The sequence below is a fragment of the Bufo gargarizans genome, chromosome 8 (genome assembly GCF_014858855.1).
Source record: "Bufo gargarizans isolate SCDJY-AF-19 chromosome 8, ASM1485885v1, whole genome shotgun sequence".
In the NCBI taxonomy this organism is placed as follows: domain Eukaryota; kingdom Metazoa; phylum Chordata; class Amphibia; order Anura; family Bufonidae; genus Bufo; species Bufo gargarizans.
The window spans coordinates 20,102,624-20,607,249 of record NC_058087.1 but is presented as its reverse complement, the minus strand read 5'-3'; the positions used below and the strand labels follow the sequence as shown (position 1 = coordinate 20,607,249).

Here is a 504,626-nt window from a genome sequence, read left to right as displayed (position 1 = left end):
GGAGTCTACAACGGCCAATCAAATTTCAGCCATTTGTTTAAATGGGAAAAATTCAAACTGCCGCTGCTCTTAGACTGTTAATGGCAGGTTCCCCAAACTTGGTACAGTTGGACAATTTAGGATTAGGATTAAAATTTTGAAAAGATGGGCGGGGCCAAAAACAACCAATCAGATTTCTTTCATTGATTTCAATGTGGAAAAAAAAAAATGCAGAAAATTGAAAAAATGCTTCCATGATTGATGTCAGGGGCTTCAAATCTCTGAAATCAGGTGATATATTAATTTGGATTCAAAAATTTAAAAAGTGGGGCGGAGCCAACAACAACAAATCAGATTTTCCCTATTGACTTCAATGAGAAACCTTTAAATTGCTGTCATTCTCACAATATTTAGTCAGAATACCCAAACTTGGCACCGTAGGTCATTGGGTGACTGGGGTCAAAAAAAATTAAAAAGTGGGCGGGGTCTACAACGGCCAATCAAATTTCAGCCATTTGTTTAAATGGGAAAAATTCAAACTGCCGCTGCTCTTAGACTGTTAATGGCAGGGTTCCGAAACTTGGCACAGTTGGTCACTGGAGGACTGTGCCAATGTATATCTCATTTTGGGGATGCTAAAAAGTGGGCGGAGCCACAAACAACCAATCAGATTTTCCCTATTGACTTCAATAAGAAACCTTTAAACAGCTGTCATTCTCACAGCACCCAAACTCGGCAGGGTGGGTCAGTGTGAGACAAAGGTCAAAATTTATAAAAGTGGGCGGAGTCTACACTCCACCCAGTTACTCCGCCCACTCCAGTTGTAAGCTACTGGTGGAGGCAAGAACACATCACACAATTTCCCCAGAAATTGTACCTTTTCTAGTTATTATTATGTGTTCTTGCATAGCAAGACCACATATTGTTATCTCACATATATATTATTATGTGTTCTTGCATAGCAAGACCACATATTTCTCACATATATTATTCTTATTATTCTTATTATAGCCAAATTTGCCACCCTAACTCCTCCCACAGTTTTTACACTACATAGACAAAAATTTACCAAAACGTGCAGATTGTACCCGATCGGATTGCTATTACTTTGTGGAGCGATCCCACCCCCGGGGCCCCCGTGGCGGGCCCCGGAAGCCCCCTTTTTTCCCATAGACTTTGACAGGGTAAATTTTCAAATCGCTCCCACTCGCCAGGCTTTGACGCTAAAGTCACCAAACTTGGGTCACTTAGTCATGGAGTCAACCCGAAAACTTTTGGGCACATTTCGGGGACCCCAAAAAGTGGGCGGGGCCACACAGAACCAATCAAAATCTCCCCATTGACTTTAATGAGACCTTCAAATTGCTACTTCTCCCACATTTTTAGGAGTACAAATTCCAAACTTTGCAGACTTGGTCGGCACCCACCCAAGTACCTTGCTTTTGCTTTGTTACCCGATCCCACCCTCCGGGCCCCTGGGACAGGGCCCCCAAAATCCACGTTTTTCCCATTGACTTTGACAGGGACAATTTTCAAATCTCTCCCAGTCGCACAGATTTTAAACTAAAGTCACCAAACTTGGGTCACTTAGTCATGGGGTCAACCTGAAAATTTCTGTCACATTTTGGGGGACATTAAAAAGTGGGCGGAGCTACAAACCACCAATCAGATTTTCCCTATTGACTTCAATGAGAAACTTTTAAATTGCTGTCATTCTCACAGTATTTAAGCCAGAATACCCAAACTAGGCACCGTAGGTCATTGGGTGACTGGGGTCAAAAAAAATTAAAAAGTGGGCGGGGTCTACAACGGCCAATCAAATTTCAGCCATTTGTTTAAATGGGAAAAATTCAAACTGCCGCTGCTCTTAGACTGTTAATGGCAGGGTTCCCGAAACTTGGCACAGTTGGTCACTGGAGGACTGTGCCAATGTATATCTCATTTTGGGGATGCTAAAAAGTGGGCGGAGCCACAAACAACCAATCAGATTTTCCCTATTGACTTCAATAAGAAACCTTTAAACAGCTGTCATTCTCACAGCACCCAAACTCGGCAGGGTGGGTCAGTGTGAGACAAAGGTCAAAATTTATAAAAGTGGGCGGAGTCTACACTCCACCCAGTTACTCCGCCCACTCCAGTTGTAAGCTACTGGTGGAGGCAAGAACACATCACACAATTTCCCCAGAAATTGTACCTTTTCTAGTTATTATTATTATTATTATAGCCAAATTTGCCACCCTAACTCCTCCCACAGTTTTTACACTACATAGACAAAAATTTACCAAAACGTGCAGATTGTACCCGATCGGATTGCTATTACTTTGTGGAGCGATCCCACCCCCGGGGCCCCCGTGGCGGGCCCCGGAAGCCCCCTTTTTTCCCATAGACTTTGACAGGGTAAATTTTCAAATCGCTCCCACTCGCCAGGCTTTGACGCTAAAGTCACCAAACTTGGGTCACTTAGTCATGGAGTCAACCCGAAAACTTTGGGCACATTTCGGGGACCCCAAAAAGTGGGCGGGGCCACACAGAACCAATCAAAATCTCCCCATTGACTTTAATGAGACCTTCAAATTGCTACTTCTCCCACATTTTTAGGAGTACAAATTCCAAACTTTGCAGACTTGGTCGGCACCCACCCGAAGTACCTTGCTTTTGCTTTGTTACCCGATCCCACCCTCCGGGCCCCTGGGACAGGGCCCCCAAAATCCACGTTTTTCCCATTGACTTTGACAGGGACAATTTTCAAATCTCTCCCAGTCGCACAGATTTTAAACTAAAGTCACCAAACTTGGGTCACTTAGTCATGGGGTCAACCTGAAAATTTCTGTCACATTTTGGGGGACATTAAAAAGTGGGCGGAGCTACAAACCACCAATCAGATTTTCCCTATTGACTTCAATGAGAAACTTTTAAATTGCTGTCATTCTCACAGTATTTAAGCCAGAATACCCAAACTAGGCACCGTAGGTCATTGGGTGACTGGGGTCAAAAAAAATTAAAAAGTGGGCGGGGTCTACAACGGCCAATCAAATTTCAGCCATTTGTTTAAATGGGAAAAATTCAAACTGCCGCTGCTCTTAGACTGTTAATGGCAGGGTTCCCGAAACTTGGCACAGTTGGTCACTGGAGGACTGTGCCAATGTATATCTCATTTTGGGGATGCTAAAAAGTGGGCGGAGCCACAAACAACCAATCAGATTTTCCCTATTGACTTCAATAAGAAACCTTTAAACAGCTGTCATTCTCACAGCACCCAAACTCGGCAGGGTGGGTCAGTGTGAGACAAAGGTCAAAATTTATAAAAGTGGGCGGAGTCTACACTCCACCCAGTTACTCCGCCCACTCCAGTTGTAAGCTACTGGTGGAGGCAAGAACACATCACACAATTTCCCCAGAAATTGTACCTTTTCTAGTTATTATTATTATTATTATAGCCAAATTTGCCACCCTAACTCCTCCCACAGTTTTTACACTACATAGACAAAAATTTACCAAAACGTGCAGATTGTACCCGATCGGATTGCTATTACTTTGTGGAGCGATCCCACCCCCGGGGCCCCCGTGGCGGGCCCCGGAAGCCCCCTTTTTTCCCATAGACTTTGACAGGGTAAATTTTCAAATCGCTCCCACTCGCCAGGCTTTGACGCTAAAGTCACCAAACTTGGGTCACTTAGTCATGGAGTCAACCCGAAAATTTTGGGCACATTTCGGGGACCCCAAAAAGTGGGCGGGGCCATACAGAACCAATCAAAATCTCCCCATTGACTTTAATGAGAACTTCAAATTGCTACTCCTCCCACATTTTTAGGAGTACAAATTCCAGACTTTGCAGACTTGGTCGGCACCCACCCGAGTACCTTGCTTTTGCTTTGTTACCCGATCCCACCCTCCGGGCCCCTGGGACAGGGCCCCCAAAATCCATGTTTTTCCCATTGACTTTGACAGGGACAATTTTCAAATCGCTCCCAGTCGCACAGATTTTAAACTAAAGTCACCAAACTTGGGTCACTTAGTCATGGGGTCAACGCGCAATTTGTTAGCACATTTCGGAGACCCGAAAATGTGGGCGGGGCCACACAGAACCAATCAAATTCTCCCCATTGACTACAATGAGACGTTCAAATTGCTACTCCTCCCACAGATTTAGGAGTATAAATACCGAACTTTGCACTCTTGGTCGGCACATACCCGAGTATCTTGCTTGTGCTTTGTTAACCGATCCCACCCTCCGGGCCCCTGGGGCGGGCCCCCGAAAACCTCTTTTTTTCTCCCATAGAGTTTTATTGGAAAAATGCAAATGTTTGTCACTCATACAGCTTCGGAGTGAAACTCACCAAACTTGGGTCACTCAGTCATGGGGTCAACCTGAAAATTTCTGTCACATTTTGGGGACATTAAAAAGTGGGCGGAGCTACAAACAACCAGATTTTCCCTATTGACTTCAATAAGAAACCTTTAAATTGCTGTCATTCTCACAGTATTTAAGCCAGAATACCCAAACTTGGCACCGTAGGTCATTGGGTGACTGGATTCAAAAAATAATGAAAAAGTGGGCGGAGTCTACAACGGCCAATCAAATTTCAGCCATTTGTTTAAATGGGAAAAATTCAAACTGCCGCTGCTCTTAGACTGTTAATGGCAGGTTTCCCAAACTTGGTACAGTTGGACAATTTAGGATTAGGATTAAAATTTTGAAAAGTGGGCGGGCCCAAAAACAACCAATCAGATTTCTTTCATTGATTTCAATATGGAAAAAAAAAATTCAGAAAATTGAAAAATGCTGCCATGATTGATGTCAGGGGCTTCAAATCGCTGAAATCAGGTCATAGATTACTTTGGATTCAAAAAATTTAAAAGTGGGCGGAGCCAACAACAACAAATCAGATTTTCCCTATTACTTAATGAGAAACCTTTAAATTGCTGTCATTCTCACAGTATTTAAGCCAGAATACCCAAACTTGGCACCGTAGGTCATTGGGTGACTGGATTCAAAAATTATTAAAAAGTGGGCGGAGTCTACAACGGCCAATCAAATTTCAGCCATTTATTTAAATGGGAAAAATTCAAACTGCCGTGCTCTTAGACTTTTAATGGCAGGGTTCCCGAAACTTGGCACAGTTGGTCACTGGAGGACTGTGCCATATGTATATCTCATTTTGGGGATGCTAAAAAGTGGGCGGAGCCACAACAACCAATCAGATTTTCCCTATTGACTTCAATAAGAAACCTTTAAAACAGCTGTCATTCTCACAGCACCCAAACTCGGCAGGGGGGGTCAGTGTGAGACAAAGGTCAAAATTTATAAAGTGGGCGGAGTCTACACTCCACCCAGTTACTCCGCCCACTCCAGTTGTAAGCTACTGGTGGAGGCAAGAACACATCACACAATTTCCCCAGAAATTGTACCTTTCTAGTCCTATTTATATTATGTGTTCTTGCATAGCAAGACCACATACTATTATCTCACAAGTATATTATTATTATTCTTCTTATTCTTATTATAGCCAAATTTGCCACCCTAACTCCTCCCACAGTTTTTACACTACATAGACAAAAATTTACCAAAACGTGCAGATTGTACCCGATCGGATTGCTATTACTTTGTGGAGCGATCCCACCCCCGGGGCCCCCGTGGCGGGCCCCGGAAGCCCCCTTTTTTCCCATAGACTTTGACAGGGTAAATTTTCAAATCGCTCCCACTCGCCAGGCTTTGACGCTAAAGTCACCAAACTTGGGTCACTTAGTCATGGAGTCAACCCGAAAACTTTGGGCACATTTCGGGGACCCCAAAAAGTGGGCGGGGCCACACAGAACCAATCAAAATCTCCCCATTGACTTTAATGAGACCTTCAAATTGCTACTTCTCCCACATTTTTAGGAGTACAAATTCCAAACTTTGCAGACTTGGTCGGCACCCACCCAAGTACCTTGCTTTTGCTTTGTTACCCGATCCCACCCTCCGGGCCCCTGGGACAGGGCCCCCAAAATCCACGTTTTTCCCATTGACTTTGACAGGGACAATTTTCAAATCTCTCCCAGTCGCACAGATTTTAAACTAAAGTCACCAAACTTGGGTCACTTAGTCATGGGGTCAACCTGAAAATTTCTGTCACATTTTGGGGGACATTAAAAAGTGGGCGGAGCTACAAACCACCAATCAGATTTTCCCTATTGACTTCAATGAGAAACTTTTAAATTGCTGTCATTCTCACAGTATTTAAGCCAGAATACCCAAACTAGGCACCGTAGGTCATTGGGTGACTGGGGTCAAAAAAAATTAAAAAGTGGGCGGGGTCTACAACGGCCAATCAAATTTCAGCCATTTGTTTAAATGGGAAAAATTCAAACTGCCGCTGCTCTTAGACTGTTAATGGCAGGGTTCCCGAAACTTGGCACAGTTGGTCACTGGAGGACTGTGCCAATGTATATCTCATTTTGGGGATGCTAAAAAGTGGGCGGAGCCACAAACAACCAATCAGATTTTCCCTATTGACTTCAATAAGAAACCTTTAAACAGCTGTCATTCTCACAGCACCCAAACTCGGCAGGGTGGGTCAGTGTGAGACAAAGGTCAAAATTTATAAAAGTGGGCGGAGTCTACACTCCACCCAGTTACTCCGCCCACTCCAGTTGTAAGCTACTGGTGGAGGCAAGAACACATCACACAATTTCCCCAGAAATTGTACCTTTTCTAGTTATTATTATTATTATTATAGCCAAATTTGCCACCCTAACTCCTCCCACAGTTTTTACACTACATAGACAAAAATTTACCAAAACGTGCAGATTGTACCCGATCGGATTGCTATTACTTTGTGGAGCGATCCCACCCCCGGGGCCCCCGTGGCGGGCCCCGGAAGCCCCCTTTTTTCCCATAGACTTTGACAGGGTAAATTTTCAAATCGCTCCCACTCGCCAGGCTTTGACGCTAAAGTCACCAAACTTGGGTCACTTAGTCATGGAGTCAACCCGAAAATTTTGGGCACATTTCGGGGACCCCAAAAAGTGGGCGGGGCCACACAGAACCAATCAAAATCTCCCCATTGACTTTAATGAGACCTTCAAATTGCTACTTCTCCCACATTTTTAGGAGTACAAATTCCAAACTTTGCAGACTTGGTCGGCACCCACCCGAGTACCTTGCTTTTGCTTTGTTACCCGATCCCACCCTCCGGGCCCCTGGGACAGGGCCCCCAAAATCCACGTTTTTCCCATTGACTTTGACAGGGACAATTTTCAAATCTCTCCCAGTCGCACAGATTTTAAACTAAAGTCACCAAACTTGGGTCACTTAGTCATGGGGTCAACCTGAAAATTTCTGTCACATTTTGGGGGACATTAAAAAGTGGGCGGAGCTACAAACCACCAATCAGATTTTCCCTATTGACTTCAATGAGAAACTTTTAAATTGCTGTCATTCTCACAGTATTTAAGCCAGAATACCCAAACTAGGCACCGTAGGTCATTGGGTGACTGGGGTCAAAAAAAATTAAAAAGTGGGCGGGGTCTACAACGGCCAATCAAATTTCAGCCATTTGTTTAAATGGGAAAAATTCAAACTGCCGCTGCTCTTAGACTGTTAATGGCAGGGTTCCCGAAACTTGGCACAGTTGGTCACTGGAGGACTGTGCCAATGTATATCTCATTTTGGGGATGCTAAAAAGTGGGCGGAGCCACAAACAACCAATCAGATTTTCCCTATTGACTTCAATAAGAAACCTTTAAACAGCTGTCATTCTCACAGCACCCAAACTCGGCAGGGTGGGTCAGTGTGAGACAAAGGTCAAAATTTATAAAAGTGGGCGGAGTCTACACTCCACCCAGTTACTCCGCCCACTCCAGTTGTAAGCTACTGGTGGAGGCAAGAACACATCACACAATTTCCCCAGAAATTGTACCTTTTCTAGTTATTATTATTATTATTATAGCCAAATTTGCCACCCTAACTCCTCCCACAGTTTTTACACTACATAGACAAAAATTTACCAAAACGTGCAGATTGTACCCGATCGGATTGCTATTACTTTGTGGAGCGATCCCACCCCCGGGGCCCCCGTGGCGGGCCCCGGAAGCCCCCTTTTTTCCCATAGACTTTGACAGGGTAAATTTTCAAATCGCTCCCACTCGCCAGGCTTTGACGCTAAAGTCACCAAACTTGGGTCACTTAGTCATGGAGTCAACCCGAAAACTTTGGGCACATTTCGGGGACCCCAAAAAGTGGGCGGGGCCACACAGAACCAATCAAAATCTCCCCATTGACTTTAATGAGACCTTCAAATTGCTACTTCTCCCACATTTTTAGGAGTACAAATTCCAAACTTTGCAGACTTGGTCGGCACCCACCCAAGTACCTTGCTTTTGCTTTGTTACCCGATCCCACCCTCCGGGCCCCTGGGACAGGGCCCCCAAAATCCACGTTTTTCCCATTGACTTTGACAGGGACAATTTTCAAATCTCTCCCAGTCGCACAGATTTTAAACTAAAGTCACCAAACTTGGGTCACTTAGTCATGGGGTCAACCTGAAAATTTCTGTCACATTTTGGGGGACATTAAAAAGTGGGCGGAGCTACAAACCACCAATCAGATTTTCCCTATTGACTTCAATGAGAAACTTTTAAATTGCTGTCATTCTCACAGTATTTAAGCCAGAATACCCAAACTAGGCACCGTAGGTCATTGGGTGACTGGGGTCAAAAAAAATTAAAAAGTGGGCGGGGTCTACAACGGCCAATCAAATTTCAGCCATTTGTTTAAATGGGAAAAATTCAAACTGCCGCTGCTCTTAGACTGTTAATGGCAGGGTTCCCGAAACTTGGCACAGTTGGTCACTGGAGGACTGTGCCAATGTATATCTCATTTTGGGGATGCTAAAAAGTGGGCGGAGCCACAAACAACCAATCAGATTTTCCCTATTGACTTCAATAAGAAACCTTTAAACAGCTGTCATTCTCACAGCACCCAAACTCGGCAGGGTGGGTCAGTGTGAGACAAAGGTCAAAATTTATAAAAGTGGGCGGAGTCTACACTCCACCCAGTTACTCCGCCCACTCCAGTTGTAAGCTACTGGTGGAGGCAAGAACACATCACACAATTTCCCCAGAAATTGTACCTTTTCTAGTTATTATTATTATTATTATAGCCAAATTTGCCACCCTAACTCCTCCCACAGTTTTTACACTACATAGACAAAAATTTACCAAAACGTGCAGATTGTACCCGATCGGATTGCTATTACTTTGTGGAGCGATCCCACCCCCGGGGCCCCCGTGGCGGGCCCCGGAAGCCCCCTTTTTTCCCATAGACTTTGACAGGGTAAATTTTCAAATCGCTCCCACTCGCCAGGCTTTGACGCTAAAGTCACCAAACTTGGGTCACTTAGTCATGGAGTCAACCCGAAAATTTGGGCACATTTCGGGGACCCCAAAAAGTGGGCGGGGCCACACAGAACCAATCAAAATCTCCCCATTGACTTTAATGAGACCTTCAAATTGCTACTTCTCCCACATTTTTAGGAGTACAAATTCCAAACTTTGCAGACTTGGTCGGCACCCACCCAAGTACCTTGCTTTTGCTTTGTTACCCGATCCCACCCTCCGGGCCCCTGGGACAGGGCCCCCAAAATCCACGTTTTTCCCATTGACTTTGACAGGGACAATTTTCAAATCTCTCCCAGTCGCACAGATTTTAAACTAAAGTCACCAAACTTGGGTCACTTAGTCATGGGGTCAACCTGAAAATTTCTGTCACATTTTGGGGGACATTAAAAAGTGGGCGGAGCTACAAACCACCAATCAGATTTTCCCTATTGACTTCAATGAGAAACTTTTAAATTGCTGTCATTCTCACAGTATTTAAGCCAGAATACCCAAACTAGGCACCGTAGGTCATTGGGTGACTGGGGTCAAAAAAAATTAAAAAGTGGGCGGGGTCTACAACGGCCAATCAAATTTCAGCCATTTGTTTAAATGGGAAAAATTCAAACTGCCGCTGCTCTTAGACTGTTAATGGCAGGGTTCCCGAAACTTGGCACAGTTGGTCACTGGAGGACTGTGCCAATGTATATCTCATTTTGGGGATGCTAAAAAGTGGGCGGAGCCACAAACAACCAATCAGATTTTCCCTATTGACTTCAATAAGAAACCTTTAAACAGCTGTCATTCTCACAGCACCCAAACTCGGCAGGGTGGGTCAGTGTGAGACAAAGGTCAAAATTTATAAAAGTGGGCGGAGTCTACACTCCACCCAGTTACTCCGCCCACTCCAGTTGTAAGCTACTGGTGGAGGCAAGAACACATCACACAATTTCCCCAGAAATTGTACCTTTTCTAGTTATGTGTTCTTGCATAGCAAGACCACATACTATTATCTCACATATATATTATTATTATTATTATTATAGCCAAATTTGCCACCCTAACTCCTCCCACAGTTTTTACACTACATAGACAAAAATTTACCAAAACGTGCAGATTGTACCCGATCGGATTGCTATTACTTTGTGGAGCGATCCCACCCCCGGGGCCCCCGTGGCGGGCCCCGGAAGCCCCCTTTTTTCCCATAGACTTTGACAGGGTAAATTTTCAAATCGCTCCCACTCGCCAGGCTTTGACGCTAAAGTCACCAAACTTGGGTCACTTAGTCATGGAGTCAACCCGAAAATTTTGGGCACATTTCGGGGACCCCAAAAAGTGGGCGGGGCCATACAGAACCAATCAAAATCTCCCCATTGACTTTAATGAGAACTTCAAATTGCTACTCCTCCCACATTTTTAGGAGTACAAATTCCAGACTTTGCAGACTTGGTCGGCACCCACCCGAGTACCTTGCTTTTGCTTTGTTACCCGATCCCACCCTCCGGGCCCCTGGGACAGGGCCCCCAAAATCCATGTTTTTCCCATTGACTTTGACAGGGACAATTTTCAAATCGCTCCCAGTCGCACAGATTTTAAACTAAAGTCACCAAACTTGGGTCACTTAGTCATGGGGTCAACGCGCAATTTGTTAGCACATTTCGGAGACCCGAAAATGTGGGCGGGGCCACACAGAACCAATCAAATTCTCCCCATTGACTACAATGAGACGTTCAAATTGCTACTCCTCCCACAGATTTAGGAGTATAAATACCGAACTTTGCACTCTTGGTCGGCACATACCCGAGTATCTTGCTTGTGCTTTGTTAACCGATCCCACCCTCCGGGCCCCTGGGGCGGGCCCCCGAAAACCTCTTTTTTTCTCCCATAGAGTTTTATTGGAAAAATGCAAATGTTTGTCACTCATACAGCTTCGGAGTGAAACTCACCAAACTTGGGTCACTCAGTCATGGGGTCAACCTGAAAATTTCTGTCACATTTTGGGGACATTAAAAAGTGGGCGGAGCTACAAACAACCAATCAGATTTTCCCTATTGACTTCAATAAGAAACCTTTAAATTGCTGTCATTCTCACAGTATTTAAGCCAGAATACCCAAACTTGGCACCGTAGGTCATTGGGTGACTGGATTCAAAAAATAATGAAAAAGTGGGCGGAGTCTACAACGGCCAATCAAATTTCAGCCATTTGTTTAAATGGGAAAAATTCAAACTGCCGCTGCTCTTAGACTGTTAATGGCAGGTTTCCCAAACTTGGTACAGTTGGACAATTTAGGATTAGGATTAAAATTTTGAAAAGTGGGCGGGGCCAAAAACAACCAATCAGATTTCTTTCATTGATTTCAATATGGAAAAAAAAAAATTCAGAAAATTGAAAAATGCTGCCATGATTGATGTCAGGGGCTTCAAATCGCTGAAATCAGGTGATAGATTACTTTGGATTCAAAAATTTAAAAGTGGGCGGAGCCAACAACAACAAATCAGATTTTCCCTATTGACTTCAATGAGAAACCTTTAAATTGCTGTCATTCTCACAGTATTTAAGCCAGAATACCCAAACTTGGCACCGTAGGTCATTGGGTGACTGGGGTCAAAAAAAATTAAAAAGTGGGCGGGGTCTACAACGGCCAATCAAATTTCAGCCATTTGTTTATATGGGAAAAATTCAAACTGCCGCTGCTCTTAGACTGTTAATGGCAGGGTTCCGAAACTTGGCACAGTTGGTCACTGGAGGACTGTGCCAATGTATATCTCATTTTGGGGATGCTAAAAAGTGGGCGGAGCCACAAACAACCAATCAGATTTTCCCTATTGACTTCAATAAGAAACCTTTAAACAGCTGTCATTCTCACAGCACCCAAACTCGGCAGGGTGGGTCAGTGTGAGACAAAGGTCAAAATTTATAAAAGTGGGCGGAGTCTACACTCCACCCAGTTACTCCGCCCACTCCAGTTGTAAGCTACTGGTGGAGGCAAGAACACATCACACAATTTCCCCAGAAATTGTACCTTTTCTAGTTATTCTTATTCTTATTCTTATTATAGCCAAATTTGCCACCCTAACTCCTCCCACAGTTTTTACACTACATAGACAAAAATTTACCAAAACGTGCAGATTGTACCCGATCGGATTGCTATTACTTTGTGGAGCGATCCCACCCCCGGGGCCCCCGTGGCGGGCCCCGGAAGCCCCCTTTTTTCCCATAGACTTTGACAGGGTAAATTTTCAAATCGCTCCCACTCGCCAGGCTTTGACGCTAAAGTCACCAAACTTGGGTCACTTAGTCATGGAGTCAACCCGAAAACTTTGGGCACATTTCGGGGACCCCAAAAAGTGGGCGGGGCCACACAGAACCAATCAAAATCTCCCCATTGACTTTAATGAGACCTTCAAATTGCTACTTCTCCCACATTTTTAGGAGTACAAATTCCAAACTTTGCAGACTTGGTCGGCACCCACCCAAGTACCTTGCTTTTGCTTTGTTACCCGATCCCACCCTCCGGGCCCCTGGGACAGGGCCCCCAAAATCCACGTTTTTCCCATTGACTTTGACAGGGACAATTTTCAAATCTCTCCCAGTCGCACAGATTTTAAACTAAAGTCACCAAACTTGGGTCACTTAGTCATGGGGTCAACCTGAAAATTTCTGTCACATTTTGGGGGACATTAAAAAGTGGGCGGAGCTACAAACCACCAATCAGATTTTCCCTATTGACTTCAATGAGAAACTTTTAAATTGCTGTCATTCTCACAGTATTTAAGCCAGAATACCCAAACTAGGCACCGTAGGTCATTGGGTGACTGGGGTCAAAAAAAATTAAAAAGTGGGCGGGGTCTACAACGGCCAATCAAATTTCAGCCATTTGTTTAAATGGGAAAAATTCAAACTGCCGCTGCTCTTAGACTGTTAATGGCAGGGTTCCCGAAACTTGGCACAGTTGGTCACTGGAGGACTGTGCCAATGTATATCTCATTTTGGGGATGCTAAAAAGTGGGCGGAGCCACAAACAACCAATCAGATTTTCCCTATTGACTTCAATAAGAAACCTTTAAACAGCTGTCATTCTCACAGCACCCAAACTCGGCAGGGTGGGTCAGTGTGAGACAAAGGTCAAAATTTATAAAAGTGGGCGGAGTCTACACTCCACCCAGTTACTCCGCCCACTCCAGTTGTAAGCTACTGGTGGAGGCAAGAACACATCACACAATTTCCCCAGAAATTGTACCTTTTCTAGTTATTATTATTATTATTATAGCCAAATTTGCCACCCTAACTCCTCCCACAGTTTTTACACTACATAGACAAAAATTTACCAAAACGTGCAGATTGTGCCCGATCGGATTGCTATTACTTTGTGGAGCGATCCCACCCCCGGGGCCCCCGTGGCGGGCCCCGGAAGCCCCCTTTTTTCCCATAGACTTTGACAGGGTAAATTTTCAAATCGCTCCCACTCGCCAGGCTTTGAGGCTAAAGTCACCAAACTTGGGTCACTTAGTCATGGGCTCAACCCGAAAATTTTTGGCACATTTCGGGGACCCCAAAATGTAGGCGGGGCCACACAGAACCAATCAAAATCTCCCCATTGACTATAATGAGACCTTCAAATCGCTACTCCTCCCACATTTTTAGGAGTACAAATTCCAAACTTTGCAGACTTGGTCGGCACCCACCCGAGTACCTTGCTTGTGCTTTGTTACCCGATCCCACCCTCCGGGCCCCTGGGACAGGGCCCCCAAAATCCAAGTTTTTCCCATTGACTTTGACAGGGAAAATTTTCAAATCGCTCCCAGTCGCACAGATTTTAAACTAAAGTCACCAAACTTGGGTCACTTAGTCATGGGGTCAACGCGCAATTTGTTAGCACATTTCGGAGACCGGAAAATTTGGGCGGGGCCACACAGAACCAATCAAATTCTCCCCATTGACTACAATGAGACGTTCAAATTGCTACTCCTCCCACAGATTTAGGAGTATAAATACCGAACTTTGCACTCTTGGTCGGCACATACCCGACTATCTTGATTGTGCTTTGTTAACCCATCCCACCCTCCGGGCCCCTGGGGCGGGCCCCCGAAAACCTCTTTTTTTCTCCCATAGAGTTTTATTGGAAAAATGCAAATGTTTGTCACTCATACAGCTTCGGAGTGAAACTCACCAAACTTGGGTCACTCAGTCATGGGGTCAACCTGGAAATTTCTGTCACATTTTGGGGACATTAAAAAGTGGGCGGAGCTACAAACAACCAATCAGATTTTCCCTATTGACTTCAATAAGAAACCTTTAAATTGCTGTCATTCTCACAGTATTTAAGCCAGAATACCCAAACTTGGCACCGTAGGTCATTGGGTGACTGGATTCAAAAATTTATAAAAAAGTGGGCGGAGTCTACAACGGCCAATCAAATTTCAGCCATTTGTTTAAATGGGAAAAATTCAAACTGCCGCTGCTCTTAGACTGTTAATGGCAGGTTCCCCAAACTTGGTACAGTTGGACAATTTAGGATTAGGATTAAAATTTTGAAAAGTGGGCGGGGCCAAAAACAACCAATCAGATTTCTTTCATTGATTTCAATGTGGAAAAAAAAAAATGCAGAAAATTGAAAAATGCTTCCATGATTGATGTCAGGGGCTTCAAATCTCTGAAATCAGGTGATAGATTAATTTGGATTCAAAAATTTAAAAAGTGGGCGGAGCCAACAACAACAAATCAGATTTTCCCTATTGTCTTCAATGAGAAAATTTTAAATTGCTGCCATTTCAACATTGTTAATGGCAGGGTTGTTAAACTTAGTATATTCGGTTAATAGGTGACTAGAATTCAAATGTTTTAAAGTGGGCGGGGTCTACAACGGCCAATCAAATTTCAGCTATATGTTTTAATGGGAAAATTTAAAACTGCCGCTGCTCTTAGACTGTTAATGGCAGGATCCCCAAACTTGGTACAGTTGGACAATTTAGGATTAGGATTAAAATTCAGAAAAGTGGGCGGGGCCAAAAACAACCAATCAGATTTTCCCTATTGACTTCAATAAGAAACCTTTAAACAGCTGTCATTCTCACAGCACCCAAACTCGGCAAGGTGGGTCAGTGTGAGACAAAGGTCAAAATTTATAAAAGTGGGCGGAGTCTACACTCCACCCAGTTACTCCGCCCACTCCAGTTGTAAGCTACTGGTGGAGGCAAGAACACATCACACAATTTCCCCAGAAATTGTACCTTTTCTAGTTATTATTCTTCTTATTCTTATTATAGCCAAATTTGCCACCCTAACTCCTCCCACAGTTTTTACACTACATAGACAAAAATTTACCAAAACATGCAGATTGTACCCGATCGGATTGCTATTACTTTGTGGAGCGATCCCACCCCCGGGGCCCCCGTGGCGGGCCCCGGAAGCCCCCTTTTTTCCCATAGACTTTGACAGGGTAAATTTTCAAATCGCTCCCACTCGCACAGATTTTAAACTAAAGTCACCAAACTTGGGTCACTTAGTCATGGAGTCAACCCGAAAACTTTGGGCACATTTCGGGGACCCCAAAAAGTGGGCGGGGCCACACAGAACCAATCAAAATCTCCCCATTGACTTTAATGAGACCTTCAAATTGCTACTTCTCCCACATTTTTAGGAGTACAAATTCCAAACTTTGCAGACTTGGTCGGCACCCACCCAAGTACCTTGCTTTTGCTTTGTTACCCGATCCCACCCTCCGGGCCCCTGGGACAGGGCCCCCAAAATCCACGTTTTTCCCATTGACTTTGACAGGGACAATTTTCAAATCTCTCCCAGTCGCACAGATTTTAAACTAAAGTCACCAAACTTGGGTCACTTAGTCATGGGGTCAACCTGAAAATTTCTGTCACATTTTGGGGGACATTAAAAAGTGGGCGGAGCTACAAACCACCAATCAGATTTTCCCTATTGACTTCAATGAGAAACTTTTAAATTGCTGTCATTCTCACAGTATTTAAGCCAGAATACCCAAACTAGGCACCGTAGGTCATTGGGTGACTGGGGTAAAAAAATTTAAAAAGTGGGCGGGGTCTACAACGGCCAATCAAATTTCAGCCATTTGTTTAAATGGGAAAAATTCAAACTGCCGCTGCTCTTAGACTGTTAATGGCAGGGTTCCCGAAACTTGGAACAGTTGGTCACTGGAGGACTGTGCCAATGTATATCTCATTTTGGGGATGCTAAAAAGTGGGCGGAGCCACAAACAACCAATCAGATTTTCCCTATTGACTTCAATAAGAAACCTTTAAACAGCTGTCATTCTCACAGCACCCAAACTCGGCAGGGTGGGTCAGTGTGAGACAAAGGTCAAAATTTATAAAAGTGGGCGGAGTCTACACTGCACCCAGTTACTCCACCCACTCCAGTTGTAAGCTACTGGTGGAGGCAAGAACACATCACACAATTTCCCCAGAAATTGTACCTTTTCTAGTTATAAATGTATCCCTGCAGACCGCAATTCTCTCGTTTTTTGTAATCTTATTTATATATACTTATTTTGTCCCCCCCCCCCATTTTTGACTGTGGTATCTTTGTGCCCCCCCTATATATTGTTCCTAGAGTCGCCACTGCATATGGCCTATTGTACACGGCCGTTTTTTTCCCCGTTTACTGGCCGTTTTTTGCGTTCCGTATACGGTCCGTAAACGGAACCATTCATTTCAATGGGTCCGCAAAAAAAGGAATGTACTCCGTATGCATTCCGTTTCCGTATTTCCGTTTTTCCGTTCCGTTTTAACATAGAACATGTCCTATTATTGCCCGCAAATCACAGTCCGTGGCTCCATTCAAGTCAATGGATCCGCAAAAAAAACTGAACACATACGGAAATGCATCCGTATGTCTTCCGTTTCCGTCCTGTTTTTTCCTGAACCATCTATTGAAAATGTTATGGCCAACCCAATTTTATCTATGCCCTCCTGATTCCTGCATTCAACTGTATTGCCATCCTGAGACAACTGGAGAAGGAGGACAGCTGACCCTGTCTACCACAAGGGGGCAGCTTCTGAGGAGGTAGTTTCTGCTGCACAGAGGTTTTGGGGCAGTTTACCGTGTTGCACTGAGATATTTGGCTCTGCTAGGGCAGTATTTTGTGCCGCAATATGGTATTGTTAGCCCCGCCTTCTGTAAATGTGGACCCGTCTACAACACGGGGCCCTCTTTTATTTATAATTTTTTTCCAGGGCCACTTTAATTTCCCAGTCCACCCCTGATCACATTACTGGTAATTTCACAGTAAAACCATCATGTAACAGCCCAGCGGTTTAACACAGGAGGTACTCAGGGGTGCACCGCCGATGAGGCGAGGTGAGGTGATTTCCTCAGGCAGCACCAGGTAGAGCCAAGAGGGGGCAGCGGAAAGGCCATGGACAATAAGCGCTTTCATTGTGGAAGCGTTCATCTCTGCACATTCAACTGTATTGCTGTATTAGGCTACATGCACACGACCGTATGTGTTTTGCGGTCCGCAAATAAAAACGGATTACATCCGTACGCCATAAGTTGTTTTTTTTTGGGCGGATCCATTGTAAGAATGCCTAAAACGGACAAGAATAGGACATGTTCTATTTTTTTTTGCAGGGCTACGGAACGGACATACCGATGCGGACAGCACACGGTGTGCTGTCCGCATTTTTTGCGGACCCATTGAAATTAATGGGTCCGCATCCTATCCGCAAAAAAAACGGAATGGACACGGAAACAAACAACGTTCGTGTGCATGAGGCCTATATGTAATGTTTTACAAGTATATCTTTAAAGGGGTATTACCATCTTAGACAATGGGGACATATCGCTAGGATATGCTTCCATTGTTGGATAGGTGCGTGGGACCCGCACCTATATCGAGAACGGAGCGGGGAGCGCTGTGGCTGGAGGACCCCAGATTTCCACCCCCAAGCGCTAATCCCCGCCTCTCCCATAGAAGTGAATGGGAGCGTACTGCGCCTGCGCCACCCATGCTCCCATTCATTTCTATGGGGCAGACGGCAATAGCCGAGCCATTTTCAGCGGCCCCATAGAAATGAATGGAAGGCGGCTGCGCATGCGCAGTGCGCTCTCCTTCACTTTCGGGGCTCCGTTCTCGATATAGGTGTGAGACCCGCACCTGTAAGACAATGGGGGCATATCCTAGCGATATGCCCCCATTGTCTGAGATGAGAAAACCCCTTTAATAGTAGGGCTGGAGGGAAGGGGTTAGGTTGAGAATTTGGCAGTGGGGGTGTCATTTCAGTTTTCGGCTACAGAAAGACTAGATGCACCCCTTGCGGTACTGTCACCGTAACAGGGTCAGCGGTAACCCATAGCAACGGGAGGGTAACCATAACCATGAATGGCCATATTTTGTTGGTGGGTGGGGTGTTAGGACAACCTAGGAGACAGCAGACTCCACCGCAGCCATTACAGGTGCTGTCTGGACCAGTCTGTAATAGTCAGGACTATGATGTCATGGGAGCCGGACTATCAGACTCAACTCTTTGCATTGAGGAATTATTACTGAAGCAATTTTAATTGACTGAACAACGCACTGATTGAACGCATGTTTTAATAAAGGACAAGTCCGAATACCCGGAGTCTAAACAATGGGAATAGCGGCCATTGCTCCTCTCACCGGCATCTCCTGGGGGGAGTGCACTTTCCTTCCCGTGTCCTTGCTCCCCGGCTGACGTAAGTGCGCGCCATCTGGCGGCCGCCGGGCGCACTGCAGGGAGGCGGTACTGAGGAAGCCCCTGCTCACACACTGCGGCTTGGTGGGACACGGCAGCCGGAGGGAGAGCGCGGGGTCCCGGGGATCTGTGCGGGCGGGAGAGCGGCACACTGCTTATTCCTGGAAGGACACGGGGCCGGGAGCCGATGGGAAGAGGTATCATCTCCATTAGGAGCTCACTGAGGGGCTGTGAGTGCAGGAAGACCGCAGAAGTGTCCGGGAAGTTTGCTGAGGAGCAGTGAAGTTCCAGGGAGGCGGTTGGAGTGGGATGCATTGCAGCAGAAGAGGGGCTCGTTTGACATAGGGTAGTATTTGGGTGGTTGCATAACAATTGTGGTGAGTGACACCCTCATTGGCATCACCCCCATAAATCTGCCACTCATCATCATCTTCACTGCTTGTGAGCAGCAGAGCTGGAGTCAGTGGGAGAGGAGCTCTGCTGTCAGGTATTGGGCTGTGATTAGTGCCCCCCCCCCCCCCCCCCCAATCCATTCCCAGGGTGCCTGCAGGTGAGTTGTAGAAATTATTGGGGTGACCTTCCTGATTAGAGTCCCCCATTCATTCTCTGGGGGCAGCACTTAGTGCACGCAGACGCCTTGTGGTAGAGGTTTTTGGGGTGCCCCTTCCTTCTGTGTGGACCTACAGCCAGCATCCTCCTGTGGGAGCTAGAGGTTGCATTAGGCTCTCCCTAAGGGTGCGACATGCCCTGGCTGACCTCCGTCTGCACCTCGCTCACCTCCTCCCTGTGACCCTCCCTTCTTCAATCAACCGCATCCGGCTTCCTAGTCTCCGGCCGCAGGTAAGACGTCCAATGCAGGTGCCTTGTCCGGGCAGATTCCTCTGAGCTCCTCCTCAGGTGGGAATAATATGTTCCTGCATGGGGCGGAAGAGGGTAGGCCTTCACCGTAAGGGGGTGGGGGTCACGCTGGGTAATTTGTGTTATAATATTTGCAGATTGTTTTTATTTTAAAAAGTATGACATGCTGGGAGTTGTAGTTTCACCACAGCTACAGGGCCTTAGAGCGCGTGCACACACGTAAGGCATAGGGATGAGCTCGGACATGGCGGCGGGTTCTTCCCACCGCCGTGCAGATGTCGCACTTTGCATTCTTTCCTCCCAGAAACAGCGCCACCTTTTGTCCACGGGCATGGTCTGGAATTGCATCTCATCCTCATTCCAGTTAAAGGGCTATTCTAGCCTGTAATGTGGATCAGTGATGATTGCTGTATCGTGGGGGACCCCCACCAGTAGCCAGGATGGGGGGGGGGGGGGGACCTTGCAGCTATGAGGAGTTCAATACAGCTGCTTGACTCAACGCTATAGGCTTTAAAGGGGTGGGGGCAGGGTGCATGCTCAACTACTAGCCATGGGTTCCCCTGTTCCTGCAGTGTGTAGGGGTCCCCCCCATCTAGCATTACTATTAGCTTCCCTACAGGCTGGGATTCTTCTTTAATCAGGATGAGTTGCAGTACCAGACACAGCCCACGGTGGCGCTCATTCTAGGGGTGGGGGTCGTCAATATCTGTAACGGATGTGACCATTAGAAATGCTTCGTATAAAAGCTTGAAACGTATCAATATTCCGAATATTGTAACAATCAGTATTCGATCCCATACGGGGTACGCCGTCCTTACGTCCCGCCAGGGGATTTTTGTTTTTTTGGGGTTAATTATCCCTAATGACGTTTTTGTCTTGTCGAACCTCAGTATCTTAACCCTTTCGCCACTAATCCCGGCCGACACTGTATTCCTGACCTGCGGCTAGAAGGGGTTAATTAGCAGTCGCAGGTTAATTGTTGCAAGCCGTGAGTAATTCTGCCTGTAGGTGAAGGATCTCGGCAGAAGTGTGACATTTCTCCGGGCCCTGGAGAAAAGCTGAGATTCCTGGCATTCCTCCCCGCTGAGGATGAGGATGATTAGTGGGCAGTTAATAATTTTGAAGATTTAATTGCCCTGTTCAAGCGCTTAGAAGTCACCTCGTGGTGGTGGCGTCAAATGGAAGCGGATTATTGGCTGCAGCGGGCAATTGCTGAATTAGAACCTGGAGGTTTCGGATCACGTCGTGGTGACCTGATGACTTGTGGCTGCGTCACTGAACGGAAAGGAAACTGAAATTCGGCTAAGGGTAGGTTCACATGTGCGGCACAAACTCCAAAAATCTGTACCGGCAGTGAAAAAACTACTGGAGCTGGACACCGCTGCGCACCGCTGGATGCCCTTTGACTATAATGGGACCCAATGGCGATCAGACGAGTTTCTGGCATTTGTCTGTCTGCCCTAAAGCTGGCATTTCTGCTATAAACCCGTTGGATCCCATTATAGTCAATAGGGATCTCGCAGAGCTGGGTATGAGTCTGTTCCTCTGTTGGGACAGACTCAACGAGTTTGTATCGCATATGTGAACCTACCCTAAAAACCTTTGTTCTCCTAAATATGAGTTGCTTATAGTATTGTACAAATGCCAAATAATACCGCCACATGGTGCCTATGTAATACCTCCACAGGGAAACCAAATAAACACTGCTAGAGTAATGGTGCCAGTGATGCTCAGAAAGGTTTACAGACCCGCACGTCTCAATTTTACAAGAGCATTTTTTTGCAGCGTTCTAGAGAAGAAGTTGGTGCCTCTCAGATTCACCATAGGGCAGCACAAGGAGTCTCCATGGGTCCGTGCCCTTGGCATTGACGTTTACATGAGCCGTGGAACTACAAATGACGACACATGTAACTATTTGCTCTCGCAGATGCCGTTACGAGTGGTGCATTTCCTTCGCCGCGTGTTGTGCTACCAGAATTGGCGTCAAACAGCTGGTAGCAGACAATGGCAGCTTGACATCTCCGTCGTGGCAGATGCGAAACATTAGCTCATCTGTCGTGTTGTGCCGCCATCTACATGTGCTCTGTAGGCAAATATTTACCAGTATCGCCGGGTATTTCCTCTCTTTCTCTGTCAGTATGTGCTCAGTGAGAACGCCACATGTAGATTGCTGGCAGGATACACTGAAGATTTTTCATGTGTATTTGGCGGCCAGAGGTCACCAGGCATCTGCTCTCGAGGGAAGTGATGTTACTGGCGGATTCTGCGTCTGGCAGCCATTCACCAGTCCCTCTCCATGGGAGGCAATAAACATGCGCGGCCGTGCCAAGCTTTTCCCCTAAAAAAATAAATTAAAAAATCCCTAAGTTGTCAGGAAGAGAAGAAATAATATTGTGTAATCTTTTTATCATAAAAATGTCTTCTGTCCTTTCATCGCCCATGTACACACTGGGCAACATGTCACATGGCTGCCACGTCACTCAGTCCCTGTAGGCCACCATGACATCCGGTCCATAGTCATGGATCATCCCACAGTCTATAGCAGGGATGCCCAACCTGCGGCCCTCCAGCTGTTGCAAAACTACAACTCACAGCATGCCTGGACAACCTACAGCTATAAGGCATGCTGGGAGTTGTAGTTTTGCAACAGCTGGAGGGCCACAGGTTGAGCATCCCTGGTCTATACCATGGAAAACGCGGTGTACTGGTCACCGATGGCCTAGTGCTAATTTGCTGCCGATTCCTCCATAAATTTGCCCAGAATGCATGTTTATTTAAATGTTGGGGTGGGGGGGACTAAGCTTGCGATAGACCCCCTGGCAGTGACTTATCTCCCACAGGAACAAAGGGTTGGGCATCAAGAAATTAATGATGGGCGATGACGACTGGCTGATCGGTTTAGGTAAGCCCTGGCCGGTCCCGAGGGTTTGGTTTATGTGATCCGAATTTATCGACTACATTGTTGATAGGTATATAATATGTTTGGGGATATCCCGAAATTTCCTTGACTGCAGATGTCAAGCAATAGAAGGATTGGGCTGATAAAGTAAAGCATGAATGATCTTTTTGCTCTCACACGAGAGGTAAGGCTACATTAATAGATCCGGCAGCCTGTTTTGGCGGAGGCCAGCCTCCCGAAGTTCACCGTATCCTGCCAGACACTGCCGTATCCTCATTGACTATAATGGGATGGCCTATTTCTGGCATAAGTGCCGTCTTTCTGCTGGACAGATACCGCTGCAGTGGGTTTTGTTCGTCCGACAGCGGGCACTTATGGTGAAACAGGCATAACGCCAATGTGACCCTAGCGTAAGCTGCCACCAGGGGGGTCTTACAATGGCCTACTCCGCTCTTTCCATTCAGAAAATGCATTGGGGTCGGGAAGAGTAGAAGTAGAGGCGCTCATGCCGCTCTACAGAGCACTAGTGAGACCTCATTTGGAGTATTGTGCTCAGTACTGGAGACCATATCTGCAGAAGGATATTGATACTTTGGAGAGAGTTCAGAGAAGAGCTACTAAACTGGTACATGGATTGCAGGATAAAACTTACCAGGAAAGATTAAAGGACCTTAACATGTATAGCTTGGAAGAAAGAAGAGACAGAGGGGATATGATAGAAACTGCTAAATACATAAAGGCCATCCTTCATATAAGATAGGGCCAGGGGCTATCCATAGGATTCAGTATATTGGGCAGACTAGATGGGCCAAATGGTTCTTATCTGCCGACACATTCTATGTTTCTCTATCTATCTAGCTCATCATGCCTGGTCTTTCGTTCCCTTGCCATCAGAGGAGAATAGGGAGACTCCCTGTACACATTCTACCGAATGAGTGGATTTGGGCGGCTTTAGCTTCCTCTGATAAGGAAGACTTGTAATGTAGGATGCTCTATGTAAAGCTTGATCATCAGTCTCCATAACGAAGTGCCTTCTTGGGGTCCTCAGCTTCCACTTGGTCTATTTACCATCAAAGGCTCGCTTCAGTATCTGACGACACATTGTGTGGTCACCACAGAAGTATGTTCTGTGTCCCTACTCGTTATCCGCTTGGTCTTTTAGACGTGTCCCTGAAGGCCCGAGGTGGTGGTGACATGCAGAATTGTCTGATATCTCACTGTGATGTTGAGTCATCGAGCAATATTTCATTTTGACTAAACTTTTCCATGGGAACTCTGCCAGATTTGGGAGTGGGTCTGCCTTATCATTGTGTCAACATGCATTAAAACGTCCTGACGGGCAGAGAAAGCACGGGAAGTCAATGCAAGTATGAAGGTGTCATTACCTGCGGCTTCTGTTTACTGAAAACCAAAAATTTCTTTGAAGTCTTCTCCTAACAAGACATGGAGGTTGACAATAAAAACAAGGCAATGTTACCTGTGTTACCATAGGTCAGCAGTGTGGCCCCTACTGAGCATTAAAAGATGCCGTGTGGCCCTTGCTACAGAGCTGTTGGCAATCTTTTTAGGAGCCAGAAGACATGCACCTTCTCCATCACCACATTTGGAGGCCCAGTTACCGTTTTTGTTCCTTATAGACTACTGGATTGAGAGTTTTTCCCACTTGCTTTTGTTTTTCATTATATTAGTCACCGACAGACTTGGTATTAGTCATAGTTGTCTGTTTCGTCACATTTTTGGCTTGTGCCATTGGCTGAACTGTAGACATGGCTCTGTAACCTTCTGCATTAACTGTTTCTTGTTCTCACATTTTGCATTTGATTTGGATGGAGTGTCTGGGAAATGCAATGTATTCCTGTAGGCCAGGACCTGGAGGTTGACCTCGAGCCTTGTTCCTCTCCAGTGAAAGGCCTTGAAGAACTTACTAAAGAGCTGTAACATAAATGTGACTCTCGACCCAGGGATTTTTTTGAAACATTTTAGATTTTATCATTTTTGTTAAATGTATTTTTTTTTTCTTCTCATAGATGATATTCATTGCCTTCTTGCTCTAGACGTCCTTGGTGCATTCTTTAATATTCTGGAGGTACTGTTGCCTCCTGTTGCCATAATATCAACCTATGACCATCTGTGATCACCAAGGGATTTAACAAGCTGTGGTATTTTCTTTCTCCGTGTACAAGGCAAGTGTTTACAAGCGTCGTGAGTGAATGATGCAGCAATTTCAGTTGATTTTGACATCATGGGTGCTGGGAAACATATTTTTTAAGGGCTTCTCCTCTTTGGACAATCTCTACTTACAGTTGAAGGGTCCCTAGAAAGTGAGATGGTAACTGGGAATCCTGCTGCTGTAATCCCCAGCAATCAGCTGTTACCTCTTGGCAATGCCATAAATGTTCACTTTCTCTCCAGCGCCACCACAGGGCAAATTAGGCATTACACAGTGTCAATTCTAATGAATTTGCTTTCTATGTAATGCCACACTGGACAGGTCCTCCAGAGCGAGAGCTTTTTTTTTTTTTTTAATTGCTCTTTACTGTAGCCAAGAAATGGGGTTCCTAAGTAGAGGACCCCTTTATTGATATGCTCTACCCTGTGAGGATCATCCTCTATTTTCGTTAATAGCATAGGCTTCAGTTTACAACCACAGGGGCTCTGTGTGCTGCCCTACTATACCATATGTATAGGGTTGTTCCACCCTAAAAGCAATGCTCGAGGCATCTGACGAAACCATGCAATGATTTTGCTTTTCTTCTGCTTTATGTGGAATCTGAAAAAAATCTCTGTAAATTAGAGCGGAGGCGCTTGTATGGCAGCCCTCTTACAACGGTGTACAAAACAATACGGCTGCGTGCATGACGCTTTAGACGGGGGTAGGTGACCTAAATGGTTGCTTCTAGTCAGCAAGAGCTAGAGTAGTTTTTTGGTGAGGTTTCAGCTCTTGCTCACTGATGGGGGTTGTAAATAGGAGACCCACCTCCTTGATGCCCATGTGTATGGGGGTTGTAAATAGGGGACCCACCTCCTTGATGCCCATGTGTATAGGGGTTGTAAATAGGGGACCCACCTCCTTGATGCCCATGTGTATAGGGGTTGTAAATAGGGGACCCACCTCCTTGATGCCCATGTGTATAGGGGTTGTAAATGGGGGACCCACCTCCTTGATGCCCATGTGTATAGGGGTTTTAAATGGGGGACCCACCTCCTTGATGCTTGTGTGTATAGGGGACCCACCTACTTGATGCCCATGTGTCTAGGGGTTGTAAATAGGAGACCCACCTACTTGATGCCCATGTGTATAGGGATAAATAGAAAGGGCCTTCCATCTGAAAATATTTTATGCTGGCTATGAATCCAGCACCATGGCGCAGTGCACTGCAGAGATCATGGTCTTCACATTGGGATTGCTATCTTTATGAAGGAACTTCTGAAGAATGTTCATCTTAATCTTCAAGACAGGAAGCTGATCTAACAGTAGGTTGCTGTAGATAAATCGACTTCTGTGAAGACTGTCACATGAGAGACAGACGGTCTGAGGCAGAGGACAAGTCATTCAGTCTCAATGATCAGATCCATCAATGAGATCATCCAGGTTTCGGCCACAAATGACGGCCCCATGGTCTGCTTCCTATGATCACTAATTTTACAGTCTTATGACATTGCCTGTCTACTACTTTTTGAGTCACTGGAGACTTTCGGTGTCGGGTACGGCAGCACTGCGGTAGACCTCTGTAGACCTCTGTGATGTATGGCTCTGCAGCAACATGTACCGACAAGAATCCAGATCGGCTACAGTTGGTATTCAACGAGCCTGTAACAATAAGGTCTATTGCTGTAAAAAGCCCTCCAGCAGTAGTTGTAGGAATTATGTTTATTTTATAACAACTAAAATATTCATGAACTCTCACTTTAGCTGTATAACATATCTCCTCATCTTCTGGATGGCAGCACAAGATGAGATTTTAAGTCCTGCTCTGTCTAAGATGAGAAACCTACATATACCTAGACCAGGTCATCAGCCGATTGTACATTTTTGTCTCTAATAGGCCATAAAATGTTCTTGGGGAGATTGTAGCTTCTTATTTTCTTCAGGGAAGTGAGAGAATCTTTTTTTGGGTTCAAGATCTTTGCTTGGACTTCTTAGAGGGTGGTTACCTACCTAACCTGGAAATGAAGAGCACCACGTGGAAGGCCCTTCTCCCGTAACCACTATACCACGTCACTTAATCCTGAAGGTTGCAATATGGGGAAGGCGTTTATTTGATAACATCATTGACCTCAATTCTCCTATGCACCAATAGAAGAAATGTTGTGAATGTTGGGAAATTTGCAGTATCCCGATGAACACAGAGTGTTTGGTATAGTGCAGTCCTATGGTCCACCATGGACTATTTAGGCATGGGCATTGAGATACGTCCTTGAGCACATTGGGCAAGCATAGAGGAGAGCTACAAAGAGAAGGTGCTCCATACCTGTTTCCCACATTAGACCTCTCGCATGTCTGTGGTCTCCATGGGCAGCACACGTATCCATTGACTTTAACGTGTGGAACCTTGGTGACACCACAGAAGCATGCCCTATTTTTGTCAGTGATCACAGATCCCTCACGCACGTTAGTCTGGGTCTGCGAAAACCACGAATGCCAACCGTGTTTGGTCTATGGTTTTCACAGATCGTTGGTAGGAGATGTTTTAAAAATTTATTTTCAGCTCAGGTGTGTCTGTGGAATACGGATAACGCGTGTCGGGCCAAATCAGACCAAAGACAGATTCTTCATGGATGAACCACGGACCATCTTGTCACTGATGCCATCATGGACATGTGAAGGAGGCCTTAAGGAGCCCAGTTTTCACCACCCAGGACAGAGGCACCTAGTGTTTGTTTCACACGCCACTGTTTCCTGGACCCTGTGGCTGGTTTTCCGCCTCTGTATTTGCAAACAACGCATTTTCTCTGGTGAGCAAAAGGGGATGGAATCAGTTAGGTCCCCTCCAAGGGCCACACAGCGGCCACATGGCTTGCCTGTCTGATATGTTCCCTCTCGACCACACGTGATGAGTAGTGCTCCAGGGCTCTGCATGAGAACTCCTTGTAGCCATGAAGCTGAAGAAAAGTTAGTTTGAAATGTAACACACCCCATTGGTGGCTGGGATGGGAGCTGCTGCGCATGCGTGCTCCCAACCACCATAAAGACAGGCACTTTTTACTATATTGCGCAAGCACGACCACTGCTGCTGGATTGCAGTGTGGTCATAACCCCAGCGGTGAATAATTTGATGGAAAAATTCATCCAGCCAGCAAATGATGCAATATGGACAATCGCAATACATTAGTGAGTGCTTTTTTATTAACTTTCTCTACTTGATAAATTCCATTTGCTGAAGTGAGACAACTCCTTTAACTTTTGGATTAATGTGCTAAAACATAATAATAACCGCAGTGTAATAAAACCTCTCAATATTAATATCCTCTTCATTTTGAAAAAAACATGGTTACTTTTAAATAAAGTATTCTGTAAGCCAGAAAAGTGTTTCCTTAAATAAGTTCCTCTGGATAGAAAATATCTGAAGGATATGACACCCGGGTATGTGACCCGCAGTCGATCAGAATGTGAGGCATAAATGCATCGCAGCCCATTTTAGTACTAAGTGGATTAAATGGAGCCGCCTCCTGACCTCTGGGAACAGACTGTTTTCTCCTTCTAAATCCAATTTGCCCACCCAAGTGACACGGAGAAGCTTATGTTAAATATTCTGAGATCGTTTTGTGTTCTGGATGTGTTTGTTTTAAGCCGACGATGTCTGATTTATAAATAGGAAGAAGATGTTACCAGCCGTTCCAGGAGCCTTCTCTAGATATTGGAGGCGCAGCATTTTTAGTGTCGTCTCTCCTGTCATGTGTATTTTAGTATATACCTATATGAATGCATGACAACAAAAATAATTCTGGAGCACATTTTCTTATAATTCTGCTCCTCTGTTACTCCTCCTGGTAATGTAGGAGTACATTGGCAACTTGGTGTCACCATGCCCCTCGGGGTGCGTCCTACACTCTGAATAGAGGGTGTCGGCCTGTGTAGGATGCGCACCTTTTGACAAGGGCAACGGTAACACACGGTTGTCATTTTGTTTATGAATTTGCAGGAGGAATAATAGAGGAAAATCGCCATGCAGAATCAAAAAGAAATCTAATATTTGAAATGATAGAGGATACTTTTGAATAGGAATTTAACTGTTATTAGGATGGGCTACTGGGTATTCCACATTTATTTTCCAGATTGCAGGGACCAGCAGTGGATGCTGGGAGTTGTGCGGCAGCTGGAGCCCTGTGGGTTACCGCCTCTTGTAAATATTGTAGAGGTAGTAGTCATTTTAAAATGAGTGCTTGAATAATTAAATAGATGTTTGGCACCTAATCGGTGAAAGTGTTTCATTTGAGACTTTCCAAAGTAATTGGAAAAACGAGCAATGGTGGATATCGAGAACCGGAGGCAGGAAAAAGGGGCTTCATATCCAGACTTCCTTGGGAGAAATTGCCCTCCTTTCCCTAGTGGACAGCTTGACGGTTTCCTTATCTCTCATCTTCTAAAGAGGATGTCTGCTTTGTTTATTTTGGATTACGCAAAATTATCGTTTTCCAATATTGTTTCTTTATCAGTTCCCCATAGTTTTCAAGATCTCTTCTTGTTTGCATTCTGTAATCCCAGGGGATAAAGGCCTGTCCTGGTCACTTGGGTTTATCTCGCTGATCTCAGCTATGTTCACAAGCGGTTCAATGGCGCCATCCAAAGGTCGTGTGCATGAACCCTATAGATGGCAATTCCATAATGGTGAGCTGCACGTGTCCGTGCACAGGTTCTTGTACACCTATTTTTATGCAAGATGATGAGGGTAGCTCTCCTTCTGGCCAGTAACCACGTCTGATTTCTATGTGAATGCATTGTATATGGGGACAGTTTTGTGACATTGTAAACCCCAATCTGTTCCTTCTTTACAATAGCTTTAATTGCATACATTTAGGAACAGCCCTGCACCTTCTCCAAACAGGTCTATGTAATGGACCCAGTGGGTGAGCCTGGGCGAACCAAGAACGAACAATATACAAAAGTGAGTTTTGTGCAAACATCCTTGTTGGTGTGCCAGGGTTGGTGAAAAGCTCCAAAAACATCAGGCTCTGGGGGATAATTCGATCTCTCTTCACAGTTTACCTGCATTTCTCACACACTCCTGAGATCAGCTGGAACGAGCTGCACATGGGCATACTTGCTCAGTGTCCGTGCTGCGGTCTACATTTCACGGGCACCGTCCCTGTGCACTCCACTTGCAGATGTGGACCCATTGACTTGAATAGATCCGCAATCTGCAACATACGGCCAAAGATAGAACATGTTCTATCTGTTTGCGGTGTGGATGCACGGAACAGAAGCCTGTGTAAGCGATTCGTAGTGCCTCCACACCGCAAAAAGATAGGACTTCACTTCACCTATCTTTGGTCGTATCTGGCGGATGCTGACCCATTCAAGTCAGTGGGTCTGCATCTGTAATACGGCCAGTGACCTATATTGTGAACCTGCCGTTTACGGTCCACAGCGTGGGCATGAGCCCTTAGACAGTGTGAATTTGTTACATTTTGCATGCCCTGCTCTTCAGCTGCTCAGGGGAGTGGCTACACAAGATTAGGGTTACTCGGGGGAGGATCATGAATCATGGTACTTCCCAGAGGAGTGTCTTCCAGTTCTAAAATCAAGATAACCTATATTTTCTTACACATTAGTGATAGATGGAGGTCTCTCTCTGAGCAACCACCTGACCCCATTTCTCTTGTCCCCCATAGCATGGTGGGGCCTACATTTATGACATATACCCCAATAATTTCAATTGTTCTCATGACCACTGTACCAGTTTGATGGAAAGACAATAATATGTCCAAACATAGCAATGTGACTCCTGAATTGTGCAAGGAAGCAGCACTCTCGTCAAAGGACTTTCCTTAAGGCTATATGCACACGACCTTCGTGTGTTTTGCGGGCCATAAATTGCGGATCCGCAAAACACGCATAGCGTTGTGTGCTTTCCGCAATTTTGCAGAACAGCACAGACAGCCTTTAATATAACTGCCTATTCTTGTCCGCAAAGCGCGGACAAGAATAGAACATGTGTTATATATATATATATATATATATATATATATATATATATATATATATATATATATATTTTTTTTTTTTTTTTGGTCCACGGAACGGAGCCACGGATGCGGACAGCACACAAAGTGAATGGGTCCGCATCCAAGCCGCTTGGGCATCTTGGTCTTCCAACACATTTGCGGCACAGCTCTCCAGCAGACTCTTCCAGCATAGAACATTGCGTGCAGTGGTTTTTGTCCTGACAAATCCCGGCATATTTGCCGGGTAGCGATTGAATCTCTGCTGGACCCTTATATAGTCAAAGGGCCTGGCGGGCATTCCGGTAACATCCCGCAATGCCGAATCTCGAACTCCAGCAAGTCATTCTATGCCAGAGAGCAAATGTGAAACTAGCCTTACGGTATGTCAACATGGGGGAGAATTTCCTGCTGCAGATCTTGCCGTGATTCCAAGTCTGTCGCCTAATCTCTGTCTCTGATTTTGCTGGGAATTCGTCGCCGGTTAAAAACTACACCACAGGTCCGTTTCACAGCAGATTTTTTTCAGTGGCACGTGGGGGAGAGTTTGAAAACTTTTCAGGTAGTATACTGTACTGGATTCCGCCCGCAATTCTGCCTCCTACCCACTATGTGTGAACAGTCCCTAATGGGTTGTTGACGGTGCTTTTCGACACCTGAATTTGGTGAGGATTCCTTTCTTTGTACTGTTGCGGTAATAAACCTGTTGAAACAAGTGTAGACTGTTTCCGCACAGCCACCTGGCTGTTTTTGGCACAGGATCTGCGCCAGAGTCGGCAGATAGGCCCCGTGTGAATGGCCCCTGAATGCAATTGTCTTGCCTCTGTTTTGTACTTGATTGGCAAGGCAATTAAAGCCAGAAAATGGTCAAAGAACGATATTTTACGGATAATAGACTATTGGCGTGTGGGCCTAGAAATGTACCTCGTGTCCCTTTCTTGTCTGGGTGACTTTCCTTCCATAAGGAAGATTTACAGCGTGTTATGAGGCAGGCGCAGAAAGAGCCCAGCAACACATGAGGCGGTAAATCTAAACCATATGGGAACAAGAAAAATAGGAAATATTAACTGGTTTCGGTAAAACCCTCGTAGACATTTCACGATGATTACTTTTCATTACCCGCACGCCGAAGTAATTTTTTTTTAGGATTCAAGGGAGTACTTAACCCAAAGGAAGAAAAAATTCCATCGAACCTGGAGACTATTATGAAAAATTTTGAAAATAAAACAAGGAAAAATGCAGCTAGGCTACTTTCACACTAGCGTTTTTTGCTGGATCCTGCAGGGTTCAGCAAAAAACGCTTCCATTACTGATAATACAATCATCTGCATCCGTTGTGAACAGATCCGGTTGAATTATCTTTAACATAGCCAAGACGGATCCGTCATGAACGCCATTGAAAGTCAATGGGGGACGGATCAGTTTTCTATTGTGTCAGATTGTGACTTGCATTGTGGGTCATGACCGATCAGTCTTGCTCCGCAAACCACAGCATGCGGTCCCTAATCTACGGACAACATCCATGCGGTTTCCGCCGATGGATGCGGACCCATTCAACTTGAATGGGTCTGTGATCCGTCCGCGGGCTGAAATATGGGCTCGGCCAGGGAATGGCCGTGTGCGTGAGCCCTTACAGTATGTAAATGTGTTGGGGTGCATTCACACAACTGACACCAAAATAAAATAATTGCATTTATTTTCCATTGATGCCTTTTTTGAAAAACCGCCACTAAAAGCGGTCCTCTTCTATTGTATGGAGGTCGTTGGGTTGTTAAAACTGACAAAATAGGACATGTTCTATTGTTTTGATGCCCGTTATTCATGGCCTGTTAAAAAAACAAACGCAAAAAACGGGGTGAATTGAAAAATTACCATCACTTGGTACAGAATGTACCCTTACTCGTGTGTCTGAGAAGGTTTCCTCCAGGAATAGATATATGGTATTTAAATAACGGAGCACCAGACCTCCCGTCATATTAGAATATATTCACTGGTAAAATTCCACCCCCTCTGCTTACACAGTCTCGTCAGCAGTCATGATATACTGTATGACCGTATGTAGTTCCCTTTGGTCGTTTTCCACCTCGGTGTGGTTGAACATATACGGTAGAGGAGACTGCTCTTACACCTTCCCAAAATGCAGGCCTGGAAGAAAAACTACTGTTGTTGCACATAACAACCAATCACAGAGCAGGTTTTATTTTTCCAGAGCACTATTCTACCTGAAAGCAGCGCTGTGACTGGTTGCTATGAGCAGCATTTAGTACTATGCGCCAAAACGGCTTCTTCGATGGTTCTTCCTCTTTAGTTCCACCAGAACCGAAGCCGTCATGGTTTTACTGTAGATTACGCTCAGGCCAGTTGGCCAATGTGTCTAGAAGTTTGATACTGAAGCTTACCTTTTTTGAAGTTATTTTATGTTGTCTATGTCTATTGCCTGGCCGCTAAAATAAAGTCAGCGACTCTTTTAAAGGGGTCTTCAAGGAAATAAATCTTGATGATCTATCCTTGGGAGAAGTCAACAATATCATTTCGGAGGTTGTCCAATTCCTGACACCTGTACGAATAACAAATGTACTAACTTTGCAGTTTAAAAATAAGCCCCGCCCCTAGGAACTCCCCCCGAACAGTGCAGAACCGGCCATTTATGAGTGGGTGGGGCTTACATAAGCCATGCCTTTTTTTATTTATTTTTTTTAACAGATTTTGCAGGGACTCTCTAAATATTAGGTGCCTGATTGATAGCAGGCGTGGACCACGACCAGAGAGTGGATGAGTTATATACTTTTTGTTGTCTGTTAGAATGTCTATCCATTCTCCGGTTGTGGTTCGCGCCTGCCAGCTATCGATCAAAAGTGAGACAAAAACTGTCTAGTCGCTTCCCACCTTGCATCTCGCCCGCTCCACTAGCTGCCCGGCTCCTGCCTCTGGGGTGCCAGGTGGCATCAGCTGCACTGACCTTCTCTGCCTTGCTACACACAGTCACTGGAGCTGTGCCCAACGGACACTGGTCAGCAGAATATACACCCTGCGGAGGGTATCTGCACTTGTACCTACTCACCCTGTGAACGCCTTTTCTCTTTGGCCACTGATTTGCTCTGAAAATTAGGGACAGTCCTTGCAAATTCGGGGCTGTGGGCAACTATGCAATCTATTTTTTTTTTTTTACATAGGTTAGCGTTAATGAAAAATATTGCACCAAATCTCAGGCGGCAATCTATTTTACTTCTGTCATGTTCAGACTCCTGATATTTTGTTTGCAGCCTGCTCTTTTCTCATGTGTCCTCCTAGACTGGTCTATGGCATTCTCTTCTTCTGATGACCGGCGAGGGACTGATACTCTGAACACTGCTACTGTCAGAGGACCGGCGATGGCTGCCCGTGATTGAGCGCCGCCTGGATGTCTGACATTTTATCACATCATTAAAATTCTTCCCCTGTTTTTCCGCCTGTCTTTATTTTCTGTAGTTTATCTTTAGAGTGGCGGCCGTCTGCGAGTCACCTTGATGTTGCTTATAATGCGGAGGAGATGAAAAGCAGCGTGCCACAAATGTAAATCAGAAAAGCGGGGCAGCAGACGTGCAGTTGCTTTTGGCATCGTTGACATTTGTCATTGGTTCCATTAGGGGCTTCCGTAGCAGATTCCATCTGATGGACCCCATTATAGTCAGTGGGGTCCATTAGGGTCTGTTGGCTTCTGTCAGGTTCCAGCACTGTGAATGTAGACATTACAATTCAGTACGAGGTGTAGAGGCGGTCTACTAGGCTGATGTGCAGTAATTTAGCCATGTCTATAATTAAAGGGGTTTCCTATATTGATGAATATCAATCAGTAGGTCTCTGACTCCCGGCACCTCCACTGATCAGCTGTTTGAGGAGGCCGTGGTGCTCCAGTGAGTGCTGCAGCCACCTCTCATCATACCGAGTACAGCTCTGTACATTGTATACTGGCGTGAATGGGACTGAGCTGCACACAGGCCATGTGAGCGATGAACGGGACCTCGCTGGTCTAGAAAGAGGCTGCAGAGCTCAACGGAGTGCAGCGGCCTCTTCTAACAGATTGGCGAGGGTGCCATGGAGTTGGGCCTCTACTGATCAGGTATTGATGACCTATCCTGAGGATAGATCATCAATCTATGGATCCTAGAAGACACCCGATAACAGTAGCTCTGCTTATAATATCCCTTGTGCTCAGCATTAAAGGGGTTTTTCAGGACTTTAATATTGCCAGCCTGCTCTCAGGACACCCCGCACTCCCCGACTGTCGGCTGTACTGCAGTAGCACTGGCACCTGGGTGGCACAACTCTGTCCATTGTGTAGTGCAGGGATGGCCAACCTGAGGCTCTCCAGCTGTTGCAAAACTACTTCTCCCAGCATGCCCATGCTACCTACAGCTATCAGCCTACAGCAGTGCATGGTGGGAGTTGTAGTTTTGCAACAGCTGGAGAGCCTCAGGTTGGCCATGTGCCTGGTGTAGTGAATGGATCTGGTTACTGCAGGGCTGCTTCCATTCACTGCAGTAAGCAGCTCTGTCCACTACAGAAATGGATGGAGCTGTGTAGTTCTGGGCCAGAACTACTGCAGAACATCTTGTGTGCGGGGGGTGTCAGACCCCCCCCCAAATCAGGTATTGATAACCTATCTTGAGGATAGACTATCTAAAGTACTGGACCACTCCTGTGGTCTGAGAGAACCTGCACAAGAGGCTATCCCGAACTCTGCTTCGTCTGCTTATTATCATCTGTCTCCATGCTGACAGTGTCCATGACCTTGGGATCGGAGCAAATAATCCGTTCTGACTTTGTTTTATATAGAATTGGTTCCACTGAATTCACATGTCTGGATCTGTGTTTGGGGCGTGATCCATGGTCTGACCAGATTTAATGACCCGAACTCACAACATTATAGATCCTGATGATCCTGTGAGTTCAGGCCATTAAACCCATGGTCAAACTGGAAGACATAGGAGGAATATGGAGTCCAGAGTCCAGACATGAATCCGACGTAAGGGTCCAACCCACTCGGGTGTACCACCAATGAGGCCAGGTGAGGCAATCTCCTCAAGCAGCACCAGGTACGGGCAAGAGGGGGGCAGAAGAAGGGCCATGGGCTGAAGGGAAGGGGTTAGGTTAAGAAATTAGCATTGGGAATGGGGGAGGGGTTCAGTTTTCGCCTCAGGTAGCAGAAAGGCTAGGTGCACCCCTTATGCCACTGACAGATCCCGATTGGTCCTTTTTTTTAAATTTTTTTTATTGTACCCTATCCTAGTTGGTATGAAGGTGAGAAAGGTCATCTCAGGAGCTGACTGGGAAGAGGCAATTAGAGGAAATGTTTGCAGCATGTGTTTGGGGTCAGCAGTGTGAAATCCTCCGGCTCGTGCAGTCTTAAGCATGGGGTAAAGGTCAATAATAGGGATGAACGAATCGATTTCGGATAAAACATCTTTGTTTCAATACTGTACAGAGCATACAGTATAAGGGCTAATTGCGGATCCGCAAAAAAACGGATGCCGCCCGTGTGCCTTCCGTTGCAGAACGGAACAGGAGGCCTATTATAGAAATGCCTATTCTTGTCCACAAAACGGACAAGAATAGGACAGGTACTGAGCAACGGATGCGGACAGCACAGAGTGCTGGCCGCATCTTTTGCGGACCCATTGAAATGAATGGTTCCGTATACGGACTGTATGCGGAACGCAAAATACGTTCGTGTGTACGAGCCCTTAGAATGTATTGGCTCCGATGAGCCAAAGTTATTACTTCACCAAGTCTCGCGAGACTTCGCATGATAACTTCAGAAATTGATTTAGACAAAAAATAAACATTTCTCAAACTCTGGTTCGGTTCCAAGTGTTTTTTTTTTTTTGTCCAAATCAATTCCAGAAGTTATTATGCGAAGTCTCGCAAGACTTCGTGAAGTAATAACTTCAGCTCATCTGAGCCATTACATTCTAATACTCCGTACAGTATTGAAACAAAGTTTTATGTGAATCGACTTCGAGTGTGCTCATCCCTACTCATTAAGATAGGCTACTATGGCTCACGTTCTGCCGCTCAGAAGCTGAGTGCGCTGTGTATATATATATATATATATATATATATATATATATATATATATATATATATATATATATATATAATAAATGGGCTAAGTTGATACCATTGTCAGACATTTACGTCAGATGCTGTGGACGGAAGCCCAAACAAACGCATAAATCAGGCAAATGGCGGCCCTACAATCTCTAGTTGAATGTAATACAGTTAGTTCGTAGGAGAGCGTTCCTCCCAGCAATATGCAGAATGATTACCGGCTTCCTCTCGTCACTAATCAGATTAACGAGCTCACTGAATTATGACAATAATGATTCTTTTATACCCCGTGAAGATAAATTATTAAGGATGCAGTCTTGGAGGAGGGATGCAAAAGAGACAGCTGTGGTCCACACAGTCGACAGTCTATTGAGACTGCTGACATCTCTGTTCAAACAAGTACTTGCATCCCCATGTAATAACCGTTTTGGGGCATCTATTCTTATGACTCTGATGTGCCATTGCTTTATTATTCCTGGTAGAAGTTTTGAATGGATTGCTAGCAGTTTGCAGTGAAGGTCCAGATGGGTGTTACCAGTTGGGGGGGTGTCCCTGCACAGTCTGACACTATGCAATCAGTGTTGACTGTGTCAGACTGTGCAGAGACACACTTCCAACTGGTTACACCCATCTTGATCTACATTGGAAACTGCTAGAAATTAATGCATGACTTGAATGGCACAACATAGTCATAGGAGTAGGTGCTCCAGAATTGTTATTTCATGGGAAATGCAAGTAGTTGCTAAAACAGACATATCAGGAGAGGGGACAGGACCTCTATAGCATTTGTGCCAAGTTGCTAGTGTAAAGCTCAAATACATATGTTTTCTATGAACACCCTTAGTTATAATGAGCCATAATAAAGCACGTATAGCCTATGGGACCCTACCGTGCCTTTGATTTCTCACTTGTCCTGTTCAATTAAAAGCCTGGAGAGTCACGTGCGGCGGATTTGCTTCAGAAATTTCTGTGACTATCCAATTCATGTCAAAGGGCCTTGCAAAAATCCATGGAATTTTTTTGCACCTAATCACATGTTAAATTACCCTTACACTAGGAGTGGGCGATATGGACGATATAAATTTGGCCGACGATGGAGATTTCGTCTATATCGCCCTACTGCGATGGAGCATGTTCTCGGCGCCACCATGTTAGGGTCCATAGAATGGGTCCACATCCGTTCCGCAATTCTGCGGAACGGGTGCAGACCCATTCATTCTCAATGGGGACGGAAAAAAATAGAACATTTTCTATAGGGGTGCCGGCCCAGCATGACACTAGTGACGTGTAAATGGACCGTTAGGGCTCATGCACATGACCGTATGTATCTTGCGGTCTGCAAAAAACGGATCCGCAAAAAATACAGATGACATCCGTGTGCATTCCGTATTTTATGGAACAGCTGGCCCCTAAAAGAACAGTGCTATCCTTGTCCGTAATGTGGACAATAATAGGACATGTTCTATTTTTTTTGCGGAACGGACATACTGAAACAGAATGCACATGGAGTAACTTCCGTTTTTTTTTTTTTTGCAGACCCATTGCATACAGTCTGCAAAAGAAACTGAACGGATACAGAAAGAAAATACATTCGTGTGCATGAGCCCTTATCCTGAGCCGGCACAGTGGAGAAGGAGAGTCCCTCCCTCCCCACTGTGTGCGCCTGCCGCTGACCCCCAATGAGAGAAGGAGGAGGGGAGGGGCTATGGCGACTGCACCACCAATGAGAGGAGGAGGAGGGGAGGGACTGTGGCCACTGCGCCACCAATGAATATAGTTAATGCTTGAATACAAACGTAGCCTGCATGTGCCGGCCATATCCCATACCTGGCCTCTATGACTGCACGCTGCGATCCGCCACAATTAACCTTTCAGGTCCTGAGGGATTAATTGCGGCGGATCGCAGCGTGCAGTCATAGAGGCTGGGTATGCGATATGGCCGGCACACGCAGCCTACGTTTGTATTCAAGCATTAACTATAATCATTGGTGGCGCAGTGGCCACAGTCCCTCCCTTCTACTCCCCCTCTTCTCAGTATTAATTGCGGTCCCCCCCCCAAAAAATATATAAAATAATATATCGCGATATATTGTTATATCACACATGCTTCAAATTATGTTGCGAAAAAGAAATTCTTACAAGGCATGTTCAAATTTCCAACAATGGTAGATTTTGGTCACCAAATGGACCTCCAGCCATTTTAAATCAGGGATACCCTGCCTGCGGCCCTCCAGCTGTTGCAAAACTACAACTCCCAGTATGCCTGGACGGCCTACAGCTATTAGGGCTTGCTTGGAGTTGTAGTTTTGCACCAGCTGGAGGGCGGCAGGTTGAGCATCCCTGATTGATTTAAATGATTGATTTATCAGAATTTTTGCACGTGATGTCGATGGCCGACTTACTATGGCCAAAATGTTACCGTAAGCATGTCTTCATTATTCAAGAAATTTGATATTTCAGTGGAGAAAATGTAATGTTGTTTTTGAGTAAAAAATATAAAAAAATATGCATTTTTGTGGAGACAGAGGTTTTTGTAAGAGGTCCAGCCTTTCATGGTGAATGGCAACAATAGGAATGCAAAGGCAGGTCCAGCTGTTAAATAATAGAAAGGACGTTAATGCGGAAAACACACAGACCGCATTTTAGTTAGAATTTCGTGACAGCGCTGGCTTCTGATCAAAACCTCTGCTTTTCTGCTACCGAAACAGTGGAGGAGGAAAAGTGTCCAAAAATAAAAGGTTTTTGAATATTTCCCTTTCTCTACTGTGCTGGGATCTGTTCCTGTTTTGTGTTGAAGAACTATGGTTAGGAGGAGAATGGACGCCAGTGTGAACAGGGCCTAAAGGCTTGTGCACATCACCAAGCCATGTGCACAGAGGTGGCATTAATTACAGTGACATTAACGATTTATTTTATTATAAATTTTAGTTTTCTCTTGCTGGAAGATAACGCAGGTATGCAATGCAAAAAGCTTTTTTTTTTTTTTTTTTTTTTTTTTAATACAGCACGGTAACAGCATGTGGCAGCAATCCTCAGTCCTCGCTTATACAAGGTGTTGTCCTATTACCTATTTATACCCTGTTCTCATTTTATTTATCCTTTTTAATGTATTTTAACTTGAATGTAATGTATTTTTTTTATGTATTGTAGTTGTTAGTCCTTGTCTTTTTTTTTTTTTGCCTACCTGCTGTTACATTTTTACGATTTTCACTATTTTAGTGATTAAGGCCTCTTTCACACAACCATTTTTTTTTTTCCCGTTTACGGGCAGTTTTTTGCATTCCGTATAGGGAACCTAATTCATTTCAATGGTTTCGCCAAAAAAAGGAATGTACTCCATATGCATTCAGTTTCCGTATTTCCATTTTTCCGTTCCGTTGAAAGATAGAACATGTCCTATTATTGCCCGCAAATCACGTTCCGTGGCTCTATTCAAGTCAATGGGTCCGCAAAAAAAAGGAACATATACGGAAATGCATCCGTATGTCTTCCGTATCTGTTCCGTTTTTGCGGAACCATCTATTGAAAATGTTATGCCCAGCCCAATTTTTTTTCTATGTAATTACTGTATATGCCATACGGAAAAAACGGAACGGAAACACAACAGAAGCAAAAAACAGAAGAACGGATCCGTGAAAAATGGACTGCAAAACACTGAAAAAGCCATACAGTCGTGTGAAAGAGGTATAAGGCTACTTTCACACTTGTGGTACCAGGGTCCGGCATGCTGTAGTGTTTGCCGTGCTGCGGCCGGACCTCCAGCGCACCCCTTATTATAGTGAATGGGGCCGGAGTGGACTTCTGGCGGCATGGTGGGCTAGCGTTAGCACAAATTCGGCAGACCCTGCTGCCGCAAGTGTGAGTGTAACTTTATAAAGTTGTCGCTTTTCTTTTAGGCCTCATTCAGACAGCAGCGCTTTGGTGCATTGTAGCGTCTGTATTGCAGCTGCTTGTCCCAGCCCGAGCACTGGTCTAATATCTCAAGCTAACAGCATCAGGCGGATCTATGATGATGTAAGGTCTAGATTAGATTAGACCTGTGATCAGGCTGGAATTTGCGACTGTAATATTCATGCTAAAATGCACCCAAAGTACTGCTGTCTGAAATCTTCAGAAAGGATAGGCGAACTGTGGAGCTCATCCTTGGGATTAAAAGGGGTTGTCTGGGATTTTGATATTGATGGCCTATCCCAGTGATGGCGAACCTTTTATAGACCGAGTGCCCAAACTGTAACTCAAAACCCACTTATTAATTGCAAAGTGGCAACACGGCAATTTAACCTGAATACTAATATAGTATATCTCCATGTACTTTATCATTTGGCTATAATATCCTGCCTACATTCAGTGCGCTGCCTGTGGTACACCATAGACTTTTTTCAGGGTGCGGGTGCCCACAGATAAGGCTCTGAGTGCCACCACTGCCACCCGGGCCATAGGTTCGCCACCACGGGTCTATTCTCAGGATAGGTCATCAGTATCTGATCGGGAAGGGTCTGCCATCCGGAGCAGTCAGCTGTTTGAAGGGGCCATGGTGATCCAGTGAGCGCTGTGGCCTTGTCCTAAAAGCCAGTGACGTCACATTCACCATTCACATGGTTTGGGCACAGCTCTGTCCCATTCAAGTAAAAGGACCTGAGCTGCAATACCAAGCACTGCCACTATACAGTGTACGGCGCTGTGCTTGGTGAGCTGTGAGGAGGGCGCAACTGATTGGCAAGGAGTCACCCCCCCACAGATCAGATATCGATGACCTATCCTGAGGATAGGCCGTAAATATCAAAATCCTGGACAGCCCCTTTAAAGGGGTTGTCTCACTTCAGCAAATGGCATTTATTGTGTAGATTAAGTGATTACAAGGCACTTACTAATGTATTGTGATTGTCCATATTGCCTCCCTAGCTGGCTGGATTCATTTTTCCATCACATTATATGCGGCTCGTATCCAGGGGTTCAGCCGCTGTTGCGCAGATACAAGGTGACCAGGATGGAAGCTGCTGCTCATGTGTGCCTATGTGCGCCCCCACGGTCCAGGCCACTAGAGGGGCTGACATTTTTTCCTACAGTGTGCAAGCACCACCACCACTGATGGATTGTGGGGTGGTCGTAACTAGTGTTGAGCGAACTTCTGTTTTAAGTTCGGCCTTTAAAGTTCGGGTTATCGAAGAATTGCGTTATGGATTCTAAATTCATTATGGTCCGTGGTAGCGGAATCCATAACGCGATTCTTCGATAACCCGAACTTTGGACGCAGGACTTAAAACACAAATTCGCTCAGCACTACTCGTAACCCCTGGAAACGAGCAGTGTACAATGCGATGGAAAAATGAATCCAGCCAGTAAAGGAAGCAATATGGATAATCGCAATACATTAGTAAGTGCCTCCTATTCACTTTCTCTACATGATAAATGGCACTTACTGAAGTCAGACAACCCCTTTAATGAGACAACACCCAAAAAAAAAATACTCCACCCCTGTTGTGACTACTTTTTGTCATTGTATTATGTAGTAATATGTGGAGCTCTTTTTATGTCTTGTTCTTTAGATTTAGTAATAATTTGGGGATATTTTCTCCAATATGTTGCAACCCCAAGTCATTCCTATGGATGGACTTTGGTGTATGCCGCAGACATATGTTAGAAATCGGGGCAGATAAGGAGGTTTTACCTGTGCAGATGATACATCAGAGAAAAGATTTTTATGTTCGTTATCGGGATCTGAAGAAGAACAAAGGCTCCTCTGCGTTTAATGTCAGAAATGCCTTAACCCCCGGAGAGGCTGCGCTTTGCCTTCTGGTATGAGAAGTCTTTCCTGGGTGACTTGAGGAGGTTAGCAATGGATGAAGTCTGCAGGAAACTTCAAAGGTGTCCAGAGGATTTTTATTGCCATCTAGTCTGAAATATCTGAAATGCCAGGTCCCGTTTATGGCCACGAAGCAGCGTAATTTGCTGCTCTTAGATTGGAGTTACAGATGCAGCTTTAGGGCTCATGCACACAGACTTATTTTCTTTCTGTAGAAAAAGGTAGGAGGCCACAGCAGCATATCCACGAAATCCTCTTTATTCAAACGAGCGCCTCACGACAAGGCATAAAATTAACAGCGACGTTTCGGCTATGACTAGCCTTTATCAAGCATGTATAACAATTAAAATCACTGCATATAAATACCCATATTAGATACGCCCAAAATACTGCTCAACCAGTAAAATCTAGAGACTGCAGGTAACACCCACCCATCGCTAGATGTCATCCAAATTAATCACATAGATCAGCCGACTAAAATCCCATATTCACCTGTGGGGAATTGTGTCATCCATTTCTCCTTACAGGTGATGGCGTTACGTCGTCCATAATGCGCATGTTGTTTATCTCCATCGCATCATCAAACCGCGTCAACTGCAGAGCGCCGTCAAGCAATCACGTGATGTGTACGTCAGAGGGCAGCTCTCCGCTCCGCCTATCCGCATTGATGAGCGTCATCAAACAGCGGCCCGCTCGCGTCATCGGAAGCGGCCAGCTATGCATCATCAATACGGGCGGCTGGAAAGACGTCATCAAGCGGCGCCATGCTTATGAACTAAAGTCGCGTCGCATAGCGATGTGAAAAACAGACATGCGCATAAATGATCAGCGAAACAACAGCTGGGCAAAAATCATATGTCAAAACAAATACTGTATGGAGTGACAAAATGTAGTGACACATAACCCCATACATTCTGACAAGTAATACAGTAAATAAGGTCCATATTGTGAATGTAAAGGTCAGGGGTGAGTGGCATGCGGGCCCAATGGTTATGGGGCCCACATGCCAACCAAGCCGTCCCTTAAAGAAAACAAATAGGTGGGTGTATTGGGCAATCAATAATATGGTGATGCAAAAAAATATACAACATTAAAATACAAGACAATACAACACAAGAGAGATCAACGTATGCCTGCCACATTGAATTCTAAATTCAACCCAAAGGGTTGTAAAGACTTCAATGTGTAGATCCACTTGAGCTCCTTTTTCCTTAATATTGCGTCCTTATCTCCTCCTCTCCGCAAAGGTCCCACACTATCTATAACTCGAAAACGAAGTTGGTTGACCGAATGCCCTGCATCTACAAAGTGCTTTGCGACAGGTTTATCCATGTTTTTGTTACGTATGGTACTCTTATGCTTATTAATACGTTCCCTAACCTCCATGGTAGTCTCACCCACGTAGGTGAGGCTGCAGGGACACTGGATGGCATATATCACATCACGTGACCTACACGTATAATAACCATTGATTTTATATTTCTTGCCACTATAGGGATGGAAAAAATGGTCCCCCTTGAGAACATTCCCACAATTGCAGCATGATAGACATGGATACGTCCCATTTTTGCGGGGAGCAAGTAATTTTTGTTTCACTGTCACATCGCATATATCTGTTTTGACCAACCTATCACGTAGGCTAGGATTCCGCCTGTATGCCATCATCGGTTGGGAATTGAATTCTTTTATCTCTGGCAACCCCCGCTGGAGTATATGCCATTCCTTTCTAAGGACGTGGGCAATATCACCACTATCCCGACCGAAGATGGACACAAACGGAATCCTAGCCTCGGATGGAGTTCTCACTGTTTTCTGTAGTGCAGTGCATCTGTCAACCAACTTCGCCTTCTTTTTAGTCCTATCAAGTAAAGATTTTGGATAACCCCGTTCCATAAAACGTGTGCACATAGCATCCACTTTTTGTGTGCACACCTCCTCATCAGAAACAATTCTTCTCACACGTAGAAGCTGGCTCCATGGAATGGAGTCAAGCATTTTCCGTGGATGATAGCTATCGTGCATCAAAAGGGTGTTCCTGTCAGTGGGCTTCTGATAAAGATCAGTAGCCAACCGACCACCGGTCACGTACACCCTAACATCAAGGAACTGCAACTCACTAGTCGAAGAGGTGACTGTGAATTGTAGTCCAGGGACTCCCGCATTCAAGTGGACATGAAAAGAATCCAATTCATCCACTGTACCTGTCCAAATCATAAAGATGTCGTCGATGTAGCGCCACCAACATAGGACCCTCCCAAAGAACGGGGAACGGTAAACCAGTCTGTCCTCCACCTCGGCCATAAAGATGTTAGCATAAGTTGGGGCCACATTCGACCCCATGGCCACACCCCGCTGTTGTTGGTAGAAGGTGTCCCCGAAGAGGAAGTAACTCCTCCTCAGGACCAACTCCAAGAGGTGGAGGACAAACCGGCACACCCCAGGGGAGAGCCCCATGTCGGCCAGGGCCACATCGACTGACACCCAATCCATAAGCATGGTCAATCGAGGTGTAAAGTGATACAACATCGAAGCTGACCAATAGATACTGGGCGGGTAATTCCAAATCCTGTAATTTCGATAAAAAGTGGCCAGTATCCTTGATATAGGATGGGGCGGAGGTCGCCCGGACCCGCAGCAGTCTGTCGAGAAAGACAGACAATGGATTGAAAACCGAGCCCCTACCGGAGACTATTGGTCGACCCGGTGGGTCATTCAACCTTTTGTGAATTTTGGGTAGTATGTATAACATCGGGGTGACAGGGTGAGGCACCACAAGATATTGATACAGACCATCATCGATGACTGAATCCCGTAGCGCCTCACCCAAAATCACCCCGATGTCACGCATGATATCCCATTTAGGGTCCCCAGGTAATCGCTTATATACTTCAACTTCACTTAATTGTCTGTCAATCTCGCAAACATACTTAGCAGTGTCCATGACTACCACCGCCCCACCCTTATCAGCAGGTTTGATTGTAATGCGGGTGTCACGTTCCAATGAAGAGATAGCTTGTCGCTCAGCCTTGGAAATATTACTACGTCCAAGGCTGGTAGATTTAAGGGATTCGATCTGCTTGTGGACTATATGGATATAAGATTCAACCACATGATTGGAATGCGGTGGTGAAAAGACGCTGGGTTTCTTAAGTGCTAACTCATTACATGTTAACAATGCATCAGGTGTTTTATTAAGTATAGATACTTTATTTTCCAATTTTTTGGAGGCAAAGAAGCCCTTTAAACGCAAAGTTCTAAAAAAGCGCTGTAAATCAAGCTCCAAAGAAAACCAGTCCCTCTCGATGGTGGGAGAAAAACTGAGTCCACGGCTAAGTACTTGAACTTGTTCAGGAGTGAGTACTATGGAGGAAATATTCACAACCAGTTGTATTATCTCCTTGGGTTGCGTCTGGTCGATCTCACAGACTGAGCTTGGTGCGACGGTGGTTTCTCTTTTGTATGCCCGTTGGTGTTTCCTTCCACCTCGGCGACATCCCTGTCGCCTTGCCGACCTAAAAAAGGTGCTGACGTGGAGGGCTCATCGGTGGAATCAGAAAGTGTAGAAAAGCCAAAATGGCTACGGTCAAACCTTCTGTTGTATCTCCTCCTAGGTCTGCCTTGCGGCTGTTGATTACGCCAATTGTAGACTTTGCCGGCCTGATAATCTTCCAAGTCTCTGTGCCATTTTTCTCTTTTGACACGTTCTGTTTCGCTTTTATGGCGTTGGACCTGTTGTGTGGTCTTATCACTATATGCCGTAAATTCATCAACATTAGACAGAGCCTGGATTTGTGTGTTCAAATCAACAATCATTTTTTTGATGTTGTCCACCTCTTTACATAGATAATCTATGTTAAGCAAAATCAATTCAAAAGAGTATTTATTACTCACCGCTTCGAATTTGCTACAAAAATCCGTGTCATTCGGAAAGAGGTTTGGTCGTAGATGGGACCGCAACCCTCTTGGAATGCGTCGATTCCTGTAGTATTCACGTAAAGTGCTCAAATGTAGCTCCATGGTAATCAGTCTTTTCGACTCCTGTTCGCACTTACGCTTCAATAAATCAATGGAGGGAGTGCTAAGGAAGGAGACATCAGTGGGATCTGTGCCGATCAATCTGTTAATCTCATCCTCTGTGTACAAATATGCCAAGTCGTTCGGCGTCTCAGTGCTCCTATCAGAGCCTGGGAGTAGATCCATGATCACAAACAATATATTAAACGTAGGTATACTCCCTGGTGCACGCTCCCCGGATCAAGTAGTGAAGAAAATTGGGTCAGGAGCAGCACAACAGACGGCTTGTAAAGGGCGGTCTAGTGGTCTTGCAATAGCTGGGCAAGGGGTCACAGATCCAACGTGACCTGTGTCCTTCTCGTTTTTTGTTTTTTTTTTGCGGACCATATGCAGAACCATTCATTTTAATGGGTCCGCTTGACAGTCTACAACGGGCATCCTCAAACTGCGGCCCTCCAGCTGCTGTAAAGCTACAACTCCCCCAATGCCCTGCTGTAGGCTGATACCTGTATGCCGTTCAGACATGCTGGGAGTTGTAGTTTTGCAACAGCTGGAGGGCTGCAGTTTGAGCATGCCTGGTCTAGAACTTACCTCCTCATTGAAACTGATTAAATTAATTTGACATGACCGATCCCTCATGAAGCCATGCTGACATGGTGTTATTTGCTTATTTCCATTGAGGTCCTCCAAGATAGCTTCTCTTAGAAAACCTTAGAACCGTTTACCCACAACAGATGTTAAACTTACCGGCCTATAGTTTCCAGGCTCTGTTTTTGGACCCTTTTTGAATATTGGCACCACATTTGCCATGCGCCAATCCCGTGGAACACTCAGTGTCAGTATAAAAAAGGTGTAAGGAGCCGCTGATTATTTTTCGTCAATAGAATCGTTGGTGCGTTCACCTAAATCGTCATTTGCCGGCAGCAGATTGTGCCGTCTGAACGTCCTCTGCTGCCGGCAAATAATGATTCTGTATAGAGACGAGCGATGACATTAGTGATCACCTCTCCCCATTCTGTGGAGGAGATCGCTGCATGTAAATACAGAGGTCCCCTCCACTGACGAGCAGACAATTGTCAGGAAGGAAAGCTTACTTCCTGCCAATCGTCAGCCTCGGCTATCGGTGAAAAGGGGTATTCCGGTTGTTTGAAGTTATCCTCTATCCATAGGATAGGTGATAACTATTAGATCTGTAGGGGTCTTACTGCTGAGACTCCCACCGATCACAAGAATGGGGGCCCCATACCCCCTGTAGCCCCCCTGAAATGAACGGAGCGGCTGGTTGGGCATGCGTGTAGCCACCCCATTCATTTCTATGGGAATTCCGGAGATAGTGGAGTGCTATCTCCGGAATTCCCATAGAAATGAATGGAGTGGCCGCGTGCATGTGCGAATGGCTCTTCAATTCGTTTTAGGGGGGCTGCAGGGAGTACAGGGCCCCCCGTTCTTATGATCAGTGGAGGTCCCAGCAGTAGTACCCCCCACCGATCTAATAGTTATCCCCTATAACGGGAATACCCTGTTAACTCAAAATAACAGATTTATTCTCGTATTAACCCATACACACCCATTCTGACATAACCAACTGATCATCTAATGTGTCTAGCGGTCTCCTGAGTACAATTAAACCAGATTTGCCAACCCTCTCAAAACGTTAAGGAGGCTCCCAAAAAAAAAAGAGAATCCTTTCAGACTCCTGGAAGAGCTGCCAAGTCTCCTGGGCACAGCTCGGAGGGCGGCTCTTTCCCAGGAACCAGCCCTTCATGTACTTAGACGCAGCCCCGGCTCTGTACCTTGAGGCAGCAGGGCACTGCTCGTATAGGGGTGGACTGATACTTAAAAAGGGTGGGGAACCGCTCAAAAGGGAGTGATGCCTCTAATAAGAGGCGCAGCCATGAAAGACAAAATGAGAGAAGGTAGACCAGTATAAATTAAACACGCCTTACGATAGATCTGTGGAAATGAGGCCATAAAGTGGTCATTGTATTAATTTGTGTCAAAAATAGAAACGTATTTCTTCAGCGATACGGAAGATAAACTGGGTGACAACACGAATCATATCGGGGGCGAGTGCTCGTGTAGGGTTACCTCCTCTAGTAACCGTTCTGCTGTAGAAATCTGCTTTTGAAGGAAGGTGTATTGTGCCTCGTACCAGGTCGACGAGATTTATAGAATTATTCCAAGGCTTGTTCGTAGTGAGTACCACAGCACAGCCGGCGTCACCATAACCAGTTACCATAATGAAATGGTTTTACTGGAGTCCATTTTCATATATCTGGACTGTGCCTATTGTGGGGATTTGTTCTGGTAGTTCGGATTAAGCACAGAGGCAAAGTACAAGTTCACACGTGAAAACAAAACAAAACCGCAAGTTGCTTGATCGTTCACACCCATGAAGGTCATACACAAAACAGTCACCTTTTCTCCTGGGTGTTACTACACACCCTGTTGGAAGTTCTGCTTTGTCAAGTCCACAGGCAGGCGTTAGGGGGCCTGTTCGGCCTCACAGGGGTCTGAGCCCTCCAGCCCAGCTCAAGCCGTGGATTAGAACACAGGCCTCCTGAGCTCCACTATCAGACTGAGGTAATCCTCCTCACCTGGCAGTGCTGGCTGGTTTTTATGCCTGACAAAACCCGGCCTGGAACATGGGGAGTAGTCACCCACCCAGCACTTTGACTACTCCCAGTAAGAGCCGTCCCGGATCAGCTATTTCAGCCATACTAGGTATCAAGGTGTCAAACAGCAACTGCTGCTGACACATAAAAAACGGCTCTTACTCCACCGAGGCCAGGAACCTCTGTGACATGTACCTATCATCCACGATTATTCCTTTTACCTTCTTACACTATGTTTCTTTATAGCTAATGTAGTGCGTTATACTGATTGGAGTCCCTGTGGGTCAGAGATGTTCCTGTAGGCGCTCTGCGAGCCCGAGCTCTGTATATTCCATAATATGCAAGGCCACAAGGGAAAAAAGCCTGTGTATAAATTTGGAGGTACAGTGAGGACCATGGCAAGCAGCGCGCCCTTGTAATACTGCATTCTTGTGAGCGAGGAGTGCCCGCAGTGATTGCCTTGTTTTCACCTCTTACATGATGCTGAGAGGCTGCAGACCGCTATTTGACTCTTCTCTGGTTCTTCTGAGAGAAAAAAAACGTGGCTTCCAAATTGTAATTTGATCAGAGAAAACAATCTGTCTGCATTTTCCTAGCGGACTCGGCAATGTTCTTCCCAAGATATTCTGTAGATGTGTCAGAGGCTGGTCTGGAAATAGCTGCAGGCCGACAATTAATGGCTTTGTTTTTGTGTATATTAAAGGGGAAATCCAGCTCCAAAAATGTCCTGGCCCTCACACAGATTGTACTTACCTCGCTCCCTGGCACCCACGACGTCGCTTCTGATGCCGACGCTGCATCGCCCCGTCGCGCGGATCAAAACATCTTTTTTGGGGGGGGGGGGGGGGGGGGAGACAATAGCAGGCCGTGACGGGAACGAGCCTCCCTAGCATCGAGGGTGACACTAGGGGAGGCTTGTTCCCGTCGTGGCCTGCTATTGGCTTTCCCCCGTCCCTGGATGTTTTGTTCCGCGCGATGGGGAGACGCAGAGGCGGCCGTGCCGACATCAGAAGTGACGTGGGTGCCAGGGAGCGAGGTAAGTACAATCTGTGTGAGGGGCCCAGGTATTTGGAGCATGTAAGTTTCACCACAAGGTAAAGCTGTACTCACGGGACCATGTACAGGGGGACTGTTCAAATTTTTTAGGCAATCCTTAGAATACAGGCGGGGTGGCACTGCCTAAAGTCCCTCTCTCAGGACGGTGAGGTCTCCCTCACCACTAAAGGTGGTGCTCTGCCTTTTAAGCCTTTTAAAATGTCCATCAAAAGAAAAGAAAAACAAATAGGTGGCACTCGCCAAAAAGTGGACTTCTTTATTCCAATCTGTCATAAAACACCATCGATGCAGGCATAGGGCAGACAAACATAGCGCAGGCAAGTATCTCGTGGCGACGACCGTTTCGCACCTCAATGCTTCATCAGGCCACTGGCGTGAATACGTCACCTTTATGCGCCAGCTCCTCCGCACGGGACACAAATTCTGTCTCGCAGGAGTCTGCAAGGTACCGAGAGGCACATACAAAATATGCAAAATAAAACTAAACAAAACATATATATATTATTTTCAGAAAAACTCCAAAGATCATATGAGTGCAGGACAATAGCCCCGCAGGCGGCCCGACGTGCACAGCATCATTGTAATCTATGATGCCGTGTACTCCCATGCGCGCGATCGATACCGCTCTGGGGCATATGGCCCGCTCACGGACTGTATGTCTCGGAGGGCATATGCTCCTGTGCAAGGGCCCTAAGTTCTAGAGGGCCCATAACTCCGGACCGCATAATCCATCTTGCTTCCTTCCTTAAGAGCGCACAATGTCTATCTCTCCCTTGTGGTAGACTATGCACTGACGTATTCACGTCAGTGGCCTGATGAAGCGTTGAGGCGCGAAACTGTCGTTGCCACGAGCTACTTGCCTGCGCTATGTTTGTCCGCCCTATGCCTGCATCGATGATGTTTTATGACAGCTTGGAATAAAGAAATCCACTTTTTGGTGAGTGCCGCCTATTTGTTTTTCTTTTGTTGGACACTGTTGACATTTCTGCTTGGAGCCTCCATCTGTGTGACGGGAAGAATTAGGGCGCCTTCACACATGGCAGAAAATTCCGCGACTGAAAATCTGTTCCATTCACCTTAATGGGGCTTGCAGAAATCCTTGTGCTTCCCGCCCCATTTAAATGAATAGAACTGATTTTCAGTCGCAGAATAATCTGCCACATGTGAAGGCGTCCTTATGCAGAATGCAGCGCTATTCTTCCCATCAAAAACAATGGATGCTGCAGCAGAACCCCCAATTACAAGTCATTGTGGTCCGTCTGTTATGTGATGGATCAGTCACTCCGTGTCCCCCTTCCCCCGGAATAATTGATAGAAATGTGAACAGAGCCTTAAAGGGGTTGTCTCATGACAGACAATGGGGGCATATCGCTAGGATTGTCTTATAGGTGCGGGTCCCACCGCTGGGAACCGCCCCTCTATCGAGAATGGAGCCCTGAAATTGAAGGAGGGCGCGCTGTGCATGCGCAGCCGCCCTTCATTCATTTTCTATAGGGTCGGCGAAAATAGCCCTGCCATTCACTTTTATGGAGATCCGGCTGGTCCTCCAGCCACCACCCTGCGGGGCTCCGTTCTCGATATAGGTGCAGGACAATGGGAGGATATCCTAGCGATATGCCCCTGTTGTCTATGATGAAACAACACAGGCCAGTGATCATGGCAGTTTTCCTAGAAATTCTCCTTTCTGATAATTATCCTGTGTGAAGGTGCCGCCGATTACCCAAGGAACATGCAAACGCTTATTCATGGCGTGGTCGCGCTCTATAAACGGCAATCTGCTGCCCAGAAACATTGGTCCATATTTACTAATGTTTCTGTGCCAAAAAGCGGTCTAAAAAGTGTTGCAAATTGGTGCATTTAGGGTTTCTATACTTCTTTTTTTTTTTTTTTTAAAGACCATGCGTGACAAGGGGCAGGTCTTACTGGAAAGAGGCGGAGCTTCACAAGAAAGACTGGGGCTAAGATGTGCCAAAATTATGCCACGATTTTGGTGTAAAAATCTGTCTCGCAGTAAGCCATACAACAGTTGGCAGAGTCGGAGAAAAGTGTCTGTCCTGCACCAGCCTGAGCCCCTGTGATAAGCCTGGTGCGGGTCTAGACGGCCGCTCTAAGCGTACACCATCTATAGGATGAGTAAATCTGGGTCAATGATCGCTGTTCACATACAGTGGAGGGGATTGAAGTGAATGTGTCAGAGCTGCGCCCAGCCCACGTGACATCACTGGGCCCGCGGGAAGCGACAAGAAGGCCGCAGTGCTACTGCCTTCTCAAACTGCTGATGACCTACCCAAAGGATAGATCATCAGTAAGAAAAAGGTAAAGAACCTCTTTAATTCTATTATACATGCTTCTGTAAAATCCCACAGGTACCGGCACGAGGCGTAAATCATAGATTGCTGCGGACCGAGAAAAGCCTGTGCATCAGGATTGAGCAACACAACATATGCCGAGTCCTGTTCAAACTGCCTCCGCACCTGTCTATGATGGTGTATATAGCAAGTGACAGGCTTTCAGCGCTCGTGGAATATATCTGTAGATTACATAGTGCGGCTTGTTGAGAGGTCACATTTTTTAGAGACAGTTTTTGGCCTCCATGCAGAGTTTTCTTGCACTATGAGGTATGGTTGGATCTGAGATTAGACCTCTCAGCGTAGCCTCTCGGGAAGCCGTCAGTCATGGTGATGACAGATATCCTGCTTCTTGTGGTAGACAAGTGACCTCATAAGGAAACTGGTTTTTCCCCCACACCAGTAAGGCATCTAGATAGCTTATATATAATTTTTTTTTTTCTTAGATCATGACTATAAGGCTACACTCACATGACTGCTTCCGATATTGCAGATCCATAGTCTATGGGACTGCTGGAAAAGTCCCTAGCCAGCGCTCCACAATTTTTGGAAGCCCCATAGCAGTGAAAGGAGGGTGGCCTTCGCTTGCACGGTGCGCTCTCCATGACTTTGGGCGGCCTGTTCTGGAGACAAGTGGGAGTCTTAACATCTGGGACCTGCACTTATCTGACATTGATGGCATAGCCTAACGATATGCCATCAGTGTCTGGGATGGGATTACCCCCTTTAAGTTTTTACAATTTTCTTTGGACTAAAACTAAACCGCGATATATAAAGTAACTTTGAAACCTTGAAGGGAACCTGTCACCATGAAAACGCAGTGCAATCTGCAGGCAGCATGTTGTAGAGCAGGAGGAGCTGAGCAGATTAATTATATAGTTTTGTTAGAAAAGATTCAGTAAAACTTGTATTTATACATTTGAATGTCTGCGCTTAGGAGTCCAGTGGGCGGAGTGTGAAGGTAAAAAAAAAAGCTGTCACTGATAAGACCGCCCACTGGACTCCTAAGCTGAGGCTCAGCAGAGATAAATGACACGTTTTAGTGGATCTATTCCCACAAAACTAGATATCAATATGTTTAGCTCCTTCTGCTCTAGAAGGCTACTTTCAAACGTGAGTTTACATTTTCCGGTATGGAGATCAGTCATAGGGTCTCAATACCGGGGAAAAAACACTTCGGTATTGTCCCCATTTTGTCCCACATGCTGCGGTTTGCTTTCAGTCATAGGATGCAGAGCAAAACGGATCCGTCATGACCCACAATGCAAGTCAATAGGAATGGATCCGTTTTCTCTGACACAATCGAAAACAGATCCGTCCCCCATGAACTTTCTTGGCTATGTTAAAGATACTACAACCGGATCCGTTCATAACGGATGCATGCGGTTGTATTATAAGTTAGGCTACTATCACACTTGTAGCAGAGGATTCCGGCAGGCAAACGGATGCATTTGTGAGACTGATCCGGATGCGGATCAGTCTCACAAATGCATTGCAATACCGGATCCCTCTTTCCGGTTGTCATCCGGAAAAACTGATCCGGTATTCATATATTTTTTTCTCTTTTTTTTAAAGGTCTGCGCATGTGCAGACCGCAAAACCTGATTCGTTTTTCCAGAACACTTGGGGCCGGATCCGCCATTAATCCATTTCAATGGAAATTAATGGTGGATCCGGCATTCCGGCAAGTGTTCAGGATTTTGGGCCGTAGAGAAAACTGCAGCATGCTGCGGTATTTTCTCCGGCCAAAAAACATAAGAGGGACTGAACTGATGCATCCTGAACGGATTGCTCTCCATTCAGAATGCATTAGGATAAAACTGATCCGTTTTTTCCCGGTATTAAGCTCCTGTGATGGAACTCAATACCAGAAAACAAAAACGCTAGTGTGAAAGCAGCCTACCATGCAGCCTGCAGATTGCCCTTAATTTTCATAGTGATGGGAATATGGGTGTAAGAGGATTATTTGGTGGCAACTGAGGGCTATTAATTGGGGGTCAGGATGTCTTTTGATCGACAGATAAATATACTGGGGTTCATTTACAAAAAGCGTCATTTTAAGACAATCTCCCCAACTATCTCAACCCCCGGCAGTGGCTGACAAAGCGTCTGCCGGCAGTCTGTGCCCCTGACTGGAGTAGTTTTCACTCCGCTTTTACACCTGTTTCTAGGCGAGAAAAAAATAGTAAATGTAGTCAGATAAAGGATAGTAAAATGTGGCAGACCCCCCCGACACACACCTGTCACTCCCTTACCACCTGGGCACGGTGCAAAAGCAGGGTCAGGAACTTTTTAATCTCAATAACTGGCACGGTGCCCTTCGTAAATGACCCCCACTGACTTCTATTTTCGAGATACCTTATGGGTTCTGTCAGTAGACAGGGTTCTGTCTAGAAAAGTAGCTGCGCGGAGCCTACTAATATGACTCAGTTGCGTTAGGAATCTCGTAAATTGTGCAGAACGCAAAGAGAAGTCTTGGGCTCTTGATACAATCTACACCCGCTCCACATTTCTTCTCACTGCATCTAGATACCGTTACCTTGTGAAAACGCTCTCCGAGTGTCGTTATAGCAGAGCTGGGTTTGCTTTGTCCAGCATAATTCCTGATGCCAAGTGAAATAAATGTATCACTCGTCACAAGGCAGTACATTGTGGCAACGTCTACCAAGTGACTAACTCTGCTCTGCTGCGTATGTGGACTTTCACCCCATTGTCACTGCCTAGATCCATCTATGGTGCTTACAAAGAATCGGCCTTTTGCTATATATATATATAGTGCTTTTGAATCCATCAGATGGGGCGCTAGGGGACCATTTGCCTAAATGTCTTTCCTCTTCTTAATTGGAATTTCCTTGCAGAATCTGTAACTTGATAGCCCCCCTGGAAAGCGTGTTTGATGTGCGGGCTTCGTAGTTCAAAGGTCAAAGCTTTGATTGGTCTTTGTTTTTTTTTTGCGGTTAAATAAAAACAGGTTGTGTTTAAGTTGAGGGTAGAGATGAGCGAACTTCTGTTTTAAGTTCGGCGTCTAAAGTTCGGGGGCGGGTTAGCGGAGAATCCCGATCTGGAACCGGATATGGATTCCGACTTCCGTTGTGGTCCGTGGTAGCGGAATCAATAATGGCCGATTATTGATTCCGCTACCACGGACCACAACGGAAGTCGGAATCCATATCCGGTTCCAGATCGGGATTCTCCGCTAACCCGCCCCCGAACTTTAGACGCCGAACTTAAAACAGAAGTTCGCTCATCTCTAGTTGAGGATGTCTTGCTTCATTAAAAAATGTTTAAAGTTAGATGAAAATCTTCAGCACTGGCTTAGATTGTCAGCTCTTGGGGTCCTTTTTACACGGCTGTGGGTTACGGAGGCGCCCGCCGATGGACAGTAGAGCGTGTCTATCAACGCTCGTTAAGTGCCGTTTAAAAGTGGCAATCGTTGTTAGTATGGGGTGAAATAATTGGTAATTGTTAAATTGTCGGCAGCAAATAGTCATTTTGTCAATTTATACCAGAAACTGCCGTAAATGATGGATTTGGTTTTCTGGCACATGGACCGTCAGAAGAAGCACTGAATACATTAACAGGCCTGCACCTCTAGGAAAATACTTAGGAAGTACTAGTTTAAAAGGCATCTGTCAGCAGTTTTGTACCTATGACATCGGCTGACCTGTTACATGTGCGCTTGGCAGCTGAAGGCATCTGTGTTGGTCCCATGTTCATATGTGCCCGCATTGCTGAGGAAAATTATGTTTTATTATATGCAAATGAGCCTCTGGGAGCAACGGGGGCGTTACCATTACACCTCTCTCCACTTTAATTGACAGGGCCAGGTGTGATCACATTTACGCTGCCTGGTCCTGTCAATCAAAATAGAGAGGGTGCGGTAGTTGCAGAAAGAAATGAGCCTCTAAGTGCAACGACAACACCCCCGTTGCTCCTAGAGGCTCATTTGCATATATGAAAACATCATTTTTCTCAGTAATGCGGACACATATGAACACGGGACCAACACAGATGCCTTCAGCTGCCAAGCGCACATGTAACAGGTCAGCCAGTGTCATAGGTACAAATCTGCTGAGCAGCAAGGGGCCTGCAGGGGGTATGGGGACCCCGTTCTCATGATGGTGGGGGTCCCAGCGGTAGTAGGACACCCACCAATCTGATAGAGGATAACTTGAACCTACCGGAATACCCCTTTTAAGTAAATTTCCCCCCCCAAAGTATATTGGTAAGGATGTGTTATAGACAATGTGTTTTTTCTAACACAATTATTTTTGCATGTGAAAGCCATTTTTACTAAATTAGATTTGACCAATAAACATGGTCATGTGTCCAAGGAGGTAAAATAGGGTAATTAACATTTCTCTACTGTGTTCTGACTCAATAGGCTCCATCTGTGGCTCCAATCAAGTCAATGGTTCCAGAAAAAAAAGGAAAGCATACGGAATGCATCCATATGTCTTCTGAATCCGTTCCGTTTTTGCGGAACCATCTATTAAAAATTTATGCCTAGCCCCATTTTCTTTATGTACTTACTGGTTAAACATTATTGTATGCTTCCGTCTGCGATCCGCAAAAAACGGATCACAAACGGAAACTCTACTGAAACAAAAAACGGATCTGTTTAGAACGGACTGCAAAACCATAAGGTCGTGTGCATGAGGCCTAATGAGGTTGGCAAAGTGAATCTGAAAAATTTGTGTTCAAGGGATTTTCTGGGAGTACAATATTGATGCTCAGGATAGGTCTGATCAGTGGGAAGTCCTGGCACCCTCAAAATCGGCTGTGCTGTGACCCCTTCTTAGAGGGACCCTCGCCTATCAGAACAGGCGGTGGTGGGGCATCTATGGGGTGTTTATTGCACATGCCATACATTTTTAAGATGGGAATATCTCTTTATGAGCCACCTCTTTACATATGTCCTATGGATGTCATAGGGCAGGGAACCCCTACTCCATTGGACCGAGTGGAGGTCGTAGCATATTTAGGCTACTTTCATCTTAGCGTTTTTTGGCGGTTCCGTCATGAATCTGCAAAAAACGCTTCCGTTACAATAATACAACCTCATGCATCCGTCCGGTTGTATTATGTCTTCTATAGCCATGACGGATCCGTCATGAACACTATTGAAAGTCAATGGGGGACGGATCCGTTTTCTATTGCATCAGAGAAAACTGATCCACCCTTATTGACTTACATTGTGTGTCAGGACGGATCCGTCTCACTCAGCACCACATGGCGGACAGAAAAAACTCTGCAAGCAGCCTCCAGAGCGGAATGGTGACTGATCGGAGGCAAACTGATGCATTCTGAGCTGATCTGTTTTGGACCGCTTGTGAGAGCCCTGAGCGTATCTCACAAACGGAAAGCCAAAACGCCAGTGTGAAAGTAGCCTTCATCTGGTACCAGGGGTTTTGGAAGCCAGACCTGTAGCTTTGCAGGATTGATCTGAAGAAGGGGTCCCTATGATGATGAGGCCACCCTTTATCTTGGGGTCTGTTCTGGCCTCTAGTGCGATACTGTTCGCCCTAGCACCATACAATAAAGACATTCTCCTGGACATATGGTTCTTCCGATAGCTTATGTTCAATCTGATTTTCCGATTCCTGTGCAGAATTAAATTTCCACTTCCTTCAGTCTCAGTGTTAGATACCAGCCATGCACGGATACAGCAGCAGCACACATCTCAATTTTCCAGAACATCTGGTATCTCTGTTCTATATTAATCAGTTCATAGTCACCAGTACATATGGTACAATGAACATCTGCTCGTTTGGAGCGGCTTCGTGGTTCACAAAGTCCTACACAAGTCCCACATCTAAAACGTTAAACAAGATGTTCCACAATCTGATCATGGTAATGGCTTGACTATAAAGTGCAGCCCCACTGCGAAAGATCTCATCAGTTTAATCCTACATCTTAGGCCTATTGCACATGACCGTATAGTTTTGCAGTCCGTTTTAAACTGATCCATTTTTGCATTTTTTTGCCTGTGCATTGCGGATCTGCATATGCAGTCAGCAGTACGGCAACAGGACACCTGCGTTCGTGTGCAGGAGGCCTTCTGCTGAGTAACCTCACCTCAGGTCTTAGAGCCCATGCACAGTCAGGTCTGCAATCAGAATTTTTCTTTGTTGCTCGAAATCTGTCAACGTTCTGCTGAGAAACCCATTTGCCGAAGTAGCCATACTGGTGCATTGTATGTTTAGGTGTAGACCCCAATTATGGAAGACCTGATGCAACTCAATGTCAGTAAGGTATCTGCTACATTACGCAAAGTTTAAATTGTAATGGTGCTACAGTGTGGGAGCCTTTGCACAGATTTTTTTGCTTCCTAAATGCAAACAAAATTAAGCAACGTTCTAATCTTCATTAAATATTTCATACCATCTTGCTTCTGCAGAGTGTCTGCAAATCCGTCACCTAGCTGCTGGTGCTACACAATCTGACATAAATCTGACTGCTTTGTCTGCTTTCCCCCTCCCTTCTCTGTGTTAGGGCTCATTCGGACGGCCGTATGAATGAGTCTGCATCCGTTCCGCGGACCCATTCATTTCAGTGGGGCTGCAAAAGAGCCGTCCACATCTGGTTTTACAGCCCCGCAAAAAAAAAAGTTAAAGCATGTTCTATTCTTGTCTGCAATCGCGGACAGGTATAGGCATATTCTATTATAGTTGTGGCCATGTGCAGTCCGCAAATTGCGGAACGCACACTGCCGGTATCCATGTTTTGAGAATCCGCAAAACACTATGGTTGTATGAATGTGCCCTTAGAGATGGCAGCAGGGAAGGGGACGAGGTTGTACACGGCAGATGTGTGTGGAGAGGGGGGAAAGCGTACAAGGAGGGCAGCTCACCCAGGCTGCAGTTTGCAGGGGAAAGACAGTAGAATCCTAGACAAAAAATAAATAAAAATAAATAAATTCAAAGTTTTCTTTATCCAGGAGCCTTATACAGTTCAAGCATCAAAGTCAAACGTTTGCTAAATGTCTGAGTAGCAAAAATGTTGTACTAGTTACAGTAGTAATAATATTGCAAGCTAGAATATTCAGGTGGATAAACCCCTAGGGTGGACTACACTGATTTTAGAAGGTTCTACAGAAGAAACATGTTTTCTCCTTGTATTCAGTTCAACATGAAGATTTTCTTCTTCATTTCTACTTATGATGGTTACAGTCAGACTACGCTGAGGGTAGCTTTTCTGTTTTCACACCTGCTGTGCACCACATCGGAGGATCATATAAATCTCACTGGTGGTATATAAGTATTGAACTTCACCATGTTTGTTTTTCCAGCATGTTAGGCACTGGGTGGAAGAAGTCCAGACCACCTGGAGGAAACCTGGTTAAAACTTATGAAATTCTTGTCAGTTTTGTCGAACTTTGTTGTGTAAACGTGGTTGTATTCCCAGCTAGACCTCAGAATGAGAGCAAGGGAACCATTAAGAAAATCTTCTCCATTGGTTTTTATTACGGACTGGACAAATCGGGAACACTTTTTGGGTAGCTTCCCATCCCATTCCCCAGGCCCCTCATTTACATTATACTTACCTTGTACCTGCGCCGCACGGCCGCTGCTGTATTTCCCCGTCATGCGGATCAAAACATGGCAGGCCATGGCGGTGACGAGCTTCCCTAGTAGGGAAGTGCAGTGGTGGCCGTGCAGGGATCCGGAGTGACGCAAGTGTCGGGGAGCAGGTAAGTATAATGCATACGAGGGGCCCAGGCATGGGGGTTTGGGGATCTTTTACATTTTGGATAACCCATCCCCTTTAACATTATGGAAGATCTTCTTGCCTGGTAGGCTCCTGTAGACATCTTATTTGCTCCGAAGACCTACAGTCCAGAAATGTGTTCGTGTGACATCTCTTGAAATAAGTAATTTTAGGGTCTTGATTATGGTGAATTAAATAGGCCATGTATTGCTGCAATCTTATCTACGGATGCAGCTAAGTTTTTTTTTTTGTTCTTATGCATATTATGTGCTCAGAACACAGAGGGGCCCTTGGAGCACAGCTTCACCTCCTCCCTGTTGCCAGTCTCCCTCATGACCTAAGTGACAGGGCTAGGCATTCTCACTGTTTGAAGGCCTCGTCCTGAAATCTTGGGCTTACATTGGTGAGAGTCCATCAGCGCATGTACAGTTGAAAACAGAAGGCGCTCCTCGCTCTGTACTGAGATCTGTACAGCGCAAGTGCCGATGGCAGTCTGAGGAGACTGAGGTGATTGGCGCTTGCACAGTGCAGAGCCACCTGAGATCAAGAGAAGGCTCTTCCCTCTGAGATCTGCACTGCGCAAGCATCAATGACGTCAGTCTTTTCCCAGAAGAGAAGACTCCTCTTTTGGGAGGGGAGCGTCTCCTCGTTTGCGAGGAGCCGACTTCATGGGCGCTTGCACAGTGCAGATCTCAGTGGGGAAAACCTCCTGAGATCAACTGTGCATGCGCTAAAGAAGTCTTTCCAGTGCAAGGGTGAGATATTGGTGCCAGGCATCTGAACAGTGAGGATGCCTGACTTTGTCAGTCAAACCACGAGAAGATGTGGTGACAAAGGAGAGGTGCTTAGCCCCCTGGTGCTCCAAGCACATCAAGTAAAGATTTTGCTGCAACCGTATATCAAGTTGCAGCACCAGAGTCTTCATGTACTTCTCCATAGTCAACCCTTCTAGGCAGTATGCCTGGTTTAGTGGGGTCGATCATGGTAACAGATGATCTTTAAATCCTCTTCATGCTGATGGCTTGGTCCCATGACCGTTATCATGGATCTGTTTTGCAGACCAAGATATCTGCTTGGTGGTAGGCCAATAAATTCAAAAACACTATTCTATTCCCAAAATATGTGACCAGACATTACCCTGGAATTTTTGTATGGCCAAATTCACGCCATTTATATGAAACCGTCGGCTTCACGTGTCGGAGCTGCGACTGTGTACACGTTTCAGACAAGAAGAGTGCAAACACTGGGGCATGATTATGCAGAATGAAAAATGAGTCTGTATGTGCAGATTGTCTTCGCTGCTCCCCATGACCTCTCCTCTAACATGATTAATTATGGAGCCTCGTGAAAAGCCACAGCGAGAAAATTATTATTAGACAAGTAAACACATGATGAGCCCCCTCCCCGGCCGGCATTGTTCATACAGGTTCTAGCAGAAGGCCTCAAGCCTGAGATACCAAGAAAACAATAGTGTACGTGATTGCACAACTGATGAGCTGGAAGCACCGCACGCGCCGATCATAAAAATGTACGTGGCCGGGAGAATATAAATCCTCGTGATGAAAGCCATTTGTTTTTTTCAATGTGCCTGGCCTTATTCCGTGGCAGCTACTCAGAGGTGAGTAACTTGTTAGTGGCTATCTGCTCTGGACATCCCCAGACTGGGACCCTTCTCTTTGACGTCCATATGCCCTAGGGGTGTATGGTCCGTAGTGGTTGTGATGGGGAGTGCAGACCTACATGATTGAATTGGAACTTTCCAAACAGCGCCACTCTCGTCTATTGTCCATTTCTGGTATTGCAGCATGTGACGAAACCAATCTCGCCACTGGGTGGTGGAGAAGCCTGACTACCAGCCTCTTGCCCCAGGATTATGGGCCCTCTCATCAGCCAGGCTTCCTTTGTTCACAAAGGACTTTTTACTAACTTTTGAACCCCTAGTCTAATTTGTGCCATTTTGGGATATGTTAAATGTCTGTGTACTGTAAAGGGTGGGACATTGTATATTTGAGTAGTTATGTCTGTCCGATTGTCCCCACGTGTGTATTGGCGATTTTCCCTTTGTCCTGAGAGATAATTGAATTACTCCTCGGTTGTCTCCAGGACAGAAGACATTGTGTATTCTCCTGCCTGTGATACAATTGCATCAACCCATTGTGTAAGGTAATTGTATCACAGGCAGAGGGGAGGTTTTTGTGTGGGATTGTCTGAGTGTATTGTACGTGTTTATTGTTTTTTTTTTAAAAAACCCTGTGGATGGTAACTTTGTTGGAAAATGTGTATAAGTCAATGCTGTGTGTTCAATAAAGAGTTCCTGTTTTTACCCTTCATCATGTTGAGGCTGGTGTTTGGGTAACTGATCAACACTGGGGGATTGCTATACTCCCCTGGCTATAACTACTAGCTCTTGTAAGAGCTGTTCCTGCTCTCTGGATTTAGGAGAGGTTCACCCACTGGAGCCTGGAGCCTTGTCGTAGACCTCCAGTCTCTTCAGCGGTTTGTGGGGAGGTACCCGGTCGGGGTGCCAGGAGATCCGTTGCACAGCACAACCCCATTCAAGCTTCTCAGCCAGAGTAAATCAAATCTTTTTTTAATCTCATATGGAGCATTCTGGTTGCTACAATTGAAGAAATACATACCGTAATTAATCTGCACAAAAACTATGAAGAGTGAAATGGGCCCAAAGTTGACCATTGATATATTAGATCCCCGCTGTAGGTTTTAGGAGGGCCCCACACAGTCCTCTAACATCAGCAGCTAAAGGAAGCTCTGGTCAAATGTTACATTATAATAATTTTTTTTCCGAAATGTACTTACTTTTTATTTATTTTTTGGTCCTGGAGATAAGCAGCACCAAAGGCCGCTCATCTGCCATCAGTTTTGTTAAAATAGCAAGCCTAGCCAAATGCTTCTGGCGGGGTCGCGGTTGATGGCTGTTGGCTCAGCGATCTAATTGCTCCGGCCTTCTTAAAATAAAAAGAAAACAGTCAAGGTGATTGTTTCATGAACCATGAAACCGCAGCCATACCTGACACCGTCCTTCCCACCGTGAAAAGAATTCTGTGCAGCTGCTTCTTATTATATACAGGAAAAAACCTCTGTTCTTATTAACATCTGTGCTCGTACAGAAAAAATTGAGCCCCCCTTTCCTCACAGTAGCAGTATCTCCCTCCATTTCTAAGGTTGGGGGGGGGGGGGGGAATAAATAAGTTTACTGTCTGCTGCGAGCGCAGCAGCTGCGGCAGGACTATAATGGTCAGGCGGCAGCTGGCTGCAGCTTTATTGGCTCCATTCTGAGGAACCGACACACCCAAAATCTCTGGTTGCTGACTTGAAAAAACTTTGGGATGTCAACTGGCGTCAGGATAAATTGTAGAGCAAGAATCTCCTCCTATCCCAGTCTAAAATAACTCTCCCAAGGGCTCCATACTGGCTCTTACGGAAGATCCAAACATTTTCAGCTCAAAAATAAACCTTTACCCATGGTGGATCCGAAAAAAAAAAAAAAAAAATTCTATTTCGAGATGAATATTCCGCGGGTGAGTCATTGGCCATAAGAAGATAAAAACCAAAACAGAAAAAAACCCTCATCAAACAGGAAGTATTTGCAGAGTGATACAATGTTTCACTGTGTTTTTCGTCTTATTACTTCTACAGAATAAAAAAAAGGGAGCATTCACATGACCGTGTGAAGCCCGTGCCCGTATTGCGGACCGCAAAGCACCGGCACCTGCCGTGTGGCAGCCGTGTAGGGATCGCGGCCCCATTCACTTGAATAGGTCTGCGATCCCTCCGTTCCGCAAAAAGATAGAGCAAGCTCTATCTTTTTGCGGTGTGGAAGCACGGAACGGAACCTCAGAAAGCACTCCGTAGTGCTTCTGTAAGGTTCTGTTCCATGCTTCCGTTCCGCATCTCTGGATTTGCGGACCCATTGAAATGAATAGGTCCGCATCCGTGATGCGGAATGCACATGGAACGGTGCCCGTGTATTGCGGATCCGCAAATGCAGTCCGCAATACGGGCATGGGCTTCACACGGTCGTTTGAATGCGCCCTAACCTCCTGCACCAGGCCAAAGTCTCAGTTGTTGGATTTTTATTTTATTTTATTTTTTTACTTTTTGGGGATCGCAAAGATCTACAAGATGTAGGGAGCCCTGGTTTGAACAGTACAATACTAAATATGACCACTATACAATGTGCGACACTGTATGCGGTGTACTGTGAGGAGGCTGCAGTACTCCTACAAGGGCCACGGACCTCTTTAGACAGGCCCCTTTCACATGTGTTTCTCTTTTCCGTCATAGGATCTCATTGCCGGAGAAAAACGCTTCCGTTTTGTCCCCATTCGTTGTCAATGGGGACAAAACTGAACTGAACATAACGGATCGCACCAGAATGCATTCCATTCTGTTTGGTTGCGTTCCCATACCGGACAGAAAACCGCTAAAAAAACTGTGGTTTTCTGTCCGGCATGGGATGCAGAGAAAAACTGATCCGGCATAACACACAATGCAAGTCAATGGTGTTTTCTCGGACCCAATAGAAAATGGATCCGGAACCCATTGACTTACAATGGTTTTAATGCCAGATTCGTCATTGCTATTTTAAAGGGGTTGTCTCATCATGGACAATGGGGGCATATCGCTAGGATATGCCCCCATTGTCTTAAAGGTGCGGGTCCGCACCTATATCGAGAACGGAGCCCCGCAAGTGAAGGAGGGGCACTGCGCATGCGCAACCGCCCTCCATTCATTTTCTATGGGGCCACCGAAAATAGTAGAGCGCTGGCTCGGCTATTTCCGTTGGCCCTATAAAATTGAATGGGAGGGGGGCCGTACATGCGCAGTACGCTCCCATTCGCTTCTATGGGGAGCCGGCTTGGTGGAGGCCGGAGTCCTCCAGCCACCAGCTTGCGGGGCTCCGTTCTCGATATAGGTGCGGGTCCCAGCGGTGTAAAAGTAGCCTATGTAGGAGAAGAAAAAGTCAGACCCCCCCCCACCAATCTGATATCCTGAGGATAGGTCATTGATATCGAACTCCTGAAGATCCCTTATTCAGATCTGCTCTGATATTGGGATAAGGCCTCATTCACACGACCGTTCCTTTTTTTGCGGATCCGCAAAACACGGAACCCGCCCGTGTGCCTTCTGCAATTTGTCGAACGGAACAGGCGGCCCATTGTAGAAATTCCTATTGGACAAGAATCGGACATGTTATATTTTTTTTGCGGGGCCACGGAACGGAGCGACTGATGCAGACAGCACACAGAGTTGAAGTGAATGGGTCCGCACCTGAGCCGCAAAAACTGCGGCTCGGATGTGGACCAGAATGGTCGTGTGCATGAGGCCTTAGTGAGAGAGTATTGGAGAGCGGATCTCCGAGGACTCTGGCGGCGTGGTGTCTCTTTATATACATCTTACCCACTGATTTGTGGCATTTGGTTTGTAGGAGATGAGCTGTAGTCTAAATAATACAAAGTTCTGCCCTATTTTAGACTCCAACAAACTGTGGGATTTGGCCCTATATGCCTTCCAACAAAACCGAAGGGCTCTCCGAGGGCCTGATGACCGGTTCTCCTGACCTACGACAATCTTCAGTCCTTGTAGGACTCCTCAGTACACACCAAGCCTCCCCCTACCATGTGGCAGGTGGGCCTTCAGGCCCCCTCAAACACCGGAGCATCGGGTATTAACACAAGGTCTAAAGTAATGGTTGCCCCAATAATGGCTCCAGTTATGAGCTACCTCCAGGAACATTTACAGTATATGAGCAGCTCTCTTTATGAACAGCGCTATAAACTAACGGCAAATATATGAATTTTATTAGTATTTTAGATTTCTACATGACGCCGTGTGCTCCTGCAATGCCAGTCCGGTATATTACGGGCCGCGTTCCACGGACGTCTGCATGAGGCTTTAAATGCAGGTTCAGCCGTCTGGCGTCTTTCCTGCTCATGAAAACATGCAGCTTATGGGAAAGCAGAGAAATCTACTCGCTTTCCTTTAACTTTCTTTACTTTTGGAAAATATGATGGTTTTTAAAGGGATTTAATGTGTTACCTTTAGGTCATCAGTATCGGATTGGTGGGGGTCCGACACCCAGGACCCCCGGTGATCAGCTGTTTTGATAAGGCATCAGCACTCCTTTTTGAGCAACGCAGCCTTCTCTCAGCTCGCCCAGCACAGCGCCGTCCATTGCCTAGTGGCTGTGCTTGGTATCACAGCTCGGCCCCATTCACTTCAATATGCCTAGGCCAGGGCAGCCCAACCTGCGGCCCTCCAGCTGTTGCAAAACTACAACTCCCATCATGCCCTGCTGTAGGCTGTCCAGGCATGCTGGGAGTTGTAGTTTGGTAACAGCTGGAGGGCCGCAGGTTGAGCATCACTGGCCTAGGCCATGTGACCGATAAATGTGACGTCACAGGCCTAGAAAAAGCTGAGAGAAGGTCGTGGATAGGTTATTATTGTAATCAGATTTGTGCACGGAAAATCCGCACCGTAGGTCATGTACATTGTATTCTATGAGAATTTTAATTTCTAATGCACACGATGCAGATTTTTTTTTCCACGTGGATTTTGACCTATGCAGATTTTAAAATCCGCAGCATGTCAATATTTTATATATATATATAAATCATTATTATTTTTTTTTCCCTGTCCAGGTTTTTTCCATTCACTTCAATGGGGACAGTAAATCCGCACTGAATCTGCATTAATTGATGCGGATTGACTAAACTGATTTCCCTGCGAACACCTGTCCGCACATAAATCCTGAATGTGTGCATTTACCCTAAAACTCCTGTGAACCCCTTTAATAACTGGGTGTCACCAATCATTAACAAGTGGAATTGAATCATTTAAGTTGTAAGTTTATTCCTACATTTTCAAGAGGAATAACAGAGGAACGGCAGAGTCAAAATATATGCTACAAACTTATTTGGTGGGGCTGGCATGCATTTGCTAATAACAGACCTCAGGACAGCTTGACAGGCGCTCTTTAGATTTCTTCCTGCAGCATGAGTGCACCGTGCTACGGCTTAGGTCGCCGCCATATTTGCCTGGTTATTCTATCTTGCTTTCTCTGTTGCTCTTTGTGGATGATCCGTCTAAAATAACCGCTGCCTCGAATGCCTTCGGAGGTTCAGATCCTCGGATAAGCCAAGTTAATATTTACTACAGAATATCACAGTTTTCATCTCTGCCATCCCGCATGGTACGCTGCCCGGCCTATTAGACGTGGCACGGGATGAATACAGTATTACAATTCTACGGTTTCACAGCAGGTGGCCAGACGACATAGTTGGCATCGCGCCCTTGACTTTCTGATGTGAGGCGATGTGATGGGTGTATTACGCGGGGCCTCGATTTAATTATTTCAGTCTTCTTTTTTTTTAATTTCTGTTTTTGAAGTTACGGTCTGGTGGGGGAGGGGAGCCGCCTCCGCCGCCGAGAAGCTGGTCAGGAATGCGGCTCTTCCGGGTCCTTTTGCTTTTTGCAGGTTGGTGTTAACTTTTGAGGTATTGCGAGGTTCATGAGACATCATCTGCGTGAAAGTCATTAGCTACAGGCCGCCAGATGTCAGACCGTGACTCCAGAGGCAGCCGCTTCATTCCTGACACAACCAATAAATATGGGCTATTTTCTAGTATTCGCGTTATGTACGTAAATTTAAGATGAATTGCCTATAGACTTTGCATTGCCTTTTAAATCTGCACTGGGTGATGCTGAATTTAAAGGGAATTTGTCAGCAGTTTTGACCTGTTACATGTGCGCTTGGCAGCTGAAGGCACCTGTGTTGGTCCCATGTTCGTATGTGCCCGCATTGCTGAGAAATATGTGGTTTTATTGTATGCAAATGAGCCTCTAGGAGCAACGGGGGCGTTGTCATTACACCTAGAGGCTCTAGCGGCCCCGAACGCATCCGTACTGCCCTAATGCATTCTGAGTGGATGCGGATCCGCTCAGAATGCATCAGTCTGGCAGCGTTTGTCCTCCGCTCCGCTCAGCAGGCGGACACCTGAACGCAGCTTGCAGCGTTCGGGTGTCCGCCTGGCCGTGCGGAGGCAAACGGATCCGTCCAGACTTACAATGTAAGTAAATGGGGACGGATCTGTTTGAAGTTGACACAATTTGGCTCAATTTCAAACGGATCCGTCCCCCATTGCCTTTCAATGTAAAGTCAGGACGGATCCGTCTAACAATTAGACTTAGAATTTTTTCTGAAATATAATGCAGACGGATCCGTTCTGAACGGATCCCATCGTCTGCATTATAGGAGCGGATCCGTCTGTGCAGACACCAGACTGATTCGCTCTGAACGCAAGTGTGAAAGTAGCCTAAATTTCATACTTGTTTTTATGACAGATTTGAAATGTAGACAATTCATAAATGGGAGTCCTGTATTTAGCAGCTCTGGTTGTGTGTGCTGAGCTCCGGGGCAGGGCCGGCCTCGCCTCCTTTGTACCTTTTTATAATGGTGTGAATTTCACGGGAATGTGTCGATCTTTGTCGCCTTTTACTGTGCAGATGATATTGGGGCCTGTTGTTACTGGTGATGCCTTCACGCTGGCAGCGGGCCAGTCATTTCTATTCATTCTTTTTTCCCCTTTTATATAGATAGAAATTCCAACACCTGAAAGTGAATAGTGTGCAATACGCCCCGAATAAATCAGATATAATTAACCTGGGACACGACTGTGTATTCTAGGGCGGGGATCGGCAACCTTCAGCACTCCAGCTGCTGGGAAACTACAACTCCCAGCATTCAGACATGCTCATCTGTTCTCACAACTCGCATAGAAGTGAATGGAACATTCTGGGAGTTGTCGTTTCAGGAGTGCCGGAGGTTGCTGATCCCTGTTCTGAGGTATTGCTTTCACCAGCTTAAAGAGCACCTGTCAGCAGGATCAATCCTATTAAGGCCCCTTTCACACGGGCGAGTTTTCCGCACGGGTGTAATGAGTGAGGTGAACGCATTGCACCTGCACTGAATCCTGACCCATTCATTTCTATGGGGCTGTGCACACGAGCGGTGATTTTCACACATCACTTGTGCGTTGCGTGAAAATCGCAGCATGCTCTATATTCTGCGTTTTTCACGCAAAGCAGGCCCCATAGAAGTGAATGCGGCTGAGTGAAAATCGCAAGCATCCACAAGCAAGTGCGGATGCGGTGCGATTTTCACGCACTGTTGCTAGGAGATGATCGGGATGGGGACCTGGTCATTATTTTCCCTTATAACTTGGTTATAAGGGAAAATAATAGCATTCTGAATACAGAATTCATAGTACAATAGGGCTGGAGGGGTTAAAAAATAATAATATAACTCACCTTAATCCACTTGTTCACACAGCCGGCATCTCTTCTGTCGTCGTCTTTGCTGTGCACAGGAATAGAACCTTTGATGATGTCACTGCGGTCATCACATGGTCCGTCACATGATCCATCACCATGGTAAAAGATCATGTGATGGACCATGTGATGAGCGCAGTGACGTCATCAAAGGTCCTGTTCCTCAAAGAAGAAGAAATGCCGGCTGCGCGAACAAGTGGATTAAGGTGAGTTAAATTATTATTTTTTTTAACCCCTCCAGCGCTATTATACTATGTATTCTGTATTCAGAATGCTATTATTTTCCTTTATAACCATGTTATAAGTGGAAATAATACAATCTATACAACACCTAACCCAAACCTGAACTTCTGTGAAGAAGTTCGGGTCTGGGTACTACATTCAGTTTTTTATTACGTGCGTGCAAAACGCATTGCACCCGCGCGATAAAAACTGAACAACGGAACGCAATCGCAGTCAAAACTGACTGCAATTGGGTAGCTACTCGAGCCGGTTTGTGAAAATCAGTTACTGCATTCCCAAGATGAGAGACTCTTATTCCTTATGCAAATGAAGGCTTCAGTGCACCTAAGGGTGTGGCAAGCTGAGGTGCACCGAGGGTCTAGGCCCCTCTCCTTGGTGCACTGAAGAGCACATTTTCATGAAGAATAAAGGTCTTCTTTCTCAGAACACCGCAGCCACAAGACGGGTGTCATTTTAGGCAACAGGATAAATCCTAGCAGGCAGTATGTCTAGTTTAATAGGATTGATCCTGTGGACAGGTACTCTTAAAGGGGTTATATTTATGACCTGTCATCAGTATCCGATCGGAGGGGGGCGACACCTGGCACCCTCGCCGATTAGCTGTTTTAAGAGGAGGCGGCACTCCATGCAAGCGCTGCTGCTTCTTCATTGCACTGCGTATTATCTCCCTTTCAGCGGTGTAGTGTAATTACAAGTACTCGCTCCATTCAAGTGAATGGAGTGTGTTCTCATCATTACACTGCACCGCCAAGACTTTCAAGATGGCGCGCAGTGTAATGAACAGGAAGCAGCGCTCATATGGCGCGCAGCCTCCTCTTCAAACAGCTGATCCGCGGGGTCCTGGGTGTTAACCCTCCGACGAGCAGATGTTGATGACTTATCCTGACAATAGTCATCAATATAAATGGCAGGACAACCCCTTTAAAGGCTACTGTGCTAGATCTGTTGTAGGATGGATCCATTCAGCATTACGTGGACCCCATTGATTTAGGAGGTGGGGGGTCAGTTGTAGTTCCTATGTGATTATCTGTCATTTTGATGGAATAGTACCGCATGCTATGCTGTTCTTGCAATGAAAAAGTGACCAATTCCCCCATGGATGCTCACAAGTAGTGTCAACAGAGCTTCACTACTTCCATGTCCTATCAGTCCCTCGTCCATCATAGTCGCTCTTTTTTTTTAAAATTTTTTTTTTTACTGCTCCAGAATGTATATATTCTTTGGCCTGTTTCTTGTGAGACACTTGACGTTAATATGTCTATGCAGTAGAGCAGGGATCAGCAAACGTAGTTACTCCAGATGCTGTGGAACTACAACTCCCAGCATGCACACTTAGCTCTTCTTGTAACTCCCATATAAGTGAAAGGAGGATTCTGGGAGTTGTAGTTTAAGAACAGCTGGAGTGCTGGAGGTTGCTGATCCCTGCAGTAGAGGATGACATTAGAACACCTATCAGAAACATGGTCATGGGAGAACATAGAAACTCCATGTAGGTGTTGCCTTGGTTGGATTTGAACCTGATGCTACAAACCAGAAGTACCTGGAAAGTGATGTCCCTGGATGGTTGTCTTGCGTGACTTGGTTATACCAGTTCTGAATTAGTAAATTAGGTGTTGTCACGCTGCTTTCCACACAACCTTCAAGAGGTTTTCTAGGATTAGGGAAAAAAAAATATATTAAAATATTACTTCTGAGCAGACTTTGGGTTCAGGTCTTGGAGAAAGCAAGGAGACACTGAATGTGCGAGCTGTAATGGCTGCCATATTGGCATAGTTAAGGAAGGCTGAAGAGAAGTTGTAACTGCTTGACAGAAGAAGACACCTTGAGGACTGGTATGTTCCCAGAAAGAGACTGGTCTGAAATGCAGGTTTGTAAGATGCTAGAAGTAGGTTTACTAAATGGATTATCTTGGGATTGGACAACCCAGGGAGGTAGAGGTCTCCATGTGTTTGTGTTTGTTCAGTGCGTGGACCTCGAAATTGCTTCCAGGCTTTCAGCTCTTACCAAATCCTGCAGATATTTCACAGTTTGTTTTAGAGACTTCCTGGGAGAATTCCGGATGGTGTCTTGACAGGTCATACAGTGTCAGTGCCCTGAGAGGCACCTTTTAGCTATATAGGACACCGATTTGTATAAAGCCTGGAGAAACCAATGTTCCTTCCAAAACATCAGTAAAAAATATAGTATGGACAGACTTTACAGTAGTTTTGTTTTCTTGGAGACCTACAGTAACTGTGCTCTAGGAATAGGACTGATGGTTCAGCAATTTATATCTGAGAATGATGCCATTTTTGTCTCCAAGTTTAGTATTTTTTGTGTGGTGCGAGCCTATTACCACGTTTTCTGGATGTTTTTCCATATGTATTCTGGTATAAGTAAGCCATTAAATCAATATGGTATCTTCTATAGACTGTGGCCCATTAATATAAGTAATGCTCAACTAACACCATACGTTACCCAGTTGGTGTTTTTGGTTAGCACCTTTTTAAAAGCCAACAAAAAGGTGGAGATGAAGCCAACCCAATGTTAGACTGTTCCTACTAGGGATGGGAGTGGGACGCCTAAAGAAATAGACACTCCAGTCCTTGGATAGTGGGTTGTGGTGGCAGGAACTAGAACCACAATATGAGTTGGGTTTCGCTATGGTTTTTTCTCGCCTTTATGTTCACCCTGAATGAGAAAACCCCAGGCATTGAAGTTCAATGTTCTAGTCTCCAACTTTTTGTTTAAGGAACACAGTAAATATGAGACTTCTTCTGGTAATTTAATAGAGGCTTGACTAAATTATTCTGCTAATTGAGGCACTCTGAAATGTCCTACAAAAATATAACCACAGCATAGATTAATAATTCCTTATATCGCTGTCTAAACCCACATCCACTCAACAGTACTTGTTTTGCTCAGAGCAGGAATCGGATTCCTTCAGCCATGAAGTGACTGGGAACCACAATTAACTGGCCCAGAAGTAAAGGCCCCTTACTTGAGCTGATGATTGGGGAAACTATCAAGAAGTAGTGTTCCTAGGAATGCTCGTTCCCAATAATTGTCCTGTCTAAAGGTGCTGCCAATCGCCTGATCACCAAAATCTTAGGTTCTGGGCGTCAGATCTTCCTGTATAAAAAAAAAAAGGTATCTGCTGGCCAGAAACAGTGAATCCATTAGGGACAACGGATACAGTAGTGGCCACTCCCCCCCCCCCCCCCTTCCCATATAGCAGAGGTGATTGCTTCAAATAAATGCTGCTCTCACTTCTGCTCACGATCAAGCAATTATTGGGAATTAACTGTTCTTTCACGATTTAAAGGGGCCTTCAAGGGGTTTTCCATGACACTAATATCCTCAGGATAGGTCATTAATATGCGATCTGTGAGGCCTAAGACACACTGCACCCCACCCATCTGCTGCTCTTTGCAGCCTGGCTCTTTGAATGGTGCAGCTCTGTTCAAAGTATAGTGGCCGTGCTGAGTTACTGCAGCTTGGCTACCATTGAAGTGAATGTGAGCTGAGCTGCAGTAACCCGGCATGGCCGCTATACTTTGAACGGAGCTGTGCTTCCTGTTCTGCTCAGAATCTTAATTCTGGGGCTGGAGGTTGTTGGGTACAGCTAATCAAAGGAGGGAATAGGTCATCTGTGTCAGAAGCCTGGAAAACCCCTTTAAGATAGGGAGACTTCTAAATGAGGAGCCTTGTAAAAAACCATTGGGTGTTTTTCCTACATCTATGCTAAAATTGCAGTCTGACATAATTAGATTGACATGGCAACTACAATATGAACTTAAAAACAGGTAAAGAATAGAACATGAAGGATCAATAACATTTTTTTCCTCTTGGAATAGTCTGTGTACGAGGATTAAAACTGGAACGTTGCATGATCTCCGTTCTAAGACATTTCGGAGATAGCTGGCTCTTGGCAAGTAATTTGATAATTCCATCGGGGATCTCCTAACAGAGAACTTATTGTCAAGGAAATATGATATGCATTGGAAAATACTCATTAAATAGGTTTTCCAATTATTGCCGTGTTAACAGAGGAGTGAAATAGGCCCATTGTCCACCAGACCTGTGCGTCTTCCAGTGTGCCAGGATCCAAGTTTAATATTTTTTTTCTTACCTTTAAAAGTGTCAAATTAATGATCTATAGAATATTGCAAATAGTAGAAGACGTCTGACGTTCTATAAACACACGGGCCTCCTGCTTTTCTTTACGGGGCCTCCGGCCTGCCAACCTTTTTTTCATTTTTTTAATTTTTTTTTTACGTTCTGTTCGTAAGAACAACATTTCACATCCTAAGTAAACAAATTATCGGCTGAAAGAGGTGGCTTGAACTTTTACACTTGCCAAAAGCTTTATGTTTTGAGGAAAAGATGGCAAATATTTACACTAAGGATTTAGGGGGCATTGAATGGTGGTCCTCGGGGACAGGTTTATTAAATGGAGAGCCGTGAAGTGTGAAGATGGGGCCTCTTCGAGGGATCTTATGCAGCGTCTTTCCATGGGTTCCTCTCTGAAAGACCAGCAGTGACTTGACTGCTCAGAACCTTAGATTCATGTGCAAAGATTATGAAATAAATGAAATTCTTTCGAATATATCAATGGTCGCGAGCCAATTAACATTAGACCATACAGTGAGCAGTGACTGAGAATTAACTGTGTTTGCCTGCCTGTTTAAGGCTACTTTCACACTTACGTTGTTGTTTTCCGGTATTGAGATCTGGCAGAGGATCCCAATACTGGAAAAAAACGTTTTAGTTTAGTTCTCATGCGTTCTGAAGGAAGAGATCTGTTCAGGATGTCTCCTGTTCTGTCAGCATTCCGTTTTGTGACCAGGCACAAAACAGCTGTGGCACTGAAAACAATGTCCGTCAGTGGTGACGGATCGTTTTTATTTTTTTTTTTTTTTTTTTTTAGGAGCCTAAAAAAAAATATACCCGTCACCCATTGACTTTCAATGTATTTAGTGACAGTGCTGTTTTATTTTATTTTATTTTTTTCGTTGATTTCACACAACCGAATCATAACGGAGCGGATGCATCCTGATGTGCAAAATCAAAACGGACTCGTTTAATCCCGGTATTGAGATCCTCTGCTGGATCTCAATACCGGAATTACAAACGCAAGCGTGAAAGTAGCCTAAGTTGCATTTTAGAGAATTGATTCTTCTCATCAAGGGTTCACCTACGAGGGTCTGTGCCCGCTGCTGAAGAGGTGCCCTCCCTGCTGCTTGATTGATAGGATCAGACGTCTCGCCCATCCTGCCAATCTTGCTCTTTTGCCGCCGCTCTGAGTAGCAGTGCAAGTGCAGAGGCTCTACTACAGGAGCAGTGACTACGCATTGTTGCGGAAGTAGAGCCTCTGTGCTCATGTCACTACTGGGAGCAGCGGCGCAGGTTCAAGGTGTCATGGCTGGAGGAGATGTCTGGCCCTGTCAGTCAAGGAGTGAGGCAGGGGTTGGGGAGGGCATGCATCTTCAGAAGTGGGGACAGCGCCTCGCAGGTGAAGAACTCTGTAGTCTATTCCATTTGCTCATCTCTACAGGATTTAAATGTATGTAGAGATGTTCCATGTTCACGTACGGTGATGTGCAACCAGCAACTAATGACTTGAAGTGCTGCGTACAGCCTATTAATGAAAATTTCAAGGCTTCGTAAGTTATTTGCTAAACTGATCTGAATGTTAGGCCCCTTTCACACGAGCGTGTTTTACGTACAGGGTGCAATGCATGAAGAGAACGCATAGCAATCTTGACCCAATTATTTCTATGGTCACATGAACATTGTTTTTCATGCATCATCTCTGTGTTACGTGAAAATCGCAGCATGTTCTATATTCTGTGTTTTTCGCAAAGCCCTGGTACCATAGAAGTGAATGGGGCTTCTGTGAAACACGCATTGCACCAGGAACTGATAGTTGCTAGGAGATGTTGTTTGTAATTCTTCAGTTACGTGAAAAACGCATCAAAACTGATTGCACCCTGCGCAAAAAAAAAAACTGAACGCAATCGCAGACAAAACTGACTGCACTGTTTGTATGGCTTTTTTTATTTATATTTTTATAATCGAGCTGTGTAATATTTACTGCTATATGAATAAGTTGTTACTATTACGTTTTGTCATTACTGTGAGGCTTATGTCATGGATACAGCGGAGCTCTGTGACGCGTCATGCAGAATTACAATCCGCTTACATTAGTATTATGGCATTCTGCAGGGTCGCCTGCATTCCATGTGACTGTGAATGTGCAATTATCCAGGTCCCCTTTTATCAGAGCGTCGGGGCGGTGTGCGGTCTGGACGTATTTTTAGTGATGATAAGAATGGAATGAGAGATTATCAGGGGAGATAATGGACTTGCTGAGCATGTTAGAAAAAAGAGGAAACGGCACAGTCGGGGATGGTGACCCTCGGCTATTGAAACAAGAAGTCCCTGGAAATCTGTAAAAATAATGATATATATTTACGTTTAAATTATGTAAAGGCTTTGTAAATGATCCGATTATTATATTCACATGTGATTAGCGCGCATAATGATGGTAATAAATGGAACTTGTTCCTTTATACAGTCGCCTTATTGATATAAACATTGAAATAATTAGTATATACTAGTAATAGTGTAATTTATTCAGGCTGTTCCGGTGGGGGAACAGGCTGCCGGATCCGTTCCAACGCTTACACATGTGTGCTGCCAGAGGTCCGGGCTGGCTGCGTTAACCATAATGGGAACGGGACAGAGGTCCGGCCACAGCATGGCAAACATGCCGAGAGGCGGCCGGAACATCCTGCCGGACATACCTAACTCTAGTGTGAAAGTAGCCTAATCCCTGCTGTGCAGTTTTTGTAGCCTTCATAGGCTTTAATGGGAAGAGTCACCACTTTTTCATTCTTTTTGCTGAACTTGTCCATGACCCCCGAAATGTCAGGTATCATTAGTGCTGATTTCCTCAGAAGTTTACTTTACTATTGCAGAAACTCCAGTGTGATTTTTATATATTTTTTTCCCAGTACAATGCATGGGATTTTTAGCAATACCTGCATCTTGAGCTACTTTCACACTTGCATCGTTAATTCCAGTATTGAAATCCGGCAGAGGATCTCAATACCGGAATTAAACATATCCGTTTTGATTTTGCACATCAGGATGCATCCTTTCCGTTAGGATGCGGTTGTGTGAAATCAAAACGGAAAAAACGGATCCGTCACTAAATACATTGAAAGTCAATGGGTGATGGATCTGTTTTTTTAGGCTCCTAAAAAAAACAGATCCGTCAACATTGTTTTCAGTGATGGATCAGTTTTTTTGACCGGACAGAAAACCGCAGCTTGCAGCGGTTTTGTTTCTGGTCACAAAACAGAATGCTGATGGAACAGGATGCATCCTGAACAGGATCCTTTACATTCATAATGCATGAGGACTAAACACAATATATTTTTTTCCAGTATTGAGATCCTCTGCCGGATCTCAATACCGGAAAACAACGCAAGTGTGAAACAGGCCTTATAGGCATATGATAAATCCTACCATGTGGGCTTATCGAAGTGCCCACAGTTTGTCAGTTGCCCGTAATCGCAGTTACGCTCTTTACATGCCAAGTTTGACTACTTCAGAAGAACACATTTGGATAGCAAAAAGTATCCAAATATAAGACATTAAACAGAAGATCTGCCAATGTTATCTCTGTGGTGCAGGCTGGATGATAAATTTGGTGCATGGCTAGATACTTTTATCTAACTTTGTACCACCTATTGGCTGGCTCTCTTTGCAACAGAATTTTTTTAAAACACTTTTTTGCTCAAAAGGTTTCATTTTAAGCCGCACCCCTCGGTGGGCGAGGTGCAGTGTATAATTCTCTTTGACTGGCTTGCTTTATACATGTCTAAAATGATTTATGCCAAATTGCAACAAAAATGCGCAAGTTGCCCCAGAATTCAGGTGCAGCCACAATAGCAAATGTGATTGTTCTAATTATCTAAGCAAATTTTTGCTTGTAGGGTTCCTGTATACGTGGTGCGGCTCTGCAGGGGTGGGGTCTTCATGTCAGCCCACACTTTGCTTTCTTCTGGTAGAACAGGTTTTAGCACGAATGGCAAGCATCTTCTTTTCTCTATAGGAACCTTCTTATTTGATTTGTGTTCTGTACATCCATCTTTGAAAGCTCTTACTCAGTTGAAGCCTCTTACCCGTTTTCTTCCTTGACTCTTGAGATTGAAGATATAAAATATGAACAAATACCTTCTTATAATAGCATCATGTTCAATGCCCCAATGTATAAGAAGAGAAGTAAATAATTATTTTAATAGAACAGTCCGCCCTAATGAAAGGCTTGTTTACATTCAGTCCCTCATGCAGCTTCCGCCTCTCTAAAGATCCAGAATCCACGACTACTTGGTATTTCCATTATTGCTTCCTAAACCACTTGCTGACAACTTAAATGACATCGCTCTATATCCTGCATGTCAGTAGTTTAATTATTGTAAAGACCAATATGTCTACAAAATAGCTCTCGTCCAGGAGGAAGGAAACTGTCTCTGATGCCAGCTATAGGTGGCATTGAGAGACTGTCTTCTTCCTTCTGGAGGAGAGCTTTGCTTGTAAAACTCAGAATCGGTACCTCCCCAAAATGAATTCATAGTTAGGCCCTTAAATACGGTAGTTGTTTCTCCTATATATCAGTGATGTCGACACTCGAGGACCCGTACTTTGGTCTCATCAATGCCAGTAGGGCTGCCAGACCCGTGCAACATATGGCCCGTACATGGCGTGAATCTTGACTATAGCGGCCAAAGATGAATCATGGAATGGACAACATGGCCACTACGAGAGAGGCCCGCTGTACTTTGGAAATAAGACATGATGCTCATTGTAATTGGATGTGCTTAGATTTTACAAATGTTATAAACTTTTTCATGCTCCTGATTAAGGATTCTGTTTCTGCTGTTTGTTCTTTTTGTTCCCTATATCCTTTCCTTAAAAAAAAAAAAAAAAAAAAAAAAAAAACATTTATGGGTTAAAAAAAAGTCCACTTAAGTCTCCACATTTGTTCTTTTATGTAAGTTTATAAAGACTTGCAGATAGGAAACAGGATATTGGCTTTACATGTTCATTGCCGCAGGCCATCTCTGCCGGTTTCAGAAACTGGGATGGGGGGGGGGGGGCAGGGGCTTGGAGGATTAGAATTTTTTTAATAGAACTTTTTTTTTCTTCTTTTAATCCTTGTCCCATGATTCATTTTCTAATCAACAAGTTATTTTTAATGATGGGAGATACCTGAGCAAATCTGTCACCAGGCTCCTATTTATAGACGGGTCCATTATGATTAGAAACCCTCACAAATCATAAGTCTTCACATTCACAATGTCATAAAATTTTAACAAGCTGTTTTTTTGTTTTATTGTGTGTAAACAGATCCTGGTTTTGGGGATTCTGTTAAGTTTTATCCTTTTGTACTTTAAAAGATTAAAGGGGTTCACCCATGATTAATGAAAATCCGATATTGTCTAGTTAGTACATGAGGGTTTCTTTCTAACAAAGCTAGAACCAGCCCTGTACCTCACATGGATCCAAAGATTTCCACATTCATTGCTCCGCTAGATTTATTTCAAGATGACCGCTCAGGGACATGCACTCTCAGTGGGCGTTTCCTGTCTGCTGCAGTTGGTGGCAAGTGAAAGATGGAACTGAGCATGTGCTTCCATCTCAGTTAGCAGGACAGAAACATTTTAAAAAGTGCAAACAGCAGGTGGCGCTATGCAGATAGATTTCAGTGAATTTGCAAATACAAATGTATTCAGATCCAGGTGCTTGTTTAAAAATATAGAATAAGTAGAAATGTAGAATTTCTTTATAAAGAATTTCACAAGACTTTATTGCAACATTTTACATCGCTCACAAGGTCTACACATCTTTACATGAAAGTATAAAATATTACTATTTACAGTAATCCAGACAACATAAGGTATGTTGTGTACCCATTGGCAATGGCTTGGTGACCACTGATGAAAACAGAACCCGTTGACTGGCTACCTTCCTTTGCCAGAATTAAAGGCTATAGACAATTTTGACTTTTTTTTTTAACGGATGTTAGTAGTTACCTTGAGTACCCTGTGTATGCTTTCGTTCCTATCTACAGCCTGTGTGAGCTGCCCTCATTGGATTCTATTCCCCCTCTATGCACACATCTACTGTGTACAATCTCTTCCCCATCCCTGCTGCTATTTCTAAGGCCTAGTTCACACGAACGTTTTTTTTGCGAGTGTACGGGCCGTTTTTTTTTTGTGTTCCGTATACGGAACCATTCATTTCAATGGTTCCGCAAAAAAAAACGGAATGTACTCCGTATGCATTCCGTTTCCGTTTTTCCGTTCCGTTGAAAGATAGAACATGTCCTATTATTGCCCGCAAATCGCGTTCCGTGGCTCCATTCAAGTCAATGGGTCCGCAAAAAAAAACTGAACACATACGGAAATGCATCCGTATGTCTTCTGTATCCGTTCTGTTTTTTCTGAACCATCTATTGAAAATGTTATGCCCAGCCCAATTTTTTCTATGTAATTACTGTATATACCATACGGAAAAATGGAACAACGGATTCGTGAAAAACGGACCGCAAAAAACGATAAAAGCCATAAGTTCATGTGAACTAGGCCTTCTGCACACGACCGTTGTGTGCACCCGTGGCCTGTTGTCCCGTTTAACGTGATTTTTCTGCGGTCCCATTGACTTTCAATATGGGTCAAAGGTCAGAGGTGTGTATATCCCTGACCGCATATAACTACACAAAATATGTAGTCCTTCCTGCTTACAATACAGCCACCAATTATTTATCTGGACTTGAAGAGTATAATTATATATAATACCCATCATACTGGGCCATGAGTCATGTGGAAGTCATATAATGCCCCCAAAATACTACACTTATATTATAGTCATTTCTTTGTGTGGATCCTCTAAAACCAGAGCAGGCCTGGCTTAGGAAGTCTATATTAATGTTAGTGTGTGTTCTCCCCTTGAATTACAGTTTTCCTTGTACCAAATGGCTGTTGCCAAGCACAAAAACAGCATAAAATCATAATAATACAATGTGACTCAGAGCACAGGAAGCGGCCTTGCTGATCCAGCCCTACTGTCACTTATGCAAGTTCATTTTCTCCAGGCCGGACTTCTGGAATTGTTGTAATTATAGTTTCCTTGTCCTGCCATCCTTAATTACAGTGCATGAAAGAGCTCTGCCAAGTCTCCCACTATTGAGTTAAAGGAGCAATTCTTCTGAAGGATCAAACGTACTGGCTAGCATTGGTTCCCAAATATATCCAAGTATAGAGCGGGTATAAACATCGGTATAGTACGTGCAACTTTTTTTATGCATTGAAATTGTACATGGAGTCGCACAATGGATTCTTCTCAACGATCTCGATCATCAAGATCAAATAGTAATGAAAGTTGGTGCTGATTACTCCATTGGTGCGTCACAACTCACTAGTGCAGTCTTCCATCAACAATTATTGCAGTGTTGGACATATATGATAGAGTGGCCCAGAACTTGATTTAGAGAGTGGGGACCAGGTGCACACACAGAGGAAAGGGGTCCCCATAGCAAAGGTAAAATTGTGATACTTCTACCCATTGGCATGCTTTCCTCTTCCCTTATATACAGAAGTGGCCATCAGTCAAAGACTGTATCTTGTACAGGTATGGTACACACTGGTTTGGACCTCTTTCCTTCATAGACCTCATAACACGTGCTGTGTTTGCCTATATGGCATTTATGTCCTTCGGTGAGCTTAAAGTTAAACTTTGACACCAAGGGCTCTTGTGAAGAGCTGTGTACAAAATAAGCATGAAGGAGAACGTACATCCTCAACATTGTGGTTCTCCTCTGAAATGGAACTATAGGACCTGACAATCCCTCAGTGACCAGTGTTTTGACCTTGGGCAGGGTGAACAGCGGGAAGCAACAGATGCTGCTTGACGCTGTGGTCACCTGGAGCTCTCTAGATCATAATTTCAGGTGGACCTCTTGGCCAGAGGCAGAGCTCTTGTTAACTGCACCACGCAAGCCCAATTGGTGCATCCATTTTGAAAAGCCATAGTTGATACTCCTCCTTATTTCGAGTCAAGAATAGAGGTTTACTTTAATGCATAAAGTATCTCTGTTATTGGGCATGTTATGTATACGCCCAAATACATTCCGTCTTTTGTTAGACTGTTAGTGGAATTGTAGATGACGTCTAAGGTAAGTAGATGTAAGCCACCAGTTATTCTAGGCAGATTTATTGTGTTGTATACATCACATTGCATATTCTTTATAGATATAAGAGGAAAAGTAATGTCCATAACTGGCTGGGGAGCAGCGAGCTGACATCGGTGTAGGCTCTCTGTGAGTCTGTTGCATGGAGGTTGTGTCCAGATGTTCTTGCTTCAGGGTGTAGGGTAATCACAGATGATCCTGAACAGCTAAACCTGACCTGGTCATAGCTATCCAAGCAGGCATTGTCAAAGCAAGATGTGTATTATAGGTAATGTTCATGCCAGATGGTAACTGCATTGTGTGGTCTTCCAGCATGGGAAGAGATCTCTGCTCTTTCCCAGCTAATGGCCACAGTTATAAATCCCATTGGCTAATTTTGCTTCGTTATCAACATTAAAGATTTAGAACTCATGGCCCTCCAGGATGGCATATGTAACCATTAATCCCGATTTGCTTTAATGGAATTATAATGTCTTTCCTATGCCCAGTATGGCTAAGACTGTTACCTCATCATGTACCTACAAGCCAATATGGCACTGCTCAGTCTGACCTAGTCTTGAGGCTGCTGAACATGTCCTAATTGAGTTTTTTTCCACCCCAGCCCTACAGAACAGTTTATGCTTCATGTGGCTTAACCCTCACAAATCCAGACCATGGAGCAATTTTGAGGACTGATGCCTGCTGTATAATAAGATTCGGCTTAAGCTGGTGTGCTGTAATTTTGCTGCCAGCAGCACCCGGGTCACTGTGCCATGCCAAGTATGGATGAATTCTTGTTAATTTAGAGCAGGTGTTCCCTGATAACACACACACAGGCCGTCTTTGTAATTCAAGTGTAGCACCTGCCCTCCCAAGTAACCTGATATATATACTTGTAATAAACAGTTATACTGCATACATGAACTGATGAAGAATATAGAAATCCAGCAATTACAGGGGGCTGGTTCCATTGTGTTTAGTCAGTATAGCGTCTTGGGGAATGCAATCAAGCTATGGTAACTGTGCATGGGACTAACCAAGAATCTAGGAAAATCCCTGCAAGCCAACGTAGCTATAAATCAGTAGGTGAACCAGACATCACATTGTGGCGGCATGGTGAGTTCAGCCATGGTGTAATTTTTGTGGATTACACACTGAGAATCTAGCACGGTTGATAGTCCAGTACATATGGATGAGGTTTTCAAACCCTATTTCACATAGTCTTGGAGTCCAGAGCATGCTGGACCCTTTGCATTGCAGTGCACCATTGGCTTGTTGTGCATGTGCAGAATCCAGAGCAAAGAAATGCCACCACATAGGCTATCAATATCTGATCAGCAGGGCACCTGACAATATGCATCCGCACTAATCGGCTGTTTGAGAGCAGCTAGGACCATAGCGCTCTGTCCATTGTGTGGACGGAGCTGGTTACTGTAGTACTGCTCTTATGGAAGTGAATGGGAGCAGTGCTGCAGCAAAGGATAGAGCTGTTCAGTTCCGTCACCTACTGCTGGTGCTATTTCCAAGGTGTCAGACCCCCCCCCCCCCCCCACTAATCAGATACTGATGGCCTATCCTGAGGATTTCATTTCAGTCCATAGTGGATTTCACCTCCGTTTTCTTGTCAAATCAAATCTATGGCCAGATCTGCAGATTTCTTCAGCACTTTGCCACTGATTTCCCGCTATGCACTGCTGTGCAAGTCGTCGGAAACAATTGACCTGCTGCGGACTTCCACACTGCATGTTACTTAAAGTACAGATATTTTTTCAACAGCATACGGTTGAGATTTCATAAAATTTCACCTTCTTTGATGCTAATTTAATACACAGCGGATTTGGCATCCAAAAAATCCTAGAGGATAATCTACAGCCTCTCCACTAAAGTGTGGACATAACCATGAAGCACAAGGTTCTAAAGTTAGGAGTTGCTTTTTCTTCTGCCAAGATCCTAATTTACCATTATTCCTGTAAACTATTTCCCCAGATTGTCCCCTCCATATCCTCCCTATACCTCTAGCAATGAATTAATATTAACCAGATATGTTAACTTCCCCATAAGGTTTTGATAATTATTCTTTGTGTTCCTTATAGCTTTGGTGTTTCGCCCAAAAATATTTTTTTATGTCTTTGATTCAGGAGAAGACTTCAAAGTCTTTGTGTTTAGCCTTCAAACTCTGATATCATGTGGTATGCAGATTATTATTTTTTGTAAGCTGCACCCTTTTCTGCCAAAAATAAAGTTGTAGAATAGAAAATGTTTGGTTTCTCTAAGAAAGTTGTAGAAAAGGGAAGGAGGCACGTGGAGGGGTTCTGAGGATAGACAGTATGTCATCTACCAGTGTCTGGACAGATTTACTTCATTGGGAAACTTGTAGACACAAGGAAACAAAAAGATCTACTCACTTTGTCCTGCTGAATTCCACCGAAATAGGGTGGTTGATAAGAAACACCTCGTCAGGCCCCACTGACCTTCTAGTTTGTATGAGTAGCTCCAGATTGAGATGATGGGGGAGAGAAGGAACAGGGACGTTAAATGTCAGTGCTCAACACTTCTGTTCTCCGGGGAGATAACTAGCCCCCAGAAGTGTCTGACCGTACATACATCTACACACTTGGCTAAACTGAATGTGTATAGAGCACTTGGCAGAGATAACTTTAGAAAGAGAGTTGATGCTGCAATTTCTTTTTCTGTCCCAGCTTCCTCTGATGTCCTACTATGAATCCATACAACATAGATCTGTAAGAATGTGCCATGTGCATGAGGTCTTAATAATGTCTCGAGGATGTAACATCTACCGTTAGCCAACCGGTCTCTTTGTTTGACTGCCAAACCACCACTGATAATGTTGGTTGTGTCCTTATCGTTTAGCTGATGCTTACACGTACCGTCCATTGGAAGTCAACCAGATACTCCATTACTTCCATTTGTAAATGATTGGTGCATGTTCAAAGTAAATAAGTATTGGTTCTGTTGGATACCAATGAATATCTGTATGCATTAAGGTTTGTTTTTTCTTCTTTATTACAGGACTCATAGAAAATGTTAAAAGCCGTTTTAAAGAAGAGCCGAGAGGGTGTGAAGAACAACAAGAATCAAGGTTTGTTTTGGATAATACGTTAGACTGGCTTGGTTATCGCCGCTATAACTATCTTTCCCTGGTCTTAGATTAATTCTGAGTTGGTGGGGAGTTGACAAACCTGGGGACTAGACGCTTTATCCCTGACAACCAGTCTGCAACAGAATACCGTCACTGCCAGTGGTGTCATGATCAGCCCAGGTACGAGGAGAACAACTGTGGCCGACTAGTTTGGCTGTCACTGTGGTGGACATCCTTTGGGGCCCACTGTGGATAGTTAGAACTAGTTTGGGCACTAGGTTATTAGGTTGGAGACATGACCTGTATTTATTTTTTAAGTTTAACATTTTTTGTCCACAACCGCATGCAGTGTGGTCTCAGTGAAGTTTGTATTTTCCCCTATGTTTTCCATGGTAATTTTAAGAATTTGATGGTCGGCTTTCTGATCTTGTTTTCCGGCTGCACAGTCATGACTCCCACTTGCACATAACTTACATATCTGGGATGTTGTGTTGTAAATTTCTTTTTTTGGCGGAGGAGCCTTTTTTATTGCTTTTCTGTGTAATGATGAGGCACTAAATCATTATCAATGAGTTCACTTTCTTCCTTTGACCCCCTGCCCTCACTAAAAACTCATAAATGGACTCCTCTGCCTGTCCTGGCCCAGTTTGTATTTACTGTAGTAGGTCTTTGTGTAAAAAGGACATTGAGATAAACTGCTGGTCACGGGGACGTGTAGTGTTCTTATTTTCAAAATGTTTAGGTTGAATTCCCTACAGACTTTCTTTCCATATTTAATGGAGTCTCCAGTACATAACCATCCTTTTTATTGTAACAAATCTGGACCGCTAAGGCTACTTTCACACTGGTGTTTTGTTTTTCCGTTTGTGCGATCCGTTCAGGGCTCTCACGAGCGGTCCAAAACAGATCAGCCCAAATGCATTCTGAATGGATGAGGATCCGCTCAGAATGCATCAGTTTGCCTAAGTTCTGTCTCCATTCCGCTTTGGAGGTGGACACCAAAACACTGCTTGCGGCGTTTTGGTGTCCGTCTGACGAAACAGAGCCAAACGGATCCGTCCTGACACACAATGTAAGTCAATGGGGACGGATCAGTTTTCTATGACACAATCTGGCACAATAGAAAATGGATCCGTCCTCTATTGACTTTCAATAGGTGTTCATGACGGATCCCTCTTGGCTATGTTACAGATAATACAAACGGATCTGTTCTGAACGGCTGCAGACGGTTGTATTATCTGAACTGATCCGTCCGTGCAGATGCATGATGGATCCGCACCAAACGTGAGTGTGAAAGTAGCCTAAGCCAGTGAAATGGTTTCTATTTTTATTCAAATAAGGCTCTTGGTGCAGTTTTGGCAGGACTGCTCCGATTGGTGCACCATGGCACTGCAAGCAACACCGCCTAGGCTTCCCCCTGGTAGCGATGATGTAGGAGAAGCCTAGGGCATACAGTCGTGTGCATGAGCCCTTAGAGGACAGGATTTTCACAAAAAGTAGTTACCATATCTGGACCATAAGACGCACCTAGGATTTAGCAGTGAAAAATAAGAAATATATTTTTCATCAGACCTCAAATCAGAACCCCCCCCCCCATTTCATCAGACCTCAGATCAGACTCAGTCCTGATCAGATTCACATTAAGACCCCCAAACCTCATCAGACAGATCAGACCCCCAAATCAAATCCTCATTAGACATAAAAACACAAACAAAAAACCTTACCCCTTCTTCTCCACTCGTGCTTTTCCTGCACTCGCCGTCCCCTGGCTCCCTGCTGGCACCATGCTGCACTAGGACCTGACATCCCACAGCGTCAGGTCATGGTACGCTGCATCCTGACATTGTACGCAGTCTGGACAGTGCAGCGCAGTGCTCAGAGAAGACCAGGGAGCGGTGAGTACAGCCAGCATCTGGAGAGCTATATTCCCTGGTCCTATTGTGTACTAATGAACATTTCCATAATTGAAGCACTCATTTGTATTCACTTCATAAAATGCACTGCAGTTTTTGCCCCACTTTTGGGGAATAAAGTGTGTTTTATGGAGCAAAAATACAGCATACTTCATGCACTTACTGTACATAAGGTTATGCTTAGACTTTTCAATAAGGGTTCATGCACATTATGTACATGTACCTTGTACCATAAACAGTTCATCTGCAGCAGTATGGCTAATTGGAGCCACTTGGCAGTATAGTAGGGGCGTACAGAGTATTGTCAAGTGTATATAAGGCCTAGATTCAAGTGCCTTTAACATAGGTTGAAGGAGGCGGTCCATAGTCTGATATTGCTGGTTGATCATTAACTTCAGTAAAGTTTTTGAAGTATTCAACCTGTGGATAATGACACATTAGAAGATAACTGTAAGTGCCCTTAATAAGTAATGTCAGTCTTCAGCAAACCCTTTCATTTTAGGACAGCTTCAAAATACTAAATAAAAGGAACCCATGAGGACATTCCTGAGTCAACTAGTCCTTTCAGCAGAAAAGAGGAGCAACGTGAATCAGGAATGATTATTAAAATTTAACGTGTACCAGCTTTTAAACTAATTAGAGGACAGTGGATCGTTTAGTGACAGCAACTTGTGGACACTACACATATCTGTAATTTTTAAAGTGTAGCCCCTAAGCAGCTGTCGATATCTTTGCTAGCACGTGACATGGTCCACAAGTATACATTGACAATCCTCAAAACTATGTCATAGAAATTGTAACCGCAATTTTCAAGTGGTGCTTGCAGGCTACAATTATATAGTCATTGCAAGTCACGTATGATAATGATTATAGGGGGTTACCAAAAAAAAAAGAAAAAGCATTGAACATGAGACACCAGACTTGATAAGTATACCTCCAATTTTTAAGAACTTTCTATAAATCAGCAGTACAAGTGAAGATAAGAAAATGTGTTATATATTTTATTATGGACCATGCCTCTTTCCCCACTTATCAGTCTTCTTTTCTGTTCCCCCACCTTCTAAACTAAACTCCCAGTGAAGATGCAAAGACATCTTCTCTGGGGAGACTGATTTTGTCAGTTGATTCAGCATAAGTGATTTACTTTAGGAGGCAAGGGTGTGGAAAGCGGCCTGATAAGTGGAAAAAGAGGCATTTTTGTCTAATAGGATAAATTACAAGGTTTCTTGTCATTTATTGTACTAATGATTTAAAAATCACAGCTAAGATGATATCCCGTCAGAGGGAGAATAAACACTGATGGTATGTAGATATTATTTAATCACTGGGTACCTCCTGTTGTAAAACGTAGCCTTTAATGTTTAGTACGTATAAAATGGGAGTTTGTTCCCTGTGATTGATTTAATGATTTATAGAAAGTTGTTTGATAACTGGAAATACTTTCAATATAAACTCTGGTGTTTTATCTTCAATATGTTTTTTTTACACTACTTTCATATCAGCATTTTTGCTGGATCTGGCAGGGATCATCAAAAACGCTTCCGGCTGTAACCGCTCTGAACGGATCCGGTTGTATTATCTCTAAAATGACCAAGACGGATACGGCACTAAAACCATTGTAAGTCAATGGGCGTCTAATCCATTTCCTTTTGTGTCCAAAAAAACTGATCCGGCACCATTGACTTATAATGTGTTCATGCTGGATCAGTCTTCATCCCTATCCCATGACGCACACAAAAACGCTGCTTGCTGCAGTTTTGTGTCCGGCATGGGAACGCAACCAAATGGAAAGGAATGCATTCGGGTGCATTCCATTCCGTTCAGTTCAGTTTTGTCCCCACTGACCATGAATGGAGACAAAACTGAAGCGTTTTCCTCTGGTTTTGAGATCCTACGACGGATCTCAATACCGGAAAGGAAAATGCAGATGTGAAAGTAGCCTTAGTTACTGCTTATGATTTATTACATAACTCCCAATGATTGCATAATTATAGGAGTAAAAACAAACACAATGCAACAACAGTCTGCAAACATAGAATATGTAAACTAATGCTATGTTCACTATATAAAAAAAGATATATGAAATCTAGCAAAATCATCTGTGCCCATTCACCACTGCAAGGTGACCTCTTTTGGATGGGAAACTACTCTATATGATGCCTCTCCTTTTGCCTGCTGACCTCAAATGAATTCAGGGAGAGATGCAACCACATGATTGCTGCTTCCGTTGTGATGACAGATTTTGAGTTGTCATTATATATTTGTAGACCATGTTCTTGACTTTAAAATCATTAGAAGTCTCCATGCAACCACACAAACCAAGGATTCTCATGCGTCTTCATATACTCAGGTGCTGACTCAGATATTAACAGTTGCCTATGGCCACCCGAGCAGCTGGCTAATTGCTCCATTTTGGTACCACTTAGATGAAATTTTAACCCTCCTTTGAAGACACTTTGCATGTGTTGAATCTTGTTTGTCCATTTACTCCAGAACTTGATTGTGGCATTTGGCCCACCAAGCAAGATGAAGGCTGTACATAGCTCGAGGCCACAGGTTGTAATACATCGAGTAATTATACCATGTGATGGCCTGGTGTCAATCTGTGAGACAGCAACGCTGTGGACATGCACTAACTTTTCTCGTTATCTTAGGAAATTGCATGATCAGCAACTGTTCAATATATTCTTAGTATAGTCTTATGATCTTATTATTTTATTAAATATCATTTTATTCTCCACAGACTGCTGGCACAGAGGCTGTCTTATGGCAGTAGCATGCAAATCAACTAACACCAATAAATAGATTTCCTATAAAATATAAAGGCTGCCTTGGAAAACTTATTCTGTGAATATTTTCAGAAGGCAATAGTGAGGAGTTCTGTAATCCTGTGCTGCTGCCATGCTCACTTATTGCAGCTGTATTATAGTACTGTATATTATACTTTATTAGAAAATTGCAGTTCTATCTTTATTTCAGCAACTGCTATCTGCTCATTTTCTTGTTTCTCTGTCCACCTCACTGAGGTGGACGCACACGCTCAGTTCAATCCTTCAACTACCACCAGCTGCAACAGAAGTCAAGTCTATGGGAGTTACCAAAACAGCAGAGCCATACAAGTCTATGGTGGGAATAACCCTTTGGCATCCCACTTTGGCTTTTCTTCCAGAATTCTTTCTAGACTTTCTATCACTGTTTGATAATCCACAGTATTCGATTAAATTTACTATATTTACTATAATTAAAGTAAGTACTAGGAAAGCAGAGTAAGGACATGTTCACACCAGCACTAGTCATTTCCACTGTTCTGCTCAGTTACAGAAGCAGAACAATGAAAATAATGGAGGCGCTAGTTTCGGCACATACAGTAACTACACCGAATAGGGCCATTAACTATAATTCGGGAATCCACTTTTTTAGCGGGCAGAAGTCCTGCAAACGGGATTTTGTTTGTTCTATCTTTCTCCGACAGAGGCCCCAAATGGATCTTCTGATGAACCTGAGTACATTTCCCTAAAACAGGGATGATCAACCTGCAGCCCTCCAGCTGTTGTAAAACGAGTTGTAGTTTTGCAACAACTGGAGGTCCGCAGGTTAGGCATACTTTCCCTAAAGTATAGACGGTTGGGCATAGGGGCCCTGAGGGTGAGAATGAGTTTTGCAGCCCCCTTTCTCAGTCAGATATTTGTCCTTCCATGTTCACGGGACAAAAATAATGTTACTAAGATTATGCCTAGTACAGGGCCTTGATGGCGCATGACTACTTTTGTGCACTGTCCCCTCCAGCCCTGCACTAGGCATGATGACATGGTTTCAGGTTTTTTGGTGTGCTCCTTTAAATCCACCCTGCAGAGTATGAATGTGCTCCTGGGTCTGACAGACGGAGTGGAGACCTTTTCCTCCTGCCCCTGCAATCTTGAATAAGACTTTGTCCTTCACGGGAAACAAAAAAAGATGGCAACAAAACAGAAATTTCCTTTGTTTAACAAGAAGAACGTCTCGACTGTTCCCGGGTGGCTGTGTGATGTTCTGCCCAGATCCGCGGCTGCTGTCAAGTACGACACGACCATTATAGTTCAGGCTTCTACAGATGCTGAGCGATTACTCTACAAGGGATGTTAATATAACTGGCATCAAAGCTCTCCCCTGGGGATATGTGTGTGGCTCCTGTTTGATTGCTTGTGTGCTGCATTTTACGTTGTGTATGTTACGCCACCTTTGTCTTTCCAGCTGTTTTTGCATTGCATGTCCCAGCATGCACTGCAGCTGGGGTATATAATAACATGCTGGAGCAGATATTGCATTAACCAGAAATATAATGTCATATTGTGGAAAGATATGTTCTTGTAATATATCGTGGGTGAAGAAAATCTCATCGGCATGATGGCACAGCGGGTCTATTTAGTACTGCTCGTGACTTGCCCACAGCCCCGAGTGATCTGGACTAAAGAATAAACTGATTAATTTAGGGTAAGTTTGCAGAACAGTCTACTTTAGAAGGAAAACACCATAATTGAACACGGAATGGTCATCACGCACTAAATAATTTACCTATGGAGCGCGAATGTGACCCCCGGCCCCTCGTAACCATCGCCAAACTTGTAAAATGTTAGAACAGAAATCTAAGCCACTTCAGCGTTTGGTATATAGCTCAGCTGAGTATGTATGGAGGAAAAGCTTTTATTACACACCGGACTCCCTCTGTGTCTAGTATTTGCCCCCGAAAACCATATGTTAATCTGGTTAAAGGGGTTATCCACCCCCATACGCCCGGCCCCTCACAGAGGTTCTACTTACCTCGCTCCCCAGCACCCACTTTGCTTCACATACTGGCATGGCCGCCGCGCGGATAAAAATATCAGGCGTGGGAGCAGCCAATAGCAGACAGTGACGGGGACGAGCCTCCATAGCATCGCGGGTGACACTAGGGAGGCGCGTTCCCGTCACTGCCTGCTATTGGCTGCCCCACCCCAATGCCGGATGGTTTCATCCGCGCGACGGGGAGATTCAGCGGCGACTGTGCTGGTATGAGAAGCGACGTGGGTGCCCGGGAGCGAGGTAAGTATAACTTCTGTGAGGGTCTCTGGTGTATGGGGGTGGATTCTAGAACTTGTATAACCCCTTTTAGGAGCTGATTAATTTGTTATTGCTATACTGGCTGTTTTTTTTTTGGTCGCCTCACCCCTTCCCCCCTCCCCAAAAAAACCCAATTAACCATACCCCAAAATGGTACCAATAAAAACTACCGCTCTCCCCACCCCAAAAAAAACCTTGCGCAGCTCCATCAAAAGAAAAAATGAAAAAAGTTGTTAGTGTCGGGAAGAAAAGCATTTTTTAAGTTAAAATTTGTTTAAAGTGGTAAAACATCAAAAATGAAAAAGATAGCACTGTAACCGTACTGACCATAGAATCATAGAGTAGGATCATTATGTCGTTTTTACTTGATAGTGAATGCTGTAAAAACAAAGTCCCAAAAAACTATGTGGAGGAGTTTTTTATTTTATTTTTTCTCTCCATTCTATCACGGGAACAATTTTTTTTCACACCTTTTTAAAGGGGTTGTCCCATGACTAATGTAGAAAAGTAAAATCGGACATCATATAGTACATGACAATCTTTAACAAAGCTAAAACCTCCCATGGATCCAGAGATCTCACCATTCATTGCTCTGCTAGATTTATATTAATTTGACAGCTCAGGGGGAGTGCCCTTACTGCTGCAGTTAAGTGAGCGTGTCCTTTCTGCTGCAGCTCTCTATCATAGATCAGGAGGCAGTTGAAGGATGAAACTGAGCATGTGCGGCCATCTCAGTGAGCAGGACAAAGAAAAAACAGTTGGCGCTATACAGAGACATTTTATTGAATTACTCAGTGGTTATACTAAATTTATATTCATTGCAATTACAAAATTATTCATGGCCAGAAGCTGGTTTAAAAACTGTAGAATATTTTTTTGTGGGACAAACGCTTTAATACATTATATAGAGAAGTAAAGTCCAGCTTTTTACAGCCAGTGCACATAAAAAAAAAGTTTGTGAATCTTGATTAAATATATCCTACTGTTTTGTATCTCCATGGTTACAGACTACCGTACATTGAACATGCTGTAGTCTGCCGCTGCGGCCATACTCCCCATCCTCTACTTCCTGCTATTATACATTTGGTAGAGTGTATGAATGCAGGATCAGACTACGCAGTTTGTAGTCTGTAACCATGGAAACACAGGCCTGAATAAGAGCTGTATGTATGAAATGTTTATAGGATATTTTTAATCAAGGTTATTGATGAGGTGGAATTTTTTTAAAATAATTTTGGGCACAAGTGCACATGCCCTTTAAGCCAGCCGTACACATTCCATCCCGATCAGAAAATATTTTAATATGTATGGATGAAAGGTGTTTCTCTGTTTTGCCTCCACATAAGTTCATTAAGGTTTTCCATGTCAAATGGAAGACCATGAAGCGTGAATGAAATGTAAAAAGACTTTCAGCACATCTGCATTACAGACCCCCTTGGAATGAGCTGGTATCGATCATAGAGAATAGATGGTTTTCTTTGCTTTTAAAGTCTAATCCGGCTCTTCTGTGTTCTAGCAGCCGGCTTAAATTACACATCTTCTGGCTTTTTGGTTTTTTTTTATGTCGCCTTTTTATTGGGACTGGCAGGAGGTCAGATGGTTCCTTACGGCACTCTTAGCTTTTTATGTCTTCATGCTTGTCCGGGCCTCATGCATCTGTCACTTACTGGAGATTTCCTCTAGGATTTATGAAAAAGCACTTATTATGCAGATCCGCTGGTCTTTTCAGGGAGAAGATCCTTTACTTTAGTGGGTCTTTCCTGTGCATCGTCTGCTGGCACAGAATTCAGCCTGTTTTCACATGATGGATCTGCGCAAAAGACAACTGTAAAAATAGTCAATTTCTCTCAAAAGGACCCATTCTATACAGTTATGTGGTTTCTCAGATTTTCATATTGTGGAACATGGCGATGCTATACATAGTAAACCCTTCTGTAATTTATTTTTACTTTTTTAAACTGTTGTTCTTTTTATTTTAATAGACGTTTAAAGTAGACTTTTCCCAACTAACCAGACTCAGAAAGTACCAGTTTGGCACTGGAAAATAATATACCGTATGTGATATTAAAGGGATATTCCCATCTCATTGCTTGGGTCCCATCTGTAGCTCAGTTGATTATAAGTCCTTTTAGTGAAAGTGCCTCCTTTCCTGTACCTGCAACGCGCAGCCTCACAGGGGCCGATCATGTTCCTTTTGGCTGTTGACCCCCTTGTGATACTCTGTCTCTTAATCTGTAAGGAGTCAGGGTACTCCTCATCTCCTTCCAACTCCCAATTTCACTCTCAACTGTAGACTGATCTATCTCTCTGCTGCAACCCCTCCCTTAGTAGGATGCAAGACTAACCCACTTCTGCCCAAAAACAGGAGAATGGAATGGAACATACCATTCCAATCTAAAGATCTCTATCTGCCAGATACACTGCCACCTGCTGGTGAATCAGACACAGTACATGAACATAACAGTTTCATAGCAATATTCTGAATGCACAGTGTAGGAGGACCTGGAATAAATACACAGATGACATTATTGTTAGCCTCTTAGTAGCAGGGTGAAAGATTGGTAGTGCCTGCTCTAGGGTACTACATACCTCCTTGTAGAAATGCTGGTTAGGGGGATATGGCCACCACTGGAATCTTGCAGCAGTGGCAGCGCTTGCGCAGTGCAGTGAACACCTCCCACCTGTATGTTGGCCAGGATTGTGGGAGTGAGCATGTGAGCATAGTCAAGCATGCGCCCTAGCTTCCATCTGAGCCAACTCGCTTCTCGGGTTTCTGTAAAAAAGGAATGTAGTAACCGTGTTTACTATAGGTGGTCCTCATGATCGGTAAAAGGTCCCTCCACGCTTATACTGCTGATGTAAATACTTCATTAGCAGCATTGGGAACGTGCATGCACAGTTGAGCGGTGCAGTGACACCGTCATACAGTCGCGATTGTGTCTTCAATCTAAAGAAAGTTGAAGTGCCGATCTGCGGACTGGTGGCAGCACTGAAAAGTTGAAATGGGACTCCTCAAAATATTCAGCAGAGCTACTATAGGTCACAAGCTTTGTTATTAGGCCTCCTGTACACTATCGTATCCGCATTGGGGTCCGCAAACCACGGATCTTCAAAATACGGATACCTTCTGTGTACAATCCGTATTTTTCACAGCCCCATTAGTAGAAATGGCTATTCTTGTGCGCCGTATGGACCAGAATAGGACATGTTGTATAATTTGCGGAATGGACACCAGGATGCGGACAGCACACGGATGATGTCCGTTTTTTTTCAGGCCCATAGAAATTAATGTGTCCGTGTGCAATCTGCAACGAAATGCGGATTGGACGCAGATCCAAAATACGGTGGTGTGCATGAGGCTTTACAGCGCCACTGTGACTGTGTTATGCTAATTTTACTGGGGGGAAAAAAAAAACGTTTCTATTTGGTCCTCATGTATTCTGAATGGAAAGAGATCCGTTCAGGATGCATCAAGATGTCTTCCTTTCCATCAGCATTCTTTTTCGTGACTGGACACAAAACCGCTGCAAGCTGTGTTTTTTTTTTTTGTTTTTTTTTTTTTTTTTTTTCGTCCGGTCATAAGAACGGAAAAAAAACAGATCCATCACTGAAAATAATGTAAATCAGTGGTGACTGATCTGCTTTTATAGGAGCCTAAAAAGAAGTATCCGTCACCTATTGACTTTCAATGTATTTAGTGACAGATCCGTTTTTTTTTTTTCGTTTTGATTTCACACAACCGCATCGTAATGGAACGGATGCATCCTGATGTTCAAAATTTAAAACTGATCTGTTTAATTACGGTATTGAGAGCCTCTGCTGGGTGTCCATAACGGAATTAACAACGCAAGTGTGAAAGTAGCCTAAACCAAAAGGTTATTCAGCTTTTAGTTAAAGTTATACAATTTCTGTTACATTTTCTCTGGCTTTTCAATATCTCTGCTTGCAGTAAGCTACAAGCACAGTGTAATGCGAGGTAGGGATGACCTAAACTCCACCCACACCTCTATCCCTACCTACTTGCACGGTCCGTCCTAACAGACTGCGTACAACTGGACGGCAGTCCCTAGCTTACGTATGTGCAGGGGCCTGATGAAAGGAACAACACGGAGCGTACACAATAGACAGACAGATGTAAGGCTTCCCAGGCCGGCACAGAATAACAATGGGCCAAGGTCAAGGATGGAGGGTACACAAGCACACAATAAACTATAATGCCAAGTGAGTACAAGACAAGGTCAAAAGCCAGGAGGTCGCGTCAGTTCCAGGGGTAACACCAGGTCAGGAGCCAAGAGATCGCGTCAATACAGGGGGTAGAACCAGGTCAGAGTCAAATACAAGCAGAGGTCAAAATGTAGACGTCACGCACACAGGAATCGCCAGATATGAAGCAAGACCAATCACAGGCAACCTGTGGCCAGCGGGTTACCTGTTTAAATAGGTTCTCTAGATGGGTCATGTGACTTGGCCAGCATCACGTGACCCATGTCCCGCATCTCAGTACAGCTGAGCGCCGATTCATTAACATCTGCGCTCAGTTCCCCAGCTGCTCGTTGTCTAAGGGATGGAGGACGCCGGCCACGCTGAGGAATCGTGCGCGGCCGGGTCCTCCTTGTCACCATGGAGACTAGGACGCCAACCTCGTCCTCGCTCCTCCTCACTAGCAGGATGCCGGCGGCGCTGCAGGGAAGGAGCGCGTCGCCGGCTCCCCGTTACACACGGCTCTTGCAGCAGACATCGGAGCTGTCTTGTACCAAGCCCTGCAACTGTGTGTCCATAACCATGAACGATTTCAATCTATTGGAGTTAAACCGAGAAAGTTCTTATTGAATGGCAGAAAAAGGAGATATTAAAAGGAACATAAATATTGTCAAAATAGAAAACTTTTCAATACACAAAGAAATAATATCTTCAGTGAAACTGTTATACCCCTACAAGAACCACGTACCTAGTATTCATTCTTGCATAGCTCTCGTCGTGTCTGCCTCTTGGGTGTTCTTCAGTTCTTTTTCCATCTGAAATTTTATCTGTGTGTTTCTAAAATAAAAATGTCAAATATTCCTGGGTTGCCCTGCGGTGATTAATCACTTGGCATAGCAGCGTAGCTGAAAGCTTTGTGTCCGAGTAACTATGCATTTATCTTATGATAAGAATTATTTGGGGGCCTTTTTTATCACTTTATTAATCACTGAATTCTTAATTCAGACCCATGAACTGTTCAATGTACACGTTCTTGGCAGAGTTAATAAATGTGCTTATCAATCTTAAATAAATCGACACAAATGGCGTCACTCAAATGGTCTTAATAGTAGAGGTTTATAGTGGATTATTTTGTTTAAAGGAGTTTTCCAGGATTTTTATATTGATGTCCTGTCATCAGGATGGGTCATCAATATGCTATCAATGGCATCAATCTGACTACCTGCAACTCTTACGATCAGCTGTTTGAAGAGGCCACAGCGCTCCAGCCTGCTCACAGCTCACCAAGCACAGCGCCATACATTGTATAGTGGCAGTGCTTGGTATTGCAGCCAGTGCCCATTCACTTAGCTGGGACATATGCCATGTGATCAATGAATGTGATGTCACTGGTCTAAGAGGAGGCCGTGGCGCTCACTGGAGTGCTGCAGCTTCTTCATACAGCTGTTTGGTTGGATTGCCTGCAGTCTGACCCCAACTCCCCCAATTAGATATTGATAACCTATCCTGAGGACATCCCTGTTCTACTTCTGAAAAAAAACTCTAACAAATGTTTCAAGGAACCTAGTAATTATCGCCAAATCCAACATGATCAGCCAGTTTGCTTGCATTTTTCTTTCACTAAGGAAAAGCAGTACAAACTTACCTTTTGTATACATTTTCATCATCAGGAGTAGTTTGAACATGAACTTTTATTCTGCCAGGTTCTGCTCCTGGAAGTGCCCTTGGGGCCGGGCATCACTGTGAAGTGCTCTCTGCCTTGAGCTGTTTCACGGCCCCTCCCCTCCGCTCTGAGTAACAGCTGTATTGCTTTTCTGGTTGGATGCTACAGCTGTTACTCAGAGCAGAGGGGTGGGACTGTAAAGCAGCTGAATGCAGGGATCACCAAATCTCTGCCTCCAGTGCAATTGCAGGAGCAGAATCTGTCAGAATAAAACAATTTATTCACACAACTCCTGATGGTGAAAGCCCCACAAAGGGTATTTTTCTATTGCTTACCCTATGTGGAAAAAATAATGCAAGCAATCTGGCCGACCATGTTGGATTTTTACGATTGTTACGATTTTCCATAGAACATTTTTTAAAAGGGTTGTCCTGTTTTAAGGTGGTTACCAGACAACACATGTGAACCCAAGAGACCCTGCTCCAGTTCTCCCTGCAGAGCTCTGTTTACCTGGCTGAAGCAGTGACATCACATTGACAACATATCACCACTGCAGCAAATCACTGGCCTCTTCAGGGCACTGCTCGGGCCAGTGATTGGGTGCAGGGGTCACATGATGTCGCCCCTGCAGCCAATTAACTGCATTGCTGAGCCCAGTGATTGGCTGCAGCAGTCATAAGTCAACGTGTTGTCATTGCTGCAGCCGTGTAAACATAGCCCTGCCGGCAGAACTGTAGCAGCAGCAAAGGAGCTGTCAAGTAATTTTTTTTATCTATTCTTTGTTGCTGGTGGATCATGTGGTGTTCGGTTTCCTCTAGCTTGTAAGTGGTTTGAGTGATGCCATTTGTGCTGCTTTAAAGGGTCTGTCCAGTATTAGAAAAAACATGGCTGCTTTTTTCCTAAAACAGCACCACCTCTGTCCACAGGTTATATGTGGTATTGCAGCTCAGCCCCTTCCACTTCACTTCAATGAAGCTTGGGAAGCATTACCTGGCACAACCCTCGGTCAGGTGTGTCTGATAGGAAGCGGTCATGTTTTTTTTAATACTGGGCAACCCCTTTAATGATTTGGGAAATTGCTACCACATACTGCAGATGTCTCAGGACAGCTCTGCCATTTGTATAGGGCTTCCTCAAGTCGGAGTGAAAAGGGCAATGACATGCCGGCTCACGGTTGTTGCTATTGAGGTTGTCGAGCAAACCTCGGGCCTCATTCTACGTAAAGGTTAACCACGAGGCAAGCGTTGAAAATTCACGTTCTGTTTCCATTTGCAAACCTTGTCAGTAGCCATTAAAAAATAATGTGTCCCTGCCTTTGAGAAGGAAGCTGACAGCCATAGTGGTTACGAGTTCATCAGTCTCCTGAGCACACACTGAAGGCCCCTCCATTCAGGGGACGCGGACACCATTGTAGTTGTACGGGGTCTGAACATATTGACTCTGTGGGCCGAGATGTTTGAGAGCGGTGCGTTGCTCGGGAGATCTTTTCCTGTTGTAGCAGAGGAATGGGGCACGGATATAGAGCGCCCTAACATAGCAGAGCGGATGTAGTGAGCAGGTCTGAAACATCCCAGAGATTGGAATGGAACGCCAGTGGAATTTGTGAGGTAGCTGCAAAAAGCAATCAGTATGTCAACATGGAAAACCCATGGAAAGGCGCCTAGCAGAGCACAAAAGACACGTAAATTGCTTTATCAACATGTATTGGCCTTCATGGGTGGGGGGGTCATTCATAGCAACCTGATTGCACTGGTCTTATCCTGCTTGCATCGGTGACGGGGCATGTGCTTCATGTGTCGAGTGCGAGTGTCACAGGGTGGGGCACCAATAATCCACTCTTGGCCATTGTATTAGAAGGCCTGTAAGCTATTGTTGATATGAAATGCATCACAGCTTACCCCTGGTCCCCATTTGTGGCCTGTGTAAACATCTACAATCCTCTAGCACTGCATCCCTAGGGTGCAACATGGCAGCGGTGATGTGATTCATTGGCATCACTGCTTTCTGGTCTCATTCTGGACACATCCTTTCCTGCGCTTGCGCCGAACATGCTCATTTAGTATTGCATGAATGCGCAGAATCCTACAGGGACCTCACAAAAGCAGTAACGTGGGGGAATCCCATCACCTCCGCCATCTTGCACCCTATTCTTGCAGCATGGGGGGTGGGCCTTCTGCTGCACGGCAGGGTTAAGTTGGGATGTGACATGTAGATGTGTCAAATCAACAATGGGTTTTGAACCATTTCAAAAGATTTTTGCAAATTGGTCAACCCCTCTAAGATAGAGTGCTAGGCCAGTGGACTGTGCCCTTCTCCCAGGAGGAGGTTAGTCTATCTACACCTCTGGGGCTTGATTTTAGTTTGCTTGGAAATTGCACTTTCTAATGTTTCTCTAGACGTCATGAAGATGATGGTGCTTGGAGAGCTCCCATGGTGCCGTGCCATTTTGCCTGTAAGATTTGTAACATGGAGCAGCAGATCAGAAGCACTTGCTTGAATTACCTTGTCCTCCTGGAGGCGCTGCTGAGGCACAACTTCTGGAAACCATCAGTAGAACATTTTGAGATCTTGTCACGGGGCATTTATGCCCCTTGACCCAGCCGCCCACGAGATGGAATCGTTATGTTACAGTAAAAGTCAGCTCTAACGATGGGGGAAGAGAAGATCAACTGGATAAAATCACAGCCTTATAAATTTTCTTTCCTGGCGCTTTACCAGGCGGACGTAGATGTAATGGAACATTTGCTGTGGGCTAAGACAGAACAAAAGAACCAAGAGCCCTTTACACAGTCATTAAAACTGTGCAGCGAGAGCCATAAGAAGACGAGAAAAACACTGTCAAAAGCTGTTAAGGGGGTTCAGAGACGATGAAACGCAGTAGAATATAAAACATAAGCCGATAACCCCATAAGTATATGGCCGACCGCACCAGGGATTTACACAACCTCTTGCGGATCAACGTATGGGTCCATGAAGGCGGTTGTTTCGGATAATATTTCCAACAGGTTTGAATACTGCTTGATAATTGACAAATCTGTATCTGCTTTGCTGTGATTTGGGCGGACTCTAATATAAGCCTGCCCCGTGGTCCATGTGGCGAGAGGAGTGGGAAATGGCCATGAAAGTCAACGCAAATAACAAAGATGACTCCTCTCCCTACCACTTCCATATTGCCCATACCTTACTCCATTTTTCCCCAGTATTTATTTCTCTATACAGAATATTTTCATAGCTTTTCACTTTATTCACCCGGTTTAACATGGAATAATTCCTGAAAACCAAACTCAATATTCTTTTAACTCTGGACAAGACCAGAGCATATGTAGTCAGCCCTCGGAGAATTACATCGTAGACACTTAGAAGTCTCCCTTAAACCACACTGATTCAACCAAAGAGGAGTGATCTATAAACTGTGAACAATATTAGACTGTAACAATATGTGATTAAAATTAAGTGATACATATCTCAAACTCGCATGTATACTTTTCCAATCATTTTGATCAATCATCGGGAAGTCGGCTCCCCATGCCCTTTGGCCAGGAGAGCGATCAGCTTGAGTGCCGCAGCCTAGGCCAGTGACATTACTGTACATCGGTCACGTGGCCTAGTTGCAGCTCCGCCACATTTTAAGTCAATAGTGCTGAGCTGCAATACCAAGCACTGCCACTATACGATATGCGGCGCTCTACTTGCAAAACGGCTGGGAGCCTTAATCGCTCACCAGAGCTTCCGCTTCCTAAAAAAAAACAGCTGATCGGGGGAAGTGCCAGGACTTAAAATATAATGGTCATCAGTATCAGATCCATGGGGATCCAGCTCTGAGCCTCTGCTGATCAGCTGTCCATAGAGGCTGCAGAGCTGTAGAGAGCCCCGCGGCCTCTTCCTTTTGTTACATTGCTCCGTACAGTTGTACATTTAGTAGCTGCTGTGCTGGGTATTTCAATTTTGTCCCACTGAAATGAGATCAAAGGGATTACCACGGTAAGGATTGTTGGGAAGGAATAAAGATGGATATTAAAACTAAGATGCCATTATTCCCTTGACACCCCGCCCCCCCCCTCCCCCGTCCTGGTCCATTCACCACAACCAATTCCCTGCCCCTGTTGTTCCTCTTATGATGATCTCGCTGATCTCTGCTTCCTAGTCCTCTCTCTGCACACATAAAATGGCCTGGAGAAGCTTCCTGAGCCAATCCCTGGCTGAGGTAGGTCCCCCCTGCAGTCAGTAATGGCTGAGAAGGCATCTCCTGGTATGCATTTTAGGATCGGACCAGGAAGCAGAAACCAGTAGGGACCTGGTAGGTGTAGGAATAAGAGTGGCAGGGGTCTGGGGAGGGGGGGGGGGGGGGTGTTGACCCTTTGAGGCCGTAACAATATTTTTTGCTCCTAGACAACCCCTTTAATCAACCAAATGAACCCACTGTACCCGAAAGCACTTTGCAGGTGAATTGTCGATGGTGCAGTTGGGTTTTACTGAGAATACTACATCTTAGATTCCCCTTTATAGATGCAGTTGATTTTTGCCATCTGGTATTTCCTCTCTCTCTCCTTAAAGGGTTTTCCAGGATTCCTTTAATAAGCTCATGTAGTTGCTTACCTCATTTACATCTTCCCAGTGCGGCTCTCCGTTTTAGTTTTTTTTCTTTGCTGTTCTGAGCTTTCTTCTCCTTCCTGTATGTAGCACTTCCTGTTCCTGCATCCAACCAAACCCATAATGCACTTCTCCTTCCTCTTCCACAGCTTCAGCCCCGCCCCGAACAACGTCCAGCTAGTTTCATAGACACTCCCCTATCACTGCCCCTAACACCACCCAGCTAGTTTATAGCTCCTCCCTCTCAGCTAGTTACATAGACACTCGCCTTTGGACATATCATCACAGGAAATAAGAAAGAGCTGCATGGACATGGTCATGTGACCACAGCCTAGAACGGGAGATAGGGGCTAATAACGGGAAATGAAATACATTACAAAATGAAGGCTGTGATGCAAACTGGAAAATCTGTTTAAACACAATTGTTTTCATTGGGCAAAGAGATGAAGGAGTTCTAAGCTTTGTAGATATTAATGATGGTTTCTTTTGGGCTCAGGATTGTTCATTGACTCCAGGATTTCCGCCTGCCCCAAAGTATAAAATGGGACCATCTTTGACCGTAGACGTTCTGTTGTTTTACCCTCCACCACGTTATAAATCCTGCTGCACAAAGATAGAGCATATATTACATGGGTGAAGACAGGCCAGAGGACTGCAGCGGGAATGTCTCTGTGGACCAAGTGAAACGCACGTACAATGCGGAGAAGGCCGTTACATTAAGTGTTTCTACTCGAGTCCTATAAATCTTTCCCCGCTGCTTCCCAAGTTCAGAGGAAAGGCTTCTCTTTCAGTGCATTCCCATGAATCCCGGGCTGAATTAGTTCCTCTATACAAATGGATTTCCAATTTCCCGCCTGTCCCCTTTTATTTTCTTCTTCTTAGTCGCAGGTCTTGTATTCTCATCCTTGCTTGTTTTACTGTCCTTTTGGGATGTTAACCACGATTTCAGGATGAAGTTTGCGGAGCCAGATGTTACTCCTCGTAACATTAAGAGGTTATTATAACATTGTTGTCCCATGATTAATGTAAAAATTAAAATCAGACATCATATAGGACATGACAATCTATTTCTAACAAAGCTAGAACCAGTCCTGTAACTTACATGGATCCAGAGATCTCCCCATTCATTGCTCTGCTAGAGTTATCTTGAGCTGGCAGCATAGCGGGGCATGTCCTTTCTCAGGGGGTGCGTCCTTTCCGCTGCAGCTGGTGGAAGTTGAAGGATGGAACTGAGCACTTGCTTCTGTCTCGGTGAGCAGGACAAAGAAATTTGAAAAAAGCAAACAGCAGGTGGCGCTATGCAGATAGATTTCATTGAAAGACTCAGTAGCTATAATACATTTTTAGTTACACGCCATTACAAAAGTATTCAGATGCTGGTTTGAAAACTGTAGAATGTTTTCCGTGGGACAACCCCTTTTAATTAGTTTTTTTTATGAGTTTATAAAGCACGTTGTTATTTAGACTATTCTTATGTAGTATATTGTAGAAATTTGGAAAAATGGCCTATTTTTCCAGAAACGGCACCACTTTTATGCGGGGGCTGTGTTTGGTATTGCAGGTTAAGCTACCTTCACACTCGCGTTTGGTGAGGATCCGTCCCGGATCTGCAGAGACGGATCCGCACCGATAAGACAACCGCATGCATCTGTTCAGATGGGGGGGGGGGGGGGCGGTGGATCCGTTTTCTATTGTGTCAGTGAAAACGGATCCGTCCCCATTGACTTACATTGTCAGCGTTTTACAGATCCGTATCTATTCAGAATGCATTAGGACAAACTTATCCGTTTTGGACCGCTTGTGAGAGCCCTGAATGGATCTCCCAAACGAAAGCCTAAGGGTACTTTCACACTAGCGTTTTTATTTTCCGGTATTGAGTTCCTAATGCATTTAGAATGGAGAGCAATCCGTTCTGTATGCATCAGGATGTCTTCAGTTCAGTCACTGTACGGTTTTTCACTGAGGTGGTGGAAATTTGCATTTGGCACTAGTATATTATAAATGTAATTATAAATTAATAAAGCCATTATTTGGTAGTTCATTTTTTATAATTTACATTTCCACACCATCCCCCCCTCCTCACTGACTTTATTAACCCCTATCAGACCTCAGATCAGCCCTTTATTAACCCCTGTCAGACCTCAGATGAATAAAATAAAAAACTCCTCACCCATCCTGCGCCATGGCTCCTCTTTATCTCCGGGTCCGGTGTCTCGCTCCCCTGTCTTCTCCGGCCCGCGCTGCACTGTCACCTGACAGCGTGCAGCCTCAGGTCATAGCGCACTACGTCATAGCGCGGGCCCCATCAAAGAAGACCAGGAAGGGTGAGTATCGGAAGCGCTTGCTGTGCTTCTTCCCCGCTCCCGGCACCCGATGCATACTAGTGCGCTCTTCCATAATGGAAGCACTCACTAGTATTCGCTTTATACGCATTATCTGTATATCGGCAAGGTTAGATGCCGATAATGTACAAAATCCTGAATATCGGCCGATTATATCGGTACTTCCGATAATCGATCGACCCCTACTGCGCATGCGCAGACTTCTAAAAAATGTGCAAAAGATAAATACCAGATCCGTTTAGTCCGGATGACAACCGGAGAGACGGATCCAGTATTGCAATACATTTGTGAGACGGATCCATCTACAAATGGAATCTGTTTGCATACACATTGCCGGATCCGGCAGGCAGTTCCGGCGACCGATGCACAAGACTACCACTGTTTCTGGGAAAGAAGCAGACCCCTTTTCCTCTTATGCAATCCTTTTAATATATACTAAAAATATCCCACTGACCCAGCGTCCATGGGACCCGTGTAATGCCCGACTGATAGAAGATGTGTTTGTCATGGGGCAGAATTCCACAATCCTCAGGTCTGACTAAAAGCCATATTTTGCTGCTCGCTATGATGACTCCTTTACAAGCTCACATGTAGGGTACGTTTTGCACTTACTCCAGGAGGATGTCAGACGCTGATCTATAGACCTGCTATAGACAGGCTGGAAAATGGCCGTAGGCTTTCTGTGACTTCTCTGCTTTCATTAGATGGGTTACTTGATTGGTTATTCAACTCCAAACCACTTACCAGCAATGACTCTTTAAACGGATACCGATGACCCCTGTAGTGATAGGAGCACCGACCGGGTGAGCTGTCAGTGTCCCCCCATTGTACCTCCAGCGGAAATTGATGCACTGGGTTAAACCTAGCTCAGGGTTGTAGAGACGCGGTACATGACTCGGGGATCCAAGAGACACAGAAGCGGGAATCATTGAGTCATGCTCCACCCCCTCAGGGCCTCAGTGTTTCCCGGAGTGTTCCTTTTAAAGGCTTTTTGCTGCTGCTTGATTGCAGTAACGGCGCCACTCCTCTCCGTGGGTCGTGTGTGGTATTACCGCTCAGCCGCGTTCACTTCGGTGGAAATGAGCAACCCAGATATGGTGATGTTTTGGGAAGAAGGCAGCCATGTTTTTTTTAAGCCTGGAAATGGATTTGTCCATGATTCTGAAGTCTATGGGCGTTTACACAGCCTCATGCCAGGCTTATACAAACACCGGCTGACGAGGTGTGTGATCCAGACGTACGTTATTAAGTCCTCGCCATGCTCGCGTCCTAAATCCACTTATTGCTAAACGACCAGCACTCGCTTCATGCAGTCAAATGTTTTATGATCACATCAATATGAATACGTGATGCGTTTCAGCTCAGACACAAGACTTCCTCAAGAGCCGAAACGCATCACACATTCATATTGATACAAAGACATAACGGGTTGATCTTCTCGATGCAAACTTTGTAGGGGCGAACAAGATAGTCTGGTCTCCATATACTGTAGTTGCATACTTTTGGCAGCACATCCCCAGGTTTCCGCAAGAAAATGTGCTGCCGACAGCGATAATTCTTAGGCACGCACAAGGGGCCTAATTTACAGTGTCTGATCTGGCTAATTACACAACTAGGTTAGATCCGAAAACACTGGCCAAGTGCGTCTTATAGGACGAAAAATTAGCTATCTTGCTGTTAATTCAACCACGCTGGTGACTTGTCATTAGTGACTGATGCAAGCGGCTGGTATCGCCTAGCCTTAGGGAGGACCTGTTGAAGGCAGCATTAAGGAGAGCCGTCCATCCAAGTAGCGCTGCATCCACTGTCCGTTCATCTATGCTTCTGACAACTGAACGTTTCATTTTCGTAACCTTTTAATTACCAGGTCATCGTGTCAGGCCCGAGGCCTGTTATAATTGTGATTGTCCTGACCAACCTGTATTTATGTCCAGAACAAGGAAACTCTTTATGGTAGTATTTTATTATAGAGATATTTACAATTCTATTAATTTTATGCATATTTTTTTTTCGTTCTCCAGCTGAAGAGAACACACAGCATGTTTTATTCACCGGTAATGTGGATTATCCAGTCGGCAGTTCGGGCATCCAGGATGATTTCTACAAAATGGGCTTTTCCAAGGGAGTTTCTGTGTCATTGCCGTCATCTCCTCTGCTGCCCCGCCAGTCATACGCCATGCAGCAAAGAGCCCCCAAGAAGTCACCAGGTATCCTAACATGGCTGTTCACATACGATATTCGGAGCACATGTACGCTTAGACGTGGGGGTTCGAAGGCAGCGCTTAAAATGACATCTCTGCAGCGGTCCTGCGCCTTATGGGCAACTTCAGGGTTTCCCTCTAGAAAGGAAAGTTGCAAGTGATCTTGCAAAAATTAGTAAAAATGCCAGCATTTTTTTTTCCAATAGGGAAACCCTGAATTTGTCCCCAAAAGCCGCTGTAGTTTTACAGACTGTGGCGGGCGACTCCATTTTACCTTTGACACCTAGACTAAATGCAGTTGACTTGACATTGAGTGCCATTACATCAACGAGGTTATCCAGCAAATGATGACTTATCCTTAGATCAATGGGGTCCAAGTCCCAGCACCCCTGATGATCAACTATGATCAAGCCGCCATGATCCCCCGAGCTCTAGGAAGCACAGCCAGCTCCTGGCAGCTCTTCAAGCACAGCGCCGTACATAGTATAGTGGCAGCTCCTGGTATTGCACTCAACCCCGTTCACTTCTATGGGGCTGATCTGCAACTCGGCCTTGTGACCGATGTACAGTGACATCACATGGCCTAGGGAGATCCAAATGTCTAAAAATGCCCTCCTAAAAGGAATTTGGGCACCTTTGCCCACCTTGGCTGCAAAAAAGTGTCACACATCTGGTATCGCCGTACTCAGGAGAAGTTGGGGAATGTGTTTTGGGGTGTCATTTTACATATACCCATGCTGGGTGAGAAAAATATCTTGGTCAAATGCCAACTTTGTATAAAAAAAAATTGGAAAAGTTGTCTTTTGCCAAGATATTTCTCTCACCCAGCATGGGTATATGTAAAATGACACCCCAAAACACATTCCCCAACTTCTCCTGAGTACGGCGATACCAGATGTGTGACACTTTTTTGCTGCCAAGGTGGGCAAAGGGGCACATATTCCAAAGTGCACCTTTCGGATTTCGCAGGCCATTTTTTACACATTTTGATTGCAAAGTTCTTCTCACACATTTGGGCCCCTAAATTGCCAGGGCAGTATAACTACGCCACAAGTGACCCCATTTTGGAAAGAAGACACCCCAAGGTATTCCGTGAGGGGCATGGCGAGTTCCTAGAATTTTTTATTTTTTGTCGCAAGTTAGTGGAATATGAGACTTTGTAAGAAAAAAAAAAATTTAAATTAAAATCATCATTTTTCGCTAACTTGTGACAAAAAATAAAAAGTTCTATGAACTCACTATGCCCATCAGCGAATACCTTAGGGTGTCTACTTTCCGAAATGGGGTCATTTGTGGGGTTTTTCTACTGTCTGGGCATTGTAGAACCTCAGGAAACATGACAGGTGCTCAGAAAGTCAGAGCTGCTTCAAAAAGCGGAAATTCACATTTTTGTACCATAGTTTGTAAACGCTATAACTTTTACCCAAACCTTTTTTTTTTTTTGCCCAAACATTTTTTTTATTATCTTATCAAAGACATGTAGAACAATAAATTTAGCGAAAAATTTATATATGGATGTCGTTTTTTTTGCAAAATTTTACAGCTGAAAGTGAAAAATTTCATTTTTTTGCAAAAAAATCGGTAAATTTCGATTAATACCAAAAAAGTAAAAATGTCAGCAGCAATGAAATACCACCAAATGAAAGCTCTATTAGTGAGAAGAAAAGGAGGTAAAATTCATTTGGGTGGTAAGTTGCATGACCGAGCGATAAACGGTGAAAGAAGTGTAGTGCCGAAGTGTAAAAAGTGCTCTGGTCATGAAGGGGGTTTTAGCTAGCGGGGTTGAAGTGGTTAAAAGTGCCCCTGTGTGTTTCCTGCTTCCCAATGTAACATAGAAGAGATATATCAGCCAAAATATTACGTCATTTGTGGTGAATGGAGATTCTGTCACACAGATCTGAATGCAGCTTCTTAGTCTTTATCTTGATTTTTTTGTGGGATCTGTTCAAAGTGGAGGGGGAAAAACTTGGATTTGTTTCATTTTTAGTGAAATTATAAAAAAAAAAGTTTCCATATGAAACAGTGTGACATTCTTAGGCTCTTGATCAGGGCTGGAGGTTTATGTAACTTCTGAGAGTCCCTTGTTGAGTTTATAAAATGCGTTAATGTTCCTGAAGGTCTCGGGCGAGAGGGGATTTTTTTTATAGATTCAAATTACGTGTCAATTTGCCCTTTGGGGATTGGAATCCTCAGCTGTTAATTGTCTGTATTGTTATGACTGCAGAAGCATTGTCGGACTTTCAGTGCATTGCATGGGCTCCCCAGGTCTCTGAAGTAGCAACTGTCTTGAAGATTGATGCTGTAATGGAACAACTTATGATGTTTTTAAACTAAAAATGCAAAAATGTCTACAGCCTCCAGCAGTACTTTTCCGCTCGAAGGGTAATGTCCACATGTGGCTACACCGTGGATTTAAAGTTATAGCAAAGAGGTTGAGACTTTACTGAATGAAGTTCACACGCAGCGGAAAAAATCTACAACGGAAATAGAACTGCAATGAGGTTTTTCCACATGTCAATTCATGTTGCAGGTTTTCACCGTGGATTTCACCCCTTGCAAAGCATAGGGTTAAATCTGCAGCAAACATTACAACATATTTGCAGGTAAAGTATAAAAACTTTGCTGCGGATTCATAAATGTGAGGCCGAAATTCCACTGCTAAAACCCCCTTGTGTGGCTGCACCCTTAATGTTCCGTAGTTTTGTCACTTTTTCGATTTGACTCTTTTATAGATAGTTATTTGTTGATGCTTTGGTGAAAGGTTTAAATGGTGTTTTCTAGGCTCCGGAGACTTATGACCTATCCAATAGGTGAAGGTCACCTGTCTCCCGCACCGATCATCTGTTCCTTGCAGCCTCGGGCATTGGAGCTAGTACTTTGAAAGGAACTGGAAGCACAACTCTAATGAAAGAGTAGTGGCTGTGCTGGATTACTGCAGCTGAGCTCTTATTGAAGTGAATGGGAGCTGAGCTGCAGTAACCCGGCACGGCCACTACACCTGGAATGGAGCTGTGCTTCCTGTGCCATTCAAAGTGCCAATTCCGGTGCTAGAGGCTGCAGGGAACAGATGATCAGTGGGGATGTTGGGCGTTGGACCCTCACCGATTGGATTTTAATGACCGATCCTGAGGATATGTCATCAGCCCCAGGAGCCTGGAAAACCCCTTTGATGATTCATCTTTCTGTGTCTTCTCTAAAGTCTAGTGATTCTGTATGAAAGTCTTGTTGCTGTATACATAGACATAGGCACGCACTTGTGTGGAACACATCGTTGGGCTACCAGCCTTAGCTGTAAAAGTGTGAGCTACTGAAATTATATGTCCCATTTGTCCAATTATACTATTGGTCCATTTGCTCCACGTTCGCAAATTGACATGCCTTCAGTCATATGCTTCAACCAGTTTTGCAAATTTTAGCATAAAACTTTTTTTTTGGGGGGGGGGGGGAGGGGGGAGGGGGGTGCGCGTTGCAACACTTTTTGATCACAATCAATTAAATTTAATTTTCCTGGTAAGACCAGAGCTCTGCATATCAAATGTGATATTCTAAGAGAGCTTCCGTTACAGACTATGCCATATGCTAGTAGTAGTAGCAGGAGCAGCAGTAGTAATGCTAGCAGCAGCATATTAAAGAGGACATGTCACCACTCCTGACATTCCTGTTTTAATAGCGACATGCATTCCCCATGTGATAACAATTCTGGAGCATCTATTCTTATTGCTCTATGTTGTGCCATTCCTTTATTATTTCAACTAGAGATTATGAATGAATTGCTAGCAGTCTGCAGTAAGGGTACAGAGGGGCGGTAACCAGTTGGGGGTGTGTCCCTGCACAAAATGGCATCATTGATTGGATAGTGTGAGTCTGTGCAGGGACACCCCCCCAACTGGTTACCGCCCCTCTGTACCCTTACTGCAGACTGCTAGCAATTCATTCATATTTTCTAGTTGAAATAATAAAGGAATGGCACAACATAGAGCAATAAAAATAGATGCTCCAGAATTGTTATCACATGGGGAATGCATAAATCTATTAAAACAGGAATGTCAGGAGCGGTGAAAGGACCTCTTTAAATTGGTTTGATGTAAATTTATAATTTTTCAGGGTCCAGAGTCCTTTGTAATAATATTATTGTGGGCGCTGCATCATTTTGCAGGTTACAGCTGTGCCGTATGTGTATTTGGCACTGTATTGCTTTATTGCCCGATGTGCTAATGGGATTATTACCCTTAATGGCTGTTGTAGTTAAGAGTCTGGCTTTCATGTAAAGCGCATGGTCCCTGATAAGACTTGTATAAAGGCTGCTGTGAGATAATCGCACCGTTCACTATCTCGGTTTCTTTCTGTTTGGACTTTGCTCCTGTATAACAGTGGAGGAAGGGCTGGCAGGGGAGAACATGACGTACCCGTGTTTGCTTTGGATGCACCCGGCTATTTTCCTTAATAAATCTCTGAATGGATATGACGGACAGATTTACTTAATTTGTGTTTGTTTGTTTTTTCTTGCCTGTTTCTCATCTGCGGAGGAATTCTGTTATTCATATGATACTAAACTTATATGAAATTGTTTGTGTTTGATACAGTCTGCCCCCGGGCTGGACTCTCTACAGTCTGAGTTAATGATTTCCAGAGCTGAAAAAAAACACATTACTGTTGTCTGCAAAATGGAAATGTTCCTACATTGCTCAAAAAGTGTGAATTATTTTTGAAGTTTTCTTTTGGAGGCCAGGCGGCTTAAAGTGAATATCCACCTTTTTATTATCATGTCTGTTTGTTTGTTTACATTTTGTTATCATGGTCAGGGCATTGTTTGTTTGTTTTTGTTTATTTGTTTTATACAGAGCTCCAGATCACCTGAGTTTGGTTTAACCGATAACATGCCCACGACCTGCAGCCACCACTAGAGGGAGCTCACTGCATACTGTCTTACTGTTGAGTTCAGTGTACAATCCGTATTCTGTAATCTCTAATTCCCCCTCTAGTGGCAGCTGCCGGTAGGTTATATCTCTTTATCGAGAGTGCCGAATCGCCATGAGGAGTCTTCTAGGCCAGGCAATGCTCCTCTTCATGTCTCGAGGCCTTTTTAAAAGGTAGAACATTGACTTTAAGGATTGATCACCTACCTGCAGTGGCAGTTGCAGGTACAGTAGTTTCTGTTCAAAATGCGTGTCTTTACAGGGAGAATTACCTCCGACTGCTAGAAAGATATAATAAGAAATAGAATAGAATTGAAGGAGAATTCAGTATCTATTGAGATAAAATAAAAAAACACAACAAAACTGCACATTGCCTTACTTATCTTGCACTGTGCAGTTACAGCTTTCATTATAGTCAGGAGATGCATTAACAATACTCTAAGCTTTAGGGAGAAATTCTGCTCATTGTTCTGATAATCTGCATTTTGGAAAGTTTTTGTGTGTCGTGAGTCATTATGTAAGGCAGCTATCCTATAAGTCAATGTTCAACCTTTTAAACAGGCCTTGAGACATAACTTGGATAATAACTAAGCCAGCACCTCATCTGCAGACATCTATTTCGGATGGGTGGTGTGGGGAAAGGATTGCCCTTCATCAGAGCGGAGTACTGGCTTAGCTGAGTGAGAGGCCTAAGTCAGGATTTGGAGGATATTATATTTCCTTATGCAGAGCGCCTAATCGGCGTGGGGAGTCTTATGGGCCAGGCAGTGCTCTTCTGCATGTCTTAAGGCCTGTTTTCAAAAGGTTGAACATTGACTTATAGGATAGCTACCTTACATCTGGTGGTATTAGAGGCAGAGCTTGCTATAAGGTGATTTTCATACCCTCTTCCCAGATTTTTAGAGGAGCATTGCCTGGCCTATAAGACTTCTCATGCTCTACATTAGGACATTATAGTATCCCCTGAATCTTGAGTCTTTAGGAACAGAAGGGTCTTTGGAATATGTTCCTGACAGGGTACATTGACCTATATACAATGAACGCATTACTTGGACTGTGCTTCAGAATATGTTGGCCCTGTATGATTTTTGCACATGTACACGCGCACACCCCCATCACACATTACCCTTCGATGGGAATCTACTTTACCTGCCAATGTGTTTTTGGAGAGAACTCTGAATACTTATATTCCATCTAAAGATTCAGTCCACTATATTGATACAGCATATTTTCCACGTGTCTTATATTTGGCAGAAGTCACTTCATTTGCAAAAGAGATGTGATTCAGTCTAAAAGAGGATTTCTGGTTATGGAGAAAAAAGCCTTGACATTGTAGAGAGATGAGATCTGTGTCTCTAATAAGTATCACCGCTCAGGACCTTCCCTACTTAATGCAGTGAACGGTGCCTGCTCTAGAGGACTCGGTGCGACCATTTACGGTATTACTACCAGAGATGAGCGAATTTCATATTTTGAAATTCACGCTTCGTTTACTGGTAAAAGGTAAATTGCGTTATGGATTCCGTTACCACGGACCATAACGCAATTCTATGATGGAATGCATAACGGAATGCCTTATGCAGGAAAGAACTCCCCTGCATAACAAATGGGACGGATCCGTTATGCCGCCCATAGACTTCTATTATGACGGAATGCCTCTTAAGACATTCCGTTATGCATTCCATCATAGAATTGCGTTATGGTCCATAACGCAATTCACCTTTTACCAGTAATTGAATAGCAAACTAATTTCCTAACCGGAAATTCGCTCAACTCTAATTACTGCCTTACTGTACCTATAATATTACATTTACCCAGATGCGCGATCACCAGCTGCTTCCCCTGGGAATACCGGGGTCGCTGGGCTTACCGATGTCATAGACTGCAGGGATTGGTAAGGGAGGTGTCCTGATATATATATATATATATATATATATATATATATATATATATATATATATATATTGATGACTTTTCCTCAACATAGGTCTGCAATATCTGATCGGCACGGGGTCCGACCCCCGGCATTGGAGACAGTGCCCCATGCGAGCGCTGCTTCCAGTTCATTACACTCCATTGTCTTGGAAGTCTCGCCGGTGCAGTGCAGGGTCAGACTGGGGTTCCTTGGGCCCACCAGAGGAAATTATTCTCGAGGGCCCAAACCCTTAATTAATCAATAGTCTAAAAGATTTTGAATCAGAGAAATAGACCCTAGTGACATGTTATTGGTGCCAAAGGCAGGTCCAAATGTTTTTTTTCTTCATTTTTTTCATTTGGACCTTTAGGGCCCACTGTGGTATTGGAGCCTTGGCCTACTAGAGGATCCTCTGGTTCTCTGGAGGGCCAGTCCAACACTGGTGCAGTGTAAGTGTGAATGGTAATGTCCTACATGGACAAAAAACAAAAACACTTTTTTGACACTGGCCTTTTACAGGTGAAAACATTTTTAACACACTTTACCTGTAAAATCTGTCCGTTCGTACCAATGAGGGGCAAACACCCTGAATGGATGGATATTTAATTTTTTTTTTCCCCCATTGTCATGTTCCAGAAGTCGAGAAAGGACTCGCAGGGAACCCCTTCCAAAAGGTGGCACTAGCGAGACAGCTCTCGTTTCCTGGCAGATATCTATTTGCTTATTATTGTTTCCATGGTACATTGCCATTAAGTCTCTATACACAGCTGGTCTCCTTAAAGGGGCTGTCCCACAAAAAAACATTCTACAGTTTTCAAACCAGCACCTGGATCTGAATATTTTTGTAATTACATGTAATTAAATTTTGCATAGCCCCTTAAGTTATTCAGTAAAATGTATCTGTATAGTGCCACCTGCTGTTTTTTTTTTTCTTCTCATTTCTTTGTCCTGCTCACTGCGATGGTCACACATGCTCAGTTTCATCTTTCATCTGCCTCCTGAGCTGTGATGGGGAGAGCATGGACACACCCCCTGAGCTGTGATAGGGAGAGCATGGACACACACCCTGAGCTGTGATAGGGAGAGCATGGACACACACCCTGAGCTGTGATAGGGAGAGCATGGACACACACCCTGAGCTGTGATAGGGAGAGCATGGACACACACCCTGAGCTGCACCAGAATAGACACTCCCCTGAGCTGTCAGCATGATATAAAGCTAGCAGAGCAATGAATGATGAGATCTCTGGACCCATGTGAGGTACAGGGCTGGTTCTAGCTTTGTTAGAAAGAGATTGTCATGTACTGTATGATGTCCGATTACAATTTTTTACATTAGTCGTGGGATAACCCCTTTAAGGAGAGCCAGTTACCCCACCCCCACCCCTGTAAAACATTAGGACAAAAGCCTGAGAATGAAGATAAATTGTCTCTCAAAAATTTCAGCTGGTTCTCCTGTGACCCCCTCTATGTTCTCACAGTGACTTGAGGTCATCCCACCATCACTTTGCTATTATGCGGATGACTGCACTTGTGTAGGTAACCTTCCCAGCCTACTGATTGTTATAGGTTTGACCCATAATTCACTGGGTTGCAGAAAATCAAGAGGAATATAACTGTGTATTATACAGTGTCATCAGCTAGACATCCATGCCTGCCCCAACCTTGACCGCCCACAGAAAATTCACCGCTTTTATTCCTTGTCTCAGTACATTGTTTTTAAGCATTGTGGCCCATATTTTTATGTGTATTTAATTTTTTGAACATTTCTTCTGATTATCCTTTACTCGGCCAATTATCAGGAACGAACGTTAGTACGAACGCCTGTGTAAAGGTGCTGCAGATCATCTGATAAATGAGGGAAATCATTGTTTCTGCTCCTCAAACAGTGAATCTGTACGACGATTAGCGATTTGTGGTGGCCATAACTCATCTCCATACAGTGAGGGCGATTGCTGCATGTCAATGCAGCTCTCAACTCCACTGATGATCAGGCAATTATCGGGGTCTTGGAAATGCACCTTTTAGACATCTTCAGGGTCCTGTAAAACCAGGGACAGCACCTTTAGATGAAGCAGTGGACCGGAGAGTGCTGTTGCCTCCATGGTCACGCCTTGGTCCACATACTAGTCCCTGATGTGCTACCTCTGCACTAAGTACGGTTCATGTTTGCTGCCCCGTTCGTACCAGGAGAGCTGCGGTCAGCATTGTTTACCCCGCTCGGCCCTGCCGTCCCACTGTGTTTGGTCAGCTGGCTTGGAGAATGACTTGTCCTGCTGCGTCAGCCACAAACAGGCAGCCGGCCCAGCACAATCTGTGGTAAGATGCCCTGCACTAATGTCCTATAGATGTCCTGAGCTGTAAAGTGACCCGAGGTAAGATTACACACACTTGTCCTTTGAAGAGGGAGTCAGTCTAATAAAAAGCCATATCGGGTTTTCTGTGACCAGTATACGGTGGTGTCTGCTGGGGTTCAGCTGTCGATGGCCCCCGCATTTATTGTTACACTAATGGCTCCGTCTATCACTGCGCGGATTAGAACAAATCTATATTCGGTTCTTTATAGAACCGCTGAGGGGATTACATGCAGAATAGACGTGTGGTATGGCCGCAGGTACGAGGCCTTAATCTAAAATGTTTGCCGGGGTCTAGAATTTTTCATAGTGACAGGTCATGCGTTTCTGATCGGTGGGGAGCTGGTTTTAGCGTGCATAGGGTCCTGTTGGGGTATGTTCACACAACGGATTTTAAAAATCCCCATACAAAATTCAGCACGGATTCTTTGTGATTTTTTTCAGAGTGTTTTTTCATGTGTGTGTCTTGAAAGGTCACACACAGCGTGGATTCTGACATGCTGCTGCTTTTTTCCAAGGGGAAACAAAATCAGGAGCTGTTTCCCATTGAAATGAATAGGAGGCTGTTTTGGGCAATTTTTTTGGTAGCTCATTTTGAGGCAGACAACGTGTGAATGGGCCCTTAGGGCAAGAAATTCTGCCATCTTGTATGTACAGTGATATTACTGTATGTCAGAATCTCCAGAACTTTGTGTAAAATAAATTTTGCGCCTTTTATAAAGTATAGCAGGTCATTTTATTAAGGCCTCTTTCACACGGGCGCCATGTTTTTGGCCCAGATAAGATGCGGGTGCGTTGCGGGAAAATGCACAATTTTTCCGCGCAAGTGCAAAACATTGTAATGCGTTTTGCACGCGCGTGAGAAAAATTGGCATGTTTGGTACCCAGACCTGAACCCGGACTTCTTCACAGAAGTTCGGGATTGGGATTGGTGTTGTGTAGATTTTATTATTTTCCCTTATAACATGGTTATAAGGGAAAATAATAGCATTCTGAATACAGAAAAAATAAATAATAATTTAACCCACCTTAATCCACTTGCTCGCGCAGCTCGGCTTCTCTTCTGTCTCCTTCTTTGAGGAATAGGACCTTTGATGATGTCACTGCGCTCATCACATGATGGTGATGGATCATGTGACGGACCATGTGATGACCGCAGTGACGTCACCACAGGTCCTTTTCCTGTGCACAGCAAAGAAGAAGACAGAAGAGAAGCCGGGCTGCGCGAGCAAGTGGATTATGGTGGGTTAAATTATTTATTTTTTCTGTATTAAGAATGCTATTATTTTTTCTTTATAACCATGTTATAAGGGAAAATAATAATGATCGGATCCCCATCCCGATCGTCTCCAAGCAACCGTGCTTGAAAATCGCACCGCATCCGCACTTGCTTGTGGATGCTTGCGATTTTCACGCAGCCCCATTCACTTCTATAGGGCCTGCGTTGCCTGGAAAACGCACAAAGAGGAGCATGCTGCGATTTTCACGCAACGCACAAGTGATGTGTGAAAATCACCGCTCATGTGCACAGCCCCATAGAAAAGAATAGGTCCGGTTTCAGTGCAGGTGCAATGCGTTCAACTCACGCAATGCAATGCGGTGGATCCACCAAAGTTATGTAGAGGCGCTGGCTTCTCCATAACTTTGGCCCATCCAGCGCCAGGCTAAAGCTTCCATGTTGGCTTGCATTTAGACCATTTTCTATGCCTAAAACAGGCGTAGAAAATGATGACCGAGATGGGCCCACGCCTCCCTTTTTTTAAGACCTGGCGTAAACGGGGAAAAGTTGCAGATAGGCCTAATATAGTCGTATTTCTGATTGTAAATGATGCCCATAATTTCTTATTCATACTATTCTCACTGTTATAATGTAGAGGCCCCTCTTCCAGAACCCCATTCACATGCAGCAGGAAAAAGTAAATAGTAGACAAAATGCAGTTTCTAAATCGTCTGATAAATGGCCATTTTAAATGTCATTCAGCTCGTTTCTGGGGAAAGCTAAATGGCATGTAAAATGTCATCCCAACTCTCCAGCACCTTTGAACTGCCTCATAGGCCTGGTGGCTTATAGCCTATGGGGCTAAACATTGGGGCACAGGAGCCAATAGTTCCTGTCCCTGCCATTCAACACCGGCCCTACCCATGGACCATTACCAGATGATCCACCGCCTGGTACTTTGTCCCGCAGCTCGGTGGTTGGGGACCACTGGTCTAGCAGGAGTGCGGGGTGTCGGACCTCACCCGGTCTGGTATTGATGGCCGCACCTGAGGATGGGTCATCAGTATTAAAATCCTGGACAACCCATTTAAAGTGGCTCAGTAGGGCAGCCTTTTGAACTTCTTTCATCTCTTACATTTACTGTGCTTCTCCATAGAGGTTTTAGGTGCTCAAATTTTTTGCTGCTGTGTGTTTTTTTTTTTTTTTTGTTTTTTTTTAACGCGGCTGCATGCTATCCACCTCTGACCGAAAAATGAGAGCAAAGCGGAGGAGACGACAACTTTACAGTGTTAGGCCTCATAATGTGACTGGATTCCATCTTGGTGCCAGTTCTAAATGGTACAGAGTCATAATACGGTGGAAATGTATTCTATAATGGTTTCCATGCCCCTGTGAGATGCTGTATGTTGGCACAGAGCGGTTTTTGTACATAATGTGCAAACGCATGAATATAAAACAGGTGCCATTTTCCCTACGACTTCCACCCTTTAATTCATAGGGTGAGTCCATGGCAAAGCTTGCATATAACAGATTTGCAGCTGAATTAGCAGCGTGGAAAGACTGCCACATGTGGACTCCACCTTACATGGATTTTACCTTTTGTATTGCAGTTCTGCATAGCGCCCTGAACTTTCCACAGATTTATTTTGCCATTTGAAACCCAATCCAGATATATTGACTGATTGTCCAGAATCTGACCTGAAAATCTACAACAAATCCAAATCTGAATTGACCCATGCAGTATTTTACAGAACACCATATGGAAACATAGTCAGAAACGTGGTATCATACAGAATGTGTTTTGTGGATCCATACTTTGTGCTGTTTGGTACTGATCGTTCAGTCTGTTGCATGCCTGAGGATTAAAAGATGCTGTCCCACTAATAGCATTCTACAGTTTTCAAACCAGCACCTGGATTTGAATACTTTTATAATTGCATTTCATTAAAAACGTATTATAGATACTGAGTTATTCAGTTAAATCTATCTGTATAGCGCCACCTACTGTCTGCTCTTTTTCAATTTCTCTGTCCAGCTCACTGAGATGGCCACACATGCTCAGTTCCATCCTTCAACTGCCAATAGCTGCAGCAGACAGGACACACCCTCTTAGAAAGGACACTCCCCCTAAACTGACAACTTGAAATAAATCTAGCAGAACAATTGGAGCAATGAATGGGGAGATGTTTGGATCCATGTGAGGTGCAGGGCTTTTTTTTAGAAAAAGGTTGTCATGTCCTGTGTGATGTCTGATTTTCATTTTTTCCTTATTAATCATGGGATAACCCCACCTGGATTTTTTGGATTGGCACACAGGGACCTTTTATTACTAAAACTCAGAGGTCACCGTAGAGCGGTCCATTATGACATTTGTGTTGACTCCTATGGGGTGCGTTTCAATCAGTTTTCGTATTTTTAACATAAGAATTTATAAATTCATGTTTTGCTTTGGACGATGTGTGTAAAGTGGAATTCCTCCCTCTCAAGGCTGAGCGATTGGCGAGTGTAAAGAAGTCATCTATTTAGGTTACACAAAGCACCATCTTGTGGGCCTCTCCGCCACCTCGTCTGTGGTCTCGGCTGTGTGTAATAGGCAGGACCAGGTGCTGGTTACTCGAGCCCCAGCAACTGCAAATATTAACAAGTGAGGCAATTACATGGCCGTAAACATTCAGGAAAGAGCCATATGAGCAAGGCAATAAAATGAATCCCAAATTCTACTGCCACGTTGGCATTTTAGAATTTAAAGGATTCTGTCGGGGTTCTTCATGGATTCGGCTGTAGATTTTCGTGTGACTGTCACAGCATTACTTGAGGGGGCTTCAGAAGGGATAAAACTCTGATAGTTGTAGCGAAGGGCCCAGCAGCTATAGCACTAAAATTTGGGGTGTATTATTTCTACTTTAGGAAGCCTCTAAAAGTTGGTTGTAAATCCTCTAACTGTATTTGATATTTGGTAAAACTTTTTGGTGTTGTATATCATATTTTATATAATAGTAATGTGGAATCGTATCAGCCGACGAGCCCAGTCAGGGTTGGACCGGCACACCAGAGTACCAGAGGATCCTCCGGTGCTCCCAGTCTCTGAAACCATGGTGGGCCTCAAAGGTCCAGGAGAAAAAATCCTACTTGGAGCTGCCTTTGGAGCCAATCACTGGCCACCAGCGTTAGACTGAAGTCCTTTGGGCCCAACAGAGGAAATTATTCTGAGGGCCCACCCTCTGTGCATACAGGACCTAAAGGGCCGTGGTTTATTAGGGGTCTATTATTGTCAGCACTTGGGCTCACCGGAGGATCCTCTGGTACTCTGGTGGCCCAGTCCAACTCTGCTTGTCACTAGGGTCTATTTCTTTGATTCACAACCTGTTAGACTGATGATATAGGGGTTGGCCCCGAAAGTGATGGCCTATCCCGTGGTTACAACACTTGCATCTCATCATCATAGTAATAGCCCTACTGTGTATAGAATGGGCATGTTTCCTGAATAGTATGTGCTCCTTTTATAAAGTTGTCACGTTCTGTCCTTGACCAGTAGGTGGCAGCATTTCTCGCTTTACCACCGCCACACATCTAGGAAGACCTCCTTTTGTGTTCCATTTAATTGCTTCCAGTGATTGTTCCACATTCCTGTCCTTCCGTCACATAAAGCTGCGTATAGTAAACGCTCTTAACCATTTCATTTGCTGGCTGGTGCAACTTCATCTACGTAAGACGTTACTTCCTAGTTTTTATTAACTATTTACTTTTTAAATTGAAAAAATGTTTTGTGTTTGGTTTTTCTATGTAAGGTTTACGAAATTCATAAATGTGTTTCTGTTTTTCTACTTAAAACCTTTGCCTGTTCGGAAATGTTAGAAGATAATGAGGCAAATGTTGGAGTTGATCTTAGGAGCTCAGTACATTTTTACACACAGTGTCTAAAAGGCCTAATAATAATAATAATAATGTACAAGGAAAGAACACCTTTTTTTGCACGAATTGAGACAAAATTCGGATGCCTTCAGCTTAGTAAATCTCGCAAGATACAATTTGACGCTCAAGTCTCCACCATAATCCACACAAATTGTAATCAGCATAGACTAAGGCTCCATTCACACGTCCGCAGAATGTGTCCGCATCCGTTCGCAATTTTGTGGAACGGGTGCGGACCCATTCATTCTTTATGGGGACGGAATGGATGCAGTGTGCTGTCTGCATCCGCAATTGCGGAGCGTGTCCCCGATCTTCGGGTCCGCAGCTCCGCGAAAGATGGAACATGCCCTATTCTTGTCCGCAGCTTGCGGACAAGAATAGGCATTTCTATAGGGGTGCCGGGCTGGTGTGTTGCGGACCCGCAATACATCACGGACGTGTGAATGGAGCCTAAGGCCTCATTTGTTTTTCTCAGCCTCCTTTTCCGTTTGTTTTTTTTTTTTGTGGATAGAATGGGGACCCATTTATTTCAATGGGTCAGCAAAAAAATGCTGATAGTTCATCTGTTTGTGTTCCGCGTCCGTTGTCCGGGTTTCCCTTCAGCAAAAAAAAGTAGTGCATGTCCTACTTTTTTCACATTTGTGGACAAGGAAAAAAAACTGATCCTCCCAAAAAAACGGATGCAGCATCCGTTATTTTTTTTTTTGGGCGGATGCACAATTTGTGGACGCAAAAAAACAACTGTCGTGTGCATGAGGCCTAAAGGATAAAAAAAAACATACTCGGGGACATTTATCAAATCTGCTGCGCCAATTCTGTAGCCTCAAAATGTCACAATATTGCGACTTTTGGTGAAATTTTCCGACATTTGGTGAGCTTTGCCACTTTGAAAAGTGAAGTGAAAGGTTGTTCAGGATTACAGATTAGAACACTATTTTATGATGTGCAACTTTTTAAAATAAATTCAAAAAAATCACATCTTCACACCAGGAAACCCTCTGATGGTGGTGAAAACACATTCCTCTTCGCCAAATTACTGATTACTGTGCAGCGTTTTAGAAATAAGGCAAATACGGATTTAAAACGGACACAAAAAACACTGCAAGTGCTAATACTCCCCCCCATGTGTACAAAATCTCAATTCATGTAAGTATGCTAAAAGTACATACATTTTTTTAAAAAGGTTGCACTAAAGTATCAGTCAAGTAAATCTCACGGTGTTCAGACCCAGCGTCATATTTATTATACGTATCTATTTCACAAAACGATTACCGGTATGTTTTATATAGAACTTTTTGTTACTTTTTATAGCCGTTGAATTATTACGTTGCAGATCTACTGATTCCCCCGTAGCCGGGTTCTGTGTCATTGTAGATCTCGCAGGACCCCTCCGAGCCGGTTGCTGGGTTACCGGACGCTTATACCATTGTGCGGTGCCTGTGAATGATCCGTTACTCCAGACCGCCTGTAGCAGCTGGTTAAACTACAACTCCTGTCCCGAGCCTGGTGGGAGTTGTGGCTTAGGTGGCTGTGTCCCTGATGCAGAAAGTCCCTCTGATCGTAGTGCCCTGCCAGGCGGGGAGTTTGGACATTTGCACTTTTCTGGAATGTGTCCAGGCTCCGTAACCGCCTGTCATTCACCACGTCCACATACCAGGAATGACTCTGGATGCAGCCTGTAGACAGCGCCGAGCTGTCAGCGGACGGTCAGGGTGCTTCCTTCTCTGCAGAGCTTTTTTTTTGTGCTGAGCTTAATCTGCCTGTGAGAACTGAGGCGACGCGTCACGAAGCTCTCACACGTCCCATCTGGGAAGAATAAGACATGCCCAAACCTTATTCATTGCAGGGCCAATGAGGAAGCCCAAGTATGTGGAGAGTCCGCGGGTGCCAGGAGATGCAGCTGTGATGCCATTGAGAAAAGTCTCCGAGCTGCCGGACTCCGAGCACAATGGTGAGTGTCCTCCCGTCTTCTTATTTTTAGAGTTAAGAAACTTCTCCTGGGGAAGAACTTTCCTATGAATGGGAAAAACGCTCGCAGGCGGCTGCTGTCAGACCTGACAGCCGTCTTCTGAGCTTCGTGTCAGAGCGCTGCAGCAATGAAAGGGTGTGAGCAGGTAAGACATGGCTCCTTTGTTTTATTCGCTGTGCATTATCCGTGTTTTACTTGGCTCCATCACCACCTCAACCCGCAAACCCCATGCATTGTAAACTGTGAGAAAAACTGGATTTTCCTGTCAGCGCAGCGATGCCGTGAGGGGATTAAGTTACCCCTGTCGCTCACTTTGCCACGGTTGTATTAACCAATTTTAGCCAGGTTTTCATGTCCTTCCCAGCCATCGCTGCAAGTGTTTCCAGCGTCTCGGGGGTTAACTGGGAAGGGTTATCATCACGCGGCTGATTGGCACAGCAGATGTGGCCGGGAAAGTGTTACGCTAAAACGGATCAGACTCCAAGCAAAGTTTGGCACAAGCTGGGCGGCATTGCCCGGGGAACTGCCTAACAACCTAAGCCTGGCAGCAGAAGTAGTAAGGAGATTCCCGGCTTTCCTCTGAGCTGTTAGCATTGGGGGCAGGGAGGGGTTAATCAGGCTTCCTGTCCTCTGGAGGCAACTGCTATCAGCTCTGCTGTGCGGACCCACGGGAAACCTCTGGCGTGACAGCCTGCGGTGCGTCAGGGGTTAACGCGAGCAGTCATGGCCGAGATCACGAAAAAGGAGAAGTTAACGCGGCATAAATGATATCCCTTTTTCATTTCCCACAGGTAAAAAATATAATCTCGTCAGAAAATCTCACAATGGTCGGAGAAGAATAGAAAGGAAGAGGGAAGGGGGGGGGGGAGGGGGGGGTCATAACTTCATTGAGTCCTGTTTAGATTTACTGCTTTTTGTTAGAAGTTCAGTAGTTCAAGGGGTTTAATGTTTTCTTGCAAATAGAGCGCCACACCTGTCTGCAGGTTGTATGCGGTATTGCAGTGAAGCTAAGCTGCAGTACCCGACACAACCCATGGACAAGTGTGGCACTGTTTTTTTCATGGAAAGCAGCTTTTATTAATCCTGCAAAACCACTAATTAGCTAAACTGGTGTGATGATTGCTTCAAAGAATCCAGTTATTTTATTTTAGCGCAGTCCTATACGATTATGATGCAAAGTATTTTTTGTGCAGGGTTAAGCTCGTGGTCTAGGAAACTCTGCTTTTTTTTTATTCATCGTTTTTGCAAAAGTGCCAACAGGATGTGCGGCCATATTGGTAGTCACCTTTAAATTAACTTTGCAGAATTTGATGGTAACGCCGTCAATAGCGCTATATCCAACAGCCGTGTCCACTTCATTCTAGTAAAACCTAGTGTGGGAAACCAGACTTGCTGATGATCTCCCTGTATATATAACATCTATTTTTGTATATTGCTACTTGTCTGGACATGAATTATGTGGTTTACATCATCCCGTCTTTCATCTTCTGTTGCTTCCCAGCTACTTGTGCTAGGAATCTGCTCTTAAAGGGGTTATCCGATGACTAATGTAAAAAATGAAAATCAGACATCATACAGTACATGACAACCTCTTTCTAACAAAGCTAGAACCAACCCTGTACCTCACATGGATCCAGAGATCTCCCCATTCATTGCTCTGCTAGATTTATATCAAGCTGACCGCTCAAGGGGAGTGTCTATTCTGCTGCAACTCAGGGGGCGTGTCCATGCTCTACCGATCACAGCTCAGGGGCGTGTCTTTTCTGATGCAGCTAAGAGGGCGTGTCTCTGCTCTCCCTATCACTGCTCAGGAGGCAGTTGAAGGATGAAACTGAGCATGTGCGGCCTTCTCAGTGAGCAGGAAAAAGAAAAAAAAAGAGCAGGTGGCGCTAAACATAGTAACATAGTACATAAGGCCGAAAAAAGACATTTGTCCATCCAGTTTGGCCTGTCATCCTGCAAGTTGATCCAGAGGAAGGCAAAAAAAAACTGTGAGGTAGAAGCCAATTTTCCTCACTTTAGGGGAATAAAAATTCCTTCCCGACTCCAATCAGGCAATCAGAATAAATCCCTGGATCAACGACCCATCTCTAGTAGCTATAGCCTGTAATATTATTACGCTCCAGAAACACATCCAGGCCCCTCTTGAACTCTTTTATTGTACTCACCATCACCACCTCCTCTGCGTCTGGAGGAAAGAAGGTTTGTACACAAACATAGAAGAGGATTCTTTACGGTAAGAGCAGTGAGACTATGGAGCTCTCTGCTCTTACCGTAAAGAATCCTCTTCTATGTTTGTGTACAAACCTTCTTTCCTCCAGACGCAGAGGATGTCCCCTTGTCACAGTCCTAGGGATGAATAGATGATGGGATAGATGTTATTGAATAACTCAGTGGCTATGCTAAATTTTTAATTACATGCAGTTACGAAAGTATTCAGATCTAGGTGCTGGTTTGAAAACTGTAGAATATTTTTCATGGGACAACCCCTCTAAAGGGACATTTTCTGGTTCGTTCCCCGTTAGCAGCTGTTTTTGGCTGACCGTTGTAACCCTCAATTACAGGACTGAAGTCCAGGAAAATGTCTAATTAATCTAAAAAATCTTCAGTTCTGAGAACCCCCTGAAACATTTCCCTATAAATATTTGAAATTCAGGTGCTGGGTATTAAATTTGTATTTATCTCCTTGATTTCATATTCTTTGAAAGTTTTCTGCCCAGAGAATATTTCTGGCACCTGGTCCTGTCTCCTTCTACTTATTAGAGGAAACTTCCACTGACTTGTCAGTCCGCCTTAATCCATGCACAGTAAATATGAAATGACGTCTGGTGACAAGCCTGGGATGTCCTTCTTTCTCTGTGGACTGCTTTGAAGTCCTGGTTTCGAGGGTTAATTAATTTGCTTTGCAAGCCAGGGTTCATGCCAGCATCCCCAGATCTGACAGGAGGATGGACGTAATTGGAATATAACTATATGGGGAGCAGGCCGGGACGAGGTTGACGAAGAGTCTGCCCTAGTTCCTGAAGGAGCATCGGACCCCACGCTAAGAAGTCTCCTGCAGTATACCTACCATAGATAAAAATCATGCAGTTTCTTGAAGGACTCGAGCTTGCTTTGTGTGCAACGTAGAGTTCAGATGTAGAAATTGACACTCTGATCCTTCTCAGAGATTGTCTTCAGAGAAATAGAAATTTGACAGCTGAGGAACATTAACCGAATCTCATATCTGTATAACTAAGCCCTTAGGTCATCTTGAGAAGATCTCAGTCACCTTCTGTTTTTTTTTTTTCTGTCTTCCATCTAGAAGCAGCTCTGGATAAGAACTCAGGTTGTTCTCCTGCTGCTCAGGAGCTCATGACGAGACTGGGATTCTTGTTGGGCGAAGGGATTCCAAGCTCTGCTCGAGTATCCATGGACGAGAAGAATGACGCTATGGTAAGCCGGGCCCTTGGCTTTTATTAGGTCTAGTGACCCAGTGATAATAACTTGCACTTCTTCCAGGTGTCAGAAGAGTCTGACACCTGGCACCTTGCCGATCAGCTGTATGAGGAGACTTCTTTCTGTTCACCGCTGCTGTCTATGGCAAAGACTATAGACCCCTCCTGAGCTCCGTTAGCTGACCGACTCATGTGCAGCCTTATCTCTGATCTCCCGACCTCATAAACATTCATTATAGCTAACCTCTAATCAAACTAATGAGAATATGGCTTAAATGAGTCAGGAGATCAGAGGTAAGGCTTCACATGAGCCGGTCAGCTGATGGAACTCAGGAGGGACAGTCTGCAAATAGCCTGATTTTTAACAACATATATCACAAAAACTGCAGAATTTTTTAAATAAAGACCAATTGACAAAATATATTTTTAGCCCAAAATGAGTAAAATGCAATCATAAATTTTTTTTTTGTGTCCACAGCTTTTAAAGGGGTTTTCCCATCTCATACATTGGGGGCTTATCGCTAGAATAAGGTGCAGGTTCTATCTGTGGGACTTGCACTTATCTCTAAAACATGGCCCGCAAAGTGAAGAAGAGCGGACTACGCATGCGCGGGCCCTCCAATCATTTCTATGGGAGTGCCTAAAATAGCCGAGCAGCGTGCTTAGCCATTTTCAGAAGTCCCATAGAAATGAATTGGAAGAGCGCAGCACAATCGCTGCCACCGCTCCATTCACTTCTATGGGGCTGACGGACAGCAGTCCCATAGAAATGAATGGAGGGTGGCTGCGCATGCGTAGTCTGCTCTCCTTCACTTTGTTGGCTCCGTTCTAGAGATAGGTCCCTTCTCTATCAGACATTGGTGACATATCCTAACAATATGCCCCCAGTGTATTAGATGGTCCAACCTCTTTAAGGATACAGATTATTCAATATTATGGCTGATATTGGACAGATGACCTGATATGACTGTCAAATTTTTTGAAGCTTTCAATTTTAGAAGCTGGTCAATTTTGTACGTATGTTGGAAGGTGTTCATGGCCTTATTAGTGATAATGCCCATATTGACCTTTGACATCTTGTAGCTAGGTAATATATATATATTTCCCAGTCCGGTTGGCCATGACTGAACATTTATTTTGTTGTCCAGAGCTTAAGGTGGTCCACGTGTGATCTTCTAGAGGAACCTACATTCAGAGCTTAGGCTACTTTCACACTTGTGTTCGGGGTTCCGCTTGTGAGTTCCGTTTGAAGGCTCTCACAAGCGGAGCCCCGAACGCATCCGTACTGCCCCAATGCATTCTGAGTGGATGCGGATCCGCTCAGAATGCATCAGTATGGCTCCGTTTCGCCTCCGTTCCGCTCAGCAGGCGGACACCCGAACGCAGCTTGCAGCGTTTTAGTGTCCGCCTGGGCGAGCGGAGCTAAACGGATCCGTCCAGACTTACAATGCAAGTCAATGGGGACGGATCCGTTTGACGTTGACACAATATGGTGCAATTGCAAACGGATCCGTCCCCATTTTGACTTTCAATGTAAAGTCAGGAGTCCCTATTAATATACCATCGGATCGGAGTTTTCTCCAATCCGATGGTATATTTTAACTTGAAGCGTCCCAATCACCATGCGAACGCCTCTGTTAGAATATACTATCGGATTTGAGTTAGATCGTGAAAACTCAGATCCGACAGTATATTCTAACAAAGAGGCGTTCCCATGGTGATGGCCTGTGCTATAAGCAATGCGCCGCACGGACCTTTCACTTACCAGTAAGAGGAGCGCCGGCCGGCCACAGACAGCGCAGGTAAGTATAATGCTTCTAAAATTGCTAAGTAACCATGGCAGCCAGGACTGCAGTAGCGTCCTGGTTGCCATGGTAATCGATCGGAGCCCCAGTGATTAAACTGGGACTCCGATCGGAACGCTCCGCTGCCACCAATGATGGGGGTGATTTTAATTAGGGGGGGGGAGAGAGAGAGGGGAGGCCGCACTGGCCACCAATGAATTTAATACAGGGGAGGTAGGGGGGGGGGGGGCAGCACTGGTCACCTGAGGGGTTAATTGTGCTGATCACAGCCCCCTGTAAGAGATCGGGTGCTGCCAGGCAGCAGGGGGCAGTCATGTACACAGTTCTTAGTATATTCTAACTTGAAGCGTCCCCATCACCATGGGAACGCCTCTGTGTTAGAATATACTGTCGGATCTGAGTTGTCACGATGTGAAAACTCAGATCTGAAAAAGCTGTTATGCAGACGGATCCGTTCTGAACGGATGCAAGCGTTTGCATTATAGGTGCCGATCCGTCTGTGCAGATACCAGACGGATCCGCACCGAACGCAAGTGTGAAAGTAGCCCTAGCCGTCTATTTCTAGGCTTCAGTGTAATGAATCGCCAAATGTCTAAGGAATGAAATGTGATACTTATGTACTTCACTGAAACAAATGCCGAGACTGCAGAGACATTGTGATTGCACACACCACCGCTGAAGGTCTTGTCGTTGTCCGCAATTAATCAGTCTTATGAGTCTGAGATTTATTTAATCCAATAGGAAGATTTGGAAAAGTAAACCGGAATCCACGCGGCATTGTCCGGGGGATAAGTCATGCAATAACTAGATATAGGTAATAGGGCTTATGTGATCAAGGCTTTTGGATGAATGAGATCTTCCTCCAATGACCTTCAAATTATGGTACTTTGTATTTTACCCCGTCGATGACACCAGTATTTTTGTAGTTTGTGTTTAAATGATTATTATTATTGCACACTTCTCTTACTTCTGTCTGTTTGAATTGTTTTGCATTTATACCTGTAGACTGTTTTAAAGGGGGTTTCTAGTGTAAAAAAAAGTCACATTAGAGATTTATTAGTTCATCTGGTTCAGAATCTTCCTCCTCCACACCATGAATCAGATCAGAAAGGCTCTACAAAGAATGTCTCTCATTCTGGAGGACCCAGCTTGTCCTGTATGGCATTGATAGCCCATTGATTTAAATAGGAATACTTTATTTCCCCTGTGGTGGCGCCATAGGAAGATTGGACACTTACTGGATTACAGATAATTGCTTTTGAAGTTTTCCCTTATAACCAGCTCAAAAGTATATGGAGACTTATTTCATGCAATGCTCATATCAGCCAAACCAGCCATCTATCTGTAGACAGCACTGTTTCAGGGTTCTTTGTCCTCATCAGTACTGATCAGGGTTCTGGATGGCTGAATGAAATTCCTTAGGTTGGTACACTTTTCCATTGAAGAGACACAGCTGTGTAAGAAACGTATTCTTCAAGCAGTGTTCCGTGGGAAAAGGTATGCAAATTAGCTCATACCAGCCAAACCAGAGACACCCATATGTAGATGGCACTGTTTCGGGCTTGTTGGCCCTCATCAGTACACAGTAGGGCACTGGTTAGCAGGAGGAGTTGCTTTCGATGCAGCTCAGATGTATGGAGACTTATTTTTTAGGCAATGTTCCATGGGAAAAAGCTAAGTCATACCAGCCACCAGTGCCCTGTTCTGTACTGATGAGGGGCAAGAAGCCTGGAACAGTGCTGTATACAGATCTTTTTCCTGGTTTAGCTTGAATGAGTTTAGTTATCCACCATTATACAACAGCCCTGCATGTGCTGGGCCCCTCAGAGGGAATATACTTACCCTGCTCTCTGCGCCGCTCCTGGTCTCCGCACCGCCGCTGCTGTTTCACCCTGTACACGGATGAAAACATCCGGTGTTGGGAGGGAGGGGGGGGGGGGGAGAAGCAGCCAATGGTGTGGGGATAAGCTTCCCTAGCGTCACCCGCGATGCTAGGAAGGCTCCCCCCGACACCTGGTGTTTTCATTCGTGTACAGGGAGAAACAGCAGTGGTGGTGTGGGGAGCGGTGTAAGTATACAGTTGTGTTCAAAATAATAGCAGTGTGTTTAAAAAAGTGAATAAAGCTCAAAATTCTAAGAGATTTTATTTCCATACACACAAATGCATTGGGAACACTACACATTCTATTCTAAATCAAAACATGAAGAAAAATATATCAAATTTGTGGTGTTCCTCTAAAAAAAATTGAAGGAAAAGTGAATATTAGACTGTTTTTTCTTTACAAACTCAAACATTAACTATATAAACTGAAAAATGTTAAAGATTTTGCTTTCCTTTGAATCACTGAACTAATATTTAGTTGTATAACCGCTGTTTCTGAGAACTGCTGGACATCTGTGTTGCATGGAGTCAACCACCTTCTGCCCCTGTGAACAGGTTCTCCAGCCCAGGATGATTGGACTACATTCCACAGTTCTTCTGTTTCTTGGTTTTGCCTCAGAAACTGCATTTTTGATGTCACCCCACAAGTTTTCTATTGGATTAAGATCGGGGGATTGGGCTGACCGCTCCATAAGGTCAATCTTGTTGGTCTGGAACCAAGATGGTGCACGCTTACTGGTGTGTTTGGGGTCGTTTTCTTGTTGGAAGACCCATTTCAAGGGCATTTCCTCTTCAGCATAAGGCAGCATGACCTCTTCCAGTATTCTGATGTATTCAAACTGATCCATGATCCCTGGTCTGCGATAAATAGGCCCAACACCGTAGTATGAGAAACCTCCCCATATCATGATGCTTGTGCCATCAAGCTTCACTGTCTTCACACTGTACTGTGGCTTGAATTCAGTGTTTGGGGGTCATCTGACAAACTGTCTCCGGCCACTAGACCCCAAAAGCATAATCTTACTTTCATCAGTCCACAAAATGTCTCTTTGGCAAATTTGTAACCTCTTCAGCACGTGTCTTTTTTTCAACAGTGGGACTTTGCGGGGGCTTCTTGCAGATAGCTTGGCTTCACATAGGCGTCTTCTAATTGTAACAGTGCTCACAGGTAATTTTAGACATTCTTTGATCTTCCTGGAGCTGATTGTTGGCGGAGTCCTTGCCATTTTGGCTATTCATCTATCCATTTGAATGGTAGTTTTTCGCTTTCTTCCACGTCTTTCAGGTTTTGGTTGCCATTTTAAAGCATTTGCGATCATTTTAGCTGAGCAGCCTATCATTTTCTGCACTTTTTTATATGTTTTCCCCTCTCCAATCAACTTTTTAATCAAGGTACGCTGTTCTTCTGAACAATTTCTGGAACGACCCATATTCCTCAGAATTTCAGAGAAAAATGCACTGTAACCAGCATGTACAACATTTTCTGCCTTCCTTCCTTAAATAAGGGCAATAATTGCCACCTGTTTTTCAAGGAATGCATGACCTCACTCATTGAACTCCACACTGCAATTTTTTTGAACATGCCCCTTTCAATCAGTGATTCAATTACACAGAATCAGCAGCATGCATGTCATGACTTTTGGGTCTGTTGGGTTTCTATTACTCTACTACACCTAGTAAATTATTTGCCACGTAGATATATTATTTCTACCAAAAACTGTGATTAATCAGGATAGTGATGTCTGACTGCTATTATTTTGAACACAACTGTATTCCCTCTGAGGGGCCGACACATGGGGAGCTGTTGTATGATGTTGGATAACCCCTTTAATTTGCATACTTTGTGCCATGGAGCATTGCCTAATAAATTTGTCTCCCTACCTCCTAGCTGCATTGAAGGCATCTCATCCTGCCAACCAGTGGTGACCTACTGTGCACTGATGAGGGGCAAGAAGCCTAAAACAGTGTTGTCTGCAGATGAGTGTCTCGGTTTTGGGTAGTATAATTTGCATACTTTTTGCCATGGATCATTGCTTGAAAAATGTGTCCCCCTATCTTCGAGCTGCATTGAAGGCATTTCATCCTGTCAACCAGTGGTTTCCTACTGTGTACTGATGAGGGGCAAGAAGCCCAAAACAATGCTGTCTGCAGATGGGTGTCTATGCTCTGTCTCAAAAGTCACCTATAAATATGTGGTGAGTTGTAATCCAGTTCTGAATGACAGATTTGCATAGTGATGCAGTGCTGTCAATCAGGAATTATAATGACAGCCAAATTTGTAACCGATAGAACAACGAGCCAGTTGAATATGCTTTTTTTTTTTCACCGTCTCTTGCGGTTGGATGTAGGGGTCGGAACAGACGTGCGTTGTCGGATATGAAGAAATTAACATTCAAAAATAGCATAGGTGATAAATGTGCTAATAACGCGAAGACCCAAGCGTAGAAATAGATCTTTGTTACTAGGTCTTGTATATACAGCATGGTAATTAGTTGTTGGTTTCCTGCAGTGTACAGTGACAAGTCACGGGATAAGTCCCTGCTCGACGCTGACAAACAGCACGGCCTCCCCGAGCACTGCCAGTCCCTGCTCCACGCTGAACAGCTGCCTCAGTAAAACTGCCCCGAACAGGACTAGTCCCAGTGGAACCATCAGCAGCCCCAGCTCCACCCTGGAGAGCAAAGACAGCGGCATTATAGGTAAGAAAACCGACTGTACACCATTATGTGTTGTTTTTTTTTCTGGTTTGGATATGTTTTTTTTAGTCGTGTGAAGTTCTATTACTACAGGCGATATGGACTCAAAGCTCTTCAGAAAAAGTGCTTGACACGTATGAAATGATTGATATGATGATTGAACTGGATCGGACCCCTCGATAATGGCGGTATGGGTTGGTTCCATGGTTAGGCAGGTGTCGGTGACGAGATCAGTCCATTTGTGGCATTCTGTTTTTCATGCTTGGCTGTTTTATTTTTTAATTTTTTTTACAGTTTTAGTAACTTGCCTCCTTTTGACATTTCATTGCCTTGCTGTCTGCTTTACCCCACTGGAACTTAGGACACCTCTATACGTACTGCTACAATGTATTTTCGGGTGAATGGACTTAAAGCAATAGGTCTGTTACCTATATGTGTTGAATGCTTGCAAGTTCCTCATTGGGCACAGCTCTCTGGTAGATTTGCTGGGGTCTCATGGGATGTAGGTCTACTTTACTATGGTAACTTACCTTCCGCTGTTTCCTTTAATCTTGTTCACCTAGATCTTGATAGACTTGCATTTATTGCAGTAGATCATTGCTCCTCGGCCTACAAATGACTTCTTACTGTGTAGACCTGAAGCTTAATGTACATCTTTATATTATATCCGCTTTTGCCCAACCTCACTTGGAAAGCATGGTTTAGACATAGGTTAAGGGCTCATGCACACTGCCGTAGTTTTAGTCCGCATCCGATCAGCTTTTTTTGCTGATTGGATGCAGAGCCATTCATCTCAATGGGGCTGTAAAAGATGTGGACAGCACGCCCGTGTGCTATCCGCATCCAGAAGTCCGTTTTGCGGACAAGGATAGGACATTTCTGCAGAAAATAAAATAGCAGCATGCACTTGGCCGTATCCGTGTTTTGCGGATCGCAAAAGACGGATACGGTTGTGTGCAGAGGCCTAAAGGGGTTATAGAAAATTACAGGGTCGAGTGCAGGAGGCCTAAATGGGTTATAGAAGGTTACAGGTTGTGTGTGGAATTGCAGCTCAGCCCATTTACTTAAAAGGGAGCTGGGCTGCAATGCCAGCCACAACCCATAGACGGGCGTGGCACTGTTCTTGAAAGGAAGGAGCCATGCTTTTCTAATCCTGCACAACCCCTTTAAGGTTACAGCTTGCAAAATGTCTCTGTCATGGGATGCATAAAATCATCAAAGCCATAAAGACTAGTCTAATGTGAACCCGTTAAACTTTTGAGTAAAGGTTCGGCGTTGATCATGAGCTTCTTTGTATCTCGTGCCTCAGTAATTATTCGGGGGAAATAGGCAGCAGTAGTATTATTGCTCACAATCTTTGGGGCTGCAAGTCCAAAGGTCTCAGTCACACTACGGCTTCCGCGCACAGTGATTTTTTTTATTTGTGGGGGTCAGCATGAAGTTAACATTTATGGATAAAACAGGTTTATTTGTCTTGCTGTTATGATTTACGTCATGATCATTGTCCTGGAGTTATGAAACAGGCTTCTATGGAGACATCTTTACACTATACATGGTTAATCCTGTTAGACTGTAGATCCTTCATAAGGAATAGAATCTCCCTTTGTTCTTTACATTTTTCGGTTGCTTTTCTGTGTCGTCTCAGGAAAATGCCAATTTAAGCAGAATATAGATGGCGTTCTTTATGGTATTCTTTATATTTTGCCATCAGGTTAAGGGTGTTATATATAATTTACAAAAGTCTGTTTATCTTTGAAATCTACACCCATGTGCTCATGATTTTGTCCTATAACTGCATACGTTAATAGTTGTTGTTCAGGGACCTGGGGCAGGCCGGTGGCTTTCTTTACTTGGGATATCGATGTATCTATGTACTGTGCCAACTCTACCATGAATCCTTCAGGAATTGATGTAAAGGTCCCTAGTGGAATCTCTCCAATGTACAGTATTTTTTTTATTTTTTGTGGCTTGTCAACCGACCTACTCCTAATGTGGATGTAAGGGCTGTTGCCTGGGACAGAATTTTTATTGGGCCCTTGCCAGTGGCCTGGTGCCTGTTGGGTTTAACTTGATCAGTCTGGTGTCTATTGGGTTTCTTGTTCGTGGTCTAGTGCCTTTTTGGGTTTCTTGATGAGTCTGATGTCTATTGGGTTCCTTGCCAGTGGTCTGATGTCTATTGGGTTCCTTGCCAGTGGTCTGATGTCTTTGGGTCTATTGCCAGTGGTTTGGTGCCTGTTAGTTTCCATACCAGGGACCTGTTGGGTTCCTTGCCAGTGGTCTGGTGCATGTTGGGTTCTAACCAGTGTTCTGATCTCTGTTGGGTTGTAGCCAGTGGTTTGGTATTTGTTCGGTTCTTCACCAGCAGTCTTGTGTCTGTTGGGTTCTACGTCAGGAGTTTGGTGCCTCCTGGGTTCCTTGCCAGCTGTCTGGTTCCTCCTGGGTTCTGTGCCAGTGGTCTGGTTCCTTTTGGGTTCCACACCAGCAGTCTGGTGCCTTTTGGGTTCTATGTCAGTGGTCTGATGCCTTTTGGGCTTGTCGCCTGTGGTCTGGTGCCTCCTGGCTTCTTTGCCATTGGTCGGCTTCAGGGCGTATTCCTCGTCCCAGATCCAGTTCTTGCTGCATTTATTGTCTGTGGTCTGGCCTCTGCCGGTTTTGTTGCTAGTGATCTGGTTCTTTCGGGGAGGTCACCAGTAGAGTGATGGGTCTTTGTTGAAATAATGTATACAAAGAGATACCCCAAAATCCAAAAAGCTGTAATGTGTATTTGGCTACTGTCACGTGTCCTCTTTCCCATTCTACATTTATAATGCCTTTAGTGTAAATTGGACTGGGAGTCTCTGCGGTAACCGTCTAGTTTATTTGAGATAACTAATCTGAGATGAGCAAGTTTTCATTTGATTTTAAAAGCCAATTATCACCTCTATATTTCTTTTACCTTATCAGTAATTATTGCTGGAAGTGAACATATTAAAATGTGTAGAAGCAAATAACCGCCGCTTGGACCCCTGAGAGCATAGCCGCGAAACATTCCTACAGCTACGTTTATGGCTCCTGAAACAAGACCCCTCTTTTTCTTTTTCTTTTTTTTTTTTCTTGAACAGGTCACTGAAATATGTCTGACCCTTTATAAATGCAGGTTCCTTACCCCTTTGTAATATTGTAGACCCATGCTCTGTCTGCCCCTAAAGCCCATGAAACAAGGGAGCAGAACATTTGCACATAAAAATCTGTTTGCTGGTTTTGACAAAGCGAGGATATAGAGCGCCGGGGATTATCTGGCCAGACTGACTAAATTGAAGATTATGTTGGGGGATTTGGCACATGTAAGCTGTATATTAGAAGCATAAAAAAAAAAAACGAGGAATGTACAGGAAAGGGCGAACATACAGTGATACATTGTCGAGATGCATTCTATAGTACGTGGTTATTTTGCAATTTCCATTGCTGCTCGACATTGATATACTAAGCAAGCAGAGATACGAAACCATAAAAATGATGTTCTAACTCAGGCATCCTCCAGCTGTTGTAAAACTACAACTCCCACAATGCCCTGCTGTAAGCTGATACCTGTACGCTGTTCGGGCATGCTGGGAGTTGTAGTTTTGCAACAGCTGGAGGGCTGCAGTTTGAGGATGCCTGTTCTAACTCATAAAGTTTTGCAGTGACTCTGGAATTCCCCATATTTTCAGTCCAGTCATTGAAATACTTTCCTTAGGCGGCATTCACACGTCTGTATGAACAGTCCATGTCAGGACCCACGTATCCTGTGGCGAAATCCCAGCCCAGATCATCAGGAGAGAGAAAGAGCTGATTGCCCAAGGGCCTTCACTACCCAGCAGCAAGATATGGATAGGATTAAAAGTGTATGTCCCATAATAGATTTCGGTATGTTCAGTATGTGGCAGAAGAGGCAATTCTGCAGTTTTTACTAATTTTATTTTGGACTGGCGCTCTATTCTCTTGCCAGGTGGTCAGGGCATATGGGGATGGGGGATAAGCGGCTGCCAGATACTTATAGCAACACTTATCCTGGGTTCTGGCATGGTAAGATGAGCATGCTGAAACATGTTTCTGCCGACATTCTACACCAGGGGACATTTGGTCAGATTAGAGGTTAGTTAGGCCCCATTCACCCTCTGTAGATGCCTTTTAATATGGCTTCATAACTGTAAAATATTGACAGATCTCTTGTATTTTGTACACAGAGTTAAAAGGGTGGTCCACTCCTCTAAAGGTGACAGGCCGTTACTTTCTGATCAGTGAGGGTCCGACAACCTGCACCCCGTGTCGATCAGCTGTTCTGTAGTAGCTCATGTGCCAGAATTACCCAGCTAGGCAGTGAACGGAGGTGGTTACTGCCTTCAGACCCTTTCACTTTTTTTGTTACATTTTGCAATGTTGTGACCTGGTGCTAAAATAAAAAAAACTAAACTAAGCAAGTTTTTCCTCTATCATTCTGCACTCGATTCTCCATAATGATGAAGTGCTAATTTATTGAAAAGGAAAAACTAAAATCTTGCATTGATATAACATAAGTATTCAGACCCTTTACTCAGGACTTGAGTTGAAGCCCCTTTGGCAGTGATTACAACCTCCAGTCTTTTGGGGGATGATGACAGAAGGTTTGCACACCTGGATTTGGGGATTCTTCTCTGCAGGTCCTCTCTAGCACTGTCAGGTTGGATAGGGACCATCGGTGGACAGCCATTTTCAGGTCTCTTCAGAGATATTCGATTTGGTTCAAGTCAGGGCTCTGGCTGGGCCACTCAAGGACATTCACATGTAGTTGTTCCTAAGCCACTAATGTGTTGTCCTGGCTGTGTGCTTATGGTCATTGTTTTGTTGGAAGGTGAACCTTCAACCCAGTCTGAGGTCCAGCATACTCTGAATCATGTATTCATTAATCATATCTCTGTACTTTTATCCATTCAACTTTCCCTCAACCCCGACCAGTCTCCCTGTCCCAGCTGCTGAAAAACACCCCACCACCATGCTGCACTGTAGCAATGGTACTGGACAGGTGATGAGCAGTGCCAGGTTTTCTCCAGACATGGCGCTTAGAATTGAGGCCAAAAGGTTCAATCTTGGTCTCTTCAGACCAGAGAATCTTGTTTCTCACAGTCTGAGAGTCCTTTAGGTGCTTTCTTGCAAACTCCAGACAGGCATTCGTGTATCTTTTACCGAGGAAGGGCTTCTGTCTGGCCATAAAACCCAGATTGGTGGAGTGCTGCAGTGGTGGCTGACCTTCTGAAAGTTTCTCCCATCTGCACACAGGTCCTTCTCCCCTGATTACTTAGTTTGGCGGGTGGACAGCTATGGGAAGAGTCCTGGTTGTTCCAAACTTCCTCCATTTAAGAATTATGGATGCTACTATGGTCTTGGGAACTTTCAGTGCAGCAGATTTGTTTTTGTCCCCTTCTCCAGATCTGTGCCTTCACGCAATCCTGTCTCTGAGCTCTACATGACTTGTTTTTTGCTCTGATATGCATTATCAGCTTTGAGACACAGGGCTGTGTCTTTCCAAATCATGTCCAATCAATTGAATTGACCACAGGTGGACTCCAATCAAGTTATAGAAACATCCTTAAGATGATCAAGAGTAATGGGAGGCCTCCAGAGCTAAATTTCAAGCGTCATAGCAAAGGATCTGAATACTGTTTTCTAAAATTCTTAAAATTCTGTTTTCACTTTCTCATTATGGGTCAGTGGAGATTGATGGGGATTTTTTTTTATTTAGTTCGAGGTCACAGCATAACAAAATGTGAAAAAAGTGATGTATTTCATCCTGTGTGCACAGAAGACAAAGGGATCCTTGTTTTCAGGAGAAGGCTGCTCTTCGGTGTCTTGGTCCTAAATTTGTTGTCTGTTGTCCAAATGGCTTTAACCCTAGTCCTGTCTGTTCATCCATGCCAAGCTTGAGCCATGTTCCTAGCCATAGTTTGTACACGGAGATAGATTTAATGGATGAAGCATTCAATCTTATTAAAGGGGTTGTCGTACAATTTTTTGAGAGGCTAAGAACGTTGTCAAAATAATAAGTCCTGCTCACCGTACTTATTCCCACGGCCCTCATACCAATGATTTCTGGGCCCTTTTTGGTCTCTACTTCCTGGTTGCTATTGACACATGGAGAAATGACCACTCACTGGAGGAGGTGGATGACCACTCTGGCCAATGTTTGCCTGAGCGGATCTAGTTGACGCAGCTGCATCATGTATGTTCTGTCCAGTTTTTATAGCGCAAATAGAAATTCTGTATCATGTGTGAGAATATTTTACACGGGTCTTGCCCCATAAGGAACACCATGGCAAGTGCAGAAAATGAAGCACGGTGCAGATCAGAGAGGAGTTTAACGATGAGCGAGTCATCTGGGTGTAAACAGGCGCTTATACTCTATACTTATGGCATTAGCCTGAAGGCTGCACTGACAGTCCTGCTTGTATCATGCGTGTGCGTGTAAGCAGCCACAGCCTTCATCTTATTTATTTACATTCCTGTGATGTGAGGCCGGTGGTATCGCTCCGGAGGAGTCAGATCTCAATGAGTTTCTGGAGAGTGTTTCAGTTTAGTAGTAGTTTTATCTCTAGAACGATTTCATCAGCCTTGGATGATGGGTAACACAGGCACGGCAACCCTGAGCAAAACACTTTGGCATCCGGCAGCCGCCAACCCTGCACTGTCAATTTTGAATTTTTTTGCAAAAGATTGGATATTGTCTTGGTCATTCTGTTGAGCAACCAGTTTCCTGACCGTTTTCTGCTTGTCCTTTTATTTCAGCGACAATCACAAGCTCATCGGAGAATGACGACCGCAGTGGATCCAGCCTGGAATGGAGCAAAGATGGCAGCTTGAGGACAGGAGGCCACCCGGGATTAATTCATGAGCGGAGAACGGACAATTGCTCGCCGGTAGTAGAGGAGGAAACCTGTGGTGTTGGAGAAAATTTGCCAAAAACTGACCCTTTGACTGGGGAAGGCCCAGTCTCCTACATGCAGAATTCCAGCTCTTTAGTAATGCAGCGACCAAACTCTGTGGCAGGTAAGAGACTGGAAAGTGTTTGATGTTTGAGTGCAAGTCCTGATGGCCATAGGAATTGTGTCTCTTAAGCATCACAATAGATTTGAAGGGATTGTTCAGGTTTAGAAACAAGGGATCTGTTGTTTTTTTCTTCTCTGTAATAGCGCCTCCTTTGGCTATAGCCTGGTGTTGCAGCTCAACCTTAATTTGAGCACACAGCCCATGGGCATGGCTGGAACTATTTCTCAAATGAACAAAAAATTTCAGATGCCCAAAAAGCTATGGAGGTCTATATTCAATGGAGATATGGCCGCTCAGGCTACCTGAATTCACATTTCATGGGCCCTATTTATTTTTGCAATCCTAAAAGTTAGAATATTGGAGATGGGATCTTTAAAAATGTAACCTAAAAAACTTGCATTGTGGGGAATATGTTTTCTACAACACGGGAAGTAAGGCAAGACGGGAAGAATGTACAAGACAAAATGTACTAAGGACCCGTGTACGACATGCCAGTAATGAATCACAACAGGGATATCGTTGCCTGACCACGTAAACCCTTCCTCGTTCACCCCACCGGTATTGCAGGGAGATCTTACTTCATCGTTTTGTGTGCTGTTATTGCGCTCTTTTTGTTGGGCTCATAGGTCTTATTTGTATGTAGATAGGAATTAAATGTTTTTTTTAGTTTTTGTTTTTCCTCAGATACAGCGTCACTCTTGAGCACAGGCTGTGTCTGGTAGTGCAGCTGAGCCCCCATCACAGTAGAGTGGAGCTGCAATTGTTAGACACCCACCAACAAGAGCAAGGTTTTTGTTTCTGAGGGGGGGGAGGGGGGGGGGCTTGAAGATTCTTTGACACTTACAGTAATATGTTTATTCAGATCAGCACTTACAAGAAAGATTTTCTGGCAAAGCAGTTTAGCAGCATACATCCTCAAGGCCGTAGTGAGTCATCTTTCGAGCACCTGCACCGTATTAGGTGCCTTCACATAATGTTGAGGAGATCTGCTCTCCTGTACATTTTTTTTAAATATTTTTTCTTAAAAGGAGAATTGGATCTTGACTTGAGGGGAAGTGAAACATTTCCTTTAAAAAATGTTGGGCAATATCTTTCATCATCTTCTACTGAGATCCCGTACTCCTTTTGATCAAATAATACGTATGGGAGAGCAACATCTTGTGGAATACATTACTGTATTGGTCTCTTCTACTCTTTTGCTTGACCATGTTCATTAAAATTGGGAGCTTGTGCCCAGAGAAAGGTTTCACTTTGTCTGGCTTCTTGAAGTGCCCAGAAGGAGGGTTCCCTGTGCCTGGTGGCCACAAGGAGGGTTCCCTGTGCCTGGTGGCCACAAGGAGGGTTCCCTGTGCCTGGTGGCCACAAGGAGGGTTCCCTGTGCCTGGTGGCCACAAGGAGGGTTCCCTGTGCCTGGTGGCCACAAGGAGGGTTCCCTGTGCCTGGTGGCCAGAAGTAAGGATTCATTTTGCCCTTTAGGATCTTATGGCAAATCTTCTTTGAAAACTTTAATTTAAAAAGTAATTGAACGTACCACATCTTATGAATGCAGCCTGAATGAATCTTCATTTAGCAGCTTGATTTTTATCTCCGTTTTTCCCGCAGCAATAATTGAAGCTTCTTCAGGTTGATATGAGAGAATGCATTCTACAAGGAATTGGCATTTCACGCCGTCTTCGTTCTGAAATGTAATGACAGGAGGGGTTGAGGGAGGCTATTGAGACGCGGAAATTGTCTTATTGCCCAGTTTTTTAATTTTAACACTGCTGTGCGGCTGCAAGACGTGCACATTCTGAATGTACTAATTGTCCCACATTCCTCCAGGATGAGCCAACATTACTGGGATTCAGTGTCTCTCCGGGGAGGGGATGATGAGAACTGAGTAGGTGTGTGTCAGCCGCTGTTTGTTTTCTCTGCCTTACTTGCTGACAGATTAAACAGCAAATCTTGTCACCCCGGTGCTGAGCGGCTGGGCGGCCTGTAGAAAGAGATGATTGAGGGGTTCCGGTTCTGAGGTGGTGGAGATAGGATGAGGCGGCTTCCTCTCTAGTGTTGAGTCATGTGTCAACAGATTAAGTTGATGGACCTGATAAGCGCTACCTGCCTTAGGTTGTATTCGCATTTGCTGGAACCATTCGGATCATTCAAAATTCAATTCCTATGTTGTGGTGAGTTTTTTTTTTTTTTTTTTTTTTGTATGTACCCCACTTGACATTAGTTGGGACAAACGTAATTGTAAGCAAGAGTTTGCCTGCTGGTTTCATGTCACACCATAGAATCCCTGTATAGATACTATAGAATGACATGACTTTGTGCACCCTGTCTTCATCATGACTGTCCCAGCCGCCATCTCAAAGCTACAGTACCACTTTTTTTTTTTTTTTTTTTTTTTTAGTGCTCCTGTACTGTGCCATATACTGTATTCTATAACCTATACTGTTTTATATTTTGCAAAATTGATAAATCGTATACAGCAAGCTCCCTCTAGTGGCAGCTATAGACAGACACTTTTATTTTATTTTTTTTGTAAACGGGACCTATCTCAATCCTGACTTGTGGGCTTTAGTTAATACTTATGAAAAATACTTAAAAAATGAAGCTCTGACCATTAATCAGGACATTCACATTAGGCTCTTTAGCATTACATTTTTTTTAGTTTTTTATGTGTAAGACTACATGATATTTGTCCCAGCTATCGAAATATTCCAGAATCTCAGCTAGTGCATCAGCAGTCTGGTCCCTTGGGGGGGGGGGGGGGTTCTGTATTTTGTTAGTAGCTACGGTATATGTAGGGTTTTTCCAGAGTTTTTTTTTTTTTTGTTTTTTTTGCTATATGATTAGTATTTCTGGTATACACCTGTGCATTTCAAAGCACCTCAGGAATGTATAAGAATGTCTTGCACACAACGCTAATTTCCATAGACAGATGAGATAACGATAGCTTAAACTGACATCAATTTCATTTCAGTTCTGCCCTGAAGATATGCAAGCCCTGGGAAAGTTTAATGTGAAATAGCACATGCTTACAGCAGTTGTCTCACTTCACTGGGAAGATTTTAGCACATGTAGTGAAGTTTTATGTACCGAAACTGAACTTTTTCTACGAGTCTTCCCATGTCTGGCAGCGCATGGATGTTCTGCAATTGCCCATAATTTGGTCATTGTTGGTTTTAGTCCACCTAACATAGGCCATGACTAACCTCATTGCCTTCCCGGTTTCCTAGGAGGTATGGATCATTGTCCCACTGATAGTGGTGGACGCATCTAAAAACAGTTCTGCTGGAGTCAAGTAGTTTTATCGAGAGCCACATTTTCTTACTCTGAAACAACCTTGCAGTCAACCAAAGTTGGGTTGACAGACTTCAGTTGTTTTGGTCAGTTGTTGACAAGAAAGCCTGGATTACATTTGACAGGTGATATTCTAGACTGACCGTATCTGTAGGGCACAACGATGCTGTCTTTGCCTGAGCATATGGTTCACGGGTCAATATTTAGTCATCTGGTTGACTGATCATTTAATGCTGTCAGTGTTTGGTAATCTTTATTCCACTAAGAGTTTTAAAGCATTTGTATTCCTCCCACTCCTGAGCGGAATTTCACGTATCCTTCCACTATGGATCTATTCAGAAGGTTAATGGTGACTGGTTGACATCTTACCATGATGCAACATCTAAGTAACCTGGGTCAACAACCAGGAGAAAGTCAAGTAGCCGACAGCTGTTCTGTCTCAAAGCTCTCAGCATTCTGTAAAAGGCTGGCTTCATACTTTATTTGTGATGTATGTTTAGCGTGCATGCCCAGTATACACGCTAAACATGCCATAGGGTTAGATTGGCCTGATAGAGGCCAAAAAACTGTGTCTATTTGGCCTCCATCTGGCCAGAATATACCAACATACCACAAAAAAGTTATGGAATAGCATAGTAGACTGAGGTACACTATCCCATGCAATGGTACACAGTCACACTGTACACAAAATATAATAATTTTTTTTTTACATTGGGACCCGATGGGTGATGATGGCCAAAGTATGGCATCTGTTTAGTGTATACATATGTATAAACTAGGCTACTTTCACACTAGTGTTTTTTGCAGATCAGTCATGGATCTGTACAATAAACGGATCCGGTTGTATTATGTCTTCTATAGCCATGACTGATCCGTCTTGAACACCATTGAAAGTCAATGGGGACGGATCAGTTTTCTCTGACACAATAGAAAACGGATCCGTCCCCCATTGACTTTCAATGGTGTTCAAGACGCTTTGTCAGGTGGACAGAAAAACGTTGCAGGCAGCATTTTGGTGTCTGCCTCCAGTGCAGAATGGTGACTGATCGGAGGCAAACTGATGCATTCTGAGCAGATCCTTTTCCATTCAGAATGCATTAGGGCAAAACTGATCAGTTTTGGACCGTTTGTGAGAGCCCTGAACGGATCTCAGAAACGGAATGCCAAAACGCCAGTGTGAAAGTAGCCTTAGATGGAGGCCACGCAAGTCATGTGTACAGAGCCTAATTAAGTTGTGTACAGGGTGGGCCATTTATATGGATACACCTTAATAAAATGGCAATGGTTGGTGATATTAACTTCCTGTTTGTGGCACATTAGTATATGTGAGCGGGGAAACTTTTCAAGATGGATGGTGACCATAGCGGCCATTTTGAAGTCGGACATTTTGAATCCAACTTTTGTTTTTTCAAGAGGAAGAGGGTCATGTGACACATCAAACTTATTGAGAATTTCACAAGAAAAACAATGGTGTGCTTGGTATTAACGTAACTTTATTTTTTCATGAGTTATTTACAAGTTTCTGACCACTTATAAAATGTGTTCAATGTGTTGCCCATTGTGTTGGATTGTCAATGCAACCCTCTTCTCCCACTCTTCACACACTGATAGCAACACCGCAGGAGAAATACTAGCACAGGCTTCCAGTATCCGTAGTTTCAGGTGCTGCACATCTCGTATCTTCACAGCATATGCTACGTTAAAACCAATTTTTCTTGTAAAATTCCCAATAAGTTTGATGTGTCACATGACCCTCTTCCTATTGAAAAAACAAAAGTTGGATTCAAAATGGCCAAATTCAAAATGGCCGCCATGGTCACCACCCATCTTGAAAAGTTTCCCCCCTCACATATACTAATGTGCTACAAACAGGAAGTTAATATCACCAACCATTCCCATTTTATTAAGGTGTAGCCATATAAATGGCCCACCCTGTACAAAGGGAACTTCGATGACTTCATCCGAAGTCCAAGATAAGGATTCATGGTCTTCTGGGCTGCAAGGAGTTTACAAAATGTAATTGTGGATTGAGCTGAAGGAGTTGTTCCAGTTGTGTCTATCTTGTTGGGGCATTGAGAGGGCATTATGCAGAATAATCTGACTGTAATATCATTGGAATCCTGGCAGGGGCACACGTTCCTCATTACTGGGGGACTTCGAAACATTCATCCCTCGAAATAAACAGAACACATAAAGCATACTTTTATGAACATGTGTTTGCCTTTGTGAACTGCGACCAAGATCACAGGGTAGATGAGGTCGATGTCAACTTGATAAATATCTGTGGATTGTGCATGGTTCAAACAGACGTAATGCAGTAATAAACAGTATATTCTGTAGACGGAGGATAGAAATAACACCGCTTATGATATGCCGTCCGTGAGAACAGTGGATAAGTGATGGAAGATAATGGGTTTATCTAGCCCGTGGAGACCACCCACCCTCACACTACAGAGAGGAATAGAATTGCAGGACATGCTGGGCTCTGGATGTAGACGGCATAAAGTGGCTTTAAATAGTTTTCCCTTCTCTCCACCCAAAACCAAAATCATGGTTTTGGTTCAAATTGGTTGACTATTATAAAATAGCGAAATATTACTCACTTTCTCCACATCCTCCTGTTTTTCTTCTTTGTCTTGGCCCATGGTGAATTTCTTTCAATTATTTTTTTTTGCATAGATTCTAGTAAAATTAGTAATCTGGTCAGGACAACCTCACTTTTTTTTTTTTTTTTCTCAAATCTATAAAAATGTATCATTGTCAGTAGAGATGAGAAAAGTTTAGAAAAATAAAATTTGTCCGATTTGCAGAAGTTCATCAAGAAATTCGATTAGTTACCAATTCATTTGTCACGAATTTCTATAAATCTGATATACCCAGGCCACTCTGCCTAATCATATTCTTCCCAATTGGTGGCCCAATCTGTGTGAAGGCTTCAAAGTTAACCCTTTGCTGACCACCGACAGTAAATTTATGTCGAAGGCTGGTCACTTAAAAATGGCACCCGCAGGCATGTGCAGTAGGTGCCATGGCCACCTGGTTTCTGCTAGTTTAAAGAGCAGACACACGGCACTAATGCCAGTCGTGGACTTTTGACCCTTCAGATGCCGTGGTCATCCGGGTGTGCTTCGGCTCCCCCCTTGCAGTGATCGGGGGAGCCAGAGCATGTATGCAACAGCCCCTGTCCTCCTATGTGATGGGTAATGGTACCAGAGATGGTACTCTTCCTGCTATGCTGTTCTTTGACCTGGTGTCGCACGGCGTAAGGTCACAGAGCGCTGATCTCCCGCAGGAGAAGACCAGGAAGCGGTGAGTACAGAGCCTGGGGAGCGCTGCATTCACTGCTCCCCAGTCCTCCTGTACTGAAGCTCTCATTAGTATTCACCCCATAAGACGCCCTGACATTCTCCCTCCACTTTAGGGGGGAAAAGTGTGTCTTATAGGGTGAATTTTTTTAATTTAATTTATATGCTGTTTTTGTGGTAGCCTATGGGTTACGGATTCCACTGTATTGCATCTGTCACCAGCATCCATTGAACCTGTATGTCATGAGCTTTTCTCAGTGCACTATATCATTTAATAGATGCCATTATGGCCTATAAGTAATGGATTCCGCTGCTAGGCATCCATGACAGCCTCCGTTTACCGCGTATGTTGGGAAGTGTACCTGGTGTATATGTTAAATGAAGACAAATATAAAGGTGATGTGAACAGGGCCTTAGCCTGTGCTTGTTTTCTTCTTTTCTATTAGCCTTGTTCCCGCCAATGTGCTCGGTTTACTTGCATAATACGTGAATGATACCTTCTATATAAATATTTAGTACTTTAGGTTTAGTTATTCATTGAATTATAATTTATGGGCTGTGTTCACCTTGCGCTTTTGCTACAATTTTTTTTCCTCCATTTTGTCATGACTTTCCGCAGTTCTGAATATCAGAAAAACAAAAAAAAACTTTTTGCTAATTTTCTTTGTCCAGCTACGAGTTGCACAAAACTGGAAGACTTGGGTTATTTAGACGCCCAGAGAAATGCACCACTGCGGACGTCAATTCGGATGCCCTGGCATAACGCAGCAGGGACCCGCGTACAGCAGGAAATCAAAGGTCGGTTTTATATATATGCACCCTTATGTACAGTATGTGTTAGGTTCAGCCATGACTTCTCATATCTATCGATCTATCTATCCACACACAACAAAGCACCTAAGACCACTCTCATTCATGCAAGGGTCCACCAGTGGCTGGTGGCATGTTATTAGCACAGTAACTATATTTTGACTTCAGTTTTATGGTACAAATCTTTAACTGAATCCTTCTGCTCTGAGGTGTTCCTCTAAGGAAACCTTGTTAGGAAAGCAACTCAACTTGGCAATTGAAACTAGGTTAGTTTTCGCACATCATGCCTTTCTCGCACTTGACTGCTCTTGGCAGTCTCGGCATAAATTGGCACTTTGCATCGGTTCCCCCTGTATTCTGCTTTCTAAACGTTGTGTCATTTGCTGGAGTTTGATCGTATTGCCTCATTTTAATTTAACCCTTAACTGCTCCACACTACATTTACCCGTTGCTCTTTCTGGGGTTATGTGTGGTCAGTGAAGGGTTACCATTTCCTTCCCTGAATTTCCTTTTTATCCTCTCTTTCAGCTCGCTTTGTCCCCTACAAGCCACAGGACATTCTGCTGAAGCCGCTGTTGTTCGAGGTGCCAAGTATAACAACAGACTCAGTGTTTATTGGAAGGGGCTGGCTCTTTCAGGAGATAGAGGAAAAGTTGAGTTGCTCAGAGCTGCCCGAGAACCGGGGAGTCGTGATTGCTGGCAGTGTCGGATTTGGAAAGACGGCAATAATTTCTAAGTTGGTGGCGCTCAGCTGTCATGGAACTCGTATGAGGCAGATTGCATCAAATAGCCCTTGTTCATCTCCCAAAGGTTCGTTAGCTGAAACATAGACTAGTTTTGTAATGATCTAACTTGACACATTTACCATTCTTCAAAAAGGGGTCTTTCCTTAAAGGGGCTGTACACTTTTGTCCATTTACAGAATGCATCTCAGTTAGATCAAACTGATTGCCCAGTTTTGCCCTTGTGGCAGAAGCAATCAATTTGATGAGCAGGACAATTATCAGGGATAAATGTTCATATGAACACTCGTTCCCGATAATTGCCTTGTGTAAAGGTACTGCCGATCAGCTGCCAGACAAGCTTATTCGTTGGGTGATCACAACTTCCATGCAGCTAAAATCCTTGTTCATCGATGGCACATCACCCTGTGGAAAAAGGGATATATAGCTGACAAACAATGGAACTGTATCATAGTAATGGTCATTCAGTCCCTATAATTGCTGCCTGTAAATGCAGCTAATGAGCAGGTGGAAATGAACATTCATTCCCAATGATTGCCCGCTCTCTCTTGGCTGGTGTAAAAGGGGCCCTTAAGCTAAGCTTAGATGCGTCACTGCAAATCACGTGCCAAAAATCTGTGCAATTTATGTGCAACTGTTTTATGGTACAATTTGCAGTTTAGAATTTTTAGTGCACGTTGGGTAGTAAAAAAAAAAGATGTTACAAATGATTTGCAGTTGCACAAAGTCTGTGCTGGCAAGGTCGCTTGCAACCTCTGACCTTTTCTAGCAGGTTTGTATTTTTGTTGACCGTCACACCACAGTTGAGTTATGTTGCGTGGCTACTTGCAATGTCACCATGCAACATGTCGATTTTGATATCACTGTGTAGCCCTTGCCTTTTATACATGTTTGCTTTTTGGAATGTGCTCTTGCCACACAGTGGAACCATCTATTTCTTGGCTGAAGTTGGAGGAGGTTATTAAAGGGAACCTGTCATGAACGTTATGCTACCCATACTAACGGTAGAATAAAGTAGAGACACGGGAGTTTATTTCAGAGGTCTGTCATTTATAAGTTAAAAGTAAGTGGTTGCCGAGAACCAACATCACAATCATTGCAGACTAGTCCTGGAAAAAGTCCCGGCCACCTGAGAAGAGTCATGTTATTCATAAATTCCTTCTCTCCCTGCCCACCTGCTGGTGATTGACAGTCTTCTACCTAGTTTTCTCCCTTTCTATTTAGGAGAGAACTGCCAATCATCAGCAGATGGGTGAGAGAGTGGGAGGTTAGGAATAACCATGACTCTTTTCAAGGCCTGTGCTGTAATGATCATGATGCTGGTTCTCAGCAACCACTTACTTTTAGCTCAAAAATGATACCCCGCTGAAATCAGCATTTCTGTCACTATTTTATGCTCCCCTCAGTGAGGTCAGCATAAAGATGATGACCGCTTCCATTTAAATATATTGACTGGGCTGATTCTACTCAAAAAATTTCCCCAATCTCTAAGTTGATAGTTGACCTGGTCTATGTTGATGTTACCCAGTTCTAGACATGTCCTTGACCCATATACAAGTCGTTTTGCATACTTTCTTCTTGTCTGGAGCTGCTGTCCGTGGTTAATCTTGAGGTACCAGGCTCTGCTGCTGAGGCACCAGCTTCTGCCAGGAAAATCTCTGCAAATAAATAAAAATCCCTCCATGGAAACGACATCCAGATGACAAAAGCCCAGTTAGACCTTCTCCCATTTTGGGATGGTTTCTTTGGCACAACTGCTTGCTCAACCTCCAGGCCATTTATTTTAGATTATTTAATAGCCTGATTTCTTCCTGCCAGATGCCTAAGATGTATGTTTTCCTTTATAAAGCGTGCTGATATATGAGCTGCCCGCCCTCCATATCATACAACCTTCTAGTTTTGCCAATTAATGATTTCACTTGGTATTAGAGAAGGGTCATCCAAGATGTGATCTTTACGTAATGGTTGAACATAGCACTTTGCCCATTTTTTGTCTTGGCTGAGAACATCTGTTTCTTTTTTTTCATCCTTGTTGGATAGGCAGTGACCATGCCCCGGAGATTCCCCTGTCTCAGACGTCTCCGCTTAGCCTCAGTATGTGCGTTGCAAACACCATGAAAACCCTGGGCTCTCCTGGAAGTCCGGAGCACCAAAAGATGATGGATGATTCACTCAAACATCTGGCTTCGAAGGTATCTCCATGTCTTTTTTTTTTTTTTTTCATGCGGTTCTTCATTTGTTGCCAAGAAGTAGTAGCCAAATACGTACATATTGTCAGCAGATGTTGGATTTGTCCATAGGCACTATTATGGAGAAGACTTTTTTAGAATGGGGTTATATTAGTAATATACAGCACTGTTGTAGGACCCCTTTAGCATTGACTATTTGCGCTGTTGCATTGCGCAATTGTAATACTTTTTCCACATTGTATCCTCTCCGGTACTCCCGTTTTTGTTTTCTTTCTTATGTCTTGAAAAATCCTCTATAAAAACTATTGAAACGAACATTGACTGTATTTTTGAAGTTCATGATAACATCCTGTTTCTCCACCTCTGTCGTGTTCTGCGTCCACAGGTCGTCGCTTATCATTACTGCCAGGCGGATAACACATACACTTGCCTGGTGCCGGAGTTCGTGCACAGTGTGGCCACTCTATTGTGCCGCTCACATCAGTTGACTGCCTTTAGAGACCTTCTTATCAGGGAACCTCACTTACAGAGCATGCTCAGCCTGCGGTCTTGCGTACAGGACCCTTTGACCGCCTTTAGAAGAGGGGTCCTGGAGCCAATGACAAACCTTCGTCGAGGTAGGTGGCAGAGTAAACTGAAAACGAATCCGTAATGTTCACAGATCTTCAGAAGACTGTATGTCAGTTGGCAAGGAATTTACAGGAATTTCTCGATACCCGAATTGAAAGAGGAAGGATAATTTTCATAGCTCATTCACCACCTGTAAGATAAGTCAACTGGAGGTCCATAGGCAACGGCTTAGCTATAGTGGATGCAGAATTAGCAATTGCCCCAGACCCTGGAGGAAGCCCAGGGGCCAATCGGCCACATAAGAAGACACCAGCATTACAAATGATACTTGGTAGGTTTGGAGCCTTTCCTGTGTTGTTTTTTTTTTTTTTATATATATATGAGGGACGAGGACCTTCAAGTTAGACCGCTCTCCATAGACTGGCAAAATGTCTGTCTTGACATCAGATGCCCAGTGACATCCAGTATCAGAGTGATTGTCCCCATTCCTCTTCAGTCGTGCTGGTATCCTGTCTTCTCTTGTGACCCCTTGTTTTAAAAATTCATTGGGATCTGGTTAATCCTTGTATTCCATTTACTATACAGAGCGGAAGATTCCAGAGGAAGAGTTCATTATCTTGGTGGATGGTTTAAATGAAGCGGAGTTCCACAAACCGGATTATGGCGACACCATCGCTTCTTTTGTAGGCAAAATAATCCCGTCATTTCCATCCTGGATAAAGGTTATTATGACGGTGCGCTCTAATTTCCAGGTAAATCAGTGCTCGGTTCCGTTTATTTTATGTTTATTGACTTGTACCTAAGGTTGAAGGACTATCTTCCGTATATCTACTCTTCCCACATTTTTTAAGCTATCGAACCTCAATAATCAGCTATTATCAACCGGGGAATTTCTAGCTTGGACAGGCTGGGTCTACCAGAGCAAGAGTAGTCCTTGCCCTGGCTGATAGAGGTCTCAAGTGTTGGACCAGTCTTGATGATGTTCATGGACAGGAGTTGTAATGAGAAAAAAATAACAAAAAAGAAGCCTTGCTTATCCACTGAATCTCCTGCACTTCCAGCACCACCCCTCCATTCCCCCCCCCCCCTGGTCTGGGCTTTGTTGATGACATCACTTGACCACCGCAGCCAGTCACTTTTATTTTATGCTTTTGCTTGCCTTTGACCCTTAACAATACAGACAATATTTTGTGGCATCAACAATACACCAAAAGACAAACTCTGCTCTACTACATCCATATATCTGTCAGCTGTTATTGGGCTTTGCCCAGTCTTGCATCTGTTGCTTCCCTTGCCCATTGTCCTACTAATACCCGTTTTCCTTGTGAACGAGGTCATTAACAGGTTATTTGTTTATAGGGCAACACCCACAAACGGTAACTTGTCCAAGCTCGCCGATGTCTATGTACGTTTATCCTGCCAAACCGGAAAAGTGAAATTAGTTCAGCTCAAAGTTTTATCGGAGTGCCAATGAAAGACAGGTTCTGACGATACCTACCTGTTAGATTATTCACGCTGCGGAATCAGCCTAAAATAACACATTTTATAGATTTATAATAATTTTTTTTTTTTAATAGGACTAGTTCACATGGCAGATTCTGCTGCAATGCTGTTTCTGATGTGTGTTTCAGTTTGAATGCCACAGACCTGCTCGTGGTTTAGCCCAGTTGAATGGAGCTAAACCGCCAGCCGTCATCCATCGTGGTTTCCAATGGCATCTGTCCAGTCCTCATTCCAAGAAACTGCACCCCCCCCCCCCCCAATTGAATATAACGGGGGCAGATTAGGTACTGCTGCGTCGGCTTTTTGGCATGTAATTCACCAACATAAACTACCTTTTGAACGCGGACTAAATGCACTGCCCCTTTGATCAGTCTTGGGTAGGAAGAAAACTTAGTCTGTGTTCACTTTTGTGGGCATTTTACTCATTTTGGGCAAAAAAATTATTTTTTTCAGTTGGTTTATTATTTAAAATTGTCAGCCATTTCTGAGGTTGAAAGGTTTTCTTTGAAACCCGTCTCCTAATGTTCATGTAGAGGTCTTATCTCTGATTTCCTGACCTCATAAACACTTATTTAAAGGCTGTATTACCCAGCCCAATGTGGCAGACGATTGTCAGGAGGGAAGCGTTCCTTCCTGGCAATCACCTGTTCGCTAGCGGAGGAGACCGCTGCTATTACATGCAGCGATGTCCTCTGCAGCATGGGGAGGAGCGATGACTATGCCTTCGCTCATCCCCATGCTGTCTAGGGGTGTTCCAATCACGATCTGCTGCCTGCAAAGATTATTTTTTAATATGTCAAAAGACTTGAATTCATTCATCGGGCAATCGGCAACAGTATTACACTAAAACAGGCATCCTCAAACTGCGGCCCTCCAACTACAACTCCCACAATGCCCTGCTGTAGGCTGTTCGGGCATGCTGGGAGTTGTACTTTTGCAACAGCTGGAGGGCCGCAGTTTGAGGATGCCTGCACTAAAAGATGATTGCTAACCAGCGTTCATACGAATGTTCGTTAGCGATCATCTGCCGAAAAATCAGCAGGTGTTATACAGGCTTTAGTTATGTTCGTATGAGTTTGATAAGAATTGAGTTATAGTGAGTGTTTGAGGTCAGGAGATCAGAGATAAGAGCTGTACACGAGCTGTTAGCTGACGGGATTCAAAATCGCAGCTTGCAAACAGACTGATTTAATATTTTTTTTTTTTACCATTGTAACTCAGAAACGTCTGAAATTTTTTAATAAAGACCAATTTAAAAATACGATTTTTAGCCCAAAATGAGTATAATGCAATTTTAAAAAATGGCTCGACGGTGTCCATAGCCTTAAGTGTTGGTATTTACCAGTCATTCAGACAGGAGTCTTTTCTGAGTTGACTCGTCGTGATTCATCCTTCGCTTCTGACTGGTAGATGGGGCTCCATGGGGTTTTGCATGAATATAGCACATTTTCTAGCTAACTGCCACCTCAGGGCCTGTTTCGTGGGTGCAGAGTGTTATAGATAATTCCATGGGGACTGCACTAGTGTCAGACTTTCTTTACTTTAGGTCTCGTGCAAATGGCTGTGTTATGGCTTTGTTTTGTACCAAGCATGGAGTCTTCCCTGTATCTTCCTACTCTGTCGATATCTGATGTGCAATTAGGATTGTTCTATTGCTTCCAGAGAATATCTCCGTACATATGATATCTGACATAAAGAGGCGGTACAGCTTCTGCGCACGGGGCCTAATCCCAAGTCAATTCCCGTCTACGAGTTAGAGTAAAATCACGGTATTACCGCAGCTTGATCAGAATTTTTGCATGGGTCGCAAATTTTTTTTTTAAAGTAATGATCTCCCATACGGACACAGACATCACCTCTTGGTAATTCCTGCAAAATCATTTGCAGAAAAATCTCTGTAATATTGTGTCAGTTCCTCCCTGAGCCGCAGATATTATAGCGTTGCTGGTAATCCCACTTCAGTTGCCAGAATACCTCGAAGTCATTGTTGATCCTGTCGATTACATTACTTCTCGTGTTTGGCTGCCAGGCAATTTACTAAATGCGCTTTGAGGGGAATGGAAAACGGTTAGTGTAGTCTTGGAGCAGACAGCAGGCACGGTGAGGCGGGTTTGTCACATGTCTGATGTCCAACAGATTAATTTTTCATGCGGTGAAAGCAGCCAGCCATCTGTCATTCCTATAAGCCAACATTTATGCAACCTGCAGCTGTGGATGCACCATTCATTCGAGGCTAGCTGTGCATGCAGGGAATGGTAGTGCAGCACCAGTGGATGGGTGCGATCTGTCTGCCGTTGTAATAAGTCTTTTAACAAATGTGTGCTATTTTTTATTTTTTTATTCTAGGAAATAACAAGTTCACTGCCCTTGTCCAAGATTTCCTTAGATGATTTCCCCGAGAACAAAGACATTTACAATGACCTGACAGCCTATATACAATACAGACACAGCACTAGCCAGGAAATCGCAAACAATATCTCTTTAAATGGGAAAACAGATGCCTCCAGCTTCGGCAAACTGTGCGATCACTTGGTGATGAGGAGCCAGGGGTCTTATCTCTACCTGAAGCTAACCTTGGATCTATTCGAAAGGGGCCACCTGGTGATCAAGAGTTCAAGCTATAAAGTGGTGCCAGTTTCCGTCTCGGAACTTTATTTGCTCCACTGCAACATGAAGTTCATGACAAATTCGGCCTTTGAGAAAGCACTTCCAATCTTGAACCTGGCCCTGGCCTCACTGCACCCCATGACGGATGAACAGATATTCCAGGCCATCAACTCCAGGAGCGTCTATGCCGAACAAAACTGGAAGGACTTTCAGCAGCGCATGGAACTCCTCTCCTGCTTTCTAATCAAGAGAAGGGACAAGACGCGCATGTTTTGTCACCCGTCCTTTAGGGAATGGCTGGTATGGCGGGCTGATGGAGAGAGCGCACAGTTCTTATGTGAACCACGGTAAGGCCACTTTGGTAATTTTGAAGAAACGCTTTTTCTAAGAAGGGTCCACCCTACAACAAGCTGCTTGAGAACCTCGGCTGTAATCTGTAGAGCAATCTTGCAACAAAAGTTTGTCTGCAGCACCTCCTTAGGTGAAACGGAGTATAACACGGTTTTGGTCCTCCAGATCAAGAAGTGCTCTTCAGGGCCACTCTCTGTGCTGGTTGATAGAGGAGGGCCCTGAGTGAGGGACACACTTTCCTTAATAAATTAAAGCTTTTTGAAGTAGATATAGGAGCAATGAAAAATACAAGAGAATAGTAGAATGGTGGAAGCAACCTCAATTTGGCTTTGTGTTTATATGTGAGCCTTACATCTACGTTACAAAGGCTTTGTGTTTCCTGTTTGTCATAACTACCTTATAAGCAGCTTTGTCCTCTGAGACGTGTAGCTTTTGAATAGATCTCCTGCCTTCTCTTCATTCTTAGGCTACATGCACACAACAGTGAAAAAATGGTCATGTGACAGTCGTTTGTAACGGCTATTATTAGCACCAATGAAAGTCTGTAGCGCTATTCACATGGCCATTTTTTAATGGCCAGTGAATAGTGGCTGTCAAAAAATAGGACATAACCCAATTTTGGTCAGACAGACCCCATTGAAATCAATGGGATAATTTTTAACCACCGCTTAAACAGGAGTGCACCCATAAATGGCCGTTAAAAACGGGTACACTAGGACAATGTGGCCTTTTAGGGGTTAAAAAATAAAATTAAAAAAGAAGCACTCGCCTTATCCGCTTGCACGTGCAGATGCAGTCTGTACTCTCTTCGTGGGAACAGACTTGCTGAAGGACCTGCACTCAGCTTGATGACGTCACCAGGTGCTCACGCAGGTCCTACGGCAGGTCCTTTTCAAGGAAGAGAGGTGCGGCTGCCTCTGCGTGTTAAAGTGGATGAGGTTATTTTTTATTTTGTCTGTTTTTACCTGACCTTTTTTTATTTATTTTTCCTACTGTCGTGTGTATGTAGCCTTATGCCTAAAGAACCACTCATCTGAAAAAAATCTATTTCTGTGTTAGGCCTCATGCACACGCAAATTGCAGATCCGCAAAACACGTGAGCCGCCCTGGTGCCTTCTGCAATTTGCAGAACAGAACAGGCGGCCCATTGTAGAAATGCCTATGTCCGCAAAATGGACAAGAATAGGACATATTATATTTTTTTTGCGGGGCTACGTAACAGAGCAACGGATGCGGACGCATCTTTTGCGGCCCCATTAAAGTGAATAGGTCCGCACCCGGGCCGCAAAAACTGTGGCTTGGATGCGGACCAGAACAACGCTCGTGTGCATGAGGCCTTAGTGTGCCAACTTTCCATTAAATAAGTTTCCCGGGGAGATTTAAAAAAAGGCAGAATAAGTTACAATAAAAAAAATAATGATACTTTTGTTACCTCCACAATCCCCTGAGACTGCCGCTCCTGCCCCTGCTGCTCTGCACTTCCTGTCTTGGCTTGATATGCAGAAAACGCTGAGAAAGACCCACTAAACCAATAACTGTCCTTAGCAGTAACCTGCCTCAATAAGTGATTGGCTGACAAGGTATTTGCCAGTGTTTTCAGAATGTCGAAGCAGGACAGGAAGTGCAGAGAAGCAGAGACCAGGGCACCACTGGAACAGCAGTGGCGGGGAATTAGTGGAGGGTCAGTAAAGCTTTTTTTTATTTTTACTCTCCCCAGAAAACCTTCTAGTGTATTTTCACACATCAGATTTTTGGCACGGGTTTAAGCGTGGATTCCACACCGAAACCGCCTCTCATTGTCTTTAATGGGAGGGTGCACTGCAGTTTATGCGGACGAGGATTTTTCATGTGCAGTTGTCCGGACCATGCCAAGAACGGACATGTCCATTCTTGGGGCAGAAACCTCGTGAGCTTGCTCCCTCCCGCTTTAGCTCCATTGAGTGGAGCCGAACCGACAGTGGGAGAGTGCAGCATTCAAAATGCTAAACTATAGCAGAAACATCTGCCATGGAATACGTAGATTCATAGAACAGACAGATCAGAAGAGATTCTTTGGCCGGGAGCTTAGGCTTATGGTCCCTTGTAATAGCATTTGATGGCTGGTCCTCTACCGTAGTTCACAAGACGTTTCCTATTGCAGCTTTGTTGAGCTAATTTAGGAAACCATTATGAACTGGGGCTTCAGCCGAGCTCTGACGGCCATCAAGAAGTCAAAGTGTCATCACTAGAGCAAAGTTTTCATTTCATTTCCTTTGCTGGAAATACTCTAGTGAAGATTATCCCAGAAAGCGAGTCCTGGGGTGGCTCATCCCAGTGACATATGTAGAATGTGATTTTGACAGCCGCTATAAGATATATAATATTAACTGCTGCATTTCCGAAAATGAGTTTTTGTTTCTTTATTAATTACTAATTCTGTTTAGCCATTCTTTGGTCAACGTCTTTATTGTATTGTATATGCTAAACAGAAAAAATGTGATGTGAACCCACCTTAGTGTGCATTTACACGTCCGTAAGTGTTTTTTGCGGACCACACATGGCCGGCACTTTGATAAAAAATGTACTATTCTTGTCTGCAATTGCGGATCTTTTTTGCGGGGCCGCGGAACAGAACTACGGATGTGGACAGCACACATTCCATTGAAAGGAATGAGTCTGCACCCATTCCGCAAAATTGCGGAACAGATGCGGACTCATTCATACGGCCGTCTGAGTGAGCCCTTAGTCTGATTGGCTTTCCTGGACTCTGAGTCTGGAAATGCAGAATGTCTACCCCGGGAGAGTTGTAATGGCAGCCCTCTTGGTTGTCACCCAGCTCTTTCAGAAACAGACCCAACAAATAAGCATCTGAATAGAGTTTGACTTCCGCAGATGACTTTAGACTTTAATTCTAAGGGGTTTTGTTATGTGCTTTAAAGCTTTAGAGATCTGTCTACCGTTTAAGGTTATTGTATACTTACATTCAGTTCCTAGAACACTTACTGCACCTTGGTTACAATCTCTATGCACTCGGTGCATTTCATGGTTGAATTGATGTATGTATTTCTGTTCTTTACTTAGAAGCGGACATGCCCTCTTAGCGTTCATGTTTTCTCGTCAAGAAGGGAAATTAAATCGCCAACAGACCATGGAACTGGGCCATCATATCTTAAAAGCTCACATATTTAAGGTATTTGAAAAACATATTTCTGACACTTGCAGGAACGTTAAAGAGGTTGGCCCACCTGGGACATTAAATGCATATCGTTAGGATATGCCATCAGTATCAGATAGGAGAGCGTCCTGCCTCTGGGACCCACTGCTATCTGTGGGAATTCTGAAAGTAGCCGCACTTAGCAATGAATGCAGAGTGTACTGCGCAAGCGGCTCTCTTCATAGGTCCCATTCTGGAGATTGATCAGCTCCCAGGTGCAGGGCTGCAGCTATCTGACATTGATGGCATATTGCGTTAATACCCTTTTAAAGTGTTATTCTCATCTCATAAAATGATGAAATTTTGACCTGTGGGAGCCCCGCTGATCCTGAGGGCTACCGTACTCTGTTTTTCCCTGGAGTGCCACAGTGCAGGGAGTGCCTAGAAGGGTGCACAGCGCTACTCCAGCACTGCAACCATTTTATTCTCATGATTGGTGGTGGTCCCCGAGGTCCAACCACCACTATTCGTAAAATGTTGGCATTCCCTAGCTATGTGTCATCCCTTTATGACAGGGATGTCAAACTCGTGGCCCTCCAGCTGTTGCAAAAGTAAAACTCCCAGCATACCCTGACCCTGGCATGATGGAAGTTGTAGTTTTGCAACAGCTGGAGGGCCATGAGTTTAAGATCCCTGCTTTATGGGATGGAAAAACTTGTTTAATAGATGACCGCTCTCATGCATTAGCCCCATTTGGAATATATGGACATCGTATATGGTGGATCGCAGCTTGGGACCTCCTCTATTAGCCACACCAGAGATCTACTGCAAAGAGTGGTTCCTGGTCTGGAGAGGACTTGGTGTGACCCAGAATATTTTCCGAGCGGCGTTCAGCTGCCGTTCTTACTGTTAATCAGCAATTCCTAATTAAGAGAAGGTGGCGTCCAGGTGGCGTTACCCCTCTAGTGTGAGTCATTCATTTTGTGTGAGTTTTGTATGCTGTTGCTGCCTTTACTACAATGCACTGTGTTGCATGTCTCTTGTTTATACAGTTTGTGAGCTGAAGTTACATGTCTGTGTCCCGTCTTCTTCTGCAAACGTTTTCAAGATTGGTTCCAAAACCTCATTTATTTTCCACGTGCCCCGAGATCCGCTGAAGGCCTTGCACACTAAGAGCATTTGTCTTTCTGTAATGACTTGGCATGCCGTTTCAGTTCTGGAACTGCCGGGAAAACCATTGAATGCCACCTTTTGCCCCATGACCTACTTTACTGTGCCTTCCACATCAAACCTACAGTCAAGGTGTCGCTAGCTGGCTCCTGCACGTAATTTAGTAGGTGCCATCCTAGTAAATTAGTATAAGGTATCATTAAGAAGGAAATTCAGTTGTTTTAACCTATGTAGGAATGCTGCCATCGAGTCAGGGCGGGATGCTGGTGCCTCTGGTGAGAGCGGCACGCCCTCCTGGCAGACAGCGATCCTTTTGTCTAGAAATCTGGATTGCTCTCGGGCACTTCATGTATTAATTCCCAATAAAGGAAGCCTATTGGCCATTTTTGCCTCTCTTTTCAAGAAAGCACAATGACAGGGATAAATGAACAAAGCTTCAACATGTTCCTCAATTAATAGTCTATTATATTAGAGTGCTTATTGTGTGTGCTTTTCAATTCATTGTATGAGAACCGGAAACAAGAGTTGTTTTTATTTTGACATTGTGACTTACATTATTATTCCCATAAAAAAATTACCTGAAATCTAAGGGTCCAGGCACGCAGCGCAGATCTGTAAGAGTCTTGCCATGGCCCATACTGTACCTCCGGGGGTGGAGGCTTTTCTCGGGGGCATAACAGTGGGTTACAGAGCTATATGGACTCCCTATTGGAGCATAATATGACATAGTTGTGCATGCTGTGCCTCGGACAGTTGCCCTAAAAGGAGCCATGCACCTTAGATATCTGTTGGCCAATTTGTTTAGCAGATGACTATTTCTGCCAACTTCCCCATAAAGATGGACTGATCGCAGACATGTTCTCATCAGTTTATCTGTCTTGAGAACAAAGGATCGGGCATGCTGAAATATAACATGGATGTTCCTATCTGTTTGGAGAAAGTCAGGACACCACCAAAAACATATGATGCTCAGGCAGTCCAACCAAAATCATCAGGTTGGGCTGCCATTCTTCTAATTGTGAACAGCACCTTAAAGGAGATGTCCTGGATTATATAAGTGATGGCCTATCATCATCAATGTCTGGTTGACAGGGGGGCCAACACCCCACACCCCGCTCCAATTAGCTGTTTCAGAGTAGGTCCAGTGCCAGAAGTTGGCACTAGAGCTACACTGCTCGGATCTCTGATGGCTTGGGCTGTCGGACACCTTCCAATGTGATACTGATTGCACTTGGCAGCTGAAGACATCTGTGTTGGTCCCATGCTCATACGTGTCCGCATTGCTGAGAAAAATGATGTTTTATTATATGCAAATGAGCCTCTAGGAGCAACGGGGGCGTTGCCATTACACCTAGAGGTTCAGCTCTCTCTGCAACTTCCGCTCCCTCTGCACTTTGATTGACAGGACCAGACAGTGTAAATGACATCACACCTGGACCTCTCAATCAAAGTGGAGAAGGCGCGGCATTTGCTGAGCGAGCAGAGCCTCTAGGTGTAACGGTAACACCCCCGTTGCTCCTCGAGGCTCATTTGCATATATTAAAACTTCATATTTCTCAGTAGTGCGGGCACATATGAACATGGGACCAACACAGATGCCTTCAGCTGCCAAGTGCACATGTAACAGGTCAGCCAGTGTCATAGGTACAAAGCTGCTGACAGATGCCCTTTAATACCCAGCTTTCCTAGACTCCTGATCTCTAAATATGCTTAGTTATGGGCTTGTACATTGCACCTGTGGTGCCACATAAATAGATTTCCCTTCCAGTATTCTAGGTACGCTGGGTGATAGAATGATTGTCACCAAGCTTTCTCCGAAACTTTAGCTTTCTACTAAACAAGTCCAGGCTACAATGTCCAGTCTTAAATCTGAGAGTGGAAGACGTGGCGGTAGATCAGAGGGCACTGTTGATGAGGGAGCCATACAGTACCTATAGGGGCATTACAGGGGTGGTTTTCGGCATTGTACGCTAACTTCGGCTGCGTCTCCCGTCATCAGATTTAAGTGTTTTGTGTCGTGCGCGATCTCCAGCGACATTGGTTAATGCAGATAATCTTTTGAATTTTTTATTAACTTATCTGATTTCTAATAAATTCCATGTCAATATTTTAGGGACTCAGTAAGAAAAGCGGAATATCTTCCAGCACTCTGCAGGCCCTGTGGATCGGATACAGCACGGATGGTTTGTCAGCGGCTCTCGCCTCTCTGAGGAACTTGTACACCCCGAACGTTAAGGTAATAAATGTTATAGTAAATCTGCCATGAATGAGCTTTGCTGCTCAGTGGGAGGTCAGTGCAGCCAAGCCCCAAATCCGGATTTGAGGGCCTGTGCTCTTTGGATGGCAGTGAAGTGAAGAAACGTAACAATGCCTTAGTGCATGGTCAAGACATGACATCAGAGGAACATGAAGTGTGTGAGATCATTACCGAGCCGTTCATGCCTCACACTGTACAAAAGTCGTCTGTGCTCGCCGTCCAGGCAGCCGGAGCTCAAGAGCAACGTGATGTATGGCCATTAATTGAAGAGACTCAAAATAATTGTGTTCTATAGAAGATAGCAAAAAGAGGAAGGAATGGGGCAGAACAAAAGGGTTGTTTGCGATTAGAAAAATTATTTATTTTTTTCCCCTAGAAACTGGGCCTCCTTGGGCTGTATTTGGTTTTGCAGCTCTGTCATATTCACTTGGAGATGCAGTTTTTTGGGGCGAAAAAAATAGCAGACCTTTTTTCTTATCCCAGATAAGACTGAGCAATGTAAATGCTCTCATTAATTTGTCCAGTATCTGCCATATACTGCTTTGAAAAAATAAGCATCGCCATCATCAGGTAAGCATCAAATTGCGGTATGAAAACTATTCCAATGTGGTGGGAGTGTCTGCAGTATGATGACAGCTTTAGTTCTTTTGGAGGACATCTAAGGTCATAACTAGTGTTGGGCATGCAAGGTTCGAGTTATCTAAGAATTCCGCTACCACGAGCCATAAAACCTATGGTCCGTGGAAGCACAATCCATAAGGAAATTCTGAAATAAAAACTAACCCGAACTTTGTGCGCCGAACTTGAAAACAGAAGTTTGTGGGTCCCTTGTCATAACTGCAGTTTTGCCACAATTCACCCGACTGTGTAGCCTAACTCGAAATGTCTTATACTAACTAAAGTTCTACAAGAGTTCTCCAGAATAGAGTGCACAATGATATATACATTTTTAGGCTGTACAAAAGGAGAAGATTATGGCGCACTATATATTTGCGCTGTAATTTGTGACTTTAATCTCCTGTAGCTTCTCTTGAAAAGTTAGAGGGGCCATGTCCACTCGTGGCCTGTCCCTTTTACTATAGTACCAGTTATAGCTCCAATCTTAGCTGGTGTAGAGTTGCTGTTAGATGCGCCTGTGCCTAAATTTGGTGCACTTTGCAGCAGCAGACTTTACACCAAGACAGGCATATGTAACGCTAGTGTTAGTACATCTGCCCCAATGTGTGCATGTTTATTCACAAGCAGGAGTATGGACATAAGCCATGGGCAGGGACCTGACTCCCGTGAGAGTATTTGGCATGTCGGGTTTCTTATACACATTTGATTGTCACCTGATACCACCAAATCGACAGGTTTGACCAAGTGGGGAAAAAATAAAAAATAAACGAACCAGCACCTCCATAATAAGTGAATATGAGAACGCAGGTGCACGCTACCTTGTCTGAAACACAATTGGATTAGTAGAACTACAGGTAACAGCACTCTGCTGGTCAATTGCACAAAGATATAAGCAAACACTGAAAGAATAAATACTTGGTGGTAGGTTTGACCAAGTGTGATCTAATATGTATGGCCAATGTAAACTTTAAAAGGGTTTTTAAAACTTTTCTACTAATGACCTTTCCTCTTGACAGGTTATCAGTATCTGATCGGTGGGGATAGGTCATCAGTAGAAAAGTCTTGGAAAACCTCCTTAAGGTGTCCGTACATATTAGGTGAATGTCTCAACTCTGTCAACGGGAGGTGTTGGGGGAAAGAAGGGGTGGGCATTTTGGATTTTAACATGCTCGGTTCTTTGTTCTCAAGGGACATAAGCCATCACCGCTCCCCATTGATAGCACATACATAACTGGCATTTATGTGTGGGGTTCAGAAGAAATGGCTGATGGCCAAATGCGCATGGCCAGCTTTATCGGAAAGTATTATATGTGCCCTATATTTATTTGGTAAACTGGCCTCTATAAAGTTCCATTAATAGCCTATAAAAGGTTGGGTACTGTATATTGCTCTGCATGTCTCCTGTATACATTTAACCCACGTCTTCATTACTTCAGTAAGGCTTTGCAGCTATAGAATAGAGAACGCCCTTTAGGCCCCTTTCCGTCCTGTAGACTGCTGACTTATTGTTTTCCTCCCCTGACCTCAACGTCTCTCGTCTCCTTCATTCATCACTTCGTCCCTTTTTTTCCTGTGATTTCTGTACATGTCAGTGTATAGGACATATAACAGCCTGGTGTTATGCTTATGGGGAGCCTCTCCAACTGTGCGGTAATTGCTATATTTTGTCGTCTTCTGTTCATCGGATGGGGATTAACAGCATCTGAAACTTTATGCCGGATTAGCTAAACCAAACAAGTAAGGCTTTCACACAGCAAAGGAGGTGTCTTCCACTCCGCTGGGTATATATGGAGTTTTGCTTTGTGTTCTTCACATATCCTTAATAGGGGATAGGTAGCAGGAATCCTATAGCTGTCATTACAGCACAGAAAAAAAGCCTCTCCGTTCTGGGAGACTCCAAGACTGAATGCAGAATCCTCTGCTTTGGTGAACCTTAGACTGTAGATTGCATTAATGGTGGTTATATAGATCTATTCCCACCCCTGTCCTTTCTAACCTAGTAGATGATGCAAATGGACAGGTCACTGCCTCCTGCAAGGTCAACACACTCCTCTACCGCTGCTGTCATCATCAGCATCCGACTGGAGAGCGATTACAAAGAGCATCACTTTATCTATCTCTCTGGAGGACCTGTCCTGTCCTCCAATACACAGACAACCCATTGATTTGAATGGACACTGAGTAATACTTAATTTCACCTGTGGTGGCGCTGCAGAGAAATTGTGCCAGGTTTCTCCGCACATTACACCTGATCGCTTTGTGATGAGCTGATTGTTGAGGGATTGTCCAGTGCAGAGAACGTCTTAAAGAAGAAATTTATTTTGTATGGAAAATGAAATAGTTTTTGAGAATATTCTAACTTCATACTTTTATCGGTAACATCTGCCAAGCTCTGCAGACGTGAAATGGAGAATGTGGTGGAAACGCCATCAAACTTTTCCATGGCCCGTCTTCTTCCATTGACGGCTATCTGCCAAACTGAATGTGCTAAATAGGAATAATTTAATCATATCAACAGAAAAATCCTTCAGACTCCCTGATGAATGTGCTCGGGAGAATTTGCTTGGCAGCCTTTAAATAAATTTGTGCACAACTAAAGCTGACCTTAAACATACGTTATAGGAATGCCAGCAGAACCTGTCAATTTCAGCATGTCCAGCTAAAACCATCTAATGTTCATGGAGGACTCCTGTTGGGTTTCTGCATACCAGATCCTTTGTCCAGACTTGGTGGCAGCGCCCTATTCCCCTAGTGAGAACACCTGCCGAACCGAGCATGCATGTGTACGGGGGATTGGAAAGGATAATAGCTGTCAGCTAAACGAGTGTTGGGTCGGCCGATTTGTGTATGGCCACCTTTACTGACCAGGGAAAGTGACCACATTGGATCTGCAGGTGCTTGTGGCAAAGGGGCTGGTAGCTCTCTGCCAGGGGCCTCCTTTTTTTCTAATGTATGGAATCGTTTTTAAAGGTTTAAAGCACTGGAGGTGCATATGTGCGATTTTACTAGTAGCCACAGTGGCTGGAAAATATATATATATATATATATATATATATATATATATATATATATATATATATATATATTTTATTTATTTTATTTATTTTTTGCCTGCCATCCTATTGAAAATCACCACTGTCAACATCTTTCAAAAGAAAAGGCAGAAAATAGTGAACTGTAGATTACACCCGCCTGTACGGATGCCTAAGGTGCTTTTACATGTCCCGAGGATTAGAGATGAGGAGCGTTGATGCTCGTTCCAGATAATTGCCCCATGTAAATGTGCTGCCATTCACCTGATGAACAAGCAGATGCCCCTAGATAAGGTAATCACATCCTTCAGGCTACCTGCACACAGTGCAGATTATGTGCAGTTTTTCTGCTTGGATTTTAGTGCAGAAAAAGCACAGCGTAATTCCTCATTCACACGTCAGTGTTTTGGTCGGCGATTTCCATCAGTGATTGAGAGTAGTGTTGAGCGAACTTCTGTTTTAAGTTCGGCGTCTAAAGTTCAGCTTCCGGTTAGCGGAGAATCCCGATATGGATTCCGAATACCGTTGTGGTCCGTGGTAGCGGAATCAATAATGGCCGATTATTGATTCCGCTACCACGGACCACAACGGAATTCGGAATCCATATCGGGATTCTCCGCTAACCGGAAGCCGAACTTTAGACGCCGAACTTAAAACAGAAGTTCGCTCAACACTAATTGTGAGCCAAATCCAGGTGCGGCTCTATACACAGAACAGGTGCAGATCTTTCTGTTCTACCTTAGGTCTGTGTAGACCCACAATCACTGATAGAAATCACTGACGTGTGAATGAGGCTTAACGCAGTACCAGCAAATTGAATGGGATTTGACAAATCTCATGTACACTTTGCTTTTTTTCCATGTGGAAATTGACCTGCTGTGCAGATTGACAGCATGGCCGTTGTTTGTGCAGATTTCACCCTTTGCAATGAAAAGGGTGAGATTGCGGCAAAACTGCATCAAAATCTGCAAGTAACACATGCACATTTAGGGGGTCATTTATTAAGACCGGCATTTTATACGCCTGTCTTAACAACCCCGTGCGCTGGCTGTGGATCTGCTTCCTTGCTGATGATAATGGCCCGTCCCCTTTCCCACCTACGCCATGCCCCCTTTTTTAGATCTGGCATGAGCGGGAAAAAGTCAGACTGTGGTGCAGTTAACCTTGGCGCAGCAATCTGCGCAAGAAATACAGCAAAAATAGGCAAATTTCTGTTAGTAACTGACCCCCTTAGTGCAGAAACCCAGAGAAATACACAGGAAAAACCATGCAGAATTTCAGTTTTGAAACCCGCACATGTGTGCAGGTAGCGTTATGCAGCACATAAAATCCTTGTTTGCCGGCAAGCAGTGCATTAATATGGGGCGGTTTGCTGCACGGGAACTCTGCTCTGCACAACGTCATGATGCGTTCCCAATGATTACCTGTCAATCAGCCTGTATTAAAGGACCTTTAACTCTGCTGAACTTCCTGTCTCTGAAAACTGTGCCCCTAGGTCGCATCAAACTGCACTATGGGATCCTGGACAGAATTTTGACAGAAGATCCATTAGCAGGCCATAGCAGTCCACTTGTTATATAGCCGCTGATGTGTTCTCCAGAAGCTCTGGCGTTACTCCTCAGCCGTCAGGGGAGGATTAGGTTACTCTGCAGAGTCTTGCAACATTCTACACATTTATTGGCTTTCTTTCATTATACTCAACTCATTTGTCAGTTATCCCTAATAGACTGAAATATATTCGCAATCCAAGGAAAGAAGTGAAATCCACGGTATCTGGTTGCACTGACTCTCCCGTATATATGTGTCTTTAGTGAGTTTAGCAGAATTTGGCCAGAGATAACTTGCAAGAGCTCCATACATCGTCTACGTATCCAGCTCGCTTAATGTCTGCCTTGATGTGTTTGCAGGTGAGCCGACTTTTGATCTTAGCCGGCGCCAATGTCAACTACAGAACCGAGGTTTTAAACAACGCCCCTATAGTGTGTGCCCAGGCTCACCTTGGCCACGAGGAGATGGTCAGCCTTTTGCTGGAATATGGAGCCTTTGTGGACGGGGCATCAGAAGGCGGGATGACGCCTTTGTGCTATGCAGCGGCTTCTGGACACTTCAGCATTGCTTCTCTTCTTTGCAAAAAAGGAGCCAAGGTAACGCTTACTGGTTTGTTTCTTTGCTATGTTTATAGTTTACGTTTTACATTGGATGCTTCCTTTCCTTTGACTTCTACCAGGGATGTCCTTCTTCTATCTGATCTACAGATTTAGGCCAGATGCACACGACCATATCTGTTTCGCATTGTGCAAACCACAGATCTGCAAAATACAGATGCTGACCGTGTGCATTTGTGTAGTGTTGTTCAACTAGAACTGGCTATTCTTGTCTGCAAAACAGACAATAAAAAAAATCATGTTCTGAATTTTGTGGAACGGCCTCATCCATGTAGAATGCAGGCGGATCACATTTGTGCACGGTCACTATTTTTTGCAGATCCGTAGAAATAAAGGGGGCCGTGTGCGATCCGCAAAAAATGCTGAACAAACGCATACCCATAATACAGTTGTGTACATGTAGTCTTAAGGGGGTTGTCTCATCTCAGATAATGGGGGCATATCGCTAGGATATGCCCCCATTGTCTGATAGGTAGATGTCCCAGCAGTGGACGGAGCCCCGAAAGTGGTGGAGGGCACACTATGCATGTGCAGCCGCCTTCCGTTCATTTTCTATGGGGCCGCCGAAAATAGCCGAGCGCTGGCTCGGCTATTTCCGTCATTCCCATAGAAGTGAATGGGAGAGGTGGCCAGTCATGCATGGTGCGCTCCCATTGACTTCTATGGGGCGAGCACTTGGCGGGGCTCTGTTCCCGATATAGGTGCAGGTCCCAGCGTTGGGACCCGCACCTGTAAGTCAATGGGGGCATATCCTAGCAATATTCAAGATCTGTTAGATAATAGTTCCATTTTTGTTTACCCTAGTAATTTGCCACTATGTATCAGTGCAAGTAAATCCTCATGGCATCCAGACTACACAGGGTTGGTTTGTAGTCTGTAACCATAAATAGTTACAAGAATAGGTGCACTACTGTGGTGGATGCAAACAGTAACATCTGACTAAAGCCTCACACTGATGTTAAATATGAGACTTTAGCCAGTATATCCTTTATATTAAGGACATACCTGAGCCCGTGCACCACGTCAAGGTTTCTCAAGTGGCACGGGACCTAACGCTAAACCTACCTGTACCGTATGGGTAGTACCAGGAGCCAGTGGGCAAATTACAGCAGAGTAAGGTCCGACTAACAGCAAACAGTTCCCAGTTCCCTCCAGTGTGACTAACCACACATACAATGGGAGGAGGCTTAGAGTCCCACCCATGGTTGGCTGATATGTTGCAGGCCTCACAGGTGAACCTAAATGCTGCCTATGGATGGTAATCAAGGTGCATTTAGATTGGAGTTTATACACCTCCACATATAGATATACGATTTAAATGACAAAAATTCGTGGTCTCAAAAGGCAGGAAATGCTCAACCCCAAATGCAGTTGTTCAGGGTTTAGTCAGGATGTTACGGTTTGCATCCACCACAGTAGTGCACCTATTCTTGTAACTATTTATTCTATATATCATTCCACATCCACACATTTTACCATCTGGTGTAGGATGTCTCTGTGGCACTTGTGGTCTGCTGCGGGCATCCTCCACCGTATGCATTTTTTGCTGGGGATCGCCCTTAGCAACAGACCACAAGCGGAGTATCTGCTCCCCAGAGCATAAATGCACAACCGCATTTGGGGTTGAGCATTTCCTGCCTTTTAGAGACCACGTATTTTTGTCATTTAAATTGTCTGTAACCATGGAGACACATTGGTGTTTATATGAGCTATTGGCCCCTAATGGCGGGATTTCATTAACCAAGCTGCTGCTTTTTTCATTATAAATGTATTGAAGTGATAATATCAATTGCCATTTTTATTGTCTTTATATCCGGTCTGATTATTTTGTGCAACCAGATTCACATATTTGAGAGGTGTTGATTATGTCCCTTTAAAGGGAACCTGTCACCGGTATTTTGTGTATAGAGCTGAGGACATGGGTTGCTAGATCGCTGCTAGCACATCCGCAATACCCAGTCCCCATAGCTCTGTGTGCTTTTATTGTGTAAAAAAACACGATATGATAGATATGCAAATTAACTTGAGATGAGTCCTGTATGTGAGAAGAGTCACGTACAGGTCTTATCTCAGGTTAATTTGCATATGTATCCAATCGTTTTTTTTGGTTTTTTTTTACACAATAAAAAGCACACCGAGCTATGGGGACTGGGTATTGCAGATGTGCTCAGTCATCTAGCAACCCATGTCCTCAGCTCTATACACAAAATCCTGGTGACAGGTTCCCTTTAATTATAATCTAAAATGTTCCCATAATAGAACAGTTATATAAAGGAGAACATCTGCAGATGCATTTAGCCAGTCAACCAATCGCCGGTGAACGTTTGCACTTATTCTGTGGTTTATGTAATACATGAAATGTGGAAAGTGACACCGACATGAATTCCAGCCAAGTGCTGTGACTGTAATACTGGTATTGCTGCGGTGCTGATTATATTCTGGGCTCCTCCGCACAAGGTAGTGATGTTTACAGCACCAGACATTTTGTAATTGAGGCATGCAGAGCCTACTTCCCATGTCTGCGGAGCCGGCTCTGTGCATGACCCATGAGGCATTGTGGTTGGCTGTGCTGTTGGGTTATAATGATCCCCTTCCTCCCTAATAATCAGCAGATGTGGCGGCTTCCTCCTTTAATGACATTCATTGAGTCCTGACTTCCTGTCCTGGTGTTGCTGGATCACATATGTTATTGCAGCTCTTGGTAATACTGACTCTCCCGCCAGCATTAACCTTCTGTCTTCCCGTCGGAGGTATGGTTTGGGAAGATTTCCTGACGCATACCTCTGATGGAAGGCGTACGTCGCCCATAGGGTCTTGTGTGTGTGTGGGATGCATTTGTTGAATGCACTGAGAGATTCCCTGGTGCATATGTCAGACGTTGCAGAATGGAGGCCCGTAAGGCCCATACTATTGGGTTTGCCCTATGTAAGGCCTGTTTCACACTTCCGTTGTTAATTCCGGTTTTGGGATCCGGCAGAGGATCTCAAAACCGGAATTAAACAGATCCGTTTTGATTTTACACATTGGGATGCATCCGTTCCGTAAGGAAGCGGTTGTGTCACTAAATACATGGAAAGTCAATGGGTGACGGATCAGTTTATTTAGGATCCTAAAAAATCGGGTCCGTCGCCGTAGACTTACATTGTTTTTAGTGATGGATCCAGTTTGTTCCATTTCTATGACCGGACACAAAACTGCAGCTTGCCAGTCACAAAAACGGAATGCTGATGGAACGTAGGGCATCCTAAACGGATTTCTTTCTATTCAGAATGCATGAGGACTAAATGGAACAGTTATTTTTTTTTCCGGTTTTGAGATCCTCTGCCAGATCTCAATACCGGAAAACAAGAACGCAAGTGTGAAGCAGGCCTAAATGTGCCGCCGATCACTTTACAAACTAGCAAAACACTCTGTGCTAATGAGCGGGTAGGTAATGCTTCATTTAGACTGCCCAACTGATGGGCAGATGATCGGGAACGAACGTTCCTACCTGATAATGCGCCTGTGTAAAGGTGCCGCAGATCACCCGATGAACAAGCAAAACGCTCGTTTATTAGGTGAAATGATCTTTGGTGCAGACGTTTAAGTCCCCATTTTTGGGCAGCAGGTCGTGCTGTGTGAACATGGATCTGCTGCCCAGAATAATGACTTGGCAGAAGCCATGGCTCGTCCCCGTACAGTGGTGGCAGGTTCCACCCTATGGGGCGTACAAGTGCTTCTTGGTAAATATCTAAACAGCCTCCATAGTGGGGGATGACTGAGTAGTCGTGGATTTGCTCAAGTTTTGTGGTTCGTAGTTTCAAGAAATCTTAGTTTTTTTTTGTTTCTTCCAGGTGGATCACATAGACAAGAAGGGGCAGAGCCCTCTGGTGCACAGCGCCCTGAGAGGCCATTGCGACATCCTCAAGTATTTACTGAATTGTGAGTGGACGTCCTCTAGCCAGCAGCCAAATTATGTGAGAAGAAGTCACGCCCTTCAACAGGCACTGACCGCAGCGGCCAGCATGGGACACACAGAGGTAACCGCCAGGCTGTCTCATGAGATCAGTATTGTCCAGGCAAGCGCAGGGACCCCAGCTTTGCTGCATTGTCTGATGAAAGGCTGCTGCTCTGTGCTTTCCCCATACTTTACACTGCATTTATGAACGTGTTTCGCATAGTCAAGCATACGATCGCCAGGAAATCCGTGCAAACGTTTTTGCTACATCCCCCTGTAGATGGGGATAAACTTGTTGAGGATGTTGCCATGCAAAATTGGCTTACCGTATTTTTCCCCTTTTCTTTGAGCACGGGTGTGGATGCAGAAGCGTAGCATATACCCAATGTTTTTGTGCTCTTTGGGAGTCCTACATAAAATCATCTGAGCAAATTAGTCAATAGATATAGCGTTACACAGACGACGCTCTGTATATGACTTTTTTTTTTTTTTTTTATTTCCAATGCCCTGGACGACCATTAACGGGAGGCTCATATTCCACACAGTAGGACGGTGATGGATGCTGGCGGCGCGCTCTCAAAATGGACTGTTGTATCGTTTGATATGCTGCCTCATGCACTTAAAACGAACACAATGGCCCCAAAGCTCCAATTTAATCACGGTTTTACCGGCTAAACAAGCTTAACGATTTTTATTAGAGCATGACGGTAAAAAAATGTCCCGTCCAGCACATGTTCTACACATTCTCCAGATCCTCAGGCTTGGATTAAACAATGGACACTCTGTTTCCTTTACTTGCACTTTATTTACAGGCAATTTGGGGTGTCGACGGATCCACTGTGTGTCACTGCTTTGATGAGACTTATTCAGCTAAAGGGGTTGTCGTGGTTGATGTCAAGGATGACATCTAGTACATGACAATACCTTTCTAACAAAGCTGGGACTGGCTTTGTACCTCACATGGATCCAGAGATCTCCCCATTCATTGCTTCAATTTCTCTGCTAGATTTATTTCTAGTTGGCAGCTCAGAGGGCGTGTCCCTTCTCAAGGGGTGTGTCCTTCTGTTGCCATTCTCTCCCTGTTAATCATAGATGGGTCTAGTGGCAGTTGAAGGATGGAACTGAGCATGTGTGACCTTTTCAGTAGGTGGACAAGCACATTACTAGACTGAATAAACACCAAGTGGTGCCAATATAATGAAGTAAAGAGAATATCTCACACATGGAGTATTTTTTTTTTTTTTTTTTTTTACCAAATTACAAAAGTAACTTGATATTTTATGCTGAATTATATTAAAATAACATTTAATGGTGGCACAGCTTCTATGGGCACCGACTGACATCTGCAAACACAGTGCCAGCGTGTTGGGGACATTCCCCTTCAACAAGAGGAATGGCACCCAATTGTTTGTTTATACATTTCCAAGAGAAATAACAGAGGAACATCACAGACTTCAAAGAAAATATCCGCTAGAATTATTTCATGAGGAATATAAGACGTATTAGTTAAAGCCTTTCTTGGATGATGACGGGTCCTCTTTTTAAAGGGGTTTATGAGATTAGGAAGAAGGGATTCTACCTTTCCCAGAGACTGCGCCACTCTTGTCCGTAAGCTTTGTTTGGTTTTGCAGCTCAGCCCCATTCTAGTAAACGAGGATGGGCTGCAATACCAGACACTGCCTATGGACAAGATTGGTGCAGGGCTATGCAGCTGGGATCACGATGGCACTTCCCGCTGACAGAGGGAGGAGAGAGCTGTCTCATTCACTGTCCGGGCAGAGAATGTTTGCAGACATCATATGCTGTAACACCGTGGCTAAAAAGATTAGTTCCCATGTATTAGCCTTTTCTTTATTGTATGGTAGGATGACCGTTTCTGCATCTCCTGCCCCTTTTAATATAAAAATTGACAGAATTCTGAATTGAAAAGTTTTTCATAGTGTGGAAAGCAATTAAAATAAAAGTACTTTGCGGGGCAGTAGATGACCTGTAGCCGACAATCTACCCCAGAAAGCATAAGCTCCTGTGATTTCAGTAGGTCCAGACCCCAGCATGCTGGATGATCGTTACAGCTGCAGTTTTATTTTACATTGTACCTTCTGACCTTGATATGGCGCCAGTTAAATATAACAATGTAATGGCGGCGGCGGCTGTATATTATAGGCTTCAGAAAGACACGCCTGGATTCGGTTTTGAAGATCTTTTGGGATTGTGTGAGCCTCGACAGATTAAAGAGACCCTTTCATAGCTAATTACCAGTGCCAAGCTTAAGACTTATTGAGATGAGGAAGATAAAAAAAAAAAATGAACTTTCATTAGAACTAGAAGGAAATTAATGAAAATGTATCAGAATCATTGTAAGGAGGGTCTGGATTTTTCTATAGGCACAGTAAATTGATTCCTATAGCTGGTCCGGAGGAGAAGGTGATGTGAATGCACTGGTATAGTGAGGGAGATTAAGGGTGCATTCACATGACCGTATGTATTTTGCGGTCTGCAAACCACAGATGCGGTTCATGTGGCATTGCATTTTGATGCTGACCCATTGACTTCAATGGGTCCGCAGTTTGCAGCAAAGCATAGGACACCTTCTATTGCGGAACGGACGTATGGATACAGAGAGGAGACCGCATCCATGTGCTGTCCGCATCCGTGTGTCCATTCTGCAAAAGATAGAACATGTCCTATGCTTTGCTGCAAAATGCAGACCCAATGAAGTCAATGAGTTAGAATCAAAATACGGATGCCGCGCGGACCGGCCACATGAATGCACCCTACTAAATATACAGTCATATATTGCTTTAAGATCACCCAAACTGCATCTGTCTAAACCTGCACGAAAACCAGCTGTCCAGCAGCAATGTGGCCATGGAAGCAATTTACAAAACTATGCGACTGTGTTGTTTTTGTGCTAAGCACATCTAAATAGAGAACTTCTAAAACTATTCTAGTTACGGTCTAGTATTAATGGCTAAAAGATGTTGTGAGATCCTGGAATATTTTCCATATGAACGTAGAAGGGTCTCAGCTGTTCTAGTTGACCAATGCCTCAAAGAAATTGAGGCTGCTCTGCAATACCGCACGCAACCTGTAGACGGGTGTGGCACAGTTACTAAACCTGAGCTACCCCTTTGATTGGTGGCCTGTTGCTATACTTACATGCATTAAATGTCAGTGGCCGCTTTAAAGGCTATGAACAACTTCGGGCATTTTGTATATTTTTTTTTTAGATTGTTGCATTCTTCTTATTTTGAGCTAAAAATCATTTTTGCAATTAGTCTTTATTAAACATGTTCAGCAGTTTCTGAGATACAGGGGTTAAATAACTCTACGGATCATGTAGAGCTCTTATCTCTGATCTCCTAACCTCATAGACATTCATTATAGCTAAATAAACTTTGAGTAGAATGCAATAATAATTTTTAAAAAATATACCCCCCCAAAGATGTTCATAGCCTTTAAGCCACCAGGATTGTATCAATTTAAAGGGGTTGTCCAGCTTCGGGTTATGTAGAGCTCTTATCTCTGATCTTCTAACCTTCTAAACATTCATTATGGCTAAATACATTTTTGCCAAAAATGAGTAGAATGCCATAATAATTTAAAAAAATATGCCCCCAAAGGTGTTCATAGCCTTTAAGCATATAGGATTGTATCTATTTATTTAAAGGGGTTGTCCAGGCCTAAGAGCCATTGACCCCTATGGTCCATAAAATAAAATAAAAACACTTACCAGTCTTGCGCTACTGCTCAGTTCCTGGCTTTCTAGTTCCAGCAGGACCAGGAAGTGGCTTGGTCCTGTGACCACTGCAGCCAGTAACAGGTCTCAGCGGTCACATCTGCTTGAGCGATACAGCACTTCTTATGATGGACTAGTTTAGATAAATAAATAAAATATCTGATCACTGGGGCCTCCATGAATCACTAAACAGGGGTCCATAGCCCTGTGGGTAGGTATAAATGTGACAACCCCTTTAAAGCAAAGATTCACCTTGCTGTAAATATGAGGGAACTTGCATTTACTGCAGTGTCATTGATGTATGCTTTATAATTTAGAGCAGTTCGGCTTTGTAGCTGGAGCTCGTGCAGGGAAAACAGCCCCTCTTCTTGCACTGTAGTTGGTGCCGAAAAGAGCAATCACAAAGATTTTGTTTGCCCTGTACCCTCGCTGAATTGCTCTCGCTTAAAGGGGCATTCAGACAAATAATTATATATTAGGGAATTGCTACAAATGCATTTCCCTGATATGTAAGTGGATTCCCTTTTAAATTAACTTTTCCTTTATTTCTATAGCCACATAGCTTTATGGTAAAATGCTAAGCAGCGGGTCACCTGGATTAAGCTCTCCTTGTACAAACACTTTCTCGTTTTATGCTCTAGGTGGTGAATTGCCTTTTGAACCACGATGAAGATTACCCGATAGACATCAATGAGAACGATACGCTGTGGGGAGAGACAGGTAATAGCATTATATTGCTCAGGTTACATACTCAAGCGTGTTGCTGTGTTACTGTTTAACAACTGGAATGAATGTGAATTTTTCTATGTTTTTTGGAAACCATGTTAATAAGAATGGTGGCCTGGTGACCACTCGGGTTTAAGCATTAAGATTGTGTTGGTCCCATGTTCATATGTGCCCGCATTGCTGTGAAAAATGATGTTTTTATTCTATGCAAATGAGCCTGTAGGAGCAACGTTACACCTAGAGGCTCTGCTCTCTGCATCTGCCGTGCCCTCTGAACTTTGATTGACAGCCAGGTAGGCCTGATGAAGTTTATACTACCTGGCCCTGTCAATCAAAGTGGAGAGGGTTCAGCAGTTGCAGATAGAGCAGAGCCTCTAGGTGTAACGGTAACACCTCCATTGCTCCTAGAGGCTAATTTTTTATATATTAAAACATCATATTTCTCAGCAATGTGGACACACATGAACATGGGACCAACACAGACGCCTTCAGCTGCCAAGCGCACATGTAACAGGTCAGCCAGTGTCATAGGTACAAAATCTGCTGACAGATGCCCATTAAAGATTGGTATTCATGGGGCCAGACCAGTGTTCTTCCTCTAGATCCTTTTCTGTAATTTTAACCTCCTTTGGTCTATTAGATGATGGGAAAGGTAAAGCAGAAGGTGAGGAGTGTGTTGATCCTGTGGGAGGCAGTGACCTGTTTGCTCTAGTAATTTATTCAAATGAACAGAAACTGGTGTTGCTTTATTGTTTTTTTTGGGGGGGGGGGGGGGCAACTCATCTCTTCTCCAGCAGAATGATCTGGCATGTTGGATTTCAGCAGGCTCGGTGCTTTGTTCCTTGTGGCAGCAGCTTGTATCCATTTCCCTGCCAATAAAGTGTCGTCTAAAGAGTCAGCTATCCAATGTGGATTATGTTTACATTTTTCCCTTGCTTAGACATCACTAGTTTCAAAATTCTGCTGTTTGCCCTTGGAAACCGAAAGCAGTTTATGTGCACTTCATTGTCAGACGTGACCCCACAGCTGAGCTCCCACAATGCACTGCTCTCAATATAGCCATCCACAGAGGAGAAAATACAGAACCGAAATAAAGCAAAGTACCGTATTTAGCTATGTATGGATAGATATAAACCGCAAATGTTACAAATGTCTGTAGTCGAGTTTTCCTTTAAATTCAGGAAATAGGGGACAAAAAAATGTCTGCATTACCCTTTGATGTCACTAAATGATTAGGTAATATGATGGTACCGGTCCTGTCTGCAGAATGGCTTCCTATGCCTATGTGCACGCGGAGCAGGGGCGCTTTAAGCCACCCTTTTGTTCTCTACGTCCACACATGTTTCTCCCATCAGACAGGCTGAAACAAAGGAAATGTTCTGTGATCCAGGCCATCCTTTAACTTTGTCTCTTAATATACGGTGCTGGCAAGACATTGCTTTTCCCATGCCACACCTCAATCAGGAGCGCTGAATGAATGGCGATAACCTCAGCTGATACCTCTGTTGAAACATGACAGGACGGAGCGATTAAACTGCTGTCTACACCCTGTAATGTGCATTTATTGTGCCGCTCTGCCTTTATACTATTATGAGAGGGATACAACGAGGTGACGCCACTTAATATAATAATGCTGGGAGAAGATCATACTATTCATCTCACCCTCATAGTATACATATAAAAGGAGGGCAGTGCAGATAGCGGTCGAGCCTATTGCGTGTTACGCCAGTGCACCCATTTATCTGCTTCATCAATGGGACTTCTCCTAACATAGCGAGAAGAGATTTAGTGTGCAATGTATATAGCTGTCCTGAACCTGTTAATCACCAGGAGGGGGGTGTCCATGGACAGGTTAGTGCGCAACTGCAGTGTTGGAGGGTGTGCAGTATAGGGGCCCATTCACACGGCAGTATGAACGGGTCCGCACCCATTCCGTAATTTTTATAAGTAACACAGTGTGAGAGAGGTCGTCGTATCTGACAGCCTATCTGATTACTCAGTGGTCTCAACAATTTATGTACGGTACTTTTATGAGAACGAATAATACGTAACTTTTATTATTCCCGTTAAAATAAATGAGACAAAGTTAGTAAAATTTCTTCTGAACGCACTGCTGTGCGTATTGCTTATGGAAGTAGATGGGAATTTAAATGGTCTATTGCCCCACTAGGATGTTGATGGTTTCCAGTGGGGGTAGCTTCTCCAGGTAAGTATTGCGTAGAGTGCTCCCTACTTACTTCTCAGCTAAGCCTAATTGTTTCTGACCCTAACTGACTGTAGTCGGAGCACTCGCCCTGAAAAGAGCGACCCCCAGCCGCAGGAACCTCGGGCCTGACCGAGTCGTCCCTCTCCTTCAGCTGCCTACAAGCATCATCCCATGGATTATTTTAACGGGAATAATAAAAGTTGCGTATTATTAGTTCTCATAAAGGTATACTCAGTTCATTATATTAAAAAAATAATTCTGTAATTTTCAATTCAACGAGGCCGCAAAAGATGCAGACAGCACACAGTGTGCTGTCCGCATCCGTAGTTCCGTTCCGCTGCCATCAAAAAAAGATGCAATTGCAGACAAGAATAGGACAAGTATAGGCCTTTTTCTATGATATTAACGACCATGAGCGGTCCACAAATTGCGTAACGCACACCGGCCGGCTTCTGTGTTTTGCAGATCCGCTAAACACTGCGGTCGTCTGAATGAGCCCTAACGATCAATTGACAGATTACAGTGCCACTGCAGCATTGGCAGGTGTGCAGTATAACTCTCCATGGACAGGTCAGAGCGCCACTGCAGCGTTGGCAGGTGTGCAGTATAAATCGCCATGGACAGATTACAGTGCCACTGCAGCGTTGGCGGGTGTGCAGTATAAATCTCCATGGACAGGTCAGAGCGCCACTGCAGCGTTGGCAGGTGTGCAGTATAAATCTCCATGGACAGGTCAGAGCGCCACTGCAGCGTTGGCAGGTGTGCAGGATAAATCTCCATGGACAGGTCAGAGCGCCACTGCAGCGTTGGTGGGTGTGCAGGATAAATCTCCATGGACAGGTCAGAGCGCCACTGCAGCGTTGGTGGGTGTGCAGTATAAATCTCCATGGACAGGTCAGAGCGCCACTGCAGCGTTGGCAGGTGTGCAGTATAAATCTCCATGGACAGGTCAGAGCGCCACTGCAGCGTTGGTGGGTGTGCAGGATAAATCTCCATGGACAGGTCAGAGCGCCACTGCAGCGTTGGTGGGTGTGCAGGATAAATCTCCATGGACAGGTCAGAGCGCCACTGCAGCGTTGGTGGGTGTGCAGTATAAATCTCCATGGACTCCATGGGTTATTTTTAAGAAATGTTAACAGCGTTTAACCTTTATTATATTGTGCAGTAATTGATTTTATGACGCACAAATGTTGTGCTTCTACAAAATCAGCCCTGTTTGCCTGCCGTAAACGTTTCACGTATGGCGCTGAGACAAGTTTGTCTGATGTCAAAGCCTTCCGTTGGTCATGTGACCATACAGTAACTCTACTGCCCTTTTCCTTTTTTTGGTACGTCGTATTAGTGCAAATGCAAAGGAAAAACTGAGCGGTTGTCTGTCAGGCCTCATGCACGCGGCCGTGTCCGTATTTCAGTGTGCCTTCCGAATTTTTACTCGCTCCTATCAATAGAAAGGACCACCCTCTTCCACAGTACAGACCAGTGTAGGACATTTATAAATTAGTCAGACATATCCACAAAAAATCCGGATGTGTGCATGGGCCCATAGAAATCTGGATGAAAAATACGGTCGCGTGCACAGTCTAATTCACACCACTGGGTTTTTTAGGGCTTATTTCTTTAACTCCCCACCTGCTTACATGATCTAAGATCCAGATCTTTTATTGTAGACTTTTCCTTCCTGTTTCTTTCTTCCTCTGTCGTCCTTTCTCTTGACGTATATTTCCTCTGCAGCTGAAAAAACTTTACAGGTAATGACATTGTTGTGGGTATTGCCGGCCTAATATCGTGAAAATACAGAGAAAAGCTTGGTGACAACCCTATTTAGGACCTATAACAGTAGTTGTCTTGGTTGTCACTCAGCTTTCCCAGGACTGAATCTAACAAAGAATAAAATGTTGGGACAGATTTAGGGGAAAAAATCAAAACCGCCTTTGTGACCCATAGCAACCAATCAGATTCCACCTTTCATTTGTCAGATCTCCTTTGGAAAATGAAAGGTGGAATCTGATTGGTTGCTATGGGAAACTAAGCCAGTTTTCCTTTATACCAGTTTTGATAAATCTCCCCCAATATTTATTTTTATTAGATTCATAAATTTCCTAAGTTCACTAAAGAAGACGCCTAGAAATGTGTTTTTTGTTTTTAAAGAAGCGATTTATTAAACTTTTATATCAATGACATAAACCAGAGCAACATCCGTTTATATGTGTGTGTTTAGTGCTTCACTTTTATATACTGGAGGCAGCCATTTTGTGGGGCCAGTGTCGTCATTAATTCCTAGTGAACAAAAAATTATAAGGGCATACTTGCCAACTAGGACGTTGAAAAATTCAGGACAACTAGCCCCTGCCCTGACAAGGCCTCACACAGTCCAGCGCTACCCCTTTATGGAGGGGTTTATATAGGCTCCACCTATTTCTGCTCCAAATTTGCAGCTAGCATCTATGAAAAATTAGGGGCAGTCCCTGCAAATTAGGGGACTGTTGGCAACTATATGTACGAGCACAGTAAGATTTCTTCTGTCTGGTTCTCTGGGACTAGATTGTCATATTACTGGATTTTAGGACAGCCATAAAAATTTGAGACTCCTGTGTCGATGCCAGTAAACAAGTTCCAGACGATCAGACTTTTCTGATTAAAACTTGATTATGCTCCACAGTTTACGCGCTGTCTCCATTTTATGGCAGCATTCAGTGACGCACAGAGTTTTTAGGGGCCGACGTATTAACTTGTTACCATTAAATTATTATGAATGACCATAACCCCGATGACTGAAAACATATGTGTGTGAAACACGTGCTGGAACGTCCGACCGCTGGGGATGGGGTTTGGTGCATGTCTCTGTTTTAGGAGAAAACCCTTTCTATGAGAGCTGACAACCTTGCCTTACAACAAAACAAATGACTTCCAAATCCATCTGACCTTTATTTGTGCAGCCATGGACTTGTACGGCCTTTGATCATGTGTCTTCGGTTTGGTAGATTGGTTGCACATGTTCAATGTTTGACAAATCGGATGTTACAGTCGGATTTTTTATATTTTTTTTTTTTTTGTATTTTAGTTTATTTTGCTTCATCAGTCTGTAAACCGAGAGAGAATTTATTGGATTATCTAATGGGAAGTAAGGCCGCGCATGTAACGTCTCCGGTTTCTAACGCTTTAATAAGAGTTTTTGCTCTTCAGCTTGTTATTGTGTGAAATAAATGAAACCCTATGAAGCAGACATTGACACTAGATCTGTTGAAGCTAATGGCCCTGACTGAAGACTCAAAATACCTCTTGATGTTGCTGCTTTGGCTTCCTTCACACATGGAAAACATTTTTTTTTTTAAACACGGTAAAAATGCCAAAAACAAACAAACCCTAGGGGATCACTTACTAACCAGAAATACGTCTATATTAGGTGTATTTCTGGTGCTGATTCTTGCGCAATCTTCAACTTTTCACGCCAGGTCTAAAAAAAAAAAAAAAGGGAGCTGGCATAGATTTAGAAGCGGCGGTGGATCCAGTAAGTTATGTAGAGGCCGCGGTTCTACATAAACTCCAGCGGACCACTGCCAGCGTAAGATCTACAACGCCTTAATTAAGTTCGTTTTTTCTTTTACAGCCTTTTTTTACCATTTCTTTTTTGTTTACATTTAAAGGGGTTGTCTGCTTTTTTTTTTATATTGATGACACCCTGACAGCTGTTTGTAGAGGAGGCGCCACTCGTACGAGCACTGCCCTCTCTTCTCTGTTTACCTGCTCCCTGTTGTCGACACAGCATTGAGCAGTTGTAATTACAGTGCAGCCGCCCCCATTCACTTCTATGGGACAGCTATGTAGTATTCACTTGAACAGGCAGGAGTTGGAATTACACTGTTCACCGCTGCAGTTGTGATGGCGAGCAGGTAAACCATGAAGAGAAGGCAGCTCTAATACGATTGCTGCCTTCACTTCAAAGAGCTGATCGCCATGAGTGCCCAGAGTTGTCTCACTGCCAATCTGATATTCATAACCTATGTAGAGGATAGGTCATGAATATAAAAAAAAAAGTGGACAACCCCTTTAAAGGGCATCTGTCAGCAGATTTGTACCTATGACACCGGCTGACCTGTTACATGTGCGCTTGGCAGCTGAAGGCATCTGTGTTGGTCCCATGTTCATATGTGCCTGTATTGCTGAGAAAAATTATGTTTTAATATATGCAAATGAGCCTCCAGGAGCAACGGGGGCGTTGCCGTTACACCTAGAGGTGCAACTGCCATGACTTCTGCACTTTGTGTAAAAGGGTCAGGCAGTGAAAACATCATCACAACTGGCCCTGTCAGAGTGCAGAGGGTGCGGCAGTGGCAGAGAGAGCAGAGCCTCTAGGTGTAATGGTAACGCCCCCGTTGCTACTAGAGGCTCATTTGCATATATTAAAACCTCATTTTTGTCAGCACATATGAACATGGGAAATGCGGATCGGATGCGGACCCATTTATTTCAAGGGGGCTACAAAAGATGCTGTCTTCATCTGTAAGTCCATTCTGCAGCTCCGCAAAAAATAGATCAAGAATAGGTATTTCTTGGGTGGGACGCGCTGATCCGCAAAATGCAGAACACACACGGCCGGTGTCGCTCTTTGTGGATCCACAACTTGCATACCGCAAAACAGATACAGTCGTGTGAACGCACCCTAGGACAGTATTTTTATACTTCATGTCACCTTACACTGTCCCCTTGTTTCTAGTCTATTCCTTTGTCTATCCTCCCAGGACTTGGCGATTCCTTTAATGCATTTAATCCCTTAATGTACATATTAATCCGGAGAACTAAACAGGCTTTAGACGTGTATTTATTCATGTTTAGTTTACACTTTGACAAATGTTTTATCTGGACTCGGAGGGGGGAGAAAAACCGTATGTGTTGGCAAACACTGTGAGAGTCTTTATATTATTGTAATGAGAGGACGGATTGGATGGCGCTAATCGCCAGTGTTTACATTAGACGCCTTCCAGGGCCGCTAGCACCTCGCTCTTGATCCTTCTTAGGCTTCGGGCCTACTCAGGATACCAGTCTCGGGCTTCTTATTACCCTCCCTTAATCCCGCTGTCAAATTCTTTGCCTTTCTTTCTGGCAGACAAACACATCCTCCGTTTTTTTTTTTTTTTCTGTCAGGTTTGTTGGAGTGAGATCAAAGATCTGTCAGATTAATGGCCTCCCCTTGAAGGCCTGTTTGTAGTCACTGGACAGATACTAGATTTTTTTTGTGTGTGTTCAGATGATTTTTCTGAAAATATCTATTATTTTTAATTTTTTTTGAGGCTTTTAAAATAATGGCATAACCCCATATTGCTAAAAAAAAATAGGTTTTTCCTGGCAGAAGAAGGGTTAGTGGAAATACGCCTGCCAAGAGAGTATCAGATAAGGGTTAGTCCTTAGCACTAAAATAGCCGGAATTCCTGAGCATAACTTTGCCATGATACTGTTTATTTAAGAACACTGTGGGTAAGCCAGTTTCCGAATATGGTAACTTAGATTCAGGGTGGAACTCGCAAGCGGCCGCCATCATCCACGGTAAACAACAGGCCATAATTATCGGGAACATTCCTCTGCTTTATTGCTGCCCCCACACACCTCCCTCCTTGTCCTGCCGCTTCCTGCAATCTCTACAGCTTGCATTCTGTTTGATTGACTCTCTGTTGCTAGCAAACCTCCCATGCACATGTCCTTGGGATGTAGAATAACTTTTTATACTCATCAGAATGAATTGGATAATTGCTTAAATGGCAGTTCCATAATTCAATACTGTCTTGCACTTGGGCCCCCTGCGCACGAATGTGTGCTTCCCGTTGCTGTATTGCGGACCGCATTTACGGATCCGCAATACACAGGTGCCGTTCCGTGGGCATTCCACATCACGGATGCGGACCCATTCACTTGAATGGGTCCGCAAATCTGGAGATGCAGAACGGAGCCCTACGGAAGCACTACGGAGTGCTTTCGTGGGGTTTCGTCCCGTACTTCCATTCCGCAAAAAGATAGAACATGTCCTATCTTTTTGCGAAGCGGCTGGATCGCGGACCCATTTAAGTGAATGGGTCCGCTATCCACTGCGGCTGCCCCACAGACTGTGTTCATGCATTGCGGGCCACAGCACGACCACGGGGTGCACACGTTCGTGTGCAGGGGGCCTTATGGAGAGGAAGCCTTCCTTGGAAGCTCAGTCCCGATAATTGCCCAGTTGCCATTGATCACCCGTTGAATGCAAAAAAATTATCATTTCTGGGCAGCAGATTGTCTTGTGTAAATACTGATCTGCTACCCAGAAACAATGAATCTGCATGGGGACGAGCGGTCGCAACGGATTGTAAATGCATCTCTCGTCTCCTCTCACGCAATTGTCTGCATATTCTGCCCATGTAAAGGGGGCCTTAAAGGGGAACTACATCTCTGGTGAAACCATGATTGTGCAGCATTGCTTCTCAGATCGCTCTGCACTGTCGGGTTCCATCTGCTCCGCTCGGCATTTCCCTTATGCATCCATATTCTGCAGGCTGGAGAAGCCAAGTAGAGCCAATGAAACTCAAAGGTGCAGAGCTCCTGAACGGGGTTAAACCAAAGCTTGAAGTCCCCTTTAGCCAGGGCCAGATAAATTCCGCCCACTAAAGCTCAGTGGTTAGCACTGGTTTCTTGCAGAGCTGAGGTTCCAAGTTTGAATCGAACCAAGGACAACATCTGCACACTTGTATGTTCTCCCCGTGTTTGCGTGCGTTTCCTCCGGGTTCTCCGGTTTCCTCCCACACTTCAGAGACATAGTGATAGGGAACTTAGATTGTGAGCCCCACTGGGGACAGCAAGTGATGATGATGTGTGTAAAGTGCTGCAGAATATGTCAGCGCTATATAAGTGAGTAAATAAGTGAGGTAAAAGTCCTATAGTCACGCTGTTCCACTTATTATGTTGTGTGTGTATATAGTAGTAATGCGGCCCTGATGCAACATCCTCCTAGTGACTCCCAGCCATTTATGGTGTCAGCGTTCTTCTGTATGGCCTGGTGCCAGGGTACCGGGGGTCTAGGTATGACTGCAACCTCTGCATAAATGCAGTCTAATAAATGAAAAGCGTATGCCGGATGTAACCGGGGAGATTATGTATGTTGGTGAAGTATGCTTTCAAGTTTGATCCTGTATAGGAAAGAAGAACCTTCTAGAATGGGGAAGGAGACATGTTGCTGTGTAAAGGTCTTTACATTTGTGTGATTGGTTTTGAGGACTAGTCTATCTACCTACCTATCTATCTACAGGTGAAACTCCAAAAATTTGAATATCGTGCAAAGTTCATTTATTTCAGTAATGCAACTTAAAAGGTGAAACTAACATATGAGACTCATTACATGCAAAGCTGAGATATTTCAAGCCTTTAGTTGTTATAATTTGGATGATTAGAGCTTACAACAGTCTCAATCTCAGGTCCCCTTTGCTCAGGGGTATGGATTAATTAGCTGACTAGAGTGTGACACTTTGAGCCTAGAATATTGCACCATTTCACAATATTCTAATTTTAGGTTGCATTAATGCAATTCCTTTTAAAGGGTTTCTGTCACCAGAAAAATCATTATGTATCTGGCTCATATTAGCGATCTGCTAATGTCAGCAGAACATAACTGCTATGATTTTTAACTCCCTGCCTGCCGCCGTTTCCTCAAAATAAAGACTTTTATAATATGCTAATGAGCCTCTAGGTGCTACTGGGGCGTTGCTGCAGCACCTAGAGGCTCCGTTTTCTCACCCTTTGGCACGCCCATGGTGGCCAAGCCCTTTAAGTCCGTGGAAGGTGAAGATGACAGACTGGCAGACACTGCTTGTGCCACCGATCTATGGTTAAAAAAAATAGTGGGTGCCAGGTCATATCCAGCCTGCCCCATTTGATTTCCACCAGACAGGAGACATGGTTAGAGTGTGTACCAGCACAATAAGCCTAAGGCCTTATTCAGACGTCTGCAGTTTGGGTCTGGATCCGTTCCGCAGTTATGCGGAACGGGTGCGGACCCATTCATTTTCAATGGGGACTGAAAAGATGCGGACAGCACACACACTTTCTATAGTCATATAGATGCAGTACCGTGACAACTAGCCGGGCAGCAGGATCATCTGGGGCTGTCTAGAAAATTAGTATCAGATGCACTAGTTGGACTTCTTCTCCTGAAGTTAGGACGTGAGTTTGTGTTCCAAGAAAGAGAGGCTCTGATTTCTAAAAAGCATCATTTATCAATGGACAGAACAGTTTCCCTGTGTCCCTCCATCTCATAGGTCATTCAGTGCTGGTTGGAAAATGAAAGACTGAGGTTTGCTAAACTGAAAATGAATAAATAATCTGCAGTCAGACACATTAACGATTGTCTTTGGCCAAGACTTTGTGCCATTTATCTGCTTGCACAATGACACCATAAAATTCTGCACTCGTACTTGGCACCACTAAACGCCTTTGTAACACGGCCAAATGTTAGCTAAATGGCTTCTTATTGCATTGTAATAATTTGTATCAGAAGGGCGCAAGTCAAATGTTTGGCCTCGGTGAAGGAGGTTATTGAAAAAAAAAAAAAAAAGTCTTTCAGCTGTAAATGCTTCCAAGATCTGTATTGAAAGGGAAATAAGATACCAACTTAGAGCACAGTATTCTGGGAAGGTTAAATCTGATGGTTTTTCTCCACCTTTTTGCACAAAAGTCAAAAAGAATGTATTGTACCCTAAATACACAAGCAGTAATGCCTTGCGAATTAACTCTTACTTCTCTGCTGCTATCATTATCTGCTGAGCTATTGGGTCTTCTGTGCACCTCCATTATTCCGATCAAAAGTAGTCCTGTTGCAAAGATAATCATATGATCACATGAATGGACAGGTCACTGCCTCCTACAAGATCAGCACACTCTGCTCCTGTAGCTCTCACCATACTCTGATTGGCTATATCATCTTCTGTGGACCGCCATTGCTCCTATCACATATAACCCTGTTGTCAATATGATCACATGAATGGACAGGTCACTGCCTCCTACAAAATCAGCACACTCTGCTCCTGTAGCTCTCACCATACTCTGATTGGCTATATCATCTTCTGTGGACCGCCATTGTCCCTGTCACATATAACCCTGTTGTCAATATGATCACATGAATGGACAGGTCACTGCCTCCTACAAAATCAGCACACTCCGCTCCTGTAGCTCTCACCATACTCTGATTGGCTATATCATCTTCTGTGGACCGCCATTGCTCCCATCACATATAACCCTGTTGTCAATATGATCACATGAATGGACAGGTCACTGCCTCCTACAAAATCGGCACACTCTGCTCCTGCAGCTCTCACCATACTCTGATTGGCTATAGGATCTTCTTTGGACCTCCATTGCTCCTGTCACATGTCCTGTTGTGAAAACAATCACATGAATGGACAGGTCACTGCCTCTTACAAAATCAGTACACTCCGCTCCTGCTGCTGTCTACTTTTTCATGATTTGTTTGGGTGCAGAGTGTCTACTTCCTTTCACTTTATGGTGCTGCTCCTGTCACTTGCCCTGTTCACACTAATATAGTCATGTAATAGTGGGCAGGTCACTGCCTCATACAAAATCAGCACACCCTTCTGCAGTTGTCACCAGTCTTGAATCCAATTGACTATACTGTGTTAGCTTGTGGCCATTTTAACTCCTTCCTGGAGAACCCCTTTAAGTCTGGTCACGTATACCTCTGTTTTGCGAGTAAATTAAAGACTTGTTTCATTTATCCCCACTGGTAATCTGTTTAATTAGAACAAATTATGCCTTTTATGTATCATCATGGCACTGCTGTATTAAATATTTCATGGAGCCAGACACGTTCTCAGTTCTAGAATTTACCGAGACTGGCTTCCCATGAGGACCATATATAAACTACACAAAGCAAAAGCCGTAAAATTGTAGCCTGAGGGCTCTGAGAATCACACAACGTCTAAAATATCCAGAGGAATATATATAGTGTGTAGATTTTCATATAGGCTTGTAATAGAAGATGTGGTTTTATGAGTGCTTATATATCCTCTTTGTGTGGTTCAGCTCTTACAGCAGCTGCAGGACGGGGGAAGCTGGAGGTCTGCGAGCTGCTTCTTGACCATGGAGCCATCTTGTCCCGTGTAAACAGACGTGGCATCTCTCCTCTGTTTTGTGCCGTACGTCAAGGACATTGGCAGGTAAAGTAATGAAAACTGCTTTGTATCTGCGTTTTCCTCTTCTGAACACCCTGGGTAGACGGAATATTATAGGGATCCGATCAGGGTTGACAACCTGTAGTGTATATAGAAGAGGGCGTCTTGTAGCATCATTGCTATGGGACGCCCTCTTTTATATGCTGTTCCAACCTCAGAGAAACGGCATAGTTTGCAAACAAAGATGATGGAACTGGTCCAAAGATCATGGACAAACACTAGGTCCCTCTGTTGTGGGGGCAAAACCTGACACCATAATGGGCCACCATGGGGCTGCGGGTTAAAAAATAATTAACTCGCCTCATCCACTTGTTCGTGCAGCCGGCATCGTCTTCTTTCTTTCTTCTTTCAGGACCTGCAAAAAGGACCTTTGATGACGTAATCGCGCTCACCACGTGGTGAGTGCGGTGACGTCAGCGCAGGTTCTGGTGAATGAAGATAGAAGGATCATGTTATAAGGGAAAATAATAAAATCTACAGAACACCTAACCCAAACCCGAACTTCAGTGGAGAAGTCCGGGTTCGGGTCTGGGTACCACATTCATTTTTTTTATCACGCGCGTGCCAAATGCATTGCACCCGCGCGATAAAAACTAAACGCCGCAATCAAAACTGACTGAAATTGCGTGCGCACTCGTGTGGGTTTCGCGCAATGCACACGCGACGCTTCCAGAGCAAATCCAGGAGGCCCGTGTGAAAGAGGCCTAAAAGTATAAATTCACCTGGCAAAACAATAGCCAATTTATGCTGCAAACCAGAGGAGCGGAGGATGGGGATGGTAGTGACTCTGGCTGTAATAAGTATTCCCGCTGGCAGTGTTCACACTTATGCTGCCTAGGGCCAGGGCAATGTTAGGAAGGTGTTGAGGTTCCTGCCTGATGGTACTAGGGGTGCCCTTAGTATTATGAATGTTGTACAAGTGCAATGTTCTGTGGCCGGCAAATGGTGCTGGAGTCAGTAACCAGGCCAGTTGTAGAAAATAAACACGTCTATCTTTACAAAAAATGCAGAATGGGAGTGGTAGTACATCCAACAGTATCAAAACACAGTTCCAAAGAATTGACAGTTCAAATCTTCCCAGATAGCAATGTATGGATGTAGGCCAGGCTGGGGATTGTAGTACTCCTTCCGTCTATTTTTAAGTCGCTGTATTGTGAAGTAAAGATGATTTTCTTTCAGTGGATCTGTCAGAAATGTTGATTCTCTGGAGTTCAGGCCTAGTCCTCCAAGGATTGAGCACATGTAACTTCTCTCACTCTCCTAGCTCTTAACTTCTTCCATGGGCAGAGGCAGGATTTTTAACCCCAACTGATCCATACAGAAATATACTGGTTTATTACTAGGCATTAACATATAAATAACATCTCCTAGCGAGAAAAGCTTGCAAGTACTCTATTCGGGGGGTACTGTATATGGAGTCTAAAAATTATGATCTGTAGAAAAGATAAAATTCCATTCAGCACTCTTGGGAGTCAAGGAATTTTATCTTTTCTGTAGAGGGTTTTTCAAGATCTCCGAATATCTACTCCAATCTCAAATTCTGCATTATCCTTTACCAATTTCACTGCTGGACTTTTGCATTGCCCCATTGCCCTTGTTGCGCCCTCTTACACTTGGTTGTTCCATCAGTGCCGCAGCCGACTCTTGTTGTGTGTGGTCACAATGGATGTCACATTAAAATGTGATAACAGTGGCGGGAGGAGGGCAGGGGACAATAACAGTGCCGGGGGTTCAGAGCAAAATCGGGAAAGTAATTTTTATTTGAGGTTTAGCATTATCCCTTTTAAACCCTTTGCCCTGTATTTTTAATTCTGACCTTTTGTCCAGTTAATAGAGGGTTATTCCTATTACAGATGTTAATAGCATAAATGCTAGAAAACGTCTATACTTAATGTTTTAGTTCTTACAAAAAAAATAATAGGAATAATGTATTTCAGGTCCCTGAAAGCTCCACTAAAAAGTGGTCAAATAATATTTAGCATAAGAGGTCTCTGAAAAGTTTTGGTCCATGGAAGACCCTGCCATAGAAATTCTAATGAGATAGTCTGGTTCTTTGTGTCTGCACAGAATCCCCTTTGCCTTTTCTATTTAGCCTCTTCTAGTGGAGACAGCTATTCACAGCACTTCATACAGTCCGGGGACAATGCACAATGCCGCCATACAACGCCTACCGCCATTATAGTATGAGAGTCTGATCGGGCGCTCGGGCAGGCCGCCATAACCATGACCAGCATGTCAGGTTTCCAGCATTTTGCTCCCTTGTTTATGTAAACTTTCATTTCCTGTTGTTTCTTCTAAGATTTTTATTTATTTTTTACTTAGGAAGATAAATAAAATATGTGCAGATTATATTAAGAAGAATGTCCATATTTGGATGATTTAGAGTTCTTCTTTTACTGGAGGTTTTCCGTTAAATACAGTTTAAGCACTGCCTGATGAAACGTTCTGCCCTATACTTTTTATGTACTTGTGTAACCTTTTCAAACACACTGCTTGCTGTCAGTAACTTGAAACATTATTGTTTATATACAGATGCTGCAAATCTGTACAGACAAAGCACTGACTGTTTACTATAGTTATATCCAGTTTACATTGCTTGGACTCCATATTTACACATTTTTCCTACACTGGTACATTGAAGCAAAGAATCAGAGCAGGAGGGAGATTTGGGTGGTGATGTGTTTAGTTTACAGATGAATGCCTAGCAGATCTATAAATGTTCAGCCTCAGTTTACTGTCAGCAAGCAGTGGTGTGAATCAAAAACACAGTTTTCATAAAAGTGCCCTATCTAAAGCCATGTACACACAATGTTTTTTTTTTGTTTTTTTTTGTGGGGGGGGGGGAGATTTTAGCATGTTTTCTGCAATGAAATCCACTTACATTTAGGCTGAGTTCACACGAGCGTGACAGATTTGGTCCGGATGCGTTCAGGGTGCGTTCAGTTAAACTCGCACCATTTTGCAAGCAAGTTCAGTCAGTTTTGGCTGCAATTGCGTTTAGTTGTTCAGTTTTTTCCGCGCGGGTGCAATGCGTTTTGATGCGTTTTTCATGCGCGTGATAAAAAACTGAAGGTTTACAAACAACATCTCCTAGCAACCATCAGTGAAAAACGCATTGCATCCGCACTTGCTTGCAGATGCAATGCGTTATTAACGCAGCCCCATTCACTTCTATGGAGCCAGGGCTGCGTGAAAAACGCAGAATATAGAGCATGCTGCGATTTTAAAGCATTGCAGAACTGATGCATGGAAAAAAAACGCTCATGTGCACAGCCCCATTGAAATGAATGGGTCAGGATTCAGTGCAGGTGCAATGCGTTCACCTACTGCATTGCACCCGCGCGGAAATCTCGCCCGTGTGAACTCAGCCTAAGCCTCTCGTTGTTTTTAATGGGATTAAACAAACTTGAATTCCGCATAGTGGAAAACACGGAATGGACCTGTCAGTTCTTGGCGTAGTTTCCGCGAGGGGTAACCACATGTGGATTTCGATGGGGTTGATCCGCTGGCAGATTCCATGCCAGTGCAAGCTGCAAACCAGGGCAGCAATCTCGGGGTCAGCCAGATTAGCTCCTCAGAAAAAATACATGCACATACTTTTTCTACATGTATTTTCGCCATGTGAACGTGCTTTAAGAGAAATCCTCTGTTGTTTGTCACAGCCTCTAGTGAAACACGCAGCTTTTCATTTTTCGGCTCTTGGATGGAAGCTGCACTGTGATTGGCTGTTAAGGACAACAGACAGTTTTCATTAATCTGCCTCGGAGTGACAAATGTATCAAAACTAGAACAAAGATAAAGTGGAGTAGTTGCCCCTAGCAACCAATCAGATTGTAGCTCTTATTTTTCAAAGAGAGATGGATAGTGAAATATGGATGGATGGGGAGATATACATAGAGAGCGGGATTAATAGGGAGAGGTGGATGGAGAGCGGGGTGGATAGGGAAAGAGAGAGGGATGGAGAGCGGGGTGGATAGGGAAAGAGAGAGGGATGGAGAGCGGGGTGGATAGGGAAAGAGAGAGGGATGGAGAGCGGGGTGGATAGGGAAAGAGAGGGATGGAGAGCGGGGTGGATAGGGAAAGAGAGGGATGGAGAGCGGGGTGGATAGGGAAAGAGCGAGGGATGGAGAGCGGGGTGGATAGGGAAAGAGAGAGGGATGGAGAGCGGGGTGGATAGGGAAAGAGAGAGGGATGGAGAGCGGGGTGGATAGGGAAAGAGAGAGGGATGGAGAGCGGGGTGGATAGGGAAAGAGAGAGGGATGGAGAGCGGGGTGGATAGGGAAAGAGAGGGATGGAGAGCGGGGTGGATAGGGAAAGAGAGAGGGATGGAGAGCGGGTTGGATAGGGAAAGAGAGGGATGGAGAGCGGGGTGGATAGGGAAAGAGAGGGATGGATAGAGAGCAAGATGGATGGATAAGGGAGTGAGATGAACTGGGAGAGAGAGGGATGGATGGGGGGGGGCAGATGGCTGGGGAGATGAATAGAGAGAGATGGAGGCGAACAGGGAGAGATGGATAGAGAGCGGGATTGATGGGGAAAAAGTGAGATGGCTGGATAGGGAGAGAATAAGTGATGGATAGAGAGCAGGATGGATAGGGAGAGATGGATGGATAAGGGAGCAAGATGGACAGGGAGAGGGATGGATGGGGAGATGAATAGAGAGAGATGGAGGCGAACAGGGAGAGATGGATAGAGAGCGGGATTGATGGGAAAATGTGAGATGGCTGTATAGGGAGAGAGATGGATAGGGATAGAGAGCAGGATGGATAAGGGAGCAAGATGGACAGGGAGAGAGAGAGAGGGATGGATAAGGGAGTGAGACAGATGGACCGGGATGGAGACGGACAGGGAAAGATGGATGGATAGGAAGATGGATATCAGATTGATCTAATAGTCTGGTGTATCTCCTATACAGGTAAGGGGGGGAACTAACTCTCCTTGGGGTGAGAGCACCTTAATCACTGTGAGGAGACTTATAGGCCATACATGCTCCTCTGGAATTCTGGGAGGGAAGGGATGCAAATTAGCTCTTAACAAGCTCATTTCATGCCTATTTTAAGAGCTGAACATTGACTTATAGCATGGCTGCCTTACATCTGGTGGCATTAGAGGCAGAGCTTGTTCAGAGCTCGTTTGCATCCCTTCTCTCCTATACAGTACATGTGAAGTCGCTGGCTGTTAGGTGACCATTTTGGATTGGGCTTCACGCTGCTCGTCTCTCTGGAGGACAATAAGGGGAGGGGGGCTGTTATTCGATATAACCTGTGCTTGTGTGTGTGAATGCTGCTCCATATAATCCTCCTGGGGTCTCTAGATCTGTTGTTTGCACCGTTTCTAAGGTTGCTGAATCCTATTGGGGCAAGTTGTATAATAGGCATATTTACACCCGCAGTCAGTGGACGGTATAATACTGTATCCGCGCTTTTCCCTGCAGTTGGCGGTCATCTTCTCATGTGTCGTTTCTTCCTTGCTCTCCGCAGGTTGCCAGGCTGCTCATGCAGCACGGCTGTGATGTGAATCTGTGTGACAAGCAAGGCAGGACTCCTCTCATGGTCGCTGCGTGTGAGGGCCATTGTGGTACCGTGGAGTTCCTTCTGTCCGAGGGTGAGAAACTTTCTTCTCTGTAAAGAAATGTAAAGCAAAAGGACAATACCATAAAATTCTAAGTCAATGGCAGTGGTGGAATCTGGGGCAGGGGAAGGGTCACTGCGGGAAAATATGTATATTGTAATATGCTGCATGGGGGCAAATAGATCTTGACTTTACAACGCGCTTTAGGATGTTGGGAAGTAATTGCTATTCACTTCAGAGGCTAATTTACTCATTCATCATCAGCAGGCAAGGTCAACAATAGAGATGAGCGAATTTCATATTTTGACATTCGTTCACGCTTCGTTTACTGGTAAAAGGTGACTTGCGTATGGTCCATATCACAATTCTATGACGGCATGCATAACGGAATGACTTTAGTGGCATTCCGTTATTCATTCCGTCATAATAGAAGTCTTTGGGCTGCGAAACGGATCTGTCCCTTTTCCGTTATGGAGGGGAGTCCTCTCCTGCATAACTGAAACGGGATGGATCCGTTTTGCAGCCCATAGACTTCTATTATGACGGAATGCCACTAAAGGCATTCCGTTATGCATGCCGTCATAGATTTGCGTTATGGTCCGTGGTAACGGAATCCATAATGCAAGTCACCTTTTACCAGTAAACGAAGCGTAAACTAATTTCATGACCAAAAATTCGCTAATTTCTAGTCAACACCACCACCTGCTGGCTGAGGGTGGGTATTGCAGACTGGCACATTAAATGTTTGCTTGTGTGCGCATAGATTGTGAAGGATGCTGTAAGGAATGAGGATTATTTCTGTATATAATTGCACATATTAGAGGCTGGAATTTGGGGAGTGTGGACCATTCATTTACAGTTACCACCATGTGGGATAATTGGGATGCTGACTCCAAGGCTGGGTGCTGAATCAGAGCTAATTTGAATGTTGGCCGGTTTCAGACACATCTCAGTCTTACTAATTAAATGGGGTTTTAGTGGTTAAAAGGTTTGTCTCCTGTCTTTAAATGACAGGTTGTTATGGGTAGTACAACCATGTTTCTTATGTGCAAATGTTTCTAATTCTTTGAAACTTTTTTTTGCTTTAAAGGGAACCTGTCACCTGGATTTTGTGTATAGAGCTGAGGACATGGGCTGCTAGTTGGCCGCTAGCACATCCGCAATATCCAGTCCCCATAGCTCTGTGTGCTTTCATTGTGTAAAAAACCCGATTTGATACATATGCAAATTAACATAAGAGTCATATCTTACTTGTGTGACCAGAGAAGAGTCATATTTTCAAGCTCTGACTCCTCTCAGGTTAATTTGCATATGGATCAAATCGTTTTTTTTTTTACACAATAAAAGCACACAGAGCTATGGGGACTGGGTATTGCAGATGTGCTAGTGGCCGTCTAGCAACCCATGTCCTCAGCTCTATACCCAAAATCCAGGTGACAGGTTCCCTTTAAAGGGGTTGTCTCACTTCAGCAAATAGCATTTATCATGTAGAGAAAGTTAATACAAGGCACTTACTAATGTATTGTGATTGTCCATATTGCCTCCTTTGCTGGCTGGATTTATTTTTCCATTGCATTATACACGGTTTGTTTCCAGGGGTTATCTGCTCTGCAGCAGTGACCGGGACAGGAGCTGCTGTGCATGCGTGCCGATCTGTGCTCCCACACAGAGAGGCGTTTTCTTATAGTGTGCAAGCGCAACCGCCGCTGCTGGATTGCAAGGTGGTTGTAAACCCTGGAAACGAGCAGTGCATAATGTGATGGAAAAAATGAATCCAGCCAGCAAAGGAAGTAATATGGACAATCACAATACATTAGTAAGTGCCTTGTAGTAACTTTCTCTACATAATAAATGCCATTTGCTGAAGTGAGGCAACCCCTTTAACCACCTCCCGACCGCCTAACGCGCCGATGCGTCCGGGAGGTGGTTGATTTATTCCTCCTGGACGCATCGGCGCGTCATCTCGCGAGACGCGAGATTTCCTGTGAACGCGCGCACACAGGCGCGCGCGCTCACAGGAACAGAAGGTAAGCGAGTGGATCTCCAGCCTGCCCGCGGCGATCGCTCGCTGGCAGGCTGGAGATCTGAATTTTTTAACCCCTAACAGGTATATTAGACGCTGTTTTCATAACAGCGTCTAATATACCTCCTACCTGGTCCTCTGGTGGTCCCTTTTGTTAGGATCGACCACCAGAGGACTCAGGTAGGTCAGTACAGTCCCACCAAACACCACACTACACCCCCCCCCCCCCCCCCGTCACTTATTAACCCCTTATAAACTCCCTGATCACCCCATATAAACTCCCTGATCACCCCCCTGTCATTGATCACCGCCCTGTCATTGATCACCCCCCTGTCAGGCTCCGTTCAGACGTCCGCATGATTTTTACGGATCCGATCCATGTATCCATGGATCCGTAAAAATCATGCGGACGTCTGAATGGAGCCTTACAGGGGGGTGATCAATGACAGGCGGGTGATCACCCATATACACTCCCTGATCACCCCCTGTCATTGATCACCGCCCTGTCAGGCTCCATTCAGACGTCCGCATGATTTTTACGGATCCGATCCATGTATCCATGGATCCGTAAAAATCATGCGGACGTCTGAATGGAGCCTTACAGGGGGGTGATCACCCATATACACTCCCTGATCACCCCCCTGTCATTGATCACCGCCCTGTCAGGCTCCATTCAGACGTCCGCATGATTTTTACGGATCCGATCCATGTATCCATGGATCCGTAAAAATCATGCGGACGTCTGAATGGAGCCTTACAGGGGGGGTGATCAGTGACAGGGGGGTGATCACCCTGATTACCCTGATCACCCCCTGTCATTGATAACCCCCCTGTAAGGCTCCATTCAGACGTCCGCATGCGTTCTGTGGATCCGATCCATGTATCCATAGATCCGTAAAAAATCATGCGGACGTCTGAATGGAGCCTTACAGGGGGGGTGATCAGTGACAGGGGGGTGATCACCCTGATTACCCTGATCACCCCCTGTCATTGATAACCCCCCTGTAAGGCTCCATTCAGACGTCCGCATGCGTTCTGTGGATCCGATCCATGTATCCATGGATCCGTAAAAAATCATGCGGATGTCTGAATGGAGCCTTACAGGGGGGGTGATCAGTGACAGGGGGGTGATCACCCTGATTACCCTGATCACCCCCTGTCATTGATAACCCCCCTGTAAGGCTCCATTCAGACGTCCGCATGCGTTTTGTGGATCCGATCCATGTATCCATGGATCCATAAAAAATCATGCGGATGTCTGAATGGAGCCTTACAGGGGGGGTGATCAGTGACAGGGGGGTGATCACCCTGATTACCCTGATCACCCCCTGTCATTGATAACCCCCCTGTAAGGCTCCATTCAGACGTCCGCATGCGTTCTGTGGATCCGATCCATGTATCCATGGATCCGTAAAAAATCATGCGGATGTCTGAATGGAGCCTTACAGGGGGGGTGATCAGTGACGGGGGGGTGATCAGGGAGTCTATATGGGTGATCACCCCCCTGTCATTGATCACTCCCCCCCTGGTAAGGCTCCATTCAGCCATTTTTTTTGGCACAAGTTAGCGGAAATTTTTTGTTTGTTTTTGTTTTCGTTTTTTCTTACAAAGTCTCATATTCCACTAACTTGTGTCAAAAAATAAAATCTCACATGGACGCACCATACCCCTCACGGAATCCAAATGCGTAAACATTTTTAGACATTTATATTCCAGACTTCTCACGCTTTAGGGCCCCTAAAAAGCCAGGGCAGTATAAATACCCCACATGTGACCCCATTTCGGAAAGAAGACACCCCAAGGTATTCCGTGAGGGGCATATTGAGTCCATGAAAGATTGAAATTTTTGTCCTAAGTTAGCGGAAAGTGAGACTTTGTGAGAAAAAAAACAAAAAAAATCAATATCCGCTAACTTATGCAAAAAAAAAAATAATTCTAGGAACTCGCCAGGCCCCTCATTGAATACCTCGGGGTGTCTTCTTTCCAAAGTGGGGTCACATGTGGGGTATTTATACTGCCCTGGCTTTTTAGGGGCCCGAAAGTGTGAGAAGAAGTCTGGGATCCAAATGTCTAAAAATGCCCTCCTAAAAGGAATTTGGGCCCCTTTGCGCATCTAGGCTGCAAAAAAGTGTCACACATCTGGTATCGCCGTACTCAGGAGAAGTTGGGCAATGTGTTTTGGGGTGTCATTTTACATATACCCATGCTGGGTGAGAGAAATATCTTGGTCAAATGCCAACTTTGTATAAAAAAAATGGGAAAAGTTGTCTTTTGCCAAGATATTTCTCTCACCCAGCATGGGTATATGTAAAATGACCCCCCAAAACACATTCCCCAACTTCTCCTGAGTACGGCGATACCAGATGTGTGACACTTTTTTGCAGCCTAGGTGGGCAAAGGGGCACATATTCCAAAGTGCACCTTTCGGATTTCGCAGGCCATTTTTTACACATTTTGATTTCAAGGTACTTCTTACACATTTGGGCCCCTAAATTGCCAGGGCAGTATAACTACGCCACAAGTGACCCCATTTTGGAAAGAAGACACCCCAAGGTATTCCGTGGGGGGCACGGCGAGTTCCTAGAATTTTTTATTTTTTGTCACAATTTAGCGGAAAATGATGATTTTTCTTTTTTCCTTACAAAGTCTCATATTCCACTAACTTGCGACAAAAAATAAAAAATTCTAGGAACTCGCCATGCCCCTCACGGAATACCTTGGGGTGTCTTCTTTCCAAAATGGGGTCACTTGTGGCGTAGTTATACTGCCCTGGCAATTTAGGGGCCCAAATGTGTGAGAAGAACTTTGCAATCAAAATGTGTAAAAAATGCCCTGCAAAATCCGAAAGGTGCACTTTGGAATATGTGCCCCTTTGCCCACCTTGGCAGCAAAAAAGTGTGACACATCTGGTATCGCCGTACTCAGGAGAAGTTGGGCAATGTGTTTTGGGGTGTCATTTTACATATACCCATGCTGGGTGAGAAAAATATCTTGGTCAAATGCCAACTTTGTATAAAAAAATTGGAAAAGTTGTCTTTTGCCAAGATATTTCTCTCACCCAGCATGGGTATATGTAAAATGACAGCCCAAAACACATTCCCCAACTTCTCCTGAGTACGGCGATACCAGATGTGTGACACTTTTTTGATGCCAAGGTGGGCAAAGGGGCGCATATTCCAAAGTGCACCTTTCGGATTTCACCGGTCATTTCTTACACATTTTGATTGCAAAGTTCTTCTCACACATTTGGGCCCCTAAATTGCCAGGGCAGTATAACTACGCCACAAGTGACCCCATTTTGGAAAGAAGACACCCCAAGGTATTCTGTGAGGGGCATGGTGAGTTCCTAGAATTTTTTATTTTTTGTCGCAAGTTAGTGGAATATGAGACTTTGTAAGAAAAAAAAAAAAAATCATCATCATTTTCCGCTAACTTGTGACAAAAAATAAAAAGTTCTATGAACTCACTATGCCCATCAGCGAATACCTTAGGGTGTCTACTTTCCGAAATGGGGTCATTTGTGGGGTTTTTCTACTGTCTGGGCATTGTAGAACCTCAGGAAACATGACAGGTGCTCAGAAAATCAGAGCCGTTTCAAAAAGCGGAAATTCACATTTTTGTACCATAGTTTGTAAATGCTATAACTTTTACCCAAACCATTTTTTTTTTGCCCAAACATTTTTTTTTTATCAAAGACATGTAGAACTATAAATTTAGCGAAAAATTTATATATGGATGTCGTTTTTTTTGCAAAATTTCACAGCTGAAAGTGAAAAATGTCATTTTTTTGCAAAAAAATCGTTACATTTTGATTAATAACAAAAAAAGTAAAAATGTCAGCAGCAATAAAATACCACCAAATGAAAGCTCTATTAGTGAGAAGAAAAGGAGGTAAAATTCATTTGGGTGGTAAGTTGCATGACCGAGCGATAAACGGTGAAAGTAGTGTAGTGCCGAAGTGTAAAAAGTGGCCTGGTCATGAAGGGGGTTTCACCTAGCGGGGCTGAAGTGGTTAAAGGGCTTCTGTCACCCCACTAAACCGTTTTTTTGTTTTTTTTTGTTTACTTATAATCCCTACACTGCGATTTATGGCTACATAATCTAATTAATCATTTTGGTCCAGTAGATTGTGTTAAAAACGTGCTTTTAAAATATGCAAATTACCTTGCTACCAGCAAGTAGGGCAGCTACTTGCTGGTAGCAGCCGCATCCTTCGATCCTAAAGACGCCCCCTCCTCATGTTGGATGACAGGGCCAGGGAACGGGATCGTTCTCTGCTGGCCCTGTTTGCATTCAAAATCTTGTGCCTGCGCCGTACCTGTCTTCAATCGGCGCAGGCGCACTGAGAGGCGGACGCTCGCTCGGCTGCTCCATCCTCAATGCGCCTGCTCCATCCTCAATGCGCCTGCGCCGGGTGTAGATGTGACGTCATCGGCGCAGGCGCATTGAGGATGGAGCGGCGGAGCGAGCGGCCGCATCTCATTGCGCCTGCGCCGACTGAATACTGTTACGGCGCAGGCGCGAGATCTTGATAGCAGACAGGGCCAGCAGAGGACGATTCCGTTCCCTGGCCCTGTCAATCAACATGCGGAGGGGGCGTCTTTAGGATCGGAGGATGCGGCTGCTACCAGCAAGGTAATTTGCATATTTTAAAAGCACGTTTTTAACACAATCTACTGGACCAAAATGATTAATTAGATTATGTAGGCATAAATCGCAGTATAGGGATTATAAGTAAACAAAAAAAAATAGAAAAAAAAATAGAAAGATCTGCGTGTAAGAAACGTGTTTGTTTGTACTACCCATAGCAACCTGTTGGCCAATTGTAAAAGGATTTGGATACTTTTGCAACCATATTATATAGTTTTACTACAATAAAATAAAATTGAGCAAAACTATCCTGCTGTTTTGCGTATACAGCTCCTACACGGATCTGTGTTTCTCCATAGTTACAAGCCTAAAAGAAAAGGGTTAACCCCTTCACTTTTGCCAACCTACAGATAGCAGGACAGAGGGACACATAGTTCTGCATTTTAGCTGTGTGCATAGTATATGATGGGGTTTTTTACTTTCTCTAAATGGCAAATCTATCTAATTCTTCATTTATATGGGAGCAGAAGATGCATCACTGGATTTGGTATTTTGGAAAAGCTATATGGCAGCCATATTGGTTGTTGCCCTGCTTTCCGAGATTCAGAATTACAGGGAAAAAAATGGCAGAATAGACTTTGAATAGATATTGTCAAAAGAAAACCACCCAAGGCCTGTTTGATGGGACTATAGACTGAGACGGTGTGATGTTCTTCTCTCCAGGGGCAGACATTGCAGCTTTGGACAAAGAAGGGTTGACCGCCCTCAGCTGGGCTTGCCTCAAGGGCCACAAGGCAGCCGTCCAGTGCTTGGTAGAAAGAGGCTCTGCCATTGACCAGATGGACAGAAATGGCCGCACTCCGCTGGATCTGGCTGCTTTCTATGGAGACGCTGAGATTGTAAGTGAATACAAGCTAAATATTTAAATGCCACTCGCATGTTAAAAGGTTCCCGTGATCGATTCGCCTTTCACCGCTGTTTAAGCGGCGCTCCGGCGCTATAAACACACGGATCCTGCTACTGGAATAAATAAGTAATCCTGTATTTACATACCGCGGGGATGCCATCCCTCCGCATTCCTGCTCTAATAGCTCCAGTGGTATCGGGAATACATGCCATGCATTTTGAAGAGGAATGCCCGTTGCGCTCTACGGGGGGAGGACGACATCTTTTGTTACTCATGATAAAAGTGCATCTCTCTCTTTTTCTGGGGGAGCTGCAGATATTATGCAGAAGGCTGCATTCCCCGGACTGACATCACACGCACGTCCACAGGTTTTGACATGACGCCCTCCCTCGCTCTCTTTTGCGCGGAGAGAAGTGATAAGAGGTGGAATTTTATGCAGCTTTTAATAAATCTGGTTTATATTTACAAGGTTTATCCATTGCATATTATGATGGATGGATGGTTTTTGACGCTTTTATTTTATGCCAGCATATGAGAAACATGGACAAATCCCAGGAAGGGAAGGCTCACCCTATCCATCACCTCTACCCTGTCTGCTTTGAATCACAGCACAAAAAAGACAGCTGTAATATGATTGGCTACAACGCCTTTACTTAAAGGGGAGACTCCAGCTGAAATCCTATTTTGAAATATCAGACTTGCATAGGGGCAGGCATTCGTGATGGTCCATGTGCTCTCCGTAACGAATAAGCTGTGGTGCCCTGTAGCTGGATGAGAGTCAACACGCTTAAAACATAACTTCTAACCACAGTGATATTCATGTAAAGCCTTTGTTTTTGTAGTAAAAACAATGAAGCAACTATAGAAGAATCTATTGTTTTGTGTCTACAGCTCCTGTTTAGACATATATCTCCATGGTAACAGACTACAAATAAACCTGTGTAGTCGGATCATGCCATACATCTGTTTACTACTTTACTAGTGAATGTATGTATAAAGTAGGGGATGTACGGATGGGATTTGTGGTGTGTTCCCATAGAGAGGACACAGTTCTGCAACGAAGCTTTAGAAACAGGCACGATTTTCCTGACATCCGCCATACATGTACTACGGATGTTGGGTCTTTAAAGGCGGCACCTACTCCGGAGCTAAGTGGGCGCCATAGCTGCCGAGTGCCTGCTGTTTTACTTAGTGAATGTGTTCAGGATTTCTCTTCATCTTCTGGTCTGTTTAGGTGCAGTATTTGGTTGATAATGGAGCCATGATTGAACATGTGGACTACAGTGGGATGAGACCTTTGGATCGAGCGATCGGCTGTCGAAATACTGCAGTTGTCGTGACCTTGCTCCGAAAAGGAGCCAAATTAGGTAAAGATTTTATGCAGCTGTGAAATCTAAAGTATGCTTATACCAACCAAGAATGAATGCAAATGAAACGTGTATGTGTGTCCGCCAAATAACCATCACAATCGGTGTATGCACCAGCCTAACCCAACTTCAATGTAGAGCTGGGAACACTCGGGACCGCCATTAATGAACCGGAGCAGAGAGGGGCTACACAGAGCACCTGTCTCTGGAGAATCTGACATTTCCACGTATTGCATGGAACGCCCGTTACTTTTAATTATAAAAGTATTTGTGCAATGCTTTATTTTCTTTGTGGCGGCACTGTGCAGGGGACTTTAACACTTGCTGCCAGGTTCCCCCATAGATTATCCAGGAACCCAGCAATAAATCGAGCTTTGATCATAGCATTTTCAGAAAAGCCATCTAATATAAATTAGAATTCTAAGAAGCAGACAACCCTGTAAGTAGAGAAATCCATGTGTGTAAGAGAGGTCTGCACGAGGGGTAAGTGGAGAGCCAGGGTGTAGATGAATATAAATAGGAACATTAGGAATTGATGAAGATGAGGGAAGATGGGGCATTTAAATAAATGATTGTTCTGAAGCCTTTCGGGGGTCAATGGTGGTGGTGGGCCAATTTTGAATCCCTGTCTTGGTCACTATAGAGATTGTCCCAATTGAAGTGAATGGGTCCGCATCAAAGCCGCAAAAACTGCGGCTCGGATGCGGACCAAACCAACGGTCATGTGCATGAGGCCTAAAGTCGTTGTTCCAGTGATGGATTATTGGATTTTTTTCCACTGTTTATTTAATCTGGCCTGAGGCCTAGGGTTACTAAGGGACCATTTTTACTCCAGGTTTATTTTTTTTAGCAAGTGGTTTTTAAAGGGTCTTTCCTACATAAGTCATTCAGTACAGGTTTTCTTAATGTTCATATACACAATAAGTCCTCCCTGAGTTTAGTACTAGAAATTAACACAAAGGATAAGCAGGAATGACCATTACTGATATAAATGACGCCTCCAACCTGGTAATTTTTTCTTACTAATGTTTGTGTTAATGGCCCAGCTTCCTGACACGGTCTATAGCCTGTGTAGAAAGACATGTTTTTATCAGTCTGAGACATACGATGGTCCCATTATACTCCCTATATTATTTAGGTCTGTAGATGCAAACCTCACAGTGCTGGAATTAGACTGGCTGACATGAAGCCTCATTCGGAGGAAGTTGATGTCATTTCCTTCTCGGGCTTTCTTATTGTATTAGGCACATCTGTCGTATCCTCACATAAATGCCCTCTTCACCCAAGGAAACATTATGTATTCAGGTCAGATGATAGATCTTGATGTATGTAATGTGCAACTGTCAAAGGCACTATTTCTTGATTGAACCAACCGTGATTTATTTTTTAAATAGCTCCCGTATGCTCCACAGGGCATCACCATTGGTGCCGGATGTTGACTTAGACCTTGGTGGATGGAACCTATTTTTCTGGCTAGCTTCTTCTTGTCTGTAAGAGGACACTAGCAGATTGCACATTGTAGAAGGGGTAGCTTGCCACTCCAGCGAGGACGACTGGGTGCAGTTGGATAGTATGATAGATAAAAGGGGTATTCCCATCTTATAACTTGACGTCATGTCGCAGGTATAAGGCATCACTTTATGCCTGGCTTCTGTGACCCACATCAATCCTGAGAATTAAGGGGCCCCAGTCCCTGCAGCCACTTTGTTCTTGAGATCGTTCCATACCCTTTTAAAGCAGGCATGCTTAGTTTTGGATAAGGCGAACCCAACTAGACAAGGTCAGTTGTCACAATCCCCACTGTAGCTCCTCAAGGTTATTTATGTGGAAGTAAAAAATATATATATTTTTGAGATTTTACCACTTGCCATGTGAAAAAGTTGATCTGGATACCAACCAAGTCTTATTACATACACACTTCATGTATAAATGTATGCAAGCTGCAAGGATATTACTGACTTATCTCATGATTGCTAACTCGCCAGTTCGTACATGCAACTTGATTCCGTGTTCTTCCTTTATTAAATCCTTGTTTTTTCTCCTCCTTTTATAGGGAATGCAGCATGGGCAATGGCAACTTCCAAGCCAGATATCTTAATTATCCTCCTTCAGAAATTAATGGATGAAGGCAATATATTGTACAGAGTAAGTAAAATAAAATAAAAAGGTTTGATATTTTTGGTCCTTGGGCCAGTATTGCATCTCCATCACATTCATGGGGCTGAGCTACAATGCTAGGCACAGTCCTTGGGGGGAAAACATCTTTATTTTTGGGCTGGCCATTTTTACGAATACTGAAAAACCTTTTAAGAAACTGCACATGATGACCTGGAACCTTTTTATACTGTCATAGAGATGTGCAGGGGGTCACCCTGTGGCTAGCTTATTTTTTCAGGATCCTTATAACAACTATTTCTTTTTTAGAAGGACAACCCGTAGAAGTGTGAGGTCTCAAAATATAGGAAATACATTTTCGGCGCAGGCTGTAAAAACTGCATTGCATTTATTTGGGTCTCCTTCCTGACACTGACTTTGTTTCCTGCAGAAGGGAAAGATGAAAGAAGCGGCGCAGAGGTATCAGTACGCACTTAGAAAGTTTCCTCGAGAAGGATTAGGAGAAGAGATGAAAGCTTTTAATGAGCTGCGCGTCTCCCTCTATTTGAACATGTCCAGATGTCGCCGAAAAATGAATGTAAGTAAAGTACTTTTCTGCTGTTTGCTACTTTTGGCAGGTCTTAAATGAAGTGGCCCTTCAGGCAGCATTTTATGTAGATTTATGCTAAGGCTATGCTGCGGTAGGAGAACCCATAGGAATCCACTAAGCTGTACATTTTGTGCTATATTATATGTGCGCACTTCGATATGTTGAAGTGAAAAGATCTGAGAGGAAAGGCATGGCTCACTGTGTGCCTATTAAAGGGGATTAGTACATGATTACATAAATTGGGCTGCTTTCTTAAAGAAACAGCAACTTACCTGTTTAATTTTCATGAGAGGTCATCAATATCATATTGGCGGGGGTCCGACACCTGGCACCCTGCCGATCAGCTGTATGAGTAGACTGCGCGACAGTACGCACGTGCCGTCTCCCTCTCTCTTACTGTCTGCTGCTGTCTATGGTCTTTACCATCGACAGCAGCGGTGAACAGGAAGAGAGTTGTTCGGCGGGGGTGTCGGTTGTCGGACCCCCGCTGATATGATATTGATAACCTATCGTGAGGGTAGGTTATCAATAGTAAAAGCACGGACAACCCCTTTAAAGTCTGGTACTGCCAGTGGGTTTAGCCCCACTGAAGTGAATGAAGAGGAGTGGTGATACCACACACAAACTAGGGACAGGTTTGGTGCTGTTTTTTTGAAAGAAAAGCGGCCATGTTTTTGTAATACTGTACAACCCCTTTTAAAGAGCCTTTTTCAGGTCAAATGTTCTCTTTGTGGAAGGGGCAGGTGAAGGTCATGCTGGTTGTTTTACAGGAAGAAGCAAGTACAGCACTCTCCCAAATACAGGATCACTCACTTATCTATTGTGATGGGAAGGGGCCTCAGGTATGAGATCCTTGTGCCCCAGTCTTGGAGCCTTGCCTTGTTGGAGTTGGATCATACATTAATACACCTCCTGCCTCACTAATATGTGTGCTGTAATACTCTGTGCCTGGTATTAACATTGTACCTTGCTGTGGTTGAGCTTCTACAAAGTACGCTTAACCAAAGTTATAATTGTGTCATCTTCTGTTCTATGTAGGACTTTGGCATGGCGGAGGAGTTTGCAACCAAGGCACTAGAGCTGAAACCAAAGTGCTATGAAGCTTACTATGCAAGGGCGAGAGCAAAACGAAACAGCAGGTAAGTCATGTTTCTATAAGTAGCCATATATCAAATTGTTTCTTTACCGTATCATGTGGTATTCCCATCTCATCAAGTGATGGCATGTTGCTAGATTATGCCATCACCATATAAATGGGATAGAGAAGGGTTCAGGATTCGGTAGATGATCGGGATTCAATCATGCCCAGGGACAGTTCTATCCCTGTTATGTTCCTGATTGATCCTCAGCCCAGAGGCATCACCTGATGGTGGTGACCCTCCGTCCCCGTACCTATCCTGGATTACCCTAATTAGCCCTGAAAGAAGTACCCTGTCACCCCGATGCGCTTCCTCCATTCATCTACGGACTGTAGATATCCTGGACCTCGATGGGGCTGGACGCCTGTCAGCGGGACATATATATGTATTATCCTTTGAGTGAACTAATCCCACTACAGGCATATATGTATCCACCAGCCCCACTTCTATTCACTAGCCCACTTTTTTGATGTGTGTGAGCACCCGTCTTATGTGCCCCCTGATGAACCTAATGAATAGGGGGAAACGAGTCGGGGTGACAGGGTACTTCTTTCAGGGCTAATTAGGGTAATCCAGGATAGGTACGGGGACGGAGGGTCACCACCATCAGTTGATGCCTCTGGGCTGAGGATCAATCAGGAAAATAACAGGGATAGAACTGTCCCTGGGCACGATTGAATCCCGATCATCTACCGAATCCTGAACCCTTCTCTATTCCCATTTAGGGTTATATGTGTATTGTTTGACTGGTACAGGTAATTTTAAATTATTAAAATCTATATCTGTAAAGAATAAATCAAGGCAACTGGCACTTACTGTAGATTTCTTGAAAACGTTTCACTCGTTCTTCCAATGAGCTTTCTCAATTCTGAGTCCAGTTGCCTTGATTTATTCTTTACAGATATACCATGACCTGGATAAATGAGAACCTTCACAGCCAATAAAATCTATAGTTTTAAGGGTTCTTTATTTTTTCTAATATTTCTGTCCTTTTTAAAGAGTTGTTTTTTGGAGTATTCTCACAATGGTACCTTTCTAATGTGTCAATCAAATGTCCCAAACAAAAAAGTTCCTCCTATTCAGGTCATTGGTGATGGTCCCATGTTCCTGGACCCCTCTGGTTCCACCTTCTGTGCCCATCGAATGATTATTTTTTTAAATATCCCTTCAACCTTAAAAAGATCCTGCCTTCTTGATGATATTCTCAATCCTTCTACCATGATACCAGTGTCATGATGATTTACATGTCTTCCTCTGTGCTCCTTTTCAGGCAATTTATTGCTGCTCTTGCCGATCTCCACGAGGCTTTGAAATTGTGTCCCAACAACCAGGAAATTATACGACTCTTATCCCGTGTAGAAGAAGAGTTCAAACAGCATCAGAGGTCCCAACAGCAGAAGCAATTCCAGCCGCCACCACCACCAAGCCATGACTCTGATCAAGAGGATGAGGCTATTGAAGAAACAATGGACAGCCATTTGAATTTAGAGGAAATTCAAGAGGAAGAATGTCCAACTTCTGATAAATTCCCAGGGAACTCAAAACCACAAGATTTGGCTAACAATAATAGGTTGCAGGAGCACAGTAATCAAAAATACACTTCTGAGGCTTCTGAAGAACTTCAAGGGAAAAATATATGCCTACAGCAAGTGTTAGTACAAAGACCAACAAAACAGGCACAGATAGTGAAAACCAATCAGCACATGAATTCCTTGCAATCCATGTCGAGGTCTGGGAACAGTTTTTCTACTCCAAAGAATTCAGTTCCTTCTAACTTGGTACCTTCAAGTCCACTTCCATTGAGACAGTTTTCCAACCAAGAGAGTTTGAGAGGTCCTAGTGCAGATGCATCTCATTCTGTATCAGGATCTCATGGTCCTGTGTACAGTGAGAAGCTTCCATCTGGACACGTCGCCCACAAGCAGCCGGGAGAAGTTTCGCAGCCATACAAGTCCTCTGGTTCCTTTGTTTCTAAAATGGCAGAAAGATATGTGGGCCTCTCTCCACCTCGGGAGACCCAATCAACTGATAAACAGATTGTGACGGAAAGCAAAAGGATAACCTCACATAGCTTGACTTCCAGCAGTAGTTTTTCTGAAGGTGTTAAAGGACCTGATGTGCGAAGCAAAGAAAATAAGACCAGCCAAACCCTTAGTGCGACTGAGCATAGACCACGCAACATACCATTTATGGGAATCATGGACAAAACCGCCAGAACCTTCCAGCAGAACACGCAGTCTGGTCGAAGTTGGCAAAACCAGACAATGGATGTAAACACCAACCCTCCTGGAAGTATTCAGACTGGCAATTTTGAGAAGTTCTCTACCAGGCAGGCAAATACTTACGGAAATCAAAACAAAACCATGCCAAATGTATATGGAGGCCTCACCCAAAATGGGGTTTACTCTAAGGACACTGAGGAAGGAAAGAGCCAAACATCCAGCCTCACCCAGGATCTTAGAGTGTCCAAGGCGGTCAACCAGTCATACCAAGAAGCCATGTTGAGGTCCCAGTCTCTTCTGGTTAAAGACTCGAATTTAAGCTCATTGTCCTCTACTAAACCAAAGCGATCTTTCATAGAATCGAATGTGTGATCCGCAGATTTAAGAAAAACTGACAGTGACAAGTCATTATATATCGTGTAGCTTCATGGGGGCAACTTCAATCTGCGGGGGCTCAAATGAGCATCAACTTCTTTGCTGTACAAATGGTCGCACTCATTTAACCAACATGATTTATTGTTGACTGCTTGGAGAAGCAACTGTAAAGTGAAATTCTCGTTACTGGTGGAAATCATTCCCACATTCTGGTTACCGCGGTCATCCTATTCATGGAAAGACGAACATATCCTGGAAATAAAACATTAACTCAGTTTCATCTTTTATATGAACATGGCTGAAACAGGAGCGAAGATGTAGCCAAATAGTTGTAGAAGAGGCTGCTGGTCAGTGTCAATGGACATCACTTTGGGTTTGGAATCGGATTCATAGGAAATAAACTGATCTATGTTCCATATGTTTCACTGCCGGGTGCAGTCCCAACAACTCTGGAGGAACTTTCCGCCACTTTGGTTTTCAGAACATTACCAAATTATAATGTACAATGTGTACTAAACTAAAACGATAACTTTGCCTTGACGGAAAAAAAATATCACCCTTTATGCCTTCAACAATACTATGTAAGCAAATGTACTGTAACTAACGGCAACCAGATACAAACCTCCTTTATAATGTTTGTCCTTATAATGGATCAGAAGGTGTATCTTCATAATTGCATTAAAAGATGCTATAACATAGGACTTTCTATTATACCAGCAACCCGTATGATTGCCATGTTGCAGAACTGCGCTATTTCCTTTTACCTGGTGCATGAGTAAAAGGTGCTGTAATCCACAATGGCTAGATTTGCCACGACTGAAACGTTAATGGCTTATCCTTAGGATAGGTCTTTTGTGTTTGAGCAGTGGGAGCCCGACCCAAGAATAATTAATTAGAATGAAGGTGGCAGTTGATGGCGCCCTTTTATTCTAATGTTCGACAGGGGGTTGGATCCTAAGGATAGGCCATCAGTGTTTTAGTCCTGGAAAACCCCTTTAAAGGGCTTGCGCAAGAACGGGAGAGGTGGGGGTTAGCAGACCTTCCTACTTAGGCTACTTTCACACTAGCGTTCAGGGCTCCGCTTGTGAGTTCCGTTTGAAGGCTCTCACAAGCGGCCCTGAACGCATCCGTACGGCCCTAATGCATTCTGAGTGGATGCGGATCCGCTCAGAATGCATCAGTCTGGCAGCGTTTGGGCTCCGCTCAGCAGGCGGACACCTGAACGCTGCTTGCAGTGTTCGGGTGTCCGCCTGGCCGTGCGGAGGCAAACGGATCCGTCCAGAGTTACAGTTGAAGTCAATCGGGGCGGATCCGTTTGAAGGTGACACAATATGGTGCAATTTTCAAATGGATCCATCCCCCATTGACTTTCAATGTAAAGTCTGGACGGATCAGTCTGCGGCTACTTTCACACTTTGCATTATATTGTAAAATAAATTCTGAGGGATCCGTTCTGAACGGATCCATCGTCTGCATTATATGAGCGGATCCGTCTCAGACGGATCCGCTCTGAACGCAAGTGTGAAAGTAGCCTTAGCCGGACCTGTAAAGGGAAGCTTACTTGGCTCCTTCCCTGCACTGGCTCTCTGCTCCTTCTCCTCGTGGCCTGTGATGCTCCACCGTGCTCCCTCGCTGTAAACATCCTGTTTGACATCACCGCAGCCAATTGCTGGCTGCGTCGGTAACCGGTTCCCCTTATGTCATGTCACCAAGTTGACCACTGCCGTGCCCAGTGATTGGTTACAGCGATGTCAAACCGGATGTTTACAGTGAGGGAGCCCAGCGAAGCATCGCAGGCTGGGAGGAGAAGGAGTAGGGAACTGGTACCGGGAAGTGGGTAAGTAATCTTCCCTGTACAGGTCCGGCCAAGTTATAAGGTTTCCCAGAAACCCCTCATTCTTGCACAACCCCTTTAAAGGGACTCTGTCACCAGTTTCTAACCCCCCCTTTTAAAACTATTGTTCTGTCCATGGCGCCCTTGTGATTACAAAGGTGTTGTTATAAGATAAATCCGCCGTCTCGTTTTGATAAAAAAAACTTTTATCTAACCTGTCAATCTTGTGGATAAGGTGCCCAGGGCGTTTCTGAAGGTCTGAAGCTGCCGCCCGCCGCTGCCGCCGTTGGTGCCCAGCTCCTCCCCTGATCCTTTCAGCGCCGCCTGAATGTAAAGAAATACGCCTCCGGCTCTCCCTCAGTGCGGCTCCATACAGCGCTTGGCAGGCTCTGAGTGGCTGGCGGCAGTGCTCGTCTTATGAGGAGGTTGAGCGAAGTGCGCGCGCATGCGCACTTCGCTCAATGAGGCTGAATCTAAAAGTCCGCACGGGCGCATCAGGCACAGGCCTGTGCGCACGCGCGGGATCTTTGAAAAGAAGGAGGGGGCACTGAGGGAGAGCCGGAGGCGTATTTCTTTACATTCAGGCGGCGCTGAAAGGATCAGGGGAGGAGCTGGGCACCAACGGCGGCGGGCAGCAGCTTCAGACCTTCAGAAACGCCCTGGGCACCTTATCCACAAGATTGACAGGTTAGATAAAAGGTTTTTTTTTATCTAAAGGAGACGAAATAACAAAACCTTTGTAATCACAAGGGCGCCATGGACAGAACAATAGTTTTAAAAGGGGGGGTTAGAAACTGGTGACAGAGTCCCTTTAAGACACGAGCTAATCGCTGGTTGTAAGGGTTACATCGGTTTTCATCCAAGTACCTCTCAGGATTGCAGAATTTGACCTGTAAATATAGATTTCTGGGGTTGCGTAAGACGCAGTTTCCTAGAGCAGATCATCATAACTGGAATATCAGTGTTATAAAACATTGTCGTGGTGCCTTTCTTTAAAAAAAAAAACTAAACTATTTTTTTCTGTGTAAGTAGCAGGGCATATTTATTGTGTTCAATTGGTGCCTTATATTGCCACTTAAAGGGGACAAGATTATCCCTAATTCTAGTTTGTTCCCATCCAAAGTTTAGAAATATGGGACAGCCTTTAGGTAGATGATGGCAGTTGTAGTTTGCTTGTGGGCAATAGGTAGCCAAAAGTGGTTGTCGCCTGTGGATTTCTAAGCCAGTGGTAAATTTTTGGAAACCTATTTGCCCAAAAGTGAGTCGGCCCCACATGGGTATGTATATGAATGTTTATTGATACAACAGTCTCTGATATATTTTATAGAAGAGTCATATTAGTTTGTAATATAGTCTATGGCCATATATATATATATATAATAACCGGAATGTGTGTTTCACATGTATATAATGTATAACTTTTTAAGCTATACTATGGCCATATATAGCGTGCATTTTAAGGCTTCAACCATACTGGGTTTTGCACTGAGTTTAATATATAAATATGGCCTAATATCAGTCCTAACAGTTATCGCACTTTATTCTTGTGTTATATAAACACCTTTAAGGTGCTATCTTAGAGGATAATTGTACTTTCAAAGAAAATAAAAGGTACAGGGAGTATTAAAAATGTACAGGGGAATTGGTGATATTTTTTGGAGGGCAATAAGGTTATACAGTAAGATGTTACCATTGGCTGAAGATGAGCGGCTGCAGACATTTTATGGGTGTAACCATTATTATCAATGCTGTTAGTTCATTAGGAACCAGTGGTCTCTAAAGCCTTAAGGTGAATGTTCATAGTTTAGATCCAGAACTACTTCTGTGCGATTTGAAATATCTTTATAGTTGTGTATTTTTCTGCTACAAAACTCCAAATACTCTGAATAGACAAAAATTCAACTATACAATTTCTCACTGCTTGCAACCACCACTAGGGGGACCTTTGGCTCTTCTTGTATACTGTGTTATGATTGGGTTCAATGTATAAACTGTATACTGTAAGCTCTTAAAGCTCCCCTAGTGGTGGCTACATTCAGATAGGTAAGTAATGAATTTCTTTCTATGCAGAGGATTTGAAGTTTAGAAAGCGGAACTCCAACTGCATTAATGATGTGAAGTCCTGTTTAAAAAAAATTATAATAATAATCGTATCTTCTCAATCTAATCTGGTGGACATTCACTTTAAACTACCCATAGTCGTATATTTTTACAGCTGATCCTGTCTATGATCTTTGGTTGGTGGGGGGAAAAAAAAAAGATCATGCCAGTGAGTTTCGGTCTGTGGTTGGCTTTACTGAGCTACTGCTAAACTGCAGATGTTTTGTTCTTGTTTTCAGGTAAGTTCTCATTAAGAATATTTTCAGTTTCTTATGGAGCATTTCTTGATTTCTTCATGAATGTTTCATATGTTCACTCTCTGTATGTATATAGACGAATTAAGGTTCTCGCTGCGTTAAGACAGTACGTACCTGTAGTATGTCTGTTCAGTGTAAAATGTTAGGTTGACATTCACAGTACAATATGTTACCATGTCCTTATATAGCTTATTTATTTTTTACATTGTTTCTTCCTCTTCATTCAGTCTGTAACTGTCCTTTGCACATCTACTGTATTTCCTTAAGGAATTAAAAATGTATCATTTTATATGATAAACCTGTGTGGCTGCATCACTTCTGTGTGCTGACTGATATCACGAGCGGAAATATGTAGGTAGGTCATATGTGTAGGAACCAGGGCATGAACATTGCTGTTACATTTTGTGGAGCTGTTCTTTTATATATCTCATTATGAGAACAAAGCTGAGAAAAGTTTTAATATATGCAAATGAGCCTATAGGGGCGTTGCCATTACACCTAGAGGCTCAGCTCTCTCCGCAACGGCCGCGTCCTCTGCACTTTGATTGACAGGACCAGGCAGGTGTGATCACATTTTAACTGCCTGGCCCCGTCAATCAAATTGGAGAGGGCATGCCAGTTGCAGAGAAAGAGGAGCATGTAGAAATAACAGCAACACCCCCGTTAATTTGGATATAATAAAACTTAATTTTTCTCAGCAATGTGGACACATGAACACGGGACTAACACAGATGCCGTCAGCTTCCAAGTGCACATGTAACAGGTCAGCCGGTGTCATAGGTACAAATCTGCTGACAGATGCCCTTAATTCGTATTCTCTCATTTGTCCCAGTTGAAAAAGGAAATAAGGCTCCAAACTAGAACTTTATTTTATAGTTTAGAAACGATTAAACCTAACGATATTATGTACAGATCTCCAGTCATTTTAGAAGTTGTTACTAGTGTTGAGTGAAATTGTGTTTTAAGTTCGGGTTATCGAAAAATCCAGTTATGGACCACGGACCATAATGGAATTCTATGACTGCATGCACCACAGTTATTGAATTCTGTCATAATAGACCCGTGGTAGCCGAAATCCATAACAGGATTCTTCGATAGCCCGAACGTTGGACGCCGAACTTAAAACACAAGTTCGCTAATTGTTACATATATTACTGATCAATATTACATACATACAAGATAACACCGGGATAATTCACAGGGATGGTCAGTGGTGACCTGCACAACATCTCCACATTGCAGCAGAGAGATTATCACATCAGTCCCTGTCCCCAATAACTAGCTCAATCATGCACTTACTCTTGCCCAGTAAAATATGTACTTGCAGCTTCCGTGTGTCTCATAATACCACGTACAGACATGACTTATTTGTTGTGGATTTTCAGTAAGCTAATTTCAGGATGTAATATTATAGTTTTTGTCTTCTGGCCTGGTGTCTAACCAGCGGTTCAGTGCCATTTTTAATGTCCTGTTGGGTGTGAGGAGAAGGTTCTCTAAAGGAAGATTGGTCATGGGACTTGTCCTCTTCGTACCGATCCAGCTCTCAATGGCTTTTCTCTCATAGGAATATCCATCTGCATTTATAAGAATAAAAGCACAATGAATATACTAAATGCATAGTGGACCATCCACCTAACACCAAGGAAGCCATTTGTATGAGCGCTATTCATGTAAATGGGTTTTTCAGGATTTGTAATTGATCGCCTATCCTTATCAGTGACAGGCTACCCCTAGGATCTCACATCATTAGTTGACGTAACAAAAATGGAATGTCAGTCATATCTACAGGGTCCTACAGCTACTTGATCTGTGTGGATTCTGGGGTCAGACCTCAACTAAGGCTTCATGCACATGACCGTATGGATTTTGAGGTCTGCAGATTGTTATGGACCCATTGATGTCAGTGGGTCCATGGTCCGCATGTTGCAGTCAAGTATAGGACATGTTCTACCTTGTGCTTGCTGCATCCATATGTCCACAAAATGCGGACCATGACCCATTGAAGTCAATGGGTCCATGAAAAAAGAAAAATAGACTGCATACATACTGCATCTATATTTTGCAGATCCACGATTAGCAGACTGCAAAACGGATATGTGCGTGTGTGGAGCCCAATTGTATAGGTTTTAATGGGGACCTGTGACCAGTAGAGGTCCCTTTACATTCATTACACTGTAGTAATACTGAGTAAGGCCGCATTCACATAACCGTGTGATGGCCATGTCCGTTTTGCAAACTGCAAATCTGCAAAACATGAGCGCCCTCTGTATTAGGGATCGACCGATTATCGGATTTACCGATATTATCGGCCGATATTCAGGATTTTGAACGCTATCAGCATTTATTTTGCCGATATTCTGATAGCGTATGGGGAACACAGATCGCGCTGCTGACAGCGCTCTCCGTGTTCCCCTTAGCAGCACAGGGGAGAAGGAGCAGTGTCTCCTCCCCCTGTGCTGCTGCCGCCAATGAAAGGACAGGGGACAAGAGGAGGGGAGGAGCTATGGCCACTGCGCCACCAATGAAGCTTAAACTCTCATTTATTCATATACAGGAGGCAGGAGCTGCAGAATCACATAGCCGGCTCCCGACCTCTATGAGCTGTAGCTGCGATCCGCGGCAGTTAACTCCTCAGGTGCCGCGGATCGCAGCTACTGCTCATAGAGGTCGGGAGCCGGCTATGTGATTCTGCAGCTCCCGCCTCCTGTATATGAATAAATTAGAGATTAAGTGCAGTGCGCCCCCCCCAGTATTAAGCAGTGGTGGCGCATAGGGCCCCCCCCCCAACAGGATCCCCTCTCCCCTGCTCCTCCGATCGGAGCCCCAGCAGTGTAATGCTGTGGCTCCGATCGGTTACCATGGCAGCCAGGACAAGCTCCATGCTGCTGTGTGCACAGAGCAGCAGGGACAGTGTGAAGTCCTATTCACCCTGATAGATCTCTATCAGGGTGAATAGGACAAGGGTTCTAGTCCCTAAGGGGGTTAAAAGTTAGTTTAAAAATAAAAACACCAAAATATTAAATATAAATGAAAAAGAAAGATTTACAAAAAAAATAGACATTAACAATAAACATTAATTTGCGGCAGATTTGTGGGAATTTTTATTTTTTTTTAAAAATGAAAATTCCCAGAATATCGGTATAAATTATCGGCCTGAAAGTTCACAAATTATCGGTATCGGCCCTAAAAAAAAAAATCAATATCGGTCGATCCCTACTCTGTATGCATCCTGGATTGCAATGTGGATCTACTGACTTCAATGGGTTTATGATCTGCAAGATGCAGCCAAAGATAGGACGTCCTATCTTTTGCGGTTCGGAGGCAAAGACCTGGAAACAAACGGAAGCCCTTTCATGTGCTTCCGGGTCTGTCATGTCCTAGTGCATGTGTTTTGAGATCTGCAAAATGGGCACGGCCATGTGAATGCAGCCTAAGTCAGTGTTACTGTGCTCTCTCAATGGAACCTCCCAAATTGTCATATATGGGCCCAGTACTATATTTATACCTCTGTATGCTCTCTCTGCCATGCTGGAGCACTAAGCTTATGTGACATCTCTGCAGTCCTGTTTCGTAGGCTGACCATACACAGGTTAAAGGCAGCGGACCCATGTGCATCGCCTGTACTGACTGCGCAGCATGAAAACTGCATGCAGTTCTTGGCCACATAGCATGAACTGCTATGGGTACAGGCACCAGCCATAGACTGGCTGCACATATTACTGATAGGACAGGGGCCCTCATCTAATTGCAGCCTGCCCTTATCAACAGCTTGTCATTAGTTTTCAATAAGGTAGTTGTAACATGGTGACCTCCAGTGAATACAGATGATGGATTTGTCTTCAGAATCTGTCATACTTCCTTATAAAGCTGCACTTTCTATCCCAGCTTAATTCCTACCCCAAGTGTTTGATGAGAGAGAAACGTAGTTTGGGCGAATCGCTCATCAACGTGAGTTTGAAATTATGTTTTTGAGTTTTCATCACAGATCTGTCACAAGAAAAAGATGCTTTCAGAAGTCCCTGGTCGGCCAAATTCTTTCATGTGTAAATAGGAAGAACAGAAACGGGGACGTGACTTGCTAATTAATTGAAGCTGACAATCTTTTTCCTTTTACGTTTTCCTGCTTAACTGAAAAAATAAATTAACTCCTTATGCAACCACATCGAAGTCTAGGAGTTCATGAATATAACCCCCGAACATTCAGAAGTATCTGCCAACTAGACAAAAGCTGGGTGATAACGCCTGAGAGCACAATGACTGATGACATTATGTATGAACACAGAAATCCTCTTCAGTCAGCCACTAAACTTGATCAGGGCTTCTGTAAGGGCCCATTCACACAACCGTATGGTCACCGTGCCCATGTGAACTCCATGCTGCGGTGCAGGCCCATTGACTTAAATGGGTCCGCGATCCACAAAAGCTAGGACATGTCCTATCTTTTGCAGTGTGGAAGCAAAAACCTAAAAGCCCACGGAAGGGCATCGGAGTGTTTTCATGGGCTTCCGATCCGTGCCTCAGCAGCGCAAAAGATAGGACATGTCCTATCTTTTGCCGTAGTTGTGGACCCTCAAGTCAATGGGTCTGCACGGGTAAGGAGTTCACACGGCCGATACCTGTGTACTACAGTCCACAACATCGGCACAATGGCCAATGGTCTTGTTTAAAGGGGTCTGGAGTGTGAGGTGTACCATAGTCCTAAATGAGGTTACGCACACCTCCCACATGTACCCCCTTTGCTGTAGGACAGACTATCTCTGCTGGGTCTGTACAAAAACCAGATGTAACCTCCTTCTTAGCCTACTTTCACACTTGCAGCAGAGTGATCCGGCAAGCAGTTCCGGCAAAACGTATGCCAACTGATGGCATTTGTAAGACTGATCAGTCAGAAAAATGCATTGAAATGCCGGATCAGTCTTTCCGGTGTCATCTGGCAAAATGGATCTGGCATTTATTTTCTTCACTTTTTTTTTTTGGTCTGCACATGTGCAAACCGGAAGGACGGATCTGGCATTCCGGTATTTTGAATGCCTGATCTGACACTAATATATTCCTATGGACTTGCATTCAGGCAAGTCTTCCGTTTTTGTTTTTTTTTTGGCCGGAGATAAAACCGTAGCATGCTGCGGTTTTATCTTTTGCCTAATCAGCCAAAAAGACTGAACTGAAGACATTCTGATGCATCCTCTACATTCAGAAGGCATGGGGATAAAACTGATCAGTTCTTTTCCGGTATAGAGCTCCTAGGACGTAACTCTATACCGGAAAAGAAAAACGCAAGTGTGAAAGTACCCTTAAAGGGTTTTTTTTCCATTTAAACATTTGTGACATATTCCTACAACATGCCCCAAATATCAGATAGAAGTGGGTTACAGATTTGGACCCGCACCTATATCCAGAACGGGGCCCCAAAAATAAAGGGAGATTGGCTGTGCAAGAGTGGCCACCTCTCCTTTCTCTGCTATGAGACTGCTGGAAATAGCCTAGCCAGTGCTATTTTAGAAACATCCATAAATGTCACGGTAGGTAAGATAAGGAAGGAAGGAAACTGAACACGACAAGGCAAACAAAACAACTGACTAGGCCACAAATGCTAGGAAACAAAGGGGTCACCACCTAGCAATCCCTAAAACACTTCCCCTAAGCTGCTATGCCTATGTGCATATCTCGATGGTAGATATGCCCACGTACCTAAGACTATAACACTGAACCAAACCCTCAGCTGTAGGGAAAGACACCCAGCTCCTTCAACAACCGAAGGAGCTAGCGTCACACTAGAGGCCTAGTAAAAACAGACACAGAAGGAAAAAAGGGAAAAGGACTTATCTAGAGATGTGTTGGAGCAGACGATCCACCAAACTTCCAGAGCTCACACAAGGCAGAAGTATAACCTGCAAAGGCTATACAGAGAGGGAGGAATAAATAGCCTCACCAATTATCTAAAGAACACCACCTGGGAGGAGGTGGGGTTCAGTGCAAACCCACAACAAAACAAACTGTCAGATTGAGTCACGTACAGCAACTCTGACAGATCTCCTCAGAACACCCACAGGGCAGGGCGTGACAATACCATGTGCGGCTGCTCCCTCTTTACTTCGGGGCCCCCATTCTGGAGATAGGTGCAGGTCCCAGAGGTGTGACCTGCACTTATCTGACATTTGTGCTATATCCTAACTATATGCCACAAATGTTGAGTTGGGGAAACCCCCTTTTAGGCTAGTTTCACACTAGCGTTTAGAGATCTGACAGGGAACAGCTTGCTGGAGCTCTCTGGATCCGGCGTTGCCGGATGGTACCTGAATGTCCGCCAGCTCTGAGGCACTATGACACTCAGTGGGTCATCTTGATTAGCATAGTGATTGGCACTGTTACGCGGGTTACATTATCCAATCTACGTGTCTATCTGACATGATGGCTGTTGACTACAGGTGAGTCTCAAGCTCTGAAGACATTGGCCTGGTTAAAATTAGCATATTACCTGATGCAATGACCGGATCCTTCATAATTTCACATGTGATGGGGCAGAGAAATTCCTCTGGGATGTTAGAAGGTGCTTCTTTCATTTTGCTTTTCAAGTCTTCAATTTTCCTCAAAATCTTATTTCTCAGCCCCAAGGATTCTGCCAAAGCAAACACAATAATCAGGGCCTGTCACGAGTCTAACACACAGTAGCCTCTAGAAAAAGTCTTCATCCAGGTAAAGTCATACCGATCTTGAGATCCTGGAGCAGGATGTCCTTGGTGAGGCCGAGTAATTCTTTACCATCAATGTTGTTTGTACTGAAATGCTGTTCTACCTCCGCCAGGCTCTCATTGGCAAGCCACGTCTTGACATCGTCCTCTGTCCAGGATTCTACATAAAACTCTGTTTTCCTCTTCATTCTGGCAGCTGCAATACGGAACAAATCCAACGATGATCTAATGTGGAGACTGTAGATTCTACATAAATCTTATGGGAGTGGAGGAGAACTTCTGCCACTAGTGGTCTGCACCAACTAACTGTTGGCAACTTTACATTTTTGCAAGAATTTATTTGGACTCATGGATTTAGATACAATCCCGTAGATGAGCTGGTCACTATGTTGTACCCACATGAAATACATATCCCTAAAGGTTATCCTTTTATGTGTTTAAAGGGCTATTCTAGTAGGATATGCTATTACTTTATAATCCTGAAAATGAAGGGGCTGCAGCAGTGAATTCATGCTGCGTCCCCATCTATATCTTCTGCACAAGTTGTCTTCTAACTCCCACCCACCATCTTCTAACTATTGTGTTATATTCACACAGACTGAAGTGCAGGAGACCAAGGGCAGATCCTTGCATCCAGCTGTCTCCTGCCTAGGACATGCTGCTGACTGCTCCGATTTGCCTTAGCACATGCGATTTTTACGGTATATTGTTTTGAGATGTTCCTGTCTCATTTCACAGGAACACCACAATGGGTTAAGCTGGCCTGGAAAAAAACTTGCCTGGTGAATCACTTGTTTGTCCCAGTTTCCAGATAGTTACGGTCTTATCCATAGAACCTGTGGCTAGAAGAGGTTGGTTTGGAGCTAGTGCGCAGGCAGTTACATATCTGTTGAGGAAAGAGGAGTTCTATCATAAACATGATATTAAAGGGAACATGTCTCATTAATGAGGCTCTGTCACCAGGATCAACCCTATTAACCCAGACACCGCAGGCAGCATATCATAGAGCAGATTGATGCATACTTCTGTGGACAAAGATTCAGTATACCCTATTTTTTTTTTTAAAGAAGCACTCCGACCAAATATTTTATTCTCTGGCCCGTTTGAAATGTGTAAACAGTAGTGAGTTTCATAGGAATGAAAAGAGAAAGTGACTTCCTGTCCACACAAGACGCGGTGTCTGCGGATTACTCACAAGGGGTTGTCTCATCGGTCGCTTAGGTGCAGGTCCCACCTCTGGGTCCAGAACGGAACTCCCAAACTGAGCAGAGAGCAGCCACGCTCCATTTATTTTTATGAGAGTGTTGAAAATAGCCAAGCTTTGGCTCAGCTATCTCCTGCGTTCCCATAGAAGTAAATGGTGCCCGTGCTTGCGCGATACGCTCTCCATTTTTTGAACAGTCACAGAAATGAATGCAGAGTCTCGGACGTGGGACCCGCACCTATCTGACTTTGATAGCCTATCCTATCAATACGCCAAAGTCCCAGATGACACAACCCCTTTAAGAAAAAAAATAAAATCACCACCATTTACATCATGTACCTTTCTAATGGGCCAAAGAATAACACATTTTGTGAAAGTGCTTCTTTAATACAAATCTCTGCCCCCTTCTATGTTTAGGAGTCCAGTGGGCTTCCCTGCTCAGTGACTCTCAGCTATCTCTGCATACAGATAGCCACCAGTCAATAAATAAGACCACCCACCGAGATTTATATTAATAAGTTATACAGACTCCTTTCCCACAAACCTGTCTGTCCATCTGCTCAGCTCCTCCTGCACTATATCTAAGGTGCTGGCTGCAGGTCATACTTCATGTTCCCTTTAACCATGCTAGACCCTGGCACCGAGGTCCTATGAGGACCCATTTATAGGGCATGTTTACCTGGTTCTCCAGAGCCGCTGTTTCCCAATACAGGAAGACATGACACATACTGAACACTATGTCTCTTTGTTCTTCCTTTGGCAGCTGAGCCCGAGAGCTTATAATGTGCACCTAGTGCACATTCCTGACAGGACGGTATCTCGTGCCAAGGTCAGGGCTGCCCTGTGTAACCTCGGGTAAAGCTGTTTACACTGCTCAGCTGATTTTGAAGCAATGGATTGTAAGCTCTTATGAGCCGAGCCCTGTACTGTACTTGTACATTGTTTCACCTCTGCTATATACCGCACTGTACAATGCCACAAAACCATATATAGGATTGGCAGAGCAACACAGGGGAGCTTCCTGAATTCTACGCACCGTTTGTGATGACTTAGGATATGCAGAATGCAGCCAGTTTTCTAAAAAAATAAATAAAAATACACCATTTTTAAAATGTTGAGCATAAATCTTCAGAAATTCTGACCGATTACATTAACATATTTTTAGCAGTCCCAAAGGAGGCATTCATGATCAAGATCAGACTGAGGCACCTAGGGTGCAAGAAGAATTGATCATGGAGCCCCATATACCACCCATACACAGAAAGTGCACACAAGCCCTTAACGTCAATGTCCACCTGTACATGGCTTTATACAACAGACAATAATCTTGGGGGGGTAGTATAAATTCATAAATAGATTGAGCTCGCCTTAGTGCTGGATGCAAACAGAAAGGTAAAAATCTTGATGCCCATCAAAAAAAATACACTATCAAACACTATGTGCACTTGGCAAGAGAAAGCATCTGTGTTGGAGAAGTTTTAATATAGGCACATGAGTCTCTAGGAGCAACGGGGGCGTTGCCGTTACACCTAGTGGCTCTGCTCTCTCTGTAACTGCTGCACCCTCTCCACTTTGATGGACAGGGCCAGGCAGTGTAAACGTGATGACACCTGGCCCTGTCCATCAAAGTGGAGAGGACGCGGCAGTTGCAGAGAGAGCAGAGCCTCTAGGTGTAACGGTAACGCCCCCGTTGCTCCTAGAGGCTGATTTGCGTATAATAAAACATGATTTTTCTCAGCAGTGCGGACACATATGAACATGGGACCAACACAGATGCCTTCAGCTGCCAAGCGCACATGTAACAGGTCAGCAGGTGTCATAGGTGCAGATCTGCTGACAGATGCCCTTTAAATCTGTGGTTGTGTAGAGAGAAGCAACTGTTCAGCAAATAATTTGGAATCAATTGGCACTTTCTCTGTGTACTTTAGGCCAGTTTCACACAAGCATATTCAGTCTGGGAAACACACTCCATATGTGAGCAATATTTCCTGGACTGAACACTGCTCCCCTAAAGTGAAGTCACAGCATCACAATGCCATCTCACCAGGGGTCTACAGCATTATGTGACTACAGTTCAGTAGAGCTGCGGTGATGCTGCAAGTTCACTTCAGAGGAGCAATGTTCAGTCCGGGAAATACTGCTCCCACATGAAGTGTGTTTCCCAGACTGAATATGCTTGTGTGAATCTGGCCAAGCTGATTTGAAAGTAGACGGGGAAATACAGTGAAAACGGCTTTTAAACCACCAGCAGTCTCCGCACACAGACCTCCTATCAATGCTCTCTCTTAACAGGTGTCATTTACATATCAGAAGATAAATATGGCCATGCACACCCCTTCTGAGCTTTATTACATTATTTAATAACAATAAAATACTTACTGCTCCTTGAATAATAACAGATTTGTCCACAGACCTGTGAAAAATAAAACTAAAGTTAAAAAAAAATGAGTGTATGCAGATGTTACAGATGTGATCAGAGTCTATGTGTAGTGATAATCTAGTCTGATCTTATATCTCATTTATAACCTACACTATTACGTGATATTACACTAATATCTATTCTGCTACTCAAGCCATAAGAGTGACAAAAATGTAGAGTGTAAGGCAAATATGCCAAACAGGTTATGTAAGGCTCAGGATAGCTGTGCGCCTAACCCTGTGGGAGCTTTAAAGGGATCGTCTCACATCAGCACATGGCATTTATCATGTAGAGAAAGCGAATATAGTAGAAGACACTTACTAATGTATTGTGATTGCCCATATTGCCTCCTTTGCTGGCTGGATTCATTTTTCCCATCACATTATACACTGCTCGTTTCCAGGGGTTACAACCACCTCGTAATCCAGCAGCGGTGGCCGTGCTTGCACACTATAGGAAAAAGCTCTGGCCTCTCTGGTGGCCGGGAACATGGAAGTATGTATAGGCATGCATGCGCAGCAGCTCCTGTCCCGACCACCTTGTATCTGCGCTGCAGCAGTGGTCGTAACCCCTGGAAACAAGCAGTGTATAATGTTATGGAAAAATGATTCCAGCCAGCAAAGGAGGCAATATGGACAATCACAATACATTAGTAAGTGCCTGGTATTAACTTTATCTACATGACACATACCCTTGAATGGCTGCCATATTGGTTTCCATCTATCTTGCCTAGCTTCAGTACAAGGAAGACCAAAATATCAGGTAGAAAAATGTAACTCTTGGATTTGTTTCCTTACATTTTTGCTGCCCTCTTGTGTCCTTATGCAAAATTACATTAAAAAGTTCTAGTACATTCAGCTTCATTTCTCTAGGGCAGCTGACGACACATCCAGTATCTCGGGGAGACATTCATGAATAGAGAAGGATTAATCCCATGTCTCCTCACTTGCTGCTGCCTTTGTGTTGCTTCTATAGCACCATCATATTCCACAGCGCCGTGCAGAGATCGCCATCGGTCCTTGTGTTGCAATCAGACTTTCCTATCTCAGAAACATGTACTAGGATCAATTGCAAATGTTTCTGCCGTATGATGGAAACCAAAGGATCCACTGGAGAGTGATGCAACGTTGGGGAGGACATGGAGACGGCCCCCTCAATACATCTCCCTCAATGCTTACCCGGAGACAACGGTTTCCCCATCACTGGAGAGCGCGCAGGACAGGACGGGGGCCGAATGTCCACTAAGTGTTAATTTGCATCTCATGTCAAAACCTTCATAAAGACAAAAGAAAAAAACATACCTGATGTAATATTAAGAACACACTTAATTACAACTACATGGACTCCAATTACCTTTCTCACCCCCATAAGATATCAGCCAGATTCTGATTATGTTATCTTGACCACAAGACGCCATCTGAAAGCACTCAATGCCACGTAATGTATCTGATGGAGAAGAACAAATAAACCGATAGAGGATATACAAAACCTATACTGTACTTATAGACACAGCCTGAATGTAATCCGTCTATGCTCTGGCCACACAGCCGGAATGTAATCCGTCTATGCTCTGGCCACACAGCCTGAATGTAATCCGTCTATGCTCTGGCCACACAGCCTGAATGTAATCTGTCTCTGCTCTGGCCACACAGCCGGAATGTAATCCGTCTATGCTCTGGCCACACAGCCTGAATGTAATCCGTCTATGCTCTGGCCACACAGCCTGAATGTAATCCGTCTATGCTCTGGCCACACAGCCGGAATGTAATCCGTCTATGCTCTGGCCACACAGCCGGAATGTAATCCGTCTATGCTCTGGCCACACAGCCTGAATGTAATCCGTCTATACTCTGGCCACACAGCCTGAATGTAATCCGTCTATGCTCTGGCCACACAGCCGGAATGTAATCCGTCTATGCTCTGGCCACACAGCCTGAATGTAATCCGTCTATGCTCTGGCCACACAGCCTGAATGTAATCCGTCTATGCTCTGGCCACACAGCCTGAATGTAATCCGTCTATGCTCTGGCCACACAGCCGGAATGTAATCCGTCTATGCTCTGGCCACACAGCCTGAATGTAATCCGTCTATGCTCTGGCCACACAGCCTGAATGTAATCCGTCTCTGCTCTGGCCACACAGCCTGAATGTAATCCGTCTCTGCTCTGGCCACACAGCCTGAATGTAATCCGTCTATGCTCTGGCCACACAGCCTGAATGTAATCCGTCTCTGCTCTGGCCACACAGCCTGAATGTAATCCGTCTATGCTCTGGCCACACAGCCTGAATGTAATCCGTCTATGCTCTGGCCACACAGCCTGAATGTAATCCGTCTATGCTCTGGCCACACAGCCTGAATGTAATCCGTCTATGCTCTGGCCACACAGCCGGAATGTAATCAGTCTATGCTCTGGCCACACAGCCTGAATGTAATCCGTCTATGCTCTGGCCACACAGCCGGAATGTAATCCGTCTATGCTCTGGCCACACAGCCGGAATGTAATCCGTCTATGCTCTGGCCACACAGCCGGAATGTAATCTGTCTATGCTCTGGACACTACTTCCACTTGTGTGAAACATTAACAGTAGAGATGAGTGAATTTCATGCTATGAAATTCGTTCACGCTTCGTTTGGTGGTAAAAGCAGAATTGCGTTATGGATTCCGTTACCTTGGAACTCCCCTGCATAACGGAAACGGGACGGATCCGTTTTGAAGCCCATAGACTTCTATTATGACGGAATGAATAACGGAATACGTCTAAAGGCATTCCGTTATTTATTCCGTCATAGAACTGCATTATGGTCCGTGGTAACGGAATCCATAACGCAAGTCTGCTTTTACCACCAAACGAAGCTTGAACGAATTTCAAAATATGAAATTTGCTCATTTTTTAATTAACAGCAATAATCTGATTACAGGGGCTCTATGGTAGTGGAAACGTTTCCAGTGACAGCTCTACCCTTGTCCACGCGCTGTGTCTGGTATTGCAGATCAGTCCTATTTAAGTGAATGGTTGCTTAAAGGGGTTTTCTGTCTCTGGACAGGTCATCAACATCTGATTGGTGGAGGTCCGACAGCGCAAATACATATGATGTCCGAGTTGTGTGCTTTTTTTTTTTTTGCGGACCAATTGACTTTGATGGGTCCACGGTCTGCATTTTCCGACCAAGAATAGGACATGTTCTATCTATTCGCAATACAGACACACTGATGCGGACAGCACACAGATGACATTCACGTGCGGTCCATTTTTATTTTTTTTTGTGGACCCAAAATTAACGGATCCGTATGCAATCCATAAAAAATGCGGATCAGACACAAATGAGGTTGTGTGCATGAGGCCTAAGGGAATACAACTATCAGAAAAGATGGATGATTCCAGACCTGCACTTTCTTTCCATAATGACAGCTTCTAATGTGTTTAGGATTATCTAGACTGGATACAACTGTAACAAACCCTCAGCGGTGTATTCCAGACCCAAGTACTAGGTCTGCACAGGTTTCTGCCTCTGGATGTAGACACTACTGTTTCTATTCATGGACAGCAAACAGATTTTGAAAGGTTGTTCTGTTCATTATACAATTATTTACCTCCGGCACTCCAGCTGTTGTGAAACTACTACTCCCAGCATGCATGCTTGCTCTACTCTTCTAAGAGCTCTCATAGAAATGAATGGAGCATGCTGGGAATTGTAGTTTCACAACAACTGGCGTGCCGGAGGTTGCCGATTCCTAGATTAGAGTCATTAATGCACAGAGATTTCCTTATCTCTTAAAGAGGTCATCTGACTTCATCAAATGGCATTCATCATGCAGAGAACGTTAATACCAGGCACTTACTAATCTATTGCGATTGTCCATATTGCTTCCTTTGCCGACTTGATTCATTTCATCACGTTATACACTGCTCATTTCCAGGGCTTCCTAGCACCATGCAATCCAGCCGGGGGTGCCAGGAGATGGACCTCCGCCGATCTAATATTGATGACCTATCCCGAGGGCAGGTCATCAATATAAATAAAGCGGACATCCCCTTTAACTTTGGCTACATGATAAATGCCATTTGCTGAAGTGTGACATCCCCTTTAAGACCTGCGGTGTGATACATGCAGCTTCCTTGACTCACCGGTTACTGGTCGTGCAGAGAAGTCGCAGCATGTTACTCCCAGATCGTGAGCCTTGTCACTGTACAGACAGCGCATGTTCTCATCCCAAGCTGTCAAGTCCCCACACTGAGGAGCCCGTGATAAAAAAATTCCACCAGGGGAGAAGGCACAAGCCACGAGAGAGCCGTCCTTCACCAAGCCTGACCTGCAAGGAGGGAGACACTGAGGAGTCACAATGAAGATCTCACCACATACTCATAGGTTACGGCAAGACAAGTGCATGAATGAGCCGCGTCCTGACACAAGCTGGACATTGCTATGCTTTCAGTATTCTTTATTGCAGAAGTTGCCAGAATCCAGAAAACTAAGGCACAAACTTACAACTAGGGTTGCACCGGTTATCGAACTTTCGATACTTTTGCACCTGTATCGATCCAATACTGGGTTTTGCCATTTCCCAATACTAGGCTGTGCTAACGCAGTATCTCTTAGAGAGCATGGTGCGTGCTGCCCACCATGTTCTGAGTCGGCACAGTGGAGAAGTATGGAGACGTGGCCGACACCAATGAAAGGATTAAGGGGAGGGACTGTGAAGCTGCCGCTGGCCACCAATGAAGAGAACACTGAAAGGGGGGGCTGCGGCCACTGCACCCCCAATGAATATAATTACCCCCTAAATACAAATGTAGGCGGTGGGTGTCAGCTGTATCACATAGCCAGCACCTGACCTCAATGACAAGGATCCTGCCGAACCCCGTCAATTAACGCCTCAGGTGCCGCACCTGAGGGGTTAATTGACGGGGTTCGGTTGGATCACTGTTCCACATCATTGAGGTCGGGTGCCGGCTGTGTGATACAGCTGACACCTGCCGCCTACATTTGTATTTAGGGGTTAATTATATTCATTGGTGGCGCAGTGTTAACAGTCCTCGTCATCATCTCACGTGATTGTGTTCTGTACAGGCGCAGTAAAGGGACAGAGATTGCCGATCTGCACGGCGGTCTCCATCCCTTTACTGAGCAAGTACGGAACACGATCAAATGAGACTTCAGGGACTGCCTGTCCATCACAGCGTGGGGGAGAGACACAGTAGACAGGGAGGGGAGCCTCTGAGTGCAATGGCACCAACCTCGCTGCACCTGGTGTGCAACTTGCATATTAATCAAGTGGCCCTTGTTCACTTGATTGACAGGGCCAGGCCAGCGTTGGTCTCCTCCTGCCAGCCGGCGAAATCTTGCGCCTGCGCCGTCCCGTATTCGGCGCAGGCGCGGTGAGTGAAGGACGCTCGCCGGGTGCTGGCTTCCTCACTGCGCCTGCGCTGAATACAGCCAGCATCGCAGAGAAGAGGAAGGAGAGAGCCGTGATCCTCCTATGTCAGGCATGTCAAAACTGCGGCCCTCCAGCTGCTGCAAAACTACAACTCCCAGCATGCATGGATAGCTTACAGCTATTAGGGAATGCTGGGAGTTGTAGTTTTGCAACAGCTGGAGGGCTGCAGTTTGGACATGCCTGTCCTATGTGGTAAGTATTTGCCTAATTGGCCAGCGCTTTACCAGCACTGATCAAGGGGGCATTAGAAGAATAAATATTTTATACAAAAAACGTTCTACCAATAATAATTATATTTATGAACACTGGTCCTGGCAATCAAGTGAACAAGGGCGTTGAAAGAGGTGGGCGAACGGAGCCTCTAGGACCAGGTGCAACACCCCCCCCCGCTCATAGAGGCTAACGAGCATGTTATAAAAGTTTAAATTGTGCAGTAAGGGGCGCATCCATAAGCATAAGAATAGGCTAGTTAGGGTCGGCTGACATTAGCACATCACTAATGTCAGCTACCGTAGTTTAATAGGGTTAATCCTGGTGACAGGTTCCCTTTAGGCCGAATGCACACGGCCGTGAGCGGTCCGTGGAACCGCGGCCTGCATTCCTGCTGAGAGCAGGAGCGCACGGCGTCATTGGTTGCTATGACGCCGTGCGCTCCCTGCTGCCGCCACAGTACAGTAATACACTGGTATAGATCATACCAGTGTATTACTGTATTGCGGAGGCAGCAGGGAGCGCACAGCGTCATAGCAACTAATGACGCCGTGCGCTCCTGCTCTCAGCAGGAATCCAGGCCGCGGTTCCACGGACCGCTCATGGCCGTGAAAAACGGCCGTGTGCATTCGGCCTTAAAGCGATTTTTCACAAACACAGTGTAATTACTGCAATCTTTCAAAAATCACTGGAAAATGTAATCAAACTGCAACATGTGAACACATCCTTAGTTTTTGCCTCATCGCCATCTCCAACCAGAGACATTTATGAAATAATCATATGATACCCTATAAATGTCTTAGGGTCCATTCACACGGCCAAATTTGCTGCAGGAAGTTTGGCATGGGCACCGCACCAAAATTCTGCCAGCATCCGCATGGTGCCTGCCTTCCATTGCAGTGCTGCAGTTCGCAGACCAGTGGTTCAAAGCCGCCACGTGCCAAGAAGGGACAGGTCCATATGGGGCAGCGGCGGGTGTCGGCTCACGATTTAGCTCTATTTAATGGAGCTTAGCTGCAAGCAGGTCCATGGCATGCAAACTGAGCAACCACAGCAGAAACCGCTGCGCTTTCTGTCGTGGTACACGTGGCGTATTTTGACTGCATTTGTAAATGGGCCCTAAGAGGTAAGGGCCCCAGGTATTCTCATGACAGCCACACACATGGATAGCTGACTTTCCACAGTATCTCCTCCGCTTTGGCTATTTTCTCTCTCCAGAACACATACTGTACCTGTGAAATCTCAACAGCGGGACGTTCCATAAGACCACAGAGCCGTCCGCAGCCCCTGAAGCCAAATACATGGAGCTTGGTGAAAACCTGCAGACCCTGACAGGGCTGCCGCTCGGCTGCTCCAAAGATGCCAAAATCTGCCCGTCGCACATATTCCAGAGAATGGTTTTACCGTCTGTCGAACACGAAGCCAGGACAGTTTGATTCGGGGAAAAGCAGCAGCAATGCACGGCATAGGTGTGTCCTCGCAGCGGCGAAAACGACGCCTCTGTAAAGTCCTTTAGGGAATAAACCCGGATGGTTTTATCCAAGGAACACGTGGCAAGGAGAGAGTCCGAGAACGAACAGCTGTTTACATCGTCTTTATGATCCACCAGCGTCCTGATTAACTCCACCATTTTACAGAGTCTGGAAAGGGAGTACATAAAATCCAGTTAACGCCTGGCACGCACCCATTTTTTATACATGTCAAGATTGCAAAGAGGCTCCAAGTGCAAAGTAACCTCTGTACAGGTCTACTGGCTACGGTCACTGCTTTTACTACATGGATTCTGACCCTCGTTTGGCGCCAGGTCCTGACAATTTCTTTGTGACTACTCCTATGTAAGTCAATAATGTCCATATGAAACAATGCTGATAGTAACACAAGCCGAAAAAAGACATCTGTCCATCCAGTTCAGCCTGTTATCCTGCAAGTTAAAAAACCCCTAGGGGGCATCACCGGGTGTGAGCAGTGAGCACCCATGTCCCACAAGGCAGGCTGAAAGGGAATGTCACCCTTGAACAACATTTTGTTTGCTAATCTAAGGCTACTTTCACACTAGCGGCAGGACGGATCCGACAGGCTGTTCACCCTGTTGGATCCGTCCCGGACTAAACTGCATGTCCGACTTTTTAGTCCGGTGGCCTCTCACCATGAACTGCTGTGCTGCGCCGGAGCTCCGCCCCGTCCCCATTATAGTCAATGGGGACGGAGCGGCGGTCCAGCGAAAATAGCGGCAGGACGGATCCGACAGGGTGAACAGCCTGTCGGATCCGTCCTGCCGCTTGTGTGAAAGTACTCTAAGCACTGTAGATTCAATATTCTGTGTTGACCGATTTCTTGATAAATCTTTAAATTGGTCTAAGTTACGTTTTTCTTATAAAGAGCTCCAAATCCTCTGTATAGTCATGGAACTAAATGACAGACACCCGACTGCCTGCAGTCACCACTAGGGGGAGCTGCTATTTACTGTATATATCACACACAATAATGGTACAGTATACATTAGGCTCCCTCTAGTGGCGTCTGAAGGCAGACAAAATTGTATTATTTAACTGTAAGGTGATTGAAAGCTCTTCATCAAAATAATGTATTAGCACAGCTCGTTGGAATAACAGAAACCTATTTCATACAGATCACCCTAGCACAGACTGTGGGCAGTAGAAAGTAACATTGTGGGCTCCTCATTTAAAAACTATTAAGATTTTCCACTCTTTAGGATCCAAAGTCGCTCTCTATGCACTGTAAGGCCCCTTGCAGACGAGCGATATACGGATTAGGTCCGGATGCGTTCAGTTAAAAATGCGCAATTTCGCAAGCAAGTTCATTCAGTTTTGCCTGCGATTGCGGTCAGTTATTCACTATTTATCGCGCAGGTGAAATGTGCATTGATGTGTTTTTCACGCACGTGATAAAAAAACTGAAGGTTTAGGGCTCGTTCACACAAACATGTGCTGCCCGTTGACGTATTGCGGGCCGCATTTGCGGATCCTCAATACACGGGCACCGTTCCGTGGCCATTCCACATCACGGATGCAGACCCATGCATTTCAATATGTCTGCAAATCCGGAGAAGCGGAACGGAACACTACGGAAGCACTACAGGGTGCTTTCTGGGGTTCCGTTCCGTGCTTCCTCTATCTTTTTGCGGAACGGAAGGATAGCGGACCCATTCAAGTGAATGGGTCTGTGATCCCCATGCGCCTGCCCCACGGACGGTGCCCGTGCATTGCGGCACCTATGTTCAAAGTGCCTGATCCTTCGGGCTTCACACGTTCATGTGAACGAGCCCTTACAAACATCTCTTAGCAACCATCCGTGAAAAACGCATCGCATCCACACTTGCTTGCCGATGCGATTTTCACGCAGACCCATTCACTTCTATGGGGCCAGCGTTGCTTGAAAAACGCAGAACATAGAACAAGTGATGCGAGAAAAACAACGCTCATGTACACAGACCGATTGAAATGAATGGGTCCGGATTCAGTGCAGGTGCTATGCATTCGCATCACGGAAAAATAGCTCGTGTGAAAGGGGCCTAAGGGCATGTCCAAACGTAGCGGATCCGCATCGTATCTGGCTAAAATCTGCAGCAGCAAAACCTGCAGCAAACTGTGCAGATTTTGCTGTGGATTTCAGTGGAGATTTGTCAAAGATTTCATCCTTTCTTTGCAAAGGGGGAAATTCACGGCACACATCGGCAACAAAAATTTACGTTTCAGGTTTAAAATCCGCAAGTTATGTACAGATACTACTGTTGAGGAATATTTCTGCAGCGTGTGGATGAAATATTGTTTTTATTACTCATCCATTTCACTGCTACTGTGAGAATGCAGTGGAATATCCATACATTTACACTACATGTGGCCGCAACTTTAAGGCCCTGTACTTATTAGGCTATTGCCACCCAAACCCAGTGACAGTCTAAGGCTCCATTCACACGTCCGCAAAACACGGACACTGGCAATGTGCGTTCCGCATTTTGCAGACAGCACATTGCCGGCACTAATAGAATATGCCTATTCTTGTCCGCAATTGTGGACAAGAATAGGACATGTTCTATTCTTTTGGGGAACGTAAATGGGGGTCCGCATTTCCGAAGCCGAGCCGCACATCATGCGGCCCCATAGAAATGAATGGATCGGCAATTCCGTTCCGCAAAATGCAAATGGGGCCCAATTCTGCATGGGGGCCTCTCATCTCTCCCCTGGTAGATGAGAAGGATCAGGCACTTTGAACATAGGAGGTGTCCCTCTCCACTAAAAACACGTCCACGCTCGACCATACAGGGCCGGTTCTAGGTGAAATGGGGCCCTGGGGCGAAAAACAATAAGGGGGCCCCCCACACAACACTTGCTGACTTTAACGCCCCCATCACTACAGAAATACAGCGCCCCATACCTCTTACATCCAGTGACGTCTCCTTTGATGCAGATGTTCTGTCCTCGTCTTCTCCTTTCAGACCTTCAGACCAGACCACCATTTTGTCGCCATTTTCCGTCTCTGCAGTTTGACAACAAAAACAAAATCTTAGTTTACTATTTTTCCATAATCCTCCCATCTTCTGGACAAATCATCCTACTACCCCCAATACTGTGCTCCCCAATACTATACTGCAGAAACAGATAATGCTAGTACCACACAGAGCCCCCCATATAAAGTACCCCTTCTTTGTGGCCTCAGTAGAAGCCCCCAAAATAATGTGCCAGTATCAAGTGCCTCTCTTCCCCACCCCCATGTGCCAGTATCAAGTGCCTCTCTTCCCCACCCCCATGTGCCAGTAACAAGTGCCTCTCTTCCCCCCCATGTGCCCGTAACAAGTGACTCTCCCCCATGTGCCCGTAACAAGTGCCTCTCCCCCCCCCATGTGCCAGTATCAAGTGCCTCTCTCCCCCCCCATGTGCCAGTATCAAGTGCCAAACCCCCCCCCCCCCAATGTGCCAGGATCAAGTGCCAAACCCCCCCCCCCCCCCAATGTGCCAGGATCAAGTGCCAACCCCCCCCCCCCCAATGTGCCAGGATCAAGTGCCAACCCCCCCCCCAATGTGCCAGGATCAAGTGCCAACCCCCCCCCCCCCCCCAATGTGCCAGGATCAAGTGCCAAACCCACCCCCATGTGCCAGTAAAAGTCCAGGAATAGAAAAAACAAAAAAACAACACTTATACTTGTCCCACGCTGTACGGCTCAGGTGGCGCGATGACGTCATCGCGTCGCCTGCATCGGCCTCTGCTAGGCAGCCTATCAGAAGAACAGGAAAGGGACACGCCTCTCCCTCCCCTGCCCCACAGCACAGGCATCTGTATCACTGTCCTGAGGACGGTGATACAGATGACTATGGAGATGAGCGCTTCCACAATGGAAGCGTTCATCTCCCTGTGACCTGCCACGGGCCCCCTTCCCAGAGCCAGAGCGAGGCCCCCACCAGCACGAGGCCTCGCAAAAGAAAAAAGGCTCGGGACCGGCCGGTGTCGGGTGGTGGGCTTGGGGGCCCCTTAAGACCCGGGGGCAATTGCCTGTATGGAAGCGCCGGCCCTGCGACCATACAGTATATATGTATGGGGGAGATGGGAGATACAGCTGTCGGCCAAACGAGCATTCAGCTAACAGCTAGTGAAGGTGTATGAGCATCTTAGGGTACTTTCACACCAGCGTTATTCTTTTCCGGCATTGAGTTCCGTCCTAGGGGCTCTATACCGTAAAAAAACTGATCAGTTTCATCCCCATGCATTCTGAATGGAGAGCAATCTGTTCAGGATGCATCAGGATGTCTTCAGTTCAGTTACTGAACGGCGTTTTGGACGGAGGAAATACCGAAGCATGCTGCAGTATTATCTCCGTACAAAATTCCGGATCAGTTGCCGGAATGCCGGATCCAGCATTAATTTACATAAAAAAATACTGTAATGCCGGATCCGTCCTTCCGGTCTGAGCATGCGCAGACCGGTAATTATGTGGAAAAAAATATAGAAACGGATCAGTTTGTCCGTATGACAAAAAGAGAGACGGATCCGTTCTTGCAATGCATTTGTGAGACGGATCCGGATCCATCCACAAACGCCGTCTGTTTGCATGCAGTACCGCCTGCTTGCCGGATCACTCTGCCGCATGTGTGAAAGTAGCCTTAAAGGGGTTGTTCGGGGTACAGATAATGATGACCTATCCTCAGGATAGGTCATCAGTATCAGATCAGTGGGGGTCTGACACCAGCCCCCTACATATCATCTGCTGCAATGCCAGAAACTAACAGTGTAGAGAGCGGAAGCAGACAGCGCCATACACTGACCCCCACTGATCTGATATTGATAATCTATCCTGAGGATAAGTCATACCGGAGGACTGCTATAGGTTATACACCAGGCACCTGATATATGCACTTTGTCCACTCCGTGACAATAACCCATATATCGCTCCATCCTGATAAATAACGAGCAAAGGGTAAAGATACCCAACATCTGCTGCGGAGAAACCACTCATTTCTGCCCCATTACTGGGAAGCCTTAAAGGGAACCTGTCACCTAAAAAACGCCTCCCAAGTCGCCATCATTACCTTGAAGTAGCCGGCAGTATGTTCCTAAAGATCCTTTTCTTCCTCCGGCCAGATGCACCGAAATCTTGAAAATCTTGGTTTGGGAGGCGTTTTTTAGGTGACAGGTTCCCTTTAAAGGGGTTCTCCAGGATTAGAAAAACACGACTGCTTCCTTCCTCTCCACGGCTCGTTGGGTTATTGCAGCTCTGCCCCATTGACTTCAATGGAGCTGCAATAAAAGCCACAACCCATGAACAGTAGTAGTGATGCCCCCCCGCATTTTTTGCGTATTTCAGCCTCATTGATTTCCATCACGTGCTGTCTGCATCCGTACAGCAAAAAAAAAAAAAGTCCATAGATCATGTCCGTTTGGGGTCAAGAATAGGCATTTTGACAATGGAGCCCATGGAAACTGCGGGATGCACACGGCCGCTGTCTGTATTTTGCAGATTTGCAGTCATGCGCATGAGAGGCCTTACTAACAATACCACGGAGGCGACCGTCCACGTGGGACGTCAAGTACAGTGGAGTGGATTTTACCGCAGCATAAACGGTGACAGAACTACATGAATTACATGGCTGTTGCTGTCCCTTCTGCACTGCAAAGGGTGAAGTCCGTGGAGCAGATACGCGGCATAGGTTGACAACTGCAGGTCAATATATATTGCAGGTTTTTTTTTACGCGGCGCAATAAGATTTTTTTAAAAAGCGCTGAGGATTTGATGCATGAAAATCTGCAGCGTATCTGCCACGTGTGAACATACCCCTACTATAGCAGATGCAATAGGTGGCCTGCGCTGAGCGTCTCTGCCCGCCCTGTGGACTGGCGTCTTCCAGTGAACGTATTCTGGGCACAGACCAGTTACACATGTCAGTCCACCAGTTTTGGCAGAAGAAAGGGCCAGGCTTTCACTTCTCACTCAGCACAACATGTGTGCGGCCATTTTCCACACAACCAGTCCTTGCACCGTCTGCTCACTATCTATTCACTAGACTCCATGTAACTGCGGCTCAGCTGGACCATGCACTGCCTCTGCTGCCAGTATGTGGTGGGCTAGTGGGGTGGCCCACTGCTAAGGATGGGGGGGGCGCACACTAAAACAAACCGCAGCTCAGTACCAAAACACAGCATGACAATTATCATAGCCGGCTCGGTAATAAAAAATCCTAGCCCGGAAATATTCAGAAGAAAGCAATGAAAGGGTTAATCTCCTCTGTGCGCGCAACCCCCCCAGCTTCGTGGTCAAGTGGCACAGTCCAGACCCCTCCATTCCACTCACCTGACACAAAGCAAATCCAAGCTGTTGGCAGGGGGCGGGGCGTGCGGAGGTGACCTCACTCCCAGTGCGGTCACGTGACTGTGCGCACAAGGGCAGAGTTTCATTATAGAGCTGTTGCAGGTTTGGGGCTTTGTCAGAGTTTTCTTTTTCTTTCGTTTTACCCATTTATCTAGTTGAAGACTAGAGCAGCCATAGAGCCCCTTTACTTAGTACATGAAGGTTTGTCTCATTCAGTGGTATATAACCAGTGTCGGACTGGGGTACCTAGGGCCCACCAGTGTAACTGATTCTGGGGGCCCACCTTAGGGCTCCTGCACACAAACTAATATTTTTCCGTGTCCGTACCGTTTTTTTTGTGAGTCCTGTATGTGGAACCATTTACTTCAATGGGCCTGCAAAAAAAAACCGGAAGTGACTCCATGTGCATTCCGTGCCTGTATGTCCGCATGGCCGTTACCTAAAATTATAGAACATGTCCTATTATAGTCGGCATTACAGACAAGGATAGGACTTGTCCTGCCCCTATTATAGTGAATGGGGCCGTAGCGGACCTCCGGTGGCACGGTGGGCTAGCGCAAGCACGGATCTGGCAGGCTGTTCCCCCACTGGAATGGCCTGCCGGACCCTGCTACCGCAAGTGTGAGAGTCGCCTAAGGCTACTTTCACACCTGCGTTCAGGTGTCCGCTCGTGAGCTCCGTTTGAAGGGGCTCACAAGCGGCCCTGAACGCAGCCGTCTGGCCCTAATGCATTCTCAGTGGAGGCGGATCCGCTGAGAATGCATCCGCCTGCCAGCGCTCAGCCTCCGCTCAGTGAGCGGACACCTGAACGCTGCTTGCAGTGTTCGGGTGTCCGCCTGGCCGTGCGGAGGCGAGCGGATCCGTCCAGACTTATAATGGAAGTCAATGGGGACGGATCCGCTTGAAGATGACACCATATGGCTCAATCTTCAAGCGGATCCGTCCCCCATTGACTTTCAATGTAAAGTCTGAACAGATCCGCTCAGGCTACTTTCACACTTAGAAATTTTTCTAAGTTATAATGCAGACGGATCCATTCTGAACGGATGCAAACGTCTGCATTATAGGAGCGGATCCGTCTGATGAAACATCAGACGGACCCTCTCCTAACGCTAGTGTGAAAGTAGCCTTACACATATATGGATATCCTGCTCTTTAGTCAGTCAGAAACAAGGCACATGCAGTTCCTATCACACATAGGATACACGCAATGCATGCACCAAGACTTTTTTTGCCTAACCCTATTAACCCTTCGCTACCAGCACCATACACGTGCAGCGGGCGCCATGGCCGGCAGGTCTCTGCTGTTTCATACACTAATTAAAGGCTTTAGATGCCGTGATCAAGCGACATCTAAGAAGCGCTACCGATGCCCCGTGCGGCCAGTGTAGTTGCACTGAACACTCAGCCTTGCTGACAAGGCTGATAGTATTCATGCTGCAATTCTTATTTTGGCCACCAGATGGCAGGCCAGGATAAGAAATGAGCAACTTCTAGTTAAAATGTCATTTAAAAAATCCCTGCTAGAACAAACTCAAAAATTCAAAAACTTTGTAACCTCATATATGAGCTTCAAAATCATCACAAAAAATATATATTTTTTCCGTATAATTAAAAAAATAAATACCTAAATAACAATAAATATAAACATCAGGGGTATCATCGCAACTGAAAACGCCCATACTATTAAAATATAAAAAAAAAATTACAATACGGCAAATGACCTGACGGAAAAAAGGGTGAAAATGGCTAATTTTCAGTTTTTTCATTGCTTCTCTTACCTCAAAAAATTTAATAAAATGTGATCAAAAAGTCACGCACACTCCAAAATAGTATCAATAAAAACTACAGATTGTTCCCAAACAGCTCAGTAGACATAAGTATAAAAAAGTTATGGGGTCAGAATATGCTGATCTAAAAAATAAATTATCAAAGTTTACATTTATTTTTACATTATTTAGACATAAATAATGGCGGAGTACAGCGCTCGCTAATTCCAGTTGTCCCAAAGAGAATAAATGGAGCAGCAGGGCGTATGTGTGGCCTGCGACACCATCAAAAAGGGGGAACAGGACCCGTCCCTGGGATCAGTGGTGGTCGCAGAATCGGACCCCACTAATCATATAGTTATGCCCTATGGTGTGGAGAGGATAACTTGAAAACCTGCACAACCCCTTTAAATCCTCCACCACTCCACCAGTATCTCTTTACATGGCAGCAGTGATGCCTGTAAATACGGAATATCATCACTGCCGCCATGTACACCACACGTGTCAATACTGGAGAATGTCATGCACTGTGCAGAATTTTTCGGGCATAAGTCCAACCCCCTTTGCAGGTCACAACCTTTAAAAAAAACGCCCAAGCAAAGGCGCTAGAGGAGCAACGTGAGCAAAGGGCACAAACGGGGGGTCATAACTGAAACAGAGGCATTAGGGTCACCTGAGGCAGGGTAATAGTGGGGATCCTGGAGCAGAGGTAACTGGAGAAGAGGCAATATTAGCGGTGCATTTAGAGTGGGGGCATCTGGAGCTGGGGCATTTATGGGGGTGCACCTAAAGCAGAGGCATTAGGGTTACCTGAGGCAGGGTAATAGTGGGGATCCTGGAGAAGCTGAAGGGGTATTAGGGGGGCAACTGGAGAAGATTCAATATTAGGGGTGTTTTTAGAGTGGGGGCATTGGGGAGGCATCTGGAGCTGGGGCACATGCGGGTGCACCTAAAGCAGAGGCATTGGGGGGGACCTAGAGCAGAGTACCCCCAATGCCACTCTGAACTCTGCAGAGAAACAAGTCCCCTATTTCCCCCTTACAGTCTCCTACAGCTCACTACTGTCACACACCTGAGAAATCAGCCCAGCACCGCAGAGGAGTCCTTCTCTCCAGAAGCCAGTTTCCTGACAGCAGGGAGGGCAGGAGGAGGCAGACACCTTCTCTCCTCCTTCACAGCCAGCAGCCCCAGAAGTCTAGAAGGTTCTGTGGGGCCTCCGTGACAATGTACACCAGTAGGAGGCTGCATCACTGTGCGATAATGCCACCTAGTGGTTACAATAATTATCTCTCCTGAGAAAGAAGAAATAATTACTCAATCTTATCTCGGGGACAGGAGACTGGGGGCCCACCAAAGAATTCCCCCGCCTCCCCGGTGGGCCAGTCCGAACCTGTATATAACAGCTTTTGCTTTTCTGTTGTGAAGGGCTTTATTTTTGTGACCATGCGACTGCTATGGGGCCCAGGGCAAGAGGGGGCCCAGTCTTAGTTGGGATCATCTCTTCTACTAAAGGTGAAAACTTGGTCAGGACTCTACCCTCTAAAGCAGGCGTCCTCAAACTGCGGCCTTCCAGCTGTTGCAAAACTACAACTCCCAGCATGCCTGAACAGCCTACAGGTAATCAGCCTACAGCAGGGCATTGTGGGAGTTGTAGTTTTACAACAGCCGGAGGACCGCAGTTTGAGGATGCCTGCTCTAAAGGAACAACTTTTAGCAAAGGAGGCAGTGGAAAAAATGTCCCAAGGGTCATTGAAAAGGGTTTAGGTGGAAACCCCTTCTGTCCTGTGTGGGGGGCTGGTTTAGTCCTTGCTATGGGACCCTTATTTCTTTATGTACGCCACAGATTTTTATATTTGTACTTTCACCCTTTGAAAATATAAAAAAAAAACATTTTCAACTTTAATAATACTACATACACTGAACGGGCATCTGTCAGCAGATCTGTCCCTATGACACTGGCTGACCTGTAACATGTGCACTTGGCAGCTGAAGGCATCTGTGTTGGTCCCATGGTCATATGTGCCCGTACTGCTGAGAAATATGTTTTATTATATGCAAATGAGCCTCTAGGAGCAACAGGGGCGTTGTCATTACACCTAGAGGCTCTGCTCTCTCTGGAACTGCCGCGCCCTCTGCACTTTGATTGACAGGACCAGACAGAGTAATGTGATTACATCTAGTCCTGTCAATCAAAGTGGAGAGGGCGCGGGCATGGGAGCGACGTCAGCTTTCCTGATATGTCTATTGTAGAAGATACTTGTATTCACCATTTTTGCTTCAAACTCTTTGTGCTGTTCCTCCTTTATGCCTCCTACAAATTTATGAATGGATAACTGGGCGTTACCATTTGTCTTATGAAAGGGGTGGGTCCCATCCTCACTCTGTCAGCACTGATTAGATCGTGTCAATCTGTTTAGCGACACCCCCCTCCACCCCACACACACTAGTAATACCCAGTTGTCAATTTTTTTAAATAAATAATTTCAAGGAGGAATAACAGAGGAAGAACACAAAAGAGTTCTAAGAAACGATTCTCCATGGTTACTGGATTTTTTTTTTTTTACAGGGGGAATTAAAGTATTTACTAAAACAAGACATGTCAGTAAAGGGGACAGGTCCCTCTTTCAACATCACCCAGGTCCCAATTTGTGAATGAGGTCCTTATTTAGATCTTTCTAGAAGGCTCATTCAGTTTTAGCTAGCTGCAAATCCAAGCCAAGCTATTGACCCAAACTGACCAGTATCAGACATCTCTAAGCTGCTGTGACCGTGGGACATGAAATTTGTGGCTGTAATCCTGAGGCTAAAGTGTGGCTCCATTACAGCAGTCAGAATGAGCCTCAGGCCTGATTCACACGACCGTATCCGTTTTTAAAGTCCGCAGATCACGGCTCCGCAGACTACAGATGCAGTCCGTGCGCTATCCACATTTTTTTGCTGACCCATTAACTTTATTGGCTCCGTAGTCCGCATTTTGCAGACATATTAATATTTTTTGCAGAATGGACATACGGATGCGGAAGGCACACGGATCATTTATGTGCTGTTCGCCCTTCGTATGTCCATTCTGCAAAAAGGTAGAACATCCTATACTTGGCTGGACCATGGACCCATTGAAGTCAATGGATCATAAAAAAGTGCGAATGCAACATGGACAGTATTTGTATTTTGCGAATCCGCAATTTGCAGACCGCAACATACATCCAGCCTTAGGCTGTATAGTCACAGAGTTTATTTCTGTTTTTTCATTTTTTATTTTTTTTTATAAAAACAGCAAAAAAAATCTGTCAGAAGACGCCTTGTGTGAACACCGCCATATTCAGTCACAGTGATTTGATACAAATGCCACTATTGACACCACACGTATTGCAAAACAGTCGTTTATTGTATCCGTGCCACACAAACTAGTGAAAAAAACTACCCTTTTCACAACATTTTTGCTTTAAATAAAACAACTTCAAGTACAATTGGTACAAAAAATGTCTGATCTCCTTGCCTCTGACAGGCCACCATACCACACAGTAGATAAAACACAGTGGTTACAAATGTCTTTGTGGTGGTTTTTTGTCTTTGTTTTATTTTTTTTGTTTGTTTTTTTTTTTTCCTTTTATTATCATCATTTCAGTGGCGAGGCGAATGACGGGAAATGCATCTATGAAAAAATACTGCGTGTAGGAAATTTGTCACACGTTTTAATTTCACATGGATACAAATGATTATACTTTTTTTTTTTTTTCAGGCCTACTTGGCTTCAAATGATATGACAATAAATGAAAATAAAATAAATCAAATATAATAATAATCATAGAAAAAAACATAAAACAAAATAATATATATATAAAATAAAAAAAAACACAAACAAAAAAAACAAACAAACCACAATATCATATCCCCTACACCCTGTTTTGAAGGCAGGCACTACCAATGTCAGGGAGACGCCACAGTGTTTGTAGAGGATACTGTACAGGTTATAGGTTAATATTCACCTAACTAAAATAAAATGCTACAATCCTTCTAAAACAGACATCATATCTGATGCCAGCAAACAATATGTACACATCATACAGATTTAAACAAGACTTAATATAAACAATAGTGAACACTATATACATAGTTTTCCTTTCGTCTTCACCATCTTGAAATACAATTTACCTATATGAGTGATGCAGCAATGAATATATATAAATGTTCTTGTAACTTTACAGTAAAGTTCCGTTCCAGTGCCGTTTCAGCACTTCTGTGTAAACAGTTTTACTTGGCTTGTTTTATTTTTATTCCATTTTTTAAAATTTTTATTTTTTTTATTTAATTTCTTAACATTCTTGTATTTTCAAGAGTTAAAGCAATTTTTTTATTTTATTTTATTTTCTAGTCTTCCTTTTCACAGAAAACGAAGATTCGGTCTGTTGTTTAATCATAAATAATTCATAAAATTAAATACATTCACTAACAGGAAGCTACAAAGTAATAAAAATATAACAAAATAATAATATTAAACAATAAAAAATAGATATTTATTGAAAAGGAATGGGTAACCATGTCCTCAGTACAGCTCTGGTGGATGAAGAATCAGTGCGTTTCGATATATTTTATTACCTATTGCACTATGACACCCTTTTTTTTTTTAGTTTTCGGTTTTGATTTGAGTGTACGCCCCCTGCGCGACAGGACAGGAGTGGTCGATGAAACGTACACGCAAACAAAATAAAACGAAACAAAAATGGAAAAAGGGTTATCGTCATCGTAGGATTGAGGTTGGAACCTGTGACTTGTATTGATGACGCCTCGGTCTCGGATGTGTAGCTATCATGCACATTGCTGGTCTTGCTGTTATCAGGATAAAGTATCGTCAAATGGTTTCAAGTCATGTGGAAAATTTCCATCCATCTTCTCTCAAAATGTATCCGCATTTTGTGTCCAGCTCTGCCGATTTCAGAATCGTCTTCGTTAAATGTTTCACAGTTGTTAAAGACAAGTCTGACGTCCAGTGCAAAAGCCTCAAAATTTGGGTATCTGCAGAAGTATAAAATATATCAATATCACAAGTCAGGTGCCCTCGAGAGCAGGCTCCTCTCTCCTTCTGTACCGGTTTGTAACGTATCTTGTTCATGCTTGTTGTACTTTTTTGCTTTATGTATGTGCACTCCTTGTCATATGTACAGCGACACGGAATAAATGGCGCTATAATAATAATAACTAATAATAATAATGGACCTATAATGGCTGAGGGTTCGGTATACTGCATGTTGTAATTCTTTTATTTGCTGTCCGTTTTCTACAAGTGCCGTCCGGTCTAGACAATTCCCTCTGAACTAAACATTTGCACTCTTTGCCACTATGCAGTAATGCTGTGGGTCTCTGCACCATGTAAATACAACCTTACAGTTTGTCTTCAGTTTAAGGCCTATTGCACACGAACGTGTGCGCTCCATGGCCGTATTGCGGACCGCATTTGCAGATCCGCAATACACGGGCACCGTTCCGTGTGCATTCACTTCAATGGGTCCGCAAATCCGGAGATGCGGAACGGAACCCTACGTACGGGTTTCGTCCCGTACTTCCGTTCCACAAAAAGATAGAACATGTCCTATCTTTCTGCGGAAACGGCCGGATCGCGGACCCATTAAACTGAACGGGTCCGCGATCCGCTGCGGCTGCCCCACGGTGGGTTTTCTTGCATTGCGGCCCACAATTTGTGGGCCGCAGCACGGCCATGGGGCGCACACGTTCGTGTGCAAGAGGCCTAAGCATCCTCTCCTAACTGATCTGATATCGGGTATGGAGAGATGTAACTGCAGAAGATATGAGGCCCAGCAAGCACCGTGCAGAGGTCTTTTTCCAATTACTCATTGGGCATCGTACCCAGCATGCAGTTACATTTCTCTACACCCGACATCAGATTGGCCATGGGATTAGGGGGCACTTCTCCAACTGTGTATGAAATGTGGACTCCATACAGGGGAGCACCTAGCCTTTCTGCTGCCCGAGGCGAATACTGAAACGTCGTCCCTCCCTCCCCAATGCCAATTTCTTAACCTACTCCCTTCCCTTCAGCCCATGGCCCGTCGGCTGCCCCTACCTGGTGCTTCCTGAGGCGATCGCCTCACCTGGCCTCATTGGTGGTGCACCCCTGACTCCATACATACAGTAAGGTCCATACTTACTGCCCATTGCTCAGCTTTTCTCTGATGGTTGCAAAGTCCATAGGTTTCTTGATGACTTTTTTGTAACCAGGAACCAGTTTCAAGTTAACAGGAAGCAAAAAAGGCCAAGCGTCCTCATGAGACTCCATTTCAGACAAGATTATACTAAAAAAAAAAACTGAATGACATTAGCATGTGATATACATGCCAAGAGGAAAACAATATTAAACAACATTTTTTTTCCAACTTTTCGGAGTTTGAATGGATCTAAGCCACTTTGGGCCGCTGGTAAGAGGTAGCTTATGTTTATGAAGTGCTATAGTTAATTGTTAATCAAACACTGCTAATCTTCAATTCTTTATGGAAAAAATGGTCACAGCTCCTAGTGAAGGACAATATTCCCCAAAAAATCCTACGTGGTAGATATTGTCGGTGCATTATTTATGAAGAGGCACAGAAATGCTGACTGCTGGCAGGTACAATTACAAATTGTAGATTTTGACTGATAATTTTAAAATATCTATAAGGGCTCATGCACACGACTGTATGTATTTTAAAGTCCGCAAAACAACGATCTGCAAAAAGAACAGTCCTACCCTTGTCCGTAATGCAGACAATAATAGGACATGTTCTATTCCTTTCCGGAACCGTCATACGGAAACGGAATGCACACGGAGTAACTTCCGATTTATTTGCAGGACCCATTGAAATGAGAGGTTCCACATACGGTCCGCAAAATAATGGAATGGACATGGAAAGAAAATACGTTTGTGTGCATGAGCCCTAAGGCTGAGTTCACATCACTGTTTATAGCTTTCCGTTCTTCTGATCCGTCAGAAGAAGAGAAAAAAAAATGGATCCTGTAAAAAAAAACGGATCCTGTTGCATCCGTTTGAGCCATTTCCGTCTGAGATACGTTTTTTAGACGGAAAAAAAGTATTGCATGCAGTACTCAGGCGGAAATGGCTCAAATGGATGACAACTGATGCAACAGGAGCCGTTTTGTTTTACAGGATATTTTTTTGTTTGTTTTTTTGTTCCTCTTCTTCTGACGTATCATAAGAATGGAAAGCTAAACGATGATGTGAACTCAGGAGTTTCAGGGGTAATAAACATTTATGGGGCGTCCAAACAAAGCTAGTTACAGTATTTATATGAGTCACCTTTAAAATGTATTTTGCCTTTAAGGGTCCATTCACACGTCCGTTGTTTCTTTCCTGATCTGTTCTGTTTTTTTGCGGAACAGATCTGTACCAGTTCTGTACCCATTCATTTTCAATGGGTCCTGAAAAAAATCGGACAGCTCAATGTCTGATTTTTTTTCAGGACCCATTGAAAATGAATGGGTACAGAACTGGTACAGATCTGTTCCGCAAAAAACGGAACAGATCAGGAAAGAAACAACGGACGTGTGAATGGACCCTTAAGGGGTTTTCCAGGATGGGGTCTTTTTTTAAAGTCAGCCCCTTTGCATGTGGTACCTAAGGAAGGAATTATACTCAACTGCCCCCTGCCGCTCGGGCCCTGAGCCCTGGCTCTATTCATTGATCTTCTGGTCCCTGGCTTGTTTACTTCCGACACGTGCAGGGCTGCAGTCGATGACTCACCTCAAATAGCACTAGATCCAGCAGAGATGTCCAGCTTGGGGACACGTCACCACTGAGGCCAGTCACTGGCTGCAACAGCGCACATGGCCCCATCCGTATCAAGGCTGGAAGTAAACAAGCCAGGGCACAGGACCAGAGCGTTGGGGAGCAAGTGAGTATCAATCTTTCCATATGTACTACAGGCTAGGAGCCTGACCTTCAGGGTCCATTCACACGTCCGTAGTGTATTGCTGATCCACAATACACCCGGCCGGCACCCCCCATAGAACTGCCTATTCTTGTCCGCAATTGCGGACAAGAATAGGACATGTTCTATTTTTTTAGGACCGGAAGTTCGGGGCCGCGCTCCGGAAATGCGGATGCGAACAGCACACTGTGTGCTCTCCGCATCCATTCCTGCCCCATAGAGAATGAATGGGTCCGCACCTGTTCCGGATAATTGCAGAACGGGTGCGGACACATTCTACGGATGTCTGAATGGAGCCTAAAACAATCCTGGAATACCCCTTCAATGATTCCTTTATACATTTTACCTCTGCTCACCGCTTGAAAAGGAATTACAACCAAAAATGTGTCCTGGAAAAGACAGATAACATTTCTTACCTACAGAGACCCAGATCCTTAGAGTCGTCTTTGACTGGGGTTTTAGATTTCTTGGTGGCTGGGGAACTTTCCTGTTTTGCAGGACTAACGTTATTTTCATCCGCTTTCCTTTTTTTGGAGTCCTTGCTGCCTTTTTTGCTAGAACCTGTAGTTGCATCTTCATCTTCGGCGTCCCCTGATGCTTTCTTTCCTTTTTTCGGTTCAGAGCCTTTCTTCCCTTTGAGACTGGCCTTCTTCATTTTTAAAGTATGCCCACTTGCCTACGATACAAATACATATTACATATAGGCCACTGAAACCATAAATGAATGTACCTTGTGGTGGCTTCTAGGCCTAAACCCTGTATTGAACTCTGCAACCCCTCCACCATCATGGTTGACACAAAATAAGCTGCTTTTAAAATCACGTTGTGTCCTTGTTACTGCCTATATCTCTGAATCACTGTCACTAAGGGCTCATTCACATGGCCGTATGAATGGGTTCTCATCCGTTACGCAAAATTGCGGGACAGGTGCGAACCTATTCATTTCAATGGGGCCGCAAAAGATACGGACAACACACAGTGTGCTATCTGCATCCGTAGTTCCGTTCTGCAGGATTTCCTATTCTTGTCAAGAATAGGCATTTTCTATATAGCGCCAGCCCTGTGCGTTCCACAAAATGCAGAACGCACACAGCCGGCGTCCGTGTTTTGCAGATCTGCAATTTGCAGATGGCAAAACACTGCACTGTCGTGTGCACGTACCCTCAGTGATGTGTAGGAGAATATGTCTTACCTTAGCAATACAGGCAGGGCAGAACCAGTCGCCTTCTGGAATAGCTGTGATTTTGGGCCGATGGCAGTAGGTGTGACAACCTTTATCACAACCGTCACATAAAAGCAGCAATTCCTCGTTGTCACCTTTGCGGCATATTTGGCAGTACTGCAACAGATATAAGACACATGGGAATAAAGCGGCAGCGCCATGGACACATTTATATCTATGAAAGGTCGAGTTTTATCAAGTGGATGTACAGTATGTATGATAATCACACATCCTAAATATTCAGTATCTCATATACAGGGAGATAAAGCAACATTTATAACAGTGACAGAATCCTGCTATTCTAATTCTGACAGCGACATCATTTTTTATATTGCAAAAGTGAAAACCCCCCGAACAACAGCTAAAAGAGCATATTAAAAAGAGACAAGCTTTGGAATGATTGCCTGACTGGCCGGATTCACAGGTCCAGAGGCCGTACATGTGTCCCAGCCTGACCATGCCTTATTTACACACAGTCTTATTAGACTAGATTTCACCCTTTTTTTCACTCACTAGTTGAGTATAAAACTTAACTTTTATTTCAACATTTTTTTTTAATATCTAACATTAAATATTGAAGTGATATTTAAAATACTGCAGTAGGATTCCCAGTATTATCAGCATGTCTACTGCCCGTGGTCTCAGCGGTGACACTCTAAATCTCTCTCCATTAGTTGCACTGGAATATTGCGCGTATACACCAGCACTACCCACTCCTATGTGGTCTATATACTAATGTTTCCCTGCCTAACTGTGCTCCTGCTGCGTTCACTAAAAACAGCTGAGCGCTGCCCCCCGACATGTTTCACCGGAAAACCGGCGTCTTCAGGGGAACCCGGGCAGTGTTTGATGCGGGGCCGGCGAAGACAGCCATTTTTAAATACTCTCTTGATGACGTCCTCTCTTCATGTTGCCAATAGTGTTTCTCGTACATTGTGAACTAAGTATACAGACATGGAGAGCAGCTCCCGGGGATCTCACTGCACTTACTATTATCCCCGGGCGCCGCCCCGTTCTCCCGCTATGCCCTCCGGTATTTTCGGTCACTAAGTTATAGTAGGCGGAGATTTCGGTCACTTAGTTATAGTAGGCGGAGTCTGCCCTTGTTCTTCTGTAGCGCTGGCCAATCGCAGCGCAGAGCTCACAGCCTGGGAGGTTATTTTCTCCCAGGCTGTGAGCTTTGCGACGCGATTGGCCAGCGCTACAGCAGAACAAGGGCAGTCTCCTCCTACTATAACTTAATGACCGAAGATACCGGAGGGCATAGCGGGAGAACGGAGCGGCGCCCGGGGATAATAGTAAGTGCAGTGAGATCCCCGGGCGCCGCTCTCCATGTCTGTATACTTAGTTCACAATGTCAGGATAGGTGAAAGGTCCGGTGTAAACCGTCTGGAGGTTGACACTCTATCATTGATAAGGTAGCGTACGGCTGCCCTCCTTACCTCTCCTCCCCCTCTATCAGCCCCTCTGCTCTCTCCCCTCCGGCAATCATTGCGCTATTGGACTCCTGTACTGCGCTTGAGTTTTCGCGCTACTAGCTCCTTTCTGCGCATGTCCGCCTGATCGGATCTTATACCGGCGCCTGCGCTAGAACTTTATCTTATTCCTCGCTACTATCCATTTACTGCGCATCTCTTTTTGCCCTTTATACAAGGATTAGAGGTACGGTATATTTGTTAGATTTAGTTGCCACTTATTATACTTCATTGTAACCATATATCCTTCTTTTATTACTGATATCACTGGCTATATTTTTGCGCTTATGTTTTAATATACGGATACAGTTAGCCAGTTGGATACTTAGTTGACATTAGGAGGCCATAGAGTGTAGGTTACAACTGGGTATCGCTTGATTCGTCATTTCTCTAAATCTTTTTACAGGAGAGTTAGGGGTAGGAAATACATGGGGGGGGGGGTAGTATATTCTCCCACACTTATATCTTTTAATTAATTTATCAAGCTGAAACCACAGCTTCCTTTTGTTTTTCCTTCTTCATTAGGTATAAATCATTGGGATGTCAATTTATAATAGAGGGCAATATCATCTTCACTCTAGTATCTTAGTCCAACACAGCATTTTAGAATATCGATTCTTATTTCCAATAGTCACCTTTTATTTTATTTTGTGCGTTTTTTGTCACCTGCATTCTCAGTTTCTTCAGCTAATTAATATTTTAGTACAGGATACATAATCCTCAGATCTCTCTGCTAATGGTACTGCCATATACACAGGGACATAATAGCACAAAACTGTAAAACATTACCATAGTAAAAATATTGTCAATAACAGGACTGCCTCTTTTTTTGTTTCAGAGTTTTCTTCCTTTTATTGTCAATATACATATCTTCAGGGCTCGAGTCCTGCAGGAACGCGTGGGAACGGCGTTCCTGCACTTTTTTCATAGCAGGAACGCCGTTCCCTTTCAGGGCCGCCTGTCTTTAACGCCGGGCAAAAGGACCAGGAAGCGGTGTACTCACCGCTTCCTGGTCCTCAGCTGTGGGCTGTGCAGGGCTGCGCACAGGCATGAGGGCCGAGGCGCTCTGTAACGTCACACTGTGCGCAGCCTTCACAGCACAGCCGACAGCAGGATCATCGCGTAGGAGGAGAGGAGCGGCGGCGTCCAGGAGCAGGAGAGGGTAAGTGTTTATTTTATTTTATGAGGCTGATGGAGAGGCACTGACTGGGGGCTGATGGAGAGGCACTGACTGGGGGGCCTGGGGGCTGATGGAGAGGCACTGACTGGGGGGGCCTGGGGGCTGATGGAGAGGCTCTGACTGAGGGGCCTGGGGGCTGATGGAGAGGCACTGAGGGGCCGCTGGTGAGAGGCACTGGGGGCTGATGGAGAGGCACTGGGGGCTGGTTGAGAGGCACTGGGGGCTGATGGAGAGGCACTGGGGGCTGATGGAGAGGCACTGGGGGCTGATGGAGAGGCACTGGGGGCTGATGGAGAGGCACTGGGGGCTGATGGAGAGGCACTGAGGGATGATGGAGAGGCACTGGGGGCTGATGGAGAGGCACTGGGGGCTGATGGAAGGGCACTGGGGGCTGGTGAGAGGCACTGAGGGCTGATGGAGAGGCACTGGGGGCTGGTGAGAGGCACTGGGGTTCTGAGCTGAGGTGTGATCCGAGGTCTTATTGGGGTCTTATTACCATTGGGGATCTTATTGGGGCTGTCAGCTGAGGTCTGATTAACATTGGGGGTCTGATTGGTGGTCTGACCTGAGATGTAATGAAAAATATTTTTTTTCTGGAGCAGCTTAGAGAAAAAAGGCCTCACAGTCTTCCACACTCCTTCTGCCCGGCCAAGCCAGCCAGCACCCCTGAGGCCAAGCCTGTCAGCACCCCTGAGGCCAAGCCAGCCAACACCTCTGAGGCCAAGCCAGCCAGCGCCCCTGAGGCCAAGCCTGTCAGCGCCCCTGTGGCCAAGCCTGTCAGCGCCCCTGAGGCCAAGCCTGTCAGCGCCCCTGAGGCCAAGCCTGTCATCGCCCCTGAGGCCAAGCCTGTCAGCGCCCCTGAGGCCAAGCCTGCCAGCACCCCTGAGGCCAAGCCTGCCAGCACCCCTGAGGCCAAGCCTGCCAGCACCCCTGAGGCCAAGCCTGCCAGCACCCCTGAGGCCAAGCCTGTCAGCACCCCTCAGGCTAAGCCTGTCAGCAGCTGATGGAGAGGCACTGGGGGCTGGTGAGAGGCACTGGGGTTCTGAGCTGAGGTGTGATCCGAGGTCTTATTGGGGTCTTATTACCATTGGGGATCTTATTGGGGCTGTCAGCTGAGGTCTGATTAACATTGGGGGTCTGATTGGTGGTCTGACCTGAGATGTAATGAAAAATATTTTTTTTCTGGAGCAGCTTAGAGAAAAAAGGCCTCACAGTCTTCCACACTCCTTCTGCCCGGCCAAGCCAGCCAGCACCCCTGAGGCCAAGCCTGTCAGCACCCCTGAGGCCAAGCCAGCCAACACCTCTGAGGCCAAGCCAGCCAGCGCCCCTGAGGCCAAGCCTGTCAGCGCCCCTGAGGCCAAGCCTGTCAGCGCCCCTGAGGCCAAGCCTGTCAGCGCCCCTGAGGCCAAGCCTGTCAGCGCCCCTGAGGCCAAGCCTGTCAGCGCCCCTGAGGCCAAGCCTGTCAGCGCTCCTGAGGCCAAGCCTGTCAGCGCCCCTGAGGCCAAGCCTGCCAGCACCCCTGAGGCCAAGCCTGCCAGCACCCCTGAGGCCAAGCCTGCCAGCACCCCTGAGGCCAAGCCTGCCAGCACCCCTGAGGCCAAGCCTGCCAGCACCCCTGAGGCCAAGCCTGTCAGCACCCCTCAGGCTAAGCCTGTCAGCAGCCCTGAGGCCAAGCCAGCCAGCACCCCTGAGGCCAAGCCAGCCAGGACCCCTGAGTCTGAACTGTAAGTAAATTATATATAAGGGGAGCTTATAATATAAAAAAGACGAATTACGCCTGAACAGACATATAGCGCAAATTCCAGTTTTTGTTTACATTTTATGTTGCACTGAATTTTCTGCGAAATATATATATATTATTTTTTTTTTGGGTGGGGGGGGGGGGTCGGGGTGGCAGGTGGATCTTTGGTGAGTTCCCACACTTTTTTTTCCCAGGACTTGACCCCTGCATATCCTAAATTATTAGTTTTAGAGCGGTGTCCCAGGAAAGATGAGTATGTGAACCCCTCATTAAGTCCAAATGGTGACAGACTGTTGAGACGATAAATCCATTTCGTCTCCTCTTGTTGCAGTCTTTTGTCTACATTACCTTGTCTGGGGCCTGGTTTTATTTTACTAATTCCCCCAAATCTCAGACTTGAGGCCTTTCCTTGATGTCGTGATCTTACATGTATAGCTAGAGTCGTGTCCTCTACGTTGTTAATGCTGCTGAGATGTCTAGATATCGTCTTCTAAGTTGCTGTATGGTCTTCCCTACATACAGTTTTGGCCGGTCACATTTAATTATATAGACAACTCCTGTTGACTTACTGTATGTAGTCTCTTATTTGATACTTTTTCCCATCTACGGGATTATTGAATGTTTTGGTTGGTGTTATTTGGTTACAGAAGGTACAGTCACCACAGAGGAATGATCCTTTATTTTCAAGCCATGTCTCTATTTTCTTCTTCTTCCGTACCTGAAAATGGCTCTGTACAAGGGTTTCTTCGAGGTTTTTCCCTCTCCGGAATGTTATACTTGGTCTTGTTGGTAGTACTTCATTTAGATCGTTATCTGCTTGTAAAATATGCCAGTGGAGCTGTAGTATCCTTCGTACTTTCTCACATTGTATGTCATATGTGCCAATGTACCGTATGATCTTGTTATCTAAGCCAGTTTTTTTGTTTGTCAAAAGTTGATTTCTATCCATACTTTTAGCTTTGTTATAGGCACAATTGAGACACCTCTTAGGGTATCCTCTGTCTATAAATCTTTTATACAGAAGGTCACTCTCCTGCTCGAAAGCTTCCATAGTAGAGCAATTGAGTCGAGGTCGTAGGTACTGTCCTACCGGTAATCCCTTTTTGAGGGGGGGGGGGGGGGGTGGATGAAAGCTTTTCCAATAAAATAAATTATTAGTAGAGGTAGGATTTCTATATACAGAGGTTTATACACTGCCGTCAGGCTCCATGGTTATCTTTAGATCCAGGAAGCATATGCTTTTTGACTGAATCTCAGCTGTAAATGATAAACCTACTGTGTTGTCATTAAGATTTTCGACAGTGAATCAGTGCGTCCCAAAAAATTTGAATTACATCTATATAAAGTCCCCAAAACAAAATGTGATTTGTGTATTTTTGATATTGCTCAGTGAACACAATTTGATCTTCCCACCACCCTAAAAACAAATTCGCAAAACTCGGTGCACAAATCGTCCCCATGGCTGTCCCCTTGGTCTGTAAATAATATTTTCCATTAAATAAAAAATAGTTATGTGTTAATAAAAAAACTTAAAAGTGATAATACAAAAGAATTGTGCTCTTGATATTTGGATGCCCTTTGTTTTGAGAGAGACTCTACAGCAGTGATACCAAGTTCGTGTTGTATACTTGTATAGACTGCCTCTACATCGAGACTTGCTATTAGTGTATTTTTATTACCCTGGATCTCCTGGAGCCTGACGACAGGGTCTTTAGTGTCTCCTAAATAAGACGGAAGGGACTTCACAAATGGGGAAATAATCTGATCCACATATTCACTTATTCACTCACATAGGTTTTGATTTTCCTGAGACTATTGGTCTTCCTGGAATTGATTTCTCTTTTTGTGGACTTTTGGTATAGCATAGAAGGAGCTATAGTAGGTCGGGGATTAAAAAGAACTTTAAATTCCTCTTTGGTAATTCAATTACTATCCACTGGATGTTTGAGAATAGTTTTCAATTCCAGAGTGTATTTATCAGTTCTCGCTTAGGAGTTTATACGTGCTGTCATCATTAAGACGTGTCATTACCATTGTTATATAGTCATCTTTGTCCATGAGCAGAACATTTCCTCCTTTATGTGAGGGTTTGATTATTAATTGCTCATTCTCTGTTAGGTCTCTCATAGCCTTCCTCTCCCCTTCTGTTAAATTATTATTTACATTATTACTTCTTGTTTTTATTTTTTGTAAGTCTTTTGTAACAATGTCTACAAACATCTGTATATTTGCCTATTTACTGAAGGGTGGGGTAAATTTGGACTTTGGAGTAATAGTACTGAATGGATGGGTAGGGGATACTCTTTCCCCCAATCCTCCCCTTAATAATTGCTCGAGAATTTCACGTTTCTGTATTTCTCCACAATCTCTTTTATTTTTATGTTCTTTATGTAAAGCTAATTTGCGAGCGAACAGATTTATATCCTTTACCCACATAAAGCAATGAAATCTATGGGCTGGTGTTAAAGACAGTCCCTTTCTTATTGATGTTTCATGTGCCGATTGTAATGTTAATTTAGATTATTTGCATTTTTTTTTTATCTGTTTCATCAGCAGTTACGTTTTGTGACGGTATCCCCACTTGTCGCTGTCTCTCAGTTGTACTCCTGGTACTAAAAAAGAGGGGGTTGGTATCATATTCGGATATGATATATTTGTGTAATACGCCCATCACTCACTAAGGGGGTCTGTTTTGGTATATTCTCCAGCCTGACCATAGGTTTACTGAACCAAACTCACAGCATCATTGGGGTTTTTGATGCTGTGAGTTGGGTCATTAAACCCATGGCTGAGCTGGGAAAAATTCGGACTCTGCACGCGTGAATCTGGCCTAAGGTTAATCGAAGGCGGAGTACACTAAAGTGAACCTGAAGTTTAAAATATATCAATAGAACCTAAGATCTTGCGGCAATCTCACTGTTAGGTAAGTTGAAGGACATCTGTCCGCAGTTTTGTACCTATGACACTGGCTGACCTGTTACATGTGCACTTGGCAGCTGAAGGCATCTGTGTTGGTCCCATGTTTATATGTGCCGGCATTGCTGAGAAATATGATGTTTTAATATATGCAAATGAGCCTCTAGGAGCAACGGGGGCGTTAACATTACACCTAGAGGCTCTGCTCTCTCTGCAACTGCCACTGGTCCACTTTGATGGACAGGACCAGGCAGGTGTGATCACGTTTACACTACCTGGCCATGTCAATTAGAGGGAGAGGGGGCGGCAGTTACAGAGAGAGCAGAGTCTCCAGGTGTAATGGTAACGCCCCCGTTGCTCTTAGAGGCTCATATGCATATAATAAAACATAATTTTTCTCAGTAATGCGGACACATGAACACGGGACCAACACAGATGCCTTCAGCTGCCAAGCGCACATGTAACAGGTCAGCCAGTGTCATAGGTACAAATCTGCTGACAGATGCCCTTTAAAGACAAGGAAAGATATATTTTAAAAAAAAATTGATAAATCTACATTAGGGTTGTTCACTTTAGAAAAAAGACGACTGAGGGGAGATCTAATTACTATGTATAAATATATCAGGGGTCAGTACAGAGATCTCTCCCATCATCTATTTATCCCCAGGACTGTGACTGTGACGAGGGGACATCCTCTGCGCCTGGAGGAAAGAAGGTTTGTACACAAACATAGAAGAGGATTCTTTACGGTAAGAGCAGTGAGACTATGGAACTCTCTGCCTGAGGAGGTGGTGATGGTGAGTACAATAAAGGAATTCAAGAGGGGCCTGGATGTATTTCTGGAGTGTAATAGTATTACAGGCTATAGCTACTAGAGAGATATCGTTGATCCAGGGAGTTATTCTGATTGGAGTCGGGAAGGAATTTTTTATTCCCCTAAAGTGGGGAAAATTGGCTTCTACCTCACAGTTTTTTTTTGCCTTCCTCTGGATCAACTTGCAGGATAACAGGCCGAACTGGATGGACAGATGTATTTTTTCGGCTTTATATACTATGTTACTATGTTATATTAACATAGGCAATCTCAATAAAATTCGCAAATTGATAGATTTCATTCGAGATACTGGTATTCAGAAGGAAAAGTACAAGCAAGTTTATATTGATTTGGATTCTCGGTGTAAGGTATATATGACTGACAATAAATTGGAGACATTGTCGAGGGGGAAAAAGAGGGGAGAATTAGAATTTTTTTTTTGTAGGGGGTGCAGTACATTAAGATATCTGAAGTGTTTGTTGAATTTTTTGTAACTTTACTATGTGACGATTTATTATTTAATATTCATAAACAAATATTAAGGGGGAAAAAATGTAATATAGAGTATGGCCCTGGCTCGATACGGTCACAAGCAAGTCACTGTAAAATTGTAGGATCAAACAATGAAATCACATTGGAGCAATCCCACGATTTCACTATGACTCACACATAATTACATCATGAATTCCAGGTTATAGAGAACCTCTTAGATGGCTACATTCTACCCAAACCTGTACTTCAAAAGGGCCTGTCATCTCTCTCTGGTTTCGAAAATACTTACGTTCTCCTGAAAATAACAATTCAGTGGCAGACTCTGTAGAGACACAGCCTATTGACAGGGGAAATAGTATCACCCAGCTGTCAATGTATTTATACATTTCCAAGTGGTATAACAGAGGAACAACAGAGCTCAGAGCTCTAAGAAAAGACAATCCAAAATACTTATATTATAGGGAATGCAACTATGTAGTACTCCAGACCCTATTTAAGTCAACCCTTCTAAGGACCAAAGGGGAAGGAGGTAACAGGAGAGTCTGCCTGATAACTTACAACTTTCATGATGGATTTCTCCCAGGCAATAGATTTCTGCAGCTGCTGAATGCAGAGTGATACTTGTGCGGCACTTCGGGCCTCAGACAGCGCTTTCCTCCAGATCTTCAGACCTGGAGCAATGTCATCTTCAGTCCTGCAGAAAAGATAATTGATAAAAAGAAAAACATGAGACGAGCTGAATTTTCCCCAGAAACGCACATACAGTCAATGACGATCATATTAAAAGCCAAGCAGCGACGAAACGTAGATAAAAGCCAATATGTGCAACGTTAAAGCGAAAGAATCGAATGCAGAGCACAGGTTGACTGTACGCTGAGAAACGTAGAGATAATCATATACAGGTTAGGTACAGGCTAAGCACTGACTGCAGCATTACTGACATACAGAACAAAAGTTATAGTACAAAGCACCATGCAGGATTACATGATTGTAAAAAGACACAGGAAAAGCTACAGAGAAAAAACAGGCAGGAAATAACACACTCCGCCGAGCACAGAAACACAGCGATTGGTTATATATAATAATATATATTAATTTCAATGACCTACCCGTCACCATCACCACTAATAGATGGTGCAGGAGCAGGGACAGTAACTGTGCCCACATTATCCAGTTTGATCTGAATGGTGGTACTTAAGGGGCTCTTCAGATACCTTCTCTCAATGTTCCTCTCCAAGTCAGTCAGCCTGGTTACAGCTATATCTAGTGGGTTGTCACTCTTCCGTTCTATAGAACATGCATTGCGGCCTTCATCTCCTGTGTGGTCTCCATCATGTTCCTTATGCCATTTGGCAACAGGTTTATGTTCGTGATAAACCAAGTCTTCCCTCTCAGAATCGAGCTCCGGGCACATCCAGCCCTAAGCAGCAAGAGAAACATTAGAACAAATTCTACCATTCATTTTCTGCTACATGTTTAATGCGGAGGTGGTGGGGGGTTTATAAATCAATGTATAAAGCAAAAAAAAAAATGGCGGAGCCACCAAAGTAGGAGGTGTGGGCCAAATGTGGTAGCTCTCACCATCCCTCATGTGGTTGAGGTCATCTCACGGTAAGTGATAATAGCAAGGGACCATGAGAAGGTAAGAAATATGGGCCTTCAAGGCGATAAAAGAAATATTGATTAAAGGAGTACTCTCTTGGTATGGTAGGCTACCACTTTATGATGATGGGGGTCAAACCTCTCAGAATGAAGGGGCTGCACTGCTGATTTGTTTTTGTTTTTTCTGCATAGCGCTGCTTCTGGCCACCAACGAAGAGGACATCGCGCTACATAAGCGCCGTGTCCAATTTATTCTTAGAATTAGCGGGGATCCCAGAGGTCAGACCCCACCAATAACCTTTTAATGTGGGAATAGCCCCTTTAAGGGATATGGTCACTTACGCAACACTTTTTTCTCACTGTTCCAATGCATGTTCAACACAACCACATTTCATATGGTCTTCGTTAAGAACTATTTGCAAAGTAGATTTAAATCAAAATAAAAAAAATTGAGTTGGAACAATCTAAAGACATTTGTTTTGCAAATAGAAATATAAGCCAAAGAACATTTTGGGAACCCAAGGATGGGGGCTGCTATGTAAGGGTGGCCTCTGGTGGACCTGGCCATGTATCTGAATGTATGGTTAAATGCTGACCTCCAAAGCCAGCTTCCAATGGGGATGTTTGCGTCTGCTAAACCTCATGTATTGGATCCTCTGGTACTCTGGAGGATCCATCTGACCTGAGCAGATATTCTACTCAGGCCTCCCGGTATCAGATATATTAGATTATAGATATTATTTATGGGTGCTTTTTTTTATTTTAGTGGGAAATGCTCTTTCAGACAGACACAAATATTAAAGCTCACTAGTTCCTGTGAAGAAGTAATTGAACCCTTGAAGATTACTTTAAGACAAAACATTCAACTCTTAGTGACAAGCAGAAACTCTTGCCTTCACTTGCAGACTAGCAGAAGCCACTCGTCTCTCCAGATCTTCCACCTGCTGGAGAATGGCGATATCCACCTCCATTTCGTGATCCTCCATGCACCAGTTCTCCACCACGTCTCTCGTCAGTTCTCCATGATCGTGTCCTTTTGTGTCTATGATCGCTATATGAACGATAGAAACATAGCATAACTGAGGGTCATCAAGAGCATTCGTAAGAGTTCCATCCTTTCAGATTTACGTAGACCGCTATGGATGAATTAACACATGATGTAAATGGTCAACCTCCTGTTACATTTCATGTTGTCCAGTAAGAACTTGACTGCTGGAACCTCCACTAGAAACTCTTTTTCTATCTGAAATTTGGTCTATTTGAAACTTGAATGGGCTGAAGATATTTGCACATTTTAGTTCTAAAAGGTGTAAACTGCTAAAGAAATGATCATTCTTATTCCTTTAACCATCTCTGTGCCTCAGGTCTTGGCAATGTTATGGTAAATTGAAAGGACAAACTATATGAGAGATCACAACCTAAAGGGATGTCCCATTACAACATATCCCCTATCCACAGGATAGGGGGTAAGTGTCTGAATCGGTGGGGGGCTTGTGTTCTCCTGTTATAATGGAGCGACGGACGTTCATGCATGCTGCTGCATCATTCAACTCTGTGGATAGGGGATAAATTATTATAATGGAAAAACTCCTTTAATTCACAGATTCCCTTTAATCCACAGGTTATGCCATCAATGTCTGATAGGGAGTTCTGAAAATAGCCTCATTCGGCTGTTGTCAGAACTCCCACATAAGTGAATGGAGAGACATACAGGTGTGGTCACCTCTCCTTTCCCCGTGGCAAACCAACTCTCGGATCTGAATCTATGGGACATTTAAGGCAAATTCTGTGGATATGATGTAATTGTTGAGTAATCTGTGGAGGAATTCAGCCGCACGTATTCCTTTCCCCTACAGCGCCATCACAGGTGAAAACAGTAATTATACACCTTCCCTTGAAATCTGGGGTCCTAAGCAGGGGATCCCCCTTTACGGAATTCAACCAGAGAGTATTTTAAATTGACTTTTTTAGACTTGACAAGTACTTTAAAGGGAACCTGTCAATACGAAAATGCTAATTAATCTTCAGGTAGCATATCATAGAGCATGAGGAGCTCAGCAGATTGCACAGCTCTAGAGGGCAGGCTGCCAGTCACTGATAGGACCTCCTCCTGGACTTCAAAGCCCGAATGAGCAGGAATGTATATATATATAAGGAAGGACGCAACCATCGATTTCAACAAAACTTGGTATACACATCTCTTGCTACCTGGAAAGAAATCTTGTGGGGTTCACAGCTCTTTGGGACGTACCGCTACTGAGATATTCCCCAAAAATTACCTGCATTAGGTAATACAAGCCTGCAAGTCTGTCTCTTCAAATCCCAACTGCCATACACACGGTCACATGTCCCTTATCAGCCAATAGAAGCTCGCAGGCCCTTAGTCTCCACATACACACAGTTTTACTCCAGGTTTTCATAACAACCCAGCCATTTTTCTTCACTGCTGTAGGTCAGCTTTAGGCTAGGGCTACACGACGACATAAGTCGCACGACACATAGGGCACAACTACACTGCTACATGTGTCACGCGACAATTTTTATAATGATAGTCTATAGTGTTGCACTGCAACTGCGACAGTCGCAGAAAAATCCATCGCAGCATGTCACATGTCGCAGTGCAACACCATAGCCTATCATTATAAAAATTGTTGAGACAAAATGTCGCGTGACACATGTCGTTGTGTAGCCCTAGCATTAGAGGGGCAGGGCGCTATAGAGGTCACTGTTAAAGGGGCGGGCAATGTGGAGGTCACTGTTAAAGGGGCAGGCAATGTGGAGGTCACTGTTAAAGAGGCGTTCACTGTGGATGTTACTGTTAAGGGGGTAGGCCACTGTAGAGGTCACTGTTAAAGGGGCGGACACTGTGGATGTCACTGTTAAGGGGGCAGGGGCCACTTTTAAAGGGGCAACTGCTGTGGAGGTCCCTATTAAGGCAGCGGGGTACTGTGGAGGTCACTGTTAAGGGGGTGGGCCCCTGAGGAGGTCACTGTCAAGGGAGTGGGGTGCTGTGAAACTCACTGTTAAAGGGACGGGCTGCCGTGAAGGTCAAAGTTAAGGGGATGGGCTGCTGTGGACGTCCCATTTTAAAGTGGCGGGGCACTGTGAGGGAGTCAGTGTTAAGGGGTGGGGGACTGTGGAGTTCACTGTTAAAGGGGCGGTGTGCTGTAGAGGTCACTGTTATGGGAGATACTGTCAATATCTTTTAACGACACACACAAACATTAAACAAAATAGATCAAATATACCCGTGTCCTTCTGCTAGTTTAAATCAATAAATTACAAGTTTTACTGAATGTTTTCCCATAAAATTATATATAAAGCTGCTCAGCTCCTCCTGCTCTATAACATGCTGCCTTCAGCTCAGATACCAACATGACAGGTTCCCTTTAAGTAATAATATTGCATGTTGTCTGAGAACCTGGCACTTACAATCTCTATTTTTTAGACAGGCTTGGGTGATGTAGTCTAAGTGCTTCTGAATTTGCTTCTGTAAAGACTTCTCTCGTATACCTCGAAGATTCAATACTTTCAAGAGAGATTTCAGATCGTCTGGATCTGTGATTCTCCACCAGCCAAACTGCATTTCTAGAAACCAAAAATAGCAGAAACGATTATTATTATTAAAGCGCCATTCATTCCATAGCGCTGTACATATGATAAGGGGCACACATACATAATACGGACAATTGCACTAATCATAAACCAGACGAGTAACAAACTGTTACAGAAGGAGAGAGGACCCTGCCCGTGAGGGCTTACAATCTACATGGTATGGGAGAAGGACACAGTAGGTGCGGGTGAAGCGGGTCATGGTGGTATAGAGGCAGCAGGGTCACTGGTTGTAGGCTTGTCTGAAGAGGTGGGTTTTCAGGTTTCTTTTGAAGGATTCCACTGTAGGTGAGAGTCTGATATGTTGGGGTATCGAGTTCCAGAGTGTGGGGGATGCACGGGAGAAATCCTGGAGGCGATTGTGGGAAGAGGTGATAAGAGGAGAGGAGAGAAGGAGGTCTTGTGAGGATCGGAGAGTGCGTGTGGGGATGTATCGGGAAAGTAGCTCAGAGATGTAGGGAGGGGACAGGTTGTGGACGGCCTTGTGTGTATTTGTTAGTACTTTGAAGTGAATTCGCTGGGCAATGGGGAGCCAGTGAAGGGATTGGCAGAGGGGAGAGGCAGAGGAGTAACAGGGTGAGAGGTTGATTAGTCGGGCAACAGAGTTGAGGATAGATTGGAGGGGTGCGAGAGTGCTAGATGGAAGGCCACAGAGGAGAGTGTTGCAGTAGTCTAGGCGGGAGATGATGAGGGCATGTACAAGCATTTTCGCAGATTCAAAGTTAAGCAAAGCGCGGATGCAGGAGATATTTTTGAGTTGCAGGCAGCAGGTGGTGGAAAGGGCTTGGATGTGCGGAAGGAGAGGGCAGAATCCAAGGTCACTCCAAGGCAGTGGACCTGGTTGACCAGGGAAAGTGCGCAGCCATTGATCGTGATAGATAGGTCTGTTGGGGGGGGTTGAGCAAGACGTGGGAAAGAGGATGAATTCTGTTTTATCCATGTTAAGTTTTAGAAAGCGAGAGGAGAAGAAGGATGATATAGAAGATAGACATTGTGGGATTCTGGATAGTAAGGTGGGGATGTCTGGACCAGAGAGGTAGATTTGTGTGTTGTCAGTATAAAAGTGATACTGAAAGCCATGGGACTCTATAAGCTGTCCCAGGCCAAAAGTGTAGATAGAGAAGAGCAGGGGACTGAGGACAGAGCCTTGCGGGACACTAACAGAGATGAAATGAGACGAGGAGGTGGTGTGAGAGTGGGAGACGCTAAATGTCCGTTATTGGAGGTATGATGTGATCCAGTAGAGGGCCAGGTCAGTGATGCCAAGAGATAAGAGAGTTTGTAACAGAAGGGAGTGGTCGACAGTGTCGAAGGCAGAGGACAGGTCAAGGAAGAGGAGGACAGAGTAATGTTTTTGGTTTTGGCTGTTAGTAGGCCATTGGTGACTTTGGTGAGGGCAGTCTCAGTCGAGTGGTGGGGTCGAAAGCCAGATTGTAGGCGGTCAAAGAGGGAGCAGGAGGAGAGGTGAGAGGACAGTTCAGAATGGACATGTTGTTCAAGTAGCTTTGAGGCAAATGGAAGAAGTGATATGGGGCGATAAATGGACAAAGAAGATGGGACAAGTGAAGGCTTTTTGAGGACGGGTGTAATGGTAGCATGTTTAAAAGCAGAGCAGAAGACACCAGAGGTTAGTAACGATAAGGTTATATGCTTGACACATTTTAATCATGATATTTTTTCCCCCATATTTATCAGAGCTAAGAAATCAAAGATAAAACTAACTGTATCCACGTGTACAAAGGCACTTAAGTGGAAAATAATATAAAAAAGTAAAAAAAAAAAGCAAAACACCGGCTTCAAAGTACCTTCTGGAATTGGTCGAGGGCTAGCAAAATCCACCTGTTTGGGTAACTCCACAGCAGGAGATGGGGTGCAGACAGATTTGTCACTTTGTGGCACAGGAGATTCACTTTTGCTGGTTTGAGCATTTGGGGTGATGAAAGCGTGCCCATTTCCTTCAGCCAATCCAAGTCCAAAACTTGGCATTGGAGAAGAAAAAGGGAGATTTCCTGGCGCTACTGGTGACGGCCATCCGTAAAACTGTAGTCCCATGAGAGGTAAACCAGGCTTCATCTAGATATATAAATTGACAATTATAGATGAGATCTCATAAGAGATGATTACCTATTTATTCATATTCATTAGGCTGTCATAGAGACATATCAAAAGTTTTGATTGGTGGTGCTCTGAGCTCTGTGACCCCCAACAGACCTCTAGAACAAGGAGAGAGAAGCGCTTGGGTGTCACCCTCTACTTGTTGCAGAGGATGGGATTAAGACGGGGCCTAACCACTTTCCATCATATCCAGTCCATCTCGCATACTATCCTGCAGAGGAGGAGGGCATGTTATGTGAGCACTTCTCTCTTCTCATTCTAGCGATCAGTGGGGATCTCAGCCCTCAGACCCCCACTGATCAAAACCTTTGATACGACTCTATGACATATTTAAAGTTTTATGAAAACTCAGTGAACCTTGGGTCCCATGGCTTTGCAGATTAAAGGGTCACTGAGGTTTGATAACATTTTTGATATATCATAGAGACATATGAAAAGTTTTGATTGGTGGGGGTCTGAGAACTGAGACCCCAACAGATCTCTAGAATGAGGAGAGAGAAGCGCTTGGGTATTGCGCTCTCTCTTCACTGCAGAGGATGGAATAAATATGGGGCCCATTGACTTTCGATTATATACAGTCCATCTCGCTACCTATCCTGCAGTGTGGAGGGCATGTTATGGGAGTCTCTCCTCGCTCAGACCTCCACTGATCAAAACCTTTGATATGTCTCTATGACATATGAAAAGTTTTATGAAAACATAATGAACCTTTAAAGAGGACCTTTCATGGATTTTTCTAAGTTTAATTAAATACCTTTCCTGATGCTGCCACCCTGCCTGTTTTATTTCAAATACCGCTCGTACGCTCCGCTGTGCCCCCTTGCTGTTTTCCCGCCAGTATGTTAATACTGAGCATCGGTACAGAGAGGAGGGGATGCCAGGGTTTCTCAATCGGTGTCTCCTCCTCCCTGGCTGTGACGCTCTCTGCTGTGATTGGACCGCGCTACAGCCAGGGAGGAGACACCCATTGAGAAACCCTGGCATCCCCTCCTCTCTGTACCGATGCTCAGTATTAACATACTGGCGGGAAAACAGCAAGGGGGCACAGCGGAGCATACGAGCGGTATTTGAATAAAACAGGCAGGGTGGCAGCATCAGCGGGGGGTACACCGCAAGGAAAGGTATTTAATTAAACAAAAAAAATAATCCATGAAAGGTCCTCTTTAAAGGGGTTTTCCAGGGATCAGCAACCTCCGGCGTTCCAGCTGTTTAGAAACTACAACTCCCAGAATCCTCCTTTCACTTCTATGGGAGTTACAAGAACAGCCAAGTAAATGTGCATGCTTGGAGTTGTAGTTTCACAGCAGCTGGAGTGCCAGAGGTTGCTGATAAAAATTACATAAAGGCTTTGAAGGAACACTTCATGCAAAATTGACTGCAACAGGAGTATAAAGGTACTTTCACTCGCATCAAAGATCTGCCAGAAAATATGCAGCATGCAGACTTCCCCATGTTATCGTATAGGGCTGAAAAGTGTCAACCTGTGCTCTGCTGCGGGAAAACATTCTGTTGTGGAAATAATGATGTGCTGCAGTTTTTCTAAAGCAGAATGACTCCATTGCTTTTGATGAGGGGGATGTAAACCACACAGAAATCTGCCACAAAACCTGCAGGAAAATATGCGCCTAAAAATCCGCACAAAAATTTGTACTAAAATCTGCACCTACGTATTTTTTGGCTGATTTTTCTGCCACACGTTAAGGCATCCTTAGTGCATTATGCTTTCCGCAGGGCCAAGGGTAGGAGGAGCATGACACAGTGATTCAAGATTTGGGGGGGTATGATCTCTCCTAGGGGAGTGAGAAGACTTATAGGCCATACATGCTCCTCTGGAATTCTGGGAAGAAGGGATGCAAACGAGCTCTTAACAAGCTCTGCCTCTAATGCCACCAGATGTAAGGCAGCCATGCTGTAAGTATGTTTGACCCTTTAAATAGGCCTTGAGATATGACTTGGACATTAAATAAGCCAGCACCTTATCTGCAGACAGAGATAGTACCTCCCAAATCCTGACTTCACCCAGTTAAGCCAGTACTCTCTGCTCTGCACTGATGAGGGGAAATCACCCCGAAACAGCTGGCTGCAGATGAGGTGCTGGCTTATTTAATATCCGAGTCATGTCTCAAGGCCTGTTTAAAGGGTCTCACATTAACTTATAGGATAGCTGCCTTACATTGGGTCAGAGCTTGTTAAGAGCTCATTTGCATCCCTTTCTTCACAGCGATTCAAAGAACACCAAAGAGAGAGTCCTTGTGTCACACATGACCCCCTCATGCCCTTGTGTTCCTTTGAAAGCTGAAACCATTTCTACAGAGATGTCCTGAAAGGGCATTTAATTCTCTTAATTTCTTCATAGCAACAGACTACACTCTGACAAGGCTGAATACTGTAGTCTGTTGCCAAGGAAAGGCTTTGGTAGCAAATCCCTGTGCATCTGAAGCTAGACTTTAATGGTACCTACTCACCTGAAGTGGAGACATGGTGAATGGACTGAGTCCCAAACTATTCTGTACAGAAGAGGAGTTCATGCCCGGGGATGGCACTGGTGAAGGAGACTGAGATGGTTGCTGAGATTGGCTGGTAGTCGCTACTGAGGTGGAATACTCTACGTGTGTTACTGAAGTGTCATCGCAGGGCGTCCGAGGAAGAAGACTGAACCACTGTCGGCTCTTGTCGGTAAGAGTTTTCAGCAGCTGTTCATTGGGAATTATGGGGGAGTGGTAAAACTTTCCAGCACCACTGACTATAGGACTGAATGGGTTCAAGTCTGTCTTTTCGGGGTTACATTGGGAAGTGCTGGCCTGCAGGTGGATGGGTGTGCTCCTGGCATTATGCTGGAAAGGCACAGGGCAGCCGTTTGGTGAAACACTTGCTTTCGGGGTTATAAAGTCGATCTCAGGGGGCATTTTGGCTACTTCTAGCAATTTGCTCAGTTTAGAAAAGGATCCAGGTTTTTGGAGAAATAAATTGGTGCTGTCTTTATCCTTGAGACATTTCTGTTCCGCAGCGCTGGTGTTCACGCAGTTAGGTTTCTCGTCACAGCTCTCAATGGCTTCTTCTTTTATCTGGATGGTTTCTGCTTGGCGTTTCCTCTCCCTCTCTTTTGCCATTTCTTCTGGACCTATACATGGATAACATGTAAAGACGCCATATAGATGGTAAGTACAGGGATCAATCCATGATTTAGGATTTGTAAGACCACTGCAAATAAAACGTTGTGTTTTTTTTTGTTTGGTTTTTCATATTCACCTGTATATAGATGTCTCACTTTAACAAATGGCATTTATCATGTAGAGAGAGTTAATATAACCCACTTACTAATGTATTGTGATTGTCCATATTGCCTCCTTTGCTGGCTGGATTCATTTTTACATCACATTATACACGGCTCGTTTCCAAGGGTTACAACCACCCTGCAGTCCATCAGTGGTGGTCATGCTTGCACACTATAGGAAAAAGCGCCAGCCTCTCTGGTGGCCGAGACCATGTTAGTGCGCATTAGCACGCATGCACAGCAGTTCCTTTTCCGCCACCTCGTATCTGTGCTGCAGCAGAGGCCGTAATCCCTGGAAACGAGCAGTGTATAATGCGATGGAAAAATGAATCCAGCCAGCAAAAGAAGCGATATGGACAATCACAATACATTAGCAAGTGCCTTGTATTCACTTTCTCTACATAATAAACGCCATTGTCTGAAGTGACACAACCCCTTTAATGTTACACAACATTCTAAGGTTATACAGGGGTGCAGCAGTGGGGTGGTAATTGCAGGGCATGTTGAGGGATGCCAATGAGCTAACTTGTCTTGACAGAGGCACTTACATACTGAGGGTATTTACATACTGGGCTAGGGCTGCAAACTGAATGCTTGTTCAGGGTGAAGAAAGGCAACTCCCAACATGTACATCTTACTGAGTGCTCAGATGTCATGTGAACAGAACTTATCGCATAAAGACTGCACCTCATCTTAATTTAAAGGGAGTCACTAGACAGGAAATTTACTGTTAAACCAGGTACAGTGTCTTGTAGGTCTAGCTCACCTGAATGTAATGATACCTACACTTAGCAATCGGTTGCTTCCTTCTGGAGAAAAAGTACTTTTAATTCACATGCAAATGAACAATTAAGTGCACTAAGGGTGGGCTCAAGCCACTTTGTGCACCCTTGCTTCTCCTGCCTCCTCTTCCAGCCCCTCCCTCTTCTTCTTCATTGAATGGACCACATTGCTGCATAGTCATTTCGAGGGAGCAGGAGGAGCAAGGGCATCAGTTATGCACCAGTTTTCTAGTGTCTATTTGGCGCAGATTGTGGTGCAAAGGTTATTTGCGCTGGAATGCAATCTGTGACTTTTCCCAGCTCCTGCCAGGTCTAAAAAAGGGGAAGTGGCATGGGCCGGCAGAAAATGGTCTAAATATAAGCCAGCAAGGAACACTTAGACCGGCAGTGGATGCGGCAAAGTTATATAGAGGCCGGAGCCTCTACATAACTTTGGCGGATCCACCGCCAGCGCAAAGGGTTATAGACGCCATTTTAGACGCCGGCCTTAATAAATGATCCCTTAGGTTCCTAATTAAGCCCTCACCTTCACCACTCTCCATGCCTTCCACAAATATGCCACCGCACTGTGGAAGAATCCAGTACCTACGCCGGTACCGATCTTGCCCAAACATCATAGAGCGCAAGGAATGAGATGATTCAAACAGCTTCTTCCTGTACTGGTTTTGTTGCTGTGAAGACAAGATATGGATTTATAAGAAGGGCTCTAGTGCTATACGGCGTCAGTCTACAGAACGTGACATGATTTACAGGGAAGACCCATTTATTACCTTCAGAAGCTTTTCAATCTGTTTCTCCAGTTCTTCTACAGTTGCCGTCTGATCCCCATCGTCCTATCGTTAATAAAAAAACGTATAAGGAGGTGAAATTACACACAGTCAACATTTGGGGTAAAGAAATGAAATGGACCACCGGAGAATTCTAAAAATTGACAAGCTGCAAGGTTGGGTTTTTCCCAAGGTGATAAGCTGGTGAGCTAAAAGTGACAAGTGCTCTCAGGGGTGTATGCGGAGGAAAGAGGACCCCATAACAGAAATCCATATGGACCATCCCCTGGTGAGGGCTGTCCGTCAACAGCTTAGCCATGCAATCAACACCCCAACCATTCATTCTCCCCCCGTTGTGTGAAGTGGAGTTGGATATTTTACAGATTTCATAGCTATTACAAAGGATGGGGGGCCTGTTACAGATTTATGTATAGGTAGGAAAGTTTAAAAATATATTTCAAACTTTTTCAATTCTCTAAATATCTATTATATATTTGTTAATCCAGATAACTTCTCACACAGTACATTAATGTCCTGTACCTCATCATCACAGCTCTGAGACTTTTTCCCTTTTTTATCGTCGTCCTCTTCTTCGTCTTCATCTGCTGGGTCATCAGTGTCATCCTCATCGTCATCATCAAAGTCACTATCTGTGCCCTTCCGTCTTCGTTTCCTGCCAGGTGTGGGGGTGCCCAATAAAGGGTGCTCATCTGCACCTTCGGGGCCTGCAATGGAGTCTCGCTTTCCAGTTTTCTTTGCATGTATTATTCTCAGCCTTTGTGAAAATTAAATATAACGATCGTGAGTTGGTTCTTTTAATAACTTTTCACCCTTTTTTAAATGCTGCTTATCAGCAAAATGCTCAGCCTTCTTGCCAGCCCCTCCAATTTACTACCATCAGATCCCTATGGTATTGTTAGTTCCTTTCATTAGACTTGTAATTAGACTGGGACTGGCAATAGGAACACACACACATAAATGTCCCCCTATTAGGCTTTTCTGACATTGGTCTAATGCTTATAAAAAATTCTTAATTAAAATAAATCAATAAATAAATCAGTAAAAAATTCTGAAACAAAACTTACTTGCGAAGCTTGCCTTCCACCATCCACTTGTCTCTCCTGAGATTGGACATGTGGTCTAAACTTTTGTCAATTTCACTACAATTGAAAATAAAAGAAATGATTTCATATCTAATAATGAAGCAATGTAATGGATAGGATTCATAGAAGGACATATACCTAACAACACTTTTGCTGCAGGCAAGTTCATTAACCAGAAAAGCAAACACTGATGCCTTTTCTGCTGGGGTATGTGCTTGGAAGCATTTGGTCTTAAGACTTTCGGTGAATTCAGTCTGCCCACAATGCGCCTCCATATAGATCTGAAGGATCTCAGACACGTTGTCACGATTGATGCCGATGTTCATCAAATGTTCCCCAAGGGCGGTTTTGGCCTTAAAGAGAAAATCAAAAAAGGTAAAAACCCAACAAATTTTAATAGTAAAGCTATAAATCTGGATAACCTTGATAGTTCACTAGCAGAGAATAAGTCTGGTCAAGAAGAAAATGTGGGCATTGGTGGTAAGGGCTGGCACAGACTTAATATTGTGCATACCCAGCATCACCAACAAAGATGAAGAAGGAGTTTTATAAAGGGGTCTCCAAGGACAGAGACTGTAAATGTCCCCTCCTTCTTGCTCCACCTCCGATTACACTCACTGTCTACAACAGGGATCAGCAGCCTCCGGCACTCCAGCTGTTCAGAGACTACAACTCCCAGAATGCTTCCTTCCTAGTGACAGAATCAGTGTAATATCTGGGTGGGATCAGAATGGCTTACTGGCTAATACCTCACATCTCGGTGGTCTAGATTGATGAACGTGTTACTATTGATGTCCATTTTTGTATTAATTTCTAATTGCTGACAAAGCTGTGATATTTTACCTTGTATCCTGGTGGGACTCCGGGATCACACACGGCAGCAGATAGGAGTCTTACTAGCAAATCTAAAACCTCTCCCAGGCTCTCCCCCATATTTAATAAGCCTTCTTGAAAGATGTTTAAAGATGGGATATCTTTATGAATGTCAAAGTCCAATACTTTTCCAAAGTTACGGAGGAACTGTACCACCATGAGACAATTGGAGAATGTGCTACCAGACAGGATCAATCCCGGGATACGTAGAAGTTCTGGCAAGGGCTGAAAGAAGAAAGTGAAAGGTGATTAAGCATCACTTTAAATTGATTACATGTTATGTTAATAAGAAATAGCACAAAGTTGGCCTTTGGGTGACACAATTCCTAATTTTGAGGGAAGATCTCACAATTTCAGGTTGCAAAAAGTACTCAATGGCCATCCATGAAGAAACCAACCTATAGTAGTACTATGAAAAACAATTGTCTACTAACATCATAAAAATAATTTATAAGGGTACAGCTAAGCCAGACACATCGCAACTTCTCAAGACAATGACATCTTGAAGCTTCCAATATCTTCTGTGAATTGATTGTTTCCACGATGGCATTAGGTTCCATAGATGAAATCTGTACCCTAGGAGGTCTTCATGCGCTTACCTTCTGGTCAGCCAAACACATATCTTCAGTTGGCTTCTTCAGTTCCTTGGCCAGTTCCAGTTCTAAGCGACGTTGTTCAAGTTTACGCTCCTTATTCAGGCGTTTCTCATCTTGTTTTTCTTGTTTTAAACGTTCTCTCTCCTATAGGAAAAAGTGCAATAAAATGTAAACCTAAATATTGACATTTCTAATGGTGACCCATTATTCCAGGGGTCCAGGAATGTGCCCAGGGCACCAATGGGGTCCAAACAAGGTACTTTTTCTGTATTCAGATAAGGAAGTGAACTGTGTATTTGTCCCATAACCTAGCTACAGCACCATTACAATGCCTAATAGCAACTTAATACTTTTGTACTTCCTCCCAGCTCGTCATTTCTTACATTGCACTAACAAATAAAAAATATTCCTATACTGAAACTTGATCAGCGGGAGTCCCATGGCTGGGACCCCTTTTCCTCCTTAATCTTCAGAATGAAGGAGCAGCGGCACCTTCCTGATGCTCTTGGCTACTGGATATGCAGGGAACTATGATGCAGCCGGATGCACTTTAAGAGATTCTGTCACCACGATCATGGACTATTATCTGAGGTAATACATGAGTAGTACTGCACATAAATCCAGATTCCATTATTTTTTTCCTACTGCTCCCCCATTCCCCTGCTGTCAGCTCTCAAAGCTTCACTGAAGTACACAGTTCAAACTGCAGGGGCACCCAAAGACCCTACAGTGAAACTTCCCGGTGGGCCGATGCCCAGGGAGATGTCTGAGCCCTCCTCATGGCTGCCAGCCAAGTAAGTAATCATCTGACTCAGTACATATGCACCTGGCTTGCAGCTGCAGGTTCCTTCTTAAATCCTGAATTCAACTGTATTGCTATCCTGAGGCAACTGGAGTAGAAGAACAGAACGTGGTGATAAGCATCTTCTGGGGAGGTATTTTGTGCTGCTGGAGCTTTATGTTGGGGTGCACTGTGGAATTTGTTTCAGCTGAGGCAGTATATTCTGCTGCACTGTGGTATTTGGCTCTGCTGGGGTGGTATTTTGTGCTGCAAAACAGTATTGCTGGCTCCACCTACTTGAGTTGGCCACACCTACGTTTGTTGGCTTTGTCTATCAATTTGGACCCGCCTACAATATGGGGTTACTTTTAGTTTATTTCTAGGGCCACTTTATGTTCCCAGTCTGCCCCTGCTGGACTGCTGTGCTAACATATGGCAAAAGACTCCTGGGCACATGCGCAGCAGTCCTAGCAATGTATTTCAGTGCAGCTCTGAGCGCTGACAGCGGCAGAACAGATAGCAGAAGCAAAATAAAAAACAGTGACCTGGACTCTTTATCTGCACCACTACTCATGTATTACCTAAGAAAATAGTCGAAGATCCTAGTGACAAATTCCCTTTAAATATTACAGCAAGTGGCTGTGCTGGGAATCTCGCGCGGTTCGCTCTCAGCGTGTGTCGCGGATCCAGAGGTCAGACCTCCACGATCACGTTGACTTTGACCCCCTTCACCTACCTCTGCCTTTTTACGAGCTTCTACAGCCTTCAGAAGCATTATGTGCTGCCTTCTCCTCTCTCGTTCCTAGCAAAACAAATGCAGAATAAGATACAGAAAGCCAAATTCACCATAAAAAAAATAAAAAAAAATAAAAAAATTAATACACAGGGCGTTTGGTGGACATGAAGCTGAGAGTTGCAGATTTAGCACTGACACTAGTCACAGTGGATGCTATCGATACAAGGCACATAAGGTCATGTTGTGCACGTTTTAGTCAAGGTTTAGGAAGCGGGTACACAATCATAAGCGGTAAAAGTAAAAGCAATGAAAAATGAAGACGGTGTAAAAATAAAATAAAGACTTGCACAAAGTATACTTATGTTCAGCTGCAGCATGATGTTCCGTTGTGAGGTCACTAACAGGATAGAGAGCATAAGTACTGGCTGAAATGGGCCGGTCACCTCATTACCATGTTTAAAGGGTGCACCCACCTCTGAACGTCCCGTCAGATTATATTGTCTACATGAAAGCCTCATTCACACGTCAGTGATTCACGGGCGTGTGCTGTACGTGCATTCTACTGACCGCACACTTTCCCATTCGTTTTAATGTGTGTATTATTTTTTTTTTAGCATGGTCCGTGGATCCGTGGTTTCATGCTCTATTGTGTCCGTCCATTATGGTTCTCGAGTCCATAAAAACATGGATGCAACATAGACTATTAGGCCTCATGCACACGACCGTTCTGTTTTTTGCTGTCCGCAAACCGCGGAAGCCACCCGTGTGCATTCCGCAATTTGCGGAACGGAACGGGCGTCCCATTGTAGACATGCCTATTCTTGTCCGCAAAACGGACAAGAAAAGGACATGCTATATTTTTTTTTGCGGGGCCTCGGAACGGAGCAACGGATGCGGACAGCACACAGAGTGCTGTCCACATCTTTTGAAGTGAATGGGCCCGCAACCGAGCCGCAAAAAACTGCGGCTTGGATGCGGACCCGAAAAACGGTCGTGTGCACGAGGCCTTAGGAGGAGATGCTGTGGAAATGAATTAGAGGATTGCAGCTCTGAAGCATACAGAACTGTGAATGCAGCTCATGACTCAGGATTAGTACCAAATAAGTAATGTAGTGTATTTACAAAGTTATTCAAGTTCTAAATGAGGTTCGAACCTGGTCACACCCTTTAAAATGTCCCATATAAGGGCAAAACTCGTGCCAGCAGGATCTTCACCGATATCACTCGCTGAGCCGATAAGATGGTCGTGGAGGTGACATGCCCATTTCCAGCGCTTAATCCCTACTTTCTGGCAGCTCAACCGTCTAGAAGTCTATTTGCCTACATTGGAGTGCCGCCCTTGGGGCCTGTTTGAAGAATATGCTAGAAAACTGCATAGATGGCAATTCCCTGCTACAACATTCTGATAAGCTGTGGTTTCTGTTTTTCGAGGCTGCTCGGAGTTGCACACGCGCCAGATTTATTCACAGTCAGTGATTTCCATCATTGATTTTGAGTACTGTTGAGCGAATGGAGCTTTGGATTCGAAGTCGATTCACTTCAAACTTCTATTTAATGCTGCACGGAGACGGCAATAATATGTATGGGCTCCGGCGAGGCGAAGTGCGTTATGCCCGAATTCACACCAGACTTCAGTGAATAACTTCGACCATCGATTTTTTTACTTTTTAAACAATGTCACAACATGGATCCAAAGCCGACTTCGGATCCATGTTTTAAAATGGTTTTAAAGTTCAAAAATCAAATCCCGAAGTTATTCACCAAAGTCCCGCGAGACTTCGGGAATAATGAATTTGCCTCGCTCATAAGTTTGGATGCTGTACGGAGACAAATATCCGCACAGCATTCAAACGAAATGAACTAACTGTGAGCCAAAACCGTGTGCGAGTCTCATGCACACAACTATATCCATTATGCGGTCCGCAAACCACGAATCCGCAAAATATGGATGTAGTCTGTGTTGCATCTACATTTAGTTGACAAGTATAGGACGTGTTCTATCTTTTGGCGGAATGGAAATACGGATGCACATATGCTTTCTACATCCGTATGTCCGTCAGCTAAAAAGATAGACTATATCCGCAAAATGCAATGCAAGCAATGGGTCCGCAAATAACATGTGGATGGCACACGCACCACATCCGTATTTTGCGGATAAATACGGTCGTGTGCGTGAGGCCTTATACCTTATATCTGCGTAGCCTGGATTGGAAATCACTGACCAAACACTGACTGTGTGAATAACGCCTGTCGGTGTGTGCCGTTCTCTGCAGCCACGCTCTAATACTCATAACAGTATATTAGGGAATCGCGTTATATGTGTATGCAAACATGAGGTCTGTTTATGAGGAATATAAACATGCATGAATGCAAAAAATAAAAGGATTATCCGACTGTGGCTCCTTGGATGCACTGCATAAAGTTAGTAACGCTGCACCTTGCAGGATTCCTCTTTTACGCTACGTATGCCTCTCGATAGATATAACTGGTGCAATGAATTGCTATATGATATAAGGCTCGGAATTTAGGAAGGAAATGTTCTGCGTTTTCCAATGCAAATGTGAAGGGGGCAGGATCATCTAAATATATACCTGTCAGCTTAACGGAAATAAGAGATCAGCAGCGTGACACGTATTAGTCTGTCCTGGGTTAATTAGCGGATGTATGCAATGCACTGCGCTGTTAAGCCATGCAGGGGGGAGATGTCATATGACAGCAGCCAGTGCTACACTTTATGCATTGCTAGGACAACCATATCACAACCAAAAAAAATTAAAAAACAAAAAAATCATGATGCGGTGTTAAGACGTACAAAAATAAACATACCCATACCATATCTAGTCTATGCCTCTCCAACTCCTGGTAGAAAGAGTTGGCACATCATTATGAAACAGAAATAAATGCAGATTACAAAATAACCATTTGTGAAGAAAAAAAAAGAAAAAAAAGGTCAAATTACCCCCAGAAGCACCCAAAACCAAAGCAAGGCAGGTAATACGTAAGCAGGAAATATGGTGCAATTATTATACTACTAGTCGGGTATCCCAATTATACTGCTGCTAGAAAGGAGTAGCAATAAATAGATTTTGCATCCCGTGTACAGGATCGGGCAACAAACGGGAGAATGGGCGCTAGTGACATCACCGGAGAATAAAGAAGCGAGGCTCCTTTAAGGAAACGAGTGCAAAAGAAAACATGGCCCGAAGCGTCCAATCAGATCACATTTTCATAGGAAATGCCTTCCTTTGCACTAATCTACATAAATAAGAGCCACGGAGTCATGTGACCCTATGATGTCATTACTTGGATATCAACTTAGCTTCCCACTGGATGTAAGAAGGTGGTAGGCTTTAACCGTATTTACAAATATATGTATTTTAAAGTAGCACTAATTAACAGAAGAAGAGTACAGACCTGGTGCTTCAAGAGAACGGCCTGCTGGCGTCGCATTTCCTTCTCCTAATAAAAAAAATAATATATATATTTGTACAGTGAATTAAATTAATAATCATCGCTTTTAACTAAGTAGCTAAATAAAGGCAGTAATAATAACATCTCCTGTGCAAAATCATTCAAACACTGGGAAAACCATAATATTTTTCATACTGTCCTAGCTTTAACATACATGACTACAAAAAGTCCAAAAATGTTCTGCACATACATTAAACTCCAATTTCTTGTGCATAGGTCAAATGGTCCAAATGAACATGCTTTTGGAAGAGTCAAGAAGCAGTGAATGCGACAAGCACCGAAGAAATCAGTTGTTGCTGTTCCATAGCTACCCAGCAGATGGCAGAGCAGAGCGGTATCTTACAGTGACCACTGCGGACGTGAGCCATACTGGCGTAATAAGGGTCCATTCACACGTCCGCAATTTCGGACCCATTCATTTCTATGGGGCAGCACGATGTGCTGCCCGGATCCGGAATTGCGGATCTGCACTTCCGGGTCCGCAATTCCGATCCCGAAAAAAATAGAACATGTCCTATTCTTGTCCGCAATTGCGGACAAGAAAAGGCATTTTTTTTGAGAATGCCGGCGATGTGCGGTCCACAAAATGCGGAACGCACATCGCCGATGTCCGTGTTTTGCAGATCCACGGATCCGTGGATCCGCAAAACACACACGGACGTGTGAATGGACCCTAAAGCTGAGTTTGCCATTTGGCACAATGCGCTATGGTATGGGAAGGCGCTATCTTTAGTTTAAAGAACTGCTGGGTTACATTAGTTGGAAAAAAGAGGGGAAAAAAAGTTTATGTGGATTCAGTTTTGTTGCAGAAATTTCTGTCCCATTCATCTCAGAGGGCTGTAGAAATCGATGCGCTTGCCCTCAAAACAACCCTATTTAGGTGAATGGAACTTGCAGAAACGTCTGCCACAAAATCTGCGCTTGTGAAGGCACCCTTAACGCTGCCCAAAAAAATTGGACTTCTGTTCTTCTGTATATCTGGAAAAACACTTTGGCCCAGATTTACTATAGTGTCTGCGCCTAGAATCTAAAAGTGGAGCGAATTGGTGTAATCTGGCACAAGTAGGGTTTCTACAAATTTTTCTGATGTTCTCAAAATTAAGGAAACCAACAGTCAGTATAGAGTGTCTGTCCCTGCACCACATGTATCCTCCAGCCCGAGCCCCTGTGATAAATCTGTTGCAAGTCTACACAGCCTGACTGCATTTCCAGCATTTAGGCTAGGTCTACACGACGATTTTGTTGCACCAATGTCGCGCGACAATTTTTATAATGGCAATCTATGGTGTCGCACCGCAACATGCGACATGCTGCGACTGCAACGCAACAGTCACAGAAAATCAATTCAAGATGGATTTTTCTGCGACTGTTGCGTCTCAGTCGCAGCATGTCGGATGTTGCAGTGCGACACCATAGTTTGCCATTATAAAAATTGTCGCGCGACATTAGTGCAACAAAATGTCGCACGACAAATGTTGCAGTGTAGTTGTGCCCTATCTGTCGTCGTGTAGACCTAGCCTTATAGGATTGCTAAATCTGCCCCATTATCTGACGTTCGCATATAGTAGTTCCAGTGATTTACATTGTTATTGTCTTTAGAACATAACGAGGGGGGGGGGGATTTATAATTTCCCCTACACCCCCTTTTTTATGTAAAAACGGCACAGACCCCCACTTTCCAAAAGGAGAGGGTCGGGCCAAAGGCCCCGGCTTATTTATCTTCATTTACTTCAGTTTTTATGCTCCAAATGAAGACAGCTGCTGTAGATTTCTGTCTAGGCACATGGACTGCTGGAGGATGCGCCTAATTTACGTAAATCGCCATTCTACGAAAAAGCTCCCCCAATATTTTTAGTTTTTACCACATTTAGCTCGACGTGTCTGCTTTTCCAGTTTCTTAGGCCTCTTGCACACGAACGTATTTTCATTCCGCTTTTTTGGCGGACCGTATACGGAACCATTCATTTCAATGGGTCCGCAAAAAAACAGAAGGTACTCCTTGTGCATTCTATTTCCGTATTTCCATATTTCCATTCCGCAGAAAAAATAGAAATGTCCTATTATTGTCTGCATTACGGATAAGAATAGGACTGTTCTATTAGGGGCCAGCTGTTCCGTTCCACAAAATACGGAATGCACGCGGACGTCAACCGTATTTTCTGCGGATCCGTTTTTTTGCAGACCGCAAAATACATACGTTGTGTGTAAGAGGCCTTAATCTGCACTTAAATCAAGTCTAAAACCCTTTAAAGTGCGGCGTAGTCAATTCAATAATATTCAGGGCAACTATGGAGGCTGTCACGGGGAGCTTAATTAGAAGTAGGGTTTGAGACTAACCATCCGCAAGTGCTTTATGTATACAAGTGACTGAACCTGGAATAATACACACAGCCTAAATCCATCCACTGGTGAGGTTACATGTCTATGATTGCTTATACAGACCGTCTACATACTTCTAGTCCATTCGTGCTCCCAGCAGGATAGTTTAAGGTTGTCTTTTTTATTTATTCAGGTTAATTTGAGGTTATTCTGTTTTATCTAAATACAGTTTAAAGTAATTTCCTTGCTCACATCCACTCTTAAGGGTGTATTAAACTGAAAGAATTTCTGGCAGATGATCGCTAACGAGCATTACTATGAACGCTTGTTAGCAATCATCTGGCGGTCTAATACTGCCTCCAAATGCCACATGAACAAGCGAACGCATGCTTAAAAATCACAATGGTGCCGGCGGCAGATTGTACTGTGTAATAGCGATCTGCATGGGAAAGAGCGATGGCATAGTGATCACTCCTCCCCGTGCCACCGCAGCCATGTCCTCCACAATTGTCTGCGGCATTGGGGTGTCTTGGGCACCTAGGGGGTCATTTGTCAAACAGAAATATGCCTAAGTTAGACGTATTTCCACAATCTGTGACTTCTCCTCCCTCATGCCTAGATTTAAAATTGTGGGCATGGCGTGGGCCGGCAGGCCCGTCTCATTTATTATTTTCTATGCCGGTTTTAGACATAGAAAATTATCTAAATGTAAGACAGCAAGGAAGCTGGCTTACATTTAGAAGTTGGGGAGGATCCACCAAAGTTATGTAGAGGCGGCGCCTCTTCATAACTCCAGCGGATCCACCGCCAGGTATAGGGCTATTAAGACCGGCGTCCTCCAAATATCAGAACGTTTGCTATGAAGTTTTCAGTCTAGACATTCCTTTGGCCTCCAGTCTGATACATTTTACCTGCACTAAGGCTAGGTCTACACGACGACATTTGTCGCGCGACATTTTGTTGCACCAATGTAAAATTGTCGCACGACATTGGTGCAACAAAATGTCACGCGACAAATGTTGCAGTGTAGTTGTGCCCTATCTGTCGCGCGACAAATGTCGTCGTGTAGATCTAGCCTAATACTTTTTATTTTTCAGTATAGGATCAGAACAAGAGACTTGTCTTGTTGTCCTATGAGGATTGCCTAGAATGGATACAATTATAGCAAAACCTCAGCTGTGAGAAGTTATGTACTGGTAAATGTTTCCATTCATCAGCCGCAAACAGAAAGGAACTGAAACACAAAACAAATTAGAAACTTTCTTTATACACTAACTAAGGCCTCCTGCGCACGAACGTAGGGGTCTCGTTGCCGCATATGCGGATCCGCAAGACACTGGCACCGTTCCGTGTGCATTCCGCATCATGGGTCTGCGAATCCGGAAATACGAAACCCTACGGAAGCACTACGGAGTGCTTCTGCGGGGTTCCGTTCTGTACTTCAGTTCTGCAAAAAGATAGAACTTGCTCTATCTTTTTGCGGAACGGGCAATGCACGAACGTTCTCCGTGCATTGGGGACCGCAAATTGCACGGAACACATACATTCGTGTGCAGGAGGCCTAAAGATCTGATAGTTTGGGCTCCTGATACTGCGATCCAGGTCCCCTGACCCCCAATCTGCTTAGTGAGACGGCCATGGTGGAGAATGAATGGAAAAATGTCCACGCATCTCTATTAATATATTGTATCCATCAGAGAAGCAGTCAAGCTAGCTTTTCCTACCAGATGGATTGGGGGTCATGTCAAGCGATTTAACTTTATTTAGGACTGGAATATCCAAGAGCTCCTGCTAATGCTTCTGACTTGTCTCTTTTAGTAATGAAATACAATTCTGGAGCATCTTTACGTCGGACTCTGGATTGTGCTATTCTTTTGTTATTCTACCTGGAACTATTCTGAATAAATTGACATCTTGTTCATTTTTGACTGCAACTACGTTTTCATTTATGTACATAGGTTTCAGCGCAGCAGAGCCGACTTTGATTTTGGTGGGATCAGGCAACTCTATAGTTTGTATGGGGGTCTCCCAACTCTCCTTCAATGGAAGTTGCAAGGAAGAAGAATTGGGCTGTTGAATTTCAACATGCTCAATCCTTTTGTTTTCAGAAGAGATCGTGATCTGTTTGGCAGATATGGTTCAGTAGATATGCATACTGGGCGAAGCCAAGTGTGCATGTGTATGGAGCAGGGAGGGGGAGGTAGCGGTCTGCCAAACAAGTGCTTGGCCAACAGCTAACTAATGTGTATAGCCAGCCTTAGTGCTGTTGTTGGCAGGTGACCATATTGCGTCCCGCAAACAGTGGGTCCGCAATATATGGGCTCCGGACGTTTGTGCACCACATCACAGATGGGAACCCATTAATTTGGGTCCGCAATCTGGAAGGTGCAGTGCGGAACGGAGGCACGGAACCCTATGGAAGCACTACAAAGCGCTTATATGGTTTTCTGTCCGTGCCTCCACACTGCAAAAAATTAGAACATGTTCTATTTTTTATTTTGCAATGTGGCTGGATCACGGAACCATTCAAGTTGAATGGGTCTTCATCCGTGTGCAGCAGCCATACAGATGGTGCCCGTGCATTGGGGACCATAATTTGCACGGAACAGTCGGCAAAATCATGGGAAGCCATCATTCAGGGAGTTCACTGTATATGACTATATTATTGAGCTCCCCCTTAGTGGAGGCTGAAGGCAAAGATAATTTCATCATGTACTGGGAGGTGAGAAATGTGGAGCTCCGTGTATCCCCAAAAATAAAGGAAAATATCCCCAAAAGGAATATGCTAAGAAACTAATCAATCCAAATGTTTAGATCCACAGTCAGCAAAGCTGGACACTGTGTTTTAGCATTAATGAGACCCTCTTCTTAAAAAGCAATTTGACTGTGTGGCCCCGGGGGCCCTTGTGCATCCTTGCTGTAGATTCTAACAAAAGCATGTCTCTCCGTCTACAGACCCTAACCAGTGCAAGTCAGATAGAAAATGGTTGCAAATGATGCTCTTATCTAAACTAACCTTTATTCGTTTCTCGGCCTCCAATATTTTGGCATTTGCTGCGTCTTCTTTCCTTTTCTTTTTAGCCTGTGCATGCAAAACAGGTCTCAAGGTCATGCAACAGCACAACTACAATCTGAACACGTTATCAGATGCTAGAGCAAGCCTCACGTCCTACTGGGTGACAGAACAATACAGTGCACAATAGGGCCCTGCTTCTCCTGCATGCTAATGCCTATAGTCCGCTTGCCAATTAAATAATGGGTGTGCGGCTAAGGGCTCATGCACACGACAGTATTGCTTCTTCAGTGTTTTGCGGTCCGTTTTTTACGGATCCTGTTGTTCCGTTTTTTGTTTCCGTTGTGTTTCCGTTTTCTTTCCGTTTTTCTGTTCCGTTTTTCTGTATGCCATATACAGTATACAGTAATTACATAGAAAAAATTGGGCTGGGCATAACATTTTCAATAGATGGTTCAGCAAAAACGGAACGGATACTGGAAGACATACGGATGCATTTCCGTATGTGTTCCGTTTTTTTTGCGGTTCCATTGACTTGAATGGAGCCAAGCACGTGATTTGCGGACAAGAATAGGACATGTTCTATCTTTCAACAGAACGGAAATACGGAAATACTGAAACGGAATGCACACGGAGACACTTCAGTATTTTTTGCTGAACCATTGAAATGAATGGTTCAAGTATATGTTCCGCATACTGAACTCAAAAAACGTCCAGTATACTGAACGCAAAATACTGTCGTGTGCATAAGCCCTTAGGTGAGACCCTTCATATTGACGCTCCGTCACTGGCTCATCATCCTGAATCAAACATTTAATATTAAGGGGTTAGATACAGTATAACGCGTTTCTATTGCATAACCCTGGCTTGGCGTTGTCGTTCATGTGCAATAATCTATCACCCATAAAAAGTCTGTTAGGGTCCATTCACACGTCCGTAATTTGGGTCCGCATTTGTTGCGCAATTTGCGGACCCATTCACTTTCAATGGGGCTGGATCGGATGCGAATCCGCATTTCCGGTATCCGCATCCGCATTTTTGGGATCTGCATTCGCTTTTTCGGGATCCGCAATTCCGTTCCTGAAAAAATAAAACATGTCCTATTCTTGTCCGCAATTTTCTATTATAGTGTCTGTGATGTGCGGTATGCAAATTGCGAATCACACATTGCAGGGGTCCGTGTTTTGCGGATCCGCAATTTGCAGACGTGTGGATTGACCCTTACACGAAGTGCATCCTACATGAATCATGTCTGTGCACATTTCCCACGTAAAACGGCATTGGATGCAGTGCAATGAATCCACTGCCGCCGTCTAACAATCATTTTGTCTTCAGATCACAAAAAGTAAAGCTAAATGAACACTGTGCATTACTCCTCTCCGTGCCACGTGCGAGACCTGGACAGTAAGGCAGTCCCACCATGACGCTGTCTATTAGATTGCGTCCAAGGCACTGACCTAATAAATTGCATAGCTCACAATGATTCGTTGATTGTTAGAGGGGTATTCCCGTCTGGGACATCGATGGCTACACGTCGCTAGGATATGCCATCAATATCAGATAGGTGCGAGTCCCACCTCTGGTACCCACTCCTACCTCCAGAATGGGGCCCCTGAAGTGAAGGGAGGGAAGCCAGCCACCCTCCGTCCACCACTATGGGAATTCCCAAAATAACCAAGCACTGGCTCTGCTATTTCTGGCAGTCCCATAGCAGTGAATGGAGAGGTGGCATGCTCTCCTCCACTTCTGGGGCTCTGTTCTGGAGCGGATCCTAGAGTTGGCACCTGCACCTATCTGACACTGATGGCATATCCTTTCCTGGGTCAACCCCTTTTACAGAAAGTGGGTACTCTGTGATGAACTATTAGGCTACTTTCACATCTGCGTTTTTCTTTTCCTGGAATTGAGATCCAGCAGAGGATCCCAATACCGGAGAAAAACGCTTCCGTTTTGTCCCCATTCATTCTTAATGGGGACAAAACTGAACTAAACAGAAAGGAGTGCACCAGAATGCATGGGATGTGGCGCAAAACGGAACCGGCATGACACACAGTCAGTGGTGCCAGATCTGACACCATAGAAAACGGATCCCGCACCCATTGACTTACAATCGTTTTAATGCGAGATCCGTCATTACTATTTTAAAGATGATACAATCAGATCCATTCATGACGGATGCAGCCGGTTGTATTATCAAAAACTGAAGGGTTTTTGCCGATACCTGCCGGATCTGTCAAAAATGCAAATGTGAAAGTAGCCTTAGGGCTCGTTCACTCGAACGTGTGAAGCCCATGCTGTGGACCGCAAACTGCGGTCCGCAATGCACGGGCACCATCCATGGGGCAGCTGCATGAGGATCGTGGAGCCATTCACTTGAATTGAGTCCGCGATCCCTCCGATCCGCAAAAAGATAGGGCATGTTCTATCTTTTTGCGGAGCAGAGGCACGGAACGAAACCCCAGTAGTGTTCCGTTCCCTGCTTCCATTCCGCATCTCTGGATTTGCGGACCCATTGAAGTGAATGGGTCCTCACCCGTGATGCGGAATGCACACGGAATGGTGCCCGTGTATTGCGGATCCGCAAACGCGGTCCGCAATACGGCAACGGGCAGCACGCGTTCGTGTGAACGAGCCCTTAGATAGCAAGGGACTCATATACTGTTCTTGCATAGAGGCTCTATGTGGTATATGCTCACCCCGCTTCTACTCCACAGGATCCAGTCTGGGAATCTCTTAAAGGCAATACTCTCCAATAAAAGATGAGAAACTCTGCAAATATTTTGCTTTCTTCCACTTGTTTTTAAGTGACCGTCTAATCTGGAGCTTAAAATCACATGTATTCTATTTATCCTCCGATCTTGGTACTTGGCTGCCTTTTAGCTCAGCTCCATTAGAGCAGAGTTGTGACTACACTTTAGCTACAGTGCCTACAGTGAGTGTAAGGTAGTCTGAGACACGCCTCCTATCTCCTCATTGGTTCAGGCTTCTGCTCCTCCCCCCTGCCCCCCCCCTCTGATTGGCTGTTGTGTATAAACACAAGTCTAACCGGGAAGTCAGGCATGGAGGGCTGATTTATTTTACAGCAAAAGCTGAATTGTGATAATTCAACTGTGACATGTTGTAAAAAGGGGGAATTTCACTTTAAGAATACTTCATGCATCTGTCACTGTGATAAACCTGGCCGTGTAAAAGGATATCCGCCTTTAGTGCTGCTGTAGCAGAGTCCTGCCTTATACTAGTAATTAGTTTGTGTCAATACTAATTGTAATACACCTTTACATTAAGAGAGTGGAGACCAAATCAAAGTGTCACCGATCATTTACGCACAATTATCTTCTGTTACCGCTCCTTATGCAAATGTATCCAGGTAAAAATATCAGTAGAGCTAAGGCTACTTTCACACTTGCATTCGGTGCGGATCCGTCTGGTGTCCGCACAGACGGATCCGCACCTATAATGCAAACGCTTAGATCCGTTCAGAACGGATCAGTCTGCATTATATTTCTGTAAAAAATCTAAGTCTAATTGTTAGGCCTCTTTCACACTACAGTATGTTGAATTCAGTGTTTTGCGTTCCGTTTTTCACGGATCCGTTGTTCCGTTTTTTGCTTCCGTTGTGGTTCCGTTTCCGTTCCGTTGTTCCGTTCCGTTTTTCCGTATGGCATATACAGTATACAGTAATTACATAGAAAAAATTGGGCTGGGCATAACATTTTCAATAGATGGTTCCGCAAAAAACGGAACGGATACGGAAGACATACGGATGCATTTCCGTATGTGTTCCGTTTTTTTTGCGGACCCATTGACTTGAATGGAGCCACGGACCGTGATTTGCGGCCAAATATAGGACATGTTCTATCTTTTCAACAGAACGGAAAAACGGAAATACGGAACACATTCCGTTTTTTTGCGGAACCATTGAAATGAATGGTTCCGTATACGGACCGTATACGGAACGCAAAAAACGGACCGCAAAACGGAAAAAAAAAAACGATAGTGTGAAAGAGGCCTTAGTCAGACGGATCTGTCCCCGTTGACCTACATTGTAAGTCTGGACGGATCCGCCTGCTGAGCGGAATGGAGGCGGAACGGAGCCAGACTGATGCATTCTGAGCGGATTCTTATCCACTCAGAATGCATTAGGGCTGTACGGATCCGTTCGGGGCCGCTTGCGAGAGCCTTCAAACGGAACTCACAAGCGGAACCCCGAACGCAAGTGTGAAAGTAGCCTAAATGATACCGCTCACACGTATGGCACAATGCCCCAGTTTGCATAAAGAAAAACTCCTATAGCTGATGCTACTGTGTCTTTCAAATACAAACACAAAACTTTCAATGAAAAAAATGTTAAAATAAAATATAAACACATATAATAAAATCAAATATTACTTATACGTAATGTACCTCCAATATATATTTTAAATATCTACATGCAAGCGATTTATAATCAAATATCCCAGGTGGCCCCATTAATTAATGGGATTGCCTGACCAAAAATTTTAATTAAGAAAATTCGGTGAGGAGTGTAAAAAAAAAAAATTCACTCACCTCATGAAGGTTCCACCCGTGCAGCACCGTGGCTTCTATACACACCATTTCGGGATGTGATGACGTGTCGTTCTCGTTCACATGACCGTTGCAGTCACTGGTTACAGTGGTCACGTGTGCAAAAATGGCATGTCACTGCAGAGGCCCAGTGCTCACATGCTGTTCTTGCACCAATGAGCACAGCAAGTAACTGCCACCGGCCCATGAGTGGCAACACTCTTTACCTCCGGTCCAGTAGGGACTGGAAATGGTCAGAACAGCATCCATAGCACTGCATAAGGTGTGTGACTCTTTCACACCCACCTCGCCTCTGCTGAATTTTCACTTTTGGTCGGACAATCCCTCAAATAATTATTGGCAGTAGACGTCTGTGGGGCCTTACAGTTCCTTCATATGCCTCTGAAAAGCATGCCATGTAACATCTGAAGCATTGCCTCTGCTATGTGCATGAGGACTAAGCCTGAATGTAGTAGATAAAGATAACAGCGGTCTGTACATACATGCCCCGTGTACCCCAAGTACCACAAAGAAGTGCAATACGACATATAATATACGCAGTAAGATCAGAGCAGCAGATACTCCCTTATACCTCCAGAATTTGTTGGGCTCGTAGTTCTTTTTCCATTCGTATCTGCTCAATTCTCTTGATTTTTTCCTAAAATTGTAAGACAGAGTTATGAAAGAAAATTGTACATTAAATGCTATCACAATTTTACTATTGACTTCTAATGAAAAAAACATTTCCACCAGAAAATGCACATATTGCCCTTAATTTTTTTATTTATTCAATGCCAATAGTTCTTATTTGTAGTTTTCTCTGAGAAAGCATTAGCAGATGCCCTCATAGCTGCCATGAGGATTGTCACTCAGCTTAGTTGTACAGTAGGTAAGTATGTAAGTATACAAGTACAACGCTTGGTTTTCTCATCCGTATCATTGGGGGAGACCTGCTTCACCATGGGTATAGCTGTTGCCACTAGGAGGCGGACACTAAGCACAAAGGTGTGATCTAAGCTAAATCAGTTTTAGCTTAGTGTCTGTAGGAGGCAGACCTCCCTGCTTTGCAGGTCTGCAATTTTTTTTCCTTTTTTTGATTTTTCTTTTTCTTTCCTTTTAGCGGGATTTCAGGCAGTACTGGCTGATTGCATTCCCACCCAGGAGACGGGAGATCAGGGGGTCCCCCAAGCCTGCTGCTCGTTCACTGTCTCCAGGAGCCAAGAAGGACCAGAGGTTCTTAAAGCCTCTGCATCCCACCAGCCTTCGGATCACCGCGACCACCCACCACAAGTCCCCTCTGTTTCCGGTGTAGTGCCCCCCACCCCCCAAAGGGGCTGCACACCAAAGGTGGTGATCAGGCTGGAGCCAGGGGGGCAGAAGACGAATGGGTGAGTATTTCTGAACCCCAAAGTGCTCCCCTCCTTCCTCCTCCCTCCCCTTCTTAATAACCTTGGGAGGCCTTGTCCCCTCCAGGCGTTGTTCTCCGGTCAGGAGGGGGTGAGGGTGGGGAGAAGCACTCTATCCTGACCCGTCTCATCCTCGGGAGCAGTCGCTCCACGCTCTGGATTTGGTACGAGCCGTTTGCATCTATCTGTCCCAGACGTCATCCTTCCGGCGGACGGATTCCCTGTTCGTCATTCCAGAGGGACCGAGACGAGGGCTGGCTGCTTCTAAAACTTTCATTTCCCGATAGATTCGTTTGGCCATTGTGAAAGCGTACCGCGTCAGTGACCGGGCCCCACCCTTCCGGGTTACTGCTCATTCTGCTCGGGCAGTGGGGGCCTCTTGGGCAGTGCATCACGGGGCTTCGGCCCTTCTGGTATGCAAGGCGGCTGCCAGGTCGTCTTTGCACACTTTTGGTAAGTATAAAAATCTAGTTATTTCCAGCAGTCCCCATAAGACGCATACTTGGCCTGGCGATTGGCTAGGACTAAATTATGAAACCCCCATCAATCAGTTAGTTATCCCTTATCCTGTGGATAGGGGATTGTAAACCCTCGGGGCAGGGTCCTCTCTCCTTCTGTACCAGTCTGTAACTCGTCTTGTTCATGCTTAGTGCAATTGTCTGTATTATGTATTTGCACCGCTTAACCTATGTACAGCGCCATGGAATGAACAGCGCTTTAATAATAATAGGGGATATTACCATTGGCAAAACTCCTTTAAGATAGAGAGATGTTCTTCAAGAAGTTTCAGAAAAGGGTGATAAATTTACAGATACAGCAAATTTGGTCTCAGGAGTCAGAAAGCTGCATGCCCTGACTAAGGCTCTGTTTGTGGCGTACATCCAGTGTATACACCGGAAAAAACTCTTGTACATTGAACAGCATAGTTGACTATAGTACAAAAAAAAAAAACATGCTATGCATAACCAGACCACCCAGGTGTATGCCAAAAGGACACATAGAAGACTAGTGATACACTTGGCATATACATCGAACAAATATTCCAGCGCATACAGTACGATAGATGTATACCACAATAGCGTATAGACAGATCCTAGGAACTATATACTGTATACACATCTGAATATATTCCCACTCTTCACATATATTTATCTATCTGCATTCAAGTTAGAAGGGGGAATTAATTCCCCGCCTTGGAAATGCCAGGAACCCACCCAGGAGTGCCAACCTTTGGGCAGAACTTACAAAAGCCCCACAAATTTTTGGGCCGAGACCACTGGAATTTGATAGAATTGTCTCAGAATATTAGGCACAGTCCCTGCAATTTTTGGACTGTTGGCAGAACCTGCAATACCATCTGTCAACAGCTGTAAGCTAAGAGGAGTAAAACGACCCTTTAAACAATTAATACTTTAAGAAGTTGTCCAACAAAAAAAAAGATTCTGCAGCTTTCAAAGCAGCACCTGGATCCGAATACTTTGGTAACTGCGTGTAATAAAAAATGTAGCATAGCTAGTGAGTTATTCAATAAAAGTATCAGCATATCGCCACCTGCTGTTTTTTTTTTTCTTATTTTTCTATCCACCTCGCTGACAGTGGACACACATGCTCAGTTACATCCTTCAAGCCTCCGTGAGTTGTGATAGGGACTCACACAGCCCCTGAACTGCCAGCTTCACAAAAATCTGATTAATTAATTGGAGCAATGAACGGGGAGATCTCTGGGTCCGTGTGAGGTACAGGGCTGGATTCTAGCTTTGTTAGAAAGAAACCATCATGTACTATATGATGCCTGATTTCCATTTTTTCATTTCCATATTTGTGGGATAACCCCTGTGACACAGTGAGAGGTTTGGTCTGGGAAAACAGGTATTTTCCTCCCAGCATGTGTTGCTGGGCTGATTTACAGCCAGGTGAGGTCAAATACCGGACCAGATTTTAAGTGCCAGTCCAGGTTTTGGCAGCATCTGGCTGTCCTTAAATAGGCAGCTAGGCTCAAAAGCCATGTCTGTGTGCTGGGGTCTGAGGCCTGTGCTGGGCTGGAGAGCTGAGACCCGTATGTCAGGGGAACAGGCCGCCTAAAGCCTGTATTTGGACTCTTCTGAGGCAGAACTGCCACCAAGGTGACTGTTTGTTATATTAACTTGACATTGGGTGTGAAGTAACACCAACACTGCAAAAGTGAATAAACACTGAAGCTTGAATTACGAACTTGTATTTTGCCTCTGTACTGCGCCCGCTTATCCTAACTACCAGAGCGAATCCCCACACCCTTTAAATAAGTCTTGCTCCACAGGCGCTTCCCTGTAATATACATGAAGGATTGCAGAGTTCTGCATTTTAAATGTATATGATTAAATAATATTTGCATATAGTAGAACATATCGATATCTAATGTCTAGTCTTAGAATGTTACCTGTTGCTTCATCATCTTAATTTGCTCTTTTTGTTTCCGTTTCTCTTCTGCCGCCATAATAGCTGGAACACAAACACGGGAACTTTTAGCTTGAGACACTTGGCAATAGAACATGTTGTAAGAAAGAACATCGGCTCCGTATTTCTACCTTGTTGTTTCTTTGCCTCTTTCGCTGCGCGCGCTTGTTCTTGTTTCTGAAGCTTTCGCAGAAGTTTTATTTGTGCAGCTTGTCTGGCGATTTCTATGAACCAGGAAAAAGACACAAAACCATGAGACGGGCACAATCATACGTGTTCCTGTTAGTACAGGTGAAACTCGAAAAAATTAGAATATCGTGCAAAGTTCATTTATTTCAGTAATGCAACTTAAAAGGTGAAACTAACATATGAGACTCATTACATGCAAAGCGAGATATTTCAAGCCTTTATTTGTTATAATTTGTATGATTATGGCTTACAGCTTATGAAACCCCAAAGTCACAATCTCAGGTCCCCTTTGCTCAGGGGTATGGATTAATTAGCTGACTAGAGTGTGACACTTTCAGCCTAGAATATTGAACTTTTTCACAATATTCATAATTTTAAGTTGCATTACTGAAATAAATGAACTTTTGCACGATATTCTAATTTTTCGAGTTTCACCTGTATGTCTTTAGAGCTTCTTATAATAGTCGGCTGTTATCGCTAACTTTTAAGCTTGGCCTTCGGCAGAGTTCACAGTTTCCCTGAAAATTTGTGAGGGCCATTATTTGGTGTGGCTAATAGATCACCCAGGTACAATCTGGGTATGCCATTGGTAATATCTATACAGGAATATAGCAAAAGAAAGAATAGTAACACACGCTAGGTCTAATGTCCTTCTGAGGGCTCATGCACATCACCATATTTTTGCATCCATGTCAGATCCCCTTTTTTTCAGACGGACTCCGCAAAAACCAAAACCGAAAACAGACAGCACACGGACGTCATCCATGTGCTGCCTGCCTCCATATGTCTGTTCTGCAAATTATAGAACATTATTTTTTTTCATATTGCAGACAAGAATAGTCATTTCTAGTGATATGAGTGAGAAAAATGTGGATTGCACAGGGAAGGTATCTGTATTTTGTGGCTCCATGTTTTGCGGACCACCATACGGAAACAGTGGTGTGCATGGCACCGATCTCTAACTATTTAGCATGGAGCTAAAACACCTACCTTGTGCTTGAAGCTTTCTGAAGAGCTTCGCTTCATCGTTCACAGCAAAATCAGGGTTTCCCACATTTGGCGGTCGTCCTTTCCTGCGTCTCAGCCTTGATTCCTCTCTAGCAAGCTGCCTCTCTGGATTAGGCGGTCGTCCCCCTGCGTCCTTCCATTGCTCTGATACGTGGAACAATTTCCTCCTCGTTTAGGAAGACACCATTGCAGTCCCTTAAGAAAGAAAAAGAGGGTTGATTGTGACTATGGAAGAGCACTGCTGCCACCACAACTACCAGGCACAATGCACATGCAGTGTAGATACTCATGTTGTGCTTATTGCAGCATGTAACTCATCAGTTAGATATGTAAAATATACTGGAAAGGATTGTTGTATTCAATAATTAAAGGGGTTCACTAGACTTTTTAGTAAATCTGGCCTTTCTTCTGTCCTGTGGAAGAAAGATGGTTTAGTTAGTACATATCCATCCATTGCTCTGCCGAGGTCGCCATCTCTGCTGCCCTCACGCAGGCTGTGGGCTCTTCCGCTCGGGTCCCAATTGGATTTCTGCCTTTCTCTTCCTGTTTAGCTGTATAATAGTAAACGCAACTGAACAGGAGGAGAAGGGAAGACATCCAGTCGAGACCCAAGGGGAAGAGCCTGCGGCCTGTGTGAGCGCGGAAGCACAGACGGGTAAATACTAACGGAACGATCTTTCTTTCACAAGACAGAAGAAAGGATGGGATTTACTGAAAAGCCGGAGACTTTTTTTTACTGAGAATGTATCCTCTGGATAAGTCATCAGCATCTGATCGGTGAGGTTCAACACCCGGGCCGCTCGCCAAACAACTGTTTGAGAAGTCACTGGCGCTCAAAGTAGTGCTGCCACCTTCTCTAGGCTCACGAAGCACAGCGCCATCCATTTGATAGTGGCTGTTCTTGGTATGGCAGCTCAGTCCCAATCACTTCAATGGGACTGAGCTGCGCTTAAGTCATGTGATCGATTAACGTGACGTCACATGGCTTAGCCTAGGCTGCGAGAAGGCTGCAGCACTACTGTGAGTGCCGATGCCTCCTCGATTGGTGGGGGGCCCTGGTGTCGGACCCCCACTGATCAGATACTGGATAGGTCATCCGTATAAAAGTCTTGGAAAACTATTTTAAACAAGGAATAAATAATGAAATGTATGATTTTGTTGCCAAGCAGGGATCCATTGCCTAGACTATTATTTCCCAACCAGGGTTCGCTGGAGCCCAGTAAGGGGCTCCCCAAAAGACAGCAGCAGCAAAGCTGTCACTTCTACAGTAGGGAGTGGAAACTTGTGAATTTGAAAAAGAATATTGTGCCTATGGCACCCATGGAGTTAAGATCTTCAGTTCTTAATTCCATAATCTTTAAAAACAACATAGTCCGTACACTGAAATTACACTTTTACACCTCAAACAAATTGCATTGTTCTTAACCAAGCTATAAGAACAATGTGATTTGTTTGAACACGTAAGCTTCTTTTGCCATACTCACTATGGTGTTTTTTATACATCACAGAATAAAGAACTCAAGATTTTAAGTTCATGAGAGCTGGAGTGGAGAATATTGTTTTTGGAAATCACAGTTTCTTCCGATACCAATGCAGATTGCTTCCCTCCATGCAAGAGAATGGAATTAATGGTGGTGAGCTGACTCACATTTCCTATTGTTGTAAGGAAAACCTGTGTCAGCCTTCTCATTGCTCCTATGGCATGGTATGTTCCTCGGAATATAGAATTACAGAATGTTTAAGTTGTGCTTTTCATTACAAAAACGAAAAACTACAAAACCAGTGCTGAATAGATTGGACCACGAATACCAACAGCACCAAAAAACAAACCCCGACTGATAAGGGGGGTCCACTGGTTTCCATTGTGATATCCATACAGAGTCTTATCCCTATATCAGGCTTCTTTACGGCAGAAGTGGGAGCAGGGGTTCTACTGGTAGTGGAACATTTTTTAAGGCTATTCCAAGGTATTAAGGTTGGAAATCACTGACCTATGCTAGAGCAATAAAACTAAAACCTAATTCCACCCAAATCACCTCTTTGATACTGGGTGGAGATGGCTCACATATCAGAAAACTATTCCCACAAAGCACTTACATCTCTTTGAGATGACATAGATGTACAATAATGTAATTTAATATATAGTTAATTAAAATAATGTGTTAATCTGTACAGATAACCCTTCTATTGAATTCTATACAACAGAAGGAAAAACTTCACCCAAAATATAAAGCACCAAGTGACATATAAAAAAACTAAATGATGATGTTACCCATGAAAATGCTGTCATTATACCCCTGTATTGTGCATCGCTTGCCCTTGGTGCAAAAAAGAGAAATAGATCAAGTGATCTTGGTTTTGCTCACTGGCTAAGAAGGCTCAAGGCAATGGTCTGCCGAATACTCGTATTGGGAAACAGGAGGTGCAGGACTCTAAACTTGCCCTCAGATCTGCAAATCAACAAATGTATCTACAAGTTCACATCTTACACAAATCCTAATTTTAAGGTCTATCCCAAGGATTGATTCACTTAAAATACAAATGTTACAGAAATAAGAAAGTCATAAATAACGTTTAAAAGAGCATATGTTCTAGAAGCACAACATACAAACCAATTTCCTATATATTTTTTGGCCTCTAATGATTTAATCGACATACACAATTTATACTGAAACTCAAAGCAATAAAATCAAGGAGCTCAGTAAAAAAAAAAAAAGGGCAAAAAGTCTTTACCCAGTCTGTAGTTAAAGAGATTTGCAGGAATACAATATTAATGGCCTGTCTTCACGTTATCTCATAAATATCTGATCGGTGGGGATCCAATCCCTACACCTCAGCCGATCAGCTGTTTGAAGAGGCTGCGTCGCTCCGGATGTCCTCCTAGGCCAGAAACGTCACGTTCATTGGACACATGGCCTATGTGCAGCTCAGTTCTATTCAAGTGAATGGGCCTGAGTTGCAATACCAAGCACAGCCACAATACAATGCACGGCGCTATGCTTGGTATGGTGTGAGGAGGCTGCAGCGCTCACTGGAGCACCGCAGCCTCTTCAAACAGCTGATCTGAGAGCTGGGAATTGGACCTCCACTGACCAAATATTGATGTCCTATCCTGAGGATAGGTCATCCACATCTTACTCCTGTAAAATCCCTTTAAAGGGAAACTCTCTTTTTTTTTGTGGATTATTTTCAATTTAGGGCTAGTCAGTTTATGTCCACTGCCCATATACTGTCTCAATACAATTAATTTCTGGCATCAAGCATGTGTCATTCTCAAGGCCACCTCCATAGCCTATCGAAATTATTTTGCCAGAGGTCTGCAAATCTCAGCAGACCTGTAGCCAATGTGGCCAAAAATTTTTTTTATCTCCTGGTCACAAAGATGGCCAAGTCCTATTTTTATTATTGTTTTTTGAACCTGGTATAATATAATTTTTCCGGAATTTAAAGGGGTTCTCCTGTTACAACAACTTATCCAACACCCACAGGATATGGGTGAGTATCTGATCGGCGAGGTGCCAACTTCGTGCTCCTGTCAATTGCTCGAACCGATGGCCCATGTTTATAGCAGTGAACACGCATGCGTGCTGCCGCTCCTTTCTCTACAGGAAAAAGCCAAGTCTTGTACAGATGCAGCCAAGCTAAACTTGATGGTTAACGCGTTAAGTAAAGAATGGCAAGAAAAAATATAACTTACTTTTCAATGGATTTCAATGGCTTTTGTCACGAGATAACCAAGATAACACCGTGCCATGTGTTCTCAGAGTCAGGTTTAGCTTGGCTACATCTGTACATTACAACAACTTACAGAATGTGGATAGGGGGTAAGCTGTTCTAATGGGACAAACGCTTTAAATTCTGCTTTATAAATTGATATCATAAACGGTGAAGCACAGGGGAGCTGACTAGTACTTCCTAAATTAGATTTGTCTATGCAGTTAATTGGTGTTCAGCGACTTGTTCTTTTTCACTGGATTAGCAGAACATAAAAATGCGAAGTGATCCTTGTGTCCTGTAAGTATTTACAGTGATCTATGCACTAATGTGAATAAAAAAGTGTTTTTTTACAAATTACATTATTAAAGCTACTGTTAGATAGATGTTGGAACAGGTAACTATTTTCTACAACTATTATGTAATTCTGTAACTATTTTTTTTTGCACTAAATTTCAGAAATCTTCCCCAATGTCACATAAATGGGAAATAAACAGAAACATTTGCTCCAACGGACATGCATGTATCCCCTAATACAGGGCCTGTGTTGGACATTCAGAGCTAGAGTAAAGGCAAGCAACGCCTAAAGGATGCCGATGCTTTTTGAAGTACGATGGCCCCTTCAGAAACACCTGGACACAGCCTAATGTGAATGGTTGCCTTCCAACTCTCCCCCAAAGACAGAGGTCAGGGGAAAGAAAGGTCGGGCATGGTAAAAGTTATAGGAGCACAGGTTCTAAGGCACTTACCAGTCAAGAATATTTCTGCAAACTTAATTTTGTGCAAAAACATGGGACTTTTTAACAGTTTCCACCACAACTTAAAATAAAGGGGCAGATTTAACACATTTTATGCTGGAAAACTGGTGTAAATTATTTCAGAAATCAACTCCAGTCCGTAGCTGGTGTACAATTTTAAGTTTCCGGCATAATATGAGACAACTTTGTGTGTGCCTCCTAATAAATATGATGCATCTTATTCCAACTAATTTTTTTTTTTTTACTAAGACTGTCCTATGAAACTCCAGTCTTTAGTAAATGTGCCTCGTGGAGTTTTGCATCTTACACTTTTGCATCTCATATTGAACACAAGACACTCGCTAGCCTACAACTACCACCCGGTGTCATAGTAAGACGAATGGAATATGTTCCGAGCACGTCATTACCACTAAGGAGGACTCAAAAAAGCAGAACTCAACTTATACTTTACAAGGTCTCCGCAGTAATAAGCCACTAACGATGCCGCTCACGAACTATAAACTGAAGATCAAAACGTGAACTCCTATCATCTATCTCCAAGTAGCCTTCTAATCAGGACCGGAATCAAAGGCGCTGCATCCATCTTTAAAGCTGATGCTTTACTTAGATGTCTTCGATATATCTTCTTTAGTTTCGCCTCTTATTATTCTGATCGTTCCTTGTCAGATCCTCCAGCGTTTTTCTAACTTCTAAGAAATCTCAATAAACTAGTTCATGATGTCCCTTTACATGTGGGCCCATTGGTGTAATGCACAACGAGTAATTGAGTCTGTTGACCAAATGTTATTAATTGTCATGTAAGTAGAAATTGGAGGAAGTCAGATCAACACTATTCAAAGGGTCTGAGATTTAGAAGATACAGAATTACCTACCAAAGGCAAGTTTGATTCCCTAGTTACTATGAGATGTCTCAAGCCCTTAGTATTATTGTAGAGGACACTGAATCTACAGCTTTTTCAGCTTTCAGTCCTGGTGAAACAGCACCCACGTAGGACCCATGGAGAGGGTTCCATCCCCTTTCAACACGGTAAGAGAAGCTAGCATGAGGCTATCTGGTACCAGGATGGGGTGGGGAGTATAGTACTGAAAATTGTACCTTGAAGTCTGTGCCAAATACTTGTTTATATTGTCAAGTTTATATTGCTTTTGGGATTCATTGACACCTACATGCTTGGCTTGTATGACTTGCACCATCTGTTCCGTAGATACATGAAAAGCATAGGCTTATGCAACCGGCAATTATGGATATTTTATTTTCATATTTTTTGGCACAGACAAGCTATTTCACTAGGGATAGCTCTTTTCGTATAGCAATATTAAACCCTCAATCAAAATTTCCCATCATTTTCTGTTTCCCATGACAATAAATTTTCACTGTCATTTGGGTAACTACATTAAGACTTCATCTCTATACGTCTCCCCCAAGCAATGAACAACTAGAAATATCTGTGCAAAATAATCAAGATCCACTGATTTATTTCATTTACACATTAAAATCCACATCATAACCACTTACCATTTGTATAGGGTTATTGAACAGATAGCTAATTTAATTAGCAGTATAACGTTTGCAGAAGTAATGGTAATTTGACTTCTTGCAGCCTAACCATTTTGCGGATTGCTTAAAGGAAGACTAAAAATAAAGAGAGACTCCAGGAAAAAGTTGGTGAGAATTGTGTGTTTTATTTCTCATCTGCGGCGGTTTAGTGACGTTTTGGCCACTCAAGGCCTTTACCGCTGGTAAGGTGAGAAATAAAGAGGAATGAGTGCTCATTTGGATAGACGTGCATCCGCACTGTAGGGTTCTGTTGTTTTCTGCAGGATTTCTACAATACTGTTTGTGCCAGAATCATTCAGAGAGACAGACTGACAAACAGTGAGGGCAACTATAATCCTTTTTTAACATTTATCATTCTCTTCAAGATTTAGTATTCCTTAGGCCTCATGCACACGACCGTGTCCGCAAAATATGGACAATTTCCATATACAAACTGCATTTTTCCCACTACCACTATGAACACTAACCGCGGGCTGTCCGTTCCCCCCCCCCAGACCCATAGAAATAAATGAGGCCACATGCAATCTGCAAAAAATGTGGATCAGGCACGGATACAAAATATGGTCATGTGCATGAAGCCTTAGGTTTACTTTTCCTAGCAATGAGTCCAGTTCCTGTTGGGGTGTCCACCATCCTAGTACATATACAGAAGTGGTCATGGGAAGTTTTACTTGCTATACAAGGAACTCCCTCTATGTGGTGCACAGACTTGTTTTAGGTCCAACAGAAAGCATAGGAAGACTGCACATGAGATCAGTGAATGTCAGATTTATAAAAAACAAACAAGACAAAGGGGAAAGGTAGTAGTAATAAAGAAGATTCTAAGTCCTGTGCTATCTGTTGACCAACTGGAAGACCTCGAGAAGACTTATACTGCAGACTTTTATAATAAATTCAGTTGACTTTCCAAAATATTTTTTCACATGTCAAAGGAAGCAGCCACATTTGATGTCAATTCTTATTACAGGTACAGGACAAAATAGCAAACACTGACAAACAGACACAAAACAGTACTAAAGACACACAGATAACAGCACGTTCTACTACACACATGAATAAGCGGAAGATATTGTGATAATATATCAAGTATCACAATGTCAAACAGCTGAGCTTGTATTCCAACACATGAGCCATGTTCCCACTAAGCTGATCAATCAAGAAATGATATAAATCGAAATGAATACCGGAGAATCTCATGTGGTCGTCAGCCGGTTTTCAGCGCCAGCATTCGCAGACTGTTCAGCTTGGAGGAAACAGTGATGATGAGAAGCAGAGAAAAGCCAGATTTCTAGGAAATATGACTTTTTACCTACATTTATGCTAGATCTATGTGTTTTTAAGGGGATACCTGTGGTCCATCTCTGGCTTCATAGAAGTCCCCCACTCTTATTTTTGCACTGAAGCTGAAATTGTCCCTGGTGATATCCATTATTCCATTTCTGCTGAGATACTGAAAAAATCACAGATTTTTTCACTTCAGGATTTTAAAGAATGACAGCCAGTTTGTTGCCCTTCTCCCAGTCTCTCAGACACACACACACACACACACACACACTAGGCCGGAGGGCCTTCGCATGTAACCACATATACAGGACACGAGGTAACAAAGAACCAAACTCAATGCACTACACTATGACATATAGGGGAGACACTTATATCAGTATTTAAAGTGTACATCCAGAAAACCGGATGTGTCAGAGAGACATATCAAGGTTACTCTTCCCAGAGCCAGTTCCTTCAGCTTATAGACATGGCAGTTATAGAATGGGATGGTAAGGAGTATGTTTTGGGGGGAATTTCCAGGATTTTTACAATGATGGCTTATGGGGATCTGCAGAAGGAAGGGGCTCTGACACAACAACACATTCATCCATGAAGCTGCATCTTAGTCTAACTCATTCTGATGAATGATAGGAATCGTGGGTTCAAACACCAACTGATTACACATTTATGGGCTATTTTGATATAGGGCATGAATGTAAAATCCTAGTAAGCCCCTTTAAGAGCACAATGTATCTTCCCAGTGGTATGGCAGCCTCCTACACCCATTTTGTGGCATATCATGCCCCTCTCAACACGTCACACCCTCTCAGAGCATGTAGGGCGCCAGGGCATGAGTCTGATGAAGCAGCGTCATGGCACCACACACAGTTAGAGCCCATGGAAGGCTGCTTTCCAAGAGAAATGAGCCCTCCATGCACTGTGCGGGAGATTTGCTAGGTCTTCTGGGAGTTCCCCATTTTTCAGGAGAATTGGCAAATATGGCAGCTAGTAGCCTCTGGGTCACAATGCAAAATCTGTAACAGGGCTCCCAGCGACCATGCAGCATTTATAACACTGGTGTCTTTTATGGGCATTAGAGCCCAGGTACAACTGGCATATCTGCAACGCTTGATGGCAATGTCCATGCAAATTTATTCTGATTGGTCAAAAATGTTGCCTTAATCTGTGCATGTAAATCCATCAAGATCCTAAAACCTGCCAGCGGCTAGTAATGTTTTAGCAGACATGCCTCCATGAATTTGTAAGTCATAGTAAAGGCCGGGCTGGCAGGGCTGACTGGGACCTGTAGTCCCACAACAAGTGGAAGTTAGTAAATTGCTCAAACCCTCTGTACAGAAGAGCGGACATAGCTGTACAGAAGAGCGGACATAGCTGTACAGAAGAGCGGACACAGCTGTACAGAAGAGCGGACACAGCTGTACAGAAGAGCGGACCTAGCTGTACAGAAGAGCGGACCTAGCTGTACAGAAGATTGGACATAGCTGTACAGAAGAGTGGACATAGCTGTACAGAAGAGCTGACATAGCTGTACAGAAGAGCTGACATAGCTGCACAGAAGAGCGGACATAGCTGCACAGAAGAGCGGACATAGCTGCACAGAAGAGCGGACATAGCTGCACAGAAGAGCGGACATAGCTGCACAGAAGAGCGGACATAGCTGTATAGAAGAGCGGACATAGCTGTACAGAAGAGCGGACATAGCTGTACAGAAGAGCGGACATAGCTGTACAGAAGAGCGGACATAGCTGTACAGAAGAGCGGACATAGCTGTACAGAAGAGCGGACATAGCTGCACAGAAGAGCGGACATAGCTGGTGACTACATCCATTATTTTAGTTGCCAGGCCATTTAGAGCTATAGGCTACTGTCCGTCTAGGGGCGCCTATATGTAAAGGAGAACTACTGGATAGATCTATACAAAATCCCCTAGGATGTATTGAAAATAAGATTTTTTAAAAAATAATTTTAGGTTTAAGTTTAAGGTTTCCTACAATAAATCCTCTACATGTGCCCCGCACAATGCTTTCTCCAACTCTCTGGTACCGCCATGCTATCATAGCGACAGTGGACCTCATGGCAACCAATCGCATCTCTTCTTTAAAACTGCGATAATAAAAATGAAAGCTGGATTCTGTATGGTTACCAGGCGTATTAGTGTCCCTATGATAACATTGAACTGCCATATCACTGGGAAGAAGCATAGTGGAGAATGAAGCTGCTTTCATACCTGCATCCTCAATATCTGAAAACTTTGCATATGGATAAGATTTTGTAATGCTGCCTTGCTACAGATCTTCTAGTCGTTCTCTATTAAAAGGGGTTGTACAAGGTTAGAAAAACATTGTTGCTTTCTTAAGAAAACAGCGCCACACCAGTCCACAGGTTGTGAATGGTATTGCAACCAGCCCCATCCACTTCAGTGGATACCAATGAATACCAGGCGCAACCCACGAACAGGCGTGTTAACCAAGGAGCCATGTTTTTCTGGTCCTGTATTAAGGCCTCTTTAATATGTCAGTGAATCGCGGATGTGTGCTGTCTATGGTCTTCACAAACCACTCACGTACCCACCGACTTTAATGTATGTATTCATACATCAGTGGTTTTCCATGGATCAAGTTAAATGCTGACACCACAGAAGCACACCCTATTTTGTCCATGATTATGGATCCCTTACGCACATTATAGTCTATGGGTCCGTGAAAGCCTCAGGTACAGCACGGATGCCATCCGTGTTTGGTCCGTGGTTTTCACGGATTGCTGCTAAAAAATGCTCTGGAAGTTAGTTTTCAGCCTAACAGTGTCTGTGGAATACAGATGACACATGGACCGAACACGGATCCTTCGCGGACATCTTCGAAGATGACCCACTGACTATCTTGTCAAGGATGTCATCACAGATACGGATGTGTGAAAGAGGCCCAAGAGTCGGCTTGCTTCAAACAAGTACCGTCGTTTGTCTATATCATAAGAATTGAAGGGGTTATCCGTTAATTAATATTGATGACCTATCCTCAGGATAAGGCATCAATATCACAACGGCGGGGGTTTGACACTCTGGACCCACGGCGATTAGCTGTTAGAAGAGGACAGCGGTCCGTGAGCGCCGCGGCCTCTTCCTAGGCCATGTGACATCACCGTACATCAGTCAGACCTCTAGTTGCAGCTCAGCCCCTAGAGGTGAATGGCGCTCAGCTGTAATACCAAGCACAGCTGCCATACTATGTACGGCGGTGTGCTTGGAGAGATACCGGGAGCCAGCTGTATGGCGGTGTGCTTGGAGAGATACTGGGAGCCAGCTGCATGGCGGTGTGATTGGATAGGTGCCGGGAGCCGGCTGTACGGCAGTGTGCTTGGAGAGATACTGGGAGCCGGCTGCATGGCGGTGTGCTTGGATAGGTGCCAGGAGCCAGCTGTATGGCGGTGTGCTTGGAAAGATACTGGGAGCCGGCTGTATGGCGGTGTGCTTGGAGAGATACTGGGAGCCGGCTGTATGGCGGTGTGCTTGAAGAGATACGGGAAGCCGGCTGTACGGCGGTGTGCTTGGATAGGTGCCGGGAGCCGGCTGTACGGCGGTGTGCTTTCAGAGATGCCAGGAGCCAGCTGTACGGCGGTGTGCTTGGAGAGATGCCAAGAGCCAGCTGTACGGCGGTGTGCTTGGATAGGTGCCGGGAGCCGGCTGTACGGCGGTGTGCTTTGAGAGATGCCAGGAGCCAGCTGTACGGCGGTGTGCTTGGAGAGATGCCAGGAGCCAGCTGTACGGCGGTGTGCTTGGAGAGATGCCAGGAGCCAGCTGTACGGCGGTGTGCTTGGATAGGTGCCGGGAGCCGGCTGTACGGCGGTGTGCTTTGAGAGATGCCAGGAGCCAGCTGTACGGCGGTGTGCTTGGAGAGATGCCAGGAACCAGCTGTACGGCGGTGTGCTTGGAGAGATGCCAGGAGCCAGCTGCGCTCACTAGAGCTCTGGTGAGCACCGCGGCTCCCTGTAACAGATTATCGTAGGGGTGCCAGAATTGGACCCCTACCAATCATAGGTCATAATTGATCATTTCTGGATAACCCCTTTAATGATCGTCCGTTAGCCTCGACCAGAGTCAATGTTAAAGAATACACTCTTCTGGGTAAATGATAAAAGTGTGGAAGAAATGTAATATACGCCCATATCCAACAAGACAGAACAGCACAAACATGTACGTATAAGGGGTTGCCCTCTGACTCCACCAGGTAGGTGTGACACCGGACAATTTTACCTTCATAACTTCTGGATATTGACGGAATTTCTTTCCGCATGGAGCAAAATAATTCACTTCTCCCTGCAGCCGTCCACCGACGTTCTTTAATCTCGTTTCTCGTTGCCAGCTATAGAAATGATTCATAGTGTTACATAAGATACAGAGGTGTCATACCTAAATCAGGTCATAGGGAAAGAAAACTCAACCTTTCATCGCAGTAATAGTTAAGGAAGTTGCAGAGGAGCGGACCGCTGACGTGTTCATATTTGCTTTTAGTAGCTAGCACAAATCAACAGGTAAAGGAGATGAATAATTTAATTTTACCAAAGGTCTTCATTACTTGCATCCCGCCTGCCTGATATCACTTTAACTAGCTGTTTTCACCTTGACATTTGCAAGGCCTCTTACTGACAAATGGCAATCATATCGCTAATACTATTTGCAGAAATAGCTGAAAATCGCTATGTTTTTATTACATATGAGGTTGTAGCATCATCGTAACTGTACAGTATATAAAAAATACTTTCCACATGTGCTTCCCAATTTCAGCTGTATTTAGAATTATGGGATGCTTTAGGGAAATGGGAGCAGTGCTGCAGTAACCAGCTACTCCAACTACACAGTGGACGGAGCCGTGTGATTCCTGCGCCGGAGCTACTCCTTAACAGCAGATTGGCAGGGGTACAGGTGTTGGACCTCCCCCTCATATCTGAGTATACAGTTGAAGTAACATTTCGGCTTGATATTAGCCTTCTTTAAGCATGCTTGAAGATTGCTAATGTCTAGCCGAAACATTGCATCTACTGGATTGCTGCTAAAGTATTAAAAAGACCTCACTTTTTTCATTTTTACAAGACAAATGCTGCCTTTCTTCCTTTTTTTATTTTACAAGGAGTCAATTTAGACCAAGGTGCACACTGAAATTCTCAATACTTGGACAATGGGTGCTGTATTCTTTTATCTTTATTTTTTATTTTACAGATAGGTCATCAATTGTTAAATTCTGGAGAACCCCCTTAAGGGCCCAATAACAGGGACAATTATTGGGAATAAAAAGCGATCCCGATAATTGCCGCATGTAAATCTATCACCGATTACCCACCAAAAAAAGCAAACAGCTGGTTTATCGTGCCATCTGTCATTTATGTAGCACATAAAATCATTGTTTCCTGGCATCACATTGTCTAAACAGGGATGCGCTTGCCGACAACCACTGAAACTGTATGGGGATGAACAATAGTAGCAGTGATCGCTCATCTCCTTACAGAAGTGATGATCGCTGCACGAAAATGCAGCTGATTGAGCTTGAAATCATTGGAAGTGGACAGTTCACATCCTAATTATTGCCCCAAGTATCAGGGCCCTATGAGACTGAATGATTATTGGGGCAATATTGGGAACAAGGATTCATAGGAATGCTCATTACCGAAAACTGGCCCATATAATCGCTCCACCAGTCAGCCGAAAAATGAGAGAATGCTTGTTTGTTGTCTGATTTGCATCTTTCATCGAGATGAATGATGCATTATATGCAGCACATCTCACTGTCTGAATCAAGGATGTGCTGCAGATAATTATTAAAACTGAACGAGGCAGGCAAGGCTGCAGTAGCAATGGTTTCTCCCCATGTACTTTTTATCTGGCATTGGCTTATTACATGAGCCAATGCCAATCGGGCAGTCTAATAGGGCTCAGCTATCCACAATCTTCCCTTCGCTACTGTCAGCATGAACGCGCCTACCTTGGCGTGTACACTATAATGCAACTATCAATAACTGTTTTCTGACAGGCAATAATGAGGTTATAACAATCAGCTTTACTGTAGGCTGTAAAGCAAGATGCCTCTACCAGTCAGGAGAAAAGACTGTAATGATGACATCAAGTGGCCAATGTGAAAACTACAACATTTCATAAGTACTCTCATACATTTAATTTTAAAAAAATTACTGCCAACATAAAAAATGGAGTTAGATATATACTGTATGTCACTTGTGTTGATGTGCTTTAAATGACCTACCCATACTCCAATGGGATACGCAATTCACGCTCATCTGTTACTCTTCGCCGCTTGGCAGAACCTTAAAAAAAAATGAAATCTGTATTTTTATACGTCCATACTGGAATAATTAAACTATTCTTGGCAATAATAATACTTAGGACAACTGTACCCCACATTACTAAATCATGGCCCATACTGGAACTCCATTGCACAGAGCTATGAAGTTTAACTATACTGTGGCTATGCAGATGGATAAATGCCCATTAAGGAATAACCCCTCTTATGGATTCTGTCTTCCTTGCAGTACTGCCTATCCCATGAAAATTCTGCATCGATAAGATATCTGATAAAAGCTACTGCTAGTCAGTCCTAAATGGTCCCTAAAAAGATTGCGCCTGCTCTATGCAAAATACATGTTCTTTTGCCCTGTTGGCCAATTTTTCTGCTGATAGGGTCAATATATAGCAGTGGTGGCGAACCTATGGCACGAGTGCCCTCTCTGTGGGCACCCACGCTCTGGAAAAAGTCTATGGTGTACCAATATGTCCTTAGACTTTTCCTGCCATTCATCAGTGCAGGGCGCGCTATGAACGGCACAGGCAGCACACTGAATGTAGGCAGGATATTATAGCTAAATGATAAAGTACATGGAAGATATTCTATACTGAACTGTAGTATTCAGGTTAACTTGCCGTGTAGGCACTTTGAGATAAATAAGTGGGTTTTGGGTTGCAGTTTAGGGCACTCGGTGTGTAAAAGGTTCGCCATCACTGATATATAGAATATGTATACTTTCTCTGGTGAAAGATACCCTTTAGATAAAGCTTCTAAAGGTATGTTCACGTGGAAGAAAATGCACAAAATCCTCAGAAAAAGAGAAAATGCACAAAATCCTCAGAAAAAAAAAACGGTTAACAGAAGCGTCCTGACTTTAATAGGAATCGGAGCTACTGTTCATGTCCCTTCTTGCTGCGCAATAACCACGGCTGTGGCTACATACACATTCCCTCTACTGAATGGGGATAAATCCACGTACAGATGCAGATATGTGGAAGAAATCAGAGGGTCAGCGGTGGATTATGCTGTGGATTGTTACGACAGAGTAAGGTTTTCCTTTAAACTTGGTAGAACAGTATATAAATGCTCTAGTCAATCGCTATGCTCAACTGCAAATAGCAAGGATTTCCCAGATTTAAGGTACTAGGCTTAATCATGTTCTGGTAAATTACTATTTATTTATTTTTTTGCTGAGCCTTCACATACAAAATTCTGTCCGATTCTCCATAGAAACAGACTAGATATTGTCCTTTTAGCAGTAATGACCAATACTAACAAACTTGCAGATTGCAATCCATTGCTAAGGACCACATAATAGAAATATGTATTAGGGTAAGACCAGACGTGGCAGAAATTTAGTTTGCTTCAAATTTGTAGCAAAACCCTTACGAAATTGAAAGGAGTAAAATCCATAACCTTAAAAGGCTATGTACACCTCTGGGGCAATTTTTATTTATTATTATTGCATTGTACTCATTTTGAGCTAAAGATAATTTTTACATCGGTCTTTTATTAAAAATATGGCATCCTGTTTTCTGTACAGAGCTGACATGCTCTAGTAGCACTCTTTGGATTTTCCGTCAGATCAGGAGCAGACAGGACTCCTTATCTCTGCTCTCTGACATTATAAACACTCATTATAGCTCAGTTCTTATCTTACTGGTAAGAATGTGGCGTAAATAAGTGTTTATGACCTCTTAGTAGTTTAGCGCTAAGGTTTATTAGATAACAGGCACAAAGTGAAAGTACTGGTCACACAGTTAGAAAAACAGTTAACCCTTTGTGACAGGACAGCTCAATATTTGTAATAAAGGCTAATCGAAAAAATTATTTTTAGCCAAAAAAGAGTAACATGCAATCATTAATAAAAAAGCTTCCAAAGGTGTACATAGCCTTTAAGGCTATGGACACCTCTGGGTGCATTTTTGTATAGCATTTTACTTATCTTGAACTAAAAATCATTTTTACAATTGGTCTTTAATTTCAAAATTTCAACAGTTCCTCCTTTACTACTTTCAGTTTCACTATGCTGCAGGCTGTTCTTTCTCCTTCTCAGCAAAACTCATCAGAGAGCTGTTCTGATGGCTCGATCTCTAGCCCTTATCTTTACTTTCCTGACAGCTCATAAACACTTAAGCTGATAAGATGATGACTTGAATGAGTGTTTATGAGCTGTTAGGAAAATAAAGATAAGGCCTACAGATCGAGCTGTCAGAGCAGCTCTCTGACGGATTTTGCTGAGAAGCAGAAGGAACAGTCTGCAGATGCAGTGAAACTGGAAGCTGTAGAAGAAAACCTGTTGAAAGTTTTTCACAAAGACCAGTTAGAAATTAATATTTTTAGACTAGGATAAGTAGAATACATTAATAACACAACAAAATGAGCATTCTGCAGATTTAAAGATTTAGCCACAGGATCTGGATGAAATTTGTAAAATCTCACCCACTTGCCTTGTACTGTGATCTGCTGTGGATTTTACCTGGGCAAGTCTGCCACATAGGAATTCACCCTTATAAATGACTATCTAAGAAAAAGGTGATTCTCTCTTTAAAGTAAAGTTAGTCATAATAAACTGGAATGGATTTATCAGCATGCCAAGAGAAGATACAGAAAAGGATTCAAATATGAGATACCGCATGGCGTGCTGGGGCTGAGAGTGGCAGAGGAGCTGTGGAAGTCAGAGGACGGTGTATCGGGGCACAGGGCGGCAGGAGCAGAGCTTGGACTCTTTATCACTTGCAGGTTCAGGGGTGTGGAGTGGGCTGCGATGCTGTTTGCTGTGCTGTTCGTAGATGGAGTCGTTTTGTTGAACTTCACTTTCTCTCCTTCAGTGTCACTGTCAGATTCATCCTTATCATCATCGTCTTCCGATCCCTCCGAGTCAGATTCTGAATTGCTGTCAGACTCTGTTTGGGGGGGGGAAAAAAGACAAGTCATATTCACCTCCTCGGGTTCTGACTTCTGCATAGTATGGGGTAGAGATGGCGCCACCGCCAGTCTTGAGCGTTCAGGCTGTGCCTTACAGCTGTCTCTTGATAACTACTCCTATCATCTTTAGCTATTTCATGGACCAGAGAACATACCAGCCGAGGAGTCTGTGTGCCCTGCTTACACAAATATCTAGCGAGGCATAGGACTATAGGACTTTCCACAATGTAGCTTACACCTATTACATTACTTATTATACTGATACATTTACTTACAGGTGTTGATTATGAAAATTACTAAATATGATAAAATCCAGGGTGGAACTGTTCTGTGAATGTTTTTTTTTTATCATGTGTAGATGGGTTTCCATCCTTCAATATATGTACTACCTCCTTGGAGATTCTGTACTAATCAAGCCTATGATGCCTTTAAATCACCAGGACCCTTTTGATATCAACTAGTTCTGTCTGTTGAAGGGACTAACTAATGTAGTGCATACAGTGCAAAGCAATGGCTCACTGAGAAAGTGACTGCTCGAATCATTTCAGTGCTACCCAAATTCCTCTTTACAAGGGAACGCTTGATGGAGCACTTCATGCAAAAAGCAAATGATGATGGGAAGAATACTTGCTAAAATGAATCATCACATGCACCACATCAAAAAAGTCCCTATATCGGGTGGATATGGACTACGAGGTCTAGAACTCAACCAATCTTCACAAAGCTAGTATGGAGGAAGATTAGGTCTTTAACAAGACGATTCACTTAAAGTCTATTCCTAGAGTCACTTGTGTAAAGGGGTTGTCCACTCCTCTACAAGTCATGGCCTATCCTCAGGTATTTTTCGTATTTCCTCTTGAACATCCACCTCATGTTTACAGTGTGGGTAGTCACAAATGCTCGGTCACACTGGTCAGATCCTAGAGGCGGAGTGATTCCTGCAGGCTAGCCAATAAGGATCAGCACTAGAAGCGGCTTCTTCTCCCCAGCACTGGACACATTAGGTGGATGTCCTAAGAGGGAATCAAAAGAAAAACTGGGGGTGCAATGTCTAGACACGGGAGTATTATTTTTTAAAAATATTCCAATTTAAAAATGTAACACTGAATAGTTGGACAACCCCTTCAAGCAGTACCCCTGTGTTTGTAGTAAGGAGAACTAACAACTATGATCATGTAGTTACCTGCAGTTTATGTAAATTAACACAACTGTGCGCCATCACGTTATGGCCTTTGGATCTTTTGCAAAGTCATATTTTTTGGGTCCTAAATAACAGGTCAGGAACCTGAGACCAATGGGTACCAATAATGCATAACATGTATTTAAACCATCAGTACAATTCTACGTATAAGTGGATTACAAACCAGACTGACTGTCTGAATCATCGTCTTCATCCTCTTCGTCTTCCTCTTCATCATCCTCGTCATCATCCTCATCGTCATCTTCTTCATTGGAGTCATCAGAGTCCTTGCTGCTGGGGATATCAGAGTCTGTTCCTCGGAACTTGTCCAGTAAAGACTTTGCAGCATGTACCTGGTGGGGCGTTTTTATTGCTGGTGAGTTATTGTCCAGGGTTTTCTCCTTACAGAGACTATGTAATAAAGGGGATCCGCTTGGCCCAAGGACCGATTTGCTGGATGAATTCTTTTTCACACAGGAACTCAGGTTGATTGGAGAGGAAAACTGGGCGCTAGTGGAAACCACTATATTTTCACTCAATTTATTTTCCCGCTTTGATTTGGTGGTAAGCGCCAGGGGGGCATCCTGGATAACACAGGGAATGACTCCATTTGGCTGGTGATTTCCCAACAGAGCGTTTGTTAGGAAGCGATTGGAGTGACTATTCTCTACGGATTTCTGTTGGTGACATATGGAGTTAGAAATGGGACTGGGAACTGGTGGTGATACAATTGTATTTTTCTGGTGCTTGGAGCCGTCCTGGGGCTTGTTTAGTTGTGCAGGGAATGCTTGTTTGTGGTGATCCTGCATGGAAACAGATACATGATTAGGAAATAGATCAGCAGTGGTCCCTCATGCAAAACACAATATATGGGCCCCTTCCTTTCCAGTATCTTATTATAGAGCACATCCTTGATGTCTCCCTAGCAAAGCTTTATATAGGAGTCCATTACTTTGATGAATTACAATCTCCCAGTGATGGTGAGCCATGAAACTCATAAGATCAGTCCCAGTGCTCAAACCAGCACCTGGATCTGAATACTTTTGTAACTGCATGTAATAAAAAATTTAGCATAGCTACTGAGTTATTCATTTTTTTTATATCTGTATAGCGCCACCTGCTGTTTGTTTGTTTTATCCTATCTCACTGAGATGGCCACACATGTTCAGTTTCATCCTTAAACTGCCTCCTGAGTTGTGATAGGTAGAGAGCTGCAGCAGAATGGACACACCCCCTGAGCTGCAGCAGAATGGACACACCCCCTGAGCTGCAGCAGAATGGACACACCCCCTGAGCTGCAGCAGAATGGACACCCCCCCTGAGCTGCAGCAGAATGGACACACCCCCTGAGCTGCAGCAGAATGGACACACACCCTGAGCTGCAGCAGAATGGACACACCCCCTGAGCTGCAGCAGAATGGACACACCCCCTGAGCTGCAGCAGAATGGACACCCCCCCTGAGCTGCAGCAGAATGGACACACCCCCTGAGCTGCAGCAGAATGGACCCCCCCTGAGCTGCAGCAGAATGGACACACCCCCTGAGCTGCAGCAGAATGGACACACCCCCTGAGCTGCAGCAGAATGGACACACCCCCTGAGCTGCAGCAGAATGGACACACCCCCTGAGCTGCAGCAGAATGGACACACACCCTGAGCTGCAGCAGAATGGACACACACCCCTGAGCTGCAGCAGAAAAATGGACACACCTGCTGAGCTGCAGCAGAATGTACACAACCCTTGAGCTGCAGCAGAATGGACAAACCCGCTGAGCTGCAGCAGAATGGACAAACCCCCTGAGCTGCAGCAGAATGGACACACACCCTGAGCTGCAGCAGAATGGACACACCCCCTGAGCTGCAGCAGAATGGACACACCCCCTGAGCTGCAGCAGAATGGACAAACCCCCTGAGCTGCAGCAGAATGGACACACCCCCTGAGCTGCAGCAGAATGGACACACCCCCTGAGCTGCAGCAGAATGGACACACCCCCTGAGCTGCAGCAGAATGGACACACCCCCTGAGCTGCAGCAGAATGGACACACACCCTGAGCTGCAGCAGAATGGACACACACCCTGAGCTGCAGCAGAATGGACACACCCCCTGAGCTGCAGCAGAATGGACACACCCCCTGAGCTGCAGCAGAATGGACACACACCCTGAGCTGCAGCAGAATGGACACACACCCTGAGCTGCAGCAGAATGGACACACCCCTTGAGCTAGAAGGGCCCTGAATGGAAATTTGTTGGTGTAATACACCTCTTAAGGTCCTAATACACCTGCAGATGAAGCAGGCAATTGTAGGGAAAGAAGTGTTTCTTCCTGGCAATCGCCTGCTTGCTAGAGGAGGAGACCGCTGCTGTTACATGCAGCGATCTCCTTCTATGTAGGGGGAGAAGCAAAAGCGCTGTTTGCTAGCAGCAGATTGTAATTACACAGCACGATCTGCTGCCGACAAACGATTTTTAAACCTGCTAAAAAATTCTGATTACCCGATGAATGCCTGTTAGCGATGATCTGAAAGATTATCTTCAGGTGTAATACGGCCTTTAGTCATGGGATGAACCCTTTAAATGCAACTAAGCAGACAATAGGAAATAAGTCCTTTTGCCTTTTAGTCTGACAGTGGGCTCCCTTACCTACAGTTGCTCATAAGGGAAATACCGGTAAAAATAGAGTTTTTCAACATAAATTACTAATAATTTGGTCCCACTGATTACCAAGCAGAAGATCAAATGTTTAAGGGTGTTACCATAGTGGGAGCAAATGACTCTGCAACTGACGGGGAACCCTGCTCCCCATATGAGTAGATCAGTACTATAAATGATGCATCACATGTGGGGGCCCTGTTACAGATTCTGCATTGAGACCCAGCATTAGGTTATTAGCTGTTGGATATGGGATCAGACTACACAGGGTTTGTTTGTAGTCTGTTACCACGGAGACATATAGGTCTGTATAGGAGCTGTAGATGCAAAATAGTAGGAATATTTTTAAAGAGACCATTTGCAAAGCTGTTTAATTTTTCCTTTTAGATGTATTAGAGGGACAAAAATAATTGGTTGCAAGAATGCACATAGGCCTAACATTGTACACTGAAAGAACCCAGCATCCACAATAAATACATCAGTCAAAACAGCCTAAGGATGAAGCGTATCTGAACTTATTTCTAGGAAACTGGCAAGTCAAATCCATATCCCATTTTCATGGCGATTTTAGAACACAGGGCACAATTACTTCTATATTTATCATGTTACGTTCATAATCTGCCAAAATATTATGCAGGATCTGTAAACATTTACAAGTCAAGGTTGCGATATCTATACACAAAAATAAACAATTTTTATACAAGTTATCTATTCTGCCAGTACGATAATGCCATGGGCAAAATGTAACCCCCAACCGCCCAGTGCTGCATCTACCACGCCATTGCAAAAATGTAGGCAACTTTCTCCTATCCTTCCAAGATCCCTGCTTGTTGTCTGTGTATGAATGCATTCTTTATATACGGAATCTGTCAGCTTTACTTACATACACTGGCATATACTGTAAAGGACGGAAGAGGATGCTCTGAGCTGTGTCCACCCTACACCAAAATACTTCATAGTCTGGGAAAGATGAGTAAAAATCCATGTAATGTCAATATAAGGAGTGGGTATGACTGCTGGAACCCTCACTGATCCTCAAGGTAAAGGGCCCACAACACTAGCTAAGGGCTCACAGGGTTTACTGCACAGTGACACTCCCGGCCAGTGGGACGCCAACACAGCCCTATTCACTTCAGTGGGGCCTTTGCAGTTCCCTGACCAGCAAGTGGCCAAAAGCACTGTTCTATAGGAGAAAAGAAGGGACCAGAGTCCTTTCGTTCTCGATAATGATGTGTACCTTAGGTGAGACCTCCTCGATTATAATGCGAAGGCATATCCGTCAGTATTCCATAACATAGGAAACTCTCTTTAAAAGCTACTATGTAAAATACCTGTTGGTTTGTCGCTACAATTCTGCAAATCTTTCATTGCATGTCTACAAAAAAAATAACTCAATGCCGTCCATGTCATCCTTCCTAGATAAATGGCTCCTCGCTATGAATAAAATGACTTAAATTCCCAGACTGTGCGCAAGACTTGATTGTACTTAGTGAGGACGAGCCTCCTTACTGATTTCGACAATGCTGAAGAGGGCAGGCTTGGTTAGGGCTAAATGTCTCCCGTGGGGTAATTTGAGGTAGCACCATGTCCAACTCAGTTTATCTTTTACAATGTTTGAATAGATGATTTTCTGAAGAGTCATTATCTGTTGAGATTATTGCGATGATTTACGAGCGCGTCAGGCCCACGAAGGCAATACAGCCATTTCCTCAGCAAATAATTCCCATTTTGAGAGAAGTTTCAGCCAGCGGCTTGTAGCATGGTGTCAGCAAAGAAACAGCATGGTAACAGGAGGCCAGTAATGAGGTATCTTTCTGCTTTATTGGCTCAGGACAAAGGGCAATCAGATAAAGTGCTTACTTCTCTCCAGCCTTGTCCCCTTGCCTTTGCAGACAGGGGATGGTAATGTTCTTCAAGATGAACTCTGAGCTAAAGTCTTGAAGACATTCTTGTAATTCCTAGGGAAGAAAATGTCTAGCATTTTTTTTTTTAAAGTATCTGTATAAACCCTTAGGAATTTGTATTGATTTCTCAAGACTTTCCATGAAACAAACGATGACTTCATACTTATAGGACAAGGAGACCAAGGCTTCAGGTTAAATATTGTCTTCTCCTGGGCCACCGCTGTGAACACAAGTAATTCCTAAGCCAAGAATGTGTAAGCGCCACGCCATGATCACAGGACGTTTACCGCTTATCTGGTGACTATAGTTAACGAGTTACCAAGTGTATGTTTTTAGTATCTTAACAAAATAACAAGCTCATTTTTAGGCTTACATCCCCATTCGTAAGTCCAAAGAGGACACATAACCCTCCACAACCTGTCTCCTCTAATACATCCTTGACCTGATCTCTGGTCCTCACACAACCTCCTTCTCTACCTACTTCTTATCTGCTCCTCCTACAATCGCTTACATTTTTCTCCTGTGCTTCCCCTGTACTCTGAAACTCTCTACCTCATTATATCAGACTCTTAGCTGCCATCGAAACCTTCAAAAGAAACATTAAAACCCACCTCTTCAGACAAGCCTACAACCTACAGTAATTCTGCTGCAATTATACCGCCATATGAGCAGCTTCTGCCCACATAGATTGTAAGCCCCTGTGGGCAAGGTTCCTTCTGGGCCAGTTTGGAACTTGTCTTGTTCACGCTTACTCTACTTGTTTTGCTTTATGTACATGCACCCCTTTTGATATGTACAGCGCCATGGAATAAACGGCGCTATAATAATAATAAGGATTTATGGTTACATTTATACTTCCTAACTTGACGGTCACTCACCATTTTTATGCTGCATTCACACTGCATTTCTGTGGAAAAAATAAAGTTTCCTGGCATATATGTCAAATGTTCACCCAATGGAGGCCAAAACTGTATTTTTTGGCCTCCATCTAGCTGGAATACATCAGTATGCTTTTTTTTTTAGGAAATTTGCACAGGCCACAGTCTATAGTGCACTGGGTGACAATGGCAGCTCATCCCGTATAATCTGCTTTTATCAAAGGGAGATCCTTTGGGCCGTGTCTGGTCTGCTGTCCTAAGCTACAGTACAATTGCTTTACCAAAGTAACTCTTTGGTGACTACCGACAGTCCATAGTAGAAATGCAATTACTGCAAAGCAAAGGCCCTTTTACATTGGCAGACACAGTAGGCAATTATTGGGAACAATACATTCATTCCTGATAATTTCCTGGTCATCAAAGGAGGTGAGATTTGCATTTAAATGTAGCAGTCACCTCCACTGAATGGGGAAGAGTGATCACCACTGTGATCAGTTGTTCCCATAGGGAATTATTGTTTCTGGGCAGCAGGTCGCAGTTTACACAGGATAATCTTCTGCCTAGAAACTAGGATTTAGGTGACATTCGAAGCTATGCTTTCGCCTGATGAATGAGCGTTTGCACATTTTTTGGGTGATCGGTGGCACCTTAAGACAGGGCAGTTATCAGGAACGAGCATTCCTAGGAATACTCCTTCCCGATAATTGCCCTGGTAAAGGGGCCTTAAAGGGAACCAGTGAGCACCAAAATGGCTCCTAAACTGCCCACAGTACCTTACAGGTGATCTGGTTCAGTCATCCAATCTGATCGCTGTAAAACAACTTTTATTCCGCCACAGGCTGAATGCAAATGAGGACCTTGAGGCCAAGGAGGCAGCGGCTTTCACACTTGAAGTCAAGCTTGCCACCCACCCTTCCCGCTACTTTGCGTTTTATTGATGGGCTTTCTCGTTTCATGCACGATTCCTTCTTGAGATGAATAGTGGACTGACACCTTGCCCCTATGCCAATCCTCTAATTGGCAATAGCTCTGGAAGCAGACAGCTTTGAAGTGGACAGAGGTCCTCACTGCAGAGCTCCTTCTATTGATTTCAATGGGAGCAGTGCTCTATTAACACGCTCCCTGCACTACAGTTGACAGAGCTATGTAGTTCCTACGCCAGAGCTACACCCAAACAGCAGATCAGCAGGGGTGCAGGGTGTCAGACCCCTGCCGGACAGTTAGTAATGGCCTATCCTGAGTATAGGCCGTCACAAAATAAAAGCTGGACAATCCCTTTAATTCTTCTATGGATTGTCTTCTATGACCACAGACTAATACATGCAGAAATCTCTGAACTAAAATTGAAATTCCAATTTTCTGGGTAAGAAGTTATTTTTCCTGTGCTCATAAAGTGTCCTGTAGAGAGACGTTGAAGGGCACAGCAGGAGCCTCCGAGCTATTCTAAGGAGAGCGCTCAGTTATGGATATCTTGTGGCGATGCTGCATTTTTACCATTCGTATTTTTAAGAGCTACAAAGAGCAAATATACGTCGGCCGTTTACAAGTCATCTTAAAGTAAAACATCGGTCTCAAAGCCGCAACAGGTCTTCAGGTAGCAAGTGATAGTATCACTTACAAATCATCGTCCCTCAAAGAACAGAGCAAATTCCAGGTTCTTAATCCAACTCTGACCCCAGGTTCACCTTTTTCAATTTTACTAAATTCTTCAGTTTATTAGCACATTTTGAGTTTTTCTAGATATGAGGTTTGTATGTAAAATGCCTTGATCTATAAATAAATATATATAAATATATGAATGACTGATACATGTAAAGAAAACATGCTACAATTAATCCTCTTCAGGATGGTGAAAGTTGTATTTTTTAATGGTACCATTTTAGGGAATATAAGTGATACTAACTTTTATTAGAGGGCTTGTCCCACGAAAAAATTGATACAGATCCAGCGTCTGGATCTGAATACTTTTGTAATTTGCACGTAATTAAAAGATTTTGTATAGCTTCTATTTTTCAGTTATTCAATGAAATCTATCTGTATCTCTTTTCTAATTTCTCTGTCTTCCTCAATTGAGGTGGAAGCACATGCTCAGTCCCATTCTTCACCTACTACCAGCTGCAGCAGACAGGACACGCCCCAGAGAAAGGACATGACCCTGAGCTGCCAGCTTGAAATAAATGTAGCAGAGCAAATTAATTAATGTGGAGATCTCTGGATCCATGTGAGGTCCAGGGCTGGTTCTAGCTTTGATAGAAGAGATTGTCATGTTCTATATGATGTCTGATTCTCATTTTTTTACATTAATCATGGGATAACCCTTTTAAGTTATTTTATGTGTTATTGTTGTTTTATTGCCACTGTTCTCTAAGCAGAATAAATAACAAGTTGCATTTCTTGTACGGGGTATATGGCGACATCATTCACAGGGTCCATTTGTTATACGCGCCTAGACGGTTCCCGACACATATGTTAATCATATTCATGGGCTCCCATTCACACAACTGGTATTATCTTTTTTTTTTTTTTTTTTGCACAATAGCGTACCTGAGAGGCATTTATCTGAGGTATATGCTGGGAAATCTTCCCGATATATGCTGTTGATGTACAGCGTGAATTATTCCTAAGGGCATGGTCACACGTAAAGTAATTTTTTTTTAGGTCTGTTCTGTAAAGAGATACGTGTCCTATTCTTGGCCACAAAATGTGGTCAACAGACTCACTGATGTCCATGGGTCCGAAAAAAAATGGATGCAACCGTATTTTGTGGATCAGCGTTTTGTGGACTTTAAAATACAAGCGTTGTGTGCATAAGGCCATACATTGCAACACATATTTTGATTTGTTCCTGATATAGTATAGGCTTCAGAGCTGAAATCTCCTGACATTTTTTACAGGCTCAGTGCATCCACAGACTGAGCTGCAGTGATTTGCTTTATAGGGGGTGCAATGAGAAGAGTCTGCAACGCACTGATGTATGTCACCTCTGGGTCCATTCACAATTACTAAGCCATCCAGCTAAACCTCCCATTTTACACATACATGATTTAGAACATAGTAATTAAAGGGGTTATCCTGGAAAAGATAATGATGACTTATCCTTAGGATAGGTCATTGCTATCACATCAGCCGGGGGTCCAAGTCCCGCCACCCCCGCCCACCGATCAGCTGTTTCAGAAAGCTACTGCGCTGAATGAAGCTATGGCGAGCGATGCAGGCTCCTGGACAGCGCTGTACATCATATAGTGGCCATGCTTGGTATTACAGCTCATCCCCATTGATTTGAATGGGAATGAGCTGCAACTAGGCCACATGACTGATGTACAGTGACGACACCGGCCTAGGAAGAGGCTGCGGCGCTCAGGGCATATTCTAACCGCTGACTGGTGGGGGTCCTGGGTGTTACACCCCCTCAGATCCGATACTGATGACCTATACTGAGGATATCTTTTCCTGGATAATCCCCTTTTAAGCAATAATTACAACAGTGGATGTACTATAGGACAAAACCCTATACATTCCTAGAGTTGCTGACGTATTTGAAGCCAAGATCAAAATTTATAGCAATGGAGAAAAAAAGGGTGAGTCTTCCTACCCTTTTAATTCTCAAGTCGCTGGGTTGAGGCATGGGTTCTTCAGAGGTATTTTTGTTTCCTGGTTTGAGTCCATCAGAAGAGGGGGCTCCATGCTTCAAGCTGGACATCCTTACTGGATTGATTAAGCAAACTAAGAGGTTTGGTAGTGGAGACCAGTCCTGTACATTGTATTACACTTGTGTGTTTGTTCACAGCCTCCTCCTTGGCCTGAGAGCTTTGGAATATAAAAGGAAGATGCTGGGACAAAACCTGAGGATGTTTTGGCTGGGACTGGAATGGTGAGCGGTTCTGGGAATCGGGAACAAGAGGTAACTGCTGGTGTACGCGTTTCTCCGGCAACTTCTCCGGTTGGTTTCCATCTGGTTTCAGGTCAGGGATGTTATGAATTAGCACCTAAAAAGAAATGAAAGAAATGTCATATTTCTTAAAGAATAATGACATGAATACGCAGCTTACTCCGGCCCCGGACTCAGTAAATTATTCTATCTGTGTGTCATTTTAAATACATTTTTAGGACCATTCAGCACGTAAAAGTGTTCCTAGTTAATCTTTCAGACTGGATAAAAAAATGTAGAAGTCACACGCCCGTATCGATCTGCCACCACTCATATTCCGATGCATCCCTCTGCTCACTACTTCCTGGCCCCTCTCAACACCGAAATGTGCCAATCACTGGCTGAGTGATCATGTTTCCTGTGTTAAAGGGGTTGTCTCATGAAAAATTTTCAAACCAGCACCTGGATCTGAACACTTTTGTAATTGCATGTAATTAAAAATTTAGCATAGACACTGAGTTATTCAATAAAATGAATCTGTATAGCGCCACCTGCTGTTCTTTCTCATTTCTTTGTCCTGCACACTGAGATGGCCGCACATGCTCAGTTTCATCCTTCAACTGCCTCCTAAGCTGTGATAGGGAGAGCTGAGACACGCCCCCTGAGCTGTGATAGGGAGAGCTGAGACACGCCCCCTGAGCTGTGATAGGGAGAGCTGAGACACGCCCCCTGAGCTGTGATAGGGAGGGCTGAGACACGCCCCCTGAGCTGTGATAGGGAGGGCTGAGACACGCCCCCTGAGCTGTGATAGGGAGAGCTGAGACACGCCCCCTGAGCTGTGATAGGGAGAAAAGACACTCCCCTTGAGCTTTCAGCTTGATATTAATCTATCAGAACAATGAATGGGGAGATCTCTGGATCCATGTGAGGTACAGGGCTGGTTCTAGCTTTGTTAGAAAGAGGTTGTCATGTACTATATGATGTCTGATTTTCCTTTTTTACATTAGTCATGGGATAACCCTTTTAAAGGTGACCAGGGAGTAGAGACCATGGGTAGGGGAGACCCAGGAAGCATCAGAGCAGGAGCTGCAGGTAATCATGAGGTATGACTTTTTTATATTTTTTAAACTACTCTAAACATTTTTTTAAAATTGTAACTCACTACTGTTCATGAGAATATTTTTTTAAAATATAAAAAAGGTCAAGAAAATGAAGCATTACTCACCTAAACAATCCTTTCTCTCTGGCTACAGAGTTGTCCTGCGTTTAGCCAGTGATTGGCTGAGGGGGTAGTTTCCAGCCATTTCCTGTGTGTCTAGCTGGTACCAGGAATTAGAGGGCAGCGGCAGAAAGGCAGTGGCAGGGGATTGGTGAGGTAATGCTCTTTTTTTTTAATTGTTAACCCACCCATGTATGTGGTGACAAATTCCCTTTAAAGTCCAGCTGATCGTTTGGAATGTTCTATAATCAATTTTAAATTACAATTTTCCAAATTATGCAAACAGAAAGGTCAAGTTTAGTGCAAAAAATAATGACTTATTAATAATAATTTATGGTGCTTTTTCTTTGAAGTAACTGAATGCCAGTCGCAGACCTGGATTAAGACGTTAACTAACAAATGGTAGTGAATTGATTAGCCAATTGGGGCCATCTAAGGAACATTATCAGGGTAATTTGCTACATTCGATATTGATTTGGTTGCTAATAGACCAACAGTCAAGAGGCAGTGCTTAGCTTCATGAATTGTCTTTTGAGTGCTATGAGTGAGGGCTACTAGTTTACACTACACATCACTTAAGGCTCCTTTACACGAGACGATGATTGGGGCAATTATCGGGAAGGAGCATTCCTAGGAATACTCCTACCTTGTGTAAGGGTACAGACGATAACTTATTGAACAAGCAAATGCCCATTTATTGGATGAAAGAATCACTGATGGGGACATCTAAATCATTGTTTCTCAGCAGCAATCTGCTGCCCAGAAGCAATGATTCTCTATTGGAATGAAAGATCACAGCAACTCTCACCTCCTCTGAATAGCAAGCAATTATTGGGAACTTGATGCATAGGCCCATGTAAAGGGGTCTTTAGACTTTGTTGCAGCAATTTATCAGGAGAGATAAATCGCTGTGAAATCGCTTATAAGCATATGAGTTCACATTCGAATTGATAACTTGGTAGTTGTTTGTGTGGGACCTAAAGAAGGTCCTGAAGGAGAACCTGTGAACACGTAGAAGCTCCCGTAAAACATCACTACTGAATCTCAAGAGTTGTCTCCAATAGCCTATCCCTTCTCGTACTGTATGCCCAAGTAGGGGTGTTTGTTAAGCTCTAGGTACCCTCCTTAATATTGGAGAGCATCGTTTACCTTGGCTTTTGGGATCTGCTGACCTCGCATGTCAATTGAAGACAACACAAACTGATTGCCTTCAGTAGGTGGCATCTGAATCTTTATTTTCCTGCATTAGCCCCAGCAGATAACATTGTTGGCCCTCCAAGCACAGGCAACCCCTTTAAAGTCAATCTCTTGCCACCTAGCTTTTGCAGGAGATTAGACCAACCAACTTTTGGAAGATTACAGGGAGGATATGACCTTGTCTCCTGTGGTCTTAGCATAAGTAATGAGAAGCTGGTTGGCTCCTCTAAGCTCTGCATCCTGCATGACAAAATAGGTTTAACCCAAGTGAGTAATTTGGAATGTATGGAGCTGGAGTGCAGAGGGTGTCATTATGCCACTGTTCTTAGACAGGTCTGACCAGTAACTCAGAGACTAAGATTTGTAAAGTGGGAAATAATATTTGTACCTTGCTCTTATTTTTAGTTTGTGCTTCACTCTCAGATTCAGAGTCGTCATCATCACTCTCTTCTATGCTTTGGTCATCTTCCTCCAAGTCATCAGAATCACTGCTACTGGCTCCATCACTTGACGTATCGGATGAGGACCCGGAGTCGCTGGAACTGGAACTTTCAACAGTTTTCTTCCTTTGTTTTTGCTGAAGAAAATAATGAAAATAATAAGTGATGTTCTTATCGGAGTTTTTTAACTGCAGTATGCTCATCTTAAAGACTTATTCCCATTGCACACATTTATGAAATATCTATAGGATATACCACACATCTGATCAGTACAGGTTGCACTTCGGGGACCCATGCCCATGTTGAACCTCATCCAGTCTTGTCCAGTCACAGAATGAATGGAAAGGTGGCTCTCTCCAGTCACATCCCCGGGAGTTAGGGTATGTTCACATATGAAGCAGAAGATGTGGCAGGCTGTTGTGGCAGCGAGCAGCCTGATGGATTTCACCTGATCCGGCATTGCCTGATTCCACAGTTCATTGCCGGACCCCCATTGACTATCATGGGGTTTGGCGGCGATCCTGCCGCTTGCTGGCATAAATGCTTTTCCTCATACATGGCCCTCTTTATTAATTGCACCATAAATGCAAATGGTACATGGCTTGCCAAGGAGGAGGCAACCACTAAACTTTCCTCAGGAGGAGTTCTACTCACCGCTCTGAGTCTCTTGACTCTTCAGAGTCAGAGTGGTCTTTCTTCAGCTTGGTCTCATGACATATGCCTTATCGCTGTACAAAATTATTTTTATGACATGGCGCCATGCCCAATTTCAATGCAAATCAATGACATACACTGAGACCTACACTGTTATGAATGAGTTTCCTTATTTTCCATAGATTTCTAAAGGATTGACAACTTTTTAAAACCAGTACATTCTAATGTCTGAATATAGCCATACAGAAAGTTTTTGGCTAACTCTTGTAAAACACCATGATAGTCTACATGACAATAGGGGAAAAGTTTTAAGCAAATTGTATGTTCCACCCATTTTCAACCCAAGGATGGTTGCATGATATCTAAGAGCACTTTTTCTGAGGCACACCACGGTGAAGGGCTATGGCTGTCTTTCCTTTGTGGCACTCTCCATAGAATATTATCACTCATGTCATCACCTCTTAGGCCAAGTTCACACTTCAGTTATTTCCATCAGTTATTGTTAGCCAAAGCCAGTAGTGAAGCCTACACAGAGATCAGGTGTTATGTAAAGACCTGCACCTATTCTGTGTTTTTTGACCCACACCTGTTTTTGGCTCACAATAACTGATCTAAATAACTGTCCAAATAACTGAAGTGTGAATCTAGGCCTTACAGAAACATATTTTGTGTATTTCCGGTGAGCAGACCAAACCTTATCTTTATTCTTTTCACTTCTGCCATCAGATTTGCTTTGCTCCTGGCTGCTTGCACGGCTCCCCGCTCCGGAGCTTGCAATCTTCACCTGTCCTGGACTATTAGTGGTAGTGGTTGATAACACAGAGGTGTAGTTACTGGTCACTAGTGTGGGGCTGGCTCCATTAACAGATCCATTCATACCTGTAACTATAAAGAAAACTAGTTACGATACAGATAAAACCTACAAACGAAGGCATCATGCACACATTTTCAGTCTGCCTCCCAATGCGCATTTTTTACGGATCAGATGCGGACCCACTCATTTTAATGGAGCTGCAAAAGATGTGGACAGCACACATGTCCTAGTCTTGTCTCTTTTGCGGACAAGAATAGGCATTTTTAACATAGTGCTGGACCTGCAGAAGGGGAAAAGCGGGATGCACACAGACGGTATCCTCAAAAATGGATATGGTCATGTGCATGAGGCCTTAAGAAATGGGAACATACTGTAAAACAGAAAATAAAAAAAGCTACATAAAAGAACGAGAAATATACTGAGTGCAATTACATGTACATTCTGCTGTGTAAAGAAATAAATAAAATGTACCCAAGACAAATACTAATTACATACATCTAGCTTAACTAATAACTGTAATTAGCATAGTAACAAGTGGCTGATGGATCAGTGATAACTGTAATTATAATGAAGGTTTATTTTATTAAAACCCCCACATCATCAAGTCCAAGGATTAACACAGAGTCTCCACCCAACCAAGACACTTGCACATATCACACCGTACCCTTCTCGGTTCCTCCACGGTTGTTCTTCCCAGCACCTCGCAGATGAAAGGAGGAGTCATGATTCTGGGATGGGGGAGTAAATATGGGTGGGATTCCAAGCAACGGGGGGAAGAAAGCAGCGCGGGTGTGCGGATCTGTCGCTCTCCACCATTCTGCACCTCGGTAAAAGGGAACTCTTGTGGTTACATGTATCACATGGAAATCATAGGCAGTGCATAAGTGATTTCAAATATACCATGAAGCTGATAGAGCCTCACTGGACCCTTCACTGTAGAGAAACAAGGCAGCCATTTTGCAATACAGAGAATAAAAAAAACACTTATAACATGTGATAATGATAACCTGCCCTGAATAAGCACAGTTAGCATATGGCAGACTTGGGGTTGTTGATGGTGCAGTAATTAGATGAAGCTACTGTAGAAGTAACAAGCAATATGGTGGCCCTAGGACCTGCATGACTTTGATAGCAGCAAGTTAAGGCCCTGCTTGCTCTGCTTATACCCAGCCTGTGCTGGTAAGGATTCCCATGGCCGGACCCTCACCAGTGGATGACATGAAAGAGGAGGCCTCATTGCAAAGATCAAAATAGTGTCGGGACAAAACCACTTGGCCAATTTCCCACCACCTTGTTCACTGCAAACAATTCATAGCCACCCATGTAAGCACAGTGGATGAGACCAACCAGGGATGGACACCCTTTCTCTAAGGTCACCATATGGCAGGACATGGACTACTTCTATGGTAGGTATGTCTTTTGATACCACTGATTGCTCTTTTATGACATCGATACCTGGCTATTATGTTAAAACCCAAATTTGTAAAAAAAAACACATATAGCTAAGGCCTGATTATTATAGCACTGTGGCCTACAGAAACCAATCCAAAAAACTTCTAGGGCCCATTACTTTATCCTCAAGCAAGGACTAAAAGACAAGCAAGTAAGAAAATCCACACAAAGCGGGTTGTGATGACTTGGCATGTTTTATTTTATTATTACATCAAAGTAGGTTTCCTGCTGATATTCCAGGAATGGATGCATTATAACGGCTCGTGATTTGTGACACCCTAATAGAGCCTGAGTGCTTTTCTATGCAGAATCTGGACAGAGAGATCACAATTTCCATAATAATTTTTTTGTGTGTGCGCTAAAATAGGCCGGCAATGACTGACGATCAGGGCTGGGGTGTTACACAAGACACCTCTGAGGCTTTCTGTACATATAAAGGAGGAGAACAGTATAGCGCATAGATTCTGCCACTGTACAAAGCCTATTAGTATGAGGCTGTAGATTACACTATATACAATGGCTCCCTAAAGGGTAGTACATACTCAATGATTTCAAATGTCTTTGGAGAACGGCGGTAACAAGTACCATTCATTTTCTCCAAAGAGGACGAAATAAGTAGCAACAACAGCTGGAGATTTGATAGCTTCAGAGATTGTGTGTGTAAAACCTCTGGGGTGCCCGCGGCACAACATAATATGCCCTCCGAGGTAGAACAACATCTCCGTGTATAACTAAACTTTCTTATATAACTTATCAAACTAAAATAAGCTGTCTCAGAGGATGCAAGAAAAAGACTTCTCCTGGGTAAGCGATACTAAAATTTTCATGCTTCTTACAAGGTTCAAGACGACTTCTCATGCCGAATAGGAAGGATATTTTTAGGACGTCGGCTTCGATTTGCAGGAATCTGCTAATCAAAATGTTCTCATGTGAGGCAAATAATACTTTCTCTTAATTCTACTTATCCCTTTCGTACTAAATCTACAGAATCCTAGTTAGTCATTCCTTACATTGATATATATATATATATATATATATATATATCAATTTATGACCCATTGCAGCCGCCTTAGGGATTGTGTTGTAGATTCGGAAGATTTACCATTCAGCGGTTTCAGAAAGTCATATCAGCCGTCACCCAGCTTTTACCCCTGACCTCTCAAAATTTGACCTACCTAACAAGCAGAAAGGGTACCTCACCAGTAGGTTAAAGGGGTTTTCCCATCTCAGACAATGGGCGGTGTAACACCCCAGAGTGGTGTTACCACTCATTCACCTTGCTACTGTCTTTATTGGTCTAACCTCATGTCATCTGGTGCATTTTATTCCAGGTCCTCCACAATGTGCATTCCTAATCTGTTGGTAACTGTTATGTTCAAATGCGGCAGGTGGCAGCAAATATGGCAGAGATCTCTTAGATAGAATGGAACCTTCCATTCCATTCTAACCCCCATCTGGAGAGAAGTGGGCGAGTCCCACTTCCTGCAGGAAGTGTGGAGACCAGTTCTAGTCAGTCTATCTTGGCTGGCTTGGGCACGTCCAGCAGAGATGTGCCCCGGTACGCCTCTCCCCTAGCAAGGGGGTTTGCTAGGGGAGAGGCGTACCGGGGCACATCTCTGCTGGACGTGCCCAAGCCAGCCAGAGCACCCTCAGCTCTGCTGGCCATAGAGGCCAAAGCTTAGAGCCTCAGGAGCCAGGAGGAAAGTTCCCTGGCCTAATCTAGAGACATATATAACCGATTGAAGGAGTAAGGTAAGTAAATATAATTTAATTTAGAAAAAATATATACTACAATAGTACAAAAATACTCAATTTTATTAAGAAAATCACAAAAGACACATGATCAGCACTGGTCACAAATAAGACAATACATACAGGTTACAATACATGTTAAAAACCAAGTGAACCGATGGTGGGCTGCCAATACATATATCTAAGGTAAAGTGCGAGTGCATAATTGTACCCAAAAGGTCATAAGTAGTGGACATGTAGTATCCAAAAGCTGTAGCTATTAGACACCACAAATATCCACATGTATATATGTGTCAAAATTTGCCACAAGCCGGTGTAAATGTATACACCAATAGGGTAAATAGGGTAAATCTAGGATCTCGAGGAGGCGATCTCTTCAGACGACTTGAACAAGTGGAAAGTAAATGGATAATTAAACTGCAAACCCAGGTGCCATATGGGTTGAATGACAAGGTGCCTTTTGCATCTTTCTTGTGATGCCTCCTCCTTGAATCTCCGTGATCTGTCCAGGTTTCTTTTTGTTTATGTGTATGGCGATGATTGTAGGGCACTCATCAATGGGTGCTGGATAGGATGGGTGATTTTTCTATGCATATAGAGGCTCGGGGTGTGAGAATTGGCCGCATGATACCTTTAGTGTGACTGGGGATGTGATCAGTCTGAACATCGGCTATATCGGTGTACAGGTGATTGGTGCTTGGATAGGGGTGTATGCGAAATACTCACGGCTTGGTAGGGCATATCCTCATTTGTTCTTTCCTTATGTTTGAACAATTTGGGATACTTATATATAATTTTGATTCACGGCATATAGCCAATTATATGTAATGGTGACACTTTAGTTACTATTAACATGTAGAATTGACGTAACTTATATTGGTATTCATTCACTTTATTTTGTTTCTTGTCTTATACATTTAACAATTCTCTTTTTCAGCACTTCACTTTGCACTATGAGGCTTCTGATTTGGGAGACCTTATTACTACTTACTCCTACCATGGCTAATTATGTATGTCAGAAAAAGAGGTCGATAGGAATAATAACGCCTAATATCCTCCTAATTTGTAGTTTAAGGCCCCCCACTTCAGTCCGAGTGACAACATTGTTTTTGTCAAATTATGGCCTTAGTATATTGTAAAACTAATTATTATGACAATTAGCTTGTAATTTTTTGTCTTCATATATAATAATTTCTCATCACTTGCTTTTCACAGCATTTGGCATAGGCCTGGTCCTTGCCCTCTCCTGCGCATGCGTCACCACCATAGTATAACATATCGAACTAAATGTTACTCGATGTGTATGACTATTGTGGTCAGATGTACAATATCTGTTTAGTGCAAGTGCACTTCGGGTATTGTCGCCTGACAAACATATATATATATATATGCATATACATTGAAGTTGAATTGAGATGAGGTTCTGTGCACGTGTATATACACATTGATAGACTGACAAATATTGGATGTGGATTGTCAGTATATATGTGTTCATGCCTCAGGATAACAACTGTGCCTGTTATAGTAACAACTGTGCCTATTATGGTGTATATATGATAAGATGTCATTATTTCATGTAAAACAATCTGATTTTCTGATATATCTGTATGGTATGTCATGTGCCCTTATCTAATATGGCGGAATAGGGATGTTTGGTGATCTGTGCATGCGCCGCGTTCGTGTGCCGCCGGCCGCTCCAGAGTGACGCGTGTCGCACAGGATGTGTGTGACTGCCTTCCTCTGGACCGGCGCGGCGTCACCGGATGTGGTGGCATGCGGCTGAGGGGCCAGGCTCCAGCAAAGTCCGCCATGTGATAATACCCAGGTGAGCCCCAAATGCAATTAAACACTAGTCCAACAACCAATCAAATGTATCCACCTGACCTATTTATGGATGACCCTCCTCTTTGCCAACCAATACCCCTTGAAAAAGCTGTACGCGAAACGTGCGTTGGGGAGTGGACCGGTGGTATTGCTGCACGATACAATTGAATCAATTGGTCAGTATATACAATAGTTTCCATCATGTGTCAAATACAATTGTGATTTTTGGTATTGCCCTAATCTTGATAACTTTTGGTGTATACATTTACACCGGCTTGTGGCAAATTTTGACACATATATACATGTGGATATTTGTGGTGTCTAATAGCTACAGCTTTTGGATACTACATGTCCACTACTTATGACCTTTTGGGTACAATTATGCACTCGCACTTTACCTTAGATATATGTATTGGCAGCCCACCATCGGTTCACTTGGTTTTTAACATGTATTGTAACCTGTATGTATTGTCTTATTTGTGACCAGTGCTGATCATATGTCTTTTGTGATTTTCTTAATAAAATTGAGTATTTTTGTACTATTGTAGTATATATTTTTTCTAAATTAAATTATATTTACTTACCTTACTCCTTCAATCGGTTATATATATTCTAATTAGGGGTAAGCCCGCAATCTTGTTAGGGCTATATATAGGTTTTTCTAATCTAGAGACAGACCATACAAAGAGAAGTGCAGCATACAAGAAGAAGCGAAGTTATACAGTCAGCTTCTTAGTACAGCAGATCCAGAGAGAAACAGATGTAGCAGAGTTGCGTTTGCCTGCCAGTTTAATGCTAAAGCCTGCTGGGACCAAGACAAAGTCCGTAAACCGTTTTGGAGAACGTTTACTCAAGTAAAGCTGCTGTTCAACTACATACAAGGTCTGGACTCAATCTTTCTTTCAAATCCCTCAGCTATTCCCCCTATTTTTTGCTTCGGAGCCAAAGCCTGAAGTCCAGCCATATCCAGGTAGGAGCACCGTGATACATAAAAATACATTTTAGGCCACAACATACCACTTGGAATTTCCTACACCTGGGACGCGTTTTTATATAGAGGGCCCAAGGGAGAGGCCGCCCGTTGCAGGGGCATATCACTAAGATTTGCCCGCATTGTCTGATAGGTGTGGGTCCCCCCAACGAGAACGGAGCAGGAAGAGCTTTGGCTGGAGGTCCCCGGATTTCCCAGGATCCGTCCACCACCAAGCACTGCTCCCATAGAAGTGAATGGGAGCGCACCGCGCACATGTGGCGCCTGCTCCCGTTCATTTCTATGAGAAAGACGGAAATAGCCAAGCCAGTGCTCGGCTATTTTTGGTGGCCCCATAGAAATGAATAGAGGCTGGCTGCGCATGCGCAGTGCGCCCTCCATTCATTTCCCCGCTCCGTTCTCATTGTAGGTGCGGGTCCTAGAGGTGGACAATAGGGGGATATCCTAGTGATATGCCTCCATTGTCTGAGATGGCAAAACCCCTTTAAACAATGTAGGGAGCATAGGCTTCGCTACAGGGGGGCAAGGGGGGCATATCCCCTAGGTTATTCCTTGCCCCCCCCCCCCCTGCTGATTCCCCTTTAAAATGCTGGCTGTCGCCGCCGCTAGTACAGCGGCGATCTGTCAGTTTTGCCAAACTGAAAGTACTGCCCATGCTGCCCACCCGCTTTAGTACGGGCTCCTTGGCAGCCAAGTGAATCTTCCCCCGCCCACCTCAGCTGCTATTGGCTGGGAGGGAAAGGGCAGCACTGCCATTGGCAGGGCCTGCAGAGGCAGAAAAGAATGCGGCTTGGGGATTTAACTAGCGCACCTAGCGCACCTTGCGTTACAAGCACCCACAAGCACGTGTGAGAAAAATCAGCATGTTTGGTACCCAGACCCGAACCCGGACTTCTTCATAGAAGTTCGGGTTTGGGATCGGTGTTGTGTAGATTTTATTATTTTCCCTTATAACATGGTTATAAGGGAAAATAATAGCATTCTGAATACAGAATGCTAATTAAATTAGGGATGGAGGGGTTTAAAAAATAAAATAAAAATTAAACTCACCTCATCCATTTGTTCGAGCAGCCCGGCTTTCTTCTTCTTTGAGGACCTGGGACAAAAAGGATCTTTGGTGACGTCACTGCGCTCATCACATGGTCCGTCACATGGGGCATCACCATGGTGATGGACTATTTGATGAGCGCAGTGACGTCACCAAAGGTCCTTTTCCTCCCAGGTCCTCAAAGAAGAAGAAAGAAGACAAGCCGGGCTGCGCGAACAAGTGGATGAGGTGAGTTTAATTATTTTTTTTATTTTTTTTAACCCCTCCATCCCTAATTTACTTAGCATTCTGTATGAAGAATGCTATTTTTTTCCCTTATAACCATGTTATAAGGGAAAATAATAAAGATCGGGTCCCCATCCCGATCGTCTCCAAGCAACCATGCGTGAAAATCACACCGCATCCGCACTTTCACACAGCCCCATTCATTTCTATTAAAAAAAAGCACAATATAGAGCATGCTGCGATTTTCACGCAACGCACAAGTGATGCATGAAAATCACCGCTCATGTGCACAGCCCCATTGGAGTGAATGGGTCCGGATTCAGTGCGGGTGTGATGCGTTCACCTCACGCATTGCACCCGGGCGGAATTCTCGCCCATGTGAAAGGGGCCTAAAGAAAAGTTTTCGAGAGGGTTTCTCTCTTTCTCAGGTCTGAAGCAATACCGAGGAAGAAAGGAAAACTCTTGAAAGCTTGTCTTTTAAGTATTAGGTTAGTACAATAAAAAGGTCTCCCTGCATACCGCAATACTCTCCTATTTTGTAATCTTATTTATATATACTTATTTCATTTTTTTCAGTAGTGGTGAAAATTATTAGTGCCCCCCCATTTTTTACTGTGGTATCTTATGTGCCCCCCGCCCCCCCTATAAATTGTTCCTAGAGTCGCCACTGGTAGGGAGTCATAACAGGCAAAAAAATATTTTTTTCTTATATAAAGTCAAGAAGACCTGACTCAGCAGTTGCAGAAGTCTTATTATTACAGCAGCAATTGACTTTCATTTGAAAGCTTCTGTACTGCTATACGGGGTAGACTGAGAGTAGTCTGGGTCCTTGGAAAAAAGAGCAATTGGTTCCTATTGGGGGCCCTGAATTTAAAGTTAAATGTGCGCTGATGGTCTATGGGCTCCCTGGCACTTATAGCCTATGGTACAATTTGACCATTTTGTGCTTAGGTTTTAAGACGGACATACACATAAAAGCCATAATGAATCTGCAGCAAAATCTGTGGCACATTTGCAGCAAACAACAAATTTGCTTATCTATGTATACATAGGAGTATGTATACTGGTTGTATAGTATGTATACTATGCTGGAATCTGAAAGAGCTTGGTGACAACATCTGTGGGATGCAATACAAGAACTGAATATGGGGCACAGAGGTTTATCGGCATGCTACAAGGATGATGACAATAAAGAGCAGGAACACAACAGGGTTATATATGATTGCCTCGTGGTGACCGGCAATTGCTCTGCAGGCGCTCATTTAAAGAGGACCTTTCATCGGTCCAAACATTGTGAACTAAGTATCATAACATATACCGCGGCGCCCAGGGATCTCACTGCACTTACTATTATCCCTGGGCGCCGCTCCGTTCTCCCGTTATGCCCTCCGGTATGTTCGGGGACTTGGTTTTAGTAGGCGGAGACTTAGGGGACTTGGTTATAGTAGGCGGAGTCTGCCCTTGTTCTGCTGGGCGTCTTCTTCTCCCAGGCTGTGAGCTCTGCGATGCGATTGGCCAGCGCTACAGCCTGGGAGAAGGAGACGCCCAGCAGAACAAGGGCAGACTCCGCCTACTATAACCAAGTGACCGAAAATACCTGAGGGCATAGCGGGAGAACGGAGCGGTGCCCAGGGATAATAGTAAGTGCAATGAGATCCCTGGGCGCCGCTGTATATGTTATGATACTTAGTTCACAATGTTTGGAACGATGAAAGGTCCTCTTTAAAATCAGAACTGCAGGACCTGAAAGCATCAACTACTTGTGTTGTTTTATGTCCTATGTCCGCAGATTAACAAAGCCGACTAAGCAGCTAAACTATATTCAGAGAGGTAAGTATGTAATTCAGGTAAGTGCAAGAAATCAAAGGAGATAATACACATGACAAATACAATGTGATAGTAATAACAGCAGCATGTTAGGGCTCATTCAGACAGCCGTAAGTGTTTTGCGCTCTGCAAATTGCGGATCCGCAAAACACAGACACAGATGGCCAGCGCTATATAGAAATGCCTATTCTTGTCCGCGACATGCTCTATATTATTTGCAGGGCCGTGGAACGGAATGGTGTGCTGTCCGCATCTTTTGTAGCCCCATTGAAATGAATGGGTCCGCACCTGTTCTGCAAAATTGCGGAACGGATGTGGACCCGTACATACGGCTGTCTGAATGAGCCCTTACTCAACAATTTAGCAGGATTAACCCATAAAAAAATAAATTTAAGGGTTTGTCCAAGTTATTTTCAAAATCTTCCCTATTCCAGCAAAGGCTATAAAGTAAATAATCACCTCTATACTGTTCCATATTATGACCATCTAGGCACCGCATGTGCTATCTTGTGGTGACTCCGTGGGGTACTGTATTCTCCCCAGAAGCAATGCTCCCAAGGCAGAATATCTTTGTAAGGCTGCTTTAAGACAACATGATACAAGTGCTTTTTTCTGGCCATTTTACAAACTTAATACTTCCCATGGTTCATCAGAACAAGAGTTAGCACCTATGATAAGCTAACTCCAGGTCCGGTGAACTGTGAGAGTACCGAAGTGTTGTCCCCTTAATAACCTGCTCCCCCTCCCTGCATAATGACCTATGCGCAGGTCACAGAGCATTCCCACAACATTCTCCCATAGAAGTCAACGAGCACCTGCACAGCACGGTGGTGCAGCGCTCGGGTCCTAGGGTCGAATCCAACCATGTACAACATCTGCATGGAGTTTGTATGTTCTCCCCATGGGTTTCCTCCAGGGTTCTCCGGTTTCCTACCACACTCCAAAGACACACTGATAGGGAACTTAGATTGTGAGCCCCATTGGGGACAGCTGTGATGCTAATGTCTGTAAAGTGCTGCAGAATATAACAGCGCTATATAAGTGCGTAAAATAAGTAAATAAATAAACGCCTAAAAACAGATTAGGAAAAAGTAGTAAAAAGTATAATAGTAAAAGATATTGCTGATACTATTCCTTTTAAGGGAGCTGTAATAGCAGGAGTATTCGTCACCCAGCTTACCAGAGACAGATGATGACATTAAGAAACAGCAGATGTGACAGCAGATGACTCATGGGCTTTATTTTAGGTGTAAATTTGCTTTAAAGGTGTATTCTAACCATCTTCCCAAGGATAAGGGTAAAAATATTATATCAATTATGGTCTGACCACTGGGATTCTTATATGCGATGGATATGGAGGGACCCCTGCTCCCCCCTTCACGACAGCTGTATTAGGGAAGAGATGTATCTAGTAGTAGCGGAGAATTCACACTGCTCCTGCATACAGCTCTACAGGGAGTTCAGAAACAGCCACGTTATATGTTAATGGCTGGAGTACCCCTTTGCTTATCTAGACCACCAGAGGTTACAAAAAAGTGTTGGTATTATTATATACCATGATATTGAGCGATATTATATACTAAAAAGTTTAGTTTCAGTATTTACCTGGGAAAGGTGCTAACTGGGGATGTGCTGCTAAGGCTGTGGGTACACCAAGCGTTCCCAAACCACCAAATTCGGAATGTCCTGAGCTGGCTGCGTGCAGGCCGAAAACTGGGTGGCTGATCATTGGAAAGGCACTGGACAGATTGAATGGTTGATCTCCAGAAGCTCTGAACAAGTGTCCTAGAAAAGCAGAGAGAAATACACCCATTAATGAATATAGTCGCACACAAGTAAATACATTTAAGCCCATCTCCACCATGGCTACCAAGTCCAGCCATCTCGATAGTCAACATACACATAGGCATTACTTCCAACTAACAGGGAAATTGCCAGTTTAAAAAAGTTCTATTAGAAAAGTATGTTTGTTTTTTTTCCCAGAAACAGCGCCACTCTTGTTTGTGGGTTGTGACTGGGATTGCTGCTTAGGCCCTTTCAAAAACAGATGGTTTTCCTAATCTCTTACAACTCCATTATTCTTTAATCCCTCAACTTGAATTCCGCTTTAATAGTGAATTAAATGGGTCTCATCACAGACAACCTCTTTAATCTGAGTGAGATCCCAGGTAAACAGCCGATTTTGCCAGGGAAAGCGGTTGCTCATTTCCCCTGCAGCGGCCTCTACAGGAGAAATATAGTATTACATGTGGCCATTCAAAGGAAATGCATGAGTCCACCACTGAAAAAACCAAGGACTCCATTCCATGACGCTATTATGCACTAAGAGTATGAACAATGGAAAACCCCTGTAATAAATAGATTTTTACTGCTAAAAAAAATATTTTGCCAGCAGAACCTGCCTAACTCCCCGATAGTGTCCATCATATTTTTATTTCTTACCGAGTAGAAGCAGTACAAACCCAGACACTACTCGTGCAGAAAGATTTTTCCACCTTTTCCTATGTGCAACATTACAAAATAGGGATTCGATACTTAAGAACACAGGGATGTAATCTACAGATTTAATAGGATTAAACATTCATTGTCTTGAATGCGTGCCAAGTGTGCTGAGGTTATAGTTTATTATACAATGTGCCAGATAAGCATGCTGGGAATTGAAGCTCATTGTCTAAAATGCGAAGGAAAATGCTTGCATGGCAGGCTGAAAGGAGCAGGCTAAGAAGAGCTGTAGGCTACTCATATTTTGCTTTATATTCTATATACCATTTTGCAGAAACCAATGAGTTTCCTGCTTTTGGGGGATTATGATGAAACCTCTTGGTAACCTACAAACAGGAACTAGCATGCTGGGACCTGTTGTTCCCTAGCGTATGGCGAGCCGCTCAGAGGCATGCCTTGTAGCTTCTGAACTCCGGTCTACAAGCTCTTGTATATACTTGGATCTACCACCTATGGGGTAATTTATTAAGACCAGCATTTTAGACACCTGTCTTACTATCCCATATAGCTGGCGGTGGATCCGCCGAAGTTATGAAGAGGCGCCGGCCTCTACTTAACTTCGGCGTATCCAGCGCCGATCCAAATGTAAGCCAGCTTCCTTGCTGGCTTACATTTAGACAATTTTTTTACTCCAAAAACAGGCATAGAAAATAATGAATGAGACAGGCCTTCCGGCCCGTCCCTTTGTTGTCCACGTCTCGTCCACTTTTTTAGACCCGGCTTGAGCGTAGAAAAGTCGCAGAATAATCTTTTGAGCCGCAATCTGCACTAGAAATACGCCTAATATAGGCGTATTTCTGATAGTAAATGACCCCCTATGTTCACACTTGCAAGGTCTGTCATAGGATGGATACTACCATGGATAATTCCAGCATGGTGTCTATCTATTGCTTTGAATGGGAACTGTGATGGAGCCTCCAACACAGATGTGAAGAGAGACGAATTAATAACTTGTCGAAAGTAGCACAAACGGAATAATATTACAAACTGATAAACTAAAAAGTAAACTAAAAAGTATAACACTACCATGCAGAGCAGCATCACTTTGTATCGGATCTATAGAAAATAGACAGATAGTCAGCACCTTCTGATACTTCTGTTCTCTTATGTGAGAGCTGCAAACACCTCAGCTGAAACCGGGGCAACCCATTGTTAAGGTGGTTGCCCTAGTGCCAGTTCCATTGCCCATCACGGCCAGCTAAAAAGTTTCAACTTCATGAACTGTCCACATCAGTGCCGGCTGCAGTAGCCCCATAAGTGCCAGCCTATGGTACCCCAATAACTGCCGCGCACTGAACCTTCTATAGGTGCCACCATCAGAGGGACTGTAATAGAGCAAGATACCATTTTACTGACGTCTTCCGTGGTCCTGTGATCAGTGCTAATGCCTGAAGCTCAGCGATGACTGGCTGAATTGAGGAAAAGTGGTATCACTTGATTTTGTCATTACAGACTAGGCAAAATTGGTGTTGCGCTTTACGAGTAGGTACAGTGAGGGTCTGCAAAAATTGGTATTGCCCCAAATCTGTTCGCAGAGGCGTCATCTGAAACATATTCGTTCACACCCTCCACAATGTGGCAACTCAGAAAGACTAAAGACAAAAATCTGTGTTCTTGTTCTTTTCCTTTTTTTTTTTTTTTGCTTGTCTTTTTCTGTTAATTCACGGCAGCTTTCATAGCATGTCTAGACAAAAGGTCTTTGCATCGGCTGAATCCTTACAGAACAACAACACTAATTATTCCATGGACTCTTAATACTTCTGTCCATCTGCCCACGGTGTAGAGCATTACAGATAATGCTAGTTATTGTGGTGACAAAGAAAATGCCTACTTAACTTTCATAGCAATTAGCTTTCATCTTAGCTGTATTCCTGTAAAGCGCTCTCCCTCTCCTGCTATAATTTATAGTTTGCAAAATAGATAAAACATCCCCAGGAAATGGAACGATAAGACAACACAGCAAAAATATTGTTTCAGCAAGATGCTACGCAGCAAAACAGAGAGTGCTGAGTATTCTGCAGGTATAATAAAATCAGTGGATTAGTTACACTAAATATAATCCCCAAAACATGCAAAACAACAAGACAGATGGGAATACTACATCGATACTGTTGTATCTTAATCCCCCCAAAATTTTGAAAGAGCAGTGGTAGACAGTAGTCCAGCTTTAGGATAATAGGTAGGGATGAGCGAATCGAATTCAGATGAAGCATCCGAAGTCGATACGCTCATCCCTAATTATAGGCAGTGATGGCCAGCTCGCATTGTTCACCCGCTAACATATGCGGGCTGCCATCTTTTCTCACAAGTCCGGCGAGGCACAGGTAAGCCCTTACCTGTGCCTGTGCCACGAGCTGGTCTGAAAACAAATGCGGTCCACAGGAGCAGGCAGTTCTGAGAACAGCCCGATGAAGGCCCCCGGTGGCTGTTCTCGGAACTGCCTGCTCCCGCTGACCGCACTTGTTTTCAGACCTGGCTCGCGGCACAGGCACAGGTAAGGGCTTACCTGTGCCTCGCCGGACTTGTGAAAAAAGATGGCAGCCCGCATATGTTCGCGGGCGAACAATGCGAACTGGCCATCACTGATGATAGGTAATACAAAACTTACCAATGCAATGATAAAAAAAATATTGCAGCTCACGCTAATTCATTTGATGAAGATGAGCTGCAATAGCAAACATAGCCCATGGACAAGAGTGCCGCAGGTCCTGGAAAAGAAAACAAAGCAGAGCGCTTGCTATTGGCACAATGGTAGTTTAGTTATTAGTCCTGTTGTAGCGTTAGGCTAGTTTCAAACTAGCGCTAAAATCGTCCAGCAGAGGAACAGCATGCCATAATTCATTGCATCGGCATAGCTGGAAACTGCCGGAGCACCGCCAGGCCCCTTTTACTATAATGGGATCCAGCCCGTTTCCGGCATAAGTGCAAGTAGCATTTTTTGTCCAGCTGAATCCTGGCACTAATGCCAGAAACAGGCCGGATATCTGGCACTATGCCGGAGGATAAGAGGAACTGTGGTGGACTACGCCAAATCCAGCATTGCCGGATTCTCTAGTTCACTGCCAGTTCCCCATTGACTGTAATTAAGTACAGTGGTGATCCAGCCACTTTCCAGCATAAAATGCCGTGTTTCGGCCAGACAAAAAACATTGCATTCCATGGACAAAAGCATTTGTGCCGGATCTGCTTGACGGAGATGTGAATGAGGCCTTAGGGGACATTATCCCCTATCCCCTGAGGATAGGGGATAAGCTGATATCTTTACAGAGAATGTGTCATCAGAAAATGACCTATTGTTTAAATCACGTTTTTAGGTTTATGTTAACATATTATTTAAGAAGATGTTATTTTTAATTTTCCATGTCACTATCTATAATTAAACAAAAACCATAAAATCCTTCAGTTTCCCCACTGGCCACTAAGCCTAATAATTGGCGCCACTTCTTGGTTTGTACAGATCACTTTACTGCAGTTACCTGCTTATCTGTCATTCTAATCCTGCCTGTAATGATATCACCTCTGTGTATAGATGAGGCTACTTTCACACCTGCGTTCGGGGCGGATCCGTCTTGTATCTGCACAGACGGATCCGCACCGATATTGCAAACGCTTGAATCCGTTAAGAATGGATCCATTTGCATTATTCTTTAAAAAAAAATATAAACTAAGTCAAAACGGATCCGTCCTGACTTACTTTGAAAGTCAATGGGAGGCGGATCCGTTTTCAATTGCACCATATTGTGTCAGGGAAAACGGATCCGTCCCATTGACTTACATTGTAAGTCAGGACTGATCCGTTTGGCTCCGCATCGTCAGGCGGACACCAAAACGCTGCAAGCTGCGTTTTAGTGTCCGCCTCAAAAGCGGAACGGAGACCAAACGCAGCTAAATTGATGCATTCTGCACGGATCCTTATCCATTCAGAATGCATTGGGGCTGAACTGATCCGTTTTGAGCCGCTTGTGAGAGCCCTGAAACGAATCTCGCAAGCGGACCCAGAAACGCCAGTGTGAAAGTAGCCTAAGACAGGATCCACTATTCACAATAGGTGAATGACTGATCTTATCTATTCTTCCCTTGTACAATGACCTCTGCACGGGTCACAGAGCATGCTAGAGAACTCTCCCATAGAAGTCACTGCGGTCTCCTCCTGACTATGGGCAATGGGGCTGCCATAAAGCAATTTTGCTAATGCTTTCTAAATGCTGTTAAGAACAGCTCAGGTAATGGCCGCTGTGTTCAAGAAATAAATAAATCTGCAATCAGAAAATAAAAATAGATTTGAAAAAAGGGGATGCGACGCTGTCTGGTTTTATCGAGCAGATAACATTTTTGGTGAGACATTTCCTTTAAATCCAATCAGGCAACATGTGCACGGAATTTGTATGGTTGTGAAGATCTCCAAACGTCTAAATCATTTCTGTGGACACTATGCTAATGCTTTTAAACTGTTCAAACATAATACATTAGCACGATGAACTTCCACAGGAAAATGTTATCCCTTTTGCTGCCTGGGATCAATAGTGAAATGTCTCCCCGATTTCGTTTTCCAAATTGCGAATGAGAAAGTGCAGGGATGGATTGTGGATGGGCCAAAATTCTGCCTTTGAAAAGATGCAGTCAGGGGAAGGTACCTCAAGTGCCTCATGGATGGTAGACCCCTTGGTCTGGTTTATGGGGGTTTCAGGCATCTGGTGGGAAATGCACATAAAGCTAAGCTCGATATGCATGCCTATGGCGTGTTCAGTGGTACTCTAATGTCTTCTTCTACTGAACATTGGAAGACCCTTATGCTTCCCGTTACAGAATGGTTTCTAACATCTTGTGCCTGATATGTCCATGGTATATTTTTATCTACATCAAGAAATGTGTCAATGAAGATAGACAAAAGGTCTAAGGTTAGCCCTCAGAATAATGTCCCAAATGGTCCCAGGGAGTGAAAAAAAGAAGAGGATCCCATTGAGTCAAAACTGAGAACCATGTACTGTGTTAAAACACATTTTTAAAACTTTTTGGTGAAGTTTTTATACTAGTTTTCCATGTCAGTATCATCTAACTTCTCAGTAGTCATCTTATGATCATCACGGGCAGGATTACATTGAAAGGTCACACTAATATTCAGATAACACAGGATCCGCCACTGATAATAGTTTAATGGTCACAGATCCGACCCTCCTGCACAAAGCATGCCCACAACACTTTCTTATATAATTCAGGCATACTGGTCACCCACAGAAAACAGAATAAAAAATCTGTAAATATACACTTTACGCAATAATGAACGAAACAACAGAGAGTGTACACATACGTTTTTAAAGAGGTGTTCTGAGAGTAAAATATGATCGGTGAAGGTCAGACTCCTGGCACCTTTGCAATCTTCTGTTTGACGAGGTTGCGGCCTCTTCCTAGGCCCAGTGAAGTCCCATTCATCAGTCACTTGGCCCATGTGCAGCTCAGTCCTGTTCAAGTGAATGGGCCTGATCTGCAATACCAAGCCCAGCCACTATACAATGTACGGCGCTGTGCTTCATATGCAGTGAGAAGGACATTCAGCATCTTCAAAAAGTGGGTGTATTAGGAGTTGGACCCCCACAATCTAATACTAATTAGCTATCCTGAGGACAAGCCATCAATACTGAACTCCCGGAAAGCCCTTTTAACACAATAATTACGCAACAGGTATTTTTTCACTAGAGGTAATCATTGAAATTATGTTTCTACTCTTCCAAGCAGCGCTTGAGCTAATTAACCTAACTGTATTCTAGTAACACCTCTGATCCTGGAGTCCTTCACACAAACACATACTTGAATGCTCCTTGCCAACATAAGATGCACTTAGGCTTTACTACAAGACTCAGGCTATAGATAGCATTCAAATAAAATGCTTAAAAATATCTACATAAGATTTCTAAACTTGGCATAAGAAAAGTTTTCTCCCCTGGGTCCCCTCCGATCTTCAGAAGCCTGGAGCGCAGAAGACTCTTTAATGTTTCCCCAGGCGCCATGGTTTGTCAACAGCTCGCTTCAGTCAGTTGATTAGGAGGAGTCCGGGGCGATTGGACATCATTGTTTTAGTCCTGGAAAACCCCTTTAAGAGGGCTGTCTGCTTAAGGGATTATCTGAAGCAGAAAAACTTTTGCCTAAAGGCTGGGAGCGTGCTTGAAAATAATAAAATAGCATTAACATTAATGTTTAAGGAGCTGCCAGTCTCTGTGGACTTCCAGGCAGCATCTAAGCCCATGACTACTGCAGCCAATCAATGGCCACAGCAGTGATACTGCCAAGACTGGTGATTGGTTGTCCGTGGTCAATAACCACTGCCTGGAAGTAAGCGGAGTAGGGATGCCACTGGATCTCCAACAACGTAAAACAGTGAGTATATATTATTTTATGAGTATATATTATTTTATTATTTTCAAGTACTCCCAGCCTTTAAGCCACATTTTTCATGAACTGGAAAACCCCTTTCATCCATTTTTCCTACAGGGGTCCCCTAGTTACAGAGTGCCCGCTGCTGGAACCCAAATGATCAGCTGTGATTCTGTGGGGAAACCCTGATGCAAGTGTTCAATTCCTCTGCAGTGCCTCCACAGGGGAAATGAGGCATTACACAGTTCTCATATGTTGGATCCTCCACAGCAAGATCTTTTTAGCAGCTCTTGGCGCTGGCTAACAGATCCTAAAAGAGGGAACTGCTATGTATTAATAATTTACCTTATATACTTTATGTACTGTACGTCCAATAGATTGGAGGCTTTCCTCTGTTTTCTGATATAAAACTCTCTATCTATCTATAGCTATCTATCTCTCTATATCTAATTATCTATCTCTCTATATCATATCTATCTCTCTATATCATATCTATCTCTCTATCTCTGTCTCTTCTGTCTAGTTGCTCAGTTGGGTGAGATAAAAGAATCCAGAAAGCTATATTTGTTTCTGCAAAGTATAGTTTACTGGAGGCCTGGAGCTATTTATTCACACCTCGTTTATGGGCTGGATTTTTTTGGACAGGTAGGTTTGGTAGAAGGACCTACAATTTCATACACTCACTTTCCCCAGCCTGAGGACATCCCAGGTGTTGTTGGGGAATAAATAGAGGTCTCCGAGCTTCTGTCGGGATCAGAGCCTGTGGCTGTTTGACCGTGTGACCGTGCAAAGCCAGATCCCCCTGACATCCTGAAGGCTTAGGTGAGAGTGAGAAGTCTCTGTATAGTTAGCGCGCAGACGGGACGGTGTTTCCTTAATGTTTGGGTATGCTATACAGTATGTGCTGTGGCTTCACTCAAATAGGTGAAAAATAAACAAACATTCTTTGGACTTTTAACCCCCAAAGAGTCTGTCATTGCCGACCCCACTGCAATAATGCAAACCGGCAACAATATACAGCATATATACAAATACATTTTCTCCACTGGTTCATGCTAGGTGTACCAATATACAAATCTTCTATTTATATTAGTAAACTTTGTGCTCCTTGAATTCACCTTTGTTTCTGATGTATGAAGGATCAGGCAGGTTAACAATGAAAGAGAACCTTGTTGTGCAACTTCCCAGTTTCACGTCAGACATAGCAGAACTTTGCTGGGAGCTTAGTTATTATACTGTATGCTGTGTTTTTATTCTCACAGAGGTGGGGTGATGCACACACCCAGAGCACTTCCTCGCACAGATGAATAAACAGCTTCCTAATTTCATTGCCACAATATGAAAGCCCGTGCTTGTGTAAGTAGGGCAATTTAGAAGATATCCTTTGCATAAAAGTAAAACAGGTAAAGTGACTGTAATAATTATTCAATGACGGAACATGCTGAATATGACCAACCTATATTATGCACGGTATCATCATCCGACACAAAACTAGTGCAATGTTCATTTTAGAAAACAAATTGTGATTAAAGCATTTGCTTAAGGCTTCATGCACATGACCGTATTTTTAGTCCGGTTTCTGATCCATATTTTTTGCGGATCGGATGAAAAAGATGTTAAAAAAAAAAAAAGATAGAACATGTTCTATTCTAATCCGTTTTGAGGGCCAAGAATAGGCATTTGTAACATAGTGCCGGAGCTGCCGAAGATTGGGATGGACATGGCCGACATCAGTGTTTTGCAGACCGCAAAAATGGATACGGTCATGTGCATGAGGTCTGAATCCGTCACCAGCGACCTATCAAACTGTTTGCATATACACAGAGCTGTGGTTCACCTGATCAATCTGCTGCTTTTCTTTAGATGATCCAAGGCTCAGTTCTCTACTTATTATACTTTTTCTTAGTATGCAAATTAGTATGCAAAAAGGAGCAAAGCTTGGGTGCAAAAAGAACAGTGGTGACGCCCTTTTGCACCCAAGCTCCGGTCCTTTTTGTGGCCAATCCGTCCCTCACTGCTTTGCACCTGCCTGGCCATGTCAATCAAAGCAATGAAGGAGGGTCTGGCCACTGAAAGGAGCAGAGCTTGTGCATAGCTGACAACTGTCCCGAATTTGCTGACTCTGTCCCTTACTTTCATAGACAGTCCCAGCAAATCAGCACTGTCTCGGTCTGAAAAATAGGGAGGGGCTAATGCAAACACTGCCCACAAATAGTTGTTTCTGGGCGGGCCTGGGGAATTCCCTGGGCGGGGCTTATACACCCAGATTTTACCAACTCAAATGTTGGTAAGTATGCTTGTGTTCAAAAAGAGCAATGGCGACACCTTCATTACACCAAAGGCCTAATTTGCATATTGAGACAAAGTATCACAACTCTAGCGCGGAGCCTTGGCTGAACAAAGGCAAAACAGCGTTTTAATCAGGTGAACCACCACAGCTCTATGTCTATGTAACCAGTTTGATCGCTAGTGACAGATTCCCTTTAAAAAATAAATTGGTCATCTTATTTTGTTAGGTGCCATAAAATGATCAGCCCATACCTAAATCATGTAGAAAAAAAAGTTCTACTACTTAAATGAAGTCTCAACAGATGACATTACCAGATTCAAGGACGTAACTATACCCATAGCAGCTATAGCACTTGCTATAGGCCCGGAGGCTGAGGAGGTGCAAAAACGTAGCATCCCGTATGGTGGCTTTTCGCTGTATTTGCTGTATTATTCTCTATGTATGCCACTGGATGGGACCCTCTTTAGCTAGTGTAAGAAAATGTAAAGGCCCCATAGCAAGGATCAAACCAGGCCCCTCACACAGGACAGAAGGGTTTCTGCCTTAACCCTTTTTCATTTTTAAAAAGTTGTTCCTTTTAGAGGGTAGAGTCCTGAGCAAGTTTTCACCTCTATGAGAAGAGGAGATAATCCCAACTAAGACTGGGCCCCCTCTTGCCCTGGGCCCCATAGTGGGTCGCATGGTCTGCCGCTATGGTAGTTACAGCCCTGGTCCCATCCTATTTTGTTATGGGGCCCTATGAATTATAGTTTCGCCCCTGCACCAGATAATCATAGCTGATCTACTTCTTCTCATAATTTGTTTCAGAGTCTCAGAGAGGAAAAGCACACAATTAGTGAGTTGACTTGGTGCAATGAAATAGGATGAACGTGACCCGCTGAAGCTCCTTCCTGCTGCAGCGGCCCAGACAATGGAGACTGCTCCTCTCCCCCTCCCTGGCATCATTTATTGAACTCCTCAAACAATTTATGCGCCTGGAAGAGCTGATCATTGATTAACATAACAAAAACTGACCCATTTCTCACTACCTGGTGTACTTGGAAGTCTTTAAGAGAAGGTCCTAACGTTGCCTGCAGTCTCCTCTGTCCTACCAATCCTTCCTATCCGCAGTAAGGTCATATTACACTGCGATTAGACAGGCTCAGTTCTCTTATGGCAAGACCGTATAATGGTTCTAGGGTTATCTATCTCCTTTGGTCCCATTTAAACAACTATGCTCAAAGGGGTTTTGGAAATCCCTATGGTTTTTAACAGATATGCTCATGTAGTTGCTTACTTCATGCACATCTTCTCCATGCTCCTTCCTTTTCAATTTGACCTCCTGACCTGTTTTCACCATGTAAATAATCCCTCCGCTTTGTTTCCATCCTGTATGTAGCACTTCCTGTTCCTATATCCAACCAAACCCATGATGCACTTCTCCTTCCTCTTTAACAGCCCCGCCCCTAACACCCAGCTAGTTTATAGCTCCTCCCACCCAGCTAGTTACATAGACACGCCCCTATCACTGCCCCTCCCATGGACATAACATCACAGGAAATAGGAAAGAGATGGTCATGTGATCACAGCCCAGAACTGCAGATAGCAGCAATAAAGGTAAAATGAATAAGTTACATAATTACAGCTACTTTAATATATAACTATTTTAGAGGATGTTGATGCAAACTAGAAAACCCTTTTAAAAAGGGGTTGTAGAAAACTCTGCCGCTCCCGTGTTGACTAGAGATGAGTGAATCGAATCCAACAAAGTGGAATTCGATCCGAATTTTAGGATAAATTCGATTCGCCGCGAAAGCCGAATTTCATGTGCTTTGTGGTAGCGAATCAATTTAACCTGAAATAATGCAAAAAATAAAAATATATAAAAAAATCATACTTACCTCCTCCTTTTGCTTGCGACGGGCCGGCCTCCGCCATCTTGATTGAAGATCTCTGCAAAAATACCGTGCTCCGGCCAGAGTGACGTCATCTCAGGCCGCGAGCGATTTCACGCCAGACCTTCAAGCAAGATTTTTTTTGTTTTTCTGTTAATTTTACACCGTTTTTAGCTCAGATGCTGCGATCATATATGAACCCGGCATCTGAGGGGTACAATGATGGGGAGCGGCGCTATCGTAACTTCCCGGCATTGCACCCGCTGCTTACAAAAAATGCGCTTCGTGGCGAAGTAATTAGTCACAAAGCAAATTTTTTTGTAAAATTCGGCGAAGCAGCCGAATCTAATTTTCCAAAACTTTGCTCATCACTAGTATTGACTATTCCTGCATCCCTCCCAGGTGCCATTGGTGCATCAACAAAGGACTGCTGTAGCCAATCACAGGCTGTAGCAGTGATGTTTTGACCAGTCAATTGTATGCAGCAATCACATATCATGTCGACATATCATCTCTGGAGCCGAGTGAACAGAAATCAGGCGAGGGAAGTTTGGGCACAGGGGCCACTAGGGATTGCTAAGGTGAGTATTACTTCTTTTGGTTTTTCATACTGTTGTCAGGCAAAAATCATTTAAAGAGGATCTGTCACCACTCCTGACATTCCTGTTTTAATAGCTTCATGCATTCCCCATGTAATAACAATTCTGGAGCATCTATTCTTATGACTCTGTGTTGTGCCATTCCTTTATTATTTCTACTAGAAGTTATGAATGAATTGCTAGCAGTCTGCAGTAAGGGTAAAGAGGGGCGGTAACAAGTTGGGGGTGTGCACCTGCATAGACTCACTCTATCCAATCAGTGCTGCCATTTTCAGACTGTGCAGGTACACACCCCCCAACTGGTTACCGCCCCTCTGTACCCTTACTGCAGACTGCTAGCAATTCATTCATAACTTCTAGTGCAAATAATAAAGGAATGGCACAACATAGAGCCATAAGAATAGAAGCTCCAGAATTGTTAGTAGGTGGGGAATGCATGAAGCTATTAAAATAGCCATGTCAGGAGAGGTGAAAGGTCCTCTTTAAGGATTTCAGAATTTATAGACAGGGTTCACTCAGTCAGGATCAAGATAAATCCCAGCAGGCGTATCGATTTTTTCTTCAATGCTTTATTCCATATACAGATTGATCCATACACAGGACGCGTTTCGGCCCGTCCAGCCTTCCTCAACTGCACATGTTAACCAATCCGAAGATACTCTCTTTGGAGTACCCAACATTGTCCATGTAATATACGGACGGCCTCTAGAGTCCTGCAGTGCTTAATTTCTCCAGCAGAGGCGCTCTATCATTAAACGAGATGTCTCCATGGCGCATGTACAGTACAGTAAGGGTCTGTCTGGGGTTCATCTCTCAGACAGATATCATCTATATCCTGTTCCTCAAAACGAATGACTGTACACATTGTGCTGTATGTTACAGCGTCTCCCCCCCCCCCCCTCGCTGTATCAGAATTTGTCACCAATAAGTTGCCGGTTTGCTTTGATCTTTATGTGTATAGAATTTAAATGGCATCATTAGTCATCCGCGGATACTTAATTAGCCGATATGCAGTCACTTGAAGGAGCTAAAGGACAGGAAAACATCAATTTGCACACAAGATACAAATACCTTTAAAGGTGACTGCATCTGCTAGAAACACATCTGCATGGAGGCGGCAGGACCATTAAATGGCGTACGGGAAGAAGAATTCGAGGTCACTTTAGCTGCATTGCATGAAAGAATCTCTTCTTTGTAAACTCATAAATTATTTGTTGGTGTGAAGATGAATACGCTGCAGTGAGCCAAGACGTGGACCAGAAAAGACATATCAGGTTTATCTCTGAATCCAGCTGAGGAAATCAGCTTCAGATCACAAAGCAATCGCTCATTACCAGTCCAAAATGTCAGTCTACACAAAGCTCCCCTCCCCTTCCCCCGCTGCAGGGTAAAATGGCCTTAATTATCTCCGTACTGGGGGGGCGGTCATTGTGGGAGAAATGCCCCTGCACATGCCGTATATACAGTACTTACACCTGAAAAAGCTCCTATCCATATGCAAGGGATTTGGGGGCTCATTTAGACGCTGGTCTTAATAAAGCCCCTGCGCTGGCGGAGGATCCGCCAAAGTTATGAAGAGGCGCCGTAATGTAAGACAGCTTCCTTGCGGTCTTACATTTAGACTGTTTTCTAAGCCTAAAACAAGCATAGAAAATGAGATGAGCCTGCCGGCCCGTCCCCTCCCCCGCCACGCCCACAGATTTATACCTGGGGTGAGCGGGGCGAAGTCGCAGATAGCGGCACAACTAACCATTGCGCCGCCATCTGCACCTGAAATGCACCTAATTTAGGTGTATCCCAGTATAATAAATGACCCCCTTAATTTCAAAATAAGGGTCAGTTTACACAATGGTTTTTAGTGCTTTTTTCACACCAAAAATCGCCCCTTAAAAACCTCCCATTGGTTTCAATAGAAGGCAAAACTTCCTTTTTTTTTTTTTTACCGCTGTAAAAAAAAAAAACTGCGCAGGAAAAAAGAAGCAGCGTGCTCTATCTTGGAGTAGAATCTGAGCTGATCCTCCCATTGAAATTAATGGGAAGCAGAAAAAATAGGAAACGGAAAAAAACCACGGCAAAATCAGCGCAGATTCCAAATTCGTGGTGTGAACATCCCCTAAGCGTTCTGCTATGCAGGCAGTTACCTTTCTTGTGAAAAACGGCTCCTCTAATCCTGAGACATGCTTCTTTTTATTTTTATACATAAAAGGTTTTCGGTGCACCAAGGGCGGGGCTGCTCCGTTCTGTGCATGTGGCAGCCCCTGTGTCTTCACTACAGACCCTGAAATCTCAAGGACTGTCAATCAAACAAAAGGGAGGGGTGTACCGGGCAGCATTACTAGCGTCTGGCCCTGTCAATCAAAGTGAAGAGGGCGCAGCATTTGCAGAGAGAGCTGAGTCTTTAGGTGTAATGGTAACGCCCCCGTTGCTCCTAGAGGCTCATTTGCATATATTAAAACATCATATTTCTCAGCAATGAGGGTACATAAGAACATGGGACCAACACAGATGCCTTCAGCTGCCAAGTGCACATGTAACAGGTCAGCCAGTGTCATAGGGACAAAACTGCTGACAGATGCCCTTTAACCCAACCGATTATCTATATCATGTAATACTGTAAAGGACTCTGCACATTTCTTATTTGCTGGATATCGGCTACAAGCGTTAAATAACTTCATATAACTATATCATTAAAAATGCATCATTTTCAGGATCCACCTGTTCTCCGGATGGCACCAGGTGCGCTTTTATACTTCTCATTCAGTTCCGTAAAAATGCTGCGGTGACTAAAATGATGCTTTAAATCTTGGGGTCTACTGAAGGACTCTGGATAATGTCTGCCTGTGTGTCATCTCCGATAGTTGTAATGGACCTAGAGGAAGCATTCTTTTCAGACTAATGCACTGAATGCCACAAAGCCCTTGTTTTCTATTGAATGCTGAATAATCTTAAAGGGGTTGTCTAGTTTAGGAGACTGGTTTTCATATATTCTATTAGTGAAGAGTTAATAAAGAGGGCGCAGTTACAAAAAGCATCTCCTACTCTGGAGGACCTGTCCTGTCCTTGCATTTCACTAACAACCCATTGATTAGAATGGACACAGTGTAATGCCTAATTTCCCCTGCGGGTGGCGCTCCACGGAAACTGAGAGTCTTAAAGGGTCCTTCTAACAAGTAAGGGTTGTCCACATCAGGGAACTACCTTAAAAGGGACACGAAAATGAATAAAACAGGAAACTAGCAACACTTAACATGATATCTTCCTCTTTTTTTTTAATCATTTTATGTCGCATTTGGTTACTGAGAAGCAGTAAAAGAAAACCTCTTTGTTCAAGAGGAGCTATAGCCATTCCTGACATGTCTGTTTTAGCAACTACTTCCATCTCACTTGTAGTAACACTTCTGCAGCATCTATTCTTATGACTCTATGTTGTGCTATTCCTTTATTATTCCTGCTTACTAGCAGTTTGCAATGAAGGTCCAGATGGGGGTTACCAGTTGGGGGGTGTCCCTGCACAGTCTGACACTATCCAATTATTGCTTCCAGTGTCAGACTGAACAGGGACTCACCCTCAACTGGTATCACCTACCTATTGGAAAGCATTCCTGTCAGGCTGCTCAGCCATGATGACATATCGTAGGCAGGAGCACAACATTTCCATCTATTGTAGAGCAGTCTAGTGCACAGTGAGTCCCCCCCCCAGGCAGCTCTGCAAATGGATGCAACCAATGCTGCTCATATTCTAGGACAAGTTGCTTGCGACCATATTAAAGTATTCTCGGCGAATCCCTTTGAGTCTTGCCGACTGATTTTTTTATTTTTTTATTCTCCTGTTCATTTCAATGAGTCCCTTTAAATTGAGTCCCTTTAAATTGTCACAATTCTTTAGTTCTCAGAATCAGCAGGATACATATATCTAGGATAAAACGTACATTTGAGCCTGTGACGGCGAGCTTGCTTCCTCAGCAACACTAAGTGAATTTATGCTTGTTCGCCCTGTACGGGGAGGATGTATAATAATGGCCGTTTCCATTAAGGACTTCTGCTGACATCAGTAAGCACTTTGCATGTCAGTAAAAATCTCAGGATCTTTTTTTTTTTTTTGCCTGAGCTGCTAACCTGTTTCCTCGAATAGAAAATCAAAAATAAAATCAGCAAACAGAATTGCTTACATGTTCCTTTAGCGATATAAAACGACAGCGCTCAGAGACATGCAGCTACGCTTGCGCGTTAAACGGGGGGGGGGGGGGGGCGGGGGTGCAGAAAGTGTTTGTTTTTCCTAAATTAGCTCTATGTACAGTGCGCTGCCGTTCAATGCTGGAGTAGTTTTATGGCGCGTCAATAAAATGCCAGGATGTTTAATATACTACTTCTGTCACTGAAAAGGTCCTTTGAGAGGAAATAAAACCGCTTTTATGGTAATATCATAAGCGAAATGACAGAACGAGAACCAAAAATACAGAACAGAAAATGATATAGAACGGAAATCTGAAATCAGTGCCTCAGCAGGTAGAGTTTATTTGGGGCCGCCGTCATAGTAAAATCATGCTGGTCGCATGCCTAAAATTAGAAAACCGTGCTTGCTTCTGCAGCGAGCCCCTGAGGAGCCAGTGCAGAGGATGGGAGTGGTAGTGGCCCTGATGAGGTGTTGTGTCAAGGTGCACCCCCTCAGGCTGTTGCCCCCGGCAATCGGTGCAGTGGAAATGTAGTACTGAGGAATGAAGCCAGAAGAAGGCAGTATAGAGGCAAGAACAAGTTCTTTGGATCAAACAGTTCAGTGTTTTATTCACACTTTAGGCAAGTGACAAAACAAGCGTCATATTCAAACAAAACGTCATTGCGGTGTTGGTGGTAATTCACACCATGCGGCAATTCTGCCTCAAAGAGTCCTTGCTGATAGCAGCACCAACCTGTTTTCACACCAAACAATTGGCAAGCCTTCATCCAGACACAAGGCTCCCAGATCCCAACACAGAGAGACATGGCTTCTGAGCCCAGCTGCCTATTTAAGGACAGCCAGGTGCTGCTAAAACCCAGACCGGCATTTAAAATCCGGTCCGGTATTTGACCTCACCTGGCTGTAAATCAGCCCAGCAGCACATGCTGGGAGGAAAATACCTGTTTTCCCAGACCAAACCTCTCACTGTGTCACACACCAGATGAGGAGGTAGGGTGGCAGGTTGGGTGGAAAATTGATGGATATAGGCATCCACCAGGGGCATAGCTATAGGGGAAGCAGGCAAACCGGCTGCTTTGGGGCCCACACCCACAAGGGGCCACTCAGGAGGAAGACTAAAAGATTTTATTGTCAGGGCCCCCTCAACAGTATTATACAATGACATTATATACAGAAACACTGTAGAAAACGGACAAAGCAGCTACCGGGCCTTGTCTGAGAGTCCAGTCTAGTGACTAGCCACAGGAGAGGGGGTTGCACTCAACTTGGGGGGTTGCAAAGAAGTTTCTGGGGGTGAAGAATTCAAAAATTTGCTGTGGGGCCCAGTCAATTGTAGTTATGCCACTGGTGTCCACTGTGTGATACAGGCTTGAAATTAGTATGGCCTATGGTTATTGTAAGTGATGGGTGTCTGATCTGTTTTCCCTCACCAGCAGAAGGGTCTGTGAAGCCATTGTTGACTCTGCTGTTTGGGCACACTAAAGCTTCTTGGAAGTAGTGTTCTTGATTCTGGCAATCCCCTGGAGTAATGGTCTCACCGGAGAGCTGGATATAGTCCCTTGGAGTAGGAGGTCTGGCATGTGCTTCCTTCCTCCTCTCTGTCTGGACTTGAACTCCCCCTCCTGGCAGGAAGTAGAACCAGCCCACTTCTGCCAAGAGGGGAGGAACAGGGGGTTAGCCCTATTCCTGACAACCATACCACTTCTTGCTGGAATGAATGGCACAAATATAATATAACAATGTACAATTAAACAGTATAAAACATTTGCAGAAGTCTGGGGAATTGCACTTCCATGTCTACATGTGTGTCTGATATTACCGCTCAGTTCCACAGAAGTAGATGTGACTAAGCAGCTTGTGGGCTGGTGTTACCCTGTTTTTGGAAGAATGCAGCCACTTTTTTAATCTTATACAACCCTTTTAAGCTGTAGGGGTCATCTCAGCAGACACTACCCTAATAAGCATCATGCTAACATACTTACACAAACATGCACAAATATAATAATATAAGGCAACAGTTTTGGTGTAAACAAATAATATTTCAAATGCATTATAGGTCTACACATTTGCTGTGTTTTCTTGGAAACTCACTTTTTAGGAAAACTGCAGTGCAGGGTCTGAGGGGCGGAGCATGACACAGGGATTGTCTTTAATTCTTTGATACCCAGTGTCACGCACCACCTCCTGGAAAACCACCAATCAGCAGGTTGGAGCAGATGTAGCGTGGATGAGCTACACTACCAGGCACTGCCACAATCTTATAGGCATTCCTGTGCTGCATTGAAGGGGCTGCCCCAGCGAGAGGCTCCTGACAGTAGGAGGTGCTGGGGGTGAGATGACCATAGTGTAGATTATATATTGATGGCCTATCCAATATAATGTCCTGGAACACCCATTTAGCTGAAGAAGAGCAATTCCACAAAGAAATGGGCACCACTAGGTGGCGGTGGGAATGTTGCCTGCCTTGTCATAATAACAAAATGCTAAAAAATATATAATATACACACAAAAAAATAAAAAATAAATCATACACAGTACTGTGTGATGCCAAAAGCTGTTGTCATTTCTCATACCCCATACTACTGTGCACAGTGGGGAAGCAGATCCCATAGTAAAATGTTTTGGAGGAATTATAGTCATAAAGCAGAAATACACGTAGGAAAAATCCAATGTGTATTTGTCAGTGGAATACGTGGCAGAAATGCAAAGCTAACCCTTGGACTCCTGCAGCGGATTTGCATCTAGAACTGCCAGTGAATCCAAAGCACAGATTAGCCCCATTCAATGACAATTCTTGATGTGGATTTCAAATCCACGTGTAAAAAAAAAATCTGTGGTCGTACTAGCTGCAACGCAGTTTCCCAGTGAGGAGCCGATTTCGTAAGTATTTCAATGCAGAATACGCAAAAATTACTGGCATGCGAACACCCTAAAGTGTCATATTTATACATGTACAGTATCTCACAAAAGTGAGTCCACCCCTCACATTTTGAAAATATTGTATTATATCTTTCCATGGGACAACCCTGAAGATCTGACACTTTGATACAATGTAAAGTAGTCAGTGTACGGCCTGTATAGCAGTGTAAATCTGGTGTGCCCTCAAAATAACTCAACACACAGCCATTAACGTCTAAACCACTGGCAACAAAAGTGAGTACACCTCTAAGTGAAAATGGCCAAATTGTGCCCAAATAGCCATTTCCCTCCCTGGTGTCATGTGACTCCTTAGTGTTAGAGTCTCAGGTGTGAATGGGGAGCAGGTGTATTAAATTTGGTGTTATCATGCTCATACTCTCTCATACTGGTCGCTGGAAGTTCTACATGGTTCCTTATGGCAAAGAACTCTCTGAGGATCTGAAAAAAAGAATTGTTGCTCTACATAAAGACGGCCTAGGCTATAAGAAGATTGCCAGTACCCTGAAACTGAGCTGCAGCACGTGGCCAAGACCATACAGCGGTTTAACAAGACAGGTTCCTCTCAGAACGGGCCTCGCCGTGGTCGACCAAAGAAGTTGAGTGTACAAGCTCAGCGTCATATCCAGAGGTTGTCTTTTCAAAATAGACATTTGCTGCCAGCATTGCTCAAGATGTTAAAAGGGTTGGGGGGGGGTCAGTCTGTCAGTGGTCATACCATACGCCGTACACTGCATCAAATTGGTCTGCATGACTGTCTTCTAAAGATGATGCACAAGAAAGCCCACAAACTGTTTGCTGAAGACAAGCAGACTAAGGAAATGGATTACTGGAACCATGTCCTCAGGTCTGATGAGACCAAGATAAACTTATTGGGTTCAGATGGTGTCAAGCGTGTGTGGTGCCAACCAGGTGGGAGAAGTACAAAAACAAGTGTGTCTTGCCTACAGTCAAACATGGTGGTGGGAGAGTCATGGTTTGGGTCTGCATGAGTGCTTCCAGCTGTGGGGAGCTACAGCTCATTGAGGGAACCATGAATATCAACATTTACTGTGACATACTGAAGCAGAGCATGATCCTCTCCCTTCGAAAACTGGGCCGCCGGGCAGTATTCCAACATGATAACGACCCCAAACACAACTCCAAGACGACCACTGCCTTGCTAAAGAAACTGAGGGTAAAAGGTGCTGGACTGGACAAGCATGTCTCCAGACCTAAACCCTATTGAGCATCTATGGGCATCCTCAGACATTGCAAGGCATCCACCAGATCCATGATGTTGCCATGGAGGAATGGAAGAGGATTCCAGTGGCAACCTGTGAAGCTCTAGTGAACTCCATGCCCAAGACAGTTAAGGCAGTGCTGGAAAATAATGGTGACCATACAAAATATTGACACTTTGGACATTTTCACTTAGAGGTGTACTCACTTTTGTTGCCAGCGGTTTAGACATTAATGGCTGTGTGTTGAGTTATTTTGAGGGCACACCAACGTTATACTGCTATACAAGTTGTACACTGAATACTTTACATTGTATTAAAGTGTCAGATCTTCAGTGTTGTCCCATGGAAAGATATAATAAAATATTTTAAAAAATGTGAGGGGTGGACTCACTTTTGTGAGATACTGCATAACTATTTACTGGGTGGACTTAAGGCCTCCAAACACATTAGTGTATATTCAGCCAAACCCACCAAGAACAGCCAACAGTCTAAGGCCTCATGCACACGACCGTTGTTGTGTCCCGTTCCGCAAAACTGGGTTCCGTTGTTCCGTGATCCGTTTCCGTTTTTGTTTCCGTGTGTCTTCCTTTATTTTTGGAGGACCACCAGACATAAAGGAAAGTAAAAAAAAGTCTTAGGCTACTTTCACACTAGCGTTTTTCTTTTCCGGCGCTGGGTTCCGTCCGAGGGGCTCAAATCCGGAAAAGAACTGATCAGTTTTATCCTAATGCATTCTGAATGGAGAGCAATCAGTTCAGGATGCATCAGGATGTCTTCAGTTCAGTCTTTTTGACTGATCAGGCTTTTCAGAAAACCGTAGCATGTTGTATTTTTACCTCCGGCCAAAAATTCTGAACACTTTGACTGAACGCCTTTTTCCCATTGACTTGCATTAACGCCGGATCCGGCGCCGTGTGTTCAGTCAAAACGGATCCGGCTTTTACATGTTAAACCCGAAAAATGTGAAAAAAAAGTTAAAGTCCATAAATGGCGGATCCGTTTTTTCCAATGCATTTTTAGGGCCCTTTCACACCTGCGTTATAGTCTTCCGGCATAGAGTTCCGTCGGTGGGGACTCTATGCCGGAAGAATACTGATCAGGATTATCCTAATGCATTCTGAATGGACAGTCCGTCCTTCAGGATGCATCAGGATGTCTTCCGTTCCGGAACGGAACGTTTTTTGGCCGCAGCAAATAGCGCAGCATGCTGCGCTTTTTGCTCCGGCCAAAAATCCGGAACACTTGCCGCAAGGCCGGATCCGGAATGAATGCCCATTGAAAGGCATTGATCCGGATCCGGCCTTAAGCTAAACGTCAGTTTCGGCGCATTGCCGGATGCGACGTTTAGCTTTTTCTCAATGGTTACCATGGCTGCCGGGACGCTAAAGTCCTGGCAGCCATGGTAAACTGTAGTGGGGAGCGGGGAGCAGCATACTTACCATCCGTGCGGCTCCCGGGGCGCTCCAGAGTGACGTCAGGGCGCCCCAGGCGCATGGATGACGTGATCGCATGGATCACATGATCCATGCGCATGGGGCGCTCTGACGTCATTCTGGAGCGCCCCGGGAGCCGCACGGACTGTAAGTATACCGCTCCCCCGCTCCCCACTACTACTATGGCAACCAGGACTTTAATAGCGTGCTGGGTGCCATAGTAACACTGAAAGCATTTTGAAGACGGATCCGTCTTCAAATGCTTTCAGTACACTTGCGTTTTTCCGGATCCGGCGTGTAATTCCGGCAAGTGGAGTACACGCCGGATCCGGACAACGCAAGTGTGAAAGAGGCCTTACATTGTGATCAAAATCCTGATCAGGATTCAAATGTAATCCGTTTTCACACATTTTTCCGGATCCGGCGGGCAGTTCCGGTGTCGGAATTGAACGTCAGATTTAAGCAACGCTAGTGTGAAAGTAGCCTAAGACAGGTTTTCCATGCAAATGATAGAAAAAAAACGGACACGGACGCGTGGGCGCGGATGACAATCTTGTGTGCCTCCGCGTTTTTTAACGGTCCCATTGACTTGAATGGGTCCGCAAACCGTTTTCCGTAAAAATAATAGGACAGTTTATATATTTTTGACGGACTGGAACCACGGATCACGGACGCGGATGGAAAACGGTGCATTAGCCTAGTTTTCAACGGACCCATTGAAAGTCAACAGGTCCGCAGAAAATCACGAAAAACGGCACAATGGACGCAGAATAAAACAACGGTCGTGTGCATGAGGCCTAATGTGTATTAGGCACTCCTGACAGAAGAAATTTATATCTTCATCCCATCCTTTTGTTCTCCCAGGAGATAAACTGTCCCCATCATTACACCCGAACCAGACATGTGTGTGTATGAGGGAGTTGGGAGAGACACAGGTCAGCTGAACAATCGTTTGGCCCACGGGTATTATATGTGTGGTTTAAAGAGGACCTGTCCCCTCTCCTGACATGTCTGTCGTAGTAACTACTTACATTCCCCATGAAATAACAATTCTGTGGCATCTATCCTTATCACTCTATGATGTGCCATTCCTTTATTATTCCTGCAAGAAGTTATGAATGAATTGCTCACAGTTTGCAATGGGTGTTACCAGTTGGGGGGTGTCCCTGCACAGGCTGACACTGGCAGCTCTGATTGGACAGTGTCACACTATGCAGGGACAGATCCGCAACTTGTAACACCCAGCTGGAACTGCTGGCAATTGATTCATAACCTAATAATAGGTGCAACATAGAGTCTTAAAAATAGATGCCCCAGAATAGTTATTACATGGGGAATAATACAAGTAGTTATTAAAACAGACCTGTCAGCAGAGGCGATGGATAGTCTTAAAGATGATGTCTCAATGTCTCAAAAAATTCTGACAACAGATCATCATTTTTTTCTTTTTAAATCAGTTACAGAGAATTTTCTTACTTTGCAGGTGAGGTGATGAATAAAAATTCTAGGAGGTTCAGTGTTGAGGGTAAATTTTGGGATTCTGTGGTGCCGTGTCACACGAAAGGAGGGTCCTAATGAGGTCATTTTTTCTAAATATACTGAATAGAGCCGACAGTCATACCTCTCGACTGAGAATGTGAGTATTCTCACCAAGAGGGGAAGAAGCCGCTGCCAGACACCTCTGGCGGTAGCTTATCTCCCCTGAAAAAGAGGGGGCAAGTTAAAACTCGATATGCCTGATCCTTTCTTCCCGCTGGCATCTGCTGTCGAGGAAAGTCAGGAAACCATCATACACATTAGATGACTGGCTGGTCCCGCTGACATTGGTCTAATGTGTATGGACTGCTTAGGTGCCTTTTAGGCTTTTCACTACTCCAACCTGTGAAATATATTCAGCAAACTGTGCTTTCCCTTTAAAGACGTTAGGAACTTTTCTTAAACAAGGTAACATTTAATGCATTTCACTTATCCATTCCAGGCGTTCCATTACAAAAAACTCTTTATTTAAATGTAACTATTGAAATACTCCCTAATCCCCGATGAAACACATTCCTGTGGGCAGAGTTTACTTCTCAATAGGTATATTAAGCTCATGATTAATGTTCTAGCAGAGAGCTGACATTTTAAATACTGTTTTTCCTGTAACGTTGATGAGACTTATTCCCTTCTGAAATGTCACTGTGAACAGGCGGCGCACGCACAGGAATATACGAAAATGCAGGTAAATAAATGGCGACTGCACCGTGTGTTCAATGGGATCTAGAAACCGTACAGAAGTATGCAAGCTTTTAGGATTTTTCACAGGGGTGGAGGTGACATTTGGGAAGTCAGCGGTATGGAGCGGTAAGGAGCTGCCATGGCGCCTAGTTGCTAAGGTGACTCCTTCTCTCACAGATAATGGGTCCAGCTGCTTTTTCTAGGTCAGAACTCTGCACTGATACATTTCTTATTATAACTTTATGACAAAGCTTTGTTTTTTGTTTTTATTTTTAGATAAAAAGCACAAAATCCCCCGAACAGACATAGATTTAAAGGGAGTCTGTCAACAGCTTTGAATCTGCAGAACTGCTGATAGCGCTAGTTAGGTACACAAGTCTGATGGGTAAACATACCATCATGGCAGTGTTTATTAGGCTACTTTCACACTCGTGTTTTGGGGGGGGATTCGTCATGGATCTGCAAAACCGTATCCGTTACAATAATACAACCGCATGCATCTATCATGAACGGATCCGTTTGAATTATCTGTAACATAGCCAAAACGGATCCATCACGAACTCCTTTTTCAATCGTGCGAGATTGTGTCAGAGAAAACAGGATCCGTCCCCATTGACTTACATTGTGTGCCAGGACGGATCCGTTTGGCTCAGTTTCGTCAAGCGGACAGCACAACACTGCAAGCACTGTTTTGGTGTCCGCCTCCAGAGCGGAATGGAGACATAACGGAGGCAAACTGATGCATTCTGAGCGGATCCTTTTCCATTCAGAATGCATTAGGGCAAAACTGATCCCGTTTTGGACCGCTTGCGAGAGCCCTGAACGGATCTCACAAACGGAAAGCCAAAACGCCAGTGTGAAAGTAGCCTGAGGTTTTATTGCACCAGGTAGCGCTCCTGCAAGTGCACAGAAGGCAGTTCCCTTGCTGTGAAGTGCTTGGTAAGTGCTATGACTGCTATAGTATCCAACCAGTGGATCACTACCAGGCGTGGATCGGCCATTGACTCTACAGGGGTAAAATTCCAGAGGGATGGCCAAGTTATGATGTCTTGAGGGGAGCTTGCCCCAAAAACTATTCAGTAGCTCAGCATTCCAGGCCTGTGTGCCACTAAGGAACTGAAAGCCAGCCAGGGGCGGACTGAGAACATAAAGTGGAAAAAAACTAAAAGTGGCCCAATGTTGTAGGTGGGTCCAATTTGACAGAAGATGAAGCAACACAAATAGGCAGGGCCAACAGAAATAGGCAGGACCAGCAATACCATAGTGCAGAACGAAATACCGCCCCAGCAGAAACAAATACCACAGTGCAGCACAAAATACTGCCGCCCGAGTCCAGTAATAAACTATATCATCGTCCTGAGGACGGCAATACAGTTGAATTCAGAACAGGACCTTGGGCTGCTGGCCAGGTGCATAAGTGCCTGATGCTACTACATTAATGCTGAGAGCATCAGATTTATATGTACCTGGACCAGAGGGGAGAGGTTGTGGAGCAGCTCAGAGCAGAGAACACCCCACAGTAGGGATTGCCTTCTCGGCACCTGAGGGAGCGGTTCCTGGCAGAATGCAACTTCAGTTTCTCAATCCTGCTGGTAAACGCTCCATATCTCCGAAAGATATGTTAAAAATTAAACAGCACGGAATTACTAGAACTAGAAACAACACTATCTCAAACCGGGCACACATGCCTGTATATTAGCAAACTGCATTCCCAGCAATTCTCTAGTTCAAAGATTTTGGGTAAAAGGGGAAAGCAGCACTGCGTGACATCAACGCCACTTACACAAGGACACCAAGCATTAGGATATGCTGTAAACTGTGGCCCAGTGGCCCACATCATTGACAGTCCGCCCTGGTGTACAGTGTTTCTTCAGACTTGTCCAAGAACGCTTACCACAAATCGAGGAGCTCAGAGGGTTGACTCCTGCGGAAAGGCCTCCTTTAGTCACCACTGATGCTACAGATTGGGTAGAAGGTGAGGAAGAAGTCACTGCGGATGGGTTTGATGTTGTTATCCTCTCTGCAGACTCCATGTCTGAAAGAAAGAAAATTAAAAAAACAATTAAATATATTTCAACAGAGAAACCTTATGAAGGCAATGGTATGAAGCTAAGGACATACTCCATGTCAAATGAAGAAGACCAGCCATGAGGCATGAGTGAAGCTGGCCATATGCACAGTCTAGGAGTTGCGGGAGATTGGACAACCAATTGTCTATAGACATAAGAAGATCCCAGACGTTCCCCATCAATAGTCATAAAGGCATATCCCATGGATATTCTATAAATGCATAAGATGGGAATACTCTTAAGCTGGGATATCAATGCATCTCCATGGGGCTTTTCATTACTCCATTGGTCCCACCAGATACGCTTATATGTGGATTGGCAAATTCTTTCTTTATGGCAATTTAAACATGTATACTTTACATTACACGTGACTAGAAGACAGAGACAGATGCTGGTGACAGTGACACTTATAACCCATATCACATTCCAGCATGGTCCGCTAACCATAATCTCCATAGACTTTGGATGTTCTGCTGTTTATAGTCCCTAGGTCTGTGTGTTTTCCTCCAGATAATCCACATTTCTCGGATACTCTTAAAACATGCTGCACATCGGATTACTGGCTTCCTATGAAACCATACCACGTGTGAGTACACATGTATTAGGAAAATTACACGGTTATCTGTCTGAGGACAGGGACCACTGCTTACACTTGGCGGGGGGATATCTTGGCACTGTGTAGCTGATGAGTAAATAATATCCTCTTATCACTAAGGAAGGCTGGTCATCCAATGTACCAAAGGTTTCATTTAATTTGCCTACATACTGCACATACAGGGAACTTTCCATACAGTAGCCCAAAGTCAACTGAAATGACCCTGCACTGACAGGCTAGCCATCAGGTTTCACCAAAGGAAGGGACAGGTCGTGGATGGAAGAAAGGTGGAAAGGTAAATCTATGGCCCTGTTCACATCACATTTAGAGACTACATTGGAAGTGTACATTGTGAGAATCTTCCGATGTCTACCTTTGCTGGAAGACTGCAAGGCATCCCACTGTATAGGCAATGGGTGTGGAACCCGTGTGTCAACCAACAGATTTGACTTTGGGATAATTCCAAGAGCATTATCCTGGCATTTCCCTGGTATTCAACCTTTAGCCCCTGTACAGGCATCTGGACTTTGTTGCAGGGGAACCACCAGGCCATACCTCTTGGAGCAATCTCTGTGTGATTGACATCTGACCCACAGGGATCAGGAGCACTGAGAAAACAGGCAAAACTGTAGTCAGGGACAGGCCAAGTATGAGCAATCTGACAGACAGTCAGAGGTTAGGGCAGGAAGCAAAGGGTCAATATAGAAGTCAGGCAAAGGAGGGTCACAGTCCTGTAAATGGGCACAAAAATGGTACATGGCCAGACAACGGAAGCAGAGGGTCAATATAGAAGTCAAGCACAGGTCAGGCAGCGGAGAGTCACAGTCCTGTAAATGTAACAACGGAAACAGCACACCTCTGCAGGACACTAGCAAGCTAGGAAACATATTGCTCAGACAGCTTGTCCTGTGGGAAGGTGCCTTAAAGGAGGTTATCCCATGAATAATGTGAAAAATGAAAATCAGACATCATATAGTACATGATAGTCTCTTTCTAACAAAGCTAGAACCAGCCCTGGACCTCTTATAGATCCAGAGATCTCCCCAATTATTGCTCTGCTAGATTTATATCAAGCTGGCAGCTCAGGGGGAGTGTCTATTCTGCTGCAGCTCAGGGGGCGTGTCCATGCTCTACCTATCACAGCTCAGAAGGCAGTTGAAAGATGAAACTGAGCATGTGCGGCCATCGCAGTAAGCAGGTCAAAGAAATAAGACATTAAGTGCCGCTATACAGATACATTTTACTGAATATAACTCAATAGCAATACAAAATTTTTAATTACATGCAATTACAAAAGTATTCAGATCCAGGTGCTGGTTTGAAAACTGTACAATATTTTTCGTGGGACAACCCTTTTAAGTCCCAAAAGGTGACCAGCTATTGGCTGGTGTGAATTACGTTCTGTGTGCTGACCCTTTAAAAGCCATGAGGACTGCTTTTTAATCTAATTTTTGTATGAGCCATTTATATATGATTTTTAATCAAATTTATTATGTCCTCCCTTAGATGACTCATATTTAATGCTTTTAACTTCAATGCGCTGTTACTGTATTTTTCCTCTCCAAGGCATCCTATATTCAAGGCAGAGTTTAGTCATTATACGAGTAGGTTGTTATTTCTCTGAGGCCCCCCCCACCGTTATGGCAATGGCAAGTGTGTGGTCACTTGACGCCCATGTTACGTGATGGGGCTCATAATGTCCGGTTTGTCAATGAAAATACAATTGAATTACTACTGCAGTTTTGTACTTAGAGTTCCTCTTTATAAGGACAACTACACCATATTTTAAATCTATTTGCATATAGAATACATTGCAGAACGTCCCCCTTCAGGCGTTTTTTCTACTGAGATGATAGAAATGCTGTAATGTATATCAGTGTCCTGCACTATATCGACAGTATATATGTATGGTGTCCAGCAGCTGTTTATGCTATGGAGAACATTAGCACATCAGTCATGCCTCCTGATAGCTCAACATATGGCTGCAGTGTGGAGAATTAAGAGACAGGACTTTGGAAGGTGAAATTAAACGTCCTATCATCCGCAATAAACGCGCTTTCACCTTGTAAAGTCCTACGAGCGAGCAGCAACTTTCAAAGCCATTAACTCAGAAATGCTGGTTACTAACTGGAAGAGCACATGGCACCTACATACAAGTAGACTTAATGGGGTTCTTCAGGAATTTAGGATGAATGTTTGATCAGCGGAGTCCGACCTCCAGAACCCCTGTGGATCAGCACAATGAATGAGCCCTTCAGCTTCCCTCTATGCTGCAGGATCAACAGGATAGGTGATAAATATCAGATAGCAGGGGGTCCAATCACAGGGACCCCCCTCCTGTGATCCTGAAAACAAGGGGTCCTGAGTCTCGTCTGTGCATGGAGCAGTAGTACACAATTTAGTTCTTTACTCATTTATTTCTATGGGGCGGTAGATTAACGTGCAGTTCTGCTCCATTTAGAGAGGGGACCCAAAACCCTTGCTCTCAGGGTCATTGAAGGTCCCAATGTCTGGACCCCCCAGTACCAATCACATATCCTGTCAATAGGTCATAAATAACCCCTTTAAAGGGATTGTTCCGTTAAGACAACTTATCTCCTTTCCTATAGTGGCTGATTGGTGGGAGTTGGACTGCTGGGGTCCCTGCCAATTACTAGCCTGTGCTTCCCTGTTAGAATGGGGAAGGGGGGGGGGGGGGTCGGATATAGCCAAGCGCTTTTAGGCCCCTTTCACACAAGCGAGTTTTCCGTGCAGGTGCGATGTGTGACATGAACGCATCGCACCCGCACTGAATCCTGACCCATTCATTTCAATGGGTCTGTGAGCGTTGTTTTTCACGCATCACTTGCGCGTTGCGTGAGAATCGCAGCATGTTCTATATTCTGGGTTTTTCACGCAGCCCTGACCCCATAGAAGTGAATGGGGCTTCAGTAAAAAACGCATTGCATCCGGAAGCAGGTGCGGATGCGATGCGTTTTTTACTGATGGTTGCTAGGAGATGTTGTTTGTAAACCTTCCGTTTTTTTATCAGTTTAAACTGACTGAACTTGCTTGCAAAATGGCGCGAGTTTCACTGAACGCACCCTGAACGCATCCGGACCTAATCCGTCACGCTCGTGTGAAAGAAGCCTTACTCTGCTATGTCCGTCAGTCCCATAGAGTTGAATGGAGCAGCTGACATGCATGCGTGTCGTCCTCTTCATTCAAAAGGGGAACATGGTTTCCCATTCTAGTAATCGGCTGGGGTCCCGGCGTTCAGACTTTTATGCCCTATTCTGTGGATGGGGGATAAATTGTTGTAACGGGACAACCCCTTTAAGAGGACCTTACACCTTGGAAACCTCTTGGGAGAACAAACTCTGACATCAAGTGAGCGTCGAGAGGCCCTCATACACATTAGATAAGCCATCATCAAGTAACAGATCAAGACGACCATAACAAGCAGCGTTACAAAAAGACTTACAAGAGCCGAGGGTGTTTGGTCGGCGGGCGCCATTGTTCTTTTGGTAAAATTCAATATGTGCCATGTAAACTCTTAAGATATGTTGGAAACGTCTATCTATAGTTCAATTAAAAAATACTGCACGAATTATTGTAGGTGCGAACTGCAAATAAAGCATTGAATCTGGTCAAAAAGAAAAAAAATGCATCCTGTTACCCAAAGCAACCAACCAGAGCACAGCTTTCATTTCTTAAGCTGCTCTGGGTACATTAAAGCTGCGCTGTGATTGGCTGTTATGCGCACAGACCGTTTTTTTCTGTTAGTTTGGAATAAGGAGGCTGATATGGGGGGAGATTTATCCATAGTCAGGTAAAATGACTTATTTTGTAAAAAAAAAAGTAAAAATGGTGTAAACGACTCCAAATTGATAAAAAAAATAGCGCACATACAATTTTGACACAACTTGCAAAACATCTTATTTGGTTCGTCTTTTCTCTGCGTCATGGCTGGCATACCTTACATCACCATTTTCGCTCCAATAAATGGCGCAGATAATAAACTGGGTGCATTTTACAATTCTTCTTAGCCACATCCTATTCCAAAACTGTTGAGGAAGGTGCAATCCCATAATGCATGTGGCACACACCTAAGACCACTTTCACACTGCCGTTTCTGGGTCCGCCTGTGAGATCCGTGTCAGGGTTCTCACAAGCGGCCCAAAACGGATCAGTTCAGCCCCAATGCATTCTGAATGGATAAGGATCTATTGGCTGCGTTTGGTCTCCGTTCCGCTTTTGAGGCGGACACCAAAACGCTGCTTGCAGCGTTTTGGTGTCCGCATGACGATGCGGAGCCAAACGGATCCGTCCATGTAAGTCAATAGGGACGGATCCGTTTTCACTGACACAATATGGTGCAATTGAAAGCGGATCCATCCCCCCATTTACTTTCAATGTAAGTCAGGACGGATCCGTTTTGACTTAGACTTTTTTTTATGAATAATGCAAACGGATCTGTTCTGAATGGATACAAGCGTTTGCAATATCGGTGCGGATCCGTCTGTGCAGATACAAGACGGATCCGCACCAAACGCGAGTGTGAAAGTAGCCTAATACACTTTTTGGCGCACCGGAATTTGCTACATTTTGCTTAGGGTGGGTTTACATAACGTTTTCTGCTTTCGTTTGACGTATACGTTAGAAAGAAAAAGGATACAATAACGCAGAGCACCGCGGTCTTGTATCCAGCACAGTCTGGTAAAAAACCCGTAAACTTATTACAATGGTAAAAAAAAAAGTATACTTTTTTTTAAATAATGGAACTCTAGGATGAACAGGTGCCACTGTATGGCATCAGTCTGAAGCATCCGTTTAACATACGGAGAGCTGCTCCCTGGGACCCAGGGGCGTAGCTATAGGGGGCGCAGAGGTAGAAGTCACTACCGGCCTAGGGGCCTGAGGGGGCCCAAAGACCCCCTCAGAAGACACTGGTATTATAGAAAGTGCCTGCTGGTCACGTTACACCTCTGTTTGGAGAGAAGGGGTTAGGTCAAGAATTTGGCATGGGGGGGGGAGGGGGTGCCGTTTCAATTTTTGCCTTAGGCAGCAGAAAGGCTACGTGCTTCCCTGCCCGTGGCCACAAAGCACTGAGGGAAGGGGGCCCAAGCTGAACTCTTGCACCAGGGCCCATGAGCCTGCTGGGACCGTACCCTTATCTACATATTTCTGACACCTAGTTTGACACTACTTTACACGTGACAGTTTTGTGGCATTTTTACCTCAATTATTGCAAAGCATGCAGCAGTTTTTAAAAGAAAAAAAGATTTTTGCAATAATCAAATCTTAGAAGGTCACAAAACAGGCTTGTGTGAATACACCCTTAGGGGAAAATAAATACTTCATTACAATTAGGGCCCATTCAGACGGCCGTAGTGCTTTGTGGATCCGCAAAACACGGATACCAGCCATGTGCAATTTGCGGACCGCACATGGCCGCAACCATAATAGAAAATGCCTATTCTCCGAGGACAAGAATAGGACATGGTCTATCTTTTCTCCGGAGCCGCGGTACGGAATAACGGATGCGGACAGCACACGGTGTGCTGTCTGTATCTTTTGAAGGCGCATAGAAATTAATGGATCCGCAGACCTTCTGCAAAATTGCGGAACGGGTGCGGATCCGTTCATACGACCGTGTGAATGAGCCCTTATTTATATGATGCAACATGGATAGTTTATTAATAAGATTCTCACATTCCCCGATCAATAAGGTGGGTTTGTAGAAGAACTTTATTTTTCTGCCAGCTTTGTGGCCTTTTTGCCTTGATTATTGAAAAACATGCAAGGAAATGGGACAACAACTTTTTTATCTGCTAGCTAAAACTAATCTCTAATCTGTTTTTATTTTCTGATTGTTTATTTTTTTATTATGATTATGGGGGCGGCCATATTGCCTGAGCTCTTTTTAACAGCATTTACAAAGCATTAAGAAAATAGATTTACGGCTGCCCCATGGCCCATAGACACAATGGAGAGGAGGGGACCTCAGTGACTTCTCTGGGAGAGTTTTCTAAGCTCTGTGACCTGTGCAGAGGCCATTGTACAAGGGAATAATAGATAAGCTCTGACAGTCACCTATTGGGAATGGTGGATCATGTCTTATCTATACACAGAGGTGATATCATTACAGGCAGGATTAGAACAACAGATAAGCAGATAACTGCAGTAAAGTGATCTGTACAGACTAAGAAGTGGCGCCAATTATTAGGCTTAGTGGCCAGTGGGAAAAAAAAAATTGTTATGTTTTTTGCTAAAATATAGATAAGGTTTCATTCACACGACCATGTGTGCCCCGTGCCCAATTTGCGGTCCACAATGCACAGGCACTAGCTGTGTGAACCCGTGATCCGCGATATTACGGCAAAAGATAGGATATGTCCTATTGTTTGTAGTGCGGAGGCATGGACCAAAAAGCCCACGGAAGCACTTCCAAGGGCTTCTGATCCGTGCCTCCACACCGCGCTGAATCTTGAGGATTGCGGATCCATTCAAGTCAATGGTTCCACATCCGTGATACGGGATTCACATGCCCGATGCCCGTGCATTGCAGACTGCAATCTGCGGTTAGCAGCACGGGCATGGGGCACACACGGTTGTGTAATGAGCCCTTACCTGGAAAATTAAAAATTACATCATCCAAATTTCTTTAAAAATGACACATTCCCTTTAAAAGAAAAAAAAAATTGTAGAACTTTATTTTTCTGCAAAACCTTAAAAATTTGTGTGTGTGTGGTTAACCAGCTGTGAATGTGTGGTTAACATGTGGGGGATGAATGTAAAATAACAATGTGCCTCAAAACCGCACCCCTCAAACCATAACCGCATAATAAAGGTCTCTGGTTTACGCTTATGTTCTTCGCTCCGACACTTTGAGTAAGAGATGCAATTAATATTCAGCATTAGAGAACACATGGGGCCAGATGCATTATTAATGTAGTTAAATGGTATCTACACTTCTGAATCTACTTAGGAGGGAATTACATAAGTAACAGTTCCATAAAATGTCAATATTCAGAAATGCAGCAGGGCAGAGCCAAGGGATGAGCGACTGCCGTTTGTGCCGATGTATAATCTACAGGAAGATGGCTGCAGGTGCAGGTCTCATCATACAGTGTCCGAGTAATTCCTCCATACTGAGTCACAAATAATGCTGCTGTACACCGCTGTCATAGTAGTGCAACATAGGGCCGAATACAGCCAATAACTGTCTCCACTCCTGAATAAGAATAAAATATACTACACAAGTTGTGTAGATCACAATGCTGTAATACACTGTCCAGAGTGCCTAACAGTGCTGCCATGTACTACCCAAATAGTAGCGCCACACCGTCATAGAATGCTCATATAATAGCATCAGACATAATGCCCAGCTGCATAATTTGGAAGATAAAAGCTTCACATATTGCATTCATATAGTTGTACCAACCATAGTGGCAATGTAATCGACATGTGTAGCAAATCCGCTGCACAAGAAAATCCAACACAGAAATATATAAAGTTAATAATAATAATAATAATAATAATAAATAAATAAATAAATACATTTCTCCTTTAAGCACCTGCTCCGTGAGGATGCTTCACCTCTTTACCCCACAAACACATCATTCCTTCTGATTCAGGTTAGTGACTGCAGTTTCAGCACTTCTGCTCCATAAATCAGAAGCATTACCTGACCTGCCCGGATGGCCAGAAATATATCACACATCCTAATACCGTATATATTTTAGAGAGATTCTCAAAGTCATCGTGGGCTTGGAGTTGGTGCCTTATGAAATGCCCTGGCAATCTGGTTATTAACTCTAGTAATCCCTCCTGCTCCGCAAGGATCACCTCTGTGCTTTATTGTAAGGAACGCAGGACTGCTGCGGAGAGCTACCAGCTGGCATCATCTGATGCCCACAACATGCCCATGTCACGAATATAAATGATGTAAAGCGGGGGCCCCTTTCTCAAAGTTGGGAACCAAAAATAACCTAGGGTCAGTAATTAAGCAAATCAGGCATTTATTAGAACATTTCTTGGGAATAGGCGAGACGTTTTATCATCAGCCTTCACGCTATTTTAGAAGGTGAATGGTTTTCAAAAATGTGAGTAATGAATGGAAAAAGTGGATATGTTCTCTGCTAAGAGCAGGAGCCTCCATTGGGGGGAGGGGGCAGAAACTTCACCAGAGATGTACATTTAAGGCTACATGCGTGTACACGACAGTTGTTTTTTGCGGTCCGCAAATAGCAGATCCGTGTTCCTGTTTTTTTTACATCCACATCCGTTCCGTTTGTCCGCAAATTTTGTAGGTTGTGTTTCCATGTGTCTTCAGGTATTTTTTTGCGGTCCGCAAAAAAAACCTGAAAGCTGTAATTCTTGAAATTTAATATATACAGGTTTCCCAGCAACCATTCCCCCCAAAAAACGGATGCGGATGACATACGGATGGCTTCTGTTGGTCATCCGCATTTTTTTTTTGCAGACCCATTGACTTCAATGGGTCCGCAAAACGTTTATGGCGGACAAGAAACACGGGCAGCGGACGCGGAAAAGAAATGGATGAGTCCACTGCATTTTTAACGGATTCATAGAAATGAATGGGAAACCATCAGATCCGCAAAAAAACGAACAGAGGCCACAAAAAACACTGCCGTGTACTTACCTCGCTCCCTGGCACCCGCGTCGCTTCTGATGCCGGCGCAGCTGCTGCTGCATCTCCCCGTCACGCAGATGAAAACATCCAGCGCCGGGGGAGGGGGGTTTTGGGCAGCCAATAGCAGGCTGTAGCGGGAACGAGCCTCCTTAGCGCCACCCGCGATGCTGGGGAGGCTCGTTCACATGGCGGCCTGCTATTGGCTGTTTCCCCCCCCATCGCCGGATGTTTTCATCTGTGCGACAGGGAGATGCAGCGGCAGCCATGCCGGCATCAGAAGCGACGCGGGTGCCAGGGAGCGAGGTAAGTACTATCTGTGTGAGTGGCCCGGGCATAGATAACCCCAATAATATGGGGTCAGTTTTAGCACTGTAACTGGAGGCGCCAAATAAAAGCCTTATGGGGTTGTTGACTTGTAGGGTTTCGAAGGCGAAAGTCGCAATGTAATTATATTACTCTCAGCTACTATGTCCCATACCTCGTAGATTGTAAGCTCTTGCGGGCAGGCTCCTCTCTCCTTCTGTATCCTTCATGCTTAGTGCAATTGTCTTGTGTTATGGATGTGCACCGCTTATCATATGGAATGAATGGCGCTTTAATACTATACAATGATATGACTATGGCTCTGCTACAATAGAGTTTGTGGCTTTATTAAAGAGGCAATTCTAAGAAAATGGAACTGAAAGCACCGCTATGAAAACAGCGTTGTGATTGTTAATGTTTAGGGTTTCCCAATGGAAATGAATGGGAAGCACCCGGGCGAATCCATGATGGACTGCATATGCTGAGGTTAAGAAGACACTTAAATGTACAGAGAAAGTGCCAGGGACTGCAGGGCTGTTGTGCAGGAGTTTTTCCTGATTGGCTAGTATGTGGCTAGCGGGCGGGGGTAGGGATTAAATACCTGGAGTCGCAGTAATCTTGTCCTTTCTGATGCGGCAAAGAAGTTGTCCGCTCACCCTTCCTTTATCTGGTTGCTGTAGGTTCTGGTTGTGTGGGATTTTGTTTGCTTCTTTTGTTTTTGCAGGTTTTACAGCTTTAAGAGGTTTTCCGGTTTGTATCAACATCCTTTAAAATAATCCTTTATGAACGCCGGTGTAATGTTGTAATGTATTTCTTTTCATTGCTTTATTGCTCCTATCTCCTGTTCTGGGCTGTGGTCACATGACCATGTCCATGCAACTCTTTCTTATTTCCTGTGATGTTATGTCCATGGGCGGGGCAGTGATAGGGGAGTGTCTATGTAACTAGCTGGGTGGGAGGAGCTATAACCTAGCTGGTAGTTGTTAGGGGCGGTGCCGGAGCTGTGGCAGAGGAAGGAGAAGTGCATCATGGGTTTGGTTGGATACAGGAACAGGAAGTGATACATACAGGATGGAAACAAACCAGGATGATTGGTTTACATGGTAAAAATGGAGTCTGTAGAGTCCAAATTGAAAAAGAGAAAGCATGGGGAAGATGTACATGAGGTAAGTAACTACATGAGTATATACTGTAGTATAGAATACCCCTTTAAAAGGAATCTTTCCCTGAAGAAGGTGTTAGAGTCATACCTACACATTTGCTGCTGACCCAGCAGCTCAGCGCTAAAGAGGGATTGCAAGTTGGAAGCTCAGTGTGCATTTGTCTTGTTACTAAAGCTGTAATCACTCAAACTTTATTACAGTGTGAGTGTTTTATTTGTATGGAGGGTATTGCTTTTTTTTGGTTTCTGTTATTGCAATGTTGTAGAAAGGGGGTTATCAGTCCCTGCAGTCTAAAAAGACTGCCGCATACCATGAAGCGTAAGGCTGAGTTCAGGCTCCCATCACACAGGCATATTTTATTTTAGTGTCAATATTTCGGTTGATATACACGGACCTCCTATACGTCTGCTGAAACAGACTGGTGATCTATGTCTAGTTCAGAACAGAGGGAGGTTTGGGTTCGGCAGCAATAATATATATTGTGGACGTCTACAAATTATACTCATTGTTCCTTCTTTTCTAGAATTAAAACCCTGCTTAAAAAAAAATAATTAATAAAACAAGGGAGACCATGATTGAAAGTTCTGTGTGACGGAGAGTTAGAGGTGCTCTTGTCTAAAAATATACTGAAGGGTAATGCAAAAGGATTAGCCCGACAAACTAATCAGACCAAGGACTGTACAATTGACTGCAACCGTAGGAAACACATCTTCATTGCCAATAAAAGAATGGATTATTCACTGTCTGGACAGATAGATGGCGGAATTCACTGCAGAGGGGGCACGAATGAAACAGAAGCCGGATGAGAAATTGGATTTGACTATCAATTTTAAATTGAAGAATTAACAAAAGAATGACATGACAGCTAGATACGGGGTGAGGAAGGATTTTTTTTTTCTCCCTTTGTGGTTACATTGGCAGATGGCTCACTGGAGATTTTGCTATGCTTTCCTCTTAATCAACATAACACATGTCTAATTAATTACAGGCCGAACTTATTGAACCCATGTCCTTTTTTAACCTCAGCCCATTATGGCTTACATTTGTGGGGTTTTTGGGGGCACTGTAGATCAAAAATCTGTTCTTAAAAAAAATCACTTCATTAGAACCATTTTCATCTTCTCATCAAGAAGAAAAAATTGATTTTCTTCTCTCTAACAGAAAATGCAAATCCTAATACAGTAAGTGTAAAAAAAACAAAAAACAAGCCCCAATATTGGTGTGGGAAATGGGAAATATAAACAAAGAACTTAAATTTTCTGCCCTGTTGGATCCACTTCTGGTTTTGGTTAAAACAAAACAAACAAAAGAAAGCATTAAAAACTGAAAGTGGGCTTCCACCCTTTAGACCTTGTTCACATTTCAGTTTTTTAACTGACGTGTGTCCGCATTTTCCACAGATAGCGCATGTACCCACTGATTTGTGTCTGTTTACACATCATTATTTTTTTACTGACCATGGGTCAGTGAATAAAATCACACAGACATGCACTACTTTGGTCAGTGATGTGGACCAAACTGTCACGCTTCGGTGTGGGAGGGAAAGACCACATCGGGCACAGGAGGGAAGGGGGGGGGAACAGGCAATCGAGCCTGAGAACTAGGGAAGGAAAATAGACACCTAACCAAAATCATGACTGACTACCAGTATGAACAGACCCCAAAGGTAGGTGAGTTCATACGCAAGAATACCTTGAGTCCTCTCAAGCCCCATAGGACCCTGGTTCTAATGGCAGGGACGAGACTACCTGCTCCTCCAAAAGGAAGGACGGACAGGAGTTTCCTTCAGGCCTAATACAAACAATAGGGAAATGCAACACACAGAACCCAAACAAAATACTAAAGGGAAAGGAAAGACTTAACAAAGGAGCAATGGAAGCACCAGGAACTCAGCCAAGATCCAAACACAATCTATCCAAACAGAATCTATAAACCGCACAGCATAGTCGGAGAAGCAAGTATAAATAGAGAAGGTTAAATGACCCTAATAGCCACAGCTGGGTAAAGAAGGTGCGGCAAGCACCAGAAACAACACAGACGTCATTTGATCCAAACAGAAAACATGTCAGAGCAAACCACGTGTTGCCAGTCTCACCGATCTCCTACCCCCTGTCGCGGGAACGTCCGTGACACAAACACGCCCATCGAAATCTATGGGTCCGTGAAACATCACAGACACAGCACAGATGGCATCCGTGTTCCATTTTTAGTTTGGTCCGTTTTCAGTGACCACTGATAGGAAATGCTTTTGGAAATTAATTTTCAGCTGAACAGTGTCCGCGGATTAAGGGTGACACCCAGAGGGTAAAAAACGGACCAAACATGGACTTCCATGGACGTCAAAAGGACACGGAAATGTGAACAAGCCCTTAGGCCTCACTAGTACAGCATGCAATAGCCATAGTTTTAGGTATTAAACATAGAAAAGGGGAAATATCAAACTGCTCAAATGCTAGTTTCAAGAAGCCCTACGCAAATCTCTCCGTGCCACAATGGAATGGAAATAAAGGAAAAAACAATCCAAAATGAAGTAAAAAATTAGGGAAATGAGCTAAATGCATTTATATAAATATACTAGAACCCTCTGATGGCTACAAAGCAATCAATACACATCCGTATAAATGAGTCGAAATGGAAAACGTAATGTTTTTTTTTTTTTTTTGTGGAATGAGAGGATCCTTGGACCATGTGATACTTTGAATAAATATTTAAATGCACAAAACAATATATTTTTTCAAATAACTATCATTAAAGGGATCTCTCCACGCCGTCTCATTCTTTCGGTGACAAGCTATTACTTAACACCCCCTTCTCCCTCTCACCGCGCTCTCTATTACATCTTCAAGAAAAAAAAAATAAAGCTCCTCAGGTATTTACAGAACCGGCCGGATAAGCTTGTAACGTCATGCATTACCAATGCTATTCCACACAAGCTTCAACTTTCTTCCACTCACATTTCAAATGAATATTATTAAGACCAAGTGTGCACAGCTGTCAAGGTCAATGGAAATATAACATTCTCAGCCAAACAAAATGTCATTTGTATGCAGCAATCTGGACTTGACGGAGAGGTGGATGAAGCTTATCAGGATGGGGCGGTGTGACATCACTTTCGAGTAAATGGAGAGCTGACCTCTGCGTGCCTGCATTCATGATGTGCCGCTTTCTCGCTTCTTTGTAAGATTTTACTTTTTTGTGTTTTTCTTTTCGGGGCTCTTGTCACCTCCCAACTAAAATGACTCTAAGTTTAATTTACCTAAAATGTATTTATACATGAAGGCAATCACATTCCATGAAGCATTAGGCGATACAAAATAGCCTTGTGGAGCTCTGTAACAAGGGACTACACTCTTTCCAACCATTTATCCATTATGCAGAACCAGGTCAGTCTGAAAGAGGACCTGTCATCTCTCCGACAATATCAGCTCTTAGAACCCTGCATTGTGCTGCTTCTCTGTTATTCCTCCTAGAGAGGTATGAATACATTGACAACTGGGTGTTACCATTCCCCTTGTGTCCGTGAGTGTAGGGACACACCCCAACTGGTAAGATGCGGTTGTCAATTTATTCAGAAGTCTCTTTTTTTATATGTTTCTTGCCATCCTCAGCTGAGGGGTACAGGATTAAGATAAGGTGGACCAGACTGTGTCTAAGTGTGAAGGGTGTATTAGCAATGTGCCTCTCACTGCAGTAAAGTCTCCATCAGCCTTAAACAACGAATACCTTACTGACTGACTCTAGTGCTTGGCCATGGAGATTCTGGACCTTCTAGTTCTTTCTTCCTTTCCTTCTCTTTCTAGAGTACTGTGAAGTAGAGATAGCTTCATCCCTGTGGATCTCTCAGAGATAGTCATTCTCTAGAAACTAGGCCTAGTTTTCTGGGGAGTGAGAACATGTAGCTCCCTCTCACTTCTTCAGCTAAGACTAGAGTGAGCTAGGGGAGGATCTAAGTCCAACACCTAACTTCCTACAGGGGCAGAGTCAGGATTATTAACCCCGACTGGTCCATACAGAGATATGCTAGTACATTAAGAGGTGTTAACATATCAAATAACATTATACAACAGGAACAGTTTTCAAGTACCCTATTCTGGGATACTTCATCTGTAGAAGTCCTCACAGGCAGAGGCCTCTCCCCCTCTATACCAGTCTGTCACTAAGTTAGTAATATTTATTGTACTTGTATACTGCTTTTCATATGGACAGTGGCCTGAAAATGAATGGTGCTTTAAAATAAATATTAATAATAATAGTTTTTGCAGACTGTCATGTCGTGGTCGCAGTAACTTTTGGTTCATAACAAACCCACATTCATTAATCACAATGTAACAGTGCAATATTGCAATTTTATGCTACATTTCCAGGGTTGGACTGGCCCAGTAGATTACCAGAGGATCCTTCAATGAGCTCAAGCTCTGACAATAATGGACCCCTAATAAAACAGGGCCCTTAAGGTCCTATATACACAGAGGATGGGCCCTTCACAATCATTTCCTCTGGTGGGACCAAGGGACTTCAGTCCGATGCTGCACATTTCCACAAGTTGTCATGTAGGTCTAGTCTAAAGAGCACTCTTGTTAGCTCAGTGTTTGATCACATCGGGCACTATTATTTATTTGGGCGCTAGAAGAAAATGTTATTTGTACAGCTTTTTTTTATTTTATAGAATGTCTCTGTATACAGTATCAGTTACAGAAAACCAGAATCTTAATCCCCGAGTTACATTGTAATTGTATGCTCGCATGTTAGCACCTGCCTTTCTAGGACAAGATCAATTTAATCAAGTATCAATCATACAATCATCCTATCATTTCACCATGGGAGGAAATCACAGCATGTGGAAAGAAGCATGGAAACAGTGGATTCATACACTAGACGGTATAAATAGCTGCAGACAATGGCATGACAGCATGAAGGCAGCACGTGAGCCCACTCGCACACATATAGGGCTCCAGAGGGCCTCGTCACCAAAACCAATGCTCATCCTCAACTTACCTAAGCCTCGTTTCTGCTGTATATGAGGGTGGCACAGTCAGTATTTTTTCTTCTTATGGCTACATCTTCTCGCTTTCATGTGGCCATGTCTACTCGGCATGCTAACATACCAAAGATGTTTCCTATCATTTCTTTTCTCATCATAATAGACAGAAGAATAAGACAGACAGACAGACAGATTGCTATAAAGTAAAAGTATGGGTAGTTGTAGCCTTCTCCAAGGCAACTAATGGCAGTCCAGATCTTGAGAGCATTTGCAACTGCATGCAATGTCCTCTGTGATCCTATTCTTGCAATATAACTGCAGTGGGGGGATGTGTACTAGGATAGTGCACAAATATGATGCCTCTTGGTGCAAATACACAACCTCAATGGATGTATAGAAAAAAGATTTTTTAATTTCGGTTGGTACAGAGCAATAACGCGTTTCGGAATGAATATACTCCTTAACACACACAAAAATGGTGGGAGTAAAAAGGAACGACATCATTTAAGTGGCGAACTGATAATAATAATAATAATGTTAATAATGATGATAATAAAAGTAGTTATAGTGATACATGATTATAATCTCACAGGAAAATGGTGGGAAACAAAAGGTAATTTCAGCATTTCAGATGTTTGATTAGCGGAACGAAAATGATTCAAATAGCGAAATAATAAAAGATAATAAATAAATAATAAAAATAGTAGTGATAATAATACATGGTTTATTTCCATTATTAAATTTTTATTTTATTTTTTCCTCTCCCTTCATTCATCTCCATTTTTCCACCCACACCTAGTTCCCACAGTCCCTCCATCACAAGCAGCCACCTAGCGCATAGGCAGCGCGCACACACACAGAGTTAGGCAAGGACAGCTCCGATCTTCATGCCAAGTCAGCTGTGGATCTCAAGCCCCGCTCTCCTCCCCTCTGCTCTAGAAGGCGCGCTCCCACACACGTGGAAATCCGCGCCACCCGCAGCAGCATGGTGCCGTGCCCTGCCCTGTGAGTGATCTGAGAAGATCTGTCAGACTTGCTGCACGTGAATCTATCTGACAGATTGCTTTGTTGTGGCTTTGGGCTGAATCCCACCCCCTCACAGGTTCTGCTCATTAGTTAGTTAGTGATACTATTTATACCTGTCTCTCACTATAGCCCTTGCGATTTATAGTTTCTCCTGGAGCTCTCTGCTGGTGTTTTGTGGTTCTCCTGCTCCCAGTTTATCTTCAGTTAAGTCCTCCTTCCTTCCCTTCTGTTGTTTGTTCTGGCTAGGCCTTAGACGCGGGTTCCTTCATCCTGTGCAAGGAACCGGTTGTCTTTTTGCCTGCTCCCTAGCTGAGGGTTTGTATCAGTTGCAGCAGGGCTTAGGTTCGAGTGCATGAACACTTCTACCATCGAGATTTGTTCATGTTGGTAGCAGCCAGGGAAATGCTCACGGATTGTCAGGAGATGACCTTTTCCTGTTCCCTAGCTGTGGGGCCTAGCCTGCTGTGTTGTGTAAATTTGTTGTTTGGTTTGCTTCCCTTCCCTCACCTTCCATGACACATGGATCCCACAGGTATTTTCCCCCAGATCTCCCCTTCCTCCTCTGCCTTACAGAAGACCCCAGCATACTAATTAATGTATTTTTTTCCATCACTTCAATATACCATTTTATACAATCATCTACTCCTCCCATATTATTATATTATTGATTTCCCATCAGCAGCTCTACATACCATCATTGTTTTGCCATTCCTCTTATTCCAAAATATGTTTTGTCATACTGCCTGCCTTTAATTGCTTCACAGCTCAGTGATCAGCCACGCTATCTACACCAGCTCGGACCCCAAAGGTAATAATAACATCCCCCATTCTACCTTCTTTCTTCTTGCCTACCCCCTCATCCTCCATCTAGGATATCGGCATACTATACTTACTACACAGTTACGAGTATGCTCCATTCCTATATTACCCCACCATATCTAATTCGCCTCCCTAACTCCCATCTCAGTTGGTGTGTCTTATAATTCACAGCCCGGACCATCTCCAACCTCCCATCTACAGTGGTCCTCCCTTTGACCTTACAAATCAGTCACGCCAACCTCTTTTCCATTTCACATATATTCTAAACATATGCCTATATGATCAGTCACTCCACATTCCAAATGCTTGAATTATCCTTTTCCTCCCACTATTCCCCTATGTGCTTTCAACCATGTATTATTATCACTACCAATTTTTTTTTTATTATTTATTATCTTTTATTATTTCGCTATTTGAATCATTTTCGTTCCTCTAATCAAACATCTGAAATACTGAAATTACCTTTTGTTTCCCACCATTTTCCTGTGCGATTATAATCATGTATCACTATAACTACTATTATTATCATCATTAACATTATTATTATTATTATTAGCAGTTCGCCACTTAAATTATGTTGTTCCTTTTTACTCCCACCATTTTTCTGTGTGTTTTTAATCATGTATTATTATCATTATTATTTCTATTTTGCTAATCGATTTACGTATCATGGTTTACGAATTCATCCGGGTGCCCCAGTGGGCTGGACCTATGCATCCCTAGTATTGTTTATTGTACGTCCGTTCACGTACTATATCTAATTATGCTAAGTTTTTATGTCTTCAAGCCATCTTTATATGTATTGAATAATTTTAATCTCTTACTATTATTTATTACATTTTCTTATATATTACATTTTCTCTTTAACCCTCCATCGCCATACGTCACCTTTCACTAATATGTGTTTTTTTAGACTTGAAAATGGACTATATTCACTCCGAAACACGTTGTCGCTCTGTACCAATCGAAATTAAAAAAAGATTTTATATACATCCATTGAGGTCGTGTATTTGCGCCGAGAGGTATCATATTTGTGCACTATCCTAGTACACATCCCCCCACTGCATTCTACATCACTCCTCTGGAGGACCGGCAACTCCATTTTTACGAGGACTGAGAGATACCGGCAGCACCAACCCTTCGCCCTCACGAGTGTTCTGCCTGCGTATGCACAACGCCAAAAGGTGAGCATAACGATTGACACGTTTTATTCATAAACATCAATTTATCTACATACAAGCCTATGAGCGCCTTTCCCATTTCTGCCACATTTATTGTAATATAACTGTGAATACATTTTAGGAAGCTAAATGTCTCATGAGAGGCTAGCCTGGCGTAATGTGTCAGTACAATGCAGTTTTTACTAGAATGTCAGTCAACAAAATTTGAAGGAAAAAAATAAATCAGCTCTCATATGGAACCATACAATAAATCCCGATCTGGTTAGGGAGTGCAGGGGGTCTGGTTGCACCCCGAGTAGACCCATAAAGATTATTTTTTTTCACGTGAAGAGATCAGTTCTGTAAATGAAGCATATAGGTGGGGGCCTAGAAACTGGCAGGTTCAACTGATATTCATCTATTGTGTATGGTCAGCTTTGGAGTAGCCATGAAAATCGTCTGAACCCACAGATTTTAAAGGAATCGGCTGACTTTTTAATGAGCACAGTGGTGTCCCAACTATACCTCGATGGTGGCTGTTGGGGGAAAGAAGGATACAACATGATGATTTCACCATGCCTAGCCTTAGTTCTAGCAGGGGTTAAGCCAATGTCTAGTGTTGGACAGAGCTTCCTTGTGGTCCCTGAAGCTAATGACTCTGAGGGCCCACCATCAATTTGTACACGACATGTGCACGTCTACTTCTAGTTTCACTGCATGAGAAACAGACATTAGGGGTAAGCGATTGGCTCTAAAGCAAGCTCCAAATTGAACAGATTTTGTGCTGGACCTTAGGAGCCCTATTGTATTAGGGGTATATTATTGTATCAGAGCCAGGGCCCACTGGAGGATGCCTTGGTATTCTGGCAGGCTGGCCTGACACTGGGAACTTGAAGTGGCCCCATGTTGTAGGTGGGTCCAAAGTAACAGAAGGTGGAGCCACACAAGTAGACAGGGCCAACACATGTAGGCAGGGACAACAGAGGTAGGCGGGCCAACAATACTGAAGTGCAGAACAAAATACCGCCCCAGCAGAACCAAATACCAATGTGCAGCACAAAATACTGCCTCTGCAAAACCAAATACCACAGTGCAGCACAAAACACTGCCACATGTGCCGCAGTATGAAACTATATCATCATCTTAAGGCAATACAGTTGAACTCAGGAGGGCACCTGCAGCCGCTGGCCAGGTGCACAAGTGCCTGATGCTCCTACATTAATTAATGCTGAGGGCATCAGATCTTTATGTACCCGGCTGGCAGCCATGAGGAGGGCTTGGGTGGCCCCATTGGCATTGGGCTACCGGGAAATTTTCCTGTAGGGTCTATGGCCAGTCCACTCATGCCCTTCTCTCTACTAAAAACACATGCTCAACTTAGCCTACCACTTTATGTAGTCAAGAAGGAGACGCTCTCCCCGACTAGTGCCCCAAAAGCTTTCTTCTTTGCCAAGTTTTCTCAAAATAAGTCGATATTTTCTTAAAAAATAAAACAAATTTACATTTAATGCTGGATCTACTTTCAGTAGAAAACCAAGCTCTGCATTGAAGGGTTAAAAAATTAATAGCCATCACACATGGTACCATGACTGGAAGCCCAGCACTGATGCCTGACACAGATCTCCTGGGGTGAAAGACTCATGAAAATATGCCCTGAATATATTCTGTCTGTCACTATCAAAGAGTACATGGCTTTCATCACCATTATCCAGACACGTATCAGGCGGCGTTAACACATCTGATTATTCTACGTGAATCCCTGTTTCTACATAACAATACAGAGAATAGAATTTGATTGCAGCTTTTTTTCGTATCATTTAGTAGAAGTTGTATTTTTCTTCATCTCTGGCAAACTGCAAATCAGAACAGACGGTCACCACCAAAATAATCCCTGCAGCAGTAATTAGTAAGGATGAATGGTAATTAGACATTAGACCAAATGTCTCTCTATCACTAGCCTTTTTGTCAGGACAAGCCCTGTCGCCTGCTGCACTCTCCGTCTCCGTGTCAGAGAACCTGCGCCAGTCACGGAAAAAAAAAATATATATACAATTTGCAGAACCCATGTGCCCCCTCGTTTTCTCTATCTGCAAATGCCAAATCTGCACTACAAACAAACTTGAGACGGCAAGCTGTAATGCGAACGGAATTCCAGGAAATCATTACTGAGTGTTGCTAACTTGTTTATACCAATGTTTTCTCGTCAGATATTTTTAGATTTCAAGTTTCCACTGAGGAAAACCAGAGAATGAGGTTCACAATATCCATCAACCTGGTGGTACCCAACAGGGGTTCCTCACAAGGCTAATGTTTTTTTGTGCTTCTTCCCACTGCGCGTGCGCAAGTATCATTCTGTGACATGTCCAGTGCAAAGAAGTTTATCTGTGGCCTAACTATTGCAACTGTGACCCCCCCCACATCACCACCAGCTTAGTTCAGAAAGCCCACAGGCCCTCCTGTCACATCAGACTCCGGCACACTAAGATCTGATGTTGCCCAATGTGGCATATACAAGGTCCTGACACTGAGCAGCATCAGAACTTGGTGTGCTGTGTTGCATACCAGGTCATGACAGAACAGGAGAAAACAGATGCAAAGTGTACAAAGCCAGTGACCAAGATTCCAAGAAGAAGGATCCATGCCTATGTCCTACAAGAGCATAGGAGGTTTCCAAGACATGTCCTCACCGTCCAAGGGAGAACCAACAACAAGACTATGGTCATTTCTACGTCACTCACCAACTCTATTGTTTAAAAGCAAAAATGAGCATTGTATAGATGTATAAAGATGTAATAAAATAAACCAACTGCATTAATGTATATTTTATCTTGATTTCGACACTCTGATCTTTCACTCAGTATATTATACAGTAGACTGAACATCTCATTCCCAGTTAGGAATCTATCAAACCACTTATCTCACTCAACCAATGGTTAATCATCTATCAAACAGTGTAGGTAAGTTACCCACCAGATGCTGTTCCTGATGTCAAATGGTACTGTAGTCTAAAAGCATGAATGTCATTTTTCCCCAAAAACTTTGGAAATGAGGGGAAAAAATTCGACCTCACATTTGGAAAAAGGCCTTCTCTCTGTTTTCCTTATGTTGTGTCACTTTTCGTAGAAAACTTTAATTTATAGGTTTGATGTCTGACTTAATTGAGGAGTCTAACATCTAGGACCTGAATAAATTTATATATTTTATCAATGACTTATTTTTTGCCTTGTTTTCTCTTTTAAAAAATGTATTTATGGGGGGTTCCCTGAGATCAAGATTTTAGGGCTCGTTTATCGGGTAATTGGGATTGTGTTAAAAAATCCTGGTTTGCCGGTGGCAGATCGCGCCGTGTAATAGGCGCTCTGCTGCTGACAAACAATGAGGCAGTATAGGGACGAGCGATGCATTAGAGATCGATTGTTCCTATACTGAGGAGGAGATCAATGCATGTATTAGCAGCGGTCTCCTCCTCTAGCGAGCAGGTGATTGACGGGAGGGAACGCTTTCCTCCCGACAATCGTCTGCTCTATCTGCCTGTGTAATAGGGGACCTTGGAATTTATGTTAATACTATGGATATTATATACATTCCTAATCTATTCTTAAAATTCTTTCTCTCAGAATATCAGGATATTTTTACTTCTGTTACTTAAAGGGCATCAGATGATTCAGAATCAACCATCACTGTCGCTCACACACCCAAACAGACAAAAGGTTGCATACTTCAGCACCTATGTCAATCACAAGAGATCCAAGCCCGTCAGTCTCCAGTGTACAAACCATTAACCAATAGTCAGATAGACCAGATTACAAACAAGAACGCAGCATGTCACAACGTGAGATTGATGGAAGAGCGGCTGCTACAAGCTACATGGGGAACATTTTAAATATTCTGTGTAAACTTAGATCCCAGCGTGCTTGCTATAATTATCATTTCTGTTTATGAGGCACTAAAGGCAAAATCATTAAGCAAATCTAAAAATATATAAGGCACTAATTTGAAGACAAAAAATAGTGTATTAAAATAGCTGACATATTGTATGTGCTTACATATTTGGGAAAGAGCAGCAATCATAAAGATGAATGTTCTTCTTTGGTTGCTCATTTTTCTGAGCTTGCGGTTTGCAAAGCTCAGTAGAAGGAGACACCGATGGGCTGACACAAGATGATAGATGCCTACTATGAAGTTTTGAGGAGTGACTTACTACTCAGCAGAAGAGCTGAGGGCACTTGTGTGTCACAAGCAAGCCTGCTAGCAGGGCTGTCTTTAATATTGATTGGACCAGGGGCAAAAATTTACTTAGGCCCCCTGGATCCCACCTTCCCACACCCTAGCAGGCAATCACGCCCTCCACCACAACACACACAAAACGAAATCCACACATCTGGTAGAGTCCAGTGAATGACTGTAAATACTTCCAGTTCTGAAGACTCCAGCGGCTCAGGATCAGTGCTCTGGGCAGCTGGGCTCAGGCTGGAAGTGGGCACCGCTCTGCAGTTCAGGAAGGAGACCGGGGCTCGGCTCACCCTAGCATTACAGTGCACCCCACAGTATGCAGTATAGCACCCTATAGTATACAGTACCCCACAGTATGCAGTATAACACCCTATAGTATACAGCACCCCACAGTATGCAGTATAGCACCCTATAGTATACAGTACCCCACAGTATGCAGTATAACACCCTATAGTATACAGCACCCCACAGTATGCAGTATAGCACCCTATAGTATACAGTACCCCACAGTATGCAGTATAGCACCCTACAGTATACAGCATCCCACAGTGTGCAGTATAGCACCCTATAGTATACAGCACCCCACAGTATGCAGTATAGCACCCTATTGTGTACAGCACCCCACACTATACAGTATACAGCAACCCACAGTATATAGTAGAGCAGTATAGCACCCCACAGTATACAGCACCCCACAGTATACAGCACCCCACAGTATACAGTAGAGCAGTATAGCACCCCACAATATACAGCACCTCACAGTATACAGCACCCCAAACTATGCAGTATAGCACCCCACAGTATACAGCACCCCACAATATACAGCACCCAACAGTATACTGTAGAGCAGTATAGCACACCACAATATACAGCACCCCACAGTATACAGCACCTCATGGTATACAGTATACAGCACCCCACAGTAAACAGTAGAGCAGTATAGCACCCCACAATATACAGCACCCCACAGTATACAGCACCCCACAGTATACAGCATAGCAGTATAGCATCCCACAGTATACAGCATCCCACAGTATACAGCCCCCCACAGTATACAGTAGCTTACAGTATATTAGTATAACAGCCTCTGTCACCTTTTCCTGATGTAATCTTCACACAAAAAAGCTCCACAGTTAAGGCAAACTTCTCTTGCAGCAACACTCCTGGTAGAAAGGACCTTTGATTACCTCATAGCCATGTGACCAGTAATATTGCTAGGTTACTGGTCACATGGTGATGATGTCATCTAAGGTCCTTTCTCCTAAGAGAATCACAGCTCTCTCAGTTCGCTGCCTGGAGTGCCAGCAGGCATGGCATTGCAGTATCCCCCTGTGTAGCTGACAGCCTGACACCCGGGGCAGTGGCCAGCAGGGCTCAAGAGGGAGCTGCCTTGGGCCCCCCAGGAGCAACCTGGGCCCGGGGCAGCTGCCCCTTTTGCCCCTTGTTAAAGACGGCCCTGCCTGCTAGAGTTAGGAATATGGCAGACAATGTCCAGAGACATGGGCTTATTTCTAAGCCCATTGGAGGTGGCATTGGCTAGGAACAGAACAGAAATGTCTGTCTCCTTGCCAAGGCTCTTTTTAGTTAGGTAATTGGTTTAGCTTGAGATGGAACAAGTGCCTATAATCTTATTTCACACATAAATGTACTAAACTCTACGGGGAACATGGAACGCGACTACTCAAAGGCTGTACATACAAGAAACAAGACAGGTCTAATTATCCAAAAACGTGCTTGGACCATGGACCAGAAGGTGTAAATTTAAACATATCCTTTTAAAAGTCTATGGTGAACCACAAATACTCAGATGTTGGGGAGACCTTGGACTCTTGTCAAAACCTTACGGAGTATACCTTGCTTTAAGCTTGAGTTTATTGCATGTTCCAGAATATTGGTAAAACGAATAATGAATACTTCCTAAATAGATACTGTTGTAGGTATTCACTACTTCTCCATTTAAAGGGATTGTGCCCCAAAACACATTCTACATTTTTGAAACCAGCACCTGGAGCTGAATACTTTTGCATTTGCATGTATTTAAAATGTTAGTATAGCCGCTGAGTTATTCAATAAAAATTTTTTATATAGTGCCACCTGTAGTTTGTTATTTTCCTTTTTTATTGTCCACCTCTCCAAGGTGGTCGCACATGCTTATTTTAAATCTTCAACTCTCACAAGCCCTTTCTACTATTAGAAGTTATAGCAGTTACACGAAAATAACTACAACACAAAGGGCATGCCTCCTGAGCTGACAACCTGAGGAGAATCAGAGTCATTGGAGTAATGAATGGGGAGATCTCTGGATCCATGTGAGGTACAGGGCTGGTTCTAGCCTTGTTAGAAAGGTATTATCATGTACTGTATGATGTCTGATTTCCACTTTTAACATCAATCATGGCATAACTCCTTCATAACTTCAAATATTGGCCAGATTGTCCAATGTTCTTGTCACAATGTATAGTCAGGTTTGTCTGGTTCCTCTGCATCCCTCCTAAGCGAAAACTATCACTCAGTGGTACAGATATAGAAGTCCCGGGACCCCCGCTGATCAGATATTTGAGAAGGCAGTGACATTCTTGTGAGCGTTGTGGCCTTCTCCGTGCTCATCAAGCACAGCGCCGTACATTGTATAGCGGCTGTGTTTGGTTTGGCAGCCCAGCCCCATTCACTTCAATAGGCCTGAACTGCACCTAGGCCATTAGACCGATGAATGTGATATAATACAGCCTAGGAAAAGCTGGAGAAGTCCGCGGCGCTGCTGCGAGCTGCACTGCCTTCTCAAGTAACTGAATGGCAGGGGTTTCGGGTGCCGGACCTCAACCGATCAGATACTGATGACCTATCCTAAGTTTTATGCAGTGTCCCAGGGGGTCAGTAGTGTATGCTGGGCTTTGTAGTGCAGATTGACCACTAACCTGGGATCCACTGTCGTCTTCAATTGGGGCAAATACTGGAACAGGCAGGTATTTAACAGTTCGTGACGCCAGTGTCAATTAAACGGTGACACGCCGTGTATGGTATTGTAAAAGAATGAAGCAAGCATAGGATAGCCAACAAAAACTGGAACTTTTACTGAATATCAGTGAATACAGCTGGTTCTTGGGAGTACAGAATGGCCGGTCTTAGCAAGGCATTATACAGAGTGTTGATTACAGGAGATGCAGTACAGGCGGTTTGCACAATATTCCTGACTGGTCCTGCTACATGTGACTTTCTCTCCAAGGTCTAAGGCCCTTTATCTGGCGTACCCTTGAAGCTGTCCTTATCTAGTACCTCCTCTGTTATCTTGAGTACCTCTTGCTTTATCTGATCGGCCTCTGTGGTATTCTGTGTCTTCAGGCTGTTTAGCTATGCCCTTCTGTCTTCTATGCATATGGACTCAGGAGGAAACCCTCCCTGCACTGAGTCTGGAAACTTCTACACTTCCTGAACTAGGCCCTAGCCTATTTATACTGAACTGGGGGCTCCCTCTGCTGGCTGTGATAAGGATTGCCAGTAACCGGCCTGACTGGCTTAAAGGGAACTACACATTCAAATCTAGCAGTGTCGGGTAGCCTACCCGTATGCTGCATTTATTTCATTATATTTGCAAACTAACAAAATAACTTTCTACGTCCCCAAACAACCCCTTTAACAAGAACTTTAACCAGAACGTTCTACCTTCAGCTGATATTTTCCATCCATTTAGTTAGCCATGGTATCATCACAATGGTGTCTGTAGACATTAAAGGGCTATATAAATAGAAGAGTATCACTCTTGTCAGGGATGAACAAGGATTTGCTAAGCAGAATGTTTGGGGTGACGCCCAGCTCCATTGTTCTTACACATGTTCTGAAAATGTCTTAATCATCCTAATTACAACTTAGTAAATATAATTTTCCATTGAGCAAAATTCATAAAGGAAGATTTTTTTTCTGTTTAAATATAAGGGCCCTAGAAATTCCTAAAGAATATGCAATTTTCCAATGAATACAAGATTCATGCACTGCCGCAAAATCTTCCTGAAATTAGAATTGTGATCCTGAAGTAGGTACTTGAGAAGTTTGCCAAACTGTAGACTTGGAGTAAACAGTGCGCTTCTCTCAATTTATTTATATATTTTTTTGCTTATAAAATTTAGAAAAGATTTTAATCTTATTTACCTAGCTCTTTATAGTTTTGTAACTGTGGAGTGTGTGAATTAAACTTTCCTTAGGCTACAAAAATGAAAAGAAGGCCATTTAAAAAAGGCAAAATTGTCTATTTTTAATGGTTGTTTTTTTACGGATGCCTTTCTGGAAAACGGACAATAAAATTGATCCCTTTGAATTGTATGAAGTCTGTTAAAATAGACAGAATAGGACATGTCCTAATTTTCGACGGCCACTGGCTGTTAAAAAGGTGTCAGTGTGAATAAAACCACAGACTGCAATGGTTCTGAAAACGGCAGTGTGATGGCCATAAAAAAAAAACAGCCAACACAAGGCCATGTTTAAGTATTGTGTGAATATACTCTTAGGGTCCATTCACACGTCTGCAAAATGGGTCTGCATTCGTTCCGCAATTTTGCGGAACAGGTGCGGACCCATTCATTTTCAATGGGGTCCGGAATGCGCAGTCCGCATCCGCATTTGCGGATCCGCACTTCTGGATTCGCACTTCCGCTCTGCAAAAAAATAGAACATGTCCTATTCTTGTCCACAATTGCGGACAAGAAAAGGCATTTTCTATGAGAGTGCCGGCGATGTGCGGTCCGCAAAATGCGGAACGCACATTGCCGGTGTCCATGTTTTGCAGATCCGCAAAACACATACGGACGTGTGAATGGACCCTTATACTTATTTTTTAAAGGGCATCTGTTGTACCTATGACACTGGCTGACCCGTTACATGTGCGCTTGGCAGCTGAAGGCATCTGTGTTGGTCCCATGTTCATATGTGTCCCGCATTGCTGAGAAAACTGATGTTTTAATGTATGTAAATGAGCCTCTAGGAGCAACGGGGGCGTTACCATTACACCTAGAGGCTCTGCTCTCTCTGCAACTGCTGCGTCCTCTCCACTTTGGACTCAAATTTAGCCATTTCACTAGTCTAAATACAAAACAGTCGTCGTTCATCGTTAATAGATCTGTTTGTATAATATGTAGTCATCTACTTGTTAACGATTCACTGCATGGATTGGGGGAGTGGTAATAAGTGTGTCTTTGAAATATACATGTTTTTTTTTCTATTGGCTAGCTTGAAACAGAAATACGTTACCGGATGTGGAATGGGACATACAGTGGGTGGTTATGAGGTGGTGTACACCCATCACCACGACGTCATCCATCCATTGTCACTCCTTTCATTCCACCTGAAGACCAACCTCTCGACCAAGAATCTGTCCACCATCTTTACATGTAATAACAACGAACGATTTAAAAACGATCGAGCAAAGGTGTCGAATGAGACGCTACGTCTTCGATCATTTATTGTGATCTGTGGGACATCTGCTAGTGTAATAGTACCTAGTGGGCTTTGAAGTCAGATTATTTATCTGGTGGATCTTTACCTTCCGTAGGTCAAAGCGATAATTTAATATAGGTCAATATACATAATCCATACACAAAACATTGTGAGTTATATGTACGGCGTTATCCTCTTCATGGCCAGGGGGCACTGAAACTCTGCAGACTCCACTGTACGCTTACAGCAATGTTATAATTAAGACTAATTAGAAAGACGGCCGCATTGTTCTATTTTTCAGGATAAGACTCTTGTCCCTGGTGTTTTTCGGTAAAGGTTGCAAAGAAAGGGTTAAACTCATTAAGCCGCCCAAGGCAGTCTACTGTCTGGCACAGTAAAGCCTCTTAGTGGCCACCAGTCAGAAGTGCCTTGTAGGCTCTGAATAATCCACTCCACTAACTTGTATTCATCCAAAAGCAAGTTATCTAAAGCCCTGACACCCCGGGGTGATATCGCTCCAATTATACGATGGTCCTGATTTATCAAAACTATTGATAAAAAGAATCATTCAAGAGGACCTGTCAGCAAAGACGCACATTCAGCTTGGTTATTAAGACCATTTTTAGAAAAAAGAAAAATCTTGGTATTTGTTATAACAAAACACTGTAGACACGATCCAATGTTACGTATTGATGTATGTATATATGTAAGGGAATCTGTATGCAGAACTGAGACAATGGCCACCATTTATTAATGTCAGTGGTGTAAATTGCACCAAAATGTGGGCTAATCTGACGTATCTAATCTTAGAGAAAATTTCTGCAACTAATCTGAAAAAGGCATGATTTAACTGAAAGGGGACATGGCTTAGTGGAAAAGGGGACATGAGCCATTTTGCCCCAAAATAGTGCCACAATCTTGGTGAAAAATTCTGTCTTCATAACGGATGCAGCCGGTTGCATTATCCTATTGGAAGCATTTTTGCCGAACCATGGCGGATCCAGCAAAGACGCAGATGTGAAAGTAGCCTCAGTCAACCAATAGTTGGTATAGAGTTATGGTCCCTTTAAGGACAATTTAGCAGGCGATTGCTCGTCAGTGAAGGAGACCGATGCATTTACATGCAGCGATCTCCTCCACAGCCTGGGGAGCAGTGATCACTAATGCCCTCCTCATTCCCGTACAGAATCATTGTTTGTGGGCGGCAGAGCCAGAGGGGAAAAACATTCCCTCCCGTTTCACTCATTCATCGGGAAATCAGCGGCACCTTTACACCGCCAGATAATCGCTAACGAGCATTCCTATGAGCACTTGTTAGTGATCATCTAGTCAATTCTCGGCCTGTGTAAAGCGCCCTTTAGACAAAAGTGTCTATCCCTCCACCTTATCATCCATCCCCTCATGATAAATTTACCCCCATGTCTTTTCCACATAAATACATGCCACTTTTCACTACCACCTGAAAACGAATGGCCATTTTTTGGGAGTGAGCAAATCGATTCATATGAATCCATTCATTCCATCAAACGGCGGTTCTTGAGCAGAGAGGGCCCCGCTGCTCAAGAGGCTCCTCCTCTCCCTTGATTGACAGCACCAGGACACCTCGCCTGATCTTGGCAATCTCACACCTGCACCATTGCTCTGAGTAGCAGCACAAGCACAGAGGCTCCGCTGCTGCGATCGCAGATGCCCAACTGTGCATGTGCCGCTACACTTCCGGGTATCCTCTTGAGCAGCCCCCTCGCTGCTCAAGAACTTCTGTTTGATGAATGAATTGATTTGTATGAATCGATTCGCTCATCTCTAAAGACTGGACATCAGTGTTCAGATGGTAGTGAGAACTAACATCTATATATGTGGAAAAGACAAAGGGGTAGATTTATCATGAGGGAATTTTTAAACGTCAGTTTTGCTTGAGTCTGTGTTGGTGTAAAATGCGCTGAATTTATCAAACATTATGCGCTATTTGATCAATTTTGATCATTATTTAAAAAAACAGGACTTTGTTCTAGAGATATAATTCCAGTAAAATTACGATTTTTAAAAGTCGCAATTAATAAATTCTTGCATACACAGCATTAACATGGGTAACCACGTTCACTTTCCCATCCACTTTTTAAAAGAGGAGTGTACAAAAAGAAAGAAAAAAAATACACAAAAAGTTGCAAATTTGTGTGTAAAAATGGACTAACTGGCAGCACATTTCTCATGCAGGTTTTTCCATATATTATTTGTATGTTTTTAGTTTATTTTTGATGGGGGCTTTAAATATCAGCATTTATTGGAGAGGAACTATGTACAGTAGACTGTATACTAGCGTACATTTGGCCTAGACTAAATGCAGACAAATGTTTTAAGTTGTGCACCTCTGCACGTGTTCCTCCCCATGACTTGTGCAGTTTGTGAAAGGGCACAGTTAATCTGAGGACAGAAAATCAAGTCTCGATTGCATAAGTTCAATGCTTAAGGAAGTTGACAGCTTTGACTGATTTCAAGACAATGGATTTCAAGACAATTGCAAGAAAAATAGTCAATCGTTTTCAAAAACGTTTGTGGGGAAGGTAAAATACATTCCATAGTCAGAACCTAATGCTGTATTAATGGACTATTCCCTCGTGAACCACCCCCAAAAAGACCTAAAAAAAATGGCGTGCATAAATTATAAATTAGCATATTATCCACAGTATTGGGGCTCGTTCACACGAACGCTTGAAGCCCGTGCCCGTGCTGTGGACCGCAAATTGTGGTCTGCAATGCATGGGCACCGTCCGTGGGGCAGGCGCATGGTGATCGCAGACCCATTCACTTGATCCTTACGTTCCGCAAAAAGATAGAGCAAGTTCTATCTTTTTGCGGTGCGGAAGCACGGAACGGAACCCCAGAAAGCACTCCGTAGTGCTTTTGTAGTGTTACTTTCCGTTCTTCCGTTCCGCATCTCCGGATTTGCAGACCCATTGAAATGAATGGGTCTGCATCCGTGATGCGGAATGACCACGGAACAGTGCCCAAGTATTGCGGATCCGAAAATACGGCAACGGGCAGCACACGTTCGTGCGAACGAGCCCTTAGCCAGAGGAAAATTCACACTGCAAGCTCACAAGGGCCACTGATTAGAGCCACCCCTATTACATGTAAGACACCTTACACGTGGCTGCATTTTGTATCCAGTTTGTACGGCTCCATACTGTGGTGCCCATCGCCAGATGTGGACTCATACTGTAGTGTTACATACATGTGCCTTCAATTTTTATGAAACCATGAGATAAATGTAGCTTCTTCCATCGCTATATTATTATAGACTCATTCTCCAGGGAGGCTCAATTGCATGGCACATAGAGTGTCTATGACAGACCCGAAAAACCTTCAGTTGCAGCAGCGTCTGTGCACACAGCAGTGCGGTAAACATACAAAAGTGCATACTGTACGAGCCAACGCTTCTGGATTGTTTGGGGATCTCATGGGAAAAGAAGGGAATCTATTAAAAGGGTTTTCCCAGACTTTAATACTGATGACCTATCCTCAGTACAGGTCATCAGTATCTGATCGGTGGGGGTCCGACACCGGGGACCCCTGCCAATCAGCTGTTTGAGAAGGCATCGTGGCACCTGTGAGAGCCGCAGCCTTCTCTCTGCTTACAAAGCACAGCGCCGCACATTGTATAGCCATTTGTATAACCTGATGTGAATCCCTGAAATGCGTCGTTCTTTTGCAAATAAACCAAGGAGATTTCTTCAAAATATCCAAATACGATCTACGCAATTTATTGATACAACACGAATCTCATTTGGTTCTTCCCGTGCCGAGGGATGATTTCACCTGGTACATAGTATAGCGGCTGTGCTTGGTATCACCGCTCAGCCCTATTCAATTCTATGGGCTGAGCTGCACCTGGGCCATGTGACCGATAAACATGTCGTCATTGCCCTAGGAAAAGCTAAGAGAAGGCCGCGGCGCCACTGCGAGCGCTGCTGCCTTCTCAAACTGCTGATCGGCTGGGGTCACGGTGTCAGACCGCCACCAATCAGACACAGAAACCTCTTTAGCCTATTTTTGCACATGACAGTTACAATTTCTTGCACAAACTACACAATAGTGTAAAGAAAGAGTATGGGATTTAGGCCTCCCAACCATCGACAGGTTCACTATCATTTACACAGCAAATTGATGGAAATTACTGTGCACATCTAGGTTTGCTGTTCTGGCGCATGGACAGGCAGAGAGGCACCAATGAAGCATGCACCTCTTATTGAATTCAGCACGTCTTACTCCAGCTTACTTCAGATTTAGATTAACACCGGCGTATGAAATACGGTAAATCTCCCCTACGACTCTCGAAATGTAGGAAATTATATCCAACATAGAACTTAAGCTACTTTAACATCTGCGTTTTCCGTTGCGGTTTTGAGATCAGAGAGAGGATCTCAAAACCGGAGCAAAACTGTTATGTCTCCATTCATTGTCAGCGGGGACAGAACTGAACAAAACGGAACGGATTGCACCAGAATGCATTCTGTTGCGTTCCCATGCCGGACATAAAACAGCTGCAAGCAGAGTTTTTGTGTGCACCATGAAAAACTGATCATGCCGAATCTGGCATCAAAAACCATGTACGTCAATGGTGCCGGATCCGTTTTTTTGTGCGTGCCATTTCCGACGTCCATTGACTTACAATGGTATTTAATGCCGGATAGCATGTTCATTTTCAATATAATACAATCAGATCTGGTTCTGAACGGATGCAGCAGTTGTAACATTCAAACGGATGCGTTTTCCTCCGGTTTTAAGACCCTCTGCCAGATTTCAGAACCGGAAAGGAAAACGCAGATGTGAACGTAGCCTTACCCTGCGCTAATCGATGTCGGTGCCAAAGGAGTAAGTGACTTGTGAGAGGCTGCTGACAGGTGACTCCCGGCGCCTTTAAGAAATATCGGGTTTATTTTTTAATATTTAAACTTATTGAATGACAATACCGACAATGGGTATTCTACTTGCTTAGCATGACCCTTCCAGACCCTCATTGCTCAAGGCCAGTGCTCTACCCGTTAGGCCACAAGTCCATAAAATGAAGGATTAAAGCAATGATCATGTATGGAGAAGAAGGAGGCATCCAGAGAGAACAAAGAAATACAGAGAAGGTAAAGTAAGGCTACTTTCACACTAGCGTTAATATTTTCCAGTATTGAGATCTGTCATAGGGTCTCAGTACTGGAAAAAAAACGCTTCCGTTTTGTCCCCATTCATTGTCAATGGGGACAAAACGCAACTGAACAGAACAGGATGCTCCAAAATGCATTCCGTCCTGGGATGTGGAGCAAGACGGATTCGTCATGACCCACAATGCAAGTCAATGGGAACAGATCCGTTTTATCTGACACAATCGGACACATTGACTTTCAATGGAGTTCATGACGGATCCGACTTGGCTATGTTAAAGATAATACAACCGGATCCGTTCATAACGGATGCAGACGGTTGTATTATCAGTAACGGAAGCGTTTTTGGTGAACCCTGCCGGATCCAGCAAAAAGGCTAGTGTGAAAGTAGCCTAAGGCGATGTTCACATATATGTTCTATATATGCATTAGGAAAGCGCGTACACCAAACATATCCATAGGGCTCCATTCACCTGACTGTGCACGTTTGTCATTTGCAAGGCTATTACTCGTTATACTTTTTTTTTTACCCATTTAAAAAAAAAAGGTTGACTAATTATGTCTGGCTATACAAAAGCACCCCATAAAAAATTATAAATATGGACACATTTCTTTTTTTTAACATTGAAGCCTAAGTATAGATCTGTCCACCCGTAAAGTTTTTTTTTTCCCATCTCAGAAAACAGGGGCATATCACTAGGATATGCCCCATTGTCTGATAGGTGTGGGTCCCACCTCTGGAGCCCCGAAAGTTATGGAGGGCTCATTGCTCCTGCTCAGCCACCCTCCACTCATTTCTATGGGGCAGTCGAAAATAGCCGAGCACTGGCTGAGCTATTTCCGTCGGCCCCATAGAAATGAATGGGAGCGGTGGCCGCACAAGAGCGGTGCAGTCCCAATCACTACTACAGGGAGAGCACTTGGTGTTGGCCGGACTCCGGTAAAACCCGGGGTCCTCCGGCCACCACCTTCCCTGCTCCGTTCTCGAGGACCTGCACCTATCAGACAATGGGGGCATATCCTAGCGATATGCCCCCATTGTCTCAGATGGGAATACCCTTTTAAATTACCCTTACCTGAATTTGGTTAAGGATTCCAATTTCTCACTATTTAACAGGTGAGCAAATCTCTTGCCATCCTGCAATTCAAATCACAACCACTGGGTGGCCTACCAGGACACATACAGAATAAGCATCTCATGATAGAATATCACAAAACTACATATATACAGTCCTTTTTGCCTCTCATCTGAGCACATGTTGAGCCAAGAGGAAAGGTATGGAGGGACAGTGGAACTAGTAACAACCTTCTGCCATAGGTAAATGCCAGGACATCTTCCAACGGAAGACTTAAACGCTATGTGAACAAAGTCTTACTGTTCTGTAGTAAAGGACAAGTATTTAAAGCAGTATGGGTGCTATTAAGGACCCAAAATTTCAAGAAGACAGCAAAAGACAGTAGATTGCACATGCTTTTTTTGCTATTTTCTACTGATAGGCAGCATTGCATGATCAGTAATGAACTGTTTAATAAAATCAAATGACACTTACTGTATCATGATAATCCTACATGAGCACTGGAGATGTTCATGGGTTCAGTGCAGAAGCTTCAAATCTGTCCTGTTCAGGGGCTCGGGGCTGTATCCCCTTCTCTAAGAAAGAGAGCAGGAAGAAAAAGACTCATTGACTGTCTTCTATAGAGAACTAGATACAACTTTATGTGAGCACTTGCCAACTTCCTGAAAGATTTAAGTCAAACGAATGTATTTATAAGGTATGAAAATATTTGCACAACACCTCAACAGAGCTGAACATACTGTATGTTGCACAATTTGCAGCAGAATACTAGCACGTCTCCGTCTTAATGTTACTAGGGGTAGGACGAAGAGCGTGACAGTGCAACTTCCTAAAATATAATGAAAAAAACACTGCAGAGAAGAAAGAGTTATTGGCGGCCCTGATACTATTATCAAGTACCTGGTTACATTCTAGTTTATCTTACTGCACAATGTTTGTTGGAATTTGATGCTGCTATGTCGGCTATTACACACTAGCGTCCGAGCAGCGGTAACTGCACCACATTACCCACCGCTAATTGCCAATCTGTACCTGTACATGCTTTGGTTTTCACAGGCCGGCCACACGTGTAATAATAACACCCTATGGGACTAGTAATGTAGAATGAATGCGGTTTCTCATTTTATAAATGACCCTTTTATTTTGATATTACAGTGCAATGGCTTAAGAAATGTGGTCTAGGTTTAATCAGTAGGTCTAATTTAAAAGAGTTTGTCCCACCAAATATATTCTGCAGTTTTCAAACCAGCACCTGGATCTGAATACTTTTGTAGCTGCATGTAATAAAAAATTTAGTATAGTCACTGAGTGATTCAACAAAATGTATCTGTATAGCGCCACCTGCTGTTTTTTTTTTCTTATTTCTCTGTCCACCTCGCTAAAGTGGAAGCACATGCTCACCAGCCACTTCCATCCTTGCTTCCTGAGCTGTGATAAGGAGAGAGCTGCAGCATAAAGGAGACGCCCCCTGAGCAGTAGCGGTCGGGACATGGCCCCTGAGAAAGGACAACTCCCCCTGAGCTGCCAGCTTGAAATAAATCTAGCAGGGGTGTAGGAGCAATGAATGGGGAGATCTCTGACTCATCTTGGGCAGTATGCAAACACACACATGGAAATCAGTAAGTGTCCGGAAAAATCTTCTTATCTGTACAGTGATTTGTATTCTGGGAAGTGGAGGGTGACACAGTGCTAATACACAGAAGGTCTAGGAAATATTCCAGAAAAGATGAGAAAACAGTTGTGGGAATTGAATGGGTTACAAGACATTTTTAAGGCCTCGAGACTCAACCAGACTACAGTGATAGTGACTAACTTCAAATGGCGGTCGGATCTTCCCTGGAGTGGTCGGACTGTTAAATTCACCCTAAAGCCTGTATTACACTGGCAGATTTTCTGCCAAATGATCGCTAATGAGTGTTCGAGGTAAGACTCGTTAACGATGATCTGGCAGTGTAATACTGCCGCCGATTACCCAATGAACCAGCATAGGGCAACCGTGATCTTTTAGCATGCCGAAAGATCACGATTTGCCGGCAGCAGATTGCGCTGTCTAATCACGATCTGCTGCTGGAAAATAACTAGACAACAAGGGGACGAGCAATGGCATAACGATCGCTCCTCCCCATGCTGCGGAGGAGATTGCAGCATGTAATAGCGGTCTCCTCCGCTAGCGAGCAGGCGATTGCTGGGAAGGAACGATTCCTTCCCAGCAATCGCCTGCAGGATCGGGCTGTGTGATAAAGCCTTTAGGCACAACAATAGAGCATGACAGAATTTATAGAACAAGATATTAAAGATATAACATGTCTCTAACCTCACCTACAGGCAGTGTTCATGACTGTATTATAAGGAATGAGCTGGGAAAAATATTCATGGGACACCAAAAAAAACTTTATATTCCTCAATCTGAACAGACAAATCAACCAGTGGAACCTTTTGGACAAAAGGGTCCTATTTGGAGGAACTTATTGAAGGCTTTATGCCACTTTTATTGAGCAGAAAGTCACAAATTATGTTGCATGCTATATTTGTGACTTTTCACACCTTGCACCACTTTTCAAAAGTGACAAAAAAAGTGACCACATTTAGGTGGAAGGGGCAGGACCTCCACAGAACAACACATGTATTATTCCTTTGGTCAGAAACCTTTGCAATTTACAGCATAAATCCGCAGCAAGACATATTCCACCAGAGTGCGAATTAAGGAGACTCTCTACTTCAAGTAAAAATAAAGATCACATTAACCGGGGAGTGAACAGTACACTTGCATGGTGACCTCCTTTTCATGTTTTCAGCTGCAGACCCACTGCTTCCAAGGCTTCTCTTCTGCTATCCAAGATGGCCGCACCGATTCTCAGACTACCTGATGCACTCTGTAACATTTCGTAGTCTAAGACACTTCCTGCTGCTCTCAGATTGGCCAAAACGCCTCACGTCCAAGAGCAAGGCGGAACAAGCATGAAGTGTCTTGGAATACTGATGCACGGTATACATGAGTCTGAAAAGCGGTGTGGCCATCTTGGATAACAGAAGAGGAACCTGAGAACCAGCAAATCTGCACCTTAAATGGTGAAAAGGAGGTCACCATGTAGGTGCTCTGTTGGTTCTCTGTGTATGTGAATTGTTTTTCCTAAACCGGAGGGACACTTTTAGAATGGTGTAGGAAATGTCCACCTTAGTATATTCCCTCATTGTTATTAAGGTGAAGGAACATACTGTGATCCACCATAGGTAGTCACCATAGGTAGTGTGATGGTGTGACCAAGACTTTGCCATCTCAGGACAACATTAGCAAACCATGAATTAATATCACACAAAAACGGTACTGGCAATATGACTTTCTATTAAAAAAAAATCCACTACAGATACCTCTGTGACCTCTCCTTTTTACCCACCCGCAGTTTGAATTACATTTTTATTTTCTTTGTTTTATCTTTTTTTTTGCTCTATACAAGCTGCAACAATTCCCCCACACCCTTTGCCGGTTGATGTGTCTTTATGCCAAATGAAACATAAAAAAAAAAAAAAAAGTGTCAGTTTTACAGTTAAATTGTGAAATATCTTTGCAGCTATTGTCCTAGTTCTGCACAACAAAGAACATTTCCTGTTCCTGAGACCAAACCTAAGAATTAGCGGTGTTTCTCCAGGCCTTGAAAATCACTGATAGAAAAAACTTGCTTCTACACCCTTCAAAAATCAAAATAGGTATTAAAAGAAGAAAAAATCTTGATATAGAAGCTGAACAAAAGGTTCCGTTGCAGCGAGAGCATGACAGCAGGAGTGTGCGCTGTGATTTAGCGCTGATTTAACCGTCCAAGCGCCTATTAATAGTAATAATATTTAGTATTTATATACCGTCTCCCGTTTACTGAAGCACTTTGCAATTATGCTTCGCAGGCACTAATGTAGCTCCCTCTAGATTTATGTCAGCCTATGTCTGCGGCTCTGGGCTGAATGGCAAATACTTATGTATGTAATAAACAAGGTAAGTGACCTGCCCAAATGTACAGGGAACTGTATGTCTTCATTCAGGTGAATCACAGTAGAGGCTTCTCACAGACAACACCCTCTCAGATAAAATAACAATGCAAACAGGTCAAAAGACAGAACTTATTTAAAGTGGAACGTACTATAAACGTCCGCAGCTCAGCTTACAGTATCTTCCATCTAGCTATACTACACAGATCAATTCTGAAAAACGAACATCCAGCATATCCTACTGATACAGGGGCATATGGGGCTGTAGGCCCTCCATGGTGCTTCATACAGAACCATATTACAGAATACTTTTTCTTTGAAGCAATTACCTCTGTAAGGCCTCATGCACACAAACAGTGGCGGATTATAATAGGGACGTTCGGGTCGGCAGCCCCAGGCCCGGCATCACTGGGGGACCCGAATGCCCACATACTGCGGCGGGGCACAGGAATACATAGTTCCCTGCCCCACTGCCTATCACTGCCATAGGCTTCAGGCCTAGTAGGCCTGAGGCCTATGTGTAAGTAAAAGCCCGGGGAAGGCGTGCGTGATGATGTAATCATGTGCGATGACGTCATCACGCGCCTGTGCCGGGGCGCAGGGCTTAGATGTATGTGTGCCTGCCTCACCATCACGGACACCGGTAAGTATTAACCTTTCATTATTTTAAAAAAAATTTTTTGTGTATGTGCCAACTTTGGGGGCAAAGGAGGTCATATTACTGCAGGGACAGCGGGGGCAAATAATTACATGGGCGCAAATGACTTAATGGGGGCAGTGTGGGGGCAAATTACTTAATGGGGCAGTGTGGGGGCAAATTACTTAACGGGGACAGTGTGGGGGCAAATTATTTAATGGGGAAGTGTGGGGGCAAATTACTTCATGGGTCAGTGTAAGGGCAAATTACTTCATGGGGCAGTGTGGGGGGGGAGAATTACTTTCTGGGGGCAGTGTGGGGGGAAAATTACTTTGTGGGGGCAGTGTGGGGGCAAACTACTACATGGGGGCAGTGTGGTGGAAATTACTATGTGGGGGCAATGTGTGTGAAATTACTATATGGGACAGTGTGGGGGCAGTGTGGGGGAAATTACTATATGGGGGCAGTGTGAGGGAAATTATTATATGGGGGCAGTGTGGGGGGAAATTACTATATGGAGCAGTGTGGGGGAAATTACTATATGGAGCAGTGTGGGGGAAATTACTATATGGGGCAGTGTGGGGGAAATTACTATATGGGGGCAATGTGGGGGAAATTACTATATGGGGCAGTGTGGGGGAAATGACTATATGGGGGCAGTCTGGGGGACGTTGCTATTGGGGAGGCACTGTAGGGGCCTTTCTATTACAGGACATATGAGGGAACATTATTTTTTAGGACACTATTCAGGCAATATTACCTGGAGCACAATATAGGATGTTATTATTACTGGGGGCACTCTAGGGGACATTATAGCTGCTGTAGACACTATAGGGATCTTTGGGATAGTTTATCAAACTGGTGTTAGATCTCACCTTTCATTTTTGACAGCTCCTTTGGAAAATGAAAGGTGGAATCTGATTGGCTGCTATGGGCAACTAAGCCACTTCTACTTTACACCAGTTTGATAAATGACCCCATTATGTCTACTGGGGGTCACTATTTTTTCAGCAGTATAGTACCTGGGACATAGGGGAGCACAGTGGGCACGGTATTGGGAGTGGCAGCAGGATGACATTGTTGGTACACCTAGGGTGGGGAGATTGATGGAAAAATTAAGAAATCTAACATGTTTGTGTAACAAACTCTGTAGAGAAGAGATGCGGCTGAAAGCATTTGTCATGGTGGTCTGGGTCAGACGCAGGAGAAGAGGAAAGAGAAGGTCTACATGACAGCAGATGTCCCTGGATGTAAGAGGCATGTGGTGCTGTATTCTCCTCCAAGTCTTTTTTTATTATAATTATATGCATTTTAAATTTGGCAAATTTGTAACAGCCCAACTTTCTGTGTACAGATAACGTAGTAGATGTTCCCTGCAGTCCTATGTAACACCCCACATAACACAATAATTTACTGTGTTATGTAGGGTGTTACATAGGACTGCAGGTAACAGCTATGACATCTGTACTCAGAGAGTTATGAGATGGTGGGGGTCCGATGCCTGGCACCCCCGCCAATCCACTGTCTGCTGCCAGACCTTTCATTCCACAAAATGCAGAAAGTACACAGCCAGGATCTGCAATTTGGGGACCACAAAACACAGTACGGCCGTGTGCACGAGGCCTAATATTGTGAATGCCAAGTGTTACAGAAAACATCCACGGTAATGGCTCTATCCACATGTAGTTCAAACAATATACATTTTTTCTAAAGCAAAACATGCTTTGGGGAATCTGCCCCTTCTTCAGATACACAAGATGTATAGACACATGGTACTATACATTGAATGTATATAGAAAAATAGTGCCAATACACTGAACAGGTGGTCAGGATACAGAGTGTCTGATGTATAGAAATATAATGTATCAATGCAGAATATGAGTACAGAAACATTGATTCAAGTGTTGATAATTTAATAAATAGTTCTGTGTAACTATGTATATAAATAAATAAATAAATGGTCTGACTATTGCTTGGCCAAAGGCCATTGGCCTATTTGGTCACATGCTTTTCTCCCCTACCAATTCAAGGCTCTGACATCTGCTTAATATGCGCATATGCAGTGGGTCCTGGCCAATTACTTTCTGAGGCAGGTCACTTCTGAGGCCAGTGATTGGCTAAGCAGGCCATTCCTGGCATCGCCAGCATGCCGAGCAGGGACAGAGAGTGGAGAACAGCAGGGAATCCGCAGCAGCGGGGGGGGGCGGAAAATTACTAAAGTTGAGCATCCGTTTTTTTCGTGTTTATTAGTGCCTACAAGCCACCTGCCACCAATATGTATTGTGTTGAAATATCTGTGGCTCAGAAGCCCCATACTTAAAAAAAAATTCTCTAGGATTTCTAGGTGTGTTGTATTAAAATACCTGTTTACCATATACTATATGTAAAATACTGGAAGAATGTCATAGTGCTGGGAAAGTCCAGTCACACTAAACGAAAACCACTATATTCAGTAGCAATTAATAATTACTCTGAGAGAGAAAAAAAAAGATCTAAAGATAAACTTTCCTTATTGTAATCCTTCTTATTCCTTATCAAGAATTTTGTCTTTGATTTCTATAGACTGCTCGATGATACCATAGAATGTTTTTCTTTTCTTTGCCCTATTCGTGACATTTTTGCAATTTAACAGTGTGCAAAGTATGCATGTCTACGATGGGCTATTTATTGGTTATCACTTCTTGTTACTGTGGAGCTGCAGACACTCAAGGAGGAGAGCAAGCAAATGGAAATGTCTATGACACTATAGCACCGGCTGCACAATTAATGTGCTGTCTAGCCTTAAACGGATTGTTTAAATTACATTTTTATGTTAAACATATTTATTTAGAAATTTTGATTACGTTATTTTTAATTTTCCATGCCATTAATCTATAAACATAAAATCCTGAAGTTTTGATACCGGCCACTAAACCTGATAATAGGTACCACTTCTTGGTCTGTACAGATCACTTTACAGCAATGATCTGCTTATCATTATAGTCAGGATCACAATGACAGATCTTACCTCTGTGTATAGATTACACAGGATCTACAATTCACAATAGATTATATCACAGCCCCATGGGATGTCATTGTGGCAAGGGCATAAGCAAGATCCGATGAGACACATTCAGAGAGGGAACTGCGGGCATTTCAAAGGTTGAATACATTTTGATGTTTTAAGCAATTTGAAGCCTCCTGTCCCATTATACTTAACATCAGTAAGCCCCCGGGCCATATACCCTACAGGGAAATTTCCCAGTAGGTTGATGCCCAGGGGGGTGCTTAACCTGTTTTCAACTACTAATCTGATACTGATTTTTGTTGCCGAGGATTTTGCTGCGTGAACCTAGCTTCAGAGATGGCCGACCCTCTAGATCCCTCGCTATGACTCAAAGCCACTAATAAACAGTACCACTAGCCAGGTACATAATGGTCTGATGCTCTGAGCATTAATTAATGCTGATGCTAAGAGCATCAGGTACTTATGCACCAAGTAAGAAGCCACAGGTGCCCTCCTGAATTCAACATGGCTTGTGCTGTCCCTGCCTACTTATGGCTTGTGCTGTCCCTGCCTACTTATATCTTGTGCTGTCCCTGCCTACTTATATCTTGTGCTGTCCCTGCCTACTTATGGCTCGTGCTGTCCCTGCCTACTTATGGCTCGTGCTGTCCCTGCCTACTTATGGCTCGTGCTGTCCCTGCCTACTTATGGCTCGTGCTGTCCCTGCCTACTTATGGCTCGTGCTGTCCCTGCCTACTTATGGCTCGTGCTGTCCCTGCCTACTTATGGCTCGTGTTGTCCCTGCCTACTTATGGCTCGTGTTGTCCCTGCCTACTTATGGCTCGTGTTGTCCCTGCCTACTTATGGCTCGTGTTGTCCCTGCCTACTTATGGCTCGTGTTGTCCCTGCCTACTTATGGCTCGTGTTGTCCCTGCCTACTTATGGCTCGCGCTGTCCCTGCCTACTTATGGCTCGCGCTGTCCCTGCCTACTTATGGCTCGTGTTGTCCCTGCCTACTTATGGCTCGTGTTGTCCCTGCCTACTTATGGCTTGTGTTGGTCCTGCCTACTTGTGTTGCCCCATCTTCTGACAATTTGGGCTCTATTTTATATAGGGCCCTCAAATTCTCCCCCTATAGATAATGTCAGGGGAGAGAAGAAGAAGACAATCCTTTTGTTCTTTTGGGAGATAAGTGACTCCTGGCAGCAGCTTTCTCTTCTCTCTCCATAGAACGCACATATACTCTCAGATGAACTGAGTGTGCAATCATATAGGGGAGTCAGGAGAAAGAGCTGTCGATCAAATCAGTTTGTCCGACAGCTAATTAAGGTGTATGAGCATCTTTAGTGCAGGGTCTGAGAAAACATGCAATAGATAAGTATGATAGATACTACTAAACTGCTATACTTTAACCCAGTACCAGTGCATCATATCTAGGGTGATTGACAAGCGCTCCATGATCATTGGCCCAAGGGTCAAAATTACTCTCGGTCCATCCCTAACTTAATACCCACTTATCCCAGGATACATGCTCTGTCAAGACTAGACTTATACCAGGCAGACAGCAGTGAGAGGTTAGGTGATTGATATCAACAGTATTGTAACGAGACCAAATTACAGACCGACAGCTATCTCCACCAACTCCCTCAAACACATTCGGTTCTGCCGAACATGTATATGTATTCAATGGGGAGAATGGAGGACGCCGTTGGCAGACACTTCTGGCAGTGACTTATCTCCTGGGAAAACAAAAGAATTGTCTGAAAATATTCACTTCGCCCGATTCTTCTCTCCCCTGACAGATGATGTCGGGAGCTCTCCATGTATTAGACAGTCAGCCAAACAGTCATTCTCGGCGGGCTCGGCCAATAGTACACTAATATGTATGGAGACCTTAAAAAGAACCTGTCACCAGGAAAATGCATTGTAATCTGTCAACTCCATGATATAGAGCAGGAGGAGCTGAGCAGATTGATATATGGTTTTATAGGAAAAGATTCAGCAACACTTGCATTTCCTTTATTAAATCTCTGCTCCTTCTGGGCTTTGTACAGGAGGTGGTCCTATATGTGACCGCCTCTTGGACTTTAAAGACCCAAATGAGCAGAGATTTAAATGAATAAATTACAACTTATACTGAATCTTTTCCCATAAAACTATATATCACTCTGCTCAGCTCCTCCTGCTCTATAACATGCTGCCTGCAATTTAGACACCATGTCCACCATGACAGGTTCCCTTTAAGGCTGTCGAGTCAAATCATGAGGCAATCTCCATTGTATGGTCTAGCATAAGACCTTTGATTACGCTAAATAGGACTATTCATAGTATATATCTTGCCTTACATTGGGCTAGGTCAGTGATAGGCAAACTGCGGCTCTCCAGCTGTTGCAGAACTACAACTCCCAGCATGCAAAGACTGCCTACAGCTTTCAGCCTACAGCAGGGCATGGTGGGAGTTTTAGTTTTGCAACAGCTGGAGAGCCGCAGTTTGACTATCACTGGGCTAGGTCATTTATAAAAAAAATTGGGGGGGTCCTAAACCCCTAAGTGACAATGACACATAAGACAATAGTATTACCAACAGTTTGACAGCAAATGAAACATAGGTCTAACTTCCGTTTCATACGCTTTAAAAAATGTCAATAAAAATGACCGAAATGTGAAACAACAGAAAACATAATCATAAAAAATTGGTAGACATGTTATATTTGATTAGTATTATGGTATGGATGCAGCTTAGGGTGCATCCATATGGGGGCGCCCTTGTCCTTATACATTATCCCCCCCCCCCCCCTTAAAATGTGAAGTGGAATCCATATTCCCTCCTCCCTCCCCCAAAAGTATCTATTCTCCCTCAAAGCCGCTTAGGCTAGTTTCACACATGTGGTCTGAATTCCAGCAGGCTGTTTTGGCAGAGAACCGGATGTTGACAGAATGTTCGCCAGCCCCATTAAAGGGAACCTGTCATCACCTTTATGCTGCCCATACTAACGGCAGAATAAAGTAGAGACGGGAGAGTTGATTTCAGCGGTCTGTCATTTAAAAGTTAAATGTAAGTGGTTGCCGAGAACCAACATCACAATCATTGCAGACTGGGCCTGGAAAAGAGTCACGGCCACCTGAGAAGAGTCATGGTTATTCCTGCCCACCTGCTGATGACTGACAGACAGTCTTCTACCTAGTTTTCTCCCTTTCTCTTTAGGAGAGAACTGTCAATCATCAGCAGATGGGCAGGAGAGCAGAAGATTAGGAATAACCAGGACTCTTCTCGGGTAGATTTGACTCTTTTCAAGGCCTGGGCTGAAATGATTATGATGCTGGTTCTCAGCAACCACTTACTTTTAGCTCATGAGTGACACAGCGCTGACATCAGCATTTCTGTCCCTCAGTGAGGTCAGCATAAAGTTGATGACAGGTTCCCTTTAAGTATAATGGGGTCGGTCGGAGATCCAGACGCATTCTGGATCGGTCAGACACAAACCGCTGCATGCTGTGGTGAGCAGGTGTAATTACAAGCTGTCCCTTTCATTTCATTGGTATGGCTCGTTCCTTTTCAAGTGTATAGGAATGAGCTGTCCTATTGAAATAAAAATACCGGAAAAGCCCTTTAAGGAGACCAGTCCTGTATGGAGACTTACTCAAAGTACTTCTTGGTATGGATACGTATTGACAATGCTCCATGGGAAACTAATGCCCAAAAAGGTATCTTCCAAGAAAGAGAGCCATCTCGCCAGCGCTAACTAGTGGAAGTTGCTTCTTATGAGTCAAAATCCAACTTTACAGCAAGCCTTGGAATATATATATATATATATATATCTATATATATATATATCTATACATATATATATATATATATATATATATATATATATATATATATAAAAGGGAATATAGCCAGACGAGATAAAGCCAAAGAAAATGATGATAAATTCCATTAACTATATAGTAGAGGACCTTCTGGCAATATATACAATGTAAATGCTATAAACCTAATCTCTATATACCTTATTATTCAATAGCTACCACAAATGATATATGCAATATTTAACACCACCAAATGCTACATAATATAATAAATGGAATGCAGTATAACAATGTCACAAATATGACCTCAGCCGACTTTGTCATGAAACCTTATAGGCTTTGTGAAAAAAAAAAAATCCTTAGGTTGCTTTATTAAATTAAAAGCTGAACAGCAAAGTGGGCTGATAAAATATGGAGTAATTATAAGTGTAAGCAACATAGAAACGTGAGATAAAATAAATCGGCAGTTTCTGAACCATTAAAATTCACTGTAACCACTAATTAGATGAAAACATTAAGGCGAAGGTTACAGAAATGAAATCAAGAGGAGCAGTTTTATTCTTTCTCCTATGAAAATAATTATAGTGTTATTTTCAACCCAAATGCGCTGAAAAATAAAACCTATTAAAAGAAAAATATTTTGAAAGGGTTGTTAAAATATTGTTTGTGCTAAAGAACAACAAATTTCACCCATAGTAAAATTATAAAAGCGTTTCCATATTTACAAAAAATGTGGATATATTTCATACTGATCAATATAAACTAAGCTTGTTTTTGTAGCAGATATCCAAGGGGAAGAAGCCTAAATTGTAATATTTTTTATAGAATTTTTTTTTCTTTTTAGAATTTACATACACTCCCAGGAGCTCAAGAACTGACTGTGAATAATAGGTAGTCAACGCTCCGGAATACAATTATTAACACATTTTAAAGCAGAGAAACCTTAAAGGGATTGTGTCACCATTAAATGCTATTTTCATATAATTCAGCATGAAAAAAATAATTACTTATGTCATTTACTCTCGGTTTACAAAAATGCTCCAGTTGTGAGATATTCTCTTTACTTCATTATAATGGTGCCCCTGGTGTTTAATCTGTATAGTAATGTGTGCGTCCACCTACTCAGCTGGATGAGCATGGTCACACTGTTCTATCCTTCAATTACCACCAGCTGTATCTACTGAAAGAAGCTGTGACAGTTACAGAGAGAACTGCAGCAGAAAGGAAACACCCCTGAGCAGTGATAGGGACAGGGCTGCAGCAGAAAGGAAACACCCCTGAGCAGTGATAGGGACAGGGCTGCAGCAGAAAGGAAACACCCCTGAGCAGTGATAGCGACAAGGCTGCAGCAGAAAAGAAACACCCCTGAGCAGTGATAGGGACAGGGCTGCAGCAGAAAGGAAACACCCCTGAGCAGTGATAGCGACAAGGCTGCAGCAGAAAAGAAACACCCCTGAGCTGTGATAGGGACATGGCTGCAGCAGAAAGGACCGCCCCATGAGAAATGACCCATCCCCTGAGTTGCCAACCTTTAGAAAATCCGGGGGATGTGTATGGTGGCAGGTCAGCCGGCATCTGTTCAAGCAAACGGGGTCCCTTGTTGCTTTTGAGATTAGCGGTATCAGAGGAGTACACATTTATGGGACAATTGAGGCAGAGCTGTCATATGGGTGTGTTGTAGGTGCAAATATATGTGTATAGCCAGCTTTAGGCCTCTTGCATATGAACGTATTTTCATTCCGTGTCGGTTCCATTATTTTTGCGAATCGTATTCGGAACCGTTCATTTCAATGGGTCCGCAAAAAAAACGGAAGGTACTCCGTGTGCATTCCGTTTCCGTATTTCCGTTCCGCAAAAAAATAGAACATGTCCTAGCATTACGGACAAAGATAGTACTGTTCTATGAAGGGTCAGCTGTTCCGTTCCGCAAAATATGGAATGCACATGGATTTCATCTGTATTTTTTGCGGATCCGTTTTTTTGCAGACCGCAAAATACATACGGTCATGTGCAAGAGGCCTTAGTTTGCAAATATATTTTTATCATTGCTTTAAAATTTATATTGAATTGATTTAACTTGGAAACTTAGCAAGAATGACAGCATCTACAAATGTCAAATCTAGTGTCTTCCTGTGTGGCAGTTGGAACTTCAGAGCAGCTCATCCCCTAGAGCCAGGGTGCCATTGCTACCTTTGCAACATCTATGTGAAGTAAAGGTCAAAAGGCAGGTAGCATTCACTGACTGACTCGGCATTCACTGACTGCAGAGGCATCCAATTCCCATGTCCAATTTAGGAGATGGGGCATCATTTCCTTCCATGCACCCCCAGGGACAACTCCTTTTAAATAGTTATGGAATAATAGCATTTAAGGAAATTCCTTAAAGGGGTTTTCTCATCTCAGACAATGGGGGCATATCGCTAGGATATGCCCCCATTGTCTTATAGGTGCGGGTCCCACCGCTGGGATCCGCACCTATATCGAGAACGGAGCCCCGAAAGTGAAGGAGAGCGCACTGCGCATGCGCAGCCGCCCTCCATTCATTTCTATGAGGCCGCCGAAAATAGCCGAGCTATTGTCATCTGCCCCATAGAAGTTTATGGGAACATGGGGCGCGCATGCGCGGCTCGCTCCAATTCACTTCTGTGGGAGAGGCGGGGATTAGCGCTTGGTGGTGGACGGAACCCAGGAAATCTGGGGTCCTCCAGCCACAGCGCTCCCCGCTCCGTTCTCAATATAGGTGCGGGTCCCAGTGGTGGGACCCGCACCTATCAGACAATGGGGGCATATCCTAGCGATATGCCCCTATTGTATAAGATGGGAATACCCCTTTAAATATAATTTAACAAAATTAATCTGTGGAGCACGTGGCAGCAGAGCATTGGTCCTTTCAACACCAAAACCAGAACCATTCAGCACCACAATTCTACTGGACCACCAAGGCCGGCGAGGGTCAACCTTTTAGAGGCAGAGTTCCCAAACTGCAACCCAAAACCCACTTTTTTATCGCAAAGTGCCAACACAGCAATTTAACCTGAATACCAATACAGTATATCTTCCATGTACTTTATCATTTACCTATAATAGCCGCCTACATTCAGTGCGCTGCCTGTGCCGTTCATAGTGCGCCTGCGCTGATGATTGCAGGAAAGGTCTAAAGCATATTGGTACACCATAGACTTTTTCCAGGGTGTGGGTGCCCACAGAGAGGGCTCCGAGTGCCACCACTGGCACCCATGTCATAGGTTTGCCACCACTGACCTAGGTCTTACTGGAATTTTCCAAGTAAAATCTTACATATCATTATTCTGAGGGCCAGGAAGAGGCTTAAAGGGGATGTCCATGATTAGAAAAACATAGCTACTTTCTTAAAGATGCAGTGTCAATCTTGTCCATGGCTTGGTATTGCACTCAGCAATACACACAATCTGAGGACAGGTATGGCACTGCTTGCGGAAGAAAGTAAACATGCTTTACTGATCCTTTACAGCCCTGGTAACTTGTAAATGTTTAGCCCCGCGGAAAACTCTGTGAGGCTACTTTTACATCTGCGGCACTGCGATCCAGCCGCCAGTTCTGGCAGAGAATGTCGACAATTGGCCGGATACAAAGCGCAGCATGCAGCAGTTTGTGTCCGGCCAGTTCTTAGCATTTTTGCCAGAATGCGGCTTCATCTCCGCCAGACACCATTATACTTAATACATACCGGTTGCATCTGGCAGTGACGGATCCGGATTCGATTCTGCCGAAACAGCCCGCCGGAATACATTCCGCAGCATAACAAGGGCCCTGCCTACTGATGTCTTATGTGTCCTCCATTCTGATAATGCCCAGTACAGTACTGACTGAGGATCTTATGTGAAATGTCGGCCCCAGCAATCAATAACCTTTATGATCGTCAAATCTTTTATCGTTTGTAATAGGTTCGCAATGGGAAATGTATTCTGTGATACCTGCACAAGAAGAAGCTAGAACAGTGTGTACACAGTGTTTATGTGGATGAATAATGATGTCATTAAATGTAACAGAAAATCCTGACACTGCTACTTCAATTGCTACAACTCATATATATGATGACTGTACTTATGGCGCGCCTCCTCCTACAAAGCCATGACTTAAATTGATGATGAAATTTTTTTATATATTTAATCAGAGGAAATCGTTTCACTTGAAAGATATTGCAGCTGAACTTCCTGGGATTGGTGCTTCAGAAGCTATTTACCGTAAGTCTAAGCATAGACTACGCTCCGTCTCCTTCCTTCTGTAGTCTGCATCGGTGGCCTTGGTGTACGGCAGCTAGGAGAATGAATACGTGTTGTAACGCAAGAGCAAAGAACCGGACTTCACCTTGAGTGGTCGCCTTTCCTAATTACTAATGAACACTGTTGATACTCAGTTACCCCCGAGACTTAAAATAAGGCTTGAACTGCATAACTACTGTAAAGTTGCAAAAAATAGACTAGATGCTGGAAGAAACAATTGTGAACAGCAACCAGAATACAGAACAAGAGGCAAAATATAGCCTGGCAACCAGAATGAAGTTAGGCCTGGAAATATAAAGGCTAAACAATCATCAACTCCAGCCTAATTAACCAGGCCAAGCTAGGCAATAACCAAATCTAGAATCAGGTGCAAGGCAGATGAATAGCAGCAAGGGTAGTATCGAGGTGAACATAAAGCAGCAGGGAGACGCTGCTCATAACAGGATGACAATACAGAATACATGAGCCCAGTGGACAGAGCGCACACCCTGCCCCATATCACATTTTTGGCTAGACATGAGGTTGAATTCTAAAAATGGGGTCAAAATTATTATTTATCAGAAAGTCCAACTGAAATAAGAAAAGTTTCCAGCCATTTTTAACCTGGACTTTTATACATAAACTATACTTTTATACATAATTACATTACCGCACTGTGTCACATAAATTCTAAAGAATTGCAGACATCGCGGCTTATGTCCAATTTTTTTTAAAGGGGTTGCCTGCTTTATTTATATCGATGACTTATCCTGAGGATAGGCAATAAACAGTTAGGAGCAGCACATCAGTACCTCAAGCTGGATTTTCAGAGTTGCAACAGCCAATCAAAGATTCCTGATCCATCGGAGTCAATACGATAAAGTCCACAAAAAAAGCGACGGCAGCATCTCCAATCCAACAGGCTTTATTCACACGTGGTGCATAGAACAGTACGAAAGGTCCACAAACAGCAATGTTTCGGCTACATAGAAGCCTTTTTCAAGCTATTTTTTAAGTGTCAGACAGGAGTATATAAAGCACACTTAGACCCACCTCCCATATCAATCTACCAATAACACGATATATTGCAACTTATTATCACCTGTGTTAATTAAAACCACCAATGGGCATTATACCCATCATAGACGTCCTCACCAATCAGTGATATATCCACTACCTCTGTAATGATGGCTGCAGTTGAGCGCTTGTAGCTCTTTTGGAGCGTGCGTATTACGATCAGGGGAACGCCAGGATGACATGGGAGCTTGCATGGTGGGATGCCCAGCTGCAGCCATCCTTACAGAGGTAATGGGTATATCACTGATTGGTGAAAGGTGATGACGTCTATGATGGGTATAATGCCCATTGCTGGTTTTAATTGACACAGGTGATAATATGTTGCAATATATCGTGTTATTGGTAGATTGATATGGGAGGTGGGTCTAAGTCTGACACTTTAAAAATAGCTTAAAGAAGACTACTATGTAGCCCGAAAAGTTGCTGTTTGTGGACGTTTTGTACTGTTCTATGCACCACGTGTGAATAACGCCTGTTGGATTGGAGATGCTGCCATTGCTTTTTTTGTGGACTTTATCCTCAGGATAGGTCATCAATATCAGGTTGGCGGGGGTCCAACTCCCGGCACCCCCACCTATCAACTGTTTGAAGAGAAGGCAGTGTTCGGCGAGTGCTGTCTTCCTTTTTTTGTTTACCTACTCGCCATAGCAATCGCAGAGACGCGCAGGTGTAATTACACCTAAGCCATACCATTCACTTCAATTGGATGACTCCATTCAAGTAAATAGGAAGGAGCGTCCCATGGAGTGAATGGGGCGGCTGAGATGTAATTACACTGCGTTTGAGACGGCAAGCAGGTAAACAATGAAGGGAAGGCAGCACTTAAATAAAAATAAATAAATAAAACGGGCAACCCCTTTAAAGGTTCTCCAACCTTCCATTAAAAATGAAGGGGGTTTCTCACTTCAGCAAATGACAATTATCTTGCAAAGTTAATACAAGGCACTCAGCAGGGCAGATGCGAGGTGTGACAATGTGGTCCCAGCCACCAGAGAGGTCAGCACTTTTTCCTATAGTGTACAAGCACGGCCACCGCTGATGGACTGCAGGATGGTCGTAACCCCTGGAAACGAGCAGTGTACAATGTGATGGAAAAATGAATCCAGCCAGCAAAGGAGGCAATATGGACAATCACAATACATTAGTAAGTGCCTTGTAATAACTTTATCTACATGATAAATGCCATTTTCTTGACTTGACACAACCCCTTTTAACGGCCGGAATAGCATTTAACATAAAAAGAGAGAGCCATTCACCTTCTCCCTGTTGCTCCGTTCCCATGCTGCTCCGGCACACGTCACCAGTGAGGGCAGCGAGTTGCTGCAGCGGTGGACATGTTGAGCGATGGGAAGTGAAAATACAGATCCAGTGACATCACTTAGATCTTCCTACCTCATTAGAGTTCACAACTTTCAAATTTAAAGTCTGAGGTTCCTTTTAAAGGGTGCGAGAGAGTGGGCAATGTTCGGGGCTCTGTCGGGATGGATGGTTGTTACTACGATTGATCCTCATACACTTTACTTGTTGATCGGCAGCACATATTTATAGATGGGCCATTGACAAACAAGGTTCTAAGTGCCACATAAAAATGCAATCACCCAACAAACAAAAATTTGACTGGAAAAGAGTGTTCATACAGATTTACAACTCTGATAATTTCCCTGACCCTCAGTACATAGGTAAAAAGGCCTTAAAGGGGTTGTCTGAGATTTTTAATTGATGACCTACCCTAAGCATCAGCTTTTTGAATAAGCCATGGTGCTCCGGTGAGCGCCACGACCTCTTCCTAAGCCATGTGATGTCACGTTCATTGGCCACACGGCCTAGGCGCAGCTCATTCCTATTCAAGAGAATGGACCTGGGCTGCAATACCAAGCACAGCTGCGAGGAGGCCACTGGTTATTTTCCTTTGACATAAGTTTTGGCTTGGGCTGCAGAAGCCACTGTCTCTCAATCATTCCTTTATAGGGTAAAAAGTGATATTGTGACGAGCATAAAAAATTCTAAAGTTGTTTGAATTATAAAATATTAAAGGGGTTCTCCACAAATAATATAAAATGGCTTCCGGCAACCTGTCTTAGAATATGAACATGACTGGTTGCCACCACTTGCCTAGCTGCCGAGGGGGCTGAGGCTTCATACCACTCTACACTCTGGCACTTCTATATATATTACACACTAGTGAGCGTTCCTGTCAGGCTGCTCAGCCATGATGGCATATCGTAGTCAGTATGATATCATCACCATCTGTTGTACAGCAGTGTAGTGATGCCCTGACCCCCACTAGGCAGCTCTACTGCTCACATTCTAGGACAGGTTGCTGGCGGCCATTATGAATCACTCCCAGAGAACCCCTTTAGGTAGCATGACTGTTTTACTGCTATTTGTACATGACTTAGCCCCAGCAGCTGAATATAATAAGGCAAACCACGTTTAGGGTATTTGTAGCTAAAGAAAGGGCATCCCCTTATTTGCTATAAAGACGTTTTCCAGGAGTAAATCTATAAATGTGGCCTTAAGACAAAAAAATAAGAAACTATGTAATATACTAAACTTTTTGAATTTATTATGGACCCCATCTTGGCTGCATGTGTCTTCTCCGCCACTCTTTACATCTATAGTGATGTCAGGTGACCACGGTGGCCAATCACTGACCATCCTTGTGAAGTTCCCCTTTTATGTTTCTGCTGTGGTCACTGATTTGTTTTCACTTTTGGAGGGACAACCAGGGACACAGTTTTACATGCTAGAAAACCCTATTTACCGGAAAAAAAAACATTAAGGCCTAGTTCACACAAATGTATGGCTTTTATAGTTTTTTGCGGTCCATTTTTCACGGATACGTTGTTCCGTTTTTGAGTTCCGTTGTGTTTCCGTTTCCTTTCCGTTTTTCCATTCCGTTTTTCCGTATGGCATATACAGTATACAGTAATTACATAGAAAAAATTGGGCTGGGCATAACATTTTCAATAGATGGTTCAGAAAAAACGGAACGGACACGGATGCATTTCCGTATGTGTTCAGTTTTTTTTGCGGACCCATTGACTTGAATGGAGCCACGGAACGTGATTTGCGGGCAATAATAGGACATGTTCTATCTTTCAACGGAACGGAAAAACTGAAATACGGAAACGGAATGCATACGGCGTAAATTCTGTTTTTTTTTGCGGAACCATTGAAATGAATAGTTCCGTATACGGAACACAAAAAAAAACGGCCCGTACACTCGCAAGAAAAACGTTCGTGTGAACTAGGCCTAAGACTAATGCCTCTGCACACAAATGTTGTGCATCTGTTCCGTGCATTGGGGACCGCAATTTGCGGTCCCCAATGCATGGGCAACGTCCGTGCGGCCGCCGGGACGGATTGAGACCTATTTAACTTGAATAGGTCCGTGAACTGTCCGCACCGCAAAAAAATAGAACAAGTGCGGAGGCACGGACAGAAAAACCACGGAAGCACTCCATAGTGCTTCGGTGGGGTTCTAATCCGTGCTTCCGTTCCGCACCTCCGTGATTGTGGACCTATTCAAGTGTACGGGTCCGCATCCGTGATGCAGAGTGCACACGGGCCGGTGGCCGTGTTTCGCGGACCCGCCGTATGCGGGCCGCAATACGGCCACGGGCAAGCAACGTTCGTGTGCAAGATGCCTAACATTGTAGCTCCTCCGCCGGAAACAGCTGATTGAGGAGAGGAAAGTGCACTCCCCCCCTTCTGTCACCTCTCAACAAGGTATCATTATTCTATAACATTTCACGCTAAGAAATTGTATAAAACATCAGTCAAACCTCATCGAAACCCAAAGCAAAACACATCAAGACATAAACAAAAATCAAATCGCCTTATTAAAAAATAATCAAAAACTTTCATTCTGCAAAGAGAAAGTATCCGCGTCCAGCACACTCACAATACACGTCGTTCCCTTTAAACTACAACAGAGACATTCCAGACGCAAAAGATGAAAAATAGAATGACAAATCCCTCCTCCCCCCCAGGTAAAAAAACAAACAAAAAAAAACCAGAATAAAGAATTGAACTTCTTGCGGTGCTTACTGTGGCCAGTGGATTACTCAGGAAGTAGCCATTATTGAGCAGGCTGGGCGCTCCAGAACAAGGCGAGAGAGGTCTTCAGTGAGGAAGGAAGGATGAAAGAACACATATTATTATTATGTCCTACTTTTCCTGACCCCAGAGGTCAGCAGATGTCTCAGGGAGCGTTATATTAAATGCAGGCGAGCAGAAGCCATTGGCAATGATCTGCTTGTTTGCACAACAAGTATGCATTTAATGCAATCCGCTTCTTGTGTCTCCCTGCCTGTGTGTGTCTCTCTCTCACTCAGAACATGGCTGTCTTATTCAGAGATTAGCAATTATTGTAATGAGACACTGTCGGATGAGGGTCAAATAGTGCTTCCTGCAGTTTACACATCTTGATTTCCTGGTAAACAGACTGAAAGGCAGGTGGAGCAGTAGGATTAGCTGCACAGGGATAGTGCTCACATCAGCACAACTCAGCTAGGCGGGTGAGATGGTGAAGTGTGCAGCTCTCATACATTCGGTTTAAAGAAGGGGGGCGGAAAAAAAAGAAAAAAGGAGAACAAAAAAAAAAACGTTATAGGCTCTCGCAGCAGGAAAGTGCATTCAGGACACAGCAAGACAATGGTTTCTGTCTGTGTGCACACAAGAGCATAGACTCGCACACAGGACCAAGCTACCGAGCTAGTAATTGGGTGTGTTTTACAGCCCTGTATCTCTGCCTTCTGTCTGTTCTTGTGTATATGACATGCCAGGGGCAGCTCGGGTTACACAGATCTGGGCGAAATCCATTCTGGCTGGGTTCGCACACAATTTCGTTCCTTTCTACAGTCATCATTTTCAACACTATGATGAACAGTGATCATTAGGAAATTTTTGTAACAGCTAATACCGCCGATTAGGACGCAGCAATTTTTTGCAACCATCAATCACTGTTAGTTCACGCACCATGGCGCGATATGGTTCCGTGTTGTATGGATGTCCGTAGAGTGCTACAGTGCTGTAATCTCCTCTAGAAGCAATTCTTCTACGAGAAAATAGGATGCCCCACAGACGCACCATACAGTGGCACACAGAGTAGTTATACAGACCTATAGGGACTATAAGGTCTGGCCACGCAACTTTCCCATCTATAAGGCTACTTTCACACTTGCGTTCGGGGTTCCGCTTGTGAGTTCCGTTTGAAGGCTCTCACAAGCGGCCCCGAACGGCTCCGTACTGCCCCAATGCATTCTGAGTGGATAAGAATCCGCTCAGAATGCATCAGTCTGGCAGCGTCTGTCCTCCGCTCAGCAGGCGGACACCCGAACGCTGCTTGCAGCATTCGGGTGTCCGCCTTGCCGTGCGGAGGCAAACGGATCCGTCCAGACTTACAATGTAAAGTCTGGACGGATCCATCTGACTAACTTTCACACTTAGAATTTTCTCTGAAATATAATGCAGACGGATCCGTTCTGAACGCAAGTGTGAAAGTAGCCTTAGAGTAGAGTATCGGCCAGGTTTTTTAGGAAGACTTCAAGGATGGAGGACCCACAGGAGTTCTCTCAGGGGTGCACCCAGCCTTTCTGCTGCCTGAGGCAAAAACTAAAATCCCCCCCCCCCCTCCCCGTGCCAATTTCTTAACCTAACCCCTTTGCCACAATGAAAGCGCTCATTGCCCATGGCTCTTCTGCTGTCCCCTACCTGGTACTCATTGGTGGTGCACTCCTGAGTTCTCTACACTGGCAGCACGGTGGCTCAGTGGTTAGCACTGGTGCCTTGCAACGCTGGGGTCCTAGGGTTAAATCTGGCCATGGACAACATCTGAATGGAGTTTGTATGTTCTCCCCATGTTTGCGTGGGTTTCCTCCGACACTCCAAAGACATACTTATAGGGACCTTAGATTGTGAGCCCCATTGGGGACAGCTTAATGCTAATGTCTGTAAAGCTCTGCGGAATATAGCAACGCTATATAAGTGCGTAAAATAAGTAAATACACAAATATACTCTGCTTTGTCCAGACGAACTTCGGGCACAAGTCAACATAAATGCAGGAACAATTTTGCTCAGACAGCAGTTCTTTAATGATGAGGAGGTTGACATTATAGCGGGTTTTCACATAGGAACTTTCTTTGGCTACTTTTCCCTGTTCTCAGTTGGGCCCCACTCCGCTTAGCTGAAGGTCCCCAACTTGGGGTCATTCAGCCATCTGTGTGTTGCCCTGTCACGTCACGCAAATGGCAGCAAACAAGATCCACCATACGCTCAATACTGGTGCCAGCCCACCTTGGAGATGCAACGTCACCACACGTCAACACCCCACTCTAGTTAGTGAGGTCGGCACATACTCCTGTTAATCATGGCAGCTGGGGTCGATACTCGACAATTCCATATTGCTCAGAAGAGTACTACATACCCCATACCTTTCCTAACTTCACCACTAGACAGCCCCACTTTACCAAATGATCCTCAGGGTACTGTCAGCTCCCAGCTAACCCTGCTACAACGACAACCCCTATAGGCATTTCATGAAACATAATATCACTACACAGGCGAAAAGTGGACTAAATATGTAGTCAACATCCCTCAATATACAATCAGCAAGAGGGGAGTATTGAAACATAATGGGTATCTAATGGGTATCTCTTAAATGTCTAAACACCAAAAAATGTAATTGAAAAAAGAACGTCTACAAGGCCAGAAGTTGCATCAAGAGTGTAACGAGCCTGCGGGGCACCTACAGCGTGTCACACAACCATCAGATCACCTGTGGGGAGACCCTGCTCCAAATCCATATATCTGATTGAGGACATGCTTTGCCCCTCTATGGTGACAATAATTTTTTGACTAACCTGCCGAGCAGCAATTATATGTCCAAGACACAGAGTGACTACACCTCCACAGGGTAAGAGATTATCTTTTCTATCATGTATTTGGTTATCTTGTTTGGTTCAGGGGCAGAAGTAGTCGCAGCTTCGGCCTGACTGTGGTCTGATAAAGACATATTTTTTTAAATCTTTTTTTTTTCTCAATTACATTTTTGTGTTTAGACTTTAAAGAGATTTTGATGAAACATATCCTCGTAAAGGAGCACAGTAAGGTGGGACTTGCTTTCCACCCATCTTATACAAGGACCCTAAGGCTGGGTTTACAATGTGCACCACAAACTTACAAGTGTCCTGATATATATTTTTTTATGAGAAGGTTCATTTCAGCTTCACATTTACAAATAGTGTCTTCTCAGCCAAAAACCATTCATATCGCAATCCTGCTGGTAATGGCCATCAGCAAAACTGCTCTTGAGATGAACTTTACAACTGATGAAGCAGATTGCTTACCTATTAACATAGAAATGATATGTACAGATAGTGCTAGTCTTTTTGGCCTTGGCGGGCCAAGAGTCACCTGGATCTCCCAGGCACTAAAGGTCAAGTGCCCCTTACCAACCATTATGGCCATGGTACATTGGATTTGGATAAATAAAATGCATCTGGGGAGCAGTTCTACATTTCGGGAGCTATTTTATTGATCAAGGGGCTGGGCACAGGCTCTGGATAATGGCCTTTGGGTTCTGTCCTAATTCCCAAATGGTTAATCATCTCCTACTTTTTGGACATAATTGCCATAAAATACATAAACATTTATTTAGCCTGTACTGAAAACTTTGCTCATTTCCCGTACAGTCTGAGAGTTAGGGAACTCAAAGTATGACAATAAGCATGTTGTGACCAATGCATTTCCATTGTGTCCATCATCCTGAATGGACTGTGAAAAGCTGGTCAGCATTCGATCTCACTTATAGTGCTGCATCGGGAAAGGATAAATCCAATGCTCGATATAAAGAAGATCCCAGAAGCTGCTGTATAATCAGAGTAGACTTATATTTTATTATATTCAGCAAACATTACAGGACGCATTTCGGCCCATCTCAGCCTATTTGAAGACTGGGACGGGCCGAAACGCGTCCACTAATCTGTTTGTTGAATGCAATAAATTATAGGGTAAGTCTACTCAGACTATACAGCGGCTCCTGGGATCTTCTTTATATTGAGCATTATCTTGAATGGACGCCTTGTGGTATCCCAGAACCTCATAGCCAACAGGGAAGGCTTCTAGCAGTGGGTCCCCTCTTTTTGTTACCGAGGATGAGCTGCTAAGCGTTGTGCTATTTTCGTTTCCATCTTTTTAGCTGTGGTATTTTACTATAAATAAGCATAAAACAAGCAGCAAACAGGATTTAATCACACGTTACATAGCACAGAGGTTGTACTAATGACATCTTGAAATGCATTCATGGGGGATGGTGGTCACAATGACCAGTCAGGAGAAGAAAACAAAGACACAGAAAACACTGGGAGTATCTGAGCCGTATTAGCGCAGAGGCCCTCGCTACTTAATTATCTGGAATCTCATAGAGGTCGGATCACATCCCAGTTAACGATTAAATGATAATAACACAACCTACCGGGAGAAGAACACTGAAAGGACTATTTTTATCCGGCTTGGCTGGGGACTACTGTCTGCAACAAAATACCTAACAAGACACGATGGGAAGTCTCAGAAAAGTCAGTGATTCTAGATTTCTCAGTTAAATAAAAAAAAAAATCATTACTGACACTTTTTTTTAGAAGAGGTGGGGGGAATAAAGTAGACATACCGTAGGTTTATTGGAGTTTTCCTTTTGCGGAGGTAAAAGGCCCCATGTGTTCATACACCCCGTGCATACATTCCTGTATGAGAATTTGCTTTCACACTATAGCTGTGATGGCTGCAACAGCGCCACCTAGAGGCTGAAAGAATAACTGCCCTATGATATGCAGTGCACAGTAACAGTGACATTTTGATATCAGGAATTACAGTAAATCTAATTTCCCTTAGATGGGGTTGTTCCTCTATTATATTTCATTCAATGCATAGGTCATGAAAAATGAACACCATTTACTAACTGTTAAAAAACGATCCAGTAAAGAGTTATGATATCTTATAGGTAGCATGGCAGTATAACTGAAAAGACTCAGACTACCGTGTCAGCTGCCAGAGGGCTATGGAGACTGATTTTGTTCAGAATACCCTCCCAGCATCACAGATTAGAAGAGATACCAATGGGGACACATGAGGTAAACAAATTATTATATTCGGCTAGAAAAAACATAAATAAATAAATAAATAAATAAATCTGCCACCAGTTTCATGCTGCCCTCACTTTCAGGTCCTATCAGTTCCAGCATATGAGTCTCCATATTGATGAGCTCAGGGCTCTCCCCGCCTCTGACTGACACTTGTTTTTCCAACTGTATCAGCAGCAGGTGGGCGGGGACAGCCAGAAGCTCATGAATATTCGGGACTCATCATTATGCACTGGTTCAATACAAGATGTTGGCAAAACGGCTGGGTCAATTAAAGAGAGTGACCCAGCATTTTGCTAGGGTGATCTGTCACTTGTTTACATTGCCCTTAGTTAGGACACCCCAAAACTGGTGACAGATTCCCTTTATCTGCCATAGCCGCCGGGTGCCTGCTGTTTCATAATCTCTGTGATCAGTGGTAATACCCACTGCAGACATTTAACCACTCAGATTGCCATGGTCAAATGTGACCACATCATCTGAGAGTGCGCCAGAGCCTGTACTAGGCTTCCAGGTTCATTATTAGTATATCCCAGTTCAGGCCAGCAGGTGGCAGCACTGAGCTGTGATATAGTGATTTCTATATAGAATAACTAGCTGAAGACCCGGCATTGCTCGGGTATTTATTTATTGCAATTTTATATAAAAAAATAACAGTGACTTTCACAATGGCCGCCTCTTTAACAGTGACCGACCCTTTAACAGTGATTTTCACAGTGGTTGTCCCTTTAACAGTGACCAGCCCTTTAACAGTGACTTTTCCAATGGCCGCCCCTTTAACGGTGACCGCCCCTTTAACAGTGACTTTCACCGTGACCGCCCTATTAACAGTGAATTTTACAGTGGCCGTCCCTTTAACAGTGACCTCCACAGTGACCGCTCCTTTAACAGTGACTGCCCCTTTAACAGTGACTTTCACAGTAAACGCCCCTTTGACAGTGACTTTCACAGTGACCGCCCCTTTGACAGTGAACACCCCTTTAACAGTGACTTTCACAGTGGCCGCCCCTTTAACAGTGACCTCCACTTTAAGTGACTTTCACAGTAACCGCCCCTTTGACAGTGACTTTCACAGTGACCGCCCCTTTGACAGTGAACACCCCTTTAACAGTGACTTTAACAGTGACCGCCCCTTTAAAAGTGACCTCCACTGTGACCGCCCCTTTAACATAGACCGCCGCCCATTTAACAATGACCGCCCCTTTAACAGTTACTTTCACAGTGACCGCCCCTTTAACAGTGACTTTAACAGTGACTGCCCCTTTAACAGAGACTGTCACAGTGACCGCCCCTTTAACAGTGACCATCCCTTTAACAGTGACTTTCACAATGACCGCTGCCTCTTTAACAATGACCGCCTTTTAACAGTTACTTTCGCAATGACCGCCCCTTTAACAGTGACTTTCACAGTGACTGCCCCTTTAACACAGACTTTCACAGTGACCGCCCCTTTAACAGTGACTTTCATAGTGACCGCTCGTTTAACAGTAACTTTCACAGAGACCGCCCCTTTAACAGTGACTGTCCCTTTATAACAGTGACCTCCACGGTGACTGCCCCTTTAACAGTGACTTTAACACTGACTGCCCCTTTAACAGTGACTTTCACAGTGACCGCCCCTTTAACAGTGAATTTCACAGTGGCCGTCCCTTTAACAGTGACCTCCACGGTGACCGTTTCTTTAACAGTGACTTTCATAGTGACCGCCCCTTTAACAATGACCGCCCCATTAACAGTGAATTTTACAGTGGCCGCCCCTTTAACAGTGACCTCCACGGTCACTGTTAAAGGGGCGGTCTCTGTGAAAGTTACTGTTAAACGAGCGGTGACCTCTTTAACAGTGACCTCCACGGTGACCGCTCCTTTAACAGTGACTTTCATAGTGACCGCCCCTTTAACAGTGACTTTCACAGTAACCGCCCCTTTGACAGTGACTTTCACAGTGACCGCCCCTTTGACAGTGACCGCCCCTTTAACAGTGCCTTTCACAGTGGCCGACCCTTTAACAGTGACTTTAACAGTGACCTCCACGATGACCGCCCCTTTAACATTGACTTTCACAGTGACCGCCGCCCCTTTAACAATCACCGCCCCTTTAACAGTGACTTTCACAGTGACTGCCCCTTTAACACTGACCGCCCCTTTATAACAGAGACTTTCACAGAGACCACCCTTTTAATAGTGACTTTTACAGTGACCTTACCTTTAACAGTGACCGCCCCTTTAACCATGACTTTCATAGTGACCGCCCCTTTAACAGTGACTTTCACAGTAACCGCCCCTTTAACAGTGAACTCCACGGTGGCCGCCCACTCCACAGCGTCCGTCCCTTTAACAGTGAACTCCACAGCACCTGTCTGTTTAATAGTGGCCCCTGCCCCCATGCATGTAGCAGTGTAGTTGTGCCGTCATACGTCATATGACTGAATATTTCAGAACCTGCGACTTGCTAAAACCTGTGATCAGTTGTTATGGCAACCTGGAGTAGGATCTGCGAGCTTCTATTGGCTGATAAGGGACATGTGACCGTGTAAATGGCAGTTAGGATTTAAAGGGGTTGGCCACTATATAAGTACTTTCCACTATATAGAGGGAGGTTGGGTAAAAAAGAGTTTGCTAATATACTTAATAAAAAAAATCAGAATGGTAATGTTTTTATATGGAGCCCCGCCCCCTCAGCCCCGCCCCCTGTGTGCAGCCAGTTCGTCCATGGCTTTATTCTAACTGCACATGCGCTACTTTTCCTAATAAGAGCAGCGCATGCCCAGTCTGCCCCTGCCACTGGCGCTCTCCCTGCTCCGACTCTGCCTCTACAACCGGCTTATTCCTGTCAGCGTTCGGAGCGGGAAGGAAATTGCATCTAATGATTGCAAGTTGTGGTCCACTTGGGGACCTAACAAAGCGTAAAAAAAATGTAAAAGAAAAGTTTTAATTATATAAAAAAAATATATAACAAAAAATGAATAAATAAATCACCCTTTCCCCAAAATAAAAATAAACACAAAAAAATAACATAGTGGACATCACCACATGCAAAAACACCTGTATTATTAAAACATTTTAAAAAAAAGTTAGCCCATACGGTTAATGGCATAATGGAAAAAAAAAAATTTATGGCCAATGCACCATTTTTTCATCACTTTATTTCCCAAAATAATTTAATACAAAGTGATTAAAAAGTCATACACACCCTAAAATTATTGTCAAAAAGTACGGATTGTGCCACAAAAAATGAGCCCCCACATATCTCAGTAGACATAACTATATTAATCCCTTCAACCCCGGGCCTGTTTTTACCTTCCTGCCCAGGCCTTTTTTTAGCACACCTGACATGTGTCACTTTATGTGGTGATAACTTTAAAACGCTTTTACTTATACAGGCCATTCTGAGATTGTTTTCTCGTCACATATTGTGCTTCATGACAGTGGTAAAAATAAGTTAAAAAAAAACAAACATTTTTATTCATTAAAAAATACAAAATTTACCCAAAATGTAGAAAAGTTAGCAAATTTCAATTTCTCTACTTTTATAATAGATAGTAATACCTTCAAAAATAGTAATTACTTTACATTCCCCCCCCCCCCCATATGTCTACTTAATGTTTGGATCATTTTGAAAATGACATTTAATTTTTTGGGGACGTTAGAAGGCTTAGAAGTATGGAAGCAAATCTTGAAATTTTTGGGAAAATTTCCAAAAGCCACTTTTTAAGGACCAGTTCAGGTCTTAAGTCACTTTGTGAGGCTTACATAATAGAAACCACCCAAAAATGACCCCATCTTAGAAACTACACCCTCAAGGTATACAAAACTGATTTTACAAACTTTTTTAACCCTTTAGGTGTGCCTCAAGAATTGATGGAAAATGGAGATGAAATTTCAGAATTTCACTTTTTGGCAGATTTTACATTTTATTCCATTTTTCCAGTAGCAAAGTAAGGGTTAACAGCCAAATAAAACTCAATATTTATTACACTGATTCTGCGGTTTACAGAAACACCCCACATGTGATCGTAAACTGCTGTACGGGAACACGGCAGGGCGCAGAAGGAAAGTAACGCCATATGGTTTTTGGAAGGCAAATTTAGCTGAACTGGTTTTTAGATGCCATGTCCCATTTGAAAGCCTCCCTGATGCACCCCTACAGTAGAAACTCAAAAAAGTGACCACATTTTGGAAACAACGGGATAAGGTGTCAGTTTTGTTGGTAATATTTTGGGGTACATATGATTTTTTATCGCTCTATATTACGTTTTTTGTGAGGCAAGATAACAAAAAAATGAATGTTTTGGCACCGTTTTAATTTTTTATTTTCACAGCGTTTAACCGAGGGATTAGGTCATGTGACTTTTTTATAGAGCAGATTATTACGCACGTGGCAATACCTAATATGTCTACTTTTTCTTATTTATTAAAGTTTTACACAATAATAGCATTTTTGAAACTGAAATAATGATATTTTAGTGTCTCATAGTCTGAGAGCCATAGCTTTTTTATATTTTGACTGATTCTCTCAGGTAGGGTCAGGATGAGGTAACGATCTGATTGGTACTATTTTGGAGGGTATACGCCTTTTTGATCACTTGCTGTTGTCATTTTTGTGATGTAATGTTTACACATTTTTCTTTTCTTTTTTTACGGTGTTCACCTGAGTGGTTAGGTCATGTGATATTTTTATAGAGCTGTTTGTTACGGACGTGGCGATGCCTAATATGTATTTTTTTTATGTATTTCACTTTAGCACAATAATAGCAGTTTTGACACAAAAAAAATGATGTTTTAGTGTCTCCATTTTCTGAGAGCTATAGTTTTTTTTTATTTTTTGGGTGATTGTCTTAGGTAGGGGCTCATTTTTTGCGGGATAAGGTGACAGTTTTATTAATACCATTTTGGGGGGCATACGCCTTTTTGATAGCTTGGTGTTGCACTTTTTGTGATGTAAGGTGACAGAAAAGGCTTTTTTTACACTGTTTTCATTGTATTTTTCTATAGTGTTTATCGGACAGGGTGGATCATGTGATATATTTATAGAGCCGGTCATTACGGACGCGGCGATACCTAATATGTGTGTGTTTTAGTTTTTTTCAGTTTTTTATTATAAAAAAAGGGGAAAGGGGTGTTTTTATTCTTTTTTACTTTATTAATTTTAATACTTTATTAATTTTATTAAAAACACTTATTTTTTTACTTTTTTTACTTTACTTTATTTATGACATTCACTTTTGGGGGTCTGATCCCCTCTGCAATGCATTACAATACATCTGAGTCATACACTAACGCTGGGTTTCTCAAACGCGCGTTTTACGCACGTTTTTGTCGCGCGTTTTTATGCGCGGTTTTTGTAATAGTAAACGCGCGTTTGACGCGCGTTTGTGTCATTGACTGCAGTGTCCTATGGCCACAAACGCGCGTCAAAACGCCCCAAAGAAGCTCAAGTACTTGTTTGAGCGTCGGGCGTTTTACAGCGCGTTCGTACGCGCTGTAAAACGCCCAGGTGTGAACCATTCCCATAGGGAAGCATTGGTTTTCATGTCTTGAGCGTTTTACAGCGCGTTTGAACGCGCTGTAAAACGCTCAGGTGTGAACCCAGCGTTACAGGTTGCCTAGGAGACCCAGCCTGAGGCTGAATCTCCTCGGCACCCATAGAAGGCAGTTCCCGATGTCGTGCAAGGCATTGGGCAGCCTCTGCACAGCATCGGGCTGCCTTGTGTCGCATCGGGTCCCCGCCACAGCAGCGCGGGGACTCGATGCGATCACATACATGACACAAACCCCTTCTCTGTCGCGGTCAGCGCGGACCGCGGCATAGAAGGGGTTAATCCGCTGGCATCGTCTTTTACAGTGATGCCGGCGGATACAACAGGGGCCCGGCTACCACGGACTGCTGGGACCCTGCAGTGATCGCGCGCGCACCGCCCTGGGAACTCAGTGTTTCCCATGACGTAACAGTACGTCAAAGGTCAAGAAGGGGTTAAAGTTAGAATATGGCCATGAAAAGAGAATCATTTTTGCTAAGATTTAATTTTTTTCTTCCAGTATTAAAATGCAAGAAAACTATACATATGTGACATTGCCGGATTCGTACTGACCTGGAGAATGAAGAGCACAAGTCACTTTTACCGCATAGTGAAAGCTGTAAAAAAACAAAACAAAACATAAAACTGTGGTGGAATTGCGTTTTTTTTTCCAATTCCACCCCACTTGGGATTTTATTCCTGCTTCCTACTACATCCTATGTAAAAACTAAATGGTGACATTAGAAAGTACAACTTGTCCCACAAAAAACAAGCCCTCGTACAGCTGTGTGAATGAAAAAATAAAAAAGTTATGGCTCTGGGAAGGCAGGGAGTGAAAAACAAAAACGTAAATACGGAAAATTGCCAAATCAGGAAAGGGTTAAAAGAGACTGAAATACTTTTTTATAATTTTTTACTTCCATGTATCCCCCTTGGTGCTTCTGTGCTTGGTAATCTGTGCTGCTAGGGGGTGAGCTCTGATCAAAATCAGTCTCCTTTCCCCTCTGGCAGCTGACAATACAGTCCTTTTTAAGTTCCCCTATAGGAGTCTCCTCAGGTCGGGTTCAAATCACTGCTATTTTTTTCCATTGTTCTGAGGAGCAGAATGACAATAACAGAAGTGACAGAAGTGACGAGAACAGAGCTGAACAGACTACATTCACTACACTGGAGTCCATTCAGTTTATGTTTGGAATCCTGTTCTTTACTGGACAAAAAAGTCCTGCATGCAGGACACTTTCAATGCAATCTGTGATGGAGGTCCCAAGAGCAGTCTCCAGATGTGAACTCATCTTCTTCTCAGCTACACTGCCACGCCACCACAGAGGCTCTACCTCTTCCCTGACCAGCGGGCAGAAAGCTCTCAGGCCCTGCACTAGGCATAAGACATTATAGTTTGTCTAGAGTGTTCCTTTACCCTAAGTTCAGACCTGAGCGTTTTACAGCGCGTTCCTACGGAGAAACCAATGATTCCCTAAGGGAATGGTTCTCACCTGGGCGTTTTACAGCGCGTACGATCGCGCTGTAAAACGCCCCGACGCTCAAACAAGTTCTTTAACCTTTTTTTGGGCGTTTGTCGCGCGTTCCCGCACATAGATATTCGGGAACGCGCGACAATGTGTGCACGCCTGTCTCTGTATGCGCGATTGTAAACGCCCGTACAATCGCGCATACAGAGCGCTCGTTTCAGAACGCTCAGGTCTGAACCCCCTGTTAAGCCTTTATAACAGATCATTTGTGAAATAACCCCCAACTAAAATTGCCCCCTGCTGGAACCGATGCCATGATGGACCAGCCTGCGGACACAGTCACCTGCTTGCTATTTTATACTGGGGCTTGAGAATAAATTATGGCAGTACAATGGCAGCCATTATTGGGGCTTGAGTTGCATTATTCACTTTTGCCTAATTTTAATGGCTTAACTATTTTTCACAAGTCATGTAGTTGTAACTATTGGAGTACATCACATTTTGTTGCACACAGATGCAAAAAAAACATGTGTTCCTCTGTACAAAACAGTTGTCACACAGATGTCCAGTCCAGACCATAGAAGGCTATGGGCGCTGCATTATGGATTGGTAACACGGTCATTAAAATAAGCTCTATGAGTGTGACCGTCAGGCGCGGGTTCGCTTGTGGTTTATATCTGTGATGTTATGTGCAGAATATTCACCACAGGATGGGATTTTTCTACCGCAGTTGTTGGATGTGGTTTTTACAGAAGCTGTTCCACAAACAAATATTTAAAATATGTTTTCCGAAAATACATGCCAGCTAATCAAGGCAGAACATTTGCAAAAAATAAATGCGTCACACTGTGTTTTTTCAGTGCTGTAGTGTTCTGGCTTTGTCCAGCTCCATATGTGATCACACCATAAGAAGCCGTCAAGGTTAATACAAAGTTTTTCACATTGCTGTAAAGCTTTCAGCAAAAACAAAAGGGGGTCAGATGTAGCAAAAGATCTACGCCACTTTTATGGCGTAAAAAAAGTTGCAAATTAATGTGCGTGCCATATTTGTGCTAAAATTTGCGTTTTTTAAAGCTTTGTAGATTAGATTTTTTTTTTGGTGCACGTCGTGATAAATTCTGCGCATTTCACTTCGATGGACTTTAGACTAAGGCTACATGCACACGAACGTTGTTTGTTTCCGTGTCCGTTCCGTTTTTCTTGAGGGTAGTATGCGGACCCATTCATTTTAATGCTGTCCGCATCAGTATGTCCTATTTTTGTCTAATTTGCAGACAAGGATAGGCATTGTTACAATGGATCTGCAAAAAAAACAGATGCCATATGGAACGTCATCCGTTTTTTTTGCGGACCGCAAAACACATGCAGTCGTGTGCATGTAGCCTAAGGCCTCATGCACACGACCATGCTGTTCTTTTTGCGGTCCGCAAACCGCGGATCCGCAAAAAAACTGAAGCCGCCCGTGTGCCTTCCGCAATTTGCGGAACAGAACGGGCAGGCCCATTGTAGACATGCCTATTCTTGTCCGCAAAAACGGACAAGAATAGGACATGCTATATTTTTTTTGCAGGGCCACGGAACGGAGCAACGGATGCGGACAGCACACAGAGTGCTGTCCGCATCTTTTGCGGCCCCATTGAAGTGAATGGGTCCGCACCCGAGCAACAAAAACTGCGGCTCGGATGCGGACCCGAACTACGGTCGTGTGCATGAGGCCTTAGACTGGTATAGAAAATGCCAGTCTTAGAAAATCTGTCCTAGAGGGCTTGTTCACACAGACCAGATTTGGCTCTACTTTTTCACCCATTTTTTTATTTTGTTTTGCAAATCATAATTTAGGAGTTAAACATAGGAACGACTTAGGAGGAAATTCATTATTTGCCCTATGCCTGTTTTTGGCTTAGAAAAGTCCAAATATATAGGATTGCCATTGCAAATATTTTAGTCACAATTGGCATTTTATGCCAATTTTTCCAAAAAGGGACATGGTGAGGGCAGAGTGTGGGCAGGGCCATTGGCCCCAGGTCATTCATAATTTTTTATGATAGAAGCTGGAGTAAATAATGACTGAAATCTACAGCAGTTCATGGCAATTTATTACATGGCTCCTCCGGCAGCGCAGGCGCCATCAAGACTGGCGTGGCAGACGCAGGTCTTGGCCGAATCAGGGCCTTAGTTGTTGCGTTCACCATTTGCACCAGAAAACGAATGAAGTTGAAAATACAAAGTATTTTATGTTTTATCAATGATCAATCCCTGCATATACACCCTGCACTGATTTTCTGCCTGGGCAGTATGTTATCTTGTACTGGATTCTCTGCTTTTGCTTGGCAACCTGAAAACAAGGCTGATTATTTCGCCCTCCCTGCATCACGCTGCAATGCTCAGATGTACTGACGGATAGCAGTGTTTGCCAATGAAAGACTTAGGTATATGAATATTCAGATCACGCTATCCTATCTACATCGTTCAAGTTCATTTCTTAACATTGCTGTCACCAGTCTACCACTGGAAACATGGCAAAATGACCGGAAAGTCAGCTACGCGATTTTCCCCAGTCACATGGAGGCACCGAGGGGATCGTTAATGCTTCGTAGACTTAAATCTGACCATGCCAGTCTCTGCACGGGTCTCCACTGGGGGACTAGAAAATTACATTTTAAGCTCTGCAGGGAGCGATGCAAATGAAAACACAGTTTTATGTAATGTGTTGAGACGACATAAATAAAATATGACAATCACATTACAAACAGGAACATTTCTGGCATTTTGTAATTTTTGACAAACTATTGTATTGGTTTTTATTAGATTTTAGGGTACCACCCCCGCGGATATTCCTTCTATCCTGCAGATGTTCTATTAGGGATACCCCATTGCTAGCTGTGAAAAATGTTGGAGACATAACCACAGCAAAAATGTAGATAGCACATGAAGAGTAATGCTTTTTAAACCATAAAAAGGTACAGATTTAGGTAACATGAGTTCGTAGACAAAGCTATGCTCACCTCTGAACATCACCTTCAGGAGAGGACTGGACAAAGACCCTACAGGGAAACTTCCTGGTGGGTGATGCTCAGGGGGCCATCCCAGCCCCCCTGATAGCTACCAGCTGGGTACATAATGATATGATGCTCTCAGCATTAATAATAAATGTTAGGAGCATCAGATACCATACTTAAAGGGGTTGTCCGAGTTATATCTTTACATGTTACTTTGTCTTATAACAGTATTAAAAATTGTAATTTACTTACATAATTTATTCTGCATTGTTTGTGAACTGCCGATGCGAGTCACGTGACCCCCTGACGTCATCCACCAGGCTCCGGCGGTGACATCTCGTGTACAGGCTTCTCCCTGCCTTAGAGAGTGGCCGGGCTCTGTACACAAAACGTCAGAGCCTTGTGTCTCCGCCCCCCTCTCTCTCTGGCTACCGCGACTCCTGTGAGGGATCCTTATCAGTGCCGGCAGCGGGGCAGAGAGATTCAATGGTGTGCCCGCTCCCTCCCTGTGATCCACTTCAGTATTCTTCTCCTTATTCATGCAAAGCAGTGCCAGGGTCAGTAAGTGTGTGCCCAGATTATTGTTGGGTGGCCTGAACCTATACTTGTGCTGCCTCACACCACCGTGCTGAGGCCATGCTCAGTGACCCCGAAAAAAAGAAAAATAATAAACATCTCCCACAAATAAAATGGCAGAATTGTTTTTCTATTTTCCACCCCACAAAAACCTTTTTTAAAGTGTTTGAGTACACTGGCCCAGATTTATTTATTAATAGCTTAGATACATATAGCTTAGATATAGATATTGCTTAGATAGATGTAGGTCTCATATAGCTTAGATACATATAGCTTAGATATATGTAGGTGTCACATAGCTTAGATACATATAGCTGTCATATAGCTTAGATACATATAGCTGTCATATAGCTTAGTTACATATAGCAGTCATATAGCTTACATACAGTTGCAAGAAAAAGCATGTGAACTCTTTGGAATTATATGGATTTCTGCACAAATTGGTCATAAAATGTGATCTGTTCTTCATCTAAGTCACAACAATAGACAATCAGAGTCTGCTTAAACTAATAACACACAAAGAATTAAATGTTACCATGTTTTTATTGAACACACCATGTAAACATTCACAGTGCAGGTGGAAAAAGTATGTGAACCCCTAGACTAATGACATCTCCAAGAGCTAATTGGAGTGAGGTGTCAGCCAACTGGAGTCCAATCAATGAGATGAGATTGGAGGTGTTGGTTACAGCTGCCCTGCCCTATAAAAAACACACACCAGTTCTGGGTTTGCTTTTCACAAGAAGCATTGCCTGATGTGAATGATGCCTCGCACAAAAGAGCTCTCAGAAGACCTACGATAAAGAATTGTTGACTTGCATAAAGCTGGAAAGGGTTATAAAAGTGTAGAACCATGCAAAGGAGTAAGTATGTTTTTTTTCTTTTAAGAAATCAAGCTTAACTAATGTATATGTAAGTCCTGATGACTTTTATAAGTTTTTTCCCCCCATAACTCAGGTAACCCCTTTAAGCTGCTGGTCAATGGCCGCAGGTGCCCACCTGAACTAAACTTTAATCACTGCCCTTTAGGATGGGGATACAGTTGAATACTGTGGCAAGGGCAGAAGTATTTTGTGCTGCACTGTGATGATATTTGGTTCTGCTGGGGCGGTATTTTGTGCTGCACTGTGATGATATTTGGTTCTGCTGGGGCGGTATTTTGTGCTGCACTGTGATGATATTTGGTTCTGCTGGGGCGGTATTATGTGCTACACTGTGATGATGTTTGGTTCTGCTGGGGCGGTATTATGTGCTACACTGTGATGATATTTGGTTCTGCTGGGGTAGTATTTTGTGCTACACTGTAATGATATTTGGTTCTGCTGGGGCGGTATTTTGTGCTGCACTGTGAGGATATTTGGTTCTGCTGGGGCAGTATTTTGTGCTACACTGTAATGATATTTGGTTCTGCTGGGGCGGTATTATGTGCTACACTGTGATGATATTTGGTTCTGCTGGGGTAGTATTTTGTGCTACACTGTAATGATATTTGGTTCTGTTGGGGCGGTATTTTGTGCTGCACTGTGATGATATTTGGTTCTGCTGGGGCGGTATTATGTGCTACACTGTGATGATATTTGGTTCTGCTGGGGTAGTATTTTGTGCTACACTGTAATGATATTTGGTTCTGCTGGGGCGGTATTTTGTGCTGCACTGTGATGATATTTGGTTCTGCTGGGGCGGTATTATGTGCTACACTGTGATGATATTTGGTTCTGCTGGGGTAGTATTTTGTGCTACACTGTAATGATATTTGGTTCTGCTGGGGCGGTATTATGTGCTACACTGTGATGATATTTGGTTCTGCTGGGGTAGTATTTTGTTCTGCACTATGGTATTGCTGGTCCACCTACTTCTGTTGCTCTTGCCTACTTTTGTTGCCTCATCTACTTGTGTTGTCACTTTTTTTTTCAAGGGCCACCTTAAGTCCTAGTTCGCCCCTGACCATCTAACAGTTTTTAACTAAATATAATCTGCAATACAATTCTGCTGGTTGCCATTGGAAACAGTTGACAAGTTAGTTGACACACACCCCTAACAGCTTAGTTGAGCACCTAAAATGCTGTGGAACAGATAGGGCCAGGCCGCACATGGCATGTTTCCTGCAGTGGAATTGTGTGCAGAAAATCTGCAACATTTACAGTGGACGGGAAGTAGATAAGATTTTAAAACATCTCATGCACGAGCTTTACAAATTTTCCGCAACAATGTCTGTACATGATTTGACATGCCGCGTGGGTTTTAAATCCGCAGCATGCATATTTATGCTGCAATTTCATCCAATTTCTGCATCAAAATATGCATCATTTGGTGCAAATTTTGCTGCTGTGGAATAACATCAGTTATGCTATGTATGGGCATACCCTTGGAGATTTCAGCTCTGAAGCCTGCCGATTTGTGATCAGAGCTGTAGACTATGTGCCAGTTGTGTGCCTCCAATATTCTGAAAAGGCATATGGAGGTAGGTTTAATTGGACACAGTATTAAAGAGCTACCCTACCCTAGAAGAATTGTAGATTAATTCTATATAGTCGCTAAAACAGTGCTCCAAATTGAACATCCACACAACTCAAATATTATTCTCCAGGAATAAGGACATTTTAGCAAGTGCCTACAGCCTGCCTCGCTAAGCAGAAAATTCCTACTTACCTGCTCCTCTGTACTGCCTCCGCGGCATCCATGTTCCATTCCCTGCAGTGTTTACATTCGGCGCATCATGGGCATGGTGATATGCTCCACTGCAGCCAATAACTGGCTTCAGCAGTGACTGCTGACGCCAAGTCATTGGCTGTGAACCTGACCATGCTGCACCGGATGTAAATACTGCTGGGACCGGAACATGGACACTGCAGGGGCGGTGTGGAGGACCGGAGCTTCGGGAAGCAGGTAAGTATAAATTTTCAGCTTAGGGAGGCAGGCTGTGGGCACTTGCCAAAATGTCCTCATTCCTGGAGAACCTCTTTAATGGGGTTCTCAATTCTGAAGTCAGAATGATTTTTCATGTGCCATTGCCACCATTACAAAGACTGTCTATGTGCACTACTGAAGACTGAAGAGTCCAGTATCTGGTTATCTGCTACGATTGTGATGTTGAATGGTAACAAATAAGAAATATGAAAGCGAGTTCTATATGACTCCTGCATTTTAGTGCCACAGAGATGACAAATATCAATAACTGCTGTTTATGGCCATCGATGACCACTTTTTTTTTTTTTTTTGTAAGTTCCATTTGGATAACTCCGCTGCATGGAGGTCAGTCAGAGGTGCAGAAGTACTTTACAGTCCATCACAGTGAGGAATTCCCCTATGTGCTCAAATTTCCATAAGCTCCCATCCTGGGCCTCGATTAATTTACTTGGGTGCCACGGCTCACGCAGACTTTGAAAACAAAGCTCTTTCATTTGCAAGTGTCTCATATGCTCTGAATTGCATTAATTATGCAACACTGGTATATGAAAGATCACCTGCACCTCTACAAACCGTGGAGTTATACCGTATTATACCAGAAGCACCTCTGTAGCGCGTGGAATTATTTTACTTCCTTATATCTTAGTCAATCAATTAGTTTGCTTTATAAAAAACAATTATTAGAGGTGATGATAACATTGTTTCTCATTTTTACAGCTGATGGAAAGGCTGGATGTTGTGGGGATTCACTCTGGGAAACAGGGTGTGCGGACGCCATACAGATGCAAATTACCTCAAACTTCCGTGTTTATTCACACATAAGGCAAAAACAAAACGTCACTTTGGTGTTAGTTCACACACAATGGAAAGTCCACATAGCAAAAATCAGCTTGTTGGCAGTTCTGCCTCCAGTAGTCCATAGCAGGGTTTTAGGGGGCCCGTTTTCATTACAGATGGGTCTCAGCCCTCCAGCACGGCACAAGCCTCAGATCCCAGCACACACACCTCCTGAGCTCCACTGTCAGACTGAGGTAATCCTCCTCACCTGGCAGTGCTGGCTGGTTTTTAGGCTTGGCAAAACCCGGGTCTGAAACATGGGGAGTAGTCACCCACCCAGCACTTTGACTACTGCCAGTAAGAGCCGTCCCGGATCAGCTATACAGCCATACTAAGTATTAAGCTGTCAAACAGCAACTGCTGCTGACACATAAAAACCGGCTCTTACTCCACCGAGGCCAGGAACCTCGGTGACACGTACCTATCATCCACGATGATTCCTTGTACCTTCTTACAATGGTAATGTATAAATGTGCTATGTTTTCTTTACCTACAAGCTTCAATTTTCGTAAAGGAATACTCCAGACAATATCGTGTCTTGATTAGTTCAAGCCCTTAAGGGATCCTCTTATTGGCGTTCTACGAATCCCGTTGTCATGAACTCCCCCCTTCCCCAGACACTATATATCAGTTTCGTGCAGAGGATTCCTTTGTAGAGTCTATTTAAAACATCACCAGCAAACCTAAGTTTTTTTTATTTTTTTTATTTCTTACAATAACCTATCTCCTAAGAGGCATTCACATGACCGTTCTGCCGCCATGGCTGTGTTGTGGCACTGGCCGTGTGAACTCTACATCGCAGTTTGGATACATTGACTTGAATGGCTCTGCGATCAGCAAGATACGGCATAAGACAGGACATGTCCTATATTTTGCAAAGTAAAACGATAATGAAACCCTGCGATATGGTGCCGAGGTACAGGTTGGTCTACATGCTGACTCGGGGTCACGCCACATAAGATCATAACTAATGATAGTGAACACGGTTATGTTGCAACCTGCAAGTTACCGGGGCAGAAATCCAAGCCTGCTTACTACCATGAGTTGAGATTGGCGGTGAGACATCTGCCATCTAAGGGTATGGCCACACATGGTGGATTTTCCCCAGTGGAATTCAGTGTAGGAAATGTACACCATTTACAGTAGCAGTGAAGTGGATGAGAGTTTCACAAATCTTCTCCGCACAATCTTCACATAATGACATACGGCGTGTAAATCCAGATCCACAGTAAATTTCTATACCAAAATTCACACTATTTGGTGCCAATTTTGCCACTGCAGCTTTCAGCCAGATACACTGTAGATATTCTGCTGGACTTGCTTTGTGTGTACCCTTAAATGGGTTGTCTAGGATTTTGATGGCCCATCCTCAGGACAGGTCATCAATATTAGATTGGCTGGGGTCCGAATCATGGCACGCCCACCGACCAGCTGTTCGAAGAGGGCCAGTGCCATAACGTTTATCGGTTACATGGCCTAGGTGCTGCTCATTCCCATTCAAGTGAATGGGGCTGCGCTGCAACACTAACCACAGGCACTAATGGAAATCCCTTTAACGTTGCATGGCCACAAGTTGTCATGTAGCTATAGCCTAAGTCTTTTTTATTTATTTTTTAGGGCTCTTTCACACTTGCGTTCTTGTCTTCCGGCATAGAGTTCCGTCGTCGGGGCTCTATGCCGGAAGAATACTGATCAGGATTATCCTAATGCATTCTGAATGGACAGTCCGTCCTTCAGGATGCATCAGGATGTCTTCCGTTCCGGTACGGAACGTTTTTTGGCCGCAGCAAATAGCGCAGCATGCTGCGCTTTTTGCTCCGGCCAAAAATCCGGAACACTTGCTGCAAGGCCGGATCCGGAATGAATGCCCATTGAAAGGCATTCATCCGGATCCGGCCTTAAGCTAAACGTCGTTTCGGCGCATTGCCGGATGCGACGTTTAGCTTTTTCTCAATGGTTACCATGGCTGCCAGGACGCTAAAGTCTCGGCAGCCATGGTAAAGTGTAGTGGGGAGCGGGGAGCAGCATACTTACCATCTGACGTCATTCTGGAGCGCCCCGGGAGCCGCACGGACTAAGTATACCGCTCCCCCACTCCCCGCTCCTACTATGGCAACCAGGACTTTAATAGCGTCCTGGGTGCCATAGTAACACTGAAAGCATTTTGAAGACGGATCCGTCTTCAAATGCTTTCAGTACACTTGCGTTATTCCGGATCCGGCGTTTAATTCCTGCAAGTGGAGTACACGCCGGATCCGGACAACGCAAGTGTGAAAGAGGCCTTACAAGTGTAGTCTATCTGTCTATCTTATATCTGTCTCTCTATTTATCGATCTATCTCATTATTTATCTATCTCATATCTATCGCTCTGTCTCTCTATTTATCGATCTATCTAATTATTTATCTATCTCATATCTCATATCTATCTATCTATCTATCTCATATCTATCTATCTCTAGAGAGAGCGATATCATGTTCAGTTTTTTCAATTGTTTTTTTATGCAGTTTTTGTAGGCAAAACAAAAATGAGATGTGTAAATTATTCCTCAATACTTTTCTTTCCTTTGAATACCCCCTTCATATAGCACCATACTGAGCTCTATAAGGTTGCACACAGAGCGCCTATTTCTCTCTTTCTACTACAGAGATTCAAAGACTCCATGGGGATCCATGCAGCTTATGAGCCTGGGTTAACACACTGTTAAAATCTGCTGTAAAATCCACTGTAACTTCTTACATAATATTAACATGCATATTTACATAAGTATACAATGCATTCAGAAATTATTTAGATCCTTTGACTTTTTCACATTTATGTTGCGGCCTTGTGCTAAAATAAAAACAAGTTCTATTCCCCCCCCCCCCCCCCCCCCCCAGTCTGCACTCCATACCCTATAATGACAAAGTGAAAAAAAGAATGTTAGAAATCTTTGCTAATTTATGGAAAAGGAAAACATAAAATCTTGCATTGACGTAAGTATTCAGACCCTTTACTCAGGATTTGAAGCATCTTTGGCAATGATTACAGCCTCCAGTCTTCTTGGGTATGATGCTACAAGGTTTACACACCTGGATTTGGGAATTTTATGCCATTCTTCTCTGCAGATCCTCTCAAACTTTGTCATGTTGGATGGGGACCATCGGTGGGCAGACATTTTGGAGGTCTCTCCAGAGATCTTCAATTGCATTCAAGTCAGGGCTTTGTCTGGGCCACTCAAGGACATTCACAGAGTTGTCCCTAAACCGCTCCTGTGTTGTCTTGACTGTGAGCTTAGAGTCATTGTCTTGTTGGATGGCAAACCTTCAGCCCAGTCTGAGGTCCAGAAGACTCTGGATCAGGTTTTAATTAAGTACTTATCTGTACTTAGCTCCATGCAGCTTTCTTCAACTCTTAACAGTTTCCCTGTCCAAGCCACTTAAAAACACCTCCACAACATGATGCTGCCACCACCATGCTTCACTCTACGGATGGTATTGGGCAGGAGATGAGCAGTGCCTGGTTTCCTCCAGACATGACGCTTACAATTGAGGCCAAAAAGTTTCATTTTGGTTACATGATACCAGAGAATCTTGTCTCTCACAGTCTGAGGGTCCTTTAGGTGCTTTTATTTTGCATCCTCCAGACAGACTTTCATGCGTCTTTTACTGAGGAGAAGATTCTTTCTGGCCACTTTGCCATAAATCCCAGATTGGTGGAGTGCTGCAGTGATGGTTGACCTTCTGGAAGTTTCTCCCATGGAGCTCACCCAGGGTAAGGATTACGTTCTTGGCCCCCTCTGTTACCAAAGTCCTTCCACCCAATTACTTAGTTTGGTGGACTGGCTGGCTCTACGAAGAGTCCTGGGTGTTCTAAACTTCTTCCATGTAAGAATTATGAAGGCCACTGTGCTCTTGGGAACTTTCAGTGAAGAGGAAACATATTTGTCCCCTTCTCCAGATCTGTGCCCCCCAGAATCCTGCATCTGAGCTCTACAGGCAGTTCTTTGCTCCTTGTGGCTTGGTTTTTGCTCTGATATGCATTGTCAGCTGTGAAACCTTATATAGACAGGGTTGTGTCTTTCCAAATCATGTCCAATCAACGGAATTTATCACAGGTGGACTCCAATCAAGGTATAGAAACATCTCAAAGATGATCAAGAGAAAGTGGAGGACCACAGAGTTCAATTTCAAATGTCATAAATACTTATCTCCATGTAAATTTTTGTTTTTCCTTTTTTAATAAATTTGCTAAATTTCTAAAAATGCAGTTTTCACTTTTTCATTATGGAGTATAGAGTGCGGATTGATTAAGGAAAACTTGATCTAACATCACAAAATGTGAAAAAATAGCGTGAAGACTTTCCGAACACATTGTATGCCAAGGATTTTACCTTCTACAGTACAGTAAATAAAAACTATGACAAAATCCTCTACAAAACCTCAGCTACCACCACAGCACATCACGCGAGGATACAATAACCAGATACACACCATAACAAATATCCTATAATTACTATATCAATTAATGAGCACAAAAAACAACAACACATTAAAGAAATCAGTGCTGCACGTCTGTCTAGTAGAGAGCAGGAAATAAACCACCTCAGGAGCGTCTCCTTGGGGAAGAATACATACAATGTGGAATGAATGTTTTCCAAGGCCCAGCACATAAATGGGCAGGTGGCTCATATTTCTTATTAATCACCATCACAACACAAATTTTGCCTTGGCACAAACAGAGGGCAGTGAAGAAAATTATCCCTTGCCGGCACTGTGGTCAGAATAGAAATATTCACAGGCAAAAATACAGCGGTGAAACATAGCCATATTACCAGTCAGGGATTTGTCTTCCAGATTTAAAGTGTTGAAATTAATTTGCAGTCTAGTGCCGGCGAGTACTTTTTATGGTAATTTACTCAACATTGGTTCTTATTAAGTTGGCCCAGACATGCAGAGCATGGTCCTATAAATGCACAATTAGGTAACCGAGAATCTCACACAAGACTGGGCTGATCGATACGATGAGTAGGCCTACCTTTGAATAAATCTGTCACGTTAAACATAACGTCTGAGCTCCGGGCAGCGTGTTATAGAGCAGGAGGAGGTGAGCAGACTTATATATAGATTCAATATCACTTCATACTGTAATTAAGTATCATTTTAAATTCCTGCTCTCTTAATACAGCCTATTAATCAAAATTGTATTTTCTTAAAATTTTCTTTAAATTTCCAGCAGACCATTTCCTGCCTGCAGCATTTTTTAAGTGTGCAGAACATATTCAGCTCCCCAGAATGTGTCTAGAGCAGGGGTGCACAACTTGTGGCCCAGGGGCCACACGCGGCCCTTCATAGCATTCTGTGCGGCCCCCAAACATCTGGTAATAGACATGCTTTTCATTGGTTCAGTCTGACAATGTGGTCCCCAACCAGAAAACGTTGGGCACCCCTGGTCTAGAGACTTAGTAGTTCATGAATTAGAAGATGGTGAATGGGGATAGGAGGGGTGTGCAACTGCAGTTTGTCATTTGGTGTTTTAGTGAAGAGAAGACGTCATCGGCGCAGGCGCACTGAGGGAGTGCTGAGGAGGCGAGCCTCCTTATCTCAGAGCGCCTGCGCCGAATCAAGGCGCGCGATTTAAAAAAAATGCTGACAGGGCCGGCCGGAGGAGGAGATCGCGGCTGGCCCTGTCAATCAACAGAAGGAGGGTGCGGTTTTCTGCGGCTGCTACCAGCAAGTAGACGCCCTACTTGCTGGTAGACAGGTAATTAGCATATCTTAAAAGTACGTTTTTTTGCTAAATCTACTGAATGAAAATTATTAATAACATAATGTATGGCAATATCACAGAATAGGGGTTATAGGTACACAAAACAAAAAAATGAGTTTAGTGGGGTGACAGAGCCCTTTAAAAGAGCTGTCCACAACAGAAAAGGACAGGAGATAAAAGTATGACGGGACCTCCACAATCATGATCACGGCTTTCCCGAGTTCCCACAGTGAATGGAGCAGTAGTGCACATGCAGGACCAGCTCTCCATTCACGGTTTATGGGACTGCAGAGTGCAGTGCTCAGCTATCTCCAGGAATCCTACAGAAGTGAATGAAGCTGTGGTCATGGATGCGCACTGTGGGGGACATTTAACAAGATTGGCGTTCCCAAATGTCAGTCTTGATCCCCTTGCGCTGGAGTATGATGCACCTAATTTATTAAGAGTCAGATGCCACTTAATAAATTAGGATCATCAATGGTCCCTCCCTACGTCAGCCAGTGGTTGGCATAGACTTAAGCTATAATTTACACCAAATTCTGTCGCAGGTTATAGTAAATCTGGGAGACCACAATCGGCTCTGCCCCTCCTGATAGTCTCCACCTTTTTCTCACCACTTAACAAAACTGTTGAGAAGCTTAAAAAGGCTCATATTATGGCGCAAATATGGCGTGCACCCTAATTTGCTACTTTTTTAACGTCACAATAATGGCAGAAATAGCATAATAAAAGCCCCGTCATTCGCACAGGGGACTTGGGGACTTATGTTCCTGTGATTGGTGGGGATCCCAGCAGATCATACATTTATTACTCACCCGTCCCGTATGAACAGAGCAGTTCGATTTCCAATAATACCTCCATACAATGCTAAAGAATACTAGCTGCTAATAAAATAGAGGTTATATGGGTCATCAGCAAAAAACTACTTATTTGATTCCATTCTAGCAAGAAATGTGCTATAATTGTAGAATAATTGTAGAATTGCAGTTCGGCCCCCAAAATGGCCGCTTCTAGTGTTTTTTTATAGTAAATGTAAGGATACCTTGAACACAAAAGGCAGCGTTCATCCATGTAAAATGCAGAAGAGCAAGGATAAATGCTTAGCATCTGCAGGGGAGGTGGATGAGACCTAACAGCAATAACATAGATGCCAAGATGACAAAATGACGGCTGAAAAATATTGTTGAGACGCGCTGTGCATGGAAGAAAAAAAAAAAAAAAAAAGAGAATTGCGTTAATTTATCTCCGCACTTACCGCTCCGATGAGGTAATGGATATGGATGGACAAATGTATAAATAGAATGCAAAGAAGGATCTGTTTAGCTGGCAGTAATGTGATCTGTGACATCGAAAACGTGCAAAGCACAAATGAGAATCCATTTGGAAGACATATCACCTACAATCAATTTCCTAAAGGTCAATACCAAACGGAAAGACAAGTTTTTCTTCCCTCCCCCCCCCCCCCCTCCCCAACCTCAAAGCGTTAGAGCAATTTGCATATGCAAAAAAATATATTTAAAAGATGCGCATAAAGATAGCAGTAAGAAGAATTAAAGGCATTACCAGCACGGGAGACATTTATTTTTTTTTTATCTTTAATTCATAAAGAAAGCCAATTCCACAGAGACGTACACAGAGGCTGCAAATAAAATGACAAATGATTAATGACAGAGGTGTCGCAGAGCTTTCATTTCCAGGTTTTTCAGATTTTTACCTTCTCAAAAAGGTCTAGAGACAAAATCGCTAGCTGACTATTTTCGTGTACTCTTAAACTTGGCAAGGGGATGTAGATCGAAATCACAAGGCCCCATAAACTGGAGCAGAGTTTTGGAGGTGCAACGTAGGCAGCGGCGATCACCAAAAAGGCGCTACTTTTTTTAGGCAGTGCAAGCCGGATCCAAAAATTACAAGAACAAGTGCCTCTGCTTTACTGGCCAGACGAGCCTAGTGATTTGTGATGAGCAGGGGGGATTCTGAACAGGAGACTTGGAGGATGCAATACTCTCACAGTTGTGGTATTGAAGGATGCAAACAGAGGCATGGACCCCATAGCTGCCGCGTAGTCAGCCTCCATAAAAGCAGTTTTCTTGGTGTTTAATATTGATGACCTAACCTTAAGTTAGGCCATCAACATCAGATTAGCGGGGTCCAACACCCAGCAACACCACTAATCAGCTGATTGATTATGCCTCGGCTCTCTTCGGAGCTTACCTCCTCGCAGCTTACCAGGCACAGCGCTGTCCATTGGATAGTGGCTGTGCCTGGTATTACAGCTCATCTCTATTCACTTGACATGTGACCAATGAACGTGACGTCACCTAGAAAAAGGTCCTGAGCACCGCAGTCTCTTCAAACAGCTGGTCGGCGGTGGTGCCGTGGGTCAGACCCCAGCCAATCTGGAGGATAGGCCATCAATATCAAAATTTTGTATAACCACTTTAAAAGGTACACCCATGCTTTGGCTAGAAGCATCCACTAGATGCAAGGACGTAGGGGCATTATCTTGGAAGCAAAGGTCCCCCATTGAAACCAAATTTAAAATTTGTATAAGGGTTCTCTCAGGCCAACAATGAGCGTGGATTGACGATATTCAAGGGGACGACCGACTGCCTTTATGCAAGTGTGTGACACATTTGCAAAGAAGCAAATGCCCAATATATAGCCCGTTCTATAGGTTTCAAGATCCGCAGTGTGACCTGAAGTCCATACAATGTTTTTCGCTGCCTGTGGATTTGCCATTGTAAACCTACCCACCTGCTGTATGATATAGTGTTGCACTGAATTCTGTGAGGGTGAAAAAGAAGACACCACAGCTATCATTATAGGGGAATAATTATTGCTTGAAGCACTATTATTGGGGTCATTATTATTATTGGGGGCAAGAGGGTGGCATTTTTTTTACTGGGGAATTATTAATATTGGGGCACTGTGGGAAGAATTATTATTACTGGGGGAGTTATAGGGGCACTGTAGGGACATTACTATTACTGGAGGCACTGTCGGGGGCATTATTAATATTGGAGGCACTGTTTTTTTTTTTTTTGGGGCCTGCAGGGCATATTAATACTGGGGGGATTACAGGGGCACTGTAGGGGCATTATTATTACCAGGAGAATTATAGGGGGCACTGTAGGGGCGTTACTTTTACTGGAGGCACTGCGGGGGCATTATTAATACTGGGGAGATTACAGGGGCACTGTAGGGGCATTATTATTACCAGGAGAATTATAGGGGGCACTGTAGGGGCGTTACTATTACTGGAGGCACTGTTGGGGGCATTATTAATACTGGAAGAACAACAAGGTATTGTTATTGCTGGGGTTGGGTATTATTGCTACTGGGGCACTATAGGGGGCATTATAATTACTGAGGGACTTTGGGCATAGTATTGAAGGTAGCAACAGGATGACAATGTTGAGGCACCATGGTTGGAAGAATGATGGAAGTTTGAGGACTGTAAGCTGTGTGTGTGTCAAACTCTGCAGAGACGGACACGGCTAGAAGACGTGTTGTCTGGACCTAATGAAAAAGATGAGGAAAGAGAACATTTACATCACAGGAGACGTCATTGGATGTAAGACAGAGGTATGTGGTGCGGTATTATCCTGTATGTATGGTAACGCTGAAAGACCAGGCAGGATGCTGAAGGTAGGGCTGGCTCTTTGCTGTGGCCTGTTATTCAACTCCTCATCCCCTTTCTCCAGGAGGACAGAACGTGGCAGTTGGTACTAGCCACCACAGAAGGGCAGCTTCTAGGGAGGTTTTTGTTCTACTGGGGCAGTACATTGTGCTGCACTGACCCAAATAAAAAATTGCAGCGCAATATACTTCTGGTATTTCTGGCCCCGCCGACTTGTGTTGGCCCCACCTTCTGTCAATCTGGGCCCACCTACAACATTAGGGCCACTTTTCTTTTTCTTTCCAGGGCCACTTTAAATTCCCAATCCGCTCGAATCTACACCATCCTGTGGAATTGCATTTTAAGCATCAGGGTGTTACCGTGCATCTAGCCGCCTGCACACAATTCCCTGCAGCATCGCTGCAAAGTAAAAAGCACATACTCCATTTTTCTAGCAGCTGTGATCAGCTCTTAAGGGCTCCTGGTAATTACAAGGAAATCCATATTAGCGACATACAGGAAGACATTTTGGTTAATATGAGATGCCCTTTATTAAAGGCAGCCATAGAGGTAATGATTTTCCTAACAGTTTACCCTTATGGGAATGAAGTTATATTGCAGTGAACAGAATCCTGTCTTATGTCCCGATCCTTGGAGTGTTTTTATGACTTTGTCAGCTTTAAAATTCATGTCTTAAAATAAAAAACACACTTACTGTTACTTACCTTTATTCTAACTGCAATGCAAGGACATTTACTATACAGGCATCCAAAGCAGCTACAATGGAGCCCATGATGGTGGCCGTATCTGATTGCCCCATCTGTCTTTCCATTAAAATCCTGTACAAGGCTTCTTCTCCATGGAGAACTCCGCATTAGTAAAAAAAATATAAGAAGAAAGATGCCGGAGGGGCACACAAGAGATGAGCAGATGAATCCACAAGCGTCGGGCTTTCCTGTTACCAGAATGGCGACATGAAACACCGCCAGGGCCTTGTGTATGATCCTGCTATGGGACGCGCTCTCCTCTGTGTCTGCCTCTGCAGCTTTGATGGGAAGTGGCCGCCATGTTGCTTCTTCCAAAAAGTGTAACTAACCAGATATTTCTGTAAGACTACCACAGACTTCAATGGAGAGCTGCCAAAATGTGCTGCCACCTCTCCACTTATGAGGCTACAGCGAGACACCATAGAAAGACAGGTAGATAGGTAGATAGAGAGATAGATAGATAGATAGATAGATAGATAGATAGAAAATAGATAGAAGATAGAAAGATAGATAGACAGAGAGATTGATAGATAGATAGATAAATAGATAGATAGATATACAGAGAGATAGATGGATAGATCGAAAGATAGATAGATAATAGATAGATAGAAAATAGATAGATAGATAGATAGATAGATAATAGATAGATAGATAGATAGACAGAGAGATAGATAGATAATAGATAGATAGATTTACATGCTTGAAAAAAGCTCCAGATGGGAGCTGAAACATTGCATATTTATGGACACTTGAGAATAAATCCATGATTTTCATAAATGAGGTTGGAGTGCTGTGAACTCTTTTTCGATATAGATAGATATGAGATGGATAGATATATAGATAGATAGATAGATATACAGATAGAATAGGAGGTACATGGAGAGACACTATCCAGCTCCTTCCGAGGTTCCAGAATGTTTCTTAAAATAAATAGATGCACAGAAGTGTTAGATGGAAGGACATCCAGTCTATCTGCTCACATAAATGAGGAGCGCACACACTCAGCCTTTGAGAATACAATATTCATTTTGCTGCAGAAGAACAGACATTGCATAACAATGAGATTTGCTAATGAAATCAACCATCAACCTGGAATACATATGTATTAAACCAAGACCTCAGTGTCATTTTCTTTTTGCATCATTTCTATGCTCGCTCAGTTTTTTTCCCCCTCTAAACCTTTCAATATTTCTGCCTCTTTTGCTCCAAGCGAGACATTTTCTGAATGCAGTGACTTTCTACATTTACAGGGACAAAATTGCCAATTGTACTTATGCATATTGGAGTTAATAGTAAGCAGGTGGGGGGAGGGGGGCTAGTGAAAATAACAACAATGGAGGCTGAGTGGAGAGCTGGGGGAGGGTCAAGATGCTGCCCAAATCTGGGTTATGTACTAAGCAGCACTCAATTCCCGCGTCCCTTTAACCCTTTTATACAACAGTGGATTATCCATCTGACTGCAAAAATGAAGGCGCAAAGAATGAAACCACACAATGTATCACTCAGTGAAGCATATAGTAATTAGACACGTTAAAACAAATCTCCTTAATATTTTTTTTATATCCTCTATTTAACTACACATTAATTTTTATGTTATTTTGTTTCTCTCAGCCTGTGTAAATAAAGTTTATTGATAAAGCCACAGGAAGTAGTCACATTTTTGTGATGTATGTATTAGTTTGGTGCCCAAACGCCTTATTTCAAGAACTGTAGTTTAAGATGCTTATGTACGGTATGTTTTACACACTGCACATAAGGATTGCCCACGTCTTCTGATGACTTTACTTACATGTTGCTGGAGAACCGCTTGAAATGAGGTTTGTGTCACGCTATATTTAAGTCATAATCCACCATAACGAGTCAGATTAGAGGAGGACAGATCGTCCTTCTTACCTCAACAGGAAGAGGAGAATAAGGCTCCTATTAGACTGCACGATTTTCAGGCAGAATGAGAGCCGATCAATGATATACATGTTGATCGGCGCTCGTTTGCATCAGCCTATTGCACAGGAAAACCTGAAGTGAAAGGGGGAAGTAATGATCGCTACTGCAATTGTTCTTCCACCATTCAGTTCTAACGATCGGCAGCACATCCCTGATGACACATGAAATGAAAGATGCAAATCAGCGTTTGCTCGTTTATCGGTTGATCAACAGCACAATTATATGGACCGCCTCTGGTGGCTGCTTATCTCCCTTGAGATCATAAGGATCTTCTTTCCCCCAACATCTGCCATTGGGGAGAGTTGGGATACTCCAATACACATTAGATGGTCAACCAAGTCCCATCAAAATCAATAGGTTTGTTGACATTCATCTAATGCACTGGTCCCCAACCAGTAGCTCAGGAGCCACATGTGGCTCGTGGCTCGCCATGGTAGTCCTGAGTTATGACCATGTGTACTGGTAATTGACATAGTTGCAGACCTATCTTAGATTTACCACCAAACAGCGCCAATTCAGATGTATAATACTAGAGTCAAATTTGATACTGAAATATTTAGCAGCAAATGTTTGCAGGTTTATGTTTTTTGTTTCTCCACATTCAAACTGTCTTTCCTCCATTTTTGAATTGCCTGTTGCTCCTGACCATCACTGAAAGTTGAATGTGGCCCACAACATACAAAAGCTTGGGGATCTCTATGTGTATGACCTCCTTCACCCACTTAGGCCACATGCACATTGCAGAGCCTGTATAGTGGGAACCAGAGCCCTGTGACCACATTTATTTATTTTACCCTTACATAGTGCTGAAATATTTCACAGCGCTTTACAGACATTATCATCACTCGCTGTCCCCAGAGGAGTTCTCTATCTGTATATCTTTAGAGTATGGGAGGAAACACGGGGAGAACATATAAACTCCATGCAGATGTTGTCCTTGGTCAGATTTGAACGTAGAACCCCAGCTAACTACTGAGCCATAGGCACTCTGCACGCAACCACATTGTGTCTCTGTATGGTACCGGATTATGGAGGTGCTCGCTCCAAGCAGCGATTCAGTGAACAATAAATAGCATTTATACCAAAAGTCTCTGAATCGAGGTCGTCTCTGTGCGCCAAAGAGGTACCCACACCGTGTGCTAGCACACAAACCATTTATCACTTCCTCAACAGTCCTCAGGAGTTTTGGCAACTCCATCCAAAAGGATTAAAAAGGGTACCGGCAGCACCGACCCCCTCCCCTTGTGTGTCTGCCCTTACGGACGTTGTGCCCACACACAAAAGGTGAGCATACTCCATCCACTACGCTAAGCTGATTATCGTTGCTTACTACCCTATGAGCGCCTCTCCCTATTCTCTCTCTTGCCATAATTGATGGCTTTACGAGAAGGAGCATGACTTATAATGCTACAATGTGTGCCAAAATTGTGCTACTAGGTAAGGCTACCTTCATACCTCCAGTGTGAATTCCAGCAGGCTGTTGTTGCAGAGAACCATCTGCCAAAATTCACCGGATCCGGCACTGCTAGATGCAAACGGAATGTCCGCCGGCCCCATTAAGTATAATGGGATCCGGCCAAGATCCATATCCAATCTGGCAGACAAGCAGAGAACCGGACAAACACAGACCGCTGCATCCTGTGCTTTGTGTCCGGCCGATTTTCCACTTGTCTGCAGGAACAGTCAAGCCAGAGTTTCAAACCAGAGGTGTGAATGTAGCCAAAGGCAACCATTGGGTGGCTCAAAGTTAAACATAAATGTCTTATATGTCTTTAAGGGTCCATTCACATGTCCGTAAAATGGGTCCGCATCTGTTCCGCAAATTGCAGTGTGCTGTCCGCATCTGCATTTCCGGAGCGGGCCTCCGATCTTCCGGTCCGCGGCTCCCAAAAAATATAGAACATGTTCTATTCTGGTAAGAATAGGCAGTTCTATGGGGGTGCCGGCCGGGTGTATTACGGATCCGCAATACACTACGGACGTGTGAATGGACCCTAAAGAGGTTTTCCAGGATTCCTATGATGCTCATGAAGTTGCTTACCTTATCTACATCTTTCCTGTGCTTTCTCTTTTCCAGTTTGGACTCTCCTGACCCTTTTTACTATGTAAACCAATCCCTATGTTTTGTTTCCATCCTGTATGTAGCACTTCCTGTTCCTGTATCCAACCAAACCCATAATGCACTTCTCCTTCCTCTGCCACAGCTCCGGCACCGCCCCTAACCATGCCCAGCTAGTTTATAGCTCCTCCCACCCAGCTACTTACATAGACACTCCCCTATCGGCTCGGCTCCCCTATAATAGCTCGGCTATTTACGTCAGGCCCATAGAAGTGAATGGCAGCGGTGGCCGGTCATGTGCAGTACGCTCTCATTCAGTTCTATGGGGAGACTGCTTGATGGTAGCCGGATCAGAGTCCTCCAGCCACCACTTTGCAGGGCTCCGTTCCAGATATAGCTGCGGGTCTCAGCGGTGGAACCCGCACCTATAAGACAATGGGGGCATATCCTAGCGATATGCCCCCATTGTCTGAAATGAGACAACCCCTTTAAGTACACTGTAGAGACTGACAGTAGTAGTCAGACATACAGAATATTTCTGCTGGAAAAATGTTTTAACACCAGAAAGCAGAAAATACGGGTCAGAACCCATTCACCTTTTTTTGCATGGGTCAATACAATTTATGCATAGTCAAATAAAAGGTTCTGCAACCTATAATCAAGTATTTAGAGTGAATTAACCGGTTATCACGCTGTGATTTCACTGATGAGCCGATTGATATTTGTGAATTACGGTTGGGATGTGGAGGATTCTTCTGTATCCCTGATCTCAGTCTGACATTGGGGGGGCAATCATGCCTCGCCTGACAACACAATGTTTTATTCCAGGTCATTTAAATGCAGCGATTATTGATGCTGGGAAGTTTCACATGCAGCGTTACATCTCGGATGCAGGGTTTATTACGCTGCTGCAGGTTACCATTCTTTATCTGTACAATTACCTGGACACCTGTATTCCAGAATCCCCACAATGACTGGCAATGCAGGAGGCAACAGATTTGCTGCCATGACAGAGCTTCATGGTTAAGCCTTCTAGGCCCATATGTTCAGCCTCACAAAGTCCATATGTGCACACGTATTATGTTAATGCTCACACAATATGTCTATGCACTTGCATAAATCATACATGTGAGGATACTTGATACTTAAAGGGGTTGTCTTCCTTCAGCATATGGCATTTATAATGAAAAGAAAGTTAATACAAGGCACTTACTAATGTATTGTGATTGTCCATATTGCTTCCTTTGCTGGCTGAATTCATTTTTCCATCACATTATACATTGCTCGTTTCCAAGGCTTATGACCATCAGCAGTGGTCGTGCCTGCGCACTAAAGGAAAAAGCACTTTTTCCTATAGTGTGCAAGCACAGCCACCACTTCTGAATTGCAGGGTGGTTGTAAACATGGAAACAAGCATGGGGGCTGATGTGAGGCATGGGTGTCTGATCTGAGGCATGGGCATATGATCTAAGGTATGGAGTCTCATCTGAGGTCTGAATGGGGTGATCTTTTTTATATTAGGGCTCTTATCTGAGGTCTGACTGTGGGTCATTCACATTGGGGTCTGATCTGAGGTCTTATTGGGGTCTTATTAACATTGGGGGTTTGATCTGAGGTCTGATTGAGGGGCTTAATAAAATTGGGGGTCTGATTGCTGGTCTGATCTGATTTCTAATGAAAAATATTTTTTTCTTTTTGTCCTCCTCTAAAACCTATGTGCGTCTTTTAGGGCGAAAATACTTCAAAGTACTTCAAGCTGGAAGCTCAGGGGGCATGTCCTTTCTGAGGGGGCATTTGCTCTCTGCTGTAGTTCTCTCCCTATCACAGCTCAGGGGGTTTGCCCTTTCTGCTGCAGCTCTGTCTCCCTGTAACTATCACAGCCAGTGGTGTACCGCCAATATAGGCAGGGTACGCCACTGCTATGGGGCCCGCGGCACAGGGGGGCCCGGAGCGCACGGAAGGCCCCGCCCCCTGCAACTGCGCTCACTGCAGGCTCAGCTTGAAGGCCCCCCTCCCCGAACTCTCATGGACTCTGCGCACTCCCTAGGACCCAGCCTGGCTGCGCACTCCCTCTGCTCGTGTACCTGCACAGCACATTGGGCCAATCAGCATTAGGAGTGTGCAAAGATGCTGATGGCCCAGCTGATTGGCACACCCAGCGTGAAAGAAGTTGAAAGTGACTTGTGCTGCCCGCCCGCCTCGCCAGTGTCGCCAGCCAAACCGTCATCCTGCAGCCAGTCCGGACCACTGCCAGCCCGCCCACACAGTAAGACTGCCCCAGCCCCCAGTCACTATCTTTTCAACCCCAACCGAGATCATTATACAAAAAATTCCTGTACTAATAAAAGTCTCTCTTACTGGCACTGGCGTAATTAGAAATGACTGGGCCCCACAGGAAACTTTTGAACGGGCCCCACAGCAAATTTTTGAATGGGCCCCCCCAGTTGTCCAGCACCACTGACCGGCAGAGACCCTTGACTTCTTCCCTAATACAGTCCAATTATCGTCCAATAGACAAGTGAAGGAAATATATGTATACTGTAGTATGATATTTTGACACTGTCTATTGGACGATAATTGGACTGTATTAGGGAAGAAGTCAAGGGTCTCTGCAGGTCAGTGGTGCTGGACAACTGGGGGGGCCCATTCAAAAATTTGCTGTGGGGCCCGTTCAAAAGTTTCCTGTGGGGCCTATTCATTTCTAATTACGCCAGTGTCCCTAACGTTTTTGGTAGGTCATGTATACATTTCTTTATTTGCAAATGGGGGTGTGGCAGGGGAGGAGCCAGGGCAGGAGGTGGGATGGGCCAGGCTAAGGGGCAGGGTTAGGGAGCCCAATTCAGATTCTTGCTATGGGGCCCAATGATTTCTATGTACGCCCCTGGTCACAGCTTTGAACAAAAGATATGGCTGGTGGCAGCGGAAGGTTGGAACTGAACATGTACGACCATCTCAGCAAGGTGGACAGAGAAAAACAAACAGCAGGTGATGCTATACAGAACGTTGCTGGTTTGAAGAACGGTGACTATTTTTCACAGGACAACGACTTTAGTTTCATAGAAAGCCAAATAACTTATCAGTATTTATCACATTTTGGAGTGTGGGAGAACATTGGAGAACCTAGAAACAAGCCTCACAAACACGAGGAGATACAAATTATATATAGATGTTGGACTTAGACGGACTTGAGCCCAGGACCAGCTCTGCAAGACAGAAGTACAAACCACAGATAATGCACTTTATATATTTATTTATTTATATATAACCAACTTCCTAATATTGTGTAAGTCCCCCTAATGATATCAAAACAGCTCTGGCTCATTGAGGTGTTTAAAGTTAACTTTTTCAGCAATTTGTGCTAAAGTAGCTCTTCTGTGGAAACAGACAAGGTGGACTAGCCTTCACCCCCCATGTGCAAAGCTGCGTCTTGGGTGCACATGTCCCTGGCTTTGATGCGCCGCTTTTACTTGTTGACAGGTTTTGGTAGGTTCAAACCACTGCATACTGGGAACACCCTACAAGGCCGGCCATTTTGGAGATGGTCATCTAGGCATTCAGATCCTTCTGCTCACTCAATGTTTCTGCTCCCTGCGCATCATGTTCCAAAACTCACAGTTCACCTAACGCCTAATACACACATAGGCGCCTAATATTTGATCCTTATCATGTATTAACATTTTTTTAAAGTTTACACTGAAAAGGGTTCATCCCCCGATTTTTGGTTAAATCTATATACACCTATAGGTACTAACATGTCAGGTCCAATATTCCGCTATCACATCCACCATCGGATGGTTCCATAGAACAAATCATTACGATATTCACAGAATAAACTGGTGTTCGGCTCAGGATGCAATCCATTCACGCTACATCAGCAATAACCGTAGAGAATAGTTACTGTAATGGCGGTAGACAACAGCTTTATTGGGACTGTACATTAATGAAAATAAATCATTTACAGCGGCTAATATTTCCATTTAAAGAGAAAATCCTATTAAAAGCAGCTGCGCGGTGCATTTCTACAAATACCAGTGGCTATAAAAGATCACTCCTAAAATAGTGGCAGTAAAACATGTTTATGCTGCTTTGTAATGAAACAACTCAATTTGTACTGAATTATGGGTCTGCCATTTCTCTACTTTTAGGTGATAGAAAGGAAGGACAATTTATTAAAGCGCAGGAGAACTCTGGAACGCTGGAAGGTCACAGGCAGCGAGCAGAGCTGTGAGCAAACACAGCAACGAAGCTCCAAAGCTGCCATTTTTCTTCCTCGACACAGACTCCATCTGCCACAGACCCATTTGTGGCCTCCGAGTCAGAATATCAATGATATCTAACCATTCGGCTAGTCTGCTTTCACCTTGACATCACCTCTGAAATACACAGAAAGCTCAGGCTCTGCATCAAGCTCTGGGCACCGGCTTTATCTGGCAGATAGAGGATTTCAGTGTCATCCACATCTACAGAGTCATGTTACACACAGACATTTATCCCTCATCAAACAAGAGCGTACAGATAGCTGAGTGACATAGATAGATAGATAGATAGATAGATATGAGATAGATAGATAGATAGATAGATATAAAGATATGAGCTAGAGATAGATAGATAGATAGATAGATAGATAGATAGATAGATAGATAGATAGATATGAGAGATAGATAGATAGATATGAGACAGATAGATAGATAGATAGATAGATAGATAGATAGATAGATAGATAGATAATGAGATAGATAGATAGATAGATAGATAGATAGATAATGAGATAGAGTCCAGAAAATGTGAAGCTTGGGTGCCAGCGGCTGATGGAGCGATCCTCCTCCAAAATGATAGAAAACCAAGATATCCATGGCACTTCCTTAAGCAGAAAAGGTATATTTATTCACCAATCGCTTGCGATTGGTGAATAAATATAAAACGTTCTACTTAAGTGCTGTGGATATCTTGGTTTTATAGCTAGATAAATACATATGAGATAGATAGATAGATAGTTAGAGATAAATAGATAAATAGATGGAGAGAATGAGAGCAATAGATGAAATAAGATAGATAGATATGAGATAGATAGATAGATAGATAGATAGTTATATAGATAGAAAAAGTCCGAGAAAATGTAAACAGCACTGCCGAAAATGTGAAGCTTGGGTGCCAGCGGCTGATGCAGCGATCCTCCTCCAAAAATATAGAAAACCAAGATATCCATGGCACTTCCTTAAGCAGAAAAGCGATTGGTGAATAAATATACACTTTTCTACTTAAGGAAGTGTCTTGGATACCTTGGTTTTCTAGATAGATAGGAGATAAATAGAGATAAATAGATGGACAGAATGAGATCAATAGATAAAATGAGATAGATAGATAGATAGATAAATAAATATGAAGGGGCTCTCTCTGGCCATCAGCATCCTGCAAAGCAAATGGCAGCTGTGGGCCTGTAATCATTGGCCATTTTTCCCTTCTTTTTTTTTTTTTAAATACAAATTGTCCTGCAAAAAACAAAAACAAGACCTCATACAGCTGGGTCTTGGACCGAAGGTGAACACAAAAAATAAAATACTTGGTCAGGTGACCAACAGGTCTGGTTCTTAAGAGTGGTGGCCTATCATCCAAGTTCATTCCTCTTCTCCTAGATTCTATTTTATGTGCTCCGACCTTCTACTCTTACATTGGTTGGGATATCATTAGGATATGCCACCAATGTCAGATAGGTGTAGATCCCTGCTCTCTCCAGCAGTCCCATAGAAGTGAACAGAGCCTGGTGCGCTCTCCATTCATTTCTATGGGACTTCTGACTATTTTCAGAACTCCCATAGAATGAATGGAGAACATGCTGTGCATGAGCTGCGCACTCTCCTTCACTTCTAGAGGCCCGTTCTGGAGATAATTGTGGTGGAACCCAAACCTATCTGACATTGGTGGCATACCCTTGCAATGACACAACCCCTTTAAGAGTAGAAGGTAGGAGAATATAAAATAGAATCTAGAAAAAAAGGAATGAACTTCTGTTACGTTCATTACTATCTGTATGAATCCGTATGCAGTTACCTCCCCCTAGTGGTGGCTGCACGCTGCCAAAATTATTCCATTCCAGCCTGAACATCAGAGCTCCACTAAACAAGTACAATATCACATATATCAGCACAGAATTTCAGACAGAATGGTGGACATTAATAAAGATGTAGTTAATTTGGTGAATGAGGCCCAGTCTCTTTTTCTTTTGATATAGGGTCTATGATTTCTCAAGCTCTGTGTTCATTATTTTCATGGTGTACCTACTTTATATATGTCATATTAGATGTATCTCTGGATCCACACCAAGCAAGATAGAATAGCGGAGCAGTCAGGAGGAGTGCCATGGCCTAATTCACTCATGAATACGGTGTACCAGAGGCTTTATTGTGCAGCACATTATGAAGAAGACAGCCACATCTTGTGACATTCTGGGAATATCCTACATTAGTAACAAAACAGAAAACGATGCACAAACGTGTAGTAATTATGTGCATGATTATTAACACGGCTGGAAACCGCAATTAGTTTGTTAGCTTGGGGCAACGGATAAACCAAACATTACATGATTAATAAAATACCTACAGATCCAGAAAATAATTGTATTTCCTCTGTTTCCTTGATTAGGTTGTGTCTTTTATAACAAATATATTTGCATTCCTTTATTTGTTTATTTATGTAGTGAGTGTATACAAAGTAAATAATGTGTGTATGGTCATGGGACAGATACATAGATGATAGATGAGGTATTAAGATTCTGAATAAATGACCCCAATAGTGTATATATTACCAAGTGTATAGATAGACGTGTACATCAATGTATACTATGTAAATATGTGCATATAATCTGTATAGTGACAGTTATATAGTTCGATATATATTAATATATAGTTATATTATCTATATTAGATATAGATATCTACTATAGATAGATATTTATCCTTAATATAAATAACAATATATATGTGTGTGAATACATAGCAGGTATATACTGATATCGTATAAAATATATATATATATATATAACATTTTCCTTGCAGCTGTCGCCTGTTTTGTATAGTTTCCTGAGCACATTCATCTATGATGTTATGTAGAAAACATTGCTATAAAATGAGGTTAAACCATATTTTTTCTGCTTGCAGGATTTCAGTAATCAGTGTCAACGCAAATGACTTTATTTTGTGTCCTGTCTGCGCAAACATATACACATAAATTGCCATTTTAATTAGAGGAGCTAATTACTTGTGACTATCAGCCCAGCTCATGGATCTCCAATCAAGGGCGAGAGTCGCAGCTGGAATTTGTGGTGACATCAGTCAGACAGCCTTTGCTGGCAAATAAATCATTTATCAGGCTTACTGTACAGATGGCGAATAGAAGGGCTTAGATGCTTGACATTGTCTGTTGTGGGTTATAGTATTAACAAGGTCTATAAATTTTGTGTCTTGTATTGCTTGACTAAAGAAAAAAAAAATCATGATATATGTGTATATGTGTGTATATATATATATATATATATATATATATATATATGGTATATTTATACAAATACATACTACTATGTATTATAATCCCTACCCCTCCTCCCCATCCCTCTGGCCACCCTTTACACCTAACACAAATAGAGATTCTTATTCAGAAAGATTGCTTAGAAAGCTGAATACATTATTTCCTGACGTGACTAGAAATTAGCAATCCGCTGCACTGTAACAATTCTGGTTAACAGAGTGTTTTCATCTAATGTGACTCGCATATTAAACTGACACCACAAACAGGCGCAGTGTGAGTGGTGCTAAAAGTAACATATGTATAGGTAGTGATAAACACAAACAGAGCCGGGCACCAAGCAGAGTGTATGAACACCCAATACCCAGGGTGCTGGATGTGTGATCCTCTTTACGGGCTTGTCTCTGTTCCAGGCCATGGTAACTGAATAAACATTGTCACATAATGGGCGGATTCCTATGACCTATAGTATGCAAGCCATATCCTTGAAATAAATGCACAGCTTTTAGGTGGTTTTTAGCTTCAATTTCTTAATATTTCTCTACAGGAGATTGAATCTGTTTTTATGATACTGAGTGTCAGTACTTGCTATATACACCTTTGGGTGCAATTTAAAAAAAAATATTATTGCATTGTAATCATTTTGAGATAAAAATCCTTTTTTCAATTGGTCTTAATTTTAAAAATTTGAGTCCCTTTCTCTAGACAGCCTTGAGATTCTCCAGTAACAGTTCTCCGTATTTTTATTGTTGCCCATTGGGCAACTTGGCTGACGGCTCCTTATCTCTGCTCTCCGACCTCCTAAACACTCATTATGGCTCAGTTCTTATCTTACTGATAAGAAAGTGGCTTAAATAAGTGTTTAACACCTTTTACTAATTTAGAGATAAGGGTTATTAGATGACCGGTGTTCTAACAAATTTCCCTACCCGTGAAATTTCCCTACCCTCGTCACTTCCTGTTGTGACGCGGCCGCACCGGACATGACGTTCCCAGCTTTGGAAGTAGGTGTGCCGCGCAAGCGCACAACGATGGTGTAGGGAAATTTCACACTAGAGTTGGGGAGAAGGGGCCACATAATGCGCTTGCACCTTACCTCTCAGCTGGACACCGGTCGACACTGCACATGCACATGCACCGGGAGCCTCAGCAGCAGTTAGAGGGTAGGAAAAAATTATGGGCCAGTGCGCAAGCGCGGCTAACTACTCCCATTGGGATACACTGTGCGTGCGCACCAGCAGACAGGGAGATCTCTTATCCCGAACATCCATCCGATCACCGTGCCTGCGCAGCGTGGGGGTAGGGAGATCTGATGGCCATTTGTTCTGTTAAATCTCCCTACCACTCACTGCACATGTGTGGTGTCTGATCATCTGGAGCCAGCTGAGAGGTAAGGCACAAGCGCATTAGGTGGCCCCTTCTCCCCAACTCCCCCTGGTGTGAAATTTCCCTACCCCGTCGTTGTGCGCCTGCGCAGCACACCTCCTTCCAAAGCTGGGAATGTCAAATCCGGTGCAGCCACGTCACAACAGGAAGTGACGAGGGTAGGGAGATTTCACAGGTAGGGAAATTTCACGGAACACCGGCACAAAGTGAAAGCACGATTCACACAGGTAGACAAACAGTTGACCTTTAGCTGGCTACTTTTAATAAAGGCCAATTGAAAAAATGATTTTTACCCAAAATGAGTAAAATATAATCATAAAAAAAAATTGCCCCAAAGGTGTACACAGCCTATAATACAATTCTAGATGCCTGCAGCCACCACTAGGGGGAGCCTATCAAATTCTGTTTATTGAGGCTGATTTTCTTTCTCCTGCAAAGGTTGTCACCCTTAATTCCAAGCGTCATGCACGATGCATCTCTTTAGATGTGCATAGGTTACGCCTTCCATTCCCATACTGGTTCATAATCAGGCAGATTTACATTTAGAGCCTACAAACTGTTGACTGACAACCTACTATTGAAGCTGCTGACCTTATTAGTTGTCAGGCGAATTTACATATGCATATTTTACTCTTTGGTAAAAATACTGATTGTGTAAAGGAACACACAGAGGTAAACTGATATGCTGCATTAGTGCAGGGGCTGGGAGGGCGGTGCATGACACAGGGGTTCCTGAATTCTTTGAGTCAGGCACCGCCTCCTCAGGCCCCGCATTAGGCACAACGCGATGCACAGGCTTTCCCTGGAGTGTTCCTAACATAGTTTGTAACAGCTGTGCGCAGTGGTTAAACACGCAGAGCCGGAGCCACTTTTGACGACACCTCTGCTGAAATAACAGTGCTTTGCTGAGAATATTTTCATGAAAGCTGTAATTGCACCCTTCTGGCTGCAGCAGAATGTAGTTCTACAAGTTAAAATAAATATACAATTACTACACCCTGCTATAATAATTACAGACTCTGACTTGCCACAAAGGCAATGTGAGAATTATATTCTAACAGTTTAATACAATTTGAGAACGTCAGAAATTAAAAATTAAGCTTTTGAAATGCAAGCTATTTTTATCCATGGCTCTAAGCACAATAGTCAAAAATAGCATAGTCTCTGGCAACATAACAGAATGTTTATTCGAACAGTTGGGGCTCCGGAGCTGTACTACAGGAAGTAGCAAGAACAGGCAGCCATTTTTGCAGGGTATGGCGAGCTGCCTTTGGTCACTCAGACATACATCTGTATGCAAGTATATAGATGCTCTCTCCAGTCCACGTAGGTGACAACTGGGATTGGTAACCATGAAGACAGCACTATTAAAGGGCTAACTGCCTGGTAGGGTAAATCATGGTGACTAAAACAAGCCCTTTCTCCTTGCCATTAGTATTACCAATGCAGAGGAATTCTTACTTTTAGTTATATGAAAATCAGGTGCACGGAGCACCACTTCATCTCTCCTCGGAGCACCACTTGTAGAACACAGGGGCTGGCCTTGCCCCTTAGAGCACCACTTCAACTCTCCTCGGAGCACCACTTGTGGCACAAAGGGGCTGGCCTTGCCCCTTAGAGCACCACTTCATCTCTCCTCGGAGCACCGCTTGTAGCACAAAGGGGCTGGCCTTGCCCCTTAGAGCACCACTTCATCTCTCCTCGGAGCACCGCTTGTAGCACAAAGGGGCTGGCCTTGCCCCTTAGAGCACCACTTCAACTCCACCTCCCCCTGTTGCCACTTCCGTCCAAGTGCAATTGACAGGGCCAGGCATCCTCTCTCTTTCGATGCCTGGCCCTAAAATATCGCGCAGCAATACCATTGGTGCATGTGCAATGAGATCTTCACTATATCGGCACATCAATCCTCACTGTTCTGATGCCTGCTCCTGTCAATTGCACTGGGAGGGGAAGTGGTATCAGGGACAGGCGGAGGTGAAGTGTTGCTCTAAGGGGCAAGGCCAGCCCCTTGGTGCTACAAGAACCTCATTTGCATATAACTAAAAGTAAGAAATTCTCTGCAACAGTAATACCGATTGCAGAGAGAAGGGGCTCATTTTAGGCACCATGATCAACCCTAAAGGCTGTATTCCTGGTTTAATAGGGTTTCCCATGGCCAACAGCTATTTCTTCCAACCCCTCAGGCACATGCATGCTTGGCTCTTCTGAACATGTATCTACTCTCAATAGGAGAGGGGAATAAGCTGCTGCCAGACACCTCTAGTATCAGCTTATCTCCCTTGAGAACAAAAGGCTTGGGTATGTTAAAAATCCCAAATGCCCGACCTGTCTCTTAGGCTGTAGGATGAGACTGGGAAGGCCCCCCGACACATTAGATTGTGGGTTCAGCTGACAAACCATGACCAGTAGCATCTCAGACATGACATCCTACTGACACCCTCTAACCATGCAAACTTTTGTAAAGAAGCCACACAGACGGCCGCCTGAATAGCATGCCCCCTTTTTTCCCATGATTTACAAAAAGGACATGAAAAATATGGGGTTGTGTCTAGAGTTGAGCGAACACCTGGATGTTCGGGTTCGAGAAGTTCGGCCGAACATCCCGGAAATGTTCGGGTTCGGGATCCGAACCCGATCCGAACTTCGTCCCGAACCCGAACCCCATTGAAGTCAATGGGGACCCGAACTTTTCGGCACTAAAAAGGCTGTAAAACAGCCCAGGAAAGAGCTAGAGGGCTGCAAAAGGCAGCAACATGTAGGTAAATCCCCTGCAAACAAATGTGGATAGGGAAATGAATTAAAATAAAAATTAAATAAATAAAAATTAACCAAAATCAATTGGAGAGAGGTTCCATAGCAGAGAATCTGGCTTCCCGTCACCCACCACTGGAACAGTCCATTCTCAGATATTTAGGCCCCGGCACCCAGGCAGAGGAGAGAGGTCCCGTAACAGAGAATCTGTCTTCATGTCAGCAGAGAATTAGTCTGCATGTCATAGCAGAGAATGAGGCTTCACGTCAGCCACCACTGCAACAGTCCATTGGCATATATTTAGGCCCAGCACCCAGGCAGAGGAGGGAGGTCCCGTAACAGAGAATCTGTCTTCATGTCAGCAGAGAATTAGTCTGCATGTCATAGCAGAGAATGAGGCTTCACGTCAGCCACCACTGCAACAGTCCATTGGCATATATTTAGGCCCAGCACACACACAGGCAGAGGAGAGAGGTCCCGTAACAGAGAATCTGGCTTCATGTCAGCAGAGAATCAGTCTGCATGTCATAGCAGAGAATGAGGCTTCACGTCAGCCACCACTGCAACAGTCCATTGGCATATATTTAGGCCCAGCACACACACAGGCAGAGGAGAGAGGTCCCGTAACAGAGAATCTGGCTTCATGTCAGCAGAGAATCAGTCTGCATGTCATAGCAGAGAATGAGGCTTCACGTCAGCCACCACTGCAACAGTCCATTGGCATATATTTAGGCCCAGCACCCAGGCAGAGGAGGGAGGTCCCGTAACAGAGAATCTGTCTTCATGTCAGCAGAGAATTAGTCTGCATGTCATAGCAGAGAATGAGGCTTCACGTCAGCCACCACTGCAACAGTCCATTGGCATATATTTAGGCCCAGCACACACACAGGCAGAGGAGAGAGGTCCCGTAACAGAGAATCTGGCTTCATGTCAGCAGAGAATCAGTCTGCATGTCATAGCAGAGAATGAGGCTTCACGTCAGCCACCACTGCAACAGTCCATTGGCATATATTTAGGCCCAGCACACACACAGGCAGAGGAGAGAGGTCCCGTAACAGAGAATCTGGCTTCATGTCAGCAGAGAATCAGTCTGCATGTCATAGCAGAGAATGAGGCTTCACGTCAGCCACCACTGCAACAGTCCATTGGCATATATTTAGGCCCAGCACCCAGGCAGAGGAGGGAGGTCCCGTAACAGAGAATCTGTCTTCATGTCAGCAGAGAATTAGTCTGCATGTCATAGCAGAGAATGAGGCTTCACGTCAGCCACCACTGCAACAGTCCATTGGCATATATTTAGGCCCAGCACCCAGGCAGAGGAGGGAGGTCCCGTAACAGAGAATCTGTCTTCATGTCAGCAGAGAATTAGTCTGCATGTCATAGCAGAGAATGAGGCTTCACGTCAGCCACCACTGGAACAGTCCATTCTCAGATATTTAGGCCCCGGCACCCAGGCAGAGGAGAGAGGTCCCGTAACAGAGAATCTGTCTTCATGTCAGCAGAGAATTAGTCTGCATGTCATAGCAGAGAATGAGGCTTCACGTCAGCCACCACTGCAACAGTCCATTGGCATATATTTAGGCCCAGCACCCAGGCAGAGGAGAGAGGTCCCGTAACAGACAATCTGGCTTCATGTCAGCAGAGAATCAGTCTGCATGTCATAGCAGAGAATCAGGCTTCACGTCACCCACCACTGCAACAGTCCATTGTCATAAATTTAGGCCCAGCACTAGTGTTGAGCGGCATGTCCCATATTCGAATTCGCGAAATTTTGTGAATATTCGAAAGAATATTCGTAAAATATTCGCGATTATTCAAATTCGTTATTATTTCGCATATGCGATAATTCGAATTATCGCATAATACATATGCTATGCAAAATTCACATGTGCGCTAATGAAATCGCCTTACGAAGATTCGCAACTCAATTCAATCACTAATGTATGAATGCAATGCCCTTTGCCTCTGTTCTGGGACAAGTGTAGATATTCGCATGTGCGCTAATAAAATCGCCTTACGAAGATTCGCACCTCAATCACTTTCTAGGGAATGTGAGACTTTTGGGAATCAATCGAGATACAGTGGGGGGTGATGACAGTAGTTGACAGAGTACAGATCAATGTAATCTGTAAGGTGGAAAGTAAAATAAAAAATACGAATATTCGTAAATCGACTTTTACGAAGTTCTACGTATTCGCGAATATGGTGCTATACTATATGAATGCACAGGCCTTTGCCTCTCTGTTCTGGGGACAAGTGTAGATATTTGCATTTGCGTTAATAAAATCGCCTTACGAAGATTCGCAGCTCAATTCAATCACTAATGTATGAATGCAAAGCCCTTTGCCTCTGTTCTGGGACAAGTGTAGATATTCGCATGTGCGCTAATAAAATCGCCTTACGAAGATTCGCAACTCAATTCACTAATGTATGAATGCAAAGCCCTTTGCCTCTGTTCTGGGACGTGCCGATATTCGCATGTGCGCTAATAAAATCGCCTTACGAAGATTCGCGCCTCAATCACTTTCTAGGCAATGTGAGTAAGATCTGAGCTGTTGGACCTTTGGGAAACAATCAATTATATGTGTACTGTAATTTTGTGGGGGGGGGGGGGAAACAAAAAACGAATATTCGTTTTTACGAATATATAGCACTATATTCGAAATATTCGCGAAATCGCGAAGTTGCGATATTCGCGAAAAAAATTTGCTTTTCGAATATTCGCGCTCAACACTACCCAGCACCCAGGCAGAGGAGAGAGGTCCCGTAACAGAGAATCTGGCTTCATGTCAGCAGAGAATCAGTCTTCATATCATAGCAGAGAATCAGGCTTCACGTCACCCACCACTGTAAGAGTCAATTTTCATAAATTTAGGCCCAGAACCCAGGCAGAGGAGAAAGGTCCCGTAACAGACAATCTGGCTTCATGTCAGCAGAGAATCAGTCTTCATATCATAGCAGAGAATCAGGCTTCACGTCACCCACCACTGCAACAGTCAATTGTCATAAATTTAGGCCCAGCACCCAGGCAGAGGAGAGAGCTCCCGTAACAGAGGATCTGGCTTCATGTCAGCAGAGAATCAGTCTGCATGTCATAGCAGAGAATGAGGCTTCACGTCACCCACCACTGCAACAGTCCATTGGCATATATTTAGGCCTAGCACACAGGCAGAGCAGAGAGGTCCCGTAACAGACAATCTGGCTTCATGTCAGCAGAGAATCAGTCTGCATGTCATAGCAGAGAATGAGGCTTCACGTCACCCACCACTGCAACAGTCCATTGGCATATATTTAGGCCTAGCACACAGGCAGAGCAGAGAGGTCCCGTAACAGACAATCTGGCTTCATGTCAGCAGAGAATCAGTCTGCATGTCATAGCAGAGAATGAGGCTTCACGTCACCCACCACTGCAACAGTCCATTGGCATATATTTAGGCCTAGCACACAGGCAGAGCAGAGAGGTCCCGTAACAGACAATCTGGCTTCATGTCAGCAGAGAATCAGTCTGCATGTCATAGCAGAGAATGAGGCTTCACGTCACCCACCACTGCAACAGTCCATTGGCATATATTTAGGCCTAGCACACAGGCAGAGCAGAGAGGTCCCGTAACAGACAATCTGGCTTCATGTCAGCAGAGAATCAGTCTGCATGTCATAGCAGAGAATGAGGCTTCACGTCACCCACCACTGCAACAGTCCATTGGCATATATTTAGGCCTAGCACACAGGCAGAGCAGAGAGGTCCCGTAACAGACAATCTGGCTTCATGTCAGCAGAGAATCAGTCTGCATGTCATAGCAGAGAATGAGGCTTCACGTCAGCCACCACTGCAACAGTCCATTGGCATATATTTAGGCCTAGCACACAGGCAGAGCAGAGAGGTCCCGTAACAGACAATCTGGCTTCATGACAGCAGAGAATCAGTCTGCATGTCATAGCAGAGAATGAGGCTTCACGTCAGCCACCACTGCAACAGTCCATTGGCATATATTTAGGCCTAGCACACAGGCAGAGCAGAGAGGTCCCGTAACAGACAATCTGGCTTCATGACAGCAGAGAATCAGTCTGCATGTCATAGCAGAGAATCAGGCTTCACGTCAGCCACCACTGCAACAGTCCATTGTCATAAATTTAGGCCCAGCACCCAGGCAGAGGAGAGAGGTCCCGTAACAGAGAATCTGGCTTCATGTCAGCAGAGAATCAGTCTTCATATCATAGCAGAGAATCAGGCTTCACGTCACCCACCACTGTAAGAGTCAATTTTCATAAATTTAGGCCCAGAACCCAGGCAGAGGAGAAAGGTCCCGTAACAGACAATCTGGCTTCATGTCAGCAGAGAATCAGTCTTCATATCATAGCAGAGAATCAGGCTTCACGTCACCCACCACTGCAACAGTCAATTTTCATAAATTTAGGCCCAGAACCCAGGCAGAGGAGAAAGGTCCCGTAACAGACAATCTGGCTTCATGTCAGCAGAGAATCAGTCTTCATATCATAGCAGAGAATCAGGCTTCACGTCACCCACCACTGCAACAGTCAATTGTCATAAATTTAGGCCCAGCACCCAGGCAGAGGAGAGAGCTCCCGTAACAGAGGATCTGGCTTCATGTCAGCAGAGAATCAGTCTGCATGTCATAGCAGAGAATGAGGCTTCACGTCACCCACCACTGCAACAGTCCATTGGCATATATTTAGGCCTAGCACACAGGCAGAGGAGAGGTTCATTCAACTTTGGGTAGCCTCGCAATATAATGGTAAAATGAAAATAAAAATAGGATTGAATGAGGAAGTGCCCTGGAGTCCAATAATATATGGTTATGGGGAGGTAGTTAATGTCTAATCTGGACAAGGGACGGACAGGTCCTGTGGGATCCATGCCTGGTTCATTTTTATGAACGTCAGCTTGTCCACATTGGCTGTAGACAGGCGGCTGCGTTTGTCTGTAATGACGCCCCCTGCCGTGCTGAATACACGTTCAGACAAAACGCTGGCTGCCGGGCAGGCCAGCACCTCCAAGGCATAAAAGGCTAGCTCTGGCCACGTGGACAATTTAGAGACCCAGAAGTTGAATGGGGCCGAACCATCAGTCAGTACGTGGAGGGGTGTGCACACGTACTGTTCCACCATGTTAGTGAAATGTTGCCTCCTGCTAACACGTTGCGTATCAGGTGGTGGTGCAGTTAGCTGTGGCGTGTTGACAAAAGTTTTCCACATCTCTGCCATGCTAACCCTGCCCTCAGAGGAGCTGGCCGTGACACAGCTGCCTTGGCGACCTCTTGCTCCTCCTCTGCCTTGGCCTTGGGCTTCCACTTGTTCCCCTGTGACATTTGGGAATGCTCTCAGTAGCGTGTCTACCAACGTGCGCTTGTACTCGCGCATCTTCCTATCACGCTCCAGTGCAGGAAGTAAGGTGGGCACATTGTCTTTGTAGCGTGGATCCAGCAGGGTGGCAACCCAGTAGTCCGCACAGGTTAAAATGTGGGCAACTCTGCTGTCGTTGCGCAGGCACTGCAGCATGTAGTCGCTCATGTGTGCCAGGCTGCCCAGGGATAAGGACAAGCTGTCCTCTGTGGGAGGCGTATCGTCATCGTCCTGCCTTTCCCCCCAGCCACGCACCAGTGATGGACCCGAGCTGCGTTGGGTGCCACCCCGCTGTGACCATGCTTCATCCTCATCCTCCTCCACCTCCTCCTCATCCTCGTCCTCCTCGTCCTCCAGTAGTGGGCCCTGGCTGGCCACATTTGTACCTGGCCTCTGCTGTTGCCAAAAACCTCCCTCTGAGTCACTTCGAAGAGACTGGCCTGAAAGTGCTAAAAATGACCCCTCTTCCTCCTCCTCCTCCTCCTCCTCCTGGGCCACCTCCTCTTCCATCATCGCCCTAAGTGTTTTCTCAAGGAGACATAGAAGTGGTATTGTAACGCTGATAACGGTGTCATCGCCACTGGCCATGTTGGTGGAGTACTCGAAACAGCGCAACAGGGCACACAGGTCTCGCATGGAGGCCCAGTCATTGGTGGTGAAGTGGTGCTGTTCTGTAGTGCGACTGACCCGTGCGTGCTGCAGCTGAAACTCCACTATGGCCTGCTGCTGCTCGCACAGTCTGTCCAGCATGTGCAAGGTGGAGTTCCACCTGGTGGGCACGTCGCATATGAGGCGGTGAGCGGGAAGGCCGAAGTTACGCTGTAGCGCAGACAGGCGAGCAGCAGCAGGATGTGAACGCCGGAAGCGCGAACAGACGGCCCGCACTTTATGCAGCAGCTCTGACATGTCGGGGTAGTTGTGAATGAACTTCTGCACCACCAAATTCAGCACATGCGCCAAGCAAGGGATGTGCGTCAAATTGGCTAGTCCCAGAGCTGCAACGAGATTTCGCCCATTATCACACACCACCAGGCCGGGCTTGAGGCTCACCGGCAGCAACCACTCGTCGGTCTGTTGTTCTATACCCCGCCACAACTCCTGTGCGGTGTGGGGCCTGTCCCCCAAACATATGAGTTTCAGAATGGCCTGCTGACGTTTACCCCGGGCTGTGCTGAAGTTGGTGGTGAAGGTGTGTGGCTGACTGGATGAGCAGGTGGAAGAAGAGGAGGAGGAAGCCGAGAAGGAGGAGGTGGCAACAGGAGGCAAAGAATGTTGCCCTGCGATCCTTGGCGGCGGAAGGACGTGCGCCAAACAGCTCTCCGCCTGGGGCCCAGCTGCCACTACATTTACCCAGTGTGCAGTTAGGGAGATATAGCGTCCCTGGCCGTGCTTACTGGTCCACGTATCTGTGGTTAGGTGGACCTTGCTACAGATGGCGTTGCGCAGTGCACACTTGATTTTATCGGATACTTGGTTGTGCAGGGAAGGCACGGCTCTCTTGGAGAAGTAGTGCCGGCTGGGAACAACATACTGTGGGACAGCAAGCGACATGAGCTGTTTGAAGCTGTCTGTGTCCACCAGCCTAAATGACAGCATTTCATAGGCCAGTAGTTTAGAAATGCTGGCATTCAGGGCCAGGGATCGAGGGTGGCTAGGTGGGAATTTACGCTTTCTATCAAATGTTTGTGAGATGGAGAGCTGAACGCTGGCGTGTGACATGGTTGAGACGCTTGGTGACGGAGGTGGTGGTGGTGGTGTTGGTGGTACATCCCCTGTTTGCTGGGCGGCAGGTGCCAACGTTCCTCCAGAGGCGGAGGAAGAGGCCGAGGCGGCAGCAGCAGAATAGGCCGAGGCGGCAGCAGCAGAAGAGGTAGCAGGGGGAGCCTGAGTGACTTCCTTGGTTTTAAGGTGTTTACTCCACTGCAGTTCATGCTTTGCATGCAGGTGCCTGGTCATGCAGGTTGTGCTCAGGTTCAGAACGTTAATGCCTCGCTTCAGGCTCTGATGGCACAGCGTGCAAACCACTCGGGTCTTGTCGTCAGCACATTGTTTGAAGAAGTGCCATGCCAGGGAACTCCTTGAAGCTGCCTTTGGGGTGCTCGGTCCCAGATGGCGGCGGTCAGTAGCAGGCGGAGTCTCTTGGCGGCGGGTGTTCTGCTTTTGCCCACTGCTCCCTCTTTTGCTACGCTGTTGGCTCGGTCTCACCACTGCCTCTTCCTCCGAACTGTGAAAGTCAGTGGCACGACCTTCATTCCATGTGGGGTCTAGGACCTCATCGTCCCCTGCATCGTCTTCCACCCAGTCTTGATCCCTGACCTCCTGTTCAGTCTGCACACTGCAGAAAGACGCAGCAGTTGGCACCTGTGTTTCGTCATCATCAGAGACATGCTGAGGTGGTATTCCCATGTCCTCATCATCAGGAAACATAAGTGGTTGTGCGTCAGTGCATTCTATGTCTTTCACCGCTGGGGAAGGGCTAGGTGGATGCCCTTGGGAAACCCTGCCAGCGGAGTCTTCAAACAGCATAAGAGACTGCTGCATAACTTGAGGCTGAGACAGTTTCCCTGGTATGCATGGGGGTGATGTGACAGACTGATGGGGTTGGTTTTCAGGCGCCATCTGTGCGCTTTCTGCAGAAGACTGGGTGGGAGATAATGTGAACGTGCTGGATCCACTGTCGGCCACCCAATTGACTAATGCCTGTACCTGCTCAGGCCTTACCATCCTTAGAACGGCATTGGGCCCCACCATATATCGCTGTAAATTCTGGCGGCTACTGGGACCTGAGGTAGTTGGTACACTAGGACGTGTGGATGTGGCAGAACGGCCACGTCCTCTCCCAGCACCAGAGGGTCCACTAACACCACCACGACCATGTCCACGTCCGCGTCCCTTACTAGATGTTTTTCTCATTGTTATGGTTCACCACAACAACAAATATATTATTTGGCCCAATGTATTGTATTCAAATTCAGCGGGATATAAATTTGAGGCCTAGTATTTAGGCGCTGGGTGACCGGTATGGATTTAGTGACAGAATTAGACTTGGAAATGCACAGAAGCGTGTGTGTGTGAAGTTATTCTGAATGACCCAATGTGCACCTTGAATATTATATACCCTTTTAGGGATAGATTTCAAATAGCTCTGATATAGCAGAAACCACTAAATTATGAAATTGCTAAATTGGGAATTGTACTTCAACCCAGAACAAAAAATGTGCTTTGACGGACACTAAATATCTTGCCCAGCAACAACAGTACAACGGTGGGTAACGAGAGATTTAGAGGGAATTAAATTTGAGGCCTAGTATTTAGGCGCTGGGTCACCGGTATGGATTTAGTGACAGAATTAGACTTGGAAATACACAGTAGCGGGTGTGTGTGAAGTTATTCTGAATGACCCTATGTGCACCTTCAATATTATATACCCTTTTAGGGATAGATTTCAAATAGCTCTGATATAGCAGAAACCACTAAATTATGAAATTGCTAAATTGGGAATTGTACTTCAACCCAGAACAAAAAATGTGCTTTGACGGACACTAAATATCTTGCCCAGCAACAACAGTACAGCGGTGGGTAACGAGAGATTTAGAGGGAATTAAATTTGAGGCCTAGTATTTAGGCGCTGGGTCACCGGTATGGATTTAGTGACAGAATTAGACTTGGAAATGCACAGAAGCGTGTGTGTGAAGTTATTCTGAATGACCCAATGTGCACCTTCAATATTATATACCCTTTTTGGGATAGATTTCAAATAGCTCTGATATAGCAGGAACCACTAAATTATGAAATTGCTAAATTGGGAATTGTACTTCAACCCAGAACAAAAAATGTGCTTTGACGGGCACTAAATAACTTTCCCAGCTACAACAGGACAACGGTAACGAGAGATTTAGAGGGATTTAAATTTGAGGCCTAGTATTTAGGCGCTGGGTGACAGGTATGGGTTTAGTGACAGAATTAGACTTGGAAATACACAGTAGCGGGTGTGTGTGAAGTTATTCTGAATGACCCTATGTGCACCTTCAATATTATATACCCTTTTAGGGATAGATTTCAAATAGCTCTGATATAGCAGAAACCACTAAATTATGAAATTGCTAAATTGGGAATTGTACTTCAACCCAGAACAAAAAATGTGCTTTGACGGACACTAAATATCTTGCCCAGCAACAACAGTACACCGGTGGGTAACGAGAGATTTAGAGGGAATTAAATTTGAGGCCTAGTATTTAGGCGCTGGGTCACCGGTATGGATTTAGTGACAGAATTAGACTTGGAAATACACAGTAGCGGGTGTGTGTGAAGTTATTCTGAATGACCCTATGTGCACCTTCAATATTATATACCCTTTTTGGGATAGATTTCAAATAGCTCTGATATAGCAGGAACCACTAAATTATGAAATTGCTAAATTGGGAATTGTACTTCAACCCAGAACAAAAAATGTGCTTTGACGGGCACTAAATAACTTTCCCAGCTACAACAGGACAACGGTAACGAGAGATTTAGAGGGATTTAAATTTGAGGCCTAGTATTTAGGCGCTGGGTGACAGGTATGGGTTTAGTGACAGAATTAGACTTGGAAATACACAGTAGCGGGTGTGTGTGAAGTTATTCTGAATGACCCTATGTGCACCTTCAATATTATATACCCTTTTTGGGATAGATTTCAAATAGCTCTGATATAGCAGAAACCACTAAATTATGAAATTGCTAAATTGGGAATTGTACTTCAACCCAGAACAAAAAATGTGCTTTGACGGACACTAAATATCTTGCCCAGCAACAACAGTACAGCGGTGGGTAACGAGAGATTTAGAGGGAATTAAATTTGAGGCCTAGTATTTAGGCGCTGGGTCACCGGTATGGATTTAGTGACAGAATTAGACTTGGAAATACACAGTAGCGGGTGTGTGTGAAGTTACTCTGAATGACCCTATGTGCACCTTCAATATTATATACCCTTTTTGGGATAGATTTCAAAGAGCTCTGATATAGCAGGAACCACTAAATTATGAAATTGCTAAATTGGGAATTGTATTTCAACCCAGAACAAGAAATGTGCTTGAACGGACACTAAATAACTCGCCCAGCTACAGCACTAGGGACAGATTTAGCTGGATATAAATTTGAGGCCTAGTATTTAGGCGCTGGGTGACAGGTATGGGTTTAGTGACAGAATTAGACTTGGAAATACACAGTAGCGGGTGTGTGTGAAGTTATTCTGAATGACCCTATGTGCACCTTCAATATTATATACCCTTTTAGGGATAGATTTCAAATAGCTCTGATATAGCAGAAACCACTAAATTATGAAATTGCTAAATTGGGAATTGTACTTCAACCCAGAACAAAAAATGTGCTTTGACGGACACTAAATATCTTGCCCAGCAACAACAGTACAGCGGTGGGTAACGAGAGATTTAGAGGGAATTAAATTTGAGGCCTAGTATTTAGGCGCTGGGTCACCGGTATGGATTTAGTGACAGAATTAGACTTGGAAATACACAGTAGCGGGTGTGTGTGAAGTTATTCTGAATGACCCTATGTGCACCTTCAATATTATATACCCTTTTTGGGATAGATTTCAAATAGCTCTGATATAGCAGGAACCACTAAATTATGAAATTGCTAAATTGGGAATTGTACTTCAACCCAGAACAAAAAATGTGCTTTGACGGGCACTAAATAACTTTCCCAGCTACAACAGGACAACGGTAACGAGAGATTTAGAGGGATTTAAATTTGAGGCCTAGTATTTAGGCGCTGGGTGACAGGTATGGGTTTAGTGACAGAATTAGACTTGGAAATACACAGTAGCGGGTGTGTGTGAAGTTATTCTGAATGACCCTATGTGCACCTTCAATATTATATACCCTTTTTGGGATAGATTTCAAATAGCTCTGATATAGCAGAAACCACTAAATTATGAAATTGCTAAATTGGGAATTGTACTTCAACCCAGAACAAAAAATGTGCTTTGACGGACACTAAATATCTTGCCCAGCAACAACAGTACAGCGGTGGGTAACGAGAGATTTAGAGGGAATTAAATTTGAGGCCTAGTATTTAGGCGCTGGGTCACCGGTATGGATTTAGTGACAGAATTAGACTTGGAAATACACAGTAGCGGGTGTGTGTGAAGTTACTCTGAATGACCCTATGTGCACCTTCAATATTATATACCCTTTTTGGGATAGATTTCAAAGAGCTCTGATATAGCAGGAACCACTAAATTATGAAATTGCTAAATTGGGAATTGTATTTCAACCCAGAACAAGAAATGTGCTTGAACGGACACTAAATAACTCGCCCAGCTACAGCACTAGGGACAGATTTAGCTGGATATAAATTTGAGGCCTAGTATTTAGGCGCTGGGTGACCGGTATGGATTTAGTGACAGAATTAGACTGGGATATGGCCAAAAAATGAACAGACTATTGCTGGTTAAATGCACTTGGTGTGACAGCTTCACCCTGATGTAGGCTTTAGCCAAAAAACAACCACACCATTGAGGGTTAAATGCACTTGGTGACAGGCGCAGCTTGCCCCTGATTTTGTATATGGCCAAAAAATGAACAGACTATTGCTGGTTAAATGCACTTGGTGTGACAGCTTCACCCTGATGTAGGCTTTAGCCAAAAAACAACCACACCATTGAGGGTTAAATGCACTTGGTGACAGGCGCAGCTTGCCCCTGATTTTGTATATGGCCAAAAAATGAACAGACTATTGCTGGTTAAATGCACTTGGTGTGACAGCTTCACCCTGATGTAGGCTTTAGCCAAAAAACAACCACACCATTGAGGGTTAAATGCACTTGGTGACAGGCGCAGCTTGCCCCTGATTTTGTATATGGCCAAAAAATGAACAGACTATTGCTGGTTAAATGCACTTGGTGTCACAGCTTCACCCTGATGTAGGCTTTAGCCAAAAAACAACCACACCATTGAGGGTTAAATGCACTTGGTCGCAGCTTGTGCTGGCGCACCACAAGACACAAAATGGCCGCCGATCACCCCAGAAAAATGAGACTGACAAACGGTCTGTGCAGCCTAAAAACAGTGAGCAATTGAGGATCAGCAGCTCAATGATCCACAGCTGCAGATCGATCAGTTAATCAAGTCCTTTGGAGGAGTTAATCTGCCTAATCTCGCCCTACTGTCGCAGCCGCAACCTCTCCCTACGCTAATCAGAGCAGAGTGACGGGCGGCGCTATGTGACTCCAGCTTAAATAGAGGCTGGGTCACATGGTGCTCTGGCCAATCACAGCCATGCCAATAGTAGGCATGGCTGTGATGGCCTCTTGGGGCAAGTAGTATGACGCTTGTTGATTGGCTGCTTTGCAGCCTTTCAAAAAGCGCCAAGAAAGCGTCACAAAAGCGCGAAGAAAGCGACGAACACCGAACCCGAACCCGGACTTTTACGAAAATGTCCGGGTTCGGGTCCGTGTCACGGACACCCCAAAATTCGGTACGAACCCGAACTATACAGTTCGGGTTCGCTCATCCCTAGTTGTGTCTGAATGTCATTATATTTTTAAGGAAATTTCGCTAAAAATGTAATCGCCTTAATAAATGTACCCGACAGTTGATGGATGAAATGTAGAAAACTAGCACAAGGTACAATATAAATTAGACTCTGGTGGACCTGTGACTGGGCTGACCTGACGGCCACATGTGCCATTTATAAGCATATGTTAGGTTTATTAAAAACAGGCCAACTAGGCGGCCCATCGCTTCACCTCCTAGACCGAAATTTACATTAGCAAACACAGAAGAACAAAGTTGAGGCATGAATTTGTAGAATCAGCGAAGACTATTATAAAAATGACTAATATGTACACCCCCATCAGTATACACACGGCTCTAGATAAAACCTCAAAATTACTAAACCTTGGAAATCAGGGGGCTGACTGGGTGAAAATGTGGGTATGTCCGGATTCTGCTCTGAACCTGGACAGCCCCTTAATTGGGTTATTTATTTTTTTAATGGATTTTTTTCAATAAATAATTATTGTTTATAGTCCAGCTTGAGTGCCGGAATTTTTCCAAATTTTTGGGAATCTATTGAACCTGTTGCCAAATCAGCGTTTCCTGGACACCGAGTTTGGACATGCTGTTACAACATAATGTGGTGAGCGGAATTTTTCCTTTTTCCGTTTTTTTTTGTATATCCAGCCTGAGCCCCTGTGATAAACCTGGTGCAGGCACCAGTTTTATCCCATTGACATCAATGGAGAGGTGGCCGTTCTTACTGGCGACCCTCTTGATTGAAGTCTATGGGAGTTACGTAATGAGCACTGCTGAGCATATATACAGCGTCAGGGGCCTAGTCCATATATCCAAGCTTCTGGTGTGAAGAAGGGGAAGGAAAGAATGTTATTAGAGATAACTGCAGTCACTCTGGAAGTTACCGTTTTTGAGCATATCCATTATATGAATGTCGTTAAAGCCTGCAATTTCATGCTTATGGGTGCAGCATGACAGTCTCCATATGGGTTTACTTTCTCCTGGGAAAAAAGCCCCCAGAAGTTATAGCTGTCGGCCAAACAAGCGTTCGGAGGTCAGCTATCTAATGTGCGGGCTTTGAGACTATGGAGAGAAAGGTAGAAGGGATAATTGACCACCAGGCACCTCTACTGCTACTAATCTCCAGGGAATCAATAGATTTAGACAGAAGACGATACAACTTGTCCAATTCATTTCCCTTTGACATCAGATACATTATCGCCTTACATGTTAAATAGAGCATTGGACTGGTCCAGCATTGGGCTTAGGTTCTGACACTGTAATGATAGGTGCACACCACATCTTTGGGTATACACCCTGAGAAAAATAGCCTGATCTATACATGTAACCACAGACTTCAGTAGTCCAACTTACGTTTGCCAGTGGGCTGCGCATTTCAATTCAACTACAAAGTGGAAAAATATATTGCAAAACATACATTCTTGGGGGTGTGAATGGCAGATGCATGCAGCCTGTATACTTATATTTTTGCCCTTCAATATTGGAAAGCCTCTGACGCAGGGGGCATTCACATGAACATATTTTCAGTCCGCAAATCGGATGCAGACCCATTAATTTTAGGGGGGCCATAAAAGATGCGGACAGCACACAGAGTCCATTCCGTGGCCCTGCAAAAAATAAAATAAAATAGAAGATATCCTATACTTGTCCGTTTTGCAGACAAGAATAGGCCTTTCTAACAAAGGGCGGGACGTGATGATCAGCAAAATGCATAACGTACATGGCCGGTATCCGTGGTTTGCGGATCCACAATTTGCGGACCGCAAAAAGGATACAGCCGTGTTAATGCCCCCTTAGCAGATCAATGGATTTAGAGTACTATGGGTATTCTGTTCAGGAGAAAATAGAAAGGTTTTATTAGATTTCACTGTCGCAGGATTGTTGAGGCCCCTGCGCAAATATCCCTGCAGGAATCCTGGAGACATCCTGAAGAGCCCTTGTTACTTTCTATATAAGAAGGCACACAAAGCACATATATAGCACATAGCCCTCTCTAGATGCTGCATTCCTTAGCATAATCTTTTGTTCTTCCTAGCACGCTCATTTTAACCCCATGGCTGCCTGCGAGGTCCTGAGTGTAATTTGCGAGCAATGTGTTATTTGTCTCTTCCTGATTAACTGGGCCCCAGTTCTAAGCCTGCTATACATTTGTCAGCATTTGTGAAAGAAAACCAGAGCAGAGTACATGTGTCTTCAATATGCCGGTGACAGAACGCTATTTTCACTTGTAGACCTCTCACCATGTGGAAACAAGGATAAGAGGCCAGTATTGTGACGGGGTGACGGTACTACAAGTTATGACTTATTCCTCGCCACAGACAAGAGCATTTGGATTGAGTTAAATTCCGAGATGAACAGAAAATGTACTCATGGGAACCTTAATCTATTCTTTATGTTAGTCATGTTGTCTCATATTAGTAGAAATCAGAATGTAAATTTTTTTATGTTTTTTGCATTATTTTAGAATGGCACAATATAAGTATTATCATTATTATTATTATTTTAAATAATAATTTTAAAATAAATTAAAAAATAATTTATATTGTGAAGACAGTGGGGTATTTATTAAGACCGGCTTTTTGCTCCAGTCTTAAATTCCCCCTACACTACCATAAAAACGACTCTAGCTCCTGGAGTAGTCCCGACCCCAGCACGGCCTCCAACACGCCCCTGCTCTAACAAACTGCCGAACACCGCATAAAACCTCTACCAAATATTGTCAGCGGCCGGTCAAAAAAGGGACTTAAGACAATTTTTATGACTAAAATAGTTGCAAGTCTCTTAATAAATGACCCCCAGTGTAGCATGGTGGCAGGTACTGAAGGGGTGTATATCTCACCCAGAATGCTCAGATGGGTGAGGTGAAAGAATCCAGGAAATCTGGGTGATTTCAGCAATGTGTAGTTTGCTGAGGCACTTTTTTTTTAACCTGTTTTATGGGCCTGGGTTTTAATGGAATGGTGGGTAGGCTGATAGAGGGACCTGCCATTCCCTACCCAGTCCAGTACAACTATTTCCCCTAGCCCAAGGCAAACCCAGGTATAGCTACTGGGATCATTATTGGGGGAATGAATACAGGGCTGAGAGCCTTATTCAGTGTCAGAAGAATGGAAGCTGTATCACCTATTGGCTGTGTAAAGCTGGCTGTGTTGCTGAGTGTTTTAGGTGAGGAAACCTTTAGTTAGAACCCAGACGGACAAGATATATTCTTTATGTTATATGTCCTGTTGCCATGTGATTCATACCAGTGAATGTACAACTTGGATGCCACTATTTTGCTTTATTTTGGATTTTTTTTAAATATTATTTGGACTTTTAACTGCTGAAGCCTGTGAGGCACTATTGCCAACCCTGTATGGACCCACAACAATAGATACAATTTGAAAGTCGTTTTAAAGGGGTCATCTGGGCATTTAAATAAATATGTCTGGGAATGGTGTAATATAAAATAAGTAATAGTCTTGAAAGATGAAATGTAATAATTTAGTCAATCACTTGCTTCAGTGATGGCCCAACTCAACTGGCGATTGGCTGGGCAGTCACATTTTCAGTTGTTTTCTGAGAGGGACTGGGAAGTATAAACTGGGAAGCGTTGGAACATGAGCGGCAGTGTTTGCTATGGTATTACTTATTTGGTGATTTTATACCATTCCAAGCCATTTACCAAAATGTTATTGACCAGATCACCCCTTTAATGTTGATCTCTTGGGGGAAAAGTCCTGTGTAATAGTGCACGCCTCGTTCACTGTTATGAAGGTGTTGTAAGAGCACATGGCTGGATATAGGCGCTGCATTACAGATCCATACAACTTTTTATAAAACTTTGTTGATGATTCCCGATTTCAGTTATTTGACCATCGCCGTATAGCCATTTATATTGTTTTTGGAAAGTAACTTGATATGAACACTGTCCCTTTGTTCAACCTCAAAGAGCTGTAATTACAATTGGCAGATGCTTTGTCTGATCTCCCACTTACTAATAAAATGATTCTGCAGTTTAAGGTGGCTTTAGACTCTCGTTCCCAACAATCTACCTGTGTAAAGGTGCAGCCGATCACCAGATGAATGAGCGAAACACTCGTTCATTGAGTGAAATTGTAGTTTGTGCAGGCACCTAAGTTATTGTTTCTGGGCGGCAGGTCGTGCGTTCTAAACAGTGATCAGCTGCCCAGAAACAATGCAGCTGTATGAGGACAAGCAATAGTGATCCCTCGTCCGCATACTGTGGAGGTGATTGCTGCATGTAAATGTACTGCTTCACCCCCACTGAACGAGCAGCCAGATGTCGGGGAGGAGGGCTTCATTCCCGACTATCTGCTGCTCATCTGCGCGTCTAAATCCACCTTTAGCCTACATTGCTAGACTTCATCCCAACTTTTCTCAGACGTTACTGATAGACGAGACAAAATATTTTTTCCTTAGAACATGGCTTACTTTTCTAACATATGAGCAACATGGCTCAAATTTCTCAAGATCTTGCTTATGAGTGTTTGTGTATATAGTTCACACTTTTTAATACTTTTTTCATAAAGTTTGAATTGCGTTATCGTTACCTCAAGTGCAAAAAAGTGATGTGAATAGAAAAAAGTGCAATAGTATGTGGTCTAAAGCTGGCCATATACATTAGTCTTTTGTAGGCCGTACACACTGGGTTCGCCGACAAACTAAAAGGTATATTAGACAGGCAGATTTTATGCCCAATGATTGTTACTGATCATCTGGCAGTCTAATACTACCTCTTAATGCAAAACACTCATTCATCGGGCAGTCCAGACTTTTCAGCATGCAGAAAGATCTGGATTTGCCTGGCGGCAGGTTGCGCTGCCTAATACCGATCTGCTGCTGGCACTCCGCTGTCCTGCATGGGAATGAGCAATGGAATAGTGATCGCTCCTCCCCATGTTGCGGAGAATATTGCTGCATGTAATAGCATCCGTGTCCTCTACTAGCTATCTGACGGTTGACAATCGCTAGCAGCATCTGGGTATCTAATACACCCTTAAAGCGTGTGGGGAGCTCCTGACTCTCCCCGAGACAAGCATCGGGCAAAATGAATATTTTCACACAATCCTATTGTTCTTCCGATAGATGTGTCTGGCAGCGGCTTTCTCTGCTCTCTGAAAGAGACATCTATTGAAGGTGTATGGGCAGCTTAATGCAAGCCCTACCTAAAAAGGAAAAAAAAAAAACAACTCAGAGCCAAAATACCCTGCAGGGCCAAGTGTTCACACCAAATCTCCAGACTGCCATTCAAGCATCTCCAAAATCTTGAAATCTAGGTATTGCTCCTCTGTAAGGGTGAGCTGGTTTTGCAAGGGATGAAGAACCCCCAGGGCCACATAACCTCTGTCTAGATCAGTGGTGGTGAATCTATGGCACTGGTGCCAGAGGGGGCGCTTAGAGCCCTCTCTGTGGGCACCCGCTCCTTGGAAAAAGTCTAAGATGTGCCAATATGTCTTAGACTTTTCCTGCCATTCATCAGCACAGGGCGCGCTATGAACGGCACAGGCAGCGCACTAAATTCAGGCAGGATATTATAGCTAAATGATAAAGTACATGGAAGATATATAATATGGACTGTAGTATTCAGGGTAAATTACCCTGTTGGCACTTTGCGATAAATAAGTGGGTTTTTGGTTGCAGTTTGGGCACCCGGTCTCTAAAGGTTTCGCCATCACTGGTCTAGACCATCAGGCTTACTATGTTTTTCAATGGTTAGTCCTACTGGAAAATAAGATAAGAAAATATGGTAAAGCCATCCAAATTCTTCAGACTATCAAAGATCATCTCAGTAATTTTCAGCTAAGGCTTCGTCCACATCTGTGTTCGGTATTCTGTTTTGGCAGAGAAGCAGACTACTGGAATTACAATATCCGGTGTACGCAGACACTGCCGGACTCCATTTACTATAATAAGATCCGTCAGGTTTCCGGCAAGAATGCAGTGGTATTTTCCCATCAGAAAACCATTATTCTTGCTGGATCCCGTTACAGTAAATGGGGATCTGGCGGACCTTGGCAGTGACCAGCTATGCCAGATATAGTAATCCCAATAGTCTGCTCCTCTGCCGGAACAGACTACTGGATTTAGCGAACGCAGAGGTGAAAATTAACTCAACTTCTTATTCACAAGCCCGTATCTGGGAATGGCTGCCCTTGCCTTCCATATGTGGCACATCTTCGTTCTACATATAAAATAAGCGATCTGTCTGAACACTCCCCTTTATCTATTTTGCATTAGAAGGGTTGCATGCCTGACTTGTGATTGTCTTATTCAGCTCACAATGAAGCAAGCATTCAGCTGGCACAAATCCACATAAAAGAAAAAAGCAAACAGAAAAAAGCCAAAACACTGAAGGATATATAAAGGACTGGCAAATTATAGAGAACGTCTCCTTTCAGATGTATCTTTTTTATATCATCATCTGACAAAATATTGTTGAGAAGTGAGGGTTGCAATGCAATTTCCACACAGTTAAATGAGCTTTGGGAAAGGTGTATCATCCTCCGAAGATCCCGGTTAGATATTATGTGATACAGTATTAATTTAATGGTATATATTGTAAAAGCTTCACTGCGCACTTTACTGACATCAAGTATATGAATACACAAGGGGATGGAAATTCTGTACAGGTATGTCTAAGCCTATATTTGAAGTTTTCCATATATATGAAGAGGAAGAAGCACCAATATCTATGATATATATGACTGACAGGGAGGGACAAGAGGGAGGCTCTGTCTGTTGGGGGTTGCTGCTATAAGAAGACAAGGCAGTCACACAGAGGCCGGAGAAGGGGTCTCTGACCTCCAGCAGGCCACCTTCAGAACAGACACACTGACATGGACCATATACTGATGAACTGATTACTAGATTGTTATTGCTATCAAGCAGCTTTTATCAGGACTAAAATCGAAATATTATTTTTATAACATTTTTGGTGAGCCCTTCTGATTTATCCCTCACTCCAATCAACACATACACTACATTTGGAGAGGATTTTAGATTTTTTTCCCCCACATGTATTTTACAATCCCTCAGCACTTTTAAATATCAAAGCCCATTGGCAATAGATTTTTACTGGTGGATACCTTCGTTTTAAGCAACTTGTGACCAAAGTCTAACTATGGACTGGAAGATGCCTTCAAAACTTCATACATTAGTAGAAACATAAGGGATGATATATCTTAGCCCGGTGGCTGCCGGATCTATCATAGCCTGCCGGCTGCCGGAGGCGTACACCTTGTCACAGGCAGTCTGTGCATTTAGGGACATAGATTTAAAGGGGTTTTTCAAGACTTTACAACTGATGACCTATCCTCAGGATAGGTCACCATCAGTATCTGAACGTTGGGGGTCCGACACCCAGGACCCCTGCCGATCAGCTATTTGAGAAGTTAGCACCGTTTGCAGTAGCGCCGTGGCCTTCTCTCAGCTTTTCCTAGGCCAGTGACATCACATTCATCGGTCACATGGCCTAGGCACAGCTCAGCCACATAGAAATGAATAAGGAAGAGCTGCTATACCAAGCATAACCACTCTACAATGTACGGCTCTGCGTTTGGTGAATGAGGAGAAGGCTGTCTCAAACAGCTGATCGGCGGGGCTCCCATTTGTTGGACCCCCACCGATCAGATACTGATGACCTATACAGAGGACGTAAAGTCTTGGAAAACCCTTTTAAGCGTTTTTCTACCCCAGAAAACTGGAGTAAAAGATGATAAAGGTGGTGGAGCCACCGACCCCCTCCCCCTCCCACCCTCGTCACGCCACTTGTGGCTTTGAAAAAGTTGTAAACATGCAGTTTGCGTTTGTTTCACACCACAAATGGCATGTCCTAATAATAAATCTGGCCCATAGATCGGACAGGATTGGTTTCACCTGTCCAATCCGATGATTTACCCAAAGTTTATCAGGAAAAAGGGCTGATAACCGTGACTGATAACTGTTATAGACAACTGTCAGTCCCTGTCGGACTCCAGGTGCACAGAGTGTTGTACTATAGTAAATTGGAGACGAGTGGCGGTACAGCAGACAGTTCTTGCGCCTCTACAGCAGAAGCATTATACAGATGTACGGATAAGCAATCAATGCAAACATTTTCCGTCACTGTCATTTTTGTCACCATGTAACGTCATCACGCACGGGTGGTGAACAAGAAGGACTGGGGATCACTGGTGAGGAAACAGCACAGAATCAATATGGTAAGTATATTGCAATATTTTATATTGTTCAACTTTGGACATGGAAAACCTTAGTTAGAAAACCCCTTGAAGTGATGTCACCACTTGTCACCATCTGACCTAAGGTACTATCTGATACTTGGACACATCATGCCGAAGTAGAGCATGGGCAGTACATTGCTACAGTATCGCGAAACCAAGAAAGGGAGGACTATGTAAAGGAAACCCAATATACAAGTGCCTGTTTGTATAAATGTTCACTTACTTTAAGATACGCAGTCAGTTCTGTGACATCACTCTTGCACACTGCAACAGAAATACAAAACGATTAAATAAGGAAATATAAAATTCAAACATTAAAACCGTCTGGTCGCAATAAAATTGCGAGATTAGTCACAAAGTTACTTTAGTTACTTTTCTTCTTGCACTTTGAGTCTTCATATTGTAGCAATATCCATGGGGCTATGGTCCCCCGCCAACATGAAGTCGCTCCTGAGTCACATTGTGTCATTGAGTGTTTACATAGAGAATGATTAGTAAATGCCTATACAACTATCACAGAAATGTTCTGGTCATGTTGAAAATTTTGCAATACTTGCTGTGGAGCCTTTGCCTCATTTTTTATTATTTTGAGAGAAAGAGCGAGTCTGTCAATTCTCCAGACTGTAGTAAATAATTGTATTCCTCATACTATAACAATGCTGGAGCATCTTCTCTTATACCTATTTGTTGTACTGTTTCCCTGTTATTCCTACTGGAAATGTGTGATTAAATTGACAATTATGTTACTGGTTTGGGGGAGGAGTGTCCCAATAAGAGCTGGCTGTGTGCGTGAGACGCCCAGCTGTCAATTTAATCACAATTTTTTTTTTAGGGGAAAAACAGAGGAACGACACAATGCAGACTTTTAAGAAAAAAAATATCCAAAATATTTATTTTGCAAGAAATACAAGTATTTACTACAACAGGCCTTTCACATTATCCTATGACCAGTAGTTGCTGCACAGTAGCCTGGCAGTGTAGTCTCCTCCTGTCCTGCCTTCTAAGATGTGAGGCAATGTTCTAGGATACAAAGCCAGTCTGCCCTACAGAAATTAACGATTATTCTGGTCAATTCTGGCCATTAAATGGGGCCGCAGGAGACTAATAAATCTCAGAAAATAACGAACACCTATTATGAATCTGTAGGTTTTTATGTTTGTCAGCTACTTATTAAAAATGAAAACGGACGGGAGACAACATTAGTGCCTTTTACTTTTATTGCACCACGTAAAGAACTAATCCAAAATAATCTGATAAATCTGAAACATGTACTTAACACATAATTAACAAAAAGCAAAATAAGGCCTCATGCAGACAAGGCACAGTGTGCTGTCCGCATCCGTATGTCCGTTCTGCAAATTACAGAACTTGTCCTATACTGGTCCGCAAAATGCGGTCTATGAGCCGATTGTAGTCAATAGGTCAGCAAAAAATGTGATGACACATGGAAGGAATCCGTATTTTGCGGATCACAAAACAGATACGTCTGTGTGTATGAGGTCAAAATAAAATGCATATGAGTATGCTATGATAATTATAACGTCACAACAACTAGCAAATGATCCAAGCAGCATAACATTTAACTCTGTTTTTTTTAAAGAGCATTTGCTCCAAAAACAAATAGGAAAAAAACAACAACACACCATTCAAGAGTACCTGAACTGGCAGAACATTTTTCAGAATAAGCTGTAATGCGTGTATACATGAGTGATAATGCTATATCTGGTCATTATATAACTGTATCTCGCACTTCTATAATTCTCAGGTGTCTCTGAGCTGATGAAAGCTAGAAACAGCATACAGGACATCATAGAGAAGTACTGAGCAGTATAGATGTAAATAAAGCAGTTGGAGAGAGATAAAAGACATACTATTAGCTGCTGAAATATTCCTGTGCCATCTGGTCCATGTACACTTCCTCCCCACCTCCCTTCTCCATAGACTTCAACAGTATTAAGTAATTTGATCCTTTAGTGAGTAGACAGCCCATTTTGGCTTCTCAAGATGAATTTCAGATACATTTCAAAAAGAGAGGAGGAGTTAATAAAAGGGGGAGGGGGATAATGGCTCCGCTACATGGAGATCTTGGTCGCTATTGCACCTAACGATCGCAGTGGGATTGCAGTGTAGCAGTGCTAGTATAGAAATGAATGGGGTCGCAGTGTGACTCGCATGTTTGCCACGACCACAACCCCAGAATCTCAGAAAATCCAGCAGAGTTGGATTTTTTGAGATTCTGGGGTTGCAGTCACAACATAAATGTGAAATGCGCTGTGAACCCAATTTATTTATATTCTAGCACCTGCTACAGTGCAATCCTTAGGTGCAACAAGGATCGAGGAGCAACCGAACACTACAATAGCTGATAACTTTAGTACAAGGGATTTTTCTCTGATAAGATATATTACAAAGTTTCTCATAATTGGTTGTTCTTTTGATTTATGCAGAGTTGTCTGAAAGTACAATTATTATTTAAATATGAATCCTTCAGATGTTTTTCATTTATAAAAAATAAATAAAAAGGTTGTCATTGTCACCCAATTTTTCTATATTCCTGAAAAGCAAATCTTCTTATATATCAAGTATGAATGGAGACTGGATGCACACCTACACAACTAGGCAGACTTGCCATTCAGAAGGATAGGAAAGGTGGATAATGATCCCCCTGGGAGCTGGAATGGTGGATATACTGGTTGCCTTCAGCTTTCCCAGACAAGAGAGATTTTGATCCAAGAATTTAAAAGGAAATGCTCTTGAAGGAGGCAAATTGCAAGCTCTTGAGAACAATACCCTCAGTTATTTTGACTCAAATCCTACAGATTGCCAATGTTTGTTTCATTCCCCCCCTGTGACTAATATGTCCAAATAAATGAAATTATAACCAAGCTGGCATCTATTCTTTATAATTAGTGATTACATAATGCTTTCAGCTCAACTGTATTTAAGGCTTACAATCTTATGGCGACCAATGAAGAGTGACTGCTGAACTCCAGGGCAATGAAAGGGTTACAGCAGGCTCTAATCACCCACATGATACATTTTTTTTATGCAAAACAATCCATTTAGGGTGCACCATTAACTTGTCAGCCAACATCCCTGCTGTAAAGCATGCCATAAATAATCCCAGTACATCTGCTGTGTGTTAGCCAGCCCTGAAACACGGGGCCGAGAGCTGCAGAGCTGGCAGGGCCCAGGACTGTCTCTATGGCCGATTATCACAACACAGGACGAGCGATGGAATCAGGAAATTATCTATTTCACTGTGCAGGGAACAAGGACAATGCCAGCAACGTTTCTAAAATGGTCGCGAGAAGGAGACAGGACTGTTTCATACAATAACTCCAAAGACGTACTGATAGGGACCTTAGATTGTGAGCCCCATTGGGAAGAGCTTTACGCTAATGTCTGTAAAGCGCTGCGGAATATAGTAGTGCTATATAAGTGCATACAATAAATAAGTAAATATAATGTGACCTTTTTTTTCCATTTCAACATTTTTGTGGCATATTTCTAGGATATGCCACAGATGTCAGACAAGTGCCGATCCCTGATCTGAACAATTAGGCCTCTGAACTGAAGGTGAGCACAACCCATGTGCGCAGCCTCCTCTGCGTCCAGCGCTATGAGACTTCTGAAAATAGCCAAGCCCGCCCGAGCAGCTATTTTTTTGCAAGTCCCATAGCAGTGAATGGAGAGCAAACCTCACAAGTGCAACCACCTCTCCATTCACCACTATGGGACTGCTGGAAAGAGCTGCCATTTCGAAAAACTCCTATAGCGGTGAATGGAGGGACTGCTGCGCATGCTCAGCTGCTCGCCCTTCACTTCGAGGGCTCGATTGTGGAGATAGGATCTCTGGGACCCGCACCTATCTGATATTTGTAGGGTATCCTAGCGATATACTCCCATACACATACACTTTCAATGGTCAGCTGTATGCTCGATCCGCTAACATCTCTCCTGGCTATCCCATACTTGTACACTTTCGGTTGGCTCAATGGGGAGAAAATAGAAAGATACCTCTGGCGGCGACTTACCTCCTGGGAGAAGCAAAGGATTGAGGTTGAAATTGCACACGGCCGATCTTTCTCTCTCCAGTTGTCATCCATCAGGGGTGCTCCCCCGCTACATGTTATGCCTCATTCACACATCAGTGTTCGGTCAGTGATTTCCATCAGTAATTTTGAGCCCAAACCAGGTGCGTATCTAAACACAGAACAGGAGCAGATCTTTCCATTATATCTTATGTCTCTGGAGGCTCCAATCCTGGTTTTGGCTTACAATCACTGATGGAAATCACTGACCAAACACTGACTGTGTGAATGAGGCTTTATATTGTCGGGTAACAACACTTTAATGTGTATGGGGGCTGTTAGAAGGGTAAGTGGCCACTGACATCAATTCCTAATCAATTCTATAAGGATAGCACTCCACAAAGACATATGCGGTCATTTATCAAAATGGTGTAAAGTTCAACAGGCTTAGTTGCCCATAGCAACCAATCAGATTCCACCTTTCATTTTTGACAGCTCCTTTGGAAAATGAAAGGAGAAATCTGATTGGTTGCTATGGGCAACTCAGCTAGTTATACTTTACACCAGGTTGATAAATTTCCCCCATAGTGTCCACCACAAATCATGTTGAATTACTTGCAATGGTCGTAAGGTGGCTCAAACTTTTTTCCAAAGGCATACATTGGCATAGTAAGATTTTCAGACTTTTTCAGCAACTCGTAGAGGATATTGTAATCCTGCGGAGCCTGAGCCTTAAATGGGTTTTCCAGTAAAAATTATTTTTTAACAAGTTTCTGCAGCATGGCCCCTGAAACAGAGGATTAATACTTAGCTGTTCCAAGCTGCTCCGGTGCTGCCTCCGCTATCCATCTTTTGATCCCAGTGCCGTTTACATCCGGCTAGCTCTGGGCATGCTCACATGCACTGTTCCATCCAATGACTAGCTTCAGCAGTGATGTGGCCACAAGCAGCATGTCACCACTGAAGCCAGTGATTGGCTGGAGCAATGTCTGTGACCATGCCCATAGCCAGCCAGATGTAAAAAGTGCCAGGACCGGAATATGGGGAGTGGAGGCAGCATGGAGGACTGAAGCAGCGTGGAGCAGGTAAGTATGAATCTTTTGTTGCAGTGGCCATGCTGCAGGAACCTTTTAAAACATAATTTTTACCCGAAAAACCCTTTAAGGAACCCTTACAAACCTGCTGATTTAACAGGGTCAGGTTGATGATCATATACGTATAGGATTGTGCCGATTCTTCTCCGACATATATTGAAATACAACAACTCAATCCTTCTTTTCCCATCCTCAACATCTGCTGTCAGGACACCACCATACACAAGATGGTTGACTGGTCCCGGTATGGCCATCTCTACCCCCCTCTTCCCATTGAAAACACATGCGCCAAGCCGAGTGTGCATGTGTATTGGGGAGTCGGGAGGAACAGCTGTTGGCTGTAAAACTACAACTCCCACCATGCCCTGTCGTAGGCCAATAGCTGTAGGCAGTCTGGGCATGCTGGGAGTTGTAGTTTTGCAACAGCTGGAGAGCCTCAGGTTGGCTATTCCTGGTCTAGAGCAATCTTAGAAGGTTATCAGCATCAAAGATGAAAGGTGTTCTCCCCCTACATGTTCTCTTTGATTGACCCTTGGTCCAATCCAACATGCGGAGTAAAAATGCAGTTCCTTATGAAAGGACAGTCCTATAGAGGGTCTCATCGCCAGCCAGGATGGAACTCGATTTATCCAGGGTCCATGGTCTGCCTGGTTCGCACCTTGGAAATAAAATGACCGTGCAGCACCCATACAATACCATCCTACATGGCCTAAATAATAAACACACTGGTGGGGGGGGAGTGAAGCTTGGTGATGGGGGTCGCAGGGCATTTGTCCCTTTGTCTTTCCTATAATCTGCCGCTCCTTAGACATGTAAATAAGTGTAAATAAGTTCTCCGCAAAGACTCCCTGATCCTAAGGTTGAGCTGGTTTCCAAAAAGAAGCTCTGAAGGTGGGACTTTACTGTAAATATCCGCACAATGCAGTGTCTGTAAGTCTGTAATTTAGTGGACACCAAAGGCTCATTTATCTGTGGAACAACTTTATGTAGAAGCGACCTAATTTAGCCTTTACTGAACATCCGCCAAATCTCAGCTCTGCAACGGGAAATCAAAACTGAAATGTCATGCCGCTGTCTTGAGAACTTTTGGCAGAAACAATGGAAGATCTGCTCAGAAATCATAGTTTTGCTGCGTTTTACCAGTATCCATATTATGTTCCGTTTACAAGGACACACGATGGGCGGCAGCGGACTCCAAACACAATAATCATTAATGTATTCTCCTCGTATGACCGCATCAGTACTGGACCGCCGAAAAATGGACTGCACATTCCAGATACTTAGAATTGAGCCAAGCTACCCTTAAAGGTTTTTTTTTCTGAGAGTATATGGTTTTTCAACAGATACGCTTATGTAGTCGCTTAACTCATGCACGTCTGGCCCTTTTTTATTTTTTTATAATTTGGACTATCCTGTCCCTCTTGTTTGCTTCCATCCTGTATATAGCAGTTGCTGTATCCAACCAATCCCATGGTGCACTTCTCTTTTCCCTGCCACAAGTTCTAGCACTGACCCTAACAACGCCCAGCTAATGTATAGCTCCTCCCACCCAGCTAGTTACATGGACACTCCCCTATCCCTGCCCCGCCCATGGACAAGAAATCACAGAAAATAATAAAGAGCTGCATGGACATGGTCATGTGACCACAACCCATAATGGGAGATAGGCACAATAAAGTTAAAAGAAACATACTGTAAAATTCCAGAGACCTACAAAAATTATTATTTTGACATAAATTGGAAAAACCCCTTTAACCCTTTCCAGACCTCCGCCCCCTACATGTCCGGTCTTTAAAAATGGCACCCAGGATGAGAACGCAGCTGGCGCCATAGCTGCCGGGCTTCTGCTGTGTCAAACAGCAGAGACCCTGGGCTAATGTCTGCGATTGACAATAACACTGATTGCAGACGTTTAACACCCTCAGATATAGTGGTTAAATGTGACCACGGCATCTGAGAGTGCTAAAACCGAGAGCAGCGCGCCTCCTGGTCTAGAATGCCTCCCCCTTGCTGAGATCAGGGAAGCCGTTCGATAGTAGTAACAGTCCTGAGTCTGTAAAAGGCCCCCAGGCCCATTACTAGTATATTCCAATGCTGGCCTGCAGGTGGCAGCACTGCATTGGAATATACTAAATTCTGTAGTCTGAAATGGATAAAAATCTGTTACAGAATACAAATGGCAATCTAATGATTGATTGTTATAGTTACCTAGGGGTTTTATTTTATTTTTTCAGTACTAAAAAACAAGAAATACTATATAAATGTATATGAATGAAGGGCATGGGTCAGTTTTACCGCATAGGGAATGCTGTAAAAACAAAACCCATGAAACTGTGGTAATGGCTGTGGGACTAAAAAACTAAACCGTTCCAACAGCTGATCAGTGGGGGATCCAGGAGTCGGGCCTCCATTGATCTTATAGATTATTTAACTCCCAGAAATCTCCATTAATATTTTATCTTGCCATATGTCAGCGCGTGTAAATGGATGAACAGCATCACGTTTTTAACTGCATTCAGATATAATATGATGGGACGATAAGCAGCCACCGGAGGCGAATTTCTCCTCTCTCCCCGTTGCAAACATGCATGCTCAGCCGAGACGTGCATGTTTGTGTACAGAGGAACTGAGATGGAAAGTGAATGATTGCTACAAGTTATATGATATTAAGCTAAACTGCTAGAGAGCGTCCGTATTCTTTACTGCTGAATGTTCGGCTCCCCTGTCCTGTAAGAGGTTAATGCGATCAGTTGTACGTACTGCAGGAGAACGTATACATCACTGTTCCTGGCCCGACCCTGGAATTAATTTGCCAAATTGAAAAAAAAAATATTTAAAAATGAATTGTGGTAAGAGTGAAATCTGAGCTGTATCTATGGAGACAAAGCGGTGTTTATAGTGTAACTCTATGGATGTCAGGCGCACGGCCCCAACTCATCGTACTGAGCGTTTCCTCCTCTGTTTTTCTAATAATCCTTTTATGTAGGCCATTGAAATGGTTAATGCAGATCTTAGCACAGATAATATATAATTGGATCATCATCGACGCTGCCTGTTCCATTCCTCACCGTTTGGATGTGTCTGCGTTTTCCATTTAAATGATACTTTTCTGCATTCTGCTCAAGCCGGCGGCTGCTCTGAATATGCAGAAAAGTATCTATAAAACATATTGTCCTTTGTACTAATCTTATATCTGGAAAAATACTTAAAAATAGTTATTGAGGGTTAGGACAAAGCTCGGGCAACCGTCAGCTGTACAACACTCACTTTTTTATTATCTGTTAGTCCTGTAGCGCCAACATATTCCTCAGCGTGGTACAAGGAGTGCGCTCATGTCAGTCAATACAGGGAGGATGACTACTGACTGATCAGGGCAGCTTTATCAAAGACGCCAAACAGATGTGGCCCTAGTTGAATTTAAAGGGCATCTGTCCGCAGATTTGTACCTATGACACTGGCTGACCTGTAACATGTGCGCTTGGCAGCTGAAGACATCTGTGTTGGTCTCATGTTCATATGTGGCTGCATTGCTGAGAAATATGAAGTTTTAATATATGCAAATGAGCCTCTAGGAGCAAAGGGGGCGTTACCATTACACCTAGAGGCTCAGCTCTCTCTGCAACTGCCACGCCCTCTGCACTTTGATTGGCAGGGGTAAGCAGTATAAACGTCATCACGCCTACCTGGCCCTGTCAATCAAAGTGCAGAGGGTATGGAGCCTCTAGGTGTAATGGGAACGCCCCCGTTGCTCCTAGAGGCTGATTTGCAACTTTATTTTTCTCAGCAATGCGGGCACATATGAACACGGGACCAACACAGATGTCTTCAGCTGCCAAGTGCACATGTAACAGGTCAGCCAGTGTGATAGGTACAGATCTGCTGACAGATGCCCTTTTTAAGCTGCCCATACACATTCAATAGGTGTTGGGCAAACAGCTCTGTATGGAGAGAGGGGAGAAAGCCACTGCCAGATACCTCCTGGGAGAACAGAAGGATTGGGCAATAATATTGATTTTGTCTGATCCTTTTCTCCCTCAACATCATCTTTCGTTAGGAGCTCCACTGTGTCCGACAAATCCACCATTCTAAGCAGGTCCGGCCAACAAGACTAATATATATGGCGAGCTTTAAGCTAGTTTCAGACGAGAGAGTTCAATACGAGAAACACTCAGCATGTGTAAGCGGGATTTCCTTCTCTGACCTCTGCTCCTCTCACAGGATCGCACGGCATTATATAATGAATTGTAAGGCTGTGTGTCCCTGCCAGACCTCTATCTACTGACTTACACTGACTGTATTATGTCAGAACAAATCACAGCCTTACAATTCATGATATAATGCCGTGCGATCCTGTCAGAGGAGCAGAGGTCAGAGAAGGATAATCACACTAAGGGTCCATTCACACGTCCGCAATTTTGTTCCGCATTTTGCGGAACGGCATTGCGGACCCATTCATTTCTATGGGGCAGCACAATTGCGAACAAGAATAGGCATTTTCTATTAAGTGCCGGCGATGTCCGTGTTTTGCAGATCCACGGATCGGTGGATCCGCAAGACACACACGGACGTGTGAATGGACCCTTACACATGCTGAGTGTTTCTCGTATTAAACTCACTTGAGCACAATACTTGTTTCTTAAAGGGAAACTTATCACAGAGACACAGCAGAGCAACATTAAAATTCATGCTTATCAACGCTTTACCAGCGGACAATCCCACCAGAAAAAAAGTTTTTTCAAAATATGAAAAAATATTAAAATTCTAATCACCCCCTTTTCCCCAAAATAAAAATAAAAATACATAAATCTTTTTCAAAATTAACACCCACCACATTGTATGCAACCGTAAATGGTGCCATCAGAAAGTACATCTTGTCCCTCATACGGCTATGTAATGGCAAAATAAAAAAATAATGGCTTTGGGAGGGCTGGGAGTAAAAAAAAAAAAATATGAAAAAACGGAAAGTCACCCGGTCTTGAAAGGGTTAAACATACAAATGAGCACAAAGCTTCAGAGGGGAAATGGAAAATCTAGACTACAGGATGAGGACCATTGTGTTTTCTGTGCAATGGAAGATTCTCCTACGTTACTGAAACAGTAAGAGATGTAGCAGAGCTGAGACCGACATGCGGTAGTATGGAGCTTGTCATTTAGCACCGCTCGTAGTGACATCACAATGATATCAGTGGTTTTACACAAGACTGTTTAAGGGTGCATTCACAGGACCGTATGTATTTTGCTATATGCAAAACGCAGATCACAGAAAATACGGATGACATCTGTGTGATGTCCGTGTTACATCAGTTTTTTTTGCTGACCCATTGTAACAATGCCTCTTCTTGTCTGAAAAACGGACATGAACAGGACATGTTCTATCCTTTTTGCAGGTCTGTGGAATAGACATACGCGGTGTGCTGCCAGCTTTTTTTGCGGTCCCAGTAAAATGAATGGGTCCGCATTCGACCCGCAAAAAATGCAGATCAGATGTGGAGCAAAAATACAGGTCAAATGAATGGGGCCTAATGCAGAGTATTTCCCCTGAACACAAGTAATACAGCCCAAATGGGGTAAATTCGGCTCAGCTTCATCTGTACAAATATACAAAGTGGCAGCCGATATTAGCTCGCCTTCCCTAAGGGTTGTCCACTTTGAACAATCGCTACTTGTAAGCAAAGTTGCTTAGAGGGGTTTTCCAAGATTTTTTAACTGATGGCCTAACCTCTGGATAGGTCATCAGTGTCGGATCAGTGGGGGTACGTCACCCGGGCCCCTCGCCGATCAGCTGTTTGAGAAGGCCCCGGCACTCAGAGTAGCACCACGGCCTTCTCTCAGATCACCAAGCACAGCGCCGTACACTGTGTAGTGGCTGTGCTTGGTATTGCGGCTCAGGCCCATTCACTTGATTGGGACTGAGCTGCTCCTAGGGCAGGGATCAGCAACCTTCGGCACTCTAGCTGCTGTCAAACTACCACTCCCATCATGCAAACTTTCTTGGCTGTTCTTGTAACTCCCATGGAAGTGAAAGGAGGATTCTGGGAGTTGTAGTTTCAGAACATCTGGAGTGCCGGAGGTTGCTGATCCCTGTCCTAGGCCATGAAACCAATGAACGTGACATCACATGGCCTAGGAAAAGCTGCGAGAAGGCCACGGCGCCACTGCTAGTGACGGTGCCTTCTCAAACAGCGGATCGGCAGGGGTCTTGGGTGTCGGACCCCCACCGATCAGATACTGATTGAATAGGTAAGTAGTCTTTTTTATTTTATTGTTTTTCAGGAAATGAGTTATTCATTAAAAATTAGACAACAGGCTACAAAAAATCTCATCATCTGTTTTGACACTAAAGCTGGGTTCTTCATCCATGCCCAGACCCCCTCCCCACACAGTAAAACGCAGGTCAGAGCGAGTCCTTGGGAACACAGGTCCTGTCCACAAAACACTAATCAGTTTTCACCATTTTTCTCTATAATTCTTCTAAATCCATATAATTAAATAACCTCTCGGTGACCGCCGTCCATTATATGAATTAGATTTTTTGTTTCATGGGGAGGCAATTTATGTATTCGCAAGTAATGATATGATGACATCACAGACACAAGGTACGCATCACAGCTAATCACCGAATACACCTTTCCAGGGCCCGCTCTTGCTATAATTGCGTCTAATAATTTAGGAATAGTTTTGCCTATTTGGTAGATAATGATGGCATTTCCTCCAGCGGCAAGCACTGGGATATTTCTGTCTGTCATGTAAATGAGCTCACTGTGCATAAAATGTGGGCATTTCTTAACACGGATTCGGGAAATGTTAGTAAACAATGCCTTGACTGCAAATGAGCAAAATATGTATAAAGAGGAGTGTAAAAAAGCTAAAGTGTAAAAATAAAAAGCTATAATCAAATATTTATATAGCGGCAGCATACACTGCGGCGCTGTACCAACAACGAGCTCCCCAGTCCCTGCACCCAGTGAAGCTCACGCTCTGATTTCCCTACTTCATGCCTGCATTACACCTCAAGGTGTGAATGAGCCCTATGGGTGTCTTCATCACATCTGATGTGACAACAGGGCCCTCATAAAAAATATAGCATGGGCCTCCAATTGGCAGGACCTTAGGCCTCTGCAATGAGACTCTGTCAGCCATTCCTACTGTGCCGCATTAAAGTCAATGAGATTGCTTGGATTTGTCAGGTAACAGATCCGTTACATGGCTCTGCATGCCGGTAGTGTGAACAGAGACAAAGATTTACCATAATTCTCTGTTTTTTGGAATAGACCAATCTTTGCAGATTAATATAAAAATTACATTAAGCGCCCATTATTCTCTATATATTGCTTACACTGCGACCCTCTTGAATTATTTTCTGGTATTTTTTCATCAAAATGGCTGCTCATGAATATTTATTAGAGGCCATGCCCCTGCTCAGCTCTACATGGTAACATCTGATTGGTCACATCCCTGCTCAGCCCTACATGGTAACAGCTGACTGGTCACACCCCTGCTCAGCCCTATATGGTAACAGCTGACTGGTCACACCCCTGCTCAGCCCTACATGGTAAACGGCTGACTGGTCACACCCCTGCTCAGCCCTACATGGTAACAGCTGACTGGTCACATCCCTGCTCAGCCCTATATGGTAACAGCTGACTGGTCACACCCCTGCTCAGCCCTACATGGTAACAGCTGACTGGTCACACCCCTGCTCAGCCCTACATGGTAACAGCTGACTGGTCACACCCCTGCTCAACCCTAAAGGTAACAGCTGACTAGTCACACCCCTGCTCAGCCATATATGGTAAAAGCTGTCTGGTCACACTCCTGCTCAACCCTAAAGGTAACAGCTGACTAGTCACACCCCTGCTCAGCCATATATGGTAAAAGCTGTCTGGTCACACTCCTGCTCAGCCCTATATGGTAATAGCTGTCTGGTCACACCCCTGCTCAGCCCTACATGGTAACAGCTGACTGGTCACACCCCTGCTCAGCCCTATATGGTAACAGCTGACTGGTCACACCCCTGCTCACCATATATGGTAACAGCTGTCTGGTCACACTCCTGCTCAGCCCTACATGGTAACAGCTGACTGGTCACACCCCTGCTCAACCCTAAAGGTAACAGCTGACTAGTCACACCCCTGCTCAGCCATATATGGTAAAAGCTGTCTGGTCACACCCCTGCTCAGCCCTACATGGTAACAGCTGACTGGTTACACCCCTGCTCAACCCTAAAGGTAACAGCTGACTAGTCACACCCCTGCTCAGCCATATATGGTAAAAGCTGTCTGGTCACACTCCTGCTCAGCCCTATATGGTAATAGCTGTCTGGTCACACCCCTGCTCAGCCCTACATGGTAACAGCTGACTGGTCACACCCCTGCTCAGCCATATATGGCAAAAGCTGTCTGGTCACACTCCTGCTCAGCCCTACATGGTAACAGCTGTCTGGTTACACCCCTGCTCAGCCCTATAGGGTAACAGCTGACTGGTCACACCCCTGCTCAGCCATATATGGTAAAAGCTGTCTGGTCACACTCCTGCCCAGCCCTACATGGTAACAGCTGTCTGGTCACACCCCTGCTCAGCCCTATAGGGTAACAGCTGACTGGTCACACCCCTGCTCAGCCATATATGGTAACAGCTTACTAGTCACACTCCTGCTCAGCCCTATAGGGTAACAGCTGACTAGTCACACCCCTGCTCACCATATATGGTAACAGCTGACTGGTCACACCCCTGCTCACCATATATGGTAACAGCTGTCTGGTCACACTCCTGCTCAGCCCTATATGGTAATAGCTGTCTGGTCACACCACTGCTCAGCCCTACATGGTAACAGCTGACTGGTCACACCCCTGCTCCGCCATATATGGTAACAGCTTACTAGTCACACCCCTGCTCAGCCATATATGGTAACAGCTTACTAGTCACACCCCTGCTCAGCCATATATGGTAACAGCTTACTAGTCACACCCCTGCTCAGCCATATATGGTAACAGCTTACTAGTCACACTCCTGCTCAGCCCTATAGGGTAATAGCTGACTGGACTGTCATGTCACCTCATGTCAGGAAAGAGGAATAAATCTAAAATGTTAACTGGCCACAAAACAGACCTGACATCAGGAATTGCAGCCATATTCATCGTCCCTTATTTAAAAAAACTTATGGGTGTAAAGAAAATCTGCCTTAGTTTCCGAAAGCAACCAATCAGATTCCACTTTTCATTTTCCAAAGGACCTCTAAAAAAATGAAAGGTGGAACCTGATTGGTTGCTATGGGCAGCTAAGCCAGTTTTTCTTTACAGCAGTTTGATAAATCTTCCCCATGTGATTGAATGAACATGCAGACAGAGATTTGTCACCGGTTTCTGTGAATTTATTGGGCCTCATTTATCAAAACAGTAAAGCGGTGTTTGTTTCACATAGCAACCAATTAGAGCTTAGCTTTCATTTTTTTCCAGAGCAGTTTAAGAAATAAAAAGCTACGCTCTGATTGGTTGCTACTGGCAACAAAAACAGTCTGTTAGATAACTGACACCTAATTTCAATATGGCTGCACTTCCTGCTGTCACAGTTACAAAAATGGCTGCCATAACATAACAGAAAAACACCAATAAATCTGTAAGCAAATAAAACCTAATTAAAGGGAAGCTGTCACCGGTATTTTGTGTATAGAGCTGAGGACATGGGTTGCTAGATAGCCGCTAGCACATCCGCAATACCCAGTCCCCATAGCTCTGTGTGCTTTTATTGTGTAAAAAAAACTGATTTGACACATATGGAAATTAACCTGAGATGAGTCCTGTATGTGAGATGAGTCAAGGACAGGACTCATGTCAGGGTAATTTGCATATGGATCAAATCGTTTTTTTTACACAATAAAAGCACACAGAGCTATGGGGACTGGGTATTGCGGATATGCTAGCGGCCATCTAGCAACCCATGTCCTCAGCTCTGTACACAAAATCCTGGTGACAGGTTCCCTTTAACAAACACTGGCCATTGCTCTAAGTTTTGATTTACTAATTTATTTTACAAATTTGTGTTTTGAGATGAAAACCTATAGTACCTTAGTCAAGGGGTTTTCTGGGAGTAGAATATTGATAGATCGTCAATATCTGATCGGTACGGGTCCAACACCCAGCATTCCTGCCGATCGGCTGTATGAAGAGGCCTCTTCCTAGACCAATGACGTCACATTCATTGGTCACATGGCCTCTGTGCAGCTCAGTCCCATTCATGTGAATGGGCCTGGGCTGCAATACCCAACGCAGCCACTATACAATGGACAGCGCTGTGTTTGGTATGCACCATGGCCTCTTCAAGCAGCAATTTATTGAAAACTGAAAACAAGGTGGCAAATGCTCATTTACATGCGTGTGATGTAGGTCGGTACTGGAGATAGAAACACACAAGGGGAGATTTATCAAAACTGGCGCAAAGGAAAACTGGCTTTGTTGCCCATAGCAACCAATCAGATTCCACCTTTCATTTTTCAGAGCTCCTTTGGAAAATGAAAGGTGGAATCTGATTGGTTGCTATGGGCAACTAAGCCAGTTCTACTTTACACCTTTTTATGATAAATCTCTCCCATAGTCTGCTATTACAAAGTGGTTACTGTTTACATACTATTGCGCCTGTCTATAAACGCCATCATGATCTGAACACTTCACAGTGGGGGTCATTTTTAAAGACCGGCATTTTAACCCCACCCCACCCCCCGTTACTTACTGTTTCAGTTGGTAAAATTGAGGCATCTAAGCCCTGCACCTGAGAACGCCCCGACTCCACCCAGGAACGCCGGCTTATGTGTGGGGGTTTGTGTTAGCCACGTCCATTTTTGGTCCAGGACAGTGCAAATTTGCTGAGTCTCTGAAAATCATGGACAGTCCGGCCAAACTTCGGGACAGTTGGCAACTGTACCCTCTGCGCTGGCCTCATTTATGACAAGACTCAGGCACAGCAGTCTGTGCGCCTGGGCCACGCCCAAGTTACTCCCAGGTGGCGAGCACAGGCGAATTAAAAGTCGCAAAACAGGGTCTTGATATTCTTTTTATGCCAAAAACGTATGGCGTATGAGTCGTAAAAATGATCCCCAATGGCTGTAATCTATTTCAGCGGCAACTGTATATAGAAAAGGTTTCTGGAAACTGCTGAAAAAAAATTCAGTGCCAGAAAAAATCTGATCTCAGACATTTGCAATTAAATTCACTCACATTTCTTCAGCCTGTCTGTTTTGCTTAAATTATGCAGAAAGCAGCGAGCAGCCAGAGAACAATTTCGACAGTGCTGATAGCTTCAGCTGGAATGAATGAGGCTCAGAGCAAACATGGAGACCCGGATTTGCAAAAAAAATAAAAAATAAATAAATAAAAAAGGTAATAATTTCAATATTGCCCAACAGCTCAGCTTCAAAGCATCCTAAATGGCATTTTTGTGCCTGGAACATGTTGCATTTGACCTGTAGCGCTGAGGATTTTATGCTTTTGTCCCCAGGGTTTCAAACTCTTTATAACAATCTCCTGGCCCAGAAGAAACTAGGGCTACGGAACGAGACTGGCACCGCAGACGAGGCAGCCCAGCCAGTGCCATTAACATAATGGGAAGGTTTAAGCGCTAACATTTAGGCCAGATATGGAAGTAACATTTTGAGGTAATTAAAGTTTTTCAGCGCCCCTCAATTCTAATTTAGAGCTTATTTCCTCAAGTACATTTTAGGAAGGGGCAGAAAAAAACATTTTGTTCTTCCTGCTGCTTTACAGCGTTAAAGACGGCTTTACACTGTCCGATTGTCGGGCAGATTATCGGCGACGGACGGGGAATAATAACCTCTAGTTATTCCATTTAGGTCCAAAAAAGGATAAACCCGCACTTTAAAATCACCTTAGACAACTCGGCATAATATCAACTCCTCTGAAAAACCTCCTTGTCGTTTAACGCTGGGTTCACACCTAAGCGTTTCGCAAACGCGCGTTTTTATGCGCGATTTTGTCGCGCGTTTTTATGCGCGTTTTTGTAATAGTAAACGCGCGTTTGGGTGATTGACAGCAGTGTTGTCCAAAGAGTCTATGGCCCAAACGCGCGTCAAACGCTCCAAAAAAAGCTCCTGTACTTGTTTGAGCGTCGGGCGTTTTACAGCGCGATCGTACGCGCTGTAAAACGCCCAGGTGTGAACCCTTCCCATAGGGAATCATTGGTTCTTGCCTGTTGTGCGTTTTACAGCGCGTAGGAACGCGCTGTAAAACGCTCAGGTGTGAACCCAGCGTAAAGGAAATGTGTCATCTGAAAATTACCTATTACTTAAATCCCATTTTTACGTTTAATATATTTTTAAAGAATTTTTGGTGATGCTATTTTTAATTTTACATGTCACTATCTATATTTAAATAAAAACCATAAAATCCTGAAGTCTTGCCACTGGTCACTAAGCCTAATAATAGTCGCCACTTCTTGGTCTGTACAGATCACTTGACTGCAGTTATCTGCTTATCTATACACAGAGGTGATATCATTACAGGCAGGATTAGAATGGCAGACAAGACAAGATCCACCATTTACAATAGGTGATGTCACAGCTTATCTATTCTTCCCTTGTACAATGACCTCTGCACGGGTCACAGAGCTGCCTAGAAAACTCTCCCATAGAAGTCAATGAGGTCCTCCCCTGACCATTGTGTCTATGGCCCATGGGGCTGCCGTAAAGCAGCTTTCTAAATGCTGTTAAGAACAACTTGGACAAGATGGCCGCCCCATCATCATGTTCAGGGAACAGAATAAATACATCTTCAATTAGAAAATAAATACAGATTAGAAAAAAAAAAAAAGGATTATGTGTTGCTATCTGGTTTAAACTGGCAGATACAATTTTTGGTGACACATTTCCTTTAAGAAAATATCGTGGAAATTAAGATTGATTTCTTTGAGGTGTTGTAAAGCCATTGGACACTTTGTAATGTTACCAATGAATAATCAATGGGTGGCTGCCCTGGGCATTGGCTGCACTTTCATTCAATAAACAAAGGAAGTCTATAAGTACAGTATGTTCCAAAAACAAAACCTCCAAGTCTCAAACTTAGATATATGAGCCGCACAAAAAAATGTCCATTTGATAGGCCGCATTCATTTCAAATATGATACAAAAATACTCCTAATAGAATACTGCACCCCATACCTATTCCATTCAGTGCTGCCTTCTCTGATGTAGACATTCTCTTTCCTCATCTTCTCAATTCGTCCCAGACCGCGTTGGCAACTTCATTCAAGTGTGTCACATCTATGGAGACTTTGTCACACGTACATCTTAGATTTCTCACTTTTCCATCATCTTTCCCCTCCTGGTTCCTGCGTCTTTCAGACCCCTGCTCTAAGGCTAACTGCACACTATGCGTATTATGTGATGTTTTTCATACAGATCTTCATGCAGAAAAACTGCAGCATAAGGCCTCATGCACACGAACATATTTTGTTTCCGTGTCCGTCCCATTTTTTTTGCGGATAGGATGCGGACCCATTCATTTCAATGGGTCTGCAAAAAATGCGGACAGCACACCTTGTGCTATCCGCATCCGTATGTCCGTTCCGTAGCCCCGCAAAAAAAATAGAACATGTCCTATTCCTGTCCGTTTTAGGCATTGTTACAATGGATTTGCAAAAAAAAAAAAAACGGGTGGCATACGGACCACAAAACACATACGGTCGTGTGCATGTAGCCTAACACAGTACGAGAACGAGATTTTCCAAATCTGATTTATACTTTGCATATTTTTTATGTGAGGAAACTAACCTGCGTGCGATTTTCACATCTGCAACATGTCAATTGTTTATGCGATAGCGCACCTTATGTAGAGTGGCTTTCCCCATATATTTTAATGGCTCTGTTAACATAAACAGAAAATCTGAACCAAACTCTGCATGCAAAAAAAGAAATGCACCAAAACCTGCGATAAATAGCGCAAATTTACATGTATGTTTTATGTGGCTTTGTTGTGGATTTAATGCAGATTTTCAGGTAGCCTAAGGAAATATGCCACAGCAGTGTTACTTCTTCTGTGTTACTGATTTCTGTCTCGTTTTCACTGCATTTCCTAGCTAAAAGGCCTCTTTCACACTTGCGTTGTCCGGATCCGTCGTGTACTCAAATTTGCCGGAATTACACGCCGGATCCGGAAAAACGCAAGTGAACTGAAAGCATTTGAAGACGGATCCGTCTTCAAATGCTGCGGTATTTTCACCGGCCAAAAAACGTTCCGTTCCGGAACTGAAGACATCCTGATGCATCCTGAACGGATTTCTCTCCATTCAGAATGCATTAGGATAAAACTGATCAGGATTCTTCCGGCATAGAGCCCCGACGACGGAACTCTATGCCGGAACAAAAGAACGCAGGTGTGAAAGAGCCCTTAAAGGGGTTGTCCGGGATTGGGGACATGGGTCTACATGTACAATGGTCCCCTAAATATTACATTCATGCCTGTCCTTCCCTTACCAGACATTTCTGATGGCCCTTTTTCACTTCACAAATTTTCAGCCGGAAGTGCAGTTTCTATCACAGTCAGTGACGTACCGGGTCCCTTTCTGCATAGCGAAGCCTCTCCTTCCGCTTCACAAGGAGCCCGGTGACGTCACCGTCAGCCTCTAATTATTCCAAGCGCATGGAGGGGCAGTAACTATGCGGCAACAGAAGCGCTAAGCCACGCCCATCGCAGAGCTAAGCCATGCCCCTCGCCGAGCAGGGCGCATTCTTAGTAAGGAAGGAGGCGTTTAGCTGCGCTGGGACCCAGAAAGCATTGAGGCAGGAAGTTACCGCACACATAAACAGAAAGGTAAACAATCAGTGGGGGACTGTAGAAGCCCTGCTGAAGTGTAAAAATACCTAAAAACATCGGGGGGGGGGGGACCTTCAAACCGCTATTAATAGTGATTTAACTGGTTTTAAAAAAAATATCTTGATCCCGGACAACCCCTTTAAGCCTCATGCAGACATCTGTGGAACACGGTCCGTGAGATACCGGACTGGCACTGCAGGAGCGCACAGCGTCATAGCAACCAAAGTCGCAGATTGCTGCGCAAATAACCTTTTGTTCCGCAATCTGCGCCAGAAATACGCCTAATATAGGCATATTTCTGTATAGTAAATGTCCCCCTTGTGCATATACCCTAAGGCTGTGATGGCTAACCTCCGGCACTCCGGCTGTGTCAAAACTACAACTCCCAAAATGCACACTTGCTTGGTTGTTCTCAGAACTCCATAGAAATGAATTGAGCATGCTGGGAGTCGTAGTTTCACCACAGCTGGAGTGTCGGAGGTTAGCCATCCCTGCCCTAAGGCATGCACACAGCCATATACAGTACATATTAAGGTCCACAAACAGCAGATCCACAAAATATGGATACCTCCAGTGTGCATTTCACATTGTTCTTGCTCCGATCTATAGAAAGGAATATTCTCATCTGGAAAACGAACAAGAATAGGACATGGTCATGATTAAGACGCTTTGTCAAAACACGTAGGCCGTTGTATACTCCGAGCAGCCTATGGATTTTAAAAGGATATAATAAAGAAACTGGATTTTACCCGCGGTCTGTTTGCTGGATCTTCCTTGGTGAGATATAAGAATAGGACGTTCTATAACTTGTGGAATGGCCACAAGGATCCGCCAAAAAATGTGCGCATGGCCCCAAAGATATGAATGGGTCGGTCCGATATCCACAAAAATCATCTGCATGAGACCTAACGTCTGACTGTTAGAAGGACCTTGTCCTACGCAGTGAAGTTGTGATGATTTTAAGGCGTAACTCATTTGTAGAGGAACATGTCGGTGGCAGAGCACTAAATTGGAGGAGAAGGGGCATCATGAATATTTCTCTCCTCACAAGTCTCCGTTTTAACAGCGGCGCCTGAAACTTAGAAAAACAAGTAAGACCTTATGAATAATGAATAACTTTCCAAGTTGAAGAAAGTTTCTTCAGGCAAAAGATATTTTTCCATTTCAGCTCACAGCTGTGAGACATTAGCGTGCCTCTGCATTTCCGTGTCTTTTCAACAAGCATCTTCCAAAATTGACTATTGGGGTTTGAACTTTCACTGCTGTCTATGATGGACGCTGCAGACAGAATCCAGCCGCCATCATGTTCAGGTTCCTCTCTAAGAGCATCGATTAGGTTTCCAAGTTGGACTTTTAACTGGTGATTTAATGGAAGGTCAGAGCAGCATGACTGGCTTTGTTACATGTGGCAAATTTGCACATGGAGTTGTTGCTGAGAAAGAACAGACCTGCATGTGGTATCTGCATGCACAGATGTCCATCTCAAAGCTACATTGTATCTTATGGGTCAGGGACATAAATCGCATCTACTATATGAACTGGCATAAAAAATGAGCAAAGATATCATCTTCCCCAGAGCCATAGACATATAATGGACCAGTTGGGTTTGCCGGTGTTTGCTGCAGAGAATAAAGGGGTATTCCGGTTGGTTGAAGTTATCCCCTATCCACAGGAAGGGAGATAGCCGAGCGCTGCACTCGGCTATCTTCGCAACTCCTATAGAAATGAATGGAGCGGCCACGCGCATGTGTGACCTGCCACTCTGTTCATTCTCGTGATTGGTAGGGGCCCCAATGGTAGGACCCCCACCGATCTAATAGTTATCCCCTATCCGTTGGATAGGAGATAATTCAACCAACCGGAATACTCCTTTAAAGGGAACCTGTCACCGGGATTTTGTGTATAGAGCTGAGGACATGGGTTGCTAGATGGCCACTAGCACATCCGCAATACCCAGTCCCCATAGCTCTGAAGGATGCAGTTCTTCCGACCTCTCTCTGCTATTAGGCTGGGATCACACATGCAGTTTTTGGTGCAGTTTCTTGAGTCGCAGCCAGGAGTAGATTCCATAGGAATGGGAAATATAGAGGAAGGGTTTATACTTCTGCTTCCTGCTGGATCCACTTCCGGATTTAGCGCAGAAAGCTGCATCAGAAACTACATGATGTGTGATTTCAGTCTGCATGATAGCTGTATAGTTACACAGTGGATCTATGACCACTGGAATGCCCTGGACAAAGGGGTCATCTTACTGTCCCTCATGTCCCTAAATGATTGAACACAGTAGTCAAACGTAAGAGTCCAAAGCTAGTCACAGCGGACTTGGCTCTTTAAAGACAAATTCTTTTGGCACGGACAGTATTCTATCGTAAATCTGGCTCAGAATTTACCCTACTCCAAATTTTAAAAGGTCCATGAGCCAGAGTAGTAAATTTGGGGTTCTTTCACTTTAGCAAATGGCATTTATTAAGTTAAAACAAAGGCCCTTACTAATACTAGTATTGTGATTGTGCATTATACGGCCACCGCTGCAGCGCAGATACGAGGTGACCAGGATGGAAGCTGCTGCGCATGCGTGCCTATGCACACTCCCACATCGCCTTTCCCTATAGTGTGCAAGCACGACCACCGCTGCTGGATTGCAGGGTGGTCGTAATCCCTGGAAACAAACAGTGTATAATGTGATGGA

At 44.0% G+C, this 504,626-nt stretch overlaps 3 protein-coding genes across 14 annotated transcripts; 1 reads left to right on the top strand and 2 right to left on the bottom strand.

Moving 5' to 3' along the window:
• The first annotated feature begins 19,056 nt into the window (after positions 1–19,056).
• TANC1 (tetratricopeptide repeat, ankyrin repeat and coiled-coil containing 1) lies at positions 19,057–211,242 on the top strand. 11 transcript variants are annotated; one of them, XM_044302880.1, is made up of 27 exons: positions 19,057–19,867; positions 85,428–85,497; positions 107,303–107,488; positions 123,645–123,749; positions 127,075–127,202; positions 133,401–133,590; positions 140,365–140,625; positions 147,888–148,013; positions 148,554–148,835; positions 150,809–150,960; positions 151,343–151,574; positions 152,113–152,279; positions 155,377–155,984; positions 159,049–159,157; positions 162,405–162,527; positions 168,106–168,342; positions 172,197–172,382; positions 176,681–176,759; positions 189,028–189,161; positions 194,657–194,780; positions 202,084–202,259; positions 203,502–203,634; positions 205,688–205,779; positions 206,180–206,326; positions 207,109–207,180; positions 207,377–207,477; positions 208,748–211,242. In XM_044302880.1, the coding sequence occupies exons 2-27, from the start codon at positions 85,440–85,442 to the stop codon at positions 210,069–210,071; spliced, it is 5,532 nt and encodes a 1,843-aa protein (XP_044158815.1). In that variant the 5' UTR covers positions 19,057–19,867; positions 85,428–85,439; the 3' UTR covers positions 210,072–211,242. The 11 variants fall into 11 exon arrangements, with proteins under 11 accessions (XP_044158815.1, XP_044158820.1, XP_044158819.1 ...); XM_044302878.1 differs by having other exon boundaries at positions 19,060–19,224; positions 127,072–127,202; XM_044302877.1 differs by having other exon boundaries at positions 19,060–19,867; positions 127,072–127,202.
• Positions 211,243–215,110: 3,868 nt separating this feature from the next.
• Positions 215,111–234,679, bottom strand: WDSUB1 (WD repeat, sterile alpha motif and U-box domain containing 1). Of its 2 annotated transcripts, none has more exons than XM_044303536.1 (11): positions 234,624–234,679; positions 231,461–231,868; positions 228,709–228,893; positions 225,934–226,026; positions 225,759–225,852; positions 224,541–224,574; positions 223,198–223,238; positions 221,737–221,843; positions 220,974–221,153; positions 220,744–220,884; positions 215,111–215,839 (listed from the first exon to the last, which is right to left on the bottom strand). In XM_044303536.1, exons 2-11 carry the CDS (start codon positions 231,856–231,858, stop codon positions 215,661–215,663), a joined length of 1,452 nt encoding a protein of 483 aa, XP_044159471.1. In that variant the 5' UTR covers positions 231,859–231,868; positions 234,624–234,679; the 3' UTR covers positions 215,111–215,660. The 2 variants fall into 2 exon arrangements, with proteins under 2 accessions (XP_044159471.1, XP_044159472.1); XM_044303537.1 differs by having other exon boundaries at positions 234,631–234,650.
• Positions 234,680–243,180: 8,501 nt separating this feature from the next.
• BAZ2B (bromodomain adjacent to zinc finger domain 2B) lies at positions 243,181–415,960 on the bottom strand. The gene is given in 40 exon segments (XM_044302621.1): positions 243,181–244,829; positions 245,981–246,124; positions 248,170–248,429; positions 248,946–249,092; positions 258,152–258,287; positions 258,703–259,013; positions 260,089–260,246; positions 262,628–262,783; positions 264,613–264,880; positions 267,388–268,043; positions 269,505–269,649; positions 269,749–269,811; positions 270,286–270,520; positions 270,831–270,905; positions 270,987–271,201; positions 271,692–271,946; positions 272,321–272,461; positions 273,835–273,900; positions 276,667–276,693; positions 277,249–277,293; positions 282,641–282,706; positions 287,775–287,840; positions 291,005–291,066; positions 291,153–291,245; positions 292,201–292,342; positions 292,344–292,394; positions 292,396–292,413; positions 303,782–303,890; positions 305,781–305,841; positions 308,453–308,725; positions 310,112–310,730; positions 318,952–319,056; positions 319,058–319,345; positions 322,032–322,220; positions 323,432–323,616; positions 324,216–324,368; positions 334,276–334,455; positions 360,162–360,302; positions 395,382–395,482; positions 415,687–415,960. Coding segments are annotated over 38 exon segments (6,456 nt in total). The 5' UTR covers positions 360,301–360,302; positions 395,382–395,482; positions 415,687–415,960; the 3' UTR covers positions 243,181–244,675.
• Between the last annotated feature and the right edge of the window lie 88,666 nt (positions 415,961–504,626).

What these genes read in the sequence shown, in the direction of transcription:
- TANC1 (XM_044302878.1), top strand. Translation starts at nt 85,440, where the DNA reads ATGTTAAAAGCCGTTTTAAAGAAGAGCCGAGAGGGTGTGAAGAACAAC. An exon ending in CCCTTGTTCATCTCCCAAAG is followed by an intron (nt 148,836 to 150,808) that starts GTTCGTTAGCTG and finishes CTTGTTGGATAG; the next exon opens with GCAGTGACCATGCCCCGGAG. An exon ending in GATGTCGCCGAAAAATGAAT is followed by an intron (nt 206,327 to 207,108) that starts GTAAGTAAAGTA and finishes GTTGTTTTACAG; the next exon opens with GAAGAAGCAAGTACAGCACT.
- WDSUB1 (XM_044303536.1), bottom strand. Translation starts at nt 231,858, where the DNA reads ATGGTGGAGTTAATCAGGACGCTGGTGGATCATAAAGACGATGTAAAC. An exon ending in GGGGAAACCGTTGTCTCCGG is followed by an intron (nt 224,575 to 225,758) that starts GTAAGCATTGAG and finishes TATTTTTCACAG; the next exon opens with GTCTGTGGACAAATCTGTTA. An exon ending in ACAAACAAGTGATTCACCAG is followed by an intron (nt 221,154 to 221,736) that starts GCAAGTTTTTTT and finishes TCCGTATTGCAG; the next exon opens with CTGCCAGAATGAAGAGGAAA.